Below are 576,716 nucleotides of genomic sequence, written 5' to 3' on the forward strand. Positions count from 1 at the left end.
GCACTATTTATTTAAACAATTAGAGGCAGTGCCATAATCAAGTGTGTTCACCAAGAGGTCTGGGTCTAGTACACAGCACCTCCACCAAGGGCACTGTCATTCCCTGTGTGACATAATCCAAGATGGCGGTCTGATGGTGGAGAGGAAGGGCCTCATAACAGGAAATTCAGTGGTGTATTGTTTATTTATAAAGAAAATCAGTTTGTGGCGGTTTGATTTTTCTTGCTCATCATTCTCTGCTGTTTGGATACATGTAGGTCTCGTAAGAAGTAATTACATGGAGGAAACATGATGCATAACCTAATGTTTGGCACTGTACACTGGGTGTCTTAACCTAATGTTGAGCCCATTCTCAGTGCTTAACCTAATGTTATGTTAAGTGGTTTTCCTGGTCACACCCACTTCCTTAAACTATTCTATCGCTTTCGATACTAAATTAAGTAATTAGTTATATCCTCCCACCATTTTCTGGTACACTTTGCGAAGTTCACATGCTTTTGAACGCCATTTCATGCTGACTTGTACTGTACAGCGTCTTTTGAAATGCATCCTTGGGTATTATGAAATGTAAAAGTGAAGTGTACGAAGTGGATGTACAACTTCGTAAAATTGTACAAAGGAAAAGCAAGATAAAAGAGAAATAACATGCCAAGAAACTCTTGTTCCCTATGAGTTGTATTAATAGATGTTGAAAATTATAAATGACCTTGGCCAAGAGTGACTGCTGTAATCATCCACTGGCATATTCCCATTCCCAGCAGCCAGTGGAGACATTGTACTATGATAAGAAAGTAGACAATAAGAAATAATTTTTTTTGCTCACAGAAGAATTTTATTAATCATTATTCTTTATAGTACACAAGTTACAAAATTTTTATCTGCATATTATCTCATAGATAAATTTATTCATGATTTACCCCTGTAAATGGAAAGGAGGCACTCTTTGCTGAAATCAGTTGAAAGTGAGATCTGCATTTATTAATAAAAAAAGTTGATCTCATCTTCGATCATTCTGTTATTACTTGGGATCAATGAGAAAGAAATAGTAGTGCTGCTCTCATGAACGTATGTTGCAAGCTATATTTTAAAATATAGTGTACTGAGAACCAAAAAGAATTCCAGATTACTTATTAACTGATTGGCCCTGTTGTTTCAGATACGAGTCTACACACGATGAGAAAGAAAAAGGAAAAACGACAAATCATACAGATTTCTGCATGAGTGAGAAATACTACGATTTTGGAAAATGAGGTCTCAAAATCAGATACGTTGCTGAATCAGACTATATGTATTGAAAAATATGTAATTTTCTGTATGACCTTTCAAATTACATAATGCACATTAGATACATTGATAGTCATCTATTGTGGTGTGCTTCCATTTGTTGACTCATAACAATTTTGGTTCACACAGTCCTTTTGACAAAAGGAATCAACAAATCGAAGGATAACTTTCAACTCTAAATTTTCCCATGAACCACACTAGAAGGTACCTATTAGTTCCATAAGGGCTGCTTAATGTCTTTTTGTTGACCACCCTGTGGCAATTCAGAATGTCAAAAGAGTTACTAACGAGCTGAAAGAACTCTCCCTTTTCCTTTACTTGTAGCAACAGATAACGACTTGCCTGAGCAGTCATATCCGAAAACAGTTGCAGCATTCCAGACATACATTACCACTCTCACCCTTTGGCAATGAGATCAGACTGTGACAGTTTGTGGCACATTTAAATTTGCGTATTATCTAATGATGGGAGTTTCGCGATAGGCGCTTTTGTAATTACTTTTCCAATGGAAAGGCTTATGCCGTGGTGAAAAAAATGGTTACAAAGTAATTTGTACATTGACTCTTTTTTTCACCAGTTAGGGAAACATGAAGTGATGTGATCAACCAGTTGGTAACATCATGTCTGTCTGTGCTAAGGACACATTAATGTGGAGTAATGAATGTCACATTTTCTTCTGGTATTGTAATTACATACACTATTGTTTTGAACTGTATTGAATTATGTACAACAAACTTCATGAGGTTATAGATATACTGTGAAGCAGTAGTCAGAATGCCCAATTCCTTGAACAGATGACTCAAATATGAATGTGGGTGAGCACCACATACTATTTTACAGCTCGTTTTTGTGCAGTGTAGATTTTCCTTCTTAAAGATGATTTACTCCAGAACATTATTCAACATGACATTATTAAATGAAAATATACAGAATATGTCAACTTATTGATTTCTATCTCTGCAAGATCTACAATGATTCGAAATCAAATTAGGCTGAACTAAATTGTTCTAGGAGTTCCAAAATTTAGTTATTCCAGTTTAAATTCTTGTCAATAAGGACATCTACTTATTATTTCCTCACTAAATATTACATATCTTATTGGTGGAGTAATCCTGCGTAACCAAAACTCTATACATTGTGTCTTTTTAAAACTGATGGTGGGAACATTCGCACAAAACCAGTTAATGACACTTCTAAGACTTTGTTTGTCACTTTTTCTGATTCTGTATGTATGCCTGGATTGATTACAATACTTCTGTCATCTGCAAAAAGAAGTAATTCTGCTTGTTGTATATTAATGGCTTGTAGTGTAATTGTGTGCTTATGGAATATCGTCTCAGTTATGTGACTGGTTCTGTGATTTCCTGTCAGAGAGGTCACAGTTCATTGTAATTGACGGAAAGTCATCGAGTAAAACCGAAGCGATTTCTGGCGTTCCCCAAGGTAGTGTTATAGGCCCTTTGCTGTTCCTTATCTATATAAACGATTTGGGAGATAATTTGAGCAGCCGTCTTCGGTTGTTTGCAGATGATGCTGTCTTTTATCGACTAATAAAGTCATTAGAAGATCAAAACAAACTGCAAAACGATTTAGAAGAAATATCGGAATGGTGTGAAAAGTGGAAGTTGACCTCAAATAACGAAAAGTGTGAGGTCATCGACATGAGTGCTAAAAGGAACGTGTTCAACTTTGATACGCGATAAATCAGTCTAATCAAAAGCTGTAAATTCAACTAAATACCTAGGCATTACAATTACGAACAATTTAAACTCGAAGGAACACATAGAAAATGTGGTGGGGAAGGCTAACCAAAGACTGCGTTTCATTGGCAGGACACTTAGAAAATGTAACAGACCTACTTAAGGAGACTGCCTACACTACGCTTGTCCGTCCTCTTTTAGAATACTGTTGCATGGCGTGGGATCCTTACCAGACAGGACTGACTGAGTACATCGACAAAGTTCAAAGAAAGGCAGCACGTTTTGTATTATCAGGGAGAGAGTGTCACAGAAATGATACAGGATTTGGTATGGACATCATTAAAAGAAATGCGTTTTTCGTTGTGACAGAATCTTCTCAAGAAATTCCAAACAACAACTTTCTCCTCCGAATGCGAAAATATTTTGTTGACACCGACTTACATAGGGAGGAACGATCACAAAGATAAAATAAGGGAAATCATAGCTTGTACGGAAAGATATACGTGCTCATCCTTTCAGCACACTATACTAGATTGGAATAATAGAGAATTGTGAAGGTGGTTCGATGAACCCACTGCCAGGCACTTAAGTGTGATTTGCAGAGTATCCATGTAGATACAGATGTAGAAATGGAAGATCATTTACATACATGAGGAACAATAGTAGACCTAAGATTGAGCCTTGGGGAAATGCACATGTGATTTCTCTCTAGTACTAATTATGCCTCTAGACTATATTGCTTGAATTACTATGTACAACTGTCTGCATTGTTTCCAATAGACATGATATTACCAACTGGTTGATCACATCACTTCATGTTTCCCTAACTGGTGAAAAAAGAGTCAATGTTTTCAGATATCCCTCATTTGTACAAATTACTTTGATCACTTACCCAGTGATATAAAATGACTGACAGACAGCAAAGTAAAATTTGCCAACAAACTGAGAATGTTACTCCTTGACAACTACTTCTATTCTGCAGAAGAATTTCTGTTACTATAATGTGTAAAAGGACGTGGTTATGAATTACGGACTCACATCTGTGTATCTTTTTTGTCGAAAAAAAAAAGAACCCGTTTAGAAACATTCAGAATGTAACCACATGTACAAATTAATTTGGTGTGTGAATGTAAAATCCGCATCATTATGAACTACTGTCTAAAATTATCCGTGGAACATGTAACTAATTCCTGGAGGAATTTTTGTACTGTCGTTACAACTACAAGAAAATGCCTGTTTTTCTCACCAGACACATTTCTTTTTATTGAGGTAAAGCATCGTCAGTATACACTGAAGAAAGAAACCAAAGACGAGCTAGAAGATAGCATTTCCTGATGTAGGTGAGAAACCAAATTGAAATTACCACCACTGACAATGCTTTAGCTCAATAAAGTGAAACATGTGTGGTGAGAATAACACGCATTTCTTGTAGTTGCAACGCTAGAACAACGATACCCTCAGGAACTGTAAAGCAACTACAGACAATATGGCTGCACAAATGAAGAATTTAACTAACTAATAATATGAAATTCGTTCCAAACACATCGATTTTTCGGGCCAAGTTCAAAAGTGACTTTGAAAACATTATAATTCACATTATGAAGCTAGGAAACTATCGAGTTTAGCAGCGCCACTGTCGTCTGATTATCAAAGTGACAAAACATCAGCTGCCTTCATCCCACCATGCTACCACAGCCATGTGCTTCGACGATGACATCGTGCAAAGACCAACGATCGCTTGTTCTGCACATTCCAATAGTGGGGGGCTGAAGGAACCAACCAGTTTCATGGCAGGCTACACACAGTGCCACGGTATTACTGTTACACATACAGCGTCTCACGCCAGAAAAACGCCTGGCTGTATTGACATTTTAGTCTGGAAACTGGTATCACGTGACTTGTTACTGTATATGCCAGGCTGCAACGACAGATGAACAGCTGACGTAGAACTCACATCTCAAATGGAATCTGACTATGTATTCATAGCAATAAAATTCTTGTACTTTTCCTTTTGATCCCTCAGTTATCTACATACACTAAACATGTTAGCGAGTATACTATGGTGCTAATTACATTTCAGTTGTACTTAAGAACTTTCACTTAACAGAAAGAAAGCATATGATTGCTATTTTTGTAATTCATGTGTGTGGCTCCATAGTACAAGCAGGCACAAGATTAAACTGTAGTCAACATTTGTTGTATCGTTAATTGTCAAGTTCATTATCATTGCACATTAAATATTAAGAAATGTAGCACAGTACTGAAGCTTTTCTTGCAAAATTAACACACAACCATACCATATGCAACTGGCACATTAGAGATTACTTTAAATATATCTATACAGAAATATTAAACGTAATTACTACTCTATGCCAATAGATTACTATAATACTGTATAATCGTTTGTCTAAAACAAGTAAAAAATTTCAGATTTCATAATCATTTCTCTGTTAGTGCTTGGTATATGACACAAAACTCATTTTGCTAGGCATCTGTATCACTGGCAAAGGTAGTTCACTGATTCATCCAAACCAAGAAATTGAAATGGCTCTGAGCACCACGGGACTTAACATCTGAGGTCATCAGTCCCCTAGAACTTAAGACTACTTGAACCTAACTAACCTAAGGACATCACACACATCCATGCCCAAGGCAGGATATGAACTTGCGACTGGAGCGGTCGCACAGTTGCAGACTGAAGCACCTAGAACCACTCGGCCACACCGGCCGGCAAGAAATTAAATATATTAAGATTTATGCAGTTTAAAATTGAAATCTAGATTACTACCGAATCTAGTATCATGTCTGTGTACATCATGTCTTTGTGATAATGACTCCCCCAACTTCTGTTTGCTTTCAGAATAAGGCATCTTTTTAGCATACAGTGGAAAAAATTCAAGTTGTAAATCACTTTGAAAGGTGGCCTTTATGATTTAGTCATGTATTCAGTATTCCTTTCATATCTCTGGTTGTCTTCTTTTTACACAAGAATACTTTTGGTTTATGGTGTAATTTCCACAGACTAATAAAAATCAAGAAATTTTAACAGAGGAAAGTATAACATGTAAGCCACTGTTTTTCACTTAGAGAGGTTCCTAATTTGTGAAGGATGGAACTACTTTTAATAGTCTGCTATACACCTGCTAAGTGTGTGCCTAACATGTAAATTTGAGATCTGCAGGGTAGCACACAAGTCACTGGGCAGTTGGTTGGGAGAAAACAAAAGTAACAGAAAGTACAGTAGGAAGTTTTAACCATTAAGTTGTTACCACCAAATGGACAATAATCAGACCATTGACTTATTGAAAGCATGATCTGTGAGATGTGTTTACAGCTTTAGTTTACCGAATTGTCACGATGTTAACGAAAGAAGAAAGGATTTTCAAGTTTATAAAAGTTGTTAATGAATGTGGAAGACACTTTAGATCAAAACCACCACATAGACAATCAGTGTATGGCATGTGAGATAGAGTTGAATGATATGGATGTGTTATGGATGCACCGAGAACTGGCTGCCCAACTACACTATGACTATGGGAGTGGTGAAGAAGAAGCATGAATACAGTCGTCCTGTATGCCCCCTTTGGCACCACACAAATGGGTGGTGGTAGAATTGGCCACCCAAAAACTGTTGCCTTACTACTGAACCTTTTGTCGCTGAGTAGTGTTCAATTTTTCGTCATTAAAGCTCTCTATCTTTTTTCATTAGCACATTATATTTTTCAGTTTTTTATTCATGTATAATATTGCTGTTTTGGTCCATTTGTTTTTCTTTTGTCAGAACCATGCACAATTTAGTGACTGGTGGGCCATTAGCCACTAGCATTATATCTTATGTCTCCGCAATGTCTACATAGCAAAAAGGGACAGACAATGCATTGCAAGGGTAGTGAAATAGTAAGGAATATTATAAAATCGTATGATCAAAGCAAGGCTAGACAACTGAGGGATGTGGTCAGTATTATTCCTAACGTATCAGTATCCTGAATGAGTATGATGATTTGATATATTTAATTATCTGAAATATATTGTTGATAAAGAGTATCTATATTCATGACAATGTTTTTCGAATGGCATGAACTCTTCCCCTCACAAGGCACACCTCGCTAGCTTCTACATTCCTGTCATGTACATTATTCTCAGCTGCTGACAGTACACTGAACATGGTGTTGTGTATTGGATCAATTCTTTATCTTTATCGGTAATAACGTTTATTTCTGAATCACACATTGTCAGTTTGGCAAGCCGAAGGTGAATAACCAGTGTCTGGCGTGTGTGCATCACTCTGCCTGATGGGTATGCATGTTACTATTTTTATATTGCTCAGATGAAGAACAGGACGAAAAGCCTTGGGTAAGTTTCCATTTCTGTTGTTCACCATTAAACATACGCTGGGTTACAGGGACTCAACCAAAATTGTAACAGAATTGGCGATTTATTTTTGTATGAATTGTTTAGCTTTCCTTGTTCAAAGAAGCATCAGCACATGAGTAATGGCTATATTTCTATTGTTGAAAAGCTTAATTGTGCATCTTTAGCCAAAACACAGAATAATGTGCACAAACTCACTGCGCGGTAGCTGTTGTGACAGAATCCTGAAACAGTCTCATTAAACAAGCTATTGGTGACCAGAGAGGTCAATAGATTATGGAAAACCTCATTGTGACCGTTTGCCGTAACATAAGAAAAGAAACTTCATGTTTTTTTCATATTATGAAATAATCTTATCACAGTCTGTCGATGATTCTTAATCATTACGCTTCTGGATTGCAAACAAATAAAAACTATAGCTTCTGCTATATCGCTGTAGATAAGAAAGTTTCATGTTGTTGTTGTTGTTGTTGATGTTGTACTCTTCAGTCCTGAGACTGGTTTTATGCAGCTCTCCCTGCTACTCTATCCTGTGCAAGCTCGTTCATCTCCCAGTACCTACTGCAACCTACATCCTTCTGAATTTGTTTAGTGTATTCATCTCTTGGTCTCCCTCTGCGATTTTTACCCTCCACACTGGCCTCCAATACTAAATTGGTGATCCCTTGATACCTCAGAACATGTCCTACCAACCGATCCATTCTTCTAGTCAAGTTGTGCCACAAAGTCATCTTCTCCTCAATTCTATTCAATACCTCCTCATTAGTTATGTGATCTACCCATCTAATCTTCAGCATTCATCTGTAGCACCACATTTCGAAAGCTTCTATTCTCTTCTTGTCCAAACTATTTATCGTCCATGTTTCACTTCCATACATGGCTACACTCCATACAAATACTTCCAGAAACGACTTCCTGACACTTAAATCTATACTCGATGTTAACAAATTTCTCTTTTTCAGAAACGCTTTCCTTGCCATTGACAGTCTACCTACATTTTATATCCTCTCTTCTTCGACCATCATCAGTTATTTTGCTCCCCAAATAGCAAAACTCGAGGGCTATCATTCGTCAACATCTCGTTTCGATATCTCGACCGATTTAGGGAACATGAGGAATGTTATAAATATTTCATTCTCCCGCGCGTGAGGTCGGGAGTGAACGCGTTACATACGATCGATTTTTTCGAGATTGGAGACAGATAGAGACCTCTTCCCAAGTCTAAAGAAAATTCCAGTAGTTAACTAAATTTCATGCGCAGTAACGTTCAGTGCAATATGCACCAAACGTAAACTCATAGTGATCCCAATTTTAATGGCAAACTTTCCGAATTTCACGCAGTCATTTACTTAAATGTGAATATCACAATAACTATGATCATTAGCGAGATGATTGGCGCTTGACCATGAAGTTGACAAATAAAGCTACAAGGAACGTAAAAATCAAAGTTTTTTAGTAAATTGTTTCTGTAGAATTGTTTGAGAGAGATTATATGGGGCGCCACCCCATTCTATCCCTGCAGAGCCGGGGGCAAAGAACATGTACCCAACTCAAAATGCTCAGGATGAGTATGGCATGCGTTGCGCTGTTTTGTCATGTGACTCCACACACGCTATACGCGTCTCAATTTGCGTCTAGATCAGGGAAAAAAAAAATCATGTAGTCAGGAATTTTTTCATCCAAGAAAATTGTTATAAGTGGATGCTACGCAGGTCTTTTGTCATCACTTACAAGTCGCCATTCGTTTTCCAAAAATATAAAAATGCTCCATACCCCTGGTGCTAGCCGCCAACAACCGCAGCCCCCTTCCTGCCTACGACTATCGTATGGGCGCTCTTGATCAACCTCAGCAACCGACCCCATAATTCTGATAGTACGCAGTAATGATGTACTGTACGGCTTTCAAACATTCGAGCACACGTGTTGTTAGGCACACTCCATGCATCTGTAAGGGAGAGCAGGCTATGCTCACCCGCAAGGTGAGGTGTTAGTGCTGCCTACTGTCTTTTGAGTATCTTCTCCCACACAAGACTGGTAAAAACATGGCGCCCTGAGCTCACAGCCACTCAGTGTCGATATCACCATTGCTCACATGCCACAAGAATACGCTCACATACACACATATGTACACACGAGTGTACATTCCTTGTTAATTTGTTTAATTCCGCGTATAACTGTCATTTCATGTAATGAAGAGCTTTTGATGGCTGTCTATTGCATGATCTCTGCAGAATCCAACCTATTTGGACATTCATAAAATATGTCATCTTATATACTGTCAGCACAGAGTTACACCACGACGATATTTAAGCATTGGTTATTATACTTGGAATAGAATTCCATTGTTCTTCACACTAACCATAATGTCTGAAAGTTAAGAGGGAATCTTTATGTTTTAACGTACCAATGTCAGAATTACAAAAGTTTTTTGCTGTGTAGTCTCTGTCAACAAAAATTCAGCAAAGCTCTACCATGTAAACATTGCCAACCTAATTTTTGCACTGCAACTTTTTCAAGGCATTTGGTAAGTTTTTGTACACAAGTTGAGGTAGGCTACACGGTAACACACAATACTACTTTAGTTTGGATATCGAGTTTTGAATATGCTATAAACATATCATGATAGGAACATTGAAAACAGCCGCTAACGATGACAGAAGCTGCAGAGATTGCAATTAATGTTAGATATGCAGTTTCTTCATCAAGGCAGTGCAGAAATTACATAAATGGGATAACATTTGTTGTTAACCACATAAAACCACAGTTTGTGCTCGGCTCTTTGTAAATTTAGTCACACTCACTTTCATCGAATGATTTTAACAATATTATGGCAATATATGGAAAATGATTTTTACTGACATAACACATTGAATAAATAAGAAATATTGAACCTGCCAATATGACCCATCTGTTTTGATACATGGTGCCTTCGAAGAATAATGTCCCAGTAAAGATCATTACCTTAACCCTTTAGTGACCAAATTATTTCCAGCAGTTGTAGACTTTTTTATGAACACTTTATTGGGCTAAGAACCCATTCACAATATCGTAGTTTAAATCTTGAAAGTGGGAGTTTAGCCTACAAGTATAAAAAAAATTAGTGGGAACTATTATTTCCACCGAACTCTGGAGTAACTTCACTTGCTAATTTAAAAAATGTAAATCCCTTATTTTTTATCACAAAAAAACATGTTAAACATTACATTTATATTTGTATTAGTTCATATTGTCCTTTCAGTTCACTAAGGTGATGCACAGTGGAACTTACAAGGGAATGGTCAGACTTGTCATGCCGAAACATGTATTGCTTTTTTTAGCACTGTTATTTAACTGTGCAAAAGGTCAGTGTGCAAAATTGTAGCTTCTGACATGAACTGGAAGTCACCTAAAAAAATCACGAACATGGATGTGTTTTCTGTTTGGCGCTTGCAGTGACGGCTGGGCACCCCTGGAAATGGCGAGTCGCGAGCGTTATGCGCATGGTCGGGAAGTGCGGCCGTCTTATCGCGGCGTTCACTAAAGAGGAATATGGCTGCACGATTTTGGTGGAAAGGGGAAACGAATATTCGTTTCTGTGGCATGCACGTCCTTTTAATTTCTGGTACGTATTTCGAAACATACCATCCGGAAACTGGTTAGAGATGTAAAAGATGTTCTGTACTTGTTTATCTATACTCCGCAAGCCACTTTACGGTGAACATTCAATCTCCCCTCACAGGTGATGGCGAACCCTGTAAATGTTTTGTTGCTTGCCATGAAGATATACCACAGACGCCAAATGAATCAATCAACAGAAAACACGCGGAAGACTATGTCTTGTGCGACATGGTTGTTAAACTTCTAGACGAGCATGTAAATGGCGCAGACATGTGGCTAGAAACAACTGAAACACTCGATATTGCAGACTGTGAATCTACAGAAGGCAAAGACACCGACGAAAGTTGCACTCATGAAGACTCTTCGAGTGATAGTGCCACGTACTATCATCAATTATCTCCGAAAGTAACACCAGCAACTACAATTACCTTATCAGACAAAGAAAAATCGGTGACGTATTGGTTGAACAAAAGTGGTAAGAAACGCCTACGTGTCAGTACTGTTCAAAATAAGTATCGCTTTGTCCGTTCTGAACGTGAATTGTATAGATGGAAAAAGGAAGTCGCTGGACGACGTAAGAGTCGACTGGAAATTGCTACGGAGATATTTGCGCGACTTTTTGAGCTATTTACCGATGCCAGACAACAGTCATTTAGTGTCAGCGATACAACTTTGCGTGATTGGGCGTTAGAGATTGCCAACGCGATAGGCGCTAAAGAATTTACAGCTTCTCAAAGTTGGATTAGTCGCTTCAAAAGATCACATAAAAGTGTGGCAAGAAAAATAACAAAATTTGTATCGAGAAACAGGTCGGAAAATGAAGTGACACAAATCGAAATGATAGAAGCTTTTCTTACGAATGCAAAAAATAAGATCGCTAGTTTTAGTGAATCGTACGTGTACAATGCAGATCAGTCAGGTTTTCAAAAAGAAATGCGTGCAAAAAGAACACTGTCATTCAAAGGGGAAAAACATATTGAGGCGATTGCGCAGTCCACGACTGCCCTCACCCATTCATACACTATAATGCCCATAATTAGTCTGGATGGTTCATTGCTGCCTAAACTATATGTGTGTCTTCAAGAACCAACTGGACGTTTTGGACCACGTGTCAAAAGAACAATGTTCTCCGCAAACAATCTTGTGGTAGACACATCGAAGTCTTGAAAAATGGGAAATTAAAACGTTACACTTCTCATGCGTCATGCATTTCTTCCGTTCTGTGGGAACAAATCTCTTCTCCTTCTAGATTCGTGGTCAGGTCATAAAAGGTCTGAATCATTAAAAGCTGTATTTCGAGTCCACCCTGACAAGGAAGTAGAGATATTTCAGATTCCACCCGACACGACGAACGTAATTCAACCTTTAGACAGAGAATTTTTCCGTCAGTGGAAGGCCTTTTACAGAAAACTAACAGAGAAAATTATTGAGTGCAGATCACTGCAATTTACTGTCTATCACCGTGACAATATTCTCAAGCTGCAATCAATAGTACATTATCAATTTTCCTCCCCACGGTTTCAGAATTTGATTAAATATGCATGGCACTTCACGAAATATACTGATACTAGGCCTGATTCATTCCTAACACGAGCCCAGTTTTGTCTACGGACATCTAACAACGTCTGTGATTCGCAGGGCTGCCATATGTCGTCTTCGCTTGTATGTTCTTGGTGCACAAAAAACCTATGTTTTGAACAATGTATCCATATTTCGCATTTTTGCGGTGATTACAAGAAATAAAATTTGGACGTGTTCTAAACCGTATATTTATTTGTGTCTATTTCATAGCTATTTGGAAAGAATGTTGTAGATAACATATCAGCCGTATTTGTCAACGAATGTTTAATTATCATACGATCGCTTTCACTGGGGGAATTAGCTTTCTCACTGTTGTGGCAAGAGAGCGGAGCGTAGCTAACGCCACCTTGTCCATAGATGGCGTTGGTATAACGTAGCGAGAGGTCAGGGTTGTACAAGAGGCAGTTATAAGCGCGGAAACCATGCGACAATAATGTCTTACTTCATAAAATTGTTTACAGACTTCCAGGTCATGTCAGCAGCTAAAATTCTGCATACAGACTTCTTGCAATGTTAACTCACAGTGGTAAAAAAAGCAACACAGGCTTCGACATGACAAGTCTGACCATTCCCTTGTTAGAGAAGCATGGTGCTACACACAAAGGTACACAACCGTTGCTACACATTACTTTTGTTCTCTTTTCTTTGTTCTTGGTGATACATTGGCGGTATCTTCTGTTTCTTGTAACTTTTGTAGGCAAATGAGATCCAACTTCCTCCAGACGAACTTCATCTGGTACTCCAGACATGCCTCTTTTTGGTGTTTGAAAATGAACGGGCCTTCCTCTTTGATTACGACTTGAGAAGCCAGAGATATATCTATCCACCCCTCCCATTATTTTATTATACTCTGCCACAGCCAATGGGCAGAATACTTCACTTCTGCTTCGATCTTTGTTCCTTCTCAAAATAGTTGTAATGTGTGTGGGATTGTGGTAATTTGATAGTATACGCTGCTGCAACGCATGACCTGACAGCAAATTCGAATTCTCCCTTGCTAAATCTAGGATTTTTTCAGCATATCAGGCAAATCCTTCCTGTTTGAACGAACAGTTCCATTGCTATAAAGTCCACAAGACTGTGTAACTCTTCCGTTATTCGTACTGTTGTAAAATAATTGTCAAATGCTACCAGTCATTGTCTTTGTTAGAGTAAGCACAACTTCTTCACGCAAAGTAAATTCAGATGTATCATTTGTAGCTCTTTTTCCAGTGTAGATGTCGAAGTTTATGATACACCACACTTTATATCCATACTTCATTGGTTTCATTGGCATATGTTGTTTGAGTGCTGACCATCCATTCAAGGCCGCCATACATTCGTCAACTGCTAAAGCACACACTTTACAAAGATTATTTGATATTGCACTGATGACAGGTCGAATTTTGTGTAACTTGCCATAACCTGGTTTTCCTTTTTTGACAGACATGCTGTTGTCATTGCAATGCAGGTTCTCAACATTTTTTTTGTATCAAAGCTTTGTTGTGACTGATGAGATAGCAGTTACTCCAAGAATAGGATCACTGCTCCAATAATTTCCGAGTTGTGGAAGCTGATGAACACCCATCAAAATAAGCATTCCTAAAAAAAGCTTTTAGCTCAGGAACAGCAATGTCCTGCCAGCTGGAAGGTACTTCAATTGTTTTCTTCCCTAACTTCACAACACGCCTTTCCTGGCGTGCATATAAGCTTGCCCGATTGTAAATATGAAGCAACAACTCTTCTGTAAATATAGACTCGAAATATTTTACTTCTTTATCAGACTTTGAGAAATATGCAATATTTTCTGCGCTTTCTTCTGATTCCAGTGGAAGATTTTCAAAATAAGAAATATTCTCATTCCACATTTTATCTGGGGTTGAATCAGATGGACTTGCCTGACAAGGAGACATGTTTCCAATTCCACTTGTGTCTATTGTCAAACTGAAACAGTTGTCTTCATTTGAAACAATAATGTTATTACCATTTTCGTTCAAAATCTGTGAAGTATTTGGTGACTCAAAATCGTCATCACAGTCAGCATCGATATCTGAATCTTCTACATCTTCTGGAAAAAGCGTAAAAAATTCTGAAAACCTCTTCTGGCGTCAGTCCAGGCATTCTAAACAATAAGAAACGAACAATAACTACGATGCCGATTGGGCAGCCATATGCATTGCACTTCACACAAGTTCAGTGGGAAAAATAGTTCCCACTAACTTACCTTGTAATATTTACGGTATTTTCAGTCAAATACAGCAAATAATACGAATACTATCTCCCTTGTAAATATAAAAGTAGATAAATACAACACAAATCACTTCATACGCAAAGGGAATACACACTATACAAAAAACGCTGTAGAGTTCGAAACAGTGCCTCGTTTCCACGCGGGAACTGCGCTTCTGCATTGATTGACTAACAAGGTTAACATACAACCGCTTTCGCACACCCGTTGACAATCTACATGTAGTTAGCATACTCTAACAGAGATGGCAGCAGAAGTGGGAACATGGATGACGGATTACCACTGAACTTACAAGCGGTTTCTTTGATCAAATATACAGCGAGGCCCTAGATTTGATCAAATATTGGACGACATTTGACAAAGTCCCTATTACACTATCAAATATCTTTGACAAAGATATTGGACAAAGATATTGGACAAAGAAATTTGATAGTGTAATACCGGCCTAACCTCTTAACATTATCACGGCCATTGATATGTCTTTGTTTTTCATCGAATATTCTGCAGGTCTACCATCATGTCACCAATTCTGCATGATATAATGGAATCCAATACTATTTCTTATCATTGAAAAGTTGCATAGAAACTGTGTATAAATACAATAATTATTTCTTAAAATGCACATAATTTGCGAAAGAATATAGCAATGCGTCTTCAGTGCAGCTATTACTCTACAGTTCACTGGTAATACGCCGTTGGCAACTCCATCGTACTGTCCGATTAAACTTGAAGTTTACACTATGTCAGCTGTTGCTTATGTTAAGAAATTCACAGATGGAATTTTTGAATAAAGGCTCCTGATTTCCATTTCATAAGAATTCGTTCTGAACATGGTGAGTATATGTTGATAACTGTGGAATGAGAGTGTGCAATCTTTATAGTGGGAATGACCTGAAAATTACATTTTTCGGCTCGATTGCATGAAAAATCAGGCAAATTGTAGAAAGCTCTTAACAGTTTTAATTACAGTTAATTTAATAGACTAACGTATCCATAACATGGGACGTGCAAGTTACATAACAATAATAGTAATAATCCAACGTGATCCATATGAAAATAGCTGTCGGAATTCAGTGTTAAGACGTAAGGCTCTTTTTACATTATCCCTGGATATGTGCAATCATAGGACTTTATATATTAATTAGCCGACTGCCCGGTTACGTATTTCTCGTTTCTTATTTTAGATCTGAGAAGAAATGAAATCCTATCTGTAGTGCGAAAACAAACTTCGTTTCAGTTGCAGTAAGCTTGAGATGGAAACGTAGCAAGAGCGATTGAACTGCTGCTGCTGCTGCTGCTGCTGCGGAAGGTGGCGGTGCGAATGAACTTGTTTATTTACATTTTGTGTAATCCACACCAAGCGAATCAAAGGGTCCCACAAAACCACCTGCAAACTGAATGAATTTTTGCACAGTTGCATCTTGTAGAATAAAACAAAACATTTACTGAACCAAAGGAGATATTTGGATCAAATGCGAAACTGTGCTCAACACACTTTTTTGATGTTAGGGCTGTGTTCACTATTTTCGAGCTACAAAAGGTCAAAGTTGGGAACAGTTGGCTGTGACAATTTTTCAACCGTTTTGTGACCGCAATAGTTTATCGACAAAGATTACTGAGTGCCATTTGGTAGATCTACAGAGAAGTTGCCTATTTCTACCAAACTTTGCCTTGCTGTTGTTTGTATTCTAACAGTTATTGATGTATAAACATGCCATTAATTTGTATAATATTTTTGCATATTCTCATGCCAAATTGCTGAATTTATTTCTTAAGAAAGAACAGTCGTTTCTCTACTGGAGGAAAGGTTTTGTTACTTTTGGAGACACTATGGATAAGGTTAAAGGTATAAGCTTGGAAATACCCCCGTCAGACATTCCTAAACCATTCTTTAATTCCATGATTTACAGCTCGTACAAAAAGTTCTATTACTGTTAGTCTGAACAGCACACTTAACACCAATATCAAACAAAGCTAAAACCTAAGTTTTTGTACCAGAGAGAACCCTTTCCAGTCTTTCTGCCAGACATTGCTTATGTAACTATGTGTGTTTAGGCATGCTATCTTGTCTGACCATTCTTGTTGAAATAACGATTCAGGAACTAGCCTGTGGTACTGACAAACATTTTGGAGTAAATGTTAACATTTGCAAATCTCTCTATTAACAACTGTATTACGAAACACAGTGTTTTTCACTTCAGCTCATTCGGTGGGTTGACATAATCCAAACAGCATCATCAAACCTGATTATTACATTTTTAAGATGAACTCACTAATTCTGATTATGGATCTGCATCAACTGTAGAATATTACAGAACTAATGAAAATTTTTGTCAGACAATGACTTGAACATGGATTCTTTGTTTGTCACAATCAGTCACCTTGATCAGTATTTCACACCATGGCAAGGCAATGACAAGCGAAAACAGTGTTTTACCCTGTAGTGGAATCACAGTAATGTAGTCCAAGCATAGGGGATTGGAGACACCAGAATTGGGATTTGAGCCGCTCCTGGAGGTGTGCTCAGATAGCCGAAGTTGTTAAGGTGGCTGCTCATGACATGTGGGAAATCCAGGTTCAAGAGCCAATCTATCACAAATTTTCATTTGTTCAGAAATATTCTGCAGGTGATGCAGTACCATCTTTGTGAATGCATTCTTAACTGAATGCAGCTGTTGATGGGGAGTGCAGTTCTCAGGCATTGCATTGCAGTATTAGAATTTTGCTGAAAAACTATGTTTTGTTTGAACCCATCAGAATCTGTGATCTACCCACAAATTTCATTTTGTACTTTGTAAATCTTGATCTTAATGTAGCTTTGCGAATGTTAGTTTGAGACTTTGTGTCAGTTTTTGAGGAGAGTGGCTAAGACTGTGAAAAGTAGAACTGACTCTCTCCGCAATTTCCATTTGTTCATTCCATTCCCAGCTAAAGCCTCTGAGGATGGTAGTGTAGTGGCAAATTTCTTGCAGACCTCATTCTGACACATTGTGCACAATTTTTTTTTTTGTGTTCTTAATTCAGCTGCTCTTATCAAAAACACCATTTAATGACACTTTTTTGTCTTCCCCCCTCCCTCTTCTAACGGATTGTGATTATACATTTGCAAGGAATCAAACCAAGTGAGAAGCTGTGCTTCATATTAGAAGCAGGTCATTGAATCTGTTTCGTGATCGTAACCAGAGCATGTTTGTGCAGTCTTTGTTGACCGTATTGGAATGCGTTCAGTGCGTTTTTACAGCACTGGGTAACTGACAAAAGAAAAGTTGTGTTTTTATTGCTGGCTTGACAACCAAGTTAGCAACAAAAGACAAAAATGTGCTTAATTTATTTATTGGTTATAATTAAAATCAACACACTCATCAATAGGTGATTTGTACAAATGTACTTCTCAAGTGCTAGACCCCCCCCCCCACCTCCCCCCCTCCCCCTCCACACACACACACTTGCTAACATGGCTTGTGTTTTTAACTGCTGATGGCAGCGACCAGACCAGATTGTGATAAAAATTGTAACACAGCATACGTTAGAATAGAAAAGAATCTTTGTCACATGACGTGTTATGTAGAATCATTTGATTGAAATATTGGTGACTCATCGGTGAATAATTCTAGGCATACCTAAGTACACCTTAAAATGACATACATTAAAACACAGCATATGGATGCTCCTAGAAGCACATTGCAACATAAAAAGATAATTACATGTTAAATTTCTTCCTGTTTCTTAAAATTTGCAACGTGGTTTAAAATCTTTCCTTTTTAAATATTTTTCATGTTTGTTGCTCTAGTTTAAAAACATGGACATACTTCGTAAGAGCACATACTTCCATAAAAGTAGTATATATTTATACATCTAGATATTTGGATACATAGTTTACCGATACATAGTTTATAAGTACGGACACATATAGAAAGAATATATACCTCCATTAAAAGGGAACATAAGCATGCACATAGAATGTAATGTAGAGAGAGAGAGAGAGAGAGAGAGAGAAACAAAACAAATGTAATATCTCCTACTTGTCTTCCTTATTTATAAAATCATCCACACTGTATTAGCATTTCCTTTTTAGCTAAGCTTCAAAGCCCTGTAATATGTAGTATTTTCAGATAATGTTATTCTGGGGCAAGATAACATGTAATTTTGTTTGTTCCTTGTATAATAAGCACATGTACATGAATCTTCCTCAAAAAGATGTGGATTTTTTAACTCAACTCAGAGAAGTGTTTCAAGCTGGTCGCTGTGGCCGAGCGGTTCTAGACACTTCACTCCGGAACCGTGCTGCTGCTACGGCCGCAGGTTCGAATCCTGCCTTGGGCATGGATGTTTGTGATGTCCTTAGGTTAGTTAGGTTTAAGTAGTCCTAAGTTCTAGGGGACTGATAACCTCAGATGGTAAGTCCCATAGTGCTCAGAGCCATTTGAACCGTTTTGAAGTGTTTCATATATAAACATAGAAGGAACTGTCAGTAAGTCAAGGCTTGCAAATAAAGGTGTGCATGATTGTCTGTTGTTTGTTCCAGTCGTAGCTGTGATAATTTTTTCCTGTAGCTTGAACACTCTGAGGAGGCTTCCTTTTTCGAGTCCCCAAAAAATTATGTCATATCTTACAACTGATACAAAATATGCATGATACACAATTTTCCTAACAGCTAAGTCAGTTACTTTATTTACAACCCTTATTGCATAAACAAAACTATTTAACTGCTTCAGTAAGCAATCCACATGATCAGTCCATGACAAGTTTTTATTTATGGTCACTCCCAGAAATTTAACAGATTCTGCAGTTATCAGTTCTCTGCCTTCATAGTAATGGGCCCCTGGGGCACACCTGCATGTATTTCCTTCCAACTAGAGCAAGCTTTCTCACCCTGATGTTGTATAGCAACCTTCTGTTATCTGTTTGTAAGATGAGATGTGAACCAACTTAAAGATTTTTCATGGAAGCCGTATGAAGATAATTTGAGGAGCATCTGATTGTGGTTTACCATATCAAATGCCTTACTGAGGTCACAGAAAATATCGGATATGCTCTCCTTGTTGTCGAGGCATTTGCTTATTTTAGTGATCAGTTCATTAATGGCGTGCACAGTGCTTCGGCTCTCCGTAAATCCATACTAATTATTAAGAATAATGTTATTTTTATTGTTATATTTTTCTAATTGGTTACACACTACTCGCTCAGATATATTAGAAATAATTGGTAGTACTGAAACTGGGTGAAAATTTCCTACCTCCTCTTGTCTGCCTTTTTGTAGATAAGTTGAACTTCTGCATACTTCAGCCTGTTCGGAAAGCAGCCCTCATCAAATGATTAATTTATTATGTAACAGAGTTGGGGTGCAATATTATCACATCCTGCATTTGTTATTTTTCTTGGAAAACAAAATAGCGTTTTTGTTACAAATATCTTCTTTGGATTACAGACCGTTTCAATTTTAAGTCATCTTAAGTGTGGCCAAAACTATCGTAGAGCTTGCATTACTTTTTTAGCCCTCCAGTGAAAATGTCCTAAAATCATGAGTTTTTGCATCGTGAACTCAAATTTTGTACAGTTTAAGTTGTTGTATGTTGTTGTTGTGGTCTTCAGTCCTGAGACTGGTTTGATGCAGCTCTCTATGCTGATCTATCCTGTGCAAGCTCCTTCATCTCCCAGTACCTACTGCAGCCTACATCCTTCTGAATATGCTTAGTGTATTCATCTCTTGGTCTCCCTCTACGATTTTTACCCTCCACGCTGTCCTCCAATACTAAATTGGTGATCCCTTGATGCCTCAGAACATGTCCTACCAACCGATCCCTTCTTCTGGTCAAGTTGTGCCACAAACTTCTCTTCTCCCCAATCCTATTCAATACTTACTCATTAGTTATGTGATCTACCCATTTAATCTTCAGCATTCTTCTGTAGCACCACATTTCAAAAGCTTCTATTCTCTTCTTGTCCAAACTACTTATCGTCCATGTTTCACTTCCATACATGGCTATATTCCATACAAATACTTTCAAAAATGACTTCCTGACACTTAAATCTATACTTGATGTTAACAAATTTCTCTTCTTCAGAAACGCTTTCCTTGCCATTGCCAGTCTACATTTTATATCCTCTCTACTTCGACCATCATCAGTTATTTTGCTCCTTTACTACTTTAAGTGTCTCATTTCCTAATCTAATTCCCTCAGCATCACCCGACTTAATTAGACTACATTCCATTATCCTTGTTTTGCTTTTGTTGATGTTCATCTTATATCCTCCTTTCAAGACACTGTCCATTCCATTCAACTGCTCTTCCAAGTCCTTTGCTGTCTCAGACAGAATTACAATGTCATCGGCGAACCTCAAAGTTTTTATTTCTTCTCCCTGGATTTTAATACCTACTCCAAACTTTTCTTTTGTTTCCTTTACTGCTTGCTCAATATACATATTGAATAACATTGGGGAGAGACTACAACCTTGTCTCACTCCCTTCCCAACGACTGCTTCCCTTTCATGCCCCTCGACTCTTATAACTGTCATCTGGTTTCTGTTCTATAGTGAATATATAAAAAATTTGACAGAAATTGGAGATAGTGACTTGAGGATGAGTTCTAAAATTGATCCAATTGACATGAAATTACCCTGCTGTTAAAGGAGTAAATTTGTTAATTATCCTTCATGTTTATATGCAGACTGAAGTGATGTATGAAAATTTATACCAAGGTCAGGATTCAAAACCAGGTCTCCATTCCCATTTTTGTTTGATGCTGGGTCTCCATTCCCATTTTTGTTCGATGCTGAGATGCTGTTCCAGCACAGCTGGAGAGACTCTGAAAGGCTATTCGTGTTTAGGAGGAATACCAAGTGGGCTGAGGCATGAATGGGAATTTGGGTTGAGGAGAGACGTGTATAGGGTAGTCCATGCAATTACTCAAACCCACTGTGCCTCGGTGGCAGAGTGGTTAGCACTACTGCCTAATGAACGAGCGACCAGTGTTTGCATCCCAGCCTTGGTACTAATTTTCATTTATTGCCTCAATTTGGGTGTAGATGTTTGAGACTTGAAAAGGTCTCTGGAACCAAATATTTTCATTTGATATTATGTATTCACATGCAGACAAAAAAATTTTGTGGGTGGTTTTCAGATGTACATTGAAAATTTTACGTAAATTTATTGCAAAGAAAACGGAACATGCAATAATATTATAACTAATCCATGTAAAGTAATACAAAATGTGAACATGTTTCTGTTACTGTGACAGTCATATTATGTTCTTCATAAGTCTAGTTTAGTTAGTTTCTGGATGTTCTGTGAATCATATACATGGCAACTCACAGTGGTGTTAACTTGTTAGTTGGTTTAGAAATAAGATACATTTTGTCTATGAAAACATGGCTATGTTCTGGCCATTCACGTAACAAGGTTTTTGAAATCGTAATGTGCAAAAAAATTTTGATGAAAGTAACAGAGCCACATAATTCTATCTAATCAACAATTCACCTATCTGTTTTTATAACTATCGTTGTCTGCCAGCAACTTTAATTCACAAGAGATGTGGTCAGATATTTTTATAGTGGATACTTTGCTATCTTTTAGCAAGAGTAAGATTATGCTGTGGATAGTGAAGGCTATTTTAATTCATAGTGTTATATTTGTGAACACAACTATTTTAACATTGTACACGATTCTTCACAGAGAGACTCCAAGAGAAAGTAATTATATTGTATGGCTGTCATTCGGTTGCAGACTGAAGTGCACATGTGGTGGTGGCAATCGTTGCATTGCATGCTGATGTTGGCAGTTCACGGACCCTTTATTTATTTATTTATTTTCTTTTATTATTTTTTTTAGCAAATCAGATTGTAGTATATGGTAACCAAAGAAATACTGAATCTAAGATTAATTTTGGGAGAAGATATGAATTAATTACATTTGCCTTTGATTCTGAGAATGCCAGAATAATTTTTGCTGAACTGGTTTTTATCAATTTAAAGCTGCTGACTGACTGTGGTATTTCTTTGTTGATCGGGAAAAACTATTGTGCTGATAAATTGACCTGTACTGTAGCCTGAAGCTTAGGTTAGGTTGGAATGCGATGGTTTGTTTCTCACTTGGCGAGTGAAAAAAAAAAAAAAAAAAAAAAAACTAGATGTGATGACAGACTGACCTCTAGTGTAGCCCGAGAATTAGTTAGATTGGAATGTGATAATTTCCTTGTGAATTGGTGAAGCCTGCGAATCTCAATACGCAAATATGATTGCCATAATAGACTGATGTGTAGTGTAGCTGGAGGTATACATTTGTGAGTGTAAAAATATATTTGTATGTCCTGTTTCTGTATTTACGAAACATTCCAGCAATTGGGCTACATTCTAAGCTAATAGAACGAAGTACCTGCTAACTTTATTTATGAACCATAGGAAATTACAAATGAGAATCTCATTGGCTGACTCCTATCTCTGATTTGTGATTCATTGTGTTGACTTCCCATATTTTGTCACACAAACAGTTACCAGCAGCAGCATGCAATGGAAAAACCAATGACACCGTCAGTGCACTTGTACCTAGGTTGCCTAATTCTTTTTATGTAGTAGCTTACATGGTTTCCAGATATATTTATACAAATTAATCTAGAAGTAATTACCATAATTATCAGTTTGAGTAGATTTGTTCTAGTCATAGTTTGTTTTTAGTATACTTCACAGAATTAGTGAGTGGTTGTTGATTCTGTCTGTTGGTGTATAACTTGAGTTGTTCCACATCAGTTAGAGCTCTCCTTCTTCATGGGATTTATGGAACACAATGTTGAATAAATAAGATGAATGAAAGAATATCATTGCAACACATTTCTGCTAATGAATTCTTTGTATCTTTGTGGAAGTACCCCAGAAAATTATTCCGTATTACATCAGTCAATGGAAGTATGCAATGTAAGCTAATTTTCTAATGCTTCCATCACCAAAATCAGCTATTAATCATAGAGCAAATGTTGCTGAGCTACTGGCCATTAAAATTGCTACACCAAGAAGAAATGCAGATGATAAACGGGTAATCATTGGACAAATATATTATACTAGAACTGGCATGTGATTACATTTTCACGCAATTTGGGTGTATAGATCCTGAGAAATCAGTACCCAGAACAACCACCTCTGGCCATAATAACGGCCTTGATAGGCCTGGGCATTGAGTCAAACAGAGCTTGGATGGCATGTACAGGTGCAGCTGCCCATGCAGCTTCAACACAATACCACAATTCATCAAGAGTAGTGACTGGCGTATTGTGACGAGCCAGTTGCTCGGCCACCATTGACCAGACGTTTTCAATTGGTGAGACACCTGGAGAATGTGCTGGCCAAGGCAGCAGTCAAACATTTTCTGTTTCCAGAAAGGCCCGTACAGGACCTGCAACATGCAGTTGTGCATTATCCTGCTGAATTGTAGGGTTTCACAGGGATCGAATGAAGGGTAGAGCCACGGGTCGTAACACATCTGAAATGTAACATCCACTGTTCAAAGTGCTCTCAATGCGAACAAGAGGTGACCAAGATGTGTAACCAATGACACCCAATACCATCACGCCAGATGATACACTGGTATGGCGATGACGAATACACGCTTCCAATGTGCGTTCACCGCGATGTCGCCAAACACGGATGCCTCCATCATGATGCTGTAAACAGAATGATGTTTTGCCATTTGTGCACCCAGGTTCGTCGTTGAGTACACCACCGCAGGCGCTCCTGTCTGTGATGCAGCGTCAAGGGTAACCACAGCCATGGTCTCCGAGCTGATAGCCCATGCTGCTGCAGACGTCATCAAATGTTTCGTGCAGATGGTTGTTGTCTTGCAAACATCCCCATCTGTTGACTCAGGGATCGAGACATGGCTGCTCGATCTGTTACAGCCATGTGGATAAGATGCCTATCATCTCGACTGCTAGTGATACGAGGCCATTGGGATCCAGCACGGCATTCCGTATTACCCTCCTGAACCCACCGATTCCATATTCTGCTAACAGTCATTGGATCTTGACCAACGCGAGCAGCAATGTTGCGATACGATAAACCGCTATCGCGATAGGCTGTAATCCGACCTTTATCAAAGTCGGAAATGTGATGGTACACATTTCTCCTCTTTACGCGAGACATCACAACAACGTTTCACCAGGCAACGCTGGTTAACTGCTGTTTGTGTATGAGAAATCGGTTGGAAACTTTCCTCATGTCAGCACATTGTAGTTGTCGCCACCGTCGCAAACCTTGTGTGAATGCTCTGAAAAGCTAATCATTTGCATATCACAGCATCTTCTTCCTGTCGGTTAAATTTCGCGTCTGTAGCACGTCATCTTTGTGGTGTAGCAGTTTTAATGGCCAGTAGTGTATAATGCATCACTAACTCAAGGAATTTTTCCAGAGAGACTGAAATATGCCATTGTTAGCCCCACTTTAAGAAAGGTGGTTAGAGATATGTCAATAACTACCATCCTGTTCCACTGCTGACATCATTCTCCAACATTATTGAGAAAATGATGTATTCTAGAACAGTCTCTCACCTTAGCAACAATAGTATCCTTATCAAATCACGGTTTGGGTTTCAGAAGGGGTTCTCTACTGGGAATGCCATTTACACATCTGCTCACCAGATTTTACAAGCATTAAGTAATAAAATAGTGCCAGTTGGTATTTTTTGCGATCTCTCTAACGCATCGACTGTGTGAATCACAATATTCTCTTAAGATAAACTGACCAATAATGTCATATCTAACCAAAAGAATGCTGAAAGTTGTTCTTAGTAATTCATGCACTGTAATCCTAGAACATATTCTGACTGTGGAGAAATGATGTATGGTGTTCCCCGAAGTTCAGCCGTAGGTCCACTACTGTTCCTCATATATGTAAATGATCTTCCGTCTAGTATACAACAGGCAAAATTGGCTAGTTTTGCAGAGAACACTAGAATTACTATCACTCCATTCATATGTGCAGAAACAGAAGAAATGGCAAAGAAAGTTCTTAAAACTATTATTGATTAGTTTTCTGCGAATGGTCTCACTCCCCAGTTTTAAAAAGGCGCAACATATTCAATTCTGCACACCTGGAGGTACCGCACCAAGGTTAAGTGTAATACATGGTGAGGAAATAATAATTAGAGTGGAAACTTCAAAATTCTTAGATGTCCATATTGACAAGAATTTAAATTGGGTGAAACCACATTTTGTAATTCCTAAAACAAATTAATACAGTGTAAATATTAGGGAGAGCTAAATGGGTAAGTTGACATATTTTGCATATTTTCATTCAGGAACATCACATGGAATAATGTTCTGCGGTAACTCATCTTTAAGAAAGTAAGTCTACAGTGAGAAAAAAACATGTTGTAAGAATAATATGTAGTGCTCACCCACAATCGGCTTGTAGGCATCTGTTTGAGGAGTTGGACATTGACTAATGCTTCACAATATACACACATCAAATAAAGTTTTGCATCACCTCAGTTCCAATAGTTTCAGAACCTGTACAGAGAAATGGAATAGAGGTCAACATAAACATCGTTTGTGCCCTTTTTATTGCTCATGAAAACCACACGTTGTATGTTGTACCACCATACAGTGAGACCTTCAGAGATGGTAGTCCAGATTGCTGTACACACTGGTACCTCTAATACCCAGTAGCACGTCTTCTTGCATTGATGCATGCCTGTATTCGTCATGGCATACTATCCACAAGTTCATCAAGGTCCTGTTGGTCCAGATTGTCCCACTTCTCAACAGTGATCCGGCGTAGATCCCTCAGAGTGGTTGATGGGTCACATCGTTCATAGACAGCCCTTTTCAGTATATCCCAGGCATGTTCAATAGTGTCCACATTAGGAGAACATGCTGGCCACTCTAGTTGTTATCCTGAAGGAAGTCATTCACAGATGGGCACGATGGGGGCATGAATTGTTGTCCATGAAGATGAGTGCCTCACCAATATGCTGCTAGTATTGTTGCACTATCAGTTGGAAGTTGGCATTCACGTATCGTACAGCCATTACGGTGCCTACCGGGACAACCAGCAGTGGACATCGGCCCCACATAATGCCACCCCAAAGCAGCAGGGAACCTGCATCTTGCTGCACTTGCTGGACAGTGTGTCTAAGGCATTCAGCGAGACCGGGTTGCCTCCAAACACGTCTCCAATGATAGTCTGGTTGAAGGCATATGCGGCACTCATTGGTGAATAGAACGTGATGCCATTCCTGAGCGGTCCATTCGGCATGTTGTTGGGACCATCTGTACCACACTGCGTGGTGTTGTGGTTGCGGTTGCAAAGATGTACCTCACCCCAGACGTCGGGAGTAGAGTTGCGCATCATGCAGTCTATTGCACACAGTTTTGAGTCGTAACATGACGTCCTGTGGCTGCACGAAAAGTATTATTCAACATGGTGGCGTTGCTGTCAGGGTTTCTCCGAGCCATAATCCATAGGTAGCGGTCATCCGCTGCAGTAATAGCCCTTGGGTGACCTAAGTGAGGCATGTCATCAACAGTTCCCATATCTCTGTATGTCCTACATGTCCGAACAACATCACTTTTGTTCAGTCAGAGACGCCTGGACACTTCCGTTGTTGAGAGCCCTTCCTGGTACAAAGTAACAATGCGGATGCGATCGAACTGCGGTATTGAACCCTAGGCATGGTTGAACTACAGACAAAACGAGCCGTGTACCTCCTTCCTGGTGGAATGACTGGAACTGATCGGCTGTCAGACCCCCTCCATCTAATAGGCGCTGCTCATGCATGGTTGTTTACAACTTTGGGCAGGTTTAATGACATCTCTGAACAGTGAAAGAGACTGTGTCTGAGATACAATATCCAAGTCAACGTCTGTTCTCAGGAGTTCTGAGAACCGGGATGAAGCAGAACTTTTTTTTGATGTTTACTATTAAAAACAGTCTTGATCACGATTTATTTATCAAGGTGGCCGGTTTCGACCACTACTGTGGTCATCTTCAGACCATTGAGTAGGAACCTCTTTCTGTTGTAGTGATTCTCCAACAGAAAGAGGTTCCTACTCAATGGTCTGAAGATGACCACAGTAGTGGTCGAAACCGGTCACCTTGATAAATAAATTGTGATCAAGACTGTTTTTAATAGTAAATATTTGTAAGACATTGATCACTGCCTTTCCCGTAATGATGTGTGTACTTATTCCCTCATGAAGTTTGTTGTAAACACCTGGAAGAAAGGATATGCTAGTTCTGCAAGGTTCGTAGAAGAGCTTCTGTGAGAAGTTTGGAAGGTAGTAGACAAGGTACTGGCAGAATTGAAGCTGTGAGGACGGGTCGTGAGTTGTGTTTAGGTAGAGCACTTGTCCATGAAAGGCAAAGGTCCCGAGTTCAAGTCTCAGTCCAGCACACAGTTTTAATCTGTCGGGAAGTTTCACGGTTTAAATTTTTGGGCAAAGCCAGAAGTCACATGATGCTAAATCTTTTGAGTGGCAGATGACAGATGTGGACAGACAGGAACACTTTCCAGCCAAAAACTTGCAAATCAGCTGGTCTCTTTCTCCATACACTATTTCATAAACATTGCAATACGCCCTTGTAAAATTCGGTGTTTTCAATTCGCCTCGGTATGAACTCCGATTACACTGTCCTGTCAATGTCGAAAAGAATTTTCATCTCCAGTAATGGTTTTGGACAGAATGAATGTGGTCCTTCAACTGTGTGCAAACTGACACAAGACTTTCCTTCTGTTCATCACTCAAAAGTCTGGGAACAAATTTCGTGCTCACGCATCTTATTTGCAAATTATCAGTTAAAATGCTTTGCACGGACTTGTATGAGATGATTAGTTCTTTGGTAAGCTCTCGAATAGTTATTCACCTGTTTGAATGAACAATTTTGCCACTTTTTTCACATTTTCTTCTGTTTTTGCCGTTAAAGGGCGTCCTGAACATAGCTCATCTTCTACCGACTCATTTCTGCTTTTAAATTGCTCTTATTACTTGCAAATAGTCTTCGGAGTTATGTGAGTATCGCCATACACCAATGTTAACATTTTATGAGTTTCTTTGGTACTTTTTTGCAACTTGAAGCAGAACTTAATGTTCATGTATGATTACATTAATTTATTTAGTTTTATTTATTCTTCATAATTACAGCCTATTGTCTGAAAAGCTAAAATAGGCCATGCAGATCACATTTCCTTGGATAGTAATAAATTTATTTATAAACTATTTATTTCTAATACTGAATTTACTTCTACTGCTGCTACAAAACTACAGTAAAACCCTTAACCATACTACTGCTACAAAACTACAGTAAAACCTTTAACCAATGTTAGTAATACTAGGGTAAACCCTACAGGATCTATTCTCTGTTTGTTCAATTTTTTTTATGCATCTTAGATGGTTGTTTCTGCTACTGAATCTGCCCTCATACTACCCGGTCAGCAGCCACTGTCTGCTGGATTCATTGGGTGTCGGGCAGCAGGTCAGCAGCGCTTCCACTTTAGCGAGCAACTGCACTCGTCATTGTTATGTCTTAAAGTCCATACTTCCACGATCAGTTGCACCAGTGCAATGTAGATTCTTTGGACGCTATCTCATTCAGTGGTTGCCGTCCTCAGTTATCTTGTCTCTATCTGCAGAGTATGTTGCCCAGCCTGGATGTCAGGATGCTGACTTACAGTCGAATGCCTCGTGAAGTCTTTCTTGGCCTTTCTTTATGCTGCGGCTACAGTATCGTCCGAGCTGCACCAGATCGACTCACTCCTTAGTGCTGCTTTGCGAACCGACATCCTTAATACCTGACACAGTAAACGCAACTTCACTCTGTCGTCTCTGGCCGCTAACTGTCAAGTTGGAACATGTTCTGACTTGCTGTTCCCTGTCTCAACGCATCATCTGTAACTTGGATGTTGCACGACTCAATGGCTATCGGAGAAAGTACACTGAATGGTTGTAGCATCAGCAGTTGCTGTTAAAAAATTCATTTGCCATATTTTTTGATCACACATTATATATAGCTAACTGTGAACTTCACAAATGCCACCCTTCGTCACAGTGAATCTGCACCACCTAGCAGTCTCCTCTCCTGACAACCCTCAACCCCCCCCCCCCCCATCCCCACAGGGCTGTAATATGATTAGTGTCATAGTCATTTGTTTGGCCAACTATTGAGAAGGATTGCAAGACATTACCCACCAGTGGAACAATACGAGGTGTGATCAAAAAGACAGATTTAAAAAAAAAAAATCTTTATTTATTCATCAACATCAACTTTTTCCCTCAGATATAACATACTTGTGCCAGCACTTTTTCAATCTTGGAAACACTTCTGCAACTCACTTTTCGTTTTGGTGTCCAGCTCCTCCAGTCATTCTGTTTTTATCTCATCAATGGTGGCAAAATGATGTCCTTTCATGGTTCTCTTCAGCCTCAGGAATAGCAAGAAGTCGCAGGGGTACATCTCGAGTGAGTATGGTGACCGAGGCAACATAAATGTTTTGTTTTTTGCCAAAAACTCAGGAACAAGTGTTGAGGTCTGAGCATGGACATTATTGTGAGGCAATTTCCACAAGTGGTTTTGGCACAATTCTGGTCATTTTCTTCAGATTGCTTCATGTAGATAGCACATAACTTCGAGGTAGTATTCCTTATTGTTCGTACAACCATAAGGATGCGCTGCCCCATTGTAATCGAAGGAAACGATGAGAAGAACCTTCATATGTGATGAAAATTGTTGAATTTTTTTGGTCTTGGCTGTTCAGGCAGTTTCAGTTGAGAAGACTGGGCCACGGTTCCTACGTCATACTCATATACCCACGTTTTGTCACCTGTTTTAACCTTGTTGACTTCATTCAGCAAATCCTATGTCATGTCTACGCGATGTTGATTCTTCTCAAAATTCAACAGTTTTAGAACAAACTTTGCTGCTACACATTTCGTGCCCAAAGCATCTGAAAAAATTGCTTGGCATGAGCCAGGTGATATGCTGACACCATCAGCAACCTCTCTGATGGTGATTGGGTATTTTCCAGGACTATTTTCTTTTTTTTCTTCGACATTCTCATCAGATACTGGTCTGCCTCGAGGGCGGTCATCATCTTCAATGTTTTCCCAACCCTCTTTGAAATATTTACATCACTCATAAACTCCTGTCTTACGCGTAGCAGATTTACCAAAAGTCACAGTCAACATTTTGAATGTGGTGCACTACTTTATTCCATTTTACAAGCAGAATGTAATGCAAATTCTTTGATCCACCTTTTCAAAAGCAAAAATTCACCAAGCAAAATTCACCAGCAAACATGTATAACCCTTTTGACTGTTAACAACAAACTAAATATTCAAGAAAATGCAAACATATATCAGGAGCATGTGTAGCAACAAGATGGAAAAAAAAGGAAGTTTGGATGTAGAAAGCTCACGAAATTTAAAAAAAAGTTCCATTACTATTTGATAACACCTCGCATAACTTGGCACATTCTGCTCAGTATCTTCATCTCACTGACAGCAGATGAGTAGTATATGAGGTAAGTAAGTAAGACTGTATTTTGTTAAATTAACTGTTGGTGGATTTCTACCCAGTGCACTTGCATGATCCGACTTTGAACCTTTGTGCACATGTGTGAATTTTTTCTCACCTGTCAATAACATTAGATGCTGGCAAGTAGCAGTTCAGTGAGGTAGTGGGTAATGCTCACGCGTTTTTCATTGCAAGGGAAATGACAGAATGACTGGAGAAGTACTACTGCATCAAATTTTGCCAGAAACTGGCCGACAGCCAGGTGGAAACTACTCGGAAGATTCTCACGGCTTTTGGTGATGTTGCTGTGTGCATCACACAGATTAAGGAGTGGTACAACTGGTTTAAAGATGGCTGTACATTTATGAAGAGCAAGCTACGCTCTGGTCAGCCATCAACATACCAAAATGACGAGGTCATTGCCAAAGTGAATGCTGTGGTGATGCGGGACCATCACGTGACTGTCAGAGAAATTGCGGAAGAGGTGGGCATCGGCACATTCCATTGTGACTGAAGATTTGGCCGTGAAGAGAGTGTCCGCGAAATTCGTGCCAACGCTGCTGACAGCGTAGCAAAAGCAACTTTTTGTTGAAGTCTCGCAGGACATATTGGACACCACAAACAGTGACTCCAACTTGTGAACACTATAATCACTGGTGGTGTGGCCTGGGTGTATGGGTACGATTCTGAAACCAAATCCAGTCGTCACAGTGGGAGCATTCCTCATCACCGAGACCAAAGAATCCCTGCCAAGAGTGCGGCAACATCAAAGTGACGGTGACTGCTTTCTTTGATTGCTGCGGTGTGGTACACCACAAATATACACCACAGGGTCAATCAATCACCAAAGAGTACTGTGGGGATGTCCTCTGTTACCTATGTGATGCTGTGCACCACAAGAGACTGGACTTATGATTAACAGGAAATTAGCACCTTCATCATGACAATGCTGAAGCACATTCCTCCCACTTGATTCAGACTTTCTCGGCAAAAAAAAAAAAAAGAGATTCCTGTTCCTTAACGGGCTCCTTAATCTCCTGATTGGTGCCCTGTGACTTCTAGCTATTTCCAAAACTCGAAAGGCCATTGAAAGGAACACAATTTCAGACAAGAGAGGACTATAAGTTGGATACTTTTCTAACAGACCTCATAAGAGAAGGAGCAGCGACTATTTTTCAAAGTAGATGCTTTTTCTCTTATTTGGACACATAAAGTAATCCAGAAGTAATTTCTGTGATCATCTGTTTGAGTATATTAGGGGCCAGCAGTTGCTGCTTATGCCTGTTAATGTGTAATTTGACTTGTTCTACATCCCTGAAGGTTGTCCTTCATATGGGGTTTATGGAACACCATCGATAAATAATGAGCAAGTCTTCTTTCTCTTTGTGCTAATTTGTCTGGCCTGTTTTCTGTTTACAGGAATGTACAGAAGAGGTAGAGGCAGCTGCAGTATGTGCTGAAATGAAAGACATTGAAGAACCAGTAAGTAATATTAAAGTAAATCTTTCCAGAATGAGATTTTCACTCTGCAGCGGAGTGTGCGCTGATACGAAACTTCCTGGCAGATTAAAACTGTGTACCGGACCGAGACTCGAACTCGGGACCTTTGCCTTTCTCGGGCGAGTGCTCTACCATCTGAGCTACCCGAGCATGACTCACGCCCGGTCCTCACAGCTTCACTTCTGCCAGTACCTCGTCTCCTACCTTCCAAACTTTGCAGCAGCTCTCCTGCGAAACTTGCAGAACCAGCACTCCTGGAAGAACGGATATTGCGGAGACACGGCTTAGCCACAGCCTGGGGGATGTTTCCAGAATGAGATTTTCACTCTGCAGCTGAGTGTACACTGATATGAAACTTGGTTGGGTAGCTCAGATGGTAGAGCACTCGCCCGTGAAAGGCAAAGGTCCCGAGTTCGAGTCTCGGGCCAGCACACAGTTTTAATCTGCCAGGAAGTTTCATATCAGCGCACACTCCCTTTAGTTCTATTATGACTGAGCGGGGTGGCACAATGGTTAGCACACTGGACTCACATTCAGGAGGACGACGGTTCAGTCCCGCGTCCGGCCATCCTGATTTAGGGTTTCCGTGATTTCCCTAAATCGTTCCAGGCAAATGCGGGGATTGTTCCTTTGAAAGGGATTCCTTCCCCATCCTACCCTAATCCAGTGAGACTGATGACCTCGCAGTTTGGTCTCTTCCCCCAAAACGACCCAACCCCAACCCACAAGCAAGCAGTTCTATTACCTCTTGTCTGTCCTTTGTTGCTGTATTGGTTTCTGTATCTGTTTTTTCTTTATCTACCTCCTAATGTCCATCTGCATCTCTGACATCGGTTTATGACTCCACAGTTGCTAAACCCATGTATTATTACTATTTATTACAGCATTTGTGCTGGACTGCATGGCACACTGTAGTTATGGTTGCAGCCACTCCACGTGCGTCACATGTTATCTACCTGTCAACCTGACTGCTGAATTACTGTTCAATATATTTTAACTATCGAGTTACCATTTTATCCCCTAATCCATTCACAGAGTGTTCCTGTCACAATGCCAAGTGATGTCTGTTATAGTTTCCTGTCTTCCAGGAGTGTTGTCCCCCAAGGTATGCAGGCAAACTTCTTTGAAGTTTGAAAGTTAGGACAGAGGTACTGGTGGAAGTGAAGCTTTGAGGGCGGGTCATGAGTTGTTCTTGGACAGAACAGGTGGTAGAGCACTTGTCCATGAAAGACAGTTTTCCCAGGTTTGAGTCCTGATCTGGCAGCCAATTTTAATCTGCTAGGAAGTATCGAATCTGTTGTTCTTGTTATTGCGTGGGTTTCAGTCTGAAGAATGGTTAGATGGAGTTCTCCGCACTAGTCTTTCCTGTCAAAACCTCTTCATCTCTGAATGACTACCACACCTACATGGATTTAAATGTACTTACCGTATCATCCCCCCTCCCACAACCTCCCCCCCCCCCCCCCCACACACACATTCTCTCACTTGGTTCCTTTAGCAAACTGAATTAATTCATTGATGCCTCATGATGTGTCCAGTCAACCAGTCACCTCTTTTAGTGAAGCTGTGCCTCAAATTTCTTTTTTCCACAGTTCGCTTCAGTACGTCCTCTGTAGTTACTTGAACTATGCACCAAATCTTTAGCATTTTTCTGAAGGATCACATTTCAAAAGCTGCTATTCTCTTCCTGTCTCAGCTGCTTATCACCCAAGTTTCACTTCCTTACAAGGCTACACTCCAGACAATTACATCTACATCTACATCGATACTCTGCAAATCGTATTTAAGTGCCTTCACAATAATTCTCTATTATTGCAATCTCGTAGAGTGTGCAGGGAAAATGAACACCTATATCTTTCCATGCGGCCTCTGATTTCCCTTATTTTATTATGGTGATCATTTCTCCTGATGTATGTCGGTGTCAACAAAATATTTAAGTATTTGGAGGAGAAAGTTGGTAATTGAAATTTCGTAAGAGGATTCATCTGCAACGAAAAACGCCTTTGTTTTAATGATGTTCACCCCAAATGCTAAAATGTAGTCTTTGGTTAGCCTACCCCACAAAATTTTCTGTGTGTTCCTTCCAATTTAAGTTGTTTGTAATAGTAACTCCTAGCTATTTAGTTGCATTTACAGCTATTAGATTTGACTGATTTATTGTGTAACTGAAGTTTTAATGGATTCCTTTTAGAACTCATTTGGATGACCTCACACTTTTCATTGTTTAGGGTCAATTGCCAATTTTTACACCACACAGATATCATTTTTAAATTGTTTTGCAATCTGTTTTGATCCTTTGGTAACTTTACCAGTTTATAAACGACAGCGTATTTGCAAACAACCTAAGACAGCTGCTCAGATTGTCTTCTAAGTTGTTTATATAGATAAGGAACATAAGAAGGCCTATAACACTAACTTGGGGAATGCTAGAAATCACTTCTGTTTTACTCAATGACTTTCCATCAATTACTACGAACTGTGACCTCTCTGACAGTAAATCACGAATCCTATCACATAAGGGAGACAGTATCCCATAAGCACACAGTTTCACTACAAGCTGCTTGTGTGGTACAGTGTCAAAAGCCTTCTGGAAATCTAAAAATATGGAATCAATTTGAAATTCCTTGTCAATAGCATTCAACACTTCATGTGAGTAAATAGTGAGTTCCCAGAATGTGGTTCGCAGGAGAGCTTCTGTAAAGTTTGGAAGGTAGGAGTCGGGGTACTGGCAGAAGTAAAGCTGTGAGTACCGGGCGTGAGTCGTGCTTCGGTAGCTCAGTTGGTAGAGCACTTGCCCGCGAAAGGCAAAGGTCCCGAGTTCGAGTCTCGGTCGGGCACACAGTTTTAATCTGCCAGGAAGTTTCAAATAGTGAGTTGTATTTCACAAGAACGATGTTTTCTAATTCCGTGTTGACTGTGTATCAATAGACCATTTTCTTCAAGGTAATTCATAATGTTCGAACACAATAAATGTTCCATAATCCCACAGCATGTTAATAATATAGGCCTTTAATTTAGTGGATTACTCCTACTATCTTCCTTGAATACTGGTGTGACTTGTGCAACTTTCCAGTCTGTGGGTATGGATCTTTTGTCGAGCGAATGGTTGTATATGGCTGTTAAGTAGGGAGCTATTGTTTCAGCTTACTCTGAAAGGAATCTAAATTGTATACAGTCTGGACCGGAAGACTTGCTTTTTTTAAGTGATTTAAGTTACTTCACTACTCTGAGGGTATATACTTCTACTTACTCTTGTTGGCAGCTGCACTTGATTCGAATTCTGGAATATTTACTTTGTCTTATTTGGTGAAAGAATTTCAGAAGGCTGTGTTTAGAAACTGTGCTTCAGCAGCTCTGTTGTTGATAGTATTTCTGTCACCATCAGGCAGAGAAGACATTAATTGTATCTTACCAATAGCACACTTCACAGACAACCATAATCCCTTTCGATTTTCTGCCAGGTTTTGAGACAATTTTTGTTGGAGAACTATTATAAGCATCTCGCATTGAAGTCTGCGCTAAATTTCAAGCTCCTGTTCAAGATTGCCAGTCTTGGAGATTTTGCATCCGTTTAAATTTGGCATGTTTTTTACATTGTCATGACTCGTTTCGTGTACCAAGGATGATCAGCTCCATTATTTGTTAATTTATTTAGTATAAATTTCACAATTGCTACTGACACTATGTCTTCGAATTCAAGCCACATCTGGTCTACATTTACATTGTTAATTTGGAAGGAGTGGAGGTTGACTCTCAGGTAGGCATCAAGTGAATTTTTATCTGCTTTTTTGAATAGGTGTATTTTTTGTTTATTTTTGGAGGATTTGGGGTTTACAATATTCAGTTTCACTATAATAACCCTGTGTTTACTAATACCTGTATCCGTATCGATACTTGTTATTATCTCAGGATTATTTGTTTCTAAGAGGTCAAGGTGTTTTCACAACCATTTACTGTTTGCATGGGCTCAGGAACTAACTGCTCGAAATACTTCTCAGAGAATGCATTTAGCACAATTTCAGATGATGTTTTGTGTGTAACTCCAGATTTAAACTTGTATTTTTGACAACATATTGAGGGTAAATTAAAGTCGCCATCAACTATAACTGTATATTGGGTTGTTGTTGTTGTGGTCTTCAGTCCAGAGACTGGTTTGATGCAGTCTCCATGCTACTCTATCCTGTGTGAGGTTCTTCACCTCCCAGTACGACTGCAACCTACATCCTTCTGAATTTGTTTAGTGTATTCATCTCTTGGTCTCCCTCTGCGATTTTTACCCACCACGCTGCCCTCCAATACTAAGTTGGTGATCCCTTGATGCCTCATAATATGCCCTACCAACCGATCCCTTCTTCTAGTCAAGTTGTGCCACAAATTTCTCTACTCTCCAATTCTATTCAATACCTCCTCATTAGTTATGTGATCTACCTGTCTAAGCTTCACCATTCTTCTCTAGCTACACTCCATACAAATACTTTCAGAAATGACTTCCTGACACTTAAATCTATGCTCAATGTTAACAAATTTCTCTTCTTCAGAAATAATTTCCTTGCCATTGTCAGTCTACATTTTATATCCTCTTTACTTCGACCATCATCAGTTATTTTGCTCCCCAAATAGCAAAACTTCTTTACTACTTTAAGTGTCTCATTTCCTAATCTAATTCTCTCACCATCACCCGACTTAATTCGACTACATTCCATTATCCTGGTTTTGGTTTTGTTGATGTTCATCTTATATCCTCCTTTCAAGACACTGTCCATTCCATTCAACTGCTCTTCCAAGTCCTTTGCTGTCTCTGACAGAATTACAATGTCATCGGTGAACCTCAAAGTTTTTATTTCTTCTCCCTGGATTTTAATTCCTACTCCGAATTTTTCTTTTGTTTCCTTTACTGCTTGCTCAATATACAGATTGAATAACATCGGGGAGAGGCTACAACCCTGTCGCACTCCCTTCCCAACCACTGCTTCCCTTTCATGTCCCTCGACTCTTATAACTGCCATCTGGTTTCTGTACAAATTGTAAATAGCCTTTCGCTCCCTGTATTTTACCCCTGCCACCTTCAGAATTTGAAAGAGAGTATTCCAGTCAACATTGTCAAAAGCTTTTTCTAAGTCTACAAATCCTAGAAACATAGGTTTGCCTTTCCTTAATCTTTCTTCTAAGATAAGTCGTAGGGTCAGTGTTGCCTCACGTGTTCCAACATTTCTACGGAATCCAAACTGATCTTCCCCGAGGTCGGTTTCTATCAGTTTTTCCATTCGTCTGTAAAGAATTCGCGTTAGTATTTTGCAGCTGTGGCTTATTGAACTGATTGTTTGGTAATTTTCACACATGTCAACACCTGCTTTTTTTGGGATTGGAATTATTATATTCTTCTTGAAGTCTGAGGGTATTTCGCCTGTCTCATACATCTTGCTCTCTAGATGGTAGAGATTTGTTAGGCCTGGCTCTCCCAAGGCTGTCAGTAGTTCTGCTCTGTCAAACTCTTCATGCAGAATCGTATCTCCCATTTCATCTTCATCTACATCCCCTTCCATTTCTATAATATTGTCCTTAAGAACATCACCCTTGTATAGACCCTCTATATACTCCTTCTACCTTTCTGCTTTCTCTTGTTTGCTTAGAACTGGGTTTCCATCTGAGCTCTTGATATTCATGCAAGTGGTTCTCTTTTCTCCAAAGGTCTCTTTCTCTTTCCTGTAGGCAGTATCTGTCTTACCCCTAGTGAGATAAGCCTCTACATCCTTACATTTGTCCTGTAGCCATCCCTGCTGTCGGGTATGTGTTTGAAATCCCACTCAAGTTTTCTTTGAACCTTTAAGCAATTGTATCATCTTAATTGGGAGATTGGTAAGAGGATCCAACTATTACTGTATTTTGGTTGCCAAGAATGACCTGTGCCCATATTAACTCAGAGGAACTATCTACTTCAATTTCTCGACAAGCTGAACTACTTGTAACAGCAACAAGCACACTACCGCCAACTGTGTTTAGCCTGTCCTTTTGGAACACCATTAGGTTCTTCACAAAATTTCTGGCTGAACTTATCTCTGGCTTTAGCCAGCTTTCAGTTCCTATAACGATTTGTGCATCAGTGCTTTATATTAGTGTGTGGAACTTTGGTACTTTCCCAACACTGCTACAACAATTTGCAACTATTATGTCGATGGTTCGTGTACCTACGTGCTTCCTGTGTTTGGCCTGTATCCTATGTGACTGAAGCCCTTCTCGTGTTTTCCCGAGACACTCTAACCTACGAAACCGTCCAGTCCATGCCAGACAGCCCCTGCTACCCATGTAGCCACTGCCTGTGTGTGGTGGACTACTGACCTATTCAGCAGAACCCAAAATCCAACCAACCTATGGTGCAAATTGGGGAATCTGCAGCCCACATGATCACAGAACTGTCTGAGTCTTTGAATCAGACCCTCCACTTGGCTCTGTACCAGAGGTCCTCAATAGGTCCTGTCGACTATGTTGCAAATGGTGAGCTCTGTTTTCATCTCCCGAGCAAGACAGGCAGCCTTTACCACTTCAATTAGCTGCTTGAAACCAGAGAGAATCTCTTCTGATCCAAAGCAACACACATCATTGGTAACAATGTGAGCCACCACCTGGAGTTGGCTGCACCCTGTGCTCTTCATGGCATCCAGAAGGAGCCCTTCGGAAAAGACCTCCTCACACTTAAACTTATATTAGTTGTTAAAAAATTCCTCCTTTTCAGAAATTCCTTTTTTTGCTTTGGCTATCATTAGTAATCTTGCTTTCCAAATATCAAAACTTATTTACTGCTTCAGCTGTCTCATTTGCATATCCAATTGCCTCTTCTTCTTCTTCTTCTTCAGGCTACGTCAGTCCACTGCTGAATTACAGGCCTCTTCCACATGTTTCTGTTTTCCTCGGTTTTGAGCCACTTGGTAGCATTCTGTTCCAGCCACCAGCATCACATCATCAAGCCCTCTCTTTTGGGGCCTTCCAATGCCCCTCTTGTTGTCTCATGGTCTCCAGTGAACAATTCTAGGAGTCCACAAGCTGTAATCTTGTAGAGCTACATGCCCGACTCATTGCTACTTCAATTTTCCATTTCTCTCTGGGATGTCTGTTACTTTTGTTGTCCTTCTAACACCCTCTGATTGAAATCTTTCCACGAGGCAGACTCCTACCATCTGTCACTCTATAGCTCGTAGGTGCACTTTGGCTTATGAGCTCTTGCCTTAGTAAGAGTCAGTTTCCAGGCTGTAAGTTGGGACTGGTAGTATGCACACAAGTCCAACCCCCTCATCCACGTCATGGGAGAAGGGCATTGGCATGAAGTAGTGGGTTGCCTGTAGGGGTGAAGTACAGTTGGGACTGTGTGTGCCCTGAGACTACTACAGTAGCTGTGAAGGCCCTGCAGGAGCCCCGAAAAGAGATTGCCAATGGGGCTCTGGTGAAACTACTGTAGACCCTGCGAGCCACTAGTGGATAATCCATTTGCTTTCAACAATCGAACAAGCCTCGAATCAAAACCAGTGCTAAAAGTGACAAAGCCACTGAGCAGATCTGCCAGGTGTGATGGCAGAAAGACAGATTTGTCCGAAGAAATATATAAGAATCAGTATTATTATTGGTGTCTCCTCAGAAAGGGATGCAAGAATCCAGATTACACAGATAGTGACAGAAAGCAGGGTGCCTTTTCTTCTAGAAATCCTGGAATTCTCAGGGAATTACATGTTATCTGGAAAAATGAGGAAAAGCTCAGGGAATTTCAGGAATTTCATAAAATCTCAGGGAATTCTGTGTTTTTAACTTAACACTGAAATTTAATTTTAATATAGTTTTATAAGTCACAAATTTTAAAATAGTTAATGCCTCAGAGTACGTTAATTAGATGAATATTATTCCAGATAAATTATTGATATTCGAAACTTTGGTGAAACTATCACTTATAGCTGTATACAGGTTGGGAGGGAAGTAACTATGTATCATTAAATGCCTGTTTGGTTTTTAATTTTGATAAAGTAATATTGGAAGTAGCACAGACATACAGAACATTAAATAGAATAGTTGTTCTTTATGCCGTGTAGTACCAACGGTGGCTGCGAGAGGTGGTTCACTCAATAGCAACAAATATGGCTGATCACCTTACAATTAGAGAATGAGCACAGAATGCTTCATGTTATGTGGTGTGGAATTTGATTGTTCTTGTGCAGAGATCGTAGCATATGGTGAAGGGAAGGAATGCCACAATTTGTTTGGACACAATAAAGAATTATCACATGAAGCAAAACACAAAGCAAATGGCCATAGTTTGGTAAAGGATGCAGCAAAAACAGGTCATCTGTCCATTCCTCAGTGTCCTGAGAATGTGAGGATTGTTAAAAACATGTTCAGTCATAACCCAGGGAAATTGACATGCCAGGTAGCTTGTGTGTGTCAGGTGTTGAATAAAAAATTAAACTTTTGACTGTGGAAACCCCCTTATGTGCAGCAGCTGACACCAGAAGACTGCGACTGCAGACTGTAGTATGGGGAATTCATGTTGGATTGGTACGAAGGTTGGCCTCAGTTGTTTCACAACATCCTCATTCCATGTGCAAGATTTCATCAGTTGGCACAGTTGCGATTACTGGGTGGCACAGGATCCTAGAGGTATGCATTCTCATCCAAAAGTGAACCATGTGGTGTGGAATAATGGCTACAAATTGGGCCATATCTCCTGCGTGACAGTACAAACAGGGAACGCTACCTTCAAATTCTTCAGGACTGCCTTTGGCCCACGGTATCTGGATGGGAAAATACTGACAACATTATCTTCATGCAAGATGGCACACTGCCTCACTTTGCAAATGTCGTGTTGAACTGGTTGAATAAGAAGTTTCCAGGATGTTGGCTGGGGAGACATGGGCCTCATGAATGTTTTGCAAGAAGTCCAGACCGGACACCCGACTTTTTTTTTTTTATGGGGCTGGGCAAAAGAGGTGGTGTATTGGACAAAACCTCACACATATGATGAATTGGAAGCACATATTCAGGAAGTTATTACCAACATCCCTCACAGTTTCCTCCAGAAAGCTGTGAATTCCATTCCAGGTCTTTTCAAAGATTTAACAATGCCACAGGTGCCTACATCAAAATTTAATGGACTTTTAACCTATGCAGTCATATTCCCATATAATGGTGTACATACTGTATTAATTTCAAATAAATTAAATTCATAATTGCTTTGTGCCCCCCACCCCACTATCTGTATATCGGCTGGCTGAGAGGAGGAAAGGAAAGTCGTTGTTGTGGTGTGCCCCCCCCCCCCTCCCCGCCCCACACCGCTCCCACCCACCCCCTGTTAATTTATCAGGAGCTTCTTATGAAACCGTCTTCCATCTTTCTCCCCATACCTGGAAACCTCAAGGATTTTTTTTTCCAGGTTTGGTAAGCCATCCTGTAAAGGAATATACTGATAATGGGTCTAAGTAAAGTAAGAAAGAAAGGGAATAGTAGTAAGGTGCTGGAGAAAGGATGTAAGATGAGGTGGTCAGAGACAAAGAAGAAATGGTCTCACAAGAACTGGCAAGTAAAGTACTTACTGTGGAGAATGCAACTAATAGAATAATTAAACTTAAGGTAACAATGGAAGGAAATATTCTTGATGTAGTCCAGATTTGTGATCCCCAAATAAGATGTGAAACAGATGAAAAGGAAGAGTTTATCACTGAACTGCTCTATCATCTAACAAGACTGGAAATGATAGAAGAGGATATGAAACAGTCATAGGAAGCCACAGAGAAAAATCACAGAAATCTGGAAGGTGTGGTATTATTAGACATATGTATGTGAAATAAAGGATAGAATGCTGTAAGAAAAGAGATAGTCAAATGTTTACCAGATACTGCTGGAATTTGGAAGAGAAATCCCATAATAGACTATATAATAATAGCTGAAGAAATTGGAAGATGCCTGACAGAAGTGAAAGTGATAACCATCATTAATCTTGACAGTGACCACTGGCTATAGGTAGAGATACAGAAGAAAGAAGAAATTTGGAAAAGGTGTGTATGGGGGAGGGGGTGAAAATAAAGTGCTGGAAACTGAGACAAATTCAGGGAAAAGATTAAGAGAAAGATTCCTAAAGATGAGAGGAAGGCTGTAGAGCAAGAATGGAGGATTTGTAGAACAGAAAAAACAGTCTTCGTTGCACAAGACAGGTTTATTTAATCTTCACATGTGATGCATTTTGCCTGTTCTAGGCATCATCAGACAATTTGGGGAAATTACAAACTTGTATCAACATAAATTGCTATTAAGGCAATAATAAATGAATAAATTAAAAATAACAAGAGGAAGACATACACTGGTCTATGGAGCACAGAGTCACATGTGTGTTTCAGGGAGTGGTGAGGGTATAAACTTCAGCTCATAAAATAATGCACCATAGCTGAGCTTACTGATAAATATTCTTGCTAATCATCACTGAGGTGTCAAACGTGATTGAGAGTTCCATAGAAGTGGAAGGTAACAGCCAGATAGACACTGTCAGTGCTTCATTACACATAAATGTATGATTTAATGAAGGGTTGACAGTGGCTACCTGGCTGTTACCTCCCAGTTCTGTGGGACTTAATTATATTATAGTTAGCATGAATATTTAATGGTAAGCTCAGTTATGGTGCATTATGTTGTGAGCTGAAATTTATACTCCTCACCATCTCCTGAAACACAAATGTGGCGCTGGGCTCCAGAGTCCTATCGGTGTATATCTTCATCTTGTTATTTTTAATTTACTCATTTAATATTGCCTTAATAGCAGTTTATGCATATGTCAGTTTCTAATTTCTACAGATTGTCTGATGATGCCTATAATGGGGGAAATGCATCACACATGAAGATCAAATAAACCTATGTTTTGCAACCACAGCTGTTTTATTTCTGTTCTAAAGATCTATTATGGTTGGTGCGCAAGTGCCACTGTGGTAGTCATGGAGTGAAGTGATCTTAAAAGAATGGAGGTGCTTCCAACAGGCCTTAGTCAAGGCTGCAGAAGAAACATGCGAAAGGACATCAATAAAAGTCAGACACAAAGAAACCCCATGGTGAAATGAGAGAACTGCAGAAGCTGTCAATAAGAATAACAATGCATGGAGAGAAGGGTTGCAAAAGAGAATAGAGCATAACATAACAGAAACAAATGGAAATGGCTAAGCAGAGCAGCAAGGAATATGATAGAATTGGCAAAAATGATGTCTTTGGAAAATTTCATGAAACAAGTAGAAGAGAATTTTAAGGATGAAAAGAGGATATTATACCACATATTAGGCAACAGAAGGTAGCAGAAGAAAATATTTCAAAAGCCATCAACAAAGAAGGAAAACCCATGTGGGAGGAAGCAGAAATATGGAAAGCAAGGAAAGAATACTTCCAAAAACTTTTTGAAGGACAGCATGAAACAAATATGGGTGATGAAAGAAGTGACACCATCATAGAGGACACAGAAAGAGAATATTTGCAGATGTTGGCTGTAGAGAAAGCTGTATGAAGTGAAAAACGGCAAAGCTCCCTCAGTATATGACATCGCAGTGGAAATGATCAGAGCTATAGGACCTATTGGAATTCATTGGCTGTGTAGAATAATGAGGATAGTATGGATGTGCAGAAAGATTCCTGATGATTGGATACAGTCAATTATTGACCTCTCTTCAGGAAGAGTAACAAGGCTCTCTGTGAGAATTACAGAGGAACAGCACTGCTGTGCGACTGCATGAAGATTGATGAAAAGATAATTTTACAGAAAATCAGGAATAAGATAGAATCACAATTAAGAGACCAGCAACAAAGATTTTTACCCGGAAGGTCAACTATAGGTGCTTTATTTTCAGCCAGACAGGCTGTAGAAAAGAAATGGGGATTTGGGGAAGACACCACAGATATAGATATAAAAGAGGCTTCTGAACTCCACCATTTCTGGTCCCAAGCCCGGGGCCTCATCTCGCAAGTGATGAGGAAGGAGGAGGGGGAGAAGTAACACCTCATTAAAAAAAACCTGGGTCCATCTGGCTCCACATGGTAGCAACCTGTGAGGGGCCCTGCCTAGGGTTACAGGTGAAGCCCCTAAATCCAGACACATCTGTGTGGTAGCCACCTGTACTCTGGTCAGGACCTGCTGGCTCTGTGAGCTCGGCTGTGATTGAATCTTCTGGATCTCAAAACTTCAGTTGAAATTATGTGAGATTCTTCATGATTTCACCACCAAAACCTCAACACAAACCAATAATCATGAGAGAACAATGGGAAAGAACCCACTACCCTGGGCCCCAGACTGGGTAAATAGACCTGATCATCGGATTCCAGGGGATCAGGCATGTCATGAAGAGAAGAATCGTGGGCTCTCAAAAACCCTCAAGACAAAGAGAATATTTTACATGGGAACACTCAACACAAACACACTACTGAAGCCAGGTAAATTGAAACAATTAACAAACACCATGGATAAATTCAACATCAGAATTATGGCAATACAGGAAACACAATTCGCAGATGAGAACCACTTTTATTTGGAAAATTACAGAATATACAAGGGGAAACCAGACATAACCATTCCGGGAAGTAATCTCAAACTCTTCGGAACAGGATTTGTAGTACATAAATCGATACTGGACTCTGTAATAGATTTCAGCTCAAAATCAGAAAAAAATTTCAACACTCACTATACTATCTGTAAACAAAGCCTGTACACCAATTAGTGCACATGCCGCCACAAATAATTACAAGAAGAAGAACCCAGAGATAATAGAGGAATTCTGGGAAGATCTGGAAGAAACTACCAGCAGAATCCCCAAGAATCACATAAAAATGTTACTATGGTATTTCAATGCCTAGTTAGATAAGGAAAGAAAATTTCGAGACATGACAGGGAGTCACACGGCCCGCAAGAGAACAAACAAAAATGGAGAGAAGTTGATAAATGTCTGCAGGAATTTTGAACTGAAAATCATGTCAGCACAATTCCAGAAACCACACAGAAAATTAGTAACTTGGAAATCCCCTAAAAATGTTCTAGGAGAATTTCAGATAGACCACCTAGCAATATCCATGAAAAATGCTAGAGAAATAATAAACATAAGAACTAGGAAAGGAGTTTTTGAGTTTGATCATCACCTTCTCCAAATCTAAGCAAAGTTTATACCCAACAGACAAATCAAGAGAACAAGACATTTCAGAACAGATGCAGAGTACCTGCAACTAAACAAGAAAAAAATAATAGAAGGAATTACGAAAATCAACAGCAACAACTGGACAGAATTGTCAGAAAAAATTAGAGAACTGATAAAATTGAGGCTGCCACCGAGAAAAAGGAAACATCAATGGTAGAACATGACATGCGACAGAGCCATAGAAGACAGAATACAAGCCTGGAAAAAATTTAACAGCCATAGAACACAAGAAAAATGGGAAGAATTCAACAGGATACAGAAAAACCCTCCAAAAATAATCCACACACAAAAAAAGGCTACGAAAACAGCAGGTTGAAGGAGATAGAAGAGGATTTCACCAGAAACAACACACGGAATTTTTACAAAATATTCAGAGAAAATATGACAGGATATTGACCTCCAAGCTCGATACTTTGGCACATTACTCATCTGCGATGAACCAAAACAGAGATTACTGTTTACAAAACCAGAACCTAACCAGGACTCTGAACCTCCAACACATGAAGAAATAGTGAAATAATAAAATCATTAAAAAATAACAAAGCACCAGGAGAAGATGGACTGATTGCAGAAATATGGAAATTAGATCATGAAAACATTACACCCAAAATACACAGAATAATCAGAAACATCTGGGAAACAGAGAAGGTGCCAGAAGAATGGAAGTCAGCCCTAATGCATCCCCTCCACAAGAAAGGAGAGAAAACAATTTTCCTTGTAGTTTCTTCCAGACCCTAATAACTATAGAGGAATTTATTTACTGCCTGTAAGATACAAAATTCTGTCCAAAGCTCTGTTAAATCACCTACAACCTCAGATAGATACACATATCAGAGAGTACCAGTAAGGGCTAAGGAAGGGAAGATCGTGCAGTGAACAGATCTGGTGTTTGAGAACAGTATTAACATTGAGAAAGTACAGAAACACCACAATAACATTTGTTGTTTTCACGAAGACCTACGATTCCATAGACAGAGAAACACTTTTCAGTACCCTGGAGGAAATGAAGGTAGAAAAGAAGACCAGAAATTTACTCCAGGAAACATTAACAAATTCTAAATCCAAACTGAAGTTCATGGGAGAGATCTCGGAACCGTTCGAAATCAAGACAGGAGTGAGACAGGGAGATGGTCTGTCACGCACTTTATTTAATGCAGTTTTAGAGAAAATAATCAGGACATGGGACAAAGGAGTCAATGGGGTAAAGATGGAGAGGCACAAAAATAGAACCATCAAAATAAAAGTCTGGCCTTTGTCGATAATATATCCATCATAACAAATAACAGAAAAGAAGCCCTAGAGACACTAAATGAAATTGCAGCCAGCACAGAACTACAAACTTCGTATGAAAAAACCCAGTACATGGACACAAAATCCACAGATAGAAACCCACTGGTAACAAAGTATGGAAAGATAGCATAAATAGAAAGTTTCAAATACCTGGGAGAGATTATACAGAAAACTAAACAATGAAGAAAAAGTTACAAAGTTACAAAAAGCTTACAGACTTACATGGAACCAATACAACAAAAGAAATATTTCTGTTAATGCCAAATTAAAACATTACAACACAGTAGTCTTACCAGGAGCCTTGTATGCCTCAGAAACAACAGTAATCAGGGGAAGAACGAAAATCAAGGAAATGGAAAAGCAAGAGAGGATAATTCTGAGAAAGATCTGTGGGCCAGTTCAGAGACCGGGGACCTGGATAAAAAGACCGACAAAAGAACTGTACTAACAGGCAGAGACAATCACAGATAACATCAGAAAAAGAAGGGCTAAATTCTATGGGCGCATTTATAGGATGAACGAAAATAGGCTGATCAAGAAGATTTTTAACATAGTGATGAGTAATACGATGAAAACTAACTGGACATCGGAAACCATGGAAGACCTCAAGAAACTAAATATCTCCACAGAAGAAATAGCAAACAGAGAAAATTACAGAGAAAAAAATCAGGAAACAGAAATTCGAGGAAACACCAAAAGAGAAGAAACCAGATAAGAAGTGGACAGAAGAGAGGAAGAAAAAACACTGAATATATGAGAGGTTTGTGGCAACAAAAAAGAAAGAGACAAAAAATTTGCCATGAAAACTGATCGGTGTTTCAATGCTCTCCTAAATGGGGAATTAACGATAGATTAGTGATATGCTCTGATTATTTTCAAGGGAAGTCCCAAATTATGTATTTGCAATTGTTTTAACTTTGTTCATTATGTTTTTAGATTTTCTGCCTTCCTGCTCTATATGATGTACAAAATTACGATGTCCATCCAAGAATATCCCTAGCTATCTCATTACTAGGCTTCTTCTGACTGTTACTACGTTTAGTTCAGTGGCATCACCTGGGGGTGTGCGGGTCATGTGTCGACATCTGAATAAAATTGGGAAATTATAGAATTATTCTTAATCAGTATAAAGTATGTTATGTCTGTGATTTTGCTTAGTAATTCTTCAACTGAACTATCTACCACCAGCCTAGCACTATGCAGTATGCAACATGCTAAACATGAGCTTCGCTTGGCATGGCTTTTCCACTGAATCGCTCAGTGTGCAAGCTTCAGCTCTGTCCACAGGTTGACCCGAGTGCAGCTGAGGTGTTTTTTCTTTTGTCAACGACTGGGCACATTGCTGGCTGGCTGACTGCTGTTATATTGCTTACATCTTGTATTTCTTGGGTATGTGAAGATTGTGGTAGTTTTGAAATGGGTGGTGAAAGCATTGTGCAAAAACTGTTACACAGTTCTTTTTCGTTATCTTACACAGAGAAGAAATAAGTTATTGACAATGGCATACCATTCTCTACTATAACAGTATCAACGTAAAGGCAAAATGCGCTTCTATGGGAAAGGGATTTGAGAGGCATTTTCGTAAGGAGTTGCACAAGTTATAAGACTGACTCTGTAGCTATGACGCGATGAACAGAGTTTATTGTTGGACCTGTTTGTTATTTGCTACAAAGAAAACTGTTTGGAATAAGCAGTGGTGTTGTGATTTAAATTGTCTTAATACTGCAGTGAAGAAACATGGCAAGTCTGAAATTCACCTTTCTACTTTTTTAATATACAAAAGATTTATTACACAACCTGTTAGAATTGACATTCTTTTGTGTTCTCAACAAAGGGTAGAAACAAAATAGCACACTGAAAAAGTGAGAAAGAACAGGAAAATATTGAACAGATTAATTAATGCAGTTTGTTATTTAGCAAAACTGGAACTGCCCTTTTGGAACAACAAGGAAAATTCAGAATGTGTGAACAGAGGAAATTACATGGAATTTCTTCTTGCAGATGCTGAGTTTGATCCTCCACTGAAAGAACATTTAGTAACTTCTATAGTTTTCGATGGCACATTGGGAAGCATTCAAAATGATTTAATAAATATGGTAGCTGATGTTTTTGGAAATGAAATATATAATGAAATTAAGAATATGGATTTTGTTTCTGTTATGCTTGATGAAATATAAGATACAAGTAACAATACTGTACATAACGTGAGGCAATACTGACCCTACAACTTATCTTAGAAGCTAGATTAAGGAAGGGCAAACCTACATTTCTAGCATTTGTAGACTTAGAAAAAGCTTTTGACAATGTTGACTGGAATACTCTCTTTCAAATTCTGAAGGTGGCAGGAGTACAATACAGGGGGCGAAAGGCTATTTACAATTTGTACAGAAACCAGATGGCAGTTATAAGGGTCGAGGGGTATGAAAAGGAAGCAGTGGTTGGGAACGGAGCGAGACAGGGTTGTAGTCTCTCCCCGATGTTATTCAATCTGTATATTGAGAAAAGCAGTGAAGGAAACAAAAGAAAAATTCGGAGTAGGTATTAAAATCCATGGAGAAGAAATAAAAACTTTGAGGTTCGCCGATGACATTGTAATTCTGTCAGAGACATCAAAGGACTTGGAAGAGCAGTTGAACGGAATGGATAGTGTCTTGAAAGGAGGATATAAGATGAACATCAACAAAAGCAAAACGAGGATAATGGAATGTAGTCGAAGAAAGTCGGGTGATGCTGAGGGAATTAGATTAGGAAATGAGACACTTAAAGTAGTAAAGGAGTGTTGCTATTTGGGGAGCAAAATAACTGATGATGGTCGAAGTAGAGAGGATATAAAATGTAGACTGGCAATGGCAAGGAAAGCGTTTCTGAAGAAGAGAAATTTGTTAACATTGAGTATAGATTTAAGTGTCAGGAAGTCAGTTTTGAAAGTATTTGTATCGAATGTAGCCATGTATGGAAGTGAAACATGGACGATAAGTAGTTTGGGCAAGAAGAGAATAGAAGCTTTTGAAATGTGGTGCTACAGAAGTATGCTGAAGATAAGTTGGGTAGATCACGTAACTAATGAGGAGGTATTGAATAGGATTGGGGAGAAGAGAAGTTTGTGGCACAACTTGGCTATAAGAAGGGATCGGTTGGTAGGACATGTTTTGAGGCATCAAGGGATCACAAATTTAGCATTGGAGGGCACCGTGGAGGGTAAAAATCGTAGAGGGAGACCAAGAGATGAATACACTAAGCAGATTCAGAAGGATGTAGGTTGCAGTAGGTACTGGGAAATGAAGAAGCTTGCACGGGATAGAGTAGCATGGAGAGCTGCATCAAACCAGTCTCAGGACTGAAGACCACAACAACAACATGAGGTGCTTGTGGCAATTTGACACTTATTGCCATCCTTCAAGTTAATGGAACACTGCAATACATTGGTCTTCTATAATTCTTCTGGAATCACTGCATATGATGAACATCATATCATATTGAAATACTTCCAGTCCACTTATGTTACTGCTCTCATGCACCTTCTGTAGTATGTGCTCTAATGCTACATCCCAAAACTATGGAACACCCACTGATCCCTGCAGACAGCCTTTTGATACGGTGTATGTAATTTACTTTCTTGGGCATATTATAGATGTATGACTCTCACGGCAGTAGCCATCCAGGCAGTTGTTATAGCTCCGCTAGACACCTCCAACACCCTAACGTTAACAAAGAAATATGGCCACCACAGGTTATCCAAAGTGGCATTAATATTGGTCGTCATCGCTAGAGTGTACGTAGAATGAATGTTTGTTGTTAGCGAGTTTGCCTTATTAATTTTGTCTTCAGTTATCTTGCTTCATCTAAAACTGTACCGGTTGGGGGCTCATCCCATGTAGTTGTCTACGATATTGCAATCTCTTGCATAATAGTTTTTCAAACATCTTACCAAGTACTGTCAGAAGACAAATTGTCTGTAGAATTTGAGTATCATTAGATTCTTGTCTTGGCGTTTACCAATAATCACAACTTCAGCATCCTTCCATGGTGCATGGACCCCTCCTTGAAAGACATGCATTGTATGGCTCAAACTAGTAAATATCTTATAGGTCACGTAAGGCTTGTATTACTTCAGCAGGGATGTGATCTGGTCGAGATTTTTTTCTTTTCCAATCTACAAATTATTTGTCTAATTTCTTCTTGTGTGAAGTGGTATGCAGGCTTACTGTTTTTATAGTCTTTGCACAACATTGTTTGTAACCTACACTGATCTTCTATCTCATCGTCATCACCAGAAAGCACAGGGCAACTGACTGTACCCAGCTTAGTTACCTTCCCATCATTTCTTTTGAGTGTGGACAAGACTGTTGGTGATTGTATTTCCTTGGAGACTGTTGTGTATGCTGTACCCTCAGATAGGTTCCTAAGTTAGTCGTAGCTTCGTAGTATGCCTTGTTTTTATTCTGTATTTTCAGAGCACTTCTTGATTGCCCATATCTCCACAGGGTCAAAAGCTTTTTGGTAATTTATAAAGACCAGATGAATCCTGATGTTATACTCATTTCCTCAAGGAGAAGACAAATAGTGTGGATGTCATCCTTAGTCTAAAAAAGTATCCAAAATTGCACTTGCTCAACAGATTGATAGAAATCCAGTTCTCTTGCAAGGGGTTGTTAACAATTTTATTCAGGAGTTGTTAAAGCTGTGATAAAAAATGAACTGGGCAGTGGTTCTTCAAGTTTTCCTTATCACCCTTTTTGAAGAGTAGTACCTCTTCAGCATTTTTACATCTCACTGGTATTTTTTCCTGATTTGAAGTGCTTGTTTTTAGTATCCTCACAGCTTCCAGCAGGTTACGTCCCATAGTTTCAGCATTTTAGTCGTCATCATAGCCTCCCCTGGGGCTTTATTGATTCTTAGTTGTTCACATGCATTTTTAGCTTCAGCATTGGTTACTTCCAGGTCTCTCTCTCTCTCTCTCTCTCTCTCTCTGAGTGTGTGTGTGTGTGTGTGTGTGTGTGTGTGTGTGTGTGTGTGTGTGTGTGTTGGGGCTTACGGGCACTCAACTTCAAGATTTCAAGATCATCAGTGCCTTGACACACATTAAAAGAAACGAATGTGGAAAAATTTAGTAAAATGGAAGCATACACGCAAAGAAAGTGGGAAAAGATGGAAAATGCTGTATAAGGAAATAAAATTCAAGGAAAACGGGAAAGGAGCATCAAGGATGACACAGGAAATTGTCACTGGCTGGCCACTTATGTAAAATATGGACAAGCCAGTCACCCTGTGAACAAATTAATACCCTCTCCCTAAAATATTGGTAAAAACATTGGACAGGTCACAGAAGTCTAAAACTTTAATCACATTTGTTTGAGTATTTCCTAAAAGAGATGGCAGATCCACGGGCAAGTCAGCCACAGACTGCTGGACAGACAATAAACCGCAATCCAATAAAACGTGGCACACAATGACCTGGACACCACAAGTACCACACATTGGAGGGTCCTCTCGCCGGAGCATGAAGCATGCACCATAGGACTGTGGCCTATCTGAAGCCGAGTGAGGAGAACCTCGCCCCGTCTAAGACGGGGCTGGGAGGAAGTACACCACAGACACGTTGTGGGCTTGACTAAACTGAGCTTATTGTCAGTTATTTCCAGAGACTCATCCTCCCACCGACGCATGACTCGTGAGCTCAACAGCGAGGTGAGTGCGTGCAGGGGGACGGCACACTGAAATACTTGCTGATCGAGACATGCCTCCTTGGCTGCGAGATCTGCCCTTCCGTTCACAGCAGTGCCAACGTGCCCTGGAACCCAGCAGAAAACCATCACCTTCCCCAGTTGTTGTAGTTGGAGAAGGGCATCCTGGATGGTCTGGACTATTTTATCTGCTGGATACAAACATTGCAATGAGTGGAGGGCACTTAGTGAATCGGAACAGACAAGAAATTTAGGACAGAAAGAGCGTCTCATCTGCTCCAGTGCCCATAAGATCACAGACAATTCTGGATCAGAGGCAGTAAATGCTTGAGGCAGTCAGACCTTGAGGACACGATCTGGAAAAACAACAGAGCAACCAACAGAATCCCCCTGTTTCGACCCATCTGTAAAAACAGCTACATAGTTGTTGTGCTCAGAAAGAGTGACAGAAAATGTTGCATTTAAAATGGAAGCACGAGTGCAATCTCTCTTGCACCGCACCAAATCTAAAATCGCTCTGGGCCTCTCCAGTAACAAGGGTGGCAGGCAGTTACAACCCTGGATTTGGGTTGTATACTTCAGGGCTACTTGCTTTTCCTTGTGTGGTCTGTCAGTTGTCACAGTATATAGCTCTCGGTAGAAAGCTCTGACAATTTCAGTAGCATTCTGTCTATTGACTGATTTAATTGGACTACATTTATTTCACTTTTATTGGTGTTCATCAATAACCTCCTTTCAGGACTCTGTCCACCCATTTAGCTACTCTTCCAAGTCCTTTGCTGTATCTGATGGAATTACAATGTCATCAGCAAACATTTTTTTTTTAATTTCTTGAAATTTAATTCTCTTTCCAAATTTCTGTTTGGTTTCCTTTACTGGTTGTTCAGTGAATAACTTTTTTTCCTCCCTTTTCAAGTACTGCTTCCCTTGCATGTCCTTAGGCTCTTACAACTGCAGTCTGGTTTCTGTATGAGTTGCAAATAATCTTTCACTCCCTGTATTTAATACCTGCTGCCTTCCTCATTTGAAAGAATGTATTCCAGTCAACACTGTCAAAAGCTTTCTCTAAATCTAGAAATGAAGGTTTGCCTTTCTTTAACTGATCCTCTAGGATAAGTTGTGTGATTAGCATTGCCTCGCATCTTCCTGCACTCCTCTGTAATCTTATCTAATTTTCCCCTGGTGTGGCTTCTGTGAGTTTTTCCTTTGTTCTGTAAATAATTGATATCAGTGTTTTGTAAACATGACTTATTAAAATTGTATTTCAGTAATATTAGCATGTATCAGAACCTGCCTTCTTTGGAATTTGAATTATTACATTCTTCCTGAATTCTGAGGGTATTTTACCTGACTTGTGTATCTTGTGCACCAGGTGGAATAGTTTTGTGATGTCTGGCATGCCCAAGGGTATATTTTGTTCTGAGGCAGATTCGTCTACTCGTGGGATCCTTGTTTTGACTTTGGTCTTCAGTGCTCTGTCAAATTTTTCTCACAGTATTATATCTTCCAACTCATCTTTATTTCCTTCCTTACTCCTTTAAATAACATTTTTTATTCCGTTGTGTAACCCTTCTATGTATTCCTTCCACATTTCAGCTTTCCCATCTTCTCTTAGTCTGAGCTCTTGATATTCACCCAGCTGCTTCTTTCTTCTACAAAGACCTCCTTAATTTTTGTATAGGTGGCCTCTCTCGCCCCTCAAGTAATGCAGGCTTCTACAGCCTTGTGTTTATTCTCTAGCCTTCCCTGCCTTGCCATTTTTCACTTTATATCAATTTCATTTGTTATTTGTCTGTTTTCCATTTTGCCTGCTTCATTTGCCTCATTTGTCCAATTTCTCCAATATTATTCAAAGACTTCTATGAAGTTGTCTTTTTACATATTTGATACTCTGCTACCTCCACTATTTCATTTTTCAGAGCTCCTCATCTAATGTTGTTTTACTTTCCTCCCTTTCATTCACTCATTGCATAATGTTTCTCCGAAACTCTCAACAACCTTTGGCTCTTTGAATAAATCCAGCTGCCATCTTCATAGTTGCTACCTTCTTGTAATTTCTCCAGTTTTAATCTGCAGTTTATTATCAATAAAGTGTGGTCAGAGTCCACAGCTGCCCCTGGAAATGTTTGGTTCAGTTTAAAATCTCATTTTGAGAGCTCTGTCTTAGCAGTATATAATTATCTGAAAACTTCCAGTGTCTCCAGAGTGATAAAGAATGGAAGAGGAATGCCAATTTCACTGCTTAAGTTTTGGGCCCAATAAGGTGGATTTCAGGCAAGGGCAGTATACTTCCCCGTATGGCCTTGTCGATAAATGGGGTCTTGTTCGTTACACGTAAAGATGTGGCTCTGCTTTTAGCCAAATACTTTTTTACCGTCACTGCATCATCCAGACAACTCCTGCATTCGACGTGTTCTGTAGGACTATGGAAATGAAGTAGTTCTGCTTCTTCTTGAGTAATGATTAGGTGTACAATCTTCCATTCTCCTTGGGGAATTAGAATTGGCTCTGTCCGTGACCAGAGGCACTGCTACAGGATTGGATCAGACTCATTACGGCAGACTTGGTCAGCTCCTGCCTGGTTTGGTGGACAGTACCCCACAGCTTGAAAGGAGGTAACATTAATTCCACTACAGAAACAAGGCAATGATTGTATTGACCCTAACAGTTACCGGAGTGCAATCCTTAGCAGTTGCGTGGCTAAGACTCTAGAGTGCATGGTCAGCCACCATCCCGCCAGGCTCCTCAAACTCTTGAGATCACCTATGCTGCTCCCAGTGCAGTTTCAGGTGCTACTGATCTGCCCTTGAAAACTTAATTCTACTGGAGACAGTGGTACAGGATTTCTTCTTATGCTGAAACCATTTGGTCGTGTGTTTTGTTGACCTCAAAAAAGCATACGACACATTGGCAGTACAACATCCTTTGCCAACTTGACGAATGGAGGCTACACGGATGTTCCGACACTTCTTACACTATCCTTCCTCGAGTACCAGTACTTTTTATATCTCATTGCTGATGTCTTGTATGATTGCTTTGATCAAGAGAGTGGGGTCCCCCGTAGTAGTGTGCTTGGTGTCACACTGTTTGCAATCACTATCAGCGGCATCTCGTCTGCAGTCAGGAGCCCTATTAAATGCTCTTTGTTTGTGGATCATTTCCCCATCTTCTTCCCTTCCTCCGATCCTTCAATAACATTAAGAAAACTGCAACTGACCAATAGGAAGCTGGAAGCTTGAGCCGATAAAGCTGACTTTAGGCTCCTATCAGAGAAGACTACATGCCTCAAGTTTAACTGCACTCATTGAAGTTTTAACCAACCAGAGTTCACAATGAGGGATCATATTTTACATTTTAAGGACACTGTGCTCTTTTTGGGCCTACCATTTGACTCGAAATTAATGTGACTACATCTACATCTACATTTATACTCCGCAAGCCACCCAACGATGTGTGGCGGAGGGCACTTTACGCGCCACTGTCATTACCTCCCTTTTCTGTTCCAGTCGCGTATGTTTCGCAAGAAGAATGACTGTCTGAAAGCCTCCGTGCATGCTCGAATCTCTCTAATTTTACATTCGTGATCTCCTCGGGAGGTATAAGTAGAGGGAAGCAATATATTCGATACCTCATCCAGAAACGCACCCTCTCGAAACCTGTCGAGCAAGCTACACCGCGATACAGAGTGCCTCTCTTGCAGAGTCTGCCACTTGAGTTTGCTAAACATCTCCGTAACGCTATCACGGTTACCAAATAACCCTGTGACGAAACGCGCCGCTCTTCTTTGGATCTTCTCTATCTCCTCCGTCAACCCGATCTGGTAGGGATCCCACACTGATGAACAATACTCAAGTATAGGTCGAACGAGTGTTTTGTAAGACACCTCCTTTGTTGATGGACTACATTTTCTAAGGATTCTCCCAATGAATCTCAACCTGGTACCCACCTTACCAACAATTAATTTTATACGGTCATTCCACTTCAAATCGTTCCGCACGCATACTCCCAGATATTTTACAGAAGGAAATGCTACCAGTGTTTGTTCCGCTATCATATAATTATACAATAAAGGATCCTTCTTTCTATCTATTCGCAATACATTACATTTGTGTATGTTAAGGGTCAGTTGCCACTCCCTGCACCAAGTGCCTATCCACTGCAGATCTTCCTGCATTTCGCTACAATTTTCTAATGCTGCAACTTCTCTGTATACTACAGCATCATCCGCGAAAAGCCACACGGAACTTCCGACACTATCTACTAGGTCATTTATACATATTGTGAAAAGCAGTGGTCCCATAACACTCCCCTGTGGCACGCCAGAGGTTACTTTAACGTCTGTAGACGTCTCCATTTGCTACGGAATGTGACTTCCGCACATGAAACAGCTGCGAACAAAGGGCTTCAAATCGTCAAGTATTTTGAAGTGCCTCAGTGGGAATGTGCCGAGAGCTTATAGGTTCTGTCTCCTGCAGTTTTATAGGGCATTTGTCAGGTCACGGTTAGATTGTGGAAGTGTGTGTCGTGGATCAGTCCGTATTTCCTACCTCAGGATATTAGATGCCGTCTACCGTGAGGGCACTCGCATATCGACTGGAGCCTTTCGGGCGAGCCCAGTTTCGGCTGTATGGGCAGAGGCTGGTGAACGACCACTCTGGACTCGGCTGTGCCTCCTCTGGGCTTGACAGGCCCTGAAGATATCTGGATTGCCTCAGTCATTGTAATTTGGTGTGATGACCCACCTCTGTGATAGATATCCTACCCTCCAGAGTGTGCCTCCTAGGGCAGGAGGATCCACTACTCTGTGAAGTGCCACTTTCAGTTCAGCTTATTTTGGCTATACATGCCTTATATACCGACAGCAAGACAGCCCTCCATTTGGCTGCAGATCTGTCGACCATCCGCACCGACACTGACACCAGTGCTATGCAGAGGCTGTGAACTGTCGGCCCTGATCCCTAAAGTGATGGGGAGGGAAGGTGGATTTTAATGCATTGAGAACTATAAACCACGCCACGTGTGGTTGTGCGGGAGCAGCCTCCTCCCCTCTCCCCTCCCCCCCTCCCCTCCCCCTGCCCCGAGAATGGCGTATGCGACTTTTTGTCAGAGCACTGACCACCGTGATGTTGAGTGCCCCGTGTCAAAAATCATCATCCAGTGTTCCCCGGTCTACGTATATACGACCTTCTTGCATGACTTTTAAAGCGAGTGGTGTTGTTGATTAGATTATGGTGTGTGCAGAATTCGACCAGGGTTTCCATCCTCGTAATCCGTGTTCTCCTAATATCTTTCCTTTTATTCTTTTACCTAGTATTGAGCTCCAGTCTGCCATCACCATTAAATTTTTGTCTTCTTTGCCTGTTTGAATATTTTCTTTTATCTCATCATATATTCTTTCAAAATCTTCATTTTCTCTGTAGCTAGTTGGCATATAAACTTGTGCTTCCTTTGAGGGTGCTGACTTCACGTGTGTCTCGGCTGTGGTAATGGATTCATTATGCTGTTTACAGCAGCTTACTCGTACTCCTATTTACTTATTCAGTATTAGACCTATTACCTCTATTACCTGCATTACCTCTATTTGCATAGCGAGGCCATGTCGGTCGATATTACTAGGTCAAATCCGTCAATCATTCAGACTGTTGCCCCGCAACTACTGAAAAGGGCTGCTGCCCCCTTCAGAAGCTACAGCATAGTCTGGCCTCTTGACAGATGCCCCTCCATTGTGATTGCATCTACAGAATGGCTGTCAGTATTGTTGAAGCATGCAAGCCACCCAACTTTACCAGTGTTTGTGGCTCATGGGGGTGCACATGATATATACAGACCAACATCTTTTTCAACTTATACATTATATGAAATGTTTCTATACAATAACAACAGCATCTTCAAATTTATGTGTGTACAGGGTGATTCCATGATGATGTTACAAACTTCCTTTCTAGAAGGATAAATGAATCAGTTTGAACTAAGGGTCCCTATAATGGAAATGAATGAATATTCATTTCCAGTATAGGGACCCTTACCTCAAATTGGCACATTTATCTTTCTCCATCATCCTAGGAAATTTGGAACATCATCATGGACTCATCCTATATATACCTACATACATTTACAGGCACCGGCACTTATAACTTTGACTCTCTGTAGCACCATTGGATGATGTTTCCGGACGTGGGTTTCTGTGTGGACTAAGTCCCCTCTGCAACATCTAGAAGTTTGTAATATGAATTGTGAAACACTTTGTATGTATCATGCAATTACTTTAAGAACTAATAGCAACAGGTTCTCTCTCACGACTTTGACATAATAATTTATGCAATATAAAGTCAAAGTGTGTGTTTACCATTAGTAGTATTTTGTTTAGTTTTGTGATTGTGAACACATGTCTGCAGACTAATACTACAGACGTGTAAGGAATGCTTTTTTTCGCCCCATTTGATAAAGTCCACCTGTACATTATTCTTTTCTTAGTCATGTTTTTTCGGCAATAGCTACCGTGAGCCTGTGAGTGGGCATCTTTTGCTGGCTGCCAGTGAGGTTGCAAGCTCATCCATATGGGTAAGCAACTGTGTTGAACTAATTTTTCAGAAATGCTTGCCACTTATGAGACACTTAGTTTTCATGCTACATTCTCCTTCAAAATTTATCTGATAAATTTGGAACTTTGTGTATGTAGAAGTGTTGTTGTTGTTGTGGTCTTCAGTCCTGAGACTGGTTTGATGCAGCTCTCCATGCTACTCTATCCTGTGCAAGCCTCTTCATCTCCCCGTACCTACCGCAACCTACATCCTTCTGAATCTGCTTAGTGTATTCATCTCTTGGTCTCCCTCTACGATTTTTACCCTCCCCCGCTGCCCTCCAGTACTAAATTGGTGATCCCTTGATGCCTCAGAACATGTCCTACCAACAGATCCCTTCTTCTAGTCAAGTTGTGCCACAAACTTCTCTTCTCCCCAATCCTATTCAATACTTCCTCATTAGTTATGTGATCTACCCATTTAATATTCAGCATTCTTCTGTAGCACCACATTTCAAAAGCTTCTATTCTCTTCTTGTCCAAACTATTTATCGTCCATGTTTCACTTCCATACATGGCTACACTCCATACAAATACTTTCAGAAATGACTTCCTGACACTTAAATCTATACTCGATTTTAACAAATTTCTCTTCTTCAGAAACGCTTTCCTTGCCATTGCCAGTCTACATTTTATACCCTCTCTACTTCGACCATCATCAGTTATTTTGCTCCCCAAATAGCAAAACTCCTTTACTACTTTAAGTGTCTCATTTCCTAATCTAATTCCCTCAGCATCACCCGACTTAATTCGCCTACATTCCATTATCCTCGTTTTGCTTTTGTTGATGTTCATCTTATATCCTCCTTTCAAGACACTATCCATTCCGTTCAACTGCTCTCCCAAGTCCTTTGCTGTCTCTGACAGAATTACAATGTCATCAGCGAACTTCAAAGTTTTTATTTCTTCTCAATGGATTTTAATACCTACTCCGAATTTTTCTTTTGTTTCCTTCACTGCTTGCTCAATATACAGATTGACTAAGATCGGGGATAGGCTACAGCCCTGTCTCACTCCCTTCCCAACCACTGATTCCCTTTCATGCCCCTCTATTCTTATAACTGCCATCTGTTTTCTGTACAAATTGTAAAAAGCCTTTCGCTCCCTGTATTTTACCCCTGCCACCTTCAGAATTTGAAAAAGAGTATTTCAGTCAACATTGTCAAAAGCTTTCTCTAAGTCTGCAAATGCTAGAAACGTAGGTTTGCCCTTCCTTAATCTAGCGTCTAAGATGAGTCATAGGGTCAGTATTGCCTCCCGTGTTCCTACATTTCTACAGAATCCAATCTGATCTTCCCCCGAGGTCGGCTTCTACTAGTTTTTCCATTCGTCTGTAAAGAATTCACGTTAGTATTTTACAGCTGTGACTTATTAAACTGATAGTTCGGTAATTTTCACATCTGGCAACGCCTGCTTTCTTTGGGATTGGAATTATTATATTCTTCTTGAAGTCTGAGGGTATTTCTCCTGTTTCATACATCTTGCTCACCAGATGGTAGAGTTTTGTTAGGACAGGCTCTCCCAAGGCTGTCAGTAGTTCCAATGGAATGGTGTCTACTCCGGGGGCCTTGTTTCGACTTAAGTCTTTCAGTGCTCTGTCAAACTCTTCACGCAGTATCGTATCTCCCATTTCATATTCATCTACACCCTCTTCCATTTCAGAAATATTATCGTCAAGTACATCGCCCTTGTATAGACCTTCTATATACTGCTTCCACCTTTCTGCTTTCCCTTCTTTGCTTATAACTGGGTTTCCATCTGAGCTCTTGATGTTCGTGCAAGTGGTTCTCTTATCTCCAAAGGTCTCTTTAATTTTCCTGTAGGCAGTATCTATCTTACCCCTAGTGAGATAAGCCTCTACATCCTTACATTTGTACTCTAGCCATCCCTGCTTAGCCATTTTGCACTTCCTGTCGATCTCATTTTTGAGAAGTTTGTATTCCATTTTGCCTGCTTCATTTACTGCATTTTTATATTTTCTTCTTTCATCAATTAAATTCAATATATCTTCTGTTACCCTAGGATTTCTACAAGCCCTCGTGTTTTTACCTACTTGCTCATCTGCTGCCTTCACTATTTCATCCCTCAAAGCTACCCATTCTTCTTCTACTGTGTTTCTTTCCCCCATTCCTGTCAATTGTTCCCTTATGCTCTCCCTGAAACTCTGTACAACCTCTAGTTCTTTCAGTTTATCCAGGTCCCATCTCCATAAATTCCCACATTTTTGCCGTTTCTTCAGTTTTAATCTACAGGTCATAACCAATAGATTGTGGTCAGAGTCCACATGTGCCCTTGGAAATGTCTTACAATTTAAAACCTGGTTCCTAAATCTCTGTCTTACCATTAGATAATCTATCTGAAACCTGTCAGTATCTCCAGTCTTCTTCCATGTATACAGCCTTCTTTCATGATTCTTGAACCAAGTGTCAGCTATGATTAAGTTATGCTCTGTGCAAAATTCTACCAGGCGGCTTCCTATTTCATTTCTTAGCCCCAATCCATATTCACCTATTATATTTCCTTCTCTCCCTTTTCCTGCTACCGAATTCCAGTCACCCATGACTATTAAATTTTCGTCACCCTTCACCATCTGAATAATTTCTTTTATTTTGTCATACATTTCTTCAATTTCTTCATCATCTGCAGAGCTAGTTGGCATATAAACTTGTACTAATGTAGTAGGCGTGTGCTTCGTATCTATCTTGGCCACAATAATGCATTCACTATGCTGTTTGTAGTAGCTCACCCGCATTCCTGTTTTCCTATTCATTATTAAACCTACTCCTGCATTACCCCTGTTTGATTTTGTGTTTATAACCCTGAAGTCACCTGACCAAAAGTCTTGTTCTTCTGCCACCGAACTTTGCTAATTCCTGCTATATCTATCTTTAACCTACCCATCTACCCATTTCCCTTGTTAAATTTTCTAACCTACCTGCTCAATTAAGGGATCTCACATTCCACGCTCCGATCCGTAGAACGCCAGTTTTCTTTGCCCTGATAACGACATCCTCTTGAGTAGTCCCTGCCTGGAGATCCGAATGGGGAGCTATTTTACCTCCGAAATATTTTACCCAAGAGGACACCATCATCATTTAACCATACAGTAAAGCTGCATGCCCTCGGGAAAAATTACGGCCGTAGTTTCGCCTTGCTTTCAGCCGTTCGCAGTACCAGCACAGCAAGGCCGTTTTGGTTAGTGTTACAAGGCCAGATCAGTCAATCATCCAGACTGTTGCCCCTGCAGCTACTGAATAGGCTGCTGCCCCTCTTTAGGAACCACACATTTGTCTGGCCTCTCAACAGATACCGCTCCGTTGTGGCTGCACCTACGGTACTGCTATCTGTATTGCAGAGGCACGCAAGCCTCCCCACCAACTGCAAGGTCCATGGTTCATGGGGGGAGGGGGGGGGTTATGTAGAAGTATAAACACTTTGAATAAAATGATATTTTTGGGGGGGGGGGGGGAGGGTGGAGGGGGGGGGGGGGGGCAAGCCATTGTTAGGGGCCCCAACTTTTTACCAGCACCTGCCTGTAAGGTTTCCCCTCCCCCTTGCCACCCTTCCCACTCCACCTTTTGTGACCCTCATTTAGGACCTCAATATTTACTGAACACAAATAACTTTACATGGAGTCCCATATAGGCTAGCGGTGGTTTCCACCACAAGTTTCAGGATTCGACGTGCTATATACACAGTAAACAGTCATGGAATTCAGAGTCCACCGATAGAGGCGAGTAGGATAACAGCAACGGAGGAAGAAACCTGCACCAGCCAGCCATATATTTGATCGATACCGTAGCTCGTGTAATGGGTCTGCAATATTGGCCACATTTCTGCGACAGGTTCCTCGCCAAGAGTGTCTGCCGTTACATATATCTGTATGTCTGTATTGTTCATTTGTATGTTTGGCAGCTGTGCCCCCACATGCAATGGTCACAGATCTCAAATATCCGTGTCCCACGGAACTGTCCTCCAACTCACAGTGTAAATTGCTCTTGCTTTTTCATTTTTCCCAAAATTCTGAAATTGTTTGCTGCAGATACTTTACTACTGTCTCATATGTTTATTTCTCCAATTTTTGTGTCAATTTCACATGTTTACTTTACGTTTCAATTTTACCTTCCCCTGTGGTTTTTACACGTTTTTATTACTCCCTCGGGTCATTTACATTCTTCTGCCTCTACCTATATCGACATGCCATCCAAAGTGGATCTCACCTCCATCTGCCAGTTCACAAATGCATTTATATCCCACTTCCACATCCTGTGCTGCATAATTGGTGGCATCCATCCCCCTCCTCCCTCCCCCCTCCAGGCAACTCGTCTGCGGCTTAACTTTAAAAATTCACTTCTGTGGATGAAACCCCTCATTTATAATGACCTCCAGATGTCACATCTGTCAAATTTTAGAGCTACAGTGCCAGTACATGTAGTTGGCAAGGACAGTGGAGAGAGAGAGAGAGAGAGAGAGAGAGAGAGAGAGAGAGAGAGAGAGAGAGAGCGAGAGAGAGAGAGAGAGTGTGTGTGTGTGTGGTGCTTAAAGGGATTTACACCAAGTCTTCAGTTACTTTACATAATATTCTAATTGTACACTTCTACATAATAGATACTGATTTGACGTTAGCTGCAGGGCCACAGAGGATTATGCCATAGAATATATTGAGTGAACATGTGCTGGCATTCCTGTCTGCAGGTCACTACAATAAAAGGAATTTCTAAGTGCAGGCAGGCAGGCAGGCAGGAGTCCAATGTCCCTGGTAAATCATTCATGTAAGTCAAGAACATGAGTGGGATGAGCATCAAACTTTCTTGAACACAGTCCATACATATTATAAAAATGGATGTATTTATGTGTGTATGTTCCACATCTCATCCTAAACCACTGGACCAACTTCAACCAAACTTGGTAAATGTATTCCTTACCACCAGGCAACAATTGCTGTGAGTATAAGAACCACTTACGTATCGACCTATTATAGTTTAAGAGGTACAACATCGGAAACTTTTGAGATGCGTGAAAAAATGCCACATCGTGCATGAAGTCTTAATATATTGTCCAGAAGAAGCTGAGCAGCACAGTCGCCGTAGTGTAGTGGTTATGATACTAGACTGTTGTGTGGAGGGTCGTGAGTTCATAACTCACCTGAACTGTAAAATTTTAATTTCTATATTTGGTTCGAGTACAGTCTAGAAGTACCCCAAATGGCAAGAATCATTGTACTGGAATGTTGTGTAGCTCTATATATACCTTATGTGTTCTGGCCGTAGGCAGTTCGCTCCGCGTTCTTGTAAATGCAAGTTCTGAATAAACTTTCATTAAGTGAAGTTAGTGTTCATCATTCATCTACTTACACCTTCCTCGACTACTAAGACACTCCTACAGTCGAATCAACTTAAGGAAATCCTTGACGCCTGGCAGCTTTTTTGACAGCTTTCAACTGCGAAGTGCAAATGGCTGTAGGTGAAAATGATAACCATCTGTAGAGCTACAAAGACGTTTACAAAATTGCGTTGCAGACTTGCAAAGCAGCTGTGCCCGGCACTCAGAAACTGTCCAGGATACTGTACACATACATTTGTAAATTATGCATGTTTCTTTGTATGACTGTTTCATGATTTCAAAGGTGTTTTCACAAATACGCGCCAATGAATTATTTTTTTTGATACTTCACTACAAAAACAGTTCATTTTTTGCTTTAATTGCTAGTAGAAAATTGGCAAAATGAATACCTGGGAAATTCCAGGTTTGTCAGCTAGTATGTAGTTACTCCTCATTCAAAATTTAGTTTTATTTCTTGAGCACCATTTGTTAATGTGAAGCTTTGTTTTCTCTCACTGACTGCATCCATGGAAGGCTGATGCCTTCAACACCGAGCATTTTTAAGTTCCCTCCAAGAATTTTATGATTCAAGCCATTGAAGATCTTATTGAGTTAACAGTAAATATTAGCAGGATACTTTTTCTTTTTAGATAAACCGAAACTAATTTTGTGAGATAATGTATTGCTTTGTCTACTGCAAATCCTTTTCAGAAACCAGCTGAGCAGTTGTTGAACAATTATTGTCAGAAAAATGGCTCAATATTCTGTTACACACTACCTTCTTAGAGAAGTTTGCAAATATGGGAAGGAAGGAGATGGGTGTATAACAAAATATCAGTGTACTTTCAAACCTGTGTTCTGTCAGGGAGATGTGTAGTAGAAGTCTGTTCTGGTATTTTCTGAAGAACAACAGTCTGCCACATTTACTGTTTTTAGTTGGATTAAAGTATCCTTTTGTTTTGAGTTACAGTCTAAATATTTGTGTAGTGATATATTGTTGAAAAGTAATGGGTTGGCTGGATTTTAATATCTGAATGTGCCAGTAGGGGATGTGAGTGGGACAATTGATGACTTCCCAACCGAATGAATCCAAGTGTTGTCTGGTGGTGCTTTCTGTGTGGGGATGGGCATTTTCATGTGACAGGCACACTCCATCATTATCATCCCTCTTCTTATGTTCTGTATCACCCTACACAGTTTTTAAGGGTTTCACAGTACTGCCTAGCATTAATTGTTTGCCCCTGGGGCCAAAATTCAGTGAGTGCAAATAAGACAGAGGCCACGATTTATCAGACCAAAGTACAGTTTTGAATATTTTTGCTGTTTGCTGATGATGAGGAGGGATGTTGCTACTGCATGGACTGTCTTTTCATCTCAGCGGTGCTGTGGGTCACCGCAATGTGTTGTTGTTGTTGTTGTTGTTGTTGTTGTTGTGGTCTTCAGTCCTGAGACTGGTTTGATGCAGCTCACCATGCTACTCTATCCTGTACAAGTTTCTTCATCTCCCAGTACCTACTGCAAACTACATCCTTCTGAATCTGCTTAGTGTATTCATCTCTTGGTCTCCCTCTACGATTTTTACCCTCCACGGTGCCCTCCAATGCTAAATTTGTGATCCCTTGATGCCTCAAAACATGTCCTACCAACCGATCCCTTCTTATAGCCAAGTTGTGCCACAAACTTCTCTTCTCCCCAATCCTATTCAATACCTCCTCATTAGTTACGTGATCTACCCAACTTATCTTCAGCATACTTCTGTAGCACCACATTTCAAAAGCTTCTATTCTCTTCTTGTCCAGACTAGTTATCGTCCATGTTTCACTTCCATACATGGCTACATTCCATACAAATACTTTCAGAAACGACTTCCTGACACTTAAATCTATACTCGATGTTAACAAATTTCTCTTCTTCAGAAACGCTTTCCTTGCCATTGCCAGTCTACATTTTATATCCTCTCTACTTCGACCATCATCAGTTATTTTGCTCCCCAAATAGCAAAACTCCTTTACTACTTTAAGTGTCTCATTTCTTAATGTAATTCCCTCAGCATCACCCGACTTAATTTGCCTACATTCCATTATCCTCGTTTTGCTTTTGTTGATGTTTATCTTATATCCTCCTTTCAAGACACCATCCATTCCGTTCAACTGCTCTCCCAAGTCCTTTGCTGTCTCTGACAGAATTACAATGTCATCGGCGAACTTCAAAGTTTTTATTTCTTCTCAATGGATTTTAATACCTACTCCGAATTTTTCTTTTGTTTCCTTCACTGCTTGCTCAATATACAGATTGACTAAGATCGGGGATAGGCTACAACCCTGTCTCACTCCTTTCCCAACCACTGCTTCCCTTTCATGCCCCTCGACTCTTATAACTGCCATCTGGTTTCTGTACAAATTGTAAATAGCCTTTCGCTCCCTGTATTTTACCCCTGCCACCTTCAGAATTTGAAAGAGAGTATTCCAGTTAACATTGTCAAAAGCTTTCTCTAAGTCTAGGAATGCTAGAAACGTAGGTTTGCCTTTCCTTAATCTTTCTTCTAAGATAAGTCGTAAGGTCAGTATTGCCTCACGAGTTCCTACATTTCTACGGAATCCAATCTAATCTTCCCCCGAGGTCGGCTTCTACTAGTTTTTCCATTCGTCTGTAAAGAATTCACGTTAGTATTTTACAGCTGTGACTTATTAAACTGATAGTTCGGTAATTTTCACATCTGTCAACACCTGCTTTCTTTGGGATTGGAATTATTATATTCTTCTTGAAGTCTGAGGGTATTTCTCCTGTTTCATACATCGTGCTCACCAGATGGTAGAGTTTTGTCAGGACTGGCTCTCCCGAGGCCATCAGTAGTTCTAATGGAATTTTGTCTACTCCCGGGGCCTTGTTTCGACTCAGGTCTTTCAGTGCTCTGTCAAACTCTTCACGCAGTATCTTATCTCCCATTTCGTCTTCATCTACATCCTCTTCCATTTCCATAATATTGTCCTCAAGTACATCGCCCTTGTATAAACCCTCTATATACTCCTTCCACCTTTCTGCCTTCCCTTCTTTGCTTAGAACTGGGTTGCCATCTGAGCTCTTGATATACAAGTGGTTCTCTTCTCTCCAAAGGTCTCTTTAATTTTCCTGTAGGCAGTATCTATCTTACCCCTAGTGAGATAAGCCTCTACATCCTTACATTTGTCCTCTAGCCATCCCTGCTTAGCCATTTTGCACTTCCTATCGATATCATTTTTGAGGCGTTTGTATTCCTTTTTGCCTGCTTCATTTACTGCATTTTTATATTTTCTCCTTTCATTAATTAAATTCAATATTTCTTCTGTTACCCAAGGATTTCTATTAGCCCTCGTCTTTTTACCTACTTGATTGTCTGCTGCCTTCACTACTTCATCCCTCAGAGCTACCCATTCTTCTTCTACTGTATTTCTTTCCCCCGTTCCTGTCAATTGTTCCCTTATGCTCTCCCTGAAACTCTCTACACCCTCTGGTTCTTTCAATTTATCCAGGTCCCATCTCCTTAAATTCCCACCTTTTTGCAGTATCTTCAGTTTCAATCTGCAGTTCATAACCAATAGATTGTGGTCAGAATCCACATCTGCCCCAGGAAATGTCTTACAATTTAAAACCTGGTTCCTAAATCTCTGTCTTACCATTATATAATCTATCTGATACCTTTTAGTATCTCCAGGATTCTTCCAGGTATACAACCTTCTTTTATGATTCTTGAACCAAGTGTTTACTATGATTAAGTTATGCTCTGTGCAAAATTCTACAAGGCGGCTTCCTCTTTCATTCCTTCCCCCCAATCCATATTCACCTACTATGTTTCCTTCTCTCCCTTTTCCTACTGACGAATTCCAGTCACCCTTGACTATTAAATTTTCGTCTCCCTTCACTACCTGAATAATTTCTTTTATCTCGTCATACATTTCATCTATTTCTTCATCATCTGCAGAGCTAGTTGGCATTTAAACTTGTACTACTGTAGTAGGCATGGGCTTTGTGTCTATCTTGGCCACAATAATGCGTTCACTGTGCTGTTTGTAGTAGGTAACCCGCACTCCTATTTTTTCATTCATTATTAAACCTACTCCTGCATTACCCCTATTTGATTTTGTATTTATAACCCTGTAATCACCTGACTAAAAGTCTCGTACCTCCTGCCACCGAACTTCACTAATTCCCAAAGTGTTACCAGTACCAATAGTGTCACGGAATTGTTCACCTTCCAGTCTGAAGTGCTTGAGAAATTCTCACGAAGACGCAGTTCTCTTGACTTTGTGTTGATCTGTTAGCTGTTTTGATACCAACATTGCACACAGTTTTTGAAAACAAAGTGTTTATGTAATGTTGACAAAAATTATGGAAATGTAACCATTTTATGTCATCAACAACAGCACAGTTCTTGGATTGTCAGTGATGTAATAAAAAGGATAGATTGCAACTTACCATAAAGATGAAAGTTCTAGTCTTTTAGGCTTTGGCCAAGTATTCTTCAAAAAAGAAAACATACACATTCATTCACAGAAGCATGCACACAGGATCGCGATCTCTGTTAGTTTGGATCCAAACACAACCATCACGTAGAACGAAAGCAGCAATCTGGAAGGGGCGGGGACCTGGGAAAGGGAAAGATAGGTCGGTGTGTTGGCAGAGGGAGGCACAGAGTGAGGGCGGGGATGTGATTGAGAAGAGTAGCTCTCGTCAACATCTATTTGTCCTCTAAATTAAATTACGTGGCGCAAGCCCTGCCAATGTCGAGGGAAGTGGCGAACAGGATTTTGGCTGCTTTTGGCCACTTCGTCAACCGCAGCCACATCTTCAAAGTCAAGTACCAAACGTTGACTCTACCGACTGGGAACGGTGGATTAAATCTCACAGACGTGTACAATAAAGCACAAGCATTGTATGTCTGTAAAACATATAAACTGTGGAAGCGGTGAGTCGACAGTGTCACCGCATTCTTGTTAAATGAAATAGTGCCGGCCTGCCAGGACGCCCCAATAGACGTTCACCACATCCCAAATGAACTTTACCACCTAAAACATTTCTTTGTAGAATATAGCTACATTAGACTGGGAACACCCGAGAAAGATGTCATCAAAGTCAAGAAAATATACCAAAACTTAATGAACTTTCAGACCAAGAACATCATAGAACAAAAATACGTCGGTCACTCTTGGCATGATATCTGGAGAAACATACACCACCCACATTTACCAACAAAAGTGCGGTTGTTGTGGTACTATTTTGTGAATAGGAAATTTCCAACGAACTCCAGACAACATTCCATTCACCTGGCTGATTCCCCTTTGTGTACCACTTGCAACCTGATTGATACAGATGAACATCAATTTGTTTGTGGAAATGCGAATAATATATGGTTGTCAATCAGAAAAAAATTAGCAACGATGCAGAGAAAACCGCCGTATTTGATAACGCCAGCGTGCCTTTTATACCCGGAAGAAGAACTATACCCCACCTAGAAGAAAAATGCCGTCAACTGGTTGAAGGGACGTGTGGTATTTTACCTGCTGTCCAGGAAAGAAAGGAGCGAAGGAGATTTTTGGACGTACATTTCCGACCAGCAGCACAAGTTACTACGCGTGAATAATTATTATGATACATATGCCAACTTCCTCAAAAGAACAGTCATATTGTGGTGTCACTGCCAGACACCACACTTGCTAGGTGGTAGCCTTTAAATCGGCCGCGGTCCGCTAGTATATGTCGGACCCGTGTGTCGCCACTATCAGTGATTGCAGACCGAGCGCCGCCACACGGCAGGTCTAGAGAGACTTCCTAGCACTCGCCCCAGTTGTACAGCCGACTTTGCTAGCGATGGTTCACTGACAAATTACGCTCTCATTTGCCGAGACGATAGCTAGCATAGCCTTCAGCTACGTCATTTGCTACGACCTAGCAAGGCGCCATTATCATTTGCTATTTATCTTGTGATGCATGTACCATCAAGACCGATGTTCACCAATTATGGATTAAAGTTAAGTATTCCAGAAGCTACGTACCTTTTTTACTAGTCTCATTTCCGTGTCCTGTTCCAGACCTCACGCCAGCCTGCGTGAGCTTAAACGCGTGCCTTTTGGCTTCCGTTCATAGTGGATTGGCTGTCTTGCCAGTCCACAACTCATATGAACTCCATTTTCGATGATGCGATTCAGAACATGAAGAAACGAGAGACAATTTGATCTTTGAAAAACAAATATGATCAAGTGACGAACATCACTATCTGGTTTAGACTTGGATTTTTTCTAAAACGCCAAGGAACCTGTAATTAATTTTAGTTTGTTTTATTATTTTTAAATGTCAGTTGAAAATTATGTACTACTGTGGAATGTTATGACTAATAAATTGGGAAAAAAAATAAAATAAAAGAAAAAAAAGAAAAAAAGAAGGATAAGGGTGGAAGGTATGGGGACAGTAGGTTACTGTAAGTTCGGGAATAATAAGTAAGGCCTTGGTATATGCTGGTTCCAGAAAAACTGGACTGGAAAAGGTTAAGAAGCATTATAATATTTCAGGCACTTCTCGTCTGACCAGCCAACTTTCTCTTCACATTTGAGTCATGTTGTCAAATGTTTCTGTTAGATGGCATTACTCACATTCACCAAGGATGTAATGAGGAAATTGCTTAATTGTTATAAGAGAGCCTTTTATTAAATTTCACATATTCTCTTCTTCTTCTTCTTCTTATTATTATTATTATCCTTTCTTTGATTTATGCCATCTGTGGATCACATGAAGTAACTTCCTCAATTTTTGTCTTCATTCCTGATCTTGGGTGTTTCCCGTATTTATTTATGCTTTCATTGTGTTTGTTTCTTCTTTTATCCATCCATAAGAGATGCACTTTTGACATTTTCCTGAAAACCCCCAAACTTCCTAACCTGTTTCTAAAAGTTACCTAACCCAAAATTTATGTTTTCATCATGTTAATTTATGCTAAGCTGTTTTTACGTCTTCCTTAAACTGATTTGCATTGAGGGATTTTTGTCAAAATGGTCAAATATATTTTAGGTAGTCTTTCAGGGATCATTCAAACCAAGTGTCTCTACAACAAAATTCTCCCTTTCCTCTGGTTTTACAACAGTGTTGTAGCATTGGATTTTTGTTTTTACTGACAATGGTTGTGTATTGTAAATGTCCTGTAACTGATAAACACCTTCCATTCTCTGGGCTCTGTTTTTGTTTGCTTCCTTACCTACTCTGTATGGCTGTATTTTTTCCCCTAAGTACTTAAATTTATTCACTCTGTTGTTTTTGCCATATGTTTTGCTTAGGAATTTTGGAGCCTTTTTATTGTTCATTATGAGTTCTGTCTTCTCAAAAGAAATTTATAATCCAGCCTTTTTCCATAATCTCTTTCAAAAGCTCAATTTGCTCACTTGCTGTGACAATACTTTAGAAAAAATCACTAAGTCATTTGCAAAGGCTAGACAGTTGAGTTTGACTTTGGGGTTTTTAATGTACCAACCTTCCTTTTTCTTGAAGTCTAATATCCCCCCCCCCCCCCACCCCCTTATTACTTTTTCCAAAACACTGTTCAAGAAGACTGCGAAGAGGTTGTCACCTCATGTTTCATTACGCGTGGGATTAGCCGAGCGGTCTAAGGCGCTGCAGTACTGGACTGTGGGGCTGGTCCCGGCAGAGGTTCGAGTCCTCCCTTGGGAATGGGTGTGTGTGTTTGTCCTTAGGATAATTTAGGTTAAATAGTGTGTAAGCTTAGGGACTGATGACCTTAGAAATTAAGTCCCATAAGATTTCGCACACATTTGAACAGTTTGTACTGTACAATTTTTAATGTTGATTTACTAAGGATGTCTGGTTACATGTAAGAGAGGGCCTGAATGTCCTAACCTTTCCAGGTGAGATAAATGTATCAATAAATTAAATAAAAAATAGTCATAGCCCTTAAGAAATTTTTGAATATTCAGTTTGTGGAGAAAGATTGTTTGCACATAAGCAGTTTAGTTTCACAACTTTTAGGGATATGTTCGCTGATAATTGCCTAATCAGCCGTAACTAAGGTAAAACAATAAATATTGACAGGAATGCTGGACTGGGACTCGAATCTGGAGCCATCAGACGTCACAAAAGCTCTTCTGCACATACTGCTACACTAGCACTTCTGGGAAGAGTTGAGCTGTGAGGGAAGGTAATTAGCTGTGTTTGGGTAGCTCTGTAGGTCTCACAAGCAATTTTAAATCCGCTGGGAAGTTTCGAGACATCTCTCACTTTTCTGCAGACTGAAAGATTCATTTACCAACGGGCAAAATAACTGATGCGTACATCATTATTACTATTCGGATTTCATGAAGGATGAACTAATGATTAGAGTAAGATTTAATGTCTCACCTGGTATCAAGTATAGCTGTTATTTATAGGAAAAGTCGTTTTCATATTAAATACAGCTCTCTCTCACATATAATGTATTATATCAGTGAAATTATACTGGGGAGGGGGGGAGGGCGGACTCCACTGATAAACCTTCAGAGATCGTTCATGGATATTTTCTGAGCATTTTGGTACAAGAGACCCATGGTCTCCAATGGCTTATTACAAGGTAGTAATGTAATTATGTTTTTTTTCACTTTGTTACCCTAGCTACTTTTGTTTCTGTGAAAATACCTTGAAAACAGTGAAAACTTGCGTAATATGCAATCGTCAAAACATGCAACATGAAATGGAGGATAATGCAACACCCGTCTACATCTACATATCAAGCCATTACACAGTGCCCTGTACCACTTTTAGTCATTTCCCTTCCTGTTCCACTTGCTGATAGAGCGAGGGAGAAATGACTGTCTATATGCCTCTGTATGAGCCCTAATTTCTCGTATGTTATCTTTATTGTCCTTACACAAATGTATGTTAGTAGCAGTAGAATCATTTGGTAATCAACTTAAAATGCCAGTTCTCTAAATTTTCACCAATATTGTTCCTCGAAAAGGATGTTGCCATCTCTCCAGGGCTTCTCATTTATATTTATGAAGTGTTTCCTTAACACTTACGTGTTGCTCAAAATTACTGGTAACAGATCTATTGAATTGCTTTGGACAGGTGCCAAAGTTCTGAGTTCTGTGACTTGGTTGCCATCACTGTAGGAACAGCTCCACATGGGGTCATTGTGGCGCTCTTCCATTGCATTCAGTGAACCTGTAAACACATTATTACATATTGCCCAACGATTTGTTAGTAAACATAACTTCACTGTTAACACACAAATGACATTGCCAGAGAAACAAATGTGAGACAGTACAGAGTAGAGTTAAATGCAGATTTGAGGGCAAAGAGTAAAAGGTACATTACTGTTGTCAACAGCAAATACCATGAATGAGTGGAACAATTTTGTTTGCCAACATGACACACAGTGCATACTAAAGACATTTGCAGATATTTTCTTTCATTGCAATATAAACTCATGCTCATCAATTAAGGATAATGCTGATACATGGTGAAACAACACTCTGACGGGCGGTTTGTGGCTTTAAATCATCTCGGGGTAAGATCATGCGATGCATTTGACCTGCGGTCGTCGCACAGAGGCACTGGCAGCAGTCCACATATGCAGAAGGGTGTTGGTTCATGTCATATTACAGTGCAGCGAGTAAGTGTGCAGATGTGCTGATGGTGACTGTGTGTTGAAAATGGCTCAAATTGGTGACGTTATTAGGGGTAGAATACTAGGGCGACTGGAAGCTGGTTAAACACAACAGGTTGTAGCACGGGCCCTCCGTGTGCCACAAAGTGTGATCTCAAGATTACGGCAACGATTCCAGCAGACAGGAAATATGTCCAGGCGCTACAGTACGGGACGTCCACGGCGTACAACACCACAAGGAGACTGATATCTCACCATCAGTGCCCACAGATGGCCACGGAGTACTGCAGGTAGCCTTGCTCGGGACCTTACCGCACCTACTGGAACAGTTGTCTCCAGACACACAGTCTACAGATGACTGAACAAACATTGCTTATTCGCCCGGAGACCTGTAAGGTGCATTCCACTGACCCCTGGTTACAGGAGAGCCCGTAAAGCCTGGTGTCAAGAACACGGTACATAGTCATTGGAACAGTGGTCCCAGGTTATGTTCAGGGACGAGTCCAGGTATAGTCTGAACAGTGATTCTCGTTGGGTTTTCAGCTGGCGTGAACCAGGAACCAGAAATCAAACCCTTAATGTCCTTGAAAGGGATCTGTATGGAGGTCATGGTTTGATGGTGTGGGGTGGGATTATGATTGGTGCACGTACACCCCTGCATGTCTTTGACAGAGGAACTGTAACAGGTCAGGTATATCGGGACATCATTTTGCACCAGTATGTCCACCTTTTTATGGGTGCAGTGGGTCCCACATTCCTCCTGATGGATGATAATGCACGGCCCAATCGAGCTGCCCTCGTGGAAGAGTACCTTGAAACAGAATATATCAGGCAAATGGAGTGGCCTGCCTTTTCTTCAGACCTAAACCCCATCGAGCACGTCTGGGATGCTCTTGGTCGACGTATCGCTGCATGTCTTCAAACCCCTATGATACTTCAGGTGCTCTGACAGGCACTGGTGCAAGAGTGGGGGGCTATACCCTAGCAGCTGATCCACAATATGCGAACCCATTGTGTGGCCTGTGTACGTGTGCATGGCAATCATATTCCGTATTGATGTCAAGGTACATTCACAGGAAATGGTGGCGTTTTGTAGCACATGTGTTTCGGGACGGTTTTCTCAACTTACTACCAATACTGTGGATTGCAGATCTGTGTCGTGTGTGTTCCCTATGTGCCTATCCTATTAGTGCCAGTTTTGTGTAGTGCCATGTTGTGTGGCACCACATTCTACAGTTATCCTTAATTTATGAAGATGAGTATAGATACGAAATAAATGGGAGAAAGAAACCAAATAAAATTTGACAACTCTGTAACGAGCCGCCGGAGACCATGGATCGATGCGTACCAAAATACTCTAAAGTCACTGAATAACCTCCAAAATTTTCTCAGTGAAATTGGAGTTCATCTTATATATTACCCCAGTAAGATGTTTGCGTAGTGCACATAATGAGAGAAATCACAGCTCAATAGACAGTCACAAGGAAGTTTGCTATTTCTGAACTTCATTCTTCTGTGATTCGATGGCTCAGTGATTGAAAGAATTGCACGTACAAAACATAGGTCCAGGTTTGAGTCATTGCACAGCTATAATCAGTGGGTAAGGTTCATTGCAATACCTATACCACCATAGAATGAAAGTTTCACATTATTATATTATGCCTCTTAGATGTATGCTATATGAATTAGTTTAGGACACTGGTGTAGGGAGATTGCAATTAACAGATAGTATAACCTTCACATTGGAAAGTTGGCTGTTATTGTAGGACTTCTGCAAAAGGTACAGGATAAATATATTTATGTTAGAAAATGGACCTAGTTTGAAGCAAGAGATAAACTTACCATAGTCAGTTCTGATGAATAGTTTGAAGTGTGAAACATTTAGCTAACAGATATAAAAATTTACAAAATATTAATTGTTCTTTCTCATTCCTAGTGACAGTATATGCACAGTTTTAAAGACATAAACCAAATTTCTAGACAAAATTTTAACCTTTTAAATAAGATAATGTTATGCACAGAAATGTATAATTGTCAAATTTAAATTTTCCCTCCATTGTGTAACTGTGTGGACTCATTCTCTTATTTTTACTTGCAGATATTAACTTATCTCCACCATCAACCACCTGAAGAAATAGAACAGATTTTCATTAAAGAGGAGAATGTAAGTATTACGGGCTATTTATTCCTGTATTGTATCTGGAGTTTTTACTGAAATAGAATGTTTTACATGGATGTTTTGGTTTTACTTTGTGTCAGTGCTAAAAGAGAGAAAACACTTTAATGGAATGTAAGTACACTATGTGATCAAAAGTATCCAGACACCGCCAAAAACATACGTTTTTCATATTAGGTGCATTGTGCTGCCACCTACTGCCAGGTACTCCATATCAGTGACCTCAGTAGTCATTGACATTGTGAGAGAGCAGAATGGAGCATTCTGCAGAACTCAGGGACTTCGAATGTGGTCAGGTGATTGGGTGTCACTTGTGTCATACATCTATATGCGAGATTTCCACACTCCTAAACATCCCTGGGAACACTGTTCCCAATGTGATAGTGCAGTGGAAATGTAAAGGGACACAAACAGCACAAAAGCATACAGGCCAACCTTGTCTGTTGACTGACAGAGACTGCCACCAGTTGAAGAGGGTCGCAATGTGTAATAGGCAGACGTCTACCGTATTTACTCGAATCTAAGCCGCACTCGATTCTAAGCCGCACCTGAAAAATGAGACTCGAAATAAAGGAAAAAAAAATTCCCGAATCTAAGCCGCACCTGAAATTTGAGACTCGAAATTCAAGGGGAGAGAAAAGTTTTAGGCCGCACCTCCAAATCGAAACAAAGTTGGTCCATTGTAATATGAGACACAATTTAGGTCGAATGAATGACGATACAGCTACAGTAGTTTGGTTCGAGTCGTAAGCTTAGTAGTTAAGCTTTACCACGTAGCCATTGCTATGCGTCAGGCGCTCCGTCCGTATTTATACGGGTGCCCTTCCTGTTTCACGTGCTTCGTCTGGTTTGAATCGATTGCTTATTTTGCTTTGATCTGATAAGTGCCGTTTTCTTTGTTATAGGTGTTTGCGTCACTCTTAAGCTGAAAATGCATTACTGCACTGTGTCATGCATTGTTTGTCGCATTCTGATAGTGCGTGTTTACGGCCTGTCGCGGATCGCGGCATGACTTGCTTTTGTGCGTGCTGCCGCCGCGTACAATTAAAAAAAAAAGAGAGAGGAATCGTCTCATTAGCGAAACAATGGCAAGAGACTGCTATTTGTTGTTACTTACACTGCTGCTTTCTTTGATAATGATCAACAAGAATCAAATAATAGACTGCGTATGATAGAACATGTTCTGAACGAGAGTTAGGCGAAAATTTTTCTCCGTTTGAAAATCTTTGCAGCCGCTTCTTTATTACATCAAATTCTGCACAGAAATTTGAGTCACCTTAGATTTAAAATTCTAGTCACTTGCCGTGCTTCATTTCTGACTGTATCACTATTAGGCATAAGACTAATACGAATATAAACATGACACGATACGTATATTCTTCCGCGTTTGCTGTTGTCTCACTCTAGTTTCGTAGTCTATTAGGCAGACAGGATTTAAATGAGATAGCAGCAAACACGAAAGAATACATGGCAAAATGTTTATATTCGTATTATTCTTATGGTGAAGAGAATACTGTATGTAATTCAAATTTCATCAGGTTCCTATTAGCAACCATCTCTTCTCACAGAGGAAAAAATTCAGAACGTAGAGTTGGCCATATTGACAAACATCCCAAACAGTCTTGCCAGTCAGATTTTTGTAGTACACTGAAATTATGCTACATTCGAAGATGAACAATACGGAATTTGTATTTACTTCGTTGGATAATGTATGAAAATGCAGTGGTCGAAACTCGCGGCGGAGAAAAAAAGCTCGTCTTCCACTTTTTTATTTAATTTATTTACTGACGCAGAGGTTTTGGCGCCAGTATTTATCTTTGTGCCTACAAAGCATGCCCGCGTAGCGCTACATATATTCGACGGCAGAAGTTAGTTGTGGCGGCACGTACCATTTTTCATAACTTCCGCTTGCCTTGCACTCGATTCTAAGCCGCAGGCGGTTTTTTGGATTACGAAAACCGGAAAAAAAATGCGGCTTAGATTCGAGTAAATACGGTATCCAGACCATCACACTACAGTCAATTCTGTACAACAAATAGTCGTACCAACAGTTGATGTAGCACATGAGCAGGAGTCAGTAAATAAGGCAGAATGATCCAAATTTGTGGCTGTACGTATTGATGAAAACCTGAACAGGAAGAAGAATATTACTGAGCTTCTTGAACATGTAAGTTCAGCTGATTTTGCTCTTTGTACAATTTCTAACAACGGAAACAAACATATCAACCTCGCTGACATATTTTGCACATTTCCGCTCTTACGGAATAATTTTCTGGGGTAATTCATCACTTAGGGAGTATTGATTGCACAAAAGCAAGCAGTAATAATAATATGCGGCGCTCACCCCTGGACGTCATGTAGGTACCTCTTCGAGGAGCTAGGCATTTTAACTAGCCATTATTCACTAATGAAACTCGTCATAAATAATCTATCAAAATTTGAGAAGAACAGTGATGCCCATACCTACAACACTGGAGGGAAACTTGACCTTTATTACCCATTGTTACAGCTGTCAGTGGCTCAGAAAGCAGTTCAGTATGCGGCAACAAAAATTTTTGATCATTTCCCCAACAATATAAAATGTCTGACATCTAGTGAAGCAAGTTTTATATCTAATTTAAAGTCATTCCTCCTGGACAACTCCTTCTATACCACTGACAAATTTCTAGTTAAAGACTGGTAGCCAGTTAAATAAATAAATAAACAAATACTCCGAAAAGCATGCTTACAATTGTTTGTAAAATTGGAATGCACACAGATGGAGCAATTTATCATCATACTGTCCACTGAATAAAAAATGAAATACAACAATTTCAGTTCATACTGCAGTCTATTATAAGCACAGTAGTTTGTATCACAGGACGTTGGTGTAGAGAGACAGGAGTCCAACAGATAATATATATCAGATATCAACAGATAATATATATCTCATATTGGAAAGTTAGCTGTTATTGTAGGACTTCTGCAAAAGGTGAAGGGCCATGCACTTGTGTCAAAAAATGGATCTAAATTAAACTTACCATAGTTAGTTCTGATGAATAGTTTGAAGTGTGAGGCATTGAGATAACAGATGTTAACAAATACAAAATATTGATTTTTCTTTGTGTTTATCAGCCTATTGGCAGTATATGCGCGCTTTTTAAGAGATTAACCGATGTTGTAGGCAAAATCTTAACTTGTTAAACAAGATAATATTGTGTACAGAAATATATAATAGACAAATTTCAGTTTTTCCTCCATAGTGTATCTGTATGGAGTCGTGTTTTTTTTTTACCTGCACATATTAACTGATCACCACCATCAACCATCTGAAGAAACAGAGAAGATTTTCATTAAAAAAGAGAATGTTGAAAGTATTACAGGCTATTTGTACCTGTATTTTGTCTGGAATTTTTAATTAAATAATATATGTTAAAAGAATTTTGGTTTTACTTTGTGTCAGTGCAAAAAGAGAGAAAACACATTAATGGATTATAAATATACGAGGATGATTAAAAAGCAGAGAGAATATAAGCTCTAAGATTTCAGTGGTTGCAAGACTTTTCTCGTTTGGCTGCAGCAAACAACCATAGTGTTTGCACCCACAACTTACAGATGGCCCACAAGGAAGTTGCATTAAATAATAACATTACACCCCACCTAATGTAATATTGGACCAGTCATGGTACCATTAGACCTCATGGGAACAATGTGAATAATTCCTGAATGGTTACATGAGCTCCTTGTGGTAACAGGACTCCCTTACATTTTGGGCTGTGGTTTTGATGTCTCATTTAAATACTCTGTCCTGTACAGATGAGCCAAAACATTAAGCTGTGATGAGACTGGCATCTGCTCCTATGTACACATCACTGCCCTCTGCAGTCAGGTAGTTTCTGAAATAAAATTAACAGAAAACAAGTACCAATACACTTACTAAATAACATATACAGTTAAGTAATGATACTATTACATGCACATGAGACCTTGCCACACTCAATTATTGATGGAGTCAACACATATATAATTTCTTATACATAAAATTTTATTACTTCACGATGTACGAGGGCCGGTCAAAAAGTTTCTAGCCTGAGACTGTTACTGTAATGCCTTGCACAAACACCACCACCTACTTTTATGGTGTCCCTTTGTGGGTATGCACTATACTGGAACCGACAATTTGGGAGGGCTATGACACGACTGCAGGGATGAGGTAGATTTGTAAGGCTCGTCGTATTCTCATATTCTTTATTTTTTGAACAACCCTTGACCTTTGTGTAGAGTAGCGGTGGGGCAGCCCTCCCTGTATCGTAAACAAGGTGTTCAGGTAATGGGCCAAAGTGACTCTGTTGCCAGAGTTCAGTTGAAATGAAGTGATCATATGGCCTTATTGGCCAGGAGAACCCATCTGGGATAGTTCGCCTGTCTAGTGGCCAGTCTTTTTATTTGATGCCAGTTCGGCAACTACCGCATCAATGGTGATGAAATGGTGATGAGAATAACACAACAGCCAGTTCCTGAATGAATAAAATCTGATCTGGCAGTACCAAGAGAAGTATTTCAGAGAAAGAGAAATTTGCTAGATAGTCTTTTCTGAAGGTACCAGTAAATTTCAGTTCCTTAAAGAATGAAACTCCCATACATAGAACAGATTCAAACATCTGATTAATTTACAACTGAGCTAATGTGTTAAATATATGTCTCTAAGCATGCAATCTAGAAAGCATTTAGTAAAGGCTTGAAATTAAATTTAAAGATTGTTGGAAGTCACTAAGTGCTCTCATTACTAAATACTGGACAATTATAAACTAGGTAATTTCCACTTCATTTTAAGCTAAAGCTAGTTTTTCATTGATCTCAATGTTTATGTTGTTGTATCTCCTGAACTATGTGTTGTACAGTTATATGATTTTGCAGGTACATTCAGTAGACACAGTGTACAAACGGTGTTGTGAATGGAGTTTGTAGTAAAGAAGTAATAACTTAAAACAATTCTGAAGTTTGACTGTGTGAACAGTGAAAATATAGTAAGTGATAAACTCTTTTCCTTTCATCATTTTGTAAGGTGGGAGGTGTCAGCGAGAAAATGTTTTGTAAAGGTTTGAAATTACATGTAATCTTTGTTGGAAGTTGGTAAGTGCCCTCATTGTCAAATAGTGGGCGAATGAAGTCCGTGTATTTGTGCACCACCAGTTATTCTGCCTTGAGACAAACACACAGTTTCTAACTGTAATAATTGCCTCATTGTGTTAAACTTTTAACATTAGATTACACCTCTGAATGATTACGTTAGGACAGCAGATTGAATTTTTAAATTTGGTCAACCTAACTACGTGAAATATTGAAAATTGAATTTTTTTTGCTTTTCGTCACAGCTGGTATCGTGTTCCAGAATAGTGTTTTAGTAATATCGATTTGTTTTGAATTCAGCTTCATAAGGAAATGAAATGAAATGTGGAATGAAAGTTTGGACAAGAAGAGAATAGAAACTTTTGAAATGCGGTGCCACAAGAGAATTCTGAAGATTAGATGAGTAGGTCAAATACCTAATGAAAAGTTTTTGAATTGAATTGGAAAGGAAACAGTTATGGCAGAGCTTGATTAAAAGAAGTAATCAATTGATAGGACATAGCCTGCAGCACTGGGAGTTGCTAGTTTGATATTAGAAAGACGTGTGGTGGTAAAAACATTAGAAGGAGATCATGGTTTGACTATGAGTGTGCAGGTTTAACTGCATTTAGGCAGCAGTAGTTATTCAGTGAAAAGAGGCTTGCACATGATAGGCTGCTGTAGAGAGCTGCATCAAACTAGTCTTCAGACTGAACAGCAACGTGAACAACAAGGAGCACAAATAGCGTTAAACTGGGCTCTCCCTGCCGTTTTGTGGTGTGCTGGCCTCTCTGTGCCTAGGCTGCCAATAAATGTCTGTGATATGTAGTCTAATTATTAACTCTTCTTTGTTTTTGCTTCACTAAATGTACGTTGCCATATCCAGCAAGAACCAGCTGATGACCATCTGCACCTTGATACCTTTGCTACCACCACCACTTTATTCTTCAATTCCTTTTCCCATTCATGGATGACCTTGTCCAGCACGAGGTTGAATAGGAGAGGAGACAGACCATCACCTTGTCGGACACCAGTTTTGATGAGGAAGGGCTCGGATATGTCACCCATGAATTTCACCTTGGATGCAGTATCGTTCAATGTTTCTTTGATGAGGTTAAGGGTTTTTTAATGTAACCCTTGTTCTTCCAAGGATATGAAGAAGTGCGTGTTGGTGAACTGAGTTGTATGCCTTTTTAAAGTCAACGAACATGCAAATTATTGGGCTGTTCCTGACTGCTTTGTATTTTAGCATAGTCTTTAGAATGAAAATTTGTTCTGTACAGAATCTATTGCGGCCACCTTGGTGTTCACTAGTTTTGTTTTCCAGTTGCTCTTCAGCTCTTTGAAAAAGACAGGCTGATAGAACATATTTCACTCACGTTCTATCTGTATCTGTAGTGAATTTTGCCCTGCAGTTTCGTTTTGACTCGGCTTAGTCTTTATGATGTCCTTGGAAAAATGCACGGTAAACGCTATTCGGTCTTACAATGTATTTATTCTCAACTAGTTTCAATCATTTATCATCCTCACAATGAAAAAATATTGTGACAGTTTCACATGTCATACATGCTGTGTGAAGTTGTCACAATATTTTTCCACTGTGAATGTGATCAGTGATCGAAACTAGTTGAGAATAAATATATTGTAAGACAGTACAGTGTTTACCATGCATTTCTCCAAGTATATTGATGCTGTTGACAGTCGCCTGGGGAAAAATAAATAAATAAATAATTGCTTCATGCTGTCTAGCTACTGAACAATGTTGTGTACAAAATATAATTTTGCAGGTAAATTGGGTGATATATTTAGACGTATTCTGAAAAATTTATTGCGAATAGTGTTGGTAATAAAGATGCAATACATTAAAATGTCATGCATGATGGTGCATTTTTCCACACATCTCAGTGTTTACGACGTCATATCTCTTGAACTGTGTGCTGCAAGATGATATATTTGTATAATAGGTGGCTATGTGGAAACTTTATGTGAAATATGTTGCAGATAGAGTTAGCAGCAAAGAGGTAATAAATTTAAATATCAAGTACATTGAGACAGTTTTTCATGCATGTCATTGTTTATGACATCATCTCTCCTCACTCCATCGTCATCTGCCGTTACCAGGGCAGACATGATGCAACTTATTGCTCAGCTACCTGCACCATTTTTGTTAACTGGAGACTTCAATGCCCACCATCCCCTTTGGGGCTCTCCAGCATCCTGCCTGAGGGGCTCCTTGTTAGCAGACCTTTTCAACCAGCTCAATCTTGTCTGCCTCAATACTGGCGCCCCTACTTTTCTTTCGGACACATCTCACACCTATTCCCATTTAGACCTCTCTATATGTACTCCCCAACTTGCACGCCGGTTTGAATGGTATGCCCTTTCTGATACATATTCGAGCGACCACTTTCCGTGTGTAATCCATCTCCTGCAGCATACCCCCTCTCCGTGCTCCTCTAGTTGGACCATCTCCAAGGCAGACTGGGGGCTCTTCTCTTCCAGGGCGACCTTTCAGGATCAAACCTTCCCAAGCTGCGATCGTCAGGTCGCACACCTCACGGAAGTCATTCTCGCTGCTGCTGAATATTCCATCCCTCACCCTACTTCTTCTCCACGTCGCGTACCGGTCCCCTGGTGGACCGCAGCATGTAGAGACGCTTTACGTGCTCGTCAACGTGCTTTACACACATTTAAACGCCACCCTACAGTGGCGAATTGTATCAATTATAAACGATTACCTGCTCAGTGTCGTCGTCTTATCAAAGAAAGCAAGAAAGCCAGCTGGGCTGCTTTCACAAGCACCTTCAACAGTTTTACTCCTTCTTCTGTTGTCTGGGGTAGCCTGCGCCGGCTATCTGGCACTAAGGTCCACTCACCAGTTTCTGGCTTGAAGGTCGCGAATGACGTCCTTGTGGCCCCTGAGGCTGTCTCCAATGCCTTCGGCCGCTTTTTCGCAGAGGTTTCGAGCTCCGCTCATTACCACCCTGCCTTCCTCCCCCGAAAACAGGCAGAGAAGGCTAGGCCACATAACTTCCGCTCCTCGAATTGTGAAAGTTATAATGCCCCATTCACCATGCGGGAACTCGAAAACGCACTTGGCCGATCACGGTCCTCCGCTCCAGGGCCTGATTCTATTCATATTCAGATGCTGAAGAACCTTTCTCCTGCGGGTAAAGGTTTTCTTCTTCGTACTTATAATCGCATCTGGATTGAGGGACATGTTCCCGCATGCTGGCGCGAGTCTATTGTTGTCCCGATTCCTAAGCCGGGGAAGGACAAGCACTTGCCTTCCAGTTATCGACCTATCTCGCTTACCAGCTGTGTCTGTAAAGTGATGGAGCGAATGGTTAATTCTCGATTGGTTTGGCTGCTAGAGTCTCGACGCCTACTTACCAATGTACAATGTGGATTTCGTAGGTGCCGCTCTGCTGTTGACCATCTGGTTACCTTGTCGACCTTCATTATGAATAACTTCTTGCGGAAGCGCCCGACCACGGCTGTGTTCTTTGATTTGGAGAAGGCTTACGACACCTGTTGGAGGGCGGGCATTCTCCGCACCATGCATACATGGGGCTTTCGCGGTCGCCTCCCTCTTTTTATTCGTTCCTTTTTAATGGATCGACAGTTCAGGGTACGTGTGGGTTCTGTCCTGTCCGACACCTGTCGCCAGGAGAATGGGGTGCCACAGGGCTCAGTTTTGAGCGTCGCTCTCTTCGCCATCGCGATCAATCCAATAATGGATTGCCTCCCAGCTGATGTATCAGGCTCCCTTTTCGTGGACGATTTTACCATCTATTGCAGCGCGCAGTGTACACGTGTCCTGGAGCGCTGTCTTCAGCGTTCTCTTGACCGTCTTTACTCCTGGAGTGTCGCCAATGGCTTCCGTTTTTCTGCCGAGAAGACGGTCTGTATTAACTTCTGGCGCTACAAAGAGTTTCTCCCACCGTCCTTACGACTCGGTCCCGTTGCTCTCCCAATCGTGGAGACAACCAAATTTTTAGGCCTTACATTTGACAGGAAACTTAGCTGGTCTCCACATGTGTCATATTTGGCCACCCGTTGTACCCGTTCTTTAAATGTCCTCCGTGTTCTCAGTGGTATGTCGTGGGGAGCGGATCGAACCGTCCTACTTCGTCTATATCGGTCGATCGTCCGCTCCAAGCTGGATTATATGAGCTTCGTCTACTCCTCTGCACGGCCATCCATCTTACGCCGCCTCAACTCCATACAACATCGGGGTTTACGACTTGCGATCGGAGTATTTTATACTAGTCCCGTAGAGAGTCTTCATGCTGACGCTGGCGAATTGCCACTCACCTACCGGCGCGATATACTGCTTTGTCGGTATGCCTGTCGGCTACTGTCAATGCCCGACCATCCGTCGTATCGTTCCTTTTTTGACGACTCTCTCGACCGTCAATACGGGTTGTATGTCTCTGCCCTGCTACCCCCTGGAGTTCGCTTTCGTCGCCTCCTTCAACACCTTAATTTTTCACTCCCTGCAACCTTTCGAGTGGGCGAGAGCCACACGCCACCTTGGCTCCAGGCTCAGATCCGCGTTCACCTTGACCTCAGCTCGCTCCCAAAAGAGGTTACCCCCGGTTCGGTCTACCACTCCCGTTTTTTGGAACTTCGTTCGAAGTTCATCAACATGACTTTAATTTATACAGATGGCTCTAAGACCAATGATGGGGTCGGGTGTTCCTTTATTGTCGGGGCACAAAGTTTCAAATACCGGCTCCATGGCCATTGTTCGGTCTTCAGCAGCTGGTGGACGTCGGTTCTCCGGTTAGCTTTATGTGGGTTCCTGGCCATGTCGGTATCCCTGGGAACGAAGCTGCAGATGCCGCGGCCAAGGCTGCGGTCCTCCAGCCTCGGACAGCTTCTTGTTGTGTCCCTTCGTCCGATTTTAGCAGGGTCATTTGTCGGCGCATTTTATCGCTGTGGCATGCCGATTGGGCTGCACTTACAGACACCAAGCTTCGGGCCTTAAAACCTCTTCCTGTGGCTTGGACGTCCTCCTCACGCCCTTCTCGGCGGGAGGAGGTAGTGTTGGCCCGGTTAAGAATTGGACACTGCCGGTTCAGCCATCGCCATCTGCTGACGGCTGCGCCGGCGCCGTTCTGCCCATGTGGGCACTTGCTGACGGTTCGACACATTTTAATGTCCTGTCCAGATTTTAGCACACTGCGTCTAGATCTTAACCTGCCAAGTACTCTCGATGCCATTTTAGCGGATGACCCACGAGCAGCAGCTCGTGTTCTTTGTTTTATCAATTTGACAAACCTCGCTAAGGACATTTGATGATGCTGTTTTTTAATCCTATGCCTGTCAGTCTGTCTTTTATCGTGTTTTCCCTTTTAGTTGTTGTTGTCAACATGTGCCTCGTGTTGCATTCTTAGAGTAGTCAGGGCGCTAATGACCATTGAAGTTGTGCGCCCTAAAACCACAAAAAAAAAAAAAAAAAAAATCATCTCTCCTGAGCTATGATCGGTAGGTGGTTCTTATACTCACAGCAAACGTTGCCTGACAGTAAGGAATACTTTTACCAAATACAACTGAAATCAATCCAGTGGTTTAGATAGAGATATGGAACAAATGTACAGTCATACATCCATTTCTTATAGTATGTATGAATTAAAATATTTGCTATGGCATATTCAAATATTGCGACTGCCAATTGTTGGAGGGTGGTGTTGGTGGCTGGTGCACTGTGTGGCAGTGGTCAAGCAGTTAATTCATTGATTCATTCATTCAAAATTTAGTCATTCATTCACCCATTGTGTTCGATAGATCCCATTAAGAAGGAGACTTTCAGGAATGTAGGATGAGTCAAGGTACCTATACACTAACGCAAGACAAAGACACCATAGAAACATAATCTTTGTGCTGTATTAATAATAAAACATCCTATCTTTATTGTTTCTCCTTCTCATTCTGCAATACTTTTTTCAAGTTTTTATCTGTCATAGAGACCCTCTATGCATGCCTTCCACCTCTCAGCCTCCTTCTCTTTCCTCAGAACTGGTTTGTGATGATGATACAGTTGCTTCTCTTTTTCTTGTAAGCAACAACAGTCTTTTCTGTAGCATGCAAGCTTTCGCATTGTTATGTTTCATCTCAAGCTGTTTCTGGTTTGCCATTTTGCATTTCCTATTGCTTTAAGTTATTTTAGTTATTATCATTTCATTTTGGATGTTATATTTGCTCCATTTTTATATCTTTTCCTTTCATCAATAAATTCAATATTTCATGTGTTATCCAAGAACTGGACCTTGTCTTTTTATGTATTTTATTCTCTGCTACCTTCACTATTTAATCACTCAAACCTGCCTCTTTGTCTTCTGCTGTATTATTTTCCCCTGTTTCAGATAGTCATTGCCTAATGTTATCTTTAAAATTGTTATTAATCTTTGGAAAATAAACAAAAATAATTAAATTTCACCATAGGGAAAAATGGAGGGTCATTAATGGAAGTTACATTCAATTACTATGCACAGGGCCCTGGAAAATGTGGTTTGGGTGGATGCAAGCAAATGTCCTGTGTGGAATCACAGTAGGAGGCACGAGTCCTTTCAGAGAATGCTCAGCAGCTGGATTCTGGGTGTCCTTAAGGCAGACAGTTTCTGTGTGTCCATTTGTGCATTTGCTGGATTAGTGGTTGTGATTCGTGTATGAAAAGCCATACAGTGAGCTTAAGTTAACCATATTTTGCCTACAACAATGTTTGACATAAAGTTTTCCATTGCACAAAGTCCCTAGTGCTCGAATTTTTAACAGCAAAGTCTTCAAATTTAGTGTGATACCTTCTTTAATTTCTGTGCATTATGTTAACTATGAGAAAACTGAAACGTAACCAGATCACTGTCAAGATGTGAAATGAGACTATAAGATAAAGAGAGAGAAATTTCCTTTTACTCAGATAGTTGTCATAGTATTGATTTAGGTGGATTGAATCCAAAGAAGCAGGCAAAAAGGAATACAAACGTCTCAAAAATGAGATCGACAGGAAGTGCAAAATGGCTAAGCAGGGACGGCTACAGGACAAATGTAAGGATGTAGAGGCTCATTTCACTAGGGGTAAGATAGATACTGCCTACAGGAAAATTAAAGAGACCTTTGGAGATAAGAGAACGACTTGTATGAATATCAAGAGCTCAGATGGAAACCCAGTTCTAAGCAAAGAAGGGAAAGCAGAAAGGTGGAAGGAGTATATAGAGGGTCTATACAAGGGCGATGTACTTGAGGACAATATTATGGAAATGGAAGAGGATGTAGATGAAGATGAAATGGGAGATATGATACTGCGTGAAGAGTTTGACAGAGCACTGAAAGACCTGAGTCGAAACTAGGCCCCCGGAGTAGACAACATTCCATTGGAACTACTGACGGCCTTGGGAGAGCCAGTCCTGACAAAACTCTACCATGTGGTGAGCAAGATGTATGAAACAGGCGAAATACCCTCAGCCTTCAAGAAGAATATAATAATTCCAATCCCAAAGAAAGCAGGTGTTGACAGATGTGAAAATTACCGAACTATCAGTTTAATAAGTCACAGCTGTAAAATACTAACGTGAATTCTTTACAGACGAATGGAAAAACTAGTAGAAGCCGACCTCGGGGGAAGATCAGATTGGATTCCGTAGAAATGTAGGAACTCGTGAGGCAATACTGACCTTACGACTTATCTTAGAAGAAAGATTAAGGAAAGGCAAACCTACGTTTCTAGCATTTGTAGACTTAGAGAAAGTTTTGACAATGTTGACTGGAATACTCTCTTTCAAATTCTAAAGGTGGCAGGGGTAAAATACAGGGAGCGAAAGGCTATTTACAATTTGTACAGAAACCAGATGGCAGTTATAGGAGTCGAGGGACATGAAAGGGAAGCAGTGGTTGGGAAGGGAGTAAGACAGGGTTGTAGCCTCTCCCCGATGTTGTTCAATCTGTATATTGAGCAAGCAGTAAAGGAAACAAAAGAAAAATTCAGAGTAGGTATTAAAATTCATGGAGAAGAAATAAAAACTTTGAGGTTCGCCGATGACATTGTAATTCTGTCAGACAGCAAAGGACTTGGAAGAGCAGTTGAATGGAATGGGCAGTGTCTTGAAAGGAGGATATAAGATGAACATCAACAAAAGCAAAACAAGGATAATGGAATGTAGTCTAATTAAGTCGGGTGATGCTGAGGGAATTAGATTAGGAAATGAGACACTTAAAGTAGTAAAGGAGTTTTGCTATTTGGGGAGCAAAATAACTGATGATGGTCGAAGTAGAGAGGATATAAAATGTAGACTGGCAATGGCAAGGAAAGCGTTTCTGAAGAAGAGAAATTTGTTAACATCAAGTATAGATTTAAGTGTCGGGAAGTCATTTCTGAAAGTATTTGTATGGAGTGTAGCCATGTATGAAAGTGAAACATGGACGACAAATAGTTTGGACAAGAAGAGAATAGAAGCTTTCGGAATGTGGTGCTACAGAAGAATGCTGAAGATTAGATGGGTAGATCACATAACTAATGAGGAAGTATTGAATAGGATTGGGGAGAAGAGAAGTTTGTGGCACAACTTGACCAGAAGAAGGGATCGGTTGGTAGGACATGTTCTGAGGCATCAAGGGATCACCAATTTAGTATTGGAGGACAGCGTGGAGGGTAAAAATTGTAGAGGGAGACCAAGAGATGAATACACTAAGCAGATTCAGAAGGATGTAGGTTGCAGTAGGTACTGGGAGATGAAAAAGCTTGCACAGCATAGAGTAGCATGGAGAGCTGCATCAAACCAGTCTCAGGACTGAAGACCACAACAACAACGAATCCAAAGAGGTTTGTCTTCAACTATTTCTACAAAAGGTAAATCCTCCATGGTGCTCACCACTCTTTTGTGAGCTTATGCTTGCCTACCATGAGGCCCCAGCCTTTGCAGCACCGTTTTCCGTTTTTGTGCTGTGTGTCTATCACCCTCCTATTCTTTTCTCACTCTGGAGAACATGTCTTGGGTTCGGGAATGCATTCTGAAGTTTTGGTAGCCCTGCATCAGAATAGTCCCTCATCTGTTTATTCCTCCTCTCTTCATTCCCCATCTCCTCCCCTTTCTCCACTTTGGTGTTTGAGGTCTGGCTCTGTTTCTGCTTCCTCCCTGTGTGCTCCTGAAGGCCAGCCCATTTGTTTGATGCATAACAGGTGACTGGGTAATGTGTAATTCCCACCCCCGGGTCGACAGGTAGGGTTTGCACATATCCCCTGGTACAGGCCAGGCCCAGGGAGGGGTGATTGCATGAGCTGTTACCTTCATAATTGCTATTTGTTCCCTCTGTCTGGAGTTCGGAAGATGTGATTTGAGGTGTGAACAATCACCAGTCAGAAGGAGTGTGCCATTGGAGACAGTGGCAATCGTGGGGGATATTGTTGCAATGAGCCAATTATCTTCATCTCGGGCTATGTCTACTAAATGTAAATGAAATGAGGCTAAAGATTCAATGACTCTCCTAACTGCACCTCGGTTCCTCGTTGTGTCACATACCGGAAGAGGTCAGTCTTTTGATATAGTTAATCCATTTATTATTCAAAAAAGTGTTGGTGCAATTACAGGCCCTGGGAAATCCCGCTCTTGGTAATGTAATTAGACTTTGCTTCTGGAGACCAATTGTGATTTTCAAGCCCAACTACTACTTACAGCTTCACTCCTCCTTGGCTATCCTGTTTGTGTCGAATCCCATCATATGCTGTATTCTTCACACGGTGTTATTTATACTCAGTTGCTTGATGGTCTGACCGAGGGTGAAGTCCAGCATTATCTGTCCGATCAGGGCACCACTGCGGTCCATCGGGTAATGAAATACGCACTCCTTTTCTCACATTTGATCGAGCAGTGCTTCCCTCAAAGATTAAGGTGGACTGTGAAATCATCACGATTCAACTGTACACTCCAAATCTGACGCACTGATAGCAGTGTCAACGTTATAACCACATTCACGTGTCCTGTCAAAACACGGCCAAATGTGTTACTTGTGATAGAGACGCTCATTACCTGCCTCCTCCTCACCACTGCATCAATTGAAATGTATCACCTGACCAAGCCACCTCATCCTGTGATTGTGTGTGTCCCATGTATCTTGGTAAATAGGCTGTCCAGGAGATCCGGGTGAAGGAAAAAGTACCCTACCGTGTCACTCGCAGGTTGTTGGCTAGTTGAAAGCCGTGCATTTTAGCAGCTGGCACTTATAGTGCCATTCTTGTTACGCCTCGCTCCACGGAGGACGTGGCCACGCAGACTTGTGACCTCCATTTCAGTACTGCAGTTGTTAAATTACCCAGTATTACAATAGCATCTCCATATCCTTCCCATAGAGCTGCGCAACAAGTTACCACACCTTTTTGCTCTGGAGGCGAAATCACCTGCTACGCAACTGGCAGGCTGGGAAGCCAACAAATGTCTGAGTCTTCATCTGCTAACTGTAAAGGCCCGCCCTGAGAAATCAAACAAAGACAAATGGTCTTCTCCTTCCCTGATTCAGATATCCTCTTCAACGGTGTCGCCACATGATACCCTCACCCGGCCGACCTCCATTTTGCCGGTGCCCCACCACCTACCATTTTTCTGCCCAGGAGTCTGCAGGCCAATGCAGGGAGAATGTCGATACCTCCATAGATCTCGTGGGGCAGGATCCTCTGCACCCTGTAGCAGCGAGTCTTCGAAGGCTGGCACCCAGCAGTTGTCTAGGTGACTGCCCTTCGTTTGTTCCCTTCTCCCTATTCCCCATTATGACTCTTCCCCAATAGAATGTTTGTGGCATTAGATACAGTGAGGAGCAATTACAGCTGCTCTCGGAATCACAGCATCTGGTTGTTTTCTGCCTCTAGGAAACAAAATTGCACTCTTGCACCCACTTTGACCTCTTGCATTTCCTTCCAGTCCACTTTGACCCCCTTCCCCAAAGATGGGATTCCATCTCATGGGGGAGTCATGCTGCTCATTTGTGATGACATCCAAAGCCAAACCATCTCATTGAACACCTAGCTGTGCAGCGCAGGTCTGAGGCACCTTGCCACAGTTCACGCAGTTCCCCCCATCGGAGGTTCAAGTCCTCCATTGGGAATGTGTGTGTGTGTGTGTGTTTTCCTTAGCGTAAGTTAGTTTACGTTAGATTTAATAGTGTGTAAGCCTAGGGACTGATGACCTCATCAGTCTGGTCCCATAAGAACTTACCACAAATTTCCAAAAAACACCTAGCTGCAAGTGGTTGCAGTCCAATTTTTCCTTTGTTGTTCCAACTTTTCTCTCGGTAAAGTCTACAACCCTTCGTCATTCACTGTCTCAACGGCAGACTTACTCCAGCTTTTTGGTCAGCTCCCTCACCTCTTTTCGCTGCTTGACGACTTTGATACCTACCAGCCCCTTTGGGGCTGTTTGAGAACTGGTCCAAGAGGTTCCCTTTGACCTTCTCAATCAATTCAACCTCATCTGTCTTAACACTGGAGCACCCATGTTCCTTTCAGTCTACATGCACACTTATTCCCATTTGGACCTCTTGTACTGTACAGCACTGGCCAGCTTTCCTGTCGTCTCAAGTGGTCCGTTCTCTCCGACACGTACCCGAGTGACGATTTCCCGTGTGCTATCTGTTTGCTGACTCCTACCCCACATACTTGTAAACACAATTGGCAGCTTTGTAAGGCTGCCTGGAGGCTTTACTACTCTCTGCCAACCTTTGATGAACATTTCCCAAGCTCTGATGACCAGGTAAAGTACCTTACGAACATTATCCTTACTACTGCAGAGTTCACATACCTCGCACTTCTTTACCAAGCTGTGTACCAGGCCCCTGGTGCACTGAGGCGTGCTGCTATGCGATTCGTGTGGAGATATGCTCTCCACACTTTTAGGCATGGTGAACTGTATTCATTATAAGCAGCTGCATGTGCAGTGTCATCGCATTGTTCAGGATAGCAAAAGAGCTAGATTGATCTTCCATAGTAGTTTTTTTATCAGTTTCAGTCCTCCTTCCATCATGCGGTACAACCTCTTCTGGCTCTCTCAGACCGAGGTTCAGTCCCTGATTTCTGGCCTGGCCTTAGCAGATGATGTCATTGTGGAACCTATTGCTATCTCCATGACCTCGGGCCACTATTTTGCAGAGATTTTGAGCTCCACCCGCTATCCTGCCTCCCTTGGAAACAAGTGGAGGAGGCTCAGGTCATATCCTTCTCCTCTCAGAATCATGATCTCTTCAAAGATGTTACAACACATTTCTCTTGCAGACAGACACTGGTGTGAAGTCACGTCATACCCGTACGTAAGTCCAGTAAGGACGAACACCTTCCTTCTAGCTACCATCCCATTTCTCTCACCAGCTGTGTTTGCAAGGTGATGGAACATATGATCCATGGCCAGCTGGTATGGTGGCACAATCTACTAATTTGAGTGCACCATACTGCAGTTGACCGTCCAGTTACTTTGTCAATCCGTGTCACGAACAGTTTTTTGCGGACATACCAGACTGTGGCCACGTTTTTCAATTTCGAGAAAGCCTGTGACACCTGCTGAAGTTCTGGTATCCTCTGTACTCTATACACATGAAGCTTCCAAGGCCCCCCTGTCCCATTTTACTCGGGAATTTTTAAAAGACAGAGTTTCCAAGGTATATGTGAGTTTGGCTTTGTCAGACACCTTTATCCAAGAGAACGGGTGCCTCAAAGCTCTGTGCGGACTGTTGTCCTCTTTGCTATATCCGTTAACACTATAGTGGACTGTCTCCTGCCAGGTACCTAGAGGTCGCTTTTTGTTGACGACTTTGAGATCTATTGCAGTTCTCTCCGCACTCGTCTCCTCGAGTGGTGTCTTCAGCGATGTCTCGGTGATCTTTACTCGTGGAGTATTGACGGTAAAACCCTGTGCCCCCTTTTTTGATGACTCCCTTGACCCTGAGTATGAGGCATGCCCTTCTTCTCTGTTATCTCCTGGAGTCTCCTTTTGGCTGTTGCTCTGGGAGCTTAACTTTACACTACCTGCCACATTCCCAATGGGTGTGAACCCATCACCACCTCGACTTCGTGCGACGTTCTGTGTTCATCTTCAACTTTATTCGCTTGCCGAGGACACAGCTCTGGATTCGAACTAACGCCGTAAGTTTCTCGGCTTTCGCACGCAACTTAACCGTTGCACCGTAGTACACACTGGTGGCTCTGAGATCAGCCGTGGTGTCGAGTGTGCCTTCGTCATTGGCTCCGACCATTTCCGGTATCGGCTTCCAGAACAGTGCTCAATTTTTACGACAGAGTTCTTTGCTCTATATCGGGCCACCCAGTACGTACGGTGACAGAGGCATTTTAATTGTGTCATATGTTCCAGTTCTCTCAGTGCCCTTCAGAGCTACCGTGTGCTGTACACATTCTTATAACTTAGTGCAATGGCTCCTAGGAAACTTCCACTTGCTGACTGTTGAGGGAGCCACCGTGGTTTCCCGGTCACATCGATCTGATGGCTGCTGACACTGCTACCGTGGCCGCTCTCCTCCTAACTCAGCCTGCTCGCTCTTCCTTTCCTTTGGACGATCTTCATGTTGCCACCAGTCAGCAGATGGTGTTACTTTGGGATCAGCAGTGGTCTTCTCTTCAGAGGAACAAGCTCCAGGAAATTCAACCTCTCCAAACGGCTCGGCCAACCTCCTCTCGGCCCTCTCATCGTGAGGAGATCGTTTTAGATAGGTTGCATATTGGGCACTGTCATTTTAGCCATTCCCATTTGTTATGCCGTGATCCCCCACCACTTTGTGCTCATTGTCATCGACCTTTGATGGTTTACCATGTCCTGATCCACTGCCCTTTTTTAACCGCTTATGTTCCAGTGTATGTTTGCTGTCTGAGTTATCGGCAATTTTAGCAAATGATGCGAGCGCTGTCGATCACGTTTTACTTTTTATCTGTCATAACGGTACGGCTAAGAACGTTCAGTGTTTCATTAGGGACCTCTGTTGCCTCTTTTTTTCAAGGGGAAGTCGTTGCTTTTAGCTCTCTTTCCTTCCATCGATTGGGCTTAACGTACGGTCGCTTTTAGCTTCTTTTTCTTATTGCTGTTCTGAGGTTACAATGTGGGCATGTATGATGTCAGTTGTTTTTGTGCCCGGAAAATAAGTAAAATGTTTACTGAAAAAACAAACTTCAGGAATGTATATGCATCGTGGTCTACAGCAAAATGCATCCACATTATTCCAGCATGTTTTGTAATATCATTTGACCATCTCACATTCAGTGTCTACTTTGGTCTTTCCTATCTCTTGACATCCTGAAGAGCTTCCTCGGTCTGTCTTGCATGCGTTCACCTGGCAACATGTCCAGCTCACTTCTATTTCATTTTCAGTACAGTACTGATCCATTTATTTATTGCCCTGTCTCAGACAGTAATGCTGAACTTATATCTCTCCAGTGCATGCTGATATTAGGAAAATGTAGTTGATCTACAAAGGAGATTATTAAAAAACTTGTGTGATTTGTCCTAGAATATTACTCTAGTGTATGCTATCTGTACATATGTAGGTCTTCGGGGGATATTGAATGTACACAAAGGAGGACAGCACAAATGTTCATAGGTTTGTTTGATCCATGGTTGAGTGTCCCGGAAAGGTTGAGAAACATCAACAGCAGATATGAAGATGGACACCCATTATCCCACAAAATACTGCTTATAAAGTTGTAGGAACCAGATGTAGACGTTATGCTGAAGCAATGGTGAGTGTGTGTGTGTGTGTGTGTGTGTGTGTGTGTGTGTGTGTGTGTGTGTGTGTGTGTCTCCTTATGTAGGCGTTGGTGGTGGCTGGCATTTAAGTACTGTCACCCACTGTTCCAGATCAGTCTAATAACTGTGCCATTTCCATAATTCAGTAGTGGCGTATCGTGATTCAGGCCATCATGTACCCACGAGAAGCAGCATTACTGTTTTGGGTGCGGGATGTCGGAGATGGAGGAGGAAAGAGTACACTTGTATCTTGTAAGGGTTTTGGTATGAAATAAAATGGGAGTCTTCTAGATGTTGAGTAGTCTGTAAAACAAAGTAACATGGCAAGCATACACTATCTGATCAAAGTACCTGCACCCCTGTTAGTGGGCATTAATATGGGATGTCCATTCTGATAGGTCTTATTTTGGCTTAGTAAAAAAGTATGTCATTTAATAAGTATCAGAATACTGAGCAGGGAAAGATGCGATATAAACATGCCCGTGACAAAAATAAATATGTAGGAAAAGAAAGACAAACATATATCTCTTTTCCCATCCGTGATTCTGGATGGACATGTTGCATGTATGCCAGACAACAATAGATATCTTTTTAAAAGATTTTAGAATATATCTTCTGGAAAGGAGACAGTTTCTTTCATTTGTAAATTGCTTCACTGTGAAAATGATACCTGGATACACCGTAGCCTGCAAACATCGGAAAACAAGGTGACCTTATTAATGATTTTATTACACTTCGTTCTTTATTATGAATCTGGATGGTGCATCCTTATCTTCAAGGAGAAAGAGGTAAATATCTCTGTGTTCATAGGAGAGCTAATATATCAATAATTTAGACTGTTACAGTGCTAATCGTAGTAAGACACTGTGGAGATCTGAACTTAGATGCACGAGTTGCTGCTGGTGAAAGTATCCACCAGCCGTGCACCTTGAAATAGTCCACGTTATTTGCACCTCTTTATAGAACCAGTAACCTCAGTATACTACCCTTCGCCCTTATGATGGCCTGAACTCTGCTGAGGACACTCTCAATGAGGTGTCTGAATATCTATGCAGGAATGGCTGCCTATTCTTCAAGTGTGTAAAGCAGAGAAGGCAGTGATATTGGATGCTGGGATATGGAGGAAAATCAATGTTCTAATTAATCCAAGAGGTGTGACATTAGGTTCAGATTCTGATTCTGGGAACGCCAGTCCATTTCAGGAATGTGACTGTCCGCAAACCATTAACTCACAGATGCTGCTTTGCGACAGGGTGCATTGTCATCTGGGCCTAACAGTCATCATCTCTGAACTGTTCCTCTACGTTATGCTATGCATAATTCTGTGAAATGTTTTTATACAGGGTAACAATTATTGAACTATATGAAATAAAATTATCATTTCTTCTGAACAATTTGTGTTAGGATGTTCATACGGCACAGTTGGCCACGGAGCATGATGGGAATTAGTATGGTTTGGTTTAGTGATGGAGCCCACTGTCATTTGAATGGGTTCGTCAATAAGCAAAACTGACACATTTGGGGGACTGAGTACCCACATTTTGCAATCCAGAAGTTTCTTTGTTCTCAGTGGGTGTCCACTGTCCAGTCACAGAATAATTGGTGCTGTATTCCATGGGGCACAGTGACTACCAAATGGTACGTGAAGATTTTGGAAGATGATTTTGTCCCCATTATCCAAAGTGACCATGATTTCAACAAGATGTGGTTCGTGAAAGATGTAGCTCGTCCCCATTGAAGCACGAGAATGTTTGATGTTCTGGAGTAGCACTTTAGGGACCACGTTCTGGCTCTGGGGTACCCAGAGGCCACTGGCACAATCCTCGATGGCCACCATTTCTCCAGATGTGAACACGTGTGACTCCTTTTTGTGGGGCTATATTAAGGGCAAGGTGTACAGCAATAACCCCAAAACCATTGCTGAGCTGAAAACAGATATTCAGGATCTAATTGACTGCATCAGTGTTCCGACATTTCAGTGGGTCATGCAGAATTTCTGTGTTTGTCTGTGCCAAATCATCATCAATGATGGCAGGCATATCGAACACATCATAATCTAAATACGAATATATGTAGTGGCATTTACATGCTGAATGAAGTGTGTGCATGCCGTAGTTTGTAACTAATTTACATTTTTTTCATATTATTCAATAATTGTCAACCTGTATCTTTCTGCGTTTAGAGTTAACTTAACTGCTGCAAGGAGCCACACCCTAGCCACGAAAAACACTTCAAAACTGTAAACACTTCCTCGGCACTCCTCCATTGACCCTACATACATGGCTGGTCTATTCTCCAGACATTTGCTGAACCCAAACCCTTCCATCAGATTGCACAGAGTGTAGTGCAATTTGTCACTCCAAATGACCTGTTTCCAGTCATCCACTGTCCAGTGGCATCCCTCTTTACACCACCTCGAGTGTCACGCAACATTGACTACAGAAATGTGTGGCCTATGAGGAGTTGCTTGACCAGTGTACCACAATTTTAACTCCCTACCCACAGTCATTGTTGTAGCTGGACTGCAGGTTACACTTTGGAACTCAGGAGTGATCTCTTCTACTGGTTTCATGCAATTTTTTTTACAACTGTCCTCCACAACATTCAACGGTCTGTGTCCGTCAGTACATGAGATCTACCTGGTGTCTGCTTAGTTGTGGTTGTTACTCCACATTTCCACTTCATGATCACATCAGAAACAGTTGACTTGGGCAGCTTTAGAAGAGTTGTTACTCTGATGACATCCAGTGACTAGTCCACATTTGCAGTCACTGAGCTCTCGTGATTGACCCATTCTGCTTTTAGTGCTTTTCTACGGACATTTTATACTGGTGGGTCCTCCTCTCATGAATCTAATGGTCAGTTCCACATTACACTGGGGTATCCAGATATGTTTGATCAGATCATATATGTTCTTAGCACAGCACTTAACCTGCTCATTTCAGTGAACTTGAGGTAAAACTTGTGACTGATATTATTGTGAGAGCCATCTGTTTCTCCTATCATGCTGAAACGAACTAGTGGTTGCATCTTCCTTGTCATTTTTGAAAACAACCTAAGAATTGGAATTATGATTAACAAAAAGACTTAAATTTATTTGTGCAGGTATCTATACAATGTATCTAACAACAAAGATGCTGTAACTTACCAAACGAAAGCATTGGTATGTTGATAGAGACAAAAAGCACACAAACACACACACAAATTACAAGCTTTCGCAACCCACGGTTGCTTCATCAGGAAAGAGGGAAGGAGAGGGAAAGACAAAAGGATGTGGGTTTTAAGGGAGAGGTAAGGAGTCATTCCAATCCCGGGAGCGGAAAGACTTACCTTAGGGGGAAAAAAGACAGGTACACACACACACACACACACACACACACACACACACACAGATATATATATATATATATATATATATATATATATATATATTATTATTATTCGTTACAGTCAACTTTGGACTACGCTAAGCATCAGTCATTTCTTGTGCTTTTTCTTGCGTTCTTCCCAGTACTTCTTCATTTTTTCTGAGTGGGCTTCTTTACGTTCTTGCGACCAGGTTGTTCCCGTCTTCTTTGATTGCGTTCGGTCTTTGAATCCCTGTATTTTGTTGATGGCATTCCTATATTCCATTCTGTTGTAAACTGTCTCTGGTATAATGTTCATTTCTGCAATGTCTTCTTTTACTTCTTTCAGCCAGTTAATTTGTGTCTTTCTGCTTTCCATGTATTCCAGGATTTTCTTTGCCGTTCTTTCTGGTGCCATTCTTTTGACATGCCCATAGAAACTCAGTCTTCTCTTTTTAAAGGATGTTGTCAGTTTTTCAATTTTCTCGTATAACTCTTTATTGGATCGCAATTTATATTCTTGTCCATCCTTTTTAGGTCCTAAGATCTTTCTCAGTATTTTTCTCTCTTTTATTTCCAATTTCTCCAACAGACGTTTTCTGTTCAGTGGGATGCATTCAATCGCATACAAACTTTCTGGTTTTATTACCGCATTGTAGTGCCTGAGCTTGGCATTGATGGAGATCGACTTTTTATTGTATACATTTCGGCATAGCTGGTATGCCGTTTCCATCTTTATTGCTCTTTCCTGTAGTGAAACATTTGGTAACCCTGTCGGTGTAATCCATTCCCATAGATACTTAAATTTATGAACTCTCTTAATTATTCCATATTTAGTTTGCAATGTCTGTGTTGGGTCTGTTTTGTCCTGTATCATCAGTTCTGTCTTTTCATACGATATTTGTAGACCTGTCTTCTCAGCGATCTCATGCAGCATTTCTATCTGAATCTTTGCTGTTTCGATGTCATCTGCCAATATTGCCATGTCATCAGCAAATGCCAGACATTCAATTTTTGTTTTATTTCTTCCTAACGTTATCCCATTTTTCACTCCAGCTTCTGCCATCTTCTTTCTCCATTCCCTGACCACTTTTTCAAGGACAATGTTAAACAACAGTGGGGAGAGCCCATCCCCTTGTCTAACACCTGTTCCAATTACAAACGGTTGTGACAATCTACCCAAAAACTTCACTTGCGATTTTGTTCCCGTAAGGGTTTCCTGGATTAGACTTCTGCTTTTATCATCAATCCCAAATTCTTCTAATGTGTTAATCAGAGTTGGTCTATCAATAGAATCATATGCTTTTTTGAAGTCTATGAATGTAATTACTAGATTTTTCGATGTGCGTGCGCGAAGTTGTATTATGGAGAGTAGACTGAATATCTGTTCACTGCATGATCTTCCTTTTCTAAACCCAGCCTGATATTCACCCAGTTCTTTCTCTACCTGATTTTCAATCCTGTTTTGTAGTGCCTTGGATAGGATCTTATAGGCCACTGATAACAATGAGATACCTCTGTAGTTATTTGCATTTGTCTTGGCACCCTTCTTATGTAATGGATGAATCAATGCTGTCTTCCAATCCTCCGGAATCTTCTCTGTATTCCAAATCTCTTCAAACAGTGCCTCGAAATTATTTATTAAGTTTTCTCCTGCGTATTTCAGTAGTTCCGCGACTAACGAATCTTTACCAGATGCTTTATTGTTTTTCAATCCTTTCAAGATCTCTTTAATTTCTTCTTTATTAGGTGGTTCAGAGTCTGGTAGCTTATTCTTAGGCTTCTCAAATGTCAAGGTTTCATCAGGTCTTTTGCAGCTTAGCAGCGTTTCAAAGTAGTTCGCTAGGTGTTGGCAATTTTGTTCCACGCTGGTGATCAGATTTCCTTTTTCATCATATATATATATATATATATATATATATATATATATATATATATATATATATATATATAAAAAGAAAGATGATGAGACTTACCAAACAAAAGCGCTGGCAGGTCGATAGACACACAAACATACACACAAAATTCTAGCTTTCGCAACCAACGGTTGCCTCGTCAGGAAAGAGGGAAGGAGAAGGAAAGACAAAAGGATATGGGTTTTAAGGGAGAGGGTAAGGAGTCATTCCAATCCCGGGAGCGGAAAGACTTACCTTAGGGGGGAAAAAAGGACAGGTATACACTCGCGCGCACACACACACACACACACACACACATATCCATCCGCATATACACAGACACAAGCAGACATTTGTAAAGGCCTTTACAAATGTCTGCTTGTGTCTGTGTATTTGCGGATGGATATGTGTGTGTGTGTGCGAGTGTATACCTGTCCTTTTTTCCCCCTAAGGTAAGTCTTTCCGCTCCCGGGATTGGAATGACTCCTTACCCTCTCCCTTAAAACCCATATCCTTTTGTCTTTCCTTCTCCTTCCCTCTTTCCTGACGAGGCAACCGTTGGTTGTGAAAGCTAGAATTTTGTGTGTATGTTTGTGTTTGTTTGTGTGTCTATCGACCTGCCAGCGCTTTTGTTTGGTAAGTCTCATCATCTTTCTTTTTAAATATATTTTTCCCACGTGGAATGTTTCCCTCTATTATATATATATATATATATATCTCCATTCACACATGTACAGACACAGGCAGACATATGTAAATGCAAAAGGGTTGGGCAGAGATGTCAGCTGAGGCAGAAGTACAGAGGCAAAGATGTTGTTGAATGACATGTGATGTACGAGGGGCAGCAACTTGAAATTAGCGGAGGTTGAGTCCTGGCGGATAACGAGAAGAGAGGATATACTGAAGGGCAAGTTCCCATCTCCGGAGTTCTGACAGGTTGGTGTTAGTGGGAAGTATCCAGATAACCCGGACGGTGTAACACTGTGCCAAGATGTGCTGGCCGTGCACCGAGACATGTTTAGCCACAGGGTGATCCTCATTACCAACAAACACTGTCTGCCTGTGTCTGTTCATGTGAATGGGCAGTTTGTTGCTGGTCATTCCCACATAGAAGGCTTCACAGCGTAGGCATGTCAGTTGGTAAATCACGTGGGTGCTTTCACACGTGGCTCTGCCTTGGATCGTGTACATCTTCCGGGTTACAGGACTGGAGTAGGTGGTGGTGGGAGGGTGCATGGGACAGGTCTTACACTGGGGGCGGTTACAAGGGTAGGAGCCAGAGGGTAGGGAAGGTGGTTTGGGGATTTCATAGGGATGAACTAACAGGTTACGAAGGTTAGGTGGACGGCAGAAAGACACTCTTGGTGGAGTGGGGAGGATTTCATGAAGGATGGATCTCATTTCAGGGCAGGATTTGAGGAAGTCGTATCCCTGCTGGAGAGCCACATTCAGAGTCTGATCCAGTCCCAGAAAGTATCCTGTCACAAGTGGGGCACTTTTGGGATTCTCCTGTGGGAGGTTCTGGGTTTGAGGAAGTTGCTCTAGCTATTTGCTTCTGTACCAGGTCAGGAGGATAGTTGCGGGATGCGAAAGCTGTTTTCAGGTTATTGGTGTAATGGTTCAGGGATTCAGGACTGGAGCAGATTTGTTTGCCACAAAGACCCAAGAAGTAGGGAAGGGACCGTTTGATATGGAATGGGTGGCAGCTGTCAAAATGGAGGTACTGTTGCTTGTTGGTGGGTTTGATGTGGAGATATGTGTGAAGCTGGCCATTGGACAGATGGAGGTCAACGTCAAGGAAAGTGGCATGGGATTTGGCGTAGGACCAGGTGAATCTGATGGAACAAAAGGAGTTGAGGTTGGAGAGGAAATTCTGGAGTTCTTCTTCACTGTGAGTCCAGATCATGCAGATGTCATCAATAAATCTGTACCAAACTTTGGGTTGGCAGGCTTGGGTAACCAAGAAGGCTTCCTCTAAGCGACCCATAAATAGATTGGCGTACGAGGGGGGCCATCCTTGTGCCCATGGCTGTTCCCTTTAATTGTTGGTTTGTCTGGCCTTCAAAAGTGAAGAAGTTGTGGGTTAGGATGAAGGTAGCTAAGGTAATGAGGAAAGAGGTTTTAGGTAGGGTAGCAGGTGATAGTCATGAAAGGAAGTGCTCCATCGCAGCGAGGCCCTGGACATGTGGGATACTTGTGTATAAGGAAGTGGCATCAGTGGTTACGAGGACGGTTTCCGGGGGTAACAGATTGGGTAAGGATTCCAAGCTTGAATTTTGTATGTTTTTTATTGTCTATCAACATACCAACACTTTCGTTTGGTAAGTTACAGCATCTTTGTTTTTTTATATACAGGGTGAGTCACCTAACATTACCGCTGGATATATTTCGTAAACCACATCAAATACTGACTAATCGATTCCATAGACCAAACGTGAGGAGAGGGGCTAGTGTAATTGGTTAAAACAAACCATAAAAAAATGCACGGAAGTATGTTTTTTAACACAAACCTATGTTTTTTTAAATGGAACCCCGTTAGTTTTGTTAGCACATCTGAACATATAAACAAATACGTAATCAGTGCCGTTTGTTGCATTGTAAAATGTTAATTACATCCGGAGATATTGTAACCTAAAGTTGACGCTTGAGTACCACTTCTCCGCTGTTCGATCGTGTGTATCGGAGAGCACCGAATTACGTAGGGATGGAAAGGGAACGGTGATGGACCTTAGGTACAGAAGAGACTGGAACAGCACATTACGTCCACATGCTAAAACCTTTTTATTGGTCTTTTTCACTGACGCACGGGTACATTACCATGAGGGGTGAGGTACACGTACACAGGTGGTTTCCGTTTTCAATTACGGAGTGGAATAGAGTGTGCTTCGACATGTCAGGCCAATAGATGTTCAATGTGGTGGCCATCATTTGCTGCACACAATTGCAATCTCTGGCGTAATGAATGTCGTACACGCCGCAGTACATCTGGTGTAACGTCGCCGCAGGCTGCCACAATACATTGTTTCATATCCTCTGGGGTTGTAGGCACATCACGGTACACATTCTCCTTTAACGTACCCCACAGAAAGAAGTCCAGAGGTGTAAGATCAGGAGAACGGGCTGGCTAATTTATGCGTCCTCCACGTCCTATGAAACGCCCGTCGAATATACTGTCAAGGGTCAGCCTAGTGTTAATTGCAGAATGTGCAGGTGCACCATCATGCTGATACCACATACATCGACGCGTTTCCGGTGGGACATTTTCGAGCAACGTTGGCAGATCATTCTGTAGAAACGCGATGCATGTTGCAGCTGTTTGGGCCCCTGCAATGAAGTGAGGACCAATGAGGTGGTCGCCAATGATTCCGCACCATACATTTACAGTCCACGGTCGCTGTCGCTCTACCTGTCTGAGCCAGCGACGATTGTCCACGGACCAGTAATGCATGTTCCGTAGATTCACTGCCCCGTGGTTTGTGAAACCCGTTTCATCGGTAAACAGGTAGAACTGCAACGCATTCTCTGTTAATGCCCATTGACAGAATTGCATTCGATGATTAAAGTCATCACCATGTAATTGCTGATGTAGCGACACATGAAACGGGTGAAAGCGGTGACGATGCAGTATGCGCATGACACTACTTTGACTCAGTCCACCGGCTCTCGCAATGTCCCGTGTACTCATGTGTGGGTTCAGGGCAACAGCAGCTAACACACCAACTGCACCCGCTTCTCCTGTGGCGGGCCTATTACGGACCCGTTTGCGTGCTACGACCATACCTGTTGCATACAGTTGGCGGTAGATGTTTTGCAATGTGGGGCATGTTGGATGCTCTCTGTCCGGGTACCATTCTGCAAACACCCTGCAGGCTTCAGCTGCATTTCGTCGACACTTGCCATAGATGAGTATCATCTCCGCCTTTTCAGAGTTCGAATGCACCATGGTCACAGTTCCTACAACACTACACTATCACAGACATCTGGTAACACGGTGTACTACAGTTGGTCTGCGTGCTGAGACGAATGCAGAACAACAATAGCAGCAAGCGCTACATGCGGACACTGCGACAGCTAGACCAAACCACAACAGTGCACTACAGCCACACTCGTAAACACGGTCGTCATCATAAACATGTCCCTGCAGATGCTGCTCACCGACCGTGGCCTGTGTTTGTTACAACACGCAACTGAACGTCGGAGGTTTCAAGCGTCAATATCTCCGGATGTAATTAACATTTTACAATGCAACAAACGGCACTGATTACGTATTTGTTTATATGTTCAGATGTGCTAACAAAACTAACGTGGTTCCATTTAAAAAAACGTAGGTTTGTGTTAAAAAACATACTTCTGTGCATTTTTGTATGGTTTGTGTTAAACAGTAACACTAGCCCCTCTCCTCACGTTCGGTCTGTGGAATTGGTTCGTCAGTATTTAATGTGGTTTACGAAATATATCCAGCGGTAACGTTAGGTGACTCACCCTGTATATCTATATAATGTGTAATGGATAAACATAAAGTAACATAATCCACATTAATTTTTGCAGCAATTGGAAACTCCTGAAGATCCTGACACGTGTGACCCACTAGAGTTGGAGAGAGATGTAAGTGGTGTCTTGTTCAGAGTGTCCCTTTCTACATAATCTAGATGTAATTACCTTAATTAATAATGTGTGAGTGGTAGTCATAAAGTTTTATCTTCTCAAAAAAGTAGACATACAAAATTAATATTTTGTTTGTTTGCAGGTACATGCCTTTCATTCCTGGTTAACACTGAAATCCACATGGCGCAGTACCATGGCACACTTTTACAGGAGCCAGAACAAAATGGCACAGCCAGTCTCCTCTTAAACAGTGAACTGTGCTGTTTTGTTTTGGCTGCTGTGACAGCATGCTATGGTTCTGTAGTGTGGGGGTTTCAATATCTACCAGGGACACACTTGCAAACAAACAAAATGTTATGTAACTTAATTTTTAGAGGGAATGATTAAAACTTTGACTGCCATTCGTACACAGATTACCACTTAGTCATACTGGGTTGTTTTTATGCTTAACAGAAGTAGCATGCAGTGGCCTGCTAATGATTGAATGAATGAATATTTTGCTATACGGTATGCCTTATGTTAAGTTGTACCAGGATTAAGAAGAAATCCTCATGTGAGATAAGCAATGCTATGACAGACATAGAAAGAACAGAAGTAGGTCCATATGAATATCTCTCGCCCCCCCCCCCCTCATATATATATATATATATATATATATATATATATATATATATATATATATATATATATGGTTATAATAGAAGGAAACATTCCACGAAGGAAAAATATACTTAAAAACAAAGATGATGTGACTTACCAAATGAAAGTGCTGGCAGGTCGACAGACACACAAATGAACACAAACATACACACAAAATTCAAGCTTTCGCAACAAACTGTTGCCTCATCAGGAAAGAGGGAAGGAGAGGGAAAGACGAAAGGATGTGGGTTTTAAGGGAGAGGGTAAGGAGTCATTCCAGTCCCGGGAGCGGAAAGACTTACCTTAGGGGGAAAAAAGGACGGGTATACACTCGCACACACACACACATATCCATCCACACATATATTACCCTCTCCCTTAAAACCCACATCCTTTCGTCTTTCCCTCTCCTTCCCTCTTTCCTGATGAGGCAACAGTTTGTTGCGAAAGCTTGAATTTTGTGTGTATGTTTGTGTTCGTTTGTGTGTCTGTCGACCTGCCAGCACTTTCATTTGGTAAGTCACATCATCTTTGTTTTTAGGTATATTTTTCCTTCGTGGAATGTTTCCTTCATATATATATATATATATAACTTACCAAACGAAAGTGCTGGCACGTCGATAGACACACAAACAAACACAAATATACACACAAAATTCTAGCTTTCACAACCAACAGTTGCCTCGTCAGGACAGAGGGAAGGAGAGGGAAAGACGAAAGGATTTGGGTTTTAAGGGAGAGGGTAAGGAGTCATTCCAATCCCGGGAGCGGAAAGACTTACCTTAGGGGAAAGAAAGGACGGGTATACACTCGCACACACACACATATCCATCCACACATATACAGACAGAAGCAGACATATTCAAAGACAAAGAGTTCGGGCAGAGATGTCGGTCGAGGCGGAAGTGCAGAGGCAAAGATGTTGTTGAATGACAGGTGAGAAGAGAGGATATATTGAAGAGCAAGTTCCCATCTCTGGAGTTCGGATAGGTTGGTGTTAGTGGGAAGTATCCAGATAACCCGGGCGGTGTAACACTGTGCCAAGATGTGCTGGCCGTGCACCAAGGCATGTTTAGCCACAGGGTGATCCTCATTACCAACAAACACTGTCTGCCTGTGTCCATTCATGTGAATGGACAGTTTGTTGCTGGTCATTCCCACATAGAAGGCTTCACAGCGTAGGCATGTCAGTTGGTAAATCACATGGGTGCTTTCACACGTGGCTCTGCCTTGGATCGTGTACATCTTCCGGGTTACAGGACTGGAGTAGGTGGTGGTGGGAGGGTGCATGGGACAGGTCTTACACTGGGGGCGGTTACAAGGGTAGGAACCAGAGGGTAGGGAAGGTGGTATGGCGATTTCATAGGGATGAACTAACAGGTTACGAAGGTTAGGTGGACGGCGGAAAGACACTCTTGGTGGAGTGGGGAGGATTTCATGAAGGATGGGTCTCATTTCAGGGCAGGATTTGAGGAAGTCGTGTCCCTGCTGGAGAGCCACATTCAGAGTCTGATCCAGTCCCGGAAAGTATCCTGTCACAAGTGGGGTACTTTTGTGGTTCTTCTGTGAGAGGTTCTGGGTTTGAGGGGATGAGGAAGTGGCTCTGGTTATTTGCTTCTGTACCAGGTCGGGAGGGTAGTTGCGGTATGCGAAAGCTGTTGTCAGGTTGTTGGTGTAATGGTTCAGGGATTCTGGACTGGAGCAGATTCGTTTGCCACGAAGACCTAGGCTGTAGGGAAGGGACCATTTGATGTGGAATGGGTGGCAGCTGTCATAATGGAGGTACTGTTGCTTGTTGGTGGGTTTGATGGAAGTCAGAAATTTCTGGAAGGTTTGGAGAGGGTGATTTTGAGGAAGAGGAGGTGGGTCCTGGTGCAACGGAGGACGGAACTGTTCCAGGCAGGGGTCAATTTGGATAGTGTCTTGGGGAGTTGGATCATTAGGAGTACGATTAGGATCATTTTTCTTCGTGGCAGAGTGATATTTCCAGCAGAGAGTACGAGTGTAGGACAGTAAATCTTTGACGAGGGCTGTTTGGTTGAATCTGGGAGTGGGGCTGAAGGTGAGACCTTTGGATAGGGCTGAGGTTTCGGATTGGGAGAGAGATTTGGAGGAAAGGTTAACTACTGAATTAGGGTGTTGTGGTTCCAGATTGTGTTGATTGGAATTTTGAGGTTTTGGAGGGAGTGGAGCTGGAAGTGGGAGATTGAGTAGATGGGAGAGACTGGGTTTGTGTGCAATGAGAGGAGGTTGAGGTTTGCTGGAGAGGTTGTGAAGGGTGAGTGAGTTGCCTTTCCGGAGGTGGGAAACCAGCAGATTGGATAGTTTTTTGAGGTGGAGGGTGGCATGCTGTTCTAATTTGCAATTGGCCTATAGGAGGATGCTCTGAACAGCCGGTGTGGATGTGGGAGAGGAGAGATTGAGGACTTTTATTAAGGATAGGAGTTGACGGGTGTGTTCATTGGCTGAGTTGATGTGTAGGTGAAGGATTAGGTGGGTGAGGGCAATGGATTGTTCAGTTTGGAACTGGTATAGGGACTGATGGAAAGAAGGGTTGCAGCCAGAGATGGGAACTTTAAGTGTGAGGCCTTTGGGGGTAATGCCAAATGTCAGACAAGCCTGAGAAAATAGGATATGGGAGCGTAATCTGGCTAGGGCGAAGGCATGTTTGCGGAGGGAATGTAAATAAAACTTAATGGGGTCGTTGTGGGGGTGTTGTGAGGGTGACATGGTATTAGAAGGTGGAAAGTGTAACATGAGGCTGAAATGAAAATGAAAATAAAAATATATGGGGAGAGATAAAAGTGAACTGGAAAGTAACTGGAGATCTGGTGTGAAAAAAGGCGAAAAGGTGTTGGTTAAAGCTGGGCTATGTTGGACTTGGGTTGGTAGACAACGATGTGCACAAAGGTTAGGTGGTTGTGTTGCCGTTAAAGGACGGAGAAATTCTGGAAAATTTCGAAAAAACTGCGTGTAATGTATTAAAAGGAGTGGTTTTGTGGTGGCAGATTATGAAAATGAGGGTAACAATTGTCTGATGAAGAAATAATGATGTTAAAACCTGTGGAAAGCAGCTAAAAATTATCAGTGATGTGGGAAAAACAGAAATGGAAATAAAGCGAAAGTTATTAGAACTAGCTGAAATGGTTGTTTAATAGGTGAAAGGAACTGTTTGAGAACTAGAAACGGTGGATTTTATAGCAGCGGTAGTGTTGAAAGTGGCAAAAATTGAACCCTGCCTGGAACAGTTCCGTCCTCCGTCGCACCGGGACCCACCTCCTCTTCCTCAAAATCCCCCTCTCCAAACCTTCCAGGAATTTCTGACTTCCAGTCTTGCATCTCAATCCTTCTTAAAAAACCTTAATCCTACTCCCAACATCACCACTGCTGAAGCCCAGGCAATCCGTGATCTGAAGGCTGACCGATCCATCGTCATTCTTCCGGCGGACAAGGGTTCCACGACCATGGTACTTGATCGTCGGGAGTATGTGGCTGAGGGACTGCGTCAGCTTCCAGACAACACCACATACAAAGTTTGCCAAGGTAATCCCATTCCCGATGTCCAGGCGGAGCTTCAAGGAATCCTCAAAACCTTAGGCCCCCTGCAAAACCTTTCACCTGATTCCATCAACCTCCTGACCCCACCGACACCCCGCACCCCTACCTAGTACCTTCTTCCTAAAATTCACAAACCCAATCATACCGGCCGCCCCATTGTAGCTGGTTACCAAGCCCCCACAGAACGTATCTCTGCCTACGTAGATCAACACCTTCAACCCATTACATGCAGTCTCCCCTCCTTCATCAAAGACACCAACCACTTTCTCGAATGCCTGGAATCCTTACCCAGTCTGTTACCCCCGGAAACCATCCTTGTAACCATTGATGCCACTTCCTTATACACAAATATTCCGCACGTCCAGGGCCTCGCTGCGATGGAGCACTTCCTTTCACGCCGATCACCTGCCACCCTTCCTAAAACCTCTTTCCTCATTACCTTAGCCAGCTTCATCCTGACCCACAACTTCTTCACTTTTGAAGGCCAGACATACCAACAATTAAAGGGAACAGCCATGGGTACCAGGATGGCCCCCTCGTACGCCAACCTATTCATGGGTCGCTTAGAGGAAGCCTTCTTGGTTACCCAGGCCTGCCAACCCAAAGTTTGGTACAAATTTATTGACGACATCTTCATGATCTGGACTCACAGTGAAGAAGAACTCCAGAATTTCCTCTCCAACCTCAACTCCTTTGGTTCCATCAGATTCACCTGGTCCTACGCCAAATCCCATGCCACTTTCTTTGACGTTGACCTCCATCTGTCCAATGGCCAGCTTCACACGTCCGTCCACATCAAACCCACCAACAAGCAACAGTACCTCCATTATGACAGCTGCCACCCATTCCACATCAAATGGTCCCTTCCCTACAGCCTAGGTCTTCGTGGCAAACGAATCTGCTCCAGTCCAGAATCCCTGAACCATTACACCAACAACCTGACAACAGCTTTCGCATCCCGCAACTACCCTCCCGACCTGGTACAGAAGCAAATAACCAGAGCCACTTCCTCATCCCCTCAAACCCAGAACCTCTCACAGAAGAACCACAAAAGTACCCCACTTGTGACAGGATACTTTCCGGGACTGGATCAGACTCTGAATGTGGCTCTCCAGCAGGGATACGACTTCCTCAAATCCTGCCCTGAAATGAGACCCATCCTTCATGAAATCCTCCCCACTCCACCAAGAGTGTCTTTCCGCCGTCCACCTAACCTTCGTAACCTGTTAGTTCATCCCTATGAAATCGCCATACCACCTTCCCTACCCTCTGGCTCCTACCCTTGTAACCACCCCCAGTGTAAAACCTGTCCCATGCACCCTCCCACCACCACCTACTCCAGTCCTGTAACCCGGAAGGTGTAAACAATCAAAGGCAGAGCCACGTGTGAAAGCACCCACGTGATTTACCAACTGACCTGCCTACACTGTGATGCATTCTATGTGGGAATGACCAGCAACAAACAGTCCATTCGCATGAATGGACACAGGCAGACAGTGTTTGTTGGTAATGAGGATCACCCTGTGGCTAAACATGCCTTGGTGCACGGCCAGCACATCTTGGCACAGTGTTACACCGTCCGGGTCATCTGGATACTTCCCACTAACACCAACCTATCAGAACTCCGGAGATGGGAACTTGCTCTTCAATATATCCTCTCTTCCCGTTACCCACCAGGCTTCAATCTCCGCTAATTTCAAGTTGCCGCCACTCATACCTCACCTGTCATTCAACAACATCTTTGCCTCTGCACTTCCGCCTCGACTGACATCTCTGCCCAAACTCTTTGTCTTTGAATATGTCTGCTTCTGTCTGTATATGTGTGGATGGATATGTGTGTGTGTACGAGTGTATACCCGTCCTTTTTCCCCCTAAGGTAAGTCTTTTCACTCCCGGGATTGGAATGACTCCTTACCCTCTCCCTTAAAACCCACATCCTTTCGTCTTTCCCTCTCCTTCCTTCTTTCCTGACGAAGCAACCGTTGGTTGCGAAAGCAAGAATTTTGTGTGTATGTTTGTGTTTGTTTGTGTGTCTATCGACCTGCCAGCGCTTTCATTTGGTAAGTCACATCATCACATCTATATTAGAACTCAAAACATTTATTTATAATCATAGTTCCTGATCCTGCTGAATAAATAGAGAGAAAGAAACATTTTTTTCAGTGAGCACAAGTAGAATGTGGATATGCAAACTGGAAATTATGATCAGTAAGTTCTCCGCTAATTTCAAGTTGCCGCCACTCATTCCTCACCTGTCATTCAACAACATCTTTGCCTCTGCACTTCCGCCTCGACTGACATCTCTGCCCAAACTCTTTGTCGTTGAATATGTCTGCTTCTGTCTGTATATGTGTGGATGGATATGTGTGTGTGTGCGAGTGTATACCCGTCCTTTCTTCCCCCTAAGGTAAGTCTTTCCACTTCCGGGATTGGAATGACTCCTTACCCTCTCCCTTAAAACCCACATCCTTTCGTCTTCCCCTCTCCTTCCCTCTTTCCTGACAAAGCAAGCATTGGTTGCGCACCATGAACCATGAACCATGAACAATGGACCTTGCCATTGGTGGGGAGGCTTGCGTGCCTCAGCGATACAGATGGCCGTACCGTAGGTGCAACCACAACAGAGGGGTATCTGTTGAGAGGCCAGACAAACATGTGGTTCCTGAAGAGGGGCAGCAGCCTTTTCAGTAGTTACAGGGGCAACAGTCTGGATGATTGACTGATCTGGCCTTGTAACATTAACCAAAACGGCCTTGCTGTGCTGGTACTGCGAACGGCTGAAAGCAAGGGGAAACTACGGCCGTAATTTTTCCCGAGGACATGCAGCTCTACTGTATGATTAAATGATGATGGCGTCCTCTTGGGTAAAATATTCCGGAGGTAAAATAGTCCCCCATTCGGATCTCCGGGCGGGGACTACTCAGGAGGACGTCGTTATCAGGAAAAAGAAAACTGGCGTTCTACGGATCGGAGCGTGGAATGTCAGATCCCTTAATCGGGCAGGTAGGTTAGAAAATTTAAAAAGGGAAATGGATAGGTTAAAGTTAGATATAGTGGGAATTAGTGAAGTTCGGTGGCAGAGGAACAAGACTTTTGGTCAGGTGATTACAGGGTTATAAATACAAAATCAAATAGGGGTAATGCAGGAGTAGGTTTAATAATGAATAAAAAAATAGGAGTGCGGGTTAGCTACTACAAACAGCATAGTGAACGCGTTATTGTGGCCAAGATAGACACAAAGCCCAAGTCTACTACAGTAGTACAAGTTTATATGCCAACTACCTCTGCAGATGATGAAGAAATAGATGAAATGTATGACGAGATAAAATAAATTATTCAGGTAGTGAAGGGAGACGAAAATTTAATAGTGATGGGTGACTGGAATTCGTCAGTAGGAAAAGGGAGAGAAGGAAACATAGTAGGTGAATATGGACTGGGGGGAAGGAATGAAAGAGGAAGCCGCCTTGTAGAATTTTGCACAGAGCATAACTTAATCACAGCCAACACTTGGTTCAAGAATCATAAAAGAAGGCTGTATACCTGGAAGAATCCTGGAGATACTAAAAGGTATCAGATAGATTATATAATGGTAAGACAGAGATTTAGGAACCAGGTTTTAAATTGTAAGACATTTCCTGGGGCAGATGTGGATTCTGACCACAATCTATTGGTTATGAACTGCAGATTGAAACTGAAGAAACTGCAAAAAGGTGGGAATTTAAGGAGATGGGACCTGGATAAACTGAAAGAACCAGAGGTTGTACAGAGTTTCAGGGAGAGCATAAGGGAACAATTGACAGGAATGGGGGAAAGAAATACAGTAGAAGAAGAATGGGTAGCTCTGAGGGATGAAGTAGTGAAGGCAGCAGACGATCAAGTAGGTAAAAAGACGAGGGCTAATAGAAATCCTTGGGTAACAGAAGAAATATTGAATTTAATTGATGAAAGGAGAAAATATAAAAATGGAGTAAATGAAGCAGGCAAAAAGGAATACAAACGTCTCAAAAATGATATTGACAGGAAGTGCAAAATGGCTAAGCAGGGATGGCTAGAGTACAAATGTAAGGATGTAGAGGCTTGTCTCACTAGGGGTAAGATAGATACTGCCTACAGGAAAATTAAAGAGACCTTTGGAGAGAAGAGAACCACTTGTATGAATATCAAGAGCTCAGATGGCAACCCAGTTCTAAGCAAAGAAGGGAAGGCAGAAAGGTGGAAGGAGTATATAGAGGGTTTGTACAAGGGCAATGTACTTGAGGACAATATTATGGAAATGGAAGAGGATGTAGATGAAGACGAAATGGGAGATAAGATACTGCGTGAAGAGTTTGACAGAGCACTGAAAGACCTGACTCGAAACAAGGCCCCGGGAGTAGACAACATTCCATTTGAACTACTGATGGCCTCGGGAGAGCCAGTCATGACAAAACTCTACCATCTGGTGAGCACGATGTATGAAACAGGAGAAATACCCTCAGACTTCAAGAAGGATATAATAATTCCAATCCCAAAGAAAGCAGGTGTTGACAGATGTGAAAATTACTGAACTATCAGTTTAATAAGTCACAGCTGCAAAATACTAACGCGAATTCTTTACAGACGAATGGAAAAACTGGTAGAAGCCGACCTCGGGGAAGATCAGTTTGGATTCCGTAGAAATGTTGGAACACGTGAGGCAATACTGACCTTACGGCTTAAACCTACGTTTCTAGCATTTGTAGACTTAGAGAAAGCTTTTGACAATGTTAACTGGAATACTCTCTTTCAAATTCTGAAGGTGGCAGGGGTAAAATACAGGGAGCGAAAGGCTATTTACAGTTTGTACAGAAACCAGATGGCAGTTATATCGAGGGGTTTGAAAGGGAAGCAGTGGTTGGGAAAGGTGTAAGACAGGGTTGTAGCCTCTCCCCGATGTTATTCAATCTGTATATTGAGCAAGCAGTAAAGAAAACAAAAGAAAAATTCGGAGTAGGTATTAAAATTCATGGAGAAGAAGTAAAAACTTTGAGGTTCGCCGATGACATTGTAATTCTGTCAGAGACAGCAAAGGACTTGGAAGAGCAGTTGAACGGAATGGACAGTGTCTTGAAAGGAGGATATAAGATGAACATCAACAAAAGCAAAACGAGGATAATGGAATGTAGTCAAATTAAGTCGGGTGATGCTGAGGGAATTAGATTAGGAAATGAGACACTTAAAGTAGTAAAGGAGTTTTGCTGTGTAGGGAGTAAAATAACCGATGATGGTCGAAGTAGAGAGGATATAAAATGTAGACTGGCAATGGCAAGGAAAGCGTTTCTCAAGAAGAGGAATTTGTTAACATCGAGTATAGATTTAAGTGTCAGGAAGTCGTTTCTGAAATTATTTGTATGGAAGTGAAACATGGATGATAACTAGTTTGGACAAGAAGAGAATAGAAGCTTTTGAAATGTGGTGCTACAGAAGAATGCTGAAAATAAGGTGGGTAGATCACGTAACTAATGAGGAGGTATTGAATAGGATTGGGGAGAAGAGAAGTTTGTGGCACAACTTGACTAGAAGAAGGGATCGGTTGGTAGGACATGTTTTGAGGCATCAAGGGGTCACAAATTTAGCATTGGAGGGCAGTGTGGAGGGTAAAAATCGTAGAGGGAGACCAAGAGATGAATACACTAAGCAGATTCAGAAGGATGTAGGTTGCAGTAGATACTGGGAGATGAAGAAGCTTGCACAGGATAGAGTAGCGTGGAGAGCTGCATCAAACCAGTCTCCGGACTGAAGACCACAACAACAACAAGAAGTTCTCCATCACTTTCTGGTTGACTGCAAAAATAATTTTCGGGCTATCTGGTGGCTTTTTCTAGAGATTTTCTGCCAATGATTTTTTAATGATTTTCTGATTTTTGCCAGCACAAGTGCCTGATGTTACCAAAGATTTACTTTCAGTTCCTGGTGGTGAATCTTAAATGCCACTTGTGCTGGTGAAGCATCACAAAAATCATTAAAGAAATGTAGACTGAAGATCCCTAAACAAAAAACAACTTTATTTATTGTTTATAAAGTGCTGTATTTTTTTGTCTCTGTTTCAAATCAGATTATACCCAAGAATTAGAAACATTAAAATTAAGTGAAGTGTTCTAGAAAACAAATTTTTGAGTTGTGTTGTGGGCAGCAGGTTAATTAATTTTGTTGTATAATGAATTAATTGCTGTCTTTCACAAGAGCTTGAAAATTATTTTTGCGGTCAGCCAGAAAGTGATGGAGAACATGCTGACCAAAATTTCCAGTTTGCAAATCCACATTCTACTTGCGCTCAGTGAAAAAATGTTTCTTTCTCTCTATTTACTCAGCAGGATCAGGAACTATGATTATAAATAAAAGTTTTGAGTTCTAACAGATTCATATATTCAGTAAAAGTTCACATGCACAAACATAGTTATATTCCTCATAATAATAATAATAATAATAATAATAATAATAATAAATCAACACCTTGCCTTACAACATAAACTTATAAAACAACACGTTCCCACATACAAGTATGCGCCACAAAATGTACTGGAGAATGATGAATACAAATTATACTGGAACAGAACCATTATAACAGATAAAACAACACCACATAACAAACCTGACATCATACTCACCCTAAAAAGAAGAAATTAACACAACTAATCAAAATATCCATACCAAATACAACAAATATACAAAAGAAAACAGGAGAAAAAATTGAAAAGTACATCCAACTGGCTGAGGAAGTCAAGGACATGTGGCATCAGGATAAAGTTGACATTATGCCAATTATACTATCAACTACAGGAGTCATACCACACAATATCCACCAGTACATCAACGCAATACAGCTACATCCAAACTTATATATACAACTACAGAAATCTGTAATTATTGATACATGTTCAATTACCCCCCGAAAGTTCCTAAATGCAATGTAACATATACCGTACAGTTAAAAGGAAGTCACGCTTGATCAAGGTCCGCGTCACTTTCCATTTTTGACCAGACGTAACATCTGAGAAAAGGAAGAATATTAATAATAATAATAATAATAATAATAATAATAATAATAATAATAATGTTCCTATCATAAATAACACTATGAGTGGTTCAGAGGTGACCTCTACAGTATGTTCCAATTAAATTGTCTTTTGCCCTGATTTCTAATCATCAAAGCTCATTGCTAGCCACAAAAGGTAAAAAATAAACTCCCTACTTGCCACCCAGTTTTTTCAACATTATGGGTGGCACATAGTTACTTTTGTGAAATCCACACAATCCAGGACGGTGTATAGTCCTCACGCATTCATTTCTATTTGTACTGACGACATGCATTTAGTAGCAACCTGGCTGTGATGTCATCCAATGCATCACGAAAGCCGGTGCTTGACTGACGCAGGCAGGGTGATAGCTCAGTGCAAAGTGTCTCTCTCACTTCCTCTCCAACCGTATTTATATATGGGTGCAGCGGACAGCCTAACGGAACATCTTCTGTCCACCACTTTATGTCCAGGTAGTAGCATATAGATGACCGCTTTCTTGGACATATATTATTTAATTATTTTGTCATGAACCAATCTACAATATTTGTAATTTTTGTATGATTAAAGTTAGTTGGCATTAGTTATTAAAAAAAGTCTCAGTGCAACTCCATTTAAACTGTGCCGACTAGAATTTTTAGAACGGAACCGACAGTAGAATATGACCTCTGAACTAAAACTTCAAGAGACCAGTCTTGAAACTTGTTACAGCTTTATTATTTAATGGTTGTAATCAAGTGCTATAACCTGAACTTTGTATCATTAATGTAAATGATACTTAATCTATTACAAATAATCTATTCCAAATTTAGTTTTTAGTAAATTACTTGCAAACTGTTAGAGCTAGATTAATGGGGTCACATAGTTAATGTTTTTATAACAAATTGATACTTCATATGAATTTTCATCTTTCTGGGTCTAATATTTAGTGCCTTAATTTTTCCTTAAAAGTGCCAATTTTGACCAAAATATTGCTTCGATCAAATTGAGACTTGTAACAGTTGATTGCGACATGTTTGCTTGTACTGAACAATTTTTAGCTTTCTGGCTTTATCATTTAGTGCTATTTACTTTTTTTTCTTAAAACAGTGTATTTGCAAAACATTCATCTGATCATTCTGAGACTTAACAATTTTGATATTAATATACTGAAGCATACATTTACAAAGTTTGGAAAAGTTCCTTTAATTTTTAATTTTGTTCTTTGATTATGGTGCAATACTTTCATGCTTCGCACAGGCATGTTACGATGATGTGGCGCTAGTGACAGTGAACTGGGATAAGTTCCGACACACTTGCTCACCTCTGTAACTCTCAAATGTGCAGCATTTGTTTCGCCTAAGTGTCATCATTATAATTGCCAAAAAACTATGTATCTTTATCAAGCAAGCCAAACAGTTGCGTTTATCACAGGCTAGACATTTGCAACGGAATGTGAACTGTAGGACTTGTGTCACTTGAGGAGCTTGTGGGGATGTGAATCAAAGGAAATAATGCGACGAAGATACTGGCAGAAGTGTAGCAGTGAGTTTGGATCGGAAGCTGTGCCCAGATATCTCACTCAGTTAGGGCACCATCAGCAAAAGATGAGGGTCTGGGTGAAGCCCGGTTTTTGAAGAATTGCACATAGCACTTCACAGTGAAAAATTGATTCTGTGTCAAGATCTTTGATATTGATTAATGTTAACTGTTCAGCAGTATTTCTTTGAACTAAGAAATGGGTACATTTTTATTTCCAAGACCATTTATTTATTTATTTCATTTATTTATGTAGCACATGGGAATACAAACTTAACTGAAACTGGCATTCATGAATTGCATAATTTTACAAAATAAATCGAATTAAGCAACTTAAGCTACAAATTAATATCTAAAGTTTCAATCCGTTCAGGGGTTGCCTCTATAATTTCAAAGAAATCTTCTAGATTTCCACGGTAAGCTCATCTGCTACAGCTTGTTAGAAGGTGTTTGATGGTCATGTTAAATGCCATAGTCACATTGGCAGAGGCTTTCTGCACAAATCCTGTGGTCTGTCCAAATTCATTTAATTGTTTTCCAAGTGCATCATGATAATTCAAAGCCAGCTGGTCCTATGTCAGATCTTATAAATATCTACAGCATTTAGTAAGATATTTCTGATTACTTTGTGATACCATTTTTCTCTCCGTAACAGGAAAGTAGTGCAACTCTGATCTACTAAGTCAACGAACAGATTGCATTTGTTAGTGTGAGAGCACAAAGAAAGCTGACAGTCTGTCTGCTTGCTAACTGCCCGTCCAGCCAAGCACTGTTGTATGTACCAGAAGGTGCACACACCAAACGCTGATTAACCTTCCAGCCGAGGTAAAACGGTAACAGAATGAATAGAATCTCACAAGCACACTGGATGCCCTGCAGTCCTTGTCAAATGATTTTAAAGGAAATATTTGGAAAAAAACTTATTCTTTTCACTCTTATAGCCTAATTTGCCAGCTTCATAGTGAACTGGGTAGCTTTTCATTAGTGGTCTTATCTAAGGTGTTATTTCAAAATTAAGTAACCTACCCATAAAATTTGAACAGTTTGTAATAAAAAGTAGGAGCCACCATGAGTTTATGTTAGATGTATGTTAGGACACACATTCCTGCATATGAAATGTAGCTAACGTATTGAGTTTTTCTTTAGTCATCTTGTGAATGTTGCAGTTCTTCTTATTTCTGTGCTTGCCAAGAAAATTGGAGAGGGATTCCGCCTTATGAAAGACATCTTTGTAGTTTTGTTTTCACTCAGACACATTTCAGCACTTTGTGGTTTGTTTATTTTTGTTCAGCAAAATTGTTACATGCTAACCTTTAAAGAAACTTTTGGTACAAAATATTTACATTTGTAAAATAAGTTTCTAGTTTATAGTACATTTGGAAATAAAGTGGATGTATGCATTTGTTTACACACCTCACATGTAGCTGTTGGATATATGTGATAGTAAAAAAATGTGCAAATCCCCTTTATTTCCAAATGTGCTACAAAACCAGAAATTTTAGGCATACCATAAATAAAGAACGTAGAGTGTCTCAACTCAGTGACACATGTCTCAGTTCTGCACTCCACGCAAATCAATGTAAAAACATTTGACAAAACTCACTTATTTTACAAATGTAAATATTTTGTACCAATAGTTTCCTTAAAAGTTAAAATGTAACAGTTTTGCATAAGGAAAATAAACAAACCCTCTGAAGATAAGCACTAAAGATGTTGGAACATGTGTGGCTGAAAACAAAATTACGAAGGTGTCTTGCACAAGGTGGAATTCGTCTCCAATTTTTCTTTAAACTCTCCATTCTAGAGAAAATGGATTGTGAGTAGTGCACTCCATTCCATATGCGCATAAATGATACAGTGAGAGTGCACTATCCATAAAATCCTTTGTGCCTCATAAATGGTTCAAGATGAAACAATTTTGTTGACAAATGATGGCACTTGGTATATGATCAGCATGCAGAATTTTATCTATCATGATAAACAAGTAACTACAGGTTTCTTAAAAATAATAATATATTTGTTAAAGACCATTGATAGTTTTTGACATGCAAATTAGTGTGGGTTTGCAAAACATAAGTGAAGAAGTTACACATTTATTTTTATACTGAAAATTAACTTTTCCATAAGTTATTGACTTATTTTGTCTCCATTTGCATATTCAATAATACACTTCCAGGATTCCATCACATTGCAACAGTGTTTGAGGTGAAGTTGTGTATACATGGCTGTTTTTTGGCAAAAGAAACAAAATCTCACACATAACCAAGACAAAGTAGGTGTTACTCAAAACTCACCATGAATGTCCCTACGCCGAAGAAGAAAAAAGTAGTTTAGAAGTCTGGGAAAAATAGATAGCTGATTCAGCTGCAATTTCAGTGGAGTATCCTAGTGGATTCTTAATAATGAACAGCTGGGATGCAAACTTTACCAAAGGATTTTCTAACTACACCACAATGATCTGAAAAGTGTGAAAGCAATTTACGTCAAATCCTATACCTGTACAGAGTAAAGGACTGAAATTTTTCACTTCAAATATCCTTTGGTTCATCAAAGATATTGATGAGTCTGCAAGTTGTCAGTCATTACAGCTTCAGAGTTATGAAATAGTCATTTTTCGATAAGTTCTACTACTTGTATTCCGGAGTCAAAAAGGAGCGAAGCTTTGTTTGAAGAAACACAGCTGTTTCCTTTTATGAGCTGCTTGCAACTACTCATCAAGATGAGAGTAGATTATATCTTTAAAATTTCAAAAAGTGTTGGAATGAAAAAGTTCAGGTATTTTACCTGAATGGGGTTAGGAACAAGAAGCTGGTGTACTAAATTCTGTGAATTGTTTTCATATTTCTGTAATCATACAAAAATAAAATCCTTTGGCAACCTTTAATCTCAGTCAGATTAAACAGTGGAAACTCCAAGTAGGAATGTAAACATTGTGGGAAAAGAGAGATTGCTACTTACATTACAGAAAACACTTTAAGTTGCAGACAGGCACAATTAAAAGACACTTACATAAAGCTTTCGCCCACAGCCTTCATCAGCAAAAGAAAAACACACACCACTCGTACACACAAGCAAGCACATCTCATGCACACAACTACCAACTCCAGCATCATGGGCATCTCCCGTGATACTGGAGTTGGCAGTTATGTGTGCATGAGGTGTGCTTGCTTGTGTGTATGAGTGGGTTGTGTTTTTCTTTTGCTGATGAAGGCTGTGACCGAAAGCTTTATGTAGGTGTCTTTTAATTGTGCCTGTCTGCAACTTAACATGCCATCTTTGTGGTAAGTTTCAATCTCTGGTCCTTTCATCTTTTTTAATTTTTAGTTTTTTTCTTTTAAATAAATATACTGGGATACAAGATTATGCTGAAATTGCAATGTAAGTGGCAATTAATTTTTTCCAGATTTATTTCCATTCTTTCTTCAGAGAAATGTCATGAGTGTCAGCTTTTAAGTAACATGTACACTTCTCTTGTTGCAATGTTAAAATTTACTTATTTTGCCAAAATACAGCAGCATTTACAAAGCTTTACCTCCATAACATGGTAATACAGATGCAGTTGCAAGGGAATCCTGAAGCAGTGTATCATTTAACAAGCAACTGAGGGCCAAACATATCAGTAACTTATGAAAAAGTCCATTCTTGGTATAAACATAAGTGTACAATTTTATCACTTATAGTCTCGCAAACCTATACCAATTCTCATTTCACAAGCTGTTGATGGCTCTTAAAAAAATGACATTGTTCTATAGAAAAAATGTGTAGTTACTTGTATATTGTGGTAGATAAGAAAGTTTAGCATATTAACTATATGAGAAAATACTACTCTCTTTGCATGCCACCATTTGACAAAGACTTGTTTTAATATCTTGAACCATTTATGAGGCATGATGGGTGTTGTGAATAGTTCACCCTCATTGTATTGTTTGATGATGTGGCCAGAAATTAGTGTGCATCAGATAAAGTCACTTTCCTCAAGATTTAAGGTATAAACCTCTTCTCAAGTTTAAACAAAATTTCATTATGTGAACTACATTACATACATGGCCATGTATGGTATAACTTGGACCAAATGTAAACTCTTACTTAATTTCAAAATATCACAATAACTATGACCACTAATGAAAAGAAAGGCAGTTCACTAGGAAGCTGAAGAATAAGACTAGAAAATGTGAAAGAATAATGTTATTTACCAAATAGTCTCTTTAGCAATATTATGAAAAGAATAGCTGCTACTCACCATATAACAGAGATGTTGAGTCAGAGATAGGCACAACAAAAAGACTGTCAGAAAGTGAGCTTTTGGCCAACAAGACCTTTGGACCTTGGCACTTGGCCAACAAGACCTTTGGACCTTTCACAAGCCACTGAACATACACTTTCCTTATGTCTCTCTTCACTCTTACTTTCTTTCTATCCCAATTTCTTAACGTGAATGAGTTCCTCATCTCCCACTCTGTCATCATCTAGAACATCTCATTTCTTATATGCTCCCACACACCTAGTGATGTTTTGTAGTTTAGTCTTCTTTTGGGATGACCAGGTTTTAGATTCCTGTCTGAAATACTGATTTGCATTATCCATGGTTACATTAGTCACTTCAGGTGTGTGTTTGGAACTTTTCTGTGAGTGTGTTATGACCACCCTTATTCCCTTTGCCCTTCTACTCGTCCCTGTCCTCTATCAGCTACCTTCAAACTCTGTGTGGTTTTCCTAAATCACGTTAGGCAATCCCTAGCACAGCAATAAGAAATGAGCTTCAGATGCTCACAAAGCTGTGTTACTCTTAGTCACAATGTATTTTGATTGGCACTTGAGTGATCTTCCAATGCCATCTACATCGCTTAAATGTGAAATTGGTACTTAGTATGGTATAAAGCACTGTGGTGATGTATGCATCATTACAATTTACACCCTGCAGTTCTCATGTGTGGTGTGGAAACATCGCTGAAGGCATCTAATGAGATATACTTTTTGTTGAATAGATCCATTGTGTGAGGACCCTCAAGAATGTAGAACCTTTCCCGACAGCCCCCACCAAAATGCCCATGTCACAGTAATCCTCTTCTTCTATTCCACCGTATTAGGTCCTTTATTAGATAATAGTTCAAAATCTCTATTTTGCTTCATTACGATTATGAAATGGTTTTATTGCGGAGTGGATAGGGATGCAGAGAATTTATGTTTCTTACACAAACACAAAAAATAAAATGACATGATGTTGGGATATTGGTTTTCTGCCACAACTTACAATAAACTGTTTCACACTGAAACATTGACTCACCCAAATTTTCTGTCACAACTAATTTATCTAACACTGAACTTTCTGTACGACCTATAATCATTTGTACAATGTGGCACAACACACATCAATACACCCACATTTTAACTGACTGTAAACACTCTAATTATGACTGAAACTTCAGACTGATGTCTCACTACCACTTCTACTAATTCATAAGAACAGCAGTGACAGACTACTAACATTGTTGCAAGCAGAGATAATCTTATGTCAGTTGACACAGTTTAACCAGTTGTGCTGTGCAATTACTATACGTCACAATACTTGTAGCCAGAAGAAAGAATTAACTCAATTAAAATTTTTCCAAGAACAAGAAACCCAATATTTGTGATGTTTGAGTGTATAGGATGCTAACAATCTCACAGATTTTGTTTGGTACAGCTTTGTACTCAACAGTAAGGGTAGGTGGTCTACAGAGCAGGGTGGCAAGTGTCATCATAGGACAGCTGGACAGTAGCAGAAATGATTAGCAAGCAACACGGTAAAAAGAAGGTTTACTTAACTTTTATTTCTCCAAGCATATGAAGACTCATTACAAATAATGCAGGTAGAAGCAGAGTCCAACTGTTACAACAACAACAACAATGTTGAGGCTTTCTGAACTAAACGCAGATGATGGTATTGTAACGAAGAAGCTGTAAGTGCAAGTGGGCGAGAGACTACCTCCAGCTGCCCCGTATCGTGGCGGCCGATGGCGTGCATAGCCCAGAGCAGCTGGAGGCATGGCTCAATAGGCGTGCACCACTGGGTCTGCCGGATCCCGCGTGACTGTTATCGGTGTCTGACAGAAACGTACAATTCTGGTGCCAACTGTGGAATGCTAGTAGGGTGGGTTTAATTCGTGATATCACATATTAAAAAAAGAAAAGTGGGAGGGGTGAGAGAGAGAGAGAGAGAGAGAGAGAGAGAGAGAGAGAGAGAGAGAGAGAGAGAGGATAATGCTTAAGTTTTTAAGTAAAATGTTCCCCATAGATGTGGAAAATGAAAAATGTGAACTAAATAAAGACCTAGGGCACAACAGAGTTGCTGATGAGATTGGGAATGCATTGCAGATGGAACCAGGCTCTTCATGCCCACTAGGCATACACTGTGTAGCAGTGGGACCCTAAACTGGGCATGTAAAAGCAACAACAGTGAGTTAAAGAAGTTTCAGTACAATACAATACACATGAGTGAGCATACATCATCATCCTTTTTTCCGTGCACTGAACTAAAAGTAGGGGTCAGTTGAGAGGATACAGCCTAGGGTGTCAAGAAAAAGTTTATTTGGTAATGAAGGAAAGTATGGGTGTTAAAAAATTGTAGAGGAAGACCAAGACTAGGCTACAGTTAGTAGGTTTAATTGGATGTAGGTTGTAGTAGGTACACTGCTCCAAAGAGGCTTGCACTGGGTAGGCTGGTACGGTGAACTGCATCAGACCAGTCTTTGGCCTGGAGACTTTAACAAGTAGCGCATCATGAGTATTTGCAGTTTCTCTTGTGGAAAGCATAAATTCATTTTTGTGCTGTGGAGATGTAAACAGATAATTGATTTAATTTCTTATGCTTCCTTTGTTCTACTTCTCAGTTAATGTGCAACTGCTGTTTTTTCTGTACAGGAGGTTGTGTCCGAGGAAGAAACCATTTCTCCACCTGACGCTTCACACGTAAAAAAAGAACCTGTAAGTAATACAAGCATACAATAATTGCATACATTTTTGTAGATGTGATACTTTTGTTGCTCAGTTGTATCATCAAGCAACAAATTCACAAATTGTGTCATAGAAGGAATAGGGTTTAAAATGACTCGTACTATTATGGGAAGAAATAAATGCTACTTCCATTCAGTTGTGACATTCGCTATAAAATAAATGACTCAGCAAGAAATAAAACTGGGTGTTGGATGAGCACTCAATTCCAATTTTTCTTTTTTGTCATTTAGTGCTCCTACTAGCAGTCTCTTCCAACTCACATCTGCAGTTTGTCAGTGGCTTCTCAATTTCTTCCTTATGCTTCCATTCATTAACACCTCTAATTCCCTTTTGCTGCTGTTCTTCTATGTATTATAGTCGGCAGATAATAAGTTTTACATTTGTCTGTTCATTTGATACTGTTATGATTAAACTTTCTCAAAATAAATTATCAGTTCTCATAGTCCCTTGAAATACTGTTGATTTTAAAAACTATCTATAGTTCTTGTTGATTTTAATAACTCTGAAGATACCTCATTCACTGTTGACAGATTCTTTGAGCTCAATTCATTTACTGCCGATAACTTTCTTCAACATCACACTTCCTACTTTTCTCCTGTCACACTGTTGTACAGCTCTTCTCCTGGCAAATATCAGCCTTCTCTTCTGCTTGTAACATAGGCTACAGCTTTGCACTTACCGAGTTAATGCCTTTACTTTTTACTTCTCTAAAATTGTGTTTATCCTCACAGAGCTTCATTTATTTTAACTAATTCTTTACATATTTAACTTGTTCTGATTTTGCTACTTTGCTGTTAAATTTTTAAGCATCTTATACTTTTGGGATCCCATTGTGTTCTCATTTCTCACCCCCCCACCCCACACCCCCCCTTCCTCCTTTTTGCATTTAGTGGGCTGGAATATTTTCCAAACTTCTTTCTCTTCTCTTCTGGCTATAACTCTGGTCATTGCCCTGGAATTTATTACTTGTTTGATTACTTCCTTGTATGTTTCATTGTAACAACGCTTTTGTCTTGGCCACAGTTTTTATTGACTATGTTACACCTAATGTGTTTCAACGTTACACCATTTTCAAAGGATTGTAGATTGTTGTAGATTGTATTTTATTGGTCCTGTTGTCTACATAGCAGCTTATGCATAAGACATTGGACAAGTCAAGTTATAAATATACAGGCTGAAAGTAATTTCAAGGCATACATATTTAAGCTTACAATAATACACTTTACACACAAGTATTTATATAACACATTTCATAAATTTAAATATTCTTCAATGGAATAAAAGCAGTGATGCTGTAAATATGACTTTAGAGATTTTCCAAATGTATTGACCTCTGTGATAGCTTTTATGTTTTCAGGAAGTTTGTTATAAAGCTTAACTCCCATGTGAAAAGTACCTTTTTGGCACAGTGCTGTGCTGATTTGAGTCATATGTAAGTTCCTGTTTTGTCTGGTAAAGTGCTCATGTATATCACAGTTTTTTTGTAGCCTCTGGTCCTTGCCTATTACATTTAATTTAAAGAACAAAAGGGTTTCCATAATGTATACACACGGTAATGGGGGAATACCAGATTTCTTAAACAGGGGTTTACAAGAGTCTCTAGGCTTGCACCCAAACAAGATTCTAATGGCCCTTTTTTGTAGTTTAAAAGTGCTATTAGCTATTTTAGAGTTTCCCCAGAAGGTGACCCCATATCTAAGACGAGAATGAAAGTACGCATGATATGCATTCAGTACTGTTTTCTCACTACAGCATGATTTTAATGAACAAAGAAGATAACATGTTTTGCTCAGTTCTGCATTGAGACATTCAATATGCTTATTCCATCTGATGTTACTCTGCAGCCAAAGTCCTAAGAATTTGGTTTCAGTACTGTTACCAACTGGTTCGTCATTGATAGAGACTGATGGGATAAACATATCCTTGTTAGGAACATTGTGGAATTTTAGAGCAACGGTTTTCTTACTGTTTATTACAAGCTGATTACTCTGTGCCCAGCTGCTAAGTTGTTTCGTGACCGTGTTTACTGTCTGCTGTAACTGTTCATCGTCATCTCCTTTTAGTAGAATCGTGGTGTCATCTGCAAATATGATTGATTTGTGTGCATCAATATTTAAGCTTAGATCATTTATGTACAGAAGAAACAGAAGGGGTCCCAATACGGATCCTTGGGGTACACCACATTTTATTTGTTTATAGTCAGATAAGTGATTAGATACAGCTTTTAGTTCAATATTTGTGTGCTTGACGCACACTGCCTGCATACGATTTGTCAGGAAGGAACTGATCCACTTGTTGGACAGACCTCGAATACCATATCTTTCTAGCTTTGATAGCAGAATTTTATGGTCCACCATGTCAAAAGCTTTTGACAAGTCAATAAAGACTCCTATTGTTTCCTGTTTTTTGTCCAACAGGTTTAGGATGGAATTGATGCACTCATAGACAGCAGTTGTCGTTGACCTCTTATTTCTGAATCCATGTTGTTCATTACATAGGATGCTGTTTTTATTTATAAATTTCATAAGTTTCTCATACATAACTTTTTCCAGTACTTTAGAGATGCAGGAGGAAATTGTGATGGGTCTATAGTTATTTACATTGTCTTTATCCCCTTTTTTAAATACGGGAATAACTTTTGATAATAAAATGTGTGTACATGAGAAAAATGCAATCACACCATATAATATTAAATACACCGTGACAAGCAAATGAAAATTAACATTTACCAAATACGTGACACACTTCATCTTATGGACCGACAAATATCAAAACTGAATCTATCCAACAGATAATTGATACACACTACCTCATCAGTCTTAATGTCGTGAGATGTAAGTGCAAACTGATTAGAATGTACTCACGAAAGCCTAAAGGAAAGAAGTTACCCAGATGATTTTTAACACATGGCAGGTACTATATATTGCATTTTGCTATTATGAAAGTAATTTACATTTTGTGATCGCCATAGAATATTTGGATAACTAATGTTTGACTATCAAATTTATAATAATATAAACAAAATATTGCTTAAAGCTCTATTAGTTAATACAGTGTTTAAAAAGTTTAGAAAATTACTGATTATATGTAATATAAGTACAGAACAGAGATAGTAAGAAACAATACACATGATCAATTGATTGCATATCCTGCAAATGACAAAATAATAAAATAACCTCCACACAATCCCATAAAATAACAGACTCTGTTGAATACATGAGTAGTATAGTATTCAGGAAATGTACAGAGAGCATCACATAATAAGTTTTATACCTATTTAATTGTTCACTTCCATATCAGAGTAATCAGCATGTGTGACTGACATGCAATTGATCCAGGTTCATTTTGTGGTACTGACCAGGATTTTCCCTGGTAGAAGAAAGGGAAAAGAGTCGAGTAAGCCTAATATTGATTGAAGTCCCCCAAGAAAGCATACTGGGCACAGTACTCTTCTTGATGGAAATATCTTTGATCTAAGCTACAAATAGGCTGGACTTTATCGACAAACTCGGTGTAGAAACTGAGATTAGCAATCACGATGTCATTGCAGCAGCTGTGATTACGAAAGTTAAAAAATCAGCAAGAAGGCTAGGAGATTGTTTCTGCTAGACAGAGCAGATAAACAATTACTAGTATCTCACTTAGACAGTGAATTGGATCACTTAGTTCCATCAAGATCGGCAAAGTGTAAGCAGATTGTAAATTGTGGTCGGGAGAGCTATGTTCCTAGAAAGTGGAAAAGACCCACTAGGGTTTAATAATGCAACTTGGAGGATGGTGAGGAAGCAGAGGCTGTTGCAGTTTTGGTTCAATAGGGAATGCACAAATGACAAGTGAAGGTTAGTAGAGATTCGGGTGTCTGTGAAAAGATTTATGCACGAAGCATACAACTGCCACCATCACACCTTAGTAAAAGATCTGGCAGAGAACCCGAGGAAATTCTGGTCTTATGTAAAATCACTAAGCAGGTCTAAGGCTCCCATTTGGTTCCCTTGTTGACCAGTCTGGTGTGGCAGTTGAAGATAGCAAAATTAAAGCTGAAGTTTTAAATTTCATGTTTGAAAAGTAGTTCACACAGGACAATCAGACCATCGGGCAGACTCCAATAAGAACGACATAGTAATAAGCATCCCTGGTATTGAGAAAGTACTGAAAGATCTGAAAGTAAGTAAATCACCATGACCTCAAGAAAAGACTTCTGGCTGTAGATACCCATGAAAAGTCATTTTCTGTGAGAAGCTCCTATCATTTTGTAGAACAAAAAAAAGAATGTGTTACTGCTGGAGTATGCATGTCTTCCCTGCTTTGATATTGTGAATCTTTATGCAAGTATGTGTGTTTCCAAAATGTTGGACGTTATTGAGCGTAATTTGCTTATGTGCAGTAAGTTCAGTCGAGGTGAAATCATTGAACAAATAGAAATGTTAGAATTCACATTATCATTTAATTATTTGAAATTCAGTGGACAATATTTTCATCAACCACCTGGGCTGACAACAGGTAATAACATTGGCTTAAATTTTCATGAATCGTCTAGAAAACAGTTTTACTTGCAAATAACCTGAAATGTGCACCAACGTGATTATCTATAACAGATATGTCGATGACACCTTTCTATTAGTGAAAGGTATTTGCGATGTAGCTAATGATGTAGCAGAAGGACTTTATTGCAATGCACCCATTGTAAAGCAAATGGTCAAATGGTCCTTCATTTTTTTGGATCTGTCTGTTCAAAGAGAGGCACAGGGAATCTATCTTTTGGTATTTTTAGAAAATTGATGTATATGATTTAATAACAGTGACAGAACACACAAATGGGCTATTTTTGATTGATGCTACATTGATTAATAAAATTTCCTTTAAATCGGAGAAATGTAGAAAATGAATTGTACATTCTTGAACAGGTTGCCAAATCCAGTGGCTACAATAATAATGAGGTAAGATTCTTGTATAATAGACAAAAAATAAAGTTACTCAGCAGTGTAAAATAAGGAGAAGTTAATGGTCACTGTGACATATAATGGGACCTTCATTAATGAAACAGTGAACTGATAAAACCTGAATGTATCAGTTTATTTATGGACATGTGGTAAACTTGGGAGTAGATTGTGGCATTCAGTTGAAAAGAGCATGATAAATAAGGGCCGGCCAGAGTGGCCGAGCGGTTCTAGGCGCTACAGTCTGGAACTGCGCGACCGCTACGGTCGCAGGTTCGAATCCTGCCTCGGGTAGGGATGTGTGTGATGTCCTTAGGTTAGTTAGGTTTAAGTAGTTCTAAGTTCTAGGGGACTGATGACCAAAGTAGTTAAGTCCCATAGTGTCCAGAGCCATTTTTGATAAATAAGGTGTTGCAGATGTGTATAGAATTGAGTGTAGGGATTGTGAAAGTTTTTAGACTGGAGAAAGTGATAGTTCTTTCAGGACAAGAGAAAGTACACAATAATCATTCTTTAGGTGCAGTTCATGAAAGCCAAAAAATATTACACAATGCACCAAAATAATCTTTCTTAAATATGGTTGAGGAGTCTAAAATCTATGAGAAAAGATCCTTGAAATATGTTGAATGAGCAGCCAGATTTTTCTAAAAATAGATTTTTCAGTCTTTTCGGGTTTTTCTGATTAATTTGTAATAAACTTTCCATCTTTGTGTAGCCTTTCCTTCTCTTAGCTCAGGTTTATCAAACTTAATGGTCATGTTGTACAGCAGTTGAACAGTGACACTTTGTACTTGTACTAATTGCATTCATTATGAGCTTCAGGTGGCATTTTCTGGTCTCAGGGTTTCAAAACATAATTCTGTCTATTTCTCATTTTGACACATTATAGTCTTAAGAATATTTGGTCAGAAGGATTTAGTTGGGAAATTATTTTTAATACGTGAAAATCATGCTTCAGTGAAAACACACATACTCTCATTTCAAGCCGCTCTTTGCAGCTCCATTCTCTACCTCTTTTTCTGTATAACTAGTATAACATTCCAGTTTGAAGAAAATATAAATATAGGAATGGTACAGGCTGTCCATAATTAAGTTTCAGTTTCAAAATTTGGCAGAAAGAGAGCCACTGCCCAGAATGATGTCGGATGTGAACGAAATATTATTGACAAAGTGGGATACTTTCACGGTGCTAGAATTTCTTCACTTCGTGTACTTCATAATCCACAATATTGATGTTAAGTTTATAGGTGATCTTATTATGCTACATCTCATCACTTTTGTCTTTCTTCAATTTACTTTCAATCCGTTGTGCGTGCTCATTAAACCGTTCATTTCTTTCAACACCTCCTGCATTCCGTATTTTCACTAGTTTCGTGAACTCCAACGAGAAATGTAATTAATTGCAAAAGAATGATTGTGAATTTTTGACAGTGCCTGTAAAGCCAAAATTGCAGAACTGTATCCAGAAGGAAATAAGTAAGTCAGATGGTGAAACTATTATAATGTATTGTGAGAAAATAAAACCCCTACAGCTGTCCTTATGATTTTATTTATTTTGTTGCAACTAGTTTTGGCACTTCAGTGCACCAGCTTCAGGCTGTAGTTGATGCAGAAGGGGTGGGTGTGGGTGTTTTATTTTCTCACAATAGTACACCGCCGTCGTCCCAAAGACCTGCTGTCGAAAGGATGGCACTGTAACCCAATGGTACTGAGGTGCTGTGTCTGGTGGAATGGGTGAGATGAAAATTGAGGCGGAGAGGGAATGGAGGGGTGGAGAGAAGGAAGGCAGATGCTTGGAGGGGGAAGAGGCAGAAGGGGAACCCAGATGCCAAGACCTGTCTTATACATTCAGCCAGTCCTGTCACACGATATCCCGCTCTAAGAAGGGTGCCTAGGAAACCTGCTTCCTTAGATCACTAGACAACAACTCAAGCAAATCGTCTTAATGGAGTTTATTAAAAAAAGAAATAGCTACAATTACAACACTTCACTTTGAGAAATTTACAGTGAGATATCGCAAGCAAAGAGTGACATGAAACATAAGGAATCTCTTCAGTATGTGCAATTCCTATACAACTCCAGTAATACAAACCTGTCACTCCTGTAGCGTTTGTAGAATGGCTCATCTTCAGTTGGGCTGCAGCCAGGTGGCGCAGCGCTTATGTCCTCTTCATGCAGATGGTGCTACTGTCTCATTGTCGTCCTATAGAGGGGTCAGTCAGCATGCTGTTGGCTGACGTCTCACAGCCCTCTCTGCTCTAATGTTTTTGCCCATCGTGCCGGCACTTGACGTAACACCGGAACAGGTGTAAAAACAGTCATGTCATATACCAGCTCTGCCGTAACTTCTCGACAGACGTACGTGTGGGCCCATCCGATAACAAGCTGTCCAGTCCAGTGGATGACCACAACAAAACTGTGGCTAATAGCCAAGACCAACTGGTGTTGCCAACCATACTATGCTCATATCAGAAGGATATTTCACAACCTGTGCCATCTAATACTCTCTCTCAAAACCAGTTTTTTTTTTTTTTTTTTTTTTTTTTTTTTTTTTTTACAAATGGCATTTGTCCTTAAAACACATTCTTCAAACTCGCAATGCTGCTATCTTCAATCAGTTTCCACTAGTCCCTGTCCCACATGTCAGCTACTGCTTTGACATTAGGAGAGAAGAAAGTGCAACTGTCCATTTTTGATCTGTCATCGAATATTCTAATTCAACCTGGTCACTGCATCTGCACAGGTGTCATGAATATGTTGTCAGTGTTTGCTCTTTCTTGTTTGGGGAGCCAATAGATGATTCAGTACGGAAGCAGCTTGGAAAAAGAATTACAAATTCATTGTTCTTTTGTGAACAAGGTAGTAAGGGACTGAGCATTTCTCCAATATGCATTTATGTCAATATATAAATAACTGGTCCGAAGAAGCTTTTGTAGGTCAATTAATTACTGAATATTTGCAATTTGGGGAGTTTCGTTTTATGTGCGAAGAACTGAAGCAGAGCATGGGGCGGCATTTCTTACACTGCTTCAGAGAGGAAAAACATTAGATATGGAAAGCATTCACCTGAGAAATATTCCAATACAGCTGTTCCACACTTTATCTACTTCAGTGAGTGCTGATTTGATGCTGCTGTAGTAAAAGATTGCACCACGGTCTAATTGAGATCACAGGGATCTGTGCCTCCACAAGGTACAGGCCAGTTTATGGAGAAAGTTCGTCACTGTTACAGCCTTGGGAAATGATGTCATGTCAGCAGTGGGTCGTCAATTTATTCCAGAAATTGTGTAGTCAAATTTGTATTGTATTGTATGTTAACCGGGGGCCTAGAAACAATGGAGAGACTCCATCCCCACCTCAGCCCCAGTGGTCCACAACCCCGTGATGACTACTGCAGTCCAGTTCACCCCTCCGCTGCCCACACCGAACCACTCTTTCGGGGTTATTGTGCAGTTTGGCCCCTGGTGGGACTAGCTCAGTCACCGTTGTGGTGTTAAGTGAACTAGAACATCAGTGCAACATGATTTTTGTTTTGTATTTGTGGTATTTCTTGTTAGACATGCTGATGTTACTTGCTACCTTTTAACATAAAATGATGGAACATCACTGTGTGGCTTGCAAGTTTGCAAAGATTGTGGACTTCTTTTAATATGTTAAAATGTTGCAGCAGTGTTTTATTTACAGTTGATTACTGGATAAACTAATTAACATGTCATTTCTATATTTGATGCTCGGCTGGTAGTCCATACACTTACTGTGTTCAGTGGAGCCATTGATGAGGTCACTCCTTCCAGTGGTTGTAACAAGGGAATGCCTCAGTGGGATGATTCCAGGTCACTATTCCTTAGAGCATGTAGCCATTTGCTGAATTTTCTGGTGTGTAAACTCACCAGTCTTTGACCATTGCAGTTTGTTTGGTAAGCTATACCCTGTCTATCTACCTGTCTCTTCCACTTCATCTACCTACCTCAGTTCAGTCAGACCACCAACCCTAAACTTGAGTCATCTTATATGTATGAAATGAAAAATTCGGTTCAGAAAAGAGATAGATGGGCTGAGGAGTACTTCATTCAGGGAAATCAGGTTCCATTCCTGCCAGTTGGACAAACAAACATCAACAATAGTACTTCTTGCAAGCTGAAATAACCCAAGAGCTCACAAAAACATACCCTGTATCACCTACTTTCCTTAATTTGTGTGTTGAAAATGACGTAACAAGTCACAAAAATTATGACCAAAACTCTTTAAAATAAATAATGGTACTCAAGACACGATGCTGTTTGCAGACGACAAAGTGATTATAGCACAAACAGGTGGCAACCTACAATGTGAGGCTGTACCTGGGTGTGAAAATTGCAAAAAATATCATTTTAGTATCTACAATAGAAAAGCAAAAATGGTGACATTCAGAGGACGTGAACTATTTACACCCAAAAGAGTTATTAATAATGGAATAAGAGAGAGAGTCAATGGATTCCTTTATTGTGGATGTGATATTACATATATTTCAAATGTTGTGAACGGAAAGCTTCAGAAATTGCAGTACCTGTGGAATAGTCAAATGGCATTTTGAGAATTGCAGAAGAGATACATTGCTTATGCCTTGTAAAGTATGGACAGTATCAACATTGTTGTAGGGATGTCAATGTTGCGAACTTAATAACGAAAGATTTAAAGGATTTAAAATTCATAGATGAGAGCAGTACCTGGTTACGCATTACTTCACAGGCAGAGAAATGAGGTCAGGATATAATTAACCATATTTAATCTGAATAAAGAAATAGGAAATTATAGGAACAAATGGAAAGAGCCTGTAACAAGAGTGTATGTAAATAGAACAATAAAATTGCAAAGCAATTTGCACATCATAATTCAGATTAAAAATGAAATGAACTCGCCTATTAATGCATTCCTTGTAGAACAAACAGTGCATTCAGTTTTATGATGTGAGGCTACATGCCACAACAAACACATCTTTCCAGTTCTCCTACACTTATCACTCAGAAAGGTTTCATCATCGTCATCATCCAAATTAACAAAACAACATGTTTCATGTTCAGTGCTTCGAATTGCCAAAGCATTTAATCTGGACTTGGACACTGAGTTTGTAAGACGCTTTAATTAGTTTCAATTTAGGAAATTATATTTTTGCCATAGCAGAAGTAACTGGCAGAGTCAAGTACAGCTGAAGAGCTATGCGTACATCAGGAAAACTACTTGCAAGAAAAGCATTTTCAACAAAGAAGATTGTCATGAGCTCTGCAACTGGTGTTTTCTTTTTTTTCCAGATACTTCTGACAGAAGCATTAAAATCTGTGACTTGAAAAGACTTCACTTTATCCATAATTCTGTGATCTGTAGAAAGCTTGTTAGAAAATTTCTCCATTTTATGGGTAAATTTTGAGGTCAGTTTAAGATTAAGTTACGAGACTTTTGCTTGTTCTACTACCACCTCAAAATTGTTTCTTAAGGTGAATAGATTATGTCATGGAGTTTGAAAAAGTTGAAAGGCATTCTCTATATCAGCATTAGGGGACTGCAGTAATTTGGAAACAAAGTTAATATTTTAAAAAATCTTACATTGAAATACAAGAGTCAGGACAAAATCAAAAGTTTCCATACTTTTTCACCATATGAGTAGCTTCTCCCCGTCTGCTTTCTTCTTAATCTTTAAAATGCTACTGTACAAGCAGACCAAAAGTTACATGAAGTATAAGAATGAATAAAATCTGGATTTCATTTATTTGTTGCCATCGAACCACAGAAGCACTAAATAAAACATACATGCATTCTGTTTTTTCATAAAACTGTTGCAGTTCAGCTACATTCATTACGGAACCACTTAGTACTAAATTTAAATTGTGTGTTGAACAAAGTTTAAACTCAGCATTTGGCACTTGTGCTTTAATTCTCAATTACAAACCTTGTGTTTGGCACTGATAGATTCTGCACCATCATATGCTTGAGCTCTGCACCTATCCAGCCATATGTTCATCTTCTGTAAATTGGATATTATTTCTTTTTCAAAACTTTCTGTCTTGGCCCTTCAACTTATGGAATCCTAAAAAAGATTGATTTGTTTCAAACTCCTTTCTATCTGATTTGCTTAAATCTAAATGCAAATATCTTACAACACCAAGTTTGACCTTTGTCGATAGATTGGCAGTTGTGTCTACAGTAAATGAAAAGAATGGCTGCCGATTAATTGCACCAGTGATCCACTCTAAAGCACAATCATTTAACAGTTGCATTGTCTTGTTTTGAATTTGAAGGCTCAAATATTTTGTTTTAGATTTTTTGTCTGAAAGATGTTCCCTATTGTATTTAACAAATTGCCACTTTGTTCTCCTATTTCAGATTTCATGATGGCCAGGGCTAGCAATTTGGTATAGAGCTAATGCTCTTGTTACATATGGTATTCTAGAAATTATAGCTTCATCAAAAAGTCAGTTAATGGTTTTCCATGTTTCCATGTGCCTACAAGAAACACATGCATTTAAATATGTAGCACAAGTTTCACATACTTTTATTTTCCTTATTGTTAGATCTTGCCAGTCATTAATTTGTCGATCAAGTCATGCATCTTCTCCATCTCTGAATAACCAGCACATTACACAATAAATATACGGCATTAAAAGTCAGAGCGTAGCATAGCGAAAATTGTTAAATTTTCTGAGCTGTTTTGTATAATTACAATAATCACAGATAAACGATCTTCTCATCTTAGTGTCTTCAGGGAAAGGATCTCGAGGCTTGCATTGACTGCTGTTTATAATTTTTAGTTTACTTTGTTCATTCAGTTTACCTGGGAATAATCCTCTATCAGTGCTAATATGTGCATTTTACAGATTATCTTGACTTTGAGAAGAACAGTCGATTGGTTATTAATTGCTGTCTGTTACTGGCAGCCCATTCTCAAATTGATTCCTTTTTCAGCTGTTACTATGTCCTCTCTGAAGCAGGCAAAAAGGAATACAAACGTCTCAATGAGATCGACAGGAAGTGCAAAATGGCTAAGCAGGGATGGCTAGAGGACAAATGTAAGGATGTAGAGGCTTATCTCACTAGAGGTAAGATAGATACTGCCTACGGGAAAATTAAAGAGACCTTTGGAGAAAAGAGAACCACTTGTATGAATATCAAGAGCTCAGATGGAAACCCAGTTCTAGGCAAAGAAGGGAAAGCAGAAAGGTGGAAGGAGTATATAGAGGGTCTATACAAGGGCGATGTACTTGAGGATAATATTATGGAAATGGAAGAGGATGTAGATGAAGATGAAATGGGAGATGAAATGGGAGACAGGCGAAATACCCTCAGACTTCAAGAAGAATATAATAATAATAATTCCAATCCCAAAGAAAGCAGGCGTTGACAGATGGGAAAATTACCGAACTATCAGTTTAATAAGTCACAGCTGTAAAATACTAACGCGAATTCTTTACAGACGAATGGAAAAACTAGTAGAAGCCAACCTCGGGGAAGATCAGTTTGGATTCCGTAGAAACACTGGAACACGTGAGGCAATACTGACCTTACGACTTATCTTAGAAGAAAGATTAAGGAAAGGCAAACCTACGTTTCTAGCATTTGTAGACTTAGAGAAAGCTTTTGACAATGTTGACTGGAATACTCTTTTTCAAATTCTAAAGGTGGCAGGGGTAAAATACAGGGAGCGAATGGATATTTACAATTTGTACAGAAACCAGATGGCAGTTATAAGAGTTGAGGGACATGAAAGGGAAGCAGTGGTTGGGAAGGGAGTAAGACAGGGTTGTAGCCTCTCCCCGATGTTGTTCAATCTGTATATTGAGCAAGCAGTAAAGGAAACAAAAGAAAAATTCGGAGTAGGTATTAAAATTCATGGAGAAGAAATAAAAACTTTGAGGTTCGCCGATGACATTGTAATTCTGTCAGAGACAGCAAAGGACTTGGAAGAGCAGTTGAATGGAATGGACAGTGTCTTGAAAGGAGGATATAAGATGAACATCAACAAAAGCAAAACAAGGATAATGGAATGTAGTCTAATTAAGTCAGGTGATGCTGAGGGAATTAGATTAGGAAATGAGACACTTCAAGTAGTAAAGGAGTTTTGCTATTTGGGGAGCAAAATAACTGATGATGGTCGAAGTAGAGAGGATATAAAATGTAGACTGGCAATGGCAAGGAAAGCGTTTCTCAAGAAGAGAAATTTGTTAACATCGAGTATAGATTTAAGTGTCAGGAAGTCATTTCTGAAAGTATTTGTATGGAGTGTAGCCATGTATGGAAGTGAAACATGGACGATAAATAGTTTGGACAAGAAGAGAATAGAAGCTTTCGAAATGTGGTGCTACAGAAGAATGCTGAAGATTAGATGGGTAGATCACATAACTAATGAGGAAGTATTGAATAGGATTGGGGAGAAGAGAAGTTTGTGCACAACTTGACCAGAAGAAGGGATCGGTTGGTAGGACATGTTCTGAGGCATCAAGGGATCACCAATTTAGTATTGGAGGGCAGCGTGGATGGTAAAAATCGTAGAGGGAGACCAAGAGATGAATACACTAAGCAGATTCAGAAGGATGTAGGTTGCAGTAGGTACTGGGAGATGAAGAAGCTTGCACAGGATAGAGTAGCGTGGAGAGCTGCATCAAACCAGTCTCAGAACTGAAGACCACAACAACAACAACATGTCCTCTATGAGTTTGCAAACTTCCAGACTCTTGCAGTGTTTCATTTTTGCAACTGTATTGACTCCCACTTTAAACTTTTAAAAATCAGACTTTTCCCTATTTTCAATTTCATTATTAATTTTAGTACATGTCTGTTGTAGGTATGTAGATGGTCTTGGAAGACTGAATCTTTATTGTCCTTTTAACTTCTTCGCATTGGCAGTCTTTTGAGTTAATCTTTTGAGCACCACTTAAATGTGACCTGCTTCTAGACATGGTTTTTAACTTAATGCAAGTGTTTAAGAGCAGCCCATATAAGAAAAACCAGCAATGTGTTGTACAGTAATGAAAGTACAGGGCTATTACAAATGATTGAAGCGATTTCATAAATTCACTGTAGCTCCATTCATTGACATATGGTCACGACACACTACAGATACGTAGAAAAACTCATAAAGTTTTGTTCGGCTGAAGCCGCACTTCAGGTTTCTGCTGTCAGAGCGCTCGAGAGCGCAGTGAGACAAAATGGCGACAGGAGCCGAGAAAGTGTATGTCGTCCTTGAAATGCACTGACATCAGTCAGTCATAACAGTGCGACGACACTTCAGGACGAAGTTCAAGAAAGATCCACCAACTGCTAACTCCATTCGGCGATGGTATGCCCAGTTTAAAGCTTCAGGATGCCTCTGTAAGGGGAAATCAACGGGTGAGCGAAGAAACGGTTGAACGCGTGCGGGCAAGTTTCACGCGTAGCCCGCGGGAGATTGGCTCGTGCCAGAACTGGAGACCGACAGCGCCGACTTCATCTTTCAACAGGATGGTGCTCCACCGCAATTCCATCATGATGTTCGGCATTTCTTAAACAGGAGATTGGAAAACCGATGGATTGGTCGTGGTGGAGATCATGATCAGCAATTCATGTCATGGCCTCACGCTCTCCCGACTTAACCCCATACGATTTCTTTCTGTGGGGTTATGTGAAAGATTCAGCGTTTAAACCTCCTCTACCCAGAAACGTGCCAGAACTGCGAGCTCGCATCAACGATGCTTTCGAACTCATTGATGGGGACATGCTGCGCCGAGTGTGGGAGGAACTTGATTATCGGCTTGATGTCTGCCGAATCACTAAAGGGGCACATATCGAACATATGTGAATGCCTAAAAAAACTTTTTGAGTTTTTGTATGTGTGTGCAAAGTATTGTGAAAATATCTCAAATAATAAAGTTATTGTAGAGCTGTGAAATCGCTTCAATCATTTGTAATAACCCTGTAGAGCTTGTCAAGTAAGGTGGCACAGTGGTTAGCACACTGGGCTCACATTCGGGAGGATGACGGTTCAATCCCGCGTCCGGCCATCCTGATTCAGGTTTTCCACGATTTCCCTAAATCGCTCTAGGCAAATGCCGGGATGGTTCCTTTCAAAGGGCACGGCCGACTTCCTTCCCAATCCTTCCCGAGACCGATGACCTTACAGTCTGGTCTCCTCCCCCAGAACAACCCAAACCAAAGCAGAGCTTAAACGCAGATAAGCTACTATGAACAGCACAGTGAATGCATTATTGTAGCCAAGATAGACACAAAGCCCATGTCTACCACAGTAGTACAAGTTTATATGCCAACTAGCTCCACATGTCATGAAGAGATTGAATAAATGTATGATTCAATAAAAGAAATTATTCAGATAATAAAGGAATTTAATAGTAGTAAGTGAATATGGACTGGGGTTAAGGAATGAAAGAGGAAGCCACCTGGTAGAATTTTGCACAGAGCATAACTTAATCATAGCTAACACTTGGTTATGAATCATGAAAGAAGGTTGTATACAGGGAACATGCGTGGAGACACTGGAAGGTTTCAGATGGATTATGTAATGGTAAGACAGAGATTTAGGAACCAGGTTTTAAATTGGAAGACATTTCCATGGACCGATGTGTACTCTGACCACAATTTATTGGTTATGAACTGTAGATTAAAACTGAAGAAACTGCAAAAAGTTAGGAATTGAAGGATTTGGGACCCGGATAAAGTGAAAGAACAAGAGACTGTAGAGAATGTCAGAGAGAGCATTAGGGAACGATTGACAAGAACAGGAGAAAGAGATACAGAAGAAGAAGAATGGGTAGCTTTGAGAGGTGAAATAGTGAAGGCAGCAGAGGATCAAGTAGGTAAAAAGACGAGGGTTAGTAGAAATTCGTGGGTAACAGAAGAGATACTGAATTTATTTCATGAAAGGGGAAAATATAAAAATTCAGTAAATGAAACAGGCAAAAAGGAATACAAATGTCTCAAAAATGAGATTGACAGGAAGTGCAAAATGGCTAAGCAGGGATGGCTAGAGGACAAATGTAAGGATGTAGAAGCATGTATCAGTAGGGGTAAGATAGATACTGCCTACAGGAAAATTAAAGAGACCTTTGGAGATAAGAGAACCACTTGTATGAATATCAAGAGCTCAGAGGGAAAACTAGTCCTTAACAAAGAAGAGAAAGCAGAAAGGTTGAAGGAGTATATAGCGTCTCTACACAAGGGCAATGTACTTGAGGACAATATTATGGAAATGTAAGAGGCCATAGATGGAGATGAAAAGGGAGATATGATACTATGTAAAGAATTCGACAGAGCACTGAAAGACCTAAGTCAAAACAAAGTTCTGGGAGTAGACAACGTTCCAGTAGAACCACAGATAGCTTTGGGAGAGCCAGCCATAACGAAACTCTTCCATCTGGTTAGCAAGATGTATGAGATAGGAAAAATACCTTCAGGCTTCAAGAAGAATATAATAATTCCAGTCCCAAAGAAAGCAGGTATTGACTGGTTTCAAAATTACAGAACTAACAGTTTGATAAGTCATGTTTTCAAAATACTAATTCTTTAAACACGAATCAAAAAACTGGTAGATGCCAACCTCAGGGAAGATCAGTTTGGATTCTGTAGAAATGTTGGAACACGCAAAGCAATACTGTCCCTGTGACTTCTCTTAAAAGATAGCCTTGGGAGAGCCAGCCATGTCTAAACTCTAGCACCTGATGAACAAGATGTACGAGACAGGCGAAATACCCTCAGACGTCAAGAAGAATGTAATAATTCCAATCCCAAAGAAAGCAGGTGCCGGACAGGTTTGAAAATTACTGAACTATTAGTTTAATAAGTCACAGCTGCAAAATACTAACATGAATTCTTGACAGGCGAATGGAAAAACTGGTAGAAGCCGACCTCGGCTGAATAGAATTGGGGAGAAGAGGAATTTGTGGCACAACTTGACAAGAAGAAGAGATCGGTTGGTAGGACATGTGCTGAGGCATCAAGGAATCACCAATTTAGTATTGGAGGGAAGCGTGGAGGGTAAAAATCATTGGAGGAGACCAAGAGGTGACTACTCTAAGCAGATTCAGAAGGATGTAGGTTGCAGTAGTTATTCAGAGATGAAGAGGCTTGCACAGGATAGAGCAGCATGGAGAGCTGCATCAAACCAGTCTTTGGACTGAAGACCACAACTTTAGGCTTGTTCTGCGCACCTTCATCACACATTTTTCAATGGCCAATGAGCATTCAGTAGTGTTCTGAGCCCTCTGCCATGAATTTTTTAGCCAATGTGAGCATTAAATGTGATCGTAGTGGATCATTTAGTAAATTTTTATTCCATTTGTAAGAGTTGGCATTGCTGATGGAGGTGGTCAGTAACAAATTCTATATAAGCAAGCCAGAGGCATAGTTTTGCAGGATATGCACTTTCTTCAAGCACAAAGCATGTGTGTATGTACGTGCTTACTGCAACCGTTGCTTAGACAGGTAACAACGTGAACCTCGTCCATGTTTTGACCTGTGTGAACCACATTATTCATGTATCGGATGACAGAAGTTTGTCACACTGTAACACTGCATCTGACAAAACGTACAAAAAAGGCTAAGGGATTGTTTGTAGGAGAGACTGTTGTTGTTGTTAACACAATTGAAGGAAAAACACAGAGAAGAAGGTAGAGCATTCAAGTGGACTAGGCGGCATACCAGCCACTGATTGTGCAGAAAAATAGCTGTGGCGGCATCTGTGCAATGCACACAATGCTGGCTGCCACACACTGCAGCAGTCCTGTCGACAGTAAAGAGGAAGGGGTACTGAATGCTTGGTGCACTTCCATTTGCTTCTCCGTAATGAGTTTCCAAGGTTAAACTGAATATAAAGAATACCTTTTTAAATGAATCACTAAAGTCAGGTTTCGACCCCCAAAATACGGTGCCCACTTAGTATGGTGACCCTCACCACCACCCTGTGTAGTGTCTATGGAACTGTTATTTAAGCCACTCATTACAAGTGAACAGTAAGCCAAAACAAGGAAGAAGGAAGATCGGTCAGTCAGATAGAAGATGTACAAAGCAAAATATGTGAGGATGGAACAAACTGTAATTATATATGAAGATGGTATCTGTTCTTTCGGACATGTCTGAAAGAACAGATACCAATCGAATCTTGCAGCTCTCGAAGAAAGAAATTACAATGAAATCCAGACCATTAGCTGCTAACAGGCGTTGATAAATATCAGTGAGGACAGTTGAAATGTGTGCCCCAACCGGGACTCAAACCTGGGATCTCCAGCTTACATTGCAGACGCTATATCCAACTGAGCCATTGAGGACACGGAGAACAGTGCAACTGCAGAGACTTATCTCTGGCACACTCCCCATGATACCCACACTTTCCAACTTTCTGTCCACACACTACATTCGTAGTGCCCCTACCCACTATACTCATTACTCACGGCAGTCAATCTGCCGATTCCCGTAAGAGTTTGGGCAATGTGAGTGCATCCACACTGAAGAAGATCATTGGCCAGTAAGCTTTATCTATATGAAGATGGTATCTGTTTTTTCAGAGATTCAGCAATCTTCACCTCAGAATTTCCCCCCTGCGGGTTCGGGGGTTAGAATAGGCCCGCGGTATTCCTGCCTGTCGTAAGAGGCGACTAAAAGGAGTCCATCCCCCTCACGGGGGTAGTTAGCGCCTGCGTCCGAAGACGGACGGTTCCACGACCTATAATTGTAGTCTTTTTGGTTTTTCACTTCTCGTTTCTTCCTTCCTTTGGTTGGTTCCTTTCTTTGTTCTTCTCCATCTCACTGTCTTCCTTACTCTTTCCCTTGCCTTCTTCTCCTTGCCTTCTCTGGTCTCCGCCTCGGCGTTTGAGACAGTCTGTCCTCTCTCTCTTCCTTTTCCTCTTCTTCCTTCCTCCCTGTGCGCGCCTGAAGGCCGACCCATGCGTTCGCATGCGTAGCCGGTGACGGGGTAATGCGTAATTCTCCACCCTGGGTAGACAAGTAAGGCACGCACGTACCCCCTGGTAAAGGCCAGGCCCAGGGAGGGGTGATTGCCTGAGCTGATACCATCTGACCATGCCGATTGATCCCTCCGTCTGTTTCTCGGGAGGTGTGACCTGAGGTGTAAACATTCACCTAAGGCGGGAGTGCCCTCTGAGAGGGTCCCCACAAGGAAGGAGCGCGCCATCGGAGACGCTGGCAATCATGGGGGATTCCTCCGCAATGGATTTCTCTTCTTCTCTCTCGACTTCTGCCCACAAACGGAAACATGACCAGCCACCAGTGACAAAGGTACTACCGCCTGCCCCACAGTTCCTCGTCGTTTCTCGATCTGAGGATGGAAAGGATTTTTCCTCTGTCAACCCTTTCGTTATCCAGAAGGGCGTAGATGCCATAGCCGGTACTGTTAAGCCTTGTACAAGGTTGCGTAATGGTACCTTGCTACTAGAAACTGAGAGCGCCTTTCAGGCACAGAAACTGCTTCGAGCCACACTCCTGTACATGTTCCCTGTCCAGGTGGAGGCTCACTGAACTTTGAATTCGTCTCGTGGTGTGGTCTATACTAGATCTCTCGACGGATTGACTGACGAGGAGATTCAGTCGTTCCTCGCTGAGCAGGGCGTGACGGCTGTCCATAGGGTCATGAAAAAGGTCAACAATGACCTTGTACCGACCCGGACGCTTTTCTTGACCTTTGATAGTGTTCAGCTGCCATCGCGCATCAAAGCGGGCTATGAGGTTATTTCTGTTCGCCCCTATGTCCCGACACCTACGCGCTGCTACCAGTGTCAGCGTTTTAATCACACTCGCCAGTCTTGTTCCAATGCTGCTAAATGTGTCGCTTGTGGCAGGGGCGCCCATGAGGGTGACTGTCCACCTCCGTCTCCTCGTTGTGTGAACTGTCAGGGTGACCATGCAGCGTCCTCCCGCGACTGTCCCATCTATAAGGAAGAGCGATGTATCCAAGAAATTCGGGTCAAAGAGAAAGTGTCCACCTCGGCTGCTCGCAAGCTATTTCCTAGTACGAAGCCCACGCTGCTCCCAGCGGGCAAATTCAGTACTGTCCTCGCCTCTCCTCGGACTACCAGGGAGGTGGCAACCCAGACATGCAATCTGACCTTCAGCACCACGGTCGTCCGTTCGGCCAGTGCTAAGATCGCGCGGTCGACATCTCCTCTTCCTCCCCTCACCCCACAAACACAAGCCCCTTCATCAGCTTCTGCTAAGACGAAGACCCAGAAGTCAGATGCACGGGCCTTGAAGAAGGAACCGTCCCGTGCAGACTTCCTATGTACCTCGACCTCCCAGCCATCGACCAGTACTTCCACCAAACGACCTTCCAAGAAGGCTCATAGGAAGCACAGTTCTCCTTCTCCGCCACGGCGCATTTCTTCTCCTGCGCCACCCAGCGGTTGCCGCCCCAAGCCATCATCCGTTTCGCCTGGCCGCACCGCTGGTAGCCGAACATCTGGCCGTTCACCAGCGGAGGAAGCTCCCCCTCCCGGCCATGTTACCGAGATGGCCGATGGACCTATAGACCCAATTGACGATGACTGTCCGCCTACTGATAGCGGCGGCAGTGCTCACTCGAAGCCAGGCCCTCAGCGGCCTTCGAGGTGACCCCTTCTTTCATCTTCCTTTTCTTCTTACGATGGCACTTATTCACTGGAATATTCACAGCATTCACTCCAACTGAGAGGACTTGAAGTTGCTGCTCCGCTTGCACTGTCCACTCGTCGTAGCCCTCCAGGAAACGAAGCTACGCCCATGCGATCAAATTGCCTTGGCACACTACACCTCTGTGCGTTTTGACCTACCCCCTGTGGTAGGTATTCCGGCTCATGGAGGGGTTATGTTGCTGGTCCGGGATGATATTTACTACGATCCCATCACATTGCACACCAGCCTGCAGGAAGTTGCCATCCGAATTACTCTCCCCACTTTCACATTTTACATTTGTACCGTTTACACTCCATCGTCGTCTGCCGTTACCAGGGCAGACATGATGCAAATTATAGCTCAGCTCCCTGCACCATTTTTGTTAACTGGAGACTTCAATGCCCACCATTCCCTTTGGGGCTCTCCAGCATCCTGCCCGAGGGACTCCCTGTTAGCAGACCTTTTCAACCAGCTCAATCTTGTCTGCCTCAATACTGGCGCCCCTACTTTTCTTTCGGACACATCTCACACCTATTCCCATTTAGACCTCTCTATATGTACTACCCAACTTGCATGCCGGTTTGAGTGGTATGCACTTTCTGATACATATTCGAGCGACCACTTCCCGTGTGTTATCCATCTCCTGCAGCATACCCCATCTCCATGCTCATCTAGTTGGAACATCTCCAAAGCAGACGGGGGCTCTTCTCTTCCAGGGCGACCTTTCAGGATGAAACCTTCACAAGCTGCGATCGTCAGGTCGCACACCTCACGGAAGACATTCTTACTGCTGCTGAATATTCCATCCCTCACCCTACTTCTTCTCCACGTCGCGTACCGGTCCCCTGGTGGACCGCAGCATGTAGAGACGCTTTACGTGCTCGTCGACGTGCTTTACGCACCTTTAAACGCCACCCTACAGTGGCGAATTGTATCAATTATAAACGATTACGTGCACAGTGTCGTCGTATTATTAAAGAAAGCCAGCTGGGCTGCTTTCACAAGCACCTTCAACAGTTTTACTCCTTCTTCTGTTGTCTGGGGTAGCCTGCGCCGGCTATCTGGCACTACGGTCCACTCACCAGTTTCTGGCTTGACGGTCGTGAATGATGTCCTTGTGGCCCCTGAGGATGTCTCCAATGCCTTCGGCCGCTTTTTCGCAGAGGTTTCGAGCTCCGCTCATTACCACCCTGCCTTCCTCCCCCGAAAACAGGCAGAGAAGGCTAGGCCACCTAACTTCCGCTCCTCGAATTGTGAAAGTTATAATGCCCCATTCACCATGCGGGAACTCGAAAACGCACTTGCCCGGTCACGGTCCTCCGCTCCAGGGCCTGACTCTATTCATATTCAGATGCTGAAGAACCTTTCTCCTGCGGGTAAAGGTTTCCTTCTTCGTACTTACAATCGCATCTGGATTGAGGGACATGTTCCCGCCTGCTGGCGCGAGTCTATTGTTGTCCTGATTCCTAAGCCGGGGAAGGACAAGCACTTGCCTTCCAGTTATCGACCCATCTCGCTTACCAGCTGTGTCTGTAAAGTGATGGAGCGAATGGTTCACTCTCATTTGGTTTGGCTGCTAGAGTCTCGACGCCTCCTTACCAATGTACAATGTGGATTTCGTAGGCGCCGCTCTGCTGTTGACCATCTGGTTACCTTGTCGACCTTCATCATGAATAACTTCTTGCGGAAGCGCCCGACCGCAGCTGTGTTCTTTGATTTGGAGAAGGCTTACGACACCTGTTGGAGGGCGGGCATTCTCCGCACCATGCATAAATGGGGCTTTCGCGGTCGCCTCCCTCTTTTTATTCGTTCCTTTTTAATGGATCGCCAGTTCAGGGCACGTGTGGGTTCTGTCCTGTCAGACACCTTTCGCCAGGAGAATGGGGTGCCACAGGGCTCAGTTTTGAGCATCGCTCTCTTTGCCATAGCGATCAATCCAATAATGGATTGCCTCCCAGCTGATGTATCGGGCTCCCTTTTCGTGGACGATTTTACCATCTATTGCAGCGCTCAGCGTACATGTTTCCTGGAGCGCTGTCTTCAGCGTTCTCTTGACCGTCTTTACTCTTGGAGTGTCGCCAATGGCTTCCGTTTTTCTGCCGAGAAGACGGTCTGTATTAACTTCTGGCGTTACAAAGAGATTCTCCCACCGTCCTTACGACTCGGTCCCGTTGCTCTCCCATTCGTGGAGACAACAAAATTTTTAGGTCTTACATTTGACAGGAAACTTAGCTGGTCTCCACATGTGTCATATTTGGCTGCCCGTTGTACCCGTTCTCTAAATGTCCTCCGTGTTCTCAGTGGTATGTCGTGGGGAGCGGATCGAACCGTCCTACTTCGTCTATATCGGTCGATCGTCCGCTCCAAGCTGGATTATGGGAGCTTCGTATACTCCTCTGCATGGCCATCCATCTTACGCCTCCTCAACTCCATACAACATCGGGGTTTACGTCTTGCGATCGGAGCGTTTTGTACTAGTCCCGTCGAGAGTCTTCATGCTGACGCTGGTGAATTGCCACTCACCTACCGGCGCAATATACTGCTTTGTCGGTATGCCTGTCGGCTACTGTCAATGCCTGACCACCCGTCTTATCGTTCCTTTTTTGACGACTCGCTCGACCGTCAATACGGGTTGTATGTCTCAGCCCTGCTACCCCCTGGAGTTCGCTTTCGTCGCCTCCTTCAACACCTTAATTTTTCACTCCCTGCAACCTTTCGAGTGGGCGAGAGCCACACGCCACCTTGGGTCCAGTCTCAGGTTCGCGTTCACCTTGACCTCAGCTTGCTCCCAAAGGATGTTACCCCCGGTTCGGCATACCACTCCCGTTTTGTCGAACTTTGAACGAAGTTCATTAATATGACCTTCATTTATACAGATGGCTCTAAGACCAATGAAGGGGTCGGGTGTTCTTTTATTGTCAGGGGCACAAAGTTTCAAATACCGGCTCCATGGGCATTGTTCGGTCTTCACAGCTGAGCTCTTTACCCTCTACCAGGCTGTTCTTTACATCTGCCGCCACCGACATTCTGCTTATGTCATCTGCTCCGATTCCCTGAGCGCCATCCAGAGCCTCAGTGATCCGTATCCGGTTCACCCTTTCGTGCACCGGATCCGACGCTCTCTTCAGCAGGTGGTGGACGTCGGTTCTCCGGTTAGCTTTATGTGGGTTCCTGGCCATGTCGGTATCCCTGGGAACGAAGCTGCAGATGCAGCGGCCAAGGCTGCGGTCCTCCAGCCTCGGACAGCTTCTTGTTGTGTCCCTTCGTCAGATTGTAGCAGGGTCATTTGTCGGTGCATTTTATCGCTGTGGCATGCCGAGTGGGCTGCACTTACAGACAACAAGCTTCGGGCCTTGAAACCTCTTCCCATGGCTTGGACGTCCTCCTCCCGCCCTTCTCGGCGGGAGGAGGTCGTTTTGGCCCGGTTACGAATTGGACACTGCCGGTTCAGCCATCGCCATCTGCTGACGGCTGCGCCGGCGCCGTTCTGCCCATTTGGGCAATTGCTGACGGTCCGCCACATTTTAACGTCCTGCCCGGATTTTAACACACTGCGTCTTGATCTTGGCCTGCCCTGTAGTCTAGATGCCATTTTAGCGGATGACCCACGAGCAGCTGCTCGCGTTCTTCATTTTATCAACTTGACCAACCTTTCTAAGGACCTTTGATTATGCTGGTTTTTTTTTTAATCCTATGTCTGTCAGTCTGTCTTTTATCGTGTTTTCCCTTTTCGTTGCTGTTTTAAACTTGTTCCTGGTGGTGCATTCCTAACATAGTCTGGGCGCTAATGACCATTGAAGTTTTGCGCCCTAAAACCACCAAAAAAAAGAAAAAAACCCTCAGAATGTTTTTTTTTTTTTTTTTTTTTATAAAAACAGTTAAAATATAATAGCACACAGAACGAACTTTACATGATTCGCAGATGATAGAACAAATGACTTTTGTAAACTACATCTACATCCATATCCCGTAACCACTGTGAAGTGCACGGCAAGGGGTACTGCCCATTGTATCATTTATAAGAGCTTCTACTCGTTCCATTCACCTAAGGAGCCTGTGAAGAATGACTGCTGAATCACCTCTGTGTGTCCTGCAATTTGTCTAATCTTGTCCTAGTGATCCTTACACGAACAGTACATACATTATTTCTGTCGAAAAATATATTATATTGTTGATGTCAGGCAGATGCAGCCACTCGCTTTAAACATAAAACATATATGAATTATCGGTGAGTAACTTAACCAAGATGACTTTTTTTTAACTCGCTCATATTTGTTGTCGTTTCATTTTTATAAATATTGCTTGTGAAATATTCTCTGTAACAATGTACTTGACTACTTAATTCAGCGACAGAGAAAGAAGTGCTGCATTCATATTTTTATCATTTAACCCTAGGAAGCCCGGGACAACTTCTGACAAACTGAGTGAACTCAGCTATTAATGATAACTCAGTAAATCCTACTAAAATAATAATAATAATAATAATAATAATAATAATAATAATAATCAGTCAATTCGTGCCGCTGGGTGGGAGGTGTAGGGGTTTTACAGTAGAATATTGTAGTGTGGTGATAGATTTTTCACTCAGACCTGGTTCCTGAAACTGTAAATAAGCTTTATCAGGATACTTTCCATCTATCTTGAAGCGTCTACTAAAGTTTTTCATCATGTCCATGACACTTTCCCTGAGTCTGCCCACGACACTTTCCCTGAGTCAAACAAATCTGTGACCATTTGTTTTGTCCTCCTTTGTGTACATTCAGTGCTCGTGTTAGTTCAATCTGATATGGTTCCCACACATTTGATCCGTGTTCTACAATGGGTCATACAAATGTCTGATGAAAGAGGAGCATTGATGCCAGCCACATGAGGGCACTGCAATGATTCAGTGGTGATGAGTGAAAATTTGTGATGGACTGAAACTCAAATCTGGATTTACTACTATATGCAATCGGTTGTCTTAACCGCTTAGGCTATCCGAGCACATTTCATGACTGACCTAAATTCCCAACTTGCCCAAAAGAAAAGACACAACACATATAATACACGGTCCAGTCACATTAACGTGATCACCTCCTATGTGCAGTAAACACTTAAAGATTGCAGGTGGCAGCACTAGCAGTGGAGGGTATGTAAAGTGTGTCAGGGAGAGACAGAAAACAGTGCAGTCGTGGTCATAATGCAGAAATGTAGTGATTTATCCGATGTACAAGTGGCTGTGATCATATGTTTGCAGGCCAAGGGAGGAAGCATTTTTGAAAAGACCAAGTTTTTAAACTCGCTGAGGCAACTGTGGTGCACCATGGGTCACAGTTGACAGGGTTGAATGACACTTGTGCAGATGTGTACAGATAAATAGATGTGGAACTGTTGAGCAGCTGACCACCCAGATTAACTAACAACAAGAAAGAGTAATGATCCAGAAACAGCCAAATATTATAAAAACTACTGTGCTACATTAAGAAAGGTTATTAAAAAGTCCAGAAGCATGTGCATCATGTCTGAGATTAATACCTCTGATAACAAAATCAAAACAATTTGGAATATTATTACAAGGGAGACAGGACAACCAAGAGTACAGGATGACGGCATCACCATCAAAGCGAATGGAAACTTGATAAACAACAAACTGGAAGTCGAAAACATTTTGAATAATCATTTTTTAAATGTTGTAGAGAAAATAGGATCTAAATGTTCATTAGAAAATAAACAAGGCAGTTAATGGAAGAGGCCTTACCCACACCATTTGATACAATTGAAATTCCACCCACCTCTCCATCTGAAATTAGGAAGATAATAAACTCTCTCAAGAATAAAAGCTCACATGGGATTGATGGCATTTCCAACAGGATAATAAAAGCTTGTTCCCAAGAAATAAGTGGGATTCTTAGCCACATATGTAATAGCTCTCTGAAGCAGGGTATTTTCCCAGATAGACTGAGGTATGCCATTGTTATACCACTGCATAAAAAAGGGGATACGTTTGATGTCAACAACTACCACCCAATCTCTCTTCTGACTGCCTTACCTAAAATTCTTGAAAAAGTAATGTATTGTAGAGTAGCTTCACACCTTTGTAAAAATAAAGTTTTAACAAAATGTCAGTTTGGTTTCCAGAAGGGTTTTTCAGCGGAAAATGCTATATATACTTTCACTAATGAAATATTAAATGTTCTGAGTAACCGGAAGTCACGTGTTGGGATTTTTTGTGATCTATCAAAGGCTTTTGATTGTGTAAATCATGGAACACTTCTAGATAAGCTCAGGTATTGTGGTATGAATGGGACAGTGCTCAAATGGTTTAAATCATACCTAACGGGAAGAGTGCAGAAAGTTGAAATAAACAGTTCACATAATATGCAAAAAACTGGTGATTTCTCAAACTGGGGAACAATCAAGAATGGGGTGCCGCAAGGTTCGGTCTTGGGTCCTTTGCTGTTCTTAATATATGTTAATGACTTGCCATTCTATATTCACGAAGATGCAAAGCTGGTACTTTTTGCTGATGATACAAGTATAGCTATTACACCCGACAGACAAGAATTAACTGGTGAAATTGTAAATGATGTTTTTCAGAAAATCATTAAGTGGTTCTCTGCAAGTGGGCTCTCATTGAACTTTGACAAAACACAGTATATACAGTTCCACACAGTAAATGGAATGACCCCATTAATAAATAACTTCGATCAGAAATTGGTAGCTAAGGTAGAATATTCAAAATTTCTAGGTGTATGCATTGATAAGGGGTTGAACTGGAAAAAACACACTTAGGATCTGCTGAAATGTTTGAGTTCAGCTACTTATGCTATTAGGGTCATTGCAAATTTTGGCGATATACATCTGAGTAAATTAGCTTACCACGCCTATTTTCATTCTCTGCTTTCGTATGGCATCATATTCTGGGGTAACTCATCATTGAGTAAAAGAGTGTTCATTGCACAAAAGCGTGTAATCAGAATAATTGCTGGAGCTCATCCAAGATCATCCTGCAGACACTTATTTAAAGAGCTAGAAATCTTCACTGTAGCCTCATGATATATATATTCTCTTATGAAATTTGTTATTAACAATCCGAACGAATTCAAAAGTAATAGCAGTGTACATGGCTACAACACTAGGAGAAAGGATGATCTTCACTACTCAAGGTTAAATCTAACTTTGACTCAGAAGGGGGTAAATTATGCTGCCACAAAAGTCTTTGGTCTCTTACCTAATAGCATAAAAAGTCTGACAGATAGCCATTCTACTCATTAGATGAATTTTTGGATATAGTAAGTGGGTAATGTCACACACACAAAAAAAAAGACCTGTTGTTTTTCTCTAAGAATTTCATTAACCTATTATACATTCCTTTTTCTATGATTTTAGTAAAGCCTGGTAATAATGAAACTGGTCTATAGTTTTCTATACTTGTTTTATGGACCACTTTAACAATTTTTAAACTGTCTGGAAATGTGCCTGTCAGAAAAGAAGAGGGGGGTATGTTATTGTTTTTCCTGTATTTGAGTAATTCTCTTTTCTTCGCACTTGATATTTTGATCCCTGTTGTTATGCTTAGCTTTGCTGTTTTAGTTGTGCCTTTTATTTCTTGTGTTCTAGATATATGTGATTGTTGCTTTCTGCCAACCACAGTGCAGAATTTTTGTTCAACATGTCCACAGTATATTGTGGATAAAAGATGGAAGAACTCAGCCGTAAATTTGTTATAGAATTTGATAGGGATACCAGTGATTTCAGCTGTTCTCAACATCACTGAGACATCTATATCACTCATATTATCAGTGTTCCAGAATTAAATTGGAACAATACTCCTGGGTTTTCTATTGTTAAGGAACATTTGAAGGAGTGTGGTGTCACAGCCAGACACCACACTTGCTAGGTGGTAGCTTTTAAATCGGCCGCGGTCCGCTAGTATACGTAGGACCCACATGTTGTCACTGTCAGTAATTGCAGACTGATCGCCGCCACACGGCAGGTCTAGTGAGACGTCTTAGCACTCGCCCCAGTTGTACAGCTGACTTGCTAGCGAAGCTACATTGACAAATACGCTCTCATTTGCCGAGACGATAGTTAGCATAGCCTTCAGCTACGTCATTTGCTACGACCTAGCAAGGCGCCATAGCATTTGATAATTAATATTGTGAAGCCTGTACAGTAACGGGAGATGTACAACAATTATGGATTAAAGTTAAGTATTCCAGCAACTACATTCTTTTCTTACTAGACTCAACTACTTTACTGTTCCAGATCTCACGCCAGTCTGCGTGAGCTTAATCGCCTGCCTTTCGGCTTCCTCGCATAGTGACTTGGCTGTCTTGCCAAGTCACAACAAGGAGTAGTTCAGCATTTCCGCTTTTGCTCTGTTACCCACAGTTTCAGATGCTGAGCTGTTCCTAAGTGTCTGGACACTAACTTTGGTACCACTAACAGCCATTACATAAGGCCAGAACTTCTGTGGGTTGTGTGCAAAATTGTTTGATAATATTCTGCTACAGTAGTGATTGATGGCATCATGAATTACCCTCTTGATAGCCAAGAGTTGCATTTAGCATCACTCTATGTATAGCCCTAAGCTGTGGTTTACACCTACTGTGCAGTAGTATCTTTACAATGACTGTATACTGTGGAGGGTTGCACTTACTGTGAACAGCCCTACTAGGTACATGTATCAAGTATATATCTATCAAGTTTATGGTCAACTGATTTTGTAAAGCTGAGTCACCATTCTTCTAAACACTTCTCTCCAGAGCTTAATATTTAAGAATTCCTTGCTGAGATATGACACTACTGCCTCTTTATATGGTTTGCTGACATATAAATCCTCCTACTTGTTTTAGTTGTTCCTTCTACCTTGGTAATAACTGCTTTTACAACTACCACATGGTCACCAATATTTCATTGTTGATTTTCTCAAAGAGGTCAGATTTATTTATTGCCATTAGATCCAACACATTTCCATCTTGAGTGGGATTCTCAACCATCTATTTTGGTAGTTTTTGAAGAAATTATTCAGTAATGTTTCACAGGATGTTTTGTCACACCCACATCTTACAATACTCTAATTATTCTAATTGACTGTTGGATGATCAGTTTGCTATGATGATGACAGTAAGATTGGGGTACTTTTTTACTAGAAAACTGAGGATTTGTGGGTGTTAGTCTGGTGGTCTATAGAAGGGTCCACTTATAATTTTATGCACACCTTCTGTGCTGCATCTTACCCAATCAATCATGCACGCAGCTTCAGTTTCAGTCACGGTAGATTTGAGTTTATTGCTTTCTGTGGCAAATACACCACCTCTGTTTCCCATTACCCTATCCTTTTCTTGTTGTTGTTGTTGTTGGTGGTAGTGGTGGTGGTGGTGGTGGTGGTGGTCTTCAATCTGAAGACTGCTTTTATGCAGCTAGCCATGCTACTCTATCCTGTGCAAGCTTCTCACCTCTTACTGTATTTGTATTGTGGAGTCCCTCTACAGTTTTTACCCCCCACACTTTCCTCCAAAAGTTATATCAGAAATTTCTCTTCTCTCAATTTCTATTCAGTGCTTCCTGTTAGTTACATATTCTACCCATGTAATCTTCAGCATTCTTCTGTAGCAGCAAAAGCTTTTATTCTCTTCTTGTCTCAAATGCTTATCACTCACATTCCAGTACAGACAAGTATTTCAGAAAAGACTTCCTATCACTTAAACTTATTTTTGATGTTAACAAATTTCTCTTCCTCAGAAATGCTTTTCTTGCCATTGCCAATCTCTGTTTTATATCTCCTCCACTTTAACCATTATCGGTTATTTTACTGCCCAGATAGCAGAACTCATCTGTTATCTTCACTGTCTCATTTCCTAATTTAATTCCCTCAGCATTGCCTGATTTAATTTAACTACATTTCATTGCCTGGTTTGTTTTTGTTGATGTTTTCATCTTATAGCCCATTTTCAAGACACTGACCACTCTGTTCCACTGTTTTTTGAAGTTCCTTGCTTTCTCTGACAGAATTATAGTGTCATCAGTAGATCTCAAATTTTCTTTTTCTTCTCCCTGAACATTAATTCCTTACTCAATTTTTTCTTTGATTTCCTTTACTGCCAGCTCAATGTGCAGATTGGCTAACATCAGGCTACAATCCTGTCTCACTCCTTCCTCAGCCATTGCTTCCCTTTCACACCCTTCAACTTTTTTAAGAGCAGTCTTGTTTCTCTAAATCTAAAAATGGTATTAACGGAGGTTTACCTTTCTTTAATCCCTCTTCTAAGATAAATCAGGTCCCTACTGCCACATGTTTCCTTGCATTCCTTCAGAATCCAAACTCATCTTTCCTGACATCAGATTCTACAAGTTTATCCATTTTCTGTATAAAATTCATGTCAGTATTTGCAACCATGACATCTTAAGCTGATATTTTGGTAATATTCACACCTGTCAGTACCTGCTTTCTCTGCTATTGTGATTATTGCAGTTCTCTCGAAGTTTGAGGATATTTACCTTGCGTATTACATCTTGCACACCAGGTGCAATAGTTTTATCATAACTAACTCTCCCAAGGATATTAATGGTTCTGAGGGATTTTTGTCTACTCCAGGGCCTTGTTTCACCTTTTGTTTCAGTCCTCTCTCAAATTGTTCTTGCAGTATATCTTCCACCTCTTTCTTTGGCCTTGAAGTTCATTTTCCTTGTATGCCCTTGTTTACATTGCTTTCATCTTTCGCTTCTTTGCTTAGTACTGATTTTCCCCTCCAAGGTCTTGATATTCATACAGCTGCTTTTATTTTCACAAAATGCTTCTTTAATTTTCCTTTAGGCATTATCTATATTTTCCTTAATTATGCATAGTTGTGTATGCTTGTACTCTAGCCATGTTGCATTTTTCTTCAGTATGATTTTTTACATGTCTGTACTCCCTTTTGCCTGCTTCATTTGCTGCATTATTATATTTTCTTATTTCATAAGTTAAATTCAAGATCTCTTGTGAATCCAAAGATTTCTACTAGAGTTTGTCTGTTTATGTATTTGATTCTCATTTTCTATTGCATCCCTTCCCCTGTTGCAGGCAGTCATTGCCTAATGGTGCCTTTGAAACACTTAACAACTTCTGGTTCTTTCACCTTACTCACATCTCATCATCTTAATTTCCCACCCTTTTGCAATTTCTTCAGCTTTAATCTACTGTGCGTAACCAGTTTAGGCCAGAGTCCATATCTGCTCCTGGAAATGTCTTACAGTTTAAAATCTGGTTTCGAACTTGGTCTTACCATCATATAATAATTGTAAAACCTTCCAGTGTCCCCTTGTCTCTTCCACATATACAATCTTCTTTTGTGAATCATAAACCTAGTCTTGGCGACAATTAAATTATGCTCTATGCAAATTTCTACCATGCAGGTTCCCCTTTCATTCATTCCCCCCCTCCCAGTCCATCTTCTCTACTATTTCTCTCTCTCTTTCTTTTTCTATTATTGAACTTTGGTCTCCCATAACAGTTATATTTTCTTTGCCCTTTACTACCTGAATAATTTCTTTTATCTCGTCATACATTTCTTTCAATCTCTTTTTATTTGACGTGTGTGCCCCCCCCCCCCCCCCCACACACACACATACACACACACAGAGGGGTCCAGAAAAATGTAGACACTCTTTGATAGTCAATATTAGTGGAAGAAAATGACATACTATTACAATTATAGGCCGGGGGGGGGGGGGGGGGTGTATTTTATTATTCAAAGTGACCCCCCATTAATCACCAAACAATGACAATGCTGCTGAACTGTTGACTGAACTGCAGCCGCCAGTGTTGCTGGTGTGATAGCTGCACAGGATGCTTTGATGCTTTCTCATAGCTTGTTCAGTGTAGCTGGTTTCTGGTGATAAACTTCATTCTTCCAGGTCCTTTATAGATAGAAGTCAAGAGATGTAAGGTCTGGAGACCGTGGTGGATACTGAATCCCTGTCCGTCGTACAGGTAGATTTTCATCCAAGTGGGCTCTGACATGTCTGTGGTAGTGAGGTGGAGTGCCATCTTGTTGTCATCTGCTGGAAAATGTACGCCAAGGTCTATTGAGAAAACAAGGGGCTACACTGCTGCGCAAAAGTGCAATAATATGTCAATTTGTTCCAAAGATGACTATCACATAGTGTCTACACGTCTCTCTCTCTCTCTCTCTCTCTCTCTCTCTCTCTCTCTCTCTCTCTCTCTGTGTGTGTGTGTGTGTGTGTGTGTGTGTGTGTGTGTGTGTGTGTGTCAGTAGTCTTTACTGATGAAGGCTGTGGCCGAAAGCTCTATGTAAGTGTCTTTTATGTGTGCCTGCCTGAAACTTAACGTGTTTTCTTATGTTTGTTTCTGTAGGTGGGGTTATGTGAGCTCCACTGCTTTTCAGGAGCATTTCTGTCTCTAGCACTTTATTGTGAATGCTTCAGCAGGTGAGCCTCACCTCTGGGGAACATTTCTTTGGATCTTACTCTGGTTCTTCATGGTCTTCTACAGGTATCATTGTCTGAAATAAATGGAGAGTCACTTAGTCTAAAAACCGCTTGTGTGCACCCCACACACTGTCAGCTACCTTGGGTAGTAGCCTCTGATGTGTAATGCCCACCTGTCCCATTTAAAGAGACCCTACAGTTTTCAACCCTCTGATGCAAATCTAGGAAGGCACAGCCTAGACTGCCACAGAATCTTTACTCGATTGAGAACCAGTGGGTCATGATCAGTTCCGGGAACAACGCTGCAGATTGTGGTCTTAGTTGAAACTCTGTGAGCATGGCTGGCCCTCACAAACTTTCTGTGCTAGTCACTGAAATGATTCAAGCATGATCTCAGAGCTCAGACGACTGGCATTGTTTGTTCTAACATACACCACAACGTGTATTTGGTTGTACCCTGTTCCCTTAGTAGATTCTAGAACAGCCTCTTCAGCATGTTGATTGATGCCTCCAGGCACACACATGGAGTGCAGCAGGTGTTTCTTCCCATCCCTTGCTGCCATTTGTTTAATGTAGGGGCAGCCAGGAGTTCGGCTTGCAGGGCATGCCAGGGCACGAGTGCTAAAGTGCTAAGCCTCTCTTCACATTTCCCCCACCACCACATTACACTGTCTTAGCATGAGGAGAGGGAAGAGGGGAAAACTGCGAAGATGCTGCATTTAGATGGCAGTGCAAATGCACTACATACTACTTGGTTTTATATTTCACATTTCTCACAAAGATAGGTCACAAATAAAACAAATTTTCAGTATAATTTAATTATTTATGGAACAATGAATAAATTTTTATCTGGTACTAACTGTCAGCATATGGACAGGCACAGACAATTTCACAGAGTTTCATACTCGAGTTTCCACACAATTGTGACTTATTTAATGTCATAATGGAAAAAATGTCTTTCACACGAATATTTTGATCGAATTATTGTAGCACTTTTGCAGCCTCATTATGGAGACTTGGAAACTGTTCCTGAGGAAAGCAATGTAGATATCCTGGACCGTTTTAACATAAAAATATTTTTCATTAAAATTGGAATTACCTTGCAGGTCACACTTTGAACTGAAACAGAAAATGGTCTTGAAAACAGCTTGGAAACAGATGTACAATTGACAGTGGCCTCAGAATCTTTATAAAACTATCCTTGTAATTTTTTCAAGACTCTAATGAATTCTTCAAACCTCCCATTTTCTTTAATGCCAATGAGATGGGGGCACTGGACTGTCTTTGACAGAATGTGTTCCTTCTATAACATGATTTTCTTTTTAAATGCATCTTCATCAAGTCAGAAAGAAGTTGACTTGCAATGTTTTTACTGTGGACAGTAAGTCCACTTAAAATGCAAAGTTTGCATTCTATTCCAGATGTACTAATTTTTGTTCCTGCACTCCTTTGTCCTTCATAAATACAGCAATAGCAAATTTTAAATTGAAAAATTGTCCAGGAATGCCCCTTGACTTAACCAATGTACTTTGCAGAAATATTTGATGTCTCCACACTCTTTGTTCATTTTCATTGAAATGTTGCTACTGACAACGGAATAATGTGTGTGACTTTTGAAATTTTCTTATTTGTACCAACAATGTTTTCACGTGTTACACGGCTGTAAATTTAGCACAAAGTGTATCATGATGTAGATAACAATGAATCATGTCTGTTGGTCATTGTAATTTTTTGCTCTTTCTTGTCAGCTAAATCTATAAATTCTTTCTGCATGATATTACAACACAGTTTCATAGCAAATATGCAGTACCTGTCACTTATGCAAATTGAAAATTCTGTTCTGTCATTCACATTAATTTTAAATGACTGCAGTGAGAGACCTCTAGACTGCCTCTTTGTGCAAATAGCCACTGGACCTTTGAATGTCCTTCATACCATGAACAAATAATGAAGGATAAACAGTGCTGACAGCACAATTCTGCCACACTCAAGAGTTGTGCCAACCAAAAAATGCTGCGTCGCAATGCTAAATGAAATGTTGTGCTGTTCCATGTACTTCAGAGATGGACCAAGTGAAGCTGAGTGATAGGGGGGCCTTGGTCCCACTGTGGCCCACATGTGCTGTAAACATGATGTTCAGCATGCTGTCGTTGGTCCTGATCTAATGGGTACCATTATTTGCCATAAAATTGAACTCCCAACTTGTTTGTGTGAGATGAGACACCTTTCTTCATACCCTGTAGCTTGGATTTTGAGTCACCTGTTTATGGTTTCCTTACGTTTTGGAGTTTAGGTAATTTCTTTATCCTTATTTTTAAGAGCCAGTGAACTTTTGAAAATTGTGGGAATTAATTTATGAGACTTCCTAATGGCTTTTGCTGAGTAGATGTGAAAAATGCTTAAATTTCTCATTCTTTTCCCCAGTCCCTCATTTCATATGGCACAGTTGTTTGTGTGAGTTAGAAATTTTTATGTATCATGACATAAAATGATCTGCAATTTATTATGTAAAACATGGTTGTTTGAGTGTGTGTTTTCATTTTGAACTTTGATTTAATTAAAATTAATCATGATCATACACATGTTTAGGCTTGAAACCTGTTCCAGTTTCATGAGTCACTCCATTGCTTATATGGTCAGGTAGCATCAGTTTTCCTAAGGACATTGTTGTAACTAGGTGAAACTACTTTTGTCTAACCACAACTGTGGGCTCTTTGATTGCTTTGGGAACATGAAATATTACTTCACCGTAGTACGTAAATGAATAAAAGATTTACTTAACTTTGACACACTTCTTTGCCATAGGACTACTGGATAATTTACAACTGTTATGGACTAGCAAAGAATCACCTAATGCACTAACAAATAAACTGTTCTCTTGCAGTACATAGTTTGATATTCACAACAGTACAAGTTCATTGTTGACTCTATAATATGATGTTGACTGCTGTGGCTGAAGTCTCAAACTGGGCAGAACTCTTTCCAGTTCGACACCGTATTGACCTCAGCGTGAGGGCACTGGTGTGCTGGAGGGTAGGCGTTGTCCTCAGGAGTGACTCCCATACGTCATTGCAGATTGCAGTGAATGCTTGCTAATGTCTGTTATATCGATTTGCGTTGCCAACTATGGTGTGACACTGTGATCTCTGTATAATACCACAGACATAGTATATTATCTCTTTGGTGTGCCGTACTTCTACGTTCTGCATCTGAGGTGTGCTGTAGAGCTGGCTTCCCTTTCAGTTACTTCCATGTGCTGTTTGGTACATTGTGTTAGAGATGATATCCTTTCGCATTTATTACAAATTTCAATTCAGCTGTCTGAACAAACACTGTTTTATTAAATCTGTGAATGTTTCATGTTTCTGTGCCTTACAGGGACAGTTCAATGGTTGTTGTTGTCATTATTGTTATTATTATTAATATCCTTAATCCTAGCAGGAGCTCCAGAATGATGTGGAGTCGACAAGCTATGACAGTGAACCAGAAAGGTATTGTACAACATTTTCTTTTACTTCTTTTTAATTTTGTGCACAGTCATTGCTACAAACATTTCCCCTATTTCTTGCTTTCTTTCTTATCTTTGTTATTTTATCCATGTCAGCACCTTCTGTGCTGTTTCTGATGGCTAACAGATTATTACCTGCAAATTTTCAGTGTACTGGAATAACAAGTTGTTTAAAATTAAGCCCACGAAGTTCTGTTACAGAATAGATATAGTTTTTTTGCAATTCAAGTATAACTATAAGAACTGTTCTGGAAGTAACCTGTGTTGGACTATAAATAAAATGATGGGACCATTAAATAATATTCATTGGAAAAATTTAAAAACTACTTGTACCCCTTTGTATTACTTCTTTACATAGTCACCATTCTAATTTGCATTTATAATATATCGTAACGAGTTAACAAGTCCATCTGCATGAAATCTGATGCCAGAGATTGCAATCTGCCTATGACAATTTTCCGAAGTTCTTCATCTGAGTCAAAAATGTTTGGAACCAAGCCACTTTTTCTTGTGCATGATAAGATGGAATTCTCTTGGAACAAGACTATGCTGTAGAGTGGATGTTCAAAAGGTCCCATTTAAACTGAAATGATGCAACAGCTCTTTTGCTAGGCAGAGTGTGGCACTGCATTGTTGTGCAAAAGCATCAGACATGTAGTCAAGAGATCACACTATTGTTTTGAATGGATTTTCTTTGTTTTCTTATTGTTTAAATGTCTTTGACTGGAGATCAGTTTTAATCTTAGTTCAAAATCTACAAGATCTTTCACTGCATATGTTAATCTGAATTGTAGATACACAGTATTTATTAGTGGAGGTTCCATGTCATAAAGATGGAGGGAAAAAAGTGGTAGAAACTTCTTCAAGAGACTTATCCACAGCTGAAAAGCATTCATATAGTCACATAGCCATATGAAGTACTCACATACAGAATGATCACAAACAGTCTGAAGAGCTTGCGAGGGGCTTGCTTGGTAGGCTGTGCTGAAAAATAATTGTTAAAGGAAAAAATTTGATTTGTTGTGCTGTTTCCAAGTTAACTAGTGTTAGCCAAACAGGCCATTGTGCATGCTAATTCAAGCACCTCCCAGAGACAATTAGTGCCAGTTGTTCCCATATGATAGATGATAGTCCACATCACAAAATATGTGATGTGGGATGATAGCACACAAGACTGCTCAGCCTCTGACTCCAGTTCAGTCCTCACTACTGTCCCATCTAAAATTTGCGTATCACTCTCTTATTCAGTTTTAGGAAACCAAATGAAGAGCATGTTTGGCGACGCCATCTCTGGTGGGCTGCTTGAATTTTCATGCACAGTGGCCTGATTGGCCAACTTCAACACTGATTAACTTGGAAGTGGTGCAACAAATAGAATTTTCTTCTTAATAAGTATTTCTCAGCACAACCTATCATGCAACACCTTTACAAGATTTTCAGACTTTCTGACTCTGGTGTCACCGCCAGACACCACACTTGCTAGGTGGTAGCTTTTAAATCGGCCGCGGTCCATTAGTATACGTCGGACCCGCGTGTCGCCACTGTCAGTAATTGCAGACCGAGCGCCACCACACGGCAGGTCTAGAGAGACGTACTAGCACTCGCACCAGTTGTACAGCCGACGTTGCTAGCCGTGGTTCACTGAGAATTACGCTCTCATTTGCCGAGACGATAGTTAGCATAGCCTTCAGCTACAGTTGCTGCGTCCTAGCGAGGCGCCGTATTCAATTGATATTGATATTCTATTACTGTATCATCAAGAGCAATGTTCTACAAATGTGGATTAAAGTTAAGTATTCCAGAAGCTACGTACTTTTCTTTATAGCATTCATTACGTATCCTGTTTCAGACCTCACGCACCGAGCGAGGTGGCGCAGTGGTTAGCACACTGGACTCGCATTCGGGAGGACGACGGTTCAATCCCGTCTCCGGCCATCCTGATTTAGGTTTTCCGTGATTTCCCTAAATCGTTTCAGGCAAATGCCGGGATGGTTCCTTTGAAAGGGCACGGCCGATTTCCTTCCCAATCCTTCCCTAACCCGAGCTTTCGCTCCGTCTCTAATGACCTCGTTGTCGACGGGACGTTAAACACTAACCACCACCCCCCCCCACCACCTCAGACCTCACGCCAGCCTGCGCGAGTTTAAGCGCGTGCCTTTCGGCTCCCTCTCGTTGTGTCTAGGCTGTATTGTCTAGACACAACACTGACCACACTGTGTATGTACAGTAAATGAAGAAAAAATATACATGTATATATAATTCTTAGTACTCATATCTCTTGAACATAGAACGCTGTTACCATAATGGCCTAGACACAAGAAAACAGCACGTTACAGTTTGCAGGTGGCTTTGTTTCAAAATGGTGTGATGCTACAATTCTCTGTATAACCAACATCACAGAGAATACATCATTTGGCTGCTGATGATTTACAGCAACCTGGGCATTGGCTGTCAGTTTGCAGGATTGATTTGGCTGTGAACACAAACTGCAGACAACAATGTTTCAGAAGTTTACTGAACATGATGAAAAGATAGGTAATACAGACTATTGGCCATGGATTTGGGCACCTTTCTGTGTGGACAAAAGTTGCAGAAAGCCACTAGTATTCAATCTTAAAGAAACTATAATCTCAGAGAGCAGCCAAAGGATGTATTTGCATTGTGTATTTAGGTGGAACTGTCGAGCATATGTAGGTTGGTTTGGCCACCACAGTGAGTTACTCTTAGATGTAGTGTCCTCGTGTCATCCTCAGGCATTAGGACAGAGCGAGATGGCATAGTGGCTAGCACACTGGACTCGCATTTGGGAGGACTATGGATCAAATCACCCTCCAGATACTGACTTTTCATGATGTACCTGAATCGCTCCAGGTAAATGCCAGGTTTTACCCTTTGAAAAGGCCATAGCAGATTTCCTTCCCCATTCTTTGTAATCCAAGCTCGTGTTCTGTCTCTAATGACTGCACTGTCACTGGGATGTAAAACTCTAATCTGCCTTCCTTTGCTTCAGGGCCTTGAAACAGGTATCCATCTAGATAATATGGGGACCTATAGTTGAAAATTGACTTCAAATCATGATGCAGTTCAGCATTTTCAACATTAACTTACATTACCAGAGGCGACAGGTGTGGTAATTGGAAAAAAGATTCAAGAACTGATCAGACATCAAGCTGCAGACCTTTAGTGTCACAGTCCAGTATGTAACCACTAACCCACTGAAACCTCTTTGTCCAAATATCTTGACTTACATATGTTTACTATTTCTCTTTATCAGTGCACATGCTGTTTTCATAGCTGTTTAAGCATGTGTTGTAATTTAAAGTGTTTAATATAAATTATGTATAGTTACTGCTATTTGAGCCTAAAGAGCATTTTATAAAGTGCAATCATTATTTTAATTTCCTTTTCATACTCTACCAGTATGTGTCTATGAAATGCATTTAAAGTAATCACATTAGTTATGAGTTGTCTCTAAGAACTGTCAAGAAACCAGTTAATTATTATCTGCTTTTGTTACGTACGTCACCGATAGTTTGCTCTACCTAACTCAACATATTAAAAAAAAAGTGGAATTTTGTTGTTTTAACAAGTTTACTCCCTTTTTTGTGTTACGTCTATTTATTACTTACTATTTTCAACATGTATTTGCACAGAACAAAATCTGTTGTTTTGTAATTTCGCTAGGTTGTGAACTTACAACTGCAGTTGCATTTCATTTGATCAGTGAAATTTTGCCAGTCAAAGGTAATCCTAGTTTACAGTGCTGTAATCTAAGACTAGTGTTTATGCAACACAGATTTCAGAGTTCAGTTTGACCTGAATTCATTTTTGTGCTAATCTAAGATCAGCTGTTATATAGAATTCGTTCTTAATGTTTCACAGTAGGTATCAGCATTGAGCGTCCATTCATGTTCCATAAAATTTGAACCAAAATGCCTTTAGTGTGCATACGAATAATAGTCAACCTTTATAGCTGATAGAACTAATTGTGCCTTTTTGATTTGTTGGGTGCAGAATAACCTCCCCCCCCCCCCCTCCCCAACCTCCTGCCCCCTCCCCTTTTCATTGACTGCTGTTCTATCATGATGTTAGCATAGGAAATCCATTTCTTGTTGTTGGTCATGATTCAGTTTAGTATGTCACCTCCTTCTGCATGTCCCGGCGGAGGTTCGAGTCCTCCCTCGGGCATGGGTGTGTGTGTTTGTCCTTAGGATACTTTAGGTTAAGTAGTGTGTAAGCTTAGGGGCTGATGACCTTAGCAGTTAAGTCCCGTAAGATATCACACACATTTATTTCCCTTCTGCACTATAATGGAAATAACTTCCAAAGAAGCAGCCATCTGTTGAGTTCTGCAGTTCACAGGAAGGAGTTTTGATACGCATTGAGTGCAGAACTTGTGGTATCCCTAATTTTTAATCGCATTCTCATTTGAAACACACTGATAAATCTGTGGAGAGTTTTCCATCAGTTAAGATACTTTGAAAGCCAGTTTAAAAAAAAAATCATAAGTTTTATGCACCAATTTATTGTTAATTGCAGACATACAGACACATCAGTCATCATGAATATTCATCCTTCTACTCCTACTCAAATGACACTAGTGACACACAACATCTTTCCTCAACACATATGGTCTGCATGAAGCACAATATTGTGATGGGGGTCAACAGCTGAGAGCTTTATTTACCACTAAAGACAATATGTTGCAGTGCTCATTTTGAATGGCCACTGGAGTGAACAAGAAGCAATGTACCTTTCTCTGTGTTGCAGCTCCAAAACACACCTATTGTACGAACTGTTCCAGTGGCACCCTCCCGCTACTTCCTGTGCTTTGTGAATACAGAGGTTTCTTCCCAGATGGTGCTAATATGTACACCATTTGATCAAAAGTATCTGGACATCTAGTATTGCACATTAGTATGGGGTGTGCCCACCCTTCTTTTTTATGAAAGCTTGAACTCTGCTGAAGACAAAAATGAGGTGTCTGAATGCCTGGGGAGAATAGCAGCCCATTTGTCCTCAAGAGCTGAAACCAAACAATGTAGTGATGCTGGAATGAAGCTGATGTTCTAACTCATCCCAAGGGTATTGGACTTAGGTTGATATACAGGGTGTTACAAAAAGGTACGGCGAAACTTTAAGGAAACATTCCTCACACACAAAGAAAGAAAATATGTTATGCGGGCATCTGTCCGGAAACACTTACTTTCCCTGTTAGAGCTCATTTTATTACTTCTCTTCAAATCACATTAATCATGGAATGGTTGGTTGGTTGGTTGGTTTGGGGAAGGAGACCAGACAGTGAGGTCATCAGTCTCATCGGATTAGGGAAGGATGGGAAAGGAAGTCGGCTGTGCCCTTTTGAAAGGAACCATCCGGGCATTTGCCTGGAGCGATTTAGGGAAATCACGGAAAACCTAAATCAGGATGGCCGGACGTGGGATTGAACCGTTGTCCTCCTGAATGCGAGTCCAGTGTCTAACCACTGCGCCACCTCGCTCGGTCATGATATGGAAACACACAGCAACAGAACGTACCAGCGTGACTTCAAACACTTTGTTATAGGAAATGTTCAAAATGGCCTCCGTTAGCGAGGATACATGCATCCACCCTCCGTCGCATGGAATCCCTGATGCGCTGATGCAGCCCTGGAGAATGGTGTATTGTATCACAGTCATCCACAATACGAGCACGAAGAGTCTCTACATTTGGTACCGGGGTTGCTTAGACAAGACCTTTCAAATGCCCCCATAAATGAAAGTCAAGAGGGTTGAGGTCAGGAAAGCGTGGAGGCCATGGAATTGGTTCGCCTCTACCAATCCATCGGTCACCGAATCTGTTGTTGAGAAGCGTACGAACACTTCGACTGAAATGTGCAGGAGCTCCATCGTGCATGAACCACATGTTGTGTCGTACTTGTAAAGGTACATGTTCTAGCAGCACAGGTAGAGTATCCCGTATGAAATCATGATAATGTGCTCCATTGAGTGTAGGTGACTGACGAAACTAAAATGAGCTCTAACATGGAAATTAAGTGTTTCCGGACACATGTCCACATAACATCTTTTCTTTATTTGTGTGTGAGGAATGTTTCCTGAAAGTTTGGCCATACCTTTTTGTAACACCCTGTATTGGGCAGGCCTGTCAATTCCAAGAGTTTATATGTGTGGTGTCTGTTCTTGCAGACATGTCAGAGAGAACACACACCATACATATAAATATGAGGCTCCTCCAGAAAGTAAGTTTCCCAATGTTGTTTACTTTAAAGCAGATGTATTTAGCTGAGAAAATTGTGCCGGTGCAACAGATCTGTAACGTGAGTCATATGCTGCCAGACAGGCCCTGAGGTGGCATCTTTCATTCATTCTGCCGTTGCCTGCGAGGTTCGGTCAGTGATAAGGCTCCTTAATGCACAAAACATACAAAACATAGCGCCCATGAAAATTCATTGCCCGCTCTGTCACGTCTATGGGCAGTACATCATGAGCCAACAGATGGTGCGTCAGTGGTGTAGGCTTTTTTTTAAGTTCGTCAAAGTGTCTGTGATTAAGAGTGCAGTGGTTGACTGTCCCTCATCAGTGATCACCTGGTTGAGTTGGTGTGGCCAATATCCAGGAGAACTGCCACTTCATGATTACAGAGCTCAGCAGTCATTTCCACAGATATGGTCCTTGTTGCATGAAATTGTCACTGAGCACTTGCTGCTCGAGAAATTGTGTGCTAGGTGGGTGTCGAAAAGCCCGACACCAGAGCGCAAAACAAAATGCTTGGGAGCAGCATTGATGTTTCTGCAGCAGTACTTTTCTTGCACCTCAAGAAATTCCTGTGCACCGGCTAGCATTTTGACGATGACAGAGGGCTGAAGACGATTATCGTTCTGGTTCCATTCACAGGTGGCAGACGTCTGCAACACAGGAATACAAAAGTTGTTACCGTGATATGACGAGTGTCTCAATTTTTTGGCTGCTGAGTCAAAAAATAGCTCTAACATTGCTGTACCTGTTACCAATAAAGTTTTTCTTCGGCAAATCGTGACACCTTCAATGCAGATGCAATCTTTGTTTAACCTCTTGTGGGAATCTGGTGAAGCTACAAACAATGAAGATAATGGACAGGAGCCACTACGTACGTAGTTTGCAGTATATGAGAATGTGGGTTGGACAGGAGCACACTCAGACAGCCAAAGTAGTTAAAATGACCACTCATGATATGTTACAGTCTGGCACAAATTTTCACTTGTCACCATTGGACGTTTTCCAGCGCCCAATTCCCATAATGTTAGAATGTCTCTCTTGTCATTTCAGGAGTGTTATTGTTCATTGCCTCACACATGCTGCATTCTCATGCTAATACTAAAAGTCATCATCTTGAACTGTTCCTGTACTGTATCCAGTACAAAGTGCTGTAGAATGTGTTCATATCCTTCCACATTTTTCACTTTCATAAATGTAGAAAGGGACCACGCCCTAACTACAAGAAACACACTCATACCATAACACCACCTCCTCCAATACTTCACTGTCAGCACTACATTTCACTGTTGGTAGGTAATGTTCTCCAGGTGTTTGCCAAACCCAAACACTTTCATTGGATTGCCACAGGGTATAAAACATTACTCCAAATCACTCTTTTCCAGTCCTCTGCTTACGAGGAGTTGATTGACCATTGTACCCTATTCTTTCTAACTCACTATGCACAGTCATTTTGTTAGCTGGACTGCTGTTAGTACTTTGGAACGCATGAATGATTCCCTCCGCTGATTTTGTGCAAGTTTTTTACAACCTCCCTCTGAAATGCTAGAGGTGCCTGTGTATTAGTACATGCGATCTGGCTCATCTAGCTTTAGCTGTGGTAATTCTTGTGCATGTTCACTACACAATCACATCACCAAGAGATGATGTGGACAGCTTTGGAAGGGTTGAAATGTCAGTAATGGATTTCTCGTTTTTGTCATTTTCAGGTGACATCAAAGACTTATTCATGTTTGAACTACTGAGCTTTCTTGACCAACCCATTCTGTTATTAATGCTTCAGCGACAACACAATAGTCCTAGCCTCCTTTTATACTGGTGGGTCAGCCATGTATGACATCTAGTGTTCAATTCCATATTACGTAGTGGGTATCCGGATACTTTTAATCAGGTGGTGTAGTTACGTCGTAACTGATAGTTTTAGTTGGAGATGCTAAACTATGCATTGTTACATTCTGTTTGAAAAAAGTCATGGCAGTAACAAATTAAGTGTAGAGTTATATATTTATTCACAAGTTACATTCATAACGATGTTGTGGTGGTTAACTGTAATTTTATATCAATTACAGTTTAAGTATGATCTGAGGATGGTTGTTATCAACTTGAACCAGGTTTCTTCTGGCTATTATAACAGTGTACCACATTGCCACCTTCATCGTGATTATTAGCTACATGGCACATATTTATACCTGACTGCTGGTTTATTAGATGTGCTTCTTGGGTTATCTGCGAGCTTAGAAATCCTGCTAGTAATCACATTGTTAGCAATTATGACAATTTATTTTCTTGACAAAACAAACAGTGTGGCATGTGGAGGAATTGGTATACCAGAACATATTGTATAACAGTGTTCTCTAAATAGTGATGTTAGGATTAACAACATTACAAGTCTCTGCTTATTCCTAGATAATTACAAATGTCACCAAGCAAATATTCCTCTGGAAATTGCAAGATTCTTGGCATAAATGGAAGTAAACAACTGAAATACCAAGCACCTGTAAACAACTGGAAGTAAACAACTGAAATACCAAGCACCTGTATATAATGACCTCTGTTTCATAAAGGCGTTCTCAAGACTTCACTGTGTATTGTAATTTTCAGCTATATGCATCATTCTTGTTCCTGCAGGGAATTATTAAGTTATTTACCTGACTTGGTCTCATCTCAGTCTTTTCTTAGCACTTGGAATCCAGTAAAGAACTCGTCTGTCATCTACCACCCTTTAACCTGCTTGCATGCCTTTCAATTTCATGTCTTATGTAACTATTTTGTCCACTCCAGTCTGTTTGATCCATTTGTTTTCCTCTCCCTCCTAGTAACTACAGTGACACATCTTACCACAGGTCTCCGTAGCATTTCTCAGTTTTTGAATGACTTTGGGAGTGGGAAGTCCATGTCTGAGGACCTTAAGTAAAAACCAATAATACACGCTGATTGGAAATTTCCCTTTTCAGGCTCACTGAAAGCTTGGTTGTGAATATTATGTTTAGTTTATCAAAAGCACTCCAGCCACATTTACTTTCCTGTTAATTTATTGTATCCATTAAGGCATAGTCTTCAGCTGCCCTAGATGTAGAGATGATGTACAATTCATATGTACTGGAGACAATGCACATGGCAAGTTTAAACAAAGTGTAAATCCTATGCACAGAACCAACTCAAGATGTAGTCTTCAGTCAACAGCAAGCAATAAGCTGGCCAACACACCAAACTGTAACAAGTCCCAGGGTGAATGGTAGAGAGATAGTATGATTGTGGTTCTACGAACCCTCGGCCAAGCACTTAAATGTGAATTGCAGAGTAGTCATGTAGATGTAGATGTAGATGTGTAGCAGCAGTTTTTAGAGGAGCGGCTTGGACACAAGTGATCAACATTAAGATTGCAAACACATGAAGCTGTTGGAGCTTGCAATGCTGATATTTGTATGCAGCCTGTGAACTTTTTGTGGTGCAGGGATGCAGGTTTGCTGCGTGAAGCACTGCTGACAGTTCCAGTATGTGCAATGGAATGCCACCAGTGATGTTATCTGGAAAAACCGTGTTGGAATCACTGATGGGTACAGCATTTTCATCCAGTGAGATGCCATGTAGGAGCAACTTGGGTCAGTATAGAAGATGGTTTGCTACCTCAGATGTTGAGGATTGAGACTGATGCACCTCCATGTCTCTTGGAAGTAAAGTAGACCACTGTGGAGCTACATTTGAACCCACTACCCACCCCAGTGGTATTGCTGGGAACTGTGAGGTGCTGGCACTGTTGTCCTTGTGACCAATGGATGAAACAGGTGTAAGCAGAGGCTGCTGCTGTTGTTGCGTTGCTGCTGGATGGTGCATGTACCGTGCTGGGTACTGGTGGTTGCAAGATTCTAGTTGCTGGTGGTGATGGTGGATGATGTATCCATGGTATGGGTCGAAGATTATATGGGCTGTAAAATCCTGACATGTCTGGCCTGTTCTGCAGGGAATTTTAGTGATATCCATATTGGTGGCCATCTGGTTTCACAAGGTAGAGTTGGTATCCCACGGCTCCAGTGACTGGTGTGTGCACACACTCCCGCTGGCTCACACTGTGAAGCCTCTGTGGAAATGACCATCTGTCTGTCATGCAGTAACTGTGCTGGTGTGTTCCAAGCACTCATTGTCACCCTATAACTGCTTAGACATGTTAGGGCATCCTCTGTGGATTTTGAGTGGGTTGCTGCATTCATTTTTTCCTTAAAGTTATGGACAATCCGCTCTGCATCTGCATTGAATTGTGGTGGTAAAAGGCAGAAAGGAATTGCTGAATGCCATATTATTCATAAATATCTGTTAAGGTGACAGTTGTTGTGGGTCAAAGGCTTCTACTTGCCGCCCGGGCTGCTGTGACAGTAGAAGACAGCAAAAGGAAAGTTGAAGTTTTCAATACCACATTTAAGAAACTATTCACACAGGAGGATTGTACGAAGATATTGTACTTTGACTGCTGCAAAGACTTCTGTATGGAGGATGGTGTACTGGGAGATATTGTCATTGAGTGACTGTAGAAGGATACACGATGACTTGGAGAACAGTTCTCATTGGTGTTGTAACCACGACAGGAACGATCGTGGGGTTGCCAAGAACGAAAGCGCGCTGGGACGAAACAGGAGCACCCTGCAAACAAACAAAATGAACATGGAAGTACGGACACGAACAATGACGGACGACCAAGCAAGACCTAACGGACAACAACATGCAAATAGCAATGGGATCACAAGCGAAACCTCACTAATCCACAATGTCCACTCATATACGGAAACAAAGTAAGGTAAACACGCTGTCTGTAGGCGAGATGTCGATAGACTAACACAAATATCAGACTGCCTGTTGCACGAGAGGCAGGCGCTTAAATACATGATAGTCCGTTGCTATTGGCCGCTGGGACCACGTGCTCCACTGTGGCGCCCTCATATTATATGCGGGCCAGAAGCATGTGCACAACCACGGCTTACGGCCTGATGGCTGGAGAAACCTCTAGTGGTAATCGAGGTCCACGCCATCTGGCGCAGATTCGAAACCCGCGGTGCTCAGTACCAGATCTCTCTCCCCTGAAACTTGCGCGTAGGGGTAGAAACGCCCCAGACGGTGCTGAGGCGGTCGGCAGATGGGAGGACACCCAGGCTCGTCAACCGCCGGTGGCAGGGAGGAAGAAACATCTGAGGTGTTCATGATGACCGACCCAAATGCCAGGGTGGTGGAGGGAGTCGCCAATCCACCTGGGGACGGGGAGGGCTGGCGGCAGGCCCGCTGGGAGGCAGCAACCCGGGGGCAGTGGCAGTGACTCGAGGACTGCGTCTGTACCTGAAGGAGATAGTGGAGGAGCAGGTGGCAGCGGGAGCTGCGACGACCGTGTCGGGCATCCAAACTGGCTTGCTCCCATACAAGCGGGCCCATATGATTGCGCCGGGGGCGTAACGCTGAGAGGTCCGGGAGTGGGGTCAGGAGGGGGATGGCATCAGCTAATGGAGCAAGCTCCACTGGACTGCGGCCATCAGTTGGCGTCGTGCGATAGGTGCTCAGAAACAGGGTGAGGGCTGACATGGTTGGAGATGTGTCGACTGCCTTTGTGAACTGTTGTTTAAATGTGCGGACAAGCCTTTCCACCACGCCATTTTAGGAAGGGTGGAAAGGCGGGATATGGATATGTTTGATGCTGTTGGTGTGACAGAAGTCGTGGAAGGAGGATGTTGTGAATAGGGGGCCTTTATCAGAGACCAGTGTGTGAGGCAGGCCTTCGATGGTGAGAACCCGGGCCAGGGCCATTAGTGTGGCCTCCGTGGTGGTGGACACCATGCGGACGATGTATGGGTATTTGGAGTAGGCATCAATGATAAGTAACCACATGGACCCCAAAAACGGGCCCGCAAGATTGATAAGGATGCGATCCCAGAGCTGGTGAGGCACAGGCCTGGGTGAGAACGACTGAAGGGGCCCTTGCCTGGTGACTCACACACGCAGTGCACCCGCAGACCAGGCAGTCAATATCGCCATTGATGCTGAGCCAATACACGTGCCGGCAAGCCAAAACTTTCATGTGGGACATACCCCAGTGGCTGCGGTCTAACAAACTGAGCACTTGATGTCTCAAATCCAGAGGGATGACCACCAGATGGGCATCTGACTCCGTGACCAACAGAAGGACATCATTGACCATGGAGAGCCTGTGGGACAGGTGTCGCCATTGGCTGAAATCAGTCTGCATCTAACGAGTAAGATAGGAGGGCCACCCGTTGACCACGTAGCTGAGAACCTGCCGCAAGATAAAGTCGCGGCGGGTCGCCGAAGCAATGTGAGCAGCCATAAGAGGCAGATCGTCCAGTGCATCCTGGTGGGCGGAATCAATGTGAAAGCAGAGGACGCCCTGTTGGTCAAATGCAGGATCAGGGCCTGCTGGGAGACGTGACAAAGCGTCCGCATTAGCATGGTGGGCAGTGGGCTTATACCAGATGGTGTAAGTGTAATTTCGTAAAAATTACACCCAGCACTGGAGATGTTGAGCCCTCCACTCCGGAAGATGAGAGTGGGGTCCGAAAAGTGTAACTAAGGGTTTATTGTGAATTTTGCCCCAAAGAGACAGGTTTGAAATTTTTGGACGGCGAACACGATCTCCAGGGCCTCCTTTTCAATCTGGGAGTAGTACCATTGTGCTGGGGTCAACGTCTTGGATGCATAAGCGATGGGCTGTTTGGAGCCATCGGCATTCCGATGCACAAGGACGGCTCGAGTGCCATATGCCTACGCATCAGCTGCCACAATCAAGGGGCGGTCTGGAGAGAAGGGGCTAAGGCAAGGGGCAGACTTCAGCGTCACCTTTATACAGAGAAAAACCTGGACACAGACTGGAGTCCAATCAAAAGGCACCGCTTTGCGACACAAGTGATTGAGTGGTTGAGCAATGGAGGCAGCCTGGGGTAAGAACTTAAAGTAATAAGTAATCTTGCCCAAAAATTTAGATAAGTCCTTGGGATGAGGAAGGGCCTCAATGGCTGTGACATTATGATGCAAAGGGCGAATGGTATCCTTGCTAAACCACTGGCCTAAGTATTCCACTTCCGGTTGGAAAAAACAACACTTGTCCAGCCAACAGCGTAAGCCTGCAGATTGCAGAGTGTGAAATAAGGCACTGAGATTTTGCAAACCTTCCTGGCAGGAACGCACAGTGACCAAGATGTCATCCAGATAATTCACACAGGCAGGGATAGGCTGCAAGCTGCTGCAGGAACTGCTGGAAAATGGCCTTTGCCGAATAGATGCCAAATGGAAGGGGCTTGTACTTGTACAATCCGAATGGCGTATTGATAACCAAGATGTTATGGGAATCGGCATCAAAGGGTAACTGGTGGTATGCCTCAGCCAGGTCGATCTTTGAAAAGTACTCTCCCCCAGCAAATTTGGCAAGGTCTTCCTGTCGAGGAATGGGGTAAATGTCTATGAGGGACTGAGCATTGACAGTCAAGTCCCCACACACTCGAAGGGACCCATTGTATTTCCATATGACCACCAATGGTGTCGCCCAGGCACTGTATGTCACAGGCTCCAAAACGCCAGGGGCCTGGAGCCGATCAAGTTTCTGCTTCACTGCCAGCTGTAAGGCCACCTGGAGAGGTCGGGCTCGGAAAAAGCGAGGCTGCGGATCCGGCCTAAGTGTGATGTGCGCCTGAAAATCGGAAGCACATCTGAGATCCGTTGCAAACAATTATGCAAAAGCAGAGCACAGATTGTCCAAGTCCTGAAAAAGAACAGCCATGGAAACGACTTTAATTTCATCAGAAATTGAAAAACCGAACAGCTCAAATGCATCTAGGCCAAAAATATTCGAAGCCGACAGATGGTCGATGACATATAGGGTAAGGAGCCGGGGAACACATTTGTACGTCACCTGGACAATGAACTGCCCTTGAAGGGGAATGGAACCATCTCCGTAGGCAACCAGCAGTGAGAGGAAGGTGACAACTCAGGAGAGTCCAGGCGGGTATACATTGCCATATTAATCAGGGAGCACTGTGGGCAAGATGGAAGTGGGCCGTGCGACTGGCGCCGAGGGGCAACCGGAGGCACCGATGCATAGAGACGTTGGACAAAGAGGAGTCTCGACTGTGCTGGCCTCTGTTGGCAGGGCCATGTCGACGTCGCAAGGGTGGAACCCGCTGAGATGCATCGATCGCTGCAACTTGTGGCCGTGCCACGAGATGCTCATTAGCCGCCTGAGTAATTTCAAAGATGTGTGCAATGTGGAGAATCTCTTCCAAGGAGGGGTTATTGAGTTTCAATGCGGCAGTGCAGACATCAGGATCGGGAGCCTGCTGAACCACCACATCCTGGATTCTGCACACGAAGCCTTACACTGCTGATTGGTGCACGTAAAATCACATTGACGGCTGAGAGACCCTGCAAGTCCATGACCCAGGAACGATATGATCAACCAGGCTGTTTATGGTACTGGTGGAACTCCAGCCGAGTGGCGACTGACCACATGGTAGCGTTGGGAATAATACTTCGTCAGCAAAAGGCATATTTCCTGGAAAGAGAGAGCCACAGGATTGGACAATGGTGCCAACTTGCGGAGAAGAAATAATGTGTCTGGGGAGGCCCAAAACAAAAACAATGACCGCTGCAAGGAGTCATCTGTGACTTGACACAGCAACACTGTTTTGGGACTCCATTATTAAAGAACCCGTGGAAGTGCACATGATATAAAATGTGATATGTTGGATACCAACTGGATAATGTATGGAACCCCATAAATTCCATGATTTGCGTTAAAAGATGACACGTGGCAATCTTGAGGAGACCTGAGCTCCTCAGGTCTACCACCGATGGTGCTATGATGTCAATGCGGGTGCAGAATACACCCAGCATGCTAATAAATTGCAAGATGAGAATGTCTTTGTCCATCTTTGGTGGTTGCAGGAATATGACTAGCATGTGGGTAGTCAAAATATGGAGTGTACCTAGTAACTGTAGTGGTTTTTTTCCATCGTATAGCTGAGCTAAGATGCCCCTTATGTGTTTCTCCTGCTTTTTGCATTGCCTCCAGGAAACTTGGTTCCTAGGTTTGCAAAGCCCCTACCCTGTATGGCTGTTGGGGCTATACTAACAACTGAGCTGACTATGACAGAGCATTGAGTGGAATTTGCACATATATTCTGAACTTTGGCTACAGTGAACATGTGCCACTCGATACAACTTTGGAGACTGCAGCAGTTTGGGTGAGGATATCTCTGGATTGTACCATCTGTAAAGTGTATCTCCCTCCCAATGGTAAAATGTCTTAGATCGTGTTTTCTGCACTAATTTCTCAGCTCCCCACTCTCTTCCTTACTTTGGGTGATCTCAGTGCCTACGACCAGTGACCAGGTAAAACTAGTGAAACTTCCCTTGCAGAGCTCAGTCTGTCTCTCTTGAATACTGGTGCCTGCAGACATTTTATTCTGACACAAAGATTGTATTTGGCTATTGTTCTTTCCACTTGCAGCTCTGGTTTTCTCTTCTCCATCAGTTAGAGTGTCCATGACGACCTGTGTGGTACTGATCATTTTCTGATTGTCCTGTCCCATCTGAATCACTCCATTGGGTGTCCACTCAGATTGGTATTCAACAATGATGACTGGGATGTCTTTGCCTCTGCCATCACCCATTGCATCCTGCCACATGAAGGTATCGATGTGGCTGTCCAGAACACAACTGCAGCTATTCTGCTGACAGCAGATTTAGTGATCCCCTAATCCTAGGGATCTCCCTGTCAAAGGACAGTACCTTAGTGGACTTCAAAAATCATGATGGCCATTAGTGAACAGTCTGGCTCTACAGCACCATCAGTGACATCCATCAATGGCACACATCACACCTCATTACCTTTAAATGGCTCTGTGCCTGGATTCACCACCTGAGACAATCACAGAAACAAGAATGTTGGGAATGGTATGTTACTACTTTAGACCACTTATGCCTCCTTTGCAGGTGTGGGCAAAGCTTCAATGTCTCTTTAGGCTCCAGACCCCAGAGGTGTACCTGGTGTCTTCCTGAATGGTGTTGTGTACACTGACCCAGATGGTATTGCCAAACATTTTGCTCTGCATTATGCTTGAGCTTCTGCATCTGATACTTATCAACCTACATTTTGTGTCCTCAAACAGCAGGACTGAATTCACTACATGTCACCTAGAGCCAAATAATGTTCCATTAATGGACTGGGAGTTCTTCAGTGCCATAGCACTTTACCATGATGTCGTTCCAAGGTTCCATGGTTAGACCACATCCACAGCCAACAACCATATCTGGAGTGAGGGTGAGTTTCCATCTCAGTGGTGAGAAAACTTCTTCATCCTGGTACTGAAACTAGGTAAACACCCACTTGAGATGGACAGCTATTACCCAATTATTCTCACTAATGTTGACTACAAGTTGATCAAACATATGATGATCAGGTGGCTATGTTGGTACCCTGAGTCTCAGGGTCTTTTAGCTCCACCCCAGGGTGGTTATTACTGAGGTCATTCTACTGCTGACATTTAGTCGGCCTGGGGTGTGCTATCCAGTCAGCATTTACTCGGTATCAACACCTCGTTATGGTCTTCGTCTACTTGCAAAAGGCTTATGACACCGTATGGCATCATGACTCCCTCGTATCGTACACAAGTGGTGTCTCGAGGAACTGCTCCCAATTTTTGTCTGGAATTTCTTGTCATACTGTAATATCCGGGTTCTAGTTGGACTTCCCACAGTATCCTCCATACACAAAAGAATGGGGCTCGCGGGGCTGTGTATTGAGTTTGGCTCTTTTCCTAGTGGCTGTCAAGGGTCTAGCTGCATCTGTAAGGTCTGCTGTGGTACACTCCCTATATGCTGATGATTTCTGTATTCACTATTGCTCCTCCACTGCGCTTGTCACTGAACATCGACCGGAAGAAGCCATACGAAAGCTGCAGTCCTGGACTCTAAACCATGGCTTTTTGTTTTCAGCAGCCAAGACATGTATCTTGCAGTTCTATCACTATCATAGCGTCCACTACAACCAGAACTCTACCTTGCTGACCAGTTACTCAATGTGGTAGAGTCTTATTGCTTTTTGGGACTGATCTTCGATGCCCAGTTGAAGTGTCTTCCTCAACCTTCGCTAACTTAACAGACTGAGCTTGTTGCACATTAATACTCTTTCCTGTGTCAGCACAGCCAGTTGGAGTGCAAATTGCTCAACACTTTTGCGACTTTATGAGGCTCTGACCCAGCCACATCTTGATTATGGGAGTCCAGCATATGGTTTGTCATTGCCTTCAACATTGTGAATGCTGGACAGGATACACTATTGTGGGGTCTGAAATGTGACAGGTGCCTTTGAGACTAGTCCTGTGAACAGCCTATTTGTGGAGCCTTGGGACCCTCCAAGCCAACAACAAATTGTCAACTATGCTATACACATTCACTGCTCCTCTGAACATCCGAACTGCAGTGTCGTTTTTCAGAGTAGGGAGATCCACCTCTCACAACAGAGGCCCAGGGTTGGAATTGTGATCACAGTTTGCATACGGTTTGTCTGCTGTGAACACCAACTTTCCCCTGTTGCCTCTTGTCAGGGGGCACTGGCATACTCCCTTATGGAGTGTACCTCACCCTCAGATCTCTCTACCTATCCTTTGGATTGAAAGACTGTTGACCCCCTAGTTTTTCACTGCCTGTTTCTGGCTGTCATTGATCCAATTATGGGTTCAGAAATGACAGCTCTACGGTTGACGGATGAACTGGTTTTGCCTTCACACATGCAAGGTACAGTGCTGACTGGATGCAGTGTATTCACTGCAGAATTGGAACCCCCAGTCACATTCGTCCTTGCATTGGTGTGATATACTTAATCGAGCTGTCAACCATTGCTACCCTCGACAAGCATTGTGTGTGACTATCGAGGATCTCCTTTCTGACCTCCATCAAGCTGGAAAGGTTAGGCATATTTGTCTGGACCGAATGGCAGGTTGGCACACCAGGGAACGAAAGTGCTGACCAGTTGGTCAAGTTAGCTACCAGGATGTCGACTTTTGAGATGGAGGTACTGGAACTGAATCTTCGTTTGACTCTGTGTCATCAATATTTAGAGGCTCAGGAGACATATTAATGTACCCTGGTTTCTCCAGACAAACTGCGACCATTAAATGGAACTAGAACCCTGTGGCAGCCATCCCATTGTGACTGTCACTAGGAATCTACTGTTCTCTGTTGGCTTGACATTGACCACATTTGGCTGACTCGTGGCCTCCCTATGATGTGAGAATCCGCACCACTGCCCATGTGTGTCCATCTGACGATGATGGACCACATCCTGCTGGACTGACCCAATTTGGTCTCCTTATGGTGAAACCTAAAATTTGCTGACACACTGGTACTTGTGAACGCCACCAAAGTAACTGATTTAGTTATATGTTTTAACTATGAAAACGGTTTCTGCTCATCTCTGTGAGTTAGGGCATATTGGCCTCATCGGTTGCTCGAGGAATTGGTGGGGTGTCCCGTTGCCTGCTCTGACCCTGGGGACCCATGGCCATCCTAGCTTGTTGATATGTCCCGGCTCCTACCCTTCCCACTTCTTAATCCTTCTTTTACATCTGTTGTTCGTTTACTGTCTCATCGTCGTCTTCCTCTTTCCTGGGATTTCATCAGGTTGACCATGTTATTAATTTTCTGGTAGTAGTGGAGGGCGAGAGCGCAGTGGTCAGATGCAGAAGGTGCATCTCCTGTTGCATAACATGTCTCGGGGGTGCCGAGCTGCTTTCTGGATGGGGCAACTCACGCATCTTTACCTCTCACCCCTCTCTAATTTCTACTTGCTTCTCTCTCTTGATTATATTGATTCTCGGTTTCAGTCAGATTCATCATGATTTGTGTTTCTTTGCATGTGGACGACTCTTCCCAGCTTGATGTTTATAGACTGGAGAGACTGATGACCTCGTAGTTTGGTTCCTTTAAACTCATCAGTCCAGTCCAATCCAATCTAATCACAATTAGTTGAAAAAATTGACACACCTGAAAGTGTCTAAACAGGGGAGGACACCAAATGATAAATCGCTTGTGCAGAGAAATGACCTCGAACGTGCCCTGCATGTATTCCCACATTCCTCCGGAAACCGAACAACGCCCAGTAAAATCCATGCCATGTAGAACTGGTGCTGTGTTATATTTAAAAGGCGAAACAACAAGTTATTAAGCATGTGACCAAAATACTTTTTATCATCAGTGTACAGCATAACTTTCTTAGCAAATGATTGTTGTGAGGTTGCGCCAAAAGTTACATACACACTCCATTTAATAAGTTACGTTTCCTAACAATGGAAACTCCACATAGGAATATCAACAGTGGAGGAAAAGATAGCTTGCTACTTGCCATAAAAAAGATACGTTACGTCAAAGACAGGCTCAATTAAGACCCTTACACAAAGGTTTAGGCCACAACCTTGATCAGTAAAAGTCACACACACACACACACACACACACACACACACACACACACACATCATTTATACAGACAAGCACACTTCTTGCACACATGACCTCTACCTGTGGAAGCTCAGACCCAAATGCGTAAGTTGCTAGAACTGGCGGCCGTGAGTGTGTGAAGTGTGCTTGCTTGTTTGCATGAATGGTGTGTGTGACTCTCTGTGTGTGTGGACACTTCTTCAAACTCGGTTTTTTATGATTCCTTTATCCTAACTGTAGCCTCCTTCCTCACCGGCCATCATAGCTTTGCACAGTACGAAAACTTAGGAGTATTGTTGAGATGGGAAGGACCCTTAGGTATTGGGAGCGGATAAGACCTCTCTGCTGTAAGGTTAATGCTGAACATTCAGCTGGATATGTCTCCTATGGTAGGGACACCTGTACAGAACTTGGCTAGTTCAGTAAATCTTCGGGAAAAGGGAAATCCCAAGGTACCAACACTAATGTTCAGTAGTTACATATATTCTGTCTGTGAGCATAATCAAAGTAGGCTACACAGATAGACTGCACAAAAAATTCAGGTACTATGTCAGATATAGTACTACAAGTGATAACTGACAAGTCGCAATTCGTGAAAAAGAAAAGTTCTACACCACTGGTCCGAAATCGACTTTCAGAAATTCCGTAGATTTACACCAAAGAGCCAAAACATCTGGTACATCTGTCTAGTATCGTGTAGGGACCCCGCGAGCACGCAGAAGTGCCGCAATACGACGTGGCATGGACTCGACTGATGTCAGAAGTAGTGCTGGAGGGAACTGACACCGTGAGTGCTGGAGGGCTGTCCATAAATCCATAAGAATATAAGGGGGTGGGGATCTCTTCTAAACAGCACATTGCAAGGCATCCCAGATGTGTTAAGTAATGTTCATGTCAGGGGAGTTGGGAGGCCAGCGGAAGTGTTTAAACTCAGAAGAGTGTTCTTGGAGTCACTCTATAGCAATTTTGGACGTATGGGGTGTCGCATTAAACTGCTGGAATTGTCGGAGTCCATCGGAATGCACAACGGACACGAATGGTTGCAGGTTATCATACAGGATGCTTACGTACATGTCACATGTCAGAGTCGTATCTAGACGTTATCAGGGGCCCCATATCACTCCCAACTGCACAGGCCCCAGACCATTAGAGAGCCTCCACCAGCTTGAACAGTCCCCTGCTGACATGCAGGTCCATGGATTCAAGAGGTTGTCTCCATACCCGTATTTCGTCCATCTGTTCGATACAATTTGAAACGAGACTCGTCCGACCAGGCGACATGTTTCCAGTCATCAGCAGTCCAATGTCGGCGTTGACGGGCCCAGGCGAGGCGGAAAGCTTTGTGTCGTGCAGCCATCAAGGGTACACGAGTCGGCATTTGGCTCTGAATGCCCATATGGATGATGTTTCGTTGAATGGTTCGCACGCGTACACTTGTTGAGGCCCAGCATTGAAATGTGCAGCAATGTGTAGAAGGGTTGCACCTCTGTCACGTTGAACGATTCTCTTCAGTCGTCGTTGGTCCCGTTCTTGCAGGATCTTTTTCCGGCCGCAGCGATGTCAGAGAGTTGATGTTTTATCGGATATCTGATATTGACGGTACACTCGTGAAATGGTCGTACGGGAAAATACGCACTTCATCGCTACTTCGGAGATGCTGTGTCCCATCGCTTGTGCACCGTCTGACACAACGTCAAACTCACTTAAATCGTGATCATCTACTGCTGTAGCAGCAGTAACCGATCTAACAACTGCGCCAGACACTTGTCTTATATTGGCTTTGCCGACCGCAGCGCCTTCGTGTTTACAGATCTCTGTATTTGAATACGCATGCCGATTCCAGTATACCTCGCAAAGTTATATAATCGAGAACTGTTAATCAGAAACCAAACTAACTTTTCGTAGTCCTGGTTAGCAGTCATGTGAAATTCTGTAAACAAAATATTGGTAATCTTTTGATTGTAAAATTATTTATTTATAAAACCCAAACTGCGATTTCGACCGTGTGGTTATTATCGACAGGAAAGCTAAAAAGCACCTGACATTACTCAGAAGCTGGTTTCTACTCATTGTGTTCCTGATAGTACGTGTTGTTTTATTGTACCCTTTGAGTTGCGTTGTAAGTGTGTTGCTCCCATTTTCTGCTAAAATTTTGCTCGCATCGATAATATCGGGGTAAGTAAATGATTCCATATCTACTATTGTTTCATATTATACAAGTTGATTTTGTCCCACTGTGATTCTACAGACACACGTTTATTTGTTATTGCTTACGAATATGTGTGCGAACTGCGCGATGTAATCGCACATTAGTATATTTTTCGTATTCAATTTTATTTTTATTCGCAACCATATTTCGTAGTTTCTCGCTTTTAATGCGGTATTCGATGTTAGCAGGTTTTGACAGAATTGGTATTCAACTTTATAATATCAATCTTGTCAGGAACGAGTATGTAAATCTGCTTTTAAAGGGATTGTTTTTTGCCAATGAGTATGATTGGTGACTAGAGCATTCTTCCTGACAAATATTAAAAGTTCTGCAGTAGCACACAAATGGCTCTACACGTTATTAACAGGTACTGAAAGCAATGCAGTTTAGCGGAAATCATTCTCCCACTCCAACGAAAATTTCAAACTAAATAATACACACTCTCACGACTTCATCGTTCATCTACATCATACTCCCCACCTAATGGAGTGTGGCGGTGAGTACTTTTTGTATCACTAACTGAGCCCTCTAACCCTGTTCCACTCGTGAATAGTACGCGAGAAGAATTGTTGTCGGTAAGCCTCTGTGTTGCCTCTAATTTATCGAATTTTCCCCTCATTGTCATTACGTGTGTGTGTGTGTGTGTGTGTGTGTGTGTGTGTGTGTGTGTGTGTGTGTTTGTAGGGGAGGGGGGATAATATATTGTCCGAATCTTTGCGGAAAGTGCTGTAGTCTCTCCGCCATGCACATGCCTCTCCTGTAACGTCTGCCAGTAGAGTTTGTTGAGCATCTCGGTAACGCTCTCGTGCCGACTAAACCATCCCGTGACGAAGCGCGCCGCCTTTCGTCGGATCTTCTCAATCAGTTCTATCATTCCTATCTTATAGGGATCCCAGACAGATGAACAATACTCGAGAATCGGTCGAATAAGCACTTTATAAGCCACTACCTTCACGTTCGCTGAATGGTCTGTTGAGGAAACACTGTTGGTAGTCCATTGGTTCAACTGGGCGGGCAATTTTTGAACAGCTCCACGTCTGTTTGCCTGTACACACCTCTGCAGCTGTCGTTTACCTCTGTCACCTGCGTGACCGCTACGGTCGCAGGTTCGAATCCTGCCTCGGGCATGGATGTGTGTGATGTCCTTAGGTTAGTTAGGTTTAATTATTTCTAAGTTCTAGGCGACTGATGACCTCAGAAGTTAAGTCGCATAGTTCTCAGAGCCATTTGAACCATTTTTTTTCTGTCACCTGCAGAGTGTAAATTGTAAATTGACAAACCAGAATAACTCGAAAAAGAAGCATCACACAAAAAAAGTGTAGAACCCAAAGTTGATTATTTTCGAGGGGGACATCTGCTGGTGTTAAAATTAGCCCTCCACCCCAGTCCCCCGGGGGGGAGTTAACTTTAAAATTTCAAATGGGAACCGCCATTTTTTATTGCAGAATCAGATTCTGCATAAAAACTACGTACATTTTGTCTTAAACATTTGTTTTGATTCTTGGTTATTGGCACTGTAATTCAAGAAAATCCATGTTCTCATTTTTGCGTGGAAAATGGTTACGGATAAATAAAAAATACTTATTTACTTCGTAAATTTGATTCGCTAAAACTAAAACTCTCTCTCTCTCTCTCTCTCTCTCTCTCTCCCCATAGGGTGGATTTGACAGAGAGGAATTAGAGTTTTACAAATGTTGACCCACATATAGCGAATCAAAATTTACGAAGTAAATAAGCATTTTTTATTTATCCGTAACCTTTTTCCACGCAAAAATGAGAACATGGATTTTCTTAAATTGCGGCGCCAACTACCAAGTATCAAAACAAATGTTTAAGACAAAATGTTCGTAGTTTTTTATGTAGAATCTCATTCTGCAATAAAAATTTGAAATTTTAAAGTTGCCTCCCGCCCCACCCCCAGGGGGCACGGGTGGATGGCTAATTTTAGCACCAGCAGATGTCCCCCTCGAAAATAATCAACTTTGGATTCTACACATTTTTCCGTGTCAAGCTTATTTTTCGAGTTATTCTGGTTTGTCAACTTAAAATTTACACCCTGTGGTGCACCACAGTTGCTTCAGCACCTGTTTTGGATACTTCCATTTTGTCATGCATGACATAGTTTAACCACAGAGGCATGCGAACAGTTTCCAAATTTAGCCATTTCGGAAATTCTTCCACCCTTGGCCCGAAAGCCGATGATGGTGCCCTTCTGGGCGTCAGATAAAATCATTCCATTCCCGCATATCGGCAATCACTCCTTTGTTTTCCGACACCTCACGCTGCCCCCCCCCCCCTCTCTCCCCACTCTCGATTGCTAGTGCTGACATCGAACGTAGGTTGTGGTCACATCAGTGTTACTGGACGGTGTAATAGGCCACCAGGTATATCCTTGGATTTGTTTTCCGAACGTCTAGAACTTTGAATATGTTAGTAGATTAGTTGAGAGTGAGCCCTTTCTCGAAAATTGTATTATGTTTGCTAATTTTAACAAAATTGCCGAATCTGAATTTAGCGTTTCCTGTATTTGTCATCATGATTTTATTCGGGTCATATATTAATTGTTCCATGTTTTGTGTGGTTGTATTGACTTACTAGATCTTGCACCGTATTAATCCATTTGAAAGAACCTTGAGCAGTGAAACTTTTAAACATCGTACCTTTAAGAGTTCTATTAAATTGCCCCACAACTGAAGCTTTCAGGGTAGAGAACGGTGAGTAATGATTAATTTTGTCTTTGCATTAGCTTCTTGGCACGAGTATTATAAAATTCCTGATCTAAGTTTGTTTGTAAATAGTTTGAAATCCTACTACTACTTCTGCATACTTTTCTAAGCGCGTCTCCATCGTCAATGCGACTTTTATCTTTTAGACCAGCGCCCCATATATATTTGGAGTAAACCTTAGTTACTATTAATAAATATGTATAGCATGACTGTGTTTGGAATACGCAATCAGGTCATCGAAATCAGCCTGATGAAGGTCATCAGTTATTTTCGTGATAACCACTCTCCTGGGATAAATTTTTTACGCTAAGCGATGTAGTTCATAAGCTATTTAATCTTGCTTGTCGATTAAAATGTCAACAGCAAGAGCAGGATCTTATCAGAATGATGCATTAACATTAAAATGTTTATATATACGGGGTGATTCAGCAGCTCCTGATGCTTTCATGTTATGGAAGCCGCAGAGTTATAGCTGCCCTTCACAAACCACGTGTGAGATCTTCATATTGTTTCACTCGATACACACAAATTGTTAGTCCTTCAGAAGAAATGAACAGGAACTTGCTGTAGAAAATTAAATGTATTTAAAATTTGCACTGGGATATGTTTTCGCTGATGGCTGTAGTTTTCGAGTTTCTCAAAAAAATAAAAAAATACCAAAATGACCTTACAACAATGACCTTACAAAAATGACTTTCAAGTGGATCCCCACCCCCACGCTTCCCCTCCAGTCAGGGTTTCTAGTATGTTGTTCATGGCACTCCCACTTACTAGTGTAAAAATATTTGTTGCTCTACGAATTATTTCCCACAGGTGACCTTTTTTGGTCTTCGTTGACTGGCCTTATTATACCATCATCTTAGCCGAGAACTTACAAATTGTAAAATTGATGTTTGTAAAAATTTTACCTAAATATTTTGTGAATTTTAACAGCATGAATGAAACAAATATTTCTGAGGCCTTCTGGCGGCGAAACTACTATGCTTGTAAGGGTTAAGTTTGGATCAAGTTCTAGGCGTGCAGTCCGGAACCGCGCGACCGCTACGGTCGCAGGTTCGAATCCTGCCTCGGGCATGGATGTGTGTGATGTCCTTAGGTTAGTTAGGTTTAAGTAGTTCTAAGTTCTAGGGGACTGATGACCAAAGTAGTTAAGTCCCATAGTGCTCAGAGCCGTTTTTTTATCAAGTTCTCAACGTAATTGGTTTCAGCGTAACATTTAAGATGCCACGCTATTATAGGAGAAGGACGCGTACCCGCCCTACAGTGTATAAAGCGATAGACAATACTGCTATTAATACCTCGAACTACGTAGGTGCGCAAGTCATCCTTCATGGTCCATCAGTGTTCTGTGGTGGAGTTCTTAACTTCACCATTACCAATAATGATACCCTGCAGCAAGGTAACGGATGGGTAACCGTAGCCCTCGTCCGTGGACCAAAAGTAGACAAAGTTGCGGCGCTTGAAAGTTTTAACAGCCGTGACGTCATCGCATACAGGACATTTCACGTCGATAATAGAGACATGGGTAAATCATATTACGTGCCTTCAATGCCGTTCGTTCTGAGGACCAGGAATCATCGTAAAATACCCTCAAGGACATGTTTAAATTATTAATGTTGATGAATTATCATTATGCTGGTGGCTTAACAGCCCAATCAGTAGAAACCAAAAAGGGTCGAATATTGGAAATAGTTCGTGTAGTCAGAAATTTTTGTACAGTGGTAGGAGAAGTGCCACGAACGACATATTAGAAATGCTGACTGGTGTGGGGTGAGTGTGGAGTGGAAGTGGATGTTTGAAGGTCACTTTTGTACGTTTGAGTAACTCGAAATCCGTTGCCTCCAGCGAAAATATATCCTAACACAAAATTTAACTACATTAAATTTCCTACAAAAAGGTTTCTGCTCATTTTTCTGTAGGATTAATAGTTCGCAAGTGGCAAGTGAGAGAATATGAAAACCTCGCTCTCGATTTTTATAAAGGCCAGTTATAACATTGCGGGTTGCATCAAACGACAGCGGTAGGGGCAGCTGACTCGCTCTGTGCAACAACTTGCAGGGGTGAAGGGGGAAAAACCAAACGAACAAAAATAAAGTAGATATTAATTTTACTGTAAGAAACATTACAATCCTATCATTGACCTACGACAAGGTTCATTCCTCTCATTGATGTCAAATAGCAAATCTCGCAAGTGGAAGTCGTACATTTAATTTAGCAATCACTTTCCGTATTTGTCAACACACATTTTCATTCGCGGCGCAGGAACTGGCGAGCAGCCCGTATCCTCAATATTTTGCACATCACATTGTGGCACGAAGTCCTTAACACACTTCAGTTTCTCCAGACCGTTCACAAAGACACACGACTCCGCTAGTACAACTGAGCGTAAAGTGTCCAGTGTTGCCTCCAGCGACACAAAAGCTGAGCCAGTACTGTGATGGCGGTGGTGTTCAATTAACCATTGTGCTGAAGCTGTACCCGGCTCGCAGCGCATTGTGCACTGTAGACTGATATCTCCAGAAGCAACTTCACTGCTTCGAGCACCACCCAACATCTGAAAAGCCAATTCTTCTGGAACAGATTGATTTTCTTTGGTGCGGAATCTTTGGCAATCAAAGAGGACGGTGTACACGTTACTGGAAAAGAAAATATTGCAATGAGCAATCACATACTACAAAAAAAAGGTAAAAATCCAAGTCTCGTCCTTTGCTTGAGAAAGGTTTCCCTTAGTAATTTTTGGGAATATGGCTCTTGAAGAACAGCGGTTTTTTAATTAGTAATGAACATGAACAGCCACAACCGCAAGAAACTTCTTTTTTTTTATGAAGTTACCGGTTTCGGCCAGTTTTCGACCGTCTTCAGACTTGCCACCATGACGGTGGACAGTGGCAGTGAGAGCAGCAGGCGCTATGTCTCCACTGCTCAAGCAGTTAGCAGCGTTCGTGGAGACATAGCGCTTGTTCCTTTCACCGCTACAGTCTACCGCCCTGGTGCCAGGTCTGAACATGGTCAAAAAAAAAAAAAAAAAAAGAGAAGTTTCTTGCGGACGTGACTGTTCATGTTCATTCTTAAGGTCTCCCATAATTTCAGTAAGATGTCTACCTCCTGCAATACGCGCACAAATGCCGTGAGAAGAGAACTGAAACGAGAGTCAAGTTGCAACTCATATACAGCTCCCAGTTGCGTCCGCGATCTAGAAACTGCGAGAAGTGCCTTGCCAGCATGTGTTTCTATCGCCGCATTCCTCTTCAGAGCCTGGGAAGGAAAACCGCACCTTGGACGCTTCCTACACTATCTCAACTGCCATAATACAAGTATGTACTCTGAAGCTCCAAAGCAAGTGGTAGACGCATGCGTATTCAAATACAGAGATATGTAATACAAGACAACAAGTGTGTGGCGAAGTTCTCAGATCGGTTACTCCTGCTACAACGGCAGGTTATCAAGATTTAAGTGGGTTTGAACGTGGTGTCATAGTCGGCGCTCGAGCGTTGGGACACAGCACCTCCGAGGTAGCGATGAAGTGGAGATTTTCGGTTACGACCATTTCATGAGTGTACCGTGAATATCAGGAATCTGTAAACATCAAATCTCCGACATCGCTGCAGCCGGAAAAAGATCCTGCAAGAACGGGACCAACGACGACTGAAGAGAATCGTTCAACGTGACAGAAGTGCAATGCTTTCAAAAATTGCTGCAGATTTCAATGCTGGGTCATCAACAAGTGTCACGTGCGAACCATTCAACGGAGCATCATCGATATGGGCTTTCGGAGCCAAAGGACCACTTGTGTACCCTCGATGACTGCACGACACAAAGCTTTACGCCTCGCCTGGGCCCATCAACGCCGACATTGGACTGTTGATGAATGAAAACATGTTGCCTGGTTGGACGAGTCTCGTTTCAAAGTGTGTCGAGCAGATGGACGTGTATGGGTATGGAGACAATGTCATGAATCCATGGACACTGTTCAAGCTGGTGGAAGCTCTGTAATGGCGTGGGGCGTGTGCAGTTGGAGTCATATGAGGCCTCTGGTACGTCTAGATACGACTCTGACAGGTGACATGTATGTAAGCTTCCTGTCTGATCATCCGCATCCATTCATGTCCATTGTGAATTCTGACAGACTTGGACAATTCCAGCAGGACAATGCGACACCCCACACGTCCAGAAATACTACAGAGTGGCTCCAGGACCACTCTTCTGAATTTAAACACTTCCGCTGGCCACCAAACTCCCCACATTTCTACCCGTTCTTGGTAGCGATGTGAGTGGTGGTGGTCTCTGCATCTCACAGGTTCTATGGTCCCTCGTTCTATATTTTCATAACTGAAACTGCCTGGCGGCGAATAAATTATACGAGCTTCTCGATTTCTTCTTATGAAATTGTAGAGATAAATGCAGCACAAAGTTACAATTCTTGCTTTCTGGGGATCGAGGTGAATCGGTTTTCGTATAACACGAAAGACTGATGGTAATATGCCGAAGGCTTTTTCTACAACTCGACGGGCTCTACTGAGCCTGTAATTATTTATTCTTTCTTTGCTGCCTTTGTTATGACTCCCTGGGAAGGGCTTCATGACGTGTTGTTGTAAAACAAAGACATCGTCAGCAAAAATTACGTAGGGTGTAGACAGTGTTGTTCCAGACACAGATTTCGACCCTGGTAAATGCAGCGCACCTGATTGATGGGCTTTGTTGAAGCTTGTACGATTAAATACACCTCCATCTGATATACGTCCTTGTACCCCACATCTGCATAAAGAAACTGGTAGTCGGCATCTACTAATGCTTCCAGCATGTGCAGGATTAACTATATATACGCGTTTACCATCAACAGCCCCTATGCAGTGAGGAAAGTTCCAGCAAATCTCAAATTCTCGTGCAATTTGTTTCCACTGTGCTTCAGAATTCGGTCCCTGAAAAAAAGAAACAAAAAATTTGAAGAATGTTTTTCCTTTTTTTTTAGTGGACATCCGAAGAGAAAAGTGAAGAGGACACAACGCTGGAAGAGGAACAGAGGACCTGCAGAGAACAACAGAGTACCTCAAGTACACAATAGAGCCTTCAAGTCAACCGCGGAAGAAAGCCAAAATTATCAACGGTAATCTAAACACAACAGATGATGCTGCATACGAGGGGCTCAAGCGCACTAGCCAGCACATTTTAGGGAAAAAGAACAAGTTCACGTCGTTTTCAAAATACGTCGAATGTCAAGTGAGAGAAATACAGAACAATAAACGTTTAACAATTTTACAAAAGAAGATACAAGATTTGATCTTCGAAGCAAAAGTGGAAGAGCTAGAAGAATTTGAGTGTACAAGTAACTGAATTGAACTTTGAGGGCCAGTCCGAAAATGTATATATTTTTTCAGAAGATAGCTGAAGTTGTCAAGTAGTAATAGCTTTTTCATTTTAAATTTTAAGTCTATTTTTAAATAAAAGATAGATAAAGATAACAGTTTCTACCTTAATTTCTCTTTGAAACGCCTTTATTATATCTTGACACACTTTTGGTATTATTTGACTGATTTTGGATTTGGAAATCCTGTGCATGTACATCAACGAGCTATATGAATCCCCAGTAACTAAAAAGCGTAATGTAACGGCAAGTTGTTCAGCAGGAGTTAAAGCATCTCGAAAATTTGTGTTCTTCAATGTGTAGTATTGGGCGTCATATTTATTAATACTTCAAAGTCCGTCGTAGATGTACGAACAAAAATTTTGAAACCCTGTACGTCTTGAACTGTTAGGTCACTCATCACTGAACTGTAAGCTCCATGACTACACGGTTTATTGAGAAAATAACGCATCCACCATCTACGTTCCTTTCTCCGATTTTTATTCTCCCGTTTTACAATTAGATTCACAGCGCTAGCGCACAGAAATAAAAGGTCTTCGTCAGACGCCATGTTCCGTGGAACTGACTCGCTACATGTCGCCAGTGAGAAAGCTCTACCTGGCTGCTTGTGGCGGGCACATCTACCTGGTCTAAGTCGCGATATACATGTGCCGAGATACTTTTCTCCGCGACTTGTGCCGGCTACAGATCTCCGCGACAAATCCCTCAGTGTAAACGTAGCTTACGGATTTATGGACAGCCGTGCAGGATTCATGGTGTCACTTTCCTCGAGCAATACTTCAGACACTAGTAAAGTACATGCCATGTCCTATTGCGGCACTTCTGCGTGCTCGTGGGGACCCTATACGATATTAGGCAGCTGCACCAGTTTCTATGGCTCTTCAGTGTATGTCTGTGTACTATGCTCCGTATGTAAAATTTTTCTTATCGCATTAAATTTCCGGTATGTTGGTACGTCTGCTCAAGGCATCATTGCTGTAACAGACCGTATTCCTACCTGCATTATGAATATCCAGATATAAAAAGTCCTATGGTTACGTTGTTAATAACATGATTGAGGAGAGATTCACTTTGATTCTTCTCCTTGTTCATTGCTGAATTCTATGGCACGAGTGGCGTACTAGAATATAGATCATGAGCTTATGTACTGCCTGACAAAAAAGTTAAGCACACAGGGCGGGGAGGGGGGGGGGGGCAATGAATGAAGTGTAACTTCACGGGATAAGAGGGTATACAATATTATATTAGCGATCATAAAATCTAATCATATTTACAAAGGACTTGCCAGTATAAGCCCACATGTCAGTTTGACGTTGCACCCCTTGTGGCCAGGATACATGTTGCATGGGGGCTTAATTAAATATAATGCAAATATTTTTAGTTTTAGTAGCTGTGTGTCCGGTTACGAAGTCTCGTAACCGGTTGGCCCTGAGTAGTATTAGCACGCAATCTGACTGCATAAAATAACAATAAAGAATGAAAGGAAATTTACGTTAACACAATTGATTAATTAAGTCCCCAGCAACTATAAAAGCTACGAAACAAAAACTACGAAACAACAAAGCACAAGTGTAACTGTTCTGTGTGTGGAAGTGTGATTCAACGTACACATCTGGCACGGTTCTTCCTCAATAAGACAAGGTATTTTAAGCACCATTTACACTGAAGTAATTTAAAAAAAAAACAGAAATAGTGTAATTGCACATAGAAACCAGAATTACACTCTAATACATGAACACAAGCCAGATGCTTTGTTGACTGAACCTGTGTCCAAGACCCATTGTTAGTTAGGAAATTTGAAAATAATTTTTTTTTTTACCTTCATATATATTGACGAAAAATACACTCTGATCATTACAACATCCCCAATCGAACAGCATCGGCTGTCTAGCCCATCAGAACAACTGCACACGACATGCTCACAACTAGTCACGGCAATTTCAGAACTACCACTGCCCACGGCAACTTCAGAACTACGACTGCCCACGGCTTCTGAACTACGACTGCCAGTGGAGGCGGCTGAATCATACTCTTTGGCGCAATCTCTGGCGCTGTGACGCAGTGTAGCCATCTTTCAATGTAGTTGATTCACTTGGTAATGATGACCTTTAAAACAAGGGACTGGTGACCTTGTTGTTTGGTCCCTTCAACCCCAATCAACCTACCAAAGAACTTCGTAATGATGGCTTGTGAGCTGGTTCCACATATTTGCCGTGGGGGACGGAACTTGGAGGGGGGGGGGGGTCTTCCTGGTTGTGAGGTCGTTCGTGGTCAGCCAGGCAGCTCATAGAGACATGTGCCACGTGGATGAACACTGTCCCGTCGCAAAATGGCACTGCAGTACATTTGCAAAGGCGTAACAGATGAGGACGCAAGCTGTCCGTGATGAGCGTTGTTCGGAGCCCTCTCAGCCAGTACCATCCGTGACCTGAAGTCATACCCAGTGGTACCCCACATCATGATGCCACGGGTAATACTGCTGTGTCTCTGCAAAACATAGGAAGAGTAGGGACCTGTCCCAGGTCGCTGCCATACGTACCGGCAACGCTGTTCCTGGGTAGTCCAGAACTGTGATTCATTCATGAACACAATGCCATTCATCAACAGCTGACACTTCCCAGTCACGACGGCACTCCAAATACAGTTTGTGCTGTGGTAATACCCTAGTCCAGGCTCTGGTAGCCTCTGACCAGTGATGTGGGATGGCACAGAATGTTGCACAGAAGCCCATGCTTGTTCTGTGGCGACAGAGCTGGTGGTCAGACTTGATCAACTGGAAGTTTGTCGACGAGTATGTCTGCTCTAACATTCCCATGTTGTCAAAAAAATGGGCCACTCTCACATCCGAATGCCACAAAAATCTGGATATTGGACTATTAGACCTGCTGGCCCAATCAAGACCTCACCCCCCCCCCCCCACCCCACCCCCCCAACACCACCACTCCTTCCTAACTCTGACAGGTGCTGATAATGCTGACAATGAAAGAAACACAGAAGAAAGAGCATGGCATATTTTGAAAATAAACAAGGTATTCTTTGGGTATCATTCAAGTATATGCATGAGGAAGCTCACGTTATGAAGGAAAGGTAGAAGACCTATAAGAAAAGTTAAACATATTAGGTCTACAACTTTGTTTCCGCCGTTTTGCAATAGACGGCAGTAGCGGCAACTGGGATTCGGGTGGTTGGTCATAGGTTTAATACACTACTGGCCATTAAAACTGCTACACCACGAAGATGACGTGCTACAGACGCAAAATTTAACCGACAGGAAGAAGATGCTGTGATATGCAAATGATTAGCTTTTCAGAGCATTCACACAAGGTTGGCGCCGCTGGCGACACCTACAACGTGCTGACATGAGGAAAGTTTCCAATCGATTTCTCATACACAAAGAGCAGTTGACCGGCGTTGCCTGGTGAAACGTTGTTGTGATGCCTCGTGTAAGGAGGAGAAATGCGTACCATCACGTTTCCGACTTTCATAAAGGTCGGATTGTAGCCTATCGCGATTGCGGTTTATCGTATCGCGACATTGCTGCTCGCCTTAGTCGAGATCCAATGACTATTAGCAGAATATGGAATCGGTGGGTTCAGGAGGGTAATACGGAACGCAGTGCTGGATCCCAACGGCCTCGTATCACTACCAGCCGAGATGACAGGCATCTTATCCGCATGGCTGTAACGGATCGTGCAGCCACGTCTCGATCCCTGAGTCAACAGATGGGGACGTTTGCAAGACAACAACCATCTGCACGAACAGTTCGACGACGTTTGCAGCAGCACGGACTAGTGTTTGGCGATATCACGGTGAACGCACATTGGAAGCGTGTATTTGACATCGCCATACTGGCGTATCACCCGGCGTGATGGAATGGGGTGCAATTGGTTACACGTCTCTGTCACTTCTTGTTCGCATTGACGGCACTTTGAACAGTCGACGTTACATTTCAGATGTGTTACGACCCGTGGCTCTACGCTTCATTCTATCCCTGCGAAACCCTACATTTCAGTAGGATAATGCACGACCGCATGTTGCGTGCCTTTCTGGATACAGAAAATGTTCGATTTCTGCTCTGGCCAGCACATTCTCCAGATCTCTCACCAATTGAAAACGTTTGGTCAATGGTGGCCGAGCAACTGGCTCGTCACAGTACGCCAGTCACTACTCTTGATGAACTGTCGTATCGTGTTGAAGCTACATGGGCAGCTGTACCTGTACACGCCATCCAAGCTCTGTTTGACTCAATGCGGTGGCGTATTAAAGCCGTTATTACTGTGTCAGAGGTGGTTGTTCTGGGTACTGATTTCTCATGATCTATGCACACAAATTCCGTGAAAATGTAATCACATGTCAGTTCTAGTATAATTTAATTGCCGAATGAATACCCGTTTGTCATCTGTATTTCTTCTTGGTGTAGCAATTTTAATGGTCAGTAGTGTACAATAAGCTTAGGCATCTGTAAACATAATGCCATAAACACATTAGTCGATTTGTGATTCCATGATAAGGTTATCCTCGATTAAGTACGTCAACTTACATATCCGTTTCTCGCCATTTGCGGGAAGTTTTAATTTTTTGCTTTAACGTGAAGAAATCTGCGGCTGTGGCTCTTAAAATGTTCCAATGGTGATGGAACTATTAGTGGAAGAACGTGCAGAGAATCTTTTCAACGCCTTAAGAACGGTGATTTTGATCTCGAAGACTGGCATAGCACTGGAAGAACGTTTTCGTAGCCACTGAAACAGACGAAGACTTTCACAGGACATCATTATCGAAACCAACTGATGCGTTCGAGCCCAGCACTGAAACACAAACGACCACGATACAGCGATAGACACGTAAAGGTAATTTTGCAGCAGATCTGTGCTGGACTCCATGTTGCAAAACCCATCAAAATACACATGGAAACGTTGAAATGAGAAGTCCTATCCCTGCCACCGTGTTCTCTCTGACTGCCACCTTTTTCGATCAGTGGCATACAGTCAGGCTCCCCAGCACTTCTGATCATGTGAACAAGTGCAAAATTGAATCGATTGATGGATCCCCACAAAAGACGCCCAGTTCTTCCTCTACGGGATTGGTATGCTATCCGAAACATGGGAGAATGTTGTGGCCAGCGATGGGCAATACATTAATTTTTTTTGTAAGTTTTTCACAATAGCGCCCCGAACTTCGAGAAAAAACGGCGGAAGCAAAGTTGTAGACCTGGTATATGTCACAAATACCACAATATATTGATAAGGAAACATTTAATGTAAGTACAGAACAAAGGTCGAATCGGGACGTCAACAGAAATAGACGTGTAGATGGTATACGACGCCTTCTGGACATTTGGCAAAAGGTCATAAATTACGGGGATGATTATATTGAAGGTGTGTAGCTACAACTACTTCTGCCAATAAAGTCATTTCACAGGAAATAATAGTTCTAATAAGTTTTTATCCAGCCATTTTAAGGGGGATGTAATGGATTTTCGTCCAAAAAATCAATTTTTCAAAAATGTTATTTTCTCTACCTACACAATTTAATCGATGTTGTGTGTGAATTTTATCGTGATAGCAGCTTTAGAAATGCCTTTAAATTGTTGAACTGATTAACTCTGCAGTGGCGGCCACTCCCACCTTTTCCGACATTTGCGAAATTGCTTGCTTGGGCGGAATTTTTATCAGTGTGAAGGCCTTTTTCTTTCGATGTCTTTGGCTGACATCCATATCTTTGCCTGAAAACTTTCTTGCAAGTGGTTTATGTACGTATTTACAATACTAACACTCATAAATAGGTGGAAGGTTGAATTCGCAAACCTTTACTTGGAAGTCAAGATTTATGGATAATGGGTAGTGGAAAAACTGTGTTTAGGAAAGGGAGGTTTTGTGGAAATCGGTTTACCAACAAAAAAGAGGAAGCAGCTCGAAATGAAGAACATAAGCTCTCAGCTTATCCACTGACAAAAGACGAATGCACAATCTGTATCCGAAAGACGATTGCTGTAAGTTCAACAACAGAAATGAGACGTATTCACATAAACACTCATTACCAGAACCTGTTATAAACGCAATTAAGCTCACATTCAGGTTTCTTGCAAACCCTGATTTATTGAGGATGTGTTCATGGAAAGACACAAAATGCAAATGAAAGCCTCAATAATTTAATTTGAATTAGATGCTCAAAAAGGACATTCTGTGGAGTTTAAGTACTCCAAATAGGTGTCTATGATGCAGTTTTTGCTACAATGACAGAAATAATGGCAGAATTGAAGTGCTGAAGAGAGTTGGTATAGATCCTGCTGTGTCTACGACAAAAGCTTTTTACACCATCGACGAGATCAGGGTCAAGAAAGCTAACAGATCAGTGTCTTACCTGTAGATACAGGCTACACAGATTCCAAGGGGAGATAAGGGAAACCTGGAAGATGAGGAGTATCAGTATGAAGGATTTTAATATTGAGGTAAGCTTATTACATGTAAAAGTATGACAAAAAAATCTTTGAACCTCATTTTCTCTTTTTTACATTTTTTACGTTATTAGAAGGCAATGCTCGTAATGTATATGCTCTAACGCTATGAAATTTTCAGGAACTGATCACTGCATGTTGGTGTCTCGCTGGAACTAAAAAATACGAGATCCTGCAATTACATTCTGATTTTTAGATGATTGTATGTAAAAAAAAGTTAATTTTGGATATGCAGAAATAAAAACTCTGTTAATGATATTGTTTGTACCATAAATTAATAACTGTAGTTCAGTGGTCTTATAACCTTCTCAGGACACTACAGTAAAATTTTCAGATTAATTCCATTATTAGAATTTGAGTTATGGCTTTTTATAAAGAAGACAATCAAAAATTAAAAATAAAGAAGACAATCAAAAATTAAAAATTCATATTTCTGGCAAAATATTAATCCTGCATGTTGTATTATATTTTTCCGCCAAAACACAGCACTTTTGATTTACATATGCAAAATTTTAGTTTTGTACATTGATAAATATGGCTGTAATGAATTTTTACATTTTCTGCTACGTACACCCATTGACTGAATTTCTGTTTATAAGGTACCACATAGTGGAACTACAAGACAAAATAATATACGCTCCCTAGAGGAAGATTGTTGTGGTTCTGTGTATAATCCGCTAGAATGGTTAGTTCTCTCAGATAGACATTGGTTTTAGCTACGACTAACTGCTTTTTCAGGAGTGAATGTGAAACTAATACACTACCGGCCATTAAAATCGCTACACCAACAAGAAATGCAGTTGATAAACGGGTATTCATTGGACAAATATATTATTCTAGAACTGACATGTGATTACATTTTTACGCAATTTGGGTGCATGGATCCTGAGAAATCAGCACCTAGAACAACCACCACTGGCCGTAATAACGGCCTTCACGCGCCTGGGCATTGAGTCAGACAGATCTTGGATGGCGTGTACAGGTATAGTTGCCCACGCAGCTTCAACACGATACCACAGTTTATCAAGAGTAATGACTGACTTATTGTGACGAGCCAGTTGCTCGGCCACCATTGACCAGACGTTTTCAACTGGTGAGAGATCTGGAGAATGTGCAGCCAGGGCAGCAGTCGAACATTTTCTGTATCCAGAAAGGCCCGTACAGGACCTGCAACATACGGTCGTGCATTATCCAGCTGAAATGTAGGGTTTTGCAGGGATCGAATGAAGGGTAGAGCCACGGGTCGTAACAGATTTGAAATGTAACGTCGACTGTTCAAAGTGCCGTCAATGCGAACAAGAGGTGACCGAGACGCGTAACCAGTGGCATCACCACGTCGGGTGATACGCCAGTATGGCGATGACGAATACATGCTTCCAATGTGCGTTCACCGCGATGTCGCCAAACACGGATGTGACCATCATCATGCTGTAAACAGAACCTGGATTCATCCGAAAAAATGACGTTTTGTCATTCGTGCACCCATGTTCGTCGTTGAGTACACCATCGCAGGCGCTCCTGTCTGTGATGCAGCGTCAAGGGTAACCGCAGCCACGGACTCCGAGCTGATAGTCCGTGCTGCTGCAAACGTCGTCGAACTGTTCGTGCAGATGGTTGTTGTCTTGCAAACGTCCCCATCTGTTGATTCAGGGATCGAGACGTGGCTCCACGATCCGTTACACCTATGCTGATAAGATGCCTGTCATCTCGAATGCTAGTGATACGAGGCCGTTGGGATCCAGCACGGCGTTCCGTATTACCTCGCTGAACCCACCGATTCCATATTCTGCTAACAGTCATTGGATCTCGACTAAGGCGAGCAGCAATGTCGCGATACGATAAACCGCAATCGCGATAGGCTACAATCCGACCTTTATGAAAGTCGGAAACGTGATGGTACGCATTTCTCCTCCTTACACGAGGCATCACGACAACGTTTCACCAGGCAACGCGGGTCAGCTGCTGTTTGTGTATGGCAAATCGGTTGAAAACTTTCCTCACATCAGCACGTTGTAAGTGTCGCCACCGGCGCCAACCTTATGTGAATGCTCTGAAAAGCTAATCATTTGCATATCACAGCATCTTCTTCCTGTCGGTTAAATTTCGCATCTGTAGCTTGTCATCTTAGTGGTGTAGCAATTTTAATGGCCAGTAGTGTACACTTGCTCTTGTTACATCAAGGAAATAATATTCGTACTGCATACTGTTTGCCCATGAAATGCAAGTCAATGTCAATTCCATTTATGACAAGTATAGCTGTAAAAGTTGGTTACTTGCTGGAGATGTTGCACAAAATTACTTGAATTGAATTAATATGCTTTTTGCAGTAGTAGATCATTTTCTAAGAAATTTAGTACGTTAAAGCATGTGTAGTAAATTCATATGTTACAACAGATGTTCGGTATGTTATTTCAGTCTGTAGGTTCCACTGTATGACAGCATACGTTAGCATTTACAGCGTATCGTAACAAATTATTTGTATTGCAAGGCACAGTTAATATGGTTTTTGTGTATGTGAAGAATTACAGCATATCATAACAAATGATTTGTATTGCAAGGCACAGTTAAATATGGTTTTTGTGTATGTGAGGAAATGGAATAAAAGATTCAGTGTGATTTGGAACTGATTATATTGTATGTGTTAAAATGAAGAAAAGCATTAAATGTGATTTATAACTGACTTGTTGTGTGACATGATTTGTAACTCATTTACTGTGTAAAAATATAAAAAACATACATCAGTTTTATTTATTTCATCCGAAAGATCGTTCTGGTTAATAGGAGTTGGAACATTCTTCTGACACATTATAATTCTTGAATTAGTGTTGCGACACTTGAGCGTCAAACTTCTTTTTTTAGTGAAGTGTGCGTGAGTGGGTATGTGAGTGTGTGTGGGGGGGGGGGGGTGGGGCACGCGCACTCCCATAAAGTGATGGCAAAAAATCCCGTCACTAGTAAGTTGTGCGACATAAACGAAAGTTGGCAGGCGTGGATCATCTGAAAGATGATGTTTATAGAAACTTCGCACTAGGCGTGTAAAGGTGGCGCTATTAACACAAATATGAGGATGCAAATCAGGTTTGGTTTAAATACGTGTTGTAACGGTCGTGAGCATTACTTACCTTTGAAATTGTATGTGGTGAGCTGATGTTAGTCAAGAATGCGTTTAGGACGATAAAGACGCCGTTATGAACACCTCAGTAAGTACGAGGGTCACTCCAAAAGAAATGCACACAATTTTTTTTAAAATCCATCTTTTATTCTACGTGTTTGAAAGTTTTACAGTGTGTAGATACATCCTTTAGGAACAATATTTTCATTTCTCCACATAATTTCCATCCCTCTCAACTGCCTTACGCCATCTTGGAACCAGCGCCTGTATACTCGTACGGTAACATTCTGGACCAACCTGTGGGAGCCACTGTTTGGCAGCGTGCACAAGGGAGTCATCATCTTCAAACCTTGTTCCACGAAGAGAGTCTTTCAGTTGCCCAAAGAGATGATGGTCACATGGAGCCAGGTCAGGACTGTAAGGCGGGTGTTTCAGTGTTGTCCATCCGAGTTTTGTGATCGCTTCCATGGGTTTTTGACTAACATGTGGCCGTGCGTTGCCGTGCAACAGCAAAACATCCTGCTTTTGCCGATGTGGTCGAACACGACTCAGTCGAGCTCGAAGTTTCTTCAGTGTCGACACATCTGCATCAGAATTTATAGTGGTTCCACTTGTCACGTCCACAAGCAAGAGTTTTTTCCTTGGGTGAATTTGCATGATGCCACTCTACTAATTGCCCTCTTCGTCTCTGGTGAAAAATGATGAAGCCATGTTTCATCACCTGTCACAATTCTTCCAAGAAATTCATCTCCACCATTCTCGTACTGTTCCAAAAATTCGATGCATACCGTTTTTCTTGTTTCTTTGTGAGCCACTGTCTTGGGAACCCACCTGGCACAAACCTTTTTTAACGCCAACGCTTTCAGTATTCTGCAAACACTTCCTTCCCCTATCTCAACGTAGCGTGACAATTTGTTCACTGTTGTGCGTCTGTCAGCAGTCACCAATTCGTTAACTCTCTGCACATTGTCTGGAGTGTGCGCAGTACGAGGCCTGCCGCTGCGAGGACAATCCTCAATATTGCCGTGCCCTCTTTCATCACGTAACCCGCTCGCCCACCGACTAACTGTACTGCGATCGACAGCAGCATCTCCGTACACCTTTTTCAACCTCTTGTGGATGTTTCCCACAGTGTCGTGTTCAGAGCACAGGAATTCTACGACAGCACATTGCTTCTGACGAACGTCAAGTGTAGCAGCCATCTCGAAGACGTGCTGTGACGGCGCCACTCACGGGAACAGGTCGAACTAAGTTTGAAAACAAGCGGGTAGGATGTATCTACACACTGTAAAACTTTCACACGTGCAGAATGAAAACTGTATTTTTACAAAAATGGTGTGCATTTCTTTTGGAGTGACCCTCGTATTAACGTGGTCGTTAATAGGCCTGAGAGGCCGGATGACGGTTCTGCGATATTGCAGGAGACTTGGCAGAAATGCAGCCGCTTTGCACGATGGCTGGCAGCGGTGGTCTCGAGACTGGACTGTCCGAGAAGAGCGGGCCCCGGCCGGCCGTGTGGCACTGCAGGGAGGGGGGGCCGTCGTGTTCGGCGCATCGCACTGCACCTGCAGCAGCAGCAGCAGCAGCAGTGACGCAACGAACTCTCAAAACTCGCTTGCTTCAAGGGCACCTCAAGGCGAGCCGGACGACCTGCAGTGTGCCTTCCACTGGCACCAAACCGCCGCCATTTGCGACTTCAGAGCTGTCGAGCGAGAGATAATTAGAGCGCACAGTGGAGGTGTGCTGAGTTCTGCCTCGATGTCAGTGATGCCTGCGTGTCGGTTAGGAGGCGGCCAACTGGGGGCCCTGCAGCCGACCTGCCTGTGTGCCAGACCCACACCTTCTGACATACAGGCCTCCCAGCCGAGACGAGTAGGCCATGTGACGTCACTTCCACTAGGCGAGTGGTGGAAAGACAGATTTTGCTACAACTAGCGCTGCTGGTGGCCAGAACTGGATCTAATAGCCATACCGACCGTGCAACAGAAGGCACCGGTAGAATACATTGTTCGCTTAATTGAAAATGAGTATATGAAGCACAGCAATAAAAAGTAGCGCCGTTTACAAAGCAATATGCGATAAGAAATCTGCACCGCGAGATGCTGTGCTTAATTTGTGTGGATTTACCTTTATAAGCAATTAGAAATTCTGTGTTTATGTTGGCTAACCTACCGGGGAAACAAAACTTGTGTTCTGTTTACTTTCAAAGTATAGTAGTTGATTCGTCGAAATTACATGTCCGTTTAACTCTGATTTAATCGTTCGAAATGGTGTACAAGTGTTGTGTTCCACGTTGCATTAAGGAATAAATATACTGAGAAGCAGTGGTTAGAATACCCAGTTCTTTGAGTAGATTTATACATTATGTTCTTGAATTTACACCACAAATGAGCCTTATTTCACAGTTTTGCATTGGTTAAATGAGCGTTTGTAATTAAACTTTTCACTGTGACAATATCTCCAATATCTATGCGATCGTTGGTGAGCCGTAAAATGAATTACATCTTTGTCCCAGTAATAAACTTATGATCACTACAATAATTTCGTCATCCTGTCTGTTAACTGTTACGAAGTATCTCCGTTAGTGTCATTTCCTGACTAATGGATCTAGGTTTCTGTAGCGACGTTTTTCTTAACAAGTAAGTCAGATTTTGCATACGATTTTAAACACAACAGAAGGAGATCACACTGTGTTGTAATCAGTGTGCCACATTGCGCGCGACGTCATAAAAGGGCGGCACAACTTGTCTGTAAAGGGCAAATTTAACGATCAGTGAATCTGTTACGGTTTCACGAAAGAAATACACGTTCATCGGCTCTAGCGCACAGGCTGTCTTGCAGCGGCAGAAGGTGTTAGCCTAGCGCTGATGACGTCATAGTTCCGCCGTGAGGCCTGTGTATCAGAAGGTGTTGACTAGACACGCCGGACCTACGCCTGGAATGGTGTGGGTGCGATTTCGTATGACAGCAGGAACACTCTCGTGATTATCCTACGCACACTGACTGCAAATTTTTACGTCAATCCGGTGGTTTGACCTGTCGTCCTGCCATTTATGAACAGCGCTCCAGGGGACGTTCGCTCGCCCACATTTCGCTGTTGTAACCCGACATGCTCTACAGACAGTCGACATGCTGCCTTAGCCTGCTCCCATCACCAGATCCGTCTCCAGTCGAGCACATAAAGGACGTCATCGGACGACATCCCCAGAGTCATCTACACACAGCATTAACCGTCCCTGTGTTGGCCGACCAAATGCAGCAGGAATGGAATCCGCCCCACGGACTGATATCTGGCACCTGTACAACACAATGCATGCGGTTACGTACAAGTAGGCATTGCGTACAAGTAGGCATTAGGAGTGATTTAAAATGGAATGACCATATAAAATTAATCGTCGGTAAAGCAGATGCCAGACTGAGATTCCTAAGGAAATGCAGTCCGAAAACAAAGGAAGTAGGTTACATTACACTTGTTCGCCCACTGCTTGAACATTGCTCACCAGTGTGGGATTTGTGCCAGATAGGGTTGATAGAAGGAGAGAGGAGATCCGACGGAGAAGAGCGCGCTTCGTTACAGGATCATTTAGTAATCTCGAAACCGTTACGGAGATGATAGATAAACTCCAGTGGAAGACTGTGCTCAGTAGCTCGGTACGGGCTTTTGTTGAAATTTCGAGAACATACCTTCACAGAGGAGTCAAGCAGTTTATTGCTCCCTCCTACGTATATCTCGCGAAGAGACCATGAGGATAAAATCAGAATAAAATTAGGGCCCACACAGCGGCATACGGACAATCTTTCTTTCCACGAACAATACGAGACTGGAATAGAAGGGAGAACCGATAGAGGTACTCAAGGTACCCTCCGTTACACACCGTCAGGTGACTTGCGGAGTATGGATGTAGATGTAGATACAGTGCTAAACACAAAAACTTATCACCTTGTTCCAGTACTTCAGTGATGATTTGTACAAATTTCTTCTGTACGTGTGGTTTGTAGATTAAAATAATGTTACAATTTATTATCTGAACTACTTGCGGAAAATTCGCTGTTAATCCCTCAACTTCGATGCTGTAGTTCGCCTGCAGAGGCAAATGCTGCAACGTACAGGACACAGTGATGGAGTTTTTTTCTTCTGGAATAATACGGTAAGGGCCAACTTTCATTACAGGTATCATATCCAAAGTTCCCCGTTGTAGACTTGTCCTTAATTTCTTTTCTGCTCTTACATCATATTGTGGGATTTGCGACTTACATGTTAAACTTTTTTTAGGGGTCTTCTACCTTTTTATCATGACATGACCTTGTTGACGCATAAACTTGTGTGATATCCATTAGAAATATCTTGTTCATTTTGAAACTAAGTCATACTCTTCGTTCTGCGTTTCTTTCATTTTTTACCTGCCCTGTATGTTCTACTTTTAGTTCTATTTCGTCTTATTTTTCTTATGGATTTGATGCTATCCCTAATAGACCCCATTTGACATTGGTAATTCCTGTTCGGCAGTCTATTGTTCGTAATTATAAAGTGGGAGGAGACAATGCAATTGTTTGTTTAGCCAATCACCTGGCTAATTACAGGGACCGAAGTGATCAGTTTATCCCATGGCATGAAATCGTTGACCAAATTACATCTGTCCACTGCTATATTCTTTAATCCGTGGCAAAAATCTGAAACCCCGGGGAATGGCATAAGGCGCTAGGGCCCTGTGAAACGTTACCCTCGGTACATTTGCTACCAGCGTGCAAAAATATTAGCAATACGCGGAAGCAATGCCAGACATTTATAGAAATATGCTCACACCAGTTTCAGCCCAGGTCGAATTCCTACTGTCTCTGAGAGCTTGGAATCAACGTTACCAGTTTGAATGCTGAACACATGCCAGTGGAGTGCTCAAACTGATGTCATTTAGTTGAATAAGAAACAAAATATGTTATAATTTCTAAATGATGTCACCGAGCGAGGTGGCGCAGTGGTTAGACACTGGACTCGCATTCGGGAGGACGACGGTTCAGTACCGCGTCCGGCCATCCTGATTTAGGTTTTCCGTGAGTTCCCTAAATCACTCCAGGCAAATGCCGGGCTGGTTCCTCTGAAAGGGCACGGCCGACTTCCTTCCCCGTCCTTCCCTAATCCGATGGGACCGATGACCTCGCTGTCTGGTCTCCTTCCTCAAGCAACCCGTCCCAACCCAATCTAAATGGTGTCGCGAGAATGCGCATGCGCGCACGCGCACGGACGCGCGCGTCGGCACGGACACACGCACAAGCGCGCGCCCACGCACATGCGCGTACCCACCCACCCACCCACCCACACACACACACACACACACACACACACACACACACACACACACACACACACACACACACACACACGCGCGCGCGCGCGCAATGTCCCAAGTCTTTATAATCAGAATTATATACATAGTGAGATTTCTTTGCGATCAGGAAATAATGGTCAGAAATGAATATTTAGCGTTTCAGTCGGCATATTGGCATAAACAACTTATTCCTTATAGCGTCAACTTGACTCATAATGGTTTGAAGTGATGGCTGCTAATCTCAGTTTATACGTTACAAGTGAGTGTAAAATTTTGTTGCAATCTCTCAAACATCCCTGTTTTCATAGTGCATCGTGTGCTTGACAATGACTTGAATCCAGAAGCGTGCATTTTGGGTCAATACTCCTGTCAGCTGGGCTATGCCAAGAACAACTCGCACCACGGCTCACATTACAGAATATTCTGCCACTGCCTCTCTCCTGGCTTCAAAACTTGACAGACGATCTTCCTGTACCTTGTAGGAGTAGCACTCTTGGAAGACTGGAAGATAAGATATTGGGTACCAGTGACTGAGGCATAACGTAGGGTCTTGGGGTCTTGTTTCCAGGATGAATCTTCCATTCTGCAGCAAAGTGTTCACTCCCTGCCAAATTAAAACTCTTTGCTTTATTGGGACTTGAAGTTGGAACCATGCCTTTCGCGAGAAGTGCCCTTATTAACTGAGCTATCCAGGCTCGACTCTCGGCCTGTCCCTTGAGCTTCAGTTCCATCACAGTCGCTGTACTGTGGCTAAGGAATATCGTTTCCTCCAGGAGTTTTAGTCCCACAATTTATCTGGGATAAATTTTGTGAAGTTTAAAGGTAGGAGAGAGGTACTGTCAGAAGTGAAGCTGTGAGTTGTGTCTGAGTTGCTCAGCCGGAAAATGCATTGACTTTGAGAGGCGAGATAGAGAGTGTGAGACCTAGTCGGGCCCACAGTTTTAATCTGCAAGCCGGCCGCGGTGGTCTAGCGGTTCAGGCGCTCAGTCCGGAACCGCGCGACTGCTACGGTCGCAGGTTCGAATCCTGCCTCGGGCATGGATGTGTGTGATGTCCTTAGGTTAGTTAGGTTTAAGTAGTTCTAAGTTCTAGGGGACTGATGGCCACAGAAGTTAAGTCCCATAGTGCTCAGAGCCATTTGAACCATTTTTTTAATCTGCAAGAAATTTTCAGAACTGTGCCCCCTTAACTGCAGAGTGGATCCGTTTCGTCTGTTATGCAGTGAGACTGGCAGCTGGAACCCTATCATCCAGTCCATCATCAGTTTCTGTTGGGGTTTCATACATGTATGGCCTCAGGTAACTCAAGGGTAGCAATAAGTATTCTCCAATGGCTGTGGCCGCGAACACCGGCCCTAGCAACGTTACTCACTTGTTTCAGCGGCTATTGGCTAATTGGTAGTAAGAAGGCCATCAGGACAGAGTCCTCACATGTCCCAACGTTACCAGCAAGTTTCAGTAAATGGAAAGTGTAAGGATAACTTCAGTATGCATGCATTAGGGTTCTATAGCCCACATCAGAAAATTTGTTCTGTCTAGTACAGCAATGATAAAATACGAGCTTTCTTGCTATTTGACTTAGCGATAACATCGCTATCAGTGGGTTTTGGTAAATATAATTATTGTGAATAATCTGTGATACAGTTCCAAAATCATTTGGACAAGAAAAAAGCGAATATCTGTTATGTCAAAGCAGTATGTACCTCATTTTGTTGTCAGATCGTGCTGTATGTGGGTTTTATGAAACCTATGAGTATTTAGTGTGTGTGTCAAGGTATTATTTCATTTCTAATATCGTATTGTTATGATAAATCTTTCTGACACATTTTTTTTTTTTTTTTTACCGCAATTCTGCAGTATTGTCTTCGCCGGTGCAGAGGACGACAACAGAACTGATGGCAGTGGCAGTTCAGTTAGTGGAGTGGACCTACGTACAGGAGTGGGCACCACACAATGTATCACACTGCAGGAAGCACGCCGTGAGCGTAATGGTGGTACACGTCATCTTGTGCAGAGCTGCACCACCTTCAAGAAGACATTTGCACGTGCGAAGGACATGAAGGAGCACAAAAACATGGACCGACGCGAATTTCCGCATTCGTGCAGCGTTTGTCACAAAACATTCACAAGTAGCTTCAACCTGAAGACTCACTCCCGTTTGCACTCTGGTGAACGCCCATATAGTTGTGATGTGTGTCAGAAGACCTTCACAACCAGCAGCAACCTGAAGTCGCACTCGCGCTTACACTCTGGTGAACGTCCCTATGGTTGTGAAGTGTGTCACAAGACCTTCAAGCATCAAGGCACTTTGTTGAGTCATTCGTTAGTGCACACAGGTGAACGGCCATATATTTGCAATGTGTGTCAGAAGACATTCAAAAGGAGCACTTACCTAAAGCAACACCTGCGTGAGCACACAGGTGATCGTCCGTACGTCTGTGGTGTGTGTGACAAGACGTTCATTAGTCAGAGCATACTGAAGAAACATTCCCGAGTGCACACTGGCTTACGTCCATTCACTTGTGACACGTGCCTCAAAACATTCACAGAAAAATGGCACCTTAAAAGCCACTTGGAGCAGCACGCAGGGGGGAGAACCTACAGTTGCAGCATTTGCGAAAAGAAATTCTCGTCTTCCAATAGCCTAAACAACCACGTACGTTTACACAGTAGTGAACGTCCGTACAGTTGCGGCATTTGCCACAAGGCATTCAAGTGTAGATCAACCTTGAAGAGTCACTTGCGAGTGCACAGTGGCGATCGTCCTTACAATTGTGACATCTGCCATAAGACGTTCACCCAAAGTTCGAGCCTGGCACGACACTTGCAACTGCACTCAGCTAATGCCCATCAGGCTGTGACGTGTAATGGAAGAGGTTAAAAATCACATATATAGGGCACCTCTTACGACATACCATATCTGTTATGAAAGACGATGAAGCTGTAACAGTTCTTGCTGCTACCTGCTGCACCTGACCAACACCACCAGGAAGCCAGTGTCGCTGCAAGTTTGCAGCATTCGTTGCTAACTACATAACCTAGGAGAACACAATTCCTGTTAGTGTGTGTGATGTGTATTTTTGTAGCTGAACTAGTGATCAGTATAAAAATAAAGTCCTTCTAACAGATGTACCAGAAAGTGACTGTTGGCTCTGATTCCATTAGTGCTGCAATATGTAGACGGAATATTGCAGTTCCAGCCCTATAAACCCATCAATAATAATAGCATAATTTTAAGTAGCGTAGATACCAAGTACCGGGTTCACTTTACACTTAAATGTGATATTGGGCAGTGCATTACTACTAACATCACACCAAAATCCATAAGTATCTTTCTGCCTCATCGGCAAAGTTCACGTCTCTTTGTTTTATGTAACACAAAAATATTTATGACAAATACCATAGTGCCACATGAATGAATTTCATCCATCTCTGTACCTGATTCTTCCTATAACAATAAAAACGAATGTGGCTAAGTATAAAATGCTAGGCAGGCAAATGACAATTGATTTTAGTTCTGGATGATGCTATGTACGAGAAGAAAAAAAAAACTATGTTACTCGTGTTATGAAAATCGAAATATGAAAACATGACGTTTTAAAAAGTTTTGCTTTAAGGCAACGCCTCACCAAGCATCATTTTAGAGTGGAACAAGGTAATCCATCATGTTCTACACTAGAGAAATAAAGTGTGACTGATGATGATATTGACAGGCTAATATTGCTTTCCATTAAATTTTATATAAACTTCTTGAGATTCTGCACAAAAAACTAATTTTCGAGGAGGGCTGCTGTATTTACCGATTGGAACTTTGGTGTCAAGGCTCACAAAAACATGTATAGAGTTTATTTCCTCCCCTTTCCCCTCCCTCCCCCTCCTATTTTAGGTTTGACGAGATCTTTAATGCGGTGTACCACTTAGACTGCATATTTTTATAATACGCAAATATATGTTCATAATGCTCCGAATACAAGATGTAAACTCGGAACATGGCCAACCAAAGAAAATAATGGAGAAGGTTCCACTCACAGAGAGGAAAGATCGGTATCTCGAATATACGATTTTTCAAAATAAAATTATAAATCAAATAACAAGATTTCTGTCATCAGAAGATAGAAACATGTGTTGTCATACGCAAGAATAATTATAGATCCTTGATCACGAATGAAAACTTGATCTTGCAACAAAATATAATTATTTCTCAAAATACATGGATTTAGAGTACAAAACGCACGTGGCACCACATTCGTAACTTAATTGTTCTGTAAAAATAAAGAAAATACTCGTTCTAATAAAAGTCATAGATTAAGCTGCACTTGTCGACTACTGAAGTTCTGTAACTGTACCGCACTTTGCAAGGCAGAATGGACCCTCAAATTAACCATTTCCACATATTAATTACCTGAATTACTCATTAAAATTACACATAATGTGCTTATTGATTCTACTGACCATGCATTAAAAAATGTGTAAAGATTTGTTCTATAACATTGCAAAACACGTGTGGACACTATTTGTGATACAACTTACATCTTAAAGTGCACTTTTACGAAGAATAATTTAATCTTTGTACACAAGATACAGTGTTATTCCCATGTCTAAATTATCTGTATTTTTGTCAGATAGCTCGTCTTAGTTCGGCTACAACTGAGTCAAAATCAGACATTATATTGACCTGCCATGCTATGGTATCAACTTCATCTTTCAGTGCAAAGCGTTTGACATCCTCTTCTAACAAACACTGGAGACCACACGACACTTCACCTCCTGTACATCGGCACTTTACACCAAAATTGTAACAGATTTCTCCATACATCATTATTTTTACAGGAAATTGTAATAAATTATCATATACGTGGCAAATACATTGGTTTGTATTGGTGCAATAATGGTCAGTTGATATGATTGGCTGCCATTACCATGATACCACTGGGTGGTGCAGTGATTGTCACTGATACGAACAGTGGAGTCTCTAACATACCCACTTGTCTGCAGTCAGTTACATAACTGTAAGAGTACAGACTATTTAAAATAATCACATTTGCACATAATATTGTGATAGGAGCAGCATGTGGAAACACACACACACACACACACACACACACACACACACACAACACAAAAGTACCATGTGTTGTCTAACATTGACGAGAGGTTCAGGCTGTAACTCAAATTACTCAATGAAACTCCTTTTTTCATGTGATCTAATTATATATATTCACTCATCGTTTAAAAAGAACATCAGAATTTGATTGACTCTTTTGCTGAATGGTACAAATCTGCCATATTATTGTCAGAAACTGACAACAACAACGACTTCTTCAACTCTCTGCAACTCGTATAAAACCAACCACAACCTGAGGCCTCATACTGTCCCTTGGACAGATGAATGGGACTTACCGCTGAATTTTAAAATGTTACAGGTTTAATTTATCTTCATTTACATTGAGGAATTTAACATTCATAAAGTTTTAAGTATGACAGTATATTCTGCATAAAAGAATGACACATCTAAGAGAAAGACTTTTGTTAAACAAAATTTACATATACAAAATTTCGTAAGATTTGGTTTTTAACAACGATACAAAAAATATACAAATTACGAATAAAATTACTTAGTTACTACCCCGTGCAGATGTTCTAATGTCGAAATACTATTGGTTAAGTGGTTAAGATATTTTAAAAATCGTGTTAAAACTTATGAATGCTTTAACTGTTTCATTTTGAACGATTGACACTGCTTTTTACAAAATTTTATAGAAACTTTTATTTGAAAATACTTCGTACTAGGTAACAAAATTGCATTAGGCCTACATGAACTAACGTTTGTTTGCCTGGAACTGAAACGATTGAATTGACTGAAGAGAAACATGTCTGGACAAAGTTTGAGTTTGTACAATTGTAATTTGCATAAGAAGAGAGATGACGAATTTCGTCTTGTGCAGGTTATTATATTACTTCAGACGATGTTAAACAGTGATTAATATGTTGAAAGAAAGAAATAAAGAATCTTACATATGCAACAACATAAAAATTACGATATTTCGCGTACTTCTCGGGAAGCCTTCGTGCCCGTTTCTTTATGAATTTTCTTTTAGGGGCCTCAATTGGCCAGTTTCATCTGAAACTACAGGTGTCACCAAAGATGTAGCTGGCAATGCTGATCACTGTTGTTCCCTCAAGGCTGCTGGTGTCACCTCTGGCACAGACTTTTTTGTTGCAAGGCCATTTGTTGCTGTTGTATGGTCACGTCTGTTGATAGTGTCCGTCCTCTCGATATTCCAGTAAATGTAATTTCGTTGATTTCATCTCGTAGCACTGTGCTCTCTTCAGCCTTGTCACGACTGCAGAGATGTGGTACACATCTCATTAGCTCAGCAGAAAGCTCAGTATGAGTGCACACTAAGTACAAGTCCAGTATATACCTACATCTACGTCTTCATACGTACTCTGCAATCCACCGTCCAGTGCGTGAGGGTACCCTGTGTCACTGGCCACCCAGTTTCCTGCCCCACTCGCAGATAGGGCAAGGGAAAAACGATTCTCTGTTTGTCTCCGTTTGAGTTCTAATTTCTCGTATCTTTGTGCTCCTCACTCAAAATGTACATTGGCAATAGTATGGTCACTCTACAATCAGCTTCAAATGCCGGTTCTCTAGATTTTCTCGAAAAGAAAATCGCCTTCTCTCCAAGCATTCCCATTTGAGTTCGTGAAGCATCTGCCTAACTCTTGTGTATTGGTCAAACCTACCCGTAACAAAACTAGCAGCCCACCTTTGAAATGCTTCTATATCTTCCTCTAATCTGATCTGGTGGACACTCCAAGCACTCGAGCAGTACTCGAAAACAGGGTGCACTAGTGTTGGTTATGTAGTTTCCTTTACAGATGAACTACACTTTCCTAAAATTCTCGCAGTGAACCTACGTCAACCATTTGCCTTCCCTACTACCAACCTGGCATGCCCATTCCATTTCACATAGCTCTGCAAAAGATACACTACTGGCCATCAAAATTGCTACACCAAGAAGAAATGCAGATGATAAACGGGTATTCATTGGACAAATATATTATACTAGAACTGACATGTGATTACATTTTCACGCAATTTGAGTGCATAGATCCTGAGAAATCAGTACCCAGAACAACCACCTCTGGCTGTAATATCGGCCTTGATACGCCTGGGCATTGAGTCAAGCAGAGCTTGGATGGCGTGTACATCTACAGCTACCCATGAAGCTTCAACACGATACCACAGTTCATCAAGAGTAGTGACTGGCGTATGGTGACGAGCCAGTTGCTCGGCCACCATTGCCCAGAAGTTTTCAATTGGTGAGAGATCTGGAGAGTGTGCTGGCCAGGTCAGCAGTCGAACATTCTCTGTATCCACAAAGGCCCGTACAGGACCTGCAACATGCGGTCGTGCATTATCCTGCTGAAATGTAGGGTTTTGCAGGGATCGAACGAAGGGTAGAGCCATAGGCCGTAACACATCTGAAATGTGACGTCCACTGTTCAAAGTACCGTCAATGCGATCAAGAGGTGACTGAGACGTGTAACCAATGGTACCCCATACCATCACGCCAGGTCATACACCTGTATGAGGATGACGAATACACGCTTCTAATGTACGTTCACCGCGATGTCGCCAAACACGCATGTGACCATCATGATGCTGTAAACATAACCTGGATTCATCCGAAAAAATGACGTTTTGCCATCCGTGCACCCAGATTCGTCGTTGAGTACACTATCGCAGGCGCTCCTGTCTGTGATGCAGCGTTAGGGGTAACCGCAGCCATGGTCCCCATCTGTTGACTCAGGGATCGAGACGTGGCTCCACGATCCGTTACAGCCATGCGGATAAGATGCCTGTCATATCGACTGCTAGTGATACGAGGCCGTTGGGATCCAGCACGGCGTTCCGTGTTACCCTCCAGAACCCACCGATTCCATATTCTGCTAACAGTCATTGGATCTCGGCCAACTCGAGCAGCAGTGACGCGATACGATAAACCGCAATCGCGACAGGCTACAATCCGACCTTTATCAAAGTCGGAAACGTGATGGTACGCATTTCTCCTCCTTACACGAGGCATCACAACGACGTTTCACCAGGCAACGCCGGTCAACTGCTGTTTGTGTTTGAGAAATCGGTTTGAAACTTTCCTCATGTCAGCACGTTGTAGGTGTCGCCACCGGCGCCAACCTTGTGTGAATGCTCTGAAAAGCTAATCATTTGCATATCACAGCATCTTCTTCCTGTCAGTTAAATTTCGCGTCTGCAGCACGTCATCTTCATGGTGTAGCAATTTTAATGGCCAGCAGTGTATTTAATAGATTTGGTTGTGTCAAGCTGCGCCCTGCCAATTCTGTATTCAAACGTTACGCGACTGTTTTTTCCTATTCATCCACATTAACTTACATTAAGTTTTAACAGGCTGTAGTGTAACTTTGTTTCTACTGCGTCATTGCATTGTTAGCTGTAGTTGGCATTGAGGTCTTCTGATATCTGTCGAAGGTTAACTTGAGTTGCTATGTAAGACCATGTCAACTGCATTTTGAGTGTTTTGGTCGTTATTTTGTAGTGTATGAATGCAGAGTCTCGCGGCGATAACTTTGTATAAAATGTTCTCGGGTTTCCAACCGCATCAATTGCATAAAACTACACAAGCTTTCGGCCAAGCACTCCTTGGCCATTGTCAAGTGGTATGACTGCCAGTGGGCTATTCGTGCGCCCTTATATACGCTAGCTGCCGGCAGTGACGTCACTGCCAACATCTGATATGTTGTAGAACAACTGTTCATTACAAAGTTGTTACATTATTCGGAACATCGCAAATCATTGATAAGGACAGAGTCAAAAGGCGGCCTGTCTTAATTAACAGTTTCCGATTGAGAGAATCTACACAAGTTTTCTTCATAGGCATTGTCACGGCAGCTCTTTCTCTATCGCTCGCACGTCTCGAAGGCAGGATCTCAAGACAAGGAATAAACCGTCCTACCAGCAAATACTGCAAGAGTGGTACGATGTTTCATCATCATTCTGGCTTGCAGATATGCTGCGCCCATCCATCTCGTGATATATGTGCATAAATAAAACATACATCCAAACAATAAATTATCTAATACATTACGAAAATAAACCTTTTATGGTGGCGATCAGTCATTTGTAGGTTCTCAAAAATTCTTCTGCAACACGTCATGCCGTAAAATTACATGATACACTACTGTGGTAGGACATACCCTTGTGGATTGCCTGCTTGTATGATATTGAATCTTGAGAGCTTTGATGGTAAAGATACTAATATGGACAGCTTTTTGAGGAAATTGTCCATGTGTTTATCTTAGGATTCATCTATTGTCGTTTGTTTTAGAATCTTTTCCGTGGGCTTTTCAATGGGCCGTATCTTGTAATAAAATCTGTCCCAGCCAAAAACGACCACGTAGTGGGTTTAGATCGACTGACGGCGGTGGTGATGTTGTCAAGTATTCTAATGATCTGCATTTCTGCCAATTCTGTTTTTTAACCCAAATCGCTGTGCTCAAATGGTGGGATTGTTAGTTAATGCCGTCTGGACTCTACAGTATGACTTAAGCTCTAGAGTATTTCTTCGTGTTCTTGAGGAGACTGCTGGAGCTTGCTGCGCTGAGCTTCTTATACAGCCCCAGAGAGGGGTTTACACAATGTGGCTGTATGGCGCCAGGGAATCTGTCTGATGCATAGGGCATAGGGTCCCTGCCGCCGTTAGATAAGCAGCTGCAGCAGCAAGTCGTATACTCCTAGCTCACTCATTTGTTACATAGTTTAATTCTTAATTTCTTTGCGTGTTTTTGGTACTTGCATTGTTTAATTCATAAATTTCGGGCGTATTATAGTATTTGAGAGTTGTAGCATCGCGTTTTAGTACCTGAATAGTGTAAATTCGCGTAGTCGTCTGTCATCTATTTTGTTTTGAACGGCCAGTGTCGGTTGGTCACAGTCAGTGTGCTCCCTGCCGCCGTTGGATAAGCAGCTGCAGCAGCAAGTCGTATACTCCTAGCTCACTCATTTGTTACATAGTTTAATTCTTAATTTCTTTGCGTGTTTTTGGTACTTGCATTGTTTAATTCATAAATTTCGGGCGTATTATAGTATTTGAGAGTTGTAGCATCACGTTTTAGTACTCGAATAGTGTTAAATCGCGTAGTCTCCTTCCGCCGCCGAGCAGTGTGTCAGCAGTGCACAAGTGGCAGCATTACTGCATTTACTAGGCAATCTTGTATTTTAATAACCGCTTCAATTTTGTGTCGTTTTGTTTGCGCTCTCTGTAGATTAGTTCAGACGTTCTTTGCACAAGTTTTTAGCATGGATAGGGACTGCAACTGCTGTGTTCGGATGCAGGCTGAGTTGGCATCCCTTCGCTCCCAGCTTCAGGCAGTGTTGGCTTCGGTCACACAGCTTGAGGCTGTTGCCAATGGGCATCACTGTGGGGGTCCGGATGGGGGTTTGTCGGGGACGGCCAGCTCGTCCCACGCATCCCCCGATCGGACTACGACTGTGGTTGCCCGGGATACTGCCCGCATTGAGGCTGCTCCCTCACCTGTGGTAGAGTGGGAGGTCGTCTCAAGGTGTGGCAGGGGGCGAAAGACATTCCGGAGGGCTGAACGGAAGGCCTCTCCAGTTTGTCTGACGAACCGGTTTCGGGCTCTGTCTCAGGCTGATACTGATCTTCAGCCTGACATGGCTGCTTGTCCTGTTCCAGAGGTTGCCCCTCAGTCTGCAAGATCCGGGCAGTCGCAGAGGGTGGGCTTACTGGTAGTTGGGAGCTCCAACGTCAGGCGCGTAATGGGGCCCCTTAGGGATATGGCAGCAAGGGAGGGGAAGAAAACCAAAGTGCACTCCGTGTGCATACCGGGGGGAGTCATTCCAGATGTGGAAAGGGTCCTTCCGGATGCCATGAAGGGTACAGGGTGCACCCATCTGCAGGTGGTCGCTCATGTCGGCACCAATGATGTGTGTCGCTATGGATCGGAGGAATCCTCTCTGGCTTCCGGCGGCTATCTGATTTGGTGAAGACTGCCAGTCTCGCTAGCGGGATGAAAGCAGAGCTCACCATCTGCAGCATCGTCGACAGGACTGACTGCGGACCTTTGGTACAGAGCCGAGTGGAGGGTCTGAATCAGAGGTTGAGACGGTTCTGCGACCATGTGGGCTGCAGATTCCTCGACTTGCGCCATAGGGTGGTGGGGTTTCGGGTTCCGCTGGATAGGTCAGGAGTCCACTACACGCAACAAGCGGCTACACGGGTAGCAGGGGTTGTGTGGCGTGGGCTGGGCGGTTTTTTAGGTTAGATGGCCTCGGGCAAGTGCAGAAAGGGCAACAGCCTCAACGGGTGCGGGGCGAAGTCAGGACATGCGGGGACCAAGCAGCAATCGGTATTGTAATTGTAAACTGTCGAAGCTGCGTTGGTAAAGTACCGGAACTTCAAGCGCTGATAGAAAGCACCGAAGCTGAAATCGTTATAGGTACAGAAAGCTGGCTGAAGCCAGAGATAAATTCTGCCGAAATTTTTACAAAGGCACAGACGGTGTTTAGAAAGGATAGATTGCATGCAACCGGTGGTGGAGTGTTCGTCGCTGTTAGTAGTAGTTTATCCTGTAGTGAAGTAGAAGTGGATAGTTCCTGTGAATTATTATGGGTGGAGGTTACACTCAACAACCGAGCTAGGTTAATAATTGGCTCCTTTTACCGACCCCCCGACTCAGCAGCATTAGTGGCAGAACAACTGAGAGAAAATTTGGAATACATTTCACATAAATTTTCTCAGCATGTTATGGTCTTAGGTGGAGATTTCGATTTACCAGATATAGACTGGGACACTCAGATGTTTAGGACGGGTGGTAGGGACAGAGCATCGAGTGACATTATACTGAGTGCACTATCCGAAAATTACCTCGAGCAATTAAACAGAGAACCGACTCATGGAGATAACATCTTGGACCTACTGATAACAAACAGACCCGAACTTTTCGACTCTGTAAGTGCAGAACAGGGAATCAGTGATCATAAGGCCGTTGCAGCATCCCTGAATATGGAAGTTAATAGGAATATAAAAAAAGGGAGGAAGGTTTATCTGTTTAGCAAGAGTAATAGAAGGCAGATTTCAGACTACCTAACAGATCAAAACGAAAATTTCTGTTCCGACGCTGACAATGTTGAGTGTTTATGGAAAAAGTTCAAGGCAATCGTAAAATGCGTTTTAGACAGGTACGTGCCGAGCAAAACTGTGAGGGACGGGAAAAACCCACCGTGGTACAACAACAAAGTTAGGAAACTACTGCGAAAGCAAAGAGAGCTTCACTCCAAGTTTAAACGCAGCCAAAACCTCTCAGACAAACAGAAGCTAAACTATGTCAAAGTTAGCGTAAGGAGGGCTATGCGTGAAGCGTTCAGTGAATTCGAAAGTAAAATACTAGGTACCGACTTGACAGAAAATCCTAGGAAGTTCTGGTCTTACGTTAAATCAGTAAGTGGCTCGAAACATCATGTCCAGACACTCCGGGATGATGATGGCATTGAAACAGAGGATGACAAGCGTAAAACTGAAATACTAAACACCTTTTTCCAAAGTTGTTTCACAGAGGAAGACCGCACTGCAGTTCCTTCTCTAAATCCTCGCACCAACGAAAAAATGGCTGACATTGAAATAAGTGTCCAAGGAATAGAAAAGCAACTGGAATCACTCAACAGAGGAAAGTCCACTGGACCTGACGGGATACCAATTCGATTCTACACAGAGTACGCGAAAGAACTTGCCCCCCTTCTAACAGCCGTGTACCGCAAGTCTCTAGAGGAACGGAAGGTTCCAAATGATTGGAAAAGAGCACAGGTAGTCCCAGTCTTCAAGAAGGGTCGTCGAGCAGATGCGCAAAACTATAGACCTATCTCTCTGACGTCGATCTGTTGTAGAATTTTAGAACATGTCTTTTGCTCGAGTATCATGTCGTTTTTGGAAACTCAGAATCTACTATGTAGGAATCAACATGGATTCCGGAAACAGCGATCGTGTGAAACCCAACTCGCTTTATTTGTTCATGAGACCCAGAAAATATTAGATACAGGCTCCCAGGTAGATGCCATTTTCCTTGACTTCCGGAAGGCGTTCGATACAGTTCCGCACTGTCGCCTGATAAACAAAGTAAGAGCCTACGGAATATCAGACCAGCTGTGTGGCTAGATTGAAGAGTTTTTAGCAAACAGAACACAGCATGTTGTTCTCAATGGAGAGACATCTACAGACGTTAAAGTAACCTCTGGCGTGCCACAGGGGAGTGTTATGGGACCATTGCTTTTCACAATATATATAAATGACCTAGTAGATAGTGTCGGAAGTTCCATGCGGCTTTTCGCGGATGATGCTGTAGTATACAGAGAAGTTGCAGCATTAGAAAATTGTAGCGAAATGCAGGAAGATCTGCAGCGGATAGGCACTTGGTGCAGGGAGTGGCAACTGACCCTTAACATAGACAAATGTAATGTATTGCGAATACATAGAAAGAAGGATCCTTTATTGTATGATTATATGATAGCGGAACAAACACTGGTAGCAGTTACTTCTGTAAAATATCTGGGAGTATGCGTGCGGAACGATTTGAAGTGGAATGATCATATAAAATTAATTGTTGGTAAGGCGGGTACCAGGTTGAGATTCATTGGGAGAGTCCTTAGAAAATGTAGTCCATCAACAAAGGAGGTGGCTTACAAAACACTCGTTCGACCTATACTTGAGTATTGCTCATCAGTGTGGGATCCGTACCAGATCGGGTTGACGGAGGAGATTGAGAAGATCCAAAGAAGAGCGGCGCGTTTCGTCACAGGGTTATTTGGTAACCGTGATAGCGTTACGGAGATGTTTAACAAACTCAAGTGGCAGACCCTGCAAGAGAGGCGCTCTGCATCGCGGTGTAGCTTGCTCGCCAGGTTTCGAGAGGGTGCGTTTCTGGATGAGGTATCGAATATATTGCTTCCCCCTACTTATACCTCCCGAGGAGATCACGAATGTAAAATTAGAGAGATTAGAGCGCGCACAGAGGCTTTCAGACAGTCGTTCTTCCCGCGAACCATACGCGACTGGAACAGGAAAGGGAGATAATGACAGTGGCACGTAAAGTGCCCTCCGCCACACACCGTTGGGTGGCTTGCGGAGTATAAATGTAGATGTAGATGTAGATGTAGAATGCCTCCGTTGGGGAGACCAAGTAATCCTTGTTGTCGCATCGCATTTGGTGTTTCTGATAAGGGATACAGCACTAGGCACAAAAACTTATCAACCTGTGCTTCATTGGTGTTGTAATTGATTTGCAGAGCTACTGTCAGAAGAACTCTCTGTTATCTCTCAAATTCAACGTTGAAGTTTCTTTGCAGGCGCAAACATTACATTTTCATGGACAAAATAAAGGTGGTTAAGATATTTTCCATTTTGTCCTTTGTTTTCTTCGGAATGAATTTGTTAAGGATAGACGGTCATCATTCGTGTGATGTACTGTGCTCCCCACTGTAGAATTTTCGTTAGTTTTCATCCTGTCCTTACAGAAATGCTATCTTATCGTGATGTTATCAGATTAGCCGACATGTTGCATGGGGGCTTAATTAAAATAAAGATATAAGAATGCAATGCAAATACTTTTTAATTTTCTGTCGCTGTATGTCCGATTACGCTGTTTCGTAAACGGCTGGCCCTGACTAGTTTTAGTACGCAATCTGACTGCTTAGAATGACAACAAGAATGTAAGAAAATTTTCGTTAACACAGTTAATTAATTAAGTCCCCAGCAACTATAAAACCTACGAAACAACAAACACAAGTGTAGCTGTTCTGTATGTGGTAGTATGACTCAACGCACATCTGGCACGGTTCTTCTTCAACAAGACAAGAATTTTTAAATACCAATTATACTGACGTTATAAAAGAAAATTAGAAATACTATAATTGCGCAAGAAACCAGAATTACACTCTAATACAAGAACACACGCCAAATGCTTTGTTGACTGAACCTGTAATGACACATTATTCAGGTCACTGAAAGAATAAAAGAATAAAAGAAAATACCTCCATATATATTGACGAAATGCACTCTGACCATTACAATATCTCCATTAGAACAACATCTACTATCTCTCCCATCAAACCACTGCATAAAACATGGAACAAACACTCACTACTACCCCATCTCACTCCAACTTCAGCTACAAGCAGTGTCCACCACAACTTCTCGGCAAGAACTGCCTGCCACTACGTCTCAATAATCACTGCCAGTGGAGGCGGCGGAACAATACTCTCTGGCGCGATTTCTGGCGCTGTGGCTCAGTGTAGCCACCTTTCAATGTATGTTTGTGTAAAACATCATAAAGGTTTTCTACCTTTTCACCATAATGGGAGCTTGTTGTTGCATAAACATGATCGATTCACTTGGAATTTCTTTTGTTAACTTTGAAAATAATTCTTATTTTTCTTTCTTTGTTCCCATTGTTGTTCCTTAAGTGCCCGTGTGAGGTGATATATGTCGTGATGTTGATTGTATTTGGTTTTATTTTTCTCGTCACAGTGTTGATAACCCTACTACATCCCATGTGATCTTCCCATGTGATCATGTGTAATTCCACTTCCAAATTCACCAATGTTTCATTGATTCCTGGACTTGCGCAATTTATTTTTCCTAAGTAGAAAGTTGGAGGAGCAGTTTTGTTTCTAATGGTCATTTTATTTGTCGTCAGCCAAGCATGTAATTAGATACAGACGCAGTAGAATTAGGTTACTCCATGGTGTGAGACAGGTGCCCAAATTTCACTTGTCAGCTACTTGCAGTGTTCTTCCACCTGTGCTTGAAAACTGACACCGCATGAACTCGCACAAGCCACTAAGGCTTTACGTCATCCTACCCGTGGTACACTCGTCTGCCAGGATGCAAAATTATTCGCAATACGCAGAAACTGTCCCAAACTGTGTGGAAATATGCTCACAGCAGTCTCAGCACATGTCAAAGTCCCACTAAATCTTGGAGCCTGGAATCAGCATTATCAAGCTGAACGCTGCACACGTGTCTGTTGAGTCCTCAGGCCAATATTGTAATTTAGATGAATAGGAAACAGGAATAATTTCTAAATGGTGTGACACACACACACACACACACACACACACACACACACACACAATGTCCCAAGCCTTTAGGATCAGAATTATAGAGGTAGTAAGAGTTCTTCGTGGTCAGGAAACAATTGTCAGAAATGAATGTTTAGTTTTTTAGTTGGCATAAACAACTTACTCCCTATAGCACAGACTTAACGGATAACTGTTGTAAAATGAAGACTGCTAGGCTCAGTATATACATTACAGCTCTGTGTAAAATTTTGTTGCAGTCTCCCATAGTTGTTTACTTGACAGAGTCTTGAACCTGGAACCATGACCCTTGGGTTAATGCCCTTGCCAGATGAGATAAGATGGTACAACCCACAGCCCACCGGACAGTATGCTTCAGCCAGTACCTCTCTCTTCCGAACTTCAGTGATCTGCCCCATAACTTGCAGGATTAGCACTCGTCAAGATAAAATATGGAGAGCAGTGGCTGGCGTACAACATAGGGGAGTGTTCCGAGAATGAATTACTCTGCAGCAGAGTGTGCGCTGATTTGAAACTTCCTGGTGGCAGATTGAAACCCTTTGCCAGACTGGTACTCGAAATTGGAACCTTGCGCTTGAGAACTATGCTCTTGTAATCTGAGTCAGTACTGTAGGTTGACTAATGGGCGAGAAAAACACTAAGATGCTGGGGCCAGAGAGTACGGGGCAAAGCCTAGACTAATACGTGCAGTCTCTTTAATGAAGCGAGCTACAGCATTGCAAGTGTAGTTATTTACTATCAGGGTATGCCAGAGGACAATCTACGTAGGTGCTACATGGTTCATAGCATATACATTCATGCAGACAGCCAAATAGCTCTGAAATTTCTATCATTCCCTGAAGCGAGATCAAAATGCTACAGAATGCAAGAAATCCCTTCTGAGGCTAGAGAAAAACAACAAGGTCAATCTGCTTTAGGTCCCTGTTCAGTCATGTGTGGAACTGATAAGCTGTTCACGACTGGAGCAATGACCACATTTGCTGTACTGGAACCTATCCTATCACTAGTGTCATGATAAATACTAAACTACACGGCTGGATCAGAAGGTAGCATGTAGACCTTTGGACAAAGACCAAAAATAAAAGCATGGCAAGCTAATGATGTCGAAACCATGTTTAAAGAGTGTTTCTCCAATCCTGGGCTTGGACAGGAGACAGATTAAACTTGCGGTAAGTTTGACTGACCGTGGGAACTTCAAGAAACATCTATACACGATGGTAATAGAGAAAAAAACCCTAAGTATGTGGAGAGGTGGATGAAACCTCACCACATTTAATCATCCATTGCGAAGCACTGGAGGCCAAAAGACACAAATATTTCGGTCATTAGTTCTTGAAAAGATCTAGTAAAGATGTTACTACTGTTAAGACGTACTGGCTTGCACTAATGTAATGGCAGGGAGAGACACCGCACAGTAAAGTTAGTTTCGGTGTAGGTAATGGGGGGGGGGGGGGGGCAAAATCAAGTTTGACTCCTCGATTAAATAAAATCAATCGCCTGGGCCATCTAGGGTCGACTCATGAGCCTTCCACCATGCTTGAATTCTATCACAGCCCCTAGACTTTCGCTAACCTATTTCTCTGCATTATCCTTTCTTCCAGGAGTGCTGGTCCCACAAAGTATGCGGGAGGACTTCTTTGAAGTTTCAAAGGAAGCGGAGAGTATTAGCAGAAATAAAGGTGTGAATGCTGGTCATGAGTTGTGCAGGAATAGCTCAGTCAGTGACATCATTGCCTGCGATGGGTGAGATTGTGGGTTCGAGTCTCAGTCTGGCACACAATTTAATCTTTCAGGATATTTCAAAACAGCAGCCACTTAGCTGTTGACTGGATTCCTGTTGTGTAGTTAGATTGGCAGCTAGGGTCCTACCACCCCACGTCATTTTCTGCTGGTGTTTCATACACGCATGACCTCACATAATTCAAAGACAGAAAGAAGTACACTTCCTATTTGTTGTGGCCACGAACGCCAGCCGAAGTAACGTCACTCGATTATTTCAGTGACTGTTGACTTAAGGGTAGTAGGAAGGCCATCAGAAAAGAACTGTAACACACCCCGACACTACCAGCTTGTGGAATGTATGGAAATAAATTCATATAGTATGCATTACAGTTCTTTGGTCCCTATTAGAAAATTGTTAGGTCTGGTATGACAGAGACTCGTATTCGTGTTGTTTGACTTAGCAATAACATCGCTATCATTGAATTTGATGCAAGTAACTTTTGTGAATACTCTCTTGATATATTTCTAAAGCCATCGGGAAGGAAAAGGAATCAAATACATGTGATGAACCATTACGGCACTCGCTTATAACTTTATCGGGAGACTCCCGGCGGGGTCAGGGATTTTCACCTGCCTCAAGATGACTGGGTGTTTGTGTTATCCCCATCATTTCAGCATCATTCGTGGAAGTGGGGAGATTGGACTGAGCAAAGGTTGGGAATTTGTACGGGTGCTGATAACCGCGCTGTTGAGCGCCCCACAAACCAAACATCATCATCATCATCGTCATCAGAGGGTGCTGTGTGCATTGAATTCATGTCTGTCTTATGATACGTTTGAGTGTATATCGTATGTCAATATAATTTTTTATTTGTAACAAAGCGTTCGGGCACATTTTTTTCAGTGTTTATGAAGTGTTCTCCCTATTGACGTGGAGGACGACAGCAGTACCAGTGCAGAGTTGGACTGGCTGCAAGAACGGCCAACACACAGTGCAGTGCCTCGCTCAGCAGGCAGCTTTCTCCAGGCGTAAAAGAGTCACACGACGTCCAGCGCACAGGTGCTTCACCTACAAGAAGACATTTGCAGGACCTGAAGGGGCACAGGCATGGTGGACAGTCATGAACTGCAGCATTCGTGCTGTGTGTGTCACAGAACATACACATGTTGTTTCAACTCGGAGATCCACTTCCGTCCGCACACTGCCGAATGCCTGTATAGTTGTGATGTGTGTCGTCTTCTGACACACATCACAACTATACGGGCGTTTGATGGTGTGGAAATTCACAAGCAGCAGCAAACTGAAGTCCCACTTGCGTCTGAAGACAGGTGGATGTCCGTACAGCTGTGATGTGTGTCGCAAAATGTTCATTAGTAACAGCGGACTGGAGGAATATTCGCGAGTGCTAACCGGCTTTGTACCTTCGCATGTCACACACGTCTCACGGAAAAATGACGCCTTAACATTCAATCGCAGCAGCATACAGCGCAGAGATCCTACATCTGCAATATTTCCCAGAAGAAATTGTGGCATACATTGAGCCTGATGCGACACCTGTATGTGGACACTCAGTCTAATGACCTTTAGGGCTGCGAGATTAAAGACCATATGTGGCGTTAAGAAACATGGAATCTCATGTTACGGACAAGTATTATTACTATTTGTGCTGTAATGGGTAACTTAGACTGAAAATTGCTCTAACACTTTCCTTAGTTGATAACTAATGTTGACATGTCAACTGTGTCATCTACTTGCTCATGGTTTACAACAATTCTTAGTGTATGTGGATAGATCATGGTGACGGTGTGTTGTCACAGAATTTAACCTGAGTGAGCAGAAGCTACAGGTGGCAGCTCTTCATTTAACTGAGTGCTTGCTATCAAGATACTCATCCAGCGTACACCACAGACAGATATTGCGAGGATTCAGGTTGGCTAAATAATCACTTTAAATGCTCATTTTTTATGAGATGTCATTACATTTCTAACAGAATATGCATGGAGTGTCTCTTTCCTTTTTCCCAAACTATCAAAGACTACTGTTAAAAGCTACTGGATTGTTAGGCCACGTCATATTTCTTCAAACAATCCCTCCACTGGAATCTGCTTCCGGATCTTGCGATGTTCCTGCTTCAGGATCTTGTGGTGTTCAGTGCCTAACAACCCAAAAGATTTTAACTTCAGTGACAATGGCCACGAAAGCCCGACTACACTGGACACATGAAAGGTACATCATAAAAAAAATATGGACACAGCCTGTTCCTCTGTTTGCTGTTAAGTTATATGCAGCGTGATGGAAACTGGTTGTCGTAGGAGTTTTGTAAATAAAAAACAGTTTTTAGTGAAATGCATTTTACTTAAACATTTAAGGAGTAGTTGGTTGGTGACCTTCCATTGGGAGAAATTTTCATGAAACTTTAGAAAATGAAGTCAGTTTCAGGATCTGAAAAGTGAACATGGTGCAAAAGTAGTACCATTCAATTGAGTTGTGAAACCTGTATATTCCCTGCCCGGTAAGCCTTTCAGGATGTTTCACCGATTCGAGGATGACAACAAAAAACTCCCAGGCAATGTAACCTTATCTCTACGCTACTACAGCCAGCGAAGCCTGCTCATTGATTCTGTGTCTGTCTGGTATCTTGCAGCGTGACGAAGCAAGTGCAGTAACAAGTGCAAGGTGTGTGAGAGAAGTAATGAGGCCGACAGCGCCACAAAAGATGGGGCGCTGCTCAGACGCTCAGCTCCCTACAGCCGTCACGTGATTTTCGAGCCCGCTGTTTCTGTTGCGTGTTAACGAAAATGGAACAGCGGAAAGGACGGAAGGAAGGAATATGTCACTAGAGACAGAGCACGAGCTCACATGGTGTCAAGGAATGGGGAAGGAAATCGGTCATGCTCTTCTGAAGGAACCATCACGGCATTTGCCTGGAGCGATTTAGGAAAATCACGGAAAACCTAAACCTGGATCACCAGATGCAGGTTTGAACCGAGGTCCTCCCGAGTGCGAATCCAGTGTGAAACAGCAGAATTTAGAGCGACGTTGTGCGATCAAGTTTCGTGTTAAACGTGTGGGGATCCACGAGTGTGACCTTTGAAAGCTTAAAAAAAGGCCTGAGGGAAACATTCCTTATCAAGAGCACAATTTTTCAGGGGGCTCAAATCATTTTTGGAAGGCCGAGAACACGTTGAAGATGAACTTTGCTCAGAGAGACCTTCAATTTCAAAAACCGACGAAAATGTCGCACGTGTGCATCCTCTTGTAATATCAGACAGACGTTTAACAATAAGGATGATGGGTGAAACACTTTCACTGTACATCAAATTTTGACCGAACTTTTGCACAAGCGAAAGCTTTCTGACAATGTGGTGCCAAAGAAACCTCACAGATGAGCAGAAGGACAATTGAAGGATTGCCAATAACCACAAATAATCCAGTCGTGTGATCACAGGTGATGAATCCTGGCTCTTTTGAGTATGATCGTGTGACAGAGCAGCAACGTGAGGATTGGCACACTGAGACACCTCCTCGACCGGAAAAAGATCAAAACAATTATGATTTTGCTTTTTTGACAGTAGAGGCATCATACAGAAATAATTTGTTTCTCCAGGACAAACTGTCAACCAAGTGTTTTATAAAAATAAGAAAATTGCAGTTGATAGAAGGAATGTGCAGAATCACTCCAAAATTGATGGAGGTGTAGAACAGTTGAATGATAGTAGGTGATTAAAACTGCAAAGATGTAGCACGTACCTATGCTTGGTGGCGTCGTTTTTTATGTACCCTGATAGATCAGTGTAATGCCTCAGTCACAATCGGTCAATGCAGAGCCGTCAAACGAAAGGAAAAATGTGAAAAAGTGTCGGCATGCCACTTTAACATCTAAGAGTGCAAATCAGCATGTATATGAGTTAGAACAGTACAGAATGATGGGTATATGTGATAGGTTTGTCTTACTGTGACACTGCTTATATAGAGTATGCTGCTATGATAATGATGCGTGTGAGGAACCAAAGAATAGAAGAACGTTGTACACAGCACAGAGCAGGTACTGGACTTCAAAATGTGACCACAGAGCGGAATGGCTATCTTGTCTGCCTGGTTGTAACTGACAGAACAGTTCTGTCCAAGGTGTTGGCATGATGTTGAGGTACTGTAGCAGGTGTGGACGTATCAGCATCGACACTTAAATGCTATCCGCTGAGTTGGACTGGTACCATACATTCCATTGCATCGGCTTCCATTCGCCAGAAACCACCAAGATTCAGACTGCAATGAGCACACGAAGCTGTCACTAACATGGTGAGTGGTTAAATGTAGTGTTTTCAGATGAGTCCTACTTCAACTTGCCCTACAGTGATGGCTGTGTACGTCTTACATGATACTATGGTGAATGCAATTGGGCAGATGGCATTGTTGTGTGGCTTAGCGGGTAAAAGCTAAGTGTGATGATTTGAAGCACCATTGGCTGTAACATGCGATCTTTTTTTCTCCTACATGTTGAGGGCAATTAGAACAGCGGTCGTTGCATTGGAGAAGTTTCAGAGCCTGCAGGCAGCACATGCCATTTTTCATTCAGACATTATTTGGCCACACAGTAAGGAACGTGAAAGTTCCTTTCAAAGAACTGTGGGTAGCACAGCTTCCCTGGTCTGCATGTTTGCCTGACATATTACGCATCGAACATGTCTGGGATATGACCTGCTGCCAACTCGTTCATTATGGCTCTCCTGCTACTACTGTCGATGCTATTTTGGATGAGCCTACAAACCTCAGCATCATATCCAGTCCCTCTTCAGTTCCTTGCCACAGCTTCCAGAGGGCTTTGATTGCAGCATGTGGCAGCTTCACTCCTTACTGAATTTTCACAAAAGTGTAATTCTAATCATTTGTATATTGTCATGTGTCTATTCTGTGGAATAAATTTCATTGTAATCTCAAGTGTCATTTTCACAAACAGTAGTGTGTTTTATGTATCCCATCAACATGTGCTCCCAGTGAATATGTCTTAGTAAATCTGGAATGTTAATAACAAATCACCAAATCCAATCCCACGTCAGTGTATTACTGCTGATCAACAGTAACAATAAACTTTCTTCCCTTGAAAATGAAGGAACTGTGAAAGTTCAGGGCTGTATACATAATATAATGGGTATCCCAATTATTGTAATCACCTCAAATCATTTTTTGTTCAGAAGCAATATAAAAAGAATAATGAAACAAATGTTGTTTAGCTTCCATAGGGTCACTAGCCAGCATGATTGCCTTTTTGTAACTTTTCTTTGTTTGTTACGAAGATATGAACAGCAGTGCATATTTTTTAAATAGCACTGTATATTTTTCGCTCAGTAATCTACTTCCTCTCCTCAAGACCTGTTCAGAATCGTATCAGCGAGTACCATTCACATAATTATACTGACAGCCATCCGTAATTGCGAAAGAGTTGCTTGTGCAGGATTTTGTGCATGAACAGACTTCTCAGTTATGTCCCATAAATGTTCAATGGGACTCATGTTGGGTGTCTGGCTGGCCAAATCATTAACTCGAACTGTCCAGAATGTCCTTCAAACCAATCGAGAACAACTGTGACCCAGTGACATGACACATTATCATACATAAAAATTCCGTCATTGTTTGGGAACATGAAGTCCCTGAATGGCTGAAAATGGTCTCCAAGTAGCCGAACATAATCAGGACCCAGTCAATTCCATGTAACTACAGCCCACACACTATCGAGCCACCACTAGCTTGCACAATGCCTATTTGATAACTTAGGTCCATTGCCCTATGGGGTCTGTGCCACACTTGAATCCTTCCATCAGCTCTTACCAATGGAATTTGGGATTCGTCTGACCAGTCCACCGTTTTCCAGGTCTAGTGTCCAACTGATATGGTCATGAGCGCAAGAGTAGCTGCTGACGATATCATGTCAGTAGACGCAATCACATAGGTCATCCGCTGCCAAAGCCCATTAATGCCAGATTTTGCCACACTGTCCTAATGGATACTGTTGTAACCACAACCAACAGCGGGAACGCCTTGGGCTGCAGATCGGAGCCACCAGGCGGGGAATCTGCCGGCGGTGGAGCACGCACCACCGGGTAAACACAGAATGAGTCGGACGACAGACCAATGACAACTGACAACAACTGACCACGACCGACTATGAGCGACACAACAAGGAAGAGATAAACAACGGAGGCTTGTGGAAACCCCAACACCAAACGTAAATCCACTCGGAACTAGAGCCAGGCAAATGTCAACAACGAGCAACGACCAGAACGCAGTACCGCCGACATAGAAACGAAATCCAGAGCGAGTACCAGACTGGCTGGACTAGGGCAGAGCGGGTCCCTATTTACGAAACCGGAGGGAGCGGCTATTGGCCGCTGTCTGCACGTGGGTTAGCGGTGGCGCCCTCGCTGCATGAGAGCCGCTGCGCAGAATAGCCGCCGCGGAGGCGGAGCCCTCTATGGGCTGACCACGTCCATTTGTTCTGCCGCGTGTTCGACTTCCGCAGTGGAAGGTACTAGATCCCTCCCCCCCGAAATTGGTGGATAGGGGCAGAAATGCCCCGGACGATGCCTAGGCGGGCAGAACGAGGGCACGGGTTGTGAGACGTCCGGAGAGACCACTGGGGGGAGGGGAGGGCAGACTGTCTGCGGCATCCATCAAGGTGTCACCAGGGGGCAGGGGGTCACTGGGCGTCTCGATACCCTGGCAAGGCGAAAGGGGTGTCTGCAGAGCCGGCAAGGAGATGGAGGGTGAAGGGAAGGGCTCCACCTCGAGGGACGTTTCAGCACCAGCAGGCAGGGAAGGCGGTGGGGGAGGAATCAAGTCAGGGGCCTGAGGGCGATGCTCGAGCCCTCGGTGTGACTGTACAGTCGTCACTCGCTGCCCATGAGCCACTGTCACCCTAGCAGGCGTCCATGCAGGTGTGCTGCCATAGGAGCGGGCCCACACAGCCATGCCCAGGGCGTAGCGCCGGGAGGGGCGAGAGAGGGGCCCAGAAGTGGATGGTGTCAGCAGGTGGAGGAGGGTACGAGGTTGTCGCCCGTGAAGGAGTTCGGCAGGACTATGACCAGCCACCGGTGTAGTGTGGTAGGTGCTTAGAAACAAGGTGAGGGCCGAGGTGGTGGCTGACGGCTCCACTGATTTCATCAGCTGCTGTTTGAAAGTGCAGACCAGGCATTCCGCCGCGCCATTGGATGAAGGATGGAAGGGGGGAGAGCGAATGTGGTTGATACCGTTAGCGGGTCAGAATGTCTGGAATGAGGACTTCGTGAATTGGGGCCCGTTATCTGTGACCAACGTCTGAGGAAGGCCTTCAATGGCCAACACCTGGGCCAAGGCGGTGAGGGTGGCGTCAGTGGTGGTGGGCACCATGTGAACCACATATGGGTATTTGGAATAGGCATCAGTGATGAGGAGCCACATGGAGCCTAAGAAGGGGCCTGCAAAATCGAGATGGATCCTGTCCCAGGATTGGCTGGGTGTTGGCCGGGGCATGAAAGAATGTGGAGGACTAGCCTGATGACGTCCACACACTGTGCAACCACGGACCAGGTGCTCAATGTCTCCATCGATCCCTGGCCAATAGACATGTCGTCAAGCCAACGCCTGGCGAGACATCCCCCAGTGTCTGCGGTGTAATAAGTGCATGACGCGGTGGCGTAAGTCCAGAGGGATGATCACCCGATGGGCGTCCGAGTCCATGGACAATAGGAGGACGTGCTCCATCACTGAGTCTCTGTGACGCCACGGGCTGAAGTCAGTTTTCAAACGTCAGGTAAGGTAGGGAGGCCAACCATGGGTCACATAGCGGAGGACTTGCCCCAGAATGGGGTCCCTGCACGTGGAAGCGGCGATTTGCGTGGCTGTCAGAGGAAATCCATCGAGAGTCTCCCGGTGGGCAGAGTCGATGTGGAAGCACAGGACTTCCTGCTGGTCGAACTCTGGATCGGGTCCTGTTGGGAGACGTGACAAGGCATCTGCATTAGTGTGTTGACTGGTGGGCTTATAGCAGATGGTGTAAGTGTAATTACGCAAGAACAACGCCCAGCGCTGCAGACGCTGAGCCGTCCATTCTGGGAGGTGCGAATGGGGCCCGAAAAGCGACACTAAGGGCTTGTGATCCGTGAGGAGGGTGAACTGCGCCCCAAAGAGGTAAATGTGAAATTTCTGAACGGCAAAAATAATGGCAAGAGCCTCCTTTTCGATCTGAGAGTAATTCCTTTGCGCAGGGGTTAACGTCTTGGATGCATATGCCACAGGTTGTTCCGACCCATCCTCATTCCTGTGTGCCAGGACCACCCCAATCCCGTACGCTGAGGCATCGGCCGCCACCACCAAGGGATGATCCGGAGAGAAAGGCGTCAGGCAAGGGGCAGATTTCAGCATCGTCTTCAGGCAGGTGAAAGCCTGATCGCAGGCAGAAGTCCACATCTAAGGTACCCCTTTTCGACGCAGGCGATTTAGGGGACGCGCGACATGGGCGGATTGGGGTAAGAACTTTAAGTAATAATTGACTTTCCCCAAAAATACCTGGAGTTCGGATAAGTTTTGTGGATGGGGAAGCGCATCGATGGCTGCGACATTGCGGTCCGAAGGGCGAAAGCCATCTTTACTGAGCCATTGTCCTAAGTACTCCACTCCTGGTTGAAAAACACTGCACTTCTCCAGTCGACAACATAAAGCCGCAGCCTGCAGGGCGTGAAATAAGGTACTGAGGTTGCCCAGATGTTCCTGGCACATGCGCCCTGTGATTAAGATATCATCAAGGTTATTGACACAAGCCGGTATTGGTTGCGTAAGTTGCTCGAGATACTGCTGGAAAATCGCAGGGGCAGAGGAAATGCCAAACGGAAGACACTTGTATTTATAGAGACCGAAAGGCGTGTTGATGACGACGATGGCTTGCGATTCCTCATCCAATGGCAATTGGTGATAGGCTTCTGCCAGATCAATCTTAGAAAAGTACTCGCCATCTGCCAGTTTAGCGAGAAGGTCTTCCTGTCGAGGAATGGGATAAGTTTTGACCAAAGACTGAGCGTTCACCGTAGCCCCAAAAACCCCACAGAGACGAAGTGATCCATTGGGTTTCTTGATGACCACTAAGGGCGTTGCCCAGGCACTCGATTGTACTGGTTCTATAACCCCCGCAGCCTGGAGCCGATTGAGTTCCTGTTTGACGGCTGCACGCAAAGCTACTGGAATAGGCCGAGCTCGACAAAAGCGAGGCCGTGCATTCAGCAGTAAAGTGATGTGTGCCTGTAAATCGGAAGCGCAGCCCCGGTCTGCTGAAAACAGGGAGGAAAAGGACGCGCACAGATAGTCTAGATCCTGAAATGGAACCATAGTTGAAACGAACTGCACTTCATCTTGAATGGAAAAGCCAAACCGTGTAAACGCATCTAGTCCAAAAATGTCCGAAGCAGGCGGGTGGTCCACCACAAATAGGGTACGGGGTTGGGGAACGTTTTTGTAGATGGCCATAACAGAAAACTGTCCACGGAGAGGGATGGAACCGTCGCCGTAGGCGACCAACCTCCGAGAGGGTGGGGACAATTCTGAACACCCGAGACATGCATACATCGTCAGGTTGACCAAAGAAACTGTGGCCCCCGTATCGACCTGGAAACGGACGTCCTCATTAAAGATACGTAGGGTGAGGAATAACTTTTGAGCCAATGTGTCGGTCTGAGGGGCGACTGCGTGTAAAGCATGGACGGCCTCCTGTTGGCCCGCAGGGGCGGGACGAGGGCGGGTCGAGCGGCTACGACAGACAGATCGAAGGTGGCCCTCTTTCTCACAGAGCAAACAGGTCTTCCAGCGATGAGGACAGTCAGCTCGAGTGTGGGCCGAGAAGCACTGGGGGCATGATGGGAGGGGGCCACGCGGCCGACGTCGACGGGCGACCGGCGGTTCGGACGCCATAGAGACGTCAGACAGCGAGGAATCCTGACGGCGGTGCCCTCTGGAGACTGCACTTGTCGACGGCGATAAGGAGTGGAGTGGGAAGTGGACTTGACCGCTGCCACCTGGGGCCGCGCCATGAGACGTTCGTTCGCCGCCTGAGCAATTTCGAAGGAATGGGAAATACGCAGAGTGTCTTCCAACGAGGGGTTGTCCAACTTTAACGCCGCAGTGCAGATCTCTGGATCGGGCGCCAGTTGAACGACCACATCCCAAATTAACGAAACTGCATGTGACGCCTTGCACTGCTGATTGGTGCATGTGAAGTTGCATTTGCGGCTGAGGCCTTGCAAATCCGTCACCCAGGAACGGTAGGACTCACCTGGCTGCTTGTGGTATTGATGGAATTCCAAGCGAGACGCAACCACGTGGTATTGCTGGGAATAATAGTTACTTAGCAACACACAGATCTCGTGAAAGGAGAGAGCCACGGGGTCGGCCAACGGTGACAACTTGCGGAGCAAGAAAAACGTGTCCGGTGAGGCCCAAGACAAGAACAACGACCGCTGCAGAGAGTCATCCGACACCTGAAAGGCCGTGAAATATTGCTTCAGACGATGCAGGTACGTTTCCCAATCCTCTTTTGCGTCGTTGAACGGTGGGAACGACGGCGGACGTGGGAACGTGTCTGAAAGCGGGGCACCTGGGGAAAGAGGTGGGAGGGAATCCCGCTTATTGACCCTGTCCGAGAGCAACTGCTGTGAGGTCTGTAAGACCTCCAACTGCTGCTGCTGCTGTCGCATGAGCTGCTGCTGTTGCTCTAAGAGAGTGAGTAATTCCTCATCCATACTCCTATGTTCCGTTTACCTCGTCGCCAAATGTTGTAACCACAGCCAACAGCGGGATTGCCTTGGGCTGCGGATCGGAGCCACCAGGCGGGGAAGCCGCCGGCGGTGGAGCACGCACCACCGGGTAAACACAGGACGAGTCGGACGACAGACCAACGACAACTGACAACAACTGACCACGACCGACTATGAGCGACGCAACAAGGAAGAGATAAACAATGGAGGCTTGTGGAAACCCCAACACCAAACACCAAACATAAATCTACTCGGAACCAGAGCCAGGCAAATGTCAACAACGAGCAACGACCAGAACGCAGTACCGCCAGGATAGAAACGAAATCCAGAGCGAGTACCAGACTGGCTGGACTAGGGCAGAGCGGGTCTATATTTACGAAACTGGAGGGAGCGGCTATTGGCCGCTGTCTGCACGTCGCTTAGCGGTGGCGCCCTCGCTGCGCGAGAGCCGCTGCGCGGAACAGCCGCCGCGGAGGCGGAGCCCTCTATGGGCTGACCACGTCCATTTGTTCTGCTGTGTGTTCGACTTCCGCGGCGGAAGGTACTAGAGATGCATTCATCATACATCCCACATCGATTTCTGTGGTTATTTCATGCAGTGTTGCTTGTCTGTTAGCTCTACACAAATGCCACTGCCCTCATTAAGTGAAGGCTGTCACCCATTGCATTGTCCATGGTGAGAGGTAATGCCTGAAATGTGGTGTTCTCAGCAAACTCTTGACACTGCGGATCTCAGAATATTGAATTCCCTAACGATTTCCGAAATGGGATTATCCATGTGTCTAGCTCCAACTACCATTCTGCATTCAAAGTCTGTTAATTCCTGTTGTGCTGTCATAGTCATATGTCACATAGCTTTTACCATGAGTCACTCAGGTACAAATGACAGCTCCACCAATGCACTGACCTTTAATACCTTGTGTACGCGATACTACTGCCATCTGTATACACTCCTGGAAATTGAAATAAGAACACCGTGAATTCATTGTCCCAGGAAGGGGAAACTTTATTGACACATTCCTGGGGTCAGATACATCACATGATCACACTGACAGAACCACAGGCCCATAGACACAGGCAACAGAGCATGCACAATGTCGGCACTAGTACAGTGTATATCCACCTTTCGCAGCAATGCAGGCTGCTATTCTCCCATGGAGGCGATCTTAGAGACGCTGGATGTAGTCCTGTGGAACGGCTTGCCATGCCATTTCCACCTGGCGCCTCAGTTGGACCAGCGTTCGTGCTGGACGTGCAGACCGCGTGAGACGACGCTTCATCCAGTCCCAAACATGCTCAATGGGGGACAGATCCGGAGATCTTGCTGGCCAGGGTAGTTGACTTACACCTTCTAGAGCACGTTGGGTGGCACGGGATACATGCGGACGTGCATTGTCCTGTTGGAACAGCAAGTTCCCTTGCCGGTCTAGGAATGGTAGAACGATGGGTTCGATGACGGTTTGGATGTACCGTGCACTATTCAGTGTCCCCTCGACGATCACCAGTGGTGTACGGCCAGTGTAGGAGATCGCTCCCCACACCATGATGCCGGGTGTTGGCCCTGTGTGCCTCGGTCGTATGCAGTCCTGATTGTGGCGCTCACCTGCATGGCGCCAAACACGCATACGACCATCATTGGCACCAAGGCAGAAGCGACTCTCATCGCTGAAGACGACACGTCTCCATTCGTCCCTCCATTCACGCCTGTCGCGACACCACTGGAGGCGGGCTGCACGATGTTGGGGCGTGAGCGGAAGACGGCCTAACGGTGTGCGGGACCGTAGCCCAGCTTCATGGAGACGGTTGCGAATGGTCCTCGCCGATACCCCAGGAGCAACAGTGTCCCTAATTTGCTGGGAAGTGGCGGTGCGGTCCCCTACGGCACTGCGTAGGATCCTACGGTCTTGGCGTGCATCCGTGCGTCGCTGCAGTCCGGTCCCAGGTCGACGGGCACATGCACCTTCCGCCGACCACTGGCGACAACATCGATGTACTGTGGAGACCTCACGCCCCACGTGTTGAGCAATTCGGCGGTACGTCCACCCGGCCTCCCGCTTGCCCACTATACGCCCTCGCTCAAAGTCCGTCAACTGCACATACGGTTCACGTCCACGCTGTCACGGCATGCTACCAGTGTTAAAGACTGCGATGGAGCTCCGTATGCCACGGCAAACTGGCTGACACTGACGGCGGCGGTGCACAAATGCTGCGCAGCTAGCGCCATTCGACGGCCAACACCGCGGTTCCTGGTGTGTCCGCTGTGCCGTGCGTGTGATCATTGCTTGTACAGCCCTCTCGCAGTGTCCGGAGCAAGTATGGTGGGTCTGACACACAGGTGTCAATGTGTTCTTTTTTCCATTTCCAGGAGTGTATGTGCGTATCGGTACCCACTGACTTTTGTCTCCTCAGTGTATACCACAGCTATAAGTTCATTACACTGAGTGCACTTGCAGGTGACTTCTGACACCTCAGTGTATTAAGTAATTGTAAGCCTAACACAAAATTAACTTTATCTGTCTAGTAATTGCACACAGTGTAAGGACACAGCATAATACAAATCGTTCACTTGCCAGATTTGGCTGTAAACAGGCGGAAACACCAGGAAAATGGATACCATTCATTCAGTCAGTTGCGTAAGGGCGAAGGATTGTGTGAGTACAATGTATACCAACAAACAGAAAATAGAAATCTTACTCATCAATGGAGAGTGTAAGTTAGCACAACATTAACGCTTGGTCTACATTTTCACTGTCCTTACTGGGCATGCTGTCGTGTACCGACCTAAAAGCTAGCTAGACTCCATATTAAAGGCTAAGAAATCTAAAAATGAATAATACTAAATAAAAATATTATTGTGTAACTGGGTACACCTCTTCCTGATCACTGCCTTTTTGATCTAACTTCCAGTAGAAGAGAGACTTTGAGAGAAACAATGTGCACAAATATAGACATGACTGCTTAGAACAAAGTACAATGCTTCTCGAACACACACAAACCCATGAATAAAAGAAATAAATTTCCTGTATGAGTCCATGATCACTGTGAATAAAACGAAATGTATTGCTAAACAAATTTCTTTATTATTACACTGTTTGGGCTATACTATCAAATGGTTCAAATGCCTCTGAGCACTATGGGACTTAACATCTATGGTCATCAGTCCCCTAGAACTTAGAACTACTTAAACCTAACTAACCTAAGGACATCACACACATCCATGCCCGAGGCAGGATTCGAACCTGCGACCGTAGCGGTCACGCAGTTCTAGACTGAAGCGCCTAGAACCGCACGGCCACACCGGCCAGCCGGCTATACTATCATCATATGTGAAAAGCCTTTTTGGTGTATCATGATGGCAGTAGCCAAAGTAGCGCAATATATACAGAAATTTACTTAGCAATGCAGGTGGTTTTATTCAAAACACGTGAAACGAAATAAAAATTATACAAACTTCATTAATACTACAAAAAATTACAAGAATGTATTTTTATAGTATTAAATTAGTAAAAAGACATTATTTGTATTTACGCCACAAAACTTTCATCGTCACCACAGCATGAAAAAGGTATATATTACTCTTTCCTTTTGCTTTTTTAACCAGGAATATTTTATGCTTGCATGGAATGTGCATTCATCAGATCGGTGTATGGTTCATAACGAATGGGATAACGAACATTCCATTATGAGAACTGTGATACTTAAGGTCAGAAACGCTACTTTATTAGTTCATCGTCCAGCGCGAAGCAAGTTCTATAACAAGCCCAATAGACTGTCTCCCAAACACTTTTGCTTGACCGTGAAAAGAAATCTGTCTCATGATGGAAGCAATAAAATAATACTGCAGTTAGTAGGTTTATAATACTCCAGATGGTTAATCGTATACCTTCGGCTGCAAACATAGACTGCTCCTGTTTTATGAGTACAACAACCTGGGAGACAGCAGTAGACAACAGGGAGCAGTCTTGCACAAATTTCCTGGATACTTCAACTGGTCTCAGTCCAGCTGTGTTGGTGGGGATGTAAATGTGAAAGACATTCGGGGGGTGGCATCTCAGCCACTGCTCTAGACTACACAAAACGAGGTAGCACAGGCGATGCTCTGTAACCCATAAATACACATTGTTTCTTAATTTCTAACAGAATGTGTACAGTCGCCATTTCTCGATGTGGGGGATGTCTCAGTACTGAAAGAATCCGAAAATACCACACCACTGCTTGATAACATCATTTATGGCATGTTGTGACAGCCCCTGAGTAGTCCTCTTCGTAAATTTTCTTAAAATTTATATAAAGTATGTGAGTTTTTCAATCACTGCAATTACTGTGGTTCATACAGAATGAGTATGACGCAATACAAAAGTGATCGCCTACCATGTTGTGCTTTCTAAGCATTAGAGAAAAAGACCTTAGAGGGGTGATCAATCAATTGTAGCTGCCTCATCTATAATTTAGGGCATCTTTAGTGGCTTCAATTACATGAAATCTGCTGGGAATTAGTATCTATTCTGTTTCAATAATACCTTGCAGAATTATTCTGGTACACAGGTTTCCCCAAGAGACTATTGTCTCCCTAAGAGTTAATATTTGACATTATTTTCTGTTGTTATTAACATTATAATAGAGGCAGAGTAAAAAACTTTCTCATTTCTTATTGTGTGTGGAGAGGTTCCGTATATACTGTGCATGTCAAAATTTACTCTTCAACTGCAGGTGCATGATACTCCAAAAGGAGAAGAAAATTATGGAGTACAAGACCCTCAACAGGCTATCTTACCAAAAGGCTAAAATAAAATATGAAAGGTTGAACTCTGTTCAATTTCTATCATCTTACATAGCCACTATGATGGTGATGCCCTCATTGGTAACATTATGCTCCTCATCTAAGCCTTCTCCATTAAGCCCTCAGGGCCACCCATCTACATCCCCGTTCCTGGTGGTTGGGGCAGATCTTCTCCTGTTGCCCCCTAAGCTTCTACTTTGGGAGCATGGACCCCTGAACGCCGGAGACATTGGTCCCCTTCCCCCAGTCAGGAAGCAACAGCCTCCTCCCATATGGAAGAGGTACCTTGGAACTCCACCTTTCATGTTCTAGCCCCACGGTGAAGTGGACGCCAGCTATAGGAGCCACTAGCTGCTGGTCGAAGGGCTTCACAATCTTCCTCTGTCCCTGAAGCTGCTTTTGAGAAGTCCTCCCAGCAAGCCGCTAAAGAGTGGTGGGAGGGCAAACAGACAAATAAGGAGTCTGTTAAGAAATGGCAGACTCCAGTGGCCCCACACCACCATTCCCTAACAGTTCCAAATCTGAGGACGAGGTGGAGATTCTAGTGTCCCCCGAGGACCAAGATCTCACCAACACCTCAGACACAATGGTACTGGATACCAGCACTCAACCGGTAGTAGCCGGTGACCTGTGAAGTGTAAACTGCCTCCTTGGTCCCTTCATGCCTTCCCAGAAGACTGAAAGCATCATCCTCAAGTGGAATTGTGGCAGGTTTTTCTCCCACCTGGCTGGGTTATGACAACTCTTAAGCAATACGCCTGTTTTTGCGTTGTCCTTTAGCAAACCAGGTTTCCCACAATTCAGATCCCCTATTGGGGGTGCAACAAAAACCATAACGACTGTAACAGGACGTCAGGTGGAACTGTATCTATGTCCTTACCTCTGAATGTAGCGAACCTGTGCCCCTTCAAACAACTTTAACAGATGTGACTGTCAGGGTGAGAACAATGCAGGAAATTACCATCTGAAACATCTACCTTCTTGCAGATGGTGGAGTGCCACACCATGTATGGTTGCACTTATTTCCCAACTACCTCTGCTTTTTTTTTACATATGGGTGATTTTAATGCCCATAACCCTTTGTTGGGTGGAACCAAGACTGCTGCCCCCACTAATTTCATTGTGGCACATAGCACATACCGCTTGGCCACTGATCTCTCCACTTGCAGTCCTGGCCTTCTAATGTCCATCCATTGGAGAGTTCATGACGAATTGTGTGGTAGTGACCACTTTTTGCTCTTCCTCCTCCAGCGTCACTCACCTGTATGTTTGCCCAGATGGGCTCTTACCAAAGCTGACTGGGAGGCTTTCACCTCCACTACCACCATTGGATCTCCATTGCTTGGTGTCATCAGTCAGGTGATTCAGACCATTACTACTACCATTGTTGCTGCAGTTGAATTGGCAATCCCTTGTTCCTCAGTTTGCCCACAGTAGAAAAGAGTGCCCTGGTGGTCGACAGAAATTGCAGATGCCATTAGAGACCAAGGGTGGGTCCTCCAGCATCGTACGTGAAGCCCACCTGTGGAGCACCTCATTGCCTTCAAACTGTTATGTGCCTGGGACCATCAACTCATCAAACAGTGGATGCAGGAGTGTTGGGAACAGTACATTTCCACCATTGGAACACAAACCTCTCCTTCCCAGGTTTGGACTAGGTTCAGATATCTTTACAGATATCAGACCCCTCTTGGAATATCAGGAATGTCTACAAATGAAGTGTCGTCGTTCCGGTGCTAAAACCTGGTAAAGACCCGCTGGATGTGAATAGCTATCATGGTATCACCCTCACCAAAGTTCTGTGCAAGCTGCTTGAACAGATTGCGAGCGGCGGCTGTGTTGGCTCCTTGAGTCTCAGAGGCTTCTGGCTCTGTCCCAGGGTGGTTTTCGGCATGGTCATCCCACCACTGACAACTTGGTATACCTGGAGTCTGCCACCTGAACGGCCTTTTCCCACCGTCAACACTTTACTGCCGTCTTTTTTGACCTGACTAAAGCCTATGACACCGCTTGGCGACACCACATCATCGCTACTTTGCATGAGTGGGGTCTCCAGGGCCCACTCCCGAGTTCGTACAGAACCTTTTGTCGCTCCACAGCTTCAGAGTCAGAGTCGGCGCCTCTCACAGTTTCCCCCTTATTAAAAGGAATGGGGTCCTGCAGAGCTCTGTACTGAGAATCCCACTCTTTTTAGTAGCCATTAATGGTCTCGCAGCAGCAGTCGGGTCCTCAGTATCACCCTTCTTACATGCTGACGACTTTTGTATTTCCTTTTGCTCATTTACTGTTGGTGTGGCTGAACGTCGACTATAGGAAGCCATTCATGAAAGGTGCGGTCATGGGCCTGCACTCATGGCTTTCAGTTTCTGAGCCGTCAAGACTTGCGTCATGCACTTATGTCGTCATCATACAGTCCACCCTCAGCCAGCATTTTACCTCGATGACCAACTACTTAACATAGCGGAGACTTATCGCATTTTAGGACTGGTTTTCGACACCTGCTTAACTTGGCATCCTCATATTCGTCAGATTAAGCAAAAGTGTTGGCAGCATCTTAACATTCTTTGCTACCTGATTCACAACAGCTGGGGTACAGATCACCCTACTCTGTTGCAGCTCTACAAAGCCCTGTAACAGTCCCATCTGGACTGTGGGAGCCTGATGTATGGTTCAGCTTTCTCCTCAGCAGTGTGGATGCTGGACCCTATACACCACTGTGGAGATCAACTTCGATGGGAGCTTTCTGAACTAACACAGGAAACAGCCTCCTTGTGGAAGCTGGGGCTTCCTCATTGCAGACCAGGTGACAACAACTGCTTGCCACTTATACCATACACATTCACAGCTCACCTCAACATCCCAATTACTATCTTCTTTTCCCCAACACAGCAATCCATCTCCTGCAATGGCGGCCCAGATCAGGGATTACATTTACAGTCTGTCTCCAGTCCCTTCTTTCTGAACTCGAGTCTTTCCTTCCACATTTTGTCTGGGTCCACTCAGATACACCTCCATGGACCATACCTTGGCCACAGTCTCATAAATAGTCTATACTGCTGGCTCAATGGTCAATGATCACGTGGGCTTCACCTATGCTCACGCTGGCCATACTGAACAGGTGGCTGGATGTTTTCACTGCAGAGTTGATAGCCATCTCTAGCGCTCTTGTGCAGATCTGGCCCTGCACAGATGGTTCCTTCCTCATCTGTAGCGACTTCTTAGGCGGCCTTCAAGCTCTCGACCACTGGTTGCCCTCTATCCTCTGGTAACGACTATCCGGGAGTCTGTTTATGCCTTTGAAAATCATGGACTTCCTGTGGCCTTCATCTGGACCCCAGGACATATCAGGATCCTGGGCCATGAACTTGCTGACAGCCGGCCGCGGTGGTCTAGCGGTTCTGGCGCTGCAGTCCGGAACCGCGGGATTGCTACGGTCGCAGGTTCGAATCCTGCCTCGGGCCTCCTTAGGTTAGTTAGGTTTAAGTAGTTCTAAGTTCTAGGGGACTTATGACCTAAGATGTTGAGTCCCATAGTGCTCAGAGCCATTTGAACCAACTTGCTGACAGGCTGGCCAGACAGGTACCAATAAACCGACCCTAGAGATTGGCAAACCGGAGACCAATCTCCAATCAGTCATGCCTTAAAGTATTGGGGATCTGGATAACTGAATGGCGCACCCTCAGTACACCAAATAAATTATGTTTTATCAAGGAGACAACGAATGTGTGAAAGTTATCCATACGAGCCACTAGGTACTCCATTGTCCTTTACCGACTCTGCATCGGCCATACTTGGCTGACTCATGGTCACCTCCTCTGTCGTGAGGACCACCTCAGTGTCACTGTGGTTCCCACTTGACTGTGGTCCTCATCTTGTTGGACTGCCCAGTTTTAGCTGCCCTGAGGAAGACTTTTAACTTTTTAATCACATTGCTAATAGTGTTAAGAGACAATGCCTCAATGGCTGATCTAGTAATACATTTTATTCGTGACAGAGTTTTATCTCCCGATCTGAGGATGGGCTTCTGGCCTACTGTTCCAGAGCTTTATTCTCCTTCCATTTTAACTCTCCCCTGCTCTCTCTTTGCTGTCTGTTCGCCTTGGTTTTCGTCTTTTCCCTATCTATGTTTCTCTAGACCTGCGTTTTTAGGCTGGAGATTTTAGTGTATTGGATAGTGACTGGCTCATCTTTTTTTATTCTTGCAATCAGTCAGCCCAGACCATCTGATATATTAATACTTCCTACTGTTTTTTTCTTTTAGTGCACTTCCTCCACTTTTGGTTTGCTTCTTTCGTTTTCTCTTTCAGTGTGTTTCAGTTAGTTTTACATACTTTTTTGCGTTCCCAGACTCTTTTGGGTAATGGGTTTAATCCGAGACCTGTTTGAATGAAGAAAAAGTGACTGATGACCCTGTAATTTAGTCTCCTTCTCTCCAAACCAAACAACCACCGGCGGGTGACAATGAAGGTGTTTGTTAATGGCCAGGTTACACAGAGCTAGATATATTGTTGAGGAAGTCTGCGACCTGGCAGATGCACCAGCCAAGTACCCATGCCTGCATAACACCTCCGTGTGGATTGAGATTTACCTGCGACCCAATGGAATAAGCCAGGGGTCTCCAAACTACGGCCCGCGTTAGCTGGCCGGACACCCCCGGTATCCGGCCCGCCAAACATCTGAGGTGGTACCTACACTGCCAACAACTGAGTTTCGAGGCCTATCGTGACCAGTACACCGCGACATTGTCGGAGCTCTATCTTTACAAAGCGGAAGGTCATGGTTAAACTTGTGGCTATCCACAATAAACAGACAGACCATTCTCCGTGCGACAGTGAAAAAAAAAAAAAAAAACGGTTAACAGGGTAGTTCGGCGAAAACATTTTAAGCAAAAAAATTCTTTGCATTTTATTCTACTCACGAGTCTAGTGCAAGTCTTTCAAATGGACGCCCCTTCGGCGACTAGCCTTAGTAATCAATCATTGTGGTAGATGCTTCTTAAGCAAGGTTTCTCTTTCTTTACGTATTTCGATTTTCAGATTTTCCTTGTCTCTTCGAATTCAAACTTTGAATTGTCCCACACCTACTAGTACAGCGCATAAAACACTAAAAAACTCGTGAGACACTCGCAACATAGACACAATCACGCAACAGAACTATCAAATATATGCTCTGGCTCTGCTACTCGCTACAAGACTATATAACTAAACTTACTGTTGCGCTGCTTGAAATAACAATACGTTGCTGCAGTCTGGAACCGCGTGACCGCTACGGTCGCAGGTTCGAATCCTGCCTCGGGCATGGATGTTTGTGATGTCCTTAGGTTAGTTAGGTTTAACTAGTTCTAAGTTCTAGGGGACTGATGACCTCAGCAGTTGAGTCCCATAGTGCTCAGAGCCATTTGAACCATTTGAACAATGCGTTGACATACTCTACCTCTGTTACGACTTGTAGTAATTTACTAACAATGATTTTGAGATTTCGTTAACTTTGCAGGACGCTTTCGTGAAGAATGTGCAGTGACATACTTTTTTGTCGGTGAAATTCGCCAGGATAAAATATGCCAGAAATTCGGGCAGGTACGTCCACCAATCAACATTATGTAATTAAATAAAAATCGTAGTTCATTTCAGTGCTAGCTATTCCCACAACCTTAGATTTTTGCGATTTCATCTTTCCTTTAGCCTTACATTACGGTGATCATGGAGTGCTAGGGTTCTTTAATCCCACTAGGTAGATCTTGGCCCTTATGACTTCGTGGAGGTCCGCAGACTAAAACGTTTGGAGCCCCCCGGAATAAGCTGTTGGAAATGTTGTCAACTGTGTAAAAACGTACCATGTGTATCCCATCGTACAACAGCTATTAAATTGAGACTATTTGCGTTATCCATGGGGAGGGGGGGGGTAATAATCTATTCATTGCTCAGCGTTATTATCTGTATCGGACAGGCAGAAAGTTGTTATTTAATTGTGAGGCTTCAGTAAACGAACCTGATCATGAACAATGAATGTTCAGTGTTCGACGTAATTGCCTTAGGGGGCAAACAGTCATTACATGCCAGACATATACAAGCAGTCATCACCATTCTGAAAAGCTTGTAAGGGCTTTGCAGGGGAAGCTGTGCTGAAAAAGTATTGTTACGAAAAAATTCGATACGTTGCACCATTTTCGAGTTATTTAACACTGAAATTAGCCAATCAGGCCGTCGGGAGCGAAAGTTCAAGCAACCTGCCAGAGGCAGTGGCGCCAAACGTATTCTTCGTTTGGTTTCCTCAGACCTAACAAACGTACCTTCGCTCAACTAGCTTAAATTTATCAGTTCCGAAAATTGCACATTTTACCTGGTTATGAGCATTTCAGCAAGTGGTAACTCACGGATCCACAAATGTTTATGAGTTACCGCACTTTAGCGCATGCAAGTGCCTGACTTTGTACTCGCAACGACCTGATTGACTAACTTCAACACACAATAACTCGGAAATGGCGGAACGTATAGAATTTTTGTCTTAGCACATGGTTCTCAGAAAAATCTCCCCTGCAACGTCCGTACAAGCTTTTCAGACTGTTTCTGGCCATCCTGTACATGGCATAGTTAGAAATACAGAAACTCTTGGAGTTATTGGACAAATTAGCACCTCAGATTTAAATCTCTTTTTTTAAGGATCAAGCAAACTATAACGAGCACTTCACTGACATACAGCGAAACAAAGGATGAGGCCATGTGCATTGATAAACAGCGTAACAGTAATCTTGGAGTGGACAAAAAAATGGTTCAAATGGCTCTGAGCACTATGGGACTTAACATCTGTGGTCATCAGTCCCCTAGAACTTAGAACTACTTAAACCTAACTAACCGAATGACATCACACACATCCACGCCCGAGGCAGGATTCGAACCTGCGACCGTAGCAGTCGCGCGGTTCCGGACTGAGCGCCTAAAACCGCTAGACCATTGGAGTGGACATTCAGCCTTAAAGATTGCTTGCAATCGTTGTTTGATTCTAATTTAAACTGTATTATTCATTAACGATCGACTGATGGACACTGCATATACTCGTATAGTATTGGTAGAATATTGTTGCATCAGAAAGCGCCTCACTTTCCTTAGGCTGGGGTAGTGACCCATGTTAAATGGCGATGAGTCGCCGTAGGAAATGTACAGTTAAGTTGTGAACTGCTGAAAGTCAAGTGCAACAAAAGACGTAGTTGAAACCATTTTTCATAAGATTCTGAAGCTAATTTGGATAGCTTGAATAATTATTACGCCATTTAATAGGATCCATATATGTAATTTCGCCTTATGAACTCTGCAGCATGATTTTATAACTACTTCATGGCAAAGTATTGGCTAATATTACGTTCATTCATTGATAGGGACATGTATCGTCGATTTTTTAAATTGCAATTAGGGCTTTTCATTATAAACAACTGGCTAACAGAAGCAGCACCAAATACGCTGTATTTATAGTGTTGAGAACCTGTACCAACCCTGTTTACCGTACTGTCAACTTGCTATACTATTGTTTAACATAACGGTATGTAATTACTTCGTAATTACAGTAAGTCATAGTATGAAATTAATTAATAATGCTAACAAAGAGTTTATTTAGGCTACTGGATTATAATTGGAATTCCGTCCACACTAAAAAATAATGTACTTATATTTGATATTTGAAGTAGGAAACATGGTAGGACTACATGGGCTAATGTAGTTCCAGTGCAACTAACAAAAATTTTATCAGCATTTTTTATTTGAATCATTTCACTTATTTTCGATGACAGCAGATATGTATTTGACTCTATCCTATTTCATGCATTAATTTTTAAGTTACACCTGTCCAAATTCAAGAACTTTTATTTCATCTTCGTTTTTCAAGATTAACGTTTGTAAAGACCTTTAATTTGATTTACTTTTTTTTGACAATTGTCATCCCCAGGAAGGTTGCTGTACATCATTTTGGTACATGATTGGTGCCCCATATAAGTGTATATGTACGCGGAAAAGGCAATATCTTTGGGAACTGTCTGAAGATTATGAGTGCAAAATGTATCTCATAGTAAATTAACGATTACTAGTTGCAATTGTGCAATGTACAAATTTTAGCAGCAATATCTTAAATTGAATATCGTTCCCCTTAATTGTCGTGTAGGTACATACGTAATTATTTCAAATGTGTGTGAAATCTTATGGGACTTAACTGCTAAGGTCATCAGTCCCTAAGCTTACACACTACTTAACCTAAATTATCCCAAGGACAAACACACACACCCATGCCCGAGGAAGGACTCGAACCTCCACCGAGACGTAATTAGTGCAATATTTTTAGCTCACTCCGCTTGTTGGCCTCTCTGTTCTAAGGAAAGTCGAGGTTATGCTCACTAATAAACTAGCGTCAATGCAGACATTATACTTCCGTGGAAAACAGAAACTACATGGAACACGTTAAGGCAGTTATAATATGTGCAGAACACGCTATTACGCCACAACTGTCAACTAGATAAGGCTTCCATTTACGTCGTAATCATTGGATTTTAAATATTTGCATTTAAATGGCAAAAACAAGACAAAGATGTTCAGTAAACTTTGGCTCCAAGATTTATGTCGTAAAACAGCTAATATCGCGCCACGCCTTGTCGCTTGCTGTAGAGGCATCGTGAGCTACGGTTTAGACAGCACTCCACGGAGTCTACGTAGTTGCACAGCTTTCAGTATGGCGTCAATTGAAAACATTTGGGCGGGTATGAACGTTATAATGCAAGTTATGGCCTTAGAGCTGTGACAAGATTTAAACATTAGGTAAACGAAACCCAAATGTTGGATCCGAAAATCGATTTCGCACAAGCGTAAATCAGGGGATACAAGCACATTTATAAATGAAATAACACTGAGACGAAGATGCGGTCTGTAATGGTAAACTAACCAACAGCTGGCACGTAAATATCATCTGCAGACATGCCACTCTTCCAAGTTTTTAGAATCTTGTTGTATTCATTGATATTGACATTTCGAATAACAAATTTTTACTTTAACAGCTATCACATCACACTCTGGAGCTATTTCCTGCATATAATCCAAGGAAAAATAAAAGAAGGTTGTATACATGGAAGAAGCCTGGAGATACTGACAGGTTTCAAATAGATTATATAATGGTAAGACAGAGATTTAGGAACCAGGTTTTAAATTGTAAGACATTTCCAGGGGTAGATGTGGACTCTGACCACAATCTATTGGTTATGAACTGCAGATTAAAATTGAAGAAACTGCAAAAAGGTGGGAATCTAAGGAGATGGGACCTGGATAAACTGACTAAACCAGAGGTTGTACAGAGTTTCAGGGAGAGCGTAGGGGAACAATTGACAAGAATGGGGGAAAGAAATACAGCAGGAGAAGAATGGGTAGCTTTGAGGGATGAAGTAGTGAAGGCAGCAGAGGATCAAGTAGGTAAAACGACGAGGGCTAGTAGAAATCCTTGGGTGACAGAAGAAATATTGAATTTAATTGATGAAAGGAGAAAATATAAAAATGCAGTATATGAAGCAGGCAAAAAGGAATACAAACGTCTCAAAAATGAGATCGACAGGAAGTCCAAAATGGCTAATCAGGCATGGCTAGAGGACAAAGTAAGGGTGTAGAGACTCATCTCACTAGGGGTAAGATAGATACTGCCTACAGGAAAATTAAAGAGACCTTTGGAGAAAATAGAACCACTTGTATGAATATCAACAGCTCAGATGGAAACCCAGTTCTAAGCAAAGAAGGGAAAACAGATAGGTGGAAGGAGTATATAGAGGGTCTATACAAGGGCGATGTACTTGAGGACAATATTCTGGAAATGGAAGAGGATGCAGATGAAGATGAAGTGGTAAATATGATACTGCGTGAAGAGTCTGATAGAGCACTGAAATACCTAAGTCGAAACAAGGCCCCGGGGGTAGACAACATTCCATTAGAACTACTGACAGCCTTAGGAGAGCCAGTCCTGACAAAACTCTACCATCTATGACTTATTTTAGAAGCTAGATTAAGAAAAGGCAAACCTACGTTTCTATCATTTGTAGACTTAAAGAAAGCTTTTGACAATGTTGTCTGGAATACTCTCTTTCAAATTATGAAGGTGGCAGGGGTAAAGTACAGGGGGCGGAAGGCTATTTACAATTTGTACAGAAACCAGATGGCAGTTATAAGAGTCGAGGGACATGAAAGGGAAGCAGTGGTTGGGAAGGGAGTGAGACAGGGTTGTAGCCTCACCCCGATGTTATTCAATCTGTATATTGAGCAAGCAGTAAAGGAAACAAAAGAAAAATTCGGAGTGGGTATTAAAATCCATGGAGAAGAAATAAAAACTTTGAGGTTCGCCGATGACATTGTAATTCTGTCAGAGACAGCAAAGGACTTGGATGAGCACTTGAACGGAATGGACAGTGTCTTGAAAGGAGGATATAAGATGAACATCAACAAAAGCAAAACGAGGATAATGGAATGTAGTCAAATTAAATCGGGTGATGCTGAGGGAATTAGATTGGAAAATGAGATACTTAAAGTAGTAAAGGAGTTTTGCTATTTGGGGGGCAAAATAACTGATGATGGTCGAAGTAGAGAGGATATAAAATGTAGACTGGCAATGGCAGGGAAAGCGTTTCTGAAGAAGAGAAATTTGTTAACATCGAGTATAGATTTAAGTGTTAGGAAGTCGTTTCTGAAAGTATTTGTATGGAGTGTAGCCATGTATGGAAGTGAAACATGGACAATAAATAGTTTGGACAAGAAGAGAATAGAAGCTTTCGAAATGTGGTGCTACAGAAGAATGCTGAAGATTAGATGGGTAGATCACATAACGAATGAGGAGGTACTGCATAGAATTGGAGAGAAGAGGAGTTTGTGGCACAACTTGACAAGAAGAAGGGACCGGTTGGTAGGACACGTTCTGAGGCATCAAGGGATCACCAATTTAGTATTGGAGGGCAGCGTGGAGGGTAAAAATCGTAGAGGGAGACCAAGAGATGAATACACTAAACAGATTCAGAAGGATGTAGGTTGCAGTAGGTACTGGGAGATGAAGAAGCTTGCACAGGATAGAGTAGCATGGAGAGCTGCATCAAACCAGTCTCATGACTGAAGACCAAACAAAAAATCCAAAGATTATACATTGCATGGGTTCACAAATCACGAAGTTCTAAAAGCTACGAAAGTGTACCTGCCGACCATTGTTTTCACTTTTTTCAAAAATAAAAACACACCGAAATCGAATTGAGTGCAGCAGCAATTACTCCACGGTAACTGCGGCAGAATCCTTGTGTTTCAAATTAGTGCCACCAGGGAACAGTGGTGGCAGGAAAGTGGTGCAACAAAGTACAACCTAGCTGAACTCTTTGTAGCGTGAGAAAAATTGTATCTCTTAAGCTGCGCCACTAAAAATTGTGAGTCCACACGTGCTACTGCAATGCAACTAACTAGCTATGGCATTTGTTGCGCATGCAAGCGTGGCTTAGGAGCTGTGACCACTTGTTCGTATTTGCTAGTGTGAAACACATCTCTTCTATTACAAGCTGTTCGCTCCCCACATTTTTAGAAGTGGTAGTAGGTATGGACCAGGACAATAACAGAAAGCTCCAGCAAAGATGGGCTGTGAAATGCTTATCTTAAGAGCTGTGAAACATCTCTTCTGCTGAAAAAGCCCTCCCAGCTCTTATTAAAGTATGCCTGTCAGAGCCCAAGTTTACTCCATATATTTTTCTTCACCTCTAATAATATGGAATTCATTTTTAACACCCTGTAGAAAAGGCAGAAAAGCGATTGAAAAGTCAAAGAACGAATGTAACTTCAATACAGAAAACGGAATTCAGCTTGAATCCTCGTGGTCACCTGCCATCAAGGTAGCAAGCACGCAGCCGTGGTCTACGAAGACCCCACTCTCGCGGCACGACAACGATACTTTGGTAAACATGCCCTCCTCTCGTGCCTTTGCCTGTTTCTCTTTCTGTCCAGTGACAGTGGCCCACCACTAGTAGCCAGAAGAATTTTATCACATAATCCAAGCTCAGAATAACTCCGTTTTGTATGTGAACATGACACTGGTGCTTGACAGTGTTCAGCTAACCGTGAACACCAGAAGATGATCACAGCACAGGGTAGAAACATCAATTATACAGGGTGTTACAAAAAGGTACGGCCAAACTTTCAGGAAACATTCCTCACACACAAATAAAGAAAAGATGTTATGTGGACATGTGTATGTTAGAGCTCATTTTAGTTTGTTCTTCCACCTACGCTCAATGGAGCACGTTATCATGATTTCATACGGGATACTCTATCTGTGCTGCTAGACCATGTGCCTTTACAAGTACGACACAACATGTGGTTCATGCACGATGGAGCTCCTGCACATTTCAGTCTAAGTGTTCGTACGCTTCTCAACAACAGATTCGGTGACCGATGGATTGGTAGAGGCGGACCAGTTCCATGGCCTCCACGCTCTCCTGACCTCAACCCTCTCGACTTTCATTTATGGGGGCATTTGAAAGCTCTCGTCTACGCAACCCCGGTACCAAATGTAGAGACTCTTCGTGCTCGTATTGTGGACGGCTGTGATACAATACGCCATTGTCCAGGGCTGCATCAGCGCATCAGGGATTCCATGCGACGGAGGGTGGATGCATGTATCCTCGCTAACGGAGGACATTTTGGACATTTCCTGTAACAAAGCGTTTGAAGTCACGCTGGTACGTTCTCTTGCTGTGTGTTTCCATTCCATGATTAATGTGATTTGAAGAGAAGTAATAAAATGAGCTCCAACATGGAAAGTAAGCGTTTCCGGACACATGTCCACATAACATATTTTCTTTCCTTGTGTGTGAGGAATGTTTCCTGAAAGTTTGGCCGTACCTTTTTGCAACACCCTGTATACACTGACGGAAAATAACGCAACACCAAAAAATAATTAATGTTAAGTTATGAAATTTCGGGAATAAATTTGTCTAGGTAAGATATTTAAATGATTAATATTGCAACTTCGCAGGTTTATGTCAATGGGAGAAAAGTCACTGTAAATGTGAATACTGCTACATTAATAACTGGTGTCACTGTCCGAATGTTGAATGCAAGCACGCAAACATGCATGCATTGTGTAGTTCAGGTGCTGGATGTCAATTTGTAGTACGGTTTTCCACGCCTATTGCACTTGGTCGGTCAATACAGGGATATAATTCTGTTTGGGGATGGTGCAGGAGTTGTGTTCCGACGACGCCTCATGTGTACTCGACTGAGTTACAATAACGGTATATAGGCGAGCGTTATTATGTTGGAAAAAACAACATGTCGAATCACTAGGCTGACATACAAATTTGCAGTCAGCGTGCGAAAATGCTCCTGCTGTCAGGAGACCAATTAGCCCAGATGTTGGTCCAGTGTGCCTACCATGCAGACTGGTTGGTTGCAGCCCCTCAGCAGGCCTCGCTCTAACCAACACGTGACCATCACTGGCACCGAGCTGGAACCAGCTTTCATCATGCGAGGGTCATCCACAAACTAAGTTCCGTTTCTCTTTCCATCCGCGGCAGCGCTACGATCGCAGTTCCGAGCATGCGCGCCAGTTACTCTGACTCGAGGAGAAGAAATGTACGCCATTTCCAGATCGCTGCTGCCGACGTGTGCTTTGCAGTTCTTTGTAGTGCTTCTTTATAATGTCAGCCGTAATTGAAAATGCCGCCGCGTGTGAAATCAGATCTGATTCATTTTCTAAATGCAAAAAAGGTTAAATCAAAGGAAATTTATCGGCAAATCTGCGAGGTTTACGGAGAAAGTGCTATGAGTGATTCAATGGTTAGAAGATGGGTCAGACTGTTTAATGAAGGACTTCATGAAGTGCACGATGAAGAACGCAGTGGAGGCCCGTCCGTGGTTACTGATAAACTGGTTCACACAAGTGAAGAGGAGATTAAGCACAACAGTAAGTTTACACTTAGTGCCCTTACTGTGGAAGTTCCGCAAATCTCACGATCACTAATTCACGAAATTGTTACTGAAAACGTGAAATTTCGAAAACTTTGTTCACATTGGTTACCAAAAATTCTTACTGGACCACAGAAAACAAGGGATGGGCAGTGCACTTCAGCCTTTGACACGCTACAATGAAGAAGGCGATGGTTTTCTTTCTCGGATAGTCACGGGGTATGAAACTTGGGTATCGTACGACACTCCTGAAACAAAACGGCAATCAATGGAATGGAGGCACACTTCATCCACAACGAAGTTTAAGCCTAAGCAAATCTTGACACCTCGAAAAGTCATGTGCACTGTTATTTGGGACAGAAAAGGATTTTTACCACAATCAATGCACATGGTTACTGCGAGACCATTAAGAAATTGCGCCGCGCAATACAGGACATGCGCCGAGGATTACTGTCAAAAGGTGTTGTTTTTTTTTTCCACAATAATGCCCAATCTCACTCGGCGAATGTGACCAAACAAGTCTTACAGGAATTTCACTGGGACGCGTTTGATCATCCTCTTCTTACACCTAAAATCTGTCCTTGGTGGTCAACACTTCAACGATGATGACGAGCTGAAAGAACATGTTACCACATGGTTGAATACACAGGGCAGTAACCTTCTATGAAGAAGGCGTACAAAAACTTGTGCCACGCTATGACAAGTGGCTACAAAATTTCGGAAGGTATGTAGAAAAGTAGCTTAACAGCTGTAGATTTTTGTACAATAAATATTTTTTCTGTATCTGTACACGCTCGTTTCATATAACCAAACGGAACTTACTTTGTGGACGTACCTCGTAAAACACAACGGATCTCCACCATGTCCGCCAGTGAGCTCTCGCATGACACCACTGAAGATGCAAATGGTGATGGTTTGGGGTCAGTGGACTGCACGGTACAGGACATCTGGCTCAGAGATGTGCTCGAGGTAACCGATTTGTAACAGTTCGTTGTATCGCTGTGGTGCCAACTGCTGCTGCTCAGATTGCAGCTGAAGATGCAGGACGATGCACCAGAGCCATAAACCGAACACACTGGTCTTCCCTCTCAGCAGTGCCACGTGGCCCATGTGGAGCCCAGCCGCCTCACATTCTAGCGAACAGCGCTGCCAGCAAACACAAACACTGGCTACATTCCCGCCAAGTCTTTCTGCAGTATCGCGGAAGGAACATCCAGTTTCTCATAGCCCTATTACACGACGTCGTTCAGACTCAGTGAAGTCTTAGTAATGGCGTCTTTATCGCCTTAAAGGCATTCTTGACTAACATCAACTCAGCATATCCAATCTCAAATATAGCTAACCCTCCCTACCGTTACAGCGTGTATTTAAAGCAAACATGATTCGCATCCTTACAGCGCCGCTACTAGCACCACTCTTACGAGACTGGCGCGAAATTTGAACAGACGTCCCCCAGTGTGGAAGACACTGGACATGATACAGCCTAAGATCGTAGGTACAATGGTCGTCAAAGTATAGCCCGCCGGCAACATGCCGCCCCAATCAACAATTCGTGTGACTCGCCATTCTCAGTTGTATTTTATAATACTCTTAAAACGCGCAGCCACGAATACCATATTTCCGAACCGGGGCAAAAACTTGATAGTAGCGTCTTCCCCCTTCCCCCCGCCCCCCCCCCCCCCCCCACACCGCATCCTCCTCGAGCGTTTGAGACAGGACGTCAAAATTAAAAAAAATATATCAATTTTTCATAAAAATGTTCATTTTGTGGCGCACATCTTTTTGAAGGGTGTGACACATAAAACATATGCGTTCGAAGAAATGTAAGTCATGATATTTTGTCTTAATTGTGCCAAAGTTCAGCGCCAGACTACTTCACACAGCATTCTTCGATCGAGCGTCACTGTATTTCACTCTGTGGAATTCAAACGTGTATATTTTGTAATGTAAGCCATCAAATCTATATTCATAACAGTGGAAATTAAAATGTCCTGTGGTGCCTCTTCTGCCCCCAGTCGGTCGGTTTGACATCCTAACCACCTTAAAAAAAAAAAAATCGCAATTAACACTGGGTGGGATTATTTTTGACCGGGAGAGTAAGAACGTTTCAGAAAATATGCACTCGTTCTCTTTTATGTGACATAAAATTAAATAAAGGAAACATAAAACCTGTAAAGACAAGACACATGCAAGACAGTACACATTTCTTCAATCCTTAGGTTCCAGCATTTTTTCTCGCTAATTTTGCTAGCGCTTTACACGGCGTGCTTTCCTTTCTATGAAAGAATCTTTTACCTCATCAAAGTTCGCCAAACGTTTTGCTACATGAAAAATCACAATGTCTTTGTCTAATTCTGAAAAAGCTGTTAATGTGAACAGTACCCAAGACTGGTGTAGTTTCTCGACTTGATTATGTCTGTTTCGTCTCTGTCTGCTAGATAAAACGAAATAGACCTTTCTAATACTACATCAATTGTAACACATGCCAAATAAACAAGACTGTTTTGGTACAAATTATCATTTTTATGTACCTCGTTTACATAAATAACACGACAGACTATAATTCACACCGAGCGGGGTGGCGCAGTGGTTAGCACACTGGACTCGCATTCGGGAGGACGACGGTTCAATCCCGTCTCCGGCCATCCTGATTTAGGTTTTCCGTGATTTTCCTAAATCCTTTCAGGCAAATGCCGGGATGGTTCCTTTGAAAGGGCACGGCCGATTTCCTTCCCCGTCCTTCCCTAACCCGAGCTTGCGCTCCGTCTCTAATGACCTCGTTGTCGACGGGACGTTAAACACTAATCTCCTCCTCCACTATAATTCACGAAGTACCAATATCAAATGCCTGTTAGGCCTACTACAAGCAAAAGGTTTCTCGTTAAGAAATAGATTCATATTTCATTCGCATGCTCCAGTTCCTCAAGCCTGCGACCGAAAAGTAGTAGTAGTAGTAGCAGTAGTAGAAGTTTTTATATGATTTTGGAATCGTCATATTCTTCCATATAATTTTTGTGATGTCGCGATTGCTTCTCCTTCCTCGTTCTAGTAAACAATATTGTCATCACTAAGTCTGTAACTATTCCTGCCATTGTCAAAACTTATTCTCCCCATAGGGCTAGTTGTACAATCTGCGGTTAGTAGCCGGTTAAGCTGTATTCTCGGAATAACGTGAGGAGCGCATTGTACGAACCCGGAATAACACCTAACCGAGAACAAACCGGCGATTTCTGGCCGGTTAGTGAGCTCAACCGGGGAATAACTTATCAAGATGGCAGACATAGTGACAGATGCAGACAGCAATGACGAGATTATGGCTTAATTGTTCATGAGAATGAGGATGGGGAAAAAAGAGTGACAACGCCGATTCCTAATTTACATTCAGATATTGCTTATCAAAGAATGTTAATATTGTACGAGGGAAACTGGAGCATTTGACGGACAGGTGAAACTATTTCTATGTTTTCTTAAATCGTACTGTTTCTTTATAGTAATATGCATTCGATTTCAGTACCTCGTGAATTCTGTCATGTTATTTATGTACATCAGGCACATTAAAATGACGATTCCTACAAAAATAGTCTTGTTTATCTAGTGTGTGTTAACAATTGCTGCAGCAGCGAAAAGAACTATTTCGTTTTATGAAGCAGGCATTGCCATAATAGACTTAATCAAATCGAAAAACCACATCAGTTATGTGTGCAATTTGCATTAACAGCGTTTTCTGTTTTTGACGAAACATCGATTTTTCGTGTTGCAAAAGGTTTTCACAAAACATTGCTGTCCCAATCTGGTCAATAGCAGAAAATATTGTTTCACTCTGATTTCTACTGCGAATGCCCCTTTTTGGAAACGCCACAACTGTGTCAAAACAACTTTCCACCTTTGGTATTGAAAATTAGTGATAAGTTCCTATGGGATCAAATTGTTGAGATCATCGGTCCCTAGGGTTATACCCTACTTAATCTAACTTAAACTAACTTAACGCTAAGGACAAAACACACACACACACACACACACACACACACACACACACACACACACACGGCCGAGCCGAGGGAGGACTCGAACCACCGACGGGGAGAGTCGCGCGAACCGTGTCAAGGCGCCTGGAACCACACTGCTACCACGCGCGGCTTTCCACCTTTAATAAAAATATTAGGATTACAGGCCCATTAATGCTTCAGAGCAAGAACATTGTCCATTTTTCTAATAACTTCCGGGTATGCAGCCGGATCCCGTCGACATTCTGCCACGATATTTCGGCCCAGAGACGTCCGGCCATCATATCGTGGCAGAATGTCGACGGGATCCGGCTGCATACCCGGAAGTTATTAGAAGAAGAAATACGCCGGGAAAATTTCAGAAGTCACATTGTCCATTGTCTCCCACCTACCATTATTCGCTGAAACCAGTGAACTATATGTTCTTACTCAGGCTACGTTTTAACATAGTAAGATCAAGAGGAGAGTAAGCTTTTTTTTTTAAGAAGCTATACAACATAGTTGTTGTTTCTCTGTTATTAGTATTATACACATAAGCCCACCCACATTTATCATAACATAATAGCTGTATTTGTATGCTATAAGAGCAGAACAGGAATCTAGTTATTGAAACTGCAAAGTTGTATCATGTGGAAGGAGTGCCTGGAACGCTATATTTTTAACTTTCCTTTATGTCAAACTGTACTTAGTTGAATGTAGCTTTAATAGAAATATATTGTACTTGTGTGAGGAACCTTTCTCTGAAGTTTATGGCTTTTATGATTGTATAATGTAACAAAAACTTTGGTAGCACACTAATGTCCCTAGTTCACTAAGCCAAATTTAAGGCGGAAAATATTGTTCACTCTTATATCCCATTTGGCAATAACTTTCCATCGTTTAGTGAATGCTTCAGAGCAACAAAATTGTTCACCATCTGGCATTATTCCCATAAACATGTAAATTACACTCCTGGAAATTGAAATAAGAACACCGTGAATTCATTGTCCCAGGAAGGGGAAACTTTATTGACACATTCCTGGGGTCAGATACATCACATGATCACACTGACAGAACCACAGGCACATAGACACAGGCAACAGAGCATGCACAATGTTGGCACTAGTACAGTGTATATCCACCTTTCGCAGCAATGCAGGCTGCTATTCTCCCATGGAGACGATCGTAGAGACGCTGGATGTAGTCCTGTGGAACGGCTTGCCATGCCATTGCCACGTGGCGCCTCAGTTGGACCAGCGTTCGTGCTGGACGTGCAGACCGCGTGAGACGACGCTTCATCCAGTCCCAAACATGCTCAATGGGGGACAGATCCGGAGATTTTGCTGGCCAGGGTAGTTGACTTACACCTTCTAGAGCACGTTGGGTGGCACGGGATACATGCGGACGTGCATTGTCCTGTTGGAACAGCAATTTCCCTTGCCGGTCTAGGAATGGTAGAACGATGGGTTCGATGACGGTTTGGATGTACCGTGCACTATTCAGTGCCCCCTCGACGATCACCAGTGGTGTACGGCCAGTGTAGGAGATCGCTCCCCACACCATGATGCCGGGTGTTGGCCCTGTGTGCCTCGGTCGTATGCAGTCCTGATTGTGGCGCTCACCTGCACGGCGCCAAACACGCATACGACCATCATTGGCACCAAGGCAGAAGCGACTCTCATCGCTGAAGACGACACGTCTCCATTCGTCCCTCCATTCACGCCTGTCGCGACACCACTGGAGGCGGGCTGCACGATGTTGGGGCGTGAGCGGAAGACGCCCTAACGGTGTGCGGGACCGTAGCCCAGCTTCATGGAGACGGTTGCGAATGGTCCTCGCCGATACCCCAGGAGCAAGTGTCCCTAATTTCCTGGGAAGTGGCGGTGCGGTCCCCTACGGCACTGCGTAGGATCCTACGGTCTTGGCGTGCATCCGTGCGTCGCTGCGGTCCGGTCCCAGGTCGACGGGCACGTGCACCTTCCGCCGACCACTGGCGACAACATCGATGTACTGTGGAGACCTCACGCCCCACGTGTTGAGCAATTCGGCGGTACGTCCACCCGGCCTCCCGCATGCCCACTATACGCCCTCGCTCAGAGTCCGTCAACTGCACATACGGTTCACGTCCACGCTGTCGCGGCATGCTACCAGTGTTAAAGACTGCGATGGAGCTCCGTATGCCACGGCAAACTGGCTGACACTGACGGCGGCGGTGCACAAATGCTGCGCAGCTAGCGCCATTCGACGGCCAACACCGCGGTTCCTGGTGTGTCCGCTGTGCCGTGCGTGTGATCATTGCTTGTACAGCCCTCTCGCAGTGTCCGGAGCAAGTATGGTGGGTCTGACACACCGGTGTCAATGTGTTCTTTTTTCCATTTCCAGGAGTGTATTTGTATTCACTCAAACTTAGTTTAACACAGTAAAATGAATAGGAAAGTCGTTTTTTTTTTAAAAAAAAAAAGAAAGCTATACCAGAAAGCTGTTGTATGTCTCAGTTATTAGTATTATCCAAATAACCACATACATATTTATCATAAAGTAACTATCTTTGCTGTACAAGAACATAGGTTTTTTCATTCAGTTAACATGAACCTTTAGTTATTGAATCTAAATAATCATAATAGTGGAGGGTGTGGCTGGCAAATTATGTTTTTAAATTTCTCTTGAATTGTCATGTGTCATTCTTTTCTTTCTTTCAGAAACGACTCTGCTCACCAATGAACCAATTACTACAGAGACTGTCCATTGGGGACTTTATTGGTACTTGCAAGGGAACAGCCAGCACCATTATTACAAGGATGTGTATGGCACTGGGCAACATGCACAAGAGACAGTTTTTTAATTATTTCAGTTCTCTGATGTAACTAAAATAAAATAAAATAAATGTACATGGATTAATATATTTTTTATTCTGACTTTTATTTTCTGATCCTAATTATATGCTCTATGATCCTTTTTTAACCAATACAGTTCTTTCGCCCTCCTCTGGTTCTTGTCAAGCTATTTTTGGAGGAGTACCATCGGCAACTCTGCCAACTCTTTCACATTTGAGAACAGCTTTTTTTTTTTTTTTTTTAAACTGACAGTTCTAAGCTGAGATGACAACAAAAGAAGGAAGAACACAGGGAAGGTACCAGGCCTCTGGTTACTTCCTTTTCCCCTCCCAGATTACCTACAGGTGTTCGAGATGATTGCACAATCTGTAATTATGTATGAAACAGATTCTCAAACATTTATGACGAGATACAATAACAGTAGCTTCCAGTTTGATATGTGCCTTAGGTACATTTTCACCCCAAGATTATAAAAAAAGATAAAGAATGCTTATTGTAAATAGAATTCTACATCTTATTCTTCATATATACCCTCAATACAATTAATAATCATCACATCACAGAAACATGATTTATATACGTGGATGAACTGCAAAGGTGAATGCACAAATAGTGTTCAGTAATTTAGTAAACGTGTTTTCCGTATAACATCCATTGCTGCTGTAATGAATGAATCATTCTAAGACGTAAATACAACAGCAAGCAAGCCAGTAACACCTTTCAGAACTTTCAGTCAAATCAGTCTCCATGACGTCTGTGTTGTCAGTTTCTTGGACGGATTGTAAAGGCCAACTATTTCACAGTTGTTTCTATTTATGTGCGCTCTTGCAGTTCAATTCACTATTTACCCTACAGCTACATTTGATGGAATACTGTTATGTAGAAATGTTGCATGTGAATCGAACTGACTGTGACGTCCTTCTGTTGACAACTTTATCAAATCGTGTATTTCATTGCAAACAATTTGGAACTTACATATGGGACGCCATCAATCTGTAGCCTCTGCTACCTTTCCTGTGGATATTATTTATGTGTTTCTTTCTGTAAGTAATTGTGGCGACTAAACGCGGTCTGGCGGTCGGCAGCCGCGATCTGTGAACGAGGTTCGTGTGCAGGCCGCGAGGAGCGCTGGCATCTACTTACTCTTTGCCGCAGCGCGAGAGCGTTCCATGAAATTTAAACGATGTGCCGTGTTATAATTGTTCCGTTGTTGATTTCACAGAACGTTTATGGGGAGTTCTACCCATAGAGTAAATATCTCTGGAGTGAGCATTGCGTTCTGCGTATGTTGTCAACATTAAACCACGACTGTCGCGTGTTTTCGGGCCTTCGCTGTGCCTGTGTGCTTCTGCAGCGTTTGAAGTTTATAATATCAAGAGTTTTTGTTGTGTTTCACCGTTTGTTGATAGTGTAATAGCGATGGTGAATTACTGTTGTTGCTACGGATGCAAAGAAAAATATGTGAAAGGAGGGATAGTAACTTTTCATGGGTACATACCATGTAGCTCCAATTATAGCCATCATATTAGTAAGAGACACTATATGTTGAAAAATATCGAGACGCATTATAATTAAGGCTTGATTCTGCAGACCTATTTTTCTACGATTTTATGACTATATAATAGATTTTACGGCTCGTACAAAAGCTGGAAGAGAGTTGTCAGAAATTTAGGTGCCTTTTCTTCTTAGAGGAAGAATGACTTTAAGAGCATCATGCAACTTCAGTACTCTCTCTACATCAACAAAGGTAACCACCTTGTTTTTCTGTGCGACAACACTGCATGATACTCTATATGTCGACAGACCCACAAAACTCCTTTAGACGCTCCGTTCGTACTGTTTATATGGAGAAGTAACTGAAAAGTTTAATTACGAAGGTTTCTACGTCAACACGCATCACGTCAGTGGCTGTCTTGGTAGCGTTGTGTAGTTTGTGACCGGGACACCCAATACCTAAAAGATTTTCGTTTACTTCACTTATCAGTCTAGCAAATACATTGTTTGTACCTGCTAGTCGCACTCCTCTAAAATTAGTGTTAGCATTCTCACCACAAAATGCAATACACTTACTGTTATCAGTTTCATTTTCTTCTGATGCAGTAATGCAGTATGTACTTACTGTAGAGATGGTTCCATTTAGCAGTGGAACTAATTTAAGCAGTTTCACTTGAATGCCATTCTGAGGTGTAAAATATTGAACAATTAATGGAAATATTTTTTTTCGGCCTTGTGATAACTCGCATCTGTAGCTGTTGAATAACAGCGAACCAGTGAAAGATCGTCGCATATTGGTTTGACAATGTCAATGCCAAAACTGCTTTCAAAAGTGCTGTCGTTTTGATTCTGCCCTACTCTTCGCTGTGACACAATCGTTAAAAAGATTGGAGCTTAGCGTAGAAGTACAGGCTACAGATTTGAAAGACATATGATAACACATTGTTCATTCCGCTGCTGCTACTGATTGGTTCTGTTTTGATGGTTTTGAAATAAAAAAGATGTCTATTTTTTTGAAGTGTAGCAGAGCACGTGTTTGATTTATGCTTTTGGCTGCCTAAATGATTTGTAATATCTGCTCTTCCTCCATGTGAAATGGAAACATATGACTTAGATATTCCACGATCCGCTTCATAGTAACGTCTTCCGCGTTTGATGAAAGACCATTCTTCTGTACATTTTTCTTGAAAGGAACACTTTCGGTTTGGCATTTGGAGCTCACTTCACACACACGCAAAAATGAAGTAAGCACAGTGAGCCTCGGACAGAGAACAACGTAGCTGCAATGTCTTAACTGAACTGAAACCTAAGACAAGAAGCGTTATGCGCAATAGAGGCCCTTGACACACGCTGGCAGGTGCAACAGTGAAACAAAAGTCATTATTTTGCATAACAGTGACAGTTAAAATACAAATCCAATCCAGCATTTGGCAAGAAATAGACGGTGTGAGAGTATTTCTTTGACATCACAAAACCGGGACTAAACATTTTTTTAATCCGGTACTTTCCCGGAAAATCGGGGCGTCTGGCAACCCCACCCATGCCTGAATTAGACCTTAGCCATTTGCTCTACTGGTGATAACAATGGTGAATATTGTCGAAACCTTGCATTTTCGTCAAGAATTAACGCGCCAAGTGAACCAAGAACAAGATACCAGTTGTACCCAACCCACGTTTTCACCAGCCTGAGCTTCGTTTCGCCGCTTTCACCTCCCTCAAAGATAAAATCGAGTTGCACTGGCGAAGATTTGATGCGGTGCTGGAGACCCGAGTGGAACTGCAGAGTGTACTAATATCCCTAATGACTTTAACAATGGGCAACAGCCTTGCTGCAGTGGCTACACCGGTTCCCGTGAGATCACCGAAGTTCAGCGCTGTCGGGCGTGGTCGGCGCGTGGATGGGTGACCATCCAGGCCGCCATGTGCTGTTGCCATTTTTCGGGGTGCACCCAGCCCCGTGATGCCAATTGAGGAGCTACTCGACCGAATAGTAGCAGCTTCGGTCAAGAATACCATCATAACGACCGGGAGTTCGGTGTGCTGACACCACGCCCCTTCTGTCCGCATCCTCCTTGAGGATGACGCTGCGGTCGGTCGGTCCCGATGGGCCACTTCTGGCCCGGAGACGGAATGGTATTCCAGTGGTATTTCAGTCTTTAACAATGAAATACGGAAACAGCCGTGCGGTTGAGACGTTATTTTATTTTATTTTTAATAACCAGTTTTTTGTAGTGTATATCGAGGTGAACTACAGCAAGCTTTGTAGAAAGTTGCAGGTAATAATAATAAAAGCAGTTAAAGCTACAAAATGAAAGTACCAGCGTTAAGATGAATCTCTGTGCACATCGAGCACAACATTATTAAATATGTGTACATACTTGTTAGTCATGAAATTATTTAACATCACGGATTTATAAGAGAACATGCAAAACAGAACTAGTCAGCATACAATCAGAAGCTCCGACGAACAAAGCTTGTCTTTTTTAATACAAAAAATCCGACGTAATTCTTATAGACGAGAAAACCCCTAGTATATATCTCGACCCATCCTCATTTAAAGTAAAATATCACACTGTAATCTGTCAAGTAAAGTATAATAATGCTCTTATTTAAGTCCTATCACAACTAGTGATATAATTAGTTGTCACAGCATCAAAAATGCAACTTGAAGCAGAACCCAATGACAAACAACATATTAAGAGAAAAACGGACTGCAACGAGCACGCGAAGAATACTTTACTCACAAATGTCTTGCGGGCATGCGTTATACACCAAATCGAAGTAAAAATATATGACTCGGCGGTCTTTATATCACCCAGCAAGCGCACACTACCACGGTGAAACAAACAATGATCTCAAATCCAACTTCACTAATAGGAGTCTTCCAAATTATCATCCGACAATATCATAATATTTTCCCGGGAGTATAAGGCAACACCCTAAGAACCTATCTATAAAATGACGAACCCAGCTAAGTAGGAACTGATACATAGGAAGTAGATTTTTATGTTAAAAAGAGGGACGAGCTTTGTTCGGCGGAGCGTATGACTATATATTGTCTAGTTCTGATCTTTTTAATGATTTGCATGTTCTCTTATAAATTCGTTATGTTAAATAGTTTCGTGACTACCAAGTATGTACACGTGTTTTATTCTATTGTGCTGGGTGTAACCAGAGACTTGTCTTAACGATACTACGGGGTGGTCTCTCCGCAGAGCCATGTGATTGTTAGCAGCGCTTGCCGTATGATTGTTCGCCTGCCTGGGTTACTTCCCTTCAAGTGGACTCTCCCAACATTCCTCTGTTTATTTATCTCTGCCAGCGTCATAGTATCGTTGGTGTGTGTCGTTACGTGTTGGCGTAGAAACTTGACTTTAGTTCCTTTGTTCGTTTGTTTCGTTTTTGTCACTGTTAAAATGCTAACCAATGAAGAACGTGTGTTTTTAGTCGAACAAGTCTTCAAAGATGGCGACAAATAAACAGTTTCAGTTCGTCAAACATTTAATTCAGTTTTCCCGGAGACACTCCCACATCGCGATACTGTGCGAGATTTGATTCATAAATTTCAAAGATGCGCCGAGAAGTGGCTGCCCTAGCGTTCTAAGTTCTAGGGGACTGATGACCTAAGATGTTAAGTCCCATAGTGCTCAGTGCCATTTGAACCATTTTTGAAACCACGGCTCATCAGTGAAAAACGTTTCATTAAGAATATCCCTGAAACTTCCTGGCAGATTAAAACTGTGTGCAGGACCGAGACTCGAACTCGGGACCTTTGCCTTTCGCGGGCAAGTGCTCTACCGACTGAGCTACCCAAGCCAACACCTTCTGACATACAGGCCTACCAGCCAAGACGAGTAGGCCATGTGACGTCACTTCCACTAGGCGAGTGGTGGAAAGATAGATTTTGCTACAACTAGCGCTGCTGGTGGCCAGAACTGGATCTAATAGCCATACCAACCGTGCAACAGAAGGCACCGGTAGAATACATTGTTCGCTTAATTGAAAATGAGTATATGAAGCACAGCAATAAAAAGTAGCGCCGTTTACAAAGCAATATGCGATAAGAAATCTGCACCGCGAGATGCTGTGCTTAATTTGTGTGGATTTACCTTTATAAGCAATTAGAAATTCTGTGTTTATGTTGGCTAACCTACCGGGGAAACAAAACTTGTGTTCTGTTTACTTTCAAAGTATAGTAGTTGATTCGTCGAAATTACATGTTCGTTTAACTCTGATTTAATCGTTCGAAATGGTGTATAAGTGTTGTGTTCCACGTTGCATTAAGGAATAAATATACTGAGAAGCAGTGGTTAGAATACCCAGTTCTTTGAGTAGATTTATACATTATGTTCTTGAATTTACACCACAAATGAGTCTTATTTCACACTTTTGCATTGGTTAAATGAGCGTTTGTAATTAAACTTTTCACTGTGACAATATCTCCAATATCTATGCGATCGTTGATGAGCCGTAAAATGAATTACATCTTTGTCCCAGTAATAAACTTATGATCACTACAATAATTTCGTCATCCTGTCTGTTAACTGTTACGAAGTATCTCCGTTAGTGTCATTTCCTGACTAATGGATCTAGGTTTCTGTAGCGACGTTTTTCTTAACAAGTAAGTCAGATTTTGCATACGATTTTAAACACAACAGAAGGAGATCACACTGTGTTGTAATCAGTGTGCCACATTGCGCGCGACGTCATAAAAGGGCGGCACAACTTGTCTGTAAAGGGCAAATTTAACGATCAGTGAATCTGGTACGGTTTCACGAAAAGAAATACACGTTCATCGGCTCTAGCGCACAGGCTGTCTTGCAGCGGCAGAAGGTGTTAGCCTAGCGCTGATGACGTGATGACAGGCCGTGAGGCCTGTGTATCAGAAGGTGTTGCCCAAGCACGACTCACGCCCCGTCCTCACAGCTTTGCTTCTGCTAGTACCTCGTCTCCTTTCATTTTGTTGAACGAAATTTTTGAACCATTGACAATAATGCAGTCTCTTGCCATGATCAGTATTTTTCAGTTCTTGCACGACTGTCACTTTGTATGGGAAAAGTTCTAATTTTTTTCCTTACAGCTGTGTGGGCCGTTCCGACAGTAATATCGATTTCCTGGGCGTATTTTCTTACTGACTTGTTCGGACTAGTGGACATCACACACATCCATGCCCGAGGCAGGATTCGAACCTGCGACCGTAGCAGTCCCGCGGTTCCGGACTGCAGCGCCTAGAACCGCACGACCACCGCGGCCGGCAGCCATGGTTTCATTTATCCAGGTACATGAACTCGCAAAATTCTCGTATGTGGTGTAATGGAAATCCATTGTGTAGTCACGAGGAACCACTTCATTCTGTGAAAACAGGAGTCTGGACTGCAATTTCTAGACGTTGGATTGTGGATCCCGTATTTTTCAGCGGAACAGTAAACTCACAACGGCACTGCAGTGATATTCTGTACCCATTCATAGGAGAACTTGTGTTAAGTGAAATACTGAATGGTTATTTACAAGAAGATGGTGCAACAGCGCATACAGCTCGTGTTTCAATGTCACTGCTTGCTGATGTTTTTGGTGATCGCATAATTTCAGAGGGACTTTGGCCCCCACGATGGCCTGACTTTTTCTTCTGGGGAGCAGCGAAAGTAACTGTCTATAAACCAAACCCGTCCGAATCCATCGATGAATTGAAAACTGCACTATTCACTTTCACTGCTTCTGTTACAGAAGAAATGTTACAGCTTGTGTTTGGAAACATGACTAGACGAATCGAAGTGTGTATTCAGCAACGGGGAGGGAGGGGGGACACTTGCAACATTTAATGTGAAAATTTGTAAGTAATAATGAATATTCAATAAATTAATAACCTGTATTTCACTGAGTTTCATTTCGGTATATTCACTGCGGCATACGGCACACGCGGCTAACAATCATACGACACTGCGGAGACTTTTTGAACACCCCGTACTTTTATTTGTAGCTTTAAGTATTTTTATTATTACCTGTCAGTTTATGTAGAGTTTGTTGCAGTACACCTTGATGTATGCTGTGAGTATACGCTTTTTATTACCTAAGAGCCTGAAGTTGGCATAATGGAATGACGAAACTGGTAGTAAAATGAAAATAAAATAACACCTCAAATGCACGAGTGTTGGCGAATTTGATTGCCAAATACTGGACCAGCCGCTGTCTTATATCCACAATGGATCGACAGAGACCCTAAAGCCTGTCTCCGTAGCTGAGTGGTCAGCGCGAGTGACTGCTTTCCGGAGGAGCTGGGTTCGATTTCTTGTACTGACAGAGGCGTTTCCTTGATAGTAGGAGTGGAACTAAGTGCGTTCAGCCTTGTGAGGCCAATTGACGAGCTATTCGACCGAGTAGTAGTATTTCCAAGTCACGGAAATTGACAACGAGTGAGAGAGTGGTCTGCTGACCCAGCAACCCCTACATTCTGCGTCAAGTGATTGGGTTGTCAGAGGATGACACGGCGGTCGGTCGGCACCGATGGGCTCGCAAGGACCTGTGGACGGGATTCAGGTTCCTGAACGCCATAACAGTGGAAGCAGCTGAAAGAGCAGGAAGCAAGTAAGTCGCCAGGTCCAGATGGAATCCGAGAAGCTTTTATGGAGAATATTCTGCAGCAAGGCCCCTTACTTAGCTTGCATTTATCGCGAAGCTCTCGCACAGTGAAAAGTCCCAAGCGACTGGGAAAAAAAGGACAGATAAAAGAATGGATCAGCATAATTACAGACCAATATGCTTAATTTGGTTTGCTGCTGAATTCTTGAACACATTCTTAGCCTGAATGCAATGAATTTGCTTAGAAAAGCTTCTCTCCGCAAATCGGTATCGATTTAGAAAGCATCGCTACCGGCCGCTGTGGCCGAGCGGTTCTACGCTCTTCAGTCCGGAACCGCACTGCTGCAGGTTCGAATCCTGCCTCGGGCATGGATGTCCTTAGGTTAGTTAGGTTTAAGCAGTTCTAAGTCTAGGGAACTAATTACCTCAGATGTTAAGTACCATAGTGCTTAGAGCCATTTGAATTTTCGTTCCGGAACTCTCGGACCCGAGGTGATGCAAAACTTTTTTTGATGTATATATATTCACATGTCATAAATTGGCAAATGTAATTACTTTACCCAGCCTCTGCCTCATGCCAGAATAGTTACCCTGTGCAGCAGCTGTTGCTTTATTCGTGTGTGCCTTTAATCTAATCTGAAGACACACAGTAGCAATATGTTACCTTTGACCCATAAATGTCTTCACAGTCAATGGCAGAGACTAGTGTATGCGCTTTGCCAAATACATTGCCTTGTTCACCAAAGAAACAACAAATAGAATTAATAAGACTGCCATAAAATGTTTTGAGTTTAAGGTAAATCTAGAGCAGAACGAAAGCATTTTTCCATACGCTGCACTATTGTAAACACTGCTGCAGATGCGTGAAGCGAAACACCTGTCAACCTTTATAGTGAAGGCAGCTGGATTTGCCACAGGAGTTCTGCAGTAAGCGTGAGCATCTGGTCACTTGTTGCGAACAGTAATAAGTTCTTTGCACTCGGCACATCTTAATATTTGCATAATCTTTTTCACAATATTATCCTGGTATTCACTGAGTAATGCTGAATCAAGAGCATCAAAGTAACTAATATCTTCATTATCATTAGTGAACCTATCACTTTGCTTCTTGTGGGACATGTTTTCTGTTATCATTTGAAGAAAACTGCTGCAGAATCGCATCGAATGCTTGTCAAAGCTTTTGGCGAACATGCTCTTGGGAAAACATACTGATTCGAGTGGTGCAATAAATTCAAAACTGGGGATTTTGACGCGAGAATCGACGAGCGCGGGAAACAACGGGAAAGGTGGGAACTGCAGGCCTCACTGCACGAAGATGATAACTCAAACTCAACAGGAGCTCGCGGAACAATTGCATCTGACACAGAAAGCCGTTTCTCTTCGGTTGAAAGCTATGCGAAAGGCGCAGAAAGTGGGAAAATGGGTTCCGCATGAACAGAATGAAATACAACAATGAAATCGAAAGACCACTTGTAAAATTCTTCCCGCCAGATACAAAATAAAGTCGTTTCTCCATCGAATAGTGACAGGTGATGAAAACTGTATATATTTTGAGAATTCTAAGCGTCGTAAGTCATGGACGAATCCAGGCAAACCATCGACATCCACTGCAAGACCAAATCGCTTTGGAATGAAGACAATGCTCTGTGTTTGGTGCTATCAGAAGGAGGTCATCCATTATGAGCTGCTAAAACCCGGTGAAACCGTTAACGCTGATCGTTACCAACAGCAAATGATGGATTTAAATCGAGCATTACGTGAAAAACGACCGGAATGTGGCAAAAGGCAACACAAAGTCATATTGCTCCACGGTAAAGACCCATCACACACAGCAAAACGGGTCATAGAAACGATCGAGACGTAAGGCATGCGGCATGCGGCCTATTCTCCAGTCTTGGCCCCGTTCGATTATCATCTGTTTGCATCGCTGGGACACGATCTCGCTTAACAACATTTCAATTCGTATGAAAATGTACGAAAATGGCTCGCTGACTGGTTCAGTTCAAAAGAAGAACTGTTTTTTGACGTGGCATTCGTAGCCTTCCGGAGAAGTGGGAGAAATGTATAAATAGCAATGGAGGTTTTTTGAATAAAATATTATTTATCCGTTTCAAACAATAGACGTGTAATTATTGCAACAAAAATCCGGTTCCATACTTGTGCTCCTGGTATACAGGCTATTCCAGAAGTCCCATTAAATCCCCTCTGCAATGCTTACATCCGTGCTAAATGTTCTTTCAACAGCATGGATCTGATGATAGGAGAGTGTACCATCAGATTACCACCGTTTAATCCCAGTGATCTGTGTGCAATCCGTCATTTTCATGGTACAAAATTAATCGCCTCCAGTAACCACTCACAGCCTTGGTCTCTCACTTCATTCCCAAATGAGGCTTCTGAACGGTTTTAGGTTTCAGTCTGTTTGCATATGTCGCCGTAAAGTCGTTAATGCGATATTCATGTCCCGTAATTGCTTGCGTAGCGACTCTTTCGGCGAACGTTCCACTGATGCTGCAACTTCCGCACAAGTGTTCGTTGTTATTCTCGCTCTTCCAAAGCGTGGTCTGTCTCTTTCGGAATATGAAGTCTAATGGTGAAATGATTTCGAATCTCAAAGTGAGGTCGATCTTGAACCCAGTTACTCATGACTGTAGCGGGACTTTGAATTTCGCCGCGCTACACTCGTTCCCTCAGATAAAAAATATCCGGTCGCAGCGGTATGAGCGCTCGACGGCAGAGAAACTACTAAAATTGTAATTTTTTTGTTTTCTATTCGTTTCTTAATTGTCTCTTGATAGCCGGAGCTTAAGGCAGACGTGATCTGATGAAGACGTTAAAAAAACTTATTAGTTAGTCTTGATCTGATTTTAATGTGTAGACATGTGGAAGTTGTTAAGAAATTCAGAGGATGGAAGTAGCAAAGTAAATTAAATTGCATACAGTATCAAGATGATTTTAATTGGTATAAATTAGTGATTCCTGGACTATTTCAAGATTTCGGAGCAGACTTTTCATGCAGAAATGAAGGAGATTTTTGAAGACCTGGACGCTGCCCGAAAGAAGACAAGTTAACCTGGTAAAGGATGATCTCTCATCTACGCCACTTCCCCCTGTCAGTTACATTCTGTTATTCTCTGTTTCTTTTCAGTAAGTTTTGTAGTGGAAATTGGTTTAACTTTTGCTCAAAAACGCCACAAGGACCACCCCAACTATAGCTTTTCTGTAATACGAAGTCCGATTTGCATTTCATTCTTTCCTTTTTTCACGGTAATTTACGATTTTAAAACCCCCTTTTTATTCACCATTTCTTCCCACATTTTCAACCTTTTTTTTTCTTTTTCTTTTATTCTCTCTTTTCTTTTTTTATTAACCACTACAACTGGCTCCCGCGACAGGACGTTGTTCAGTTTTCGGATGTGTCGTTTTTGAGCAAATTTGAATCTTAAATTTGTATTTTTTCCCAACAGAGAATAACCGAAAATCCTGATGTTTAAAGCGTAGCGAAAACACCAACTTTATTGTACCTAAGCAAATGATAATACAACAATATTGTAAAGAATTTTTGTAACTAATTCAATCTGTTTTCTTTTCATGGCATATATTGATGCGAAACTGTTATTTTGAGACCTTTTGGTGATTATCCGATGGAGATGTATTACGAAAATCCATATTTTGACGAATACGATTTACGCAGAAGTGTTTGAACAGCCGCTGCAGGACAGAAAATTTAATGGTGAGTCACACAATTATGTTTCATTCAATCATTCAATAGCCAACTGCAGAATTCATTTTTCCCGTTCTACGCATCCTGTAGTTTTCTTCTAGGTTTTTCCAAAATTATCTGTCTCTATTGTAGTTTGTGGTAATTATAGTATTGTTGTAGCATATGAAGATCGTCAATTGGACCGCCAAACAGTCATTTGTTACGAAAAATTTTGTCCGCCCTGCTGCATCTTTCTCAATCATTGATTGCAATAGAGCAATCATTTACATTGACGAGAAAATATTTCAACCTAAATTTGAGTCAAATCTTTATTAATCAGACTTATATTATTCCCTTTTTGACTTACTATTATACATCCTATTACAATGGAACGCGGTAAGGTAGAGATAGTTTCGGCAGATGAGTTAAGTGAAGTAGATTCATCTTTCAACCAACAAGAAAGTCCGCGTTTCCCTCCATGGACGAGTTCACAGATCAATGCAATGATTTTGCCTCAAACTCGCAACATTTGTGATAATACACAGATGGCGACTTTAAATGACGAAATGTGGAATGGACGCGAGACTAGACTGCCAGCGCCATTGTCAACATCAATGTCAGAACCGAATATGAGACAAATTCAGCAATGTGACACAAATCGGACACAGGAAACTGACAAACTGGACCGACTATTAGAGTTATTTGCAGACATGAAACGAGACGTTAGTCAGAAAATTGACATATTAAACCATACTATGACCGAAAATTTTGAACGGACGACAAAACAGATGACAGAATTAAATAACACCACTCAACAGCTCAGCCAGCGATTTGAGACATTGTCCGATCGAGTCACTAAACAGGAAGAAACTTTGGTTACATTCACACACGAAACAAAAAACAATATCACCCGATGTGAGAATCAGTTAACTCAAATAGTTAATGTGCAGCAGGAAGTGAACACTCGTGCGGAAGAGTTAGCTCAGGCCCACATTTCAGCTAGCTCCACCCAAGAAAAGCTGACTGAAGAAGTGGGAAATATTACCCAACAACTCACAGTGGTAGTTCTTGAACAAACCCACCTCAAAGAAAAGATAGAAAAGTTAGAAGACCGAGCGGACCTCGCGTCACTAAACAACGACACCAACATGGCCGAAAGAATTGTTCATGAATGTAAATTGTGTGACGACTATCTGGACAAAAAACTTGAAACAATTACACAGGACATACTTTCAAAAACAAAGACACATGTTAAAGACGAGACAAAACACATAGAAGACGAAGTGACAAAATTACGAGACAATGTTGTGCCGTGTTTGGCGATTGGTGCAAACGCAGCGCTAGGAAACGACAAAACAGCTAAAACCATGGCTAATGACACAGACAGAACACCTATTGTGAAATCACCTATTTCCAATCAAAATTACAATGTGGAGCTTTCTTTTCCACCAAACGAGCAATATTACGGTACGACACCTAGAGTAGCAAGTGACACAAACTACGTCAATACAGTTATGCCAACCGGCATGTCCGATGACACGTTTGTAAGACATGGGCATTTCCAGACATTTTCCAGTGAGGACAAGCACAAAGTTCACCCTATTGTGTTTATTAGATCATTTGACGGTGTTTTTCCACGTAGTTGGTCAGAAGTCGATAAAATCAGATACGTCACCAATCTCATGAGAGGACGAGCAGCTAAGTGGGGTGCCGCTATGAAACGGCGGTGCCTTACGTTTGAACAGTTCGAACAAGCCTTCTCGGACGAATTCTGGTCCGAGAATGAGCAACAGAGTCTAAGGAGAGAAGTGTGCAACCCCGAAACCTATGACCCTAAAAAAGAGACATTAAGACAATACTTTGAGAGGTACCTAGACAAGACACTGTACTGGTCCAAACCAGCCGACTTGCCAGCGATAATTGACACTTTAAAGAGCCACTTACCCTTTCCATACCGAGACAGATTAGTAGGAGTACCGGTGAATGACGTTAAGACTTTTTTAAACTTCTTAGATCAAATGGACGTAGTTTACAGAGGCGATTCACGCCATTCAAATTTTACTCATATTAGTAACCAAAATCAGCACCCACCCCAAAGGAACCGTAGTGGTTGGTGGAACCATCCGTCCGCGCCGCGACACCGCGACACAATACGGTGCCTGCGCGCGAAACGTATTCAAATGGAAACGTGTATGACAGTAGGAACAACCGCAGAAATTCGTGGAATAATAATAATAACAATAATTATCACCCATATCAAAATGGTAACTACAAGCAAAATGAAAATTACAGACAGTACAACAACAACAACAATAGGAGACGTGAGAATAACCGGTACAACCCGGGCTACTTTGACAGGAACATGACATATAACAGACATAATTACCACCAAAAGAATAACAATCCCAACAATCACCGACAGAATATGTGGAACACACAAAATTCACGCATGACAAATCATAACCCTCCACGGAATCCGCCCCCGTTCCCCAGTACAGTTATGCACTCCCCGCCACGAAGTAGCAATAACAATTGCGGCGCGCCATCAGCTGACGCGTGGACGCCAACCGGCCGGAATGTAAACATAGTGGAGCTGGTCAATGAACTCGGCCAAACACAGCAGACGACGGAGCTAAGCGCTCGTGCTTCGGTCGTGAGGTGTTGTAAGAGCGCAACGGCTGAGACGGTTTGTTTCCTCAGGTACGATGACAAAATGACAGCAGAACAGGAATTAACCGACGAGATAAACATTAAATCAGACAGTTGTGTTAAAGAATTCATACAAGCTACGGCATGGGTTAAGTTTAACGATTATGATGTACAAATTTTATTCGATACTGGTGCTGCTGCAAGTGTGATGTCAAACGCATTCTATAATGAATTGAAACAAATTATAAACATACCTACATTACCAGTACAGAATTGCCACGTGGTTAGTGCCACAGGTACTAAATCTAAGAACATACGCATGCAAGCCCTTGTTAACTTCACATTTTCCAATACACAGTTCAAGTGTAATTTTATGATTGTAGACAAGCTTATCGTACACTGCATCCTAGGGATGGATTTTTTGAATGAACACAAAGAAATCATAGATTTAAGTAATGGCATATGTCAATTATCCGTAGGAGAACAAACAATTAATGTTAAACTTAACAACACGATTGAACCACGACAAAAACATTACGAAGTAAGTCAATTTCAATTGATATATCCTACCATAGTTAGTGTATGTAATTTAACACCCGAAGATTCAGACTATCAGGAGACTGAGCAGGATTTATTGTATCAGAAATGTGTCGAATCAGACTATTTAACGAAACAACAGCAAGAAGAATTGTACAAATTATTATGTGATTATGCACAAGTTTTCAGTGAGAGGCCTGGTGTAATCAGAGGTTATAGCTACAAAATGAATGTTAAGCCACATAAGACTTACTGTAGGACACATTATAATATTCCATGGGCGAAGAAACCTGCAGTTTTACGTGAAATCGAGCGTATGTTGATCTGGGGTGTCATAGAAAAATCACATTCCCCTTATTGCAGTCCTATCCTGGCGGTAGGCAAGCAAGATGGCAATGTCAGATTGGTGCTAGACGCACGTGAAATCAACAAAATTATTATACCAGTTAACACAAGACCCGTCAACTTGGATGAACAGTTGCTAAAATTTTATAATGTACAATACCTAACTAATATTGACCTCCGCTTATCGTACTGGCAGGTGTCCCTTCACAATGACAGTCGTAAATACACTGCTTTCCTTTGTGAAGGACGCAGTTATCAGTTTTGTGTGTCGCCTTTTGGTTTGGGCGTAAGCGCGGGCGTGTTCATCGAGGCGCTTGACGCCGTTCTCGGCCCGTGTTTGTTGTCACGCGTCACGGCGTACGTCGATGACATCGTCGTGGCAACAAATACGTGGGAGGAACATATTGATCTGTTACAGCAAATTTTATTTAAATTTTCACAAGCTGGAGTCACAGTAAATCTTTCGAAGTCCAAAGTAGGAAGGCGCGAAATCAAGTTTTTAGTCCATATTGTCTCGCCGGAAGGTATTCGTCCCGATTCTAAGAAGATTGATGCTATTCGTAATTTCCCTCCTCCACAAAACCGCAAACAGTTGAAAGCATTCTTAGGTTTATCTTCTTCCTTTCGGAAGTTTGTTTCAAAGCAGCTTCTGAACAGCTCTCACCTGCTAACTTTACTGAAAAAGAACGCGATTTGGAGATGGACAGAGTTTTGCCAAGCTGATTTTCAGGCTATTAAAGATGCTTGGTGAACGCACCCCTCCTCTGCCACCCTGACATGACGTCAGATTTTTGCCCAGCCACGGATTCGTCATCATACGGCCTTGGAGCTTTTCTATTTCAAATTCAATCCGAATCAAGACGATCTGTCATCAAACCGATAAGTTTTGCGAGCCGCACGCTCACTGAGTGCGAGAGGCCGTACTCGGTGACGGAGCGGGAGGCTCTTGCCATTATTTGGGCATTCCGCAAGTTTCGCTACTTTCTTTGGGGTAAACATACTCGCATATACAAAGACCACCAAGCCCTTTCTTTCTTGCTATCATGCAAATTGCTTCATTCACGGCTCACCCGGTGGTGCCTTTCACTGCAAGAATACAGCTTCGAAATTATTTACATTAAAGGTAAATCAAACGTAGTAGCCGATGCCCTGTCCCGTTTGCCCCAAGGCATACAGGATTTATCGGAACTTTCCGAGCAAACATCAGACTTTTAACATCTTACTTATGTATGATGGTACATACGCCCCATACTACCGCAATATGTGCAAGAACTTTGCTTCACTTCAGGACAGCGACCCCAGGTGGTCAAATATCAAAAAGAAATTACGTACAGATCCTTCTTCACATTTACAAAAATATTACACAATACACAAAAATGTACTTTTTCATAGGCGTACCCTAGACTCGCACCATTGGTGTGTTTGTCTACCCAACGCGCATGTTGACGATTTTATTCTGTTCACACACAAACTTGGGGACACTACGGAGTCACCAAATGCACTGATAAAATAGTACAGTACTGTTAGTTTCCCAATCTGCGTCGGAGAGTGTTGCAAATTGTTCGTAAATGTATCATCTGCCAAAAAGCAAAATTTTCCAACCGATCATCTTTGAATGAATTACATCCTATTGTACCAACCCGACCTTTGGAGGTAGTATCGTTGTATATCGCCAGACCTTATCCCAGAGCTCGTGGAGGTGTGAAATACAGCATTGCTGTATTTGATGTCTTCTCAAAATACTTAAAATTGTATGCTATCCGCACTGTCAACGCATCTGCTATTGCTAGACGTTTGACTAACAGTTACTTTACAAGGTTTGGCAAACCCCACAGCATTATCACGGTAACGCACCTATTTTACGGGAAGAAAATGGAAATCTTTTGTTGCCACACATAACATCAAACATATTCCTACATCAGCATTTCACCCGGAAGGGAACCCCATAGAAAGGATTTTTAGAGAGTTTGGTCAATTCGTGAGAATACATTCACCTCACAGACACACAAAGTGGATCGAATTTTTAGCACCCTTTGAGCAGATAGTAAACAATTTGCCTCATGCCTCGACAGGATACCCACCACAGGAATTATTATTAAACAAACCTGAACAGAACAAGTGGGCTATGCCCATTCCAAAGCTAACCGCATCCACAACACATACACCATTGGAAGAGAAAGTAAGACAGGCATACACTACGTTGTGCAATAAAGCCAAGATCAGGAAAGAGAAGTATGACAAACATGTTACAAATACACAAACCTATCAGGTTGATGACCTTGTTCTTTTGCGTTCACATCCCAAGTCTACAAAGTTAAAACAACTGAACAGAAAATGACAGCTATTATATTCAGGTCCTTTCAGAATAGCAAGCATATCTCACCCAGGTTGTTACTCCCTAGAATACCCGTTATCTCACAAGCCAAGGGGGCTGCATCCCCACAGACATTTGAAACCCTTTGTGCAATAAAACAACATAATATAATGACAACTAATTTGAACACGAGCAAGTCGCTGTGAAAACGAGATCATAAATATTTGTATTGAATACACGAACATTAAGTTATACAGCCTAAGAACACAAACGTTAATTTATGGAAATTATATACTGCATTACACTTGTACACATAATTATGAAGAGAAGGTAAACCCAGGTGAGTACACTTACTGAATGAGAAAAGATATTCATATAGGAATGAGACCTACGCAGGTTACATTGGTTGTTAATTGTAAATTATAAGGTGAATCAACAACTAGTTAGTTATTTCAAGGCACTACAATGAGAGGAAATAATAGCTATTGAGATCAGTAATGACATATGTATGTAGCAGAATGAATGAGGACGTAAGAATGAATGATCAGTATGAATGAGTTAATATTTAGGTTAATATAAGAAGGTAAGTTACTGTGAAGTAGTTGATGGAGACAAGAGATTATTTGAGGAAAATATTATTGGAAGTTTATGAGAATGGAAGTGCCCCACGTATGTGATATATTAATGTTTGATGAGGAATATGTTTAATGTATAAGGATATATATATATTATAATGAATATGTGAGTAAGGAATGAGTGAGAATGTTTGGTAATATTGTGCTACATAGAGAAGTGAGTAAACAGTCTACATCTTTAAGATTACATAAGAATTTCAGTTTGAGAGAAAACATTTGTGATGAGTTAAAACTCGTGAGTACAAGGCGTTAAAGGTGAATCTATTTACAGTGCCCTTGAAAATGAACGAATGCAAGAAAAGCAGAGTGAACATAATGATGATTACAGCTGTGGAAAGAAGTGTAATAAGAATGTAACTAGGAAACACATTAGCCTTAATTTATTTCAGAAGTGTAACTTAGTAACCTTTCGTTAAGTTTTGTTAAGCCATTGTGTGGAAGAAAACATTTATACACTCCTGGAAATTGAAATAAGAACACCGTGAATTCATTGTCCCAGGAAGGGGAAACTTTATTGATACATTCCTGGGGTCAGATACATCACATGATCACACTGACAGAACCACAGGCACATAGACACAGGCAACAGAGCACGCACAATGTCGGCACTAGTACAGTGTATATCCACCTTTCGCAGCAATGCAGGCTGCTATTCTTCCATGGAGACGATCGTAGAGATGCAGGATGTAGTCCTGTGGAACGGCTTGCCATGCCATTTCCACCTGGCGCCTCAGTTGGACCAGCGTTCGTGCTGGACGTGCAGACCGCGTGAGACGACGCTTCATCCAGTCCCAAACATGCTCAATGGGGGACAGATCCGGAGATTTTGCTGGCCAGGGTAGTTGACTTACACCTTCTAGAGCACGTTGGGTGGCACGGGATACATGCGGACGTGCATTGTCCTGTTGGAACAGCAAGTTCCCTTGCCGGTCTAGGAATGGTAGAACGATGGGTTCGATGACGGTTTGGATGTACCGTGCACTATTCAGTGCACCCTCGACGATCACCAGTGGTGTACGGCCAGTGTAGGAGATCGCTCCCCACACCATGATGCCGGGTGTTGGCCCTGTGTGCCTCGGTCGTATGCAGTCCTGATTGTGGCGCTCACCTGCACGGCGCCAAACACGCATACGACCATCATTGGCACCAAGGCAGAAGCGACTCTCATCGCTGAAGACGACACGTCTCCATTCGTCCCTCCATTCACGCCTGTCGCGACACCACTGGAGGCGGGCTGCACGATGTTGGGGCGTGAGCGGAAGACGGCCTAACGGTGTGCGGGACCGTAGCCCAGCTTCATGGAGACGGTTGCGAATGGTCCTCGCCGATACCCCAGGAGCAACAGTGTCCCTAATTTGCTGGGAAGTGGCGGTGCGGTCCCCTACGGCACTGCGTAGGATCCTACGGTCTTGGCGTGCATCCGTGCGTCGCTGCGGTCCGGTCCCAGGTCGACGGGCACGTGCACCTTCCGCCGACCACTGGCAACAACATCGATGTACTGTGGAGACCTCACGCCCCACGTGTTGAGCAATTCGGCGGTACGTCCACCCGGCCTCCCGCATGCCCACTATACGCCCTCGCTCAAAGTCCGTCAACTGCACATACGGTTCACGTCCACGCTGTCGCGGCACGCTACCAGTGTTAAAGACTGCGATGGAGCTCCGTATGCCACGGCAAACTGGCTGACACTGACGGCGGCGGTGCACAAATGCTGCGCAGCTAGCGCCATTCGACGGCCAACACCGCGGTTCCTGTTGTGTCCGCTGTGCCGTGCGTGTGATCATTGCTTGTACAGCCCTCTCGCAGTGTCCGGAGCAAGTATGGTGGATCTGACACACCGGTGTCAATGTGTTCTTTTTTCCATTTCCAGGAGTGTATTTCGTGTTTAGACAGGAGAATGGTATTTTAAGGAACTTAAGTTAAAATGTAGTTTTTACACAGCCCTCATCTGAATACATTTGTATAATTTTTTTTTATGAAAGTGAAATTAGTGCCGTGCTAGCCTTTATTATACTTACACACAACAGAAAATCATGAGGAAACAAAAGATAGGAGAGTTATTAAGGCCGTTTTGCGATTCGTACAACACCTCCACTTAAGCGAACAGATGACAAAATTACATCTACGTTGAAGACATTTGACTTTTCAGGCTATGCAAGGTAAGTGCAAAGGAGCAGTGACCATCCGTGCAGCCGACGTCGAGCAACGGACACTGAGAAAGAGACATTCTACTGTCAATTATAATACTATGTTCTTTATTTATGATTTATAGAAAGAAATGATTTATATACACCACATACATGATGTTTAACCTTCACTAAAGTAGAAGAAAGTTCATGGTTGAGGTCTTGAGAGGAAATTTGATATGTTATCATATAATACACATTATGAGAGAGACAATCTCTGAGATACATTTTCCATTTGTATAGACGGTATCCACAAGAAGTGGAGATATTGAGGAAGTACTGAACAGATATGCGATTCACTCATGCAAGGATTTGTTAAGGTATAATACACTAAGTCATATGAACAATCACAACACAAACAGAGAATCTGTCATGATGTTACACTACACAGACTTGACGTAAGGACACTTACATTTACCCATGATTTGGTAAATTGTAAGCACCTCCTTTCACGCACCCCTTGAAGGTGATGCAAACGTTATAATGTATTATGTTCTTTTTTATGTATTAGCTGTAGGATTTGGCAGTTTTTAGGTAGTGAGTAGTTTCTTCCAGTCTATCTTTCTTTCTTTCTCCATTATCTTACCACCTACTGCAGCTGGGTATTGTTTGTTTATGGAATGTAAGAATATGTTGTGTGAGAGTAAACTTTCAGGTATGAATGAAAAGACATGAAGAAAACTGAATATTGATGGCATTACAAGCCTGGTCAACCACTAGCCAGCCAAGATATGGAGTCAAAAGAAAGAAAGAAATAATAAATGAAGGAAAGCCCGTGCTTTTAAACATTAAGTCTTATATCCCTTGGCACGCCCAACCCTGAATAAAAAAATTAATACCCCAATAAAAGAAAGCCAATGGGACTTAGTATAATTTTTTTTAGTGTAAATATTTCACATGCATATTCTTGTAAATTTATATGTATTTGTATATGTATAAAAACTTTGCATATTGTCAACATATTTTGAAATGTGACCACGAAATGTAAGCTTTCAGAATTAACGATGTAAACATGCTTGGACAAAGTGAACTTTGTTAAAATGTAAATGTGGCAAAAAGTGTTGCAAACTGTGTTAAACAGTGAACGTTATAAACGACGAATTTTGTGTTGTTTGTGAAACTTATGGTGCATAAACCAAATAACTGTTTGTAAATCGATATAAACTGCAATTTACTTCGACGATAATGAGAATTTTCACACTGCAAATGAACGTTTGTTGGCAAGTGTAAACAATGTGGTGAAACACCTACCTTTGCGAACATCGACGCCGTTGTTCCTGGCCGGCCTTCAGATGCTTTGGAGACAATAAACTCAGCACCTGTCGTAGGCGATGTGGAGGCTAAAAAATACATCGACCATATATGCCCCGAGAACAATAGTCATGAAAACGCACAAGGACCTGGAGTGTTGTGTCGTAACAGAAGACATGGACGTTGCTTCAGATCACGCACACGCTCAATCTTATGGTGTCATCGGACTTAACACGCCATTTATGCTTGAATAACAACTTGTAATGAACGCTATGTGAAAGTGAATACTGTTCAAGACTGTCATAACACAGCGATTTTGAAACTGCCGCACGCGAAATTCAGTGATGCTACTGCGCGTGCGCAAAGACTACGTGCTGCCAGAGATGCTTTGGGAAACCAACGCTGGGAGCACACAACATTAACTGCGCTGGCGAGCAGCTTTTTCAAACAAACTGTATGTAAATATATATATTAATTGTGTACAAAGGATCCAAACTGTAGTAATTGTATTTAGTATATAGGTTTAGAAAGTAAGTCTTGGGAAAGATTATCCCCTATGGATGCACGTGGCCTTTCCAATGAAAATATGCATATATTGACTTTTAGGTTTGCTAGCCTGCCACGCTAAATGTTTTAGCGTGACAGTCGAGGAGGCGATGTAGCGGGACTTTGAATTTCGCCGCGCTACACTCGTTCCCTCAGATAAAAAATATCCCGTCGCAGCGGTATGAGCGCTCGACGGCAGAGAAACTACTAAAATTGTAATTTTTTTTGTTTTCTATTCGTTTCTTAATTGTCTCTTGATAGCCGGAGCTTAGGGCAGACGTGATCTGATGAAGACGTTAAAAAAACTTATTAGTTAGTCTTGATCTGATTTTAATGTGTAGACATGTTGTGGAAGTTGTTAAGAAATTCAGAGGATGGAAGTAGCAAAGTAAATTAAATTGCATACAGTATCAAGATGATTTTAATTGGTATAAATTAGTGATTCCTAGACTATTGCAAGATTTCGGAGCAGACTTTTCACGCAGAAATGAAGGAGATTTTTGAAGACCTGGACGCCGCCCGAAAGAAGACAAGTTAACCTGGTAAAGGATGATCTTTCATCTACGCCACTTCCCCCTGTCAGTTACATTCTGTTATTCTCTGTTTCTTTTCAGTACGTTTTGTAGTGGAAATTGGTTTAACTTTTGCTCAAAAACGCCACAAGGACCACCCCAACTATAGCTTTTCTGTAATACGAAGTCCGATTTGCATTTCATTTTTTCCTTTTTTCACGGTAATTTACGATTTTAAAACCCCCTTTTTATTCACCATTTCTTCCCACATTTTCAACCTTTTTTTTCTTTTTCTTTTATTCTCCTTTTCTTTTTTTATTAACCACTACATGACGATTCGTTGTTCCAGGGAGAATTCGTCAGCCACTCTTCTCACAAATCAATATCACCTGCAATAAGAAAAAGCAATTAGTACACAGACAGTCTCTGTAACACATTCATTTACTTATGTACTGAACGACTAACTCTTTTTCCTCACCATTCAAAACTCATGAGTAAATCGCCGTTCATTAAATTGTTCCAGCTGCCATTAACATGTAACTAATAAAGAAGCTTCGTTGGGAGCACGAAGTAGAGCAAGCATGGAAGTTCTCTAACGGGAACGTGAAGAAGAAAGGAACACTGATAAATGGAGAAGCGTTTCTTCAAAACTCAATAAATGGAAAAAAGTTAATTTTTCAGGAAGCACTTTTTTCAAATACCATACCGAAAAAATAATTTCGTAACAAAATAATTTATCATTTACACTGCTTTTTAGGTTCATTTCTGATAGTGTGTTTGACTTTTCAAAAATTTTTATTTTGTATTTTAGAATAGGATGACAAAGTTTCCACTTTTTTTTTAATGTCCATGAATGCAGAAAGTTTTGTTCATATACACATTTAAATTGATTTTTTTCCATTTATTTTGTATCTTTAACATTAATTGGGAAGAAAGCTACTTTATTGCTCAATTTGCATAGAAATACAATAATGATTGACAATATTACGCTTTAGTCTCATCCTTTTCCGTAAATGTTTGATGAGCAGAACAGCAAGGGTCGGCCTTTCCGATCATTGTTCAGCACATTGGTGATGCCATATTGTTCCATCACTTTATGGTATTCAGTCAGTGAATGAATATCTTATTTTTCCAGTAGTCAATATCCACTGTACCAAACACTGTCGAGATTATAGCTGTGGCCACAGAAATGGGAAATGAAGTACCAACTTACCAAATTTTCTTCTTCCTTCCATGAAGACAGTTACTGTATTTTTATTTTGATAGGCACAGGAATCAAAAAATAAATTTGTTTCTTTTGGGCGATTTTCTGACTTTGACACCTGAGGTTTCTGAGAAAATCCAACAGAACAGATGCTACGTCAAGTTTGTGTTTGGGAGGACAATGCAGTGGTCTGTCCTATCCTGATGTTGTGGTGCAACGGCTAGCTCGTCCTTCGTACTCAAGCAGAGCTAGGTTCAAGACCCCACTACTGTGAAAATTTTAATTCATTTCTGCGTCTTCTGTCATTAGTATAGAGGCTACTTGGTTGTATCGTTTCGGTCCTTGTGTCTCAAGTCAAGTATAAACAGCTATCATTGCTCCATCTGCGCTCGGGAATGAACATAATGCATAAATTGTACAGCCAGACCTGTCTTAGAATACTTAACCCACAGAAATATTGGCTGATTCTGTTGTATGGTAAAACAAAACATACTTCAAGAACCTTTGGGGTGTCCTCTTTCATTATCGCAAGAACATTTTCCATTGAGTTTGCGCAACCTGTGGCTTGTCATTAATTGCTTATTTTTCAGCAAACCATCTGGGCGTCCCTAATGTTGCCTGAAATGTTGCGATGCATACGGGTAATGTCTGACCATCTCTGTTCCTTATGCTGTAGTACTTCATCGAAACAATAATCCTTTTTTTCTTTTTTTTCTTCTTTCTTTCTTGACGTTCCTTCTCCCTGACAAAAAAAGGTGACTCAGCAATAATAGGGAGTTAAAGTTATTGTGTAAATCAATACTTTATTTCTATTACTGGTTCTGGCTGCAAGTTGATGTATGCTGTCTTCTTTTTGCAGAAAATTCTCGCATATTCTCGTTGAGAATGAACGACAGACATCCTACAGTGTTATTTTTCTCCCTTCACGCAAAGCAGCGTTTATCGACTTCTCTTTTAACTGGATAAGAGCAAAAGAAAGTCTTAGTTCTCAAAACAACGGCAGAAACGTTTCAACAACAAACAGGTCATGCATAACAACAAGATTAGTAAACTACAGAAATAGTTTTTAGCATTTGAATATTTATCAGCTTTGATAAACACGCCCTCAGTTTTTGCGACTGTTTGCATTCCGTTTCAATGAATGCGCCTTCGTCCCACACGCTCCACGCCAGTGTCCTTCGGCTGTCAGGGCCAGGGCGGCAGCTGGCTGGAGGAGGTGGCGCGGATGCCGGGCACCGCTAGCGGACCTGGCGCTGGACAACGCGCCACCTCCTCCATCCGGCTGTCGCCCTGGCAGTGGCAGCAGTAGGCAGCGGCGCCACGCAACACCCAGGGGATCTACGATGTTTCCGAATCGGGGCTAAAACTTGATACTGGCGCCCCCCCCCCTCTTCCCCCCACCGACGCCGCATCCAGCCAGCGTTTGAGACAGGACGTCAAAAAAAAAAAAAATCTAGTTTTCAAAGTTATGCACATCTTTCTGAAGATATATAATAGACATGTATGTAGGCCATGGTTATTTATTTAATTCTTATGTGTGCCAAAGTGCTGTGGGCCTCTTCACACTGCCTTCTTCTATCGCACGCCACTGAAATTCAGACGTGCGTATTTTGTAATACATTTAACCAATTGATGAAATAAAAATAATAATAAAGTGCTTCCGTTAGATTTAGAGAAATAAAAATTTGTCATTGCATTTGAGGAGATTCGAACCCTCGACCTCCTACACAACAGTCTTATACAGAGCCACTACACTATGCATCCTCTTACTTCGTTTTGAATTTATAAATCTGATACATTATAGGCGATACCAATACAAAAAAAGAATGATAGGAAGAAAAATAAGAGCAAATAAAAACGTCAATACGATGATAAAAAAAGACACAGCAAAGTATTACAAATAAAAAATACATTTCAACCAACTTATTCAATAAAAATGGTAATATAGTCTTCATTAGATTTAGCAAAATAAAAAATTTCTCTGCATTTGATGTGATATGAACCTTCGATCTTCTACATGTCAGACTTATACACTAGCCACTTTTTCCCTTTTTTTTCAAGTCTAAGGAACTGCTGCAGAAGAAGAACGACGGATAGGGCAGAGGTCGACACCCAACGCCTGCCCATCCTGTCGCCATACGCATGCAACGTGTTCTAGGATGGAAGGATTAGGGAGAGGATTTAGCGGGTTTGTCTATGTTGTTTTATTTATGTATTTGTTTAATTTTTATTTATTCATTTTTTATTTTTTTACTTTTGGATTTACGGATTTGTTTTTGTTTTATTAAAAAAGATCCTGCAATTACTTTAGCCGAGCGTCCGAGTCGTCTTCTTGTCTATCCGCCCGTAGTGAACCAATTTGCTCCAGGATTCTTTTTCAGTTTCGGCGTCTCATACCCGGAACGCCCCAGTGAGCAGGAGGCTCCACAAATAATGAACGTAAATAATTAGCGAAGTGGATCCTGTGCTTCGGGTGGCAGCTGAAACCTGCAAATGTCGTCATCAGTAGAGAACAGAAGTCGAGTGCACGGATTATTATTCTAGTCTATTGTCTTCCGTAACAAGAATTTCAAGTAACCTTTGTTCTGTTGGATTTTCTCGGAAGCCTTGAGGCGTCCCTGTCAGAAAATCGTCCTAGTGAAATTCATATATTTTTCGCTTCCTGTGCTCGTCAAAATAAAAATACAGTAATGTGTGCACACTAATTGTCTTCATGGAAGAAAGAAGAAAATTTGATAAGTTGGCAACATGAAGATGCTAAATAAAGATTGGAAAGGGCCTTGCTATTTTGCCCTTCTGCTCTTCAAACGTTTTTGGAAAAGAATGAGATTAAAGTGTAATATTGTAGTGTACTGCTGAATTTCTATGCAAAATGAGCAATCAAGTAGCTTTTTTCGTAATTAATATTAAAGATAAATACACTCCTGGAAATGGAAAAAAGAACACATTGACACCGGTGTGTCAGACCCACCATACTTGCTCCGGACACTGCGAGAGGGCTGTACAAGCAATGATCACACGCACGGCACAGCGGACACACCAGGAACCGCGGTGTTGGCCGTCGAATGGCGCTAGCTGCGCAGCATTTGTGCACCGCCGCCGTCAGTGTCAGCCAGTTTGCCGTGGCATACGGAGCTCCATCGCAGTCTTTAACACTGGTAGCATGCCGCGACAGCGTGGACGTGAACCGTATGTGCAGTTGACGGACTTTGAGCGAGGGCGTATAGTGGGCATGCGGGAGGCCGGGTGGACGTACCGCCGAATTGCTCAACACGTGGGGCGTGAGGTCTCCACAGTACATCGATGTTGTCGCCAGTGGTCGGCGGAAGGTGCACGTGCCCGACGGCCTGGGACCGGACCGCACGGATGCACGCCAAGACCGTAGGATCCTACGCAGTGCCGTAGGGGACCGCACCGCCACTTCCCAGCAAATTAGGGACGCTGTTGCTCCTGGGGTATCGGCGAGGACCATTCGCAACCGTCTCCATGAAGCTGGGCTACGGTCCCGCACACCGTTAGGCCGTCTTCCGCTCACGCCCCAACATCGTGCAGCCCGCCTCCAGTGGTGTCGCGACAGGCGTGAATGGAGGGACGAATGGAGACGTGTCGTCTTCAGCGATGAGAGTCGCTTCTGCCTTGGTGCCAATGATGGTCGTATGCGTGTTTGGCGCCGTGCAGGTGAGCGCCACAATCAGGACTGCATACGACCGAGGCACACAGGGCCAACACCCGGCATCATGGTGTGGGGAGCGATCTCCTACACTGGCCGTACACCACTGGTGATCGTCGAGGGGACACTGAATAGTGCACGGTACATCCAAACCGTCATCGAACCCATCGTTCTACCATTCCTAGACCGGCAAGGGAACTTGCTGTTCCAACAGGACAATGCACGTCCGCATGTATCCCGTGCCACCCAACGTGCTCTAGAAGGTGTAAGTCAACTACCCTGGCCAGCAAGATCTCCGGATCTGTCCCCCATTGAGCATGTTTGGGACTGGATGAAGCGTCGTCTCATGCGGTCTGCACGTCCAGCACGAACGCTGGTCCAACTGAGGCGCCAGGTGGAAATGGCATGGCAAGCCGTTCCACAGGACTACATCCAGCATCTCTACGATCGTCTCCATGGAAGAATAGCAGCCTGCATTGCTGCGAAAGGTGGATATACACTGTACTAGTGCCGACATTGTGCATGCTCTGTTGCCTGTGTCTATGTGCCTGTGGTTCTGTCAGTGTGATCATGTGATGTATCTGACCCCAGGAATGTGTCAATAAAGTTTCCCCTTCCTGGGACAATGAATTCACGGTGTTCTTATTTCAATTTCCAGGAGTGTATAAATGGAAAAATTCAATTTAAATGTGTATACAGAGGGGTCCAAAAATTTATCCACTTTTTAGAAGTTCATAGCTTGCAAACTAATTGACGGAATTGTCTCATTTATGGTGAAAGTGTAGCTTAAAGTCCAACTTAAAGATATCAGTGTAGGTGTTCGAAATGGTCATCATTAACATCCACACACAAACGATGCCGCCGAACTGCAGCAACGTGTTCAGTTGGATATTTGCACTTGAATGTACGATGGATTCTCGAAGTTCATCCAATGTGCGTGGCTTTTGTCGATAAACGATGTCCTTTAGTGCTCCCCACAGGTAAAAGTCCAGAGGAGTTAGATCTGGGGAACGTGGTGGATACTCCCCAGCACCTCTACGGCCTATCCATCTTCCTGGTAGATTTTCGTCGAGATACGGCTTAACACGATTTTTGGTAGTGGGCTGGGGCACCATCTTGTTGAAAGTAAACTTTTCCGTCTCCATACAAGTCTCGGATGGCAGGTAAAATGGATGTCTGAAGCTTCTGAAGGGACACCTCGCCGGTAACTGTGCCGTCAAAGTTGAATGGCCCAATCAAGCCCCGGTAAGACCACCCACGCCACACATTTACTCCTGGCAAATTCACGACTTTGTCTACATAGACGTTCGGATTTTCGGCGGTCCACTAGATGCAATTCTGGCGATTTACTGTACCATTGTGTTTGTACTGTGCCTCATCAGATCACAGAATCATCTCTGCAAATTCTTCATCGTTGCGCACCATGTTAGTGAACCACTCGCAGTAATCCATTCTACGATCTGGGTCGTCCTCGTTCACTGCGTGTAGCAGTCGTGGGATGTAGCACTTCTACTATGCTGTCAGAATTCGGCGAACACTTGAGCGACTCACTCCAGTTTCACGGGCATACTGTCTCACAGACTTCTGTGGTGAGCGAGTGAATTGTTGTAACACACGACAAGAGTTAGCTGGACTTGTTACTGTTATAGGTCGTCCAGATATTTGTTTGCGTGCATCTTTAACACAGCCTTCGGCTTCAAATTTGTGTCTAATGCGACGAATCGTTAAACGTGTCGGTAGCTCTGTTTGATGCTCATTTCGCCATTGTCGTTGAAACTCATTAATGTTTTCGTACTTAAAATACCACTTCAAAACTGACTTCCTTTCATCGAATGTAAGCCTTGGGCCAGCCATGTTTACTCGAGTAACTAGGTGCAACTAAGATCAAAACACTGACTATCTGGCGACTGTCATCTGACAAAACAAAACAACGCAATAGAACGCTTGTGTGGCGATTGCCGGAACTACAAACTATTACACTACCAAAGATGAGACAACTCCGTCAGTTAGTTTGCTAGTTATGGACTTTTAAACAGTGGATACATTTTTTTGGACTCCTCTGTATGGACAAACTTTTTAACTTCCGTCTCTGCATTCATCGAATTTTGAAAAAAATAAAAACGTGGAACCTTTGTCTTTCTATCCGAAAATAAAAAATGAAAATTTTAGAAAAGTCAAACACACTATCAGAACTGAGCCTAAAAAAGCTGTGTAAATGTTAAATTATGTTCTTACGTAATTATTTTTTCGGTATGATATTTGAAAAATGTGCTTCCTGAAAAATTTACTTTTTTGCGTTTATCGAGTTTCGACAAAATGCTTCTCAGTTTATCAATGTTCCTTTCTTCTTCACGTTCCCGTAAGAGAACTTCTATGCTTGCTCAACTTTGTGTTCCCAATGACGCTTCTTTATTACTTACATGTTAATGGCAGCTGGAACAATTTAATGAAAGGCACTCTATTCATGAGTTTTGAATGGTGAGAAGCAGAATTCTTGGTTCAGTGCATAATTAAATGAATGTGTTACAGACCGTACCAAAATTCAAATTACCCCTCACCTATCGCCGGCCGGGGTGGCTGAGCAGTCTGGAACCGCGCGACTGCTACGGTCGCAGGTTCGAATCCTGCCTCGGGCATGGATGTGTGTGATGTCCTTAGGTGAGTTAGGTTTAAGTAGTTCTACGTTTTAGGGGACTGACGACCTCCCATGTTAAGTCCCATAGCGCTCACAGCCATTTGAACCCCACCTATCTGTGCACTACACTACTGGCTATTAAAATTGCTACACCACGAAGATAGCGTGCTACAGACGCGAAATTTAGCTGCCAGGAAGAAGATGCTGTGTTATGCATATGATCAGCTTTTCAGAGCATTCACACAAGGTTGGCGCCAGTGGCGACACCTACAACGTGCTGACATGAGAAAAGTTTCCAACCGAATTCTCATATACAAACAGCAGTTGACCAGCGTTGCCTGGTGAAACGTTGTTGTCATGCCTCGTGTAAGGAGGAGAAATGCATACCATCACGTTTCCGACTTTGATAAAGGGCGGATTGTAGCCTATCGCGATTGCGGTTTATCGTATTGCCACATTGGCCGAGATCCAATGACTGTTAGCAGAATATGGAATCGGTCGGTTCAGGAGGGTAATACTGAACGCCGTGCTGGATTCCAACGGCATCGTATCACTAGCAGTCGAGATGACGGGCATCTTATCCGCACGGAAGTAACGGATCGTGCAGCCACGTCTCGATCCCTGAGTCAACAGATGGGGACGTTTGCTAGACAACAACCATCTGCACGAACAGTTCGACGACGTTTGCAGCAGCATGGACTATCAGCTCGGAGACCCCGGGTGCGGTTACCCTTGACGCTGCATCACAGACAGGAGCGCCTGCGATGGTGTACTCAACGACGAACCTGGGTGCACGAATGGCAAAACGTCATTTTTTCGGATGAATCCAGGGTCTGTTTACACCATCATAATGGTCGCTTCCGCGTTTGGCGACATCGCGGTGAACGCACATTGGAAGCGTGTATTCGTCATCGCCATTTTGGCGTGTGTTCGTCATCGCCATATTGGCGTATCACCCAGCGTGATGGTATGGGGTGCCATTGGTTACACGTCTCGGTCACCTCTTGTTCGCATTGACTGCACTTTGAACAGTGGACGTTACGTTTCAGATGTGTTACGACCCGTGGCTCTACCCTTCATTCGGTCCCTGGGAAACCCTACATTTCAGCAGCATAATGCACGACCGCATGTTGCAGGTCCTGCACGGGCCTTTCTGGATACAGAAAATGTTCGACTCCTGCCCTGGCCAGCACATTCTCCATTTCTCACCAATTAAAAACGTCTGGTGGCCGAGCATCTGGCTCGTCACAATACGCCAGTCACTACTCTTGATGAACTGTGGTATCGTGTTGAAGCTTCATGGGCAGCTGTACCTGCACACGCCATCCAAGCTCTGTTTGACTCAATGCCCAGGCGTATCAACGCCGTTATTACGGCCAGAGGTGGTTGTTGTGGGTACTGATTTCTCAGGATCTATGCACCCAAATTGCGTGAAAATGTAATCACATGTCAGTTCTAGTCTAATATATTTGTTCAATGAATACCCGTTTATGATCTGCATTTCTTCTTGGTGTAGCAATTTTAATGGCCAGTAGTGTAATTGCTTCTTCTTATTGCACGTGACACTGATTTGTGAGAAGAGTGGCTGGCTAATCCTCCATGGAACAACGAATCGTGATGAGTACATGGGTTCATGAACGACCTCACACTGAGATTCGAAATGATTTCACCATTAAATTTAATATTCCGATTGAGACAGACCGTCGGCCGGAGTGGCCGTGCGGTTCTGGGCGCTACAGTCTGGAACCGAGCGACCGCTACGGTCGCAGGTCCGAATCCTGCCTCGGGCGTGGATGTGTGTGATGTCCTTAGGTTAGTTAGGTTTAAGTAGTTCTAAGTTCTAGGCGACTGATGACCTCAGAAGTCAAGTCGCATAGTGCTCAGAGCCATTTGAACCATGTGTTTGAGACAGACCACGCCTTGGAAGACCGAGAAGAACAACGAACACTTGTGCAAAAGTTGCAGCATCAATGGAACGTTCGCCGAAAGAGTCGCTACGTAAGCGATCACCGTACACGAACATCTCATTAACGACTCTACGGCGACATATGCGTACAGACTGAAACATAAAAACCTTCAGACTCTCATTTGGGAATGGAGGGAGAGACCAAGACTGTGATCGGTCACTGGAGGCGAATAATTTTGTGCCATGAAAATGACGGATTGTAACCAGATCACTGTGATTGAACGGTGGTAATCTGATGGTAGTCTCTCCTCTCGTCAGACCCGTGCTGTTGAAAGAACATTTTGCACGGATGCAGCTAATGCAGAGGGAGTTAAATGGGACTTCTGGAACAGCCTGTACACCAGTTGTAAAAGTACCAATGCTGTCCTCAAATCGTAGTGCGTAGGCACAAAACGGAATTTGGTTGCAATTATTAGACCAGACGTTTAAAACTGATAAATAATATTTTATAAAAAATAACTTCCATTGCTATTTATACATTTCTCCCACCTGTCCGGAAGGCTATGAATGCCACGCCAAAAAACAGTTCTTCTTCTGAAGCGAGCCAGTCAGCGAGCCATTTTCGTACATTTCCATAGAAATTGAAGCGTTGTTCAGCGGGAGAGTGTCCCAGCGATGCAGACAGATGATAATCGGACGGAGCCAAGACTGGAGAATAGGCCGCACGCCCTAGTATTTCCCAGCTGAAAGCCTCGATCGTTTCTCTGACCCGTTTTGCTGTGTGTGGTGGGTCTTTATCGTGGAGCAATGTGACTTTGTGTTGCCTTTTGCCACATCCCGTCCTTTTTCACGCAATGCTCGATTTAGATAAATCATTTGCTGTTGGTAGCGATTAGCGTTAACGGTTTCATTAGGTTTTAGCAGCTCACAGTAGATAACACCCATCTGATCCTACCAAAGACACAGCACTGTCTTCTTTCCAAAACGATTTGGTCTAGTGGATGTCTATGGTTTGGCTGGATTCACCTGTGATTTACGACGCTTAGGAGTCTCAAAATATATCCATTTTTCGTCACCTGTCACTATTCGATGGAGAAACGACTTTATTTTGTATCTGGCGGGAAGCATTTTACAAGTGGTCTTTCGATTTCGTTGCTGTCTTTCATTCAGTTCATGCGGAACCCATTTTCCCACTCTCTGCGCCTTTCCCATAACTTTCAACCGAAACTTCCTGTGTCACATTCAGTTGTTCCGCGAGTTACTGTTGACTTTGAGTATCATCTTCTCCCAGTAAGGCCTGCGATTCGAACTTTTTTGGTGATTTCTCGTGCATGTCGTTTCTCACGTCGAAATAACCACTTTTGAATTTTTTGAACCACTAGAAACACTTGTGTTTTCCCAAAGGCATGTTCGCCGAAAGCTTCGACAAGCATTCGATGCAGCAGTTTTCTTCAAATGATAACAGAAAACCAGTGCTGTCCACAAATCGTAGTTCGTAGGCAAAAAACTCGACATGTGTACAGGTTTGAAACAGATACCGATGTGTGGGACGTGGGTTACTGAGAGTTGGCATTCGTCGTCAGCCGATACATCAAGCAGATGGCGCTGCAGACGCGGTCACGCGGGCCCTACTGTGACAGCTGGCACCATCTACAGGGAAATTCCGGCTTCAGCCTTCTTGACCTGGTATTGCTTATTTACGTTGGCATACCCACTGAGCTGTCTTCACGTACACCTGGGGGTTGGGGTTACACTCTGCGAGTATGTGTACTCCAGTTTGTACTGTGTATCGCTGATTTACTTCACCTAATAATTATGCTACGGACTAGTTTCACTCAGAAGAATAGCTGGAAAACTCAGCTGAACCACGAAACAGTGCTTCCACTTGAATGAACGATTTAATACATTGTATTGTATGTTGTATTGTATGTTAATCGGGGACCTAGAACCGACGGAGAGGCTCCGTCCCCGCCGCAGCCGCAGTGGTCCGCAACCCCACGACGACTACCGCAGTTCACTTCACCTTTCCGCCGCCCAAACCGAACCCAGAGTTTTTGTGCGGTTCGGCCCCCGGTGGACCCCCCTTCCAGGGAATGTCTCACACCAGACGAGTGTAATCCCTATGTTTACGTGGTAGAGTAATCGTAGTGTACGCGTACGTGGAGAACTTGTTTGCACAGCAATCGTCAGCATAGTGTAACTGAGGCGGAATAAGGGGAACCAGCCTGCATTCGCCGAGGCTGATGGAAAACCGCTTAAAAATTATCCACGGACTGTCCGGCTCACCGGACCTCGACACGAATCCGCCGGGCGGATTCGTGCTGGGTACCAGGCGCTCCTTCCCGCTCCGGAAAGACCGCTCGGCTAACCGGGAAGGCTGAATAAATACATAATTTCATTTCAATGAACAAATGACCACATGTTTAAACTGACAGGAAAACTAAAAAAAGCTGGTTTAATTAGAGAATAAAGAATGAATAATGTCGACTATTTTCATTTGTTGGTGCCAGAGGCTGGTTTCATGCGAAAGAAATCAATGAAGAATAATTCAGCCGATACGCGAGATTACAGCTGTGATTCGATTTTTTCCATTCAGTTATTCCCACAGACTGGTTTCACTCAAAAGAATGAATGGATAATTCAACAGATACGTAAAAATACAACCGACTAATTAGATTGTTTCCATTCAGTTTGTAGCACGCCCGGGAGTACAAATGGTATCATTCGGACCAGCGTACGCGTAACCGACACGACGCGGGTGATTGTTGATGATGCGGAAGCCGAATGATCGCACGAAAGTTCTTAGGCTCGTCACGCATACACAGATATTTGGTATCAGTCCTTCTTGACACTAGTAATGATATTTTAACGCTGTTCGTGAAGTTAATTTTTCTGTTCTCAGTTCTCAGTTGTACGAGCGTGCGCGTAACCGTCGCGGCGCGGCTGCTTGTTGATGATGCGGAAACGCGATGATCGAACGCACGTCCTCACGCCCGCTACAAGACACTGGCACTTGACTGCACTCTCTTATGGTAGCTACTTTTTGCTGATTCACATCAGTTCATTCTGGGAGACCGAACACGGCGCGGATGATTGATACAGTACGGTACGACACGCAACGAGAGGATACACAAATACGTTAACAGCAGCACTGCTCATTTTTAAATTACTTCTTGACGCACTTTCCTCTGAATCATTTACTTATATTTATCACTTTACTGTAATAGCACTTGTAGCAACACTTCAACTTCCATACTAACAATGCCTCTCACATGCAGAGCTACACACTACACAAAATAACAGTTCCGTGTCCCACGCTCGACTCCCTACACACGCGGCTGCCCGCAAACATACTCCACAACTAAGCCAGCGATATGACAACACGCTTACAAGTTGTTCCCATAGACTGGTTTCATTCAAAAGAATGAATGGATAACGCAACTGATACTTAAAGCTCGAGTCGATTGTTTTCCAATAACAACAATCAATTGTTTTCATTCTGTTTTTCCCATCGCCAGTTGATTCGTTGACGGTAAAGTGCTGCTGACAGGTGTCTGTAGTTACCTGGTGCTTCACTGCCTGTAGTGCTTGTCACTAATCACTTTGCACAGCAAATACGAAGGTGGTTTGAAAAGTTCTCGGAACGGAATAGAAAAAGTACTTACATCACTGAAACTTTTTTTTATTTTTTATTTTTCAATGTAGTCACCTTGTAGATTAATGCACTTGGTCCAACGACGTTCCAGTGCCTTGGTCCCACCTCGAAAATAAGTTTGCCCCAGGCTTGCAAAATAGTTGTCAACTCTGGCTATCAATTCTTTGTTTGAAGCGAATCTTCGTCAACCAAGAAAAATTTTCAGTTTTGGGAAGAGATGGAAGTCTGACGGAGCCATGTCAGGTAAATAAGGCGGGCGCGGCAACAATTCATACCTTAGTTCGTGTAATTTTTCCATGGCGACGACACATGAGCGGGCGCGCATTGTATTGTCGCAACATCCATCTTGCAGATAATTTTTTCATTTCTAGTTCTTCAGTTGAAATGTGATATGCCCTTTCAGACGACATCTGGCAAGCGTGAGTAATGTCACGCACTTCTATCGGTGATCCTCCACTATCATTTTGTGCACTTTTTCAATGATTTCTCGAGTAGTGACACATCTTGGTCGACCATTGCTGCCACAGTAAAGAGTTCTTAACGTTTGACGGTTAAATTCGTATTGTGTGTCAACAAATATCTGTTTTCAAGAGATGCTATTCTTGCTAAGTCTCTATTTCTGCCATCATCAGTAATTTTGCTGCTCAAATAACAAAATTCATCTGCTACTTTTAGTATCCCATTTACTACTTACCTTAGCACCATCTTATTTAATTCGACTACATTTAGTTTCGTTTGTTGTTCCCTTTACTGTTCTTCAATGTCCTTTGTCATCCCTGACAGAATTGCAGTGTCATCGGCAATCCTCAGAGTTTTCATTTCTTCTCTCTGAACTGCAACTCATCTAACCTCTTCCGACCAAATTTACACTCCTGGAAATTGAAATAAGAACACCTTGAATTCATTGTCCCAGGAAGGGGAAACTTTATTGGCACATTCCTGGGGTCAGATACATCACATGATCACACTGACAGAACCACAGGCACATAGACACAGGCAACAGAGCATGCACAATGTCGGCACTAGTACAGTGTATATCCACCTTCACAGCAATGCAGGCTGCTATTCTCCCATGGAGACGATCGTAGAGATGCAGGATGTAGTCCTGTGGAACGGCTTGCCATGCCATTTCCACCTGGCGCCTCAGTTGGACCAGCGTTCGTGCTGGACGTGCAGACCGCGTGAGACGACGCTTCATCCAGTCCCAAACATGCTCAATGGGGGACAGATCCGGAGATTTTGCTGGCCAGGGTAGTTGACTTACACCTTCTAGAGCACGTTGGGTGGCACGGGATACATGCGGACGTGCATTGTCCTGTTGGAACAGCAAGTTCCCTTGCCGGTCTAGGAATGGTAGAACGATGGGTTCGATGACGGTTTGGATGTACCGTGCACTATTCAGTGTCCCCTCGACGATCACCAGTGGTGTACGGCCAGTGTAGGAGATCGCTCCCTACACCATGATGCCGGGTGTTGGCCCTGTGTGCCTCGGTCGTATGCAGTCCTGATTGTGGCGCTCACCTGCACGGCGCCAAACACGCATATGACCATCATTGGCACCAAGGCAGAAGCGACTCTCATCGCTGAAGACGACACGTCTCCATTCGTCCCTCCATTCACGCCTGTCGCGACACCACTGGAGGCGGGCTGCACGATGTTGGGGCGTGAGCGGAAGACGGCCTAACGGTGTGCGGGACCGTAGCCCAGCTTCATGGAGACGGTTGCGAATGGTCCTCGCCGATACCCCAGGAGCAACAGTGTCCCTAATTTGCTGGGAAGTGGCGGTGCGGTCCCCTACGGCACTGCGTAGGATCCTACGGTCTTGGCGTGCATCCGTGCGTCGCTGCGGTCCGGTCCCAGGTCGACGGGCACGTGCACCTTCCGCCGACCACTGGCAACAACATCGATGTACTGTGGAGACCTCACGCCCCACGTGTTGAGCAATTCGGCGGTACGTCCACCCGGCCTCCCGCATGCCCACTATACGCCCTCGCTCAAAGTCCGTCAACTGCACATACGGTTCACGTCCACGCTGTCACGGCATGCTACCAGTGTTAAAGACTGCGATGGAGCTCCGTATGCCACGGCAAACTGGCTGACACTGACGGCGGCGGTGCACAAATGCTGCGCAGCTAGCGCCATTCGACAGCCAACACCGCGGTTCCTGGTGTGTCCGCTGTGCCGTGCGTGTGATCATTGCTTGTACAGCCCTCTCGCAGTGTCCGGAGCAAGTATGGTGGGTCTGACACACCGGTGTCAATGTGTTCTTTTTTCTATTTCCAGGAGTGTAGATTCATTTCTCCACTTGGCAACAGTTGAGTATGAAGGAGCTGAGTCCCTTTGTGTATCTCGAAATCGGCATTATGTCCTTTGCTTTCATACCTTTTTTTACGAAGTACTTAATCACTGTTCGAATCTCGATTTTCTCCCATCTTCGCAGATCACTACGCGGGAACAACAACGGAGCCACGTCACCGCCACATCTCTCTTCCGCGAGCACTGGCGTGGCATGTGTTTAGAGGCAATATCACGTGAACAACTCGTTGTGCTAACACTGACCTCTCGTGGTGATTCCGAGAGCTTTTCAAACCACCCTTGTATGATCATTCATGCGCTACTGCGGATACGAAAAATAGTTCAAGTTTTGGGAAGTGTGAGAGCAGTGGATGTGTATCGCTAAGTTGACTGTGCGCTCCCACTTAGTATTGTGCTTCTGTAGACTCAATGTTGACTGGAATGTCTCTCTGAAATTCTAAAGATAGAAGGGATAAAGTACAGGGAGCGAAAGGTTATCTACAACTTGCACGAAACCAGATGGGAGGTGTTAGCTTTGACAGACATTAAAGGGAAGCGGTAATTGAGTGAGTCAGGATACGGAACCTGTACACCTCCCGCAAACTCGATCCTCCTCACCCGCTAGTCTCCCCGATCCTCTCCCACCCCCGCCCGCTGCCGCGCCTGTATTCCCACGTCCCACCCGGTCTCCATCTCTCCACCCTCCTTACCCTCTCCCAAGGTGGCTTCCGCCAGCTCCCTCTCCCTGATGATGCCCTCCTCCCCTCTATCTACCCCTCCTACCAACTTTGATCCTCCCACCCTCCTCCTGTGTTTGCTCCTCTGGGCACCCTCCCTCCCTTCTCTCCCTCTTCCCTCCCTCCACCATTTCTCCCCACTCCTCCCCTGGGCTTCCCCTCCCCTGTCCCTCTCCTCCTCCCCCCATCTCCTCAACCATTGGCATCCTCGTTCTCCCCTCTCCCCCACCTCACCCTTATTCCCCTCGTGGCAGGTCCCCGGACTCGCACACACTAAGTGGACATTCGCGCGCTGGAGATCATCGGCATCAGTGTCTCGTGTGTGCCATCGTGTTTAGTGTTCAGTGTTCACCGTCAAACTCCATCGTTCACCAGTGCCATCGTCATCTTCAGTGTTTGTGGTTCGTGTCAGCAGTTTGTAGTGTCGATTGTCATCGAGTGTGAATGACTTCATGTTTTTTTATGTTCATGTGTCTACTGTTTTTTCCCGCCGTTTTTCCAAGTCATGTATCTTCCCTGTTTATCTCAATGTGCTATCTTTGGCTGAAGAGCGGCGTATTGTGCTGCTGCCAGCCTACCTGTTCTACCGGTTTTAAAATCACAATAAAGGGAAAAAAAGTTGAGTCGGACCAGGCGATCATTGTAGGCAAAACCACACCTTCCTTCCATCTCCTCGACTTCTATGTCACCATTTATGGCCGTCCTATCGCCCTCACCCCCACACGTAAGTACCTTGGCGTCACCCTTGACCGTCGCCTCTCCTGGACCCCCATCTCCCGACAATCCGAGCCGAGGCACGCTCCTGACTTCGTCTCCTCAAGCTCCTCTCTGGCCGTACGTGGGGTCTGGACCCCTCCACAATCCTCCACACATATAAGTCCTTCATCCGCCCGATCCTCTGCTGCGCCCACCCTGCCTGGATCTCCGCCCCTCCTACCTTTTACAAATCCCTTCAAATCCTAGAACGCCATGCTCTTCGCCTCGCCTATCACATCCGTTTCACCTGCCCCACACGGATCCTGCATGGCCTTATCCCGTTCCCCCACCTCCTCCTTTTCCTCGAGCGGATACAGATCCTCTACACCTCCCGTAAATTCGACCGTCCTCACCCGCTTGTCTCTCCCATCCTCTCCCGCCCCTGTCCGCTGCCGCGCCTGTATTCCCACGTCCCACCTGCTCTCCATCTCTCCACTCTCCTTACCCTCTCCCAAGGTGGCTTCCAACAGTTCCCCCTCCCCGATGAACATTAGCGTGCCAGAGATCATCGCCATCGGTTCTGTGTGTGTGTCGTCGTGTTTGTGCTTCAGTGTTTTCGACGCCCACGCTCCATCGTTCACGTGTGTCATCTCAATCATCAGTGTTCGTGTACAGTACTGACAGTTTCCTTGTTTTTCTTCGCATGTGAATAGCTTCGTGTTTTTTAATTACTGTGTCTACTGTTTTTTGACCACCGTTATGTTATGTTACCTCTGTGTCTTCATTGTTTTTCTCTCTTTGTACTGCCTGTGGCTGAAGAGCGGCGTAAAGTTGCTGCTGCCAGCCCACCTTGTGTAAGGTGTAAAATGGCAATAAAGAAAAAAAATTGAGTGAGTCGGAGCTGTAGACTATCATCAATGTTATTCAGTCTGTAGACTGAGAAAGTTCTGGAGGAAACTGAAGAGGGATTTCGTAAGAGAGTTGCACTTCAGAGAGAAGAAATGAAAACTCTGAGGATTGCCGATGACACTGCAATTCTGTCAGGGATGACAAAGGACATTGAAGAACAGTAAAGGGAACAACAAACGAAACTAAATGTAGTCGAATTAAATAAGATGGTGCTAAGGTAAGTAGTAAATGGGATACTAAAAGTAGCAGATGAATTTTGTTATTTGAGCAGCAAAATTACTGATGATGGCAGAAATAGAGACTTAGCAAGAATAGCATCTCTTGAAAACAGATATTTGTTGACACACAATACGAATTTAACCGTCAAACGTTAAGAACTCTTTACTGTGGCAGTTCTTCGGAGATGAAGAACCTCGTTTTGTATCCCGCCTGGAAGGCGGCGTGTGGGTCTGCTCCTATAAACTCAATGGGTAGGCCGAATGAGGGAAGTGAGTAGGAGCAGGTGAGGTAAGATTCTCGGTACAGCTTTTTACGTGAAAGTACATTTAATAGAGAATATTAGTCAATGACATACGTAACTTTGCAACTGAAGAGCATGTAGGTACGAAACCGTATTCCCGTCGTAAGTGTTACAAAGTCTCAATAGCAAGCCAACGCCCTCTGAGGTGGAAGCGATGTTTCCAGGCCGTCTGCTCTTCATGAAATGGGCTGCATCTGGAGTGGAGCTCGTAGATCTGGACAACGCCTGCTAGAGGGCACTGTCGTCGGTGTCGGTGTCGTAGTGCCAACCTAAGAACTGGCACCTACACCGTGGTATCGTAGCTATCGATACCACACCTGCACAGGACAGATTAGAACACCGAGTGGCTTCAAACCAATATAACGACTAAACAACACATGACCACAACATAAATTCCCTTGTAATTCTAAAAAAAATGTATAATTTCTTACAAATGGTATATGTTGTGGGTTGGCAGGAGAGCCAACACTGGTATGAGAGGAAGCCGAAAGGCATTCGTTTTAGCTCACGCAGGCTGGCGTGAGGTCTGGAACAGGACAAGGAAATTAGACTTTAGCAAAAAACGTACGTAGCTGCTGGAATACTTAACTTTAATCCATAAATGGTGAACGTCGCTCTTGACGTACATGTTTTACAGTATCAATAGTAACTGGTAATGGCGCCTTGTTAGATAGTAGCAAATGACGTAGCTGAAGGCTATGCTAACTATCGTCTCGGCAAATGAGAGCGTATTTTGTCAGTGAACCATCGCTAGCAAAGTCGGTTGTACAACTGGGGCGAGTGCTAGGAAGTCTCTCTAGACCTGCCGTGTGGCGGCGCTCGGTCTGCAATCACTGATAGTGGCGACATGCGGGTCCGACGTATACTAACGAACCGCGGCCGATTTAAAGGCTACCACCTAGCAAGTGTGGTGCCTGGCGGTGACACCACAGTATACTTCATATAAAAGCGAATACCGTCTGCAACGGGAGACGCGTTGCAGAATCAGCCAATACTGCCAACTACATCACTTTGTGGTCCTATAATAAGCCCAGGAAACATTACAGAGACCAGAATACTATGTGAACGTATTTGATTTCCACCAGGAACAGTTGCAGAGTCACACCGTCTTTGAAAACTAAGAATGTTACATATTAATAACACACCCAACCAGCCAAAATCCATTTTCATACTGTGTAGTGGCGTAAGGTTTCACAACGGTTTCCCTTCGTTACGATGTTTGTAGACGCAATCGTTCAGCTTCAGAGCTCATAATGAACTAAAGGAAGGAATAAAAGGATTGATACTGGGAAGATTAAGGTAGAACAACTGTTTGCCGACAATTGCAATATGATACTGAAGTGGCTGTGTTATTCAGAAGTGCGATGAAATGTTCCTTCCGGCATACCTGCATGTCCGAACGAACATTGCATCGTGAACGACACCAGGCAAGCGACTTCCCTCATTTTATCGGGATGGTCGCTTCTCCGTGTGCATTTGGGAGTCTAAAAATTAAAGTGGTGTACGGAAGAGAAAGCTGGTAATTGAAATTTCACGAAAAGATATCGCCACAAGGAAAAACTCCTTTATTACAAAGATTACCAATCTAACTCGTTTATCACATACGTTACGTCTCTACCCATTTCTAGATAACACTGGGCAACAATGACAATGTTTCGGGCTTAAAATAGTAAATTTACGTATATTTCCATCTGCTGAATTCAAAAATCACCATAAAAATGACAGATTAGCTCTCGTTTTGAAGATAATGTGACATTTCATTTTTTAGAGTGATGATTTTAAATTGGGTGGATCTTTTTTGGGGGGTTGGCACACCTGTCAAATAACAAAACACAAATGCTCTTCAGCTGTTTGTAAGTCAGAAACATAGATACTGTTGCTGTGACTGTGAATTACATGTAGTTTCTACTCAGATTAAGCAAAATATCTGATTCGCGAGTACTTTTTTAATGTAAACTTTGTAAAAATGCCACGAAAATGTGTAAATATGGTGAATAACTTTTGTTACATTTGTGGTGAAATAACATTTTCCTCACAGAAACGCAGTCTGACGCCTCTTGTAAAGACTGCCTATCAGTATTATTTCGGTATGAAAGTAGGGGACCAGGAGAAGTCTTGGGCTCCACATATATGTTGCAATGCATGTTCAGTTACACTGTGAGAATGGCTGAAAAAGAAGAAACGATCTATGGCTTTCGCTCTGCCTATGATTTGGCGGGAGCCTACAAACCATACAGATGACTGCTATTTCTGCCTGACTCCACCTATAGAAGCAGGATTGTCTATGAAGAAAAGAGGAACAGTTCAGTACCCGAATCATCCATCTGCTATTCGACCCATTCCACATTAGGATAGTTTACCAGTTCCTACGCCACCCGAAAATTGTATGTTTGAAGTAGAAAATGAAGACAGTGTGGAACAAGAAGAACCAAACAAGTCATCCACATCCCATGACCCTGATTTTGAGGGAAAAGATGATAAACCGCACAGACTGAGTCAAGCGGAATTGAGTGATCTCATTAGAGACCTTGGCCTGTCAAAGGAGAATGCAGAAATTCTTGGGTCTCGACTATAGCAAGGGAATCTTCTCCAAAGAGATGTGAGAATCTCATAGTACAGAAAACGTCACATGGAACTGCTTCCCTTTGTTGAGGAGAAAAATAATCTTATTGTTTCCTCGAATGGATATAGATCCTCTACACTTTCCATTAACTTGACCCCCCGCACACACTTGTCTCTCCCACCCTCTCCCACCCCTGTCTGCTGCCGCACCTGTATTCCAACGTCCCACCTGCTCTCCACTCTCCCTACCCAAGGTGGCATCCAGCAGCTCCCCCTTCCTGATGATTCCCTCATCCCCTCCATCTACCCCTCCTATCAACTTTGATCCTCCTCTTCCCTTCCTGTGTTTTTTCCTTAAGGCACCCTCTCTCCCTTCTCTCCCTCCTCCCTTCCACCCCGTCCTCCCCCTCGGGCTTCCCCTAAACCCCCATACCTTCTTTCCTCCTCCCATCTTCTCTGCCACTAGCATCTCCACTCTCCCCCCTCCCCTCCATTTCTCCTCTTTTGGCAGGTCCCTCAGATACGTCATGTGAACATTAGCGTGCCGGAGATCATCACCATCGGTTTTGTGTGTGTGTCGTCGTGTTTGTGCTCTAGTGTTTTCGCCGCTCACGCTTTTTCTTTGCGTGTGAATGGCTTCGTGTTTTTTAATTACTGTGTCTATCGTTTTTTGTCCACCGTTATGTTATGTTACCTCTGTGTCTTCATTGTTTTTCTCTCTTTGTACTGCCTGTGGCTGAAGAGCGGCGTGAAGTTGCCGCTGCCAGCCCACCTTGTGTAAGGTGTAAAATGGCAATAAAGAAAAAAATAAATAAAAAATTGAGTGAGTCGGAGCTGTAGACTATCCCCAATGTTATTCAGTCTGTAGATTGAGCAAGCTCTGGAGGAAACAGAAGAGGGATTTCGTACGAGAGTTGCAGTTCAGAGAGAAGAAATGAAAACTCTGAGGATTGCCGATGACACTGTAATTCTGTAAGGGACGGCAAAGGACTTTGAATAACAGTAAAGGGAATGGATAGTGTCTTGTAAAGAAATAGTAAGACGAACTCCAACAAAAATAAAACAAACGTAACTAAATGTAGTCGAATTATAAAAGATGGTGCTAAGGGAATTAGATTAGTAAGGGGATACTGTTAACATCGAGTATAGATTTAAGTGTCAGGAAGTCATTTCTGAAAGTATTTGTATGGAGTGCAGCCATGTATGGAAGTGAAACATGGACAATAAATAGTTTGGAGAAGAAGGGAATAGAAGCTTTCGAAATGTGGTGCTACAGAAGAATGCTGAAGATTAGATGGGTAGATCACATAACTAATGAGGAAGTATAGAATAGGATTGGAGAGAAGAGAAGTTTGTGGCACAACTTGACTAGAAGAAGGGATCGGTTGGTAGGACATGTGTCGAGGCATCAAGGGATCACCAATTTAGTATTGGAGGGCAGTGTAGAGGGTAAAAATCGTAGGAGACCAAAGGATGAATACACTAAACAGATTCAGAAGGATGTAGGTTGTGGTAGGTACTGGGAGATGGAGAAGCTTGCACAGGATAGAGTAGCATGGAGAGCTGCATCAAACCAGTCCCAGGACTGAAGACCACAACAACAACAACAACAACAACAACAACACAAGTGGGATACTAAAAGTAGCAGATGAATTTTGTTATTTGAGCACCAAAATTACTGATTTTGGCAGAAATAGAGACTTAGCAAGAAAAGCATCTCTTGAAAACAGATATTTGTTGACACACAATACAAATTTAACCGTCAAATGTTAAGAATTCTTTACTGTAGGTATTTGTATGAAGTATAAACATGTAGGAAAGTAAAATAGGGGGAATCAACAGTTAAGACAAGAAGGGCTTATTTACTTATTTATTTAGCAACGTGACCTGCCATGAACTCCTCTACTGTGCCAACCTCTTCATCACCGAGTAGCATTTGGGCACATCACACCTCACTTATTTGATGGGCATATTTGTATCTCGTTCTTCGCTTACAAAGTATACAAGCTTTTGAAATGTGGTGTTAGAGGAGTAGTCAGATGGGTAGATCGTGTAACTAACGAGGAGGCACTGAATCGAAATGGAGGAACAAAAATTTATGGCGATCGGTTAACAGGACAGATTCTGAGGCATCAAGAAGTCGTTAATTTGACAGCACTGCGAAATGAGGAGGGGTAAGACCAAAACTTGACTACAAGCAGGTCAATGGATGTAGGTTGTGGCAGTTCTTCGGAGATGAAGAACCTCGTTTTGTATCCCGCCTGGAAGGCGGCGTGTGGGTCTGCTTCTATAAACTCAATGGGTAGGTCGAATGTAGGAAGTGAGTAGGAGCAGGTGAGGTAAGATTCTCGGTACAGCCTTTTACGTGAAAGTACATTTAATAGAGAATATTAGTCAATTACATACGTTACTTTGCAAGTGAGGAGCCCGTAGGTGTGAAACAGTATTCCCGTCGTAAGTGTTACAAAGTCTCAATAGCAAGCCAACACCCTCTGAGGTGGGAGCGATGTTTCCAGGCCGTCTGCTCTTCATGAAATGGGCTGCATCTGGAGTGGAGCTCGTAGATCTGGCAGCGCCTGCTAGAGGGCGCTGTCGTCGGTGTCGGTGTCGTAGTGCCAACCTAAGAACTGGCACGTACGCCGTGGCATCGTAGCTATCGATACCACACCTCGCACAGGACAGATTAGAACACCGAGCAGCTTCAAACCAATATAACGACTAAACAACACATGACCACAACATAAATTCCCTTGTAATTCTCAAAAAAATGTGTAATTTCTTGCAAATGGTATACTTCAATGGTGTCCGACAAGCTTGCGCACTATCCCCTGTTATCTTTAACCTATACATTGAAGAGGCGCTGAAAAAAGTAAGGGAAAATTCACAGACAGGTGTAGTAATTCATGGCCAACGAATAGATATGATAAGATATGCCGATGATATAGCTGTTCTGGCTGAAAGTGAAGAAGATCTCGTAGTCCTACTGAATAGAATGGATAAAGTTATGGGGGAAGAATATAATACGAGAATTAATAAAGCAAAAATAAAAGTAATGGCATGCAAAAAAAAGATCAAGCGAAAGTCCAAGTTCATGTAGGCAATGAATTGCTTGAACAAGTTGATAAATTTGCTTATCTGGACAGTAATATTACTAGGGATGGAAGAAGCAAGGCAGAAGTGACAAGTAGAATTGCCCAAGCAAAGGCTGCTTTTAACAAGAAGAAAAACATCTTAACATCTAAGAGAATCAGCCTTGAAATCAGGAAAAGATTTTTGAAATCGTATGTGTGGAGTGTGGAATGCTATGGGTGTGAAACATTGACTCTCAGGACAGAGGAAGACAAATGTGGTGCTATAGATGCGTGCTCAAAATAAAATGTATCGACAAGGTCACAAACGAAGTGGTTCTGGAAAGAGCAGGTGAGAAGAGAATCTTCTGGAGTTTCATTGTTAAAAGAAGAGTGCAATTTACAGGCCGTCATTAGAACATAAAGGACTCCTGAACACAATATAGAGGGATATGTCGAGGGAAAAAGACCGAGAGGAAGACCACGACTGAGGTACATGGATCAAATCGTGAAAGATGTGGGATGTAACACCTATAAAGAAATGAAGAGAAAAGCTGAAAGACGCACAGAATGGAGAGAAGCTGCCATTGTAGCTGTTGCAAACCAATCCTTGGATTGACCACTACAGAGAGAGAGAGAGGTATACTTCATATAAAAGCAACGACCGTCTCCAACGGGAGACGCGTGCTGAATCAGCCAATACTGCGAACTACATCACTTTGTTATCCTATAAAAAGCCTGGGAAACGTTACAGAGGCCAGAATACTATGTGAACGTATTTGATTTCCACCAGGAACAGTTGCAGAGTACACACTGACATCACACCGTCCTTGAAAACTAAGAATGTTACATATTAATAACACAACCAACCAGCCAAAATCCATTTTCATACTGTGTAGTGGCGTAAGGTTTCACAACGGTTTCCCTTCGTTACGATGTTCGTAGACACAATCGTTCAGTTTCAGAGCTCATAATGAACTAAAGGAAGAAATAAAAGGATTGATACAGGGAAGATTAAGGTAGAACAACTGTTTGCCGACAATTGCAATATGATACTGAAGTGGCTGTGTTATTCAGAAGTGCGATGAAATGTTCCTTCCGGCATACCTGCATGTCCGAACGAACATTGCATCGTGAACGACACCAGGCAAGCGACTTCCTCATTTTATCGGGATGGTCGCTTCTCCGTGTGCATTTGGGAGTCTAAAAATTAAAGTGGTATCCGGAAGACAAAGCTGGTAATTGAAATTTCGCGAAAAGTGTAACCTCCGCGTGACACACAGTACTCGTTAAAGCCTGTGCTATGGTAAGTGAGCGGGGTTCACCTTATGAGAAAGGATTTTCGTATAGGTATCGACTGCATGTACCTGAATGGTGGCAAATCAGACTTACACCCACTCTGTAATAACAATGATCCGTCAAGCAAGTTCTAAATGCAATTACACGTCAGGATGGGCCAAAAGCAACCCAGAAGATGCTATTAATGTGATAATAATACGGTCGCCAGCCAAATTAGGCATTAACTGAGTTTCTTCCCTGTACAAATTGGTATATATTCATTCAAAACACCAAATAGTAACACTGCATAATATAGTAGAATTTTAGAACCAGAAATTCTATTGAACTGATAGTTTCACGTTCTGTACTGATAGGGGAAAACCATGAATCCATAACACTACACTATAATATACACTACAAAACGTTATACTGTCTATTAATCTGATTAAAATCGGGCATAGGTTACCCTAGAAATAGCACTTTCGTGACATACACAAAATGTCAATTTTGTTAAAGATAAAACACTGATAGATTTCGACTTTTATATTGAGTTTAACTTTTACTGGTCAAATCAATTTAGAACACTTCAGAATTCAAATGAAAAAAAAAGGGGGGGACCCTGAAACTGTTATGATCGCTGTATTTAAAAGAATGATTACTGAATTTATTATGCGTTCAAGATTTCTAGTGTATAAGTTACTACTCTTTTCATCTTATTTACTGCTCATTTAAATACCTTTATATCTGTCTCGAAATAATTAAACTTCATTACTATGTCAATATTAAAGTTATCTTTCAACTTCGTTAGACCTTCATTATTTATTTACTGGTTTATTAACAAAACATTTCTTTAAACACCATTCTAACATAGCTAGTTCTGCAAATGATTATTATTAACACCAATTTTAATTTTCATTTTGGGACACTCGGTTAGTTGTGAGGATAATTGAATGATGGGAAATTTCTGGTAAAATTTAGGTTATTGTTGCACAGTTCACTCTCTGGTCCATACGAATACAGTACTAAAAGTTTCAACCTGTTAGTATCGATGCGGCGGTTGGCGGGCGGCGAGATGACGAGGCACAGAGCACACATACAACCACAGCTATGGCTCTTGACATATCGGCACTTTAATTCTTCTTAGCTTCGCAATACTTTTCCATTTAGTGCCTATGGAATTTTGCCATGCTGTGTGGGCGTTGTAACGGCATACCAGAGGCTCAGTGAAACTACGTCTTCCAGGAGAGCCTCCTCGCTCCAGAAGGTGTTGCTCAAACCAGTGCCAAACTCCAACTACTACTGCTGAGCCCGTTGTGCCGTGCAGTGCCCGCGTGCATTTTCCCGCGCTCGCCTGCCATCCGCCTTTTACCGCTCCCTTACAGACAGGGTATTCACCCGAGGTTTTGCATTCTATATATCCTAACACATTGCCTACATATGGACCAGACGCACAGTTACAATTTCAAACATGTTTAAACAATTTCAACATTTGTTACATTTCAATTCTATCACAGTATTACTTGACATTTGACATAAACATTAATATTCACATTGAAACTTGTTTACAGTTTTCTTAACACAATGGCATGAAACAAAAAAGAAATAAAATCAGAACATCAATTACATAAGTTTATCGAAAAATCAGAAGAAAAAATATTATTTATATGTAGGGGAAGGTGGGGGAACTACACGCATGTGGGTAATCCCACGCAGGCTGATTTACGCAGTTTGAATGGCGCAAGCTGTTCCCAGTTGGTGCTACACCCTGCCAGCAGGAGTAACAACTACTATGTGGCTTGCGCCAGCCATTTTCCAGTGGCATTGTTGGAGCAGTGAAGTATTGTTTATTTTCGGCGTGTCTCATGTAATTTTGATCAGCTTTATTTTGCAAGATAAGTGCTACTATAAGTTGCTTTAATGTAATTGTTGCATATCAACTACTAATCCTGGAGGAAACCTTTAATTTAATTGTAGATTTGTCCCGCTGTTTGAATTAGGTGCCGAGTTATGCTTAGGTTAGTCATCGATCTTACAATGGGGTAATGCCACGCAACTGTTGAGGTGCGTGGTATTCCCCCTTGCAGGTTATATTTCCAATACTAACGAGGTCTTTTTTAATTTTAGATGGGTAGATATTATAAAAGAAAAACCCAGAAAGCAAAATGGACTCAAGACGAACTTTGTAAGGCTCTTGATGGCATCAAATCAGGAAGAAAAATACGAGAAGTATCAAGAGGTTTCGGGATTCATGAAGCTACTCTGCAAACGAGAATGAACATTAAAAATATCGAGGGTCCAAAACTTGGAAGAAACCCAACATTTTCGACAGAAGAGGAAAATGAGATTAGGAATCATGTTATAACAATGGCCAAGCCGTTCTATGGTATTACATGCATCCAGCTTCGAAAGATTGCATTTAAGTATGCAGAGACTAACAACATTGCAAACAATTTTGATAAGTCATCTAGGTGAGCTGGAAAGGGTTGGCTAGCTCTATTTTTAATTAGAAACCCAAGTATTAGTATGAGAAAACCTGATGCAACTAGCATTAACAGAATACACGCATTTAATGAAGAAGAGGTTAATGCATATTTTAAAAACTTAGAACATGTATTTGAAACATATAAATTTAAAGAGAGGCGAGTGTTCACTGTCGATAAAAGGGGCATAAACACTGTACAAAAGCCCGAGAGAATTTTGGCTCCTAAAGGTGTTAAACAAACAGTTGGGACCACGTTTTGGGAAAGAGGGAAAAATGACTGTGATATGTTGTTTCAGTGCTGCTGGTACCTACATCCCCCCTATGTTTAGCTTTTCCAGAAAGAGGATGTCAAATCTCTTAAGCAGTTCCAGTTGGAGCAATATATGGTTGTTCCATCAATGGCTGGTCCACTGACTCATTATTTTTCGAATGGATCCAACATTTTCAGGACAATGTAAAATCAACTATTGATGACCCTGTGCTGCTGATTTTAGATAATCACAGCAGCCACATTTCACTTGATATTTTTGAATTTTGTAAAAAACATTCTATTGTCATGGTAACCATACCTCCACACACTTCTCACAAGCTTCAACCACTAAATGTTGCATTCTTTTCTTCTTTGAAATCAGCCTTCAATCGTGAATGTGACATGTATATGAAGTCATAGGTCTATCAAAGAATTACACCATATGAATTAGCAGAACTTTTTAATACGGCATATATTAAGGTCGCTACCATGGAAAAAGGGCAGTCAGTGTTTAAGGCATGTGGGATTTGCCCTTTCAATCCAAACAAATTTCAGCATGACGACTTACAACAATCTGAGATCTTCAGAGATGTTGTCCTTGAAAATGAAGAGGTTCCGAACGCAACAAATGGAAATGAAGTGGTTGCAACTACAAATGAGCCACATATCCCCAAAAGGAGTCAAGAACAGATTCCTGGATCTTCAGCAGAAGATGTTCCACTTCTAGTAGGCCTAGAAGAGGTCACAACTACTTTAACTAAAAGTACATGTGTCAAGCACGTTAGTGTATTTGACATATCTCCTGTTCCAAAACAAAAACAAGTTCTTCCTAAGACGAAACAAGCCAAGGCAAAGTCAGTTATCCTTACAGCAACTCCAGAGAAGAATGAACTGCTAACGGAGTTATCAATAAAGAAACAAAAAGAAGCCATGGAAAAGAAAGCTGAAGGAAACAAGAAAAGAAATCTTAAGGAAAAAGCAGATAAGTGCAGAAATCTGCAACTTAAAAAAGTCTCGAAGAAGAAACAGACATTATATAAGAAGAAACACCACCAAGAAAGTGAAAGTAGCAGCGAGGTTGACCTAAATCTGGACTTGCAGAACATTCGTGATGACGATGAAATGGATTATATTGATCCATTGGCGATTTCAGAAGATGTCTGTTTAGTTTGTGGAGAGTTTGGGAAAGATGGAGAACTATGGTACCAATGTATTTCTTGTAGCAGATAGAGTCATGAAGAATGTAGTGGCTGGAACACTCCAAAAGGTTACAAGTGCGATCTTAGCTGTATGAGAAAATGAACTCTTTCCACATCAATAAAAATGTAAAAACGAAAATCGTAAGATATTTTTGTAGAATTACATTATTTCATTCTTAAATATACTGTTTACTATTTGTAGTAACTAGTAAGCAAATAAAAGTAACAACTATTGCTCATTTTTATGGTTTGTTTGTTTTACGTGTTATTACCCAGTACTTTGCGTGTCATTACCCTCAGGGGTGGGGAATACCACGCATTTCTACTTTTTTTTATTTTAATGTTCAAAATTAAAATACTGTTTATAACTATTTACAGACGATCGGAATATGTTGAGAAATGTCCATTGTATGGTATGTTCTTATTTTAGTAGGTTTTAATGACGTAACGAATGGTCCACATCGATTTTTCCTTAGGTGTGTGTATTTCCCCCACTCTCCCCTACAACAGTACAGCGTTGTTGTTGTTACAAAAGATATCGCCACAAGGAAAAACTCCTTTATTACAAAGATTACCAATCTAACTCGTTTAACACATACGTTATGTCTCTACCCATTTCTAGATAACAATGGGCAACAATGAAAATGTTTAGGGCTTAAAAATAGTAAACTTACATGTACTTCCATCTGCTGAATGCAAAAATCACAAAAAAATGACAGATTAGCTCTTGTTTTGAAGATAAAGTGACATTTCATTTTTTAGAGTTAATATTTTAAATTTGGGGGATTTTTTTTTTTTTTTTGGAGTTGGCACACCTGTCAAATAACAAAACACAGATGCTCTTCAGCTATTTGTAAGTCATAAACATAGATACTGTTGCTGTGACTGTGAGTTACATGTAGTTTTAACTCAAATTATTGCAGAATTTCTGATTCGTGACTGCTTTTTTTGTGTACAACTTGTAAAAATGCCACGAAAATGTGTAAATATGGTGAATAACTTTTGTTACATTTGTGGTGAAATAACATTTTCCTCACAGAAACGCAGTCTGACGCCTCTTGTAAAGACTGCCTATCAGTATTATTTCGGTATGAAAGTAGGGGACCAGGAGAAGTCTTGGGCTCCACATATATGTTGCAATGCATGTTCAGTTACACTGTGAGAATGGCTGAAAAAGAAGAAACGATCTATGGCTTTCGCTCTGCCTATGATTTGGCGGGAGCCTACAAACCATACAGATGACTGCTATTTCTGCCTGACTCCACCTATAGAAGCAGGATTGTCTATGAAGAAAAGAGGAACAGTTCAGTACCCGAATCATCCATCTGCTATTCGACCCATTCCACATTAGGATAGTTTACCAGTTCCTACGCCACCCGAAAATTGTATGTTTGAAGTAGAAAATGAAGACAGTGTGGAACAAGAAGAACCAAACAAGTCATCCACATCCCATGACCCTGATTTTGAGGGAAAAGATGATAAACCGCACAGACTGAGTCAAGCGGAATTGAGTGATCTCATTAGAGACCTTGGCCTGTCAAAGGAGAATGCAGAAATTCTTGGGTCTTTACTACAGCAATGGAATCTACTCCAAAGTGACGTGAGAATCTTATAGTACAGAAAACGTCACATGGAACCGCTTCCCTTTTTTGAGAAGATAAATAATCTTGTTGTTTGCTGCGACATTAATGGCTTGATGAAATCTTTGAATTTGAACCATGATCCAACTGAATGGAGGCTATTCATAGACTCCACCAAGCTTAGTTTGAAAGCTGTGTTACTTCACAACGGGAACCTTCTTTCATCTATTCCTGTTGGTCATGCTGTTCACATGAAGGAGACATATGCAAATATGACAGCTCTCTTGAAATCAAATATCATGAACACAAATGGAAAATCTGTGGTGATCTAAAAGACATTGCCATACTCTTAGGAATGCAACGGGGTTACACAAAGCATTGCTGCTTCTTATGTATGTGGGACAGTGGAGATAGGAAACTGCATTATATTAAAGAAGACTGGCCTGCAAGAAATCTTCACCATAGCGAGAAAAATGTCGTTGCCAAGCCTCTTATGGAGAGAAAAGACGTTCTTCTTCCACCCCTGCATATCAAGCTGGGTTTGATGAAAAACTTTGTCAAAGCTATGAACCGAGAAGGACGGGCCTTTAAGTACATAAGAGAGAAATTTTCGAAATTAAGTGATGCAAAAGTTAAGGAAGGCATTTTTGTCGGAACTCAAATAAGAGAACTTGTAAAGGATCCTGCACTTGACCAAGTTTTGGAGGGGAAAGAAAAGCAAGCTTGGGAAGCCTTCAAGGGTGTTGTTCACGGATTTTTAGACAGCAAAAGAGATGACAACTACAAGCATTTGGTGACAGTGCTCCTGCAAAAATACCGTAACCTCTGATGCAAGTCCGGAACCGCGCGACCGCTACGGTCGCAGGTTCGAATCCAGTGAGATATCTTCATGAATTTTCAAACATCAACAAAACACAAACCCTGAAATTACCTCTTTAGTTTTTTTTTAAATTAAACACCGACGTATAGAATTTTCCCTGACAAAGACAACTCAAACTTAACCAAGCCCAAAGCAATCTGACTGGTATACATTGACAACATGACTTCAAATAATTAACACAAAAGAATGGCCCAGAATTGCAAGAGATCCTAACAATAATAGAAATCCAAAAAATTTGAAATTAAAGAAATATGAAACTACCTCCAACTCTGTTAATTGCCTAAACTCATTTCAATCACGAATCCCGACAGTACACACCCCATTCTTTTTCATAAGTCACTTACCTCACAGAAAAATCTTCATAACACGAACTACAGTAATTGCAGCAAGTAGCAACAACGGCCAGCTAATTAAAATGATTCTACTATAGACTCTAACTACTAAGAGGCTTATGGTTAGCAAAAAGAAAGATTTTGTTAAGGAGCAAACAATGTATTTAGAAAATTTTACCTTATTGATGTGACATCCAGTTCCAAAAATTATATAGTTGTCAATAATTCCACTGCCCAAACATTATCAACCATACATCCATTATCATACATTTCTTTTCCTATTTTCTTATTAACACAACATATCATCTCACTTTACAATGCATGTCCTACCAACACAGAGTCTACACTAAGAATACCATATCCATACACTTCCCTATCCACTTGCTAACTGCGAGTCCGTCCAACCACTGAATCTGTTGCTGAGGGTGCAGAGTGCTGTCAGCGATATTAATACAATGTGTAGCGCTGCCAATAAACAAACAGGTTAGTTCCAACCCCAATCATTAATTTACCAGGCTAACAACTTTTCTCGTAAGTACTACAAAAATCTAATGCGCACTATGCAAACTTGTTTTATATATCTCTTTTACTGCAACCCCCTGGTAATAATCTATTGTCTTTCTGGAGTGCGACAGGAATACGTCATCCTCCAACGTCTCGGTTGTTGCCGATGTAACCATCTTCAAAGCGAGGTGGTGACTCTTCTCAGTTCCCAAGTGTGCTTATTTGTATGCTGAAATGTTAAAACCATGTAACAGAAAGTCACACTCTGAGTAAAATGCACATGCATCATAGACATGACAGTACTTGGTATTACAAATTTTTATTCTATTTGTAACTAACAGAGTATCCAGTGTTGAATAGATATTTATTAATTCCAACCTATAATGGGCCCATCTTCTCCTTCCCCCTATTTCTCTGTCCATCCGCTTCCCCATCTGCTCTTCACCCTCTTTCTATATCTTTTCTACTATCACCCACTCTTTGTCCATCTGCTCCTCTTCCCTTTCTGTTCATCTGCTCCTACCCCTACCTGACCATCTGACCCTCCCCTCCCTGTCATCTCCTCATTCCCCCTCTCTAACATCCGCTCCTCCCCTCTCTCTGTCCATCTCCTCTTCCCCTGTCTCTGTCCATCTCCTCCTCCCCTCTCTCTGTCCATCTCCTCCTCCCTCTGTCCATTTCCTCCTCTCCTCTGTCCATCTCCTCCATCCCCTCTCCATGTCCATCTCCACCCCCTCTCTCTGTCCATCTCCTCCATCCCCTCTCCCTGCCCATCTCCTCCTACCCTCTCTCTGTCCATCTCCTCCTCCCCCCTCTCATGTTCATCTCCTCCTCCCCCTCTCTAACATTTCCTACTCCCATCTCCCTGTCCATCTCCTCCATCCCCTCTCTCTGTCCATCTCTTCCATCCCCACTGCCTGTCTCCTCCTCCCCTCTCTCTGTCCATCTCCTCCCCACTCTCTAACATATGCTACTCCCCTCTCCCTGTCTGTCTTCTCTTCCCCTCACTCTGTCCATCTCCTCCTCCACTCTCTCTGTCCATCTCCATGCCCTCTCTCTGTCCATCTCCTCCTCCTGTCTGTCCATCTCCTCCCCCTCTCTAACATCTGCTCCTCCCCCTCCCTGCCTATCTCCTCCTCACCCTCTCACTGTCCATCTCCTCCTCCCCCCTCTATGTCCATCTCCTCCTCCCTCTGTCCATCTCCTCCTCCCCCTCACTCTGACCATCTCCTCTTCCCCCTCTCCCTATCCATATCATCATCCCCCTCTCTCTGTCCATCTCCTCCTCCCCTCTCTGCCAATCTCCTCCTCCCCCTCTCTGCCAATCTCCTCCTCCCAAACATCTGCTACTCCCCTCTCCCTGTCCATCTCCTCCTCCCCCTCACTCTGACCATCTCCTCTTCCCCCTATGACCATCTCCTCTTCCCCCTCTCCCTATCCATATCATCATCCCCCTCTCTCTGTCCATCTCCTCCTCCCCTCTCTGCCAATCTCCTCCTCCCCCTCTCTGCCAATCTCCTCCTCCCAAACATATGCTACTCCCCTCTCCCTGTCTGTCTTCTCTTCCCCTCACTCTGTCCATCTCCTCCTCCACTCTCTCTGTCCATCTCCATGCCCTCTCTCTGTCCATCTCCTCCTCCTGTCTGTCCATCTCCTCCTCCCTCTCTAACATCTGCTCCTCTCTCTCCCTGTCCATCTCCTCCTCCCCACTCTCTGTCCATCTCCTCCTCTCCTCTGTCCATCTCCTCCTCCTCCTCTCTCTGACCTTTTCCCCCTCTCTCTGCCCATATCGTCCTCCCCCTCTCTCTGTCCATCTCTTCCTTCCCCTCTCTGTCCATCTCCTCCTCTCCTCTGTCCATCTCCTCCTCCTCCTCACTCTATCTCCTCTTCCCCCTCTCTCTGCCCAAATCGTCCTCCCCCTCTCTCTGTCCATCCCTTCCTCCCCCCTCTCTGTCCATCTCCTCTGTCCATCTCCTCCTCTCCTCTGTCCATCTACTCCTCCTCCTCACTCTGACCACCTTCTCCTCCCCTTCTCTCTGACCATCTCCTCTTCCCCCTCTCTCTGTCCATCTCCTCCTCCCCCCTCTCTAACATCTGCTACTTCCCTCTCCCCATCTCCTCCATCCCCTTTCTCTGTCCATCTCCTCCATCATCTATCTCTGTCCATCTTCTCCTACCCTCCCCATCTCCTCCCCCCTCTCTAGCATCCGCTCCTCCCCTGTCCATCTCCTTCTCCCCCACACTCTGTCCATCTCCTCCTCTCCTCTCTCTGTCCATCTCCTCCTCCCTCCATCTATCTCCTCCTCTCTTCTGTCCATCTCCTCCTCCCCGTCACTCTGACCATCTCCTCTTCCCTCTGTCTCTGTCCATCTCCTCCTCCCCCTATCTCCTCCTCCCCTCTCTTTCTGCTCATCTCCTCCTCCCCTATCTTGATCTCTTCCTCCCTCCTCTCTATGGTTGTCTCCTCCTCCTCTTTTTATCTGTGCATTTCCTCCAGTAGCCACTTTCTGTCAGACTCCTGCTCTCTGTCTCTCTAACCATCTCTCCTTTCTTTCTCTCTGTATTCATCTCATTCTCTTTCTTTTCTCTGTTTACTTCCTCCCACTCCTTTCTCTCTCTAAATCTTCTTCTCTCTTTCCCACTTTACATCCCTTCCTCTCCTCAATCTGCTCCTCTTTCTTTCAATTTCCTCCTCCTTTCACTCTATGCATCTCCTCCCTCTATGTCAGTCTATTTCCTCCTTACCCCCCTCTCTCTCTACCCATCTTCTCTTCATCCTTCTGTCTTTGTGTTGGTACCCTCATCCCAATAGGAGGTTGCTGGTTCTTACCCTTAAGGTATTTCCTACCACATAGTAAGTAATATGGTTGAAATCTATGCAGGGACTCATTAGGAGCATTTTGCAGTGGCCTTGTTAGCATATGCACTTGCCACATACACTGATAAGCCAAAACATTATCACCACTGCACACCACGACGTCGGATGCCACCTGATGACGTTGTGGGCACGTGATGCGCTATGAAAGGTGTGTAAGAGCAGCAAAGATGGGTAAGGGATGACCCTAGCGAAGATATTGGCTGCAAATGGGGAAATCCACTGATATAAACGACTTTATCAAAGGACAGATTATTATTACGCAAAGCCTGTGAACTAGTATGTAGAAAATGGCAAAGCTCGTTACTGTCGTGAGCATCTACGGCAGGAGGCAGAATGACAGTGAAGCCACTGTTAGGTGCTAAATGGTTGGACGTCCACGACACTTCGCAGAACATGGGGTTCGGAGGCTAGTCTGCTCTTTAAAGTAGGATACATGGTGATCTGTGGCATCTCTGCTAAAATAGCACAATGCCGGTACACGCACAAATGTTTCGGAGCGTAGACCACCCCAACGTGTTCACATGTTGACCAAGCGACACCGTCAATTACGATTTCTATGGGCACAGCACCATTGGCATTCGACCGCTGGAAACGTGTCGGGTCTTCGGGTGAATCACGTTTTTGATGCACTAGGTCGATGGTTGTCTCCGTAAATGCCGCCTGACGCAGACCGGTGGGTGCAGTGTTATGTTATGGGAGACATTCTCCTACGCTTGTGTTAGTAATCGAAGACACGCTGATAGGTGGTTCCCTACTTGCTCGATGTCCTTCCCGACAGCAGTGCAATTGTCCAGAGCCACACTTACAGTGGTTTGTGAAGCATTCTAGCGAATTCACGTCGATGTCTCGGCGACAGAATTCTCCTGATGCAAGTCCTATGGAACCCATCTGGGTCACTATCGAGCGCCATCACAATGTAAGTAAATCATCCCCTGATATTTTAGAGAATTACATGACCTGTGCGCAGACATCTAATGCCACATCCTTCCACAAACCTACCAGCAAACTGTCGGATATGTGATACGCAGAATCAGTGATGTATTTTGCTCTAAAGATGGACAAACAAGCTATGAAGCAGGTGGACATAACGTTTTTGCTCATCTGTGTATATTTCACATATATTTAACACACTTCACGCATATTTGTACACGCATTTCATGTGTATCTCTAGCGAAGTTTCATTTTCACGCAGCTGTATGTTTATGACGCTATATCTCCTGAACTATAAGTCATACAATGACATAATTTTGTGGTTACGTCCAGTGGTGTATGTGAGCACAGTTAGCGAAATGTGTTGCGAATGGAGCTAGTAGTAGTGAAATGACAAATTAAAATTCATGCACGATGCGGCGCTTTTTCACGTATATCAGTGTTTATGTCGTCATATGTTCTAAACTATGTGTCGTACAGTAATATATTTTTATAAGTCCATTCAGCGGTGTATGTGAATAGTGTCTGCAAAATGTGTTGCAAAAATAGTTAGTAGTAAAGAAATAGTACATTAAAAGGTCATGCGTGAGGGGCTGTTTCGCTACAAGACCTGCGGAAATGTAGCAAGTGATTTTCCCTTTCACCATTTCGTGTGGGCGTCTAAGCGAGAGAGCCTCTTACACATTTTAAATTATGTGGGTAAGGTTGGGATCAAGTCATTAAGTGCTGTCATTCTCAAATAATGGATGAAATAAGTCTGGATATTCCCATTCTTGAATTAGGCTTCTTTTTCACACCCACCTCCACCACTTTAAGAGGTAGGCGGTTGTTACAACCGCAGTGGTTCCTTACAGACAGTAAGTGATATGTTTAACAAGTTTGCTTTAGATGGTGATGTGGAATATACATGCATCTACTTTTATAAGATGTATGCATGTATGGGTTAGTTGATTACCGGCAATGACAGCTTGATTATTATATATTCTACTCTTGTATTATATAGGAAAAGGAAAGGTATTACAATTGGTTTTCCATTATTCTTTCATGTCACATCTTTCACGAGACAATCCACAGCAAAATGTGTTAAGGGAATCTCAACCAAAGTTTGCTTCAAACTACTTTTTCCTTTTTACATCAGCCCTGCCGCCCAGTAGTCCAACAATCCTTAAATTATAGACACAATAACATACCTTGCTGTTTTATTATTTTACATGTTTTTCTTTCCACACACACCTCACGCATTTGGGAGCTAGAGTATCGAAATCGAAAAATAAGTTTTTCCAGACAGTAAGACACATCCTGAGGTATCAATGAAATGCAAAATCAGAAAAAAAACGTAAGAGCTCGTTGACTTTGTGAAACCTTATCCAGAAAACATTATTATTAGAATAGACCCCCCCATACACACACACACACACACACACACACACACACACACACACACACACACACACAAAACACTCGTATATATAGATGAATAGAGATTATGAGAACAATAAGTCAAATGTTGTGTCAGAGGGAAAAGACTGAATGTCGAATCAAACCACACGTAACATGTTTACAAGAACAACAAGTTTTATGAAGCTAATGCTGTCTAGAGTTTAATTGGTCTTATTAGTGCCATCCATAAAAATACACACACAGATATTATGGCATTTTTGTTTATGTGGGAGTAACATCATTGTCAACACTGGCAAATGTCCGATGTGCTTAAAAAATACTGTTGACAAAGCACGTATATATGAAGCGCATTGTCATAAAATTTTGCACACTTTCTCTAATCTCATGATGTTGCAAACAATGCATGATCTGCCCAAAAAGGAACAAATATACTGTGAAACGAATAAAATACTTAACGTGGTGAAAATCGAGATTATAATAGTATCAGTGTGTGTTCCAGAAGAGGTATTTTTCCTCGTGACTTACAAAATGATAAATGAAAGGGATGTTCATCTGGACAGGTAAGCGCAAGAAACGCTGCGCTTTTTACAGAGCTTTGAACATTAGTCATTTTATACATATGGGTACAAGAAAGCGTTATTATTTTTGAAATAGAACATTAGTTCTCCTATAATGTAACTGATTTATTCAAATTAACAGCATACAAAATCAGTTTAAAGCCAGTTATTATCAATTTCAGTTAGGATGTAAGAAACGTTTACAGTTTTAGGGCTAGGCCGTAACATGCTGTAAATAACTGGCTACGGTTAGATGGAAGTTCTGGTGGCGAAACGCTCACTTACCTAAGGTGTTCAGACGAGCGTCGATTTTCCTGAAGGCACAACTCATTTCGTCTTAACCACCCGCACACGAGACGTAAAGCTGCTGCCATCATGGAGCGGCAAGCTTACTCGATGCGCTGTTCGAAGTCATCTGAAGGTGCTAAGCGGCAGGAGCGTGTCGGCCAGAGTCTGAGTACCAGACCGTCCTAGCCAGTTTCCAGAAAATCTGTTGTTCATTTGTTTCTGAACATCACGTACAGAACTGGCTCGGTGACAGTCGCGTTGCATCCTCAGCTACATATATATGTATGTACGTGACTGCTGGCAGAGAGTTCTTCGAACCACCTTCAGACCGTTTCTCCACCGTTCCACTCTCCAATAGCGCATTATAAACATAAACACTGAAATCTTTCCGCAGCAGTGAGCAAAGGTAATACGCCAGGACTTATATCGATAAGCGCCGCTGCTGCCGCTCACGGGCAGGCAAGATCGCAACTCACGAGGGAACCTCCCCATCGCACCCCCCTCAGATTTAGTTGTAAGTTGGCACAGTGGATAGGCCTTGAAAAACTGAACACAGATCAATCGAGAAAACAGGAAGAAGTTGTGTGGAACTATCAAAAAAATAAGCAAAATATACAAACTGAGTAGCCCAAGTGCAAGATAGGCAACATCAAGAAGAATATGAGCAGAAGACTGCCGTGGTCCCGTGGTTGGCGTGAGCAGCTGCAGAACGAGAGGTCCTCGGTTCAAGTCTTACCTCGAGTAAAAAGTTTAAATTTTTATTTTCAGACAATTATCAAAGATCAGGCAATCACACATAATCAACTTCGCTCTCCAAAATTCCAGGACATGTTCAGATTTGCTTGGACATATGCAAGATTTGACGGTCTACACACGGAAAAATTTGAAAACGGTGGAAACATATGTTTTGACAGAGCACAGGGAAAACTGCGCGACTGTGAAATTGTTGCATTCAGTTGTTGCAGTTTATGTGACAAACTCTTATGTTTTCATCACTTTTTTGGGAGTGATAAGAAGAAGAAAACCTAAATCGGCAAGGTAGAAGAATCTTTTTACCCATTCGCCAAGTGTACGACTTAGGTGGGTCGACAACATATTCCTGTCATGTGACGCACATGCCGTCACCAGTGTCGTATAGAATATATCAGACATGGTTTCCTGTGGAGGTATCGGTTGACCTATGACCTTGCGATCAAATGTTTTCGGTTCCCATTGGAGAGGTACGTCCTTTCGTCTACTAATAGCACGGTTTTGCGGTGCGGTCGCAAAACACAGACACTAAACTTATTACAGTGAACAGAGACGTCAATGAACGAACGGACAGATCATAACTTTTCGAAAATAAAGAAAGTAAACTTTTCACTGGAGGGAAGATTTGAACCAAGGACCACGCCGGCCGCGGTGGTCGTGTGGTTCTGGCGCTGCAGTCCGGAACCGCGGGACTGCTACGGTCGCAGGTTCGAATCCTGCCTCGGGCATGGTTGTGTGTGACGTCCTTAGGTTAGTTAGGTTTAATTAGTTCTAAGTTCTAGGCGACTGATGACCTCAGAAGTTAAGTCGCATAGTGCTCAGAGCCATTTTTTTGAACCAAGGACCTCTCGTTCCGCAGCTGCTCACGCCAACCACGGGACCACGGCGCTCATAAGTTTACAGTATCCTTGATGCTGCCTATCTTGCGTATGGACTACTCAGTTTGTATATTTTGCTTATTTTTTTGATAGTTCCACACAACTTCTTCCTGTTTTCTCGATTGATCTGTGTTCAGTTTTCCAAGGCCTATCCACTGTATCATAACTTAATCTGAGGGGGGTGCGATAGGGAGCTTCCCTTGTCAGTGACACCAGTAAGTGCAATTAACATAACGAGGTGGCGGTAGAGTAAAAACAGGATGTCAAATGAGATACGGCACCGACACGAGCCGCGCACGGCTCACAGGTGTTTTTGTTCAAAGTTTCACATTTACCATACCTTTAATCAACAACATATAAGAAGTCAAAGCTAAAATTTTATTCGTGGCGCAATTTTTTTCCGTCTACTTTTTCTCAATTTGTAAAATGTTGTTTGGAAATTAAACCCACTGCTCTGGGAGGGCTTAAAACACCTTGTTTCGAATGAGATTGGTTTAACAGAAAATAGAATTTGTGAACGAAGTGTCGAATACACCCCGTTTCCACCTTTTCACAAAAATCACCTTCCTTTCAACGAATTTGTAGATCATTAGAAAATAATAGGTATTTGAACAACGTTCGCACTATTTCATGGTTTACGTTAAACGCCGACAGCTGGGGTACACTAATTACGTCCCGGGGGTACGGCGTGGCGGCAGGAAGGGTATCTGTCCAGCCTCCGACACTACCAATCTTCAAATCCAAAGTAACACGTTGAAGTGGGACAAAGGCCCAAAGAAAATGATGATGATGATGATTGGAAAATAATAGGTGAATGAAATTTGGTAATCTACATCCTTGTGCTACCGAGATAATATGTATTAAGTTTCATCATCATTGTATGATTACTCTATATGATACAAGAATTCCAAATTTACATTTTTTTGTGCCCAGCTTTGATTCAAGTTATTTAGCATTGTTACCCTCCGTTGGATAATACAGTAAAATGGACTTTCCTTTGCAGGTAAAACCATAGTCGTTCTATTGAACCCAGTTCGTAGAGTTTTATAGAACAAAGATCAGATCGAAAATACCGCATTTTTTACATTTTTACAAAGTATTAAAATTTGCAATTAATTTATTCAGCATTGGAAATTGGCACAAAAATGAAACGTTATATTTGAGAACCTTATGTTGTTAGATTACTACATGCCTAGTTTCACGTACGTCATTGCTTTAGTCCTTTAGATATAAGAGCCGAAGCTTTGAAATTTTTTCGGGCGCCGATTTTTTCGGCTGATTTTGCGTAAAATTTTCAGGCTGAATACAGCTCGTCAAATTCTTTTCATTATTGTTCTTAAGAGAACGAATAAAGTTGCACAAGATAGCCAATTTTTTTTTCTTTCAAAAAAATTTCGCTAGAGACCTGACAGCTCAAATTCGTCAGAATTTCCCGTCCGTCCTGCGCAAATTTGCGTGTGGACTCAAGCAAGTGCCTTAATCAGTATTGCTTCGACGAACGTCGAACTTGAGCAATGTTCATTGTGGACAACTGCGGATGTTCACATAAAACTCCATGGAAATACGTGTTGGTCGAGCAAGAAAATGTTCTGAAATCAGGCGATTTCACTTACTATCTGGAAACATTTACTGAGTAAGATACCCCTACCACCTCTATTGCTAAGGGTGGGGATGAGAAGCAGTGGCATCAAAGCGTAACGTAGGAACGCTGGGGCAATTTAAGTCAAATCTGCTATATATTACACAGATAAAAAAAAAGTTAAGCGTCACTTCGGTTCCGAGAGTTCCGGAAACTCTACAGAAAATTGGATTGGAGATCAACATAAACATCATTTTCGCCCTTTCTACTGCTCGTGAAAACCACACATTGCATGTTGTACCACAATACAGCGAGACCTTCAGATGTGGTCGTCCAGATTGCTGCACATACCTAGTAGCACGCTCTCTTGCACTGATGCTTGCCTGTACTTGTCGTGGCATACTGTCCACGAGTTCATCAAGGCACTGTTGATCCAGAGTGTCCCACTCCTCAACGGCGATTCGGCGCTAATCCCTTAGGGTGGTTGGTGGGTCACGTCGTCCATAAACAGCCCTTTTCAATAAATCCCAGGCATGTTCGATAGGGCTCATGTCTGGAGAACATGCTGGCCACTCTAGTCTAGTGATGTTATCCTGAAGGAAGTCATTCACACTATGTGCGCGATGGGGGAGCGAACTGTCGTCCATGAAGAATGCCTCACCAATATGCTGCCGATATGGTTGCACTATCGGTTGGAGGATGGTATTCACGTATCGTACAGCCGTTACGGCGCCTTCCATGACCACCAGCGGCGTACGTCAACGCCACATAATGCCACCCCAAAACAGTAGAGAACCTCCACCTTGCTGCACTCGCTGGGCAGTGTGCCTAGGCATTCAGCATGACTGGGTTTCTTCCAAACAAGTCTCCGACGACTGTCTGGTTGAAGGCACATGCGACACTCATGGGTGAAGGGAACGTGATGCCAATCCTGAGCGGTCCATTCGGCAAGTTGTTGAGCCCATCTGTATCGCGCTGCATGGTGTCGTGGTTGCAAAAATGGACCTCGTCATGGACATGGGGAGTAAAGTTGCGCACCATACAGCCTACTGCTCAGTCTGAGTCGTAATACGACGTCCTGTGCATTATTCAACATGGTGGCGTTGCTGTCAGGGTTCCTCCGAGCCATAATCCGTAGGTAGCTGTCATCCACTGCAGTAGTAGCCATTGGGCAGCTTGAGCGAGGCGTGTCATTGACAGTTCCTGTCTCTCTGTATCTCCTCCATGTCCGAACAACATCACTTTGTTTCACTCCGAGACGCCTGGACACTTCTCTTGTTGAGAGCCCTTCCTGACACGAAATAACAATGCGGACGCGATCGAACCACGGTATTGCCCGTCTAGGATTGGTTGAACCACATACAACACAAGCCGTGTTTCTCCTTATTAATGGAATGACTGGATCCGATCCGCTGTCGGACCCCCTCCGTTAAATGGGCGCGGCTCATGCTTGGTTGTTCACGTCTTTGCGCGGGTTTGGTGACATCTCTGAACAGTCAAAGGGACAGTGTCTGTGATGCAATATCTACAGAAAATGTCTATCTTCAGGAGTTCTGGGAAGCGGGCTTATGCAAAGCTTTTTTTAAAGTGTGTGTGTTTTTTATACAAAAATTCTGTGGGAGTAACATACACCTGAGGAAGTTTCCAGTTGCCCGCTTATGGCACTCAGCGGAGCAGCAAGTTACATATTTTGCTTTTTATGTGTTTTTTCATAGCTTAATTTTTGACTTTCTTGCGTGGTTTTATACATTAGAGGCGTAATCTCGAGTTTTAGTATGTGTAACATGTAGATTGGAGCACAGTTTGACCAACCAGCTGCACAATTCAGCAAGGTGTCAGCTACCACTGGAAACGTATCAAGAAAGTACCAAGTTTCCCTGTGTGCTTTTGTAATTACACTACTGGCCATTTAAAGTGCTACATCACGAAGATGACGTGCTACAGACGCGAAATTTAATTGACAGGAAGAAGATAATGTGATATGCAAATGTTTAGCTTTTCAGGGCATTCACACAAGGTTCGCGCCGGTGGCGACACCTGCAACGTGCTGACATGAGGAAAGTTTCCAACCGATTTCTCGCACACAAACAGCAGTTGACCAGCGTTGCCTGGTGAAACGTTGTTGTGATGCCTCGTGTAAGGAGGAGAAACGTGTACCATCACGTTTCCGACTTTGATAAAGGTCGGATTGTAGCCTATCGCGATTGCGATTTATCGTATCGCGACATTGCTGCTCGCGTTGGTCGAGATCCAATGACTGTTAGCAGAATATGGAATCGGTGGGTTCAGGAGGGTAATACGGAACGCCGTGCTGGATCCCAACGGCCTCGTATCACTAGCAGTCGAGATGACAGGCATCTTATCCGCATGGCTGTAAAGGATCATGCAGCCACGTCTCGATCCCTGAGTCAACAGATGGGGACGTTTGCTAGACAACAACCATCTGCACGAACAGTTCGACGACGTTTGCAGCAGCATGGACTATCAGCTCGGAGACCATGGCTGCGGTTACCCTTGACGCTGCACCACAGACAGGAGCGCCTGCGATGGTGTACTCAACGACGAACCTGGGTGCACGAATGGCAAAACGACATTTTTTCGGATGAATCGAGGTTCTGTTTACAGCATCATGATGGTCGTATCCGCGTTTGGTAACATCTCGGTGAACGCACACTGGAAGCGTGTATTCGTCATCGCCATACTGGCGTATCAGCTGACGTATCACCTGGCGTAATGGTATGGGGTGCCATTGGTTATACGTCTCGGTCACCTCTTGTTCGCATTCACGGCACTTTCAACAGTGGACGTTACATTTCAAATGTGTTACCACCTGTGGCTCTACCCTTCATTCGATCCCTGCGAAACCCCACATTTCAGCAGGATGATGCATGACCGCATGTTGGAGGTCCTGTACAGGCCTTTCTGGATACAGAAAATGTTCGACTGCTGCCCTGGCCAGCACATTCTCCAGATCTCTACCCAATTAAATACGTCTGGTCAATGGTGGCCGAGAAACTGGCTCGTCACAATACGCCACTAAAATCACTACTCTTGATGAACTGTGGTATCGTGTTGAAGCTGCATGGGCAGCTGTACCTGTACATGCCATCCAAGCTCTGTTTGACTCAATGCCCAGGCGTATCAAGGTCGTTATTACGGCCAGAGGTGGTTGTTCTGGATACTGGTTTCTCAGGATCTATGCACCCAAAGTGCGTGAAAATGAAAACACATGTCAGTTCTAGTATAATATATTTGTCCAACGAATACCCTATTATCATCTGCATTTGTTCTTGGTGTAGTAGTTATAATGGCCAGTAGTGTAATTCTTAAGTTGTTTAGTGAATCCTAGGATGGATAGTATGTTTACATGGCGTACAGATTCAGGAGGAAGTGGCCAAAGTTCACAAACAGCTGGAGAAGCTTTTGGCTGTGGACAACGAACTTCAGGCTGCTGCCTCAGGGTTTTACAGTGGTGCAGAACTGTCACATTGTATGGGATTCCTTGGGTGTAGCTTGTTACACCCATGGGGGTCAGCTGCCGAGGCACCTTGCAGTGTTCCCCACAACAGGGATCTGCCTTCACTGCTGGGTGAGAGGCGACTTGTCACGTGCTCACATCACTCAAGAAGGAGAGTCAATGAGGAGGCTGGCTGTCTGGCCTCACCTAGGCACCAATGTGAGTGGACAGGTGGCTGGTCCTTGAGCAGGGTCCGAGCAGGTACATGAGGGAGGGGTTTGCTAGCTACTGGGATCGCCAGTATTAGGCATGTATGGAATCTCTTAGGGAAACACCATTCAGGGCCACAAAGAAAGCCAATCTCCAGTCGATATGTGTGCTGGCGGGGGTGGCGGCTCATCCGAGATGTGGAGGAGGCCTCGCCCGCGACTATCGAAGATGTAGTGTGCACCTGTCTGCAGGTTGTGGCTTACAGTGACACCGATGACGTCTATCATTTGGATTCTGAGGCTAACGTCGTGGAGCTTCAAACCCCCATGGGAACAATAATTCTCATAAACATGTATTTCCAGTATGGGGACAACATAGAACTCTACATAGACCACCTGGCTAGAGTCACCACGGCGTTGCGGGGAAGAAAAGTTGTAGTAACAGCTGACATTAACGCAAAATCCCCCCTGTGGTACAGTGGCACAAGGGATGCCAACGGTGAAAAAATTGAGGAACTCATAATGGCATCACAACTTGTGGTGGCAAACAGGCCTGGCAATCCTCCTACCTACGCTGCAGGGGGAGGACAGGGCACAAATATTGATGTGACCCTTGTAACACCAAATATGGCTAACATTATTCAAAATTGGAGAGTCCTAGAGAATGCCACCACAAGCGACCACAACTTGATATCTTTTACCTTGGGAGAAAGAGAGTGCCGCTGGGCCACGGGGTGGGAGGTGCAACTAAATTATAGAAGAGCTGACTGGGAGCGCCTAGCGAGGGAGTGTGACATTCCTCCATTACCGGAAGGTGACATGTATCTAGACATAGACGTTGACCAGAGAACAGAGGAACTGGTGAATGCAGTGACAAGAGCGGTGAAGGCAGCCGTACCTGCAAGGAGGAGGGCCATGGCGGCCTCTCCGTCACCATGGACTGCTGAACTAGGTGAACTGCGTCGATCTGTCAGAAGGCTAAGGAGGCACTACCAGCGCAGTGTCGTCTGGCAGGAACGCCAAAGGTGGCAGATATTATACAGGGAGGAAAAGCAGAAGTTCCAAAAGGAACTACGCAAAGTCAGGATGAGAAGTTGGGAGAATTTCGTGCTTAATCAGCTAGTCACGGACCCATGGGGGCTTCCATACAAGCTGGTAAGGGAAAAAATCCGCTGTCCTCTGGAGTTATCAACAGTCAGGTACGGGGACAGGATGACGGAGTCCTGGCAGGAAACTCCGGGGGTCCTCCTCCGGTCCCTGTTGCCTGACGACAATGCGGAAGGGGAAACAGAGGGGCAGAAACAACTCAGAAATGAAGATCAAGAGGAATACGGTAATGAGACGGCTGTGTACCCTTTTTCAGAGGAGGAGGTGGCAACCCATATAAGATCATTGAAAAAAGGAAAAGCACCTGGGCCGGACGGCATTGTGGCGGAGGTAGTGCAGTTTCTGGCGCCTCAGCTAACTGCGCCACTAACACATCTTTACAACGAATGTCTCCGACAGAGAAAATTTCCGAAGAGATGGAAAACGGCAAACGTAATCATTATAAAGAAAGGAATGGACAAGGACCCTGCAGATGTGAAATCTTACAGGCCGATTTGCTTGTTGGACATATTTGGCAAAATATTGGAGAAACTGCTGGCTGACAGATTGACGGCACACCGAGTGTTGTGCGGGGTGAGCGACAGGCAGTTCGGGTTCAGGCCGGGGCGGTCGGCATCTGATGCAATCGCCCTGGCGGCCGAGGTCTGCAGCTCGACCCCGCACAAATACGTGGTTGGCACAGTGGCGCCTTCGACAACCTTTGGTGGCCTTCGCTCTTCTCCTGCTTGCGGGAGAAAGAGTGTCCAGGGCCGCTATATGGTTGCCTGAGGAGCTATTGCAACGATCGGGAGGTCTGGTTATCATCATCTAGCGAAAGAATCGGAAAGATAATTACCAAAGGATGTCCCCAAGGTTCCGTCTTAGGACCCCTTTTCTGGGACATACATATGGAGCCTTTATTAGATAGATTACAACAAAGCGATGAGGTGCTAGAGGTGATAGCCTACGCAGATGACCTCCTCCTGTTGGTTGGCGGCCGTAGCCGCGAAGACATTGAACCAAAAATAGAGACAGCATTAGACAAACTCCAGAAGTGGTGCCAAGCGACAAAAATGACGATATCACCTAGTAAATCCACCTACTTACTACTAAAAGGAAATCTTATTAGAAACCCGACTGTTAGAATAGATGGATCACCAGTTCTCCGACGACGAGAGACACGTTACCTGGGAGTTATCATTGATGAGAGGTGGAGCTTCGGGAAGCACATTGAAACTGTCACCCAGAGAGCCCTTCAGATATTAAATAACTTAATTTCCATAGGCCACAAAAGATTTCATCTTCCTCCACACCTAATTAGACTTTATCATAACAGTATTTTAACCTCAGTTGTGGGCTACGGCTCTGGAGTCTGGGCGCACAGGCTCACGAGGGTTGTGCCCGCCATGGCAGTGAGAAGGGTCCAGAGAAGCATGATATTAAGATCCGTAGGTGCCTATAGAACATCTCCAGGGGGAGCCCTATTAATCATAATGGGGCTCTGGCCTCTGGACATAAAGATTAGAGAACAGGCGGCTTGGTATTGGGCCAAGAAGGGAAATAATGAGAAGATTGCTGATATTATGGGTATTAGATTGAGGGACAAAAGAGAGATAAGGAAAAGAGGGGAAGAGCTCTGGCAGGAGATTTGGGAGGCAGAAGAGACTGGACGAAGAACCTTCCAGTTCCTACCCGAAGTGAGGGAACGACTTGGACTGAGGTACTTTGAGCCTACGCGAGGGTTGATCCACTTTCCCACTGGCCATGGACCCTACCCGACATATTTATGTCGATTTGGGAAAAGGGCAACACCAGCGTGCGACTGTGGCGATCCGGAGGGCACGCCTGAGCACGTAGTTTACGAGTGTACCCTCTTCAATGATATCGCCAACGGACTACGAGACAGACTACCCAACCGTGACACATACCAACTACTTAGACAAGAAGAAACTTTTCAGACCTTGAACACCCTGGCAAACGAGGTATCTCGAAAAGTACTAATCGATTATTTAGGAGAGATACAGTAAAAAAATGAGCGACAATAACCACCAACTGAGTCTAAGAGCCCTATTCCCATACCGCCTGTGCGAGGACTGGCCGCCACGTGCAGGACTAGGGGGAGTGGGGAACAACTACCGATTGCGACACACACACCGGACATGACGTAGGATAGGTTAGTTTGTAGGACTTAGTTATAGGAAATTAAGATAGGGACTGCAGCGAATAAACATCGAGGCCCGCCCAGTGCCAGGGGCATGCTCTTCGGGGTTAGCTCGAAGAGCAGGGCAAGTAAAAGTAGGTTTATATCTTCACTGGCACATATGTGACGCTGCAGTATACATACATAAATTAGATTAGTAATAGGAATTAGGCATAAATAATATAAGTAGATATTAGATGCCCATTGTTACTAATGTTAACTGTAGCTCACCCACTAATAACTACACTAAGCTGCAAAAATGTAATAAAAATGTATCACTGTTAGGACCCACTAATGCATTAAGGTAGTGGGTTAAATTTGTATAATTATAATGGTTTTGATAATAACTGAGGTAGTGAAGGCTGCTGGCGTCACTTGCAGGGCGCAGGCAGAGTTCACAGTTTTCAGAATCCTTACCAGAGCTGATCGGTGGGTCTTTCAAGCTGGAGCCGAGTGGAGAGTCTCAACCAGAGGCTCCATCGATTCTATGACAATCTTCGCTACGCACTTCTGGATCTGCATTACCCGATGGAGAGTTGTAGGACTCTGGAGATAAGCAGCAACACTATCTGATCAGAAGTATCCGGACACCTGGCTGAAAATGACTTACAAGTTCGTGGCGCCCTCCATGGGTAATTCTGGAATTCAGTATGGTGTTGGCCTATCCTTAGCCTTGATGACAGCTTCCACTCTCGCAGGCCTACGTTCAGTCAGTTGCCGGAAGGTTTCTTGGGGAATGGCAGCCCGTTCTTCATGGAATGCTGCGCTGAGGAGAGGTATCGATGTCGGTCGATGAGGCCTGGCACGAAGTCGTCGTTCCAAAATATCCCGAAAGTGTTCTATAGGATTCAGGTCAGGACTTTGTCCAGGCCAGTCTATTACAGGGATGTTATTGTCGTGTAACCACTTCGCCACACCACAGGGGGTGCATTATGAACAGGTGCTCGACTGCGTTGAAAGATGCAACCGTCATCCCCGAATTGCTCTTCAACAGTGGGAAGCAAGAAGGTGCTTAAAACATCAGTGTAGGCCTGTGCTGTGATAGTGCCACACGAAACTAAATGGGTCGCGAGCCCCCTCCATGAAAAACACGACCACACCATAACACCACAGCCTCTGAATTTTACTGTTGGCACTAAACACCCCGGCAGATGACGTTCACCGGGCATTCGCCATACCCACACCCTGCCATCGGATCGCCACATTGTGTACCGTGATTTGTCACTCTACACAGCTTTTTTCCACTGTTTACTCGTCCAGTGTTAACGCTCCTTACAACAAGCGAGGCGTTGTTTGGTATTTACCGGTGTGATGTGTGAAATCCAAGTTCCCTCGCCTCCTGCCTAACTGCCATAGTACTTGCAGTGGATCCTGATGCAGTTTGCAGTTCCTGTGTGATGGTCTGGATTACGACCCTCTTCAACTGTCGGCGGTCTGTCAGTCAACAGACGAGGTCGGCCTGTACGGTTTTGTGCTGTACGTGCCCCTTCACATTTCCACTTCACCATCACATCGGAGACAATTGACCTAGGGATGTGTAGGAGTGTGGAAATCTCGCGTACAGACGTATGACACAAGTGACACCCAATCACCTGACCACGTCCGAGGTCCGTGAATTCCACGGAGCGCCCCATTCTGCTCTCCCAGGATGTCTAATGACTACTGAGGTCGCTGATACGGAGTACCTGGCAGTAGGTGGCAGCACAGTGCACCTAATATGAAAAACGTATGTTTTTGAGGGTGTCCGGATACTTTTGATCACATAGTGTATTTGGGTAGAAGAGTACTTGTGTGGCAGTTTGAGGTCCTCTTAAGAACGCTTGCCAGTCGATATGCCGAGCATTCGTAACAAAGTTCTTGAGTTTACTGTCCTGCCGGAAATCTGTCATTCTGAAATTATTCCCAGAGCCGAACTCGATGCAGAGAGCTACGAAGTACAATCTCAGACATAAAAAACGACGCATCATGAAAGAATTATCGAAATGCGACGGAAATCGGACGATATGATGTACATGTACAGACGAATAAATGATCACAATCTCATAAAAATTGAATGATTTATTCAAGAGAAAGAGATTCACAAATTGAGCAAATCAATAACGCGTAGGTTCACCTCTGGTCCTTATGTAAGCAGTTAATCGGCTTCACACTGATTGATATAGTTGTTGGATGGTCTCCTCCGGGATATTGTGCCAAATTATGTCCAATTGGCGCGTTAGATCGTCAAAATCCTGAGCTAGCTGGAGTGCCCTGCTTATAATGCTCCAAAAGTTCTCAGCTGGGGAGAGATCTGTCAACCTTGCAGCAGCAGCAACTCTGACCATGTGCGGGCAGACAATATCTTGTTGAAATGTAAGCCTGTGATGGCTTGCCATGAAGGGTAACAAAACGGAGCATAGAATCTGGTCGACATACCACTGTATTGTAAGCATGTCGTGGATGAGAACTAAAGGGGGAAAGCAATGGCGCTCCAGAGCGTCACTCCTGGTCACAGTTCTGTATGGCGGTTGACAGTCAGACTGGTAACCCACTGCTCTCTGGGACTTGTCCAGACATGTCTTCACTGCTCATCGGGGCTCAGTTCGAAACAGGATTCATCGCTGAAGACAATGCTGTTCTATTCAATGAGATTCCAGGCCGAAGACGTGGCTGGAGACGCCCTGGACAGCGGTAGGATGTCAACCTGTCTGCCGCCCGCCACACTGCCTATAACCAGGAGTGATGGTCAGCGTTGCTATTTCTTTTCGTAGCAGGACCGGTACTCTTACAGTAAAGCGGTAGGTCGACGATATTCTACGGCCTATTTTGTTGCCCTTGATGGTAAGCCGTCCTGGGCTTACATTTCAGCAAGATATTGCCCACTCGTACACGACGAGAATTTCTACTTTTTGCCTTCGTGCTTGCCAAATTCTACCTTGCCCAGCAAGGTTACCGGACGTCTCCTGATTTGAGAACGTTTCGAGCATTAAGGGCAGGGCTTTCCAAACAGTTCGGGACTCTGACGATCTGACACTGCACTTGGAGGACGTCCAACATCTCTGTCAATCATTGCCAATTCGAATAATTGCTTACATAAGGGTCAGAGGTAGGCTAACTCGTTGTTAACTTCCTCAATTTGTGAAGCTATTTCTCTTCAATAAATCATCCAGCTTTTCTGAAATTGTAATTATTTCTTTGTCTGTACATAAATACGTAGACCACATCTACCGATTTCCGTCGCATTCGAATAATTCTTTCTTGGTGCGTGGTTTTGTTGTCTGAGAGTGTATTTATTGAGTCACAGAATGCATTCACAAAGACAGATTAGACGCCGTAGTAGGGAGAGTGCTCATTTCGGTCGACTTAAGTACTGCGTATGCCGAGGTCGAAATTGTGCCTGATTGTGAAACGATCTGCATGTGTGTAACAGGTCTAGGTGAGCCCAAGTTAATTACTGGATGTTTTTACCGACCACTTGAATCCACCATGACAGTTTAAGAAACATTCAAAGAAAGTCTGTGGTTAATAGTGCAGAAGTACCAGGTCACGCAATAATAATTGGAGGCGGCTTTAGCCTAATGAGTATAGACAGGACGTATAAGGATTCATTGCAGTTGGGGCAGACAGGCAGTCTTACGAGGTACATTTGAATATGAAACTTCCTGGCAGATTTAAAGTGTGTGCCGGGCCGAGACTCGAACTCGGTTCGCAGGAGAGCTTCTGTAAAGTTTGGAAGGTAGGAGACGAGGTACTGGCAGAAGTAAAGCTGTGAGGACGGGGCGTGAGTCCCGTGCTTGGGTGGCTCAGATGGTAGAGCACTTGCCCGCGACAGGCAAAGGTCCCGAGTCTCGGTCCGGCACGCAGTTTTAATCTGCCAGGAAGTTTCATATCACCGCACACTCCGGTGCAGAGTGAAAATCTCATTCTGGATACATTTGAATATGTTTACGAAAACTGCCCTAAGGAGCTACTTCAACAGACCACATGCAACGAAAACATTTTAGGCCTACAAACAGACCGGACCTTATCGATTTTGTCAGTATAGAGACAGGGTAGATCACATCACTAATGAGGAGGTATTGAATAGAATTGGGGAGAAGAGAAATTTGTGGCACAACTTGAATAGAAGAAGGGATCGGTTGGTAGGACATATTCTGAGGAATCAGGGGATCACCAATTACGTATTGCAGGGCAGCGTGTTTGGTAAAAATCGTAGAGGGAGACCAAGAGATGAATATACTAAACAGATTCAGAATGATGTAGGTCGCAGTAGGTACTGGGAGATGAAGAAGCTTGCACAGGATAGAGTAGCACGGAGAGCTGCATCTAACCAGTCTCTGGACTGAAGACCACAACAACAACAAAGACAGGGATTAGCTATCACGATATCATCATAGCGACGATGGTTATTCAATAAATCCAGCAGAAAGGCAAGGAAGGTATAATTGCTAGATAGAGCAGATAATCAGTTATTATAATCTCACTCAAACAGGGAATCCACGTCATTTAGTTCCGGCATGATGGATGTAAAGAAATTGTGGGCAAAGTTTAAACGGATTGAAATTCGCTCTCTACAGATGTATGTGTCAAGAAATTGGATAAAGGATGGAAAAGACTGTCCATGGTTTAGTCACAAAATTCGGGAAATACTGACGAAGCTGAGACAGTTGCACTCTCGGTTCAAAAAAGAACGCGCAAATGACGACAGGCAAAAGTTACTAAAATTTAGTGCATCTGTAAAAAGGTAGATGCGCGAAACATAAAATAACGATCTCAGTCATACCTCAGCAAAAGATCTTTCCGAGAATCCGAGAAAATTCTGGTCCTACGTAAAATGGCTAAGTGCGTCGAAGACTTCTACACAGTCATTCGACGATCAGCCTGGTGTGACAATCGAAGATGCCAAAAGGCAACCTGAAGTTTTAAATTTCGCACTTAAGGAATGATTCACACACCAGGGTTTAAGCTGGAAAATAAAATAATGTTGCACAAATAAAAATTTACATTTGTGCAAAATTTGAGAAGTTTGTGCAAAATTTTACTAGTATATTTTTTAGCAATTATACTACTGATGTGTGTTTTAAGAGTGAAATATGTGTATATTTAAGTAAATCTAACAATAATTTGCTAAATGAAATTTTATTCTTATTTTTTAGTTAACTTACACATTTCACACTTATAAATCCACACATTCCATACCATATGTATACTACAGTAAACAGTCAGTATTGATTTACGGGCGTTACAGTATATCATATCCCATTAGAATACGTCCGTTTTCATGTTTCCACACACTGAATGGCGCTTCAGAACCAAATTCATTACGAGATGGCCCTTCAGTGTTAATCATTAGAAATTTTTTAGCTCTTTCCACAGAAAGACGATCTCTGATTTCTGTTTTTATAATGGTCACGCAGCTAAATCCTCGCTTGCAGTCGACTGTGTGCAGGGGAGTACTACCGGCGTATCCTATAATTAAATCCATAAGAGGTTATTGCCCACTCATCTCATCAACACAAATGAACTCTATCAGCTCTTTGAAATTCATTCCATTGCATCTACTGTTCAACACGGTCTTAAACAATGCCTGTTTCAGTAACATGTGATTTAAATTTATGGATGTGGCAGAATTAATTAGTCCATACATTTTTCTGATTTGTTTACGGCCATAATCGTCATAATTTCTGTAGTTCTTAGGACACAATATATGAAGTACTCTTCTCTTGCTTACATCTCACAGTCTCTCATTTAAATTTATAAGCAAGTTATCTACGAATTTGCTAATTGTGTGCTTAATAACACTTCCAAGCTGCAATGATTTGTGTTTCCACGAAACTCGAACTCACCTTCTTGAAATTCTGGAGGTGCTTTACCCATAAAAGAACTGTAATTTGGACCAGGTTTCAATTTAAGGTCTTTTAGTCCTTGTATGTGTGAGTGCACGCAAATGTTCAAGCACTCAGGACAAAAGTCAAACACAATTTTTGAACAAGAAACATAATGTCTTTCGTAAAAGGCAACGTTGACAAAAATTTTAGACACTTTACAGTTTTTAGTAAGCCAGCAGCTGGTGGTATTTTATCTTATTCCAGCACAAATACCAAAGAATTACAATGAAAATATTGTGAATTTTCCACCTCTCCCAATGAGAGCCAGCGAATGGCGAAAGTCTTATAAAATTTTTTCCTTGTCTCACCAAGTATTTCTTGCTTATCTTTTAATACTTTGGCATTCTTTGGTGGCTGTTCAAAGTAGCTGGAAATTCTGTTTAGAATGTCTTGAAACTTTTCAAGCTCCAAATGCCACTCAGCTGCTTGACGGACTTCTAGAGCAACAGATGGCCCACACATTGCGCAGATAGTATATGGGGGTAATTTTTTTAAAAAGAGTTCCCACCCTAAACCGTACTCTTGTCATATCCGATGTCCCATCAGTAGCAATTGAGGAGCATTTCCTCTTATCGGTGACATTCCTATCTAAAATTCCTACAACACATGAATATATGTCTTTCGCAGTAAAACATGTTAGGACTCACAGTGTTAAGTAGCGCACGTACATTTTCCCCTTCTGCACTATTTTACGTATGTAATTAGAGTTTCTGCTTGAGTAAAGTCAGCAGGCTTGTCTATCATAAGTGAATCCCATCTCTCTGACTTTATATTCGATAAAATACCATCAATAATTATTTTACACATTGCATATCACGAAAACTATCATGACTTTCGTAATCTGCATTGCCGCTGAAAGTTGGTTTGATCAAAGAAAGATATCCTGAGTCCGCACACAGTTCTTTTAATATGGTAAACTTTCTTGTACTAATATTTTCCTTCGGTATTGAGTAGATGATTTTCATAGTGGCTACTACACTTTCCTCAGCGATTTTACAGGCTGCAGCCGAGGCTTTGACAAATTTCGGTCCCTCTAACGACTCTCGAACCGAATTCTTATGTTCCGTCGGGATTCAATGCCACCTTAATGTATCGACTCTGACAACACGACATCCTGACGGTTAAAAAAAAATTAAAGAACATTTAGTGGTCACGGATTTACTTGCGGCTAAGTTATAAGTTAGAACTAGAAGTAAGATGCCCTTGTAAGACATGGAATTGAAATTATTTATTAGCTTGGGAATAATTTAGAAATGCATTAACAAATTAATTAGGCCGACATTTATAATCCGAACTGGGAGCAATTTTTTTTTTCCCAGGGGAACCTGAGTTAGATATAAAGAATGAGATGGTTCCTTTGAAAGGGCACGGCCGATTTCCTTCCCAATCCTTCCCTAACCCGAGCTTGCGCTCCGTCTCTAATGACCTCGTTGTCGACGGGACGTTAACCACTAACCACCACCACCACCACCATATAAAGAATGACTTTGTAATCATTAGTTTCGTTGCTGTCTACATTAAAAACGGTTTCAAACTGATAAGTTCTATCGTTTTTTGTGATTCTTAATTAATACTACAGCTTACCTGATGATAGATTCAAACGGTTCTTCTTTTTTGTGTTCTCACATAAATTACGGTTAAGTAACGGAACGTCCCCAGAATACTGTACTTTGCACCATTTATGTAAGACTTTTCACTTTCTACTAATTGTTTATTTTGTACACCTATTTTAGTGTCAGGTTTTTTTCTGTTGTACATCCATTTTTATTTTCACTGGGTCTAGGACATCTTTCCCTTTTCTTCTTTAATACAAATTTATCCATCTCTTCTTAAAATACACAATCATACACAGTGTGAATTTGAAAGAATAAGTGAACCATGTAGACCGGATTGGTAATGAGATTCACTATCTGGAAGGGAAAGTGGCATATTGTTGTTAGAGTGACGTACTGTTAAGGCCTCTTGAAATCTGAAACGTTATGTCTTTAGTCTCTATTGTCTGGTTCTATGGCAGATTGTTGTCACATTCCGGGGGGAGAGGGGTGCGGGGGGAGGCGGCATTTTGTCTGTTTCTGTGACAGACTTTGAACCTGCCCCTGTGTGCTCTGAACGTGTTAACGTGTTTACGCTGTCTACAGTCCTTCTACCTGGTACTCTGAACGTGTCTGCAGACTATTGACAAAGGTACGTCATAGGGGCTAGTATCCCAGACATGTGAGTGGCTCATAGACTTCTAAAGTAGCAGAACTCGTCGGCGAGTGTTAATCAGAAGCAAGGGCATCGTCAGGAGTGCCCCATGGGAGTGTGATAGGACCAGGACCGCTCTTCTACACATAAACGATTCGACTGTCACGTTATACAGGTCATGTGTGGAAATGAATAAAGGTAAGATCGTTTCTGCAATGTTTCACTCCCGAATAACACCACAATTGACGGTTGTCAGGGAAGTTCCTTAGGTGTTTACAGCGAATATTCAGTTCCTTGCAAACTGTTAAGATATTCGTGGCACAACTCAAACAAACCCTACTTGAGGTAAATCGATTTAAAGGATTCTATAAAACTTTCATTGAAACAGTGTAAGGCGTCCTTTAAACTTCAAGAAAATGATTTTGCCAGTAAATTACATTATAGCTGTTACAACAGTAATATAGACATTTAGTTCTGGTGTCGCAGAATGTAAGGTGTTATCAGGTAATAATTAATTAATTCTTTGAGTAGTGTCATTTTCCTTGATTTCCTAAAAACTTTTTGGTTTTGTTGTGACCATTCACGTAATATTTTTGCCACTTTTCCACCCCAAATAATATTTTTACTTATTGTAATACAATAGGGCATTCGAACCTCCATCAGGCAAAATTAGTACTTAAGCAAAATAAAAAAAGAAAGACGATTTGAAATGGTTGCATTCGAAAAACACAAAATGCAAAATTTTAATTTATGAAAATTAATACAATTTAAGAAGGAACATCAATTAGGTACAATTTAAGGAACACAATTTACGAAAACATATAATCGTAAATGGGCTTATATAATGTAGGAATACTTTTCTCCAAGGAAAGGGATTCAGTATGAACTTTCTTTACATCAGAAAAGTCCATTTTTCCCTTCCGCCTTGCAATGCACCATATTTTGTAATATTTACAACAGCTGCAATCATCAAAACAGTGTCTGTTCCTTCAGACGTACATGCATGTATAAGGACATCGTAATGTTTGATATAGGCACTGTGTAAACACAGACATTGTAATAACCGATTATGTTAGAAATTAAACTCTGTTTACTTTAAACATTGGAAGTTTCACAACTGAGAATGTGCCAGTCTCCTTGAATGGATGTTGACAGTGTGCTCACTCTTCTGCCAATACGTATGAGCGTTGTGAGCAATCTGGTTATTCTGCTGCACCTTGCATTTGTTTGGTATTTACTGATCTACCATGACCACATATATTAGTCTATTGTCTGATACGTTTTAGCTGTTAAAGTGGTCATTGTTCTGTTATAATCTGTTATGTTTTGATATCAAGGGTTGTATCTGTTCTCTTCGCTTTTGATAGTTGTTATTATCCACATGGCAGTTCATGTTTTGTTTATTGTTATTCTGAAGCGAAGCAGAGGAGTGCCAGTCACAAGAGTCATTATCATTATTGCCATTATTTAATGTGTCATATGACATGCGTCATATGGGCAAGACCCAACAACATGTAGGTATTAAAGCCATGTCTGATTTTTGACATCTTAGACGACACATCACAGCTGTATGGGCATTAGCCTGAGTGCACTCTCAAATGATTCTTCAGGCCCGACTTACAGGCAAATGTCTTGTAGCAGGCCCCACAGTTGTATGGGCGTTCGCCAGTGTGTACTCGGTAGTGTCTCTTGAAATTGGACCCACATGAGAACGTCTTATGACAAACTTCGCAAGTGTAGGGACGTTCGCCTGTGTGGACACGAACATGCTTCTTCAGGTTACTGCTATTTATGAATGTCTTCTGACACATGTTACAAATATATGGGCGTTCTCCTGTGTGCATTCGCGTGTGGACCTTTAGTGTACCTCGACTCGACAGCGCCATATGGCACACTTCACAGACGTAGGGACGTTCGCCTGTGTGAACGTGTGAGTGATTCTTCAGCTTGGTGCTACTTATGAATATCTTGTGACACACTCCACAGGTGTAAGGGCGTTCGCCTGTATGGATACGTATGTGTTTCATCAGATTGCCGCTATTCATGAATGTCTTCTGACACAGACTACAAATATATGTGCGTACGCCTGTGTGGATTCGCGAGTGGATCTTTAGTGTACTCTGACTCGACAGCGTCATGTGGCACACTTTACAGAACTGGGAACGTTCACCTTTGTGCACACAGGAGTGTTTTTTCAGGTTACTGCTACTTCTGAACGTCTTGTGACACACTCCACAGTCGTAGGGACGTTCGCCCGAGTGGAGACGTGAGTGTTTCTTCAGGTTACTGGCATTTATGAATGTCTTCTGACACATGTTACAAATATACGGACGTTCGCCTGTGTGCACTCGCGCATGGATCTTAAGGGCGCTCTGACTCGACAACGTCCTGTGGCACACTTTACAGATGTAGGGATGTACACCTGTGTGCTCACGAGAGTGATACTTCAGCTTGGTGTTACTTATGAATGACATCTGACACACGTCACAACTATACGGTCGTACACCAGTGTGCCGACGGATGTGGGTCTTCAAGCTGCCACTACTTGCGACTGTTTTGTTACACACGTTGCAGCGATGCAGAAATTCACTACACTTCACGTTTTGGTCCTCGATCAGTTCCTTCAAATGTGCAGATGTCTTCTGGCAGATGGTGAGATGGTGCACATGATGTCGTGTACCACTTTTATGCTCAGAGAGTGCTACCAGTTTGGTGGTGCACTCTATGGTGTTGCTCGTTCTTGGAGGCACACCAACTCTGTTAATCAAACTGCTACTGCCACCAGTTCTCTTGTCGTTCGCCATACCATCAAGGATATTGCTGCAAGAATTACGAAAAACAATATGTCAGAAAGTTTCTTTATAACAGTACAGTATTAGAAATGAGAAATTATATAAACATCCAGTAATTTTGCACATGTTATATGAGAGATCGATGGAAATATTTCATGGAATAGAATCTGCAAATAATGTTATAAATAAAGAGCATAAAGCATAAACATATTTCATTCTTTTAGGATCTGAATAAACTGGGAAAAATATTAGTGATTATTCATAGCAGTTACATGAACCTGAAGCCACTGATAACAATGTTATCGCAACAATAAACATGAGGAAAACATGAACTTCTATTATTGCTCTACCAGATGTACTAAATTTTCCGATAGAGGCAACAGAACTCTAATGCATGCTATCCGAGTTTAACTTCGATTAGAAGTAACTGGTATTTTTGGGACACCTTAGGACTGTGTTCTGAGACCCTTCTACTAGCCCAAAGTTGTTGGCCACAGATATGAATAAGCGACCCTACTTAGACGTGATCTTTGCCAGTTGAGCAGTAAGAGTACAGTATTTGCTTAAGGTAGCAGGAACGCCATTCACTTTTCCTGCCAATTATCTTTTGCCTATGAAATACCCTTGTTGGCTTTTAAGTTAGTCGCATGGCCACGTTGAATGAGGGAGTCAGACGTTTGTTCTCAGACTGTAGAACTGGAATGGAGCCACGTGTGTAATGAGAGTGTGAGTGAGCCGTAGCGGCTTCCATAAGGGCGCGCGTGCGATCCAACTGGTGCCACTTTTGCGCGCGTTCCATTGACTCTGGGCCTTGTCATGTCATCTTTGCTAGGGTGTGTCTTCCCCCCGGGGCTGTGTGCTGGTGACTGATGTGTCGGACACGGAGCTGGACGGGTCTGGCTGAATACTGGGCGTCCTGGCGACTGCATCGAGTTAACAATGTTGACCAATGGGCTATGGGGGCCCGCGTTTCCCTGTAGCACTGACCGTTGCTACCGGCAAGTTTAATGGGGAAGGAGCGGCTCTCGTCGCATGCAAGCTGGTTACGACGTGAATCACTCAATTGTGATGTGCTAAATACTCCGAGATGCATTGAAGAACTTGTTGGCAGCGCAGTATTCACCAGTGAGTCCTGAAGCTATTGGCTTCCGTGGCATTTGTTTGACATTATCGATGAAGATTGTTTAGTAAGTACGCTACTTACAGATTGTTAAATCTGCCTGGTGTAAGCAGACCAAGAATCCAGTGTCTTTATGCCTTTCGATGACCCCTTTGAGGTTCTGTGTCTCAATCTGGAGGTTTCTTTATGCACCAAGCTAGTATTTTGCAATGTTAATTTTGCACTTGAAATCATGGTTTGTCGTTATTGAGCACTTGATACAACTCTCTGTAACTTCTGTTTGTTATAGACCTCATGGCCCTTCTTGGGGCGAGTTATTGGATTTGCTTTGTAATTAAAGTTGTTTACTGTCAGCCTAAAGGTAAGCATGTGTGGGTCATGTGAGTGTGCGTACTTGTATTTGCACTCACTCTAAATCCATGTTGAGGAGCCCTTTGAGTTATAATTGTTGCATCAGCAGCGGTTGACGCGTTGCTGTTCTGCTGGTCCAGGCCAGAGACGCGTTTTCCATCCGCTTTAGCGGCCTTCCCGTCTTCGCACGAGGCCTAGGTGTTGGCAGTTCACACGTGATTCTGCGGATCTCCAGTTCCAACCTCAAGTTGAGTGGTCTGTTGTTATCCTTCTCGTATCGACCCACGTCGGGGGGCGTCGCTCGATTAGAAAGTCATTGACTCAGTATTTCTGCTATTGTAAGGCCATTGTAGGCGAGTGATAAAAGTCTTGCGAAAACTGAGCACTGAGTTTCTTGTTTCCTTTAAAAAATTAAGGGTTTAATTGTCAGCATCATTTTAAGTGAGTTTTAGGGGTCCACTAGTTTATTGAAGTACTTAACATGTTTTATGTGGAACAGGCCTGTGGTCAATGAATGAAGTGCTACTGCTGCTTCCGTTTTACATGTGGGTAGCCTTGGGGGAAAGTTGGTCATATCTTGTCTGTATAGGAGCAGAATAATCAGTGGGGATGTATGCATTGTAATGTTTTTCATTTAGTGATTGCTGAACTTATATCCAGGTGCTGTTGCGAGATTAGCCCACAGTCGTGATCTAGTTGCGCGGACAGGGTGCAGACACAGGTTTATTTAATTAACTCTTCGTAGCTGGGGCACCCTTGTGTTTCACAATTGAAATTTTTTAGTATTATTTGTAATTTTGTGTATAATGCAAATGTCCTTATACATTGTGAAGTTACTTTAAAAGTGTTAATTATCTGTATGTATTTTGCAAGAACCTCGATAACTGTCAGTTGACTCACGACTGAATCGTTATTAAATGAAATATTTGTTTGGGAATGACAAATGACGCATCATGTGGGGCCACCCTTCCCCGTGTTTTCCTTAAATTAGTCCTGATCCTTCTTCTTGGTTTCAGTAATTACTATGCATTCCGAGAAGATTAGTAGTTCACCATTGGATCTTTTTTAAGAATATGAAGAATAATCGTTTGAGATTTTGTTGATCCACATGTACACGTGATTGTTGAGTAGGGCCTGAAAACTTGCGACAGAAATCTGCGACCACAACCATTTTATTTAGGCACTGAACATTGTAGCTGTTAATCTCAACAAACAGCTATGTTCATTTCAGTAACTAAATACATAAAAATGTACCACTAAGGAACTATCCAAAAGGCACGGAAATCAATAGATGCGATTTAAATGTACAGACAAACAATTGGTTACAATTTTAGAAACGTCGAACGATTTATTCAAGAGAAAGAGCATCGCATTTGGAGGGCCGTACCCATAATGCTCCAAACGTTTTCAGTGGGGGAGAGATCCAGCGACGTTGCTGGCTAAGGTGGAGTTTGGCAAGCCCGAAGACAAACAGAAGAGACTCTGGCCATGTGTGGGCTGCTGAAATATAAGCTCAGGGTGGCTTGCCAAGAAAAGCAACAAGATTGGGCGTGGAATATCGTCGACGTACCACTGTGCTTTAAGGGTGCTGCGGATGACGACCAATGGGGTTCTGGTCTGAAATAAATGGCGCCTCAGATTGACACTCTGGTTGTTGAGCTGTATGGTGGGTAAGAGGTTGGTGTTTAACGTCCCGTGGACAACGAGGTCATTAGGAACGGAGCACAAGCTCGGATTAGGGAAGGACTGGGAAGGAAATCGGCCGTGCCCTTTCAAAGGCACCATACGTCAACGCTGGTCAAGAGGGCTCGTTTCGAAGCGGGACGTTTCGCTGAAGACAAATCTACTCCATTCACTGAGATTCCAGGCTGTGCTTGCCAAATCGTATCTTGGCCATCGAGACCGCCGGATCCCTCCAAAATCGAGAGCGTTTGGAGGATTATGGACAGCGCCCTCCGTCTAGCTCGTGGTATTGACCATCTAACGCGCCAGTTGGACCCAATTTAGCACGACTCCTTTGAGAGGACATCCAATAACTCTACTACTGAATGCCAAGCCGAATAACTGCTGCACAAGAGCCAGAGGTGGCCCAATGCGTTACTGACTTTCTTAATTTGTGAAGCTCTCCACCTTGAATAAATTATTCAATGTTTCTGAAATTGTAATAATTTATTTGTCAGTGCATGTACGTCACATTTACTTATTTCCGTCCCATCCGAAGAATTACTTTCCTAGTCGAAAGTCTATAATTTCAGTCGATCTCTAATGATCACGATGTCGACGGGACGTTAAACCCAGTGTTCCTTACCCCCTTCCTTACCTTTTCGACCTGTTGAAATACGAGGGCTGTCCAGAAACTAAGTTACCATCGGTCGTGAAATGGAAACGACTATGAAAATCCGATAAAGCTTTGCAAAGATGTGTTGGGCATGGTCTCTAGTATGACTCTAGGTAGAATTATGTCGCTCTTTTCATTCCTGAGCTCTTAGCGAGCGCGTAAAGATGTTATAGAAAATAGTGTCTCCCGCCAAGTACGAAGGCCTGGTGAGAATTTTACGCTGAAGCTATGCAACCAACATTACATAACTGTCGTGCGGTTTCTTCTTCAAGACAGTTCTCAGCCTCATTCTGCAGGGGCAATGAAGATGTTCCTGCATCGTTTCAATTGGAAATGTTTGGTTACCCACAATACAGCCCGTAATTGTCTCCCACTGAGTTTCATCTCTGCTCAAACGAACCGCTGGCTATGAAGACAACATTTTGTCACAGACAACGAGCTTTAGGCCAGCGTAGAGAATTGGCGGAAAGCACTGGCGGCTGCCTTCTATGATGAGGGTATTGGGAAGTTGGTACAACGCTACGACGAATGTCTGAGTCAGAACGGCGACTACGTAGAGAAGTAGCTGAAAGGTGTAGCTAACTGTTACAAATGAAACATTTCTGATTTTCACTCTGATTTTCATTTCGCGATCAATCGTAACTTACTTTCTGGACAGCCCTCGTATTAAGCTGATTTTTAGAGAGGAAAGTCAACATCTGACTAATACAGTACGGTATTTTGTTTTAGGGGATTCGAACTGCGGTCATATTTGATGAGTGCATTTAGGACACTGTTAGACGCAAGCAGAATTAAGGACGTGAAGTTATGTGTCATTCAACAGTTCTATATCAAAATACACTACTGGCCATTAAAATTGCTACACCAAGAAGAAATGCAGACGATAAACGGGTATTCATTGGACAAATATATTATACTAGAACTGACGTGTGATTACATTTTCACGCAATCTGGGTGCACAGATCCTGAGAAATCAGCACCCAGAAGAACCACCTCTGGCCGTAATAAAGGCCTTGATGGGGTGTACAGGTACAGCTGCCCATGCAGCTTCAACACGATACCACAGTTCATCAAGAGTAGTGACTGCCGTATTGTGACGAGCCAGTTGCTCGGCCACCATTGACTAGACGTTTTCCGTTGGTGAGGGATCTGGAGAATGTGCTGGCAACGGCAGTGGTCGAACATTTTCTGTATGCAGAAAGGCCCGTGCACGACCTGCAACATGCGCTCGAGCATTATCCTGCTGAAATGTGGGGTTTCGAAAGGATCGAATGAAGGATAGAGCCACGGGTCGTAACACATCTGAAATGTAACGTCCACTGTTCAAAGTGCCGTCAATGCGAACAAGAGGTGACCGAGACGTGTAACCAATGGCACCCCGTTACACCACGCCTGTTGATACGCCAGTATGGCGATGACGAATACACGCTTCCCACGTGCGTTCACCGCGATGTCGCCAAACACGGATGCGACCATCATGATGCTGTAAAATGAACCTGGATTCATCCGAAAAAATGACGTTTTGCCATTAGTGCACACAGGTTTGTCGTCGAGTACACCATCGCAGGCGCTCCTGTCTGTGATGCAGCATCAAGGGTAACCGCAGCCACGGACTCCGAGCTGATAGTCCGTGCTGCTGCAAACGTCATCGAACTGTTCGCTCAGATGGTTGTTGTCTTGCAAACGTACCCATCTGTTGACTCAGGGATCCTTTACAGCCATGCGGATAAGATGCCTGTCATCTCGACTGCTAGTGATACGAGGCCGTTGGGATCCAGCACGGTGTTCCGTATTAACCTCCTGAACCCACCGATCCCATATTCTGCTAACAGTCATTGGATCTCGACCAACGCGAGCAGCAATGTGGCGATACGATAAACCGCAATCGCGATAGGCTACAATCCGCCCTTTATCAAAGTTGGAAACGTGATGGTAGGCATTTCTCCTCCTTACACGAGGCATCACACCAACGTTTCGTCAGGCAACGCCGGTCAACTGCTGTTTGTGTGTGAGAAATCGGTTGGAAACTTTCCTCATGTCAGCACGTTGTAGGTGTCGCCAGCGGCGCCAACCTTGTGTGAATGCTCTGAAAAGCTAATCATTTGCATATCACAGCATCTTCTTCCTGTCGGTTAAATTTCGCGTCTGTAGCACCTCACCTTCGTGGTGTAGCAATTTTAATGGCCAGTAGTGTATGTTAAACTCTTATGGTCAGTGCTGGAAGCAAGTTTACATCTAAATGTACGTGCATATTCTGAAAGTAAATGTGAATATGTAGCAGAGTTTACGTCCCATTGCAACACTTACTAGAGTTTCTTACCGTTCTACAGGGTGTGAGGAAATGTTGCTCATATGCCACTGTTGGTTCTCTGATTAGCCTAATCTTGTCTCCACTATCCCAGTTACAGTGATTAGTAGGAGACTGTGGTATATCCCTTGATACCTTGCTTAGTACTCGTTGCTGAAAATTTGTATGTAGAGTTACGCGGGGTGCTTGATCTGAATCTTCAAGAATTATTAGGCAGTTAACTTTCGCAGCATTTTCGCGATGCCCTCTCATAGAAAAACAAACATTTCACTATACATGCTTCGTTGTTTGTATATGTTAAATATACTCAATTGGTCCTTTCTGCTACGATTCCCACACCCTTCAACAATATTCTATGATGGGTTGCACAAGTATTTTGTAAGCAATCTTATCTCCCAAAACTTTGTCCAACCTTTTAAAATTCAGGCTCTTGCTCCACCTCCCATGATATTGCTGAGAACAGGTTGTTAGAAACCCTTATCTTCTCTCCGTCACTACATTGTTACTTCCTTCACATCGGCGAATGTTGATGTTCGTGTGCTTCTGAAACCGAACGAATTGTGCAAATATCCTAATGAAAGAGGGGGCGGGGGCAGTAGCTAGTCAGAAGTCAGTACACGATACAGAAACTGGATTGGAGTTGACAGCAGAAGTCGCCCTCTAAAATGCGTCACTTTTCTGTTTTTTTTTATTGCTTCTGTCTAACAATAAAATCATCCAGTAATCGAATTTGTATAATATTTTATGTTTACAGGACATGAAGTTCAGCGCTCAAATATGAAAGGCAAAAGCTTTTCTTTGCCACACTCAAGCATTCTCGAAAAAAATCAACTTTGAAACCTTCCCAGGAACTTGTTGACGTTTATTTCCCTAAAATCAAGATGATTACGAACTTGCAGCATGCTGCAGCTGAAAAATAGGTCCGAAACTTATAATTGTAATAAATGGTTATAGCTCCATCATAAGTTGCATTGAGAAGTATCTTTTTTATTTCTTGATGGTGATTAGTTTCCAACATCTGTGCCCATTTTCAGACCAGCGGCATCGAAAATGTGACAGATCAGGCGACAAAATTTGTACAAAAACTGCACCTGTAGTGATGAAGAAAGCGGCACTATGGCCGACTCGAAAACAGTAATTACACTATTTATAGGATGGACATTAGAGAACCGAGGCATTGATCATAACTTCATTGGGCAGTTTATGTACATAGGTTATCGCCTGTATTTGCCACATTTACGATACGGATGGTTTGAAAATGGACACAGGTGTCCGAAACCAGTCACCATCAAGAAATAAAAAACATATTCTTCTGAATGTAATTTATACTGGAGCCACAACCGTTTATTTCGAATATGATATTGCAGCGTCTGTGTTGTTCTGAATTACTATGCAAAGTTCCTTTGGACTGGCATGCATGTCCAAAGGAACAGGCACTGCGGCGACTAAAGAGGTTATGAAATTCATTAACCGTTCTTGCAGTTGCGAATATCAACAACCATCAACTGTGGAATGGGATGACGGCAATACAAATTTGTTTCGGATCTCCACTCGAACCCTGAAGGAACATTGCTTCGTAATTCGGAATAACACAGGCACTGCAATATCGTATTTAACCGCCGCCACCGGGCATACGACTTTCAAGGAAAATGCCACCCCTGTACGGGAATATATACGAGGTGTTCAAAAAGTCTCTCCGCGGTGCCGTATGATTGTTAGCCGCGCGTGCCGTGTGATTGTTCGCCTGCCACGGTTACTTCCCTTCAAGTGGACTCTCCCAACATTCCACTGTTTCGTTTGTCTCAGCCAGCGTCAGTAGTATCGTTGGTGTGTGTCGTTACGTGTTGACGTGAACGTTTAATTTTAGTTCCTTTGTTCGTTTGTTTCGTTTTTGTCACTGTTAAAATGCCAACCATTGAAGAACGTGTGTTTTTAGTCGAACAAGTGTTCAAAGCTGGCGGTAAATACACAGTTTCAGTTCGTCAAACATTTAATTCAGTTTTTCCGGAGACAACATTCCCACATCGCGATACCTTGCAAGATCTGACTAACAAATTTAGAAGTACAGATGCACCGAGAAGTGGTCGTCCTAGCGTTTTGTCTGAGGATAAACTACTCGATATTTCCGATAAAATGTCCATGATTCCGAACAACTCAGTAAGAAAACTCGCCCAGGAAATCGATGTTAGTGTCGGAACGGCCCACACAGCTGTAAGGAAAATATTAGCACTTTTCCGATACAAAATGACAGTCATGCAAGAACTCAAAAATACTGATCACGGCAAGAGATTGCATTATTGTCAATTGGTTCAAAAATTTCGTTCAATAAAATGGAAGGGATATCCTTAATGAAACGTTTTCCACTGATGAGGCGTGGCTTCATTTGTCCGAGTACATGAACTCGCAAAATTCTCGTATGTGGAGTACTGCAAATCCATTGTGTATTCATTAGGAACCACTTCATTCTGTGAAAATAGGAGTTCGGATTGCAATTTCTAGACGTCGGATTGTGGGTCCCACATTTTTCAACGAAACAATAAACTCACAACGACACTGCAGTGATATTCTGTACGCATTCAAAGTTGAATTTGTGTTTAGTTAAATACTGAACGGTTACTTTTAACAAGATGGTGCAACCGCGCATAGAACTCGCTTTTCAATGTCACTACTTGTTGATGTTTTTGGTGATCCCATGATTTCACGCGGACTTTGGCTTCCACGATCGTCTGACCTAACACCACCTGACTTTTTCTTCTGGGGTGCAGCGAAAGCAACTGAATATAAAATATGTCAAAAATCCATCGATGAATTGAAAACTGAAATATCCACTTTCACTGCTTCTGTTACAGAAGAAATGCTACAGCTTGTGTTTGAAAACAAGATTAGACGAATTGAATTGTGTATTCTACAACAGGGGGGGGGGGACACTTTCAACATTTAATGTGAAAATTTGTAAGTAAAAATGAATATTCAATAAATTAATAACTTGTATTTCACTGAGTTTCATTTCGGGATATTCACTGCGGCATACGGCACGCGCGGCTAACGATCATACGGCACTGGGGAGAGACTTTTTGAACAGCCCGTATAATGGTTGTGCAAGTACAGATTGTAGACACATGGTTGACGACATGTCGAAGTTAGGGTATAGCTGTGAGTCGTGCGCGGATAGCCAAATGGATCAACATTAACATCATCGAGTGTCATGGGACGTCCGCCCCGAACCAATTCAACGAACAGTAACGAACAAAATGAGATTTAAGAAAATGGTAAGGTGACCGGTAGCGACAAGCGGGATATCCGTTCTCGAGTCTTGATCCGGCACAAATTTTCATTGCAGTCATCCCATTCCACAACTGATGGGTGTTAATTTTCGCAGCTACGAATATAGTTAATTTCCAGAATGGGATTTTCACTCTGCAGCGGAGTGTGCGCTGATATGAAACTTCCTGGCAGATTAAAACTGTGTGACCGACCGAGACTCGAACTCGGGACCTTTGCCTTTCGCGGGCAAGTGCTCTACCATCTGAGCTACCGAAGCACGACTCACGCCCGGTCCTCATAGCTTTACTTCTGCCAGTATCTCGTCTCCTACCTTCCAAACTGTACAGAAGCTCTCCTGCGAACCTTGCAGAACAGTTAATTTATTTATTTTGAAGGTCATTTTCGCGACAGGCAGAGTGGCGCAGGTGAGTTACCTCGGGTAGGGATGGCGGTTACCGTTGAAACCATGGAGGTAAAAATAAGAGGAGTTGTCATGACGTCACAAACTTGAAGCTGACCCAAGTCAAGATCCGCCATGTTAGCTACCCCAAAACATTCGCTTCTGGTAGTTTGGTTCCGTGTAGTCATCAAGTGTTTTGTAAAAAAATGCCGGCTTGCGTCGCTTACTGGTGTACTAATCGTTCTGATTGTAGTCTATAGTTTAAACAAATCCCATTTCATTCGTAAGTGGACTTATTTAAGCGCTATTTTCTTATATATACTTGAAATTCTGATGCGCTGTAAAGTTCTACAGTATGGTTTTATTTCTGTGATTTGACTTTAGATTTCCTATCAGTCCAATGCGAAGAACTCTCTGGAGGTGAGCAATATACTTGGTTTTCATTGTTTGGTTATTCCCAAGTAACTGAAAAGTCCGGGCATGAAATATCCTGGAAATGGGGACTAATGTTTTAAAATGCGATAATTTAATATAAATGTAATGTAACTACATGTAGTTAATTAAATCTTCAGTAAAATGTGTGGAACACCTGTTACAGTGGTTAAATTATGAGTACTTAAAGGGTTACATATTTGTTAAAGCAAAGTTCCCTATCTATGTCCAGGCTATTTAGATCATTGCATTAATCCCTGTGTTGTCGTGTTACCCTGTAAATTGCTGTTATTTGACACACTGAATGTCACTTGGTAGGTACAATTTAAAAACAAAGTAGATGTGTGAACTACAATGGGCCTGACAATCTTAAATTCTGTTCTTTTCCTTCGTAATTTAACAAACCTTTCACTTTGTTGACGTGACATCTGGCTTGTTTACATCATCCCTGCATACATCTACGGGACATCGAAGGAAATAAGGCAAGTTTCTTGCAAACTTCAACATTTAAAATTTGCATTTGACTTGAAAATGCAACGAATACAAATCGGTGCCTCTAAACTATCAATCATTGCTTTTGGAGTTCTGGCTTTATCAATTATCGACACAGACACAATGAAAGTGAATAGAAATGGATTACGAAAGCACGCTTTTCATAGCACATACTTCTCTTCTAGGTTATTCGAAGTGTATAAACAGAAAGGAATTACAGTACTGAGGCCAGAAGCTTCATATTTTGGTGTCGTATTACTGTATCGAATGCGCATTTAAGACCAGAAAAACGTTTGAAGTTGCGTTCCTTATGCTGTGTTGTTCACTAAAACAGTGTAACATTTACTATATAAAATAAATATCGTGTACACACGACAGAAATAACGAACAAAAAGGAATTGTAAACACTCGTCTGCTAATGTTTTGGGGGATCCAAGATGGCGGCAGGGCCCGCCCACTTGCTTCAAAACAACATACAGCGTAAGTCTATAGCGCCATCTCCCCTTATTCTACCTCCATGGTTGAAACAATCGGTTTTAGGTTACATCTTTTTTTTTTTTACTTCAGTTGAACCCGATTGTTAAAACCTCTCAAAATAACCAATTATTGTAACAACCGATTTTTCGGCTTTTTATTCCTATTATTTCCTGTAATTAACGTAAAAATCGAAGAAAGACTGAAAAATTTTGACCTCTACGGTTTCGAGATAGTACATGAATCAAAATATTAAATTAAATAGGCAAATAAAGGAAAATATAGTCCGTCCACCGTTCGCTGCATTTCTCGAAAAGTGATAAGTGGTCGAATACTACAAAAAAGATCACCAGTATTCTCCTACTGATTCAATGTTTTTAAACCTATGTTCGGAAATCATGTTGTAATCGGGCATCATACCACAATTTGGGCAATACGAATAGCCAGGGCCAAAGGGTGAAAACTGAGGTTGAATAACTCATTTTTTTCGTTTTAATTTGTCCGATTTCGAGGGATACAAGAGATGAAGGGACATTATGTAGCTACAGGCAACACATCAACTATTACCTATTTTTATTGTATACTGTGAATGAAATGTTAATTTTCTAGTCTATAGCTGTTACCATAATTTCCTTTGTTTCCTATTATTTAATTGAAACGGTAGACAAATCTTCACTGCAATGTCACTTGGTAACAATATTTCCAGGCTAGTATTGGTGCTATTGTGCAATGCAACGGATGTCCAGGGACGACACTGAGAATCGACCTGAACACCAGGCGAGGGCAAGCGTCGCACACCACACGCACACGCACACGCACACGCGTACCTGATCAGTCAAGACACAGGGCGACGGGGACAACATTGTCTCAGCAGTGTTGTAAAAAGTCTTATGTCACTCGGCATTGTTATTCAAATCTGATCACGTTTCCTATTTTCTATAATAACGCAATATTTCCAACTAATGCAAATTTTACGAATAAAAGTTACTCTTAATTTAAAAATTATTGAAAAAACGAAAAATTTCAGCACTGCTGTTATAGCTAATTAATATTTCGGTTTTTTTACTCGGTTATTAATAGAATATAAAAAACAGCTGTTATAACAGAGACGTAACAAATACCGATTATTACAAACTAAAATATGTTTTAAACCGGTCGTCTTTTTTCCGTCATTAATCTGTGGATAGCAAAGGTTAAACAACGATCTAATTTATGATCCGTCTACGAAACTGAAAATGTGCAGAGCATCTATACGTCTGTGGCGGCACCAGCTACGCAAATCCATGCATTGTCTACAGGGTGGTCCATCGACCGTGACCGGGCCAAGTATCTCACGAAATAAGCATCAAACGAAAAAACTACTAAGAACGAAACCTACATCTACTACATCTACATCTATACTCCGCGAGCCACCTTACGGTGTGTGGCGGAGGGTACTTATTGTACCACTATCTGATCCCCCCTTCCCTGTTCCATTCACGAATTGTGCGTGGGAAGAACGACTGCTTGTAAGTCTCCGTATTTGCTCTAATTTCTCGGATCTTTTCGTTGTGATCATTACGCGAGATATATGTGGGCGGTAGTAATATGTTGCCCATCTCTTCCCGGAATGTGCTCTCTCGTAATTTCGATAATAAACCTCTCCGTATTGCGTAACGCCTTTCTTGAAGTGTCCGCCACTGGAGCTTGTTCAGCATCTCCGTAACGCTCTCGCGCTGACTAAATGTCCCCATGACGAATCGCGCTGCTTTTCGCTGGATCATGTCTATCTCTTCTATTAATCCAACCTGGTAAGGGTCCCATACTGATGAGCAATACTCAAGAATCGGACGAACAAGCGTTTTGTAAGCTACTTCTTTCGTCGATGAGTCACATTTTCTTAGAATTCTTCCTATGAATCTCAACCTGGCGCCTGCTTTTCCCACTATTTGTTTTATGTGATCATTCCACTTCAGATCGCTCCGGATAGTAACTCCTAAGTATTTTACGGTCGTTACCGCTTCCAATGATTTACCACCTATGGCATAATCGTACTGGAATGGATTTCTGCCCCTATGTATGCGCATTATATTACATTTATCTACGTTTAGGGAAAGCTGCCAGCTGTCGTCTAGCTTGAAGGGGGAAACCAGATGGTGCTATGGTTGGCCCGCTAGATGGCGCTGCCATAGCTCAAACAGATATCAACTGCGTTTTTTAAAAAAGGAATCCCCATTTTTTGTTACATATTCGCGTAATACGTAAAGAAATATGAATGTTTTAGTTGGACCACTTTTTTCGCTTCGTGGTAGATGGCGCTGTAATAGTCACAAACGTATAAGTACGTGGTATCACGTAACATTCCGCCAGTGCGGACGGTATTTGCTCCGTGTACATTACCCGTGTTAAAATGGACCGTGCACCAATTTCCGAAAAGGTCGATATCGTGTTGATGTATGGCTACTGTGATCAAAACGCCCAACGGGCGTGTGCTATGTATGCTGCTCGGTATCCTGGACGACATCATCCAAGTGTCCGGACCGTTCGCCGGATAGTTATCTTATTTAAGGAAACAGGAAGTGTTCAGTCACATGTGAAGCGTCAACCACGACCTGCAACAAATGATGATGCCCAAGTAGGTGTTTTAGCTGCTGTCGCGGCTAATCCGCACATCGGTAGTAGACAAATTGCGCGAGAATCGGAAATCTCAAAAACGTCGGAGTTGAGAAAGCTACATCAACATCGATTGCACCCGTACCATATTTCTATGCACCAGGAATTGCATGGCGACGACCTTGAACATCGTGTACAGTTCTGCCACTGGGCACGAAATTACGGGACGATGACAGATTTTCTGCACGCCTTCTATTTAGCGACGAAGCGTCATTCACCAACGGTGGTAACGTAAACCGGCATAATATGCACTATTGGGCAACGGAAAATCCACGACGGCTGCGACAAGTGCAGCATTAGCGGCCTTGGCGGGTTAATGTATGGCGCGGCATTATGGGAGGAAGGATAATTGGCCCCCATTTTATCGATGGCAATCTAAACGGTGCAATGTATGCTGATTTCCTACGTAATGTTCTACCGATGTTACTACAAGACGTTTTACTGCATGACAGAATGACGATGTACTTCCAACATGATGGATGTCCGGCACATAACTCGCGTGCGGTTGAAAGCTGTATTGAATAGCATATTTCATGACAGGTGTATTGGTCGTCGAAGCACCATACCGTGGCCCGCACGTTCACCGGATCTGACGTCACCGGATTTCTTTCTGTGGGGAAAGTTGAATGATATTTGCTATCGTGATCCACCAACAACGCCTGACAACATGCGTCAGCGCATTGTCAATGCATGTGCGAACATTACGGATTGCGAACTACTCGCTGTTGAGAGGAATGTCGTTACACGTATTACCAAATGCATTGAGGTTGACGGACATAATTTTGAGCGTTTATTGCATTAATGTGGTATTTACAGGTAATCACGCTGTAATAGCATGCGTTCTCAGAAATGATAAGTTCACAGAGGTACATGTATGACATTGGAACAACCGAAATAAAATGTTCAAACGTACCTACGTTCTGTATTTTAATTTAAAAAACCTACCTGTTACCAACTGTTCGTCTAACATTGTGAGCCATACGATTGTCACTATTACAGCGCCATCTATCTATCACAAAGCCAAAAAAGTGGTCCAAATAAAACATTCATATTTCTTTAGGTACTACACGAATATGTAATAAAAAATGGGAGTTCCTATTTTAAAAAACGCAGTTGATGTCCATTTGACCTATGGCAGCGCCATCTAGCGGGCCAACCATAGCGCCATCTGGTTTGCCCCTTCAAGCTAGACAAGTTTCGTTCTTTGTAGTTTTTTCGTTTGGCGTTTATTTCGTGAGATATTTGGCCCGGTCACGATCGATGGACCACCCTGCCTACTCTTGCTGCGACCTGGACGCGATGGTCAGTGCTTTTCAGCCACGGCTGCCGAGTGAGGACGTGTGAGCTTCGTGAACTTCGGCAGATGCTGCTGTTTAACAGGATAACTATTGCGAGTACTACTTAAGATTAATGATAACACGGAAAAGTTGTTCCAACGATGTACTGTGAAATTTGCATTACAATAGGGTTTTGAACGCCCAACTACTTCCGAACTTGATTTCTGGCTCTTTGAAAAGATTATGTTGCAACATCGTGAGGCAACTGGCTTTCAGTATAAATTTGTCGTGAAGTACAAGTGAAGCAATGCAGTGATGGCACTTGCCTAAGAATAACATCTCAAATAGGATGATCTGGCGACTTTATTTATTGAAATGGCGAGATAAGCCATCAGTTATGCTGGGTTGGCTGTACAAACAGTATTTATCTTCAGATTGCCTAAGTAACAGAAGATCATACAAGAGACACTTTCCGTTTGCGGTACCGTTTTGACAGTAACCAGCGAAAAGTGGACGGGAACTGCAGAGAAGTGACAAAAGTCATGGAAGAGCGATATGTACATATACAGGGTGTTACCAAAAGGTACGGCCAAAGTCTCAGGAAACATTCCTCACACACAAAGAAAGAAAATATGTTATGTGGACATGTGTCCGGAAACGCTTACTTTCCATGTTAGAGCTCATTTTATTACTTCTCTTCAAATCACATTAATCATGGAATGGAAACACACGGCAACAGAACGTACCAGCGTGACTTTAAACACTTTCTTACAGGAAATGTTCAAAATGTCCTCCGTTAGCGAGGATACATGCATCCACCCTCCGTCGCATGAAATCCCTGATGCGCTGATGCAGCCCTGGAGAATGGCGTATTGTATCACAGCCGTCCACAATACGAGCACAAAGAGTCTCTACATTTGGTACCGGGGTTGCGTAGACCTTTCAAATGCCCCCATAAATGAAAGTCAAGAGGGTTGAGGTCAGGAGAGCGTGGAGGCCACGGAATTGGTCCGCCTCTACCAATCCATCGGTCATCGAATCTGTTGTTGAGAAGCGTACGAACACTTCGACTGAAATGTGCAGGAGCTCCATCGTGCACGAACCACATGTTGTGTCGTACTTGTAAAGGCACATGTTCTAACAGCGCAGGTAGAGTATCCCGCATGAAATCATGATAACGTGCTCCATTGACCGTAGGTGGAAGAACATGGGGCCCAATCAAGACATCACCAACAATGTCTGCCCAAACGTTCACAGAAAATCTGTGTTGATGATGTGATTGCACAATTGCGTGCGTATTCTCGTCAGCCCACACATGTTGATTGTGAAAATTTACAATTTGATAACGTTGGAATGAAGCCTCATCCGTAAAGAGAGCATTTGCACTGAAATGAGGATTGACACATTGTTGGATGAACCATTCGCAGACGTGTACGTGTGGAGGCCAATCAGCTGCTGATAGTGCCTGCACACGCTGTACATGCTACGGAAACAACTGGTTCTCCCGTAGCACTCTCCGTACAATGACGTGTTCAACGTTACCTTGTACAGCAGCAACTTCTCTGACGCTGACATTAGGGTTATCGTCAACTACACGAAGAATTGCCTCGTCCATTGCAGGTGTCCTCGTCGTTCTAGGTCTTCCCCAGTCGCGAGTCATAGGCTCGAATGTTCCGTGCTCCCTAAGACGCCGATCAATTGCTTGTAACGTCTTCCTGTCGGGACACCTTCGTTCTGGAAATCTGTCTCGATACAAACGTACCGCGCCACGGCTATTGCCACGTGCTAATCCATACATCAAATGGGCATGTGCCAACTCCGCATTTGTAAACATTGCACTGACTGTAAAACCACGTTCGTGATGAACACTAACCTGTTGATGCTACGTGCTGATGTGCTTGATGCTAGTACTGTAGAGCAATGAGTCGCATGTCAACACAAACACCGAAGTCAACATTACCTTCCTTCAATTGGGCCAACTGGCGGTGAATCGAGGAAGCACAGTACATACTGACGAAACTAAAATGAGCCTCAACATGGAAATTAAGTGTTTCCGGACACATGTCCACATAAAATCTTTTCTTTATTTGTGTGTGAGGAATGTTTCCTGAAAAGTTTGGCCGTACCTTTTTGTAACACCCTGTATAGATGGTGGTAGTATCGCTTACACAATGTATAAAAGAGCAGTGGAGTGGCAAAGCTACCGTGTGAAAAGGTTTGCGATGTGAGCGCACGACGGCAATTAACAGATTTTGGGCGCGGAATGGTAGTTGGAGGACAACGACCTTGCCGCATTGGTAGCACCGGTTACCGTCGATCACCGTAGTTTAAGCGTTGTCGGGCTGGGCTAGCACTTGGATGGGTGACCATCCGGTCTGTCGAGCGCTGTTGGCAAGCGGGGTGCACTCTGCTCTTGTGAGGCAGACTGAGGAGCTACTCGACTGAGAAGTAGCGCCGGCCGGGGTGGCCGATCGGTTCTAGGCGCAACAGTCTGGAGCCGCGCGACCGCTATAGTCGCAGGTTCGAATCCTGCCTCGGGCACTTATGTGTGCGATGTCGTTAGGTTGGTTAGGTTTAAGTAGTTCTAAGTTCTAGGGGACTGATGACCTCAGAAGTTAAGTCCCGTAGTGCTCAGAGCCATTTGAACCATTTGAGAAGTAGCGGCTCTGGTCTCGTAAAATGACGTACGGCCGGGAGAGCGGTGCGCTGACCACATGACCCTCCATATCCGCATCCTGTGACCCCTGTGGACTGGGTGACACGACGCCCGGTCGGTACCGTTGGGTCTTCCAATGCCGTTCGGGCGGAGTTTAGTTTTAATGGTAGTTGGAGCCAGACAAATGGGACATTACATTTTGGAAATCCGAGATCCACAGTGTCGACACTGGGCCGAGAATGCCAAATTGAGGCAACACTTCTTGCAACAGACAATACAGTGGCCGACGGCTTTCACTTAACGGCCGAGAGGAGCGGCGTTGGCGTAGCGTTGACAGTGCTAACAGACAAGCAGCGCTGCGTGAAATGACGGCAGAAATGTACGTGGGACGTATGATGCACGTATCCGTTAGGACAGTGCGGCGAAAACTGCCGTTACTGAGCTACGGCAGTAGACGACCGACGCGACTGCCGTTGCTAAGACATCACCTGCAGTGCCTTTCCTGGGCTCGTGACAATATCGGTTGGAGCCTAGGCGACTAGGAAACCCTGGCCTTTTCACACGAGTCCCGATTTCAGTTGGTAAGAGCTGTTGGTAGGGTTCGAGTGTGGTGCAGACCCCACGAGCCCATACACCCAACTTATCAGCAAGGCACTGTGGATTCTGGTGGCGGCTCCATAATGGTGTGGGTTTTCTTTGCGTGCGATGGACTGGGTCCTCTCGTCCAAATGAACCGATCACTGACTGGAAACTTATGTTCGGCTACTTGGAGGCCATTTGCAGCCGTTCATCCGATGGAACTTCTGTGGGTGACAACGCGCCAAGTCACTGGGCCAAGCCGGCCATTGTGGCCGAGCGGTTCTAGGCGCTTCAGTCTGGAACCGTGCGACCGCTACGGTCGCAGGTTCGAATCCTGCCGTGGGCATGGATGTGTGTGATGTCATTAGCTCAGCTAGGTTTAAGCAGTTCTAAGCTCTAGGGGACTGATGACCTCAGATGTTAAGTCCCGTAGTGCTCAGAGCCAACCATTTTCACTGGGCCACGATCGGTCTGAAGAACTTTCTTGACAATTTGAGCGAGTGATTTGGGCATCCAGATCGCGCGCCATGAATCCCATCGAACATTTATGGGACGTAATCGAGAGGTTTTTTCCGTGCACGAAATGCTGCACCGGCAACACCGTCGCAGTTATGGGCGGGTATGGAGGCAGCGCGGCTCAACTACTTCTACAGGGGAATTCCGACGGCTTGTTGAGTGCGTGCCACGTGCATTACGCCAGGCAAAAGCAAGTCCGAGACTGTATTAGGAAGAAGCCCACGAATTAAGCCACCTCCGTGTATAAGGCATATTTATATTGAAACGCTACTTGTATTTTAATATAGAATTCTGAGACTAGGTGCTGGAACTACCCGTTGGAAAACGTGTCACTACGCACGAAAACCTAACACCACATTAACTGTCCAGAGCGAGTGGTATATCGAGAGGTTGTAACAATGGAAAATTGTACTGAAATGCAGGAGGATCTGCAGCGAATTGACGCATGGTGCAGGGAATGGCAATTGAATCTCAATGTAGACAATGTGCTGCGAATACATAGAAAGAAAGATCCATTATCATTTAGCTGCAATATAGCAGGTCAGAAACTGGAAGCAGTTAATGCCATAAATTATCTGGGAGTAGGCATTAGGAGTGATTAAAAATGGAATGATCATATAAAGTTGATCGTCGGTAAAGCAGATGCCAGACTGAGATTCATTGGAAGAATCCTAAGGAAATGCAATCCGAAAACAAAGGAAGTAGGTTACAGTATGCTTGTTCGCCCGCTGCTTGAATACTGCTCAGCAGTGTGGGATCCGTACCAGATAGGGTTGATAGAAGAGATAGAGGAGATCCAACGGAGAGCAGCGCGCTTCGTTACAGGATCATTTAGTAATCGCGAAAGCGTTACGGAGACGATAGATAAACTCCAGTGGAAGACTCTGCACGAGAGACGCTCAGTAGCTCGGTACGGGCTTTTGTTGAAGTTTCGAGAACATACCTTCACCGAGGAGTCAAGCAGTATGTTGCTCCCTCCTACGTATATCTCGCGAAGAGACCATGAGGATAAAATCAGAGAGATTAGAGCCCACACAGAGGCATACCGACAATCCTTCTTTCCACGAACAATACGAGACTGGAATAGAAGGGAGAATCGATAGAGGTACTCAAGGTACCCTCCGCCACACACCGTCAGGTGGCTTGCGGAGTATGGATGTAGGTGTAGATGTAGAAACAGAACACGCCACTGAACTAAACGATTTTCGTTTATTTCTCACTGTTTATTGAGCGAGGTGGCACGGTTGGTAGCACACTGGACTCGCATTCGGGAGGATGACGCTTCAAACCCGCGTCCGGGAATCCTGGTTTAGGTTTTCCGTGATTTCCCTAAATCGCTTCAGGCAAGTGCCGTGATGGTTCATTTGGGAGGGCACAGCGATTTCCTTCCTTCCCCATTCTTCCCCAACCCGATGGGACGGATGACCTCGCCGCTTGGTCCCCTCACCCAAACCAACCACCCAATTTCTCACTGTCTAGGGATACTGCGTTCCTCACTCATTCGTAACCTCGTGCTTCTAGAGGGAAGTAGCGGTTAGGCATCCTTGTCTCGTTTCCTGCTGTATCTGCCAGATCCCCGCCTTCCTTACCAACACACTCTGGTCCTCATAAGTTACAACGTCTCCTTTCTTGAAATCCGAGCGTCTTGTGATTTTCTTTATGGTCCTGAATGCTGGATAGATAGGCCGCATTGATTACAAGGGATTAAGAGACACTCTGCTCCAGGTATTGTGGATAGCTTTCAGCAGTGATCCAAATACACTATACAGTGAATGAATTTAGTATCCTTGTCTTGGAGATATACTGCAGTACATCTCAACCTATCGCCAAGTTTAGGCTCAGTAATATATGTTCTACATCACTCGTATAAAATACTACTAAATATCGCACGGACGGTTCGAAACATATTCCCAAACAAGTGAACCATCATAAGGCGCAACCCCCATCACTCCCCATCCCCCCCCCCCCCCCGACTGTCGCCAAAACATTAGCTGTCTTTCCTTGGCCTCTTGGTAAGATCATTAAAATAAATCTTAATCTATTATTCATGAAAAAGAGCTGTTTTCTCGTTTAAATTAAGTACGATATAGACATGCCTCTGTAACAGAAATAAATTTCTCAATCTTATTCCAGTTCTCAATATTAAAAGAAAAAACAATTCATTTCCATTTAAGGAAAGAACTAGACATATCAATAATATGGTGTCTATTATACTGAGAAAAAGATTGAAACTATAAAATTTCTGATTTTTTTAAAAGTTTGATTGTGGAACTATGTAATACTGAAATTTACTACCCGCGCAGGATTAGCCGAGCGGTCTAAGGCGCTATAATCATAGACTGTGTGGCTGATCCCGTCGGAGGTTCGAGTCATCCCTCGGGCATGGGTGTGTGTGTTTGTCCCTAGGATAATTTAGGTTAAGTAGTGTGTAAGCTTAGGGACTGATGACCTTAGCAATTAAGTCCGATAAGATTTCACACACATTTGAACATTTTTGAAATTAACTAATTGCTTTACTTTTCATTGGATAAAGTGGGTCGGAAATATGGAAAATTTTACTGTTTGATTTTTTATTGACATGTTAAACATAAGATGTTTAATTGAGTAAATTCTAAGTTGAGTGTGCAAAAACCTCAACAGTAAGTAGTATTCAAGGGAGGACAAGGCGCACTTGTTACAAAAACTGGTCTTTGCGCGTTTCAAGGATGCCTGATGAAATTTATGGGATGTGCATCATAGTGACCTATATTACGCTCTGCGCGCGGCATAGATAAGTCATTTCAAGGGAGGCAGTGGATGGTCGCATGACTTCAAACAGTGCTACAGAACTGGAGAACGTCAGATAACGAAATTTCAAATAAAGCGTCAGCTTTACGATGCTCAACAAACTGCGGAATCGGCCCGAAAATTTGTATATCAGATAAACAAACGTGTCCCATCGTTCAGCAAGGAATTTGTTTTCATCTCCGACCAATCGTGAACTGAAGAGGAAAAAAAGGCTCTAAGCACTATGGGCTGAGTTCAACGGAACTAAGTAAATCTAACTAAAGTAAGGACATCACACACATCCACGCCCGAGGCGGGATTCGAATCTGCGACCGTAGCAGCTGCGTGGTTCCGGACTGAAGCGCTTAGATCCGCTCGGCCACATCGGCCGGCAACTGAAGAGGAAATGCATATGAATGGAACCCTGCAAATTAGAGGTACCAAGAACGTTTATCAACTAATATCAAAACCTTAACGCATTCGTAAACAATCATGCCGATTAATAATCTAGATGGCAAACTGGCTGGAAAGTTATTTATTGTGCTGTGATAGGTTGGAGGTGCTCTGTACCGTACGATTCTTTCTCGTGAGCGCAAGGGTAATAGGGAGTATTTACGCAACAACAAGCAAGAGTTTGAAAATGGGCGTACGAGAACTACAACTATGGTATGAGCACTGCTTTTGGCCAATAGTTGCTGAAAATAATTTGCTTTTGCATGATTTCTGGTCCGCATATAAAATCACACTCCTTTACAGTAAACCATCCCTGCTGAAAAGTTTGTGACATTGCAGTTCATACCACCTGGAACCATTGTCGAAAACAGTCGGAGCGATGTGGGGTAGGATCGAAAAGCCGAACCGCTGCACCTGCGGTGAGCAGTGAGTGTTATGCAAATAAACACTAAAATTTGTTTATACGAGGTCTGTTCAAAAAATTCAGGAACATTCGTAATTTTACTCCAAATGATGCAGGAAGCCTACGTAGATGAGTGCCTAAGCTGTACTCGGTGTTGCGAGAGATTGCAGAAGAATACATTTACATCTACATCTACATTTATACTCCGCAAGCCACCCAACGGTGTGTGGCGGAGGGCACTTTATGTGCCACTGTCATTACCTCCCTTTCCTGTTCCAGTCGCGTATGGTTCGCGGGAAGAACGACTGTCTGAAAGCCTCCGTGCGCGCTCTAATCTCTCTAATTTTACATTCGTGATCTCCTCGGGAGGTATAAGTAGGGGGAAGCAATATATTCGATACCTCATCCAGAAACGCACCCTCTCGAAACTTGGCGAGCAAGCTACACCGCGATGCAGAGCGCCTCTGTTGCAGAGTCTGCCACTTGAGTTTGTTTAACATCTCCGTAACGCTATCACGGTTACCAAATAACCCTGTGACGAAACGTGCCGCTCTTCTTTGGATCTTCTCTATCTCCTCCGTCAACCCGATCTGGTGCGGATCCCACACTGATGAGCAATACTCAAGTATAGGTCGAACGAGTGTTTTGTAAGCCACCTCCTTTGTTGATGGACTACATTTTCTAAGGACTCTCCCAATGAATCACAACCTGGTACCCGCCTTACCAACAATTAATTTTATATGATCATTCCACTTCAAATCGTTCCGCACGCATACTCCCAGATATTTTACAGAAGTAACTGCTACCAGTGTTTGTTCCGCTATCATATAATCATACAATAAAGGATCCTTCTTTCTATGTATTCTCAATACATTACATTTGTCTATGTTAAGGGTCAGTTGCCACTCCCTGCACCAAGTGCCTATCCGCTGCAGATCTTCCTGCATTTCGCTACAATTTTCTAATGCTGCAACTTCTCTGTATACTACAGCATCATCCGCGAAAAGCCGCATGGTACTTCCGACACAATCTACTAGGTCATTTATATATATTGTGAAAAGCAATGGTCCCATAACACTCCCCTGTGGCACGCCAGAGGTTACTTTAATGTCTGTAGACGTCTCTCCGTTGATAACAACATGCTGTGTTCTGTTTGCTAAAAACTCTTCAATCCAGCCACACAGCTGGTCTGATATTCCGTAGGCTCTTACTTTGTTTATCAGGCGACAGTGCGGAACTGTATCGAACGCCTTCCGGAAGTCAAGAAAAATAGCATCTACCTGGGAGCCTGTATCTAATATTTTCTGGGTCTCATGAACAAATGAAGCGAGTTGGGTCTCACACGATCGCTGTTTCCGGAATCCATGTTGATTCCTACATAGCAGATTCTGAGTTTCCAAAAACGACATGATACTCGAGCAAAAAACATGTTCTAAAATTCTACAACAGATCGACGTCAGAGATATAGGTCTATAGTTTTGCGCATCTGCTCGACGACCCTTCTTGAAGACTGGGACTACCTGTGCTCTTTTCCAATCATTTGGAACCTTCCGTTCCTCTAGAGACTTGCGGTACACGGCTGTTAGAAGGGGGGCAAGTTCTTTCGCGTACTCTGTGTAGAATCGAATTGGTATCCTGTCAGGTCCAGTGGACTTTCCTCTGTTGAGTGATTCCAGTTGCTTTTCTATTCCTTGGACACTTATTTCGATGTCAGCCATTTTTTCGTTTGTGCGAGGATTTAGAGAAGGAACTGCAGTGCGGTCTTCCTCTGTGAAACAGCTTTGGAAAAAGGTGTTTAGTATTTCAGCTTTACGCTTGTCATCCTCTGTTTCAATGCCATCATCCTGGAGTGTCTGGACATGCTGTTTCGAGCCACTTACTGATTTAACGTAAGACCAGAACTTCCTAGGATTTTCTGTCAAGTCGGTACCTAGTATTTTACTTTCGAATTCACTGAACGCTTCACGCATAGCCCTCCTTACGCTGACTTTGACATCGTTTAGCTTCTGTTTGTCTGAGAGGTTTTGGCTGCGTTTAAACTTGGAGTGAAGCTCTCTTTGCTTTCGCAGTAGTTTCCTAACTTTGTTGTTGTACCACGGTGGGTTTTTCCCGTCCCTCACAGTTTTACTCGGCACGTACCTGTCTAAAACGCATTTCACGATTGCCTTGAACTTTTTCCATAAACACTCAACATTGTCAGTGTCGGAACAGAAATTTTCGTTTTGATCTGTTAGGTAGTCTGAAATCTGCCTTCTATTACTCTTGCTAAACAGATAAACCTTCCTCCCTTTTTTTATATTCCTATTAACTTCCATATTCAGGGATGCTGCAACGGCCTTATGATCACTGATTCCCTGTTCTGCACTTACAGAGTCGAAAAGTTCGGGTCTGTTTGTTATCAGTAGGTCCAAGATGTTATCTCCACGAGTCGGTTCTCTGTTTAATTGCTCGAGGTAATTTTCGGATAGTGCACTCAGTATAATGTCACTCGATGCTCTGTCCCTACCACCCGTCCTAAACATCCGAGTGTCCCAGTCTATATCTGGTAAATCGAAATCTCCACCTAAGACTATAACATGATGAGAAAATTTATGTGAAACGTATTCCAAATTTTCTCTCAGTTGTTCTGCCACTAATGCTGCTGAGTCGGGGGGTCGGTAAAAGGAGCCAATTATTAACCTAGCTCGGTTGTTGAGTGTAACCTCCACCCATAATAATTCACAGGAACTATCCACTTCTACTTCACTACAGGATAAACTACTACTAACAGCGACGAACACTCCACCACCGGTTGCATGCAATCTATCCTTTCTAAACACCGTCTGTACCTTTGTAAAAATTTCGGCAGAATTTATCTCTGGCTTCAGCCAGCTTTCTGTACCTATAACAATTTCAGCTTCGGTGCTTTCTATCAGCGCTTGAAGTTCCGGTACTTTACCAACGCAGCTTCGACAGTTTACAATTACAATACCGATTGCTGCTTGGTCCCCGCATGTCCTGACTTTGCCCCGCACCCGTTGAGGCTGTTGCCCTTTCTGTACTTGCCCGAGGCCATCTAACCTAAAAAACCGCCCAGCCCACGCCACACAACCTCTGCTACCCGTGTAGCCGCTTGTTGCGTGTAGTGGACTCCTGACCTATCCAGCGGAACCCGAAACCCCACCACCCTATGGTGCAAGTCGAGGAATCTGCAGCCCACACGGTCGCAGAACCGTCCCAGCCTCTGATTCAGACCCTCCACTCGGCTCTGTACCAAAGGTCCGCAGTCAGTCCTGTCGACGATGCTGCAGATGGTGAGCTCTGCTTTCATCCCACTAGCGAGACTGGCAGTCTTCACCAAATCAGATAGCCGCAGGAAGCCAGAGAGGATTTCCTCCGATTCATAGCGACACACATCATTGGTGCCGACATGAGCGACCACCTGCAAATGGGTGCACCCTGTACCCTTCATGGCATCCGGAAGGACCCTTTCCACATCTGGAATGACTCCCCCTGCTATGCACACGGAGTGCACTTTGGTTTTCTTCCCCTCCCTTGCTGCCATATCTCTAAGGGGCCCCATTACGCGCCTGACGTTGGAGCTCCCAACTACCAGTAAGCCCACCCTCTGCGACCGCCCGGATCTTGCAGACTGAGGGGCAACCTATGGAACAGGACAAGCAGCCATGTCAGGCCGAAGATCAGTATCAGCCTGAGACAGAGCCTGAAACCGGTTCGTCAGACAAACTGGAGAGGCCTTCCGCTCAGCCCTCCTGAATGTCTTTCGCCCCCTGCCACACCTTGAGACGACCTCCCACTCTACCACAGGTGAGGGATCAGCCTCAATGCGGGCAGTATCCCGGGCAACCACAGTCGTAGTCCGATCGGGGGATGCGTGGGACGAGCTGGCCGTCCCCGACAAACCCCCATCCGGACCCCCACAGTGATGCCTATTGGCAACAGCCTCAAGCTGTGTGACCAAAGCCAACACTGCCTGAAGCTGGGAGCGAAGGGATGCCAACTCAGCCTGCATCCGAACACAGCAGTTGCAGTCCCTATCCATGCTAAAAACTGTTGTGGAAGGAACGTCTGAACTAATCTACAGAGAGCACAAACAAATCGACACCAAATTTAAACGGTTATTAAAATACAAGATTGCCTAGTAAATGCAGTAATGCTGCCACTTGTGCACTGCTGACACACTATTCAGATACTAAAACGCGATGCTACAACTCTCAAATACTATAATACGCCCGAAATTTATGAATTAAACAATGCAAGTACCAAAAACACGCAAAGAAATTAAGAATTAAACTATGTAACAAATGAGTGAGCTAGGAGTATACGACTTGCTGCTGCAGCTGCTTATCCAACAGCGGCAGGGAGCACAGTTGGCTCATGTCATGATATCCTGTCACAGCATCTTGGAATGCATCGTTTTGCCGCCAAGTTCGTCCCACGGCTCAAGAGTCAAGACCAGAGAGACTTCGCAATCTGTGAATAGAACCATAACTGGTGGGGGTCTACGGCTATGACGCTGAGGCCAAGGTTCACTCTTCACAATGTGTCGCGAAAGTTTTTCTAAGACCAAAGAAGGCTCGTCAGGTCAGGTCAAATGTCAAAGCCATGCGGGTAGCTTCTACATCTACATGGATACTGTGCAAATCAAATTTAAGTGCCTGGCAGAGGGTTCATCGAACCATCTTTACAATTCTCTATTATTCCAATCTCGTATAGCGCGCGGAAAGAACGAACACCTGTATCTTTCCCTACGAGCTCTGATTTCTCTTATGTTATCGTGGTGATTGTTTCTCCCTATGTAGGCCGATGTCAACAAAATATTTTCGCATTCGGAGGAGAAAGTTGGTGACTGGAAATTCGTGAGAAGATTCCGTCCCAACGAAAAATGCCTCTCTTTTAATGATGTCCAAATCCTGTATCATTTCTGTGACACTTTCTCCCATATTTCGCCATAATACAAACGTGCTGCCCTTCTTTGAGCTTTTTCGATGTACTCCGTCAGTCCTATCTGGTAAGGATCTCACACCACGCAGTAGCATTCTAAAAGAGGACAGGCAACCGTAGTGTAGGCAGTCTCCCTAATAGATTTGTTACATTTTGTAAGGTGCTCCCAATAAAACGCAGTCTTTGGTTAGCCTTCCCCACAATGTTTTCTGTGTGTTCCTTCCAATTTAAGATGTTCGTAACTGTAATATCTAGCTATTTAGTTGAATTTACGGCTTTTAAATTAGACTGATTTATCGTGTTAAGCACTCATGTGGATGACCTCACATTTTTCATTATTTAGGGTCAACTGCCAATTCCGTTGACTTTGAAGGACTAGTTCATCGTGAATTCGTTCCACAGGGACAAACTGTTAATCGATGGTGCTATCGGGCGTGTCCCGACGCCTGCAAGAAAATGTGAGAAGGAAACGGCCTGGAATGTGGCGAGCCAATTCATGGCCCTTGCATCACGATAACGCGCCCGCACTTTCATCCCTGTTGGTGCGTGACTGTTGGACTAAAAACATCGCTGTGCTGTCTTATCCTTCGTACTCTCCAGACCTGGCCCCTGCGGACATCTTTCTTTTTATTTCCAAAGTAGGAAACGTCGTTGAAAGGACGAAGATTTGCAACGATAGACGATATAAGAGAAAATTCGCAGACGGTGCTTCGCACTGTCCAGTGAGAGGGGTACCAAGACTGCCTCCTCAAGTGGAAACGGCATGTCGATCGTGGAGGACAGTATTTCGGAGAAGATCATGGAGAATAAGTAAAATGTAAGCCAAAAAAAAAAAAACTGTGGATAAAGTTTCGAAATTTTTTGGACAGACCTCTTATGTGTTCAAACAGCTTTTAATTGCAGGCAGACAGTTTAATGATGGAGTAGGGATTGTGGTGCGACCAACAGAAAATAACATAACGTAACATAAATGGCCGGAAACGTGAAGACTGGGAATGTAAAAACATGTTCTACTATACAGGGTGGTTCTTATTAACGTTTAAAAACCCGTGAAGCGACGAACATGACGCTGAGACAAATAATTTACTAAACTGAAGAGCAAAACAAGCTGGTCTACCTGCCTAATATCGTACAGGGCCCCCGCGAGCACGCAGAAGTGCCGCAACACGACGTGGCATGGACTCGACTCAGGTCTGAGGAAGTGCTTTACAATGAATCCTGTAGGGCTGTCCATAAATCCGTAAGAGGTCGAGGGGGGTGCAGAACTCTTCTGAACAGCACGTTGCGAGGCATCCCAGATATGCTCAATAATTTTTCATGACTGGAGAGTTTGGTGGCCAGCGGAAGTGTTTAAACTCAGAAGAGTGTCCTTGGAGCCACTCTGTAGCTATTCTGGACTTGTGGGGTGTCGCATTGTCCTGCTGGAATTGCCCAAGTCCGTCGGTATGCAGAATGGACATGAATGGATGCAGGTGATCACACGGGATGCTCACGTACGTGTCACCTGTCAGAGTCGTATCTAGACGTTTCAGGGGTCTTCAGCTGCACACACCCCACTATTAGGGAGCCTCCTCCAGCTTGAACAATCCCCTGCCGAGATGCAGGGTCCATGGATTCATGAGGTTGTCTCCATTCTCAACACCCGTACACAACCATCCGGTCGACACAATTTGAAACGACACTCGTCCGACCAGGCAACATGTTTGCAGTCATCAACTGTCCAATGTCGGTGTTGTCGCGCCTAGGCGAGGCGTAAGGCTTGTGTCGTGCAGTCATCAAGGGTACACGAGTGGGCCTTCGGCTCCGAAAGTCCATATCGGTGATGTTTCGTTGAGTAGTTTGCACGCTGCCACTTGCTGATGGCCCAGAGTTCAAGTCCTCGACAATTTGCGGAGCGTTGCACTTCTAACACGTTGAACGATTCTCTTCAGTCGTCGTTGGTCCCGTTGGTACGGAATGTTTCTCCGGCCGCAGCGTGGCGGGAGATTTGATGTTTCACCGGATTCCTGATATTCACTGAAATGGTCGTATGGGAAAATCTCCACTTCATCGCTACGTCGGAGATTCTGTGTGCCATCGCTCGTGCGCTGACTGTAACACCACGTTCAAACTCATATAAATCTTGATAACCTGCCATTGTAGCAGCAGTAACCGATCTAACAACTGCGCTTGGGCCTTACGGTTCGAGTCATACGTCTGGCAGACAGTACTGGTTTGCATAGCGTTAGACAGTTATGTGTTCATATACAGGTAAGATTAATTAAATTGTTTGCCGATCTCGCGGTCTCCGCTAGTTAAATGCAAAGTACAGTACAACAAAGCCGTACCTTAATGCGTCGGAAATACAGAAGTATAAGATTATGAATTGCACCACTATCAGTAAATGACCAATGTGTTCCCTATCAAATAGTGGAGTAACAAAAAAAAAGGCCAAAGGAAGTAAACACAAAATGAGAACTGCTTTTGCTTATTTACAATAACACTTCTCTAACTTCTACGTTTACAACGCGTGAAATTTACAAACAATGTTCGAAAAAGAATAGCCTAGTGGAGCCCTACCTGTGAGGGTAGGATCGACAAGCCCAAACGCTGTATGTGTCGTCATCTGGTGACGTCACATGTCCAACATTTGTCGACCGCTTTTGGGGTATTTCTCAGCATTTGCAGTCCCATGTGTCGTACATTAAATTGCTTATCTCAGCCTCAACTACGTCGCTTCACGTGTTTCCAATCATTAATAAGGATCACCCAGTATATACAGGGTGTTACAAAAAGGTACGGCCAAACTTTCAGGAAACATTCCTCACACATGAAGAAAGAAAAGATGTTATGTGGACATGTGTCCGGAAACACTTAATTTCCATGTTGAGGCTCATTTTAGTTTCGTCAGTATGTACTGTGCTACCTCGATTCACCGCCAGTTGGCCCAATTGAAGGAAGGTAATGTTGACTTCGGTGTTTGTGTTGACATACGACTCATTGCTCTACAGTACTAGCATCAAGCACATCAGCACGTAGCATCAACAGGTTAGTGTTCATCACGAACGTGGTTTTACAGTCAGTGCAATGTTTACAAATGCGGAGTTGGCACATGCCCATTTGATGTATGGATTAGCACGGGGCAATAGCCGTGGCGCGGTACGTTTGTATCGAGACAGATTTCCAGAACGAAGGTGTCCCGACAGGAAGACGTTACAAGCAATTGATCGGCGTCTTAGGGAGCACGGAACATTCGAGCCTATGACTCGCGACTGGGGAAGACCTAGAACGACGAGGACACCTGCAATGGACGAGGCAATTCTTCGTGTAGTTGACGATAACCCTAATGTCAGCGTCAGAGAAGTTGCTGCTGTACAAGGTAACGTTGACCACGTCGCTGTATGGAGAGTGCTACGGGAGAACCAGTTGTTTCCGTAGCATGTACAGCGTGTGCAGGCACTATCAGCAGCTGATTGGCCTCCACGGGTACACTTCTGCGAATGGTTCATCCAACAATGTGTCAATCCTCATTTCAGTGCAAATGTTCACTTTACGGATGAGGCTTCATTCCAACGTGATCAAATTGTAAATTTTCACAATCAACATGTGTGGGCTGACGAGAATCCGCACGCAATTGTGCAATCACGTCATCAACACAGATTTTCTGTGAACGTTTGGGCAGACATTGTTGGTGATGTCTTGATTGGGCCCCATGTTCTTCCACCTACGCTCAATGGAGCACGTTATCATGATTTCATGCGGGATACTCTACCTGTGCTGTTAGAACATGTGCCTTTACAAGAACGACACAACATGTGGGTCATGCACGATGGAGCTCCTGCACATTTCAGTCGAAGTGTTCGTACGCTTCTCGACAACAGATTCGGTGACCGATGGATTGGTAGAGGCGGACCAATTCCGTGGCCTCCACGCTCTCCTGACCTCAACCCTCTAGACTTTCATTTATGGGGTCATTTGAAAGCTCTTGTCTACGCAACCCCGGTACCAATTGTAGAGACTATTCGTGCTCGGTTTGTCGACGGCTGTGATACAATACGCCATTCTCCAGGGCTGCATCAGGGATTCCATGCGATGGAGGGTGGATGCATGTATCCTCGCTAACGGAGGACATTTTGAACATTTCCTGTAACAAAGTATTTGAAGTCGCGCTGGTACGTTCTGTTGCTGTCTGTTTCCATTCCATGATTGATGTGATTTGAAGAGAAGTAATAAAATGAGCTCTAACATGGAAAGTAAGCGTTTCCGGACACATGTCCACATAACATATTTTCTTTCTTTGTGTGTGAGGAATGTTTCCTGAAAGTTTGACCGTACCTTTTTGTAACACACTGTATAAAACCAATCGTCGTCCGAACGTCGAAATGGCAGATACTGAGATAACCGATCGCGGAGCGGAAATACAACTGCAATCGCTTAGTAGTGAAAAGGCGTCAGGAGCAGATGAGATACCTATAGGATTCTACAAAGATTATGCGAAAGAACCTGCTCCCCTTGTAGCACTAATTTATCGTAGATCGCTTCAGCAAGCTACTGGAATAAAGCGCGGGTCATTCCCGTTTTTAAGAAGGGCATAGGACAGATGTACATAATTATAGACCTATATCGTCCTATAATGTTGACGTCAATCTTTTGTACAAATGGCTCTAAGCACTACGGGACTTAAGATCTGAGGTAATCAGTCCCCTAGACTTATAACTACCTAAACCTAACTAACCTAAGGACATCACATACATCCATGCGCGAGGCAGGATTCGAACCTGCTACCGTAGCAGCAGCGCGGTTCCGGACTGAAGCGCCTAGAATCGCTCGGCCACAGGGGCCGGCTCATAAGAAAAGAAATCCACTACTGTACAGCTACACTACTGACGACAAACAGCTGGAGACAGCGTCTGCCGTAAAATATCTAGGTGTAACTATCGAGAGTGACCTTAAGTGGAATGACCATATAAAAGAGATAGTGGGAAATACAGACACCAGACTCAGATTCATCGGAAGAATCTTAAGGAAATGTAATTCATCCGCGAAGGAAGTGGCTTATAAGACGCTTGTTCTCCCGATTCTTGAGTATTGTTCATTTATCTGGGACCCCTATCTGGTGGGACTGATAGAAGAGACAGAACATCCGACGAAGGGCGGCGCGTTTCGTCACGGGATCGTTGGCCAACGCGACAGCGTTGCGGAGACGCTCAACAAACCCCACTGGCAGGCGTTACAAGAGAGGCGTTGTGCATCGCGGAGAGATTCACTACTGGAATTTCGAGAGAGCACTTTCCAGGAAGAGTCGTACAACGTATTACATCCCCCCTCCCCTCGACACACACACACACACACACACACACACACACACACACACACACACGCACACGCACACACACATACACACACACACACACACACACACACACACACACACACACACACACACATATATATATATATATACATATACATCTCGTGCCGTGAAATTAGAGCCAATACAGATGCTTACCGCCAATCATTCTTTCCATACGCTTTCGCGATTGGAACAGGGTTGGAGGGCTTATTAGTGGTACAAAAGTACCCTCCGCCAGACGTGACCTGCGGAATATGATTTAGATGTAGATGTAATATGATGAACAGATTAGAGAGTCCTCAGAATTTCTAAATCACTTGTAGACATGTTGCACCCACTGACATGGAAACCTGCGGGCGCCCCTGTTATCCGCCCTCTTCTCGAATACTGCTACTCATTGTGGGATCCGCATAAGACAGGACTGACGAAGAACATCGAAAAATTTCAAAGTTCGGCTTAGGGGAGAGAGTGCCACGGATATGATTCGCGAATTGGGGTGGTAATCATTAAAGCAAAGACGTTTTCCATTTCGCCAGGACCTTCTCATGAGATTTCCATCACCAGGTGATGTTAATGAGTCAGAGACGTCAGATGCAGTGGAATTGTGTTAAGAACTGTCCGGAATATTTATCTGTAACACTGAATATATAATAAAGTAGTTTTAAAATAAAGAAGTCACTTCTGTGTATACGGGGTGAGTCACTATCTATTGCCACTTAGGATAACTCCGAAAGTATGACAGTAGCTAAAACGTTTGTGGGACAAATGTTGCATGGGACAACGGGGGCCACAACATGACGTTGGTTCTTTGTTGCTAGGTGTGGTCGCTTCACAGATATGAAGGTCAATTTTTTTTTTAATGGGATGCTATATTTTGGTACTTATTTTCTAATAGTGCTATCGAGACGAATCCAATGATGTGTAACAGTAAGGTCTTTGAAAGTGACAAAGGTGGCATGAACGTCCATTTACAGAATGTGTTCGAAGTGATGTTTATTGGTATCAATGCAGTGCTGCAATCTTCTTATCATGGATTGAGGTGTATTCTTTATCACTTTTACACTTCTCGAAGCACATGCTCTGACAATTCTCTATCGTATATCATGCAAATAGTAAATATTCGCCGAATACGGCGCATCCATCTAACGTACCACTGACATGTAAACACCATTCGACGGTCTCGCAATACAACACGAATAGGAACGGTAAGACTAGTATCGTCGGATCAAGCGAATGTGAACGACGTATTCCTCCGAAGAACAGGTCCGTATCCTCATATACGGAGAAAGCTCATTAAATTCAGTGAGAGATAGAGACTTACACGCTGAAAGATATCCTCAATATACTCACCATACACGTCGTACATTTAAATATGTGTATGATAAATTGAGAACCACTGGATCTTTAACGCATCGGCAACATATCCGGCAAAGGACTGTTACTAACGAGGATACGCAAATTGGTACTCTTGCTACTGTGGTTCGAGATCCTTCTGTTATTTTGCGTCAAATCGCAAGGGAATCTGACATGAGCCAGAGTAGTGTTGTTCGTGTTCTACATCGCCATAAACATCATCCTTACCATATCAGTCTCCACTAAGAATTAACTGGGACGGATTGCATGCGTCGCATTGAATTCTGTTGAAGGGCTCAACTTCAGATTTAGAGGGATGACATTTATTAATTTGATTTTATTTACTGACGAACCATGGAAATGTTAATTTATATAACGTGCATTATTGGGCAACTGAAAATCCATGTTGGTTGCGGTAAGTTGCACACCAAGAACCGTGGTCGGCGAATGTATGGTGTGGAATTTTGTAGGACAGAATTATAAGTCCCTATTATAAGTCCCTAATTCTTAATGGTAGGAAGTACACCACATTCCTGCAAGAAAAATTAGGTCTGTTATTCGAAGAAATACCTTTAGGAACAAGGAACAGAATGTGGTATCAACACGATGGGTGTCCGGCACATTTTTCGCTGATGGCTAGAAATGAGTTGCAGAGACAATTCCCAAATCGTTGGATTGGACGCGGAGGAGGTGTGTCGTGGCCGGCTCGTTCGCCAGACTCGAAGCCTCTGGATTTCTTTCTTGTGGGGATTCGTAAAAGACATTGTTTATAAAGACGTTCCAACTATACCTGAAGATACGCGAGAGAGACTTGTCAGAACATGTGCTTCGATAAGTGCCAATGTGATAAGGAATACCACTCAATCCATGATAAGAAGATTGCATCACTGCATTGATACCAATGGCCATCACTTCGAACACCTTCTGTAAGCTAGCAAAATCGTCTTAGTTATTGTGTCTTCAGTTGACTTGCCTCTTGCTGATGAGGGATCATCCCATGTAGCAATCTTGTAATCTCTTGCTTAAAGATTTTCAAATGCTTGCTGAGAACATTCAAGAGAGAAACCGATCTGCAGGACTTGGGTATCATCGGATACTATTCTTTCCCTTAACTAATTATCACCAAACCAGCGTCCTTCCACTGTGAAGGGACCCTACCTTGTAAGAGAGACTCATACAGTTCGCACAGGGAAATTTCTAATTACGTGAAATGTATCCGCAGTTGCGAATACGGGCTACCATCTGTATAATGGAATGATGACAATGAAAAGCCGGCAGGCCGTGCGGTTCTAGGCGCTACAGTCTGGAGCCGAGCGACCGCTACGGTCGCAGGTTCGAATCCTGCCTCGGGCATGGATGTGTGTGATGTCCTTAGGTTAGTTAGGTTTAATTAGTTCTAAGTTCTAGGCGACTGATGACCTCAGAAGTTAAGTCGCATAGTGCTCAGAGCCATTTGAACCATTTGACAATGAAAATTTGTATCAGAACAGGACTCGAACCAGAATTTCGCATTTATTGCGAGCGGTCTTCTTACCATTTGCCTACCTGAGCACGAAACACAGCTAGACTAAAACCACCACAGATCGTCAACCGTGTGTCTACAATCCGTACTCGTACATTCATTACGTATATTCCTGTACAGGGGGAGACATTTTACTTGGAAGTTTGGGTTCGAGTCCGAGTCCGGCACAAATTTTCATTGTCATCATTCCATTATACAGCTGACAGTAGTCCATATTCACAACTGCGAATAATTTCACGTATTTCATTACGGCTGTTTTCACAGCAGTACCTATGTTGTTCCAGGTTGCAGTGTGGTGTTCCTTCGGACCTGCGTGAACATCTGAAGGAGCAGTGCATCACGGTTTGGAGTAACACAGGCAGTGCAATACCGTGAAATTTCTAATTGGTCGCATATGACTTGTATTTCCTCAGCAGCGATCTCATTCTGTCGTGGAGATTTTTTCTTTTTCATTCTTACAGTTATTTGCCTAATTTCTTCTTGTTCACAAGGATACACAAATTTATTGTTTCCCATGACATTTTTCGTAACGTTTGCTGATGTTATGTCTCGCCTTCTTCTGCATCATCAGCAACCAATGTTTTCATTTCTGTGCAGCTGACTGTTCCCAGCATTCTGTTACCATCCTTTTGAGCGTGGCTAGGACTTTTCGTGATTGTATTTTCTTGCACACTAGGTGGTCAGTTTCTAATTCAGCCTCCACGAATTGCTTCCATCGTGTCATTTTTGTTTTCAACAGCTCTTCGTTAAAACGTACCTGTATCTATGCAACCTTTGGATTATTTCTTCTTGGATCATGTTGCTGTGGTAAAGCTTCCTGACTCTTCTTGTGTAACATCTTAATTTCTGCAGTGATGTTGAAGGGCCCTGGAGCAAAGTCGGCTTCCAAAGTCGCTGCAAAGGTTTCCACTGAGTTTAGATTGGGATACTTGGCAGGTCATTCCATTTCATGAACGTTGCTGTCCACAAACCGTTGCCTCACAGCTGTTGCTTTATGACATGATAATGCAAACAATCATTGTCCGTGATTTGTTCAGCTAGTGATCGCAGCACACAATGCTACAAAATGTGTTCATATGCGTCTGCATATGGCGTTTTCTTAAGAGCAGTAAGTGGGGCACACCCAGACAATAAAAAAAAATCACCCCCATGGCATAACGGCATGTTCTCCATACTTCACTGCTAGCACTACACCTAATAGAAGGTGACGTTATCCAGGCATTCGTCCGACCCAAACATTTCCATAGGACTGTCAGAGGATCTATCGTTGTACATCACTCTAAATCACTCCTCCCAGTCATCCATTGTGCAGCAGCGTCACTGTTTGCACACGGTCATTGCCCGGACTGGACCTCTGGTACCATGTTGGAGCTCACGAGGGATTCCTTCTGCTGATTTCATGCTATTTTTTACAACCACCCCCCCACGATGATAGATGTTGTCTGTCCGTCAGTATGACAAACCTGCCTGGTCTCAGCTAAAAGCCGGCCGCCATAGCCGAGCGGTTCTAGGCGCTTCAGTCCGGAACCGCGCTGCTGCTACAGTCGCAGGTTCGAATCCTGCCTCGGGCACGGATGTGTGTGATGTCCTTAGGTTAGTTACGTTTAAGTATTTCTAAGTCTAGGGGACTGATGACCTGAGATCTTAAGTCCCATAGTGCTTAGAGCCATTTGAACCATTCTTTGGCTAAAAGCTGCGATTGCTGCTATGCATTTCCACTTCACAATCACATCCCAACAGTCGAGCTGGGCAGCTTTAGATGGACTGAAATGTCCCTGAAGGATCTCTTATTCAGGTGTCAACCAGTAACTAGTCCACATTCTAAGTCACTGAGCTCTCCTGAGGATCAATTTCTGCTGTTACTGCTTCACTACTGACAACATAAAACTACTTATCTCCTTTTATACTGGTGAAGTCATATCCGGCGTTCCCCAAGGGAGTGTTATAGGCCCTCTATTGTTCCTGATCTATATTAACGACATATGAGAAAATCTGAGTAGCCGTCTTAGATTGTTTGCAGATTATGCTGTGATTTACCGTATTTTAAAGTCATCAGATGATCAAAACGACTTGCAAAATGATTTAGATATCTGTATGGTGCGAAAAGTGGCAATTGACCCTGAATAAGGAAAAGTGTGAAGTTATTCACATGATTACTAAATGAAATCAGCTAAATTTCGATTACGCGATAAGTAACACATATCTGAAGGCTGCAAATTGAACCAAATACTGAGGGATTACAATTACAAGTACCCTAAATTGGAACTATCACACAGATAATGTTGTGGGTAGAGCAAACCAAAGACTGCGATTCATTGGCAGAACACGTAGAAAGTGCAACAGGTCTACTGAAGAGACTGCTTACACCACGCTTGTCCGCCCTATTCTGGAGTATTGCTGTGCGGTGTGGGATCCGCATCAGGTGGGACTGACGGATGACATGGAAAAAGTTCAAAGAAGGGCAGCTCGTTTTGTATAGGGGGGAGAGTGCCACAGACATGATACGTGAATTGGAGTGGCAATCATTGAAACAAAGGCGTTTTCCGTTGCGACGGGATCTTCTCCTCCGATTGCGAAAACATTCTTTTGGCACACACCTACATAGGGAGAAATGATCATCACGATAAAATAAGAGAAATCAGGGCTCACAGAAAAATTTAAGTGCTCGTTTTTCCCGCGTGGTGTTAGAGAGTGGAACGGCAGAGAGACAGCTTGAAGATGCTTCATTGAGCCCTCTGCCAGGCACTGTATTGTGAATAGCAGAGTAATCAAGTAGATGTAGATGTAGATGTGATTCCATCCCTCGTGACATCTAGTGGTCCATTTCGCATTACATACACTGTTTGAGCACTTTTGTGCCTTATTAACATAGTACAGTATTTTGTTCTGGGATTCAAACCATGCTCAGATTTGTTGAGTGCATAGGACACTGCAAAGCACAAATACAGTTAGCGATACGAAGCTCTCCACCACTGAATAATCTGGAGCCTATAAATATACTGGAGAGACAGAAGTCATGCACAGCGATACGCACGTCTACAGATGGCGCTAGTGTCGCGTACACGAGGTGTAGAACGGCAGTGCATTACCGGAGCTGTAATCTGTACTCAGGTGATTCATGTGAAAAGGTCTCTGGCGTGATCATGGCCGCACGATGGGATTTAACAGACTTCGAACGCGAAATGGTAGTTGGGGGCTAGATGCATGGTACATTCCACACCGGAAATCGATAGAGAATTCAATATTCCGAGTGTGCTGAGAATATCGACTTTCAGGCACTACCACTCACCATAGACGAAGTAGTGACCTATGGCCTTTACTTAACGACCGAGAACAGCGGCGTTTGCCTTTGCGCAACACTGCTTGAAACGATACAGAAATTGTTGTGTACCTAGTTCCGCGTAGTCAGCGCGTACACAACTTTCCCACTAGAGCGCACCCCGCTAAGCACAACAGCGCAGGCGCAGCGCTCGTCCGTCTCCGCACTACGATCATAGAGACGGACCAAATTCTGCTTCCGCCGATCCGCGTATTAATATGTAACGCAGCTAATGAGATTGCTGCTAACGTAGAACCTTTTCTCTTCGCGGATCACACTCGCGCAGTGACACCTGAACGCGCGAGGTATTATAACGAGTGTACAGACCTCCTATTAGTCAGTCTGCCTTAGTCTGCATTAGTCTGCATCAGTCTATAGTCAGGTTTCAGTCTGCGCCTAATAAGATTATCGTATTCCTGTACTTAGCCATGAACATAAATGTATAGACACTTTTGTCGAGCATCAGAGATATGTGAGAATAAGATTAACGTGCCAATACCAAGGGAACTTCAGATTGTCAATTGTAAATAGCATCCACAACCAAGTTAAGTAATTTTATGCTTGTTATTATTTTAATAAATGTGTGTGAAAATTAATCAAGTTCTGTTTAAAGTTGGTCACCGTCAAACTGCTACTCTAAGTGTTGTGGACTGACAAGACAGCCAGTCCACAGTGACGGGTAACCGAAAGGCACGCGTTTACACACGCCGACTGGCGTTAGATCTGAAACATGATACGTAATGAATGCTATAAAGAAAAGTACGTAGCTGCTGGAATACTTAACTTTAATCCATGATTTGTATACAGCATTCTTGATGATACAAGTGAGACTCTCTCTAGATACATGCAATGTAATGCTAATGGCGCCTTGCTAGGTCGTAGCCATGGACTTAGCTGAAGGCTATTCTAACTACCTCTCGGCTAATGAGAGAAAGGCTTCGTCAGTGTAGTCGCTAGCAAAGTCGTCCGTACAACTGGGGCGAGTGCTAGTACGTCTCTCTAGACCTGCCGTGTGGTGGCGCTCGGTCTGCAATTACTGACAGTGGCGACACGCGGGTCCGACATGTACTAATGGACCGCGGCCGATTTAAAGCTACCACCTAGCAAGTGTGGTGTCTGGCGGTGACACCACACTAAGCGTGCAAGTGGCATTTCTATCGTCTGACCTAACGGAAGAAGATAAACAGGCCACGATAAGACCACGAGACATATTGCTGACACTCGCCTACTTCGTTAGAACAACAAGTCAACATACAATACAATACCTGCGCTAAAGTGAATCGGTATAGTGTTCGGATAGGGGGTGAGCAGAAACCACTCACGTAATTGCCTATGGTAAAAGTCTTTTTTTTGTGCTGTAAGTAGACAAAGATTTACGGTCCTTTATTTTTTGCCGACTCAGCAATAACTGGCATATCGTGCCTAGACATGCTTGAACGTTCTCTAATGCCTCAATTACAGCAGGAAATGGGGACAGAATTTATTTTTCAGAAAGATAGCGCACCACCACATTATCATCGTGAAGTTGTCGCGTATCTCCGTAGGAATGCGCCAACTTGGACTGGACGTGGTGGAACAATATCCTGCCCACCACGATTGCCTGATTTTACCCTAATAGACTTCTGCGTATGGGGTCACATTAAAGACAGGGTGTTTGCCCCTCCCCTTCCGTGACACGTCGACGAGCTGCGGCGACAAGCAGTCGCCACCACTCATCGAGACTTGCTTCGTGGGATTTTTCAGGCAACTGATTACAGGCGGAACATTTATAGTGTCATAAAACGTTGAACATATGTAAATAAAACTTGAGATGTACTGCGCTCAGTTCTGTATCAAACATTACTGTAAGTTACTTACCTTTCAACGGTTATTTTTGTATAACTAATTTATAAACATCCTGTATTATAACGAAGAGCAAGCAGACGAAACGCCTGACATATTAGCGTCACGCACATTATCTACTAAAGCATCCCATGGCGCTTTTCAGACTGAACTAGCTCTTACAGCACGAACACTTATAATAATTGTCCTAGGTTTTAAAGAAGGCTTGATATGATGTAAGTGTAGCACAATTCGGGGAATATTGGAAGCACAGAAAAAATTCATTACTGTTCTTTCAGTCTCCCACTGCTTGAAACCGGCATGGTGCTAATGTTTTATTCCGATACATTCGTATTTACCCTTTGCACACTCAATCATGACTCGCCTGATTCGTGCATTCTTTCAAAGCCGTACTGCAAAATAGGCTACATGGCTTACGACCTTTTTTGTTTTGCTACATTCCAAATGATTGTTGTTGTTGTTGTGGTCTTCAGTCCTGAGACTGCTTTGGTGCAGCTCTCCATGCTACTCTATCCTGTGCAAGCATCTTCATCTCCCAGTACCTACTGCAACCCACATCCTTCTGAATCTGCTTAGTGTATTCATCTCTTGGTCTCCCTCTAGGATTTTTACCCTCCACGCTGCCCTCCAATACTAAATTGGTGATCCCTTGACGCCTCAGAACATGTCCTACCAACCGATCCCTTCTTCTACTCAAGTTGTGCCACAAACTTCTCTCCAATCCTATTCAATACCTCCTCATTAGTTATGTGATCTACCCATCTAATCTTCAGCATTCTTCTGTAGCACCACATTTCGAAAGCTTCCATTCTCTTCTTGTCCAAACTAGTTATCGTCCTTGTTTCACTTCCATACATGGCTACACTCGATACAAATACTTTCAGAAACGACTTCCTGACACAGAAATCTATACTTGATGTTAACAAATTTCTCTTCTTATGAAACGCTTTCCTTGCCATTGCCAGTCTACATTTTATATCCTCTCTACTTCGACCATCATCAGTTATTTTGCTCCCCAAATAGCAAATCTCCTTTACTACTTTAAGTGTCTCATTTCCAAATCTAATACCCTCAACATCACCCGACTTAATTTCACTACATTCCATTATCCTCTTTTTGCTTTTGTTGATGTTCATCTTATATCCTCCCTTCAAGACACCATCCATTCCGTTCCACTGCTCTTCCAAGTCCTTTGCTGTCTCTGACAGAATTACAATGACATCGGCAAACCTCAAAGTTTTTATTTCTTCTCCATGGATTTTAATACCTACTCCGAATTTTTCTTTTGTTTCCTTCAATGCTTGCTCAATATACAGATTGAATAGCATCGGGGAGAGGCTACAACCCTGTCTCACTCCATTCTCAACCTTTCGCTCTCTGTATTTTACCCCTGCCACCTTCAGAATTTGAAAGAGAGTATTCCAGTCAACATTGTCAAAAGCTTTCTCTAAGTCTACAAATGCTAGAAACGTAGGTTTGCCTTTCCTTAATCTAGCTTTAAGATAAGTCGTAGGGTCAGTATTGCCTCACGTGTTCCTATATTTCTACGGAATCCAAACTGATCTTCCCCGAGGTCGGCTTCTACCAGTTTTTCCATTCGTCTGTAAAGAATCCGCGTTAGTATTTTGCATTCGTGACTTATTAAAATACAAGGTGTATTATAATAACTATTTCTAGTTTTCTGAAACAATTTTCCTAGTAAAGCCAAGTCCAATGATGCGTAGTTCTGAATTTGTTCTGAGATGAAGGAAACTACGCTGAAGCCCCGAAGAAACTGGTGTGCATATTCAAATACAGAGATACGTAAACAGGCGGAATACGGCGCTGTGGTTGGCAACACTTATATAAGACAACAAGTGTCTGACGCAGTTGTTAGATCGGTTACTGCTGCTACAGTGCAAGTTATCAAGATTGTAAGTGAGTTTGAACGTGGCGTTACAGTCTGCGCACGAGCGATGGGACACAGCAGCTCCGAGGTAGCCATGAAGCGGGGATTTTGCGGTACACAGTGAATATCTGGAATCCGACGAAACATCAAATCACCACACTGCGGCCGGAAAAACATCCTGCAAGAACGGGACCAACGACGACCGAAGAGTATTGTCCAATGTGACAAAAATGCAACCCTTCCGCAAATTGCTGCACATCTCAGTGCTGGACCATCAACAAGTGTCAGAGTGCAAACCATTCAACGAAACATCGTCGATATGGGCTTTCGGAGTCGAAGGCCCACTCGTGTTCCCTTAATGACCGCACGACACAAACCTTTACGCCTCGCCTGGGCCAGTCAACAACGACATTGGACTGCTGATGACTGGAAACATGGAATTTCCTGGTCGGACGAGTCTCAAATGGTTCAAATGGCTCTGAGCACTATGGGACTTAACATCTTAGGTCATCAGTCCCCTAGAACTTAGAACTACTTAAACCTAACTAACCTAAGGACATCACACACATCCATGCCCGAGGCTGGATTCGAACCTGCGACCGTAGCAGTCCCGCGGTTCTGGACTGCAGCGCCTAGAACCGCACGGCCACCGCGGCCGGCGGACGAGTCTCGTTTCAAATTCTATCAAGCGGATGGACGTGTACGGGTATGGAGACAATCTCATGAGTCCATGGGGCTTAGATATCAGCGGGGGACTATTGAAGTTGGTAGAGGCTCTGTAATGGTGTGGGGAGTGATACGGGACGCCTGATACGTATGTACACGACTCTCACAGGTTACACATTCGTTAGGTCACCTTCATCCATTCATGTCGATTGTGAATTCCGACAGACTTGGGCAATTCCATCGGGAAAATGCGACATCCCACACGTCGACAGTTGCTATAGAATGACTCCAAGAACACTCTTTTGTGTTTAAACACTTTCTCTGGCCACCTAACTCCCCAGACATGAACGTTATTGATCAGATCTGGGCTGCCTAGCAACGTGCTGCTCAGAAGAGCATGGAGCTAATGTTCTAATAAAAGTACTAAAATGCAAAATGAGTGTGAAATTGAGAGCGTGGCCTTAACAATGCCTTACCACGCAACCGCGTAAAATCTTTTTTTTTTCCTACTAAGTTATTATAATTATAGACACTGAAAAACTGCAAATACATTTATAAATGTTATTTAAATCTATTGCTACCAACATCTGTTCTAATTCTCTTTTAAATGTGTGTGGATCAGAAATGTGAATGCAGGAAATGGACTCGGAAAAAATTACTTACTGCGGAGAGGAAATTTAACTTTCACCGTCAGTTCTGTAATTACGAAGCCTGTCCTTCCGAAATTTCGTAGAAAGACAATGTTACGTATTTTAATACCAGAAACTAAGTAAAAAAATTTCACAGAAGATATTCTGTGACGTGTAAAAACAAACTAACTTCAGTAGTTTATTGTTTTCTTGGTAATAACAACAGTTGAAACAAAAGTATCTAAAATATGAGTGATGAGTACAGGATTTTATAAAGAAGATAAAGCATTTGCAGACACTGTATTATTGATAAGTGATGTTTATGTTCATTTCCTCTACGGCATCAGAAAAACACGAACGGTTAGTCTATTACACCCATATACAAATTTTTTGCACTGCGTCGGAGCAATTCGTGCTATTTCTTCGAGGCATCTGCTTTCTAAATACAATTGAACGAAATGTCACAATCTATATAAGTTCCTCGAATGTTTACAGGCTCTCTAATACAGGATAACAATGCATCCAATAAGCAACCGAACTTGGTGATTTTAATGGTGGCACTCTGATTCAACTTATAACGCCGTGAACAAATGTTAGCTCGCTGGAATTCCGCTGGCAGTATCTCGTGCAACATACAGTGGCATTGTATACATTTCATCAGTGAGCACACGTTTAGTGTTTAAAAAGGAATTAAATTTACTGTATACTACCTCAGCGCCCGATGCTTCGCTCGAGTAGACGGTATGACCTGCAGAGACTTCTTTGTTTCGTTTTATTTAATCGAATTTTTATGTTGTTCACAAACTGCAACACATTCTTAGCTTTTCACGCTAATTGAGGTGATATAAGAGTGCTGTTTTTGACCAAAGAGCGATTCTAGTAGCTGGTCCAAATTTTTTGTTAATCATGCCTTTTGCGTTCTTGTGGAGAAATTTCCAAAGATATTTTCATCCCCTAACAAATATTTCTTTCATGTCTAACCGAGAAATGAAATGCCTATTTTCATAAATTTAGCTTTAAAGTTTTTTAAATGTAAGGAAATATTTTCTTTAAAATTTTCATTCCATGCAGCACTCCTGCAGGGGTTGGATTTCTAGACACGCTAAAACACGTACATTTTTAATTTAGAACCACTTAGTCACATACCAATTACCGTAAATTAAGCCTTAAAAATCATTTAGTGGCTCTTTAGTAATTATTTATTTCCACCCACTGTTTTACCCCTTTAGTCGTTAAATTTCTAAAACTGCTGAAACACGTATTTTCTGTTTTGTGGCCGAGAAACCAAATACCAGTTTTCCTATTCTAGTTTTGAATATCCCTTAATAGCGACATACTTTCAAAGAGCCTTTCATACCTTATTACACCCACTTAGGGGTGAATTTCCAAAAACAGTGGCATGCAAAAGTTTCATTTCTAGCGGAGAAGCATATTTTCATAAATTTAGCATAAAAATGCTTACACAATGAATATTTCCATAAAAACTTTCTTCCCCCGTCTCACCCCCATAGGTTTCCAAAAGCAGTGAAACACGTATGTTTTTATTTATAACTGAGAAGCCAAATTTAAATTTTCATAAATTTAGCTTTAAAAATAATTTCATAAAAAATTTCATCCCGTATTTCACCCGCTTAGATGTTCAATTTACAAAAAGCCTGAAAAACGTGTTCTTTTACTTGTAACTGAGAAGTGAAATACCAATGTTCATAGAGATAGCTTTAAAAATACTTTAGTAGTACATATCACCCACTATTTCACCCCACCCCACCCACCCCCGGGATTAAATTTCCAAAAATGTTGAAACACGTATTTCTTTATTTCTGACCGAGAAACCAAATACTAAGTTCGTAATTGCTTTAATAGCGACATTCTTAAAAACACACGCGCACACATACACTTTTATTCCCTGAATGAGATTTTCACTCTGCAGCGGAGTGTGTGCTGATATGAAATTTCCTGGCAGATTAAAACTGTGTGCCCGACCGAGACTCGAACTCGGGACCTTTGCCTTTGCCTTTCGCGGGCAAGTGCTCTACATCTGAGCTACCGAAGCACAACTCACGCCCGGTACTCACAGCTTTACTCCTGCCAGAGTACCGGGCGTGAGTCGTGCCTCGGTAGCTCAGATGGTAGAGCACTTGCCCGCGAAAGGCAAAGGTCCCGAGTTCGAGTCTCGGTCGGGCACACAGTTTTAATCTGCAAGGAAGTTTCATATCAGCGCACACTCCGCTGCAGAGTGAAAATCTCATTCTGGAAACATCCCCTAGGCTGTGGCTAAGCCATGTCTCCGCAATATCCTTTCTTTCAGGAGTGCTGGTTCTGCAAGGTTCGCAGGAGAGCTTCTGTAAGGTTGGAAGGTAGGAGACGAGATACTGGCAGATGTAAAGCTGTGAGGACCGGGTGTGAGTCATGCTTCGGTAGCTTAGATGGTAGAGCACTTGCCCGCGAAAGGCAAAGGTCCCGAGATCGAGTCTCGGTCGGGCACACAGTTTTAATCTGTCAAGAAGTTTCATATCAGCGCACACTCCGCTGCAGAGTGAAAATCTCATTCTGGAAACATCCCCTAGGCTGTGGCTAAGCCATGTCTCCGCAATATCCTTTCTTTCAGGAGTGCTAGTTCTGCAAGGTTCGCAGGAGAGCTTCTGTAAAGTTTGGAAGGTACTGGCAGAAGTAAAACTGTGAGTACCGGGCGTGAGTCGTGCTTCGGTAGCTCAGATGGTAGAGCACTTGCCCGCGAAAGGCAAAGGTCCCGAGTTCGAGTCTCGGTCGCGCACACAGTTTTAATCTGCCAGGAAGTTTCACTTTTATTCCCTATTTCACCTCCTCAGGGTTGGAATTTCGTAAAATCCCTTTTTAAACGTCTCCTACAGTATAAGATGCACTGCTCCTCCAAATTTCAAGTTTGTCTTTAGCGGTTTGGACTGAGCGATGATGAGTCTAGTCAGTCAGGAAAATGCCTCTTATATACAGGGTATATCACAATTAATGGCGTAAACGCATACAGTTGTAAGTACACGATACTAGAAGCAAAAACGTCTCAGTAAACATAGGGTAGAAAATGGATAGGTGAAGAGCTATGAAGAAATTTTTCATTTTTGATACTGTGAAAAAAGTCTCTTCTACTGCAAGCTCTTTGCTTTCCGTATTCTGGGAAGTGGCAATATGACCAAAAGAAGAAAAAATTTCCAGTAAACATTCGCTCTAAAATGCATACCTTAAAAGTTATGAGCATTTATTCAGTAGAAGAGTTGTGTTTCACATTAGTGAAGATGAAAATGTGCTCAGAGCTCTTAACGTGTGCATTTTAGAGCACACGTTACTGGACTGTTCTTCTTGTTTTGGTCCATACTGCCACTTCCCAAAATACGGAAAGCAAAGAGCTTGCAGCAGAAGAGATTTGTTTCACGGTATGGAAGATGAAAAATTGCTCGTAGCCACAGTCTAACATAACAGTCGTGACACTTCGCCTCGATTTTGTTGCCTACCGCGCCAGCAGCGCCCCAAGCGGCCAGTAGGTTGAACTGTGAATTTGGCGCGATCGTGAAAGCGAATAGTGGTTGTTTATTTTGATTTCTACGATGGTTTTTACAAGCGGGAGCGTTTGTAGCGCAATAAACTGCAGCAACAACAGGAAGAAGACACCATAGCTGTCTTTTTTAGGTTTCCTAAGGATTCTGAGAGGTATATACCATCATGTTACTAAACTTTATCGTCAGGATTCACTTGCAAACTACATGTGTATTAATGATTAATGTTTCGTTTTAGGAGCAGAAAATGGCTAGTTAATATCAGACGAGAAGACCTTATGAAAAAAGACCCAGTTTACCTGTATAATAATATTAGGTTTTGTTCGCTACATTTCGAACAAAACCAGTTAATGAACGCAGACAATAATAAACTCGTGTGGAATGCAGTACCCACACTCTTGACATCCCGAATAAGCCACCTCAACTGACGATGAAGAGGAAACTGCCACAAAGTTCGACATTCCATCTAAAGCTGTAAAACAGTCCTATGACACAGAAGCAACCAGTTCAGGTCTCCATGTATCAGTTCCAGATTCGTGTGAATAGTTAACACAGACCTACTTTGACGATGAAGTGGTTAGATTAAGTGCAGTTACTCGTGTCTTACAATAGCATGATGTTTGGTATGTATTTCATTCACTTTTGTTGTTAGTCAATTTTCCTTGCTTCCTTTGTGTGATGACATTATTTTGTTAGCACCTTGTTCACTGACAGATTGTTTGAAAATTATTCAAATATTTGCTTTTGCGTGAAATATAATGTAATTATCCCATTATAATATTTTCAACATATTTCACCCACTATTTGGCAGTTGCTTGCCCCACTTAGAATAATATAAAGATGAAGGTCATACTTGTGGCAACAGGCGACAATGACAAACTTAGCAGGCCTACAGAACGATAAATGAGCTGTCGATCGCTTTTGCATGTAGAGGTACATGTCATTGTGTTTATATTCTTTTGATATGAACGAGGTATGCTGCAATTCTATCCAACGTCACAAGTGTATCTTCACGAATGTGTTGTAGCTAGCCACTCGATTCATGGTTTTTGTCCATACTTGAGCTTAGCTTAGAATCATTTTTATAAACATATATGCCTTTTGATACTACCCAAACCCTTTGAGGCAAGAAAATAACTCAAATATTTTGTAACTTACGTAGGAAATGGATGCAAAAACAAAGTTTATGCTTACGACACGTCTGATGTAGAGATGGGGGATCCGCTCTTGAACTAATTCATAGAGTTGAATCTTTCAAAGGAGTGAACAATCAGTGATTCAGAAAAAAAGAACGGTAGCTCCAAACGTTTCCCACGGCAGAGAGAGAGAGAGAGAGAGAGAGAGAGAGAGAGAGAGAGAGAGAGAGAGAGACGGAGCATATCAGCGGCACCTCTGCTGGTCAGAGCACAGTGCACGCCACACAACACAGCCAGCGCCGGCCTCTGCCCTGCTTCTGCCTCGGCTGCCTGCATCGTGCAGTGAGTGCCCCATTGGAATTTGTGTTTCACATATGCCGTGCCGTCCCTGTGCTTCCTCTGCCGTCTGGCGCAGCTTAACTTCGCATCGCACTCTGTCGGCGATCGTTTCAGTCGCACGTCCTGCCCTCTGGGCAGTTGATGCGAGCAACAGGACAGAGAGCCACCTAGCGGATAACATAGGAACTACTTGCAACAACCTGCTCGCAAGGGAACGGACGATTTGTCTCGGAGCGGGTGAGTTCACCGCTTCCCCCACCCTCAGAACTCGCCCGCTCAATGCTCACCCCACCGTCTCGACTCTAGCCAGAGTGTTGAGCAAAGCGACTCAGGTGTCACTCTGGTCTCTGCGGTCTCAGCTCACGCAGTAATACAGCTCGCGGCTCGACCTGCTCGACTCAGCGCCTCTGCATCGGAGTTCGTCCCTACTGGATATTGTTCTTCGTAGTAATACCGCTATGTATATTACATTATTATGTTATGTATACATCAATTGTTTTTATTTAATTTTTATTTGTTCAAACTGATTAGATTAGGTTCCTGATGACTCCTCTTACTATAGGATTTTTATTATGGACACTCGAATTTACGCTTTAATTACGAGCGAACCGATAAACGTATCGCAAAATGTGATACACCAATATTTTCCTTGTTTTATTCTGCGTAAGGCTATATGCAGCACTTTCGTTTTACAGTCAAATTTATATTTTTTTTTTCTTATTCTGGTACGGATTTTGCGATTTTAGGCGTCTTCGGAAGGAAACGTTCACTTTAAAAATATATGGCTTGCGATGTATTTGTATGAGGTTAATGAAATTTTAATACATTATAGCCAAATATATTGTTAATGTAAATCTCAAATTACAACATTTTCCGATCACCCAAAAAACCACGGTAGTGCAAAATAAATCAATAATCAAAAACTTTGTCATATCGTGGAAATTTCAATAAACAATACAAAATTCTTACTCATTATCTGTGTTACTTCATAATAGGATCAAATAAGATCAAAATACAGGTATAGTACTGGAATAAACCAAGTTTAAAGGGCAATGTGCCTTCCATTTATTTTCTATTGTAAATGAGTGGTGAGTCATGAAAAAGAGCTAATTCATTTCAGGGAGTGAACAGTTCTGATCCAATCTCTGAAAAGAACAGTTTTGCCCATCTCTAGTCTGATGTTCACCTCACTCGTCCCTTGGAGCGCTAGTGTCGCTCCATCTGTCAAACGGTAACAACTTTTGCAGCAGTGAGTGTCGCGACTGTTATGTTAGATTGTGCTCATAGCTCTTAAGGTACCGTATGCATTTTCGACCCCCTGTTTACTGAGACTTTTTTGCTTTTAGTATCGTGCACTTTCAACTTTATGCGTTTACGCCATTAATTATAATACACCCTGTATAGAGAAGATTTCATACCAACGAGCATTTTTTTCCAATATTCTCCGAATTGTGTTACGCTTTCATCATGTCAAACCACCTTTAAAATTACAATAAAATTGGACTGCTATCTTTGGAGATGGGGCCCAGTCCTGGATTAGTGTCGACGACGCAGTTCCAAGACACCAAATCATGCAAGATAACGAAACTCTAAACTACATCACTGATAAATCTGACTCCACCAGCATCTCGCCAACTAGTGGTCCAGAACATGAAGATGAAAATATACCGCCCGCTTCTTTAGATTTACATATGTAGATACTGTCTTGCGCTCGTTTGAAGTTCAAGATGAAAGCGACAGTGTCAGCTATCTGCCTTGAATAAAGTGCGTGACTTGCACCCAGACCTCCAGCTGTCAGACCCTAGGATATCGATAGTGTATCAACCAAAACTCCGATTTAGTTCGTACTACGTACTGCCGCCCGGCAGAGCGAGCGTAAACGTTAATTAAAAGGACGCCAGAATTACCGAGCACAGGAAAAGCAAAAACTTTACGTATAAGTTGGTAAAGCGTCACATCAATGTTCTTCGGGGTTCTGTGTTCATACCCCATTGACGATTTATTTTATTTTATTTTTTTTTTTTGCTGTATTATCCGTGAAAGTGTAATATGAGACAACTTGTTTACATGTAAAGAGCTGTTTGGAGTTTTAGCTATGTTCTCTTGGTAGTCTGCTTTCGCTTCGTTTCTATGAAAGTAGTAAACCTATATTTGTAGTTTCACAGAATATACAATCAGAGCTGAAAAATAAACAACTGCATCATATGTGCGGAAGTAATAGTAGTAACAACAACAATAATAATAATAGTAATAATAAACAAAATAATAAGATCAATAATAAGTACATAACGTTCAACCAACATCGCTAAAGCAGACTGCCAAAAGAACGTTGCTCTTCCGAATAGTCCATTTACATGCCTGGAAAATGTTCTACCATATTAGTTTCACAGATGACATGAGTGGGACTTCGAAAGCGGTACTTTTGGTATGACGACCGCACACTCTACCAACTCCAGCATGTGAAATCTACAAATCAGTCATTCACAGATACGCTTTTACTGGGTACCGTAGTCGTGGTGTTACTTTTAATTGCCGTTTACGGATGTTCCACTGAGCAATAACACACAGCACGAAGTAAATCAGTATTTGGTTGATACTCTATCGACATACAGCGTTTGGTACCTATCTGAGTGTCTGACATCTGGATGTTTGAGTGTTAGCTGCTAGTAAGCGGATAGCTTTGTTTAAAAAGACCAAAATCAAGTGTTTTATAATCGTTAATTACACAGATGCAAAATTCACAAGTACGAGGTGTGTTAAAAAAGTAATGTGACTATATTTTTATGAAAAAATATTTATTTATTCATCAATATTCATGATGTCCCTCCCCCTCCCCCCCCCCCCCCTGGGACAATGCACTTGCGCCGCTTCTTCCAATCCTCGAAGCACTTCTCATAAGCACTTTTTCGTACAGCCTTGAGTATTTCCAGCGGTCGAGCTTTTAACCTCAATCGTTGAAAATCTTCCTTTCATAGGTCTCTTCAGTTTTGGGAACAGGAAAACGTCGCAGGGGGCCAAATCCGATGAATATGGTGAATGATACACGATTGTTGTGTTCTTTTTGGCCAAAAAATCTCTCACAAGCATCGATGAATGAGCAGGTCCATTGTTGTAACGCAAAAGCCATGAATTGTTTTTCACAATTCCGGATGTTTTTGCGTTTTGCTTCTCGAAAACGGCGCATAACGTCAAGGTAATAATCCTTATTGACCGTACGATCTTGAGCCAAAAATTCATTATGCATTACGCCACGGTAACTGAAAAAAAAACAGTAAGTAAAACTTCGACATTTGATCGAACTTGGCGTGCTTTTTTCGGTCTTGGCTCTCCGGGGTCCTTCCATTGGGACGATTGGGCCTTAGTCTCGACGTCACAACCGTAAACCCATGTTTCGTTACCAGTTACGACCCTTTTGATTAAATCAGGGTCATCATTGACGTCATTCACGAGCTCCTGAGCGATGCTCATGAGACGGTTCTTATGATCAAAATTGAGAAGTTTTGGAACAAACTTCGCTGACACACATCTTATGCCAAAAACTTCCGAAAAAAATTCATGACTAGAGTCAATATCCTCAGCACCTTCTTTTCCAAAACAATTTTCTTCACAGTTTCGATGTTATCGTCTGTTTTTGATGTGCTGCGGCGTTCAGAGCGAGGTTCGTCATTGGCATCTCCTCGGCCATCTTGGAAGAGCTTGTACCAGTTGTAAACAGTTTTTTGATTAGATCAGACGCACCGTATGCCACTGTCAACATTTAAAGTGTTTCGAGCACTTAATTCCATTTTTCACACAAAATATGATGTAAATTATTTGCTCCATTTTTTAAAATAATCGAAAATCGCGGAGCACACAAAAACAAACCTAACTTTTCTATCCCTAAAAAACAAACGAAGTATACTGTGCTCTTGAAACTGTGAAGATACGTTCGGGATATAATTATGTACCAACATAACAAAAAAAATCGATAATTGAATTACGTTACTCCCACAATTTGAAAAGTCACCTTACTCTTTGAACAGCCCTCGTAATACACATTTTGTTGTGGACTAGGCTGTATTACATACATTCTTACTTTGTATTTTATTATTATTCACCTATGCGCCCAATATGACCACGCGAGGTACAATCAATCAATGTCGCTTTTGATGGTTGGCCTTCCTTTGAAATTTGTTCCATCCTTTCAGAATGAAGTCTCCTTCTTTCATCAGACCACGATGTTCCATCCATTTTCTAATTTCTCTCTGACCAACTTTCAAATAAAATATCTTTTGTATGAATGTTTTTCTATCTATAACATTTGCCTGAGTTATACCGGCTACTTTAAGATCCTCCTTAATCGCAGCGATCCATTTAATTGGCTCAGTTTAGGCCTTACTTCTGTTTTCGTAAAATTCTACTACTTGTTTTGTCAGCCTAGTGGGTGCCATTCTTTTAATGTGCCCATAAAATTTAAGTCTTCGTTTTCTCACGTCACAAGATATGTCTGTGTATTATACTATTTCCTTGTTACTTCTCAATAATCGAAAATCGCCGAGCACACTAAAACACACCTAACCTTTCTATCCGTCAAAAACAAACGAACTTTCCCGATCAGTAATTTTGGGGCCTAATATTTTCCTAATAATCTTTCTTTCTTTTGAATTTCTTCAATATCCCTCTTTCTTTTTAAAATTGAAGTTTCTGCCCCATAAAGAGATTCAGGTTTGTTACGGTGCTGTAATGCGTAAGTTTACTGAATTTAGAAAGTGATATTGTATTATAAATATTTTATGTTGATCTGAATGCAGTTACCATTTTTTCACAGCGGACTTCGTTTGCAGCTTTTTCCAGATAGTTTTCTTGTACGATTTCCTCTGAGTATTTGAACTGAGAAACTTTGTTTATTTTTCCATATTTTGTGTTTAAAAACTTTGGTGTTTGTTTGTTGCATGTCATATATTCCGTTTTCTCGAATGAAATTTCTAGTCATACTTTTTCTGCAACTTGTTAACGAATTTCAATTTGTTTTTGAGCTGTAGTAATATCTCTAGTTAAAATTACCAGATCATATGCAAAGGTGAGGCAGTCTACGCTAATATTGCTTCTACCTGATTGATCTATATTTTGACTCGACTTTTGCTCTCGCCATTCTGTAATTACCTTTTACAAAACAAAGTTAAACAGTAATGGGAAGAGTCCATCTCCCGTTCTAACACGAGTCTTTACATCAAATGGTTCATTAATTTCTCCGATGAATTTAACTTTAGAGCTAGTGTCGGTTAACGTTTCCCTAATCAGTGTTAGAGTTTTATTATCTAGCCCTTGTTCCTTTCACATTTGAAGAAAAAAAAATCAGGATCGACTGAGTCATGGGCCGTTTTTTAAAATCCACAAATGTACGTACAATATTGTTACTAGAAATCCTTTAGTGCCTCTCAAAAATGTAGCAATCGGTTTGCAGCTTTTGGTGAACACGTAGCTAGTAATATGTTTGGAAACAATTACATCAGAGGTCAAATTTAAAATAAGTAATGTGCTGGTCCGGCGAATTCAGGTTCCTGCACGTGTCACCAGAGTTTAGTGCAAGTTCTGGTTCTCATCTGCATCGACATCTACATGGATAATCTGCAAATCACACTTTAGTGCTTGCATGAGGGTTCATCGAACCACCTTCACAATAATTCTCTATTATTCAACTCTCGAACAGCGCTTGGGAAAAACGAACATCTTTATCTTTTCTTGCGAGCTCTGATTTCCCTATGATTTTCGTTTCCCCTATGTACGTCGGCGACAACAAAACATTTTCGCATTCGGAGGAGAAACTTAGTGATTGAATTTTCGTGAGAAGACTCCGCCGCAACGAGAAACGCCTTTGTTTTAGTGACGTCCATCCCAAATCCCGTATCATGTCAGTAACACTCTGTCACCTATTTCACGGTAATAAAAAACGTGCTGTTCTTCTTTGAACTTTCTTGATTTACTCCGTTAATCCCGTCTGGTATGGATCCCACACTGCATAGCAGTATTTCACATGAGGACGGAAAAGCGTAATGTAGGCAGTTGGGGGTGGGTTGTTTGGGGGCAGAGACAAAACAGCGAGGTCATCGGTCTCATCGGATTGGGAAAGGACGGGGAAGGGCCGTTCCCTTCCAAAGGAAGCATCCCGGCGTTTGCCTGGAGCGATTTAGGGAAATCACGGAAAACCTAAATCAGGATTGAACCCTCGTCCTACCAAACGCGAGTTCAGCGTGCTAACCACTGAGCCACCCCGCTCGGTAATGTAGGCAGTCTATTGCATCTTCTAAGTGTTCTGCCAATAAATCGCTCTCTTTGGTTCGCCTTCCCCACAACATTTTCTGTGTTTTTTTTCCAATTTAAGTTGTTCGTAATTGTAATTTCTAGGTATTTATTTGAATTTACAGCCTTTAGATTTGATTGATTTATCGTGTAACCGAAGTTAAACGGATTACTTTTACCACTCAAGTGGATGACCACACACTTTTCATTATTTAGGGTCAATAGCCAATTTTCGCACCATTCAGATATCTTTTCTAAATCTTTTTGCAATTTGTTCTGTTCTTCTGAAGAGTTTACTAGACGATAAACGACAGCATCATCTGCAAACAACCTAAAACGGCTACTCAGATTGTCTCCTAAATCCTTTATATAGATAAGGAACACCAGAGGACCTATAACACTACCTCGGGGAACGCTAGAAATTACTTCTGTTTTACACGATGACTTTCCGACAATTACTACGAGCTGTGATCTTTCTGACAGTAAATCACAATTCCAGTCAAATAACTGAGACGATACTCCATAGGCATGCAATTTCACTATAAGTCGCTTGGGTGGTACAGTCTCAAAAGCCTTCTGGAAATCTGGAAATACGTAATCAATTCGAAATCCCTTGTCAATAGCATTCAACACTTTGTGTGTGAAAACACCTAGTTGTGTTTCACCAGAACGATGTTTCCTAAATACATGTTGACTTTGTGTCAGTATTTCATTCTCTTCGAGGTAATTCACAATGTTCGGACACAATGTATGTTAAAAAATCCTCCTCCTTATCGACGTTAATAATATGGGCTAGTAATTTAGTGGATTAATCAAAAAACTGGTTCAAATGGCTCTGAGCACTATGGGACTTAACATCTATGGTCATCAGTCCCCTAGAACTTAGAAATACTTAAACCTAACTAAGCTAAGGACATCACACAACACCCAGTCATTACGAGGCAGAGAAAATCCCTGACCCCGCCGGGAATCGAACCCGGGAACCCGGGCGCCGGAAGCGAGTAGTGGATTAATCCTACTGTCATTTGTTGAATATTGATGTGATCTGTGCAACACTCCAGTCTTTGGGTTCGGATCTTACGTCGAGCCAGTGGTTGTAAATGATTGATAAGTATGGAGCTATTGCATCAGCATACTCTGAAAGGAACCTAAATTGATATACCCGCAGACTTGCCTTTATTAAGTGATTTAAGTTCCTTCGCTACTCCGAGAATATCTACTTGTTACTCTTGTTGGCACCTGATCTTGATTCGATTTCTGGAATATTAATTCGTCTGCTTTGGTGAAGGAATTTCGGAGGGCTATGTTTAGCATTTCCATTGCTATCGCGCGGGGAGGGCATTGATTGTGTCTTGGCGCTAGCATACTTTACATACGACCATAATCTACCACGTTTCGAGGCAAGAGTATGGTTGCGGAAGCTGTATAAGCATCTCAGATTGGAGTCCACGCTAGATTTCAAGATTCTGTTTATTTGATATAATTTCTCTCAACTGCTATCGATACTATTTCTTTGAATTGAAGCCAAATCTGGTATACACTTACACTGTTAATTTGGAAAGAGCGGAGATTGTCTGTCAGGAAGGCGTCAAGCGTATTTTTATCTGCTTTTTTGAATAGGTACGTTTTTCGTTTATTTTTGGTGGATTCGGGAGTTACGGTAATCAGTCTCGCTACGACAACCCTGTGTTCACTAATCTCTGCACACGTTTCGATGCTCGTTATTAGCTGAGATGCCAAGTGTGCTTTCGCAACCGTTTACTATTAGAGTGGGCTCACGAACTAATTGTCCGCCTCAATAGCTGAGCGTGCAGCTCTCAGTGTGTTCGGTTAAAGAGCTAGCTGGTCTCTGTAATAAAAAACATGACTGAAGCGACGAACAATGGACTTCAACAGATGTCATGTGACGTCCGCTACGACCAAATAGAACGAATGGTAACAAAACTAAAATAAAATCTGTAAGCGCCGCCGCCTGCTGTGCAAAGGGACCCGGGTTCGATCCCCAGCTGGGTCGGAAAGTTTCTCCGTTCAGGGATTGGGTGTTGTCTTCATCATCATATCATCCCCACCACACGCAAGTCGCTGAAGTGGCATCAACTAAAAAAGGCTTGCACCGGACGACTGTTCTACCCGACGGGAGGCCCTCGCCACACGACATTTCATGAACTAATTGCTCGAAATAATTTCAGAGAATTCGTTTAGCACAATATCGAATGTTGTTTTATGCGTACCTACTGTATTAAACATGTATTTTGTCAAAATATCGAGGGTAAATAGAAGTCACCACCAACTACAAGGGTTGGAACTTTAATATTGGCTACTATTTATTTACAGCTCGTACAATATAGATACGTATTTCAAAGTTTTACTGACCTTCAAAGTAGTTACCAGCATTGTGTATAACCCGTTGCCAGCGATGTGGAAGTCGTAGGATACTCTGTGTTGACAGTCAGAGCGACGCATTCTATTGCACGACGAATTTGTAGCAGTTCTCAAGCGAATGCCGTGAAGTGTTTCCTTCAGTTTAAAAATCGAGTTGAACTCACGAGGGCTTAAGTCAGGGGAGTGCAGTAGGTAGTATAGCACTTAGCAGCCCCATCAGTCAAACAAATCACTAACAAAGGTAGGAGACGAGGTACTGGCAGAATTGAAGCTGCGACGTCGGGTCGTGAGTCGTGCTTGGGTAGCTCAGATGGTAGAGCACTTGCCCGCGAAAGGCAAAGGTCCCGAGTGCGAGTCTCGGTCCGGCACACAGTTTTAATCTGCCAGGAAGTTTCATATCGGCGCACACACCCCCTGCAGAGTGAAAATCTCATTCTGAAATCACTAACAGCTTGCACTGTACGTGCTTGAGCATTGTCCTGCAAAATGATGGTCAGGTACTGCAGAAAGTGTTATCACTTCTGTCTCTATGCTGTTCATTTTTGGAACACAACCTACGACCAGCTTATACACAGAAGTGATGACACTTTCTGCAGTACCTGATCATCATTTTGCAGAACAATGCTCAAGCATGTACAGTGCAAGCTGTTACTGATTTGTTCGACTGATGGGGCTGCTAAGTGTTATACCACCTACTGCACTCCTCTGACTTAAGCCCTCGTGAGTTCACCTCGATTTGTAAACTGAAGGAAACACTTCACGGCATTCGCTCCAGAACTGCCACAAATTCGTCGGGCAATAGACTGCGCCGCTGGAACTGTCAACACAGCTGGCACTGCCGAGAGTATCCTACGACTTCCACATCGCTGGCAACGGGTTACACACAATGCTGGTGACTACTTTGAAGGTCAGTAAAACTTTGAAATACGTATCTATATTGTACGAGCTGTAAATAAATAGTTGCCACTATTAAAGTTCCAACCCTCGTATAATCAATTATTCAAAAACAGTCTTAATCGCACTTATTATTATTATTATACGGCCAACCGGTTTCAACCCGACGTAGGGGTCATCTTCTGGGCGTTTACGCCATTGGTAAAGGAAACTAGTTGATAGTTTCCTGCCGTTATGTAGACACCACCAGCAGTCGACCAATGGAAGATGACCCCTACGTCGGGTTGAAACCGGTTGGCCGTGTAATAATAATAAATGCGATTAAGACTGTTTTTGAGTAAATGATTAATCATACTAATTGCTGCTTCATCTCCACAACCATGCTGTCCAAAAACCTCGTATAATTGTATGGGTTGGGTACATGTTTGACATTAGACTCAAGTTTTCTTCGAACCTTTCAGTAATTGTATCAGCTGAATTGGGAGGTCGGTAAAAGGATCCAATCATAATTTTATTCCGATTGTCAAGAATGACCTCTGCCCATACTAACTCACAGGAACTATCTGCTTCAATTTTGCTACAATATAAACCACTTCTAACACCAAGAAACACGCTACCGCCAACTGTATTTAGCCTATCTATTCTGAACGTCATTAGGTACTTCGCAAAAAAATCTCCACTGAGCTCATCACCGGCTTTAGCCAGGTTTCAGTGCCTATAACGATTTGGGCATCAGAGCTTTCTATTAGCGCTTACAGCTATGGTACTTCCACAACACAGCTACCGATCGCTCCTACATCTACGTTCTTCCTGTGTTTGACCTCCGCCCTTTGAGACTAAAGCTCTTTTTGTGTTTCCCTGAGACCCTCTAACATAAAAAAACCGCCCAGTCCACGACACACGTCCCCTGCTACCCACGTAACCACCTCCTGTGTGCAGTGAGCTCCTGACCTACTCAGCGGAAGGCCGGCCGCGGTGGTCTAGCGGTTCTGGCGCTGCAGTCCGGAACCGCGGGACTGCTACGCTACGGTCGCAGGTTCGAATCCTGCCTCGGGCATGGGTGTGTGTGATGTCCTTAGGTTAGTTAGGTTTAAGTAGTTCTAAGTTCTAGGGGACTTATGACCTAAGATGTTGAGTCCCATAGTGCTCAGAGCCATTTGAACCCTACTCAGCGGAACCCGAAACCCAATCACCCTACGGCGCAAGTCGAGGAATCTGCAACCTACACAGTTGTATACTCGTCTGCACCTCTGATTTAGACCCTTTACTCGGTCTGAGCCAGAGGTCCGCAATTGGCGCTGGCTACTACGCTGCAAATGGTGAGCTCTGCTTTCTTCTCACAAGCAAGACTGGCAGCCTTTACCGCATCTAACTGCTCAAAACCCGAGAGAATTGCTTCTGATCCAAAGCGACACACATTATTGGCACCAAAGTGAGCTACCACCAACACTTGGCTGCACACTGTGCTCTTCATGACATCTGGAAGCACCCATTCCCTTCTGGAATGACTCCGCCTAGTATTCACACGGAGTGCACACTGGCTTTCTTCCCCTCCTTGGGAGCCATGTCCTTAAGGGGCCCATAAGGCGCCTAACACTGAAGCTCCCAGCTACCAATAATCCCACCCTCTGTGACTGCCTGGGTCTTGCATAATGGGAGGTTTCCTCTGAAACAGGACAGGCGACTCCGTCTGAGTGAGGAACAGTGCCAGCCACAGACAGCACATGGAACCTGTTTGCCAGACTAACTGGGGTGGCCTTATGTTCAAATCCCAGGAAGTCTTTTGCAGCCTGCCACACCCCGAAGTGACATCCTGCTCGTCTACCAGAAACAGGTTAACCTTAATGTGAGCAGTAACTCGACGGGCCACCGGTGAGGACCGATCGGCAGACTCCGGACTTTCTGGATGTCTATTGGAACCGCATGGCCAGGCCACAATAGTGATGCCCATCCACTGCAGCTTCAAGCTGTGTAACCAAAGCCATCACAGCCTGGAGCTGAGAGCAAAGTGTCACCAACTCTACTTGCATCCACATACAGCAATCATAGTCCCTATCCACGCTAAAGACAGTGGAGAACTATATTACACAGACAAGCAAAGGCCTATTGATACATGCTATAGAATTCTACTGTAGACACTGACAAAAATGCAAGAAGTGTGTCTAATAAATTAGATTGGCACACACAGAGATTCAAAACCTAAACTACAAAAGCACACAGGTGAGACTAAATAATTTACTCCTGGTTAGAAACTAGTAATATGTCACAAAATCGGTTTACTTTCCAACAAAAACGTGAGAACTGTGTCTATGAAATATTAAATTATCACACAGAAATTCAAAAACTAAAGCACACAGATGGAACGATATAATTCGCTTCTAATTAGGAACTAGTAAAATGCCACAAAATCGGCTACTACCCTGTTTCTGTTTTTGTCTCGACCAGCTACTGCTGCCAGACTTTTAGTACGACAATTGACATAGGAAGGCACATACAGACATTCTTGCTGTTACTGTCATACTAGAAAAATATCTTCAGCAGTGATGCACGCTTCAGTATTTCAGTTTTGTTGTGATTTTATGATGTGTGTTTTGTTGTGTTTGTAAACGAAGATAAAACACAAATAAAAATAGTACTCCTATGTCAAACTTAATTAAATCTTTCAATCCTTCTAGTAAACCATTGCATACTTTTGGCACCAAGAGACTCGTTGATGACTAGGGCACTTTAGAGCGATACATTGAACTTCTGTACGAATCACCAGTTGATAAAAACTGATGTGAGATCACAAGCCTGGTTGTAGGTGGTTTACACTCTGTCATATTTGTATAGATTTTAGCAGTTCACTGACCAACTGCATGTATGAGATATACGACATTCTGGTAAAATTCCTCAACAGACATGTACCCAGCATCAGTTCACGAGTTAAATTTTTTTTAGACGTTTTGCTCATGAAAGAACAAATACACACAACCCAATTTCTCTTACTTTTCTGACTTTATGCCTTGTGTGATGTAAAATCAGGACAGCCGTACCCACTTCCAATGGCTCGCGTTTGCTCATTTTGTGGCAATAGTGTGACCCCATACAAACACTTATGGTCCGTAACGTACTGTCGCAAACATTGCCAGGCAATGTTGTAGTAGATGCGGCTGTAATTAAAGTGGTCGCAATGTTGCAGGGCAAGAATGTCGGGATGTATGTATTGTCAGCAATATGCAGTTTTTATGGCCTGGTAAACGTACCTTAACTAAATGGAATTATTTACAAATATATTTTATGTATCATTTATTCTTCTCTTAGTTGTTGGGAAGGTGACAAGTGGTTTCCTTTTTCTTGATGCAAAATGCCTGAAAATTCTTGCAGAATTACTTTGTGACAATGACAATGACTCTGGGAGACGTTTTTCTGAGCTTCAAAATGAGAAGGTTGAAGAAAGTCAATACGATACTTATTCAGATACTAGCTGTTAACTAACACATTAGTAGCTTTGTTATGGTGAGTGACGGTAAGTAAGCAACTGTATGTGCACTAACATCAGCTGTACTAGCATTTCTGCCTGTTCAGGTAAGCACAGCTTGCGATGTGCACACCGCTCTCCTCCCTCCCGAGCTGTCCCAATGCTCAATGCGTCGCCATGCGCAGCGCCCCTGCCAAGCAGTGCGCACAGAGCAGCGTGGGCAGGACTGCACGTCTATGCATTATGCTGCTGCAGTAGCTATACATTATACAACGTGTACATTGAGCAACAAATAGTGGGTAAATATGATTAAAAGGACTTGTTTGTGAATAACTGTCAAAAAATCCATCTTTTAATTTTCGTCTTAAAAATTTCTCTGTAGTGTTCTGAACGAGAAAAAGCAGTGATCTCTATACTAACTAGATGTAGTACTCTGGTCTCAGAGCATAGAGATTCCGCGTGCCAGCTGATTACTGTCATCTGTATTGTCCGCCATATTCGAATTTGGCAAGAAGTTACGGTGTATAAGGAATTAAGGATTATCGAAATGGTGATTTCTTGTTCCGCTTTCAATTGTACGAAGCGATGGATGACTTACCATTTCACAGGTTATAGGACTACCGATACCATACGATAAAAATACAGACTTAGTGCGTTTGCTAATTCGATGTTTTTGAACAGGTTTCCTCTAAAGCACCCAGAGCTGCTAAATAAGAGGATTACTTCCCTGAAGCGGAAAGGTTTTAATCCTACGTCTTGCAATTTTCTTTGCGGAAACCATTTCCGACAAGATGATAACGTAGTGAGCTCTGGAACGTGGAAGAAACTTCTCAAACCCGAAGCAGTGCCATCAGTTTTTGACTTTCCGACACATTTGATGCCACCAAATAAACAGCCAAGACGACATGTTGTTACGATTTTGAGTGACAATGATGCTTCTCCATTTGAGGTAGCTAATTAATTTCCTTGCTATGTGTGTACTTTTCACTTTCGTGAATTTATTTCGTACGGACACAAATGGGCTACATAGGTCTAAGCAATGTTGTAATACAGTCCATATTTTTGTTTTTAGCGTCCTGTCATGGAATGCATGCTCGATTTGCCCACTGAAGCTACTGATTGCGTGGAGAATGTTGTCAATGAGAATTCTTCCCTGGAAAGCATGTCTCATTTGTCCAATGCAGAAGCTGCGAATTGTGTCGAAAACGTTAGTTTATACGGAAGTAATACTTTAATAGTTCAGTTGTAATTTCTGTTGTCAGTAAAGATACCCCTAAGCAAACGATGTCAACTTTTCTTCAAGAGACGTCTTCACTGTTTTCCACACTTGATTTTCCGAATTATACCTGTAGTTAAAAGCCTTGGCAAGTAAGGTAATTTGTTGACCTCCACTGAAGCTTAAATAGTGTTTTAAAACGGGCAAATAAGTAAAGCAATCATAAAATTAATAGTAAACAATTTATAGGTCAGCTTGTCAAACATCCAAAACACACTCGAATTTAGGAATTTCATAGCAGAACTGTCACTATTTTTTCTCGCTAGATTAGAAACACTTCATTATGTTGATGTGTAGATATCTAGAACATCCAATATAAAAGACTTATGAGGGCGCAGAACGAAAAACATTTTCTCCGTGTTTTGACACTTCGTTTTTTGCCAAATTCAGATATGGCGGACACCAGTGATCTCTGACGGACACTCAATGATAGGATCTTTGGCCGGCACGCTCTGACAACTGCAGTTCCACATCCAGTTAGTATAGAGAATAGAGATCACTGAGAAAAAGTTTACTTCCATGAAAATGGACCACAGAAAGTTCCAAAATTAGACGAATTTAAAAGTGGCTGCACGCAGCACGTCGTCTCCTTGGCACAAAGTCAGCTCTGTTAAAAATAAAGTTGTGCGTTCATTTGTTTCGTTTTTATGACTATTTAGTCCCTTAAGTTGCCTAACCTGCGAAAGCGGTACAGTTGCTTATCTTTCACTCATACATAGAGTTTAGTCATTGTTTGCTGTTGTTTTGGCGCGAATATTTTGTTTACAGCGAAGAAGGACCTAGGGATTTCCAGACGGTTCATATTTCCATTGCTGATAGCTCTATGCAGCCATCCACTTTCATAAGAGAGAATCGTCAAGATTCAAGAAGACTCTTGAAGAATTCACAGAGTAAAAGAGCCATAACTGATAACATAAGTGTGCAAACCCCCCCATGAACCATGGACCTTGCCGTTGGTGGGGAGGCTTGCGTGCCTCAGCGATACAGATGGCCGTACCGTAGGTACAACCACAACGGAGGGGTATCTGTTGAGAGGCCAGACAAACGTGTGGTTCCTGAAGAGGGGCAGCAGCCTTTTCAGTAGTTGCAAGGGCAACAGTCTGGATGATTGACTGATATGGCCTTGTAACAATAACCAAAACGGCATTGCTGTGCTGGTACTGCGAACGGCTGAAAGCAAGGGGAAACTACGGCCGTAATTTTTTTCGAGGGCATGCAGCTTTACTGTATGATTAAATGATGATGGCGTCCTCTTGGGTAAAATATTCCGGAGGTAAAATAGACCCCCATTCGGATATCCGGGCGGGGACTACTCAAGAGGATGTCGTTATCAGGAGAAAGAAAACTGGCGTCCTACGTATCGGAGCGTGGAATGTCAAATCCCTTAATCGGGCAGGTAGGTTAGAAAATTTAAAAAGGGAAATGGATAGGTTGAAGTTAGATATAGTGGGAATTAGTGAAGTTCGGTGGCAGGAGGAACAAGACTTCTGGTCAGGTGACTACAGGGTTATAAACACAAAGTCAAATAGGGGCAATGCAGGAGTAGGTTTAATAATGAATACGAAAATAGGAAAGCGGGTAAGCTACTACAAACAGCATAGTGAATGCATTATTGTGGCCAAGATAGACACGAAGCCCACGCGTACTACAGTAGTACAAGTTTATATGCCAACTAGCTCTGTAGATGACGAAGAAATTGAAGAAATGTATGATGATATAAAAGAAATTATTCAGATAGTGAAGGGAGACGAAAATTTAATAGTCATGGGTGACTGGAATTCGAGTGTAGGAAAAGGGAGAGAAGGAAACGTAGTAGGTGAATATGGATTGGGGCTAAGAAATGAAAGAGGAAGCCGCCTGGTAGAATTTTGCACAGAGCACAACTTAATTATAGCTAACACTTGGTTTAAGAATCATGATAGAAGGTTGTATACATGGAAGAACCCTGGAGATACTAAAAGGTATCAGATAGATTATATAATGGTAAGACAGAGATTTAGGAACCAGGTTTTAAATTGTAAGACATTTCCAGGGGCAGATGTGGACTCTGACCACAATCTATTGGTTATGACCTGTAGATTAAAACTGAAGAAACTGCAAAAAGGTGGGAATTTAAGGAGATGGGACCTGGATAAACTGAAAGAACCAGAGGTTGTACAGAGTTTTAGGGAGAGCATAAGGGAACAATTGACAGGAATGGGGGAAAGAAATACAGTAGAAGAAGAATGGGTAGCTTTGAGGGATGAAGTAGTGAAGGCAGCAGAGGATCAAGTAGGTAAAAAGACCAGGGCTCTTAGAAATCCTTGGGCAACAGAAGAAATATTGAATTTAATTGATGAAAGGAGAAAATATAAAAATGCAGTCAATGAAGCAGGCAAAAAGGAATACAAACGTCTCAAAAATGAGATCGACAGGAAGTGCAAAATGGCTAAGCAGGGATGGCTAGAGGACAAATGTAAGGATGTAGAGGCTTATTTCACTAGGGGTAAGATAGATACTGCCTACAGGAAAATTAAAGATACCTTTGGAGATAAGAGAACCACTTGTATGAACATCAAGAGCTCAGATGGAAACCCAGTTCTAAGCAAAGAAGGGAAAGCAGAAAGGTGGAAGGAGTATATAGAGGGTCTATACAAGGGCGATGTACTTGAGGACAATATTATGGAAATGGAAGAGGATGTAGATGAAGATGAAATGGGAGATACGATACTGCGTGAAGAGTTTGACAGAGCACTGAAAGACCTGAGTCGAAACAAGGCCCCCGGATTAGACAACATTCCATTGGAACTACTGACAGTCTTGGGAGAGCCAGTCCTGACAAAACTCTACCATCTGGTGAGCAAGATGTATGAAACTGGCGAAATACCCTCAGACTTCAAGAAGAATACAATAATTCCAATCCCAAAGAAAGCAGGTGTTGACAGATGTGAAAATTACCGAACAATCAGTTTAATAAGTCACAGCTGCAAAATACTAACACGAATTCTTTACAGACGAATGGAAAAACTAGTAGAAGCCGACCTCGGGGAAGATCAGTTTGGATTCCATAGAAATACTGGAACACGTGAGGCAAAACTGACTTTACGACTTATCTTAGAAGAAAGATTAAGGAAAGGCAAACCTACATTTCTCGCATTTGTAGACTTAGAGAAAGCTTTTGACAATGTTGACTGGGATACTCTCTTTCAGATTCTAAAGGTGGCAGGGGTAAAATACAGGGAGCGAAAGGCTATTCACAATTTGTACAGAAACCAGATGGCAGTTATAAGAGTCGAGGGACATGAAAGGGAAGCAGTGGTTGGGAAGGGAGTAAGACAGGGTTGTAGCCTCTCCCCGATGTTATTCAATCTGTATATCGAGCAAACAGTAAAGGAAACAAAAGAAAAATTCGGAGTAGGTATTAAAATCCATGGAGAAGAAATAAAAACCTTGAGGTTTGCCGATGACATTGTAATTCTGTCAGAGACAGCAAAGGACCTGGAAGTGCAGTTGAACGGAATGGACAGTGTCTTGAAAGGAGGGTATAAGATGAACATCAACAAAAGCAAAACGAGGATAATGGAATGTAGTCGAATTAAGTCGGGTGATGCTGAGGGAATTAGATTAGGAAATGAGACACTTAAAGTAGTAAAGGAGTTTTGCTATTTGGGGAGCAAAATAACTGATGATGGTCGAAGTAGAGAGGATATAAAATGTAGACTGGCAATGGCAAGGAAAGCGTTTCTGAAGAAGAGAAATTTGTTAACATCGAGTATAGATTTAAGTGTCAGGAAGTCATTTCTGAAAGTATTTGTATGGAGTGTAGCCATGTATGGAAGTGAAACATGGACGGTAAATAGTTTTTACAAGAAGAGAATAGAAGCTTTCGAAATGTGGTGCTACAGAAGAATGCTGAAGATTAGATGGGTAGATCACATAACTAATGAGGAAGTATTGAATAGGATTGGGGAGAAGAGAAGTTTGTGGCACAACTTGACCAGAAGAAGGGATCGGTTAGTAGGACATGTTCTGAGGCATCAAGGGATCACCAGTTTAGTATTGGAGGGCAGCGTGGAGGGTAAAAATCGTAGGGGGAGACCAAGAGATGAATACACTAAGCAGATTCAGAAGGATGTAGGTTGCAGTAGGTACTGGGAGATGAAGAAGATTGCACAGGATAGAGGTGCATGGAGAGCTGCATCAAACCAGTCTCAGGACTGAAGACCACAACAACAACAACAAGTGTGCAAAATGAGTATTGATATAGTGAGTTATTGAAGTCATTAAGTGGAAGGGATAATAAATAAATGTGAACTGTACTGTGAGTAATAATGAAAACTACGTTCTCACCTTTCATTCTATACCCCAAAAATTTTCGGCCATGTGTTTAATGATAAAGGCTTGCTAGAGTGTGATACTGATCTTTCTATCCCTTCCGCCTTGTATGTTGGTTGTGATGACAGACTGAACTGTAGTGTAGCCCAAGGTCTAGGCTAGATTGGCAGGTTGAGTGTTTTAAGGTTGATGATGTGCAAGTGAAAACAGTAGAAAACACTGATCTCACAGTTACAAGTTGACATTGGGAATAGTCCTAATGCCATATCTGAAAATACAGACAAAAGTTTAACTGCATGTTGTACTGTCGGAAAAAATTATCCGTCTTGTGAATACAGCTGTTAAACATTTGGTAAAAGTTACATAGTAGATACCAGATTGCATTTTTAGTGGTTTATGTACTATATATGTGTGTAATGAGCATCAAATACTCATCGAGGACTCATCCATTATCTGTTTTTGAAATTACCCTGCAGGTTTTAGCTTTTATGGTGATGAGTGTGTTTAAATCTCTCACGAAAATTCCAGGCTACGCTATAGGTCTGTCTATTGGCACAATCTTTGTTCGACCTTCACATGCCTTGGTGCAATTCTAAACCGACTATAAAATTTTTCTCAGAGAAAATTAGCTTCTTGCTTCATTTCTTCGACCATAAGAATGTAATACATCCATATCGTGAGTCACAAGCTTCTCAGGACAAAGTACGGACGTAGAACAACAGGTCGCATACGGCATCTAATGTTAACTGTGCTTTTTAGTCGCTACTTGCCATTGAAATCGTAGCTAGACAACAACTACAGAGGAACAATTACGAAATTTGGCCAACAGATGGCACACAGTATTGAATGTTAAAGGCTACTTGCGACTCGTAGTAGTGATTGAAATCGCAGTCAGATTCTGCCAAGTTGTTATTGTGTTATCTTTGACTTATCAATCACTGTGATTTATAAACAATACGCGATTTCTTGCCCACCCCTACAGCGAAGTAATTTTGTGTGTTTTCTTATTGTGTGCATGACTTTCTTATTCCGTTTGAAACCAAGGGGTAGAATTAAGATGTTTGGTGTTAAGGAACGTAAATTTCGTGGAAATCACCAAATTGATTAACTCTGCTAACACTGAATTACAACGTGATACAACACTTGAATCAGTTTCAACTACTCCAAGTGCTTCGAAGGTAAAACTGAAATATTTGGACAATGCACTTCACAGTATTAATGCTGATAACGTAGAGACGCCAACTATTGATACAAGTTGTGGTATTGTTGAACTATCTGATCTAATAAATAAAACTTTGCAGTGTAAGGAATGTAAGGGGAGACGTGATAGAAGAAGTTGTGAATCAAAATTTGAGAATAGTTTTGTGGTTATACTTGTGTAACTATACAAAGAGTGTGTAACAAAAATATTAAACTAGCTTTATGCTATGAGGTGTATAGGCAAAGGGTACAGAAGGCTCAAATTTTCCGTGCTCTTGTGGACTTACCTACCCCTACAAAGTTTGACAGGTACAATAAAATTATTCTACAGACTTTAGAAGAAGTAGCAAATAATAGTATGAGAAATGCTGTTCTGGAAAGTGTAGACATGAATGACAGCAATACATGTGTCTGTAGTGCTGGATGCATTCTGGCAATGAAGAGACCATAGTTCCATAAATGATGTAGTGACAGCTACCTTCTTGGACATTGACGTGGAATGTACACTCCTGGAAATTGAAATAAGAACACCGTGAATTCATTGTCCCAGGAAGGGGAAACTTTATTGACACATTCCTGGGGTCAGATACATCACATGATCACACTGACAGAACCACAGGCACATAGACAGGCAACAGAGCATGCACAATGTCGGCACTAGTACAGTGTATATCCATCTTTCGCAGCAATGCAGGCTGCTATTCTCCCATGGAGACGATCGTAGAGATGCTGGATGTAGTCCTGTGGAACGGCTTGCCATGCCATTTCCACCTGGCGCCTCAGTTGGACCAGCGTTCGTGCTGGACGTGCAGACCGCGTGAGACGACGCTTCATCCAGTCCCAAACATGCTCAATGGGGGACAGATCCAGAGATCTTGCTGGCCAGGGTAGTTGACTTACACCTTCTAGAGCACGTTGGGTGGCACGGGATACGTGCGGACGTGCATTGTCCTGTTGGAACAGCAAGTTCCCTTGCCGGTCTAGGAATGGTAGAACGATGGGTTCGATGACGGTTTGGATGTACCGTGCACTATTCAGTGTCCCCTTGACGATCACCAGTGGTGTACGGCCAGTGTAGGAGATCGCTCCCCACACCATGATGCTGGGTGTTGGCCCTGTGTGCCTCGGTCGTATGCAGTCCTGATTGTGGCGCTCACCTGCACAGCGCCAAACACGCATACGACCATCATTGGCACCAAGGCAGAAGCGACTCTCATCGCTGAAGACGACATGTCTCCATTTGTCCCTCCATTCACGCCTGTCGCGACACCACTGGAGGCGGGCTGCACGATGTTGGGGCGTGAGCGGAAGACGGCCTAACGGTGTGCGGGACCGTAGCCCAGCTTCATGGAGACGGTTGCGAATGGTCCTCGCCGATACCCCAGGAGCAACAGTGTCCCTAATTTGCTGGGAAGTGGCGGTGCGGTCCCCTACGGCACTGCGTAGGATCCTACGGTCTTGGCGTGCATCCGTGCGTCGCTGCGGTCCGGTCCCAGGTCGACGGGCACGTGCACCTTCCGCCGACCACTGGCAACAACATCGATGTACTGTGGAGACCTCACGCCCCACGTGTTGAGCAATTCGGCGGTACGTCCACCCGGCCTCCCGCATGCCCACTATACGCCCTCGCTCAAAGTCCGTCAACTGCACATACGGTTCACGTCCACGCTGTCGCGGCACGCTACCAGTGTTAAAGACTGCGATGGAGCTCCGTATGCCACGGCAAACTGGCTGACACTGACGGCGGCGGTGCACAAATGCTGCGCAGCTAGCGCCATTCGACGGCCAACACCGCGGTTCCTGTTGTGTCCGCTGTGCCATGCGTGTGATCATTGCTTGTACAGCCCTCTCGCAGTGTCCGGAGCAAGTATGGTGGGTCTGACACACCGGTGTCAATGTGTTCTTTTTTCCATTTCCAGGAGTGTATTACCAAGTACTGTCATGGCTGTAGCAGTGGAATTGAAAATAATTTGATTAATTTTTAGGCTATTGTGAAGGGATGGAATGTTTAACAAAAATGTAGACTACAATTGTGACTTAACTTTAAAAATAAAATGCTTTTTTGAAGAAAAACCTAGACTTTGTTTCCAAAATTTTTAATAATCCTACTAAAATTTTTTGTACCACAATTTATGACAGCACTATCTTTTCAATAGTCTGCTTTAAAGATGATAGGGGGAAAAAAAAACTCCTCTGACTTCAGGCCACGAGTGGCCTACCGCTGTGTCATCCTCAGAGGAGCATGTGGATAGGAGGGGCGTGGGGTCAGCACACCGCTCTCCCGGTCGTTATGATGGTATTCTTGACCGAAGCCGCTACTATTTGGTTGAGTAGCTCCTCTATTGGCATCACGAGGCTGAGTGCACCACGAAAAATGGCAACAGCGCATGGCGGCTGGATGGTTACCCATGCAAGTGCCAGCGCTTAACTTTGGTGATCTCACGGGAACTGGTGTAACCAGTAATCTTTACTTTATTTGTATTTTGAGTAATGTGTACCTATCATGTACATAAATAATTAGCAAGGTTTATTTCACTTGTAACAAAAAAAATACAATTAAAAAAAGTGTGATTGATCTAAAGCTCCCTGCCGCCGTTGGATAAGCAGCTGCAGCAGCAAGTCATATACTCCTAGCTCACTCATTTGTTACATAGTTTAATTCTTAATTTCTTTGCGTGTTTTTGGTACTTGCATTGTTTAATTCATAAATTTCGGGCGTATTATAGTATCTGAGAGTTGTAGCATCGCGTTTTAGTACCTGAATAGTGTAAATTCGCGTAGTCGTCTGTCATCTGTTTTTGTATTTGAACGGCCAGTGTCGGTTGGTCACAGTCAGTGTGCTCCCTGCCGCCGTTGGATAAGCAGCTGCAGCAGCAAGTCGTATACTCCTAGCTCACTCATTTGTTACATAGTTTAATTCTTAATTTCTTTGCGTGTTTTTGGTACTTGCATTGTTTAATTCATAAATTTCAGGCGTATTATAGTATCTGAGAGTTGTAGCATCACGTTTTAGTACTCGAATAGTGTTAAATCGCGTAGTCTCCTTCCGCCGCCGAGCAGTGTGTCAGCAGTGCACAAGTGGCAGCATTACTGCATTTACTAGGCAATCTTGTATTTTAATAACCGCTTCAATTTTGTCGTTTTGTTTGAGCTCTCTGTAGATTAGTTCAGACGTTTTTTGCACAAGTTTTTAGCATGGATAGGGACTGCAACTGCTGTGTTCGGATGCAGGCTGAGTTGGCATCCCTTCGCTCCCAGCTTCAGGCAGTGTTGGCTTCGGTCACACAGCTTGAGGCTGTTGCCAATGGGCATCACTGTGGGGGTCCGGATGGGGGTTTGTCGGGGACGGCCAGCTCGTCCCACGAATCCCCCGATCGGACTATGACTGTGGTTGCCCGGGATACTGCCCGCATTGAGGCTGATCCCTCACCTGTGGTAGAGTGGGAGGTCGTCTCAAGGTGTGGGAGGGGGCGAAAGACATTCCGGAGGGCTGAACGGAAGGCCTCTCCAGTTTGTCTGACGAACCGGTTTCAGGCTCTGTCTCAGGCTGATACTGATCTTCAGCCTGACATGGCTGCTTGTCCTGTTCCAGAGGTTGCCCCTCAGTCTGCAAGATCCGGGCAGTCGCAGAGGGTGGGCTTACTGGTAGTTGGGAGCTCCAACGTGAGGCGCGTAATGGGGCCCCTTAGGGATATGGCAGCAAGGGAGGGGAAGAAAACCAAAGTGCACTCCGTGTGCATACCGGGGGGAGTCATTCCAGATGTGGAAAGGGTCCTTCCGGATGCCATGAAGGGTACAGGGTGCACCCATCTGCAGGTGGTCGCTCATGTCGGCACCAATGATGTGTGTCGCTATGGATCGGAGGAAATCCTCTCTGGCTTCCGGCGGCTATCTGATTTGGTGAAGACTGCCAGTCTCGCTAGCGGGATGAAAGCAGAGCTCACCATCTGCAGCATCGTCGACAGGACTGACTGCGGACCTTTGGTACAGAGCCGAGTGGAGGGTCTGAATCAGAGGCTGAGACGGTTCTGCGACAATGTGGGCTGCAGATTCCTCGACTTGCGCCATAGGGTGGTGGGGTTTCGGGTTCCGCTGGATAGGTCAGGAGTCCACTACACGCAACAAGCGGCTACACGGGTAGCAGGGGTTGTGTGGCGTGGGCTGGGCGGTTTTTTAGGTTAGATGGCCTCGGGCAAGTGCAGAAAGGGCAACAGCCTCAACGGGTGCGGGGCAAAGTCAGGACATGCGGGGACCAAGCAGCAATCGGTATTGTAATTGTAAACTGTCGAAGCTGCGTTGGTAAAGTACCGGAACTTCAAGCGCTGATAGAAAGCACCGAAGCTGAAATCGTTATAGGTACAGAAAGCTGGCTGAAGCCAGAGATAAATTCTGCCGAAATTTTTACAAAGGCACAGACGGTGTTTAGAAAGGATAGATTGCATGCAACCGGTGGTGGAGTGTTCGTCGCTGTTAGTAGTAGTTTATCCTGTAGTGAAGTAGAAGTGGATAGTTCCTGTGAATTATTATGGGTGGAGGTTACACTCAACAACCGAGCTAGGTTAATAATTGGCTCCTTTTACCGACCCCCCGACTCAGCAGCATTAGTGGCAGAACAACTGAGAGAAAATTTGGAATACATTTCACATAAATTTTCTCAGCATGTTATGGTCTTAGGTGGAGATTTCAATTTACCAGATATAGACTGGGACACTCAGATGTTTAGGACGGGTGGTAGGGACAGAGCATCGAGTGACATTATACTGAGTGCACTATCCGAAAATTACCTCGAGCAATTAAACAGAGAACCGACTCGTGGAGATAACATCTTGGACCTACTGATAACAAACAGACCCGAACTTTTCGACTCTGTAAGAGCAGAACAGGGAATCAGTGATCATAAGGCCGTTGCAGCATCCCTGAATATGGAAGTTAATAGGAATATAAAAAAAGGGAGGAAGGTTTATCTGTTTAGCAAGAGTAATAGGAGGCAGATTTCAGACTACCTAACAGATCAAAACGAAAATTTCTGTTCAGACACTGACAATGTTGAGTGTTTATGGAAAAAGTTCAAGGCAATCGTAAAATGCGTTTTAGACAGGTACGTGCCGAGCAAAACTGTGAGGGACGGGAAAAACCCACCGTGGTACAACAACAAAGTTAGGAAACTACTGCGAAAGCAAAGAGAGCTTCACTCCAAGTTTAAACGCAGCCAAAACCTCTCAGACAAACAGAAGCTAAACGATGTCAAAGTTAGCGTAAGGAGGGCTATGCGTGAAGCGTTCAGTGAATTCGAAAGTAAAATACTAGGTACCGACTTGACAGAAAATCCTAGGAAGTTCTGGTCTTACGTTAAATCAGTAAGTGGCTCGAAACATCATGTCCAGACACTCCGGGATGATGATGGCATTGAAACAGAGGATGACAAGCGTAAAGCTGAAATACTAAACACCTTTTTCCAAAGCTGTTTCACAGAGGAAGACCGCACTGCAGTTCCTTCTCTAAATCCTCGCACCAACGAAAAAATGGCTGACATTGAAATAAGTGTCCAAGGAATAGAAAAGCAACTGGAATCACTCAACAGAGGAAAGTCCACTGGACCTGACGGGATACCAATTCGATTCTACACAGAGTACGCGAAAGAACTTGCCCCCCTTCTAACAGCCGTGTACCGCAAGTCTCTAGAGGAACGGAAGGTTCCAAATGATTGGAAAAGAGCACAGGTAGTCCCAGTCTTCAAGAAGGGTCGTCGAGCAGATGCGCAAAACTATAGACCTATCTCTCTGACGTCGATCTGTTGTAGAATTTTAGAACATGTCTTTTGCTCGAGTATCATGTCGTTTTTGGAAACTCAGAATCTACTATGTAGGAATCAACATGGATTCCGGAAACAGCGATCGTGTGAAACCCAACTCGCTTTATTTGTTCATGAGACCCAGAAAATATTAGATACAGGCTCCCAGGTAGATGCCATTTTCCTTGACTTCCGGAAGGCGTTCGATACAGTTCCGCACTGTCGCCTGATAAACAAAGTAAGAGCCTACGGAATATCAGACCAGCTGTGTGGCTGGATTGAAGAGTTTTTAGCAAACAGAACACAGCATGTTGTTCTCAATGGAGAGACATCTACAGACGTTAAAGTAACCTCTGGCGTGCCACAGGGGAGTGTTATGGGACCATTGCTTTTCACAATATATATAAATGACCTAGTAGATAGTGTCGGAAGTTCCATGCGGCTTTTCGCGGATGATGCTGTAGTATACAGAGAAGTTGCAGCATTAGAAAATTGTAGCGAAATGCAGGAAGATCTGCAGCGGATAGGCACTTGGTGCAGGGAGTGGCAACTGACCCTTAACATAGACAAATGTAATGTATTGCGAATACATAGAAAGAAGGATCCTTTATTGTATGATTATATGATAGCGGAACAAACACTGGTAGCAGTTACTTCTGTAAAATATCTGGGAGTATGCGTGCGGAACGATTTGAAGTGGAATGATCATATAAAATTAATTGTTGGTAAGGCGGGTACCAGGTTGAGATTCATTGGGAGAGTCCTTAGAAAATGTAGTCCATCAACAAAGGAGGTGGCTTACAAAACACTCGTTCGACCTATACTTGAGTATTGCTCATCAGTGTGGGATCCGTACCAGATCGGGTTGACGGAGGAGATAGAGAAGATCCAAAGAAGAGCGGCGCGTTTCGTCACAGGGTTATTTGGTAACCGTGATAGCGTTACGGAGATGTTTAACAAACTCAAGTGGCAGACTCTGCAAGAGAGGCGCTCTGCATCGCGGTGTAGCTTGCTCGCCAGGTTTCGAGAGGGTGCGTTTCTGGATGAGGTATCGAATATATTGCTTCCCCCTACTTATACCTCCCGAGGAGATCACGAATGTAAAATTAGAGAGATTAGAGCGCGCACAGAGGCTTTCAGACAGTCGTTCTTCCCGCGAACCATACGCGACTGGAACAGGAAAGGGAGATAATGACAGTGGCACGTAAAGTGCCCTCCGCCACACACCGTTGGGTGGCTTGCGGAGTATAAATGTAGATGTAGATGTAAAAGCTGTGGTTCATACATAAAAATGTCCCCAAAAGAGGGTAACCATCATATGGGCGTACAAATCTTATTCTTTGACTCAAACTGTTTAGAAAACCAACAATTTTTGCACGGTTTCCCATGGTATTCACAGACCAGTCCCCTTAAACACATTGAAGAATGCATAAGCATTGTATTCGTTACTTTGAATCACATTGTGTAGCACATATTAACCAATAAAAGCACTTTCACATTTATGACGAAGTTCAAATGTCAAAAGAGTTAATAGCTTTTTCAAAGTGTAAATTTTCCCCAATTAATGTAATATTCTTCAAATTGTTAAGTATCTTCTGCTACACAGTTTCTAACGTAGTCTATATTCTTCCTCAGGGTTAAAGATACCTCCATACCAAATTTCTTCAAAATCAGTTGACTGGATCAGTCGTGAAAGTGTACAGACAGAATTACTTTTGCATTTATAATATTAATATGGATAAAACTTTCTTCTATATAGTGCCCCGGGCTACGTTCACGTTATCTGTGAAAACCCTATTGAAACTCATCTAGTGGTTTTGCAGAAGTGTGTTCAAACAGGGAAACAGACAGGCACAACAGTCTTACAGATTCATTAATAGTACAGATTACTGTCACTTCTTGTGGTGAAACAGCCACTGGGAAAAATGGCTCCTTTTTCTGATCTGAATGGTAAAAGCGAATGAAACAAGCAGCTGTTTAGACGGAACATCCATGCTAAAAGGCACAATATTATCATCACACATTTACCTGTAAGTAGGGTTACCAAGTGCTCTGGTATGAAAACCAGGACACAACTGTAAAACAGGTTTAGTATAAAATCAAAGCTGTTTATCATTGTAAATATCTGTATGTTACATTACATTGTATAGTGTCACAAAAAGACATTAAAAATTACAACAAATTCTAGAATGGGTTGATTATTTAATGAGTGATGTTACTTGGCATTTACATATTAATTATGTGATTATGAGACAAAGTAGTTTGCTATTCATGAATTTCTGACACTTACAGGAAAAAAAAAAAACATGAAAGCATACATTCCTGCAGCATATCTGCCAGCTGATGAGTAACTCTTTCCATTTTGGGGGTGTTGCTCATTTAAGGAAAATTTGGCTAAAGATCCAACGAAATTTGAAATGAAAGATAGTTGCTATAGAAGCATATAGAAATTCTTATTTCTTTATTTGAAATGTATTTCTTTGTTTCTCTTACTCCCACAGGTTTAGAATAAGTCTCTTATCTTGTTGGTACAGCCAGAAAATTATGGAAATCGTCTCATGGTATGATTGTCATATTTATTATTTCCCAGTTTTTGGAATACTGAAAAATTTGATCATGGTTCAGTCATCTGACAGCTGCCTTTCTTCTTTTCATGTAATACCTAGCTATGTAGACAATACAGCCCTCTTTATTCTAAATGCTGGCATGATACACTGAAGAGCCAAAGAAACTGGTACACCTGCCTAATATCGTGTAGGGCCCCCACGAGGACACACAAGTGCAACATGATGTGTGGAATGGACTCAACTAATGTCTGAAGTAGTGCTAGAGGGAATCCTACAGACTGTTCATAAATCTGTAAGAGTACAGGACGGGAGGGGGAGGTGGGGGGTGGACATCTTTTCTGAATAGCACATTGCAAGGCATCCCAGATATGCTCAATAACGTTCATGTCTGGGGAGTTTGGTGGCCAGGTTGCACATCACTCAAACTGCACATGCCTCACGCCATTATGAAACCTCCACCAGCTTCAACAGACCCCCACTGACATGTAAAGTCCACGGATTCATGAGGCTGTCTCCATAACCATACATGTCCATCCAATCAATACAATTTGAAACGAGACTTTTCCGACCAGGCAACACGTTTCCAGACATCAACAGTTCAGTGTCAGTGTTGATGGGCCCACACGAGGTGTAAAGCTTTGTGTCATGCAGTCATCAAGGGGCCTTCGGCTCCAAAAGCCCATATCGATGATGTTTCATTGAATGGTTCACATGCTGACACTTGTTGATCACCTAGCATTGAAATGTGCAACAACTTGTGGAAGGGTTGCACCTCACATTGAATGATTCTCTTCAGTTGTCATTGGTCCCATTCTTGCAGGACCTTTTTCCGTCCACAGATATGTTGAAGATTTGATGTTTTACTGGATTCCTGATATTGATGGTACACTCATAAAACCGTGGTATGGGGAAATCCCTACTGCATTGCTACCGCAGAGATGCTATGTTCCATCGCTCGTGTATCAACTACAACATCGTTTTCAAACTCGCTTAAATCTTGATAACTTGCTAGTGTAGCAGCAGCAACTGACAACTGCACCGGGCCCTTTTCTTCTTATACAGGCATTGCCGACCACAGTGCCGTATTCGGCCTGTTTACATATCTGTGTATTTGAATAAGCGTGCCTATACCCATTTCTTTGGCAGTTCAGTGTATTTTACCGTTGAGTGGTATATCATTACTTTCATATGTTGCCTTATATTCAGATATGTATAGGCTTGAAGACTATTTCATTCATTTTAACTTAAAATAATTTTCTGCTTTTGCTTTTTCTATCAGATTGGAAAATTGTCCTAAGAGCACCCGAAACAAGTTATAAAATTTTAATGTTGTGTAGTATAGTGATCTAGACAATTAAAAATTGCAAAAAAAAAAAAATAAAAAAAAATAAAAAATAAATAAATAAATAAAACAAACTATTTGCACACATCTGAGGTGCGTGGAAGAATGCAGTCTACTGGTTCGTTCAAGTAATCTACTTGTCTTTCAGGTGTTCTTGAATATTTTGTTACTCACAAAAAAGGCTCTGGGAAAAACATAACCACTGGCAACTGGCATAACAGTATCTCACTTGTCAGAACACTGATCAGCTTGAAGCTGACTTTAGTGGGAATATTACGTATTAAAAAAAAAAGAAAGTGGAGTTTTGCTGTGTGCCTGCCCAATAAACACAGAGAAGCTGAGTTCAATTTCCTCGGCTTTGTGACACAAAGGTGTATGGTGTTTTATGTTCCGAGGAAGGCTTGCTGTTTAGTTCTAACAGGAGAAATGCAGTGTGATGTGATGTGATTCCAACATACATGAAGATGCAGGTGCCTGTAAAAAAAATTGAGTTTCTACAACTGCAACAAGGGAGATTGGAACTTGTGATCATCCATACAAGAGATACAGCTTTGGGTACGAAACAATTCTAATTTTTAAACATCTGCAATTAAAGACCTATGTCACTATTAAAGACTTATTTCATTTACAAAATGAACACCTGTAAGAAGGCACAAATCAGGGTAATTATCAAGGAGCTTAAAACTAAAATACCATGGAAAACTTTGTCAGGACATTGGTAATAACCATATACCATATATTACTGGGGAGAATGAGGTTGTTTCTGGTGGACAGAGGAATAGAAGCACAAACTTAGTATACACAGAAAAACCACCAAAAAGACAAGAAGTTTAGAACTGGACAGAAAATGAAGAGACGTCACATCTGTTCTAACACAAACATTAATTAGCCTTCAACACAGTGTAGCACTTACAAGGGAAGTATGTGTAAAATGCTTTCCAGTGTTGTATGTACAAAATGTTTCTCTGAATTAAAGTCTTTTCATGCTAAAAAAAAAAAAAATAGTTTTGTGCTACAGTTCTGAAACAGTTTGCATACTAAGTTAGATTTCCTTCACCTTGTACATAATAATTACAGTGTCATTAATTCCTGATCAGTAAAGCTGTTTGTACTTAAGGAATTAACAGTTTCTTTTATAATTATTTTGTTTCATCAATGAGGAATAGTTCTTACTGATCAGAATAAATAAATTTTTTGATAAAGTTTATTTCTTCAGAAAGAAACAAATATATTCATCTTATTTAAAACAAGGTCACAACTATTATGTTATTCGAGATATAGGAGTGAACAGCGTACTGTAGGAAAGCGGAAACTCTTAGAGTTTTACATGGTTCCTGTTAGGTAGCAGCAATATGCACCCACTTCAGTTCTAGTAAAAATGGTGTCGGGACAACAGAGAGCATTTTGTGTTCTACGTTTTGCACAGTGCAGGTCAGTAATAATTGTTCAGTGTGACTTTCGTACTAGGTATGGTGGGTGGATTCTCCTACAGCACAGAGCATTAGATGATGGCATGGACAATTCTGAGAAACAGGTTGGTTGTGTAAAGGCAAATCGCTGGGTTGCCCCTGAGTGTCCGATATAGACATCGAATGGATCTGCCAGTTTTACAAGGAGTCCTTAGAAATCCGTTCACAATGCAGCTCAACATGCTCCTGATGTCCATCTGGCATGTGTTGTGTTGACGTTTACACATGAAACCATACAAAATTCAGCTACTGCAAGCTCTTCATGAAGGTGACAAACAACAATGTGTGGAGTTCTATAATTTTGTCCCTGCCAAGGTGGAGGATGACAGTTTTCTTCCATGCTTAGTGGTTAGTAATGCAACATATCATTTTAATGGAAAGGTGAACCATCATAATGTGAGAATGTGGGGTACACAACAACCACATGAAGCCATAAAACATGAGAGGGGCTGTACAATTTAATGTGTTTTGTGCAGTTTCACAGGAAAAGGTGTACGGTCCATTTTTCTTTGCCGAGAACACTGTTACAAGTAGCACGTACCTCAATATGCTTGAGAACTGTCTTTTTGCACAGTTGGAGACTGATTTGAATGATTTCATTTACCAACAGGATGGGGCACTGCCACACTGGCATCTGGAAGTGTGGGAATTTTTAAATCAAAAGATTACTGAATGATGGATCAGTCACACTGGACCAAATGATTCAGCCTTACATTACTGGCCTCCAAGGTCATCAGAACTGACTATGCGATTATTTCTTGTGGGGATTTATAAAAGACTCTGTACATGTGCCTCCAGTACCAACAACACTCAGTTAACTGAGGTATCGCATAACAGCAGCTGTGGAAGCTGTATCTCAAAACATGTCCGCTGCAATGTGGGAACAATTTGAAAACCGCACTGACATATGCCACACATCTCAGGTGGGTGTATTAAACACCTATGAAAAGGAATGAGAAAAAACTTTGAGTTTCCTGTTCATCAAAAACAAAATTCAATGTATATGTTTATCCGTTTCAGAAATAGACAGGTGCCAAATCAGATGATTCTTTTTGATACACCCTATATAATTTAAAAAATATATACACAAATATGAAATGACATTGCAAGTGGAGGGCAGTAAAGAAACAAAGCAAAGCAAAAGAGTTTGGATGTCCAGTAACTGGCCAACTCAATGCTGAAACTGTTAAAACTTCTACGTCAGCATCAACTATTCAAAAAGCACCAGATCAAAACGGCGTGGAAGAAGTAAAATTATCTCAATCCGAGAGTGAACTTGTAGATAGTGAAGATAGTTACAGAAGCAACAAAAGTTAAGAACCAGTTAGAGAGAGCATTCATGAAGAAACTGAAAAGTTCAACGAAAATGTACGATAAATTGCAGTTGTTTCAATGAAAATGCCTTTTTTGCATGCTGCACATCGAAATTTTTAGTTTTATTTATGCACCCAGACACGTTTTGCCTTTTTTACAAGGCATCTTCAGTGGGTGTCCTGAAATATTACATGATTTGCCCATTTTTACATATAGGTTATGGTTTCACATCTAGATTATGGATTTAAAACCAGTTCCTTAACCTTTTTTTTTTTTTATTTTATGGAATGGAAAGGTCCAACACGTAACTTCTAATTCATTGCATCTAAGCAAACTGATTTTTCTCATCTGTCAACCAGGTGGACATCTTACAGTTCACTGTTTACGTTACACATCACTGTAACTGCCATCTTTTTAATACAGAGCTCCATTTGTTTTTCCAATTGTTACCAACATTCAACTGTTTTGTGTGTGTGTGTGTGTGTGTGTGTGTGTGTGTGTGTAGAGAGGGAGTGAGATTTCTTTTTTTAATAAAATAAAAATATTTATTTTATTTTTATTACTATTTTTATTCATTTATTTATTCTTAATAATAATAATAATAATAATAATAATAATAATAATAATTATTATTATTATTATTATTACTATTATTATTATTATATTTTCCTGTATATACTTATGAGAGGAATCATATGTGTATTAGTTCTCTCTCTTCAGCCTTTGTTTTGTATATATGATAATTTTGCTGTAATGTTAGGAAATGTCTTTCATTATTTATTCTAATTATTTTCATATCATTTTCTCTTGTAGTAGGTTTGTGGTTATTTTCTCTCACTGTTCTGCAAAAGTTGAGTGGCTCATTCCATATTTCCATGCTCTGATATGTTCTTTGTACTGGGTGTCAAATGTTCTGCTGGTTTGTCCTATTACCTTTCCAAAACATGTTGCACTGTAGTTGGTCTATTCCTGCTTTTTGGAAGATGTATGTGTTTTTTGTTATTTGGAATGTGCCTTTGGTTTGCATTGTCTGTTTTGAATGCTATGTTTATCCCTTGTCTTTTGAAAATATTATTTTAAGTGTGAGTTTGTGTTTGTATGTCATTGTGTATCATCTTGAATCTTCTTTCTTGGTTTCCTGTATTCTTTGTGTCGTTATTGTTCTGTCACTGTTTGTGTAGTGTTTTGTTGTACTGACATTTGTGGGTGTTTATGTACTGTGTTCACTGACTGTATTTGTTTTTTAATTTTTTTGTTTAATTTGGTGACTAGATCCCTATTGTACCCATTGTTTGTTGCTGTTTGTGTGATGATGTATAGTTCTTTCTGGTAATTTTCTGTGTTGAGTCTACGAAGCATGTATCTGAGTGCTGATTGTTTCTGTGAGTGTGGGTGACTAGAAGTTTGATGTAGGATTGTGTCAGTTGTTGTACATTTACGGAAGATTTCTAAGCTATGCTGATTGTTTTCTTTTTTAATGGTTATATCTAAAAAGAAAATTTTATTTGGTTGTTTGTTCTTTTTCCATTGTGAATCTTATCTTTCTGTGATTGTGTTTATATCTGTATGCAACTGGTCAATTTTTGCCTGAGGTTCATCTATTAAACAAAGGATGTCATCCATGTATCTGACCCAATGAAGTATGTTGTAATTCTTCTTGATAACATTTTTGAAAATTAAGTTTTCTACATGGTTTATGAAAATGTTTGCTAAGGAACCTGATACTTGGGATCCCATTGGTAACCCATCTTCCTGTAAATAGTATTCATTATTAAAATGAAAGTAGTTCTGTTCAGTTATCAGTTCCAGCAACTTGTGTATTTCTTTGATATGTTCATCTAGTAGCTGGCTGTTGTCCTTCAGGTTTTATTGTACGATATTTAGTGTTATCTTTCATTTGTTGTATTAACTGTGAGGTGTTCCTTATAGTTCTGTCACCTTCTATTTTATAAGTTTCTGTTAGTAATTTCAACATGTGTCCTGCAAGTTTGTAAGTGGGAGCTTTTTTGAAGTTTGTAATGGATCTTACTAGAATATTTGGTTTATGGATTTTTGGTTGGCATTGGAGGGAGGGTGCTGTAGGATTGTTCTGTATTAATTTACCTTTTTCTCTGTCATCCAGTGTGTAATCTATATTTTTTAACATATTCTTTATGTGGGGCCAGAAATCTGTTTGTTGGGTCTTATTTCAATTTTTAAATATTATTTTGTGAAATGAACTCTTGTGTTTTGTCAATGTATTGTTGTTTGGGCATAAGAACTACTGTATTTCCTTTGTCTGCTTTAGTAATAATATTGTTTTCATTTTGGAGATTCTTTCTGAGTTTTCTGTGTGTTTCAAATTCTGTTTTACTGTTTTTGTCAGTCTGCCCTTTTGTATCTGTAATAATTTTATGTATTTCTTTTTTATTAATTCCCTTGTTAGCCCAGTGTTTACATTGCTGTTTTCACTTCTCTCATCTCACTTTAGAATGACTTCTGATTGTATTTTGATGTTTTCTATGTATTCTTCATCTACTTTTGTATTCACATTATATTTCTTATTTTTTAATAAAATAAAAATTATTTCTAAGAGCTATTTTTCTTCATTGTTTAAATGTGTGTCTGTGGTGTGTGTTTTGGTTGTTTATTGTTTATGTTTCTTTGTTGTGTTTGTTGTCTCATGAGCTGTGTTATCTTTTTCTTTGATTTCTTTCAAAACAGTGTCTGTAACTTTGAACCTCTTTGACCAGATCAGAAAAAACAGCAGGACTGTTAATGTTATTTGCAAGTTGTACATCTGTATTATATAGTTTTCGAGTGTAGAGCTTTGATTTCATATTTTAGCCAAACTTTCTTTCTTTCACTTTTATAGCACTAGACAAACTGTTTTTAACCTTTACATTGATGTGGTTAGGTACAAGGTTATTGGATTGACAAATATTGTTGAACTTTATATGTTCCATGGTTTTATGATTGTTGAGATGTAGTCTTCTGAACCCGAGGTAGAGGCCAACTGGAAATGCCTGGCAGGGCTTATATAACACGTCTCTTGTAGTGGCCATTTTCGCAGCAGCTGTATATAAATTTCAGTTGTTTCAAAGAAAATGCCTTTTTTGCATGCTTCAAATCAAAATTTTTAATTTTATTTATGCACCCAGACGTGTTTCGCCTTTTTAACAAGGCATCCTCATTGGGTGTCCTGAAATATTACATTATTTGTCCATTTTTACACATAGGTTATGGTTTCACATCTAGGTTATAGATTTAAAAACAGTTCCTTAACGTTTCTTTTATGAAATGGAAAGGTACTTACAGGTAACTTCTAATTCATTGCATCTATGCAAACTGCTTTTTCTCATCTGACAACCAGGTGGACATTTTACAGTTCACTTTCAGTTCACTGTTTACGTTGCACATCACTGTAACTACCATCTTTTTAATAAAGAGTTTCATTTGTTTTTCTAAATGTTACCAACATTCTCAGTTTTCTGCAGTCAACTGTTTTGTGAATGTGAATGTGTGTGTGTGTTACAGAGGGAGAGATATTTCTTATTTTTTAATAAAATAAAAATTATTTATTTTATTTTTATTACTATTTTTATTATTTTATTTATTAATAATAATAATAATAATAATAATAATTATTATTATTATTATATTTTCCTGTATATACTTATGAGAGGAATCAGATGTGTAATCATTTGTTGGGATTTCTGTCTATTATATGATCAGTCAGTGTAAACAGTAAGTTGTTAGTCATATTTACTTGGTCATTTAGTAGTTGTTTATTTTCAGACTTTGTTTTGTATATATGATAGTTTTCCTGTAATGTTAGGAATGTCTTTCACTATTTATTCTAATTATTTTCATATCGTTTTCTCTTGTAGTAGGTTTGTGGTTATTTTCTCTCTGAGAGAAGAAGAGGAAACTTAGTACGAGGCGATGTCACTTTGGAAGCTGCGAGGCGATGTCACTTTGGAAGCTGGACTGATGTTCACATGAAAAAATATGGTAACCTCCACTCACTTTGTTCTTCTGGAGTGGCAGTCTTATAGTGATGAGCTAAGGCGTTTCTGTTTCTGTGGCTCTCTTGATCACTGTTCACAAATTTTCACTAATGAAACAGTAACTTGGAAACATGATCACAAAAACAAGTCTGTAGTGCAGTGGACAAGGTGGTAATCAAAATACAGTTGGTTTCGATTAGACTATCAATCTGTCAATCTATGTGGAGTCAGGCGTTTACATGTCTTCTGCACATCTTGTTATCATATTATAGATGTGGGTTAACAAAATACTCTACAAATTAAGCACCTGTTACAGTATTAGTGTACAAATCTTGATATGAACTATTTATTTTACATATTTCCAAGCTATTGCTGGGGTTAGAGTCAAACGACTGTCATGTTATGTATCTTTTATTCTAAGAGTACTGTAGCGAAACTGGAAAAGAAATGTGAATTTTTGAAGTCTGTCATTTCATTAAGGATCTTGTTATTCCCCATGTGGCCATGGATGAATATTTCAATTTCTTCCAAGATGCCCATTTCTGTAAATACCAATTTCACTGTTCATTACTGTTGCATATTTTCCCACTAACCACTCGTGATGGTCAAATTTTCTCATGCACACATTAAACATCTTCAAAACAGTAAGTTGTTGTATTTGTGTCTGCTTATTTGGTTATCTAAAATAGTGGGTAGCTGCTCCCAAAGATTCAACTTTGTCAAAATTTGTGCCAAATGTAACACAATTCTTGACAGGTCATCTAACAAATAAGACTTCACAGTTCCTTTTGAACAGATAGTCTTACTCACTTTGAGCTGTATTTTTCAGTTTCTTGCTGGTCTGGAGGGGACAGTCACCAGCTTGACTTGTTTTGACAGTCCCAATTGCACAATAACCCAGATATCTGAGATGAATCAGAAGATTTCTACTAATGAAGAAAGTTTCGAAGTACACACAATGGTTTTTGGCTTTTGAATGCAATCAAACATGTTTGGGACTTCTGTTGATCCCAACAGTAGGTCATCCCTTTCAGTATCTGCTGGATCTTTTCCACAGTGCAAATAAAATTTGAAACAGTACACACTTTCTCCATAAAGAGACCATAACTTATAGCCAAATGTAATAGGTTTGCCTCGGATAAAATGTTTCAATCAACTCTTTCCACAGTATTTGAATATCATTTAATCAGCTGGCAGATTTTTCTCAAATATTCCAAATTTTTGCGAAGATTTATTTATCATTTTCAAGAGAAGTCTTATTTTGAATCTCCGATTGTATTTATTTTCACTGGATATGTCATTATTTTGGGATGAATCAGTGCTTTCCACTTTTGAAATTTGTTCCTTGACATAGCTCTTTTTTTCTTTTTCTTTTGTGTGTGTGTGTGTGTGTGTGTGTGTGTGTGTGTGTGTGTGTGTGTGTGTGTGTGTGTCCGTGTCCGAATTGAACCCTGCCTGGAACAGTTCTGTCCTCCGTCACAGCAGGACCCACCTCCTCTTCCTCAAAATACCCTCTCCAAACCTTCCAGGAATTTCTCACTTCCAGCCCCTTGCCTCTCAATCTTTCTTGAAAAACCTTAATCCTACTCCCGACATCACCACAGCTGAAGCCCAGGCTATCCATGATCTGAAGGCTGACCGATCCATCGTCATTCTTCCGGCTGACAAGAGTTCCACAACCGTAGTACTTGATCGTCGGGAGTATGTGGCTGAGGTACTGCGTCAGCTTTCGGACAACACTACATACAAAGTTTGCCAAGGTAATCCCATTCCTGATGTCCATGCGGAGCTTCAAGGAATCCTCAGAACCTTAGGCCCCCTACAAAACCTTTCACCTGATTCCATCAACCTCCTGACCCCACCAACACCCCGCACCCCTACCTTCTACCTACAATTCACAAACCCAAACATCCCGGCCGCCCCATTGCAGTTGGTTGCCAAGCTCCCACAGAACATATCTCTGCCTTCGTAGATCAACACCATTACATGCAGTCTCCCATCCTTCATCAAAGACACCAACCACTTTCTCGAATGCCTGGAATCCTTACCCAATCTGTTACCCCCAGAAACCATCCTTGTAACCATTGATGCCATTTCCTTATACACAAATATCCTGCACGTCCAGGGCCTCACTGCGATGGAGCACTTCCTTTCACGCCAATCACCTGCTACCCTACCTAAAACCTCTTTCCTCATTACCTAAGCCAGCTTCATCCTAACCCACAACTTCTTCACTTTTGAAGGCCAGACATACCAACAATTAAAGGGAACAGCCATGGGCTCCAGGACGTCCCCCTCGTATGCCAACCTATTTATGGGTCGCTTAGAGGAAGCCTTCTTGGTTACCCAAGCCTGCCAACCCAAAGTATGGTACAGATTTATTGATGACATCTTCATGATATGGACTCACAGTGAAGAAAAACACCAGAATTTCCTCTCCAACGTCAACTCCTTTGGTTCCATCAGATTCATCTGGTCCTACTCCAAATCCCATGCTACTTTCCTCGACGCTGACCTCCATCTGTCCAATGGCCAGCTTCACACATCCGTCCACATCAAACCCACTAACAAGCAACAGTACCTTATGACAGCTGCTACCCATTCCATATCAAATGGTCCCTTCCCTACAGCTTAGGTCTTTGTGGCAAACGAATCTGCTCCAGTCCTGAATCCCTGAACCATTACACCAATAACCTGAAAACAGCTTTCGCATCCCGCAACTAACCTCCCAACCTGGTACAGAAGCAAATAGCTAGAGCCACTTCCTCATCCCCTCAAACCCAGAACCTCCCACAGAAGAACTCCAAAAGTGCCCCACTTGTGACAGGATACTTTCCGGGACTGGATCAGACTCTGAATGGTGGCTCTCCAGCAGGGATACGACTTCCTCAAATCCTGCCCTGAAATGAGATCCATTCTTCTTGAAATCCTCCCCACTCCACCAAGAGTATCTTTCCGCCATCCACCTAACCTTCGTAACCTCTTGGTTCATCCCTATGAAATACCCAAACCACCTTCCCTACCCTCTGGCTCCTACCCTTGTAACTGCCCCCGGTGTAAAACTTATCCCATGCACCCTCCCACCACCACCTACTCCAGTCCTGTTAACCCGGAAGGTGTACACGATCAAAGGCACGTGTGAAAGCACCCACATGACTTACCAACTGACCTGCCTGCACTGTGAAGATTTCTATGTGGGAATGACCAGCAACAAACTGTCCATTTGCATGAAAAGACACAGGCAGACAGTGTTTGTTGGTAATGAGGATCACTCTGTGGCTAAACATGCCTTGGTGCACGGCCAGCACATCTTGGCACAGTGTTACACCGTCCGGGTTATCTGGATACTTCCCACTGACACCAACCTATCAGAACTCCGGATATGGGAACTTGCCCTTCAATATATCCTCTCTTCCCGTTACCCACCAGGCCTCAAAAAGATCATCTGGACTTCTTTCTTCATCAGTCAGATAGTTACTTCAGAAGAATATATGGCGACATCAATAAGGTCCAGATGATCTGACATTGCATTTAGACTGCATCACTGTCTATTATTTCTTCTTCAGTGAGGTATCAGTTTCTTCTGAAGGCCATATAACCTGAATAAAATGAAATGAAATAAAACAAAATGTAATAAAATCAAATACAATGAAATTAAATACAATAAAATACAGTGAAATAAAATAAAATAAAATACAGTGAAATGAAATAAAATAAAATATTGTGAAATGAAACTAAATAATAATACACTCATGTTCAGAAAAAGCACAATGACTAAAGAGAGGACATTTGTATTCACAGGACATGTTCTGCAGAAATGATTAGTATTTCAGTCATTACCGATTCAACATGCGTCCTGTTGCCTAGTAGGCACAGTGTCCAGCATGGGCCCCGAATAACTTGTTCCATGTGTGATGGCACCAACCCGTGTATGACACAAATGGCATCCTGTGGTACAGCCATCCATATTCAGACATGCCAACTTTCAAAAGTGGAAAATCAGGAGAATTTTGTTGGTGTACTATTGTGAATTACAACACATCCCTGACGATTAAAGTTGCAATAATTCAATAACTGTAAGAATTCAATTACATTTGCTTTATTATTTACATGTTGTTGTTGTTGTTGTTGTGGTCTTAAGTCCTGAGACTGGTTTGATGTAGCTCCCCATGCTACTCTATCCTATGCAAGCTCCTTCATCTCCCAGTACTTACTGCAACCTACATCCTTCTGAATCTGCTTAGTGTATTCATCTCTTGGTCTCCCTCTAGGATTTTTACCCTCCACGCTGCCCTCCAATACTAAACTGGTGATCCATTGATGCCTCAGAACATGTCCTACCAACCGATCCCTTCTTCTAGTCAAGTTGTGCCACAAACTTCTCTTGTCCCCAATCCTATTCAATACTTCCTCATTAGTTATATGATCTACCCATCTAATCTTCAGCATTCTTCTGTAGCACCACATTTCGAAAGCTTCTATTCTCTTCTTGTCCAAACTATTTATCATCCAAGTTTCACTTCCATACATGGCTACACTCCATACAAATACTTTCAGAAACGACTTCCTGACACTTAAATCTATACTCGATGTTAACAAATTTCTCTTCTTCAGAAACGCTTTCCTTGCCATTGCCAGTCTACATTTTATATCCTCTCTACTTCGACCATCATCAGTTATTTTGCTCCCCAAATAGCAAAATTCCTTTACTACTTTAAGTGTCTCATTTCCTAATCTAATTCCCTCAGCATCACCCGACTTAATTCGACTACATTCCATTATCCTCGTTTTGCTTTTGTTGATGTTCATCTTGTATCCTCCTTTCAAGACACTGTCCATTCCGTTCAACTGCTCTTCCAGGTCCTTTGCTGTCTCTGACAGAATTACAATGTCATCAACGAACTTCAAAGTTTTTATTTCTTCTCCATGGATTTTAATACCTACTCTGAATTTTTCATTTGTTTCCTTCACTGCTTGCTCAATATACAGATTGAATAACATCGGGGAGAGGCTACAATCCTGTCTCATTCCCCTCCCAACCACTGCTTCCCTTTCATGGCCCTCGACTCTTATAACTGCCTCTCTGGTTTTTGTACAAATTGTAAATATCCTTTCGCTCCCTGTATTTTACCCTTGCCACCTTTAGAATTTGAAAGAGAGTATTCCAGTCAACATTGTCAAAAGCTTTCTCTATGTCTACAAATGCTAGAAACGTAGGTTTGCCTTTCCTTAATCTTTCTTCTAAGATAAGGCATAAGGTCAGTATTGCCTCACGTGTTCCAACATTTCTACGGAATCCAAACTGATCTTCGCCGAGGTCGGCTTCTACCAGTTTTTCCATTCGTCTGTAAAGAATTCGCGTTAGTATTTTGCAGCTGTGACTTATTAAACTGATAGTCGGTAACTTTCACATCTGTCAACACCTGCTTTCTTTGGGATTGGAATTATTATATTCTTCTTGAAGTCTGATGGTATTTCGCCTGTTTCATACATCTTGCTCACCAGATGGTAGAGTTTTGTCAGGACTGGCTCTCCCAAGGCTGTCAGTAGTTCCAATGGAATGGTGTCTACTCCGGGGGCCTTGTTTCGTTTCATGTTTTTCAGTGCTCTATCAAACTTTTCATGCAGTATTGTATCTCCCATTTCATCTTCATCTACATCCTCTTCCATTTCCATAATATTGTTCTCAAGTACATCACCCTTGTATAGACCCTCTAGATACTCCTTCCACCTTTCTGCTTTCCCTTCTTTGCTTACAACTGGGTTTCCATCTGAGCTCTTGATATTCATACAAGTGGTTCTCTTTTCTCCAAAGGTCTCTACATGTAAATACTAAATAATGGACATATCTGAGCCTTCAGACTGTATAATTTATCATTCAACATGCTGAACAATATGAATCATGAGCTCTGCAGGTTTCTTTGGATTCACACACATTCAAATTAAGCAGTCTCGAGCAAACTACAGTTCGAAATTACGATCTGAGGAAACAAATTAACGTATATTAGGTTTCTGTTTTGACATTAGCCCAGTTTTTGCATGAATAAATCACTGTTAAATGATCACACTTTTTCATTTCATAATGCAACCCATATTTGCGTGGCATCTTATATCCGTAAGACATATTTCGCAAATTTAAATCAATTTTATACAGGATGTACATGTTAGGCTTAGCAAATAATCTGAATAGTTTATCAGTCTTAATTTGTCTGATTACGGTAGTTACTTATGCAGCACACCCGTAGCTGACTTAGCCTTCTTCAAAAACTCTGAACTAAATTTTTGCTCAAAGCACTTGCTTTTTGAACTGATTTTACACTCAAATATTTCTCCAAAGACGTTTCTGAAAGCATGGACCTGAACTGAGTTTTGGTCTTTGTAACTGCGCTAAAAATTCTCTCACATTCCACGTTACTATGTGGAATTGACAAAATAGCCAGCATCACCTCTGCAAGGTTATCATATTGAAGAACCCCATCACCCGATTTCTTCTGACCTACCAACACCCACTGAACATCAATTCTCTCTGCTTCCAAGTTGGTTTCTTCCAGCTGAAAGTTACAGAACTGAGAGTGCAGAATATCAACTTCTGTATCTAAGTGTTCACTTTCACTAGTCAGAATATTAGGAAATCTGTTTATGAAAAATCTAAGGCTGGAAAATGATACTTTGCCAATTATAGAAATATTTGAAACTTCTGCATGTATTAAAACTTCATCGTTGAATGGAAATTTGTGTATCATGTAATCACTTGATGATAAGAAACATTTTCTTACAGACTTAAAGAATATAGACTTCTCCTTAGGCTTCAAAGTGATCACCAAAGCAAATGTAGGATTCCCTATCATCAGATCACAATCATCCTTTTGATTTGCTGGAGTGTGATAATCTACATCAATAAGAGAGCTGGAGGTTTTAATAATGAGTGGTCTCACAAATCTTGCCATCACATTCTTCAATAATTTGTCCAAAATTGACCTCAATAAGTGGATATGCCTTCCCCATGGACCTTGCCGTTGGTGGGGAGGCTTGCGTGCCTCATCGATACAGATGACCATACCGTAGGTGCAACCACAACGGAGGGTTATCTGTTGAGAGGCCAGACAAACGTGTGGTTCCTGAAGAGGGGCAGCAGCCTTTTCAGTAGTTGCAGGGGCAACAGTCTGGATGATTGACTGATCTGGCTTTGTAACACTAACCAAAATGGCCTTGCTGTTCTGGTACTGCGAACGGCTGAAAGCAAGGGGAAACTACAGCCGTAATTTTTCCCGAGGGCATGCAACTTTACTGTATGGATAAATGATGATGGCGTCCTCTTGGGTAAAATATTCTGGAGGTAAAATAGTCCCCCATTCGGATCTCTGGGCGGGGACTACTCAAGAGGATGTCGTTATCAGGAGAAAGAAAACTGGCGTTCTACGGATCGGAGCATGGAATGTCAGATCCCTTAATCGGGCAGGTAGGTTAGAAAATTTAAAAAGGGATATGGATAGGTTGTAGTTAGATATAGTGGGAATTAGTGAAGTTCGGTGGCAGGTGGAACAAGACTTCTGGTCACGTGAATACAGGGTTGTAAATACAAAATCAAATAAGGGTAATGCTGGAGTAGGTTTAATAATGAATAAAAAAATAGGAGTGCGGGTAAGCAACTACCAACAGCATAGTGAATGCATTATTGTGGCCAAGATAGACACGAAGCCCATGCCTACTACAGTAGTACAAGTTTATATGCCAACTAGCTCTGCAGATGATGATGAAATTGATGAAATGTATGATGAGATAAAAGAAATTATTCAGGTAGTGAAGGGAGACGAAAATTTAATAGTCATGGGTGACTGGAATTCGAGAGTAGGAAAAGGGAGAGAAGGAAAGATAGTGGGTGAATATGGATTGGGGGAGAGAAATGAAAGAGGAAGCCGTCTGGTAGAATTTTGCACAGAGCATAACTTAATCATAGCTAACACTTGGTTCAAGAACCATAAAAGAAGGTTGTATACATGGTAGAATCCTGAAGATACTAGAAGGTATCAGATAGATTATATAATGGTAAGACAGAGATTTAGGAACCAGGTTTTAAATTGTAAGACATTTCCAGGGGCAGATGTGGACTCTGACCACAATCTATTGGTTATGAACTGTAGATTAAAACTGAAGAAACTGCAAAAAGGTGGGAATTTAAGGAGATGGGACCTGGATAAACTGAAAGAACCAGAGGTTGTACAGAGTTTTAGGGAGAGCATAAAGGAACAATTGACAGGAATGGGGGAAAGAAATACAGTAGAAGAAGAATGGGTAGGTTTGAGGGATGAAGTAGTGAAGGCAGCAGAGGATCAAGTAGGTAAAAAGACCAGGGCTCTTAGAAATCCTTGGGTAACAGAAGAAATATTGAATTTAATTGATGAAAGGAGAAAATATAAAAATGCAGTCAATGAAGCAGGCAAAAAGGAATACAAACGTCTCAAAAATGAGATCATCAGGAAGTGCAAAATGGCTAAGCAGGGATGGCTGGAGGACAAATGTAAGGATGTAGAGGCTTATCGCACTAGGGGTAAGATAGATACTGCCTACAGGAAAATTAAAAAGACCTTTGGAGAAAAGAGAACAACTTGTATCAATATCAAGAGCTCAGATGGAAACCCAGTTCTAAGCAAAGAAGGGAAAGCAGAAAGGTGGAAGGAGTATCTAGAGCGTCTCTACAAGGGCGATGTACATGAGGACAATATTATGGAAATGGAAGAGGATGTAGATGAATACGAAATGGGAGATACGATACTGCATGAAGAGTTTGACAGAGCACTGAAAGACCTGAGTCAAAACAAGGCCCCGGGAGTAGACAACATTCCATTAGAACTACTGATGGCCTTGGGAGAGCCAGTCCTGACAAAACTCTACCATCTGGTGAGCAAGATGTATGAGACAGATGAAATACCCTCAGACTTCAAGAAGAATATAATAATTCCAATCCCAAAGAAAGCAGGTGTTGACAGACGTGAAAATTACTGAACTGTCAGTTTAATAAGTCACAGCTGCAAAATACTAATGCGAATTCTTTACAGATGAATGGAAAAACTAGTAGAAGCCGACCTTGGAGAAGATCAGTTTGGATTCCGTAGAAATATTGGAACACGTGAGGCAATACTGACCCTACGACTTATCTTAGAAGAAAGATTAAGGAAAGGCAAACCTACGTTTCTAGCATTTGTAGACTTAGAGAAAGCTTTTGAAAATGTTGACTGGAATACTCTCTTTCAAATTCTAAAGGTGGCAAGGGTAAAATACAGGGAGCGAAAGGCTATTTACAATTTGTACAGAAACCAAATGGCAGTAATAAGAGTCGAGGGCCATGAAAGGGAAGCAGTGGTTGGGAAGGGAGTGAGACAGGGTTGTAGCCTCTCCCCGATGTTATTCAATCTGTATATTGAGCAAGCAGTGAAGGAAACAAAAGAAAAATTTGGAGTAGGTATTAAAATCCATGGAGAAGAAATAAAAACTTTGAGGTTCGTTGATGACATTGTAATTCTCTCAGAGACAGCAAAGGACTTGGAAGAGCAGTTGAATGGAATGGATAGTGTCTTGAAAGGAGAATATAAGATGAACATCAACAAAAGCAAAACGAGGATATGGAATGTAGTCGAATTAAGTCAGGTGATGCTGAGGGAATTAGATTAGGAAATGAGACACTTAAAGTAGTAAAGGAGTTTTGCTATTTGGGGAGCAAAATAACCGATGATGGTCGAAATAGAGAGGATATAAAATGTAGACTGGCAATGGCAAGGAAAGTGTTTCTGAAGAAGAGAAATTTGTTAACATAGAGTATAGATTTAAGTGTCAGGCAGTCATTTCTGAAAGTATTTGTATGGAGTGTAGCCATGTATGGAAGTGAAACATGGACGATAAATAGTTTGGACAAGAAGAGAATAGAAGCTTTCGAAATGTGGTGCTACAGAAGAATGCTGAAGATTAGATGGGTAGATCACATAACTAATGATGAAGTATTGAATAGAATTGGGGAGAAGAGGAGTATGTGGCACAACTTGACAAAAAGAAGGGACCAGTTAGTAGGACATGTTCTGAGGCAACAAAGGATCACAAATTTAGCATTGGAGGGCAGCGTGGAGGGTAAAAATCGTAGAGAGAGACCAAGAGATGAATACACTAAGCAGATTCAGAAGGATGTGGGTTGCAGTAAGTACTGGGAGATGAAGAAGATTGCACAGGATAGGGTAGCATGGAGAGCTGCATCAAACCAGTCTCAGGACTGAAGACCACAACAACAACAACAAGTGGATATGTGGGGCACTTGACTGAAGAGCTACATTTCGGCACTCAAAGACAGGCATAAAACTTGAAAGGAAAAGGCATAAAGATTTATGTAAATTTGATGACAGAAACGTGAACACATGATAAAGCATGGTCCACAGTGTCAATGGTTTTCCGTAAAACTGATGATTGGGTTTTTCTTTTAAGTGAGGAGTGTGGTGAAATCTTATCACAGTGCCTGGACTCGTGATATGAAGTAGACACATCTAAATTTTGAGTATGTTTTGAAATTTTATAATTCTTCAAAGTTTCCACTTCAGAATCCTTACTTACAATTTCACTCTTGAACAAACTAACCAAAGGGTCCCACTGCTCCAAAATCCTACCCAAACATCTTGTCAATGATAACCATCGTGTAGGCACATGTTTCAGAATTTCCCTCATTTCTGTGCCATGCAAAGTTTGAAACTTTCTAAATAATAAAATATGTCAACAATATTTTCTTCAATGTTTAAAGGCAAACATACCACCCCCTTCTCAGCAGCAAGATTAATTAGGTGACAAGAACAGCCTACAATGATTAAGTTAGCAATTTCTTACTTCAAACATCCTGCCACACCCTTTTTTAGCCCTACCATTATAGGAGCATTATCGGCACCAAAAGCCAGACAGTTTTTTTAATGGAATACAGAATTCCTTAAAGTTGAAAGTAGAAGATCAGCAATATTAGCTCCAGTGGCTTCCCCTTTTAAATTAGGCACAAAGAGTAGGCAATTTTCTATTTCATGGAGTTCAGTGCTGAAGAACGATACGATAATACGATATAACTTACAGTCCGTTTTATTACTACCATCGGTAGCAATAGCGAATAGATTCGACTGCAAGTGCGTAATAACTTTCGCTTTTTCTTGCATGCACATTTCCATAAGGATAGTGGTCGTTTTTGTTCTGGCGCACCCATATCGTTTCGCAGTTTCAGAATCGGGAAACATTTTGCGAAACAAAGGCCCAGCGTGGTCGGCACAATTTATAGGCAAGTTATGCTCTACAATAAATGCGGTAAATAAAGGGTCGGCATACGTCACAGAATCTACATTTTGGAGTTTCCACGAGAAGTTAAGTTTCTGGTTCCGTTCTACACAATCGACACTCTCCTGGTGTTTTTTAGTAAACACATGTTTAAGAATGTCGCATTTCCCGCCATGAGCTACTGAAAAGTCACATCTACATACACAACAAAATGTGTAAGTTTGTCCCTTCCTCGATTCACTTAAACACGGAAACTCTTCCATATACACATTTCTGAACACTGCATCATATTTCTTCACCATTCTGCACACAAAATAATCAACACCACCAAGATATGCAGCCAACAACTACTCTTGAGTACACAAATCGTGCAACAGAACTGAGAACACAATGATCCTACGTTCTAGACAATGGTCTTGTAGTAGTGATGCCAACCCTTGCGCACCGTTTCCCCCTATATTGCACTCTTCAAAGTCCCCTAAATAATTTATCACACCTTCAGGTAAGCAAGCGGGGTAGTGGGGTGGTAAAAGCGAGTCGAGAATGAAATTGTCGAGTGGAACATTTATATCTCTAACTTCCCTCTAGGCAGCTTAATTCCCCCTAAATTTAGGGGGAAATCCCCTAACTTGGCAACACTGCCTTTTAGACACAACAATGCTAATCACTTCCCTTGGGACAACTATCGACTACTCCTTGTCCACGATAACTTTACGATTGTGCTGGTGCTACCAGAAGCAGAGGAAATTGGCAATAGTTGAAAGATATTCATTTGTCTCCAAACACTGCCAACAATAAGTTCTTTACTTCCTTGTAGATACAAAGCATGAGCTATGCCTACTGCCGCTCCCGACAGCCACCGCACCAAACTACCAAGTTAACATAGACAAGTAGCAGCCATACCTTGTCACCCACCAATATATCGAAGGCACAGGATTTTCAAATAGTACGGAAAGTATTGAAACTGCTCTGAATATCGGGAGATCGGTCTTCACTGTCGGGAGATCAGGAGGAAGAAGGAAAAATCGGGAGTCTCCCGCTTAAATCGGGAGAGTTGGCACATCTGCATATTGCATTCACCTGGTTCTAAAGTTCATCTATGGTGGTTGGTATTGGGTCAGAGCACTGCACCCATTGTTTCACCATATTGCACATATTTTTGATTGGTGACATGACGGGCCAGGGCAAAAGGCTAACATCCTGGGTGACCTGGCAGGCCAGGGCAAGAGGCTGAGATCCTGCCAACACCAAGGAGGAATGTGCTCATGCAGCAACATGTGGTCATAGATTGTCTTGCTGAAAAATGGCGTTCTGGGATGTTGTGCAGAAAGGCTATGGCTATGGGTTGCTGGATGTCGTTCACGTAGGTCACACTGCTCACAGTGCACCAACTGTGATTTGTGGCTGTACCCAATAGCACCACACACCATAAGGCTTTGAGTAGGTGCTGTATGTCTTGTGTGAATGCAATCACTGTGATGTCACTCTTCCTGTCAGCGAAGAATGAAAATGTGGCCATTATTTCCAAACAACCAGGACCTGAATTCGTCCAAAACAGTATCTGATACCATTCATGTTCCCAGTGGCATCATTCTATACATCACTGCCAATGTAGCTCATTCCTGCACATCATCAAACGTAGGTGGATAATGCGCATGTAACCATGCTGGTATAAATGGTTACAGACTTTCACACCTGGTTGTGTATGATGTGTTTTACTGTTCTACTGTTGCACCAGAGCTGAGGAGGGCACAGATCTGTCCTGTAACACCATTCGGATGAGGTGTAGATCTTATTGGGGGGTGGTCTGGATGGTGTGACCTGAACCATCTCATTGTATTCTACGGCTTACTGTGAACCATTCTGCACACACCCTTGCATTGCTGAAACACTTTGTCCCACACAAACAGCAATTTCTTGGATGGATGCATCACATTCTCTCATGCCAATACTGCGCCATCTTTCAAACTCACTGATTTGACAGTACGGTTTGTGCACATGTTTGTGAAGCATCCTGCACGTCTGCTAAAGTCACACTGATCCATTACCTTTGGTTTATAGTGACAATGGGAGAGCTGGAGGCACATTTTACTGGTGGGTGATGTTGCACTGCAATATCGATGCTGACCTTGAACCCGTGGGCAGACATGGTTCAAATGCTTATCATTTCTGCAGAACACACTGTGAATATGAACTTACTGTCTCTCGTCATTCAAGATGTTATGTTTTTCTCAACAAGACTGTACATATGTACACTAGGGGAAAAGGGATGTGTAAATTCCTTAGTCCATCTGTATGATTTACTGAAGGGCAACATATTGATGATAAATAAACCTATATAATACACTATGAAACTCCTCACTCAAAGACAAATAATTTCTGCAGAATTGCAGTTACATCCCTATGGCTGCTAAGAAATAAGTAACCTTCTTTAGATAATAAAGTGGTGTGTTAACAATTCCACAATTTAAGTTACTTCATAAGTAATAAAATATATTTAATATAAACATAAAATATATTTAAAAATATAATAAAAAAATCATTATTTACTTCAGTACATAAATATTTCGAGTTTCAGTATCTCACAAAAAAATAGTATACTGAATGTTTAAACACATCACTTGTTATCTGCAGTCCCGGCATGTCACATTGGAACAGGCACCAATATCACTGAATGGAATGATAATACCAAGTCCCAGTGTCCTATTTAATTTACACCAAAATTCACAACAATGCAAAATACTGAACAATATTGATATCCAATGTCTAGCTAACAATGCAAGGAGTTCAAAAGGCAAATTGTTGGCTATAAACTCTCACAGAAAGGTCATTGTCACATACTTAAAATATCCATATATTATCAATAGCGTAAATACCTGTAATAACAAAAAGTGTCGCTCAGTATTCAAGAAGCAATTATGGATGGAATTTATTGTTTTTAATTTTCAGTGAGAGTAATTTTTTCAAAAAGCATCAATAAATGTCACAGAGCAGTAATTGTAAACAAATAATAATTAATTATTGATTTGTAAATTAATATGTTTACTGTCATAACTCTTCAGGCTTTCCCGGCGATCTAATGACATCTTGGGTTGTCGGGTGTTCTGCCGGATATCAGCGTTGTACTTGCACGATATTTTGGTCACGTAGCTCGTGGCCTTCATCAGGTGCGACCTGAGACTGCTCCTCGAGTGGACCTGGTCCAGTATTTATGCCATTTCTGGATGTACTAGTCCAGAGGAAAGCAGATGGATCAATTGGCCACAGTGTGTACTGAAAACCAACACACACTGATTTATATCTGCAGGCCAGCAGCTGTCACCACCCTGCACAGAAGAATGGGGTTCTGAAGACTTTGGTCCACAGAGCACGTGCCCTGTCAGACCAAGAGAATCTACCTATAGAGATAGAACGTCTCAAAACAGTTTTCTCCAAGAATGGATACACGACAGACAAATTGAGAGGGCACTCCAACCAACCACTATACCACAGGTTCCTGAAGAAGACCAAGATGAAGCAAAGAAGGTGGCATATCTGCCCTATGCTGGCTCTATTTCTGCCAGAATAAGTAGGATCCTCCGTAAACACAATATCAAGTGTGTTTTCTGTCCATCCAACAAGATCGGGGGACTGCTGGGGAGTGTCAAAGACGACCTGGGGTTACGAAAACCAGGGATTTACAATATACCTTGTCAATGTGGCATGTCCTACATTGGCCAGACGACAAGAACTGTGGAGATCAGTTGCAAAGAACATCAGAGGCACACTAGATTAAGACAGGTGACTAAGTCAGCCATTGCTGAACACTGTCTAGAACTAGATCATGCCATGAAGTATGAGGATACCAATATTCTAGCACAAACACCCAGATTTTGGGACAGTGTTATAAGAGAATCGATAGAAATTAAAATGGCTGACAATCTTATGAACCGTGACACAAGGTACCAGCTAAGCAGAGCCTGGGATCCGGCTCTGGAATTGTTAAAGGACCAACAGGGCCAGCTGCAACACTACACAAACAGAAGAACCAGAGACATGGAGATGGAAAACGAGTCCCTGACGAACTGCCAGGCGCACCAAACCGAAGATGGAACACCCAGAAGTGGGACTGGTGTGCGCGGACCGCAGAGGGAACATCCAGAGCCGCAGCGAAGGAAAAACGGAGCGGCAACGCTCCAACAGGTTGTGGTGAGCGGGCACGGACCGCAGGGGGAACGCTTGGTACCCCAGACCGTAGATGAAACCCCGAGGAGCGGGTTTGGTGGGCGCGGACCACAGAGGGAACACCTAGAACCGCAGCGGACGGAAAACAGAGCAGCAACGCTCCAGCAGGTCGCAGGGAATGGGCGCGGACCACAGAGGAAGCGCCTGCAGCCGTTGGTAGAGGGGAAGGCCATAGGTATAAATACTGGACCAGGTCCACTCGAGGAGCAGTCTCAGGTCACACCTGATGAAGGCCACGAGCTACGTGACCGAAATATCGTGCAAGTACGACGCTGATATCCGGCAGAACACCCGACAACCCAAGATGTTTACTGTCTTCTAAATAGGACAATGGGACTTAGTTGGTTAATGACCTAGATCACAATATAATGTAATAACAGCTAGATTATAGCTGGCTAGATGATAACTGGTTAAGACTGATTAGCTACCATCCTCAGTTCAAGCTTACACTGCAGTTGGTATCTAAATACAATGTTAATAAACAACGTTGTTGTGATGTGTGACTTGAAAATAAATAATTATATTTTGTGCTTAATTTTTTACTGCTATAACTTTTTCAAATAGAACATAACAACAATAGTGTTAGCATCTCTGACTCAAAATGCCAGTTATAACATTAACTACACTACCTGACCAAATGTATCCAGATACCCTATGTAATGCGGATTTGACCACTACATGTCATTAAAGGCAGACCTACCAACATAAAAGGAAGTGCAGAGTATTGTGTTCTCAATAGAAAATCAGTAAAAGCAGAATTTCTCTAGGAGGAGAGTTCTGTGATTTCGAACGTGGACTAGTCATTCCATGTCAACCAAGTAACAAATCTGTGAGGGACATTTAAACCCTTCTAAAACTCCCCAAATTGACTGTTGGTGATGTAACTGTGAAGCAGAAATGTGAAGGAACAACCACAACTAAACTGAGACCAGCCAGACCTCACATACTGACAGACAGGGACCATTGTGGATTGCAGAGGGTGGTTGGGTGGTTGCAAAAAATTGCACGAAATAAGTGGAAGGAATCACTCGAGTTCCAGTGTGCTATCAGCATGCAACTAGCAGAATGACTGAACACATGGAGTTAAGAAGAATGGGCTATAATGGTCAAACAGCTCCTGATAAGCGACACATGAGGTGGTGTTAACAGTCATGCCACTGGACAGTGGATGACTGCTGAGAAGTGATTGGGAATAATTATCACACTATACCTTGTGGCAGCATGATGGACGATCTTGGATCTGGTGAATGCCTGGAGAAAGTTACCTTTCATCAAGTGTATTGAGAACACTTGTAATGCGACATCCTCCTATAGCATTGCTTTCCCTCAACAGTAGTTGTCGACAGCAGGATTATTTTTCGAATTCTGGACAGGTCAGTATTATCTCAGTTGCTTTTCTGAAAATTTTCATCAATTTTATACACAGTATGTTACATTTCAAGCTAATATTTATGTAAATGGATTACTTTAGAAAATGTTTTAGTCTTGATTTATAATCGATAAGTACAAATTTTGATGTACAGTTAATTTTTTTTTTTTGGAAACATATGAAATTACAAACGAATTATTAATTATGCAATACTGTACTGGTTACTATGTTTATTTCTGGATTTATTTATGAAATAATATTTGAAAGTAACAATGTAACAGAAACTAGTAGAAATTCATTTGTTAAGAAAAATTGGAATTTATTTCGAAAATGATTCTTTCTGTGGAGTGTGAGAGTCGTAAGCATGGCTCTGATGTGATCAGAGGTATTTTTGTGCAAACAATGTAATTTCAGCTTTGTTAATGTGAAAAATCAAAAGACTGTATGATATACTAAAATGTGAAAAAATATATTTACATAAAACAAATATTCTGCAACAACAATCTTCAAATTTATTTAGATCAATCCAACTGTGAGGACCTAAAATGTGACACTTTTAGCTTCAAGAATCAGACTCTTAGGCAAGAAGAACTGGAGCCAACTATACACAAAAAGCTAAGTAAACTAGAAAGTTAATTGTAATATTCGCTCCTCTCAAATCTTCATAAAAGATTAAAATGGACAATAGATGGAATTAGGAAAGAGGGGGGAGATTACACACTGGAAGAAATGTTAAAGCATGAAGGTGATTTTCGTAGTTAGGATATGATCCCCTTATTGCACTTAAGAAAACTTGAAATGAGTATTTTTACAAGGTTGTCTACTGATTAGAGTAGAGGAACAGTTTGGAGATGATGACTGTATGACAATGCACCCTGTCATGAAGCTGCATCTCTGATGCAATCATTTGTTGACAATTACATTCCTGAAATGGAATGGCCTGACTGAAGTAAAAAGAAGTGCATCATATAGAGGGAGCAGGCAGAAAAGGTACAAATGTGATGAATAAAATTATAACACAAAGAGGCAATTTTGGCTTCCCTCAAAAACAATCAGAGTATACCACCAATCCATATTACTGTCAGTCATAGGATATGGTGTGAGCTCATAGATTGCAGCTAGTGAACTCAATCTTATTAGTGAGAAGAGTTCAACAAGGAGTGTTACTAAGATTAACAAGTACCAACTGCACTACCCCAAATGATTCTTTGTTAGTAATTCTAGGTATATATCCACTGGACTTGGAAATCAGGAAATGGGGAGCCTTTTACTGGTTAAAGAAAAGCTATCAAATGGAAGTTCGGAGGATGCTTGGAACTGAAGCCAATTCAAAAATGTAATAAAAAATCATACATGACAAGTGTGACAAAATGAATGAGATACTTCAGGCACAGCCAGGAGAACATACAAATTTCTCCCTAACATCAAGGAGAGATTAAATCACCTTTAATCTCTCCTTGATGTTATGATGTTATTAACCTCTGAGTGGACTGATAGATTACTTGACTGGGTGTGGCATGTACGCTACATATCTATACAAAGTCAAAAGACAGATGAATGGTTGCTGTGCACACCAGAATGTACACTGAGGGACTGCATGCTCTATGAAGATGTGGTGGGTTATGGACATCAGGTATTAAGGATATTGGTCATAAAGCAGTAGAAAGGAGCAAATCAACCTGGTACATCTTGGACGATACTGCAGCTGCAGTATCCAAGACGGTCAAGGGAGACTTCACAAGGCATTCAACCATAGGTCAGCAAACTGTCATCCAGGATAGACAACATACTCTGCAGATGGAGACAAGATAACAGGGCTGGTGACCACAGAATGAAATAGACTATGAAGAATCTACATTGTTGTGGTACAAGTAATCATGGAAGTGTGGACTCTATGACATAACAATGATGGGTGGAATTCCTTGCTGTAGTGGAAACGCTGCTGATGTGCTGCCCGACACCCAAGGAATCGAGCAGACAATGGCTGTTGGCCGGGATAGTGTGAGGGTGGATCCAATAATGGAAACAACCATCTGCAACTTAAATGCATCAAAAGAATGAATGAACAGAGAACAGATTATGTAGAGATTACAATAGTATTACTAGTTGGTTAACTGGTTAAGAGTTTTATTGTAGTTTTGTGGTAGTAGAAGTAGTTCTAATATAAAGCATCACAAAGAAGTAGTTTATGTACTAATTTATTACTATCCACGAAAATGTTGTTTGTATACCCTATTTTAGCTAAAAAATAGTTTGGACAAGAAGAGAATAGAAGCTTCCGAAATGTGGTGCTACAGAAGAATGCTGAAGATTAGATGGGTAGATCACATAACTAATGAGGAGGTATTGAATAGAATTGAGGTGAAGAGGAGTTTGTGGCACAACTTGACAAGAAGAAGGGACCGGTTGGTAGGACATGTTCAGAGGCATCAAGGGATCACAAATTTAGCATCGGAGGGCAGCGTGGAGAGTAAAAATCATAGAGGGAGACCAAGAGATGAATACACTAAGCAGATTCAGAAGGATGTAGGTTGCAGTAAGTACTGGGAGATGAAGAAGCTTGCACAGGATAGAGTAGCATGGAGAGCTGCATCAAACCAGTCTCAGGACTGAAGACAACAACAACAACAACAACAACAACAACAACAACAACATTTTAGCTTTTAAGATAACAGCCTGTAATTGTGAATAAATAAATAAATAAAACCACAATCTACTGGTTTTGACTCTTGAGGTCGAATGGGCAACCATTCCTCCATGGATACCCAGACATCTCACAGAAAGTGCGTCACCAGCAGTGTTCAAACTGTCATAAAGGCAAAGGGTGGAAGCAGTGCATGGAAGGGAGAGGAAGGGGGGGGGGGAGGGGTAAGGTCACTGGAACATTTCCAAAACACAGTACATTAGGGTGTTTAAAATTACAGGGGCTTCTTGTTCACTCCATTGGCCATTCAAAGTGAACATTACAATTGAAAAATCGTAACAAATGTGAAACCCATTCATTAATATGATTTTAGTGGTAAATACTCTCATAGCTGTTGACACTTGTTAGAAAATTTATGCTGTATGTGGACTGAATGTGTTGAGGAAATGTGTTCTGTGTCAGCAGTGTCATTTGTTTAGAGTGGGAGGACAAATATTCATGATGACTGATGTGGCCCTATGTCTGGAACCTGCAACAAACTGCTGCATAAAATTGACAAAAAAATTTGTGAAAACTGGTATTTCAAGAATCCTAATTCATGGAAAACTCTTCAAAAGTTTATCAGTGTTTTGAATGAGTTTATGGTTAAAAATTCACTGCACTCAATGGGTACCAAATCTTCTTCCTAAGAACAGAAAAACTCAGTGGATGATTGCTTTGCTGGACCTTCTTTTTCATTATGACATAGAACAGAAGGCCTACTAAACTGAATATGGCCACTGAGAAGACATGGATTTCCTATGCTAACATGGAGAGGAAACGGCGTTCAATGATGAGGGGAGTTATACTGTTGTACACAACAAAGCAAAAAGACACGACACATTCCATCAACCATAAAGATTTTGATATATGGAACTTGAAAGCACTACCAATGCTGAAATTTACTATGACACATTAAGAGCCAAGTCTATAAAGCAGCTGATCTTAGGTTGCATTGTGCTTGCTGCTCTCCACCACAGCCTGGCAATAATGGAATGAGCCCACTGAGTCTTACCGAACCACTTAAGCTGCACCATCACTGTTCACCCCATAGCTAACTACAATCCTCACCAGATGATGATATCGAGCTGGTCTCCATTTCGTGCTGCGACCATTGCTGTGCATCCTGAAACTTGAATAGCATATGGCTATTTCGAAGTCCCTCTAGCAGTTCCATGTTTGGCACTGCTAACACTATGCTAGATATGTGAACAGCTACAGGGTAACTACTCCTGGTGAACATTGAGGCAACAACATAAACGTAACAAGATTCCTGGCGAGCTGCAAGGTGACAGCAGTGAGGCTGCTACGTAAACATACCCTTAGATTAGCACAAAAAACTAACTCTGATCGAACTGAATTCTGAAATCTTTGCTGTATAACTGCTAATCTCAGATTATATCACTGTGAACTAGGATCATCTTTGGTTGGGAAAACTGGATCAGGTCCAGTTCAACTGCAACTGTAAGTTCACAACATAGTCGTTACAAAACAACAAATTTTGTTTTGGACAAATGCATTGAAAACAGTAAATAGTGAAGAGGTTATTAAACAATAACAGGCAGGTAATGATGTGAAGACACCACTCCTACACCACTGAAGTCTGATTCCCCCCCCCCCCCCAATCAATTGAGTTAGATTAAGTAAATTACTAGTAACATAAGTAATAAGAGCAGATAATAACTGATCTCTTAACAATTCTTAGAGATGACTCATAATTAAACTAATTACATTAAACACATTTAATAGATCGAAATAAAGTCATTGAATGTGAATAACTTGGCATCGGCTGATCGGCTGTATTAGGTACAAATATTCTACCTGCTGGTGACATGTGAAAATTTGTGCCAGACGGGTACTCAAACCCAAATATCCTGCTTATTGCAAGTGGTTGCCTTACCAATAGACAGACAGTGGATGACTCCTAAACCAACCTTAACTTCAAGATGTGACACTGCCTGCATACCTATACATTAGTCTCTAAGCTTTGGTCAGTTTGGAAGTCATGCCCAGATAGGCTAATGGTAAGGTGACCACTCATGGCAGGCAGGAAATCCAGGTTTGAATCCCAGTCCAGTACAAATTTTCACATGTCACCAACAGGTGAAACATTTGTACCTAATACAGTTGACACCAAGTTATTCACATTTAGCAAATTCATTTTGACCTAATTTTGAATGGCTGTCAATGATCATCAATGTAAACATTACATGCCAGGATGGGTACTAGATAATAATTCATAGGTCTCGATTTCCCACAGCCTTACTCTCACTAATGTGGGAATACAGAATCAAGCTGCTCACATTCAGTGATGACAGTAAGAGACTATGGTATACGGATGTAGACAGTGTGGCAGATGGGGTGATCCAACAGGCATTCACAGATAACCTAGTGGTATGGCGACCACTTGCAATAATTGGGAAATCCTGGTTTGAGTCCCAGTCTGGCACAAATTTTCATATGCCACCATCAAGTAGAACATCTGTCTCTAATACAGTTGATGCCAAATTATTCTCATTCAGTGAATTTATTTCAGTCTAATTACAAATAGCTGTCAATCATTGTCAATGTGAACATTTACTAGACTCCATGGTAGAATAAGGAAATGTAATTAAAACTATCTGTGGTACACAAAATGTAGGCAATAATTACTGGACATTTCTTACAAAATGCTCTCTAGTCTTGAACAGCAGTAACAGATTGAAACTTTTTACTTCTGAACACACAATTAAACTGCTATGTTTAAGCAGTAAGCATATGTAAGTCAACTACAAATGTGATATTTATTAGTCATCTGTTAGGAAGAAATGGTTTCAGTGGCTCTGTGGTTACATGATGGACTACAGTGCTTGAGGTCTGCAGGTTGCTTTCAGGTGAGTGCTCGATTCGCCCCCCCCCCCCCCCCCCTCCTGAGCCTTTCCACCTACCATTTCTACTGCCTCTGGCAATATTTCTTAATGTGCAAAATGACAAGTTGCATCATGACTTGGCGACATTAAATTGTAGGTCCCCACGTATCCGAATGGGTATCATTAGAATGGATTACAAAATGATGGGGAAGGAAATCAACCATGCCCTGTTCAAAGGTACCATCCTGGCATTTGCCAGAAGAAATTTATGCAAATCACCAAAACCCTAAATCTGGTTGGCCGGATGAGTATTTGAACCGATGTCTTTCCGAATGAGAGTCCAGTGTGCTAAACATCGCACCACCTTCCTCAGTCCCAATGCCTGAGGATGGTACGGGTACTGCACATGAAACATGACCATGCCCATTAAATAACTGTGGAGTTCAAACCGACCTGCTTGTGCACATCAGCTCTACCTACCACGCAATGCAAATACATACTTCTGCTGTTCTCTGAGTTGATAGTTCTTTTAGCAATGAATAACAATGGTTTTAAAACTTGCCAAATATTGCAACTTTAATCCACACAGAAATCTGCCCAAGTCCATGGACAGTGATATGTATTATGTTTGTTTTCAACGTGTTCAGCAAACTTCTGAAACCCTGTTGTCTATAGTTTGCAATCTGAGTCAAATTGGCCGAACCACCTGAAGGCCAACAGTGGGTGGATGTGAGTTATTAGCTAGCAAATGATGTACTCGCTATGATATCGGTTAAACTGATAATTATAAAGCACACCATTTTGAAACTACAGCATCTGAATCTGCCACATGCTGTTTTCTAGCATTCTGGGCTGCTGTGGCAGCAGTGTTTTATGTTCAAGACTGTTGATTACAAACAGTTATAATGTTTCTTTTCAATTACTTTACATATATCTCAGAACTTCTTATCAATATCTGATTATTTCAATGTTTTTCGACTGTGGATATGTTTTTGAAGAAGTCTGAAAAGTTTCTTGCACTTATTTTCCACCATCTCAACAAGACGAAACCTCCAATAATAAATACTGTGTATTTACAATGCACAGTTAATGTCTGGAATCAAGGGGGCAATAATCATGTACACATAGGCTTCAGTAGCGTTGCCAAACTTCACCCACTCTAACTCAAGTCAACAATGAAACATTTGGTTGATGCAAGTTTTTCTGAACTAAGATCCAAACTGACCTCCAGTCAGAACTGAGAATATCCTCTCAAAACAACCAATGTTGTATCTCTTGACTATGGGTGTCACACTTTTGCACAAAAATGCAGTGCACACACTGCCTGGAAGGGCGGGGGGGGGAGATGGTGGAAATTGTTGCACAAGTTCAGTTTAACCTCTGAGCATCCACTCTACAGCAAAGACTTGGGTCGAAGGGAATTCCATCTTATCGTGCACAGAAACACAGAAAAAAGTAGCATGGCTCCAGACATTTTGACTCAGATGATGAATTTCAGAATACTGTCATTGGAAAGGCTGTAATCTGTGACAGCAGAATTTTATGCAGAGGGAATTTGTGAACTTGTTAAGATCTATGATAAATACTTAAATCTGAATGGTGACTATGCAGAGGAAAAATACTAAGGATTATTAGCAGCTTTAAATTTTTCCAAATAACTTTCTATTAACGATGGACAGCTCATGTATTCATAACAGAACAGAAAAAAAATTATATGCTGTTTCTAAATAGATTTTTAGACTTAATTTCATAAAATGTGGCAATTAATAAACGGTTAGCCATCAAAAATAGCATAGAAGGTGTTGACAGATATCTAGATTAAAGATGGTAAGAAAAAAAGCCAGAAGAAGAGGGAATTTTTGTAGCAATGACATGCCACTATAAATTTGTATCACAGCTCCGTTATTCTAAAACACTGCACTGTGTAGGATTGCACTGCCTGATAAGAAGCTGAATATTAAAGTGTCATTATATCAAATTAAAAATAACTGCAACTGTACAATACCTTTCTGGTACACTGGCACAACTTGTCAACTCAGCTTCACTTTGGAACTCCTGAAAGTGATTAAGAGTATTAATAATAATGATAATAATAATAGACCAATTACTACTGTGAGTACTGGAACACGGACCATTAGCACAGCTAATAAAATAATTTTCACTCGGACAGCTGAAATGAAATTTGCAATAAATGCCAAAATATGTCATTTCTGACATAATGTCCCAAATAACACATGAGAAGCTTCCAACATGTAGAACAGACAAAGTAAGTCATGCAACCCAAAATGATGGTATAACGTGATTTGGGAAAAGCAGTGCCAACTAACCGTACAAGGAAAGGAGCGACTCATAGAAGTAGAGTAGGTCTGAAGCCTCAGCATGGATGAATGATGATTATATTGAATTAAATAAAAGCTCAATCTGAAAAACAGACAGTCAAATAACCACATTTAGCACAATAAAAATCTGATTATTTTGCACCATGAGATATAAAAATTTCTGACTCTCACAAATACTTCTGCTCTGTGAAATGGGCAACTGGCAGAAATAATGAGAAATTTAAGAATATTTTCACACCTATTCAGGAAAAGACATTAATTACGTCTCGTACTCTAGAATGTTAGGAAACTATGAACAGGTCACTCAAAGTAAAGGCTAATCCTTATAGAAAAGGCACCTCTATCCCACAACCAAATTGGGAGTTCTGTTGTATGGCAAATAATAGTACTTAGTATAGAAATGGCAGCAAGGAATTAGAAGAACCACCAGGTGCAATCAGCGTGTATGCCTGTGGGCCTCATTTAACATGTGGGAGTGGCTGTTCTGGAAGTCACTGAAGGAACAGCACAACCAACAACATACGAGGTGCATTCAAGTTCTACGGCCCCCGATTTTTTTTCTCCGGACTGGAAAGAGATAGAAACATGCGCATTGTTTTAAAATGAGACCGTGTTCATTGTCAATACGTCCCAGATATGGCAGCACCGAACGGCAGATGTAATTTTACCACCAATGGCGACAATGAGAACTGTTTTAAATACTTAAAATGGCGACATTTTCCTTACTTGAACAGCGTGCAATCATTCGTTTTCTGAATTTGCGTGGTGTGAAACAAATTGAAATTCATCGACAGTTGAAGGAGACATGTGGTGATGGAGTTATGGATGTGTTGAAAGTGCGTTCGTGGGTGCGACAGTTTAATGAAGGCAGAACATTGTGTGACAACAAACCGAAACAACCTCGGGCTCGCACAAGCCGGTCTGACGACACGATCGAGAAAGTGGAGAGAATTGTTTTGGGTGATCGCCGAATGACTGTTGAACAGATCGCCTCCAGAGTTGGCATTTCTGTGGGTTCTGTGCACGCAATCCTGCATGACAACCTGAAAATGCGAAAAGTGTCATCCAGGTGGGTGCCACGAATGCTGACGGACGACCACACGGCTGCCCGTGTGGCATGTTGCCAAGCAATGTTGACGCGCAACGACAGCACGAATGGGACTTTCTTTTCGTCGGTTGTGACAATGGACGAGATGTGGATGCCATTTTTCAATCCAGAAACAAAGCACCAGTCAGCTCAATGGAAGCACACAGATTCACCGCCACAAAAAAATTTCGGGTAACCGCCAGTGCTGAAAAAATGATGGTGTCCATGTTCTGGGACAGCGAGGACGTAATCCTTACCCATTGCGTTCCAAAGGGCACTACGGTAGCAAGTGCATCCTACGAAAATGTTTTGAAGAACAAATTCCTTCCTGCACTGCAACAAAAATGTCCGGGAAGGGCTGCGCGTGTGCTGTTTCACCAAGACAACGCACCCGCACATCGAGCTAACGTTACGCAACAGTTTCTTCGTGATAACAACTTTGAAGTGATTCCTCATGCTCCCTACTCACCTGACCTGGCTCCTAGTGACTTTTGGCTTTTTCCAACAATGAAAGACACTCTCCGTGGCCGCACAATCACGAGCCGTGCTGTTATTGCCTCAGCGATTTTAAAATAGTCAAAACAGACTCCTAAAGAAGCCTTCACTGCTGCCATGGAATCATGGTGTCAGCGTTGTGAAAAATGTGTACGTCTGCAGGGTGATTACGTCGAGAAGTGACACCAGTTTCATCGATTTCGGGTGAGTAGTTAATTAGAAAAAAAATCGGAGGCCTTAGAACTTGAATGCACCTCGTATTACAGCATATGTTGAAACAAACAATGCCTGTCATCTGGGTTGTGATACCATACTTGGATCATTCCAATGACAGGCAGAAAAGATTGAGAAGACAAGCCATGCTCACAATCTGAAGCATTGTTCCAGGAGCTGATTGTGGCCTCCTCCTGAGTCAGGTGGAAGGTTCTGTGGCAATCTAGGCTGCTACTTCCTATATCTATGACATACAGTTGAGAACTGTAAGGTCCCCCTAAAAGAGTCAGGTGTGCACAACACATCAGAGGCTGCTGCCCAGGTAAGTAACTGTATGGGGTACACACAAGAGATTTTTAGATTAGGTGACTCTCCATTTAGTCCAGATGATAGCTGTAAGAGACCCAGAGTATCGGTGTGAGAACCAAAGAAATGTGTCCTACAGGCCAGGTGGATGGGTTGAAGTCAGATATAGTGGGAATTAGTGAAGTTCGGTAGCAGGATAGACAGGACTACTGCTCACGTGTGAACAGAGTTATAAATGCAACACCAAACAGAAGTAGTGCAGGTGTAGATGTAATAATGAATAAAAGAATAGTAATGTAGGTAAATTACTATGAAAAGATAAGTGAATGCATTATCATAGCCAAGACGGACATGAAGCCAACACCCACCCCAGCAGTATAAGTTTATGTACAGGGTGTTTAGAAACAGTCTGAAAAGCTTCTACGGCTGTTGCATGGTAGACTGTGCTGAGAAACAATTTTTAAGGAAAACATCCAATACATTGCACCACTCCCAAGTTAATTAGCATTAAAGTTAGCCAATCAGGCTGCACATGCAAATTAAAGTGGCCTGCCAGAGATGGTGTTGCCAAATTTGTTCTGTTTTTGGTTTCCTAAAACCAAACAAGAGAGCAGCAGAAAAATTGGACACGGGGTAGTAGTAAGCACTGAACCCACGCCAAAGGCTCAACAGTCCTGTGCACTATCATCTGTGCTATGAGGACAACTGACACTAACTGCATCCGGCAGGGCACTGGAATTTGTGCACGCCACAATCTGATTGCTCAACTCCAATGCTAATTAACTCTGAGACAGTGCAATGTATCATTGTTTTCTTAAAAAATTATTTCTCAGTACATTCTACCCTGCAACACGCTTACAAGTTTTTCAGATTGTTTCTGATCACCTCGTGTATGTCAAATAGCTAAGCAGATGATGAAGAGACCAAATGAATGTATGATGAGATAAAGAAATTATTCACATTGTAACGAGGAAGGAAAATTTCATAGTTATGGGAACTGGAATCCATAAGTATGAAAAGGAAGAGAAAGGAAAATAGTATGAGAATATGAACTGGGGGTGGGGCAAGGGAAAGGGGGGGGGATGAAACCTGACTGGTAGAATTTTGCACAGAGAATAATTTAATAATAATAATAAAACTCAGTTTATCAACCACGAAAGAAGAGGTGAACATAATTTATTGGTTATGAACTGTACATTAAAATTGCAAAATGGTAAGAAGTGGGCCCTGGGTATGCTGAAAGCACCAGGGGTTGTTGGGAGTTTCAAAGGGAGCATTAGGCAATGATTGATTGAAGCTGGGGAAATGGATGCAATAGAACACAAATAGCTGGCTTTGAGAGATAAAATAATGACAGAATGGATGAAATAGGTGAAAAGATGAGATCTAGTACCAGGAATATAGAAATCTAAAAAAATCAGACTGTCAAAGAATGCAAAATGGCTAGAGTACAAATACACCGCCAGCCAGTGAGGCCAAGTGGTTATAGGCGCTTCAGTCTGGAACCGCGTGACCGCTATGGTCGCAGGTTTGAATCCTGTCTCGGGCATGGATGTGTGTGATGTCCTTAGGTTAGTTAGGTTTAAGTAGTTCTAATTTCTAGGGGACTGATGACCTCAGATGTTAAGTCCAATAGTGCTCTGAGCCATTTGAACCATTTGAACAAATACACCTCTATAGAATCGTGTACAACTAGGGGAAAGATAGATACTGCCAACAGGGAAATTAAAGAGGCCTTTGGAGAAAAGAGAAGCAGCTGTATGAATATCAAGAGCCCTGAGGGAAAGCCAACACTAAGCAAAGAAGGGAAAGCTGAAAGGTTGCTGTAGTACAAACACGGACTATACAAGGGAAATGAACATGAAGGGAATGTTATAGAAAGTTAAAAGTGCAATATAGACTGTTTTGGGTTTCTCCTGTCTTTCTTTCCACATGTTTTCTGCTTTATTTTCTTTGTACATTAAAAGAGTTATTATACAATAGATTCTGTAACTTTGTTTCTTTGTGTAATTCTGTTTCTGTTTATGTCATGGAGTTGCTATTAATGGAACTGCTACTTTACTTTTTTTCTGATGCTGTGTGTTTGCACATTTATTAACATGTTATTTATTTTCCACAAACCTAAGAATGTCATGATGTGTCTTTAAATGAATTTGTAAACTTATGTACTTGGAATCTTTGGAAGTTTACCAAGATGTGTGGAGATGTAGAAACATAGTGACAGATCAAAAGAGAGAAACACAAACAAAGAGTCTGGGGCAAGAATGTGGTGTGGGAGTGCAAGTGTACTATATCCATTTTAATGACTCGATGTACAGTTCTAACGAATAAGGCATGTATTATCTATGAATTACTGTCAGTCACTTGAACTGCGTACTTCAAGGAATGTTCATCCATGAAACTAGTGAAGAAATCTGCACTGTTACATAGTTTAACATCTAAGAAGCATTAGTGGAATGTTGTGTGTTTTAACACAAGGTACTTTTTAACTATATTGTTTTCATTTGTAACAAACTGGTTTTTATTTTTAACTAACTTGTGTGGAATGTGCTACATAATATCCAATAGAATGTCAACATGGTATGTGTGACACAATTGTAATGGAATGGGGAATATAACAAGTTCACACACACACACACACACACACACACACACACACACACACACACACAGAGTTATTAGTGTGTTTCTGGCAACTACAGTTGTGCGCTGCACGGGATGTGTGTTGTAGCAGTCGGTATGAAGGTAATTTCCCAACTTTGAACATAAATAACCTATAAACTGTACAAGATAGACAAAAACAAATTACACCACTAAATTCCAGAGCTCAAACGAGTGTTATTTGATGTGTCATACAACCCCCTTCCCATTAAAAAAAAAAAAAAGACTTGAATCCAAAATGGCGGATTTCAAGACGGTGGCCACAAATGACATTCACTCCAAATTTGCGGTCCCACATCGAACCTACGTTCCCATCATCACGTTTCAATTTTCCCTTTAATCTTCCAACTTATGAAGATATATCTATGCAGACAGCATTGTACCTCAAATAGTATTTTTTATTTTAAAGACTTTTGGCAATAATTTTTGTCATCTTTATGACATTTTCAACATATAAATTATGGAGATAGTTTATACGGGGCACCTTTTTGTAAGTTATTGGGTTATTTCAACTTATATGCTCCCAATTGGCATAAAAAAACTACAACGCAGACATTAGCTGTAAACAATAACCTTTATTCAGAATGTAACAGTACCTTTCCTCTTACAAAATGTCATATAAACTCTATTTCTTACAACATATGTTACATAGTTCTGCAAGGTTCGCAGGAGAGCTTCTGTAAAGTTTGGAAGGTAGGAGACGAGGTACTGGCAGAAGTAAAGCTGTGAGTACCGGGCGTGAGTCGTGCTTCGGTAGCTCAGTTGGTAGAGCACTTGCCCGCGAAAGGCAAAGGTCCCGAGTTCGAGTCTCGGTCGGGCACACAGTTTTAATCTGCCAGGAAGTTTCATATCAGCGCACACTCCGCTGCAGAGTGAAAATCTCATTCTGGTTTACATATTTCACTTCACTCTGAACATTATCTGTTTTTTCAGGTTCATCACCAGCAATTTGTAGACCAATATAGAATGGATTAGTACCTTGAAACAAATGAGTCTTAGCTTTACACTGACTTTCCAAATCAGTCCATGATTATGTTACTACTTTATTTATTATTACTGACGCATATTTATTAGAAAAAAATTTAAATTCATCCGTAATATCATAATGCTGTAGTTTTGCAAAGTTCTTGGCAGTTTCATCACGTTTCTCAGCAACGCCCATTTTACCATACTCAAACCTCACACCATCCGTTTGCGTGTACTCTGTACGCCATCTACACATACGACCGAAGTACGGCCTACTCAGATTCATCCATCGGCGTATCAAACGCCTCGGGCGTGCAGCACGCAACCTGCAGTACATCCTCATCCGAAGAAATACAAACGATTTCCTCCGGGGTTTCCACATCCGACGTGTCCGACGCATCCAGTTCCGCCTTCAAAGAATGACAATGTAAGATGTGACAATCAGCATGTACAACATTCAACCGTGAAATCAGTGCTTCGTCACCAACAGAAAATTCATTTGATACAAATATCACCAGGTCTCGATGTTTAATAACCATTCCTGGTTTATTCTTTACATTAACAGTGACAGGCCATCCTTCAACAATACGCTTCAAGGTTGACGCATATTGCCTCCACCTGGACCATTCGAATTCCTCAAAAACAATTACATTGTGCACACGTGCATCGTATCCCCCAAAGCCAAATTCTGAACAAAAGGTAGATACACATGCTGCTTTCGAGAGAGGATTTTTCAATTAATGTAGACTTGCCGATATTTGTATCACCATAAAGATATAGCTGTTTCTTACGAACCTCCGTGGACTGAAAAGCCTTGTTATACCACCGTACAACGCGACCCGCCCAGCCATTATAATTTAGATGACACTCGCTCAAAGACCTAACGATCAACCGCTTTGCCTGAAAAGAATCAAAATACTTCTCAATAAAACGAATACGTGACCAGTTGTTAACTAAAAAAGGGTCTGTATAATCGATGCTACTAGTTCGGTCAGCCCACCTACGCAACCGAACATTAAATGACAACGATGAGTCATTACAATTAGATATTGGATCACAATCATATTTAGTAATGTAAATAAGTGCCGACTTTCGACTCCTACAGTTCTGAACATCAAAAACACCATCAATACTAATAAACATAAACTCTATACCAGCCCTTACTTCATTTAACAACAGCTTCTCTTTCAGTTTTATGTAACAAAGAAGGTGCGTGAAATTACCTTGAGCAAAAGGTTCCTCTGATACACAATACTCCAATACAGACCAAACAGACAATAAAGTATTAACAAACTGCTGTTTTCCAGGCACAGACAAAGCATCGACTGTAATAAGAAAGATTTCGCTCCTCTTCTTATACCCGCGCCGACGCGAACAAGTTGCAGCAGCGTCTGGAACGTGTCCAAGCCGGTCAGGCACGTCCTGGCCTGACGGCGACCTCGAGGAGGTTACGCAATCCCTAAAATGCGGAATCTTGCCACTAGTAATACTAGGTGGCAAGCCTTCACTTTCTAATGGGGCTCCCACAGGGTTTTCACTCACAGCGGGTGACCTCGAAGTTCCGAATAGGTACGCTGGCATGCGCGACAGCGGCACTTCCCATCCGTCGTCAAATTGAGATTGTGAAGACTCGGCCCAGTTGTACAGCCGACTTTGTTAGCAATGGTTCACTGACTACATACAGTCTCACTTGCAGAGACGACAGTTTAGCACACTTGCAGAGACGACAGTTTAGCATAGCCTTCAGCTACGTCATTTGCTACGACCTAGCAAGGTGCCATGTTCAGTTACTCATCATCATCATCATCATCATCATCATTTAAGACTGATTAAGCCTTTCAGCGTTCAGTCTGGAGCATAGCCCCCCTTGTACAGTTCCTCCATGATCCCCTATTCAGTGCTAACATTGGTGCCTTTTCTGATGTTAAACCTATTACTTCAAAATCATTCTTAACCGAATCCAGGTACCTTCTCCTCGGTCTGCCCCGACTCCTCCTACCCTCTACTGCTGAATCCATGAGTCTCTTGGGTAACCTTGCTTCTCCCATGCGTGTAACATGACCCCACCATCTAAGCCTGTTCGCTCTGACTGCTACGTCTATAGAGTTCATTCCCAGTTTTTCTTTGATTTCCTCATTGTGCACACCCTCCTGCCATTGTTCCCATCTACTAGTACCTGCAATCATCCTAGCTACTTTCATATCCGTAAACCTCAACCTTGTTGATAAGGTAATCTGAATCCATCCAGCTTTCGCTCCCATACAACAAAGTTGGTCGAAAGATTGAACGGTGCACAGATACCTTAGTCTTGGTACTGACTTCCTTCTTGCAGAAGAGAGTAGATCGTAGCTGAGCGCTCACTGCATTAGCTTTGCTACACCTCGCTTCCAGTTCTCTCAGTATGTTGCCATCCTGTGAGAATATGCGTCCTAAGTACTTGAAACCGTCCACCTGTTCTAACTTTGTTCCTCCTATTTGGCACTCAATCCGTTTATATTTCTTTCCCACTGACATTACTTTCGTTTTGTAGATGCTAATCTTCATACCATAGTCCTTACATTTCTGATCTAGCTCTGAAATATTACTTTGCAAACTTTCAATCGAATCTGCCATCACAACTAAGTCATCCACATATGCAAGACTGCTTATTTTGTGTTCACATATCTTAATCTCACCCAGCCAGTCTATTGTTTTCAACATATGATCCATAAATAATATGAACAACAGTGGAGACAGGTTGCAGCCTTGTCTTACCCCTGAAACTACTCTGACCATGAACTCAATTTACCGTCAACTCTAACTGCTGCCTGACTATCCATGTAAAGACCTTTAATTGCTTGCAAAAGTTTGCCTCCTATTCCATAATCTTGTAGAACAGACAATAACTTCCTCCTAGGAACCCTGTCATATGCCTTTTCTAGATCTATAAAGCATAGATACAATTCCCTGTTCCACTCATAACACTTCTCCATTATTTGCCGTAAGCTAAAGATCTGGTCCTGACAACCTCTAAGAGGCCTAAACCCACACTGATTTTCATCCAATTGGTCCTCAACTAATACTCACACTTTCCTTTCAACAATACCTGAGAAGATTTTACCCACAACGCTGATTAAAGAGATACCTCTGTAGTTGTTACAATCTTTTCTGTTTCCATGTTTAAAGATTGGTGTGATTACTGCTTTTGTCCAGTCTGATGGAACCTGTCCCGACTCCCAGGCCATTTCAATTATCCTGTGTAGCCATTTAAGACCTGACATTCCACTGTATTTGATGAGTTCCGACTTAATTTCATGCACCCCAGCCGCTTTATTGCACTTCAATCTATTGACCATTTTTTCCACTTCCTCAAATGTGATCCTATTTCCATCATCATTCCTATCCCATTCTACCTCGAAATCTGAAACATTACTGATCGCATTTTCACTTACATTGAGCAACTCTTCAAAATATTCCCTCCATCTGCCCAAGGCATCCACAGGATTCATCAGCAGTTTTCAAAAAAATGGTTCAAATGGCTCTGAGCACTATGGGACTCAACTTCTGTGGTCATCAGTCCCCTAGAACTTAGAACTACTTAAACCTAACTAACCTAAGGACATCACACACATCCATGCCCGAGGCAGGATTCGAACCTGCGACCGTAGCAGTCCCGCGGAGCAGTTTTCCTGACCTGTCCAAAATACTTGTCATTTCCTTCTTACCTCCCTTTCGAAGACTGTTAATTACACTCCAGAATGGTTTTCCAGCAGCTTGATCCATAGTCTCCAACCTGTTTCCAAAGTCTTCCCACGATTTCTTCTTGGATGCTGCAATTATCTGTTTGGTTTTGTTTCTTTCTTCAACATAACTTTCTCTGTCTACCTGGGTTCTGGTATGTAGCCATTTTTGATACGCCTTCTTTTTCCTTTTACAGGCTGCCTTGACTGTATCATTCCACCAAGCTGTTTGCTTCATCCTACTTTTACACACTACTCTTCCAAGACATTCTTTAGCCACTTCTAGTACTGTGTCCCTGTACCTTGTCCATTCCTTTTCCAATGACTGTAATTGACTACATTCAACTAACTGGTACCTTTATGAGATCGCTGTTATGTACTTGTGCCTGATTTCCTTATCCTGAAGTTTCTCCACTCTTATCCTCCTACATATGGACCTGACCTCCTGCACTTTCGGCCTCACAATCCCAATTTCACTGCAGATTAAATAATGATCAGTGTCATCAAAGAATCCCCTGAATACACGTGTGTCCCTCACAGCCTTCCTGAATTCCTGATCTGTTATTATATAGTCAATGACAGATCTGGTTCCCCTGCCTTCCCAAGTATACCGGTGAATGTTCTTATGTTTAAAAAAGGAGTTTGTGATTACTAAGCCCATACTGGCACAGAAATCCAAGAGATGTTTCCCGTTCCTGTTGGCCTCCATATCCTCTCCAAATTTACCCATAACCTTTTCATACCCTTCTGTTCGATTTCCAATCCTGGCGTTAAAATCACCCATGAGCAGAACACTGTCCTTGTCCTTCACTCTAACAACTACATCACTGAGTGCCTCATAAAAACTAGCCATCTTATCTTGATCTGTCCCTTCACAATGCGAATATACTGACACAATCCTAATTTTCTTGCTAGACACTGTCAAATCTATCCACATCAGTTGTTCGTTTACATACCTTATTGCAACTACGCTGGGTTCCATTTCTTTCCTGATGTAAAGCCCTACGCCCCATTGTGCTATTCCTGCTTTGACTCCTGACAGGTAGACCTTGTATTCTCCCACTTCCTCTTCTTTATCACCCCTTACCCGAATGTCACTAACAGCTAAAACGTCCAGCCCCATCTTACTTGCAGCCTCTGCCAGCTCTACCTTCTTCCCAGAGTAGCCCCCATTGATATTAATAGCTCCCCATCTCATTACCATTTGTTTGCCAAGTCGTATCTTAGGAGCCCCTGGTTTGTCAGTTAGAGATGGGACTCCATCACCTCCAAAGGTCCGAGGCATTTTGCTCTGATTGTTGCCAGCATCATATTTAAAGTACCAGGGAAGCAGGTTGCTAGCCTTACTTGCCCCGAGTCCCATTGGGCTTTACCCCTAACGGCTGAGGGACTAACCGGTGGATTTGGTAGTCTTTGCCGTATGAGCACAAAGGTGACCACGACTCAGAATATGTCCGAGATGCCCAGTCTTACTCCAAAGTAACTGGTATCCCGACTGTCGGGACCACTTACTTGGCCACTCATACGTTGCCCATGGTTCATGAACTAGGACATGACTACAGGAACCCACACCATGAACCACAGTTACTAACAGGTAATATTGTGAATCACGTACAGTCAAGAGCAACGTTCATCATTAATGGATTAAAGTTAAGTATCAAACTAATTACACCCACTTTCTGAATTCTAATTCCTTGTCATGTTCCAGACCTCACATCAGTATAGTCCTTCGCTCCTCACGCCAGCCTGTGTGAGCTAAAACGCATGCATTTCAGTCTCCTCTAGTAACACGAAGTTGGCTCTTCTGCCAACACAACACTGAATCTCTTTGTTGTTGGAAGGGAATCGATTATCACCATTGATGCATCATAACTTTTTCATTATGATCCTGAAGGAAAATGACACAGAATGGTGTGGAAATCACCAGGTTCTCGAACACTAAAAAGAGGTGAAAGTTGCTCCATCTGCAGTGGAAGCGATGGTGATCACATTTTTTGACTGTCATGGAATGATTTATCAGTATGCAGTTCTCCCTCACACTTCTGTTACAGCAGCATATTATACATCAGTATTGGCTAAACTGAATAAGCACATTGCAAGAAAATGATCAGAACTTTCTTGGACTGAGTGGTAACTTCATCACAAAAATGTGTGTCCTCGTGTCACAAGTCAACTCTTGCAGTTTCTGGTTCAATTCAACATTACCTGTGTACCGCTTCTGCCTTATAGCCCTCGATCTTGCAGCCTGTGATTGTCCTCTTTTTTTTTATTCCCATCAGTAAAGTCCAAGCTTTGGGTCATTCCATTTGAGAACTCTGAACCAATGATCGAGTAAAGTGAGACTATTCTAAGGACCTGATGATGAATGGCACGCACCATCTGTTCAAGGACTGGTACAGATGCTATACAAAGTGCATTCAAGTTGGAGGGAAGTACTATGATGGCTTAATAAGCATAACATAAAAAAAGAATCAGTCCGAGTCTCTGTTGATCAGCCCTCGTAGTTGCCACAGGTTACGAAGTGGCCTTTGGATACAAGCACACTGTGCTTGGCAGCATGTTCCAACCCTATTAGTCTACTGTGCTCCCAGCTACAGTTTAGTGGTAGCCATTTACCAGACTGGGCCGAATGGCTGGCTAGACGTCACACCCACATAAATGGCTGCCCAGAAGTTACAGCAGAGCTGGTGTATGACACAAATGCTTTCACAAGTCATACTGCTCATGTTAGGGTGGGACATGTGTGTGATGGGAATCAAGTATGACAAGCTGGTTGAGTGCATAAGACAGATCTCAGTCCCTGTGTCGCTTTGATGCCTCTCTCTCTCTCCGAGCCGTAAGTCTTTCTTCCTTCGTGCCTCCCATCTCTCTCCACCTCAATTTTCTTGTCACCCACTCCACCAGATGCAACTCCTTACCCCATCAGTGTGGTGACATAGTGCTATGGCCATGATAATGTAGCTCTCTCTCTCTCTCTCTCTCTCTCTCTCTCTCTCTCTCTCTCTCTGTGTGGGGGGGGGGGGGGGCAGAGGGGGGGAAGAGGGGGTAGGCATGTGTGTATCTGTGCGCATTTTAGCCAGTCAGTCTGGAGGGAGGACATCGTCCCAGTCTTGGTTTTCCACACTATTAGAAGTCACAGTTATCTAGACTCAACCAAATCATAATGCTTTCACCATATGACTGCTCTTTATTTCCTTCTGGGTACACTAAAGCTGTTTGAGGTTCATAAGCATTTTCAAGTGATCTACAGTCATTGTTTCAAAATTATGTACATTTTATGTCCAAGTATGTGTTGTCAGTGAAAGTTAGGAACAATTGCAGTACCTGTTTAATGTAATGAACAGTAATGAGCACACATTTTGGATTCAGAGTGAAGTAAAGGAAGATGAAACTAAGGATAGTTAGCAGAATTAGAATATAGAGAAACTTAACATCAAAACTGGAAGCCAAAAATAACATGTGACAGATGAAGCAAGGAGGATGTAAAAATCAAACATGTAGATGCTAAGAGGGCATTCCTGAACAAAGAAAGTCATCTAGTATCAAACATTGAACTTTATTTGAGGCACAAATTTTCGAGAAAGCAGAATTGTATACTAATGAAACATGGACTGTGGGAAAACCGGAACAGAAGAGAATCAAAGTGTTTGAGATATGGTGCTACAGAAATATTTTGGAAGGTAGGTGGACTGATAAGATAGGGAATGAGGAGGTTATTCACATAATTAGTGAGGTGATGAATGTGTGGATAACACTGACAAGAAGAAGCGACAGGATGATGGGATGTGTATAAAGACATTGAGGAATAACTTCCATGGAGCTAGAGAGAGTCATAGAGGGTAAAAACTGTAGGAGATGGCAGAGATTGGAACATATCCAGCTATTGCTTCTATTATGACATATCAACAAAAGTACCAATTCTACAAAAATATATGGCAACTTTTGTATGTTTTTATTACTTACAGGTTCTTCCTTTGTGTGCACTGCATCATGTGGAGAAGTGATTTCTTCCTCTGACATGCCATCCTGTCCAGAAAGAACAGCAGTTACACATTGAATGTGCAACAAAGGATGCATAATGAACTAAAACGGTTATCTGTTTATGGGAGGATGCCGAAAAGTTCCTGGCATTGTTGCCCTACAGTTGAAATAAAACAACAATTGGCAGTTCATTTGGAAGTTTGTAATCTTAACATGTAACAGTGTAAATATCAGGTGTTCATTATTGATACAATGTGTACTGTTGCAGCTGATAATCAAGATGGCAAGGTCACAAGCAAGTTTCTTGTCATGGGAGTCATGAGCTGTCATGAAGTTTTCGTTTCTGAAGTTCACAAAGGACATTCACACTGAGATGTCACAAATACTGGTTCCTATAGCACTGCAAAAACTTTGACATCTAGTTTCAAGACTGACCACAGAACACAAGCCCAACAGTGGTTGCCCTCAAACTTCACCAGACATTGCAACATCGGATGCTGTCCTGTCCTTGAGATGATCCTTCAGGACCTACAAATATCTACCAGAAAGATAGCCAAGATGCTGGACATCTCCTGGGAGCATGTTTTCATTATCACCACAATCCTAGACACGTGCAAGCTTCCAGTGAAATGGGTACTAAATCGTATTTGAACTGTGATCAGTGGAAGGAACACAGTGAGACACTGAAAGTCATTTTGAAGCTATAGAGACCTTTTTGGCAAGGTTAGTGACTGAGGATGAAACCTGGCTTGACATTTGTGACTCTGAAACCAAGGAACAATTATAAGAATGGTGTTACATTGGGTCCCTATGACTGGAGAAGTTTCACACTCAGTAATTGGCCAAAAAAATGATAATGTCTGTTTTACAGGACAAAGATGGAATTGTGTTGGTGGACTATTTACCTCGGGGACCTACTATAATTGGACACTATCACACTAATCTGGTGGATCAGTTGAGGGAAGCAGTTAAGAATAAATGCCAAGGGAAGTTTACCAAAGGGATCCTTTTGTTGCATGACAACATCGTGGCTGCCCTGGACTTGCAACTTGTCAACCATCCTCCCTATGTGCCAGACCTAACCCCTTTGGACTACAATCTGTTTCTAAAGCTTGAAGAAACACCTGAAGAGTAACTATCTTCAGGACAGTGAAGATGTTGAAGAGGCTGCTGAGTGCTGGTTTCGTGACTGAACACGACTTATTTGCATGGACTAGAAAAGCTGCAACAACAATGTTCCACAGGGAGAATATATTGAATAAATGAGTATCATAATGCTCATAAATGAAGGATAATGCTGATACATAGTGAAACAGCACTCTGGTGGGCAGTTTGCGGGTTTAAATCACCTCGGAGTACAACCATAAGGTGCATGTTCACAGACAAGTCCAGGTATAGTCTGAACACTGATTCTTGACGGGTTTTCATCTGGCTTGAATCAGGAACCAGATACCAACCCCTTAATGTCCTTGAAAGGGACCTGTATGGAGGTCGTGGTTTGATGGTGTGGGGTGGGATTATGATTGGTGCACGAACACCCCTGAATGTCTTTGACAGAGGAACTGTAACAGGTCACGTGTATCGGGATGCCATTTTGCACCAGTATGTCTGCCTTTTCAGGAGTGCAGTGGGTCCCACCTTCCTCCTCATGGATGATAATGTATGGCCCCATGCAGCTGCCATCGTGGAGGAGTACCTTGAAACGGAAGACATCAGGTGAATAGAGTGGCCTGCCTGTTCTCCAGACCTAAGTCCCATTGAGCACATCTGGGATGCTCTCAGTCGACGTATTGCTGCACTTCTTCAAACCCCTAGGACACTTCAGGAGCTCCGACAGGCACTGGTGCAAGAATGGGAGGCTATACCCCAGCAGCTGCTCGACCACCTGATCCAGAGTATGCCAACTCGTTGTGCAGCCTGTGTACGTGTGCATGGTGATCATATCCCATATTGATATCAGGGTACAGGCACAGGAAACAGTGGCGTTTTGTAGCACATATGTTTCAGGTTTTCTCAACTTATCACCAATACTGTGGACTTACAGATCTGTGTCATTTGTGTTCCCAATGTGCTTATGCTATTAGTGCTAGTTTTGTGTAGTGCCACGTTGTGTGGCACCAAATTCTGCAATTATCCTTGATTTATGAGCATGAGTGTATTTCCACTAGCTACAAATGAAGTTACGCTTTCCTCATAGTAGAAATGCTGGGAATACTAACATTGAACTACTTGTTGCAGACTTCAGTTCAAAGACTAGTTTAATGCACCTCATGCACTAGTGTGTCCTGTACGAGTCTCTATGCCTCTGTACAGTTACTATAGTCTACATCCACTTGAACCTGTTTACTGTAGCCAAGCCTTGGTCTCCACCTACAATTTTTCCGAATACCCGTACTATCCTTCATTGCCACATTAACTGATCCTTGATGCCTCAGGCTGTGTCCTATCAACTGATCCCTTTATTTAGTTTAGTATGCAGAAAAAATGATGTCAATGGATTTAGTGCACTACAAATTTTTAACTCCTCTTGTCACTCTTACCTGCCTAGTTTAGGGCCCCCACAGTTACATAACGTACACCTAGCGGGTATGGAGATTCTGGTTCCACCTTCAATGCACTCTTAATCTCTTCAGTAAATCTGTTGTGTCCCAGGGCTTTATTTAGTTCAGATTTTTCTGACTTATTACACATCTGTGAGGATCATCTCACTTAGGACCTGTGGAATGAACATTAACATATCTCTTTTTTTAAATGTCTGTTACATATTTTTTGTACTATGACATTGTGAGCATCCTGTAAACTCAATTGTCACAAATAATGGTTATTTTTTTGGTAATTTTTTGCTGAGTTAATTCTTTCTTCTGACTGTAAGATTGATGACAACTGACAGTCGCATAGCACAGTTAGTTATGTGGTGCAGAGTGAGAGAAGATTACCACTGCTTGAGACAGTGTTTGGGGCTGATCTTTGGTGTTGTCATAAATTAGTAGTAGTGGTAGCAATTTGTAGTTTTAAGTTTCATTTGTAAGTAGAGAGATTGCAGTTGGCTGAAATGTTGCTGCTCAACATGTGTGTTGGGGCACACTGTACTGCTGATTATGGTACATATGAGACGATTAGTATTAGATAAATTAGTTGCTACAGCAAGAACAAACATAATTTTTGGAACATGGTTCTATAAAAGGTGACATGTGAGACACTGCGGAGTACAGGTTGTACGTAATACTGAACACATTGACTGAACAAAAGTAATTCAGGTTACAGAATAGGTTGGGCTCTCATTTGCGATAACTTAAATAATACTGTTTCTTTGGTGGCTCACCAGAGCACACTGGGGAGCACCAGGATATCTGAAATCACATGCATCATGAGTGAAGGTATTCACTTCTCCCTTACAGGGGATTGGAAAACCATATACGTAAATAAAAACACTAGGTACATAAAGATACATGGTACAGAAAAATGCACGGTAGAGAAAAAAGAGACACTGGTACTGAAAAAGCACTGGTACCATGAAAAAAGCACTGATTCCACAACCACTGAGGTTACGAGTCACGGAAAACACCAATGACAGCGCTGACGTCCATTTTATTGCTAGATGATGCTGTAGCATGTGGCGGGGTGTCACCAGCGTGTAAGGAAGTAAGTGATGAGGGGTCAGGTTGGCATGTGATCCCCACTCTCCACCTAATCTCACCGTCTTGTGAGAGGCCACAGAGCAAAACAAAGAACTGCATCTCCACAGTGATGTCCTCATCGAGGTCAGTGGTCGGTACCAGGGCATCAGCGGGGGCATGTGATACGACAGCTGCACAGGACCCAGCAACGGAGGTAGCTGCGGCTGTAGCATCACGTGCAGGGGGAGCTGCACCAGTGACGACAGTCGAAGAGGGGGGACACGTGTAGGAACTCCAGACAGCAATCTGCCAGGCAAGGACCCTCACTATCGTGCAAACCCGACCACCTGCGTCTAGGAACAGGTATCGATGGCGGTGGAGACAGTGGGCCCTCCAGACGGTACAAACTCAAAATGTGGTCTAAAGCAGCTTCAGGCGACTTCCCAGATACGTATTTCCTCCTCCAAGTTTTAAATACCCGAATCGTGCGACTGTCCTCACCATTAGATTCAGGAAGAAACGAGTGAACTGTGAGATGGTGAACACCACTAAACATACAAAAACATGCAAATTCTCAAGAAACAAACTGTGGGCCATTATCAGTAACAATGGTACACAGAAGTCCCTCAATTGCAAAAGTTTTAGACAGGGCCTAAACAGTGGTCACCACAGATCTGGATGGACAACATGCCATGTAGGGAAACTTGTAATAGGTGGCCACTACAGTGAGCCAATAATGATTTGGGAAGGGCCTAGCAAAATTGATGTGTAGATGCTCCCACGAGCACTATGGTGTCAGCCAGGGGAAAAAGACACCTGTGGGGCCACCTATTTCTGAACGCAGTGAGTGCAATGCCTGGTCAATACACATACTGGCAGGCCAAAGCTTTGGTGCGAGTACATTACAGAGTAAGGAAGTGGGAACCACGACTTGAAGACTTGAAGCAGAGGCGGGGGGAGGGGGGGGGGGGGCAGCGTCCTCCATAGCTACAAAAGAACCCCATCAAATGAAGATAAGTGGTGTGAGAGGGAGAAGGAATTATGCAAGGGATCCGAGGCATGGCCCATGGGTTTTTCTGGCCAACTGTGCTGCACGAAAGAGAGGATATGACCGAGTACAGGATCTGCGGCAATGGTCGATGCTATCATGGCACTAGTGACGGAAAAACCATCGACTGTGTTCTGGTTCTCAGTGTCTAAATAGAAAGATATCAACTCATCCTGATCGAACGCTGGGTCCAACCTGATCACAAGGCGAGATAAGGCACTGTTGTTGGTGTGTGGCACTGTTGGATGGTAATGGATCTGATAATGATAACGGGAGAGGAAGGGAGCGCACCACTGCAAATGATACACTGTCTTGTCCAGTATTAAAGCTAAAGGGTTAAAAAGAACAACCAGTGGCTTGTGGTTCATGATTAAATACAACTTGGAACCATACAAGAGGATGTGAAATTTGTTGAGGGTGAACACCATCACTAAAGCTTCCTTTTCAATCTGAGAATACCACTGCTGAGCAGGAGTTAAAGTCTTAGAAGTGTAAGCAATGGGTCATTCAGACCTGTCCTCTTATATGTGCACCAACATTGCGCCAAGGGTGCTGAGCGGCACCTGTAGCCAACACAACATTCTGATCTGGCTAAAAAGTGGCCAGATATGGGGTGGAGTGAAGCTTAGATTTAAGCAAAGTAAACAGTCGGTTACCAGCTGGGGACCATAAAAAAAAGGACACATTTTTCCACAAAAGTGCATGCAGGTGCTCAGCAACAGTGGATGCATCCAGCAAGAACTAATGGTAGTATGTACTTTACCTAAACTGACAGCTGAAAATATATTGTCGAGGTAATTGAGGGGTTGAATGAGCAACTTCCAATATCCCCCTCCCCCCATGCAGCAATCTGATTGCCTACAACCTGTGACACTTCAAACAAGTGTGCTATATTGAGCTCATCCGTATGTGTCTGATTCTCACACTGAACTGCTTTCTCACGGACTTCCCTATTCACAGCCAGATGAATAATAACATTGTGCGCCATGTGATCAGTATATGATGGTAACTAGTGACAAATTTACGATGGCTCAACCATTTTAATTCTGCAGCCCAGGCTTTGTAAGATTGGTTTGGACGTTTCTGAAACTGTCATAGCGAGACACTGAGAGAAGCTTTCACATTTCATCAAATGGATAACAACTGATGAATGCATGCTGAAAGCCAGGCAAGAAAGAAAGACCTGCACCTGTTTGCATTGACGATGTGAAAAACCTGGAAATGTTGGCATAATCGTGTCTCTTAGGAGTTCCAATGTTCAGCTGACTCATCATATGCTGGAAGGGGTGACAGTTGAACTGACAGAAGAATACCTTGCCGCGAATATGCAGATGCCACTTGATTGAGAGAAGTGGCTGGAGCCTGCAGCTGTTCTGTAAAAGCTTGCTGCTGGGCAATGATATGTTGGAGTATTTCTTCCACTGAGACTTTGTCGGTTGATGGAGCACTGACACTACTGAACTAACATGTGGAGAAAACATAGCCGTCTCTCATCGCCAAGTTTGCTATAGCAAGAACAAACACGATTTATGGAACATAGCACTTTATAGAACAACATACACGACACAAATGAAGTATGGGTTGTATGTAGCACTGAACACATTGATTGAACAACAGTAATTCAGTTTACAGAATAGGTGGAGCATTCATTTGTGATTGCTTAAATAATTTCTTTGGCAGCTGACCAGAGTATGCCAGGGAGCCGAGCCAGGTGGCCTCTATAAGCAGGCCTGTGAACTGTATGGCTGCACAATCTCTGAAATGGCACATGTCACAAGTGAAGGTACATCACTAGTCATCTCAGAAAATTTGGCTGAGTTACACTTTCAGTGCGGAAAGATTTATTGGAAGTTCTGGCACACAGGTAATAGACATTATGTAGCCTGTTATTTGGTGTTCATGTAACAAATGTAAATTGTCTACATCACTGTCCAATACTAATTAAAATTATTTTGTAATGATATTAAATCAGAACATAGACTTTGACCTATTGTATAATAAAGGACCAAATACAATGGACTAGGAGATGAGGATTAACAAGACACGACCATTCTGATAGGAATGTAAGAACATGTTCTACTGTCTTCAGGGTCTCCCCACTATGGATCTTTGGAACAAAAAATATATCTAATTAAAGACCTCAGTTGCTTTTCAACACTACACATATAATGTGTGATAACATTAACAGAAATGACAAACAGTTATCACCACAATGTGGTACATCATGTTAAGTTCTAGTATACCATTTAAGTGATACATCACAGCACAGTAAGAGCATTAACTTACTAATCACAATGCACTGTGAGTACAATAGCGTTGCAAGCAACTGAAGCTGATTTTTTACTGCCATCCTAATGACGGCCTGAAGTGATTTTGGGAAAACATGCAGTGTTTGAGACTAGTTTACGGAGGATAGGGAATGGTGGAGATGGAGTGTGGGGGGGGGGGGGGGGAGGGCAGGGGGGAAGTAGGATGGATGTGGCCTCATCACGGGAAATGTTGAAGCACACAACAGAAGTGACTTAGGGAAAAATGGAAAATGCAGATCTGGATGCTCAGACAAATTGAATCTCAATTTATTAAGTTGCATTTTAGAAATTTTCCACGCTGTAGCAAAGGAAAGTAGCCGACAAATTGTTTGGTGGTCACAGTCAAGTGCTAATAGTGTTCAACTGTCACTCACTTTGTTAAACTTTTAATTTGGCGTCGCTCAGGTCTCTTTTACCGATCTTTTCAATCAGTATCTGGGCAATGTAATTACGCAAACTGCATAATTTTGAGATTGGTCACTGGCCTCTAAACAATGCCGTCGGTCAATGTTCTTATCAGTCTGATGGCAATCTGATGCTAGTTGGCGGAATATAATTTCATTATCAACAAGAAAAAATTTTCTATGCACCATTTCTGAAGCTTTATCACTAGCAAGAGTGATAAATATAATATTATTTAACTCTTTAAATATCAGTAATATTATAATCCCTGGTTTACGAGAAAGAAATTTCAGCACCTGGTTTTAAGGCAAGCAAAACCTGCATCACAGTATACAGAAATGTTACTGGAATACATAGACTATACTTGCTGATTACATGAAAGTCTACAAATCTGCAGTGGTTTCAGGGACTACAAAAAACTGCTTGTCAACTACAAGTATCAAAAGAATTCGTAGATGGATACAAGCATTTTTACAGAATGGTATGACACTGTATTTATTTCTGAAGTCAAAAAGCATCAACATACAACTGGTGGTCCTTAGCAATGTTTTGTTTTTGATCGATAACACCCCAAGTCTTCCCTCAAACCTTTCAATGAAAAGAGAAAATGGCAATTTTAAGGTTGGTCTTTTTACTTTTTTTCCCTCCTAACATTATTTCAGTCCTCCAACAGATGGATCAGGCAATCATTGAAATTTTCAGTTTGTATTATAGAAATGCATTTCCGCGTGTGGTTCAGATTGGGGAAGAAAGTCAAAAAGCAATTGAGGATGTGTACACTGAAATTAACTTGAGGAACACTGCGTACCATGGCAGCAGAAGATGGGGTTACTGTGGAGGACACCACCATAGCAAATAATTGCAATAAGCTCCTCCTATCATATGAGATTATCACCACAAGTGAAGACCCACCAAACAGCCAATTTGTTTCACAACTGCCTGGGATGATTAAAAAATCTTCAGGATTTGAAGACTGTGACCACAAAAACATTCAAGACTGGATGGAATGTGATGCTGGTGACCCTGGTTATCAGTTACTGAGGGTATGAAGTCATTGTTAGTGACATTGAAGACCAACAGCCTTGCAACAACAAAGAACAACCTAGCGACAACCGTGTTGTAAAAGGACCATTCTGTGGTGTCACCGCCAGACACCACACTTGCTAGGTGGTAGCTTAAATCGGCCGCGGTCCATTAGTACGTGTCGGACCCGCGTGTCGCCACTGTCAGTACTTGCAGACCTAGCGCCACCACATGGCAGGTCTAGAAAGGCGGACTAGCACTCGCCTCAGTTGTACGACGACTTTGCTAGCGACTACACTGACGAAGCCTTGCTCTCATTTGCCGAGAGACAGTTAGAATAGCCTTCAGCTAAGTCCATGACTACGACCTAGCAAGGCGCCATTAGCCTTACAGTGATTGTAATTAACCGTATCTGGAGATAGTCTCATTTGTATCGTCAATAGCGATGTACCACAAGGATGAATTAAAGTTAAGTATTCAAGGAGCTGCATACTTTTCTTATAGCATTAATTAAGTATCCTGTTCCAGAACTCACGCCAGCCGGCGTGTGTGTACGCGTGCCTTTCGGCTACCTCAAAGTGGCGTGGCTGTTTTGCTACGCCACAACAGATTGGCGACGAGTCTCAAAAGAGGCTTTCGCGTTCGTATTGCTCTGATTTGATTTGTTTGTGTCATGGCTTCGCCACAATCTCCAGATGTACTGTCCGAATTTTATCGCTTGCAGAATCAGCAGACGCAGGCGTTATTGGATGCCCTGGGACAGCTCGTCCAGGGTCAACGTGCGCTGCAAAACGATGCGGCGGCCGCCGCTTCATCGCTACCGCAGCCACAACATGCAGTTGCACCGCAGTTTCGCCAGTTTGACCATAACTTTATTCCGCGTGCCTCTTCCATTTCAGCTCCGCTTCATCGCTTACGCCGCAAGGGTGTTCCGTTCGTCTGGTCGACGGAATGCGAACGCGCCTTTCGCCAATTGAAATCGGCGTTGCTTTCAAATACTTGCCTTACGCCATTCGATCCCCAGAAACCCCTTTTGTTGATGGTAGATGCATCGGATTTCGGGATCGGTGCTGTGCTTGTGCACAAAAATGGTTCGCATGATCGCCCTATAGCCTTTGCGTCCAAATTGCTCTCGTCAGCGCAAAGAAATTATTCCCAGATAGAGAAAGAAGCTTTGGCTCTCGTGTTTGGTGTTACAAAGTTTCACGATTTCTTGTATGGTCGTCACTTTACCATCATCACAGACCACAAACCTTTGACATCGCTTTTTCATCCGAACAAGACTGTACCTCCACGTACAGCGCAGAAATTCATTCGCTGGTCTATTTTCCTCTCGCAGTACCACTACGATATCTTGTACCGGTCCACTGCTCAGCACGGAAACGCCGATGCGTTGTCCCGTTTGCCTGTTGCTGAGGATAAAGCATTCGATTCTTCCGAACTTGCTTGCATGTTCATTGATGCGGAAACTGATGACGTGGTCGAATCGTTTCCGATTGATTTTCGTCGTGTAGCTACAGCCACAGCTGCTGACCCTGTCCTTGCTCCAGTTTTGCGTTTTGGTGCTACGCAATGGCCCTTGTCGAAGTCGCGGATCGAGGATCCGATGGTTCGCCGATTTTTTGCTCACAAGGAGCGACTTTTTGTACAACGTGGTGTTTTGTTGTTGCGTTCTGATAATGATCAGTCTAGGGTCGTGGTCCCACGTTCGTTACAGTCCTCTGTCTTAAAGCTTCTCCACCAAGGACATTGGGGTATGGTGCATACGAAACAACTTGCTCGTCAGCACTGTACTTGGTTCGGAATCGATGCTGCAATTACGAATATGTGCTCTTCTTGCATGGCGTGTGCCGAACAACAATCCGCACCGCCGCGGAAATTCTTTGCATGGCCAAAAGCCACTTCCCCTTGGCAACGCTTACACATAGATTTTGCTGGTCCATTCTGGAATGCTCGATGGTTGGTTGTTGTCGATTCCTTCAGTAATTTTCCTTTTGTTGTCCGGATGTCTTCCACGACGTCTTCTGCCACCATCCAAGCGTTGTCTGCTATCTTTTGCATTGAAGGTCTTCCACAGACTATTGTTTCAGACAATGGCCCACAATTCATGTCCGCAGAATTTCAGTCATTCTGCAATGCCAATGGTATTCACCATCTGACGTCCGCGCCGTTTTCGCCTCAGTCAAACGGTGCCGCTGAACGATTGGTCCGGACTTTTAAGTCACAGATGTTGAAGTTGAAAGAGTCGCATTCTCGGGAGGACGCGTTGTTGCTCTTTTCGTCTTCGTATCGCTCTCAGCCCCGCGATGGTCGCTCGCCGGCTGAGTTGCTTCACGGTCGTCCTCATCGAACCTTGATGTCTTTGCTGCATCCGCCGCATCAGGTTCCTGTGCAGCGGCAGACTCCTGCTTTTGCTCCAGGCGACGTGGTATTCTATCGCAACTATCGCGGTTCACGGCGTTGGCTCGCAGGGCGCATTCTTTGCTGCCTCGGCCGCGCGATGTATTTGGTTTTGGGGGCCTCTGGTGAGGTGCGTCGGCATCTCAATCAGCTGCGCCTCTGTCGTCGCCTGGGTTCTGCCGCTCCCCGTCTGCTTTCAGCGACGGAGCCGTCCGGTCAGCGCCCTTGGGACCCATCTACTGGCTCGCCTCATCCCCAGGTGTTACCGACGATGCCTTCCATTCTGCCCCATGGCGTCGCGCCGCCGCCACAGCCGCCGCCGGCGCAGCCCGCAGAGGACGCTTCGCTGCAGCCGCCAACCGCCTCCCTGGGTCACGCGCCGCCAATCGCTTCCCGTGACCAGCTGTCGTCCGCCCTGGACCACTTGCCCTCTCCGGACCCCATGGCGTCATCGCGCGTCGGATACCCCGACGCAATGGAGGTCGACACTTCGGCCCCTCCTGTCTCATTACGGGCGCATACGCCGCATGTTGACGTGCACCCTGGAGTAGGTTTCCAGGCGTTTCCTAGCTCTCCTCGGACCGAATGGCCGGGTGCGGGTGGCACAGCCTCGCCTGTTGTTAGGCTCCCCACCTCATCGCCTACGTCAACATGGGGCCCTTCCCACGGCGGGCGGAAGCCTTATAACACGACCGTTCGCCGATTTGCGGGGGAGGAATGTGGTGTCACCGCCAGACACCACACTTGCTAGGTGGTAGCTTAAATCGGCCGCGGTCCATTAGTACGTGTCGGACCCGCGTGTCGCCACTGTCAGTACTTGCAGACCTAGCGCCACCACATGGCAGGTCTAGAAAGGCGGACTAGCACTCGCCTCAGTTGTACGACGACTTTGCTAGCGACTACACTGACGAAGCCTTGCTCTCATTTGCCGAGAGACAGTTAGAATAGCCTTCAGCTAAGTCCATGACTACGACCTACCAAGGCGCCATTAGCCTTACAGTGATTGTAATTAACCGTATCTGGAGATAGTCTCATTTGTATCGTCAATAGCGATGTACCACAAGGATGAATTAAAGTTAAGTATTCAAGGAGCTGCATACTTTTCTTATAGCATTAATTAAGTATCCTGTTCCAGAACTCACGCCAGCCGGCGTGTGTGTACGCGTGCCTTTCGGCTACCTCAAAGTGGCGTGGCTGTTTTGCTACGCCACAACACATTCAACGACGAAGCTTTTAACAGCCTTGAGATGGCTATTAAGAAGTTTGAAAAACAAGAAGAGTGAGATGTTGTCCAGTTGCTGTCTTTAATAAGATGTGCTGATTTATAAGCAAAGAAGCGTGTCTCAGCTCTGACACTAAAGTCAATTTTGTAATTCTTTTCATAAACTGTAGGGCTACTTTAACATTAAATGACTAATTGATGTAAGGTACGTACAGAATTTACAATACATATAAAATATATCCAGTTTTGTGTTTACCACATATATCTGTTTCTCTGTTTCATTTTGTTCTCTTGATAGTGGCACATTTTCTCCACAAGGATTGGTTATCCAATAAATCAGTCATCTGAACACCTCCAGTCCCAAATTGTTTTGGATAATGGATGCTCTCCTGTACTTGTATATTGGGATAGATAAGAAAATTTTATCCCAAAATATTTTCCTCTTGCTGTGCAATAATTGGCTAAAAATTTGTACTGATACCTGGAAGCATTTGTAAGATGCAAGGGATGTTATGAATAGTTCACTCTTGCTGTATTGTTTACGCATGTAGACAGAAGTGAGTGCTACAAATAATTAATTTCCTCGAGAGTGGACATGTCCTCCCAAGTTTAAAGAAAAAAAGTATGTGTTAGCTACATGTCATATGCAGTAATGTATAATCAACATTGCATCAAATGTAAACTTATAGTGACTCCTATTTTTCATTGCAAACTATTCAAATTTGGTGTGTGGGTTACTTAATTTTCATGTGTCACCCTAACTATGACTATTAACAAAAAGATAAGCAGTTCACTATCAAACTGACGAATGAGGCTATGATTTACCACATATTTTCTTTAAAACCAGAGTACTAGTGAAAAGCAACCAGTGTACTAGAGATATCCTATTCATTGCAATGCTGCTTCACCTCAACTGGCAGATTAACAAGTGTGTGCTGTGTCCACCAGCAGATGCATGTAATTGCACTTAGCCGTGTGGGCGGTTAGCATGCAGACTGCCAGCTTTCTTTGTGCTCTCACGCTACATTGCATTACACCTCTGATACGGGTGGAAAAATGGTATCAGAAGTAGTCATAGAAATAATTATTGGCACAAGCTTGCTAAATGTTTTAGCTATTTACAAAGGATTTGGAAATACAAATATACATGTATTATCTAATTCAAAGAAAACAATGTGTAACAGTTAAATTTTGTCAGAATGAATGATCTTAGTTCAGAATGTATGTTTTAATTAGTAGTGCCATTTGTGCTGTTTTGCAATGACCTAGAAGATAGAGCCCCACCTTTTGTCGACCGAGCCCTAACTGAACGAGATATCTGGGCAAAACAAACGACCCACACTCACAGTTACACTGCTGCCTTGCCTCTGTCCTATAGCTCACAGTCCACTGCAAATGTCTAGTGTGTGATAAATTGTTTGGACTGCTTCATATAGGAGTATAGATTTGTGGCAATTAGACTGATGTCACAGTGCAATTTTTTAAATACTTCATTCAATTTTTTTGTTTCTAATTCTTGACAGTTCATAAACAATAAATAAAGTTAGCTCGTATCTTGTGATCTTCGATTGACATTTGTTTATGACTTTTCTAACACTACACCAGGGAAAGTCACTGGCATTATCAAAGATGCACCGTCCATTGCTAGTGGCAGACCACTAGCAATGGAGTGTGAAACTTTGGTAATGCCAGCTACTCGTGTTGGCAAAATGTCAGAAAAATTATAGAACAAACTTAGGATGCAGATTCCATGACAAAAGCCAACACACAATATGTCAGCAACTGGCCATGAAAGCCAACAAAATTTTGAAATAAATAAACTGCATATCTACTAACCGTACATATGACAAATACAATGAAAAGACTGTTCCACATGTAGCTTTTGGCAAAAGCCTTCTGCAGAAAAGAAAACACACACACATTCACACAAGCAAGCATATCTCTAGCACACATGACTGCCATCTCTGGCAGCTTGGACCAGAATTCAACTGTCACACTGAGTCGCAATCTGGAGTGGGGCAAGGAAGAGAGAGGGGTAGCAGGAGATGAATGGTAAGAGAGAAGAGCACTGTCTAGCGGAGCGTACAGGAACTAGATGCAGGCATGGCATAACTGCCGCATTGGGAGTCTGTAGGGGAGGGAGATTTGGTGTGGGAGGGGGAGGGAGAGGGGAGTAGCAGGGAGCAGAAAAGTAGAGAAGCAAGGGAGAAGAATGATAGGTAGAGGTGTTGGCAGAGGGCAGCACACAACAAGGGTGTGGGGACATGAAAGGGAGGAGGTGATAGAACAGAGGCAGTGGAAACTGTTGGTGGAGGTTTTGGGGGCAGTGGGTTCAGGATGGGATAATTTGGGAGTGGAAAATGTGTTGTAAGGATATCTCCCATTTACACACTTCAGAAAAGCTGGTGGAGGAGGGAAGATCCAGATGGCCCGGTTTGTGAGCTCACAACTCAGGCCATCTGGTTCTTCCCCTTCACCACCAACTTTTCTGAATTTCGCAGATGAGAGTTAGCCTTACGACACATTCTCCACACCCAAAATCATCCCAGCCTCAGTCTACAGTAACCTACTGTCCAGCAAAAAATTAACTAACGAACTTTTTTTTTTTCAAAGTGACTCTTATATGACTTCATGTCTGTCCGTCTGTCATACATAATTAATTATGGCAATTACATCTACATTAAATAGACCAGAATATTGCAAATAAGATATCACTTACCTCTTTCTTCATCTGTAGTGGGTCACATGCATCAGAATCTTCAAAAATCTGCAAAAATTAATGTGGCTTATATTAATTTACCTTCATTCACAACATACTAGTATGTACATACACAAATAAATTTGTATTTATAATTCCTATTCTTAGTAACTTTTTCTGAAAATCACATGATATAAGAAACTGGTGGCTTTCAAAATGATATAAGTAAGACCTTTTATCTCAAACTCAATTACAAGAACATGTTAAGCGCTGTGCTTAGAAAATAGGCTTGCTCCCTTACTATGTTTTATGTGCTATTCACCGTCTAAATAAAACATACGTGTGGATGGATACGTGTGTGTGTGCGAGTGTATACCCGTCCTTTTTTCCCCCTAAGGTAAGTCTTTCCGCTCCTAAGACTGGAATGACTCCTTACCCTCTCCCTTAAAACCCACATCCTTTCGTCTTTCCCTCTCCTTCCCTCTTTTCTGACGAGGCAACAGTTTGTTGCGAAAGCTTGAATTTTGTGTGTACGTTTGTGTTCTTTTGTGTGTCTGTCGACCTGCCAGCACTTTCATTTGGTAAGTCACATCATCTTTGTTTTTAGGTATAAAACACACTCTTTGTTTGATACCTAAAACCTTACAAGACGCAAGCATATTCTCTTTCCCACATCTCTGGTAGGCTATGTTGGAAACAATAATGCTGTTCCTTGAGGCTCAGTAACAGCATGCAGCTATGAAGTGCCATTTTTTGTACACGTTTTACCTTTTGTAAAAATTAGTGAAATCAAACCTGTTTGGATTCACTACATAATCTGTTCAGACCAATTTTTTGAAAACTGTTTAAATAAAAAATTTGTCTTTTTTTATCTGATAGTCCCATTTTGCAACCTGATTCTGAACTGGCTATATTTTAGTTTGTATTGTACTGTATGGAACTGGGGACCTAGAAACGACAGAGAGGCTTCGTCCACATCGTAGCCCTCAGTGGTTCACAAACCCACAAGAGGCTACAGCAGTCCACGTCACCCCACCGCCGCCCCACACTGAACCCAGAGTTATTGTGCAGTTCAGCCCCTGTGGACCCCACCGGAAACGTCTCGCACCAGACAAGTGTAACCCCAATGTTTGTGTGGTAGAGTAATTATGACGTACGCGTATGTGGAGAAAGTGTTTGCGCAACGATTGCCGGCATAGTGTAACTGAAGCAGAGTAAGGGGAACCGGCCTGCATTCACCAAGGTAGATGGAAAACTGCCTTAAAAACCATTCGCAGTCTGGCCGGCACCCCGGACCTCCACACTAATCTGCCGGGCGGATTCGTGCCGGGGACCGGTATGCCTTCCTGCCAGGAAAGCAATCCGTTAGACCGCACGGCTAACCTGGCGGGCCATATTTTAGTTTAGTCATATATTATTTAATACATAGAAATTAAATCAGCTGCCAAACTCAAGTGAAAGACTGTTGTTGTTGTTGTTGTTGTTGTTGTGGTCTTCAGTCCAGAGACTGGTTTGATGCAGCTCTCCATGCTACTCTATCCTGTGCAAGCTTCTTCATCTCCCAGTACCTACTGCACCCTACATCCTTCTGAATCTGCTTAGTGTATTCATCTCTTGGTCTCCCCCTACGATTTTTACCCTCCACGCTGCCCTCCAATACTAAATTGGTGATCCCTTGATGCCTCAGAACATGTCCTACCAACCGATCCCTTCTTCTGGTCAAGTTGTGCCACAAACTTCTCTTCTCCCCAATCCTATTCAATACCTCCTCATTAGTTATGTGATCTACCCATCTAATCTTCAGCATTCTTCTGTAGCACCACATTTCAAAAGCTTCTATTCTCTTTTTGTCCAAACTATTTACCGTCCATGTTTCACTTCCATACATGGCTACACTCCATACAAATACTTTCAGAAATGACTTCCTGACACTTAAATCTATACTCGATGTTAACAAATTTCTCTTCCTCAGAAACGCTTTCCTTCCCATTGCCAGTCTACATTTTATATCCTCTCTACTTCGACCATCATCAGTTATTTTGCTCCCCAAATAGCAAAACTCCTTTACTACTTTAAGTGTCTCATTTCCTAATCTAATACCCTCAACATCACCCGAGTTAATTCGACTACATTCCATTATCCTCGTTTTGCTTCTGTTGATGTTCATCTCATATCCTCCCTTCAAGACACCATCCATTCTGTTCAACTGCTCTTCCAAGTCCTTTGCTGTCTCTGACAGAATTACAATGTCATCGGCGAACCTCAAAGTTTTTATTTCTTCTCCATGGATTTTAATTCCTACTCCAAATTTTTCTTTTGTTTCCTTTACTGCTTGCTCAATATACAGATTGAATAACATCGGGGATAGGCTACAACCCTGTCTCACTCCCTTCCCAACCACTGCTTCCTTTTCATGCCCCTCGACTCTTATAACTGCCATCTGGTTTCTGTACAAATTGTAAATAGCATTTCGCTCCCTGGATTTTACCCCTGCCACCTTTAGAATTTGAAAGAGAGTATTCCAGTCAACATTTTCAAAAGCTTTCTCTAAGTCTACAAATGCTAGAAACATAGGTTTGCCTTTCCTTAATCTTTCTTCTAAGATAAGTCGTAAGGTCAGTATTGCCTCACGTGTTCCAGTATTTCTACGGAATCCAAACTGATCTTCCCCGAGGTCGGCTTCTACTAGGTTTTCCATTCGCCTGTAAAGAATTCGTGTTAGTACTTTGCAGCTGTGGCTTATTAAACTGATTGTTCGGTAATTTTCACATCTGTCAACACCTGCTTTCTTTGGGATTGGAATTATTATATTCTTCTTGAAGTCTGAGGGTATTTCGCCTGTTTCATACATCTTGCTCACCAGATGGTAGAGTTTTGTCAGGACTGGCCCTCCCAAGGCCGTCAGTAGTTCCAATGGAATGTTGTCTACTCCGGGGGCCTTGTTTCGACTCAGGTCTTTCAGTGCTCTGTCAAACTCTTCACGCAGTATCGTATCTCCCATTTCATCTTCATCTACATCCTCTTCCATTTCCATAATATTGTCCTCAAGTACATCGCCCTTGTATAGACCCTCTATATACTCCTTCCACCTTTCTGCTTTCCCTTCTTTGCTTAGAACTGGGTTTCCATCTGAGCTCTTGATGTTCATACAAGTGGTTCTCTTATCTCCAAAGGTCTCCTTAATTTTCCTGTAGGCAGTATCTATCTTACCCCTAGTGAGATAAGCCTCTACATCTTTACATTTGTCCTCTAGCCATCCCTGCTTAGCCATTTTGCACTTCCTGTCGATCTCATTTTTGAGACATTTGTATTCCTTTTTGCCTGCTTCATTTACTGCATTTTTATATTTTCTCCTTTCATCAATTAAATTTAATATTTCTTCTGTTACCCAAGGATTTCTACTAGCCCTCGTCTTTTTACCTACTTGATCCTCTGCTGCCTTCACTACTTCATCCCTCAAAGCTACCCATTCTTCTTCTACTGTATTTCTTTCCCCCATTCCTGTCAATTGTTCCCTTATGCTCTCCCTGAAACTCTGTACAACCTCTGGTTCTTTCAGTTTATCCAGGTCCCATCTCCTTAAATTCCCACCTTTTTGCAGTTTCTTCAGTTTTAATCTACAGGTCATAACCAATAGATTGTGGTCAGAGTCCACATCTGCCCCTGGAAATGTCTTACAATTTAAAACCTGGTTCCAAAATCTCTGTCTTACCATTATATAATCTATCTGATACCTTTTAGTATCTCCAGGGTTCTTCCATGTATACAACCTTCTATCGTGATTCTTAAACCAAGTGTTAGCTATGATTAAGTTGTGCTCTGTGCAAAATTCTACCAGGCGGCTCCCTCTTTCATTTCTTAGCCCCAATCCATATTCACCTACTACGTTTCCTTCTCTCCCTTTTCCTACACTCGAATTCCAGTCACCCATGACTATTAAATTTTAATCTCCCTTCACTATCTGAATAATTTCTTTTATTTCATCATACATTTCTTCAATTTCTTCGTCATCTGCAGAGCTAGTTGGCATATAAACTTGTACTACTGTAGTAGGTGTGGGCTTCGTATCTATCTTGGCCACAATAATGCGTTCACTATGCTGTTTGTAGTAGCTTACCCGCATTCCTGTTTTCCTATTCATTATTAAACCTACTCCTGCATTACCCCTATTTGATTTTGTATTTATAACCCTGTATTCACCTGACCAGAAGTCTTGTTCCTCCTGCCACCGAACTTCACTAATTCCCACTATATCTAACTTTAATCTATCCATTTCCCTTTTTAAATTTTCTAACCTACCTGCCTGATTAAGTGATCTGACATTCCACGCTCCGATCCGTAGAACGGCAGTTTTCTTTCTCCTGATAACGACGTCCACTTGAGTAGTCCCCGCCCGGAGATCCGATTGGGGGACTATTTTACCTCCGGAATATTTTACCCAAGAGGACGCCATCATCATTTAATCATACAGTAAAGCTGCATGCCCTCGGGAAAAATTACGGCCGTAGTTTCCCCTTGCTTTCAGCAGTGAAAGACTATGCTGTTAGAAATCTGAGCACTACCCACTTTGTGGAACAGTGTACTTTCAGTCAAACATTGCTGCAAGTAAAATCTGGCTAACATATTCCCACTGTATGGATTTTCATACATGAATGTACCAATCCAGCAAAGGCACAAATGGATACAAAGGAAGTCTCCACCTCTCTAATCCAGCTGTTGAGCATGCTCTAAAAGGAGCTGAGTGCCTACTACTGCAATTACACATATAACATTTACTTGCTCCCACCTAAACTACATTTCCTAGAACTCCAGATATAGGAACTTGTCCTCTAACATATCTCCTCCTCCTGTAGATTTCCTGAACTTTACCATATTAATGACAGATTTAAAGAGAGCATTAGATAATAGGTAACAGTGAGGGGAAAGTAATACAACAGAAGATGGATGAGTAGTTTTGAGTGATGAAGTAGTGAAAGCAGCAGAGGATGATCAAACAGGTAAAAAGACAATGCCTCACATAAATCATTTCATGAAACATGAGATATTGAATTTATCGATAAAAGGAAAAAATATCAAACTGCAGCAAATGAATCAGACAAAATAAATATGCCTACAAAATTAGAGCGACACGGTATGCCAAGTGGCAAAGTGGAAACATGTAGAGGAGAAACGTAATGCTGTAGACACATACATGGCTATAGGAAAGAAAGTTGTCACTTATAAGAAAAACTGAAGAAACTGTTGGAGAAAAGAAGTAGCTGTGTCAGTATCATGAGCTCAGATAGCAACACAGTACTGAGCAAGGAGGAGGAAGTTGAGGTGTGGAAGGCATACATACAGGGTCTATAAGAGGGAAACAAAATTGAAAAAAAAAAAAAAAATTATAGAAAGAGAGAAGGAAGCAGATGAAGATGGGATGGAAGACTTATTGCCAGAAGAATTTAACACAGCACTGAGAAACCTAAGTTGAAATAAAGCACCAGGGCTACCTGACTTTCCCTCAGAACTATCCCTAGGAGTTCCACCAATGATAAAATTGTTCCACTTGGTGTGTAAGATATGAGATACAGGAGAAATATTCTCAGACTTCAAGAAGACTAATAACCTCAGTACTAAATGAGGCAGATGCTGGTAGGTGTTAGTATTACCAAACCACCAACCATACAGAAAAATACTAACATGAATTATTCACAAAAGACTAGAAAGACCAGCAGAAACTGACATGGGAGAAGATCAATTTGTTTTCCAGAGAAATGTGAGAACATGTTAAGCAATACAGGCTCTATGACTTATTTTTAAGATGGACTTGAAACAGGCAGACCTATATTTAGAGTATTTCTATGTTTACATAAAGCTTTTGATTATGTTGACAGAAATACATTCCTTGAAATTTTGAAGCTACCAGTAACAAAATACAGATAGCAAACGGATTTACAGAAACCAGTTTTTAGAAACCACTTTCTGTTACAGTCAACATTACCCAGGTTCTCTGTAAATCTACAAATGCAAGGTTCACCTTTTTTCAATCTATCTTTTAAGATGTCCTGTCTCACATGTTCCTACATTTCTCTGAAACTCAAATTTATCTCCCTCCCCTCTGCTCCCAAATTTGCCTCTGTCTGTTGTCTCATTTTTTTACTGATAATTTGTGCTATTATTCTGCAACCATGACTTGTTAACATTTACACAGGTCTTTGGTATTGGGAGAAGTCTAGGGTGGTTTGCTTATCTCATACATTCTACATAGCAGACAGAATAGTTTTGTCATACCTGGTTCTCCCAAAGGTCTTGATAATTCTGAGGGAATGTTATCTCCTCTAGGTGTCTTACTTAAGTATTTCTCTCAGTGCTCTGTTAAACGTTCCTTGCAATATTACACATGCCGTGTCATCTTCATCTACTTTCTCTTCCCTTTCAGTAACATTGTCTTTGAGTTTATTTCCTTTATATAGACAGCCTTTCTGTACATACCTTCCACATTTCAGCTTACCCTTCTTTGCTTGGTCTTGAATTGCCATCTGAGCTCTTGATATTATACAGCTGCTTCGCTTTTCTCCAATGGTTCCTTTAATTTCCCTGTATATGACATCTATCTTTCTCGTACTCATTCTTACTGCTCCATATCTGCATGTTTTGTCAGTTTCTCTTTTTATGTATGAACTCAGTTTTATCTGCTTCACTTACTGTGTTATAATATTCCCCCCCCCCCCCCCCCCCCCGGGTCACACTATTTTTCAGATTCAGTATTTCATTTTTTTTTTTTTTTCAAGGAAATTGTATTCACCATTGACTGTAGAAGTTATTTATTTCACAATTGCAATTTCAGTCTTTGGGCCATTTTCAAGTGGTACTGCAAACATTTATGCTTCAGCACATGCCAGAGTTTAAAATCCTTCGACATGTATACAAGCCACTGTGGTGCCGATAGGTCGTATTGACCACGATTAACACAAGCTTTGGACTCTGATTGCTCTGCCGAGCCACCATGTTAGTTTTTAGTTCTGGTCTGTATCGCAAGCTGTGTACACCTATATGACCTACTGTGAAATATATCTTTATGTGGAATTTAATGGAGATAGTTATTGCATTCAACCAATAATTGTATCCCGTTACCATACTGGTGACCCCAAAGTTTCTACGTCTTCTGCGACTTCCGCAGTGGGTGTTGTAAATCAATAGGTTATGTGCCCAACACCATGGCTACCTCAGCCAACGCTATGTTCAAAGATTTGGAAGCACAACAATGACCACCGGACATCTTCATTCCTTCGCCAACGACCGGTTCTACATTAGTTCATAGTGATTCACGATCTCTAGCCACGTCAACTTCAAACTTTGTCACTCTACAATGGTTGAGTGCTACGCTACTAACACAAACAGTGGACTTGGGTTTTGTGTCGCCGGACTGGGCTCACCAACATGTGAAGTGAATAATATTCAGAACTGTGTACTTACAGATCGATCGTATAATGCTCAAAGTGATCTACGTTCGCACACATACTTTGACTCCCAACAGATCGCAACAACAGTTTACTGTCGTGCAGTGTGCAGCACCGCCATTATTGCAAAATGCACCTGGCCACTATCAACTGTGACCTGTTCCGGTTTTGCCTCATTGGCAAAATAATCAAGAACATTTTAGTGCACACAATTCTCCATGCTCACTTAAGAAGAACTTAAACTTTGGTCATACAAGTTACCGATATTTCGTTACGGCTCGTTTTCCTAGTCAACACTGGTGCTGATGTGTATCATACCTACGTCGATGGCTCCCCCCGTCTTTTCACCGATGAGGTCACTTCTGCGAGCTGTCAAGAAATCAACATTACGAACCTCAGGCTCTGTCAAAGTTACGGTGCACCTATCTCCTTCTCTGTGTTTTCCGTGGACTTTCTACATTGCCGACATTGATGAACCAATTCTCGGTATGGATTTTTTGTATAGTAACCAGAACCAACTGCGGGAACGCCCTGGGCTGTGGAGCGGAACCGCCAGGCGGGGAAGCCGCTGGCGGTGGAGCACGCACCACTGGGTAAACACAGGACGAGTCGGACGACAGACCAACAACAACTGACAACAATCGTCCACGACCGACTATGAGCGACACAACAAGGAAGAGATAAACAACGGAGGCTTGTGGAAACCACAACACCAAACGCCAAACGTAAATCCACTCGGAACCAGAGCCAGGCAAATGTCAACAACGAGCAACGACCAGAACGCAGTACCGCCGAGATAGAAACGAAATCCAGAACGAGTACCAGACTGACTGGAATAGGGCTGAGCGGATCCCTATATACGAAACCGGAGGGAGCGGCTATTGGCCGCTCTCTGCACGTGGCGCAGCAGTGGTGCCCTCACTGTGCGAGAGCCGCTGCACGGAATAGCCGCCGCTGAGGCAGAGCCCTCTATGGGCTGACCACGTCCATTTGTTCTGGCGCGTGTTTGACTTCTGCGGCAGAAAGTACTAGATTTTGTCCCATTACAAACTCTCTCCTAACATGGTTCAGGACTCAGTGCTACACCATCCCACTAACATTCAAATACTGTGCGCCCGCACTTATTTTCCACGTTCTGTTTCTCTTGCAACATGTGAGTTAGTACACGAGTGCTCTGCCCTCGCAGGCAACACTGTGACCTGCGTCACTAATCTGTTGTCGGAATATGACTTGGTGGCAAAACTCGCCAGGAAAACGATGAGCTGAAACAATGAATAGCACACACTTACAACGAGCTCGTCACAGCTCGTACCTCACTGCTGAAACTGCAGTATACAGTGCCACCACATAACCTTGTTTCTCCAGCAGACACCAGCTCGGACACTCAGCAGGTTATACCTAAAACATTAATTGCGTGTGACGGTTCGCGTCCGGTAGACACCGCACCCCCGACGCGCTCGCTACATTCAGTGCCATGTGTTTCAAACAGTGTTTCTAAAGACAGTCATGCGTGCTATACGAGCACGCCCACTGTGCAGGCATCTACATCTACATCTACATGATTACTCTGCAATTCACATTTAAGTGCTTGGCAGAGGGTTCATCGAACCACAACCATACTATCTCCCTACCATTCCACTCCCAAACAGCGCACGGGAAAAACGAACACCTAAACCTTTCTGTTCGAGCTCTGATTTCTCTTATTTTATTTTCATGATCATTCCTACCTATGTATGTTGGGCTCAACAAAACATTTTCGCATTCAGAAGAGAAAGTTGGTGATTAAAATTTCGTAAATAGATCTCGCAGCGACGAAAAACGTCTTTGCTTTAATGGCTTCCATCCCAACTCGCATATCACATCTGCCACACTCTCTCCCCTATTACGTGATAATACAAAATGAGCTGCCCTTTTTTGTACCCCTTCGATGTCCTCCGTCAATCCCACCTGGTAAGGATCCCACACCGCGCAGCAATATTCTAACAGAGGACGAACGAGTGTAGTGTAAGCTGTCTCTTTGCATCTTCTAAGTGTCCTGCCAATGAAACGCAACCTTTGGCTCACCTTCCCCACAATATTATCTATGTGGTCTTTCCAACTGAAGTTGTTCGTAATTTTCACCCAGGTACTTAGTTGAATTGACAGCCTTGAGAATTGTACTATTTATCAAGTAATCGAATTCCAACGGATTTCTTTTGGAACTCGTGTGGATCACCTCAAACTTTTCGTTATTTAGTGTCAACTGCCACCTGCCACACCATACAGCAATCTTTTCTAAATCGCTTTCAACTGATACTGGTCTTCGGATGACCTTACTAGATGGTAAATTACAGCATCATCTGCGAACAACCTAAGAGAACTGCTCAGCCACCCCACGTGTTGATAAACATTCCCCTTCTCTCGCGCGCCAACCATGTGACTCGGCGGTCACTGCTGTTCCCTGCACGACCCCAACACCTCTCTCGCCCGCACCAGTTACCCGAGGCAAGACTGACAACAGACAGTCGCTGTGCATCCTCACCCGCTCCGTGCCGCACACGCATCCGACCTCTCCAAACAAGCGCACACCATGCTCACGTAATAGACATATGACTTTTGTGCTGAATTTTCCCATCCACGCTAATGGTTACGCCTCATTGTGGCCCAATCGTCCAAAAACTTCACGTCAGGATGTTGCTCAGTTTTGTGTGGAGTTCTCAGTTTCTTCCGTCACTGACGGAATGACACACAAGATAATTATCACTGCCAGCCCTCCTATTACGCGCAGGGTTAGATGCCTCAACCCCATTAAATTGCACGCGGCCCAGCAGCAAATTAACGAACTTTTGCAGGCAGGTATTCTACAACTGTTGGACAGCAACTGGTCTTCACCCATTCGTCCCCAAACACGACGGTTCTTTTCGAATGTGTGGTGATCACAGATGCTTAAACACTCGTACCGTCATGGGAAATTACCCCATGCTGAACATAAACAATTTCACTCGTATGTTATCAGGTGCCACAATCTTCAGTGTGATTGACTGTAAAAGTGCATATCACCAGATTCCTGTAGCGTCTGAAGACATTCCATTGACAGCTATCGTCATGCTGCTCGGTTTGTTCCAATACAAATTCATACCGTTCGGCCTGAAAAATGTGGCACAAACATGGCAACATTTCATCGACTCAATCTTATAACAGTTTGAGTTTTGCTTTGCATATCTGGATGACACTTATTTTCAGCAACTCAGCAGAGGAACACGAAAATCATTTATACAAGGTTCTCCAGAGCTTGAACTCCAACGACGTCGAGGTCAACAAGAACAAATTCCAATTGCACCAGTCCTCTGTCACATTTTTGGGTTACACCATCTCCACAGACGGAATACAGCCTCCCAAATCCCACATGCAGGCCATCAAGTCACTGCCGCCTCCGGCTACTTACAAAGAACTCTGACGTTTCTTGGGTACAATAAATTACTACCATCGGCATCTGCCTTCTGCTGCCACCATGCAGGCCCCGCTGACAGACTTGTTGTTGGGCAAACAGACTTTAGGCCTTAAAGGCTCTAAAAACCTCCTTACCTCATGCCACGACACTTGCCCATCCTGACCCGTTGGCCGAGTTGTTCATCACTACGGACACCAGCGACATCGCAGTGGGGGCAGTACTACAGCAACGCAAGGGCGACACAGTTTCTCCCCTTCATTTCTTCTCTAGAAAACTGTCAACAGCGCAGAAGAAATATTCCGCTTTTGATAGGGAACTTCTGGCGGTCTATGAAGCCGTCAAACACTTTCGCCCCGACATTTAGGGCCGCTTTTTCTTCATCCTCACCGATCACAAACACTGGCAGATGTTTTCTGCAACCGTCCCGAGGACCAAGCCACTCGGCGTTTCCACCACTTTGATTTAGTCTCTCAATTCACAGCAGACATCCACTACATCAAAGGCACAGAAAACATCCCCTCTGATTTTATCTCACGGATCAATACTGTCTCACACATCATCGACTTATCCAACCTGGCTGTGCTCTCCAGGCCTCCGTCAAGGAATCTCAAGCTCTCCTCACGGATCCTCAAACATCTCTTGTGTTTACCAAAGCCAAGTTCCCCAGAGTTTTGGACGAGGTGTGGTGGGATTCTTCTACCGGCACTCTGCGGCTGTTGCTCCCGCCCACATTGCGCCAGCAAGTCTTCGATGCCTTGCGTAACCTCGCTCACCCTGGCGTCTGCACCACTACGTGGCTCGGATCTGAGCATTTCATTTGGAAAAATATTGAACTGGTCTGTCAGACCTGAGCACGTAGCTGTGTCTCCTGTCTATGCAACAGAATCGGCCGCCACACCACCCCTCCACTAGCCAAGTTCAACATTCCACAAGGACGATTTCGTCATGTACATATTGACCTTACAGGTCCACTACCACCGTTGGAGGGCCACAGATATATTCTCTCCACAACTGACCGCATGTCTCATGGGGTGGAAGCTGTTCCATTACCCAACATCACCGCTGAAACCGTGGCCGAGGGTTTTGTCTCCTCACGGATTGCTAGGTTCGGCTGCCCGACCACCATCACCGTCAACCACGGTCGGCAGTTTGAGTCTGCCCTGTTCACCATTTTATGTAACATCTGCAGCATTAAAAAAATTAATACAACAGCCTACCACCCGCAAAGCAACGGGTTAGTTGAACGGTGGCACCGCACCCTCAAAACTGCCCTCAGGTGCCATGACTGCCTCTGGTCTGAGGCACTGCCATGGGTGTTACTCGGTCTCTGTTCGACCTTTAAACCAGACTTACAGGGAACCATCTCTGAATTCGTTTGCAGGGAGAACCCAGTCCTACCAGGGGACTTATCTTGCCTCAAGCACCCGAGGATTTTCCCCCCTCCCCAAATTTCATTAGTCGCATGTGCACTCACTTCAAACATGCACGGCTACACCCGCCTATCAGCCATTGGCCGCCAGACACTTACATGCCAACCGCACTCAACACTTGCTCCCACATAATGCTCAGGGATGATTCCATTAGACAACCCCTGCAATCACCCTACCTCAGCACCTTTAAAGTACTCTGGTGGGATGAGGCAACGTTCGACATTATAATTAAACATCGTCCTCAAACTGTTTCATTGCACAGGCTCAAACCTGCTTTCGTGGACTCCAACACCCCTCTGCCGTCTCAGTCGGGCCATCCTGATGACTTTTCCACCGCGGAGCCTGAAAATGCTTTGTCTCATCCCATGGCACTGTTTTCTCCAACCCATGATTCGTCGTCACCATCCGCAGGTTTTCCAGGCATGTCGCCATCCACCCCGTGTGGGTTTCACCAAAACTTCACCGTCAGCGGAGACTCACTCTTCCACATTCAACCTGTGCTGCAACATGCCACCACACTGCATGGACAATGTGTCGATCATCACCATCGAGACTGCGTGCTTGTGCTCCTAACAGACACCGTGGCCTTGCCATCAAACGGGCAGTTAAATGTCAGTGTGGTGCATAGCCTGTCCCTCCCCCATGAGTGCGAGCCGTCAGAAATCTGCGCATTCATCTCTTCAGATGGCTCAATCTGCATAGGGGGTGGACACATCTACACCACGCCGCAGGCCGTTCCGCATGCCTGTTCTCGGGCCGGTCGATGCATCGTCTGCGCCCGTTGGTTAACCGACCACAAGGTGGACCTGCCGCCAGTCACTCCGGCTCAACCGAGATGGAAATCCCGGTTGTGCGCCTGCCGACTCACATGACTACTACCGACGCCAACATGACCTCCACTCAAGCCTCTCTGGTAGTACTCCATACTGCAGAGGGGAGGGGTTGATCTGTGTGGCATTGATAGGTCATATCGACCACAATTAACATTATCTTTGGACTCTGATTGCTCTGCCGAGCCACCATGTTAGTTTTTAGTTCTGTTCTGTATCAGAAGCTGTGTACACATATATGACTTACTGTGAAATATATCTCTATGTGGAATTTAATGGGGATAGTTGTTGCATTCAACCGATAATCGTATCCTGTTCCCATACCATCACAAAAAAGAAGCTTTTTAATCTAATAAAATCTGCTGATGTTCACATTTACCTACAAAAGGTCTCAACAACGAGGTTAAATACTTGGCCAACCAATAAGTAGGTGCATCTACATTACTCACTATTGGCATAAATGTCAATCGTTTTAGACACCGCACTTGCTTTGTCTCGTTCTTAGAGGCATAAAATTTTATCTATGACTGAAACCCATTACCGACAGTATTATCTCCGACATGCCTGTATTTACTCCACAATGTACGGCACTTTAATTTTGCGAGCACCTTACCTTGAGGAGGACTGAAAGGTTGTCAACCATAATATCGGAACAAGGTTTAATAATATCTCAGATGCAATGTCTCAAAAAGAGGTTATAAGATGAACATGAACCAAAGGAAATCAAGGACAATGGGATGTATTTGAATTATAAAGGGTGGGATGTATTCAAATTATAAAGGGTGCTCAAAAAGTTTCCATCTGAGGGTGTTGCTGCAACATATGTGCAACAAAGTGTGACTCTAATGAGGATATACAAGCACTGACATACAGGCAAGGAATTAGTGTGGCATTTGTGTCCTTCTGACGTGTGTGGTAAATGTGGAAACATTAAATATGACAGTGTTCTTACCAAATGTGTCCAAACAGGACCAAGTTGCTGTAATTCTTTTCTTAGCTGTCAAAGAACAAACACCAGAGAACCGGAGAATGGAGAATGTGTATGGGACAGCATATCTGTCAAAAAGCACTATTGTGGAATGGTATGACAGCTGGTGCTGCTGCTTCATGATAATGCGTGTGCTCAGATCACAAATATCTTAAGACGGAAGTTACGTCAACTCAAATGGGAGACACACGAGCACCAGCCCGATAGTCCTGATCTTTCCCCATGTGATTATCATGCCTTCAGTCACTTAAAAGAGGCCGTGAAGGATCAACAATTTCTGCCACACAATGATGTCCAGCATGGGTATCTACAAGCTGGTGCGTTGGTTGGATGATTGCCTCAGTGCCCACAATGATTTTGCCCAATTGGAATACTGGTTCTGGACAGTGTAATGGTTTTAGGACAAAAACATTTTGATCATCCCTTATAAACCATCTGATGCTGAGCGTAATGGGACACTGAAAAGAGTATATGTGTTTCTTTTTATTCTGGCAGCAAAATAACCGTACATGGCTGAAGTATAGAGAACTGCAGCCTGGCCATAGCAAGAAAAGAAGTGCTTCTGAAAAAGAGGAATTTGTTATATCGTGTATAAATTAAAGAGTCAAAAAGTAATTGTATAGATAAAAAAATCTACTTGCCAAACGGCGGCAGAAGAAGACACACATAAATAAAGAATTTTTAAAAAAAGGAATGGAGAGGTTTAGTAAAAGAGGAAGAGTTTGGAAAAGTCATCTATATCACCGGGTTAGGGGAGACTTGCTGCGTGTTCTCCTGCTGCCAAATCTTGAGTACATTTTTTTATCCATCCAATTACTTTACATTGTCCAAAAGTGTTAAGAAATGTTTTCCAAAAGTATCAGCCATGAATTTAGCATTATACAGAAGTCACCCATGGACGTCTAGCTGTTCAGACTAGAAGGGAATAGAAGTTTATGCAATGTGGTGCTTCAAAAGAATGCTGAAGATTAGGTGGGCAGATCAAATAACTACTGAGGTGGTACTGAATTGAACTGAGGGGAAAAAAGAATTTTTGTGACACAACTTGGCGAAACTAAGGAATGGCTCATAGGGCACATCTTGAAGCATCACGAAATTATGAGTTTGGTAAACGATGTTTAGTAATGCCCCCGAAGTTCAGATCTCACACATCTGGTGAGGGCAATTGCAACAGGAAAAATGCCAATACTGTATTCTTGCCTCATTTGCTGTATTCCAACTCCCCTCTGCCTGTGCAATGTTCCAACTGTTTACTGTGTATTCAGTGTGATAAATCAGGAACTTGTGGTCCGCCTACTGGAACTTTTACTACGAAACACATGTTATACAACTGACTTTATTCTACTTCTCTGGTATGATCTAAGAATAATTTCTGTGTGTGATTCAGATGAATATTTTACCAAGAATTATTACCATCTGGTTCACAAACCAACTGACAATTTACGTCATCGTTATCTAAGTTATTTATATTCAATAAACGTTGTTGCTTGATGTGAGCCTTACAACACTGATGACAAGGTGATCACAGTTTTGTTTCAACAAGTGCTAAATGGATGCCACATTTCTTGAACTTTGGCAGCAACAGCTAAACTAACGACAACAACATCACCACAAGTTGACCGAGCACTTATTTTGTTGACAGGAACAGCAGCAGCACTTAAATGAACGACAACAGCAGCTGCAGTAGTCACAGATGGTCCCAGCCATACTCACATTTCAGTCATTTAACAAGGTTCAACAATAATGGTAAATACCTCAAAAAAGCTTTGTGGTGCTTTTCGAGGTAAGCGACATTAAATGTCCACATCACAGACAGGTCTCTCTGCTGCCTGCGAATCCTCAATCATATTCCTTGGCTGAAAAGTTAGCCCCATTGTCTGATCCTTTAGTGTTACCATAGTCTGACATATTCTCTTTATTGTCTGAGCATTTTTCCAAGAAAATACATGTGGTGGTGGCAAGGCTAGAATTCTTACAACATCACAAGTCCAACATTGTGTGTTACACAGCTTGGATTGGGAAATTTTAGGGACTGAATTGAAAATGCAACTTCACACCTGAATATGGTAAATCATAAACAGATAGTTTAATTTGTGACTTAGTGAGCCACTTAGCCTCGGATAAAGAGGTTCACATACGAGCCTTACAACAATCTTACCACTCTCTAGCCAAAGTGCCACAAACTTCTCGTGCATTTGAAATCGCGCAAGTGTCACAACAAATGTTTTATGCAGGGTTTGACATTTTGTATGTGGCCCTGAGGCATAGTAATGTAATGCAGTGAGTTCTAATATCAGATTGTAAGATGGTAAAGAGGTTAGGCAGTGGTGGACAATCTGACACATTCTCCACAATCCCAGGCTGGTACCAGGTTTTGTTCGCAAAGATACACTGTCTCCCAATTGCCCTGATGGTTATTTCTTGCATCGCAGGTAGGAATGTCCACATTATGAGAACAAGTGTTGTGAAGTGCTTACATAAACCTTTACATAAAGGTCACACTGTGTAATTATCCCACAGCACAGGAGGCACCAGGCAGCAAATCTAGCTGATGAAAATTTATAACATTCCCAGTGATGTGGTGTTGGTGTCACATAACATTTTGTTGCAGGCAACAGTGCAAAACAGCTCTGTGACCCTTCTGTTTTTTTTTTGTTTTTTTTTTTTGTTTTTTGTTTTTGTTTTTTTTGTTTGACCTGTCAACCAAGACTATACTCTGTCTCCAATCCATTTTCTGCTTTTGGATTTTCATTACATCATGCAGTACTACGTTTCCTCAGCTGGAAGGTTCCTTGTGCTGCCATTGAGAAATTTCATACACAACTTGCACTACTCTTTGAAAGTGTTTTGCGGAAAACAGTTAAATTTCCAGCCTTTATTGTCTTAAAACCTACTGCAAATCCTGGATTTTGCAAAGTCAGTGCAATTCCATTAGGCATTACAGATTTTGTCAGGACTCATTTCCTACAGTCATTAGGCTTCACTATTGGTGATGGTCAGGAAACTTGGGGGTTTTGAGATGCCAAGCAAACCATTACTGATCATGCAGGCAATGATTCTGATCTCTTGCCTCATTCAGATGAAATCTTTTTCTAAACTTTCAGGAGGTAAACAATCCTCCAAAACTGATCTTGCAAAGTGTATATTTTTAGTTGCCTCCTGATGAAGATTCAGAGGTGATATTAGTCTCAAATGCACCATTTCGACTATGCCAATTTCACACATTGCTCTTTGATGTGAGTAGCACCTCCATCATGTTCCAGAAGTTTCTTCAAAGATTATTGCCAGAATTCTGTATTGTGTCAGTCACACTGATGATATTTTGGCCACTGGTTGCACAATGGATGAACATTCGAGCAATCTTTGCCTGGTCTTTGCAGTCATTGCACAGAAAGGACATTAATGCAAGATTTCAAGAAGCACATTTTTTCAGTCACCAATCACTTACTTAGGTTACATCCTCAGTGGAGAGGGTCTTCTGCCCACCACAGAATATGTAGCAAACACTTGACAAGGGCACTGCATCAGGAACAAAGCCATCACAGGTTGGTCACATGAACTTTTGTTGCAATACAAGTACAAAGTAACACGGTAGTGCTGTCCACCTCATTTGACCTGTGGCTTTGGACTCTGCAATGCTCTGACTGTTTACTGTGTGACTAGTGCTTGCCTATTGGGAACTCTGATTATCAAATACTTGTTACCTAACTAAGTTGTGTTTAGGCTTTATTCTACTACTTGGGAATGATCTCAGGACAATTTCTATTTGTGGCTAAGATTAATATTTCACGAAAAACTCTTTGATGTTTGATTCATGAACTGAGTGACAATTTACTGAAGTTATTTATTTTCAATATATGAAGTGAGGGTTACAACAGGAGGGAAGTGTGGGGGTAAAATTTTTTAAGGAAGATCAAGACTCGACTAGAGTTAGATGGTTCAAATGGATGAAGGTTGCAGTAGTAATGTAGAGATGAAAAGGCCTGCAAAGGGTAGGCTAGCACACAGAGCTACATCAAATCAGTATTCGGTCCACAGGTCGTGGTCTCGTGGTAGAGTTCGCAATTCCTGCGCACGGGGTCCCAGGTTCGATTCAGGTATTTTCCCTGCCTCGAGATGACTGGGTGTCGTGTTGCCTTCATCATCATCATTCATCTCCATTATGGTCAGAGGAAGGCAATGGCAAACCACCTCCGCTAGGACCTTGCCTAGTAGGCGGTGCGGGTCTCCCGCATCATCCCCTACACTCCTCGGAGTATGGGACCTCATCATCATCACCCATAAGAACAGCAACACAAAATGGTAATTCAGTATTGTCATTTCATTCCACATTTCCACTCAGTTGACCGTGATCAATTTAAGAAACTTTGGAAGAGGATACAGAACAATATAACATTTTCAAGTGGTGAAAGGAGTGGATTCCAAATCACTGGCATCAATATTATATGTATGGTAGAGCATTGCAAACTGAGTACTTTGAGATAAGACTTAATCATCAGAAAAAAATACATAATTTTTCATTATTAAAAACAACTTACACCTTACAAAAGCAACTTGCCCCAAGCAACTGGCCATAGTGGTGAGAGCCAGTGTCAGTCTCAATGCAAGCAATCAGGCGAATGTTCTGACATGTGGATTTTCATCACCCCACACATGGCTCCAATGGCAGTTGATGAAACCAACACGGCTAATCAAGGCCTCAATCATGAGCAGTTCATATCATACTGTGCTGCTGTGCTGGATAACACATTGAAACAACTGAACTCTGGCTTCAGAATTAGACTGGCCCATTGCTTGCAGACTTTGTTTATGATACAGGAGTGCTACTGTTGCATCACCACAACTCCACAAAATATATGAGAATCATTACAAAAGTAAAAAATGTCTCGATCTGACAAGCTGTGCAATTCGCCCCCACTGCTACTGTCAGGTCACAAACCTTTTTAATCATCAGTGCCAATATGATGCTAACAATGACCAGGAACATTTGTTTATTGTCTATCTGTCTGATTTTTAAAAGTGTGAGAAAAATAATGAACCAGATAAATGAGAGGTTCATACTGTAATATGGTTTCTGAATGAAAAATTGTTCGATCAAAATGTATTGACAGATAACTAAAATTTATGGAAATGTTTATCATGTTCATGGTGACCTTCAGTTGTGACTGAGAAAACTAAAATCAAGAACTGAGTAAAAATTTCAACAGAAGAGACATTTCACAATTAATGAAATGAGCTTATGCTTTCCTGAAATTTCATGATCAGTTCCTTATCCAATTGTTATGGTGATCTGGATACAGAGCAGTCTGTGTGTCAGGTGGGTTTCCTGAACCATCACAGACGGCCACAAAAAAACTACGAGCGGGGTCTGCACTGACTTTCCTTGCTTTGTATGACAAGGATGGTAAGGTGTTTTTGAAATACTTTGTTACTGGTGGTGAGACTTGGGTTTCACATGAAAGTCCAGAAATAAAATGCCAGTCAATGGGATGACATCATTCACAACCCATAGCAAAACCAAAAAAAATCAAGACAAATTCTGAGCACCAAAAAGGTTATGGCCATGTGAGATTCATCTTAGGAAATCTATGGACAGACCAAGGTGGCCCCACTGCTCGGCCACCTATGTTGCCTGACCTTGTGCCTGGATTTCTTCCTCTGCAAGCATATGAAGCATCAGGTGTTTGAAACAGCTGTGGGAGCAGATGAAGATCTCTTTGCTGGGATTGCCTTTGCTGCTGGTGCCATTGTGGACGTGCCAGGAATCTTCTAACAGACACAACAATCGATGGCCCGATGATATAATGTGTGCGTACAGGCTAATGGTTGTGCATCCTAGCAGTTTCTGTGAATGCCACTACTGTAATAAGCATGCTAAACTACCTTCCGCATAAATAGCCCCCAGCATCAGAAATTAATGTCATAGACCATATATATCACAGCTAAATTTCTTTGGTTTTGATGGTCTCTATCTACAGTATTAATTTGAATGAATAGTTTTGGAACACCCATTGTATCCAGCTTCTGTGGTCTGCCTTGGAGCACAATTAGAGGTCCGTTATTATGGTCCAGCACCTCTATAGGAATTGGAACAGTTTCTCTGTGAAGAATTAATTGCTGTCAAGTCATACCACAGAGGTACGAACAATACGGCTGTATATGGATGTTCATAGCTGTAACTATATGTCATGATGGAATAAAAATTTGCATAAAAACTTATGTTACATATGTGCCAACATTACCTATAGCTGAGAGAGGCGTGGTCTCATGTGCATGTAACAGTTACTTCCAAACTGTGTGTGTTATTTAGTACACAAATTGGTACTTACTTTTTGTTGCTCTTATTTCAGAAACTAATACACTACAGAGGGCAGTGACATTCATATGGAGCAGATGCCAATCTCGTTGCAAAAATACAGATGTCACACTGTAGCTCGTGTCTTCACTGGATTGTCTTGAAGGCCATAGTGAAATACAATCAATGTTTCTAGTTCTACGTCCATAGTCTGCAAATTATGAGGTGTAACTGTGTATATCTTTTAATTAGTTGAGCACTTATTGTTGCTCATTAATGACCAAGTATGAAAGGTTGGTGTCATAAAGAAATAACTTACTAAAAAGGCAAAAATTTAACAATTATGAAATCAACAGACAAATTATACTGCCAGAGCTAAATTCAATGACAAAATCAATATGATTCTAACTCATATACGCCAAAACATTATGACAACTGCCCCCCCCCCCCCCCCCCAACATTGGATGCTAGCATGTAGTGTATGTGTTAAGGAAACAAAGTTTAGCAGAGAGGAACAAGGTGTCATTCTAGCCATGACACGGTCCATAACTGGGGAAATTCACTAACATAAGCAGCTTTGATAAAGAGGAAATTGTTATAGTCTGATGCTTAGGAATAAGTGTCTTAGAAATAGTGATTCTGGCAGAATGTTCACATCTTGCTGCCACGAGTACCTATGGAAAGTGGCTGAATTACAGTGAAACCACGAGATGGCAACAAGGAGTTGGACATCCACACCTCATCGTAGAATATGTAGTTTGGAGTCTTCCTCACTTCTCCGCCTGTACTGGTGGAAGTAAAGCTTTTAGGTTGGGTCGTCAGTCGTGCTTGATTAGCTCAATTGGTAGAGCACTTGCTCATGAAAGATAAAGGTCCAGTGTTTGAATCTTGGTCCTGCACACAGTTTTAATCTGCCAGGAAGATTCATATCAGCACATACACTCTGCTGCAGAGTAAAAATTTAATTCTAGAATAGCCAGTGATCTATGGCAAAACCAGGTGACAAGAGTACAGTGTTGCCATGGGCACAAGTGGTTTTGAGCATACTGTTCAGCACACACTATTGAGCATGTTGATCTGTAGCATATGACCACTGCATGTTCCCAGGGTGACACAATGACATCATCAATTGTGATTCCAGTAGGCTCTGGATCATCAAGTGAGGACCACGGATCAATGGACATATGTCGGCTGGTCACATGAATCGTGTTTCTTGTTATATCGGATTGATGGTGGTGTCAGGTGGGGGCAGTATCTTGTCACTGGGAACATTCGCCAAGGATTCTGCGAGGCTTGCGGTAGTAATCGAAGGCACACAGACAGCTGTGGATGATGTGAACCTCATTATGGACCAACTGCATCCTTGCAAGTGTGATGTCTTTGTCAATCGGGGTGGCATCTTTAAATAGGATAACTGTGCATGTGACATGGTGAGGAGCAAGCCACTGAACTATCACTGATGTGTTGGCACCAACTTCATTTAATCGGAATCTGGTGGAACATATCTGGGACACTATCGGGTGCAATCTTCACACTCATAAACCGACAGCTAGTAATTAATGGAACTGCAGAACCTGTGTGCAGACATCTGGTGGTTCGTACCTTTAGACACCTACCAATGACCTGTTGGATCCATGCCACACAAGCTTGCTGCTTACTGCATTCCAAAGGGGGAGTAATATGCTATGAAGTAGCTGGTCATAATGTACGGACTCATCTGTGTGGAACAGAATGTATACATGACATCAGAAGCAACAGCTCGAAATATGTGGGAGCCCTGGTACCACTACGAGCTCATATGATCTTTCAGGAATTGTGTGCTTCATTCCCACGATATTATGACTGGACTAAGAATTACATTAGATGGACAGTAATGTTATTTTATGCAACTACCACATGAACCATCTACAAGCTGTGGGTGCCAACACTGTTTTTGTCTGCTGCAGCTAAAGAGGAAAAGTCTTAAAACCAGTTAAATATTTCTTTTTCATCTTCATATATTTATACTCCATAAATGCGTATTTTTCCTCTTTTAACACTTTTGCAATGTAAAAAGCAAATATTTGTGTAATATACACTATTTAATTAAAAACTCCACATAAAATACAGGAAAAAATAGCTGGCAATACTTACAATATTTTCTTCTTTAATGATGATGTGTTCATCTTCTTCACATGGTTGCTGGCTGTGTTCAGTTAATATCTGCCAGTAAGAAAACTCAATGAGACCCCAGACACACATGATTTTTTTTTTGGGGGGGAGGGGGGGGATAAATCTGCCAATTATACATTTCTGTATATAACATTTTAGTTTGTGAGTTGGCTCTTTGTCTAGAACTTCAGTTAACACACATAAAAATGTATGAATACTCCCACCAGGATTGATATACTCAAAGAATGATTAATATTTTTCTAAATGCAAATCTCTCTTAGCTCAGTGCCTGATACTTTAAGCTATTCATCACCACTAACTGTAGTAAAGCTCATCACTTTCTTTAAACTGGGATAATTTTTAGATATAAATGCATGATCCCTCACCCTTTACAGAAGTCCTACAATAACAGTTAACATTCCAATATGTGGATTTCTGTCTCCCTATACCAGTTTCCTGTAATGCACACTATTGTATTATTTATACATTGAAGTCAGATCTGAAATTGCTGTACTTTATTTTTTATTGATTGCACACTTTTACAATGATCTGCTTCATCTGTATGTGTTTCATTTTCACAAGTCATCTTAAGTACATTTTTCAATAATATTATGAAAAGGTTAGATTGCTATTAATTGTAACAATGACACATCAAGTTGCCGACATGCACAACAAAAAGGCTGTTATACATTGAGCTTTTGCCAAAGCCTTCTTCAGAAATGAAAAGAAAAATACACACACACACACACACACACACACACACACACACACAAGCAAGCACCCCTCACACACACACACACACAAACAAACACACACACACACACACACACACACACACACACACACACACACACACACACACACACAAACACACACACGCGCGCGACCACTGTCTCCGGCCAGAAAGCAACAGTATCATGTTGAGCAGACTCAGCAATGTCGAGTGGGGCTCCAGAAATCATCACTGTCTCAACCAAGGGTAATTACAGTCCTAAAGTCCTCCACCCAACAGTTTCTGCCCCTCTGTCCCATCACCTCCTCTCAACTCATGTCCTCTCACCCTCATCATGTGCCACTCTTTGCTAATGTGTCCAACAGACTTTTCTACTTCTCTACTCCTCTCCTTTTCTGCTCTCCACTCCTCCTCCCTTAATAAATGCCTTCCCTGAAAACTACCTAGAAAAGGTAGTTAGGAACTCCACTCATGGTGAAAATATATGTGACTAATGGCAACAAACAGATCTCACCTCTTTGAGAACGCCCACATCAAAACTGGTATCCGTGACCACGATGCAGTTGTGGCAACAATGATTACCAAACATATGTATGTTAAGTAAACAGGATAAAAAGTCAGTAGTTTCATATCTCAATTAAGAACTTGAAACTTTCAGCACAAGGCGGAAGCATGTAAAGGAACTAAGGCTCAAGTTTGAAAGAATAGTTCACCATGCACTGGACAGATATGTATCCAGTAGAACAGTTCATAGTGGTAGGGAATCTCCATGGTATACAGTCACTGTAAAGAAATTTCTAAGGAAACAGAGATTACAGCATAATACGTGTAAAACAAAGTGTAGGACTACAGCTAGAGGGATGCTGAATGAAACGCGTTTGGTTGTCAAGAGAGCAATGCGTGACGCCTTCAATGACTTTCGTAGCAGAATACTGTAAAGTGATCTTTTCAGAACCCAAATAAATTCTTGTTGTATGTAAAGGCTCTTAGTGACACCAAAGTTAGTGTCCAGTCCACAGTGAATGAAACAGGACCTGAAACTGAGGGTAGAAAAGCAAAAGTTGAAATGCTTTACTCCATTTTCAAATGTTCCTTTACAAAGGAAAGACTACGAGAATTTCCCCGATTTAATCCTCGTTATCACTGAAGTCGTTAAAATTGAGCATAGGTTCAGTCGTGGGTAAAGCAGGTGGTAGAATTCGGTTTATTGGTACAATACTGGGGAAGTGTAATCAGTCTACAAAGGAGATTGCTTACAAATCACTTGTGTGACAGGTTCTAAAATATTGGTACCAAATAGGACTAACGGGGATACTGAACATATACATAGAAGGGCAGCACAAATGGTAACAGGTTTGTTTAATCTGTGTGAGAATGTCACAGAGATACCGAAGGAACTGAACTGTAAGACTCGTGGAGATAGGTGTAAACTACCCCAAAAAGAAAAACTCCTTTACTACTTTAAGTCCTTTGTTGCCTCTGACAGAATTACAATGTCATCAACGAACCTCAAAGTTTTTATTTCTTCTCCATGGATTTTAATACCTTCCGAATTTTTCTTTTGTTTCCTTCACTGCTTGCTCAATATACAGATTGAATAACATCGGGGAGAGGCTACAACCCTGTCTCACTCCATTCCCAACCACTGCTCCCCTTTCATGCCCCCTCGACTCTTATAACTGCCATCTGGTTCCTGTACAAATTGTAAATAGCCTTTGGCTCCCTGTATTTTACTCCTGCCACCTGCAGAATTTAAAAGACAGTATTCCAATTAACATTGTCAAAAGCTTTCTCTAAGTCTACAAATGCTAGAAACGTAGGTTTGCCTTTTCTTAATCTTTTTTCTAAGATAAGTTGTAAGGTTAGTATTGCCTCATGTGTTCCAACATTTCTACGGAATCCAAACTGATCTTCCCTGAGGTCCGCTTCTACCAGTTTTTCCATTCGTCTGTAAAGAATTCGTGTTAGTATTTTGCAGCTGTGACTTATTAAACTGATAGTTCAGTAATTTTCACATCTGTCAACACCTGCTTTCTTTGGGATGGGAATGATTATATTCTTCTTGAAGTCTGAGGGTATTTCGCCTGTCTTTTACATCTTGCTCACCAGATGGTAGAGTTTTGTCAGGACTGGCTCTCCCAAGGCCGTCAGTAGTTGTAATGGAATGTTGTCTACTCCTGGAGCCTTGTTTCGACTCAGGTCTCTCAGTGCTCTGAGAAACTCTTCACGCAGTATCATATCTCCCATTTCATCTTCATCTACATACTCTTCCATTTCCATAATATTGTCCTCAAGTACATCGCCCTTGTATAAACCCTCTATATACTCCTTCCACCTTTCTGCCTTCCCTTCTTTGCTTAGAACTGGGTTTCCATCTGATTTCTTGATATTCATACAAGTGGTTCTCTTCTCTCCAAAGGTCTCTTTAATTTTCCTGTAGGCAGTATCTATCTTACCCCTAGTGAGATAAGCCTCTACATCCTTACATTTGTCCTCTAGCCATCCCTGCTTAGCCATTTTGCACTTCCTGTCAATCTCATTTTTGAGACGTTTGTATTCCTTTTTGCCTGCTTCATTTACTGCATTTTTGTATTTTCTCCTTTCGTCAATTAAGTTCAATATTTCTTCTGTTACCCTTTGATTTCTATTAGCCCTTGTCTTTTTACCTACTTGATCGTCTGCTGCCTTCACTACTTCATCCCTCAGAGCTACCCATTCTTCTTCTACTGTATTTCTTTCCCCCATTCCTGTCAGTTGTTCCCTTATGCTCTCCCTGAAATTCTATACAACCTCTGGTTTAGTCAGTTTATCCAGGTCCCATCTCCTTAAATTAGCACCTTTTTGTAGTTTCTTCAGTTTTCATCTACAGTTCATAACCAATAGATTGTGGTCAGAGTCCACATCTGCCCCTGGAAATGTCTTACAACTTAAAACCTGGTTCCTAAATCTCTGTCTTACCATTAGATAATCTATCTGATACCTTTTAGTATCTCCAGGATTCTTCCATGTATACAACTTTCTTTTATGATTCTTGAACCAAGTGTTAGCTATGATTAAGTTATGCTCTGTGCAAAATTCTACCAGACGGCTTCCTCTTTCATTTCTTCCCCCCAATCCATATTCACCTACTATGCTTCCTTCTCTCCCTTTTCCTACTCTCGAATTCCAGTCATCTATGACTATTAAATTTTCGTCTCCCTTCACTACCTGAATAATTTCTTTTATCTCATCATACATTTCATCAATTTCTTCATCATCTGCAGAGCTAGTTGGCATATAAACTTGTACTACTGTAGTAGGCATGGGCTTTGTGTCTATCTTGGCCACAATAATGCGTTCACTATGCTGTTTGTAGTAGCTTACCCGCACTCCTATTTTTTTTATTCATTATTAAACCTACTCCTGCATTACCCCTATTTGATTTTGTATTTATAACCCTGTATTCACCTGACCAAAAGTGTTGCTCCTCCTGCCACTGAGCTTCACTAATTCCCGCTATATCTAACTTTAACCGATCCATTTCCCTTTTTAAATTTTCTAACCTACCTGCCCAATTAAGGGATCTGACATTCCACGCTCCGATCCGTAGAACGCCAGTTTTCTTTCTCCTGATAACAACATCCTCTTGAGTAGTCCCCGCCCGGAGATCCGCATGGGGAACTATTTTACCTCCGGAATATTTTACCCAAGAGGACGCCATCATCATTTAATCATACAGTAAAGCTGCATGCCCTCGGAAAAATTACGGCTGTAGTTTCCCCTTGCTTTCAGCCGTTTGCAGTACCAGCACAGCAAGGCCGTTTTGGTTAATGTTACAAGGCCAGATCAGTCAATCATCCAGACTGTTGCCCCTGCAACTACTGAAAAGGCTGCTGCCCCTCTTCAGGAACCACACGTTTTTCTGGCCTCTCAACAGATACCCCTCCATTGTGGTTGCACCTATGGTACAGCCATTTGCACGCAAGCCTCCCCACCAATGGCAAGGTCCATGGTTCATGGGGGGGATCCAGTATTAGAATCAGAATTTAGGTCTTTCAAAGCTCTTTTAGATCCAGAATTAGAATCAGAATTTAAAAGAGCTTTGGAAGACCTATGATCAATGTTCTTCCAAACAATTAAAATACAGCCTTGCTTCACCAAGCCGACCTCTTACGCCATTTTATTGGTAAATAATGGGAACATTATTATTGGGAAATGACTGTCAAAGCACTCAGTATTTAGATTTATGTCACAGTCTGTATTACATGTTATGAAGTGGTACTGTAAGAGCCAGCAGTCTTTATCATCCACACAATTACGAAGATTGCAAGAGCTGACAAGTGCAAGAATTATCCCACAATCAGCTTGACAGCTCATGCATCCAAGTTGCTGACAATTGAAGAATGGAAAAGGAAATTGAGGATGTGCTACATGATGATCAGTTTGGCTTTAGATAACGTAAAGGCACGAGAGAGGCAATTCCGACGACTGGTAATGGAAGCAAGACTAAAGAAAAATCAAGACACCTTCATAGGATTTTTCGACCTGGAAAAAGCGCTCGAAAATGTAATACGGTGCAAGGTGTTTGAAATTCTGAGAAAAATTGGGGTAAGTTATAGGGAGAGATGGGTAATATACAATATGTACAACAGCCAAGAGAGAATTATAAGAGATGACGACCAAGAACGAAGTGCTCAGAGTAAAAAGGCTGTGAAACAGGGATGTAGTCTTTTGCCCCTACTGTTCAATCTGGACATTGAAGAAGCAATGGTGGAAATAAAAGAACAGTTTAGGAGTGGACTTAAAATTCATGGTGAAATGATATTAATGATACAATTTGCTGATGAAATTGCTATCCTGAGTGAAAGTGAAGAAGAATAATATTAGCTGCTAAATGGAATGAACAATATAATGAGGAGAATACGGATTGAGAGCAAATCGAAGAAAGACGAGAGTAATGAGAAGTAACAGAAGTGAGAACAGCGAGAAACTTAACATCTGGATTGATGGCCACGAAGTAGACGAAGTTAAGGAATTCTGCTGCCTGGGCAATAAAATAACCAATGATGGATGGAGCAAGGAGGACATCAAAAGCAGACTAGCACTGGCAAAAAGGGCATTCCTGGCCAAGAGAAATCTACTAGAATCAAACATAGGGCTTAATTTGAGGAAGAAATTTCTGAGAATGTGCATTTGGAGTGCAGCATCGTATGGTAGTGAAAGATGGACAGCGGGAAAACTGGAATGAACGAGAATTGAAGCATTTGAGATGTGATTCTACAGACAAATGTTGAAAATTAGGTGGTACGATAACATAAGGAAAGAGGAGGTTCTGTATAGAATCGCAGAGGAAAGGAATATGTATAAAACACTGATAAGGAGAAGGGACATCTGTTAACACTTTGCCATCTGCACATCTCGTACCAATTTATTCGCTCGGCGCTGGTAGCGCTAATTCGGATTACTCGGCTCGTCGCCAGTCGTTCTCGACATTATCGAGAAATTATAAATTGTTACGTTTGACTAATATCGTCGTTAGTTCTCGTAAGTTCTCAACCCTGCTCCCCTACTTTCATGAAATTTCGAAGATATACATGTGTAAATAAACACAAATTTTGTTTGTTTCATATATTCGTTTATTTGCATTGACTTTGGTACTCAGTATTTTTCTTTCATACGATATGCAGCAAAACAGTCTCCAAGATCTAACACAACTCCACAAGAGTTGCACATTAAGCTTTTTTTTTTTTTTTTTTTTTTTTTGGACATACGTGGCAGTTTCTTCGTTTTCATTTCGAAAATACATAGGCCTATTAGTTGGTGTCGCTTTACGAGACTGGAAAGTCTGTCAACCGGATCACGATGAGACACACACAATGTACTGACAACCTCCAAGTTTTGCTCCACGCATTCATCATAAATAATCATATTGTCTCTTTCATCTGCCACGATGAAAGGGCACAAGTACTTATAAAAACAAAAAAACTTGTCGACGTGTGTAACTTATTGTTACCTAAACAAAACACCAACAGAACGCAAAAGACACTAAAGTGATGTCGCCGGCCACCGCACAGTACTACGCGCACGACACCACTGTGGTGTCGCCGGATGGCAGAGTGTTAAGACGTGACGGAATGACTTCCCTGGCACTAGGGGAGCTGTAGAGGGCCAAAACTGCAGAGGAAGACAGAGACTGGAATACATCCAGCAAATAATTGAGGACGTACATTGCAAGTGCTACTCTGTGTTGAAGAGGTTGGCACAGAATAGGAATTCATGGTGGGCCAAATCAAACCTGTCAGAAGACTGACGAAAAAAAGAAAAGCAGGGAAACTAATACTGTATGAGTACAAAACTCGGTAGCATTAATGTCCAGAGTACGGGGTGCACGATTTCCACGCGACGTAACAGCCACCGTCCAGTTCTACCTACGGCCACTCGGTGTCATTATCGGCCATCCGATTCACAGTCCAACACACCTGACCAGTCGCAGTGCACTTGTTGACGTTTCAACACGAGCTCGGACAAAAAGAGCAGGGCATTATTTGTGAAACTCTATTATCAAAGAACAGTAATGCTGCAGCTGCACTCTGATATTATTGCTGGCTGAAAGGATTACGGAGGGGTCCTCTTTCTCCACCTGCACGATGAAGTTTGAATCAAAGTTTGAATCGACTAGAGAACTGGGCGTCACTCTGGGAAGAGGCCGGCAACCGCCACAGGTGCTCGATGAAATCTCTGTTGCTACGGAAGGCGACACTGCGCACAATTCCCGGTCCTGGGTCACAGCAGTCCACTGTACTAAAGGTGCTTTGAAACATTTTCAAATAGTACCTGCATGAGGTCCGTATCGTACAGCATCTTGCACTGTAGGACGCATAATGACGTGTCGACTTCGCACTTCACTTTCTTGTCAATTCGACATTGACGAAGACAGGCCCTGGACCGTCCTATGGACAGATGAAGCTTATTTTTCTCTTACGGGTGGGGTGGATACACAGAATGGGGATCTTAACCTCCAGTCACATTGCACGATGTTCCTCTGTACGGTGAATTTGTCGCCGTACGTGTAGCTTCGTGGCTATGTTCGTCATTGGCCCATTCTTTTTTGAACAGGTTGGCACTCGAGGTCCAAAAATGTGCAGTGTGACTGGCCAGTGTTACTGTGATGTGCTTTGCCAGTATTTCATATCCACCCTGCAGGAGAGAGACACACTGAACTCAACAGTTTTCACGCAAGATGGGGGCCCCACCGCACATCGCTCTCGAAGTACACCTGCTGGTCCGAAACATGTATGGAAACTATTGAATTATCAGCCGATCGTTTCCAAATGCTCGGTCGGCATAATCACCTGATCTCCCTCCCCGTGATCTGTGGTTGTGGGGCTACCTGAAGGTCAGGGTTTATCAGGGGAACATTCACACATGTGCTGATCTGAAGTGCAGCATATCGAGAGAGGTAGCCAGCATACCTTCAAACACCTTCACTCTGTTGTGGAGAATGCAATCCTGCACTTTCAGACTCTTCTGGACACTGACGGGTGCCACATTGAGCCCCTTTTGTAGCAGTAATGGTAACAGTATGTAATGGTTTCATGCACCTTAGCAGCACATTAAAAGTGTTTCAGTTTAATTGATTCTGCATTATTTCTCTTCCCCATGTCCTCGACATTAATCTTAGCATGTTTGGTCCTCATACAGTAATTAGTTTCTGTGTTATAATGTGTTAAATAGGGAAAGTTTAATTATAACTACCCAGTAACAGAATGGAGAGAGGAAGAAAATCAATGTGAGTTGGGAGATACGATACTGTGAGAAGAATTTAGCACAGCACTGAAAGACCTCAGGCAAAATAAGGTCTTTGAAGTAGACAACATTCACTTAGAATTATTAAGATCTGTAGGGGAGCCAGCAATGACAAAACAGGTCCACCTGGTGTGCACGATCTATGAGACAGGCTAAGTAGTCTCAGACCTTAAGAAGAGTAATTTGTACCCCAAAGAAAGCAGGTGATGACAGTGTGAATGTTACTGAACTTTCAGTTCAAATAAGTTGAGGTGGCAAAATACTGACATGAAATATTTACAGAAGAATGGAAGAACTATAGAAGCCACCCTTGGAGGAGATCAGTTTGGGTTCATTAGAAATGTAGGATCACACAAGGCAATGCTAACCTTATGGCTTATCCTAGCACGTAGTTGAAGAAAAGAAAACCTACACTTACAGATTTTGTAGATTTAGAGAAAGGTTTTGCCATTATTGACTGAACACTCTTTCCGATTCTGAAAGCAACAGGGATTAAACCCAGGGAGCAAAAGATTATCTACAATTTGATGGAAACCAGACTGCAGCTGTAAGAGCAGAAGGATATGAAGGAGAAAGAGTGGTTGAGAAGGGAGTAGTACATACTTGTAGCCTATCCCAATGTTATTCGATCTGAGAGCAGAGCAAGCAGTTACAGAAACAAAGGTAAGTTTGGAAAGAGAAGTAAATTTCAGGGTTAAGACACTCCGAGGTTTGTTGATGACATTGTAACTCTCTCAGAGAAAGCAAAGAACTTGGAAGAGCAGCTGAACAGATGGACAGTGTCTTGAAAGGAGGTTGTAAAATGTATATCAATAAAAGTAAAAGAAGGTTAATGGAATATAGATAAATTAAATCAGGAAATGCTGAGAGAATAAGCTTAGAAAATGAGAAACTAAGAATAGTTAGTAAGTTTTGCTATTTAGGCAGCATAATTACTGACAATGATCAAAGTAGAAAGGATATAAAATGGAGAGAAGCTATAGCACGAGCAGTATTTTTGGAAAAAAACTAATACAAATCTAATCTAAATCTAATACAAATTTAGGTGTGGGCAAGTTTATTCTAGTACAGAACTGAAACTTGGACAGTAAGCAGTTCAGACAAGATGAGAAAAGAAGCTTTTGAAACATGGAGCTAAAGAAGAATGCTGAAGATTAGATGGCTAGTTTGAATAACAAACAAGAAGGTATGGAAGCAAACTGCTGAAAAAAGAACCTTCTGGCACAACATTAAAAGAAGGGATCAACTGACAGGACACAGCCTGGTGCATCGAGGAACTGTCAGTACTGTTTGTGTGTGTGGGATGAAGAAGGGTGGAGGGGGAGAGGGGAGGGGGGATCACAAAGGCAGGCCAAGGGATGAATACAGAAGTAGATTGACATCCGATGTGATCACAAAGTAATGGGAAATTTTTAATTTTGCAGGCTTTAAAAACCTAATTTTCAAATTTATTTCTTTTTATCTTGTTGGTGCATATGTTCCTGATATAAATTTATCTTTTCAGATGTTTCAATTATTTAGTTTACTGTTGACAGTCAAAAAGGTTATATGTGTTATCAAGTGCTTGGTGAATTTTTACTTTGCAAAAAGACAGAGCAAAGAATTTCCATTAAATTTTGCTTGAATAGTGGAATAAAGAGCAGTGTAACATTCAAAACGTTGACTGTGGCTTTTGGCGAATCTACTTTGAGTAAGACAAGAGTTTAAGAGTGGTATCAACATTTCAAAGAGGGTTGAGAAGGCACTGAAGAAGATGACTGCCAAAGTCATCCTAGCACAACAATTACTGATGACAGAGTGGAAAAAGTAAACAATTGGTTCTGGATAATCTCCATCAGAAAGGTTGCTGTTGATGTCAGCATATCCTCTGGCTGATGCCAAGCAATTTTTTTTAGATGGTTTGGGTATGAAACATGTAGCATCGAAACTGTTGAATGACTCGGGGATTGATGAATGAAGTTCACAACGATCCAGCGCTTCTAAATGAAGCTATAATAGGTGAAAAAAATCAAGTTCGATCAGATGTGAAGGTTCTTCTCACCGTTTTCTTCAATTATAGTGGCATAGGGCATCATGAGTTCCTGCCTTATGGTTGTACCAGTCAATAAGGAATACTACCTGGAAGTCGTGCACAGTTTGCACTAAGCACTCCAAAGAAAATGACCACAACTGTAGCGAAACCACTTGTGGAAATTGCATCATAGTAATGCTCCTGTTCACACCCCAATGCATGTTTGTTATTTTTTGACAAAACAAAACAAAACTGTTATGTTGCCTCTGCCACTGTATTCAACAGAAATGACCCACTGTGAGTTCTTTCTATTCCTGAGGCTGAATAGAACTATGAAAGGACATCATTTTGCCACCATTGATGTAATAAAAACAGAATTGCTGAAAAGCTGAATACAATAATGAAAAATGAATTTCAGAAGTGCTTCAAAAGCTGGGAAAAGTGCCCAGCATAAGTGTATTATATCAGAGGGAGATTGCTCTGAAGGGGACAAAGTTGATGTTGATGAATAAATAAAGGTTCTTTAAAATACAAAAATTTGTGTTACCTTTTGATCACACCTTGTACACACCTTGTACACAGGTTGAAGCAGTTATTCAGAGATGATGAGGCTTGAACAGTATAGACGAGCATGGAGAATTACATCAAACTATTCTTAGGACTGATGATGATGATGATGAATAATGATGATGATGATGATGATGATGATGATGGAGACAACAACAAAAACAATAACAGATTTGATACTTATTGGGAGACTTGAACCAGGTGCCTCTCTTTTTGCAGACAAGTGCTCTAACAGTTGAACTATTCAAGCATGAATTAAAATTTGTGTTGCAGCCAGATCTCAAACCCAGGTCTTCTTGCTTGCTAGGCAGAAATGCTAACCATTACACCACCACAGCACTATAATTAACACTGCTGCACGAACTATCCAAACTGAGTGCCCTCCTCAACACAAACTTCTTCTGCATATTTTCCCTTACATTGTCACTACTGCCAGGGCTCTCCAGCATTGGAATAGTACCACAGCATTGGACATAATGGGAAAGTCCTGTACCATAGGCGACCTTATAATCATATAGATAAAGAAGAGATTTACATGTCTCAGGGCAAAATATAAAATCTATAAGATCACCTCTGGTACAGGACTTTCCCATTACATCCAATGCTGGGTTGCTGTTCAAATGCCAGAGAGCCCTGACAGTAGCGACAATGTAAGGGAAAATAAGCAGAAGATATGAACTGAAGTTTGTGTTGGGAAGGGCACTCAGCTTGGGTAGTTTGTGCAGCAGTGTTAACCATAATGCTGTGGTCGTGTGATGGTTAGCATTTCTGCCTGGTATTCAAGCATAACTGACAATCCACACTCACAGGTTCACTTCTGCCAGTACCTGTCTCCTAACTTTCAAATGGCAAAGAAGTTCTCCTGCATGCTTTGTGGGACTAGGACTCCTGGAGGTAAGGAAATGACAACAGATATCACGTGACATAATGACAAGAACAGTCTTTGGAAAAAGGGTGGATGGGTTAGAGCAGGGCTTCCCAACCTTTTCTGCTGGCGGACCCCTTCTACAGTTGAAATCCTTGGCGGACCCCTTCTACAGTCGAAAAATCCTTGGCGGACCCCTTCTACAGTCGAAAAATCCTTGGCGGACCCCTAGTCAATCAAGAGCACAGTAACTTTAAATTTCAGAGCGAAACCCATGGGAACTGAAAGCTTCTTAATGCAAGTGCCATGTTCCCAATGACCCCCCCCCCCCCCCACTCCTCCGCGAAGTATCAATAGTCTTTGGAGCTTCTTGTGATTGTTCTTCCTTTGGCCGTCCCCCCTCCTCATTCATTTCAACTGGAAACTTCCATTGTTGTGAAGGCGATGGAGAAACCGCACCCTTCTTCAATGATCCTGACTTCAGCCACGGATCCATGTTAGAAGTAATAAACTGGTCAAAAATCGGCTTATGAAATAGGTAGTGCACTAACAAAACAAGTTTAACATTAAACAAGTTTAACATTTAACGATGCCTGGAACCGCATACGTGCCAGCGAGTGCTGTGATTGGTCGACAAAGCTCGCTCCGCACATACGTAAAAGGTTTCAGCGCATCTAGCGCCGTGAGTCCACGCACAAATAACCCCCATACTGTTGCGAAACAGTCGATCAGAGAAGCTGCATTCACCGGCACTAAACTGTGTATGTGTTCTCACTTAGGAACCGCAAACGCTGCTTTGGAATACGACCTGAAGTAAAAGTACACTTGTTTTACACACGCAAAAAAAAAAAAAAAAAAAAAAAAAAATTGTGATGAATTTGATTTTCACATTTTTATTCAATAATTTTACTCATTATTTTACACGATTTGGTCAAATGTGGCTGCGGACCCCCTAGAAAGAGCTGGCGGACCCCTAAGGGGTCTGCGGACCACACGTTGGGAAGCCCTGGGTTAGAGAATAAAATGAGGTAACTTGTTAGAAAATGTTTGACTGTAATCTGGTAATCAGGTCAGTAGGTGATAATGGGTGTTGCAGGAGGAGTGGCTGTTACCAGAGCATATCACAAAATCAAGCACAAATGCACTAGTGACAGGTGGTAAGACATGAGTATAACAACTGTGGAGATACAAACCAAAGTGAGACATACAGATGGGCTTTAGGAGAGAGGAAAAAACAGATACAGAACACAGTACAGCAATGGAGGACAGATGGCATGAGGTAACAGGATGAAACAGAGCCATGTGGTGATACAAATATGATAATGAAAAGTTCTGTGTGGAACAAAATAAAGGAAGGAGTAAAGGTAACAACTCGGCATACAGTTGCAGTGTTGACTGATCAATATTCACATAAAGAAGGCTAACAACATTGCTAAATGTTTGGAAAAGGATCTTATTCAGAGATAACTAGCACAGAAAACACACACACACTGCAGTACCCCAATACAATATAGTCTGCCACGAAAATTTCTCTCTCTCTCTCTCTCTCTGTCTGTGTGTGTGTGTGTGTGTGTGTGTGTGTGTGTGTGTGTGTGTGTGGTTTTAGGAAAGCAATGCACTGACTTTATTGCCACAATGACTACATGAAAAGCAATATCTCAATGAGAAGCTACAATGAGTATTTGCATTTGTATTACTTACTGGTTCTTCCTTGATATCCACTTCACCACACACTGCTACTGCATCTCTCTCTCCTGCAGATTCCTGTGAGAAGAGAACAGGCCAGACAAATAAGCAAATATGGAGAGAAAACAAAAGGTCAGCAGATGAATATTCACAGATCACATTTGATAAATCTCATTGTGAAGGACAGCCTTTAGGGACATGAAATGAATCATGAAATTACAATGAAATCAGATCTTTAGCTGCTTACAGGCATTGATGAATATCAACTGGGACAGTTGAAAAATGTGTGCCCCAACCGGGACTAGAACCCAGGATCTCCTGCTTACATGGCAGATGTTCTATCCGACTGAGCCACTGAGGACACAGAGGATAGTGTGACTGCAGGGACTTATCTCTGGCATGCTCCCTGTGAGACCCACATTTCCAATTTACTGTCCACACACTACATTTGCAGTGTCCCTGCCCACTCTACTCATTACTCGCAGCAGTCAATCTACCGATTCCTGTAAGAGTTTGAGTAATGTGAGTGCATCCGCACTGAAGAAGACCATTGGCCAGTAAGCCATATCTCTACGAATATGGTATCTGTTCTTTCAGACATGTCCAAAAGAACAGATACCACTGGTGATCTCACAGCTATTTTCAACTGTCCCCGTTGATATTTATCAGTGCCTATAAGCAGCTAATGGTCTAGATTTCATAGTAATTTCATTCTTTGAGAGCTGCAAGATCACCAATGGTACCTGCTCTTTCGGACATGTCCGAAAGAACAGATACCATATTCATATGGATAAGGCTTACTGGCCAATGATCTTCTTCACTCATGCACTCAAATTACTCAAACTCTTACAGGAATTGGTAGACTGGCTGCCACAAGTAATGAGTATAGTGGGTAGGGGCACTGCAAATGTAGTGTGTGGACAGTAAGCTGGAAATGTTGGTCTCACGGGGAGTGTGCCACAGGTAAGTCCCTGCAATCGCACTATCCTCTGTGTCCTCAATGGCTCATTCCGACAGAATGTCTGCCATGTAACCAGGAGATCCCGAGTTCGAGTCCTGGTTGGCGCACACATTTTCAACTGTCCCCGTTGATATTTATCAGCACCTGTAAGCAGCTAAAGGTCTGATTTCATTGTAATTTCATTCTTCGGGAACTGCAAGATCACCAATTGTATCTGTACAAATAACAGCTTCATATTAAATGAATCAAGTTACACATTAACAGGCACAAGCTGCAATTGCTGGCTACTCCTGTGAGGTAAATTAACCACAAATTATGGATATCACTAATTTTTTCAAACAATTTTTGTTTAACACTTCAAACAAAGTATTTCCTTTACATGGATCCCTATTAACTGTCTCCTCACTTTCAAAGTAAAGATCTGTTTAATATATACATTTGAGTTACGCAGAATTTACATCTGTGAGTCATCAGACAAATCATAAATGTGGTTAATGAGATATTTTTAAGGAATAAGATTGTGGCTAATATTGCTCCTAATGGATCTGTCATTTGCAGGCCTCAAGCCAATGAGAGAAACAGCTGGTCAAGGCTGTGTTGATATCCTTGTGATAGTTATTAATGTCCAGTGATGTCAACACGGATACACTCAAAGCTTTGAGACGAGGTAGGAAGTACTGAGCAGAATCACAATGTGGCATGTTATTTTGTTGCAATGGTGGACCAATACCTTGCAGTCCTTCTTGATATATGGCCAAACAAATGCCTTTACCAATAGTCACGCTGTAGCCTTTAATCCTGTATGGGAGAAGCTGTAGATGGAAAGATTGCTTGCTTGAGCAAGCACACTTGATATGAAGAGATGCACTTGTGAAATTGGCATTTTGCAATACAGTGCTACATTTTAGTATGGGATATGAAGAAGCCTGGGCAGCAAGCCTTCGGTTCATTGTCTCCTGCTTGAGTGTCAGCAAGTGCTAGCTAGCCAATTCCGTTTGTAATGACATCAGTCAGAGACAAAACATTTGCTCATCCATTCTTTTTACCATAAACATGTTAAATTTCTGGAGTGAAATGCACCATAAAGTCCAAATCCCACTACTAGCACAGTGATGAATTGCCTTGCTTCTTACGGAAGGTGAAAATGAGTGGCTTGTGGTTCACAATAACAATGAAATGTCACCTCAAAGCATATACAAAAACTTTTTGAGGATGCCACAGGCTATGTAGAGCTTGCTGTCATATGTTAACCAGTTTGCTAGCAATGATGATATTTTGCAGCAACAAATACTTTCCTAGACAACCGAAGATCAATTACTGCTGATGAGAAGGTGGCAAACTGAGACAAGCCCAAAGCTATTCAATTATGTTAATGAGAAAATATTAAACTATTCTAACTACCCCTCTTATTCGTTGCAGAAAAAAGCATTTCTGTAGGCTATATGTGACAACTTGTGTGATAAGCATCCTATCAATACAGATCACTCCACCATCTTCCAGATAAATAACTCTGTCAAAAGGAAAAATCCTCATGAGTTTGATAATCTTCCAAGCACAATATTAAAAGCATATTCTTCTGATACAGCTACTGTATTCAGCAATATATTTAATGCACTGCATTGCTTTCACAGTGTTGCTTTCCTGGCAGACTAAACTATGTTACTGTCAGAATCTTCTGTAACTAGGAAGATGATGATGATGACTGGTTTGTGGGGCACTCAACTGCGCGATTATCAGAGCCCATACAAATTCCCAACCCTTGCTCAGTCCAATCTCGTCATTGTCATGAATGATGATGAAATGATGAAGAGAACACAAACACCCAGTCATCTCGAGGCAGGTGAAAAAACTAGTAAGACAGTCATTAACAACTATCACCTGATTTCACTATTAACTTTCTCCTCAAACATTCTGGAGAAGGTAATGTATTTCATGATGGTAGAGCATATCGACAAATATAAGATTCAGTATCAATCATAATTTGGATACCACAAGAACCTCTCCACTGAACATGCTATCTACCATTTCAGCAATTGTGTATTAAAATACCTGAATGACAAGATTTTGCCTAAATGGTTATTCTGTGCTCTGTCTAAACCATTTGACTGAGCAAGTGACAAAATTTGTTTGGAGCTAATTAAAGTTCATGATTTTTTATGTACAGTGAGTACATGGTTCACTTCTAATTTCATTAATATGAAGCAAAGTGTTACACAGCTCTTGTGATGAATAATCTTCTTAATGGGGACAAATTACTATTGGCATTCCACAGGTATCAAGTCTGAAACCACTACTCTTCTCCCTATATGCAAATGATCTTTCATCTTACTCCAATAAAGCAGAAATAATGTTGCACATTAGTGCTGATGTAAGAACCGCAATCAAGTCCAACAGAGCTGCTCTTGATTGGAACATGAATTAGAAATCACATATATAGATGTTCTCTAATGCTTAACTTTAGTAGCATTTTATCTACATGTAATAGTTCATTTTACTGATGAAAGCATTAGAACATTAGCTTACACTGCATACTTCCATTCACTGATGTCAAATGGAATAATTTTCTGGGGCAATTCCATACAGGCCCATTTAAGTGTCCATTGTGCAGAAATATGCTGTAAGGATATTCTTTCACAATATTGAAGTACATTGTGAATGATCAGGCACAATTTGAAAACAGTTGCAGTCATAAATATAACACTAGGAACAAAGACAATATTATGAAAAGGACAGTTGCTACTGTCCATATAGCAAAGATGCTGAGTCGTAGGTAGGCACAACAATGTCAAACAAAGCTTTTGGCCAAACAGGCCTTCATCAAAATTACACACACACACACACACACACACACACACACACACACACACGCAAATGAAACTCAGAAACTCACATACACCTGATCAAAGTCTCTGGCAGCCACAGATGTGTTCATGTGTATGTGAGTTTCTTAGTTTCATTTGTGTGTGTGTGTGTGTGTGTGTGTGTGTGTGTGTGTGTGTGTGTGTGTTTTGTCTAATTTTGATGAAGGCCTGTTTGGCCAAAAGCTTTGTTTGACATTGCTGTGCCTATCTATGACTCAGCATCTCTGCTATATGGTGAGTAGCTACTATCTTTTTCATAATATTGTCATTATTCCATCCTGGACTTTCCATTGTTTGATTTTACACTAGGAACAAAAATAGATTCGACTATCCACAACACTGCCTTACTCTTGCACAAAAAGGAGTGCAGTATGTAGTCATACAAATATTTGACCTTATCCCTTGTGAATTAAAGATATTGGCACATAATGAAAGGCTTAAAACCAAACTTCAATAATTTCTCCATGACAATTTCTTCTATCCTATAGGTAAATTGATGAGAAGAAAGAGTGTATAAGTGGCTGGGTTACTTTTACCAATGTGACACATTAAGCTTTACAAATTCAGCCGTGTGAACAGCCAGCATGCTAACATGTTTTCACAAAGAAAATGTTTCTTATTTGTAAATCTACCAACATGTTCCAAATCATGACAAGTTGACATGAACATGACTCATGAAACATGCAAAAACAAACTAACCTAGGATTACGAAGAACAGACAATGATCACTACAAGAGCAGAAACGAGTTCATATACTGTACTACTTTACATGGATTAGTTTGTAATAATGTAGTATGCTGCATTTTCTTTGCAGTTAATTTACATAAAATCTTGGTGTATGTATGAATAACATCCATATAATGTTTATTGTCAGTTGCTGTTTTTGTTGTTGTGGTGGTGGTCATCAGTCCGAAGGCTGGTTTGATGTAGTCCTCTAAGATACTCTATCCTGTCTGAGTCTCTTCATCTCCAAATAACTACTGCGACCCAAATCCTTCTCAATCTGGTTACTGTATTTACTTCTTGGTCTCCTTCTACAATTTTTATCCCCCCCCCCCCCCCCCACACACACACACACACACTTCCCTCTAACACTAAACTAGTGAGCCCTTGATGTCACAGAATGTGATCAAGCTGTGCCACAAATTTCTTGTCTCCACAGTACCTCCTCATTAGCTATGTAACTGACCCATATAGTCTTCAACATTCTCCTGTAGCACCATATTTAAAAGGCTTCTATTCTCTTTTTGCCCAAACAATTTATCATACATGTTTCACTTCTGTACATGGCTACACTTCAGACAAATACCTTCAGAAAAAAAACTTCCAAACACTTAAATCTATTTTCAATGTTAACAAATTTCTCTTCTTCAAATTGCTTTTTTTCCCATTGCCACTCTACTTTTATATCCTCTCAACATTGGCCATCATTAGGTATTTTGCTGCTCAAATAGCAAAACTTATCTACTACTTTAAGTCTCTCATTTCCTAATCTAATCCCCTTTGCATCACATGATTTAATTAGCCTACATTCCATTATCCTTGTTTTGTTTCTGTTGATGTTCATCTTATGTCTTCCTTTAAAGGCACTGTCCATTCTGTTCAACTGCTCTTCCAAGTCCTTTTCTATCTCTGACTCAATTACAATGTTATCAGCAAACCCTAAAGTTTTTATTTCTTCTCCCTGAACTTTAATTGGGGGGGCATCCTTTACTGCTTGTACAGATTGAATAACATGGCAGATAGGCTAAAACCCTGCCTCACTCCCTTCTCAACCACTGCCTCCATTTCATGCCCATCGACACTCATAACCACCGTCTGGTTTCTGTACAAGTTGTAAATAGCCTTTCACTCCCTGTATTTTACTCCTGCTACTTTCAGAATGTTAAAGACAGTACTCCAGTTAGCTTTGTCAAAAGCTTTCCCTAAGCCTACAAATACTATAAATGTACATTTGTCTTTCCTTAACCTGTCTTCTAAGATAAGTGGTAGGGTCACTATTGCCTTGCAAGTTGTTACGTTTCTCTCAATCCAAACTGATCTTCCCCAAGGTTGCCTTCTACCAGCTGTTCCATTCTTCTGTAAAGAATTAGTTCTAGTATTTTGCAACTATAACTTATTAAACTGACAGTTCGGTAATTTTCACACCATTTTGACTATTTTACGACCATGACTGCCTCAAAAAATATGTAAAGGTTTTTAACTACCGCTACCAGTCACAAAATTTGTTAACTAACGTATTATTTATCGTGTGACACGTTTTGAGGGTATACCTCATCCTCAGGCAATATGACATTACAAAAACAATTTCACAATAGGAACATGCAGACGTTAAAGATTCTTTTCATAAATGCTGTGGTTATCTTGTTGTGAAAATTTGTGAACAGTGATCAGGAAAGCCATACTAGCTTACCCACATTCCTGTTTACTTATTTATTATTACACTCACTCCTTCATGAAGAATTCATTATGCCTACTTGACTTTGTACTTATCACCTTGTACTCATCTGAGCAGATGCCTTGTTCCTCCTACTGCCAAACTTCACTAATTCCCATTATATCTGACTTCAACCTATCCACTCTCCTTTAAGTTTCTAACCTACCTGACTGATTAAAGAACCTAAATTCCATACTCCGATCTGTAGAATGCCAGTTTTGTTTCTACTAATGACAACATCCTCCTGAGTAGCCCCCTCTGGAATATTTTACCCAAGAGGATGCTATCATCATTTAACCATGCGGTAGAGTTGCAAGTCCTCAGGAAAAATTACAGCTGCAGTTTGACCTTGCTTTCAGCCATTTGCAGTATCAGCACAGTGAGGCTGTTTTGGTTGATGTCGCAAGGCCAGAGTAGTCAATCATCCAGACTGTTGCCCGTGCAAGTACTGAACAGGCTGCTGCCCCTCTTCAGGAACCACATGTTTGTCTGGCCTCTCAATAAATACCCCTCTGTCGTGGTTGTACCTACAGTACAGCTATCTGTATCGCTGAGATACACAAGCAAGGTCCTTGGTTCATAGGGAAGGGGGAGGGGGGTGTTTATTGTCTACAGGGGGTTAATAATAAATTTACACTTTTAATAACAGGATAATACCACATCAAGTGGTCTTCGACTGGCCATCTCCAGTTTCAATCAAATTTCATATTGATGTTCCCTGTAGAGAAAACCTAAACTAGGCACAATTTGTTTTCAGATGCAAAAATTAAATGTTTTAGGATGGTTTCAGTGGTAGGCTAAGAAAAATGAGAGCTCTATGGTAGTTTTGGCCAAATTTAAGATGGCTTAAAATTCAAACTAGTAGTAATTAAAAATATAAAGGGGTACATAAAGTCTGGGAACACTTTCAATTATTTATTACACAAGAACTAAACACTGAACAGATGTCAAACATATTGCATTTTGAGGAGAAACTCTGAAAGTAGTAGTTTTTTTTTTTTTAACAAACATTTGATACACGAACCATGAGTGACTGGCAGACGGTAATATGGTAATTGAATTCTTACCATACCCGTTCAAGCATGTCTCCCATGTGCGCTCCACATTCTCTTCACTCACACTGGGACATTCGCTTCTCTTTGCTGGCACAAGCAACCCGTCTTAATGAATTTGTTGTGCCAATGGTGAATAGCCTTCCTTGTTGGTGGCTTCTTACCACATTTGGTTCTAAACATCCATTGAACAGCTGAAGCACACTGTTTTTGTCGAACTCCAACACACAGAAACTTCGCTCCGCACCTAAACTCGCCGTGTTGGTGACTAGCGCTGACTATCGGCGATTTACTAAACTATGCTGTGGCGGTATATATGAAAAAAACTTTCAGCGTTTCTCTTCAAAATGACATATGTATGATACCTGTACAATGTTTAGTTCTTGTGCAATAAATAATTCAAAGTGTTCCCAGACACCCTGTATATTTGGGTCAGATAAATTTCTTTCTTTACACAACCATTTTTTTAAATTTCAGGGCTATAACATTCAGCATTTTCATGCTATGTGAGGTCAGATTTGAGGAACAGTTGAACATGACAATTTTTCAACCATTTTGGGGCTTCAGTACTCTTTGTACAAAGCACGTTGAGAGCCATTTAGTATGTTTGCAGAGAAGTTAGTTGTTATCAATGTTACCAAACTGCAGCAGTTATTGTGAGTATTATAGAGGTTGTTAAAATGTAAACATGGAATTAATTTATCAAATTTCTTTGCACTTTTATGCCTCGCTACTAAATATTACCACTTGTTTTCTTACTTTTTTGTTGATTAGAAAGAGTGTTTCTTTACAAAAAAAAGTTTTGTTTGCTTTGAAGACTCTGCAGATAAGATTCATAAAATGATCTTCAAAGTGATAGAGCCAAATACACTGGTGTCAAAAATTAGAGCAGCAGACAGAAATTTTCCACGGCTGCATTCATTTTGCCACAAAACAGTATAAACAGGTGACAGTAGAGTAGAAACAATGTAAAGGATACAGAATGTAAACAACTGCAACACACATAATGGTGGACAAATATTTTTTTTTTTTGTTTTTTTCCAGCTTAACGGATTTGCACACACATTTCCAAAACTGGTTAATGTGCTCAGTATGGGGTTTGACCACATCTGGCACCAATACAGGCCTGACAATGATGGGGGGCATGCTGCTTCACGTTGAGGCAATAATGCATATTCTCTTTTGAAGAGTGGTTGGTGAATTCTGATGTGATGCAAATCATCTCCCTAGTGCTTCCCAGACATGCTCTATAGGATTCAAACTGAAGAGTGAGCAGGCCATGCCATGCATACAGTATTTTCCATTTCCAAGAAAACATCAACAACCCTTGCTCCATAAGGTTGAGCATTATTATCCATCAATAAGAAGTGTGGACCTACAGCACCTTGTGACAACCGCAAGTTGGCAGTTTGTATGTTTATCACATGAATTAGACACAAGACTGGGAAATAGTGGTTTGTTGCTTTAATTTCGGACACCAGTGTATTTGTAAACTGTCATATATAAGTTCCTATACCTATTTGTAATTTTCAGGTTTGTTACTTTTTTAATATTTATGATATCTAATCATATTCATGAAATTACGACACATGGGAAATGTCCAAAAAGGAGAACAGACTACAATTCAGCAATAAATGACTTGTATAAAATAAAACACATTCACACACTGTTGATTTCAGATGCACACTGGCTGACATATGCCGTGTTATAATTTTTAGTAGCAGTCTAATCGTTAGGGTGATAATTATTGATGCTGCCACCAGAAATTAAATTGCATAACATGTAAGAAATAGTGTGTCTTGGAAACCGCTATGGGTGAATATGGCTAGCATGTGAAAAATTACATTTGTACAAATAGGTTTTTTTCTAATTATAATAATAAATTATCAACTTTTGAGTTCTTCTTTGCCAGTTTAGTTGTTGAGCCTAAACAAGTACAACTTTCTTGTTTAGAAGGTAAACATAAGGTGTTGTATCAAAGGGTGTTTAAAATTATGGTGTGTACACAAATGAATCAAGATGTGAGCACTGACATAATCATCTCACACAACTGGTTGTTTGGAAAATTCAGAGTACAATCAGGCCTTTCTTATCGCTTAAGAAACTGGTGTATCACTAACTAGATTCCAACCTGATCAACAAAGATTGTTGATACCACATCACATCCTGGTTATGACAATGAAACAGATTCAAAGATCTGCTTCTAATATTAAGCCTTATTTCTTGCTCAGTTTGGGCCCTTGCAAAAAATGAAGAAGAGAGGGAAAAAAAAAGGTCATCAAATTGGCTTATTTGCTTTTGATAAAACAAGAGCAGCTGCACTAATAAATAAAACAAAAATCATGATCAATATGTCAGAATGAAGTCACAATAAACCTGTTGCTCTGTTATCCTCCTGAAAGGTTTAAGATGGTGATAAACAAATGGAAACAGCAGAAAGAATCAACTGTACTTTCCCAAATCTTGGCCATTCTCTTCTAAAATTGTCAGAAAGCCTCAAAATAAGATTCAAAAGCCTACATAAAGAGCAAGATTAATCAGGTATAAAGTGAAATTTGTGGTCGGATTGCAGGATCTGATGGCTTTAAGCCTCATACCTTTTTCAGTAAAATTATAATAATCAGTAATGATGATATTCTTTTTGTTATGATGACCTAAAGTGAGTTGAAATAAAAAAATGTGTTTCTTCATACTGAGATTAGTAAATGTTGACAGCTGCTACAAAATGTTGGTCAGTACCATGCTGTGGCTTCACAAGTCTTTTCTGATAACATAAAAACTATGGTTTTTAGCTTTCTTTGAGTAAGATCAGTTAGATTGGAAGTGTCTTACATGGGCTGTTAAGTGTAACAACAATAAAATTTTTGTAAGAGCTGTAAATCAGAAGATTAATGAATGCTTGACAGAAGTATTTTGAAGCTCATAATTTGAACCTTACCCATAGCATCTCCAAAATGAAAAAAAAAAAAAAAAACATTTTCAGTAGAAAAACACCTGCGCTCTCTTAATAACCAGAAATAAAAAAAATAGGTGGTGTTAATATTTACCAATTTTGAATCAAAATATGTAGAAACTTAATAAAACTGAACTGTTAAAACTGTGTTGAGCAAAAAAGTTGTGTATGTATCTCATACGTATATTTATATACATTCAGCACCAGATTCCACTTTAAGCAGCCTTCTTGTTTTTCCAAAACTAATGTAAATCCCATAAATCTTGTAGCTCTCCACTGAAAGCCCCGTAAAACCAGGATTTATTTATTAGCTCAAATTTTGCGCATATTTATTTCTATTCTACAAGAAATAACTAAGTAAAATTCCATTCACGGTGGATATGGGTATATAGGAGCCACTGACACGCTTCCTATGGATGTCCCAACATGTAAATATTCCGTGTCAAGTGGCATGTTCAATAAGCGTCGTTGAATTTGGCTGGTGAGGTAATGTTAACGGCTGCTGTCACGCTACCTTTCGGTGCACATGTTCACAGTTTTGTTTTTTGTTGGTGACGCCACCTAATGTGGAAAAAAGGAGGAAGAAGAAGAAGAAGAAGGAGGAGGAGGAGAAAGCAGAAAGGAAGAAAAAAGTGTGATCTGTAGCCCGCTTTAGAACTCGTATAGAACATTTCTCTAAATCCAATATTCTAAGTTTATTTTTGCACGAAGGCTGATTTCATTTCATTTCAGATCTTATATGAAATATGACAAATACGCAACCGGGTAATCAGCTAATTAATAAATAATTCCGAATGCACGGAATAATATAACAATCCTTAAAAGACTACTGATGTTAAACCGAATTCATATGAAAACACCACATATTATATTTAAAATGGTGTTCTCGTGCGAACTAACTCTCATTATGATTTAATTTCATGTTGCACGTTACGCATTGATTATCCTACTAACTTAACTTTAGAGACAAATTTGTTTTGAGTTTGCTAAAAAATGTCACTTCCAACGATAAAGATTGTACACCGCTCAGTCAACAGTTATCATATACTCACCATATTCACAGCGACGTGTTTTGAAATGGAAATCAGGAATACTTCTTTAAATATTCTATTCGTAAATTTCTTAACGCCAGCATCTGGCACATTGTTTGTAAACAAAACTTGACGTTTAGTCGAACTGCACGATAGGGTTGCCAAAGGCGTATTGTCAGAGATATTTAGGCTATTTGCTGCAGTGATGAAGCATTGCTATAATGTGCCGCCAATTGCGCAATTTTAAGAAATAAGTATTGTGTTGATACACAGTTATTATACAGCATTTTTTCAGTGATAAAACGTTTTATTAAGGTTTTGTAATAAAATGAAGCTTTGGTGACATGACTGGCAGGTCCTGGATCATCGATGAAAAAGATATGTCGATGTGAGTGAGAGACAAAATTCGATTTGAAATGATTTAAAAAACAACGTCTGATCTGCAAAAAATATTAAATGATCTTTTCCTAGGAAAGGAATTAGCTAGCATGCTCCCACAAAGCTAACGAAATGAGGAGTTTATTAAAAGAATTTATCGATTGACTGTGTACTTGATTTGATCTTTGTTGGGACTTTATCGTAAGTGTTTGGAGATGATGTGAGTCAAAACAGACGGGTGTTACCGGCAGGTTCAGCACTTCTGCTCTATCCCTTGTGTTACGTTGTTTAAAATCATTTTCCATATTTTCCCGTAATATTGTTAAAATCATTCTATAGCAGCATGTGTATAGCAGTAAATCAAAACAGCTAAACTAACAAAAAGACGAGCACACGCTCTGCTTGTTCGCGGTAAAGAGCCAAACTTAGCCCACCTACAGACTTAATATCTGACCTGACTTCATGACAGAAGACATTACCAGGTCGGAAACTGCATAGCTCGTTACTGTTTTCCTCCAGCTCCAACTTTCCGCGATCACAGTTAACATATTAATAGATTCCGTCATCGTTAGCGGTTATATCCAACGTTCCTGTTGTTATATGTTTATAGCTTTGTCGAAAAAAGGACTGGTCCAATCCGACATGTCGAAACCGAGAGAGGTGGCGCAGTGGTTAGCACACTGGACTCGCATTTGGGAGGCCGTCTCCGGCCATCCTGATTTAGGCTTCCCGTGATTTCCCTAAAGCGCTTCAGGCAAACGCCGGGATGGTTCCTTTTGAAAGGGCACGGCGGATTTCCTTCCCCATCCTTCGCTCACCCGAGCTTGCGCTCCGTCTCTAATGACCTCGTTGTCGACGGGACGTTAAACACTAATCTCCTCCTCCTCCGACATGTCGAAATCTACTCTGTAATTTATCACAAAATGTATTGTCAAAATTTTAGCTGCCAAGGTTCAATGCAAGCATTAAAAAACTTCAGTTTTGTCGCACGAAGACTCGCTTATAACAGCGGTTTGCACCACAGAGTATAAATGTCTATCGTCAGCGCATCCCTTCCCTCCTAGCGCGTGATCTGGCGAATAACAAGTTACAAGAGAGAACGTAGCGCCGCTTAAATAGAGCGAAGCCGAAAGTACACTCACGCGAACTTCAAGTACCTAAACTGTACCAGAAATGTGTCAAATCGTTAATTTTTTGAAAACTGTAGCATATGTAATTGTTACATAAATGACTGGTACAAGAAACGAAATCGAGGCAGTGTATTATGTTGACATGAAATATTTTTTAAAACGTTACTGTAGCACAGATCTTATGATAATTTTTGAACAATGTGTATTTTATTAACAATGAAACAGTTCCTCGTTTATTTCCTGTAGTCGTCACAAAAATGAGAAGCGTGTATTGGTTGACGAAAACAAACATTTTCCTTACTCAAGGCACATCTGCTGAAAGAAAAATTAATGCATTCTGGCACTTCACAGTAATTACTAGACTAGTTTATTTAGACAGAATTAGGATGGAGTAAGATATGCTGGTTGCCACTGTTCATCATATTGTGCTGTGAACAAGGCATACTTGATCAAATTCGTAAAATGTGATGATGCAAACTGAGAAGCAAAACTGACTGAAGTTAACAATAATGTCGCGCCAATGACAAAGAGTTACCGGAAATTATATTGTGCGGTTTGTACGAAGCTCTTGCACGGGACATAACTGATTGGCTTTATACACTGCATTTTTGGGGGGTAACAAGAAGCTACGAATTTGTCTCCCAGTAGAGAAATGCTCTTATCGGAGCACAAAAAAGGCGAATATGCTACTCTTTATTAAAAGACTGACTCAAAACTGGGGCACCAGGTGCCTCTCTTTACCTTCCTCAGCACTTTTAAAAAATTTTTTTGCGAAAATATTGGCGTGCAAACATATCACACTCTGTTTAACATTCAACTCACCTCTCATTCGTACAAGCTGCTCTCTTTCACATCCACTAGTCCTTCGCAGTAAATCTCTTGTGCCCATTCAGTCCGAACTGGCCAACCTCACTCACTCATTCCGCCCTGCTCATTGTTATTACCTCTTTGTGGCACTACAACTGTCAGTGTCTCCCATCTCACAGCTACAGTCGCCTTCGTTGTTTCCTACTACGAGGGTGGTTTGTAAAGTTCTCGGAATGTAATAGAAAAAAGTACTTAACATCACTGAACCTTTTTTAATGTTTCAATTAGTTCCCTTTGAGATTAATGCACTTGGTCTAACTATGTTCCAGTGCCTTGATCTCATCTCGAAAATGAGTTTCCTCCAGGCCCGCAAAATAGTTGTCAACTCCAGCTATCAATTCTTCATTTGGAGTGAATCTTCATCCACCAAGAAAAAATTTCAATTTTGTGAAGAGATGGAACTCTAACGGAGCCATATCAGGTGAATAAGGCGGGTGTTGCAACAATTCATACCTTAGTTCGTGTAATTTTGCCATGGGGACGGCACATGTGTGCAGGCGCGCATTGTCTTGATGAAAGATGACTTCCTTCTTTGCTAAACCTGGCCTTTTTCGCGTATTTTTTGTTGCAATTCGTCCAGGAGGTTAGCATAGTATTCTCCAGTAATTGTTTGCCCAGTGGGGAGAAAAACTACAAATAGAATCCCCTTCGCATCCCAGAACACTGTTGCCATGACCTTTCCCATAGAAGGAATTGGTCTTTGCTTTCTTTGGTGGCGGAGAATAAGAATGTTTCCATTGCTTCGACTGTTGTTTTGTCTCTGGGGAATATTAGCGCACCCAAGTTTCATCTGTGGTCACAAACCAGTACAAAAGTTTTGTTCGTTTCTCCTAAATTGGGCCAAACATTGTTCTGATATGTCCATTCTCATGGATTTTTGATCCAGCATGAAGAGTCGCTGCACTCCTATTGCAGATATTTTTTTCATTTCTAATTCTTCAGTTAAATGTGATATAGCCTGTCAGATGACATTTGGCAAATGTAAGCAATCCCACTCACTTTCAATTGGCGATCCTTCCTGACCATTTTGTGCACTTTTGCAATGATTTCTGGAGTAGTGACACATCTTGGCCGACCACTGCATGGCCCATCATCTGAGCTGTTCCGACCAAACTTAAATTCATTTGTCCCCTTAGCAGCAGCTGAATATGAAGGAGAAGAGTCCCCCAGTGTATTCTGGAAATCGGCATGAATGTCCTTTGCTTTCATACCTTTATTTTTCATGAGGCACTGATTGCCGTTGCCAACTCACATGCAAACTAAGCCTTGGGCTACACCACAGATAAGTCTGTCATCGCAAAATCATAGATAAGTCCGTCATTGCAAAATCATAGAAAAGACTTAAAATGGTTCAAAATTTCCAAAGGAAGTCTGTGAGGGCCAGTAATAATGGCTACAGTCAAAAGTGCCACCTCCAGATACTGTATTCACAAGTACAGCACAGAAAAATCAAAATCTACTCCCACTGAAAAACTTGGATCCAAAATTATATACTCCTTGGTAGATCCACTAGCTACATTAATTGGAACAGCCTCCAAAAGTAGTAACTCCGCTGTACTGGTCCCTAACCTCAAAAAAATACCGAGGGTTCAGCTGGTGCAGGTGATTATGCCTGTAATAACCCCTTGTTAGGATGACTGTGAAGATGTTAGTAACAATAATGCAGGCAGAGAGGTGAATCTTATTCTGGCGAAATTAGCAGAAGAGACAACTCTTTTAACAAAATTTACTTCTTTGTGTTTGAGTTGGAGCAAGTGGTAACGTGGTGAGGGACGGGGGAGTGTATGACAGCAAACTTGATGTTTGAAGAATTTACAGTACCAGTTCCTAAACTACTAGTAGAAACACCAGACAAAATCATTTTAAGCAATCATGTTTTGTGGGAACAAAGCAACTTTACCCCATGGAGTAACCAACCATCAACAAAAAGTAACCAGGTATTGGGCCAGTGGGGTCCTTCTCATCATGATCACGGAGAAAATCTGAATTCTCTGGCAAACATCCAGCAAAGGGAGCTACACTATGTGATTAAAAGTATCAGGATACCCCCAAAAACATACGTTGTTCATATTGCGCTGCCACCTACTGCCAGTTACTCCATATCAGTGACCTCAGTAGTCATTAGAAATCGTGGGAGAGCAGAATGGGGTGCTCTGCAGAACTCACGGACTACGAATGTGGACAGGTGATCGGGTGTCACTTCAGTCTTACGTCTGTACACAAAATTTCCACACTCCTACACATCCCTAGGTCCATTGTTTCCGATGTGATGATGAAGTGGAAACGTGAAGGGACACATACAGCACAAACGCGTGCTGACAGAGATGACCGACAGTTGAAGAGGGTCATAAGGTGTAAAACGCAGATATCATCTGGACCATCACACAGGAATTCCAAACTGCATCAGGATCAACTGCTAGTACTATGACAGTGAGAAAACTTGGATTTCATGGTCGAATGGCTGCTCATAAGCCACACATCACATTTGTAAATGCCAAACGATGCCTCGCTTGGTGGACGACTGAACAGTGGAAAAACGTTGTGGGGAGTGACGAATCACGGTACACAATGTAGCAATCCAATGTCAGGGTGTGGCTATGGCAAATGCCCGGTGAACGTCATCTGCCACCGTGTGTAGTGCCAACAGTTAAATTCGGAGGAGATGGTGTTATGGTGTGGTTGTGTTTCATGGAGGGGGCTTGCACCCCTTGTTGTTTTGCGTGGCACTATCACAGCACAGGCTTACATTGATTTTTTATGCAGCTTCTTGTTTCTCACTGTTGAAGAGCAATTTGGGGATGGCGATTGCATCTTCCAACACGAATTGAGCACCTGTTCATAATGCACGGCCTGTGGAGGAGTGGTTACACGACAGTAACATCCCTGTAATAGACTGGTCTGCACAGAGTTCTGACCTGAATCCTATAGAACACCTTTGGGATGTTTTGGAATGCCGACCGACATCGATACCTGTCCTCAGTGCAGAACTCCGTGGAGAATGGTCTACCATTCCCCAAGAAACCTTCTAGCACCTGATTGAACGTATGCCTGCGAGAGTGGAAGCTGTCATTAAGGCTAAGGGTGGGCAAACTCCATATTCAATTCCAGGGAATAATATAATATAATACAATAATAATTATAGTAAAAATACTTACTTTACATACATTTTCCATAGGTGAATGTAATGTAATTAAATATAACAAATTAAATATCGTAGAGATTTAACTATTATTTTCAAAACAATTGTTAAAAAAGAATTTTTATAAACTTTTTCTTAGTCGCAAGAATTGTCCTATTTTTGACTTTTGTGAAAAACGTGTGTTTTAAAATTATCTTAAAGAATAAGTATCTATTTACTTCCTACTTTAGTAGCCATAAGGTTATTATGAGTTGTTGTTTGTAAATGTTTTTTGAAGGAAGACTTATTTACAGTTCTACCACATTCAGAAACGTAAGAAAAGTACTTTACTTTCCTTTCATCTACCTAGTTTCAGCTACTTTTTGAAAACAATTTTTATGAATGTAAGTAAATTAATTAAAATGTATTAGTTACAAAAGTAAATTATATTAAAAATTAATTGGACAGCAAAAAATGGACAACAATAAGAAAATAAATAAAATGAATTAGTCAAAAAAGTACATTATTTTAAAAACCACATTGGGATGTAAGTAATTAATCAAAATATATTAGTTAACAAAAGTAAATAATTAAAATGAATTAGTTAACAAAATTAAGTTATATAAAAATTTTCAGTTTTTATTTTTTATATCTTTATTAAAATGTTCAGAAATGTATATAAACATGAAGTTAAAATTTTTTAAAATGTTTTAAGTTTTTCATTCATTTATATAGAAGTAAATATTAATAACTAAAAGTTTTGAGTAAGTATCCTTTGTCATATGTAAGATTATTTTTACCATCATAAATACATAAGCAAGTGTATCATTTGGAATTTTATCATTAAAAGTTGCAAAAAGCTACATAGTTGTTTTTTATGTACTTACAACATTCTTTCAACATGTCATATTGATTACATAAATTGAATAATAATTTATAAAACTAAATGGACTAATATCAATATCCAATTTTAGTCAAGCAATTCTTATAAAATCAAGAAATACATCATATGCTTCAAGAAAATTATTTGGTGGATTAATATTACACATTTCGTGAGGAAAAAGTTCATTTCTACCATTTTTTAAATATATATTTTGTAGTTTAACATGATCAAATAATGATCAATCAACAAATTGATTATTTTTACGATTTGTCTGAAATGCAACAAATACAAAATATGGCATATCAAATTCTATAGAGTTATAGTAATTTGGTATATCTAGTTCAAAACTGTTTCTACCAGATAAACCAGCAACTTCTTTTGTTTGAAGTTCATAAAAATAAATAGGAATTTTAGGATTTTTTAAAATATTTTCATGTTGTTCAAGTTCATAATTTGGTTCATTTTTAACAACAGGTGCACGAATTTCCTTCTTTAGGTAATTTATCTTTCATTTCAATTCCAGCATCATTTGTATCAGACCAACGTAGAATTAGATCTCCAGAAGATGAACTACATGTAAAAATTACAGTTAAGTCTCATTCAAACATAATTTCTTTATAATATTTAAAAATCCACCAAGTAATGTTAATGGATAAAGTAGTTTACTTGTTTTACTATTTATTTGTTCTGTATTAAGAATATGTCCTTCTAAACTTATTTTGTCAGTAACAGATGAAGTTAAATCTAATGAAACTGTTGATGAAATAAAGGGATGTTCATTTCTAGATAAAATATTATTTCCTTTGTTTATTGTTACAATGTCAAATAATTTAGTTACATTATTATCGATTAATTTTTCGATACTTCCTGGCAGATTAAAACTGTGTGCACGACCGAGACTCGAACTCGGGACCTTTGCCTTTCACAGGCAAGTGCTCTACCATCTGAGCTACCGAAGCACGACTCACGCCCGGTCCTCACAGCTCTACTTCTGCCAGTATCTCGTGTCCTACCTTCCAAACTTTACAGAAGCTCTCCTGCGAAACATGCAGAACTGGCACTCCTGAAATAAAGGATATTGCAGAGACATGGCTTAGCCACAGCCTGGGGGATGTTTCCAGAATGACATTTTCACTCTGCACTCCGCTGCAGATAACCCTGCTACATATTGGATTTGTTATTATAAAAATAATGTTAAAATTTGTTTTTGATTCACTAGATGGTAATATACCAAAAAAAGTAGTTAATTATTTAGGAAAAATGAATTATACTACAATACAGAATGAATATAAAATTTTAATGTAGTAATATGTCGTCATTTGTGTCTATTTGTTTTCAAATTTCTTTGTGATAATTATAATTTTAATGAAATTTTAGATTTAATAAATCGACATTTTTGGATATAAGATACTTAATACATATACAGTAAATTTAGAAAATATTGAAAGTAGAGTTAAATAATTACAATCATTAATAGTTCCAAAGATAACTAATGTAATTAAATATCTTTATGCTATTTTTAAAATAGCTAAATGCAATATTGGTTTTAAAAATGGAAGACTTGTTAATGTAAATGATCCAATTGATGCAAAGGATGCTGTTACTGAACAATATGTAGAAAAGGAATATGTTAGAAAACCTGAATACACAAGCATTCTAACACAATTTTATAACTGTGTCAACAATACACAATTTAATGAAAAAATTAATGGAATCAACAAGATAACTACAACACTTTCAAAAATTTCTTTTCAAAAAAGGAAGCAGAAAAGCTTTTTCAGTTTATTTCTCAAAAACAGATTTACTTTCATACATAAATGAGTGAAGCAATGTGAAAGATAAAGTGTATGATAAACAAATAATACTTTTATAACAGGTGGTGAATAAAATATTTACAATTTTGGATGTGGTTTCATACTTAAATGGATAATTGTAGTTGGTAAAAATATAAAGAGAAATTTAAACATTGATGATTTTTATATTAATTAAGTGTGGCTGATAAGCTATATCAAATAAATAATAATAATTAATCAGTAATGGTACACAAATGAAATTTTATAACTGTAACATTGAAAGATACTGTTAAAACTGTTCCGGTAGATGTAAATATAATTGTATTTCGTGAAATAATTTAGAATTTAATAATTTTTTATCTAAATAAATGGAAAATCATACTTCACAGATTATCATATTTATTGTAGCTCATCAGGCTTTCCCGGCGAGATCTTAACATGTGGAATAATCGGGTCTACAGCTGGATGTTTGTGTCACTCTGGCACAATATTTCAGCCACTTAACTCGTTGCCTTCTTCAGGTGCTACATGTGGCTCAGGTTTTAAAATTTTAATTAAATTAAATTTTCTGTATTGTTCAATATTCTTAAACCAACGATCTTTATAATCTTCTAAACGTATTTTGTTTTTAACAACAGATTTTTCGATTCCTTTAGTTTTCTTTTCTATTTTGTCACCAACATTATAAGCATACATCTCTTAAACAACAAAATTCTCCCATTACTATTACTATTACATTCATCTTTCATTTTACCAACAACTTTCTTGTTTACTTGTGGAATACCATATATATTATCTGTTGGATAATCACTTGCATCAAAGTAATCCATCATCGTTTTCATATATTCATAGAAATCTTCAGTTTTAATATTATACATATAACTATCTGTATCTTGATAATATAACTCAATATTTTCTGCATATTTAGGTTTCATAAATCTATAATGGAAAACATACATTAATTCTTCATGTAAATCAAGCATACTTAATTCAACATAAATAGGTTTATTAAATATTATTTTAGTTTTTTTTCATAAGAATAGCAGCTAGATTTTCATTAAATATAATTTTATATTTAATGTTTGGTTTAGCTACAAGTTTATCACATATTTTACTATTGAAACTAATTTTATATCTTGTCGTTGTTTATATTTACCATTGCTTTGCCAAATGCCAGAATTATTCATTAATTTATAGAAATATTTTTCAAATTCATTTGTGGCTTTAGTGCTTCACTGTGTATTTAGTTGTATATACTTTTTTAACCAATCAGAATGTTTAAATTTTAAAACTTTACGTATTTTTGTATGTTTCATTCGCCAAGATAAATATTTTTTAAGATTTATATAATGTACTACATAATTATGGTTGTTATCTAAAGTAGTTGTTAATTTACTTCCATTTGTACCTGGAATAAATTTTAATCTTTATATAAATTATTTAATTCTTTTGGATATTCTAAACCTACTTCAACCATTTTCAGAATTATTTGGAATTACATTCATCTTTTTACAATTATAATTATTTGGTTCTTCCCACTGAAATCCATCATATGGTAAATATTGGTTCATAGCATAACCATATAAATTATTTGCATCATGATACATTATATATATTGATATTTCTTTATTTTTAAACTTTTTAAAATATTTTTAATTGCTTTTACATATCTTTTACAACATTATGATATTACACCTCTTATTCCATAATCATGGAATAGTTCAAGTTTTTGATCAGTAATTTTTACCACTGCATCCCAAGATAAACCTGGTGCTGTAAAATACCAAGAAGGATCTAGCTTATATGTATTTATACATGTTTTTCTAAAATTTTCAAAATAATTGCTTAACAGTAATACATATGTTTTAAGATATAAATCATGATGTTATCCAGATTTTTTAACTGAAGTGTTCCCAAAATACTTTTGCATGTTCATAGTCTGCATCAGTTATATAACAGTAATTAATTTAGTATAAAATTTATCTTGTTGGTATTTGCGTTTCTTCAAATTTATTCCAAGAATCCATATAATCATGTGGATGAATACCTTTTCTAATTACTAAATTAAATACTTTTCAATATATTTTATTTGATTTTTCTTTAAATGTGATGAAAGTTTATCAAATGAAGAAGCCGTAAATCTAAATGTTTCAACAAATCTCATTTTTAAAGTTTTGTATTTTTAGCAAAACTAATATTTTTATTTTCATTTTTTGGTATTAGTTCTATTTCTTAATCATGATAACCAAGTTCTTTTAAAAAACGATTTGAAACATAACCAAATAAATTATGTAAATAGGCCCAAAATCAGGTTGTTTTAGTTTTTAATTCCAATTATTACATAATGTAGCAATATATTTTCCAGTATGATGATCATGATGATGATGAACGTTTTTATTAATTCTTGTATAATAACATTTACATAGTGTACAAACTGTAGATTTATTATATATTTTGTATTCATCAAATGTAACTTTTTTCATTTCTTCAATTTCAGAATGCAGCCTTCCAATTTATTAATCTTCTTACATTCTGTAAATTTTTTATGACAATTTGGTCTTCCATAAACAACAGGATCTTTATAATTTCCATATATATATATTAAATTTAATAACAAAATCCACTTGGTTCATGTTTTTGATATTTCATTGTATATGGTGATTCTGGGTTTGGTTCACAATTACCTATTTTTTAAAGTTATCTTTCAAAATGAGCATAAGTCACAAGTGGAACTTTTTGTTTAAATTGATAATTTTTAAAATAAACCATTTCTCCTTCCTTTGACACTTCAAATTTCATTGGTTTGTTAGTTAAACAATTTGGTGTATGGTTGTAGATTTTATTTACTATTAAATTGTAATAAACATAAATCACAATTAATTTTTACCTCTATATGCCTAGTCATTTTTCTTGATACAAGTCTAGATAAATTTTTTATATAACAATAATTTGAATTATTATCTTTCTTGTAATAAAGTAGAGTTACATGTTTTTCTTTCTTACATTTTGTAATTTTTAATGGACACACATGATAATTTTCTTCTTCTTCATCAAATAATTGATACATTAATTATATTTTCTATTGTTGAATATGATCAACAAATTCAATATTTTCAAGTCTTTTATCAAGAACAAGACCAACATTTTTATATTTTGTTATTCTTTCTGGATATACATTTGCAAGAAACAAAACTGCTCTTATAGACCATAAAAACATTTTTAATCATTATTTTTTACATTAATACAAGCTTTTTATTTTTAACTTTATCTGGCAATGCAATATAAGATGATCCTCTTAGTGGAACATTAACTGCTGTTGTAAACCAATATTTCTGTTTAATGTGCATCCCAATTCTTGTGCTTGAATTTTTTTAATAAAATGTGTCTCTTACCATATTTGAATTTTATATTAAAATCTTTTTGGTTAAACTAATATAGTTTGGTGTGTGTTGTCCAAATTCTTGAACGTTTTCATCTATTTCACCATTTTTTAGTATATATTCACATAATAAATTAAAATTTATCTTTACACTGTGATGTGATTTTTGTTTTTACTGCATTTATGAAATGTTTAGGATCAAGTATATCTATACATATTGTAAATTTATTGTTTGTAATCTATTTTCAAATGTTTTTTCAACTAAGTAATCTTTAATTGTTTTTCTATCTCTTGTTTTTACAAATATGTTTGAAGAAAATGGAAATATTCTTTTAATGGTTTATCTTATTTAATTTGAAAAACATCATAAAATCATAATACTGTACCTTTTTCCAAAGATTTTCACTACTGTCATTTTTAACAATATTTATATTATCTTAATGAGGTAACTAAAGATTAACAATATTTTTATAATTTTTACTTACTTCAGTTACATAATTTTTTTATTTCTGCTTACTTCTTATTTATTATTATTTTGAGTAATATTAGTATTTTTTCCAACAATATTTGGATGAGTACTAATAATATTTGAACTATTACTAATAATAATCTAATTCAATCAGCTTTACATAAATTTGAATACCCTCATAAATTATTTATTTTAGAAAACTCACCAAGTCTTGCGACACTGAATTGTTGTAGTTGAGCAGCAGAGTAATTTCCATTTTACTCTTCTATTTCTAATAAAAAATTTTTAGATTTGTAAAAAACATTATTCTTTAGTAAAATTATAATTATTTAATAGATGAACAAGGATTATGATTTAATATATAATTAATGAAAAAGGGAAATAGTTTATTATTTAGTTTAACAATCAATTAATTTTTAAACAATTAGTTTATTATATAGTTTAATTAATTCAATTTCATAAGGATCAATTAATTTGTAATATCTATATGGTAAAATAACTTTAAAATGATTATTAAGCTCCATACAATTTTTTTCTCTGTATCTAGTATTTAAATATTCGTAGTCTGTAACATTATATAAAATATTTGTCTCTAGTTCAGTTATTTTTTTTAATCTCTTTTGAGACACTAACATCATTTAGTTTCTTGATTATAGTCTCCATTTATTTAGAAAATTTTTTATTAGTTTAATGAAACGTAAGTTTCTATCCTATATTAAAACATTTTTTAAAAAATGTGTTTGTTTAGCTAATATATTTTTATTTATTTACTTACATTCACAATGTAAAACAACAACTCATAATAATCTTATAGCTGCTAAAGCAGGAAGTGAATAATTTTTTATACTTATTCATTAATATATTTTTAAAAAAGAAATTTTTCACAAAAGTAAAAAAAAGACCATTTTTGGGGATAAGAAAAAGTTGTAAAAAGAGCTTTTTTATAGATTGTTCTTGAAAATAATTTTAAATAACACGTTTTTCACAAATTTAAAAAATTGGAGAATTCTTGTGACTAAGAAAATGTTGTAAAAGAATTCTTTTTTTTGAAAACAATAGTTAATTCTTTAATATATTTAATTTATTATATTTAATTACATTACATTCACCATTGGGAAACGTATGTAAAGCACATAATTTTTTATTATAAATGTTATTATATTATATTATTATTAGGTAGAAGGGATAGTAGATAATAAATGTATGTTCTGGCAAATTAGGGCAATTTCATGAAAATAGCAAATATTGTGAGTGTTGTTGTTTTTGTTGTGGTCTTTAGTCCTGAGACTGGTTTGATGCAGCTCTCCATGCAACTCTATCCTGTGCAAGCTTCTTCATCTCCCAGTACCTACTGCAGCCTACATCCTTCTGAATCTGCTTAGTGTATTCATCTCTTGGTTTCCCTCTACGATTTTTACCCTCCACACTGCCCTCCAGTACTAAATTGGTGATCCCTTGATGCCTCAGAACATGTCCTACCAACCGATCCCTTCTCCTGGTCAAATTGTGCCACAAACTCCTCTTCCCCCCAATACTATTCAATACCTCCTCATTAGTTATGTGATCTACCCATCTAATCTTCAGCATTCTTCTTTAGCACCACATTTCAAAAACTTCTATTCTCTTCTTGTCTAAAGTATTTATCGTCCATGTTTCACTTCCATACATGGCTTCTGAAACGACTTCCTGACACTTAAATCAATACTCAATGTTAACAAATTTCTCTTCTTCAGAAACGCTTTCCTTGCCATTGCCAGTCTACATTTTATATCCTCTCTACTTCGACCATCATCAGTTATTTTGCTCCCCAAATAGCAAATTGTGATAGCAAATTGTTATTTTCGTAAAATTGTACTAGTGTCCCAGAACATACATTTATTATCTACTCTTGTTCCAAGAAAGTTCATTCTGTCTTGAAGGTTTTTGCACATTTAGGTAGACTCAGGAAGTATCATGTGTGATATACTGTGACCATTTAAGCGTCATGCGACTTTTGCATTCAACAGACAAGCTTCAGAATTTGGGAGTAAGTGTAATCCATGCTCTTATTCAAAGGAACAATCGATGGGGTTGAGTGTATTCCTTTTTGCTCAAACATCATCGGGTCTCTCATTGAGCATTTCCATGCAATATTAGCGCTGGTGACGAGTTGTGATGTCTTTATGTTCACCTCTTAAGAAGAAAGTACTGGCTGGACTCTAACAAAAGTCATATATTTGGGCAAAAGACAGTATGAACATAGTATTGAGCAACTGGAGGCTCAAACAGGGCATTGTATGCTATGAACTTCTCTCTAGTGGTGTGTTCATCACAGCTGATATTTGTTGCCACTTTTTGGTCACAGTGTAGGAAAAACTGCATTGCTTGTTGCTACTACATGATAATGCACTCTCCTGATTTCACAAACACAACTATCCAGAAGTTTGTTTGGGAACTGTTCTATCATGTATTTATTCTTCTGACCGTATGCCCTCAAATGTTTACCTTTCCCACTTCCTATCGGTCAACCCTCAAAAAAATTCGTTTCCAGATGAAAATGCAGTTCAAACCTAGTTTCATGTCATCTTTATGTCAAATCAAGTGAGTTTAACAGCCATGGAATCATTATGCAACTGAATATTGTCACATGGTTTAGATAATGTGAGAGAATCTATTGTTGATTATTAATTTCTCACTGGTGTTTACTGTTGAGTAAATAAACTAATGGAAAACACTATTAAAATATGCAGTCTACTGATACAAAAGAAATACAATTTACTGTGCCTTTATCAGCATGATAGTAAGATATAACTTTCTTTGGACTTTGAAATAGCCCATGTTTACTTGCTGTCCTGTGTCATATTCAAGTATCAGTGTCCTATGTCACATTCAAGTATCTGTAGTATGAAAGGCGGCGTTTCTTAAATAAAGTAGTGAATCCACAAAAAAAAGTCTTGCCATGTGGAAAGAGACATTATCAGTTGAGCAGTATCATACTTCTTTCGCCCTCAGACTGTGAGGTACTGGAAGTAGCGTGAATATAGTTGATGGAGAACCTTTTTTAAGATTTACTTAGAGATTTTTCGATGTGGCTGCTTGAAGCTCTCTAACAGAAATGCTAAAAATATGGCTCCCAGACAAACTGGAATCGCAAGCTAACACAGCCTTCGTTTGACAGACGACCATGTTACCTGAGAGCTAGTTAAGAGATACCATGTTTGTTTCTCATTTATAGCCCCAGTGGTGGCTAGGACACACAAATTGCAATGTGAAAGAGGGGATTAGCTGAGTTTCCAGATGGAACGACTTTCCTGGTCTCAAATCTATAAACTGATAACTTTAAAGCTCACCTTAAGAGAAAAATCACAAAAATTATTCAACTGAAATGACACGTAAAATCAAGTGAATTAAACGGGATAATTCTGTGGCATCCAGAAACTAGCTCATTGGTTGTAGAGTTGCCAAACTTATTCTGTGTTGCTGTCGAGATTCAATTATACTACCAGCAGGAAGAATATCAGATGATGTAAGCCTTGAACAGGCTCAGTAATATATGTCACTCAGTTTTATTCCTCTTTCTGTAACAAGCACTAGAGTGCAGTTACTAATAATACTTACCTTAAAATATGTTAAAAACTGTCTTGACCCAACAAAATATTTATTTACAATGGTTACCGATGTTGATTAGGATGTGGCCTCCTTTGGATCATTTATAGCATGATGGTAGGCAATGGCAGTGAAAGGATCAGGTGTTACGAGTCTGTGAATGTCAACTACAGTGATAGTTGTGGTGTCATAATATTTGCTCTGTTCACCACTACCACTGGCCATCATGGTCTAAACAGACTGATGTGGTCACATTCTGACTGGAAGTGGTAACTATTGTAGACAAATATTTTATTCTTGTCAAGAATGTGTTTAAACCATTTTTAACGTACTTACAGCCAGACCACTGTTTCTCCACAAGAAATGTTCTCAAAAATTTCTAATAATACTTCAGTGCACCAACTGCAAATTAAACACAATAAGTTAATAACTCTAAAGATTATTTATATTTTTATGTTTTAAATGCACTGAATACTGAAAAATTCATTCACGAGACAGGATTCACATTTTTGGAGCATTCCAGTGGTTATACTCTCAACAAGTCGTTTGATTGTTATATACTTCGAAAATATTTTTCTTAAGATACTATGGTTGGCACTATCCCAAAAACAGGGGAACACAAATGAATAGATACCAACACAGCAGTGATTGCAAAATGTGAACATTGAAAGCGAAACTTCATAAGGTATTAATAATAAAGTACCAAATCAAACAAGTCTACAGTACATGGAAACTCGAAAACGAGTGGTGACAATCAAACCAGCTAACATGAAAGGCGTAGCATTTATCGCCAGAATGTGGAAAGAGGAACACAGAACGCTGACAGTAATGTCTAGAATAAGTCATTCTGAAGTAAAACTGTCACTCAGTCTATAAATACTGAAAGAACGACAAAAATCGCTTACTTATAATGATTACATTATTAACACTTGTGCTGCTTTGTCAAGAAAAGTAAGAAGCGTCTATGTTGAAGAGTTTTTCAACTTGAAGTATGCTTAAGACAGAGAGAACCCGAAATAACAACAGATTCACCGTTCTGAGCATGGTGCTGGGATTCTATGCAGTCTGTGGAGAGTGTTATTGATTTAGCCCCAGACGTTTCCATATGAACGACACCTCCAGGCTAACACAATATTCAGATGAGGGTTATCGAACTGTAATGCCACTGTGTGATGGCATAGCGGGTAAACAGTTGTACTCCTTGAAACTTCATTCTAGTTGCAGTACTTGCTGAGACTATACATATGCTGCTGATTCATAATACCAAACTATCACTACATAAATTATTGTCCAAGCTTTATTTCTGCCTGTGACAATAATGGGTGAATAGCATCAACACCTCTGCACCCCAGACAGAACACAGACACATTAGATGCCAAATAATTCCAGCAAAATGCTCTATGTTTGTATCTTTCTGCCAACGACTTAATTTCTTTTACAGTGGACGGTCATCCCCCTGTGGAGGCGAGAAACAAGAATTATGGTCTACCACACCATCGTTCAAGCCCACTCCCTCACCCCACCCACAAGACTCACTGTAGATGACTAAAAACTTACGACTGAATGCAGATTTATCATTACAGAATGATTCTGTGATGATGGTACAAACATTCAGGGGTTATTAAGAGGGGTCATCATCATTTTCTTTGGGCCTTTGTCCCACTTTAATGTGGGGTCGGCCTTGTTACTATGAATTTGGCGATGTTAGTGTCAGAGGGTGGACAGATGCCCTTCTTGTCACCACCTCTTTACCCCTGGGACAGAATGAGTGTAGCCCAGCTGTCTCTGTCTACTGCAAGCAATGAAATAGTGCGAATGTTTTCAAATGTCTGTGAGTAGTGTAACTAAGTCGGGACGTGGGGACCAGCCCAGTATTCATATAGTGGGATGTGGAAAACAGCCTAAAAACCACATCCAGGCTGGCCAGCACATTGACCCTCGTTAATCCGCCAGGCAGATTCGACCCGGGTGCGGCGTGCCTACCCGAGTCCAGGAAACGGCGCATTAGTGCTCTCAGCTAAGCTGGCGGGTCAGGATGATTAAGAGGGGTAATTGTACTAATTTCAGGTAAGGAATTCTGGTCCAGAAACAACCAAGTGGTAAGTTATAAACGAAAATCGTTCTGATAGCTCTGACAGTGGACCTCTTCTGCTGCAAGCTCTTTGCTCTCCAAAGTTTGAGAATGGGATCTTGATGTAGACCTACCATTAAAGTTAATTAAAGGGTTATACACATCATGCGTGCACATTTATAATAAACATCATTCTGCTGTAAGAAACATACAGATCTAGTCTCACATGTGCAGATCTTATTATTATTACATCAGAGAACCACAGGTAGCACAAACACTGAGCACTTTAAATCAGTTCAGAATTCTGCATTTCCAAGTGATTGTTCTGTTCTATGCCATTATTACATTATTAAATCACAGATTATAGTGACAAGGAGTATGGTGAATGAAGCATTCTGCAACTCCCAGCAATTACATCTATTATTATAATATCTTCTTGGGCTTCCAGCCATGTCAAGTGGCTAAAACCCCACGAGCTTCCGACTGAAATCTCTTCGGCTGTTGTCGCTGTGGCCTCGCCGTTATACAGGTTGTTCCAAAATAACGTATGCACTGTTTGAAACTGAACATCTCTTTAATGAATGGGGTTAGAAATACAATTTTAGTGGTGTTAGGTGCCTCATGGTCCGATTCACGGCGGTAAATGTTAAAAGTGGTGTCCGTCTATTGCAATACACCGTCGACAACGATCTACGACTGAGCGACATGACAACTTTATTGTTTCCAATTGAATAGCATCACAGACTTACTCAATTTGCTCTCTAAGATCATCTACATCTACATCTACATCCATACTCCGCAAGCCACCTGACGGTGTGTGGCGGAGGGTACCCTGAATACCTCTATCGGTTTCTCTTCTATTCCAGTCTCGTATTGTTCGTGGAAAGAAGGATTGTCGGTATGCTTCTGTGTGGGCTCTATTCTCTCTGATTTTATCCTCATGGTCTCTTCGCGAGATATACGTAGGAGGGAGCAATATACTGCTTGACTCTTCGGTGAAGGTATGTTCTCGAAACTTTAACAAAAGTCCATACCGAGCTACTGAGCGTCTCTCCTGTAGAGTCTTCCACTGGAGTTTATCTATCATCTTCGTAACGCTTTCGCGATTACTAAATGATCCTGTAACGAAGCGCGCTGCTCTCCGTTGGATCTCCTCTATCTCTTCTATCAACCCTATCTGGTACGGATCCCACACTGCTGAGCAGTATTCAAGCAGTGGGCGAACAAGCGTACTGTAACCTACTTCCTTTGTTTTCGGATTGCATTTCCTTAGGATTCTTTCAATGAATCTTAGTCTGGCATCTGCTTTACCGACGATCAACTTTATATGATCATTCCATTTTAAATCACTCCTAATGCGTACTCCCAGATAATTTATGGAATTAACTGCTTCCAGTTGCTGACCTGATATTTTGTAGCTAAATGATAAAGGATCTATCTTTCTATGTATTCGCAACACATTACATTTGTCTACATTGAGATTCAATTGCCATTCCCTGCACCATGCGTCAATTCGCTGCAGATCCTCCTGCATTTCAGTACAATTTTCCATTGTTACAACCTCTCGATACACCACAGCATCATCTGCGAAAAGCCTCAGTGAACTTCCGATGTCATCCACAAGGTCATTTATGTATATTGTGAATAGCAACGGTCCTATGGCACTCCCCAGCGGTACACCTGATATCACTCTTTCTTCGGAAGACTTCTCTCCATTGAGAATAATATGCTGCGTTCTGTTATCTAGGAACTCTTCAATCCAATCACACAATTGGTCTGATAGTCCATGTGTTCTTACTTCGTTCATTAAACGACTGTGGGGAACTGTATCGAACGCCTTGCGGAAGTCAAGAAACACGGTATCTACCTGTGAACCCGTGTCTATGGTCCTCTGAGTCTCGTGGACGAATAGCGCGAGCTGGGTTTCACACGACCGTCTTTTTCGAAACCCATGCTGAGAGTAGATTTCTAGTCTCCAGAAAAGTCATTATACTCGAACATAATACGTGTTCCAAAACTGATCGACGTTAGAGGTATAGGTCTATAGTTCTGCATATCTGTTCGACGTCCCTTCTTGAAAACGGGGATGACCTGTGCCCTTTTCCAATCCTTTGGAACGCTACGCTCTTCTAGAGACCTACGGTACACCGCTGCAAGAAGGGGGACAAGTTCCTTCGCGTACTCTGTGTAAAATCGAACTGGTATCCCATCAGGTCCAGCGGCCTTTCCTCTTTTGAGCGATTTTAATTGTTTCTCTATCCCTCTGTCGTCTATTTCGATATCTACCATTTTGTCATCTGTACGACAATCTAGAGAAGGAAATACAGTGCAGTCTTCCTCTGTGAAACAGCTTTGGAAAAAGACATTTAGTATTTCGGCCTTTAGTCTGTCATCCTCTGTTTCAGTATCATTTTGGTCACAGAGTGTCTGGACATTTTGTTTTGATCCACCTACGGCTTTGATGTAAGATCAAAATTTCTTACGATTTTCTGCCAAGTCAGTACATGGAACTTTACTTTCAAATTCATTGAACGCCTCTCGCATAGCCCTCCTCGCACTACATTTCGCTTCGCGTAATTTTTGTTTGTCTGCGAGGCTTTGGCTATGTTTATGTTTGCTGTGAAGTTCCCTTTGCTTCCGCAGCAGTTTCCTAACTCGGTTGTTGTACCACGGTGGCTCTTTTCCATGTCTTACGATCTTGCTTGGCACATACTCATCTAACGCATATTGTACGATGGTTCTGAACTTTGTCCACTGATCGTCAACACTATCTGTACTTGAGACAAAACTTTTGTGTTGATCCGTCAGGTACTCTGTAATGTGCTTTTTGTCACTTTTGCTAAACAGAAAAATCTTCCTACCTTTTTTAATATTTCTATTTACGGCTGAAATCATCGATGCCGTAACCGCTTTATGATCGATGATTCCCTGTTCTGCGTTAACTGTTTCAAATAGTTCGGGTCTGTTTGTCACCAGAAGTGTGTGGTCCCACAACGTAAACTATATTCTTGAGATTACTTCACAGAAAGAAGTCGAGAGGAGTTAAATCTGGAGATCGAGCGGCATACTCCGTGCTCCCTCTTCGTCCTATCCGTCTGGCAGGGAAGGTACGACTGAGAAATGCCCTTACATCGATGTGAAAGTGAGGTGGCGCCCCATCCTGTTGAAAATAATAATCTTCATTTCCAAACACAACGCTAACATCAGGAGTTATCATTTCCAACATTTCCAAGTACGAGTCACCCGTGACTGTGTTGTCAAAGAAGTGCGGCCCGATTAACCCTCTAGACCACACCAGACTGTTACTACTAGTGGATTGCCATGCCTTTGCTCGGCTACGTATGGATTCTCCCTGGCCCAGTACACGCAATTATGGCGGTTAATTGTTTCATCAAGTTTACACGTCGCTTCATCTGACCAAAGAATTCGAGCTAGGAAACGTTGCTCTTCTTCACATCTGTTAATGAAATACAAAACTCGCTTCGCCTATCAGGATCATCCTCGTTAAGAGCATGGTGACGTCTTGGAATGTCAGGCTTAAAGTTCTGAGACCGCAAAATTCTATGAACACTGCTTCTGCAGATCCCAGCCTCACGAGAGCACTGCCTCAGAGATTTCTTCGGGGATCGCGTGCTTGCCTGCATTACTGCATCGACACTCTCATTGTCGGTTGAACTTCTCTTTCGTCCGCTATGTCCCATCTTCATATCGTGCACCGTTCCTTCGACTTCAAACTTATCTCTGATTCTTGTAATTGTTACTCTTGTCGGTGGTGGTGTTCCAAATTCAACTCTCCAATTTCGGCGTACTGCACTCACATTCTCTGTTTTCCAGTAACACTTTAGCACCCATTCCGTTGTTCAAACGATAACGCCATGTTTGCTGACCATCCTGAAACAAAAGAAAGCATTGTTATTTCACCGTTCTAAATTATCACTCATAAAATTGTATTTCTGTCTCCCGTAATTAAAGAGATATTCTATTTCAAAGAGTGTATACATTATTTTGGGACACCCTGTATATCTGCCCTGCTGGCTGTGACGTCACAGGTGCCCTCTTTCTCGACAAATACAGCAATGTTTTCGCCTCGCTTCCGTCGCACCCACTTCCACCTTGCGATAGCCGGGTCCCAGGCTGCGCTGAGCTGCAAACTGCCATCCTTACTGCTGGCGTTTTAAGATATTTTTGTTCCTTTTACGTCTTTTATAGCGCTACCCCAAAATCCTCTCGTCCTCATAATGACAGATGGTTCGTCGAGTAGAATTCAGTGTCGATTTTCTGAAGTATGTTTTACCATGGCTGATTTTACAGGATAACATAGGCAAGCAACTGTCTTGTTACGCCCGGCGTTGCTTCACAGTGCATACTGTTTGGCCGACGCAGTAGCTGCCACGTTGACATTATACCTTGAACACTTCAGGTATTCTAAGCCCTAGATCGTCCTTCACAGGCCACGTGAGCTGTCATATTTTTGCTGGGGGCCTGAACATCGATGAAATGTTCTCTCTTCAGGAACCGGCTAATCTTTCCTGACACTGCGCCACAGAAAGGCAAAAACGAAAGTTTCTTGCTCTCTTCTCCAGTGGCGTTTCTTCTCCATATCTCACCAAGAGTAGCCTGTGATACCTGGCAGTGATGCAGCCATTTTCCCACAAGACTTTCCAGAGGTGGCAGATTTTTAGCGTCTGAGACGACTTTAGCACGAAGGTCGATGTTCGCCACGTTTTTTGGAGAATGATGGTGGGTGAGAGCAGGCGGATACCGACATGTGTGTGTAGGTTTCCTGCAGACACTGTGGCTGAGGTGCCAATTGGTTTTGCGGCGAACGAGGACTTCAAGGAATGGCAGTGCACCATTTATGAGGGTGGTTTGAAAAGTTATCAGAACGGAACAGAAAAGAGTACTCACATCACTGAAACTTTTCTTATTTTTCAATGCAGTCTCATTGTAGATTAATGCACTTGGCCCAACGATGTTCCAGTGCCCTGATCCTATCTCGAAAATGAGTTTCCTCCAGGCCTGCAAAATAGTTGTAAACTCTGGATATCAATTCTTCGTTTGAAGTGAATCTTCGTCCACCAAGAAAAATTTTCAGTTTTCGGGAGAGATGGAAGTCTGACAGAGCCATATCAGGTGAAGAAGGCGGGTGTGGGAACAATTCATACCTTAGTTCGTGTAATTTTGCCATGCCGACGGCACATGTGTGCGGACGCGCATTGTCTTGATGGAAGATGACTCCCTTCCTTGCTAAACTAGCTTTTTTCGCGTATCTTTTGTTGCAATTTGTCCAGGAGGTTAGCATAGTATTCTCCAGTAATTGTTTGCCAAGTGGGGAGATGATCTACAAACAAAATCCCCTTCGCATCCCAGAACACTGATGCCTTGACCTTTTTCGCCGAAGGAATTGTCTTTGCTTGCATTGGTGGCGGAGAATCAGTTTGTTTCCACTACTTCGACTGTTGTCTTGTCTTTGGGGTATAGTAGTGCACCCAAGTTTCATCTGTGGTCACAAACCGGCGCCAAAAATCTCGTTCGTTTCTCCTAATATGGGCAAAAATTGTTCCGATTTATCCATTCTCATGCGTTTTTTGCGTTTTTGATCCAGCGTCAAGAGTTTTTTCATTCCTAATTCTTCAGTTAAAATGTGATATACCCTTTCAAATGACATCTGGCAAGGGTGAACAATTTCACTCACTTTCAGTCATCCATCCTCTGTGACCATTTTGTGCACTTCCGCAATGAGTTCTGTAGTAGTGACACATCTTGGCCGACCACTGCGAGGATCATCATTTAAGCTCTTCCGAAATTCATTTGTCCACTTGGCAACAGTTGAATATGAAGAAGCAGAATCCCCAGTGTATTCTGGAAATCGGCATGAATGTCATTTACTTTCATACGTTTCTTTATGAAGTACTTAATCACTGCTCGAATCTCGATTTTTTCCAACCTCGCAAATCACTACACGGGAACAAAAACAGAGCCACGTCACCGCCACAACTCTCTCCCAAGAGCACTGACGTGGCACGTGTTTACAGGCAACAGTCCAATGAGTATCACGGGAACAACCCGTTGCGCTAGCGCTGACCTCTCGTGGTCATTCCGAGTACTTTCAAACCACCCTCGTATCTTTACTTCCATCATAAACCTTGATGTGGTAGTGAAGGCTGTTCAGGTGTTCTAAGAATTCTCCCAGTTTATCACGACCATGGAGCTAAATAATAAAAGTGTCGTCAAAGTAACGATAAAAGCTGCTTCGCTTAGCTGATGACCAAAGCGACATCTTCAAGTTTCTCCATAAAATGGCTCGCTATGGATGGAGCTAACAGACTTCCCATGGCCACGCCATCTAGCTGATCCAACTGCCATATGGGAAATATGACATTATCAACACGTGCTTAAATAATCACACAATTGTACTATCAAATAACTGGGAGAGGAGATATGTACAACCTTTGACTGGAATACACGTAAATAGGGAGACCACATGAGAACTGACCATTATATCACCTTGCCCAAGACACAGATTTTTAATTCGGTTGATAAAATCGTCGGTGTTCTCAATGGGATGCACACAGCGATCCACATGCAGTGCAAAGAGGCTGGCCAGGTGTTTTGACAGTCTGTAAGTTGGTGACTCGATGGTGGTCACAATGGGCCGAAGAGTAGAATCCATTTTGTAGATTTTTGGCAGCCCTAAAGCATAGGTGGTCTCGGCGCCTAAGGGAGGAGACTCTTAACAACAGCCTCTTCCAGTGATGACAGTTTTAGGTGCTCTGGTATCTTCCTCGTTATTCTGGACGTCGGGTCCCGTGGCAGTTTCCAGTAGGTATCGACCTCTAGAATCAACTGCATTTTAGCATCTTATTCAGCTTTATTCAGAATGATGGGTGCATCGCTCTTCTCAGCTGGCGGAACCGCGGTTGTGGGATTATTTAAGCACTCGACTATTTATAACTGAATTCGATTCCTGGCATCCATTGCGCCCTTTGATGCTTTTTTGTTTTACAGACCCCACGCTGATTCTTTGTGAAACGCAAATTCTCTCAGCGTTCTCTTACTCTGATGGATGTGATTGTTGCCTAGATTTTAGCAGATCGAGTACCAGACCCCAACTGTTATTTAAATTGAAACCTCCATCGCTGTTCATTGAGTTTTATGATGTCTTTATTTCCATAGACTCCTTAATTATACTGTTCCAGAAACTCGCCGTTTGCACCATAATACTGGTCTCATCGAATTTCATTTCATGGTTGTTGTGATCAGACGAAACTACTTTCGTCTGGCGTAGCTGTGGGCCCTTTGATAATTTTGGGAGAAGGTTAATCAAACTAAAAGAACACTTGAAATATTCATTAGCTTTGTTACACAAAGGAATAAAAGATTTTGCCTGGGGAAAGTTTCCAGAATGAAATTTTCACTCTTCAGCGGAGTGTGCACAGATATGAAACTTCCTGGCAGCTTAAAACTGTGGACCAAGACTCAAATTCAGGATCCCGGCTGTGCCTGAGCTATGTCTCCACAATATACTTTCTTCCAGGACTGCTAGACCTGCGCCGGCCGTTGTTGCCGAGCGGTTCTAGGCGCTTCAGTCTGGAACCGCGCGACTACTACGGTCGGAGGTTCGAATCCTGCCTCGGGCATGGATGTGTGTGATGTCTGTAGATTAGTTAGGTTTAAGTAGTTCTAAGTTCTAGGGGACTGATGACCTCCGATGTCGAGTCCCATAGTGCTCGGAGCCATTAGAACCATTTTTGCTAGACCTGCAAGTCCGGCAGGACAGCTTCAGTGAAGTCGGGGTATGTCTGCTTCAGATCAGAGAAGTCGAAGGGAAACCAGCGGTTTATGTAATTAACTTTGTGGGTCGAACCCTTATGGAATGCAAGAGATAATATTCAGTGACTGAGCTCGAAGCGTGACAGTGATTTGGGCGTTCAGAATATTCCAATATTACCTATGGGTGACACATACGAAAGTATTTTCTGATCGCCAAGCCCTGACATTTCTCTTAATATGCAAACTACTACATAAACGAATATCAAGATGGCTCCTCTTCTTACAAGCATTTAGTTTTGACGTCATGTACAGGGTTATTATAAATGATTGAAGCGATTTCACAGCTCTACAATAACTTTATTATTTGAGATATTTTCAAAATGCTTTGCACACACATACAAAAACTCAAAAAGTTTTTTTAGGCATTCACAAATGTTCGATATGTGCCCCTTTAGTGATTCGGCAGACATCAAGCCGATAATCAAGTTCCTCCCACACTCGGCCCAGCATGTCCCCATCAATGAGTTCGAAAGCATCGTTGATGCGAGCTCGCCGTTCTGGCACGTTTCTTGGTAGAGGAGGTTTAAACACTGAATCTTTCACATGTTGTTGTTGTGGTCTTCAGTCCTGAGACTGGTTTGATGCAGCTCTCCATGCTAATGTATCCTGTGCAAGCTCCTTCATCTCCCAGTACCTACTGCAACCTACATCCTTCTGAATCTGCTTAGTGTATTCGTCTCTTGGTCTCCCCCTACGATTTTTACCCTCCACGCTGCCCTCCAATACTAAATTGGTGATCCCTTGATGCCTCAGAACATGTCCTACCAACCGATCCCTTCTTCTGGTCAAGTTGTGCCACAAACTTCTCTTCTCCCCAATCCTATTCAATACTTCCTCATTATTACCCATCTAATCTTCAGCATTCTTCTGTAGCACCACATTTCGAAAGCTTCTATTCTCTTCTTGTCCAAACTATTTACCGTCCATGTTTCACTTCCATACATGGCTACACTCCAAACAAATACTTTCAGAAATGACTTCCTGACACTTAAATCTATACTCGATGTTAACAAATTTCTCTTCTTCAGAAACGCTTTCCTTGCCATTGCCAGTCTACATTTAATATCCTCTCTACTTCGACCATCATCAGTTATTTTGCTCCCCAAATAGCAAAACTCCTTCACTACTTTAAGTGTCTCATTTTCTAATCTAATTCCCTCAGCATCACCCGACTTAATTCGACTACATTCCACATAACCCCACAAAAAGAAATGGAATGGGGTTAAGTCGGGAGAGCGTGGAGGCCATGACATGAATTGCTGATCAAGATCTTCACCACGACCGATCCATCGGTTTTCCAATCTCCTGTTTAAGAAATGCCGAACATCATGATGGAAGTGTGGTGGAGCACCATCCTGTTGAAAGATGAAGTCGGTGCTGTCGGTCTCCAGTTGTGGCATGAGCCAATTTTCCGCGGGCTACGCGTGAAACTTGCCCGCACGCGTTCAACCGTTTCTTCACTCACTGCAGGCCGACCCGCTGATTTTCCCTTACAGAGGCATCCAGAAGCTTTAAACTGCGCATACCATCGCCGAATGGAGTCAGCAGTTGGTGGATCTTTGTTGAACTTCGTCTTGAAGTGTCGTTGCACTGTTATGACCGACTGATGTGAGTGCATTTCAAGCACGACATACGCTTTCTCGGCTCCTGTCGCCATTTTGTCTCACTGCGCTCTCGAACGCTCTGGCGGCAGAAACCTGAAGTGCGGCTTCAGCCGAACAAAACTTTATGAGTTTTTCTACGTATCTGTAGTGTGTAGTGACCATATGTCAATGACTGGAGCTACAGTGAATTTATGAAATCGCTTCAATCATTTGTAATAGCCCTGTATATATAACGGGAATAGAACGTAATAACAAACGCAATTCAGGAGCTCCCTCAAGGTTTGAATGAATTTGCCAAACCAACAGAACAGACTTCCCCAGTTCCGCATTTTATTGACGCCTGATGGCACGTGCTCTCCAGATTACTTAAGAATGTGTCGCAACATGCAACAAGGGGAACTAAAGTATTTAATTGATGGTGTTGCCGTATCTCTGATACACATGAAAAAACCAAGAGAATCCTCTCGGCATGCTATGGCGATAAAAATAGAATTATACAAGAATCTATTACACCCATTCAATTTCCGAATCAAGAATCCCTTAATTCTTCATTTATCGAATGCAACTGCCACATCCAATCTCTGCGCACGCTCGGTGAAGACGTAAAAGCTTATGGTGGCATGCAATGTAACATCCACGAGATAAATTTTAGCTACAGTGCGACGAGAGGAAACTCTAACAGTTATAAACATTATCTATCCGACATATGAAAAAACAGTGAAATAAATGATGATAAATATTAATTATTCATATAATATTTTATGATGTAATTGGACATATCGATGTGTATCATACAAAGACAATGATAATTGTAAATTCCTTTTATGATCTGCGTTTGTCTTCCTTTGTTTTTACCTTTTGTTTGTTGGCTTTTGTAGGTTGCAGACGCAAGAGGTATATCAAACTGAGGTCTGTTAAGAAATTGTAATTATTTGTTAATTATTACTTGAGAATAAAGTTCATTATTATTATAAATATGAGTGAATAATTATTTGTAACTTTAATTCCTCTCTCAGTAAGCATTATCTGTGTTAATTATTTCTTTCCGCTGCAAGGAGCGCAGCCATTGATGATAGCGATTTGTATCGCGTTTTTGTCTGTGTTTTCCTTAGAAAAAAATCAAATGTTTGCTTGATGAAGTCTAAATAGTGCACAATACGAAAGTAAAGTTTAACAAGCATTTCAAATACTTATCCTATTTGCTCTAACAATAGAAAGTCTCTATCAATTGTCTGCCGCCATCTTAACAATTATCTCAGCGGCAAATTCAAATTAAACAACTCTGCAGACATAAATGCCGAAGATAATAAAAATATGTAAAAATAAATGTGCACCGGTGGTCCCGAACTCATTTTAATGAAAATAATTCGAATCAGATTGGTTCATTAAAAACAGTGCTCATAGCACGATCCATATAACAAACTTTTCTAGCTGACGTATGGAGCCGAAATTAATTACGCACGAGTTGCGAAGAATATTGTTTCAGGTAACGTACGTCAGTGTTGTGCGCGGCTTATATTCGGTGGTTTCAATGATCAGTTGCTGAAGATTACTGTTTCCATCATAATCAATAGTTGTATAGAATCTGTTGTATGAACTGTGATTTAGTGACACTTTACACAACTTACAGACAACACTTTAACACAACGTTAACTTGGAGTTCTTTAGCAACTTGACCAAATCTTTAGTCGGGAGAAAAATTATTTTGTTGTTAGTCACTGTAATGAAATAACCTTATCAGTTTCATTTACAAGTTAGTTAAATACCAAACCACTGAATAACACAGCGAACGCCACACATGCTAGCACCAAAAATTCTCAGAACTTTTCCTGATGATATCTACCGACGGTGGCTCATCCGTGTCAAGCAAACCGCTCGTTGAGAAGGGGCATACGTAAGTTGATGGACTTTATAATAATAATAATAATGCCGTGTGACTAGGACCTCCCGTCGGGTATACCGCTCGCCTGGTGCAAGTCTTTCGATTTGACGCCACTTCGGCGACTTGCGCGTCGATGGCGATGAAATGATGATGATTAGGACAACACAACACCCAGTCTCTGAGCGGAGAAAATCTCTCACCCAGCCGGGAATCGAACCCGGCCCTTAGGATTGACAGTATTTCGCGCCGACCACTTTTTTTTACTCATTTTGTTCGATAAAGTTCGTTGCGTTTGGTCGGGGCGGACGCCACAAGGCATCCGTTCAAATTGATCGTTGGTTCCTTGTCTCAGTTTTTTTATTACAGAGAGCACGCAGCCCTCCGACCGAACACGCTGAGCTACCGTGCCGGCATCCACTCAGCTACCGGGGGCGGACATGGACTTTATAGAAACAGAAATAGACACAGCGCTTGCTTCTCATACCAGCTGTGACAATACAGTGGTCACTTAAACACTCCCACAGCTGCAGTCTTTCATGTGCGCGTTATATCAGACGGTCTATTTTGTTTATTTGCGAAGAACGTGACCATTGGACCCAAGAACGTAATAAAGTTACTGACTGACCTCACTGAAAGAAAACAGAAATTGCAAAGTGCTGATGTTTTCTATGCCTAAACAGAGGACATAAAACGTCAGATCGGGAAGAAGGGTACGGCATGTTGTACTGTACTCCGTTAATCATAGCAATAAAACTGATGTAAGCCGGCCGAAGTGGCCGAGTGGTTCTAGGCGCTCCAGTCTGGAACCGCTCGACCGCTACGGTCGCAGGTTCGAATCCTGCCTCGGACATGGATGTGTGTGATGTCCTTAGGTAGTTAGGTTTAAGTAGTTCTAAGTTCTAGGGGAATGATGACCTCAGATGTTAAGTCCCATAGTGCGTCGAACCATTTTTGAAAACTGATGTAAACAACCACAAACGCGATGATTCAAATGGTTCAAATGGCGCTGAGCACTATGGGACTTAACATCTGAGGCCATCCCTCCCCTAGAACTTAGAACTACTTAAACCTAACTAGCCTAAGGGCATCACACACATCCATGTCCGAGGCAGGATTCGAACCTGCTACCTTAGCGGTCGCGCGGTTCCAGACTGAAGCGCCTAGAGCCGCGATGCTTGGTCAGAAGCCGTAGCACACCTACACAAGTGTTGTTACGCTCTTGGAAATGGGTCCTACTTATGTATTAGATATGTTATTAGTAAGTTATGTTTAACGAAACTTTAAAATATTCAAATGTGCTAGTAGCCATCGACGTTTTTCCAAATCAGGCTTTGACCGAGCGAGGTGGCGCAGTGGTTTAGCACACTGGACTCGTATTCGGGAGGACGACGGTTCAATCCCGAATCCGGCCGTCCTGATTTAGGTTTACCGTGATTTCCCTAAATCGCTCCAGGCAAATGCCGGGATGGTTCCTTTGCAAGGGCACGGCCGACTTCCTTCCCTAATCCGACTGGACCGATGACCTCGCTGTTTGGTGTCTTCCCCCAAAGAACCCAACCCAACCTTAATCACACTTTAGTTATGCAGTTTTTATTTCAAAAATTGTGTATAGTCGGAGCCTCTTCACTGTTGTGCTCTGGATGTCGCGCTGTTAATACGCAGTATGAAAATGGCTGAGGTTACTTCGTGTCCCGTAGTGAAACACGGTTAAAAAGTGCCGAGAAATATGTTGTTCTTCATCTCTGTCATAAATTTGCAGAGACAATTGGCTTTGAAGTTTTCCGATGAACTGTATTAGATATAGTTGAAACACAAGTACACATTCGTGTATAGCGGAATCGGTAGCGTAGTTGCTACATAACTCATGCCAGTAAATGGTTCGCTGGTCAATTTTTTTTTCTCGTTCAGTTTCAATTAGCTACATCTCGTAATTGTAAAATTCATCACAATTTTTTAAGAATAAATCACATATTCTTGTTTATAATTATGTATTGCACGCGGAACTCCTGTTTTCATTTCGAATATAAATTCTCAGTTATCGATATTTCATGAAAGACTGTTGATACAGGTTGCTTAAATTAAGAAAACATAACAACATAACTTTTCAAGACAAACATGAAAAACCAAATACTCTTTATTTAACTATGTCCATTGTTTTATGCCACAGACGTAGTATGTGTCGTAGAAACATGAAAAACAATCATTTTCACAGCATCGAGCACACCATACAAATGTTGCATTTTTACATTTGCCACTGTACCATTACAATATGAACCCAACAGAACTGATGTGGAGCCAAGTTAAGGGATTTGGCCCGAGAAATACCAAGACTACTGAGCTGCCATACGTACTGGAACTAACGCACGCAGCTTTTTCACGTTTCAGTGCCGAACATTGGCGGGATATAGAACGGCACGTCATAAAAGGAGAAAATGCGGTGGATGGCTTCGTGGATTCTGTTGTTGATCGACTCGTTATCAACGTAGCAGATGACAGTTCCAGCATTGAAATGTATTTCTCGGATTCGCATAAGGATGGAGCTAAGAGATTGTAAGGTGTCAGGCAAATCCAATACCTTCCATGAAAACCCTGACGTGATAGCAAATCCGGCAATATGTCACATAGCTCCAAATAAATCCTTACATTAAATTAACCAAAGTAATACGATCAACGAGTGAGCAAATGGAATACCACAGACTAACACAAGAACGCCTAAATGCATGTCATACCTTCCCACCGTGAAACAGACGCAGTTCCGAGGGGAGAAACGAGAACAGAAGCTGAGAGCAGAATCTTGTAGGACAGGAGGCCCTACAATAAGGGACGGACACCCACGTCGCCAGCTGACCGCCAAAACCACCCCCCAGCCCGTGTTAAAAGATAGAGCCCTCCAGAAGAAGAGTATAGATCTTATGATAACACTAAAAGGGCCACACCAGCTGCAAGTTTTAGCGTGAGACTTCTTCGCGTCTCTGTTACGTTGCAAACGTTAAAAACATTGCCCCACCACGAAAAGTATAACGTTTCTCATTGGATAGACAGAATTTTGTAGGCGGAGCTTAAGGTTAACATTGAGACCCTGACTGGTCAGATGAAAACACAGCCAGATAGCTTTTCTTAAACCAACTTCGGTAAATTGTAGTAAGGAGAGGTTAGAGAGGAGTTGCTTCCGAGACGGCGAGGTGTGTGCAGCTGCGCCGCCCGCCGCCCCCTGAAACTGACTAACCACCGACAAGGTAATGAACGCACGCGATGCCGCATAAGAGTCATAAGGCTTCACTCAGAACTGCAGAAGTCTCATCTGTTATACCCCCTTTTTACGTAATACAAGTGTCGATCGTCAATTAAACTTCGTGGTATTCACATTTGCTATTAGAAGTTAAAATCTGAAACGTGATGATTTTTCTGTTGTATGATTATTGAGAAGCCACATCAGCCACTGTAATTTACGACAAGTTAAATAAGTAATTAAAGATAATTGAGGGTCACTGTAGACCATTTTGATAGTTTTCTCTTTTATGAAACTTAACTTAAATCTAGATTATAGATGTGATATGGCATAGGTCATCCTTCGATCCATTGTAGAACTTGGAAACCCATTCAGGGAATATTCGTTCACATTTTTGTTGAACGCAGTTGGTTTTTATCATCCTGTATTAAAATATTTCCTTTTATCAATAGTACAATTTATAAACAATGTTTTGTGAGTAGAATAAAATTTCCAATGGTAAACTTAACTGCTTTTTCGACGTTATTTTACCAGCTAACTAAAAATAGGAAAACCTTGAACCCCTTCCACTAAATTTAGTTAGTATTAAGATTCGTTTACAGGGAGTGCAGTGGAGCTGACGCTGAAATCATTAAGTATTTGGTTATATCACCGCTAGTCTCACTGAACTCTTCTGAACTCTACATGTCATGTGTGGTCTGGCGTCTCCTTACCAGCAACAGGTCCCAGATTCAAACTATTCAATTCCCTAAAAAACACGCTCAGAGCGTCGTTGCGCGAAAGTGGTAGGGAGACACGACTTAGAACAAACAGACACCACGCAGAATGTTAGAAGATTACCAGACGACTGACTGTAATTAACAGCTTCGGTGGGTTCGGTATTCAACAGTACGGTGAAATTCCTGCAGCATGCTTTTGCATCACTCGTACCTCGCTCAGAAAAATTACTCTTACACTCTTAATTTAGGATTTTTCATCACTCTTGTTTGTAATTAGAATACCATGTCAGGTGAGAACGAGTGCATTTTATGCTTTGCTTCTGATCACCAAGGAAGCGTGCGGTAATGATAGAGTTTCTATGAATATTATTTAATTCTCTTTAAAAATTAAAAGACATTCGAAGCTATACTGTTTCTCTGTTCGTCTCTTTTTTACGTCTGAACTGCAACTGCTCACATCATTGAAGCTTGTTTGGACCGCTGGTTGACCAGTGCTGTCCAAGTTTAATGCACCGGTGAACCTGTTGTCCCTCACATTATCGCTCACGCTATGTGCGTATAATACAGCATAAAACGTATCCTTATGATCGTACTTGACTGTACTGGACACAACTTGGCTTCCGCTCCCCGTGAAACGAAATCCAATGAGATTCTAGCAAACGCGGATTAATATATGGCATAATGTTTAAATCAGGTTTATTCTTATGATGAACAGAGTATAACAGTAAAAAACCACAAGCCGATACGCGTCGAACGTACGACGTGTAAGAAAGCAGCACAGAACAACGTCACTTCTGTTAGTAAAATACACGCAACTACACCCACCTTTACGTTCTTGCAAACTGCTCAGGTGCGCATCGTAGGACCAACAGGACTAAATAAACTCACTCGATGTGTGTTAGACAATGGAAGACAAGCGTCTTTCATAGCAAAGTCATTAACAGAAGATATGAAAGGCCTGCCCTGGACCAACAGCAACTAAGCGTTTGCACGTTCGAATCTATGGCGTAGCCTTGTCAGTTTCGAAATTAGAGGAATGTGGACTAATTCTACAACTTACAACAAAGCGTATGAAAGTGACCACTACTTCACGCCTCGTCTGAGAATTTTACGAGATATTAAGAATGTAACACATGCGTGCACGCTCCAGTTAGGTGATCATTGACAGATTTCCAAGAAGATTTGCCCATCGAGCTTTTGATTGGTAATGATCATTACTGAAAGGTTGTCATCGATGATTTACCAATCCGTATTTCTAAATTCATTATTTTGTTTCCCACCGTATTCGGTTGGATCCTCAGTAGCTGCAGATATGCTGTCTCTGCGAATTTAGCTGTTGTTAACTTTGTACTTCAGAGTCAAATGTCCACAGATGAACAATTGAGACGATTCTGGGATCTAGGTACTATTGGCATAACTGCACATCATGATGCGGTAAAGTCTAATAAAGATTCTGCCCTCCTTCAAGAAATTCAGGCGTCTTTTCTTGTGCGGGATCATCGAAGAGTCGTTTGTCTTCTTAAGAAATCAAATACACTACTGGCCATTAAAATTGCTACACCACGAAGATGTGCTACAGACGCGAAATTTAACCGACAGGAAGGGGATCAGATAGTGGTACAATAAGTACCCTCCGCCACACACCGTAAGGTGGCTCGCGGAGTATAGATGTAGATGTAGATGTAGAAGATGCTGTGATATGCAAATGATTAGCCTTTCAGAGCATTCACACAAGGTTGGCGCCGGTGGCGGCATCTACAACGTGCTGACATGAGGAAAGTTTCCAACCGATTTCTCATACACAAACAGCAGTTGACCAGCGTTGCCTGGTAAAAAGTTGTGATACCTCGTGTAAGCAGGAGAAATGCGTACCATCACGTTTCCGACTTTGATAAAGGTCGGATTGTAACCTACCGCGATTGCGGTTTATCGTATCGCGACACTGCTGCTCGCGTTGGTCGAGATCCAATGACTGTTAGCAGAATATGGAATCGGTGGGTTTAGGAGGGTAATACGGAACGCCGTGCTGGATCCCAACGGCCTCGTATCACTAGCAGTCGAGATGACAGGCATCTTATCCGCATGGCTGTAACGGATCGTGCAGCCACGTCTCGATCCCTGAGTCAACAGATGGGGACGTTTGCAAGACAACAACCATCTGCACGAACAGTTCGACGACGTTTGCAGCAGCATGGACTATCAGCTCGGAGACCGTCGCTGTGGTTACCCTTAAAGCTGCATCACAGACAAGAACGCCTGCGATGGTGTACTCAACGATGAACCTGGGTGCACGAATGGCAAAGCGTCATTTTTTTCAGATGAGTCCAGGTTCTGTTTATAGCATCGTGATGGTCGCATCCGTGTTTCGTGACATCGCGGTGAATGCAGATTGGAAGCGTGTACTCGTCATCGCTATACTGGCGTATCACCCTCGTGATGGCATGGGGTCCCATTGGTTACACGTCTCGGCCACCTCTTGTTCGGATTGACGGCACTTTGAACAGTGGAAGTTACATCTCAGATGTGTTACGACCCGTGGCTCTACCCTCCATTCGATCTCTGCGAAACCGTACATTTCAGCAGGATAATGCACGACCGCATGTTGCAGGTTCTGTACGGGCCTTTCTGGGTACAGAAAATGTTCGACTGCTGCCCTGGCCAGCACATTCTCCAGATCTCCCACCAATTGACAACGTCTGGTCAATGGTGGCCGAGCAACTGGCTCGTCACAATACGCCAGTCACTACTCTTGATGAACTATGGTATCGTGTTGAAGCTGCATGGGCAGCTGTACCTGTACACGCTTTCCAAGCTGTGTTTGACTCAATGCCTAGACGTATCAAGGCCGTTATTACGGCCAGAGGTGGTTGTTCTGAGTACCGATTTCTCAGGATGTATGCACCCAAATTGCGTGAAAATGTAATCACATGTCAGTTCCAGTATAATATATTTGTCCAATGAATATCTGTTTATCATCTGCATTTCTTCTTGGTGTAGCGATTGTAATGGCCAGTAGTGTATTATTTTACATTCTGCTAACTGCTTCAACGCAGAAAGATTTCGAGGTTTACATAGAAGACTTGTTGATTCCTTAAAGGACAAAAAATGGTTCAAATGCCTCTGAGCACTATGGGACTTAACATCTGTGGTCATCAGTCCCCTAGAAGTTAGAACTAGTTAAACCTAACTAACCTAATGACATCACACACATCCATGCCCGAGGCACTATTCGAACCTGCGACCGTAGCAGTCACGCGGTTCCAGAATGAAGCGCCTAGGACCGCACGCCTACACCGGCCGGCTTAAAGAACCACACAGAGCTCGTGCGGTTATCCGTGCTGTCTGTCAACGCGCTGCTTCCAGAGCGGGAAGGCGTGCCGGCCCCCGGCACGAATCCGCCCGGCGGATTAGTGTTGAGGTCCGGTGTGCCGGCCAGCCTGTGGATGGTTTTTAAGGCGGTTTTCCATCTGCCTGATGGCTGGTTCCCCTTAGTGCGCCTCAGTTACACTAAGTCGCCGATCGCTGCGCAAACACTGTCGCCACGTACGCGTACACCGCCATTACAACATAGGGGTTACACTCGCCTGGTGTGAGACGTCCCCGGGGGCGTCCACAGGGGGCCGAACCGCACAATGACCCTGGGTTCGGTGTCGGGCGGCGGAGGGGTGAGTGGACTGCTGTAGGCTGTTGTGAGGTTGTGTACCACTGAGGGCTACAGCTGGGACGAAGCTTCTCCTTCGTTTCTATGTCCCCAATTCAATACAAATACAATACCATATAGAACTCGCTACTCCTGAAGACTCAAGTAACACCATATTTTAGCCTCCACATCGTGCATTTAGGAAGGAGAAACTTGGTACAATAAAGTGAAGGATCGTTTTTGATGCGTCTTCTCACGAGATCAATGTATCCTCTCTCAACAACACTTTAGAGGCGGGACCAAATCTTCCGCCAGAAGTAGTTCTGATATGGTTCCGAATACACCACTTGGCTATTATTAGCAATATTACGCAAAGAATTCCGCAACTTATCTTGCACGAAGATGACAGGGACTTGACAAGATTTCTATGGCATCGAGGTTTTCAAGATAGTCACGGAAAATACCATACGGCGAACGAAGTAACAACTTAATGTCTCACTTGACTTAAAATTCAGCTTGACATGTAGTCCACTCCAGCTTTCAGCGACGCTGAAAGAACGCGGTTAAGAGACCGCATTTACAGTCGCCGCGCAGGCACTAGCCAACAATGTTTTCAAGGATGACTTCGCGTTTGGTGCAGATGGCGACACTGAAGCTGTCGCTGTGTATTACGAACTAAAGGACCTTATGAAACTATTGAACTTTCAGTTAACGAAATAGGCCACTACTTGAGTCTTGAGGAGTAGCGAGTTCTATATGAAATTGTATTTGTATTGAATTGGGGACCTAGAAACGAAGGAGAAGCTTCTTCTCAAGTTTTAAGTGCAAACTGGAACATAGCAACCGACAACTTGTACATTAACACGGATGATGTCACAGAAAAATTCTCTAACGAACTTACTACCAAAAGGAAACTATTACAGACTGTAGCTAAATTTTTCGATCCACTAGGATTATTCTGACCTGTGTCAATCGTGGCAAAACTTTATTCCAAGGAACCTGGTTTAGGGGAACTGACTGGAGTGAATTGCTACCCAACTCTCTGGCAACACAGTGGAATACTTGGGAGTCTAATTTACCTCCATTGTCTTGCATTAGTATCCAATGGTTGATATCAGCTACAAATACCGCGACGTTCAGTTTCACCTATTTTGTGATGCTTCGAACGCGCGTATGGCGCAGCTCTGTACATCCGCCATGTTTCACACGCCAACACAGTGATTTACTTGGCCTGTGGGAAGAAGAGACTTGCACCTGTAAAAAGGATAACACTATCAGGTCTCGAACTTCTAGGTGCACTTTTTTTTTTTACTAATGTAATGCTGTGGACGGACGTTGCAGTGACATTACGCTGAATACGCAGTGGTGCGAATCGATGCAAGTCTTTTATCTGTAGCAGAGTGACGTATAAGTTGTGCCCCTTTCCCCATAATGTTCCATTACTGGACCTTTTGCTCCCAAAAAACCGAAAGCATCAGTTTTTCTGTAGACGGTTGGGTCTTGAATTTTTTATTGCACGGAGAATTTGGATGTTTTCATTCCATACTGTGCCGTTTACTCTCCGGCTCGTAATGATGGATTCATGTTTCGTCACCAGTAATGACCCTGTCTAAGAAGTTGTCCCCTTCGTTACACAGCGATTCAAATATTTTTTGCAGATGTCCGAGCGCGTTTGTTTATACAACTGGGTGAGTTGTTTTGGGATCCATCTTGCTCAAACTTTATGAAACCCAAGTCTGTTGTGGATGATTTCGCAGGCAGAACCGTGACTAATTTGCAGACGATGTGCCACTTCGTCAATAGTTAATCGTCTGTCTAAGTGAATCATTTCACTTGAACGCTCAGTGGTTTCTTCATTTGTGGTGGTAAACGGTCTTCCGGGTCCTTCATCGTGCGTAACACTTGTGCGACCATTTCCGAATTTTTCAATGGATTCGTAGACACTCCGTTGTGGCAAAACACTGTTACTATACTGTACCGAAAGTATTCGATGAATTTCGCCTTTGATACGCCTTCCGACCACAAAAACCGGATCATTGAACGTTGCTCTTCTTTGGTGCAAATAGTAGCGGAGAGCGATGATTAACAGCACGGCAGCGATAACGAAACTAACCTATCAGCTTGAAAATTGCAAAGATATAACAACAAATAAACAAAGCATGTGTCATCAACATAAAACGACAGTACCAGCAAAATAAGCAAGAATATAACTAAATTGCGGATAATAATTGACTTACCCTCGTACTAAACTAACGCCATATGTTAGCGCAAAACGCAAATGCAGTCTCAGTTAGTTTTATTTATGTCAACAAGTTTATCTTGACAAGATCTTCTCACAGATGGCGTTGCATGTTGCAAATCCTGTATCGACGACGCAAGCACTAGCGCCGTTAATCGAGAAAATACCAGACTTCTCCAGAAGTACGGGGCTGTAACTTTTTAAACAGCGCCACGCGGAAGAATCGGGCAGTTCCTATTTGAATAACGATCGGTCTAGAGAAGATTATTTTTAAACGTAATGCGAACAACGAGTGCAAGCTAATAATATTTGAAGTGTTTACTGCGAGTATGTAGGGCGTGAAGTGTATTGTGACATGTACTTCGATGCCTAAGGTGCTTTTGTCGACTGTTTACCGTCTAATAAACTTATCTTATCATAGCTTAGGAAAATGCTTAAGGATGGAAAGAGAAAGTGTCACTTTCCGGATGATTACGCAAGAGAGTGGTCTTTTGTCAAGAAAGGACGTACTGCCCAGGGAACGTTGTGTGATATTTGTAGCTGTTTCACCACAGTAACTCACAGAGGTAAGGCAGATGTGAGGCATCACATTTCTACGAAGAATCATACAAATAGATTCGCGGTAACATCGACATCAAAGCCTGTTTCTACATTCATGATTAAAGAAGATACCCTGAAGAATTGCTCGTTGCTGCTGCAGAACTAACAACAGCTTATAAAGTTGATCCTGAATCCCAAGTCGCTGCAAAGCAGTCTACTGCCAGTATCAAAGCTACAGGGAGTGTTAAAAATATTCTCGCTCCGTGTCTGAGTGCATAAAACATTCAAGAAATTTCATTTTACAGGCACCGCCACATCGAACCACATGGTTGAAAAGATGTTTCCTTTAGTTGTCCAGTCCTTTAGTGAAACGGACGAAATCCGACAGAAGCTGTTGAAATTGGATTCGCTGAATAACGAAACATCAGAAACAATTGCAAAGTTTTGTCTAGACACTTTAAGACAACTGCAAATTCCTTTAGATAAATCAATCGCTTTTCGTGGACACAATACCAATACCAACTTTGGAGGGCTGCATCGGCGTAGCGAGCAGAATGTGTTTCACCAAATTAAAGAAATTCGAAACAATGTGGAAGGAATTGGATGCGCTGTCCACATTCTCCACAATACTATAACTAGCGCTGCTGGAGTCTTTAAGTGTCAACATTGAAATAATTGTCATGAAAATATTTAATTACTTTCCAGTATACACCGAAAGGACACGGTAAACTTAAAGAGTTCCGATTAAACGTTGATGTCAATCATAAGCCTCTTCTATCTCACTGAAAAATAAGATGCCCGCAGATGAGAGAATTCTTAATCTCTAGATTCCATTAAAACAATTTTTTGACGCCGAAGACAGTGTCACTTAAAATAATTTCAGATTTTTTCAGTAGCCCAATCAGTGAAACTTAGCTCGGTTTGAAACGATATAAAAACGTTGGAGAAGAGTAAAGTCTCGATACCTGAAATAAGAAATACACTGCTCGACAGAAGCTGGGAATAAAGGATTAAATTCCGGTACAATGTCACATGCACAGTAAGATTTCGTATTGTAAGATTGTATGTAACCTTCATATACAAAATATCATGGTATCTATACTGTATACTGTCATCGAAGGAACTGCCAGTATCTAGTGAGACCAGACGTTATGTAGCTAAACATAACGGAACATGAGAGGGTCGTATTTCTCATTTTTGTTTTGACGCTAAACTTTATCATCTTATAACAGCTTACGGTAAATTGTACATGTAATGATAACCATGAAACATAATATCTGAGAAGTTGCAAACCAAAACTGAAGATTAGTCTATATTCAGTTTTTTTAATTAGCTCCTTCTGTCTGTGATGAGATGTTGAGAGTGATGGTTGAACCTAGCAGACATAGCAGTACTCTGTAATGAAAATGATTACATGGAAAATATAACTGCCGATTTTGTTAAAAGCAAACAATTTTTATTTATTTCTCTGTGAAACTATGAAGGAAGAATTATTAGTGTACAAAAGTCGCAGCACGGCGGAACGCAAAATTACATTCTGTCGCTGAATCCAGGCTACAGGGAAACAATACAAGACGTGTTGGGCGGACCACAATAAACCCACAGGAACTGAAATACGACGAAATGCAGAGGTAAAAACCGATCTTCAATATTTTCAAGCCCATCGCCACCAACATGTATCCAGAAAGGACAACACACATAAACGTTATCATTGTGTGTACAAAACGTCATTGTAAAACTTTTACCTAACGTTTCTTTCTGTTTCTGTGAGGGGGGGCCTTAAAACTAAATAATCACATATATACACACATCAACAAAAGTTGTGCATCACCATGGTTCCCAGAACTCCTGAAGACAGACGTTTACTGTGGATATTGTATCACAGACATAGTAGACTACCTTTGACTGTTCAGAGATGTCACCAAACCCGCCCAAACATGTAAACAACCATGCATGAGCAGCGCCTATTACACGGAAGGGGTCCGACAGCCAGTCATTCCACCAGGAAGTTCAACCATGCCTAGACGGCCAATACCGCAGTTCGATCGCGTCGGCATTGTTACTTTGTGCCTGGAAGGGCTCTCAACAAGGGAAGTGTCCAGGCGTCTCAGAGTGAACCAAAGCGATTTTGTTCGGTCATGCAGGATATACAGAGAGACAGGAACTGTCGATGACATGCCTCGCTCAGGCCGCCCAATGCAGTGAATGACCGCTACCTACTGATTATGGCTCGGAACAACCCTAACAGCAACGCCATCATGTTCAATAATGCTTCTCATGCAGCCACAGGACGTCGTGTTACGACTCACATTGTGCGCAATAGACTGCATGAGGCGCAACTTCACTCCCGACGTCCATGGCGAGGTCCATCTTTGCAACCACGACACCATACAGCGCAGTACATATGGCTCCAACAACATGCCGGATGGACTGCTCCAGATGGGCATCGCGTTCTCTTCAGCAACGAGCGTCGCATATGCCTTCAACCAGACAATCGTCAGAAATGTGTTTGGAGGCAACCTGGTCAAGCTGAACGCCTTAGACACACTGTCCAGCGAGTGCAGCTAGGTGCAGGTGCCCTGCTGCTTTGGGGTGGCATTATGTGGGGCTGGTAGTCGCTGAAGGCGCCTTAACGACTGTGCGATACGTAAATGCCATCCTTCGAGCGATAGTGCAACCATAGTGCAAGCATATTGGCGAGGCATTCGTCTTCATGAACGACAATTCGCTACACCGCCGTGCACATCTTGTGAATGGCTTCCTTCAGGATAACGATATCGCTCGACTAGAGTGGCCAGCATATTCTCCAGACATGAACCCTATCGAACATGCCTGGGATAAATCGAAAAGGGCTGTTTATGGACGACGAGATCCACCAACGACTCTGAGAGATCTGCGCCGAATCGCCGTTGAGGAGTGGGACAATGTGGACCGATTATGTCTTTATGAACTTTTGGACAGTATGCCACGACGAACACAGGCATGCATCAATGCAAGAGGACGTACTACTGGGTATTAGAAGTACCGGTGTGTACAGCAATCTGGTATACGATCTTTTAAGGTCTCGCTGTATGGTGGTACAAACTGCAATGTGTGATCCTCATGAGCAATACAAAGGGCGGAAATGATGTTTATGTTGATCTCTATTCCAATTTCCTGTGTAGGTTATGGAACCCTCGGAACCGAGGTGATGCAAAACTTTTCTAATGCATTTTCTATGCATTAGAAGGGACTGTCAAGCATTTCATGTGCATCTGCTACTACAAGCCACCATACACCGCGTGGTGGATGGTACCCTGTACGACTACTTGTCATTTCTTTTTCTGTTCCACTCGCAAATAGATCGAGGGAAAAGCGACTGTCTACATGGCGACTTATGGACCTTAATTTCTCGTATCTTATCTTATCTTATCGTATCTTATGCGTAATGTATGTTGGCGGTAGTGGTGGTTGTAAAATATTGCAGGAAATTTGGAGAAGGAATCACTCGAGAGTTCGAAAGTACTTCCTGCTGTCCAGCTACCACAACTAGTTTGTGTAGGGAGTTAGAAACAATGGGTTACAATGATCTAGCAGCTTCTTATAACCCACACATCTCTCTAGTCAGTGCTAAGGAACAGTTGAGGTGGTGTAAAGAATGACGCCACTGGTCGTGGATGACTGGGAACGAGTGATTTGGAGTGATGAGACATGCCTTACCCTGTGGCAAACCAATGGAAGACTGTGTGTTTGGCGAATGCCAGGATATGTAGTGGACGCAGAATAGCACGGACGGTAGTTGCGCAAACAGTAGGGCATGCATGGGGGAGAGCGGTAGTGGTGGGGGTACGAGCAGGCGCTACAGGGGAAATGCTGAGTGCTGGAGGGGAAGTGCCGATCTGAACTGCAGCCTAACCACACACTTTCTGTAAATGTTAAGGAGGGGCCCCATTGCTAACACTACCACGGTGGCATTTGAAAGAGATCTACTCTCACATCTGCTTTGATTAGTATCTAGAAAGAATTCCGCTGAAAATGGAGCGATTTATTTTCTTCCTGATTGTTAAACATTTGTTACTTTCAGGGAAGAGTAATTAATGGCGAATTTTGAGTAACACTTACATATTTCTCGGGTTGACATGTTAAAATTTGCTGTTCTCTATAGACGAATGGAAAAACTGGTAGAAGTCGACCCCGAGGAAGATCAGTTTGGATTCCGTAGAAATGTTGGAACACGTGAGGCAATACTGACCTTACACCTTATCTTAGAGGAAAGATTAAGGAAAGGCAAACCTACGTTTCTAGCATTTGTAGACTTTGAGAAAGCTTTTGACAATGTTGACTGGAATACTGTCTTTGAAATTCTAAAGATGGCAGGGGTAAAATACAGGGAGCGAAAGGCTATTTACAATTTGTACAGAAACCAGACGGCAGTTATATGAATCGAGGGGCACGAAAGGGAAGCAGTTGTTGGGAAGGGAGTGAGACAGGGTTGTAGCCTCTTAACGATGTTATTCCATCTGTTTATTGAGCAAGCAGTAAAGGAAACAAAAGAAAAATTGGGAGTAGGTATTAAAATCCATGGAGAAGAAATAAAAACTTTGAGGTTCGATGATGACATTGTAATTCTGTCAGAGACAGTGAAGGACTTGGAAGAGGAGTTGAAAGGAATGGACAGTATCTTGAAAGGAGGATATAAGATGAACATCAACAAAAGCAAAACGAGGATCATGGAATGTAGTCGAATTAAGTCAGGTGATGCTGAGGGAATTAGATTAGGAAATGAGACGCTTAAAGTAGTAAATGGGTTTTGCTATTTGGGGAGCAAAATAAATGATGATGGTCGAAGTAGAGAGGATATAAAATGTAGACTGGCAATGGCAAGGAAAGCGTTTATGAAGAAGAGGAATTTCTAACATCGAGTGTTGATTTAAGTGTCAGGAAATCGTTTCTGAAAGTATTTGTATGGAGTGTAGCGATGTATGGAAGTGAAACATGGACGATAAATACTTTAGACAAGAAGAGAATAGAAGCTTTCGATATGTGGTGCTACAGAAGAATGCTGAAGATTAGATGGGTAGATCACATAACTAATGAGGAGGTATTGAACAGGATTGGGGAGAAGAGGAGTTTGTGGCACTTGACTAGAAGAAGGGATCGGTTGGTAGGACATGTTCTGAGGCATCAAGGGATCACCAATTTAGTACTGGAGGGCAGTGTGGGGGGTAAAAATCGTAGAGGGAGACCAAGAGATGAATACACTAAGAGATTCAGAAGGATGTAGGCTGCAGTAGGAACTAGGAGATGAAGAAGCTTGCATAGGATAGAGTAGCAAGGAGAGCTGCATCGAACCAGTCTCAGGACTGAAGACCACAACAACAACAACAACCTCATAATATGCTGTGTGGGCGCAATTGCGACCGAATTCTGAAACAGTGGTTCATTAAGTGAGGAAGTAAGGTCAGTAGCTTATGAAAATGCACATCCTCAGTACAAAATAAATGTGTAATACCTTTAACTATGTTGTTCCGAAACCCATAGCATTTCTCGTTTCATCAGCTATCAATGGCCGATAAAAATTTCATTCTTTTATGGAAATAGTCTGTCGTTAGTGGAATAACGCGATAGATGATGAAGTTTTGCATAATAACCACATGGAAAAATACTCTTCTCTTTGCGTGCTGCCATTTGCCAAAATCTCTTTTCAGTGTCTGATATCGTTTATGAAATATGACGAACGTAGTGGTTATTTCACTCTTGTGGTTATATCGCTGGTGCGGCGCGATCGCAAATGAGTGTACTATGTCAGACCAGTTTCTTTCTGGAGACTGGTGATGGAGACCTCGACCCAAGTCTGAAGGAAATTCAATATGTTAGCTACATTTCATATGCTGCAACATAATATGGAATGTGCACCAAATGCAAAATCATAGCGATTCCTATTTTTCATTGCAAACGTTTTCGAATTTCGTGTATTGTCTTACTTCCACGCCAACATCACAATAACTATGACCATGATGATATGGGCACATAATCATGAACCTGACATTTAAAACTACAAGCAAAGCAAATATAATTTTTTTACCTAATAGTTTCTGTAAGATTGTTTGAGAGAGACTGCAGGGCTTGCACCTCGGTTCTGTTATCGCCGACCAGTCGGAATGTTTCAGACGCTCTCGGCCTCCCGTTCCGAATAAATGAATGAATTCGTCCAACAATTTGGACGAAAATTGGTCACTGCACATCAGCCACCTTATCCTCCGTGGGCGATACCTGTCATCATATGTAATGCGGCATGGAGGAAATCGTATGGGGATTTTCTCGTGGTTATGGTGTGGTCCCCTTCCTGCTCTTAAGAAAACGCTGAATGCGCAAGGATGTGAAAAGATTTGACAGCGCTGTGTAAAGCAAATACAACCATCTAGGTCGCTATTAACTTTTTTGTTTTGTTTAGTACACCGTTATGGCACCTGCTGTCATCACATATCTGCAGTTAGGATTAGAGGAACATAAAGAGCGAGTGGCGTTTGTCATACAGTAAGGTACAAATACGAAATGATTGTACGGCATTATTGGCTGGGTGACCCCATCTCGGGCTATAGTGCAAATCTTTTTATTTGACGTCACTTCGGCGACTTGCGCGTCAGTGATGATGGCAACACAGCAGCAAATAAAATGTTTGATCCAGCCTTTATATGGCACTCAGCTGCACTGACTATAGCCCTGTATAGGGGAAGTACGGGCAACTTGCCAGTGGGCGCCATTTTGCGCCCATTGCGCTGCTGGTGATACATTGACTTCTGCAGCTTATTTGGCTGTTTGTGTTAAAGAAGTGCATTCAACCACCTAATGCACTGCTAAAACTGACCATGGCTTCAAATGGAACGTGTCTGATATTTAGCAACAAAAAATCTCAACAAATTTATGCTAAATAAGTCGAGAAGCATTTGTTGTGGTGAGCATGAAATACAGTTTCCAGAGCGAAATTTTCGCTCTGCAGCGGAGTGTGAGCTGATATGGAACTTCCTGGCACACAGTATTAATCTGCCATGAAGTTTCATGGGTGAAATGGTTCAAATGGCTCTAAGCACTATGGGACTTAACATCTGAGGTCATCAGTCCCCTAGACGTAGAACTAGTTAAACCTAACTAAGCTAAGGACATCAGACACATCTAGGCCCGAGGCAGGATTCGAACCTGCGACCGTAGCAGCAGCACGGTTCTGGACTGAAGCGCCTAGAACCGCTCGGCCACAGTGACCGGCGAAGTTTCGTGACACACAGTTCTTGCCCTGCCATCCTTTATTAATAGTGAAACCAGATTTCGCAGTTATTGTTGCAGTATCGAGTTTGAACTACTGTTGTCATAATTAGCGTTAAATTGGTCTTATCCAAAAGTCACCAGGGCGAAAGGGCATCAATATAAGTTCGCAAGTGCAAGGAAAAATTCATCGCTGATTTAAAGCTCTATGTCGACTTACTTCTTGTTCCTGCTGCTCGGTACTACGAAAATTCGCCAATGTCTCTTTTGTTGTACGAAATAACGCATTGTATTCAAATATATATGCGTATTAATAAAGGATGGTAGGGCAAAAACGAATAAAATTAACTGAATAGTTAAGTCGAGATCTAGCAACCTTTTCCATTGCGACCAATATTCTCCTTCTTGTTGCATCCCTCCCTTCGACAGGAATTCTGTACAGTTTTCCTCCATTTTCGTCTAGAAACGAACAGCCGAAGAAACAGTACTGAGGCATTATTTTACTTAATACACAACACTTCCAATGCTTCACGCATAACACTTGGGTCCACAATGGCTGCTAATGTCACGTGACGCGGTTTGAGCCAATCATAAACTGCGGACGGCGGCAAACGCAGGGGAATAAGATGGTCATACTTTCCTTTATACAGAGCTTTAGCATTGGCCACATGT

At 41.9% G+C, this 576,716-nt stretch overlaps 3 protein-coding genes across 18 annotated transcripts; 1 reads left to right on the top strand and 2 right to left on the bottom strand.

Moving 5' to 3' along the window:
* Nucleotides 1–15,029: 15,029 nt before the first annotated feature.
* Nucleotides 15,030–261,685, top strand: LOC126106362 (zinc finger protein 501-like). 16 transcript variants are annotated; one of them, XM_049912619.1, is made up of 8 exons: nt 15,042–15,593; nt 32,674–32,736; nt 76,541–76,606; nt 106,226–106,282; nt 125,932–125,994; nt 162,435–162,484; nt 226,203–226,358; nt 261,483–261,685. In XM_049912619.1, the coding sequence occupies exons 1-8, from the start codon at nt 15,591–15,593 to the stop codon at nt 261,502–261,504; spliced, it is 480 nt and encodes a 159-aa protein (XP_049768576.1). In that variant the 5' UTR covers nt 15,042–15,590; the 3' UTR covers nt 261,505–261,685. The 16 variants fall into 16 exon arrangements, 14 of the variants coding, with proteins under 14 accessions (XP_049768580.1, XP_049768572.1, XP_049768571.1 ...); XM_049912621.1 differs by lacking the exon at nt 226,203–226,358 and adding an exon at nt 192,139–192,273 and having other exon boundaries at nt 15,044–15,593; XM_049912618.1 differs by having other exon boundaries at nt 15,045–15,593; nt 162,432–162,484.
* Nucleotides 261,686–341,827: 80,142 nt separating this feature from the next.
* Nucleotides 341,828–430,410, bottom strand: LOC126106678 (zinc finger protein 501-like). Its single transcript, XM_049913046.1, has 2 exons — nt 428,348–430,410; nt 341,828–343,814 (listed from the first exon to the last, which is right to left on the bottom strand). The coding sequence occupies exon 2, from the start codon at nt 343,796–343,798 to the stop codon at nt 342,572–342,574; it is 1,227 nt and encodes a 408-aa protein (XP_049769003.1). The 5' UTR covers nt 343,799–343,814; nt 428,348–430,410; the 3' UTR covers nt 341,828–342,571.
* Nucleotides 430,411–430,412: 2 nt separating this feature from the next.
* LOC126106679 (uncharacterized) lies at nt 430,413–529,609 on the bottom strand. Its single transcript, XM_049913047.1, has 7 exons — nt 529,468–529,609; nt 518,167–518,229; nt 504,487–504,555; nt 481,963–482,010; nt 467,205–467,267; nt 453,461–453,510; nt 430,413–432,640 (listed from the first exon to the last, which is right to left on the bottom strand). The coding sequence occupies exons 1-7, from the start codon at nt 529,468–529,470 to the stop codon at nt 432,604–432,606; spliced, it is 333 nt and encodes a 110-aa protein (XP_049769004.1). The 5' UTR covers nt 529,471–529,609; the 3' UTR covers nt 430,413–432,603.
* Between the last annotated feature and the right edge of the window lie 47,107 nt (nt 529,610–576,716).

The sequence above is a fragment of the Schistocerca cancellata genome, chromosome 10 (assembly GCF_023864275.1).
Source record: "Schistocerca cancellata isolate TAMUIC-IGC-003103 chromosome 10, iqSchCanc2.1, whole genome shotgun sequence".
NCBI lineage: Eukaryota > Metazoa > Arthropoda > Insecta > Orthoptera > Acrididae > Schistocerca > Schistocerca cancellata.

Excerpts from the sequence above, each read along its gene's own strand:
- LOC126106362 (XM_049912614.1), top strand. Across the intron at positions 76,607-106,225 it reads TTTTCATTAAAGAGGAGAAT|CAATTGGAAACTCCTGAAGA; the intron begins GTAAGTATTACG and ends TAATTTTTGCAG. Across the intron at positions 106,283-125,931 it reads CACTAGAGTTGGAGAGAGAT|GAGGTTGTGTCCGAGGAAGA; the intron begins GTAAGTGGTGTC and ends TTTTCTGTACAG.
- LOC126106678 (XM_049913046.1), bottom strand. The coding sequence starts at position 343,798 with ATGGCGAACGACAAGAGAACTGGTGGCAGTAGCAGTTTGATTAACAGA.
- LOC126106679 (XM_049913047.1), bottom strand. Across the intron at positions 504,556-518,166 it reads TGGATATCAAGGAAGAACCA|ATATTAACTGAACACAGCCA; the intron begins GTAAGTAATACA and ends TCTTACTGGCAG. Across the intron at positions 453,511-467,204 it reads TGCACACAAAGGAAGAACCT|GAGTTCCAAAGTGAAGCTGA; the intron begins GTAAGTAATAAA and ends AATCACTTTCAG.